We start from the raw sequence: 533188 nt of genomic DNA, 5'->3' as shown, positions 1-533188 counted from the left end.
ACCACCCTCTCCCCCCACAAAAGAAAATGTCAACTGATAGATTTCTCCATACCTCTTTGTTTTGTCTGACTGCTGCCATAACTGTCAAGGAAAAGGGTAGAATGGGTGAATAATTTATACCTCCCTACCCCAGAGGATTTCTTATCCTTCAAGGAAAAGACTTCAAAAACATGAAATGAGCAAACAGTACAAACTACTTTTGTGGGGTTTTATTTAAAAATATAAACATATTGTGCGCTCAGAAATTTCTAGAGCGGTATATGAGCGTATGGGTGGGTTCCTTCCGGGAATGTGAAACTTCAGCTAATGTTCTCTCAAAAAAATTTTTTTTTGCAACAAGCGTGCATTTGTCTGCCACAGTTTGCCTTAGAATGAGAATCCCCCTCCCCGCTCCCCCCCTCCCCCAACACACACAGACTTTTGTTGGCAGAGAAGTTTGATAAACCAGGGGGTTGGGGAGGGGCATCAAGAGAAGAAGAATTTTCATCTCCCCTCCCCAGGGGGGCTGCCTGAATAACAAAGATGAGTGAACTGTTTTCAGAGGTGAGGTTAATTTGACCTGGAAGCATGCTTTAGACTCACCCAGAAAACGCATTGAACTGTAGGTTGCTATGTTTCTGACTCAGTGGGTCTGGGATGGGAACCCGGAATTTACATTCCCCGCTTGTTGCCACGTAGCGCTGGTGCTGGCACTTTGAGGAACCCTGACTTGCAGGTGTCTTTCCTGCCCAGTGAAGTATGCAAGTTGTGGGCAAGAGCTGGACCCACTTGACTCGAAAGAGGAGGTGGGGAAAAGGTCCTGAAAAGAAACGTGGAGTATGGGCTTCCTACGTGGTGCAGTAGTTAGGAAGATGCCTGCCAATGCAGGGGACTCTGGTTCGATCCCTGCTTCAGGAAGATCCCACATGCCCCAGAGCAACTAAGCCCATGTGCCACAACTGTTGAGCCTGTGCTTTAGAGCCTGTAAGCCACAACTATTGAGTCCACGTGCTGCAACTACTGAAGCCCAGGCGCCTAGAGCCTGTGCTCCGCAAAAAGAGAAGCCACAGCAATGAGGAGCCCGCGCACAGCAAAGAGTAGCCCCTGCCTACCGCAACTAGACAAAGCCCGTGTGCAGCAACGAAGACCCAACACAGTGGATAAATAAAAATAAATAAATTTATAAAAACAGAAAACAAAACGTGGAGTCAAGAAAACCCAGACAGGGGCCGCTAAGGGACACACCTAAGGGAGAAGAGCTCTGACTGCTGGGGATCTCTGTTACGTTTGTTTTGTGGGCTTGAAATCCTCCCCATTTCCCCATCAACTTTAATATAATCTGCGTTTCCCTCTGATGGGTAGGGAGGATTTCGTTATGAGGATGGCGAAACACTGACACCTAGTTCAAGGCCAGAGTGAGACAAGGCTGAAGCTGATTCAGCCACGTCTTGGCTATCCATTACTTATTTATTTAATTATACCCTTGGACTCAAAGGCATCCTCTGTCAGAGATACACAATCCACATTTTTTTGTCATCCTCTTGAAAGTATACGTATTTGTAATTTTGCTTGTTGTACTTATTAGCATTTTCCAGATAGCTGACGTGCTAGGCAGTTGCATAAATGTGCAAATCCCAGCCAAAGAGCCTTTGCCCAAGGCCGAAGTTTCTTTGGGTTCCAGGAAGTTGGAATCAGATTTCAGTTCACTTGCCATCAAAGCAACCCATATAGAGAGTGGCTCTGGGATCCCAAGTCCCTCCTCTTGAGATATGTAGACAAAGCCTGGGTCAGTGCCAGGGCTTGTGTTGTGCAGGCTTAAAGAACCCCTGCAGTTTATTCCTAGTACCATCCTCAAACCTGGGCAACTGGGTCCCACACTTTAGAGGGTCCTGTTCTGTTCCTCCTCAGGCCATATTTCCCCTGGGGGAGTGTGGGACCAAGAAGATGCTCCCACCCAGAATCTTACCCCTCCTTCTAGAACAAGGTTAAAGAATATAAATATGTGATCTTGAACAGTATTTCCTTCTAAAACAGGATGTCTCGACCTCAGCACAGTTGACATTTGGGGCCAGATAACCCCTTGTCCTGTGGGGCTGCCTGTGCATTGCAGTATATCTAGTGTCATCCCTGGCCTTTTACTACTAGATGCTCTTATCTACCCCCGTCCCCAAGCTGTGACAACCAAACTTTCTCCAGAATTTGCCAGATATTTCCTGGAAGGCAAAATTGCCCCCAGTTGAGAATAACCATTCAAGAACATGCATTAAGTATCCGGGACCCTGGAATCTCCTGACCAAAGAGTCCTGGGCCTGTTTCCAGGATCTGAACAGGCTAACGATGGGCTCTGCCACCCTGGGTACAGCCCTAAGCTTGACCATGGGCTCATCTCAGTGCAACGTGGAGCCTCCTCTGGGGAAAGGAGGAAAGACAGGGGGTGGGGGGTCGGGCTCTCATTCTACTACCACTTTCCAACAAAGAACTCAGAAAAGCCCAAGAATTCCAAATTTGAGCCTGCCTTTCCGGGTGTTTATGAATTTATATTTGTTAAGGCAGGAGGACAGGTTCCATTTTATTGAGCTGTGTTACCTTGATTTTATAACGTTGAAATATTTAGCATATGGTACGAGGGCCTCCCTTTGTGCCCTTGCCCCTATCCTGTAACTGTTAGGGCAGGCCTATTCATTTCGACCTTGAGATTCCATGATCCAATGGCTTTGGGGTGCTCCTATCTGTAATCTAGCCCCAGAGTTCATGTGTGTGAACAGAGAACTCAGGTAGTTTTAAAAAGTTCAAATCCCATTGAGAGTCATTATCTCCAAGAAGTGGAGCTACTTTCTTTTTTTTTCTTTCTTTCTTTCTTTCTTTTTCTTTCTTTCTCTTTCTTTCTTTCTTTCTTTCTTTCTTTCTTTCTTTCTCTCTCTCTCTTTCTCTCTTTCTCTCTTTCTCTCCCTCTCTCCCTCTCTCCCCCTCTCTCTCTCTCTCTCTCCCTCCCTCCCTCCCTTCCTTCCTTTTCTTTTACTTTTTGGCTGCATTAGATCTTCATTGCTTCATGGGCTTTCTCTGGTTGTGGTAAACAGGCTACTCTTTGTTGTGGTGTACGGGCTTCTCATTGCAGTGGCTTTTCTTGTTGCAGAGCATGGACTCTAGGCGTGGGGGCTCAGTAGTTGTGGCTGGTGGGTTCTATAACACAGGCTTAGTAGTTGTAGGTCATGGGCTTAGTTGCTCTGTGGCGTGTGGGATCTTCCCAGACAGGGATCAAACCCATGTCCCCTGCATTGGCAGGTGGATCCTTAACCACTGCACCACCAGGGAAGTTCCTTGAGTTACTTTCTTGAGCCCAGGAAGGTAGCTGGAATCAGGCAGTCAGAATGGGGCATAGGTAATCCAGAGAGACTCGAATTTTGTAGGTAATAATGAGGGCTGCATGCCTCCGGTCAGATTGCAGCATGTGTGGATGACTAAGCAATTTACTGTGTGTCATTCTGGCATTCCTGAGGATGAAAATCAGTGTTTGGGGACTCTGTGGTTAAGAGGTAAGTGAGAAGGTAGACCAGAAATTTAGTCTTGCATTTCTGTCCTTTTCCTCTTCCTCCCTTTCCTTCCTTTTCTCATCTCCCTCTTTCCCAAAATCAGTTTTTTTCCTTCTGTAATCCCAAGGCAATTCCCCTGTATACCTTCATCATGCTCAGTAAATAAGTAGTTTTCTTTTAATTGCCTTCACATCATACATCACAAAGGGATTATCACGAAGACCTTTGCTGACGAAAATTATGTTTTTATATGAATTGTAGGAAAATGTCAGAACTAAGGGAAGCACAAAAGAAGCAAAGTACAAAGAGAGGCTTTTTTTCATGCCAGGAAATAAGTGTGCTGATAACTAAGAGGCAAATTAGAAACAGTTAAAGGCAGTTTAAGCTAGTCCTACCTGCATATATTTAATGTTAGTAAATTCCCCAAACTGAAAGCTATTACCAGTAAACACTGTGAGAGGATTATAGCCCAGAATCATGAAGTATCTGAGGCATTTTTGAAAGTTGGAGGGAGAAAAGTACGAAAATTAATTTAGATTGTTAGGAAGCAGGAGTGAACAGCTTGCAGATTAGACATTTGCAGACTGTAATTGAGAGCTCACTGTATGTTTAATAATTTTGGCTATAATACATATCCTATGCTCTGTGTTTAGCAGTTGCAGCCTGGGTTCTGGCCCACTGTATCATCTTGGGTCATTCTCTCTATTGCTCAGCTGTAAATCCTCAGATGTTTCTTTCTTTCTTTCTTTCTTTCTTTCTTTCTTTCTTTCTTTCTCTTTCTTTCTTTCTTTCTTTCTTTCTTTCTCTTTCTTTCTTTCTTCTTTCTTTCTTTCTTCTTTCCTTCCTTCCTTCCTTCCTTCCTTCCTTCCTTCCTTCCTTCCTTCCTTCTTTCTTTTCTTTCTTTCTTTCTTTCTTTCCCTCTCTCTCTCTTTCTTTCTTTCTTTCTCTTTCTTTTCTTTCTTTCTTTTTATTTATTGGCTCTGTTGGGTCTTCGTTGCTGTGCTCGGGCTTACTGTAGTTGTGGAGAGCAGGGGCTATTCTTCATTGCAACGTGTGCACTTCTCATTGTGGTGGCTTCTTTTGTTGGGGAGCACAGGCTCTAGGCACACGGGCTTCAGTAGTTGTGGCGCATGGGCTCAGTAGTTGTGGCTCGTGGGCTCAATAGTTATGGCACACAGGTTTTGTTGCTCTGCAGCTTATGGGATCTTCCCAGACCAGGGCTCAAACCTGTGTCCCCTGTATTAGCAGGCAGATTCTTAACCACTGCGCCAACAGGGAAGCCCTCAACTGTAAATCCAAGGCACCTGGGTTAGGTGCAGTGCTTATGCATCCTGGCTGCACCTCAGAACCCTCTGGGAGCTTTTTGAAAATGGTGTGCTTGGCCCGATTATATTCACATCTTCAAACTGTATATATTTAAACAGTAAATGTACATTACGTTGCTGTAAGATACTTAAGAAACGGACAGTGGTTTTCACTGGAAATAACTGCTTACCTTGGCACTTTCCATCCCATGAGGAGAATAATCTTATGTTTGGTTAAAGGAGCATGACCAGGTTTCTGTTACATGCGGTCAAAAGCAATTTCTAACTAACAGAGGTGAGAAGCCACCCAAGGAGTTTTAGCAGGAAGGGACTTGATTATGTTCATGGGTAAGACAGATCCTAGGATATCCAAGTGGGTAGATTGAGAGGGAGTGGGGTGAGACTGAGGGCAGAGAGGCCGTTTGGGAGAAGTGATAAGGTCCCGGCCTGAGGCCATTGCTAGAAAAAAGGGGAGAGATAATGGGAAAGGAACCTCGGCCTCAGGGACTGACTAAGCCTGCAGAGTGAGGGAGGGGAAGACAAAGGGTGGCTCCCAGGTTTGGGGCTTGGGTGACGGAGTGGAGAATGGTTGTGCCATTTACCAAGGAAAGCAAGTTGCAGATACAGAGCCTACTTCAGGACAGGGTGCATCTGGGTGCCTGAGGCGCCTCGAGTGCCAAGCTGAAAGTGTCCTTTTGAACACAGATGTGAACCTCAGGGTCACCCCTAAGTGTGGGCTCTATATCAGACCCAACACACATGCTATTCAGATTTGTAGCGAAAATGTAGTTACTCATTCCCTTTAGGGGATATGATTGTCTTCACAATTCTCTACCGCTCTGGGTAGGAAGCTGGTGAGCCTTAGCCACCAATGACATTTTCTCAAGTTCGTCTGGTTTAAACAGTCTCTTCAGAGCAGTGATTCTCAAATGTTGATATACTTTAGAATCAGCCAGAAGGCTTGTTAAAACTCAGCTTGCTGGTCCCCACCCCCAGAAGTTTCTTCTTTAGGAAAAAAAAGCTTTCTTAATATATAATTTATGTACTATAAAAAATTCACTCGTAAGAATACACTTCAGCGATATTTTTAGTCAATGTATGTAATTGGCAACCATTACCAAGATGCAATTTTAGAACATTTCCATCAGTGCAGCAAGTTTCCTCATCTGGTTTTTGCTTAAGCCCTTCTCCCACTCCAAGCCCTAAGGCAAGCAGTGATCTGCTTTTTTCCTCTGTAAGTTTGCTTTTTCTGGGCATTTCTTATAAATGGAATCATACAGCATGTAGTCTTTTGCATCTGGCTTCTTAGCACAATGTTTTAGAGCTTCATCTGTGTTGTTGCGTATATGGGTAGTTTGTTCCTCTTTATGTCTAGAGAGTATTTCATTGCGTTGATATACCATAAATTGTTTTTCCAGTCACAGGTTGGTGGACATTTGGATTTCTTACAGGTTATTGAATTACATCCCCTCCAAATTCACATGTTGAAGTCCTAACCACCTTGAAACGTGATCTTGTTTGGAAATAGGATTTTGGAAATGAAAGTAGTTAATATGAGATCATACTGGGGTAGGGTAGACCACTTATCCAATATGATTAGTAAGCATCCTTGTAAAAAGAGGAAATTTGGACACATTCAGCCAGGGAGAACACCGTGTGAAGATGAAGGCACAGATCAGGGCGATGCTTCTACAAGCCAAGGAAAGCCAAACATTGCCAGCTGACCCCAAGAATCTGAGGGAGAGGCATGGGACAGATTCTCCCTCACAGCCCAGAAGGACCCAATCCTGCTGACATCCTGATCTCAGACTTCTAGCCTCCAGAACTGAGACAGTCAATTTCTGTTATTGAAGCCACTTTGTTGCAGAAGCCCTAGCAGAGTGATACAAGATTATTTCCAGGTTTTGAATATTATGAATAATGCTGCCAAGAACCTTGGTATACATGTCTGTGTGGACATGCAATTTCATTTCTCTTTGATTTGCTTTTTAACTTGTGTTCAATGTTTTAAAAAATTGCCAAGCAATATTTCAGTGGCTACGTCATTTTATATTCCCATCAGCAACACAAAGCTTCCACTTTCTCCGCATCCTTGCCAACACTTGCTATTATTTTTTTAAGCTCTTTATTAGAATATAATTGTTTTACACTGTTGTGCCAGTTTTTGCTATACACCAAAATGAATCACCTTTATTTATACATATATCCCCATATCCCCTCCCTCCCGAGATTCCCTCCCACCCTTCCTATCCCAGCCCTCTAAGTCATCACCCATCATCTAGTTGATCTCCCTGTGTTATGCAGCAGTTTCCCACTAGCTATCTATTTTACATTTGGTAGTGTATATATGTCAATGCTACTCCCTCACTTCGTCCCAGCTTCCCCTTTGCCCCCACCCCTGTGTTTTTTATTATAGCCATTCCAGTGAGTATATAGTGGTATTTTGTTGTAGTTTTCATTTGCATTTCCCTAACGACTAATGATGTTGAGCATCTTTTCATGTGCTTATTAGCTATTTATATATCTTCTTTGATGAAATGTCTATGCAGGTCTTTTCCCATTTTTGGCCTTATAACACTGGCTGGAACCTCCAGTGCAGTGTTGACCAGAAGTGGTAAGAGTTGAGATCTTTGGATTGTTCTCAGTAGTTGGGAGAAGCATTCTGCCTTTTACCATTAAGTATAATATTAGCTGTAGGTTTTTCATAGATGCCCTTTATCCAGGTTGAGGAAGTTCCCATCTATTCCTAGGTTGTTGGCATGAAGGGTGTTAGCTTTCATCAAATGATGTTTCTGCATTTGTGAAGATGATCATGTGGTTTTTGTCCTTCGTTTTGTTTATCTAGTGTGTTACATTTATAGAGTTTCAGGTGTTTAATCAACCACTCATTCCTGTAATAAATCCCATTTGAATGGAGTATATAATCCTTTGCATATGTTGCTGAATTTGGTTTGTTAATATCTGTAATGTTATTTTCTTGTGATGTCTTTATTTGGTATCAGGATAATACTGGTGTCATTGAATGAGTTGAGAAACCATCTAGACTCAGGCTTTTCTTTGTGCAAAGATTGTTACTTACTAATTCAGTTTCTTATTAGATTTCATTTCAGATTTTCTATTTCTTGATTCAGTTTTGGTAATTTATGTCTTCTAAGGAATTTGTCCACTTCATCTGAATTGTGTAATTTGTTGATATAGAGTTGTTCATACTATTTTCTTATAAATTTTAAATTTCTATAGTGTTGGTAGTAATGTCCCCTCTTTCATTACTGATTTTGGCTATTTCTTTGTTACTCTTATTTTCTTGTGCAATCTAACTAAGCAGTTGTCAATTTTGTTAACTTTTTTCAAAGAACTAACTTTTGTTTGTGTTTTTTGGCCATGCTGCACTGCTTATGGGATGTTAGTTCCCCCACCAGAGATCAAACTCGGGTGGAGTCCTAACCACTGGACCATCGGGGAATTCCCTTCAAAGAACCAACTTTTGATTTCACTGATTTTCTCTATTGTTCTTCTGTTTTCTATTTCACTGATTTCCAGTCTAATCTTTATTATGTCTTTCCTTCTGCCTGCCTTGGGTTTATTTTGCTTTTCTTTGTCTAGTTTCTTAAGGTGGAAGCACTGTTTATTGATTTGAGATCTTTCCTCTTTTCTAGTGTGGATATTTAAAACTATAAATTTCCCTCTAAGCATTGCACTAGCTACACCCATAATATGATATGTCACGTTTTCATTTTAATTTAGTTTGAAATATTCTCTAATTGCTCTCATTATTTTTTTCTCATACCCATACATTACTTTTAAGTGTAGTGCTTAACTTCCAAATATTGTTTCCCCAAATTTCCTTCTGTTTTTTGTTTTTTTGGCCACACCACACAGCATGTAGGATCTTAGTTCCTTGACCAGGGATGGAACCCGCATCTCCTGCAGTGGCAGCCTGGAGTCTTACCCATTGGACCACTAGGGAAGTCCTGATAGTGTTTTTTAAGTCCTCTGTACCTTTGCTGATTTTCTGTCTAGTTTTTCTACAACTAATTGAAAGTAGGATATTGTAATCTCCAACTACTATTGTTGTATTGTCTACATTTCCCTTTTTTAATAATTGAAGTATAGTTGATTTACAATGTTGTGTTAGTTTCTAGTGTACAGCAAAGTGATTCAGATTCTTTTCCATTATAGTTTATTATAAGATATTAAATACAGTTCCCTGTGCTATAGAGTAGGACCTTGTTGTTTATCTCTTTTATATATAGTAGTTTGTATCTGCTAATCCCAAAGTCCTAATTTATCCCTGTCCCCCCCCACCCCCACCCAGGCCCTTTCCCCTTTGGTAACCATGAGTTTGTTTTATATGACTGTGAACCTGTTTCTGTTTTATAAATAAGTTCATTTGTATCTTTTTTAGATTCCACATATAAGGGATAGCATATGATATTTGTCTTTCTCTGTCTTAGTATGATAATCTCTAGGTCTGTCCATGTTGCTGCAAATGGCATTATTTCCATTTTTTGTGGCTGAGTAATATTCCATTGTATATATATACCACATCTTCTTTACCATTCATCTGTCAACGGGCATTTAGGTTTTTTCCACGTCTTGGATATTGTAAATAGTGCTGCTGTGAACATTGGAGTGCATGTATCTTTTTCGAATTAGAGTTTTCTCTGGATATATGCCCAGGAGTGGGATTGCTGGATCATATGGTAACTCTATTTTTAGTTTTTTAAAGAACCTCCATGCTGTTCTCCATAGTGGCTGCACCAGTTTACATTCCTACCAACAGTATAGGAGGGTTCCCTTCTCTCCACACCCTCTCCACATTTATTATTTGTGTCTACATTTCCTTTTAATTTTGTCCATTTTGTTTCATGTTTTTGAGGCTCTGATAGTAGGTGCATATACATTTATAATTGTTATACATTCCTGATATAGTGACTCTTTTATCATATTGGACCATCTCTCTTTGTCTCTAGTGAGTTTCCTGTCTTAACATCTATTTTAGCTGCTATCCATATAGCTACTCCAGCTCTCTTATGGTTACTGTTTTCATGGCATATTTTTTTCCATCTTTGTACTTTCAACCTGTTTATGTCTTTGAATCTAAGGTGTTCTCTTGCGGAGAGCACATAGTTGACTCTTGCCTATTTTGTCTCATCTGAATATACCTGTTCTGTTCTTTTTTAAAGAATATTATTTAGATAAATAAATTTTTTTTTTTTTTTACTTCTGGCTGTGTCAGGTCTTAGTTGCAGCGCGCAGGCTCCACAGTGCATGGGCTCTGTAGTTGTGGCACTTGGGCTCTCTAGTTGTGGCTTGTGTGCTCAGTAGTTGCGGCCTGCAGGCTTAGTTGCCCTGCAGCATGTGAGGTCTTAGTTCCCTAACCAGGGATCGAACCCAGGTCCTCTGTGTTGGGAGTGCAAATTCCCAGCCATTGGACCACCAGGGAAGTCCCCATCCCTGCTCTTTGATTGGATTGTAGACCATTCACGTTTAATGTAATTAATAGTATGTTTGGATTTACACTTGCCATTTTACTGTTTGTTTCCTATGTCTCCTATCTTCTTTGTTCCTCTGTTCCTCTTTTACTGCTTTCTTTTGTATTAAAAAAAAATTTTAGTATATCATTTAAATTCCTTTGTTAATTTCTTTACTATTTTAAGATTTATTTCATTAGTGGTTGCTCTATAGATTGCAACATCTTAACTTACCAAAATCCAATTGCGATTAATACTAATCTAATTAATACTAATCTATTTCTAATCTAAAATATAGAAACTTTACTCCAGATATCTCCATTCTCTCCCTTCACCTTTGTATTGTTATAGTTATATGTATTACATTTATATGTGATATAAACCCACATATAGTGTTATGATTATTGCTTTACACAATTTTATGTCTTTAAAAGAAATCCAAGAGAAAAAATTGAGGAAAATAAATCTATGGAGTCTTTTATATTAACCCACATATTTACCATCTCTAGTGCTTTTCATTTCTTCCTGTGCACTCAAATTGCGATCTGATGTCACTTCCTTTCAGACTGAAGGACTTTCTATAATATTTCTTGGAAGGCAAGGCTGTCATCACTTCCATTAATAATGCCTCTGGACATGGGCATCACCCACTACACTGAACCAGTTGAGCCCCTTTAATCACAGCACCCTAACCGCCAGTCCTGCCCTGGCAGAACCTCCACACCCCCTGGGCTGGAGGAGATGGCAGCAGTGCTAGGCAAGCAGGCCTCAGATATGCACTATTCTTACCCAAAGTGCAGCAGTTTTCAAGCATAAACACTTCTCAGATTGTCATATGCCTTTGGTCCATTTCCAGAGCACTTAAATGTTGTTCTTGTCAGTTTTGTCTAGCTTTACAGTTGCTTTCTGGGGAGAGGATTTGCTAACCATTTCACTTGACCACAGCCAGAAGTCTGCTTCCTTGCCCTGTGTTTCTGATTCATTAGACCTGAAGTGTAGCTGGAGTGTTAAAATTTAATTTAATTTTTATTTATTTATTTATTTGGTTGTACTGGGTCTTAGTTGCTGCTCGGGGGCTCCTTAGTTGTGGCATGTGAACTCAGTTGTGGCATGTGGGATCTAGTTCCCTGATCAGATCTTGAACCCAGGCCCCCGGCATTGGAAGCATGGAGTCTTAACCACTGAGCCATCAGGGAAGTCCCCCGAGGAGTTAAATTTTAATGTGTTCTCAGGTAATACTGATGCTGCTGGCCCAAGGACCACACTTTAAAACCCACTGCTGTAGGTTAAATCGGTCTCTTTTAGATGTGAAAACAACTTTCTCAGATATGAATTCATTATAAGCACACATAAATTTTACTTTAAACTTGCTGGAAGAGAACAAGGCATCCAATAAAACCAGTTCAGATATTTCTTTTTGCTAGAAACTTTTGGTGGAAGTAAAGGTGACTAGATAGTATTGTTAACATTAGCTTCAACAAAGACCTGTCAGGTGAAACATTAGCTATTCAGCACCAGCCTGATGGTCAGCAATTTGGGTGATTCATAACAAGACTGTGCAAGTAAATCCAGCCCATGGGGGCTTTCATCAAAGTCTATAAGAAAATTGCTCAGGGCTTCCCTGGTGGGCCAGTGGTTAAGAATCCGCCTGCCAATGCAGAGGACATGGGTTCGAGCCCTGGTCCGGGAAGATCCCACGTGCCTCGGAGCAACTAGGCCCGTATGCCACAACTACTGAGCCCACTCACCTAGAGCCTGTGCTCTGCAGCAAGAGAAGCCACCACAATGAGAAGCCCTCGCACCACAACGAAGAGTATAGCCGCCACTCGCCGCCGCCCACACAAAGCAACAAAGACCCAACACAGCCAAAATAAATAAAATGAAATAAAAATAAGTAAATAAAATTTTTAAAAAGATAGTTGCACAATTAATTTATCATGAATGTTAGATACTTTCCACAGGAGGTTGTTGATTATCCCAGGCCCCTCCCTTCTTCTCCAGACTGCCTTCCTCAGAGAGTGGAGGCGGACAGTTTTCTCTCTCCTGGAGAAATGCCGAGTTTCCTCCCTTTGCTGCTGCTGTGCCCCAGGATGGACTCTGGGCATCTGGTTGGCAGAGGTCAGGCAGTAATAGAGGAGGGCACTTCCTGTCCGTGTGGTGTCATCAGCATCCTCATTGGTTTCTGCTGCACAGCAGCTGGTCCAGTCTGGTCCTGGACTGCTGACATCTGTGTCATGCCTCATCCTACCACTGTCATCTGTGCTTCTGACCATTGCCACCTTGTCACCAAATCTCCACTTCTTTTACCCTCAGACTTCTGCTGGTCTCCAGTCAACTTGGCCTTTTCAAATCCCAACAAGGGGGCCCACAGGAACGTCAGGGGCTCTAGGTGCTAGGCACGGGCCACAGTTTACTGCTCCAACTTCTCTATCCTGATAGCTCCCTCTGCACCCACTGCCCTGCCCTGGTGCCATGCGGAAATGTCTCCGCCCGGACCCTCTCCTAAAACTTTCTTCCTCCTCCACCCGCTGTTGTATGAATGCCACTAGCATTCCCGAAGTTCTCATGATCTTCCATTTTATCTAGGTGTTTCTACCTCAGCACTCACAGGGAGAGAGGAAGTGAGGACCCAAGTGGCTCACGCCCCTTGCTTCCTCTACAGCTCTCTCCTTTTCCCTCCCTTCCCATAATGTTGAAGGAGGGGTATTTTACTTTCTCCACCTCAGAGGATCTCAAACTTTAGCTGCATCAGAACCCCTTGCAGGGCTTGTGAACACACAGATAACTCAACCGCATCCCCAGAGTTTCTGATTCAGCAGGTCTGAGATGAGGCCTGAGAATGTGCATTTCTAACACGTTCCCAGGAGATGCTGCTGCTGCTGCTGCTGCTGGTCTGCTAACCGCCCTTTAAGAACTACTGGTCTAGGGCTTCCCTGCTAGCACAGTGGTTAAGAATCCACCTGCCAATGCAGGGGACACGGGTTCAATCCCTGGTCCGGGAAGATCCCGCATGCCGCAGATCAGCTAAGCCCGTGCACCACAACTACTGAGCCTGTGCTCTAGAGCCCATGAGCCACAACTAATGAGCCCATGCTCCACAACTACTGAAGCCCAGGTGCCTAGATCCCGTGCTCCACGACAAGAGCAGCCACTGTAATGAGAAGCCTGTGCACCACAGCGAGGAGTAGCCCCCGCTTTCTGCAACTACAGAAAGCCCACATGCAGCAACGGAGACCCAACAAGCCAATAAATAAAAATAAATAAATAAATAAAAATAAATTTATTAAAAAAGAAAAAAAGAGCCACTGGCCTACCTCCTGTCCTGATTTCTTGCCACCCCTGATGTCAAGTAAAATTCTATCATCTTTTCACAAGACTTGATAGTTGATTTGCTAATGGATGCTAAAGGAAATTAGAAAATTCTTTGCTCTCAACGAAAGGTTTTCCAACTGCTGTCTTCTAAAGGGAGGTGACTATAATTTATTGTCCAAACAGGGATACTTTTGATGCTTAAATGGATTAATAATAATGCCAAGGCCACAAGAGTAGTTGAGTAGCAAAGCAGGGCGGCTGTCTACCCCATACTACAGCCTTAAGAAGATCATCTTTGGAACTCAAAACTTCCTTGTTCTAGGAATAAACAGACTCTCCTTTCCTGGGACAAAGAGTTTGGTGGCTCAAACTTGGAGATGGAAGACTGCCAGGGAACGTGATTTAGGAGGGAAACAAAAACACAGTGGTTTACTATTTTCAAAACATCATCCCCATTCTATACATTTGGAGTTATCCACCTTTAGCACCAAAGAGCCTGACTAGCCTGTGGCCACAAAATGAAAGCAGTTTGCATTTTCCTCCTGGAACAAGCCCCTCCAGCTCCATCAGAAATTAGCCCCCCCCCCCACCCCCCACACACCCCCTGCCTGCAGCTCCCTGTGTTATTTCTGGGCATGCCCAAAGTAGCAGCTCACAAGTGCCCACAAACCAGAATGTCAGCTGCAGTCCCCACATGGCCTTGTCCTTCCTCTTCTGTTCAGGCTTCTTGTTCCCATCTGTGCCTAGTCCAACAGAGCCACCTGGAGAAGTTTCACTCCTGCAGCTTCCCATCACGAGGGCCCTCAACTCCATGCCAAGGGTGCTGCCTCAGAGGCTCCCTTGTCTCTGGCACCAGAGCCTGGCTGGGTTTTATGCAGAGCATCCCCCTCCCCCCCCAAATTCCCTGCCACACTTTGTTTCCTGGACCCCAAGTTGGATTTTTTTTCCCCCGGCCGTGCCACACAGCATGTGGGATCTTAGTTCCCCAACCAGGGATCGAACCCGCATCCCCTGCAGTGGAAGTACAGAGTCTTCACCACTGGACCTCCAGGAAGTCCCAAGTTGGATGTATTTTGAAGGCAACACCAATAGGATTTGCTGATGGTTAGAATACTGGGTGCAAGAGGAGAGGAGTCCAGGGTGATTCCAGGGTTTTGACTCAATGCATGAGGTTTGTTGTTAATTAGGATGGTTGGAAGGACTGTAGGTGGATAGAGTTGAACTGAACTATGAAGACTATTTTCCATTTGCAGCAGACACTGTTGAGTTCCTGCCCGATTGCCCAGTTGTTCCCTTTCTTCCACACTGCAGAACCCCAATTTTGTTCCAGTGTCTGACCTCACCTGTGTGACTGGAGAAAATGCTGGTTGTCTAAACCAACCAGGGACACCCCATTCTGCATGTTAGTGTTGAGTAGAAGGGTAAGCCTGACACCCACTCAGTTCTGGTCAGTGAGACATGGAGGGGCAGTCATTTAGAGGCTTCTGGGTAATGTTCTCTTTCTTTAAAAAAGATGTACAGGGACTTTCCTGGTGGTCCAGTTGTGAAGACTCTGTGCTTCCCCTGCAGGGGATACGGGTTCGATCCCTGGTCAGGGAACTAAGATCCCACATGCTGCATGGTGGCCAAAACAAACAGAAAGATTTACAAAAAGAATTGATCTGGCTTCTTCTGGATAGCCTAGAGCAACCATCCTGCAAACATGATGTGAGTGAAAACAGCTGAGGACGGTCAAGCTGGAAGATAGCATTCTCCAGCCCATTAATTAACTCACTGGAAGCCATTTTGAGAAGTGTTTTCTTCACTTGCCTGTTAAAGCATCCTAACTGGTACACAAAGTAAGGAGAGAAAAATCATCCTGAGGAAGAAACCACGGAAAGTTCAGAGCAATAGATTAAGATCCCCAGTTTGTCACTGGCAAGGTCAGGCCAACTGCCAGCAGCAGGACAACTTTAAGTGCAAAGAACTGACTTGGTTATGAACTTGAACTAGAAACTGCTTGTCTTATCATAGGTCTGTATTTTTTCTTTGCCAGAGAGGGCCGACATTTCACACTGTGAGGGTATCTGTGCCAAAGGCCTTATCATCTATCTACTCCTCCCTGCTCCCTCCTACGCAGTTCTCTCCTTGGCACCCAGAGTCAAGTTGATGAATTGCTTTCATACTTCTATTCCACTTGTGCTCACAAGCGCCTGTTATTCCAGTTTGCAAACTGAGAATTAAGACTTGGGGAGGTGATCACAGCCTAGAAATGGCAAAACCCCTACTCGAACCAGGGTGGATTCCAGGCCAGCACTCTTTGAACCACACCATGAAATTTGTTTTAAAGTCTAAAATGACATCTTATCAGTGTTCTTAATTGGTTATTCTAATTTTACATGTTCTGCATGATTAAAGTAACTAAACATTGTAAGATTCCCATGTGTCTTGATTCAAACAAAACACACACTAAGTACCTAAGGTCTCTAGGGTATGTTTGGTTTTCTGCTACTCAAAATAACAGTAATTTTCCTTCATGTGCACTTGATCAGGACTATTTTTCCCCTTACAGTTTTCTTACAAACGTGCTTTGAGTTAACTTTTTAGTGCTTTATTCTGAACAGGGTTCAGAATCACATTAATTTTAGAGGTGATCTTTTGATTACTCTTGACAGTGAACAGGTATTTAAATGTATAGCAATCCTGTTACATATGCAGTTAGTTGTGCGTAAACCAGCGTGGTTATGTTTTTCTTCTTGTAAAGCTCATTTGCATGGGAAAATAAAAACTCTGAGTTGGTTTGAAGTGAGAAATTTAGTCCAACTTTACCAGGAAGACAAGTCAAACCAGTTTCGCTGGGTGGAAAAAGTGGTTTGGTTGTGTTTTGTTAATAATCAGTTATTTTAAGAGGAAAATGAGTTTATGTGGGAATAGCAGAGGAATTACAATTCAGGACAAGCAAACTATGGCGAACCATAGGCTAGTCCTGAAAAAGTGGTTCTAAATAAATTGGTCTGAGAGTGAGTGTGGAATGTCCTTATTGTTTATTTTTGTTTCTAAGATCAGAAATGTTGCAGAAATGTTAATGAGCTGAATTTTTCAAAGAGCAAATCATTGTTTAAGTGTTTCAGGAAAGTTTGATTGTGACAAAATGTTTTCAAGGTGAAAGGATGTTTATCCTCTAATTATTCATGTACACATTTTGTAGTGAAAACACCCTTATTAACCAGGACATCTGGGGTGGAGTGTTGATTCTTTTTTCTGGTGTTTTTGGATCTCAGTTTCTTCCTCTATGAGACAAGTGGTTGACAAGATATATGAGTTTACTGTTGCTGCTCTAACACATTACCATAAACTTAGTGGTTTGAAACAATACAGGTTTATTCTCGTATATTTCTGGAGGTCAGAAATCAGATTGAGGTCTCACCGAGCTAAAACCATGGTGTTAGCAGATCCGTATTCCTTTTTGTAGTCTCTTGGGATGAAGGCATTTCTTTGCCTTTTCCAGTGTCTGGAGGCTGCCTGTATTCCTTGGCTCACAGCAACTTCCTCCATCTTCAAGGCCAGAGCCAGCAATGGCCAGTGGAGTCTTTCTCACATTATGTCACTCTGGCGCTGACTTTTCTGCCTCCCTCTCCCATTTTTAAGGATCCTTGTGATTACATTGATCCAGTTCATCCAGAATTATCTCTTTAAGATCAGCTGATGAGCAACCTAAATGCCATCTGCAACCTTAATTCCTCTTTGTCACATAACCTAATATATTCACAGGTTCTGGGGATTAGGATGTGGACATCTTTGGGAGCCATTATTCTGCCTGCCATACTAGGCAATCTCTTAGATCTTTCCAATTCAAAATTTTATGAAAAAATGTAATATAATTGTCCTCCATTATTGTAACTTTAAAGTACAATAAATAAAACCCAAACAACTAGGTTACAGGGAAAGAAATAGAATATTTTATTTATTGCTTAAATTTTATTTTATTTTTATAAAAAGAACTATATTCACATAGTTCAAAAACCAAAGCATAGTAAGGAATAGATTGAGGGTCTCACACCTATCCCTGGTCGTGTGTGTATCATTATTTACTGAGCCAGCCCCTACTGTGTTACTTTCCTAGGGCTGCCATAACATATTGTAACTAACAGGATGGGTTAAAATAACAGAAATTCATTCTCCCAGAGTTCTGGAGGACAGATGTCCAAAATCAAGGTGTCAACTGAGTTCTGATCCCTCCAGAGACTCTAAGGAAGAAGACTTCCTGGCCTCTTCCAGCTTCTGGTGGCTCTGGGCATTCCTTGGCTTGTGGCTGCATCACTCCAATCTCTACCTCCATGGGCACATGGCCTTCTTCCCTGTGTGTATGTCTGTGTGTCCTCTCCTCTTCTTATAAGGACACCAGTCATTGGATTTAGGGTCCACCCTAATCAGGTATAACCTCATCTTAACTAATTACATCTACAAAGATCCTATTTCCAAATGAGGTCACATTCCCAGGTGCTAATGGTTAGGACTTGAACTTATCTTTGGATGGACATGTGGCTGTTTTCGGTTATTTGCTATTAGAACAGAGGCTGCCTGTTTTCTTAGGGACTTGTATGGATGTTCTTATGGACTTGTGCAATGCCTCTAAAATACAAACTCCTGAAAGCATACCTGCTGAGCCATAGGTTGTTTTTTTTTTTTGCCAAATTGTTCTCCAAAAAGGTTGCAGTTATTTCCATCCCCACCCTTGGTGTTTGTTTCCTAAAGCCTCACCAAACTTCCATAATACTAGTCTCTTTATCTGCCAGTCAGAGAGGTGAAAAATAAAATCTCATTTTAAATTTCCATTTATTTGATTATTCATGCAAATGAGCATGCTTCCATGTGTTTACTGACTTTCTAAGTCTGTGAATTGCTAGTTGTTTCCTATCCCCTCTTTTTTTAAAAATTTATTTATTTATTTATTGGCTCTGTTGGGTCTTCGTTGCTGCATGGAGGCCCTTTCTCTATTTGCAGAGAGCAGGAGCTACTCTTCATTGAGGTGCTCGGGCTTCTCATTGTAGTGGCTTCTCTTGTTGTGGAGCATGGGCTCTAGGCGTGTGGGCTTCAGTAGTTGCAGCACGAGGGCTCAGTTGCTCTGCAGCATGTGAGATCTTCCTAGACCAGGGCTCAAACCTGTGTCCCCTGCATTGGCAGGCAGATTCTTAACCACTGCGCCACCCGGGAAGTCCCCTCCTGTTCCCTCTTGAGCACCTGATCTGTTTTTTATTTAATCCATTTCAGACATTTTAGGTCACCATCTTTTCTTTGTTTTCTTTTGAATGGAACTTGATCTTTTACATAAACCGAAGACAAGAGATTGTGTGAAAGACCACACCTACAGTGAAGGGGTATTAGCTTCTCAGGGCTGACTTTCTATGATGCAGCTGTAATGTGAGCAGGGAAAGTACCTACTAAGACTGTGGTATCTGTGGTAGATGTAATTTCTGGAGAGAGAGAGAACAGTATATCAGAAATGAGGTATGTTTGAAAGTGTGTCAGTGGGTGGGAGTTTATACAAATCTGTGAGAGGGTGAAATCCCTTTTTCTCTTTTTTATTTTTATTATTTTTGGCCACATTGTGCAGCATGTGGGATCTTAGTTCCCCAACCAGGGATCGAACCCTTACCCCATGCGTTGGAAGCGTGGAGTCTTAACTACTGGACCACCAGGGAAGTCCCCCTTTTTCTCTTTTTTTAAATGAGAAGGCTTCAGTTGGGTTATCAAACTGGTGGTAAACGTACTATGGACTGCATGTTCATCCTGACTTTCTCTTCCCAACATGGAGTCATTTAGTTTGTAATCAAGAAAAGTGAGGAGGGTAACTCCACTTCTGGGTACACACCCAAAAGAACCGAAAGCAGGACGTGACCAGGTATCTCTACACCCATGTTCACAGCATTATTCACAATAGGCAAGATGTGGGCGCAACCCAAGTGTTTATGGACAGATCAACAGATAAACAAAATGTGGTCTATCAACACAATGGAATATTAGTCAGCCTTAAAAAGGAAAGAAATTCTGACACAGGCTACCACAGGTGAACCTCGAGAACATTGTGCTGTGCTTTTGAGCCAAACACAAAATGACAAATACTGCTTGATTCACTTATATCTAGAATAGTCAAACTCATAGACACAGAAAGTAGGATGGTGGTTGCCAGGGACTGGAAGGAGGAGGGAGTGGGAAGTTGGTGTTTCGTAGGTACAGGGTTTCAGTTTTGCCAGATGCGAAGAGTTCTGGAGATGGATGGTGGTGATGGTTGCAGAGGAATGTGAATATACTCAGTGTTACTGAACTGTGCACTTAAAACTGGTTAAGAGGGTAAATTTTGTGTTATGTGTATTTTACCACAACTTAAATTTTTTCAAGTTAAATTTAAAAAGGTAAAATTTATGTCATATATATTCTACCACAACTAAAAATAAATAAAGGAGTAGCGAAGCGTGAAGAAGTGTTGTTTTACCTCATTTCATAGCAGATAATTTTCAACACAAGAGGCAGCCCCAGGACAGTGGGCCCTGTAACTGAATTTGACTCTCAGTCCTTTACCTCCAGGCCCCATCTCCAACCCACCGGCTGCAAGAAGTCTTCTAGAAATCAGAAATGGTTCCTTGTCCAGAACTGGCCGTGTACAGCTCTGCTTAAAGATGCAAAATTGGTGGGAGTTCCCTGGCTGGTCCAGTAGGTCGGTGGTTAGGACTCGGTGCTTTCCCTGCTGTGGGCCCAGGTTCAATCCCTGCTGAGGGAACTAAGATCCTGCAAGCCTCGTGGGGAAAAAAAAAGGAAAAGAAAAAAAGCAAAAGAAAAATTGGTAATTCACTGGGATTCCTGTGTTGTGAGGTTGGTTTTTGTTGAAGAAAAGCATAGTATGACAACCTTTAGGAATCCTTTGTCCATGAAGAAGCATCAGTGGTGGCTACAAATCCCTTGCATTGTAGGTGACTAAGGAAGGAAGGACTTAAACCCCACCCCACAACACGAAACTGTGAAGTTTGCCGTAAAGAATGGGGGGGTGGGGGGAGTTGCCCTGGTTCTTACACAAGCCATGCAGCCACCCACCCTTTCCCAGCCTTTCACCTCCAAGAAGATGATGTATCTCAGATGTCTGGATCCGTGTCTGGTATCCGTAAGCATTTGAGAATAAGTGACTTCCATCCCTACCCCCAAACAGCTGGGTGGACGGATATGTGAAGCTGAGGCCTTTCTTGGTGACTGGGGACTTGTCTCACCCCCACCCCCACCCCACTGGGGCCAGCAAGCCAGAACCCTCTGGTCTAAGGATCTAGAATAGGCCCCAGGAGGAAGGAGAGCTGGCTAGGAGCCACCCCCCTGCACCCCCCTGCAGGCCCTAAGCCTAAACTTCCCCTACCAGCTCTGGGGGAGGGAGGGACTGACTTAACTGTATACCCTCCTGGGCCATTTGAATTTACCACGCTTATGTACCGTGTTACCTTTTCCAGAAATATTTTATATTTTTTTTAAATGCTTGACTATTAAAAATACTACTAAGATAAATTTTGTAAGTTGTAAGATTCACCTTTGGTTAAGGCTGTTAAAAGGAACACGACAGGCCCAAAACGGAGTTGCTTACTTTAAGCTTTACGTTACCAGACTAAGACAACTTAATCACAGTTTCGGCTCTCCCAGAAATGGAACCTTTAACCACTCCATCAGGAATCACCTAATTCCTGGAATCGCCAGATTCCTAGCACTGGTTAAGTAATCTGCCTGACAGACCCTAAAGGAAAGTAACCTGCTATAACCAATCTACTTTTTTTTTTTCCGGCTGCACTGAGTCTTTGTTGCTGTGTGTAGGCTTTCCCTAGTTGCAGCAAGCGATGTCTTCTCTTGTTGCAGAACACAGGCTCTGGGGTACACGGGCTTCAGTAGTTGTGGCTCCAGGGCTCAGTTGCTCTGAGGCATGTGGGATCTTCCCAGACCAGGGATCGAATCCATTTCCCCTGCATTGGCAGGGGGATTCTTAACCACTGCACCATCGGGGAAGTCCCTAACCCTTTTTTGCCTAGTGTGATGTCCTTGTTTCTGCTCCCTTCTGCCTATAAAAGTCTTTCATTTTGTACAGCGCCTCGGAGCTGCTTTCCATTTCCTAGATTGGATTCTGCACGCCTCAAATGAATTTTTGCCCAAATAAACTTTTTTTTAAAAGCTGTTTATTGGAATATAATTGCTTTATACTCTTGTGCCAGTTTTTGAGGTACACCAGAGTGAATCAGCTGTATTTATACATATATCCCCATATCCCCTCCCTCCCACGTCTCCCTCCCACCCTCCCCATCCTGGCCCTCTAAGTCATCATGGAGTTTATCTCCCTATGTTATGCAGCAACTTCCCACTAGCTATTTTACATTTGGTAGTGTATATATGTCAATGCTACTCTCTCACTTCATCCCAGCTTCCCCTTCCCCCGCCCGCCCCCATATCCTCAATTCCTCAAATAAACTCTTAAAACATTTAATATACCTCAGTTTATCTTTTGACAAGACCGAAGTAAGGTTTTCAGTTCTCAGAGATTTTTTCCCTCCAGAATTAAAAATAACTGAAAGCCATCTCGTAGCAGTGCCTTTCTTCAGCTTTGACCTCGCCTGTCCCGTGCATCATTAAGCCTCCACTGCCAGCCTAGCGCCAGGCACTGCGTAAACCCTCAATAAATATTTGATGAGAAAATCAATTGGTGTCAAAACAAAATGCAGGCGGCTTATGTTCCCCAATTCTGCACTTTCCTAAAGAAAGGATATGTGTGTCATCCTATGATAATGTAATTAAATATATATTTGGCCCTCATCCACTTCTGACACAGAGCTCCTAAAATCCTTGCAATTTCCTAAGTGACTGGAATGATAACGGTATCTTTTTTTATGTTAATGAGATGACTTTTGGATCCACCTAAGGATGGAAGTTGGTTGCCAGGAGAACTGACCACGTGATTAGAAGCTGAAACTTTTGGTCCCAGCTCCATGGAGGGGAGAGGGGCTGGAGGTTGAGTCAGTCACAAATGGCCAATGATTTAATCAATGATGCCTATGTAATGAAACCTCCAGAAACCACCCCCCCAAGTATATGTATCTGTATAAATGACAGGTGACAAGTCCCTGACATTCCAAAGAAAGGTAAGTACATCCCCTCATAACTTGCTAGGAGGTGGCTGGACCAATCTTTTGAGCTGGAACCATCTCCTTCCTGCAGGCGCTATAAGAGAAAGTGATGAATCTATCACCAGATCAGAGTGAGCATTTCTTTGAAGAGCATGGTTGGGGAGAAGGGGTGATTTTCCACTCCCAACCCCCCAAACTCAAGGCAAGTAACAGGGCTTCAAGAGAAGCCCACCTACAGTGTGGGTGAGCTGCCAGGAGGAGAGAAAGGCTAAATGCCAGGCCAAGCTTGAGGACATTCAGGGAGTGGCTAGTGGAGGGCAGGAGTTGTGGGGTGTTGTGGGATGAAGAAGAGTTCTGGGATGGAAGAGGACTTTGCTTTTCACTTTCATTCTCTGTTCTACTTTTATTTTCTTTATGAATATGTGTTTTTTATTTTTTAATAAGCTATTTGTATTTATATTTAATTTGTTTAAATACCACTTTGGCCCCTAATTTAGGAGAGAAAGACTCAGAATATTAAGTCAATGCTTCTCAAACTTTAATGTGCATAAAATCCCCTGGAGATCTGGTTAACAAGGTAGGTTCTGATGCAGTAAATCTGGAGTATGGCCTGAAACTCTGCATTTCCAGCAAGTCTGGTGATGCCCAGACTGCCAGTGCACGGACCACACTTTGAGTAGTAAGTTTTAAGTGACTTGCCCAAGGCTACCCGACTCCTGCCTCCCGAAACAAGATGGGCTTACTCTTGCCTTTCTCCTTCAGTTTATGTTGACCACTGCCAGAAATCAGAACCTCATAGATAGTGGGGAGCCACCTGCATTGACTGTTGCACTGGCTCTTTCCGTGTTGTTTTATTTTAAAACAATTACAGGTGATTCTGTTAAGTCTCAGACTTCAGTAGAGTTATCCTTCCCTTTAAGCAGTTATATAAGCCATTATGTAACAGCAGCTTGAGAACGTGTTTTTCTCTGGCCAAAGGAGTGTGCTAGAAAAGAGCCCTTCAGATTGTAAAGGCAGTCCTTCCTCCTTTTGTTACTGAGTCCAAACTTACTCTGCTCGCCGCACGACAGGCCAGTGAATCGGAGACGAGGTGTTGAGGCAAGGAATACGACTTTATTTGGAAAGCCAGCAGACCAAGAAGATGGCAGACTAGTGTCTCCTAAAAACCATCCTGTTGGGGTCTGGGTGCCAGTTTCTTTTATAGAATCAGAGAGGCAGAGGCTGTGAGGAAGTAAAGTAAAAGGGCAGAATAGAGAGAGAGGCTGTGAGGAAGTAAAGTTAAAGGACCATCAGTTGTGCAAAAGATCTCCAGGAATGACCAGCCTGGGTGAGGGCATGTGTTAATTTCAGCCATTCACACAGGTGGGCAGGGCAAGTTGTCTGCCTGTGAGCTGAACAGAGGCACTTTAGTTTAACACTCAGGCAGAGGGGCAGTGTTCCCGGAGGCAGGCAGTCATGTATGATTATAATAACAAAAGCAACAAAAGTAAAGGTTAAAGTCAAAGAAACCGATCTAACATGAAGTCCAATTTAGCTCTTCCCGGTTACACTTTCTGAGACCTGGGACCACCAAAAGGAACCCTGCTTATCTCACTGAGCTGTCCCCTCGGCCACCAAGAACCTTTGATGTGTGGCTGTCCACCACCCTCTGGGGTCCTTTGTGTCTGACTCCGTGACAGCATTCTCCATGCGTCATCCCACCCGGCCCTCCCGACCTGAATTGGGAGGGTTCATTAGACCCCTTTTACAGATGAGGAAACCAAGGCTTCAGTGCTTTAAGTATTTGCCTAAAATCATACACCTAGAACTCAAAGCGTTTGTCCCCCTGATGCTGGAGTCCCCACTTGTCACCGGCCCACGGTGCTGAACATGGTGAGGGTCACATAGGGACCAGTCTTGGAGGAAGCCTCTGGAGCATTCGGCCCAAGGCCCGGTTCTTTTCCCAGCCTTCCCCTCCCGTGGTGAGGATTGTCGCTTTGTTACTTTTCCTATAACTGAACTTAATTTCTGTTTCCAACTCTCATTCCATAGGGAGTAGAAGCAACACCTCAGCCAGTTCAGTTCATCTTGATGCCACATTTTTGGGGGCACGCCGGGGCGTACAGAGTCAAGTCAAGGCTTTTTCCCTCTTCTTTCTCCACAGAACCTCATAGCTTTACTGGCGCCTCCTTGTCTTTCAAGCCTTTATTTCAGTGTCACCTTTGTCAACTATACTTGGCACTTGCCATGGGCGCCTGCCATCCGCCTCTACTGCAAGGATTAAATCTCACGTGCTGCTGCAGCACCTTCCACATGCCCTGAAGGGAACTCAGGGTGGAGACCAGGAACAAGGCCCCCTGGGCTTTGGAGGATGAGCAGAACAGGTCTTTAGATAGATGTGTTCAGGAGCTGATTTTATGAGTCCAACCCTTGTATCCCCTCACATCTAGAGAAGCACTAAATCCTTATGTGGTGAGGTCTGCTCCTCGTGACTAGCAGAAACCCCCTACAAAAAAATGTGTTTAATTGCCTGTACTCCTCCGTTACCAAGAATGCATATATACTAATCTCCTCCCCTGCCTCTCTGGAACAGTTTCTCAGAGTTATCTGGGATGCTGTCTTCCAGGCTGTAGTCCTCATTTTGCCCCAAATAAACTCAAATTGCACCTCTCACGTTGCGCATTTTTTTTAGTTGACACCTTCTTAAAGAGACCATTTCTGTGCACATGGAAATCACCCACCCAGTCATTCAAACACTCTTGTACTCTTTGGTTGTTTATTTTTATCTCCCCATCCTCACTCCCACCAATGCTTGGCATGAGTGGATGCTCAGTAAAGATGTCTTAATGAATAATTGAAATATCCCTGGGAGGAACCTTCTGGTTCCTTTATGGGAATGAGGTGGGGGAGGGGAAGTGTCGGGGGGAGGGGAAAGGAACAATATTTCACTCTTGTGGCTAAAATAAGCCCCTACCAGGCTTTGGTAACCCAGCTGTTGGGTTTGGGTGTTTTTTTTACCTTTTGTCCACGTCATGAAGAAATGAAACGGGATTCCCTGGCGGTCCAGTGATCCGGACTCTGCACTTTCACTGCGGGGGCCCAGGGTCGATCCCTGGTCAGGGAACTATGATCTTGAAAGCCACAAGCTTCGGCCAAAAAGAAAAAGGAAAAACGAAAACGTCTGTCTGTGGCCCTGGCATCCTATCCGAGGAAGGCTAGAGGAGAGTGGAAATACTGAGAAGGACACTAGGTGGGCTAGAGGACCCTGGAGAGAAAAGAAACTGTCCTCCTTCCTCGTAGGGATAGCTCAGTGTGGAGAAAGCCTGTGAGGTGGAGCGAAAAGGCCTTTCTCCTCCCTGCCAGCCCTCCTCGCCATCCCACCCCCAATCCCCTGCTCCCTCAGGCCCGAATTTGTCTTTCCTCTCCCCTCTGCCACCCCTAAATAGTAAGGCTCGGTGTGGCCTCCTCTCAATTGAACTTTGTCTGATTTGGAGGCAGAAGATTTTTTCCGAGTGTCAACAACAGTCCCACAGTGAATAAAGACGTGAACTTACCCCTTTTGTACAAATTGCAAGGCGACCTTCATTGTAACGTTACCTCACTGGGAAGTGTAATTTGAGAGAAAAAAAGAGGTTTGTTAATCTTTCAGATTTCTTTTTTTTTTTCTTTTTAAAATTATTTGTTGCCCAAACTGAAGATCGGTCCCACCTGTGGGTCCTGGGTGCAGTCAAATCAGAAACGATACTGAGACCAGCTGGGCCTGATTCAAGAGCCTAATGGGGTCAAACTGACATTTTTCTTCCATGCTTGAGGAGTAGAGAGAAACACTGGATGTGAATTCTCAATAACCAGCGTCTACTGTACTTTTCTTGCAGACTGGCTGTCCGTGTCTGTTTCCCAGTCCTGCTGTGTAGCCAAGTGGGATTCCTCTCCATGCCAGTTACGTGGGTACAGAGGCTGGGCTCTTCCTCCAAGGTCATGAGCAGGTACCCTCACTTGTATGAACGTATCACAAGGAAGGGGCATTGTGTAATAAAGAATTTACCCTTGTCCAAAGAGAGATCTCGTCTTTGCCCTCAGCTCCCCAGAGGTGATCTCTAAGCTCATAGGCTCTCCTGCCTAATACAAGTGCCTTTGTGTTACTGAACCAAATATAGGTCCACTTGCCCACAAGCAGTGAAGCCAATCTGCTGACACCAGGTTGCAATGAAGGAAACTGCAGCATTTATTGTAAGGCACCAGTCAGGGAGTCCAGGGCAGCTAATGTGCAAAACACTTGACCTCAGGGAGGCATTTTTGTTTTGTTTTGTTTAATACATTTATTTATTTATTTATTTTTGGCTACGTTCGGTCTTCGTTGCTGCATGTGGGCTTTCTCTAGTTGCAGAGAGCGGGGGCTACTCTTCGCTGTGGTGTGAGGGCTCTAGGCGCACAGGCTTCAGTAGTTGTGGCACTTGGGCTCAGTAGTTGTGACTCACAGGCTCTATGCAGGCTCAGTAGTTGTGGCGCATGGGCTTAGTTGTTCTGTGGGATGTGGGATCTTCCTGGCCCAGGGCTCGAACCCGCGTCCCCTGCATTGGCAGGTGGATTCTTAACCACTGCACCACCAGGGAAGTCTGGTGTTGGTTTTAGCACCTGTAAAACAACTCGGGAAATGTGCATCAGATACTGGCACCTGGGTGCTTTAGAGAGGAGCTCTAGGAGGACATGGGGGAAAGGGTCTGTCCCCAGAAGGCCTCATAGTGTCCTGCTTAGTTACATTTGTTTACCTGGATGCCGAGTAGGGACCTCTCCTGACTCCACCCTATTTTGTCTCTTCTCTTGACTGATTTTTTTAAATAAATTTATTTATTTATTTATTGGCTGCGTTGGGTCCTCGTTGCTGCATGCGGGCTTTCTCTAGTTGCGACGAGCAGGGGCTACCCTTTGTTGCAATGCACGGGCTTCTCGTGGTGGCTTCTCTTATTGTAGAACACAGGCTCTCGATGCTTGGGCTTAAGTAGTTGTGGTGCATGGGCCTAGTCGCTCCTCATCATGTAGGATCTTCCTGGACCAGGGATCGAACCCGTGTCCCCTGCATTGGCAAGCGGATTCTTAACCACTGCACCACCAGGAAAGTCCCATTTTGGCTGATTTTAATCTGTATCTTTTTGCTGTAATAAACCGTGACTGTGAGTATGATAGCTTCCAGCAAGTTCTGAGAGTCCTTCTAGAGAATTATTGAACTTGACAGTGGTTGTGGGGACCCCTGGGCCAGCCATTGGTGTCAGAAGTGAGAGTAGTCTTGGGGACCGTTCCCTAACTTTGCAGGCATGAATTAGGACGCTGAACATGTGGTCTCTGCACTGGACTCTCCTCTCACTGGCTGGGTGAGCTGCTTCATCTCTCTGAACCCCTTTGCCTCAGCACTCAGTGAGGAGTGTTATCTGTACCCTCTGGAGGAGGTTGCTGTGGGGCTGGGATGGGAGTGAAAGGGCTGTGCAGGTTGCCCAGCGACACATAAGTACCCCCACCTGGTGCCAGGTGACTGAGTGCCCTCTTGCTTTTAGGCACGTTTGACAGTGATGACGACAGCAATGAGGATCCCATTCCTACAATCTGACTGACCTCATCTGTCTAGACAGGGAGGAAGGAGGGGTTGGAGCCAAAGAATAAGCACATGGAGCCTGAGTGGAAGCCCATTCTCTAAAATGAGTTCTTAGGAGCCACTTATTTGGTGGAAGGATGCAGGCTGTATGCACACGATGAGACAAACCTAAGTGACAATGCACCTTAGGGCAGAAACTCAAAATCTTGACAGACCATTCTGTTGTGAGGCTGGGAGGAAGTGGGCATTCACATCACATGACTGGTGGGCACACAAAATGGTCCAGCCTCTGTCAAGGGGAATTGAGCAATATCTAGGAAAATTATAGAGCATTTACCCTGCGACCTAGAAATATCAATTCTGGGTACTACCCTCAATTACCTCTAACAGTACAAAGGATTATTTATTACAACATAATTTGTAATTCAGAATAGTCAAAACAACCTAAATGTCCATATGTAAGAAATTATTTGAATAAATTATAGCATGTCCACACAGTGAAGTAGCACATTGCTATAAAAACCAACAAGGGAGCTTGTTAGGTGGCGTGATGGTTAAGAATCTGCCTGCCAATGCAGGGGACACGGGTTCGATCCCTGCTCCAGGAAGATCCCACATGCCACGGAGCAACTAAGCTGGTGCGCCACATCTGTTGAACCCATGTGCTGCAACTACTGAAGCCCACGGGCCTAGAGCCCGTGCTCCGCAACTAGAGAAGCCACAGCAATGAGGAGCCCGCGCACCACAACGAAGAGCAGCCCCACTCACCGCAACTAAAAGAAATCCCGCGCACAGCAAAAAAGACCCAACACAGCCAATAAAATAAATTAATTAATTAAAAAAAAAAAAAACCAACAAGGAAGAACTCTGTGAACTGACACAGAGTGATATCCAATATATGGTTACATACAAAAAAGAAACAAACAAAAAACAAAGTTCACCAAAATGATTATAGGTGTTATAACACCTTGGGTAAAAAAGAATCTGTGAATCAGAATGATATCAAAGAACAAATAAACAGGAAGTGTAAAGAAAGTTCTTCTTTCATTATAAGGGAAAGTAAAATGCCTCCTAATAAATGTAGAGGGATTAATACAAGTAGAAAATCAAATCACCATTTTTCTGCTCATCATAGCAAATCATTGCTATAATCATTGATTCAGGCTCAAATCATAACTGACGCTATAACTACTGGGTGAAAGTTTGTTGGGGAAAAGGACATTTATAATATGTACACAGTTTTAAAGCTGTTCTGCCAGATTTCTCATCAGTTGCATGCTTAGCAGAGGACACCATCTGAGCTAACAGATTAAAATCAACATCTCCAATAACAGGACAAACTGGTGACATGCCTCTGGGTGGATGCAATGCAAAGATCACAATATCACACAGTGTTCCTGCCAAAAATGTACAACCAGAACAAAATCATGAGGAGCCAGCTATGTAAACCGAAGTTGAGACAGTCTACAAAATAATGGCCTATACTCTCCAAAAATGTCAACGTCGTAAAAGGTAAAGGAAGGCCAGGGAGGGACTTCCCTGGTGGTCCAGGGGTAAGACTCCGGGCTCCCAATGCAGGGGATGTGGGTTTGATCCCTGGTCAGGGAACTAGATCCTACATGCATGCCGAAGCTGAAGATCCCATGTGTCACAATTAAGACCCGGCCCAGCCAAAAATAGTTTTTAAAAAATTATTAAATGAAAAAAAAAAATGCCAGGGAACTGTTACAGATTTTAAAAGACTAAAGACTACATCAAAATTTAAAACTTGTGCACCAAAGGATACTATCAACTGAGTAAAAATGCAACCTATGGAATGGGAGAAAATATTTGCAATTTATGTTTCTTATACAGGATTAATATACAGAATATATAAAGAACTCCTGCAACTCAGGAACAACATCAAAAAACAATGCAGGACTTCCCTGGTGGCACAGTGGTTAAGAATCCGCCTGCCAATGCAGGGGACACGGTTTCCAGCCCTGGGCCAGGAAGATCCTACATGCCTCGGAGCAACTAAGCCCGTGTGCCACAACTACTGAGCCTGTATGCTGCAACTACCAAAGCCCACGCACCCAGAGCCCAAGAGAAGCCACCACAATGAGAAGCCTGCACACTGCAACAAAGAGTAGCCCCCACTCTCCACAACTAGAAAAAGCCTGTGCGCAGCAACGAAGGCCCGATGCAAATTAATTAATTTAAAAAATGAAATTAAAAAATGAGCAAAGGACTAGAAGAGATATTTCTCCAAAGAAGTTATAGAAATGGCCAATGAGCACATGAAAAGATGCCCAACATCACTAATCATTAGGGAAATTTGAATCAAAACCACAACACACAACACAGATGAATCTCAAAACCATTATGCTAAGTGAAAGAAGCCAGACACAAAAGTTCACATCCTGAGATGATTCTTTTCAGAGGGAATTCTAGAAAAGGCAAAGCTGTAGGAACTGAAAGCAGATCAGCAACCTTGCAGTCCAGATGGGGGTGGTGATGAGAGCGAAGAGGCAGGAGGGAACTTCTGGGGGTGATGGAAGAGGTCTAACGTGAATACAGTGGTCACAGGACTGTGTATTTACAAAATTCATGGACCTCTCCACTGAAAATGGGAGGTACATGTATATCAATAAAGCTACAAAATAATAATGAGGAGGAGGAGAAAGTGTTAAAAAAAAAAACACAAAACACATCTCAGACTTAATTCTGCCACATAGACTCGTGAGCAGGCTGACCCAGCAGCCCTTAGACGCCTCTTCTGGAGCTCTGCGTAGTCCGGATTACAGGGCTTCAGCCTCCAAAGCCTTCTCCTCTGAAAGGTTCACTCAGGGAGGATGCAGTGATTACAGTTCTGGCGTCAGGTCTCAGGACTCAGGAACAAACGCCTCCAGTGAACACCTGCACACATAGGTGGTTCAGAATCCTGAACCCCGGGTGCTGTTCAGAGAAGTTCAGGCCACAGGACTGGCTGTATTCTCATCCCCTGCTCAACCTGGGGGCCTGCACAGTAATCCCAGCTAATCCCCACATCTGAGCACCATGATTACACGATGAAAACTAATTTCTAACATGCATTAGCTAAGTAACAGAGACTCTGGTGTTGATCAGAGATAAACATAGCTGAAGCGTTTGTAATAGCTGACTCCAGACTGTGGGCTTTTTCATTGCTTTTAACTTTATATTTTGGAAAAAAGTCAAACCCACAAAATAGTTGCAATAATAGGACAGTGAACTTTTTATACCTTTCATCCAGATTCACCAGTTGTTTAGATTTTTGTCTCATGTGCTCATGAACCCTCTCTTTCTCCCTCCATATATGTATACATTTATGTATATGTGTGTATATATAAATATATGTATATATGTGTATATAGATGTATATGTATATATGTGTACATATGCACCCGATATTTATGCCTATGTATCTATCTGATATATAAAGAGACTTATTTTTGGTGAACCATTAAGTCTAATATGTCCCCTTCGCACCTAAATAATCCAAGGTATATCTCCTAAAAACAGACATTCTCTTACACAATCTCAGGAAAATGGTCAAATTCAAGAAATTAATATGAATACAATATTATTGTGTAATATATTTTCCATGTTTGTATTTTGCCAGTTGTCCCAATAACATCCTTTATACACCTTTGTTTTCAAGCCGGGCTCCAGTCCCAGATTAAGCAAGACATTTAATTGTCAACCTCTTTAATCTCCTGTTCTTTGTCATGACATGGACATTTTTGAAGAGAGGAGATGCATAGTTGTGTATAGGGTCCCTCAGTTTGAGCTTATCTGATGATTTACTTGAGGTTATTCTTTTTTTTTTTTTAATTGTTTATTTATTTATTTATTCCACCCATGAAGTCCCAAGTTTATTCTGGTTATACATTTTGGGTCTAGAGTGATGTGATCTCAGTGTGTCCTACTACTGATGTTTTTGAATGTTGGACGTTTGCAGTGGTCATTTACATTATGACGTCTGGGATAGTTCCCCGCTATAAAGGTACTTTTTCCTCTGTACAGTTGATAACTCAGCAGTAGGGAGGTACTGGGAGCCTAGGTGAATCCCCTGCTCCCAAACTAATTCACCCAAAAGAATCAAGTAATAAACTCGGACCTTTCAAATAAAATGAGTCTCCCCTCAACTCAGCAAGATCCTAAAGGTACATCCATTTCGTGTTGAACCTATTTTCAGGGTAAGTAGGATAGCTTCACACTCTGTTTTGTTTTGTTTTTGGCTATGGGGCATGTGGGATCTTAGTTTCCCGACCAGGGATCGAACCTGCACCCCCTGCAGCACAAGTACTGGAAGAGCGGTGTCTTAACCACTGGACGACCAGGGAAGTCCCTCAGAAGTTCTTAACTGGTGTCCTCAAGGGGTCCTTGGATAGAATTTAGGGGGTCTTAAACTTATGAATGAGATAACAAACCAAAGCAGTACCAATGGCTGTGTTACCCATGGAGACTCCAGACGTTTTATATCACTTTGCATCTGATGCAGAGTATTTTATGCATACTCATCACTCCCTGGAAATCACTCCCTAGAAATCATAGGAGTTATTAGATTCATCACTAGAGCTTATTATTACTTAGTGCATTAATAAAATAGGAAATATATTACGTGTCACAAATTTTAAGTACATTTTGGTAGTAGACTTCCAACAATGTTTCCTTTGTAATCCTCTGTGTTTTATTTTATGCACCTTAGTCTGTTTGAGCTGCTATAACAAAATACCAGTAGTATCTGCTTGAATTCTGAGTAGTCTTTACTGTGCTTTGATTTTTCACCTTCATAGTCCTGATCCGTGCCTGGCTGGCTTTTTTTTTTTTTTTTAAATTTTGGCCACACCGCTCGACTTGCGGGATCTCAATTCCCCGACCAGGGATTGAACCCAGGCCATGGCAGTGAAAGCACCAAATCCTAACCTCTAGACTACCACAGAGCTCCCTGGCTTGACCTTTCCTGTCTGTTTTTTCCTACTGAATGAGAAGCTCCATAGGATCATTCTTCATCCCAGCAGCACCTAACCCAGTGCACACAGTTAAGAAATGTTCATGGAGTTGAATAGATGTTCCTGCTTTAGAGCATCTATTAGGCTCAAGTGAGAAGAAATAACACTTGGCAGAAATAACATGCAAGGCTTCTGGTCCCTGGTCTCATCCACTCTTTTTTTTTTTTTAAGATTTATTTATTATTTTATTTATTTATTTTTGGCTGTGTTGGGTCTTTGTTGCTGTGTACAGGCTTTCTCTAGTTGCGGCAAGCGGGGGCTACTCTTCGTTGCCGTGCTCGGGCTTCTCATTACAGTGGCTTCTCTTGTTGCGGAGCACAGGCTCTAGGTGCTCAGGCTTCAGTAGTTGCGGCGCATGGGCTCAGTAGTTGTGGCGCACTGGCTTCGTTTCTCCGTAGCATGTGGGATTTTCCTGGACCAGGGATTGAGCCTGTGTCCCCTGCATTGGCAGGAGAATTCTTAACCACTGCGCAACCAGGGAAGTCCCCTGAGACACTCTTGAGCACCAAGGGCCTGACCAGTTTGCTTTCATGACCCTGAACTCTCTCAAACAACTGTTAGTTATATTATCTTCCTGGATTGAGTAAACAGGCTTACTGCAAAGATAAGTATATCAGTAACAATTATACCCATCAATTTCTGTTTGGATGTCACTTTCCAAATGTTAAACGATTCCTAAAACCTCTGAATTTCTTCTTCCTCGGAGCCCCACAGACCCCTTTTAACTTTTGTATATGAAGATCTTCAAATGTTCATAAAAATAGAGAGAATGACTTAATGAACCCATCACTTAGTTCAACAATGATCATTTTGTCCCTTTTTGCTTCCTATTTTGTTTTATAGAATTTCCTGAAGCATTTTAAAGTAAATTACACAAATCATAGCATCACAACCCTAAATAAAAAGGACAGCATCTTTCAGAACCCCAATTCCTTTGTCACGCATAAGAAAATTAATTCCCTAATACCATTTTACACACAGTCCATATTCAGATTTTCCCAATTGTCCTTAAAAAACCACTTTATTACAGTTGGTTTGTTTGAGTTCATGTAGAACAGTTCCCTGCTTTTCCTTTGTTAGATGCCATTGTCTTATTGAGAAAGCCAAATCAGTTTTTCTGCAAAATGTCCTGCACTCTAGATTTCATTGGTTGTTTCCTCATGGGGGTCATTTAACCTGTCCCTTTTACTTGCAGTTACCTGGAATTTAGACCTAAAAACCTGCACAGACTTAACAAAAATATTAAGCATTTTTGGTAAGAATACTTCAAAGATGATGTCTTGTGCCTTGTATTTCAACACACCAGGATGCTCAAAATATCTGGCTGCCCCATTACTATGATGCTAAGATTTGGTGAGTTGCCGGTGATGGAAGCCCAATAGCACATGGTAGAATCGTGTTTCCCTCTTTCAACCAGCAAGTAGTCTCTGGCATGACACTTGATGCTTTGTTCCCCATCAGTCTTTCACCCAGAGGTTTTTACGTCTATTGATGAATGTTGCCTGAATCAATTATTTCATCAGAATTCACAAAATGGTGATTTTATTTTATTTTATTTTATTTTATTTATTTGTTTATTGGCTGCATTGGGTCTTTGTTGCTGCGCGCGGGCTTTCTCTAGTTGCAGTGAGTGGGGGCTACTCTTCGTTGCAGTGCGTGGGCTTCTCAGTGCATTGGCTTCTCTTGTTGCAGAGCACGGGCTCTAGGCATGCGGGCTTCAGTAGTTGTGGCTCGAGGGCTCAATAGTTGTGGCTCGCGGGCTCTAGAGCGCAGGCTCAGTAGTTACGGCCCACAGGCTTAGTTGCTCAATGGCATGTGGAATATTCCGGGACCAGGGATCGAACCCGTATCCCCTGCATGGGCAGGCAGATTCTTAACCACTGCGCAACCAGGGAAGTCCAAAATGGTGATTTTATACTACGATTTTTCTACATTTATTAGCTGGCCTTTTCTCATCATTTAGTCCTATTTGGTCACCCTGAAATATAGTTCCTAAAGTGAAGGCAAGATAAGTGTTCAGTTATTTCCCTTCAGTGATCAATTTTCAGAGTAAGGAATTGGAGCAATAGCTATGTCCAAGGTGACAAACGCATTATTCTGTGGGGAAGAACTTCCTCTTTTAGTTGAATATCATAATTAGTTCAGGGCTTTGGAGGGTGAATTTTTTAAGTCTCATTCTAGGGTCTTAAATAAAAATAGGGTTACAGTCGGCCCTCTGTATCCTTGGGTTCTGCATCTGTGGATTCAAATAACCATGGATCAAACATATTCTAAAAAAAGAAAAATTTCAGAAAGTTCCAAAAATCAAAACTTGAATTTGGTGTGCAGCAACAACTAGCATTTACATTGTATTTACAACTATTTACTTAGTGTTTACATTGTATTAAGTATGGCAAATAATCTCAGGATGATTTAAAGTATATGGAAGGGGGCTTCCCTGGTGGCCCAGCAGTTGGGAATCCGCCTGCCAATGCAGCGGACACGGGTTCAAGCCCTGGGCCAGAAGGATCCCACATGCCATGGAGCAACTAAGTCCGTGGGCCACAACTGCTGAGCCTGCGCTCTAGAGCCCGTGAGCCACAACTGTTGAGCCCGTGAGCCACAACTACTGAAGCCTACATGCCTAGAGCACATGCTCTGCAACAAAAGAAGCCACCACAATGAGAAGTCTGGGCACCGCAACAAAGAGTCCCTGCTCTCTGCAACTAGAGAAAGCCTGCACACAGCACCAAAGACCCAACACAGCCAATAAGTAAATAAATAAATTTATTAAAAAAATAATAAAGCATATGGGAGGACGTGTGTAGGTTATATGCAAGTACTACTCCATTTTGTATAAGGCACTTGAGCATCCTCGGATTTTATTGTAGTATCTGCTGAGGATCCTGAAACCAATCTCCTGCAGATACCAAGGGACAGCTGTATTTGTGTTTTGTTTTTTACCTTGTTAACTCATAATTATAATTTTCTACTTTATCCATGTTGCCATATGAAACAGTTTTATTACTTTTAACTGGTTAGCACCACACTTTAAACTTTCCACCTACTACACTTTAATTATAAATCCCCTTGGGTTGGGCACCAAGGTTACTGCCAGCACTTTGTGTGAGGGTTACTTTTATGTGTCAGCCTGACTGGGCCAGAAGGTGCCCAGACATTTAGTCAAACATTATTCTGGGTTTGTCTGGGAGGGTGTTTTGGGTGAGATTAACATTTGATTTGGTCGACTGTACAAATGATGCCCTCTCTAGTGTGGGTGGGCATCATCCAATCAGGTGAAGACCTCAAAGAACAAAAAAGCTGAATAAGAGGGAGCTTCCCCCTGAGTGCTTGAGCTGAGACGTTGGTCATCTCCTGCCCTCAGCTGCAACATACAACATCAGCTCTCCTGGGTCTTAGGCTTTTGTCCCCGCAGTGAGCCACAGCGGCCCTCCGCCTCTGTAGGAGACCCTCCAGTGCCAGCAGGTAGGTCTGGCCCAGGCTCTTATGAGGTCACTGCTTTTTCCCCTGGGTCCTGGTGTGCGTCCTCCAAGAGTGGAGTCTCCATTTCCCCCAGTCCTGTGACGTTCCTGCGATCAAGCCCTGCTGGCTTTCAAAGCCAACTGCTCTGGAAGCTCCTCTTCCTGATACCAGGCCCCCAGCTGGGAAGCCTGACTGGGGCTCAGAGCTCTCACTCCTGTGGGAGAACCTCTGCAATATGATTATTTTCCAGTTTGGGGGTCACCTACCTGGCGGGTATGGGATTTGATTTTATCGTGATTGCGCCCCTCCTACTGTCTCGCTGTGCCTTCTTCTTTGCCTTTGGGTATAGGATATCTTTTTTTGGTAGGTTCCAGCGTTTTGGTTTTTTTGCCTGCAGTTATTCAGCAGTTAGTGGTGATTTTGGTGTTTTCATGAGACGGGGGTAGACTCGCGTCCTTCTGCTCCATATCTTGTCTCCCGGGTCTTAGGCTTTTTTTTTTCTTTAACAACTTTTATTGAGATACAATTGACATACAATAAACTGCATATATTTAAAGTGTACAATTTGATTTTTTTTCTTATTAGTAATGTATATATGGCAGTCCCAATCTCCCAATTCATCCCGCCCCCCCAACTTGGTGTCCATATGTTTGTTCTCTACATCTGTGTCTCTATTTGTGCCTTGCAAATTGGTTGCTTTGCACCATTTTTCTATATTCTGCATATATGTGTTAATATATGATATTTGTTTTTCTCTTTCTGACTCACTTCACTCTGTATGACAGTCTCTAGGTCCATCCATGTCTCTACAAATGTCCCAATTTTGTTCCTTTTTACAGCTGAGTAATATTTCATTGTATATATTTACCACATCTTCTTTATCCATTCCTCTGTTGATGGACATTTAGGTTGTTCCATGTCCTGGCTATTGTAAATAGTGCTGCAATGAACATTGGAGTGCATGTATCTTTTTGAATTATGGTGTTCTCTGGGTATATGTCCAGTAGTGGGATTGCTGGGTCATATGGTAACTCTATTTTCAGTTTTTCAAGGAACCTCCATACCGTTCTCCATAGTGGCTGTATCAATTTACATTCCCACCAACAGTGCAAGAGCGGTCCCTTTTCTCTGGGTCTTAGGCTTTTGGATCAGACTAGACCTTCCTCATCAGCTCTCCTGGGTCATCAGCTTGCTCAGTGCAGACCTTGGGACTTGTCAGCCTTGTAATCAAGTAAGCCGATTCCTTATAGTAAATATACACATACACATATACATATTATTGCTTCTGCCTCGCTGGAGAACTCTAATTCACTTTGTTACCGGGAGGTGCCTTCTCATACGTGTTTCTTTGTGCCGCTATACAGAAATGAACTTGATACACAGAAGGGCACCTGCACACGTAACTTCTCGGTGTTCGGAGGCACTCCCCTCCAGCCTGGATGAACTTGGTTACACACTCGCAGCGGTGCACGGGAGTCTCTGATTCCCTGCATCCTCACTGACACTTTATTTTCAGATTTCAAATTTACAGCGTCTCTTTTCTGCCCTGCAGCCTTAATGGCGGGCTTCCTGCCTCACTCAGCAGTAATTCCACAGGAACCCGCGGGTCCCACCCCCACCTGCCCACCCCGCCCCCTCTCTCACACTCTAACCGCGGGTTCCTGCTTCTGGTCCGCGGGCTTTGTGCTGCTCCTCAGCCAGCCCATCTCACTCCCTGCTCAAGCCCTTGCCCTTTGCTGTGTGCTCTGCCTGGAATGCTCCTCCCACACAGACAGGCCCACTCCACAACTTCTAGAAGATTTCTGCGATATTGTGATTCATGATAAGAAATATATATTTGGTCACCTTTCAACAAGGGCTGAGTTAATGAGGTGACTTTTGGAAAGCCCCTAAGGATGGGAGCTGGTTGCCGAGGGAACCAACCATGTGATTAGAAGGTAGGATCTTTCAGTCCTCCCCCTGACTTCCTGAGAGGGGAGAGAGGTTAGAGGTCGGATTGATCACCAGTGGCCGAGCGGCTTAATCAGTCATGCCTATGTATTGAAGCCTCCATAAGACCCCAAAAGGATGGGGTCTGAAGAGCTCCTGGGTTGGTGAACGTGTGGAGGAGCCAGGAGAGTGATGGGCCCGGAGAGGTCATGGAAGTGCCACACCCCTTCCCATATGCTTTGGCCTATGCATCTCTTCCATCAGGCTGTTTCCAAGTTATACCCTTTCATAATAAACTGGTCCTCTAATAAGACTACAGATGTTTATGATTTCCAAATTCAAATCTTGGACTCAAAAGTATTTTTATAATTGTATTTAGTTTTCAACATCTGGAAATGTATCTAGGCACTAAGACAACTTAAAGAATAAAGGTGCAAGAAGTACATCAATTATAAACCAAGTGCGTCAATTTTAAACCACAGGAATGGATATCAGGCATGATTAGTTTCATCATTTTGCCACCATGTAACTGATTTTTAAAATAAAACCATGATTGATAATGTCTCTGGTTTTTTTGTTGTTTTTTTGTGTGTGAGAGAGAGAACTTTATTTATTTATTTATTTATTTTTTGGCTGTGTTGGGTCTTCGTTGATGCGTGCGGGCTTTCTCTAGTTGTGGTGAGTGGGGGCTACTCTTTGTTGCGATGCGCGGGCTTCTCAATGCAGTGGCTTCTTTTGTTGCGGAGCAGGGGCTCTAGGTGTGTGGGCTTCAGAAGTTGTGATTTCGGACGCAAGCAGCTGTAAGCGGCAGCTTGCAGCAAGCAGCAGCGAGCAGTAGCTAGAAGCAAGATCTTAATTCTTAGTTTGCAGACCGGGAGTCCTATCCACTGGACTACAGGGGCCAGTGGCTAGGGCCTGGGTCCCTAGTTCTTGCCTGCCTTGTCAAGAATGAATTCAGGCAAGGAGGCAAAAGGTAAAGAGAAAAGTAAAAAAGTTTATTGGAAAAGCAAAGTACATGCGGAAAGACACACGGGCGAGCTCAGGGAGAGAGTCCCCAGAGTCTCGCCTTTGGGGAGTTTGAATTCTTTATAAAGGGGTAGACTTCCGGGTCTTTGTATTCTGCTTGGCCAATCTTTTTTTTTTTCTTTAAGAACTTTTATTGAGATACAATTGACATACAATAAACTGCATATATTTAAAGCGTACAATTTGATTTTTTTTTTCTTATTAGTAAGCCAATCATGTTGTCTTGACCCCAGGGTTAATTTGCCTCTGGACCCTCCCCTGGGTGCCCATGCACCCCTCAATTAAGATGGATCCTATCGCAAAGGGCTCTAGGAGGGAGATAGCAAGACTTATTATGGCCTGGCATCCCCTGCCTTTTTGACCCCATGAAGGCTTTTGCGCATGCGTAGCGTCTCGTCCCAAAGATGGGGAGTGTATGACCTCTTGATCTCTTAACACGGTTTAGCCCCTCTCTGTCCCTGCCATAAAAGGTCCAAATGTCCAGTTATTTACCCTATTTCTGTTGCTGTTTCTTATATCGAGGTGCAGATCTCAAAATATAGACAAGAGTCCGTTCATAAATATGTAATCCAAAGCGCAGTTGTGTCTTGCCTCAGGAAATGCAAACAGGGAGCTAGTAATGGATGTCTGGCCTGGAGTTCATCTTCTTCTCCCTCCTGAGGTGTGAACAGGAGGCCAGTTGTAAATGTCTAGCCTGGAGCCCATCTATCTCCTACCTCAGTTGTAGCGTGTGGGCTCAATCCTTGTGGCTCATGGGCTTAGTTGCTTCGTGGCATGTGGGATCTTCCCGGACCAGGGATTGAAACTGTGTCCCCTGCATTGGTAGGCAGATTTTTTTTAATTAATTAATTAATTAATTTGCTGCATTGGGTCTTCGTTGCTACACACTGGCTTTCTCTGGTTGTGGCGAGCAGGGGCTACTCTCATTGTGGTACACGCCATCCTCATTGCCATAGCTTCTCTTGTTGCGGAGCACGGGCTCTAGGCACGTGGGCTTCAGTAGTTGTGGCGCATGGGCTCAATAGTTGTGGCACACGGGCTTAGTTGCTCTGCGGCATGTGGGATCTTCCTGGAGCGGGGATCGAACCCGTGTCCCCTGCATTAGCAGGCAGATTCTTAACCACTGTGCCACCTAGGAAGTCCTGGCAGGCAGATTCTTAATCATTGTGCCACCACAGAAGTCCCAATAATGTCTCTGTATTACTTATGTATTCCTGTTGTCAACTGGAAAAAAAAAAAAAACGCGCAACCTGAAAGTTGAGAATTATGTTTTATTTGGCGGTCTTTCTGAAGACTTCAAGCCCTGGAGGCAGCCTCTCAGATAGCTCTGAGGGACTGCTCTGAAGAGATAAGGAAGGAGTCAGGCTAAATAGGGGTTTTTGCAACAAAGACCAGGTAGTTGGAACATTAAAAGTTTACTGTTAATTAAAGAAAACTGGGGAAATTCCCTGGTGGTCCAAAGGTTAGAACTCCATGCTTTCACTGCTGTGGGCCTGGGTTCAATCCCTGGTCAGGGAACTAAGATTCCACGTGCTACACACAGCAAAAAAAGAAAGAGAGAGAGAGACAGGAGGAAGGGAGGGAGGGAGGGAGGAAGGAAAGAAGGAAAGGAAGGAAGGAAGGAAGGAAGGAAGGAAGGAAGGAAGGAAGGAAGGAAGGAAGAAAAAAAGAAAAGAAAAAAGTGTTCAAAGAAAACCAGACATCTCCAATTAAGGAATTTAGCACTTTTCTATGTATGGGAAGATGCAAGAGTCTGGGCTCATTGAAATCATTCCTTTGATATGCACCTTAGCTATTCAGGGCCAGTGTCCTGTTCTTTCCCATCCTGAGTCCCCTCGGGGTGCACCGTTGGGGGTGCTGCCCGTGGCTGAGGGCTTGGGGGTGCACTGTGGGGGGTGCTGCCCGTGGCTGATGTCTTGGCAGTGGGCAGCCCCGTTTGTCTCCATCCTGAATCCCCTTGGGGCTCACTGTAGGGGTGGCTGCAGCATCCTTTGTTTACTGATCTGACAGGTAACATTTTTCATCCACAGTTCTAACAAATCACCTCATGTGTACATCATGACTTAAAACAGCAATAATCATTTGTTATCTCTCATGATTTCTGTGGCTTGAGATTTCAAGAGGGGCTTGGCTAGGCAGTTCTGGCTTAAGGTCCCTCTTAAGCTGGGGCTTGACCAGAGCTACAGGATGTGTTTCCGTGGTGGCTCCTTCACTCGGCTGCAAGTCGGTGCAGCCTCAGCGCCTCTGCACAGGAGCCTCTACGCAGGGCTGCGTGAGTGTCCTCACAGCATAGCAGCTGGCATCCCTCAGAGCCAGTGATCCGGGAGAGCAAAGCAGAGCAAGAATGTATTTTAAGATACAGCCTTGGAAGCCACACACCACCACGTTCACAGTATTCTGTTCATCACGTAGGTTGGTCCAGGGTACGAGGGGACTACACAAGGGTGTGGACAGCAGGAGGCAAGGATCATAGGGTCCATCTCAGAAGCTGGCTACCGCAGTTTCATATTAATATAAAAATGTGGGGCTTCCCTGGTGGTGCAGTGGTTAAGAATCTGCCTGCCAATGCAGGGGACATAGGTTTGATCCCTGGTCCAGGATGATCCCACATACCTCGGAGCAACTAAGCCCGTGTGCCACAACTACTGAGCCCATGTGCCACAACTACTGAGCCTGAGCTCTAGAGCCCATGAGCCACAACTACTGAGCCCCACATGCCACAACTACTGAAGCCAGTGTTCCTAGAGCCTGTGCTCCACAACATGAGAAGCCATTGCATTGAGAAGCCTGTGCACTGCAACAAAGAGTAGCCCCTGCTCACCACAACTAGAGAAAGCCCGCACGCAGCAACAAAGACCCAACACAGCCAAAAATAAAATAAAATAAAATAAAAATGTTACCAGAGTTAAACTAGACCTCTGATGATAACTCCAGAGCTACTAAAAAGAGAAGAAGGGAGGGAAGGAAGGAAGGAAGGAAGGAAGGAAGGAAGGAAGGAAGGAAGGAAGGAAGGAAGGAAGGAAGGGGAAAGAAAGAAAAAGAAAGAAAGGAAGGAAGGAAGAAAAATTAGCTTCATACAAAGAGGTTTGAGAAGAAAGATAACAGGCCATTTATCAGAATTTTCCCATCTCTTTTGGTATGCACAGAACTACACTAGAAATTTTCTTTAGACTCAGAAATGAGAGCAGCTAAGAAGAATGAAGCTGCCTCTCCCCAGTGAATACATGTACTGTCTGTGTGTTTTATGTCTCATGTGAGATGTACATACCATAAAAACTAGATGGCTATTAGTAATCATGGCCAAACTCTTTTGCTAGTGTTATGAAAAGGAACATTAAGGATATTATTTTTTAGTATGAGCATAATTACTTTTCATCTCTATAAACATTGTTTATATGCTAAAAGTAGACTACATTTGTGATTTTTTCAGTGGTATATGAAGTGATAGGGCTTCTGTTCACTGGGAGGTCAACTGTTTTATTTTCTGTATTCTTTGGAAGCATTTGAATTTAGACTGATGGTTACAGAGTCCAGTCTGCAGTTTTTAAGACAGACTTTCCATGAGTCTACCTATGCTGGCATTTTTTTTATATAACAGTGATCTTTTAAAATTAATTAATTAATTAATTTGGCTGTGCTGGGTGTTAGTTGTGGCACTCAGCATCTTTACTTGTGGCATGCGGGCTCTTAGTTGTGGCATGTGGGATCTAGTTCCCTGACCAGGGATCAGACTAGGGTCCCCTGCATTGGGAGTGTGGAGTCTTAACCACTGGACCACCAGGGAAGACCCTATGCAGGCATTTTTGTGTCACGATCGGAGAGGTCTCTTTCACATTTCTATCCAAACTGAAGTGATCGATGACTCCTTTGGGGACAGTTATAAAGAGGCCTTGTAATGCAAAATCAGGTTACTTTCATAGCGCACCATAGTCTCAGGAAATTTGTTCAGTAAATCTGACAGCAGCTCAGACCATCATTCTTAATGTCCCATAAAGTCACATCCAACATACATTTACATATAACTCACATGAAGTCAATTCTATATGCATGTTGGGGGCAGAGGCAAAGAGAGAAAGAGAGACAGAGACAGAGAGAATGTGAATTTACATCATGCAGGAGATTTTTGCCTGCTATTTCCATCAATAACTTTATGGCCTAGAGTAGGAGGAAGATTGGAGATTTGAATCAAATATTCCTTCACAAGGTCTCAGTTTCTAGGTAATACTCATGGTGTGAGGATCTCACCTTGTAAGTGCGATTCTACTATTTAAGTATATATTTCTTTCTTATAAGGCCCTGAATACCCAAGCAATTAATTCAACTGATGCTCAGTTGAAAACAAACATACAGAAACAGCAACTTGCTCATCTTTGGAGTCAGAGCAAAGGACTATTTTGGAGAATCGTTATCTCTCTCATCAACATACTGGGTAAAGAGGGTCCCTTACTGAGAACTTAAGATTCAGGAGTGTAATTTTGGCAATACTAAATTCCAACCTTTTATTTTTTTAAATATTTAATTAATTAATTAATTTATTTGGCTGCTCTGGGTCTTAGTTGCAGCATGCAGAATCTTCATTGCCACGTGCGGTATCTTTGTTGCGGTATGTGGGCTGTTAGTTGAGGCATGCAGGACCTAGTTCCCTGACCAGGGATCGAACCTGGGCCGCCCGCATTGGGAACTCGGCCTCTTAACAACTGGACCACCAGGGAAGTCCCTTCAGCCTTTTATATAGCCCTTAAAACTAAGTTCCTGAGAAAGCAGAATGCTGTTTTTATCCTGCAAAATGGCTGCATCAGTCAGGGTTCTCCAGAGAAACAGAACCAATAGAATGTATATGCATGTATGTAGGTATTTGTGGTGTGTGTGTGTGTGTCTTATACATAAGACAGATTGATTTTAAGAAATTGGCTCTTGGGCTTCCTAGGTGGCGCAGTGGTTAAGAATCCACCTGTCATTGCAGGGGACACGGGTTCAAGACCTGCTCCGGGAAGATCCCATATGCCGAGGAGCAGCTAAGTCCGTGTGCCACAACTACTGAGCCTGTGCTTTAGGGCCCATGAGCCACAACTGTTGAGCCTGTATGCCACAGCTACTGAGGCCCACATGCCTAGAGTCCATGCTCCACAACGAGAGAAGCCACGGCAGTGAGGAGCCTGCACACCACAATGAGAGTAGCCCCTGCTCATCGCAACTAGAGAAAGCCCATGTGCAGTAACGAAGACCCAACACAGCCAATAAATAAATAAATAAATAAATTTTTTTAAAAAGAAATTGGCTCTTTTTTATTTTAAAATTTTTATTTATTTATTTAACTTTTTCTTTTTATATTATTTTTTTAATTGAAGTATAGTTGACTTACAACATCATGTTAGTTTCAGGTGTACAACATAGTGATTCATTTATATATGTGTGTATATATGTATATATGAATATATATATATATATTCTTTCTCAGATTCTTTTCCCTTATAGGTTATTACAAAATATTGAGTATAGTTCTCTATGCTATGCAGTTACACAGTAGGTCCTTGTTGTTTATCTCTTTTATATATAGTGGTGTATATATGTTAATCCCAACTTCCTAATTTATCCCTCCCTCTACTCCATTTCCCCTTTGGTAACCATAAGTTTGTTTTCTATGTCTGTGAGCCTCTTTCTGTTTTGGAAATAAGTTCGTTTTTTTTAGATTCTACATGTAAGTGATATCATATGATATTTGTCTTTCTGTGTCTGGCTTACTTCATTTAGTACGATAATCTCTAGGTCCATCCATGTTGCTCCAATTGGCATTATTTCATTCTTTTTTGTGGCTGAGTAATATTCCATTGTATATATACACCAGATCTTCTTTATCCATTCCTCTGTTGATGGACATTTAGGTTGCTTCCATGACCAGGCTATTGTAAATTGTGCTGCAATGAACATTGGAGTGCATGTATCTTTCCAAATTATGGTTTTCTCCAGATATATGCCCAGGAGTGAGATTGCTGGATCATGTGGTAGTTCTATTTTTAGTTTTTTAAGGAACCTCCATACTATTCTCCATAGTGGCTGTACCAATTTACATTCCCACCAACAGTGTAGGAGGGTTCCCTTTGCTCCACACCCTCTCCAGGCATTTATTATTTGTAGACTTTTTGATGATGGCCACTTTGACTAGTGTGAGGTGATACCTCATTGTAGTTTTTATTTTCATTTCTCTAATAATTAGCGATGTTGAACATTTTTTCCTGTGTCTTTTGGACAGAAATTGGCTCGTTTGATTATGGGGGCTGGCAAGTCCTAAATATGCAGGGCAGGCTGGCAGGCTGAAGACCAAGGGAAAAGTTAACGTTGCAACCTTGAGTCTGAAATTAGGCTGGAGGCAGAATTCCTTCCTCTTCTGGGGACCTCAGTCTTTTCTCTTAAGATGTTCAACCATTGATTGAAGCTCATCCCTTGTGCAGGGTAATCTACTTTACTCAGTGTCTACTGATTTAAATATTAATCACATCTAAAACAAAAACCTTCACGGCAACGTCTAGACTGATGGTTGACCAACAGCTGGTACCATAGCCAAGTTGACACATGAAATTAACTGTCACCATGCCTCAAACAGAGTCCACTGAATAAACAAAAGCCCAATTAATCCCTTCATTGCCTTTATTCCATTGTCTTTGTCATCAAAAGCAATAGTTCCTTTGTGACATACAAAACTGAAATCCAAAAGGTAGGGGAAAAAATACCAACTCCTTTCCCTTAAAGTCATCAAGACATAGTCCTTGAAACTCTCCATGGACAATAGCTGTACTGTTTTTTTTTTTTTTTTGGTTGCACTTCGTGACATGTGGAATCTTAGCTCTCAGACCAGGGATCAAACCCGTGCCCCCTGCAGTGGAAGCATGGAGTCTTAACCAGTGGACCACTAGGGAAGTCCCAATAACTGTACCTTTAGAAGCAGGAGCAGAAGTGGAGTTGGAAGGCCCCAAGATAATTCTCAACAGAACCAAAGGACATGATGTCTGCCGACACTTCCTTACAGAAGCTGAAGGTAGGAGCTGTGGAGGCAGCTAGCCCTAGGGAAGGAGCTTCTTCCAGATAGCAGAGGCCAGGGAGCACCTCCTGAGGAGGGGGCCCTGAGGCCAACCTGCATGGAGCCATCTGGGCAAAGGGGGTGCAAGAAATGCCATAATCAACTCAAACAGATTTGAACGGAAAATGTAAGGGGGACTCTATGCTCTATTTGTAAATTATTAACCACAGCTCAGCAGAATGCAAAGCAGAATGGGTGTTAAACACATCTGATTTATTTATTTAATAATTTATATAAATTTAACTTAATTGCTGTGATCTCATAGTGGAATCCGCCTGGTCAAACTTTCACAAATCACAGGTATTTCACACCGAGCCAGGAACTCTCAGCAACAAATAAAAGGTTGATTCCACCCTTGCCCTAAGATGGGAGGAATTTACCATCCTCCTCTGAATCCATCTGCTGTTGTGCTGCAGATGGAGAGAAGAATGAATGCATGGAGGAGGTACACACAGGGTCCGGCCTCCGCTCAGATCCACAGGGATCCATTTTCTCTCCTGGAACTTATTGGCATCAACAATATTACAGCATGTTAATGACTAATAAAAGGCAGAGAAGTGATACCACCATTCCGTGACTCTTTCCTGCCCTTGCCCAGGGGCAGAGCTCTCTTACTTGGCTATATTTCTGGATGTCTATGTAGTCAGAGTCCTTGCAGGAAACTGAAGGTACACTTGTTGCCCTAATAACGGCTCCTCTGTACACAGAGGCCTAATAGAAAAACGGAGACAGAGATTTTGGAGGAAGAGGGAGACGGCTTTATTTTTCTTTGCCAGGCAAAGGGAAGACACAGCAGGCTAGCACCTCAAGAACTGTGCCGCCCCCACCCCGTCCTTGGGAGTCAGGGAAGATTTTATATGTGGGGCTCACAGTCTGGGGTATGTGATAGGATCAAGTTGGTGGAGGTCTTGCATTCTTTTTCCATTGCATTATTCCTTTTTTTCCTTCCAATATTTCAAAACAGTCACAGCTGGCATCAGGCCACCTGGTGACTGGGGTCTGGCAGTTTGTTGATTGTCCGTTTGCCTGACAGTTTGTTGATTGTCTGTCTACGGTTTGTCTGCTGGGGACCTCCTTTCTGAAATGCAAAACAAACTATAGGAATGATTTTGTTACAATGGTCATATGGAGTGCAGCTTATAAGTTGTAAATAAGGTTAGCAAGTGAGAGGCAGGATGTAACTCACACAGAGTTAAGTATCAGGAAATTAGCTTTGTGAAGTAAAAATCTAGTAACTACAAATTAGTGACAGCTAAAGTAAAACAAGGAATGATTAACTCTTTCAGGCCAGGTTATCTTCCTCCTCTAGCCTGTTCGACATTCTCTTTGTTTTCCTTGCTCTCAAGAGGAAAAAGAAAAACCACTTCTATTTGCATTGCAACACACTCACATGGAATTCTGGAAAGAACTTTGAAACAGAGCCTTCGTTTCAGAGTAGCTGCAGGGTTAATGGACACAAAGAGGGGTGGAGGAACCCTTAGAGGCCAGGAACAATAGTAGAGCCTAGGGAAAGACGCTGTTACTGAGCCTTGTGAGAGCTGGAGCCAGAGAGGAGGAGCCTGCAGTAAGTGGGGCTGGGGGGGTGGCGGAGCAGGAAGTACAGGGAAGAAATACCTCTCTCTCTTCCCGGTCTCTGATCTCTTCTTAAAACCTCTCATTGGCCAAGCCCACAGGAAGCCAGAGGGGAGGGAAACTCTGATAATGTGTCCACAGGGGTCAGTCCCCAGGGGGGCTGAGAAGGGCAGAGAATGGGGATGGGGATGGTGGGGCCAGTGGAGAATAACCCACACAGCCTTGTAGTGTGTTCCACATGCTTAAAGCCCTTACAACTAGTGTCTTAGTGATGCTGAGCAGGACCCTGTGGGGCTCCTGGGTGCAAAAGCCTTCCTGTGTCCCCCATTTCTTTGATTACAGGAAACAGGCTTCATTCAGCCTCTGTGACCTTCCCCAAGTTCCAACGGGCAGGTTCAAGCAGTTGTTAATTAGGGAAGGGAGGGGATGCCAGACGAGGGAGGAACAGTCTAGAGGAACAATAGTGCAGCCTTGGGGCAGGGTCCTGAGTCCCCATCAAGGGATACACACAATAATATCTTTAAGCTGTTCTGCAGATGCTGAAACCCCCACCAGGTAGGAGAAGTTAATGGTTAATGACTCGCCCCCAAGCATGTAGACCCCAGACCAGCTGGAACTAGAGGTTGATAATGCTGACTCCCACTTATCTCACCACCAACCAGTTAGAAGAATGTCCATGAGCTGATCATTCCCTCTTTGAACCATTACTATAAAACTTCTCACTACCCCCTCCAGGTTGGGACACAGTTTTGAGGGCATTAGCCTGCTGTGGCCCCCTTTTGCCTGCAAAGCAGTAAAGCTATTCTTTCCTACTTCACCCAAAACTCTGTCTCCAAGATTTAATTTGGTATTGGGGTACAGAGGCTGGATTCAGCTTCATTAGGAAACATCGTCCCTTCCCCCAAATCTGGTTAAAGTGGGTTGTCACCTGCACTTGTTAACCTAGAAACACCAGTATGTCCTAAGAAGGTGTTAATATCCCAATGGCGGTGTCCTTGAAGAGATAGGTTTGGGGGTGGGGGGTGGGGTTGTGCCTTGGGGCCCAGTGTCACTAAGAAGAGCTGTGGTCGTGAAACAGGAAGGAAGAGGGCAGGGCATAACCTTTGAAAGAATGACATAGCCTGAGGACATGACATAAACTGATTAGAACCAAATGGGTCCAAGAAGGCGGAAAAGTCAACTTCCACTAGACCTTGAGCCTCAGTACACACTCATTGTAACACATCTGCTAGCTAAGTGACACACCTACAGGCTCCATGACAGTTCCGAGGCCAACCATAAGGATCAAAAAGTGGGTGGTGACCCAATGCCCGGAAATCCCCACTCCCTCCCCAAAATAGCTGGAATACTCCCCCACTCATTAGCCTATGAAATTACCCACCCCTATAAAAACTGACAACCCCATACCGCGGTGCCTTTCTCATCTTCTGAAATGGCCCACACTCTGCCTGTGGAGTGTGTTTCTCTCTAAATAAGTCCACTTCTTACCTATCACTTCGTCTCTCACTGAATTCTTTATGTGATGAGACATCAAGAACCTGAGCTTCATTAAGTCCTGAAACAGGTGTGTGATCTCAGCTGGAAGACCATGAGTTTTGGCCGGGTTCAAGTCCCGGCCATGTGGGTTCAAGTCCTAATCCAAGGTGCACGGTTTCAGTCATCCTTCTTCATTCTGCCTACAAACCAAACTCACTCAGGCAGGCTTTATGAGGGAAGGTTCTCAGGAGAAGGAGAGAGGGAAAAGTAGAATGGGGAAAGAGAGATAGTAACTGAGCAAGGAATTCACTACCCCCTTGAAGTATGGGTGGCCTGGACAGCTCGAAGACCTCCCCGCAGGGAACAGTGAGTGTTGCTGAGGGGGTGGAGAAACTGGAACTCTTATGCATTGCTGTTGGAGGTGTAAAATTGGGCAGCCATTGTGGAAAACAGTTTAACATAGAATTACCATATGAGTGAGGGCTTCCCTGGTGGTGCAGTGCTTAAGAGTTCGCCTGCCAATGCAGGGGACATGGGTTTGATCCCTGGTCTGGGAGGATCCCACATGCTGCAGAGCAACTAAGCCCACGAGCCACAACTATTGAGGCCATGTGCCACAACTACTGAAGCCCAAGCACCTAGAGCCTGTGGTCTGCAACAAGAGAAGCCACAGCAATGAGAAGGCTGTGCACCACAACAAAGAGTAGCCCCCACTCGCTGCAACTAGAGAAAGCCTGTGTGCAGCAATGAAAACCCAACACAGCCAATAAATAAATAAATTAAAAAAAAAAAAAGAATCACCATATGATTCAGCAATCCTGAAAAAGGTGGGAAGGGAGCAGGCCACAACCTTTAAAAGAATGACATAGCATAGGATATGGCAAAAACTGGTTAGAACCAACTAGATCCAAGATGGCAGAAGATCTTGATGGGGGAAAATTTGAAGTTTATAACTTTATGCTAGCTCTGTTTCTGTAAAATCTGCTTGCTGTGCCGTGATAAGAACAAGATAACCTAGTTATCTACTGTAACCTTAAGATGTTCTGATAAGTATGGAATGTCCTGCTCCTGCTCATGCAAGTTTCTGTTTGGAAACCCCCCCACCCACCACTTGTGTGTAACCCATAGCAACTCCTGTGCTCTGTAACTGCCCCGTAACCTATAGTAATTATGTAACCAATCAGTTTGTGCCAAACTCAACTAGAGCCTTGTTTAAACCAGCCAATCAGTCTGTGCCAATTATAGCTATATGCCTTAACCTATTTAAGGAAAAGATTCCCCTGAAACGGGGCCCCAGAATTTTGGAGCGTTAGCTCGTCTGGGTCCGCCGGCTCAATAAACCTGAGTTCTCCAACCCTCTGAGTGTGGTGCTTGGTCTCTCATGGGATCAGTTTTCTGCAACATTCTGACTTCCAGTGGACCTGGAGCCTCATTTTATGCTTATTGTAATACATTAGCTAAATGATGTACTCACCAGCACCATGACAGTTCTAAGGCTAACCATAAAAGGCCAGAAAGTAAGCAGTGGCCCAATTCCTGGAAATCTCCACACTCTCCCCAAATTAGTTGGAATAATTCTCCCACTTATTAGCCTGTGAAATTACCCAGGCCATAAAAGCTAACCACACCAGGACTTCCCTGGTGGTCCACTGGTTAAGACTCCATGCTCCCAATGCAGAGGGCCCAGGTTCAATCTCTGGTCAGGGAACTAGATCCCACATGCTACATCTAAAAGATCCTGCATACTGCAACTAAAGATGCCACACATGACAATGAAGATCCCATGTGCTGCAACTAAGACCCGGTGTAGCCAGATAAATAAATATTTAAAAAAAAAAAAGAAGAAAAAAGAAAAAAAGCTAACCACACCATATTTCGGGGCCTCTCAACTTCTGAGATGGCTCACACTCCATCTGTGGAGTGTGTTTCTCTCTAACTAACCTATCAATTTTTCTCCAAATTCTTTTGCAAAGAGACAAGAACCTTAAATTCACTGGGAACAATTCCACCTCTGGATGTGTACCCAAAGGAATTGAAAGCAGGGACTCAGACAGATACTTGTACCCTAGTGTTCATAGCAACATTATTCACCGTAGCTGAAGATGGGAACAACCCGTTTGTCCATCAACAGATGAATGGATAAACAGCAGATGGTATATCCATATAATCAAATAGAGGAAAACCTTGGATTGCGAGTTACTTGTTCTGCAAGTGTTCTGCAAGACAAGCAAAAATTTCTGATAAACTTTAACTTGATAAACCAGCGATGTCTTGCAATATGAGTAGTACGTGATGCTGAACGTCACGTGATCACAACTGAGCCAGTGGAGCTGACCACCCACGAACTGATGGATCTGCATCGCGAGCAACAGCAAGAGGTTATGGAAGCGATCTCGTCTGCAGAGGAGGAGGAGAAAAAGGCGGAGGAATCCCTCACTTCAAACGAGATTAGGGAGATGTGTAAAATGTGGGAAACAGTGCAAAATTTTGTAGAAAAGCACCACCCGGATAAGGCTGTAGCAGTGCAAGCGATGCAACTGTTTAACGACAATGCAACGTCACATTTTCTGAAAAATCCTCAAAAGGAGGAAAAGCATGTGTCATTGCATAGGTTCCATGTTAAAGTTGCATGAAAAGAAAAATATTCCATTGAGCCAGTAGATAGCAGTGATTCTGTCAGTGATAGTGAAAGCCGTCCTACACAATATCTCCTCTCTGGTCTCCCTTACACCAGCCACAAAGGTTTTAAAAGGTAAGTGCAGGTTAATTTGTTTATTTCTCTTTCTATTTTGTATTTTCTTTATTATTTTGTATTATATTACTGTATTGTAATCATTTTTATATGTATATTTTTGGGTTGTGGAACGAATCATCTGAGTTTCCATTATTTCTTATGGGGAAATTCGCTTTGATATACAAGTGCTTTGGATTACAGTCATGTTTCCGAAATGAATTATGCTCTCAAACCAAGGTTTTACTATATTAGTCAACCTTAAAGAGGAATAAGGGACTTCCCTGGTGGCGCAATGGTTAACAATCCACCTGCCAATGCAGGGGACACAGGTTTGAGCCCTGGTCTGGGAAGATCCCACATGCCGTGAAGCAACTAAGCCCATGCACAACAACTACTGAGCCTGTGCTCTAGAGCCCACGAGCCACAACTACTGAGCCTGCATGCTGCAACTACTGAAGCCCGCTGACCTAGAGCCTGTACACCGCAAACAAGAGTAGCCCGCGCTTTCTGCAACTAGAGAAAACCTGCGTGCAGCAATGAAGACCCAATGCAGCCAATAAATTAATAAATTAGTTTTTTTTTTAAAGGAATAAAATCCTGATACGTGCTGTGTTGTGTCGGTCCCAGTCTACTGATGGTAATGCTCTGGGCAAGGAATGCACGAGGCCCTCGCCCCACAGGTACTTCCCCACCGGGACCAAAGCCAGAAGGTATCACTCACAGATCCTTGAGGGTTCATGGCACACCGAGGCCCGTGCAGCAAGCTCATGGGTTGAGAGAGACAGAGAGAGCATGAGCGCAGTTCTGGGGCACTGCCTTTATTGGGGTCTGAGGGTGCGGTGTCCAGGGTTTTGCAGGTTCACTCATTGTTGGTTAATTTGAAGCATTAGAGCAGGAATCAGGGCCCAGGAGCATGGAGGCAGGTAATGGAAGCGGTCAATTCCCTAGATTGTCCAGGGCTTTCTCAGAAGGGACCAGCGTGCGTTGGGGAGGCCTAGTTCATTATCTGGTTGTTTAGCTAATAGCTGTGTCCCACAGCGGGCAGTGTGCTTATTCAAAATGGTGTCTTTTAAAATGGATGCCTCAACAGACAAGCGCTTAATGTGGGTATTTTCACTCCAGGCTGAGACATGAATGATGCTTGAAGGCATCTGCTAAGTGAAACGAGCCAGTCACAAAAGGAGAAGAACTGTATGAGTTGACTTATATGTGGTACCTAGAGTGGGCAAATTGATAAACACGAAAAGTGAAACAGAGATTACCGGGGGCTGAGGGGGTAGGTGATTAGGGAATTATCACTTAATGAGTATAGAGTTTCAGTTTAGGATGATAAAAGTTCTGGAGATGGGTGGTGGTGATGGTTGTACAACAAGATGAATGTATTTAATGCCATTAAATTGTACATTTAAAAATTGTTAAAATAATTTTTTTTTTTTTTTAAAAAAAAGGGACTTCCCTTGTGGTCCACTGATTGGGAATCTGCCTTCCAAAGCAGGAGACGTGGGTTCGATCCCTGGTTGGGGGATCTAAGATCGCACATGCCTCGGAGTAACTAAGCCTGCACACTCTAGAGCCCATGTGCCACAACTAGAGAGAAGCCTGTGTGCCACAACTAAGACCCGATGCAGCCAATGAAATAAATTTTTAAAAGATTGTTAAAATGGTCAATTTTATAAAATGAATATTTTACCACATACACATAAAAATTTTTAAAAACCTCCCTGGCTTCTCCCAAAGTGGATATGCAGCACATCCTGTCTTTGAAGCAGGAGCTGCCCAAGAGGGAGCCGTGCCTTCCTCCAGCGTCCCTGGCTCCTACGTGGGGCCTCTTCCTGGGACCCCTGGGCCCAATCATTGAATATGGCTTCCATCTGTGGTCCCCAGCCTGGACTGAGTACACCAGGAAGTCATTTGATCACTACTTCCCTGAAGCCCTTCTTTCTCTTGCATTCCTGACCCCAGGCTTTTCCTTCTTCCCAAGCCCTGTCTTCCCAGCCTTCCCTCCTCCCCCTCCTCCACTCAGGTCCCCACTCTGCCAAACCAGCTGCCCAAATGGTTTTCATCCCTCAGACTAGAGCAGGGTTGCAGAAGCCTGAGCTGAGATTTTGGCAAAGCCTCTGCCCCCCCCCCCCGCCCCCCACCAGGTGAGGCTGTGCCTTCCAGCTCACCCTGATACCCTCTGCCCAAAACTCAGCGGCCACCAAGCCTGGGCCACACTGCTCTTCCAGTGCCCCCACCATCATCAAGGTGGGCAGTGCAGCATGGAGGATCAGCGTGCCAACTTTAGAGCCAGGTGGCCTGGGCTCCACTGCTTACCAGCTGTGCAACTTTGGGCAATGGTTTAACCTCTCTGTGCCTCAGTAGTCTCACCTGTGACACAGTGCTAATGAATGTGCTCCTCAGAGGATCACTGTCAGGAAGTTGAAGGTGACTGTGTCCCCTGACCCTCTCTGCCTATCTGGAGACCCTCCTTTCTACCCCCTGCAGTCTCTTTTATGCATGGACCTCCCCCCCCCCCACCCCGGCCCCCATCCATCTCCTGTCAGAGTTCCACCAATGAAGTATAAACTGTGGGAAAGCACTGACCCCATCACCCATCTTGCCTCCTGTCTTCTCTCAATCATCCAGAGCTTTCCCTACCCTTGGAGTGACAGCTCAAGTTCTGTTTTTTTCCCAGAACCTTCTCTGGGCCCTCTAGCTGGCCTGCTGAGCTCTCCCTCTCTGAGGCCCCTCTGCCTTTTTTTTTTTAAATTTATTATTTTAATTAATTTATTTGTACTGGGTCTTAGTTGCAGCAGGTGGGCTCCTTAGTTGTGGCATGCGAACCCTTAGCTGCAGCATGCATGTGGGATCTAGTTCCCTGACCAGGGATCGAACCCTGGCCCCCTGCATTGTGAGTGCGGAATCTTATCCACTATGCCACCAGGGAAGTTCCAGCCTCTCTGCCTTGATGGTCAAGAGCCCTCCATGAGAGAACTTTTTCTCCTTTCATTTTACCTAAGCGAAAATGAACTTCTTACATGGAATAATAAGGACCCTGTCCTTACTTATCTTTGTTTCTGTGCCCTCAATAGAAATGCAGAGGGGAGCTGTAGCAGATGCTATTGATGCCCTGCCTGGGTTCCCTTGACTAGGCCAGTCGTGCTGTAAGTGTTGACCACGGTTCACAGCTGCCCCTTCTCCAGGCACACAAGCACAGGGCACGGAGGCTATGCTCCCTCAGCCCTCCCCCACCCCCGGTGACCCCCTGACACAGGTGGACACAAGGCCAGCCCCCTGGTCTGAGTGGAACTGGCTCTGTGGTGCCACTCATGCCAGAGCTTCCTGTGGGATCAACCTGAAGTTAGTCTCCAGCCACAACCACACCTTTGCTTAGTCCACTGTCTCCCCACCCCATCCTGCTTCCCTCCGCCCTTCTCCTGAGAGCCACCTCTGCTTCCCCAATAAATCCTAGAACGAGACTCCTTCTCAGGTGCTGCTTCTGGGGAGCGTGACCTAGGACGCTAGTGAACCTGTACTTGCTTTGTGCTAGACACTATTCTAAGCACTTTACCGATATTAATGCATTCAAAGCACATGCACTAATAATGAACAAGATCTGTGACTTTCATATCGCTGTAACCCCTGCAACGTGGTGCCCTCCTGCTGACTGACAGATGATGCAGCAGCCTTCTACCATTCTGGCTCCCACGTTGTCCATTCTCTCTTCTGGTACAATTCTGACCTTCCTCCACTCCTTCACTCTCCAGTGCCTGTTGACTGAGTGGGGCTGACCCATTCCCCAGGTTCAGAGGTGGGCACATGACCCAGACCTAGCCAATTAGGGCATTCCATTCCTATGGCCACAGACATTGGCTCAGGAATGGGCACATGATCTGAGCCAGGCCAATAAAATTCCTGTCATGTCACTGGACCTATTGGGAAAAAGACATTTTCTTCCCACCAGGGTTGCTTAATTGGGAGGATGGGAGTCCAGCGCTGCCTGCAGCCATCTTGCCACCATGAGGAAAACCTGCCCCTAAGTGAAACCATCAGGGAGGAGAATAGAGCCAGAGCAACTAGAGAGACATGGATTCCTGTTACCCCAGCCTTTTACTTTTTAGGCCAATAAATTCTCTTTTCTGTTTAATTCAGAGTGAGTCAGATTTTGGTTACTCCCACTGAAATTGTCCTGACTAGTGTGGATTGATTTCTGAACAGGATACCAATGAACATTTATGAGAACACCATTATGTAACAAGGCCACCCTGTTCATGTTACATTCACTTCATTACGTCACACTTTTTCAAAGTCGCTTTGCCAAAACCACTTGATGACAGTGGCAAATGAATGTTTTTGCTCACATGTGTCCTGGAAGAATTTTGAAAAAACAGTGTTCCCCTATATGCTTTTCAAAGTTTTAACATTTAAAAAATTATTTTTCATGCTAAGTTTAAGTTTGTGCAAAGGATGTAATTTCTCCTGTGTTGTAGATATTGGCATTATCAAATAAAACTTGCACATCACTTTTTCAGGTATGAAGTTCCACTTGTGCAAGATGAATACATTCTGGAGATCTGCCTGCCCCATGACATTGCGCTTACAGTTACTGTACATGTAAAAATTTGCTAAGAAGGTAGATCTCACGTTGTGTCCTTACCTCAACCAAACAAAATCTCTCAGATCAGTTTTACATTATTATTATTAATTTTTGGCCACACCACCTGGTACATGGGATCTTAGTTCCCCAACCAGGGACTGAGCCCAGGCCCTCAGCAATGCAAGTGGAGAGTCCTAACCATTGAACTGCCAGGGAATTCCGCAGACGCTTTTAAAAGTGATCTGAGAGGGAATTCCCTGGCAGTTCAGTGGTTAGGACTCTGTGCTTTCACTGCTGAGGGCCCAGGTTCAGTCCCTAGTTGGGGGACTAAGACCCTGCAAGCTGCATGGCCTGGCCAAATAAATAAATAAGTAAATAAATAAAAAAGCATCTGGTGGAAACAATACCCCAGTCAATTAATTCCCATCACAATCCATTTACAAAATAGTGAACACTCTTTTAGCCGTCAGAAATTTTGCTTCCTTTCCTTCTTCAACTTGTATTTCTGTTCCACGTCACCTATAGAATTCTATCCTAATATATGTTTGAAGATCTTTTGTTGATCACCCATCATTTCTCTCCAACGAAATTGTGTAAATTTAAATATTTTCAATTTCCTATGATCATGAGTCTATAAGGTTTAAATTTTCTTTAATTTGTATTAGTTTACAGTTACAATGATCAGTAGTATACAATCAATTAAAACAAGAAAAATATTGACAATTATAAAACATAAAAAGTAATTTTATTAGAAATACATATCTTAATGAGATGGATGATTTTTTTGGTGACAGTTATCTTGTTGGTAATAAAAATTACTTCCTGCTAGAATGAATCAGACTTTGCCATCAATTCTGTCCCTACTTTTCATATAGAAAATGACTGTGGCGAACTACTCAGCAATAAAAAAGAATAGATTCATGCAATAACTTAGATGAATTTCAAGGGCGTTATGATGACTAGAAAAAAGCCAGTCTCAAAAAGTCAGATGCTGTATAATTCCATTCATATAACACTCAAAATGGCAATGTTCAGAAATGGAGAACAAGTTAGTAGTTGCCAGAAGTTAGCGATGGTGGGGAGAGGGATGGTTATGAGGAAGAAGGAGCAGACTACGGAAGATCTTTGTGGTGATGGCATAGTTCTGTGTCTTGACTGTGATGGTGGTCCTGTGAATCTACACACTTGATGAAATGGCATACGTTGCCCATACACACTGCACCAGTGGCAGTTTCCTGGTTTTGATATTGTACTACAGCTACAGAAGGCTAACCATTGGGGGAAGCTGGGTGAAGGGTATGTCGGACCTCTCTCTATTATCTTTGCAACTTCCTGGGAATCTATAATTATTTAAGAATTAAAAAAAAAAAAGATGTAGGGACATCCCTGGTGGTCCAGTGGCTAAGACTCTGTGCTTCCACTGCAGGGGTCTCGGGTTCAATCATGGTTGGAGAGCTAAGATCCTGCATGCTGTGTGGGCCAGATTTACTTAAAAAAAAAAAAAAGATGTATGTGCTGAGAAACCAGCTTCACATACATCAGAAGATGGTCTGGAAGGAGCTTTGTTACAGTCATGTCATTCAATTCTTTAAATTCTTTCAGCATCATATACCAGAAATCATTTAGTGACCTTTCATAAAAATTAATTTTAGTGCTGTATTATGGGCAATTCACTTAGGTCCTCCTTTTGTTGAAAACAGTGCATGGGAAATGACCTGATTTATCAGGACTGGTGACCCAGTCACCAGTCATTTCTCTTCGGCTGCACAGACACTGCCATTTCCCCTTTGTTTGGTGCCCCAGGGGATCCCCTGCTCCCGAGGACAGGGCACTTTAGTGAGACTGAGCGTGGGTGACAGGGATGCTTCCTCTGTAAAGTGGGAGAAGAGTAATCATACAGGGGGAGGGAGACAAAACCAGCTTGAGGCTTTTTCCACACTAGGTGTCAGGCAGATCAACCTTGGAAGGCAGCTATGCTCACCACTATACCACCACCGCATACCAGATCAACCTTGGAAAAGACAGTAAATGCAAGTTGAGGATCTGGAAACCGTTTGGCCCTTTGGAAAATTATCAAGACACGCCATCACCCCAGGGTGAAGCCAGACCTCATTCAAAGACCCGATTAATAGTTCTGTTTTCATATCAGGGGAAAGGAAGCTAAGAGCAGTTAAGTCATTCACCCGATACCACCCAGCAAGCCAGTGAACTAGACTTAAAACTCAGGTGACTGACTCCATTTTCTTTAACCACACTGTCCTATGCAAACAAGGTTTCTGTATTTGCCCTAGTTAAGTGCAAAATCAGGCATCTGTGGGCATCAGATACTGCCTTGGGTGTTACAGTTTCAAACACTCTTAGTACTATCTGCTGAGCGCACAAGTGCTGGAAAAGACCGGTTGTACGAGAATACGAAGAAAACATTAATCATTAATTTTCTTCTTACTCGCACCCCCTCAAGAAATCTAGCTTGTGTCACAGAATTGCTGCATTGTGACCAGCAGGTGGCACCACCACCTCACAGTTGTCTTGGTGACCTAGTTGATTGCTGACTTATTGATTTGGGGAAAATTTGGTTTTGTCCTCAGCTGTAGATGAAGGTGAAATGGAAACAAAGTTTGCAGCTCTTTCCTTCTCTCTCAGTTTGGCCTCTTCATGTTTTTTACCCCTCAAAGATGGACAGCCTCAATATCTAGCTCTAACTGATTATGTTTCCTTAAATTTCATTTCTTTGATGCCAAAGAGGAGTTTAACGTGTAGTTTTGCCTATGAGTGGGCAAAGAACAAATATATTATTGTAAAAAGTCACTGAGCACTTACTGTGTACCGAGCACCGAGCACTTTGCTTGGATCACCTCATTTAATCCTCGCGGTATGATGAGGAGGGAAGTTCTGTTTTGCTAACAGTGATTCAGACCTGGGGCACCTGGATTCTGTTTTATTGTTCTACTTTTTTTTTTTTTAATAAATTTATTTATTTATTTATTGGCTGTGTTGGGTCTTCATTGCTGCAAGCAGGCTTTCTCTAGTTGTGGCGAGTGGGGGCTACTCTTCGTTGTGGTGCACAGGCTTCTCAGTGCGATGGCTTCTCTTGTTGTGGAGCACGGGCTCTAGGTGCATGGGCTTCAGTAATTGTGGCACGTGGGCTCAATAGTTGTGGCTCTAGAGCATAGGCTGAGTAGTTGTGGTACACGGGTTTTGTTGCTCTACAGCACATAAGGTCTTCCCAGACCAGGGATCGAACCCTTGTCCCTTGCCTTGGCAGGCGGATTCTTAACCACCACACCACCAGGGAAGTCCCTATTTTACTCTTCAATAACTAGCCAACATGTTTTGGGAACTGTTCATAAAATGTTACATCATCGGTTTTTCTCATTGGAAGTTTATTATTTACAAACCTTTATTGGATAGTGTGGTCTATTCTGGATGACTACAGTAAAATGGGATGGAAATCAAATGATCCATAGCTATAATATATGATATTTTCATTTATAACCATTATATGAACATATAATCTTTATATTTATTACATAAATATATACGTGTATGTGTGTGTGTGGTATATTCTGTGGGCAAGGCCACTGGGTACCAATCCTTACCGCCTCACCATACCAGCTCCAGGCTTTAAGATGTGTACATGGCTCTTTCCCAGATAAAAAGCTGTCACCAAATATCACTATATGGCAAAAGATTACCAAGCTCAATAATTAGATTAATCTGGTATTACCCAGCTAAACCGCTTACCATGCAGAAGAAGATATCATGGTCCAAAGACATGGTGATTTACTTAAGACACAGAGTACCAGCAGCGGCAAAGCCCTGATTCCCTGTCCCTATAGCAGAGTTTCTTCCAGATGACCTTGTAGTTTTAAAAAAAATTCTCAGTACAGGCTTCTCATTTATCTCTTGATAAATGTCATCTTCCTGATCTGGGCTTTGTGACAGTTTAGATTTCCTTTTTTTTTTTTTTTTTTAAATTTTTATTTATTTATTTATTTATTTTGGGGGGTACACCAGGTTCAATCATAGATTTCCTTTTAAATATTAAATCTGTCATCTAACTAATTGATAATCTATCAAATGTTGTGGTATTTACAAATTTGATAATGTCTTCTTTGTTCTCTTCTAAGTGACCAAGTTGGAGGACAGAGCTTACTGATCATTCACAAATTTCATTTGGGTCATACTGACTCATTAAACCCAGGACTGGCTACATAATTTGTGGGGTCCAGTGCAAAATGAAAATACAGGACCTCTTGTTCAAAAATTCAGAATTTCAAGACAGAAACAAGCGAGCATTAAACAAAGTGTGGGCCCTTCTGAGTGTGAGACCCTGCAAGACTACACAGATCACACACCCATGAAATCAGCCCTGATTAAGCTTCTTTGGTTTTAGTCATCCAGTTTGCTACAGGTTGGCTTATTTATTTATTTATTTAAAATATTTATTTAATTTATTTATTTGGCTGTGCTGGGTCTTAGTTGTGGCATGTAGGATCTTCATTGCCGTGTGTGGGATCTTCTTTGCTGCATATGGAATCTTTTAGTTGCAGCATGTGGGATCTAGTTCCCTGACCAGGGATTGAACCCCTGCCCCCTGCATTGGGAGCACAGATTTTTAACCACTGGACCATCAGGGAAGTCTCCAAATTAGCTTCTTTAAAGTCCGTCCATTGGAATTTCTTCCAGCTGTGAATAACAAAAATGGCTTAAGCAAGTGAGATTTTCCTTTTTCCATGTAGAGAAAGATCGAGAGGCAAATAATGCAGGACTTCTGCCCTTCTATCTTCCTTTCCTGCTCTCTTTACCAGCCAGCTTTCTCCTCCTGACACAGGATAACTGCAGAGCCTCAAACCATCGTATCTGCATTCCAGGTGGGGAGAATGAGGCATGACAAAAAACAAAGAGCAAAAGCCTTCTCCTCTTAGGCATTTGCCTTTTTAATTCAGGAAGTGAAAACCTCTTCAGGGATTTCTGCCTACATCTCATTGACCAAAACTGTGTCATGTGGCCACTTAGCTGCTTGGAATTAGAGTGTTCCACTCTCTACCCTCAAGTAGAGAAAGGGGTGGAAATGCCTGTGGGAAGTATTTCAATGATCTATTGCTGCAGAACAAACTGCCCCAAAACCCAGTGGCTTAAAGCAAGCATTTTTATTAAATTTCATGACTTTGAAAGTCAGGCATTTGGGCAAGGCTCAGTTGGGTGATATTGTTGGGGGTCACTTGATAGCTGAGTCTGTGCAAAGAGTCCAGAAGAGCTTCCCTCACATATCTGGCGTGTTGGTGGGGATGGCTGGGAGGCTGAGTTCAGCTGGGGGAGTCTCCATGTGGCCTTTCCAGCATGGGGCTCTCAGGTGATCAGACTTCTTCTGTGGGAGCTCGGGACTCCCAGAAGGTGCTCTCAGAGAGTGTTCCAGCATCAGAGCAGAAATTGCACAGCCTTTATGGGTGAGTTTTGCAATTCCAGAGGGCCACTTGCACTGGACTCTTTTTTTTCCCTTATTAATTTTTATTAGAGTATAGTTGATTTACAGTCTTGTGTTAGTTTCTTCTGTGCAGCAAACTGTATCAGTTATTCTGTTTTAGATTCTTTTCCCATATAGGTCATTACAGAGTACTGAGTAGAGTTCCCTGTCCTATGCAGTAAGTCCTTATTAGTTATCTATTTTATATATAGTAGTGTGTATATATCAATCACAGTCTCCCAGTTTATTCCTCCATCCCATCCCACCCCCCATCCCCCACTTTACCCCCAGTAACCATAAATTTGTTTTCTACATCTTTGCACTGGCCTTTTTTTTTAAAATAAATTTATTTATTTATTGGCTGTGTTGGGTCTTTGTTGCTGATGTGCCGGCTTTCTTTAGTTATGGAGAGCAGGGGTTACTCTTCATTGCGGTGCGTGGGCTTCTTACTACAGTGGCTTCTCTTGTTGTGAAGCACAGGCTCCAGGCACTCGGGCTTCAGTAGTTGTGGCTCTTGGGCTCTAGAGCGCAGGCTCCCTAGTTGTGGCGCACAGGCTTAGTTGCTCCGCGGCATGTGGGATCTTCCTGGACCAGGGATGGAACCTATGTCCCCTACATTGGCAGGCGGATTCTTAACCACTGCACCACCAGTGAAGTCCCTGCACTGGACTCTTAATTAAACCTGTCTAGATCCAAAAGAGAAGACACAGACGCAGCAGTGTCCTGAAGCCAGCTTAGATTGGCCAGCAACATTTTCAAAAATTTTGCAAGTCGGTTGTCAAACACAGCCTTGAAGTCAGTCATGGTGGGAGTATTTACACCACAGACATTGGCAAACACTATAAGTCAGAACTTTTCCCCTTAGAAAGCCAGTGTTTAAGCATTTAGTGGCATAACACTGCGTAGACCTCACCTCTCCAGAGGAAAAGTATCAAAACATTTGCAGCCATGTTTTATATCATCCACAGCAAGCCAACCTCAGTATCCTCCAAATAAGCTTTCTTTGGTCCTGCCCACATTTCTGTGTGGTCCACAGGGTCATCGTGAAAGATCTTTTTGAACACTTTCTACAGTGCACGACCCACTAGTCTAGTAACTCCATACGAAAACAAAATTCAGATGTTTTGGGCTCAGCTTGTTCTAAAAGAACCCGTGCAAGCTCCTAACGTCACCACTTTCTTTCCACATCCTCAGTACCTTGTTCTAGATTTCTTTTTTCAAAAATTATTTTGGTGTGTAATTTCTGAAAGCCTCCTCTTTAACTTTTCCTTTCTTGAAAATTAAGACAAACTCTTTTTAAAAACTTTTATGTGTGTGGTGTAATACATATATAGAAAAGAGCATAAAATATAAACATATACTAATTGATAAATAACTACAAATCAAACATTCCTGGAACTACCCACAATCAGTAAGGTCACTGTTGGGAGGATCCCAGAAACCCACTGTGCGTCTCTCCCAAGAGGAATCCCCTTCTTCCCCTTGGGGAACCACTTTCCTGGCTTTAATGGAATTTACTCCCCTGTTTTCTTCATAGTTTCAGCAATTTCTTTTTTTTTTTTTTAATTTATTTTTTGGGGGGTACACCAAGTTCAATCATCTGTTTTTATACACATATTCCCGTATTCCCTCCCTCCTTCGACTCCCCCCCCAAGCAATTTCTTGTACATTCCTAAGTCGCATAGTTGAACAATTGAATGTGCTGTGAATGGAACCAGACTGTATGGCTAACTGGGACTAACTTTGCCCAGATCTGACCTTTTAAGTGCTTCTTTCTTTCTTCACAGTTTATCAAAGATGAACGAGATTGATTTCACAGCCATAGCTGTATAATCTTTCAGAAAATTTTAGGCCCAAACTGTCTAAGCCATGGGTGTGCTGTCATGAGATTTCATCAGTATTCATCACAATGTTAACTTCTCAGGAAATAAGAGACTGAAAATTTAAATATGGTTCCTGCTGAATTGGGTCTTGGGTTTCTTAATCATCTATCAAATCTACTTAGAGAAAAGAAAAATAATTGTTACAAATATTGTAGCATATATGAAACATTATCTATAATAATTTATAAAATATTGTGTATATATAGAGATATTGCACAGCACTGTTTATATTTGCATTCTACCCATAGCTAGCCCTCCAGTTTCCACTCTGTGTTTTATGTGCTTCTCAGTGGGGCTATGTTGACAAGATACTCTCCTTGACCAAACCTTAGCTTGGTCAGTGTTCCTCTGAGCCCTCTTGTCAACTAGGCATCTGCCTTGGGGGCGCCCCCAGGCCCTCAGTTTTAGCAAGAATCCTACCAAGTCACTTAATTAATTAATTAATTAATTAATTGAAGTATAGTTGATTTGCGTGTTAATTTTTGCTGTACAGCAAAGTGATTCGGTTTTGTGTGTGTGTGTGTATATATATTCTTTTTTAAATATTCTTTTCCATTATGCTTTATCAGGGGAAAATGAATATAGTTCCCTGTGCTACACAGTAGGACCTTGTTGTTTATCCATTCTTTCTATATATAATCACTTACATCTGCTAACCCCAACCTCGCACTCCATCCCTCCCCCAACTGCCTCCCCCTTGGCAACCACAAGTCTGTTCTCTATGTCTGTGAGTCTGTTTCTGTTTCTTGGATAAGTTCATTTGTGTCATATTTTAGATTCCACATGTAAGTGATATCATGTGGTATTTGTCTTTCTGTTTCTGACTTACTTCACTTCTACTAAGTCACTTTAAAGAGAATCCCTCACCCTTGATATCTGATCAAGTTCCTTATCTGCAAACTTGATGCATAAGTCTTTGGCCTGCCTTTAGCAAGAACCCTGTTAGGTCAATTTAACAAGAATCCCCCTACCCTGATGTTTCCCCTTAGTGATTTTCCACTCACTGGCCTGCTCATCCTGCTCCTTGGCTATAGATCCCTTCTTGTCCTTGTTGTACTTGGAGTTGAACCCCATCTCTCTCCCCTGTGGTGACAGTCTCGAATGAAGTCTTCCTCATCGGAATAGTTTTCCTTTAATACCTTCCTAAATCCAGGTATCATTCCTGGTGTTGGCTAATCTCTGTTCTTTCTTCTTACTCCTAAGCACTGAAATCCCAGATTTTCTTCTTCAGGCTCCTCGAGGTCCACTGCTTAAATTCAGTATCTTTAAAAAACAAAAAAACCCCTAATGTTTCTCAGCCTATTTTAGCCCGTCTCACACCTGTAAACCCACGAGGGCCCTGAAGAAGGGGGAGAGAAATCAGCCTCCCACCCCAGGCTAGCCATCTGTCCACCCACATGCCCGCTCACAGCCTCAACAGACACACAGATGTATGCGTGTGCGCACACACATGCACACACGCACACACACACCCCACCCCCTCGCCCAATCTCCTGATAAACGGCTAGACAGGGGTGAGGAACACGGGCTACCCCAGCTCTCTCAGGAGTCCCTCAGAGGCTGAGCTTCTACTTCATCACAAAGCCATACCTTCCTCACTTTACCAAGTCCCCCAGTTCACACTCTACTGTAATTTTGTTAAACTTCGCAGACCTTGCTGAGGCTCTATTCTGTATCAGGCACCACGTGCAGGTGCCCTGGAGAATGAAAAAGGGTGACATGACGACACAGGAGGGTAATTCATCACGTAGTGAAAGGAGGAACAGCAACTCTCTCTCCCTTCAGACAACGGTGTGAAATGTTCAAAACCCAACAAGCAGTTCACAGTCCGGTGGGGGTGGGGCAATCCTTCTGCCCTAAAATACGAGAGGCCCAGGGAGGCCGAGGTGTCTAAGAGAACACAATGGGATTTGGGGGCCTGGGGCTGAGCCTGGCTGGTGGGGGAGGGGAGAGCACCTTGGTGTGAGGGGACGGCTTGAATCCGGGTGGGGAGACCCGGCTGCTCCTCCCTCCCACCCACCCCCAGTCTGCTCTTCCCCTGTATGCCACGTTGTGTTAGTTTGCTGGGGCTGCACCAGGCTAGATGGCTTCAACTACAGAAATTTATTTTCTCACAATTCTGGAGGCTGGAAGTCCAAGATCAAGGTGTCTGCAGCTTTGGTTTCCTCTGAGGTCTCTCTCCTTGGCTGGCAGATGGCCTCCTTGCTGTGTCCTCACATGGTCTTTCTTTTGTATACGTGCATCACTGGCGTTTCTCAGTGTGTATCTGCATCCTAACTCATCCTCTTATAAGGACATGAGTCGCATTGGATCAGGGCCCACCCATGTGACCTTATTTTACCTTAATGACTTTTTAAAATTAATTAATTAGTTAATTAATTTTTAATTCGCTGTGTTGGATCTTCGTTGCTGCACATGGGCTTCCTCTAGTTGCGGCGAGCAGGGCCTACTCTTCATTGTGGTGTGTGGGCTCCTCATTGTGGTGGCTTCTCTTGTTGTGGAGCATGGGCTCTAGGCACATGGGCTTCAGTAGTTGTGGCACATGGGCTCAATAGTTGTGGCTCACGGCCTCTAGAGCACAGGCTCAATAGTTGCAGTGAATGGGCTTAGTTGCTCCATGGCATGTGGTATCTTCCTAGGGCAGGGCTCGAACCTGTGTCCCCTGCATTGGCAGGCAGATTCTTAACCACTGGGCCACCTAGAAAGTCCCTATTTATTTATTTATTGGCTGCTTTGGGTCTTCGTTTCTGCACACGGGCTTTCTCTAGTTGCGGCAAGCTGGGGCTACTCTTCATTGTAGTACACGGGCACCTCATTGCCGTGGCTTCTCTTGCTGGGGAGCATGGGCTCTAGGCGTGTGGGCTTCAGTAGTTGTGGCACATGGGCTCAGTAGTTGTGGCTCACAGGCTTTGTTGCTCCATGGCATGTGGGATCTTCCTGGACCAGGGATTGAACCCATGTCCCCTGCGTTGGCAGGTAGATTCTTAACCACTGTGCTACCAGGGACGTCCCATCTTAATGACTTATTTAAAGGCCTCTTCTCCATATACAGTCACAGTCTGAGGTACTGGGGGTTGGGACTTCAACCGATGAATGTTGAGGGGACACGGTTCAGCCCATCATACCCGTCTTGGTCAGTGGTGTCACCATTCAGGCCACAAGACGACAGACATGAGAAGAGCTGAAAAAACCTGGATCCTTGAAGACACCAGGGTCCCATCTCCCTCTAGACTCCTTGTGAAAAGAATAATACGTGTACTTGTGGTTTAAGTCACTGATCGTTGGGTGTTTTGCCACTTGAATGAAAGCACTCCTGCCTGGTTCATTTCTCCCGCATCTAGCACAGTACCTAGCCTACAGCAGGCACTCAATAAGTATGTGGAAACAAAGGAAGTCTCCTGCTTCAAAGCCATCATTAGCTCTGCATCCCCTGTTATGAAGCTGAACCTCCTTAGCAGATTGTATGAGACTTGCTACCTGCTCAATGTCTGGTCTCATCCCATGTCTCCAGCTTCCACTCCCTTTCCATCCCTCCCTTGGGCAGAGTCTGTCTTTTTTGCTGCAGATAATTAATCAAGAGGGTTGCAGGGAGGGCTTCCTAGGTGGCACAGTGGTTGAGAATCCACCTGCCAATGCAGGGGACACGGGTTCGATCCCTGCTCCAGGAAGATCCCACATGCCGCGGAGCAACTAAGCCCATGCGCCACAACTATTGAGCCTGTGCTTTAGAACCCGTGTGCTGCAACTACTGAAGCCCATGTGCCTAGAGCCTGTGCTCCGCAACAAGAGAAACCATGGCAATGAGGAGCCCGGGCACCACAATGAAGAGTAGCAACTAAAGAAAGCCCGCGCACAGCAAAAAAGACCCAACACAGCCAATTAAATTAATTAATTAATTAATTTTTAAAAAAGAGGGATGCAGGGAGAACCAGCAAGAAAGCAGAGGGCTGAATGTGAATTTCTGGGGCTTGGGGAGGCAGAGGTATGTGTGAATGACTCGGAGGAGATGCTGCTCTAGGGCAGGAGGGGACTCTTAGCAGACAAGGATCAGGAGGTTTTCAAAGCAGGGCTGGAAGGACGAAAGCTTGGGTGAGAGATTAGGAGGTCCTTGAAAAGACACAGGAAGAAGGAAATGCAAGCTGAAGGAACATAAATTAAGGAAAAATTACTTTCTTTTCACAAAACCAGGAACCACGATGAAGTGGGCTACTGTAACAGAGTACCACACACTGGGTGGATTCAAACAACAAACATTTATTCTCTTGCAGTTCTGGAGGCAAGAAGTCCAAAATCGAGATGTCATTTGATAAGGTTGATTCCTTCTTGGGAGCCCAAGGGAGACTCTGTTTCACATCTCTCTTGTAGCTGATGGTGGTCGCCAGAAATCCTTGGCACTTCTTGGATTTTAGCTCCATAATTCCAATCTCTGCCTCCACGATCACATACTGTCTTCCTTCTGTGTGTTTCCATCTCTGTGTCTTTTCTCATAAGGACATCAGTCATATTGGATTAAGGATCAACCCCACTCTATTAGGACCTCATCTTAATTTACATCTTTTTTTGTTTTTCCGGCTGTGCAGCTTGTGGGATCTTCGTTCCCAGACCAGGGATCGAACCTGGGCCCCTGGCAGTGAAAGCACCGAGTCCTAACCACTGGACCACCAGGGAATTCGCTTAATTTATATCTTGATTACATGGGCAAAGACTGCGTTTCCAAATAAGGTCACATTCACAGGCACCCGTGCCAACATCTGTGTTGATTTGCTAGAGCCCCTGTAGCAAAGCACCATAAATTGTGTGGCTTCAACAGCAGAAGTTTATTGTGTCCCAGTTCTGGCGGATGGAAGTCCAAAATCAAGATGTCAGCAGGGTTGGTTCCTCTGACGGCCGTGAGGGAGCAGCTGCTCTGGGGCTCTGTCCTTGGCTTGTAGGTGCCGTCTTCTCCCTGTGTCTCTTCACACTGTCTGCCCTACACGCCTGTCAGGATCCAACGTAGCCTTTTGTGGGACCCAGTTCGAGCCCCTCAGCAGTCCTTTGGCACGGACTTTCGTTCTAAGGGGACGTCCTGAGTGCGCGTAGCTGACTACCTGAGAACTCTGTGAAGGTGAGGGTGGGGATTTATCATAACATTCTATACAATAATCTTTTTTTAAAATAAATTTGTGTATTTATTTATTTACTTATTGGCTGCATTGGGTCTTCGTTGCTGCATGCAGGCTTTCTCCAGTTGCAGTGAGCAAAGGCTACTCTTCATTGCAGTGTGCAGGCTTTTCATTGTGGCAGCTTCTCTTGTTGCCAAGCATGGGCTCTAGACGTGCAGGCTTCAGTAGTTGTGGCACATGGGCTCAGTAGTTGTGGCACACAGGCTTAGTTGCTCCAAGGCATGTGGGATTTTCCCGGATCAGGGATTGAACCTGTGTCCCCTGCACTGGCAGGCAGATTCTTAACCACTGCACCACCAGGGAAGTCATATACAATAATATTAAAAGAAGAAAAATTTGCTGCTCCTTTCTGTACTACATAATGAACTATCTTCTTGTGTCTTATTTTTTATTCTCCACAGCACCTGACACAGTCCATCATATCGAATAGGGTCTCAGTAAAGGTCCATGGAGTGTAACGGGTTTTACTTTCTGTCTACCCGGACAGCAGGGCCAATGCCTGGCATTTATAGCAGAGGAGGTGGTACAGGCTGGTAATTACGAGACTAGACTTTCATATTGGACAGACTGGGTGCAGATCTCAGCTGTGTCTTGTTTTGGCTCTGTGGACCTGGATATTAACCCCCCCTAGGCCTCTATTTGCTCATCTGTAGAATGGGAACCATAAGAACATTTACCCCATGTGGTTGTTTTCAGGAAAAAGTTATTTAGTGCAGATGTTCAGTGCTGTGCCTGGCTCAAGGCAAGTGCTTACTAAGTGCTGACCACTGGTGGGCACACTTGAAAGTGTATTGGCTTGAACTGTGTAGCAGCGCAATGTCCCCAGTCCAGAAATGTGTTTACCTTTCAGCATTTCAGGGTGGATCATAGAACATGGGGCCGTGCCTGGCTTTTCCTCTGCCGAGTCCAGCTGTAACATACTTGCCTAGCCATCAAGCACACTAGCTAACCTTCCCACAATGGCCGTGAGCGTGCACGTCAGAGGAAGCTCCTGGGCTTTCGTCGTCTGAAGGCAGTGATCATTGATGCAACAGTTTATTTCCATGGTTACGAACTTTTCTTTGATTTGTTTGATCTTGGACTCCAGGTCCTTGTTGCTGCATCTGTTTCACAAGTCAACTGAAAGAGAAAAAACATCAGGGAGGGAGGGAGAGCCGCTGGGCAGGAGACACAGGGAAGGGTGAGTGGGTGGGGCCTTGTCTACCTCATAGCCCCAAAGAGAGGGTGGAGAACCTTTGCCCTACATCCTTGGCGAGTCAGAACACAGAGGAATGATGTGAGTCCGGGGCAGGATTCCATTGGCTGTGGCAAACCGAGGGGAGAGGGAGTTCACAGGTAAGCCATTTACATTCCCAGCAGCGGCTGAGCGGATTCCTCACCTGCGCCGCACTTCCTCATTTGGCAGGACTCTGATGAGCCGGCGTGCACAGAGCGTGTGCAGAATAATTTTAGGGTCAAGTCCAGATCAAAATGGATCTTGGCTTCCAAATGGCAAAAGATGAAAGAGGCAGGCAAAGAGGCTTGCCTTGCAAAAAGGTGCTGGCTCCAGACCCTACGCTGACACCTGGAAAGACCCTAATCACCTCCAGGCAGAAGAAAGTGATTAGAGCTTGTGGAAGAGGATCTTTGCTACACGGGATTGACTCTGAGATTTACTGGAAGTGTGGAGGACAGTGGGGAGAGGGTGAAGGTTTTTTTAATATTTTTAAAAAATATTTATTTATTTGGCTGCATTGGGTGTTTGTTGCTGAACACGGGCTTTCTCCAGTTGCGGCAGGAGGGCAGTACTCTTCATTGCGGTGCCCTGGCTTCTCCGTGCCGTGGCTTCTCTTGTTGCAGAGCACGGGCTCTAGGCGCATGTGCTTCAGTAGTTGCGGCACATGGGCTCAGTAGTTGTGGCTCTCGGGCTCTGGAGCACACGCTCTGTAGTTGTAGCACACGGGGCTTAGTTGCTCCGCGGCATGTGGGATTTTCCCGGACCAGGGCGGTGTGGAAAATCTAGCAGGCGGATTCTTAACCGCCGTACCACCAGGGAAGTCCTGATGGTAAAGACCGATGGGGCAAAATACAGCTAGTTGGTCACAATCCTCTCACTTTTTATTTATTTATTTTTAATTTTTATTTATTTTTTGGCCACGCCACGTGGCTTGCGGGATCCTAGTTCTCTGACCAGGGATCAAACCCGGGCCTCTGACAGTGAGAGTGCCGTCCCAACCACTGGACCATCAGGGAAATCCCACATCCTCTCACTTTTTAAATTATGATAATAAGACTTACCACCTCTGACATTTGCTCTTTGTCAGGCCCCAAATGAGGTGATTTCCGCATGTTATTTCTGGTCCTTACAACTCTCAAGGTGGACCACATGGGTCCATTTATCTATGACTGTGAAATAAATCAACCCAAAGTCAGTGACATAAAACCACAGCCACTTTGTTATGCCTGCAGATTCTCTGGGTCAGGATTTGGAAAGAGCAGCCTGGGGACTGCTTGTCCCTGCTCTGCAAGGTCTGGGGCCTTCACTGCTTGTCTTCCAACACCAATTCTCTGCTACCAACTGGTGTCCTAAAATACAATTCTATTCTGACACTGACTACCTAGGGTGAGCACAGACCCCACAAGTTAAGAGCAAAGTCCTTCACAAGAGTGTCCCCACTCCATCAGACCCCAGCCATAAAGCCACCTGCACTTCTATTCAGCCAGTTACAAATTTAATGCTTCCTACAACTTCCATGGGTTCGATAAGTAATTAGAATGATTCATGGAAGTCAGGAAAGTGCTATATTTACAATTATCATTTTATTATAAAGGATACGAACCAACAACCACATGAAGATGTACATAGGGCGAGGTCTGGAAGGGTCCTGAGCACAGGAACTTCTGTCCCCAAGGAGTCAAGGTGCACCATCCTCCCAGTAGATAGAGATGGTCACCTTGGAGACCTGCTTTGGATATGGGTACGGCCTGGCACGAGATTTACACCCTCTCCCCCGGATTTTCAAGGGCCAGCGAGAGCTCACCGGACCCATCGGAACCGCGACGCTCTCCCCAGCCTCTATGTCCAGAGTTTGTATCCAGGTTTCATTATGTAGACTTGATTGATGAAGTCATTGGCCCTGTGATAGAACTCAATTTCCAGCCCCACTTCACTCCCTGTAGGATGGTGAGTGAGGCTGAAAGTCCCAACCCTCTAATCAGTTAGTCTTTCTGGTGAGCAGACACGCCAAGGATTTATGAAATCTGAACCAGGAACTGGGGACAAAGACCAAATATATTTCTTAGTATACCACAGAGTCATTGAAACTCTGAGTCTATTATCTTCTATTTTTTAACAAATTTATTGTATCGAAGTATAGTTGATTTACAATGTTGTGTTAATTTCTGCTGTACAGCAAAGTGATTTATACATATATATAAACATCATTTTTCTTTTTTTTCCATTATGGTTTATCACAGGATATTGAATATAGTTCCCTGTGCTATACAGTAGGACCTTGTTGTTTATCCATTCTATATATAATAGTTTGCATCTGCTAACCCCAAACTCCCAATCCACCCTTCCTCCACCTCCCCCCCCCCACCCTTGGGAACCACAAGTCTATTCTCTATGTCTGAGTCTGTTTCTGTTTTGCAGATAAGTTCATTTGTGTCATATTCTAGATTCCACATATAAATGATATCATATGTTATTTGTCTTTCTCTTTCTGACTTCACTTAGCATGATAATCTCTAGGTTCATCCATGTTGCTACAAATAGTATTATTTCATTCTTTTTTATGGCTGAGTAATATCCCATTGTGTGGAATATTACTATATATATAATAGTAATATTTATATATATTATATATATATAAATATATATATACACACTACATCGTCTTTATCTCTTCCTCTGTTGGTGAACGTTTAGGTTGTTTTCAAGTCTTGGCTATTGTGAATAGTGCTGCTATAAACATAGGGGAGCATATATCTTTTTGAATTATAGTTTTGATCAGACATATACCCAGGAGTGGGATTGCTCGATCATATGGTATGAGTTACCTTCTATTTGAATGCGTTGTGGCAGAGGAATTTTCCAAAGATAACCTCAATAATGTCTCCCATTCCACATGTTCTTCTTACAATGAGACTTCAACCCTCTTCCCATCAAGAGGTGAACTTGAATCTTGGCAAGAGCAGGAGAAGAGACACTGTGTGCCTTCCATGTCTATAAAGAGCAATACAGTTTCCTCCTGGTTCCCTGTCTTGGGGCATTTGCCCTTGGGACTTGCCATGCTGTAAGGACGGCTAAGCCACACGAAGAGGCCTCATTGAGGGATCCCACTGACAGTCCCAGCTGAGGTCCCCCAGACAGCATCGACACTAGGCATGAGAGTGATGAGTCTCCAGATGACTCTGGCCGCAGCCATTGAGTCTTCCCAGCTGTGGTATAATAATGAATATTATACGTGGTCTTTGTCCCCATTCCTGGCACAGAACTTCAAAAACCCCTGGAATTTCCTGAGTGATCATGAGTTTCTTTGTTATTCCAATGCCTGACCCACTGTGGCCTCTAGATAGCTTTGAGAAGGCAGTCACCAGAAAGACCAATCATGTAAAACTTTTAGCTGCCCAATCTCCAGGGAGAGAAGAGCTCTAGTAAAAACTCTTGGACAGCAAGATTTGTAGAGCTTCCAGATTGCATCCACGTGTCAGGAGGGTAGCGCACTCCAGCTCCACGGATCCTGCACTGGGACCCTTCTGGACTGAGTACCTCTTCACCTGGCTGTTCATCTGCATCCTTCACAATCAACTGGCAAACATAAGTAAAGTGTTTTCCTGAGTTCTGTGAGTCAGCCTAGCAAATTACCAAACCTGGGGGTGGGGGGTGGGGGTTAGAATGGGAACCCAAAGTTTGTAGTTGGCCAGACGAAAGCACGCATAGCCTGGACTCCCCGTTTGCAGCCGGGTCTAAAGTGAGGGCAGTCTTGTAGGCTGAGCCCTTTAACTTGTGGGTAAATGGTATCAGCCCTTTAACTCCAGTGTCAGCATTAAATTGAATTGTTGGTTGCACAGTTGATGCCAGAGAGTTGGTTGTCGATGTGGAAAAAACTCCACGCAGACCCTCCCTGGGCCATAAGCTTCTAAGTGCCGGCTCTGAGATCTACACCCAATCTACCTGGGTTCAAGGTGCTCCATCCGCACTGTGATACCAAAACCTCTAAAGCAAAACCCCTTTGCATATCACCTTCTTCTCTCCTCTAGTCGCCCCCTAACCATCACCTGATCTGCCATGATCCCTGTGATGCTCCTTGATCCTCTTTTATCATCCTTTAAACCATTTATTTTCAAATTTTATTTCTGCCAAGAAACAAAAGACAGATCTGTTCCCATGAGCAGCACGCTCTCTTTGGCGTCACAGTCTGTGGGACAGACACGGGAGCCCCAGGGACATTCTATGGAGCTAACATGAATCCCACACTTTTTTCTTCACACGCTAAAGCACATGAGAGCACAAGCGGGGAGAGGGAATGCGTTATTGGGAAAACATTGCAATCCACCGTAAAACATAAAAAGTGAGTCCTTTGCCACATTGGGTACTTAAATATTTTTCCTAATAATCACCAAGCAGCCAACTTTGCCACTGGTGGAGGCGTTGTGGTTCAAGTCCACAGCTCAGACACTTGGACGTGGTAGACCCACGTCAGTCTTACCTGTCAACAGGTAAATTTTCTTTCTACAAATCCAACTTGCAACCATCCCTATATTGGGTGTTTTCTTGTTCACTCCCTTTACATATTTTCCTCCTTAAAACCTGAAGGTCTTTTATCGTAGTCACTGTGGCTCTAACTTCCTTCTATTCACCAGTTTTCATTTAGTATTTATTTATTTTTTTGGCTGCACTGTGTGGCTTGCAGGGTCTCAGTTCCTCGACCAGGGATTGAACCCGGGGCCACGGCAGTGAAAGCGCTGATTCCTAACCACCGGACCGCCAGGGAACTCCCTATATCCATTCACTGGTTATCAGCCCCGCATACCTGTCCGCTCCCAGCTAGGTCATCGCCTTGTCTTCTTCCACTTGAAATCTCTGCATCCTCTTTTTATTGATTCTTCCTTGTTTGTTCACATCTTCCAAGGCTAAAAGCCTCTTCCATAGGCCACTAACGTGGAAGAAGTTTGCAAGATGTGCTGTCTCGGGTGCAGTGACTCAACTCGGGAGTGCAACTGTCCTACTCTTCGAGGGCTGCCATAACCAAATACCATAGACAAGGTGGTTTAAACAACAGAAACTTACTTTCTCACACTTCTGGAGGCTGGAAGCCTGTTTGCATTCTTGGCGAGGGCCCTCTTCCTGGCTTGCAGACAGCTGCCTTCTTGCTTCGCACTCACATGGGGGAGAGAGATAACAACCTCCCTGTCATCTCTTTTTTTTCCTGGGGCGGGGGGGGGGGTGGCAGAGTTTGTTTGTTTGTTTATTGGCTGTGTTGGGTCTTCTTTGCTGCATGGAGGCTTTCTCTAGTTGTGGTGAGCAGCGGCTACTCTTCATTGTGGTGGGCGGGCTTCTCACTGCAGTGGCTTCTCTTGTTGTGGAGCACAGGCTCTAGGCATGTGGGCTTTGGTAGCTGTGGCTCGTGGGCTCAGTAGTTGTGGCGCACAGGCTTTGTTGCTCCACGGTGTGTGGGATCTTCCCGGACCAGGGCTCGAACCCATGTCCTCTGCATTGGCAGGCGGATTCTTAACCACTGGGCCACCAGGGAAGTCCCAATATCATAATATATTTTATGCAACCCAATATTTAACCCAATATATTGACTAGTGAATGAAATCAATCCAAAAATATTAATGTGATATTTTATATTCTTTATTTTATTCATATTGCCTTTGAAATCCAGGGTGTATTTTATGCTTACGGTACATCCTTCTTTTTTTTTTTTTTTTTCATGATTGTACCATAGTGTATTTGCATATTTTGAGCTGCTTCAGTTATTTTGCCATTATGAGTGGTGAACATATAGACATCCTTGCACATAAATTGGTCTATTTCCGTAGAAATGGAATTCCCAGGTCAAAGAGTAGAACGTTCTTCGAATCTTTTAGACTCGATGTATTTTGCAAGCTGCTTTCCAGAAGATTTTCCTGATTTACATTCCCATCAGCTATGAACAATTACCATCAAAAATCAAAACTTTGACTTGAATCGTAGTAGTTTTTTAAATTTGCCTTAATGTCATTTAATTTTAAAACTTTTAATGGTGGTTTTAATTTGCTTTCTTTTGATTACTAGTGAGAAAGAACACTTTAATGTTTATTAGCCACCTGTATTTCTTCTGAGAATTGCTCATTCTATTATTGGGGTATTAGTATATTATCAATATTATCAATTTTTGGTGTACTTTATATGTAATCTTTATGGAAAATAATTTCCCATTTTTATGTGGCTTTAAATTTCATCTATATCTGTGCTTTTTAAAAAACATTGGTTATTTATTTATTGGCTGTATTGGGTCTTCGTTGCTGCACACGGGCTTTCTATAGTTGCGGGGAGCAGGGGCTACTCTTCATTGTGGTGCACAAGCTCCTCATTGCGGTGGCTTCTCTCGTTGCGGAGCATAGACTCAATAGTTGTGGCTCAAGGACTCTAGAGCACAGTCTCAATAGTGGTGGTGCACGGGCTTAGTTGCTCCGTGACATGTGGCGTCTTCCTGGAGCAGGGATCGAACCTGTGTCCCCTGCATTGGCAGGTGGATTCTTAACCACTGCACCACCTAGGAAGTCCCTCTATGCTTTTTTAAAAGCTAAAGCTTTTTACAAACTTGCAACTAGTAGATAAATAAGTCTTGAAGAGCTAATCTACCACATAGTGATCAGAGCCAACAATACTGTATTATAAGCTTCAGAGTTGTTAAGAGGATATGTCTTAATTATTCCCCCACAAAAACAAAATAATTATGTGACATGATAGAGGTATTAGCTAACACTGTAATGGTAATAATATTGCAATATATAAATGTATCAAATCAGCACTTTGTTTACCTTAAATCTGCACGTTATATGTCAATTTTATCTTTTTTTTTGCCTCCAGCCGTGGCTTGCATGATCCTAGTTCCCCCACCAGGGATCAAACCCAGGCCCCCGGCAGTGAAAGCACGGAGTTCCCAAGTCCTAACCGCTGGACCGTCAGGGAATTCCCAATTATATCTAAATAAAGATACATTAAAAAAAATGTTTGTGAAAGTACCTAGCAGAGTATCTGCCATGAATATACTTTTTTTCCTTTTTTAAATTAATATTTGTCCCAAAAAAAGCTAAAGCTTTTAATTTTTTTTAAAAGCTCTCGTTTTCTTTGAGATTTCATCTGTTGTTCCTAGTCTTAGACACTCGGGAGCCATCTGAAGGTCACCTAGGTCTTCTGTATTCGCTCTTGCTTTTAGTGTTTTCATCTTCCAGGAGTTAATTTTGATATATGCGGTGAGGCATTGACATTTACTCCCCTGCCCACCCATTGTAGCCAGTTTCCTTACAGCACACCTTCATTCAGACAAGCCCCATTTCAAGTGCTTGTGGCCACGTGTGGCCAGCAGGGACCGGATTGGCTAGCACGGGTCTGAAGTTTCAGACATTCACTCTCATGTTCCTGAGTATTTGTCATGATTTGCGAGTGCCTTGTAGAGAGGATATTTTTAGCAGCTGTTGACACAGGCAGCAACTATCCAGCTCATGGCTGCAGCAGTATCCTTCCCTTGTCATGATGTCGCCTGATTTCTTTTAAGGTGTTGGAGCACTTCTTTTAGCTTCCCCCTTGAGGGCTGATATTTAAGGGCCTGTTTTGGTTCCATCCTCAGTTTTGAATTCATGTAACCCATGGCAACCGTGAGGCTCCTGGAGCTGACGGCTGTGGTCAGTTTCCACAAGGCTGAGTTGAGAAGTGGGAAAAAGCAGTGGCCACAGTGTGGAAGATGGCAGCAGGGCCACAGGGAGACAGTGCTTTGGCAAACGTGATGGCTGGTTCACCACACACCCTCTGAGGGGCACGCGACTCCCCCTTAGAGCTTTCATTAGTGGAATGAAGTCCCGAGAGTAGAGTTAAGAGGCCAGGATCTGGGGCTGAACTCCCCATGAGTCTCCTGGCTGCACGTGGATAAACCACGTTTTCACAGTCACGGCCTACATCACCCACCTGGGTCAGTCTCTCAAAACTGTGTTTTTACAATTATGCCTGGGGGACAACTTGAACAGTATATTTGGGCACAGGGCCACTGCCCAACTCCAGGAGGTCCCATTTCCATTGCATTTTTAAAAAAATTTATCTATGTATTTATTTATTGGCTGTGTTGGGTCTTCGATGCTGCACACAGGCTTCCTCTAGTTGCAGCAAGTGGGGGATACTCTTCATTGTGGTGCGCAGGCTCCTCATTGTGGTGGCTTCGCTTGTTGCGGAGCATGGGCTCTAGGCACGTGGGCTTCAGTAGTTGCGGCACACAGGCTCAATAGTCGTGGTGCACAGGCTTAGTTGCTCTGCAGCATGTGAAATCTTCCTGGAGCAGGGATCAAACCTGTGTCCCCTGCATTGGCAGGTGGATTCTTAACCACTGAGCCACCTGGGAAGTCCTCCATTGGATTTTATAGAGATTGGTGCACTGTAGACTGTGTATCTTCTTGGAATACAATAAGGAAAGTGACCCCCTCCCCATTTGTACAGTCTGCGCCCCTGTTTGAGGAGGCAGCTTGGGAAAGGAGTCAAGAGGTCTGGCTCTGACCCCGACTCGATCACTGACTAGTTCTGTGACTTCTCTCCAAGGCCATTTCCTCATCATAGTGATCCCATGGGTTGATTTGGATTTCGAGGGATTCTCTAACACACTCCAATTCTCTGTGTTCGTTTTTGAGAGTAAATGACCACCTTTGGGAGAACAGCTGAAAAGAGAATAATTGGTAGGTGGCATCATCTTCATGTACTTCTTTACAAACAGCAGCCCAGTGCCTACAGGACGAAACCCAGATCTCTTTGAGGGTCCCTAAGATCCTTCACCATCTCCAAACTCATGCCCTCCTTCTCCATCCCTGCATCTGGTGCTATGATCATAACATCTCCTCAAGGTCTCAATACCACCCACTCTGCAACTCTGTTTTTCCTCCAGCTCTTTCCTCTTCCCCTCTTCAAGTGGGAAACCCTCCTACACATCCAACTTTGATGTTGCCTCCTCCAGGGAGGCCTCCCTGACTGTGGCGGAACCAAAGCTCCTAAGACACTTAACTTGAATACAATTCACTCCGTTCCTGAGTGTGCGCTGGGGGGATGTGAGTGTTGACAGAGCCTCAGTCTTCATGTTTCCATGCTTGCCAGCACAATCCCTGCCCGTAGTGATGCTCCTGTGAATTCCAATTTTTCTATATCAACTCTGCATTACCTTTGTATTAGGCAGGAAAAAGGAAGAATGAATAAATAAATGACTATAGGGATTTCCCTGGTAGCACAGTGGTTAAGACTCAGTGCTCCCAATGCAGGGGGCCCGGGTTCTATCCCTGGTCAGGGAACTAGATCCCATGTGCATGCCGCAACTAAGAGTTTGCATGCCACAACTAAGGAGCCCACCTGCTGCAACTAAGGAGCCTGCCTGCCACAACTAAGAGCAGGTGCAACCAAATAGATAAATATTTTTTTTAAAAAATGAATACAGACTCAATACAGATTACACTCAGAGATGGATGTCTGAATACCCAATCTCAAGTTCTCTTTGAGTTTTGAGGATAAAACCCAGAAAATATACTTCAAGCTGCCATTTTACTTTGATCACTGCCCTGTCCTTCACCTTAATCTATCAATTAGGTGTAGCAAGAGAGGAATGCTAAAATTTCTTTTGAATTTACACATTTAAACATGGATAAGCCCCCCTCCCCTTATATAAAAATATGATATTAGATTAGTTAGGGGTCTTAAAAATAGGGTTGCCAGATGGAAGACAACCATTGAAATTTGAATTTCAGATAAACGACAGATAAATTTCTTTTTTTTTTTTTTTTTGGCACACGGGCTTAGTTGCTCCACGGCATGTGGGATCTTCCTGGAGCTGGGATCGAACCCGTGACCTCTGCATTGTCAGGCGGATTCTTAACCACTGCGCCACCTAGGAAGCCCGACAGATAAATTTCTTAGTATAACTATGTCCCGGTGTATAAAGTCCTCACCACAGGACAGACTCACATGAAAAACTACTTTATTGGGACTTCCCTGGTGGCCCAGTGGTTGGGACTCTGCGTTCCCAATACAGAGGGCCCAGGTTCCATCCCTGGTCAGGGAACGAGATCCCACATGCATGCAGCAACTAAGAAGTCTGCATGCTGCAACTAAGGAGCCCGCCTGCCACAACTGGGACCCAGTGCAACCAAATAAATAAATAAATAAATAAATATTCTTTAAAACTACTTTATGGTTTATCTGAAATTCACATGTAACTGGTATCCTTTATTTTTATTTACTAAACCTGGCCTCCCCACTTAGAAGTCATCTCCCCTAACTTCCCGCCAGCACAGGACCCTTGACACGTGAAACTCCGGTCTTTCTTAAATCGTGCTACAAGCCAGTCCATATAATTCTGGACAGTTTTCATCGTTAGAAAGTGCTTTGTCATAGCAAGGCATAGTCCAATTTCCGTATTTTTCATTCAGTGTTCTTCTAGTCTTGAAAAATGTCTCATCACTCTTCTTTGATAATAATTTTTAAAACTACATATTTTGTTTACGATAAAGTTTATACTGAAAACATCAGTTCCCTGTTCTATTCCTTCCCCTTCCTGAGAATTTCTTTCTAAACTTTTAGCTCTTTCTTCTGGTAGATACTTAATACTGCTATTTCTTTTTCCATTATTATTTTATTATTGCACAATTTTATTATGAAAATTTTCAAACATATGAAAGTAGGGAGAACATTATAATAAACCACATGTACGCGTCATCCAGTTTCAATCATGATCAACTCATAAACAATCTTTTTTCACCTAGACCCCCATACCTTATCCCTTCCCTTTCTTTTTTTAAAAATTAATTAATTAATTAATTGGCTGTGTTGGGTCTTCGTTGGTGCACACAGGCTTTCTCTAGTTGTGGCAGGCGGGGTCTCCTCTTTGCTGCAGTGTGTGGGCCTCCCAGTGTGGTGGCTTCTCTTGTTGCAGGGCACAGGCTCTAGACGCATGGGCTTCAATAGTTGCAGTACACGGGCTCAGTAGTTGTGGTTCACGGGCTCTAAAGCGCAGGCTCAATAGTTGTAGCACACGGGCTTAGTTGCTCCTCAGCATGTGGGATCTTCCTAGAGCAGGGATCAAACCCTTGTCTCCTGCATTGGCAGGCGGATTCTTAACCACTGTGCCACCAGGGAAGCCCTTATCCTCTCTTTCAGTAATCTTCCTTTCCCTCCTTTCTGTCCTATCATGTCTCACTCCTACCTTCTCTGTTTTCTGTGCTTGACCTCCTGAAGCATTTTCAGGTTCCAGGGAATACAGTGCTGGTTTCTCCTTGGCACCACTCTCTGCAGGCATCTCCTCAGCTCTCACAGCTTCTTCACACACTTACCATTTTCAAATATTTTGTTACACACCTTGTCTGCTGTTGCGTACTCTCTCATCGCTCATTGTGTTTAACCTTTGGACCGTGTCTAGTATAAAACTTGATTTTCTGACTTTTCTGGCTTAAGAAACAAAAACTCCCCAGGTATTTACACAACTGTCAAAAGTCTAATAAATTAAACTTGTGGGATCTCAGTTCATGCAGTGAAAGCGTGGAGTCCTAAGCACTGGTCTGCCAGGGAATTCCCTGAATCAAACTTGCAGCATTGAATTCTCTGAAAGAGACCAACTGGTTATCAATGTAATTGATCCCCCCTTCTTTCATTTTAATTGGACCTTTGAGAAGAAGAAAGATAAATGCATATGCTCAATCTACCCTGTTCAACCAGAAGCCCTTCTAACATTACAACCCTTCTCACATCTGAAGTCAACTTCCCCGAGTCTCCGTCTCTTCTCCAGGTCCACATGCCCACTTTCTCTGTGGCTGTTACGGGACATGGTTCTTACAGCCTCACCAAGGGTGTCACCTGCAGGATACTCTTCAGATGAACTCCTCAGAATACCTATTTCGTAAACATCCTGACCAGATCTGCACACCATTCTCCAGAGTGACAATGGAAGTATTCAGATATCCTTTTGTTAATGTTTAAAAAATTTTTTTAATTTATTTTGTTAACATACAGTTGATTTACAGTGTTGTGTTAATTTCTGCTATACAGCAAAATGATTCAGTTACACACACATACTCACACGCACACACACACACATATATACATTATTATTCGTATTCTTTTTCCATTATGGTTTCTCACAGGATATGGAATATAGTTCCCTATGCTATACAGTAGGACCTTGTTTATCCGTTCTATATAAGAGTTTGCATCTGCTAATCCCAAGCTCCCAATCCATCCCTGTCCCACCACCTTCCTCCTTGGCAACCACAAGTCTATTCTCTGTGAGTCTATTTTTGTTTTGTAGATAAGTTCATTTGTGTGATATTTTAGATTCCACATTTTGATATAGTGATATCATATGGTATTTGTCTTTCTCTTTCTGACTTACTTCACTTAGTATGATAATCTCTAGGTCTATCCTTGTTGCTGCAAATGGCATTATTTCATTCTTTTTTTATGCCTGAGTAGTATTCCTTTGTGTGTATGTACCACATCTTCTTTATCCATTCATTAGATGTCCTTGAGACAGGCTTCTAGGACACCGAGAAGACAGCATTTGGATTTTCAAAATAATGTTCCATTTATTAAAGTTGTAATTTTTTTAAAAAGGTAGTTTTCCATAAGGCATTCAGATTTTCTCACAAATATTATTTTCATTTATAAATCTAGTAAATTTTAGCAACTGCTTTCAAAGGGGCTCGCATACATTTCTATCAACTCCAATTGAACAAACTTAAGTACCTTAAATAATCAGTCGCATTGATGAATTTAGTTAAATTCTCTTAAGCAGTTTAGACTGAATTTATAAAGTTACTAGATTTGATTTTCCAAACTAAAAAGTAAAACCTCCCCAGGTATTTAAACAACTCTCAGAAATCTAATAAATCAGACTTCTAATATTGAAGTCTCTTAGAACCTAATATTGTTTGCCAACTTAACCCAGTTCTCTAGTAACTTTCCACTCAAAATCACAGATGTAAAATCAATTACCAAATTAAGCATCCTCAATTGGAATTGCAAGCTATTCTGTTATACTCTAATATGCAAATACCCTTAAATAGCACAAACCTTTGAATGCTTAATAGATACAGATCATCTCAATGAATACAAAACCCTTCCTTTTACTGACCATAATAAATATGCATGATTATTAATGATTTGATTTATTTCATCTCTATATTTAATTAGAAATGTTTCTAGGAGTGGAATTGCTGGTTATAGGGTGTGCGTGAACCAGTAATTCCGCCCATTACTATGAACATGAGAGTGAGGCATGCGTTTATCCACCAAAAGCCATGGACCGGAAGTTCAGAGCAGTGTTATTCATAACAGCCCTCAGCTGGCAACTCCACAGATGCCCATCAGCAATGGATGTGTAAGGGACTTCCCAGGTGGCACAGTGGTTAAGAATCTGCCTGCCCATGCAGGGGACCCAGGTTCGAGCCCTGGTCCAGGAAGATCCCACATGCCTTGGAGCAACTGAGTCCGTGCGCCACAACTATTGAGCCTTGTGCCTCAACTACTGAAGCCCACGTGCCTAGAGCCGGTGCGCCACAACGAGAGAAGCCACCTCAATGAGGAGCCTGTGCACCACAATGAGGAGTAGCCCCTGCTCGCCGCAACTAGAGAAAGTCCGTATGCAGCAACAAAGACCCAACGCAGCCAATAAAAAAAATAAAGTTTATTTTTAAAAAAATGGAAGTGTAATGTGTAGTGTATTCCCCTAATGGAATACTACCTAGCAATGAGGTGAATGGTCTACAACCACACACAGTATGGATGATTCTCATGAGAGAATTTACTGCACGATTCCATTTGTATCAGGTGCAAAACAAATCTATGTCATCAGCAGTTAGGACAAAAGTTGCCCTGGGAGAGAAGTAGTGATGAGAATGGAGTGTGACGGGGCTTCTGTTCTGCTTCTGTTCTGTTTCTTGATGAAGGTTCTGTGCTCAGTTTGTGAAAATTCTTCAAGCCCTACATTTAGATATGTGCATGTTTCTTGCATGTAGGATATACTTTAGTAAATAGTGATTTTTTTAAAAAACTTGGGCAGAAAGGAGTAGTTTTATCATCCAAGGAAAATTGGGTTACCTGCTTAAGGGCAATAGTATTGCACATCAGACAGTGGTGTTTGCAGAGACAGGGATCTGGGCTGTATGCATTCTGAGCAAATCTTCTCAAACTTAGGAAGAATTCACTGAACCCTTTTTATTGTCATCAAAACAAGGGGCCCTCAGGCCCTCAATGCAGGTGGCACAGGTTTGATCCCTGGCCCTGGAAGATCCCTCATGCCGCTGAGCAACTAAGCTCATGTACCACAACCAGGGAGCCTGCACTCTAGAGCTTGCGAGCTGCAACTACTGAAGCCCCTGCACCTAGAGCCTGTGCTCTGCAGCAAGAGAAGTCACCACAATGAGAAGCCGGAACACATCATCAAAGAGTAGCCCCCACTCGCCACAACTAGAGAAAGCCCGTGTGCAGCAATGACGACCCAATGCAGCCTAAAAATAAATAAATATTGACTAAAAAGAAAAGAAAAGAAAAAAGAACCCACCTGCCAATGCAGGGGACATGGGTTCTAGCCCTGGTCTGGGAAGATCCCACATGCCATGGAGCAGCTAAGTACCTGCGCCACAACTACTGAGCCTGCACTCTAGAGCCTGCCAGCTGCAACTACAGAGCCCATGTGCTGCAACTACTGAAGCCCCCGTGCCTAGAGCCTGTGCTTCACAACAAGAGAAGCCACTGCACTGAGAAACCCGTGCACCACAATGAAGAGTAGCCCCTGATCACCACAACTAGAGAAAGCCCAGGAACAGCAATGAAGACCCAATGCAGCAACAAACAAACACACAAAAAACCCAAACCAACAAAAAAACAACAAAAAACCCCCAAGGGCCCTCAAGCCCATGCCCTTGGTGTAACTTCCATCCTCTGGGTCTCGGTCACTCCACTCCCCAGTTCTCACCGGCCCACAGCCTCATTCCTACTGTATAGAACTTCTTTTTCTGCTCAGTTGCCTTTCCTTTAGCTCCAGGTATCTTAATGTCCTGCCATCCAGCGTTTCCATGCCATCAACTCTTTTACATTCTCATGTGATTCTTTCTCAACCTCTTTTTTTTTTTAAGATTTATTTATTATTTTTATTTATTTATTTATTTTTGGCTGCATTGGGTCTTCATTGCTGCGCACGGGCTTTCTCTAGTTGTAGTGAGCGGGAGCTACTCTTCGTTGCAGTGTGTGGGCTTCCCAGTGTGGTGGCTTCTCTTGTTGCAGAGCACGGGGCTCTGGGTGCACAGGCTTCAATAGTTGTGGCACATGGGCTCAGTAGTTGCAGCTTGTGGGCTCTAGAGCACAGGCTCAGTAGTTGTGGCACATGGGCTTAGTTGCTCCGTGGCATGTGGGATCTTCCCAGACCAGGGCTAGAACCCATGTCCCCTGCATTGGCAGGCGGATTCTTAACCACTGCGCCACCAGGGAAGTCCCTGATGACCTGTATTTTAAGTAGCACTGCTATAGGGTATATAAAGCTGACATGACTTCTGCTCCTGGGAACTCACAGTCTAGTTGAAGAGGTCCCTCAACCTCTTTTTACTTTATCACCTGCTTTGGGTGGTTGAGATTTTGCATGAAGTTCCTCATCTTTTTAAGCCCTGCTTTCATGGTCTTCCTGCCCTGCAAGGCCACAGCTCATCAGGCTGGAATTGTCTTTCTCTCTCAGGCTTGTCCGTTTTCCTCCCTGTCACTCCTGACAACACAGATATGACCTGATGGGAGGATAGTGCACGTTTTCCTTCTCTTGCTTGGACAGACTTTATTCAGCAAAGTCCATACCATGCTTGCTGTGGTTGGGGAGGTGGTGGTGGTGGTGCCAGGTCACCCTGGTTGAGTCTGTTGGCCAGACTGAGATTGTAGTAAACTGAACATTCTAGGCCTTTTTTTTTTTTCTTCCACAAGATCAGCTATTTCTGTGCATGTAGTATTCTGAACCCGTGGGCCAGACTTTCCATTTATCCTGATTACATTTCAAGCATTAGATTTCATCCATTATTCCAGGCTGTCAAGATATTTTCCAATCTTAATTCAATCGCCCAGGATCGCGTTTATCCCTCCGAGCCCCGATAAGCCCCGGTCTCCGCATTCAGTGATGACAATGCCCGACAGAGGAAGACAAGCGCTGCGGGGGACGCCTCGGGGCCGAGCACGGCTGCTCGGTCCAGATAAAGAGAACAGATGATGGATGGCGGCCCAATCAAGGATTTGGTGTTTAAAGGATAAACTCTTGGATCCTTTTTTCTTACACTTCTGGCTTCCAGTTCAGTACCTCAATTCCTTGGGCCTGCTCTCTGAAGGCTGTGGACCAGAGATGGGGGTTGTAAAGGAAAGTTTCAAATGTAGGTTCCTGAGAGCCCAGATGTAGCAAACATAGAAGAGGTGGCTTTCTGGCCACATTTTTTGGATTCCCTTTTCTACCCCTGGAGTCCACAGCGAGGATGACCAGAATGAGAGGCTTTTCAGCTGCATCAGAGAGTGTCACGAGCCACCTAACTGCCCAAGTGGGGAAACTGATGTGCAGTTAAGTTCCTGGCCTGATCTTGGCCTGGTTTCTGGACGATGGAGCCAGGGCAGGAAACCCAGTTCCTTTGCTCCAACCTGGACCCTGTCAGCCAGGTGACCATGGCCTATGCTGCCCCCACTTCCCAGAGGGCCAATGCATCTCCAGAGTTTGGCGGAAAACATTAGTTTCAGGGTTTTTTTTTTTTTTTTTTTTGGTACTTAAAATTTAAAAATATATATATTTATTCATTTATTTTTACTGTTTAAATTTTAAAAATTTATTGACGTATAGTTGGTTTACAGTGTTGTGTTAGTTTCTGGTGTACAGTAAAGTGAATATATATATTCTTTTTTGGATTCTTTCCCATGACAGGTTATTACAAGATACTGAATATAGTTCCCTGTGCTATACCGTAAGACCTTGTTGTTTATCTATTTTATATATAGTAGTGTGTATCTGTTAATCCCAAACTCCTAATTTATCCCTTCTTCCCCCTCTTTCCCCTTGGGTAGCCAGAAATCTGTTTTCTATGTCTGTGCTCTATTTTTGTTTTGTAAATAAGGTCATTTGTATCATTTTTTTAGATTCCACATATAAGTAATATCATATGTATCATAATTTTTGTTGTTTATTTTTAATGAGGTATAGTTGATGTGTGATAATATTATGTAAGTTTTTGGTGTACAACATAGTAACTCATTATTTTTAAAGGTTATGTTCCATTTATAGTTATTATAAAATATTGGCTCTATGCCCTGTGTTGTACTGTGTATCCTTGTTGCTTATCTATTTTGTACATAGTGGATTGTATCTCTCAGTCCCCTACCCCTATCTTGCCCCTCCCCGCTGGTAATCACTAGTTTGTTCTCCATATATTCACTGGTTTGGAAAACATTAGTTTCTTTTTTAATTAATTAATTGGCTATGTTGGGTCTTCGTTGCTGCATGCAGGCATTCTCTGGTTGTGGCGAGTGGGTGGCACTGTTCGTTGTGGTGCATGGGTTTCTCATTGGGGTGGCTTCTCTTGTTGCAGAGCATGGGCTCTAGGTGCACGGACTTCAGTAGCTGTGGCACGTGGACTCAATAGTTGTGGCTCACAGGCTCTAGAGCGCAGGCTCAGTAGTTGTGGTGCACGGGCTTAGTTGCTCCGCGGCCTGTGGGATCTCCCTGGACCACAGATCAAACCCGTGTCCGCTGCATTGGCAGGTGGATTCTTAACCACTGCGCCACCAGGGAAGCCCAAAACATTAGTTTCTTATTAAAATATACAAGGATAGATGACGGCATAGAATGCAAAAACCACTTGGATTTTAAAAACGAAACAAGAGGATCAAAGAAGTGTTCATTTACTAATTACTTGGGACGTGGAGGCCAGATCCCTCCAGCAGTACAAAAAGTACATTATTTAACCCCACAGAACAATTTTAAAGAAGAGAAATGAGGCTTCAGATAGACTTAATGAATGTAACAGCACTACTTACAGAGATACCTCTATGGGAAGTGTCTATGGGGAGGGGGTTCCGTCATTTTTTCCTCTCTGCTATTATTATTATTATTAGCTATTTGTAGAGTGTGACCAGTACACAGAACATAAGATAAAACGTTTTCCTCCAGCTAAGAAGCTTTTGTCAGGTTACTGGTACGTCATGGAGTCCTCTCTATGACATACAGTTTCATTCATTTAGCTGTATGAGGACATCGGTCAGTCGTTGCAAAATTCCAAGGAAGCAGAAGCACTACCTATTAGACTCGTTTCCCCTGGCTGTGGACTGACTTTGTTATCGACAATTAACAGTGAGTAATTCTGGATGGCATCCTTTTGTAGGCATGAATTTCTAACCCAAGAACATCTTTCAGCTCTGAGCATTGTTGAACTGAGTGTTGCTATGAGACTGCAGCTATTTATTCCCCCAAGATGTTTTCCGGAAGACCTGTGTTGGGGCTCTGGTAACAGAGTGTATTTTTCATAGCTACGCAATCATTTTTATTCTCTCTTCTTTAAAAAAGAAGAAAAGACCCCCAGCATTTGTATAGTATTTCCAGTGAACACATTAGAATGTTAGAGGGGCGATGCATGCCAGAAGTCTTGGCAGGTAGGAGTCCTTTCCACTGTTTAACTTCTGTTTTAGTCTGATGATGTAGTAGAAAGTAGTTTTGCCTTGAAAAGTCAAAGATCATCAACATTTCACGGAATGCTCCAATTGTGTGCATAAAGTGTTAAAAAAAATACTCCCGTCCCCAACTTTAACCTCTTGAATACCTCTTGGAATAATAGATACAGATACATGGGTTTTAGAGTAAATATGTTATCAATATCTTCTTCAATCAGTACCTTGGTGGGAGCATGTCCATTTCACAATAGAGATGTATATAGAGAACATCTACTGGTTTCGCCTGCCTATCATCCATTCCTTCTTTTTCAGCTAAAACACCTCATTTTTTCTCAGGGACCCACTCCTCTTCACAGGTGATGGTCAAAAATATGTAACAACTGGAATGACATGGGTGTTACCATGCTCGACCAAGCAAGACGACTGTTGACTATAGCAGCCACTGAACCTAGCCTTCCTCTTCCTCACTAGGTACACATTCAATGAGTCCTTTTTTTTTTCTTGGCTGCGTTGGGTCTTCGTTGCTGAGCACAGGCTTTCTCTAGTTGTGGTGAGCGCGGACTACTCTTTGTTGTGGTGCACAGGCTCTAGGGCACGCGGGCTTCAGTAGTTGTGGCCCACAGGCTTAGCTGCTCCATGGCATGTGGGATCTTCCCAGACCAGAGATTGAACCCATGTCCCCTGCATTGGCAGGTGGATTCTTAACCACTGCGCCAGCAGGGAAGTCCCTCAATGAGTCTTGAACTTCTCCAAGGGCCAGGCATGAACCAAGGGAGGCCAGATAGATTCTCTATCCTGGGAATTTGCCCATTGATCAGCAACACAGGCAGCGCTGAAAACAGTTAACACAGGTGTATCCCAAAGGTGTTGCCCTGGAAACACTAGCTTCCTGTCCTTTCTAAGACCTCATTGCTCAGCATTTTCTTTGATTCTATAAGCTACCACTATATCCATCCAATACTTTTTTTCCTTTGCTTATATTTCCCAGAATTTGTTCCTCTTGCTTGCAACCAAGGAACTCTAAGACAGTAACTCAGAAAATAAGATAGTAAAGCATTTTCTGTAATGGGAAGTATTCTTGTTTTCCTGTGTAATTTTATTATAAAATTGTAGAAATAATTCTGTGGAAGGAAAAAAAAAGCATTCAAAAAAATAAATAGGGGAAAACAACAACAACAAAAAACAAAACAAAAAGAATAAGTAGGAAATACGATGAAAATGAAATTAAGAAAAGCAGAGTTGTTGGGCAAAGCACTCAGTTTACTGGTTGGTGTGACAAAGGACATGAACTAATTACAGCAGAAGTGCTAAAATTTCTGTGAGTTGCTATCCCTACCTGGGTTTGTTTGTTTGTTTTTAATTTATTTAAATTAGCTTCCTGGGACTTCGCTGGTGATTCAGTGGTTAAGAATCTGTCTTCGAAAGTAGGGGACGTGGGTTCAATCCCTGGTTAGGGAGCTAAGATCCCACATGCCACGGGGAAACTAAGCCCACGTGCGGCAACTACTGAGCATATGAGCCACAACTAGAGAGGCTGCCTGCCACAACTGCAGAGCCCACGTGCTCTGGAGTGTGCAGTGCAACTAGAGAGAAGCCCGTGCATCCCAACAAAGAGCCCGCACAACTAAGACCCAACGCAGCCAAAAATAAATAAATAAATAAATATTTTAAAAAAAAGTAGCTTCCTACTTTTAGAACTCCCCTTTGACCTTTAGTTACTAGAGTAAATCCTCCAGGACACATATAAATTGCTTGGAAGGTCTTTTTTTTTTTAATGTAATATTTTATTTGTTGAGGGGTGGGTACATCCTTCAATTTTTTTTTAATTGAAGTATAGTTCATTTACAATGTTATGTTAGTTTCAGGTGTACAGCAAAGTAATTCAGTTATACATACATACATGCCTATTTTTTTCAGATTCTTTTCCCTTATAGCTTGTTACAAAATATTAAGTATAGGACTTCCCTGGTGGCGCAATGGTTAAGAATCTGCCTGCCAGTGCAGGGGACACGGGTTCAATCCCTGCTCCAGGAGGATCCTACGTGCTGCGGAGCAGCTAAGCCTGTGCGCCACAACTACTGCTCTGGAGCCCATCAGCCACAGCTACTAAGCCCACACACCACAACTACTGAGGCCTGAGCACCTACAGCCCGTGTTCCTCCGTGGGAGAAGCCACCGCAATGAGGAACTGGTGCACTGCAACCAGGGGTAGCCCCTGCTCTCCCCAGCTGGAGAAAGCCCTTGCACAGCGATGGAGACCCAGTGCAGCCAAAAATAAAAATAAATAAATAATAAAATAAATCTTAAAAAAGCAAAAATTAAGTATAGATCCCTGTGCTATGTAGTAGGTCCTTGTTTGTTGTCTATTTTATGTATAGTAGTGTGTATATGTTAGTCCCAAATTCCTAATTTACCTCTCCCCACTTCCCCTTTGGTAACCATAAGTTTGTTTTCTATATGTGTGGTGGAGGATCCCAATAAAACGCAGTCTGATTCTACATTTCCATCAAGCTCCCAGTGGTGCCAGTGCTGCTGGCCAGAGGACCACAATTTCAACAGTGAGGCTACGGGTCAGAAGATTTCGCTCCAGTCCAGGTTTCTCAGACTCCCCATTTAGGGCTTCCAGACTATCTCCATTTGTGGTTGTAGAGCACACGTGTCATACCACTCCAAGCCAGCAGGTGGCACCAGTGCCCTCCCAGAGCCCCTGCTGAACTGATTCCTGACTAAGAACCAGTTGATATATTTCAGAAGGATTCATGTAAAGGGAGCTTTAAGAATCTCCAAAGTAAGCATATTTTTATAGCGTTTTGTTATAGTTTGAACCTCGAAGCAAAATGACCACTGAGGGGGGAATTCTTGCTAAGTATTTTTATAACTCTTTTTTTTCTTTCTGATTTAAAAATCATCTGTCCATGCCTCACTGGAAATTTGGCTTTTCACATTTGTAATTGGAAAGTAGGAAGTGCTTTAACAAAGCCTGCAGCAGTCAGAGGGCTTTCTCACGTGTTATCATACTGCTAGAAGAATCTTTACTACCACTGTCATTCCCATTTTACAGATGAGAAAACGAAGGCACAGAGAGGCCGATTTAGTGATTTGTCCACTGGAACACAGAGAGTGAGGAACAGATGAGATCCCACCTTGAGCTTCTGCTCAAAACGCTCGGTCTTTACGCTACTGTGTATGAAGAAGCAAAACAAAAACAACAAACAACAACAAAAAAAACACACCTAGGTTCTTTTCTGCATGAAACCTTGTTCTTCTCAACAACATTGAAATTTAACTAATCTTTGTCAAGGATAATGGTTTAAATTTGAGGAATCCCTGGGTTCCTGATCAAAGGTACTAGCATACAGAGAGTTCTGGGCGTAACTTCTCCCCAGATACAGTGATACACTTTGGATAAAATGATCTGTGATTGCAAGTCTTCTACAAACGTTGTATTTATTTACCACAGCCAAGGAGTCCCTGTCCTCCGTGTGGTATCAAAGTTTCCTTTGAAAAATTTCCGGGGAGGTTAGACATCAATGAGAAGGGAACATTTTGAGTACACTTAGATTACAGCGAAGGCTTTTTTGTGCCTGCCTGGAAGGGAGTTTAGGGGAGTTGCTGTCTTATCTTGGAGAAACTCCCACGGGTTTTGCAGCCACAGTAAACTCCGGGGGCTACTCCCATCCCCTCCTTCACCCCTCCCCCCACCATCTAATCTGGCACAAGGAAGTTGCTGTCACCTTAAGACCGTGTGGAACAGATTCTCAAGGAGGCTCAAGATCATCTACTGCTTCAAGCATTTCGCAGAATGGCTTCTGTGGGAGGTTAACACGGAGTGTTAGGGGGACTGTTTCCGTGGTCAAGGCAAGGTGAGAAATACTGGTTTAAATGAAGTCACAGACGTTTCTTCTCTGCAGGGCTCCTTGGAGGTGTTCCTGTGTGTGGGGGATCTTTAAGAATGGGGTTTGTGCTCTGCTTCTCAGTCAGGAGATGAAGGAACCTTTTGTTCCTGGAACATCTGAGGCTTACAGAACACCCTGTGAAAATCCTCATCTAGTTCATCTTGCCCTGCAGACAGCGCCAGCTTCACGGAAACCGCGCAGTCACGGGGCCCAAGATCGCTTTCATGCTCTGCTGTCACCATCTTGAAATTCTTAGTAAGTTCTGAACAAGGGGCTCTGTTACCCGAAAACTGGGTTTGCTTCTTGGTGGGTGTTGAGCCAATAGACATAACCAAGTCAAAGATCGAAAGAAGGAAGGATTTGTTACTAGCAGCAAGTAAGGAGAACACCGGGGATCTTTCCCAAAACAGTGTCTCCCCAAGCAGCAAAATTGGGGCAGTTTTAAGCTAAGGGTACATGCACATTCATGAAGGGGCTCGGGCAGGGGAGAGAGAGTTCAGCATAGAATTGGGGTAGAGGTTGACAGAGCCCACGCTTTAGTTGATTGAAGATAGAGCGTCAAAATCATCATTCCCTCTTCCATCTGGGCAGAGGCCTTAGTTTCTGCAGAAGGCAAAGACATGTATCAGATTGTTACATATATATATGTACCCTGAGGAGGAGCTAGGACTCTCTTTTATTGCTGAACTATTGTTTCTTTTCTTAAAATTTTATTGATTGATTGATTGATTGATTGGCTGCATTGGGTCATTGCACGCAGGCTTTCTCTAGTTGTGGTGAACTGGGGCTACTCTTTGTTGCTGTGCGTGGGCTTCTCAATGCAGTGGCTTCTCTTGTTGCGGAGCACGGGGCTCTAAGCCCTTGGGCTTCAGTAGTTGTGGCACACAGGCTTAGTAGTTGTGGCTTGCAGGCTCTAGAGCACAGGCTCAGTAGTTGTGGTGCATGGGCTTAGTTGCTCCGTGGCATGTGGGATCTTTCTGGCCCAGGGATCAACCCATGTCCCCTGCACTGGCAGGCAGATTCTTAACCACTGTGCCACCAGGGAAGTCCCTGAACTATTGTTTCTCGGTGGCTTTTCCTTTGTTCCTGCCGTCCCTCACTTCTCTTAAGATCCTTGATTACTGAGACCTGTTCAAGGGCAAGCCCTGGGGCCAGGCTTAGATCACAAATGGCTTAGGCCAAAACGGCTTCTCTTATGTCACGAAAGCTGTGCCTGGTTCTCTTTCTCCAGGGAGCCCTTACCCTGTCTTCTTATAGCTCCACACTTGGGGTTCGCAATGGGCCCCACAAATGATGTCGCCGTCCTTGCCTACGGGGGTCCCGGAGGAGGAGCTGGGTCTTGGCCTACACATTTCCTATTCTGTCCCGCTCTTTCTCTCCTCACTCTTCTTAGCTTTCTCCTCCCACCTGTGCTGGCTCCCTCCTCCGTGTCTCCTCCTGCTTCCCTGCTTCCTGCATCCTCCATCCTCCTCCTCATCCCTTCCCTTTACCTCACCTTCTACCGATGCACTTCTGATCTTTGCTCCAGCCCAGTTTTAAAGATCCCTGGAGTAAAGCTCTCTAATGTTTCCTTAGCTCTCTTTGCACTTGTTGTGAGGGGATGTGCCACATGCTTTAGCATAAAGTGCACACCCTGGAGCGTGGTCAATTACACTGAATTGTGCTGTTGAAATAATACCGGATGTTACTGCTCTGCTCTGGCACTGCTGCATCCTCTAGTCCGTATCTGGAAATCCAGGGAGAGGAGCAGAGAGCATAGAGGAAAGCAGAAAGAGAACATAGTTCGACAATAATTAAAGCAGCCCTTTCTAAGACTAATAGCCTCTTTTGTCTCAACATATTACATTAATGGTTTGAAGTGAAATGTTGTTAGCATCTCGTTCATTTAAAGGAAAGGATCAGTGCAGGGCCCCTCAGCACATCAAGGGAAGAATCAGAACTGAAGATGGGTTACAGCATCCCTCACTGACAACCAGGAAGGATCTGCTTACCATAACAATGCAGACTTCCCTGCAGGCTTTCGGAGTCCTCAACAACCACCCATCCTGTCCAGCCCTGCTTCCACCTTTCTCCTTACCTTCCGTTTTTGTCAAGATGGGGTTTTTTGCTTGTTTTGTTGTTGTTGTTGTTTGGCAAGTAATATAAATTTAAATCAAACCATTGTAAGGAAAGAAAAGGAGATATATTGGTTCCTTATGACTGAGCAATATACGTAAGTGTTGGGAATGGCTTCAGGTATAGCTGGATTCAGGAGTCCAGATGATGTCATCTAGACTCTTTCTTGTCCCCTCCATCTCTGTGATCCCTGCTTCCCTTTGGGACATATTATCTGTCCAGATCTCTCCACATGGAGGCCAAGATTGCCCCCCACAGCTCTCGGTTTACACTCTTTGTGGCTTATGATCTAGAGGAAATGTCATTCCCCCCAGAAGTTCTGTAGCAAAACTGGAGAGGAGATTCTGATTGGCCCAGCCAGGTTATGAGTCATGGCTGATGAGCTCACCCCTCAGCCAATCACGGTGACCTGGAGAATAGAGTGCATTCAGATTGGCCCGTGAGGGCCAGGTGCCCACCCACCTGCTGGTGGTGGTGCTGGAAGGAAGAATGAACTCTTGCCCAATAAGGTAGGATGTGTTCCTTTTAAGAAAGAGGGTTCCTAGTAGTAAAAGGAGAGAGAATATGTGTCCAAAATGACAACTCAAGTGACGCTCCCTTCCTGGTCTATCCCATGATGCCTCCCCTCCCCCACACTTTGCTTACATCTGCCTCAGGGCCTTTGTGTGGCTCTGATCCCCGCCTTTTCTCCACTTTCCTAAGCCCAGCCAGGCCCATCAAGGCTGAACCCATAATGACCACTCAGAAAGTACTTTGTGGGTTCTTCTAGGACCCAATGGAACACTGAAGAGGTCTTACAAGGGAGGCAGAACTTTTGTTGAATTGAAAACACGTATCCTCGCTACCTATGTTTATCATGCTTCTGTAGACTCTATGCTGGTCAAGGCTTTTTGGTTGAAAGAATCAGGTAGACACACAAGTTAATACAAATGAAAGGATGAGATAGATACACGAGTTAATACAAATGAGAAGGGGGTGGACTCATAGAAGTCAAGGACGGCTCTTAGAACCAAAGAACAGCTGAACCCAAGGGACTCTGGAAGCCATGGGGCGCTAGGATGAGACCAGTCCTGCCCATGCTCTGGGGGGAGATGGTCTTCCGTCCTCGTGTCTGTCCGTCTGCTCCGTGCTCCTACTTCCCTCCACAGCGGCCAGTGTCTGATTGCTCACCGCTGTGTTCAGTGGGGAAGGTGGCGGCCCAGCCTGGCATCTGCACCTTTTAGTTCCCATGCCCGCCATTAAACCATGTTCTCTGGGACTCTTTGCTCCGGTTTTTGAGAAAAAGAGAACACGTGGTCACTGAGCAGCCAATGTACCGGCTGTCCTTGGGCATCCCCCGCTAGTCCGGTAATCTGTCCATTGGGGTCATGTAGCACACACCTGGTTGTGCAGGCCATGGATGGCAGTGGGTCTCAGAGGAGGGCATGTGGGCTGAGAGGTGCCCCAAAACATGCCTTTTATGGTTACGTGGAGCACCTGTTTCACAGGCTAATCTGTTAAAGCTGAGACACGTTAAATGACTCATGCAAAGCTACCCAGCCAGGCAGAGGTGACTCAGGTGTCTGACTGATGCTTTTTGGCCACTTCTAATGAAGAGGGGATCCCCAGAACCCTGAGTGTGGATTACCTCTCCGAAGCTGTGACGCTGTGGGAAGGAGTCCAGAAAAGAGGCTGGGCTTCAGTGGCCCCCACGGTGAGCACTGAACGTAGACCTCGGGGTGGAGAGGAATTAAGGCCCTGGATTTGACTAGAAGGGCCTTGGTGACCTTCAGGGAAGCAGATTCAGGGGGTGCTAGAAACTGATGGCAGAGTTTAGGGGAAGGTGAAGAAAGGATGGTAAGAAAGGGAGAAAAAGGGAGACGTGGATCATGAGAAACAGCAAATGGTGAAGCCTTGGTCTGTGTTCTGGCATCATGAACTGTGCTCTCTGCTCTATTGTGTTATAAGAAATTCCAGAATGATGCCCTGTCCTATCCTTAAATTAAAAATGAATGGAGGACTTCCTAGGTGGCACAGTGGTTGAGAGTCTGCCTGCCAATGCAGGGGACATGGGTTCGATCCCTGCTCCGGGAAGATCCCACATGCCTCGGAGCAACTAAGCCTACGCGCCACAACTATTGAGGCTGTGCTTTAGAGCCCATGAGCCACAACTATTGAGCCCACGTGCCGCAACTACTGAAGGCTATGCGCCTAGAACCCGTGCTTCACAACAAGAGAAGCCACAGCAATGAGGAGCCCATGCACCACAATGAAGAGTAGCTCCCACTCGCCGCAACTAGAGAAAGCCCGTGTGCGGTAACAAAGACCCAACACAGCCAATAAATACATGAATAAATAAATAAATAAATTTATTTAAAAAAAGAAAATGAATGCAAGGAAGTCCTCAGTGTGGTACCTAGGTAAGCATTAAGTCCTAAGACTCTGATATACTTCAGAGAAACCGGGAAGTATGTGCACAATGGGATTTGGGTTGAAAAGGTGCCCATGATTAGGACAAAGTTCATTGTTAACACAGCAAGGCCTTTTTCTGAGTTATAGGGAATTGTTTTTTGTGATATTAAATGCATTTAGCTGTCCAAAATTCTTCATCAACTAGGAATATTCTTAGCTGCTCATAATAGAAAATCTAAATAAATAATTAAAAATATAATAAAAATACAAATTTAATAAACTAGATGATATACTTCTGTCTCAGCAAAAAGGCTAGATGTAGGCCTTTATAGGGACGGCTCAGGCGATCATCCATGGCATCCAGTATCCAGACTCTATTTTTCATTTCACCCTGGGTGGCTTTTCTTTTGTGTAACAGTCACCTCCTGGTATGCAAGATGGCTGCCACAGCTCCAGAAGAAAGGGGAAGAGGTGCACCAGCAAGCCCTCTTCTTGCATTTGTCCCTTTTTATCAGGAAGCAAATTATTTTTTTCAGACGCACCCCAGCAGGTTTCCTAAGGTGTCAGTAAAGAGACAAGGGCAGGGACTTCCCTGGTGGCTCAGTGGTTAATAATACAGGGGACACGGGTTCAAGCCCTGATCTGGGAAGACCCTGCATGCTGCAGAGCAACTAAGCCCATGTGCCACAACTACTGAGCCTGTGAGCCACAACTACTGAAGCCCAGGCACCTAGAGCCTGTGCTTCACAACAAGAGAAGCCACTGCAATGAGAAGCCTGCACACAGCAACGAAGACCCTACACAGCCAATAAATAAATAAATAAATAAATAAATAAAATTTATATATATATAAAAGAGAGACTAGGACACTTGGCTGGTGTAGCTGCAAGAGAAGCTGGAAATGTAAAAGTCCATCAAAATGGAATGTGGTATCCTCCCCATGTTAACTCAATTGTGATCCATCCCCTAGGGATATGTCAAGGTTGGACACATTCCACCTAGGGAAAATCTGTGTTCCATTAACAGAGAGAGTGTGAAGGTCACCAAGAGCATCTTCACAATCCCTCCCCTCTTCTAGTGATACTGTTTTCATGGTAGGTCTCCTTACAGTGGAGACAAGTAATGCTGAAGGCTTTGCACCAATGGTGGCTCATGTGCTGAGTCAAAATGACTCTAAGATTTGGAATAAGTCACATGTCAACACAAATCACCCGGGAACACATCAAAACTCCTACTTGCCACCTACCTTGAGTAGCTTGGCTTTGCAGATAGAGTGCTCTCTAGCAAAAGAGTAATTTTTAAATGTCATTTCTTACTCTTGGTTCCTACTAAGGGTTTTGATCCATAACAAACATGTAATTACTCTATAACGTCAAAACGTCACTGACATTGGTTTCTTTAAGAATCAAAGTGTTACCCGTATCCACTGATACCATTTGTTGGGGGATTGCTCTGGATGGAGTATGCTTCATTGGGCTTGATTTCTTTTCTCTTCACTTTCAAATTCATATTCACTACTTAGCAAAGAATGTGTACTTGAGACATTTGTTCATTTTGGGTTTCATAAAAGTTTAGCTGATTTGTTGACATTAAAAACAAAAGAGAGGACTTCCCTGGTGGTCCAGAGGTTAAGACTCCTCGCTTCTACTCCAGGGAGTGTAGGTTTGATCCTGGTTGGGGGACTAAGATCCCACATGCTGTGTGGTGTGGCCAAAATAGACAAATAAACAAATAAGTAAATGAAAACGAAAGAGAGTTAACTTAGAAGCCATGTTCAAGTAATTGAATATTTTTCAAAATCTAGCAGTTGCCCGAGCACATGTTCCTAGGGACTGGAGGCCTGGTGAGGATCTTGGCACGTTGGTGGGCTTGTGACAAGTCTAATGACTGTGGCCTTGAAAGGATTCAGACTGAGTGTGGTCAGATCTGCTTTTTCAAAAAAAAAAAAAAAAATCCAGAAACCTGGAATTTGGGGGAAGTCTCTCAATTTTTTTAATGTTGGCAACAAAGTTTCCAATTTTTAAAACACTGAGGGCCAGGCTAAACCAGATTTATGGGCCTGATTCAGTGAGAGGGTTATCACATTTCAACCTCAAGAGAAGTCCCTTATTTGAGAGGTAAGATCACAGAAGCTCGGGGCAGAAAGGTGCAGAAGGACAGACAGGCCTGGGAGTCCTTTCTGGGCCAGACGGTTGCTCCCCTTCACTGAGAGGTCAGTGACTTGCCCAAGTGAGCAGAAGCTCAAGTAGACTCTGAGTTCCCCTTCAGGATGGAAGAATTTTCCAGCTCTGAGCTCCCCACTGGGTGGACTGAGGCCTTCATTGAGACTACATGACAGCAAGACCTCTCCCTCCACCCCGTCCAGCCTGTCTCATCGAGCTAGGGGCTCTCCCTGCAGGCTAACCTCTAACTCAGCTCCTGCCTCCCCTGAAACATGACCTGTGACCCTTAGCTCCTCTCTCTCTCCTTTCTATGTCCCAAGTAAGTATATTTCAATGAGCAAGACCAACCTAAGACAGTAGCAATCTTTGATGAAGACATTTTCCTTAGAGATTTTTCTTCAAGAGATCTAATTTGAACAGAGCCCCCCTTCACGCACACCTATTCAAAACACACAGGCTAACAAAGAAGGTGTGTTAAGAGCCACACGGGAACCTCTTTTTTTTCAGGCCAGCATAATCTTTTCTTTTTTTTTTTGAGATATAATTGACAAGTATAACATTATTCTTGTTTAGCGTATACAACATAATGATTTGACATGTGTATATTTTGTGAATGATTGCAACAAATCCAGTTAAATCCATCACCACACAGTTACAAAACATTTTTTTTGTCATGATGAGAACTTTAAAATCCACTTTCAGCAATTTTCAAATATACAGTGCAGTATTATTGACAATAATCATGCTGTACATTACATCCCCGGGACTTATTTTATTTTATTTATTTTTTGGCCACACCCCGAGGCTTGCAGGATCTTAGTTCCCTGACTAGGGATTGAACCTGAGACCACCAGAGTGACAGCTCGGAGTCCTAACCACTGGACCGCCAGGGAACTCCCGACTTATTTTATAACTGCAAGTGTGCACCTTTGACCCCCTTTACCCATTTCACTGACACCCTCTACCCCCCACTCCTGGCAACCATCAACCTGTTCTCTATGAGCTTGGCATTTTTGTTGATTTTTATTTTTTTTAAGAGTCCACATATAGATGAGATTATACAGTATCTGTCTTTCTCTGTCTGACTTATTTCACTTAGCGTAATGCCCTCAGAGTCCATCCATGTTGTCCTGAATGGCAAGATTTCATTCTTTTTTTTAAAGTGCTTTTTATTTATTTATTTTTATTTTTTTGTGGCACACGGGCTTAGTTGCTCCGCGGCATGTGGGATCTTCCTGGAGCTGGGATCGAACCCGTGACCTCTGCATTGGGAGGCGGATTCTTAACCACTGCGCCACCTAGGAAGCCCCATTCTTTTTTTTTTTGGCTGTATAATAGTCCATTGTATATCTATACCATATCTTCTTCATCCATTCATCCATCCATGGACACTTAGGTTGTTTCCATGTCTTGACTATTGTAAATAATGCTGCAGTGAACATGGGGGGCATTTTTTTTTTTTGAGTTAGCGTTTTCAGTTTCTTCAGAGAAATACCCAGAAGAGGAATTGCTGGATCGCATGGTAGTTATATTTTTCATTTTTAAGGAATCTCAATACTGTGTTCCACAGTGGCTGCACTAATTTACATTCCCACCAACAGTGCACAAGGATTCCCTTTTCTCCACATCTTTGTCAACACTTGTTATCTCGTCTTTTCGATAATAGCCATTCTGATGTGAGTTTCATGTCTCATTGTGGGTTTCATCTGCAGAGGAGCCTTGTGTGATGCCTGTTCAACAAACGAACTGCCTCGTTCTTCAAGTGTCAAGCCTCAGTGAGTCTGCAGTCCCGTCACCAGCTTCTGATGAAGCAATATTCCAGCAGCTCATTGTAAGACTGGAGGCTAAGACCTGGGTCACAATGTCTCTACCTGTGTTAGATGTCAGGATTCTCCAGAGGCCAGTCCTCGGAATCAACTCAGGAACTGATGGGGGTGGTTTAAATAAACCAAGTTCAGGAAAAAAAGGCAGTGTTTGGGGATGCTGGGAATTTTGCTTCTTTTGCCTAATGATTATATGATTAAAAGTTACTCAGTTAAACCTTTCTCTTCTAAGTCTAAACAACCCCACCTGGAAGGGTTTATTTTATAACACATCTTTGGAAGGACTATTCATTTTTATGAATAGTAATAATGATACTGGGGTGGATATTAGAGGAGAGAGGGTCCAAGCAGATAAGAATGAAAAAGAAAATGATCATCTTCCTCTACTACATTTGCAGATTCAAGCGGAATAGGTAAATATCAACTGAAATCAGAATGATAGATGTTACATATTTTCCCAGTGCTGCTATTAAATAAATATTAAATATTTTTATTCATTAAATTTATTTTATAACTAATAAATAATAAATTATTTATTTAATTTGTTTATCAATAATGTAATAATTTAATCAAATTAAATCAATTTAATAAATAATACAATTATTAAATGAACTAACTTACTAAATATTTATTTATATATAGTTAAATATTAAATTCATACTCTTTCCTTCTCACCTCCACTCACTACCTCTTTTACAGTGTCTCTACCTAACTGAGAACCCAAACTCAAGGAAAAGAAATTAAAGAGTAATATAAATTCTGAATGTACTTAAAACAATGTTGTAATATATTATCATTTCAGGACCAGAATTTTCTCGTTTTGGCCTGCACGTGTTTTCATGATCAGAACAAGAAGAAAACATTTGCCATTTTCCCACTTAATGGCCTCAAAAGTAAACATCTGCCCTTTTGAGAATCTCCCACTACAAAAGAAGCCCACTCTCTCCCCCAGCCCCCCATCCTCTCCAAGTCATAATGGAAAGTACACGAGTTTTAAAGATAGGGTTTGACTTTTGCAAACAAGAAGTGTGGATGAAAGCAAAGCTAAATCAGGCATAAGAGTAAATCAAATTTAATCTATTCAAAGCGGAGGACAATTAGCTCCCAGTATTTATTAAATTCCTTTTTGAACGGAGGTCCTTATTCTGAGCAAAGAATATGAACTGGTAGACAGGTTTCTTGGAAAGGATGATACTCAAACTTCTCATAGTAACAAACCTTTCAGGAAAAAGGGAGTGCTTTTGGCAAAGGAAGGAAGAAATGGTACATACTATTTTGATTATGGTACATGTGTCTAGATTGTTTGATTCCAGTTAAGACCTAAGATAATTCTGTAACTGGTTTAGAATTCTGGGGTGGAAACACCCTAAAACCATGGTATTTGATAAACTCCGTCTCCTTTTTGAAAGGGTTACAGCCCGGGAAAGAGTTGTTAGTCCAGAATTTTGGCCTGTTACTTGATGAAGCTGAGTTTTAAGAGTAATAGGAAAAAATACCTTTAAAAACCAGTAGGAAGGGACTTCCCTGGTGGCACAGTGGTTAAGAATCTGCCTGCCAATACAGGTGACATGGGTTCAAGCCCTGGTCTGGGAAGATCCCACATGCCTTGGAGCAAATAAGCCCATGTGCCACAACTACTGAGCCTACGTGCTGCAACTACTAAAGCCTGAGCACCTAGAGGCCGTGCTCCACAACAAAAGAAGCCACTGCAATGAGAAGCCTGTGTACTGCAACGAAGAGTAGCTCCTGCTCACCGCAACTAGAGAAAGCCCGTGTGCAGCAATGAAGACCCAATGCAGCCAAAAATAAACTAATAATAAATAAATCTTAAAAAAAAAAGTAAGAAGATGTCAGAATATTCAAAATAAAAATGGGCAATTAAAAAAGTGAAAAAAAAAAAGGGACTTACCTGGAGGAGTTCCCTGGCAGTTTGGTCCAGTGGCTAAGATTCCCGTGCTTCTACTGCAGGGCTCACAGCATGGCCAAAACAAAAACAAAAACAAAAAAACAACAAAAAACATTAAAAAAAGTTAAAAAACAAAAAAACAAAACCAGAGTAATAGGGAAAAATAAAATCTAATAATTCTTTTAAAATAAATGATACATAAAAATAAACATGCACAACTCCTGAAAAGCACCTTATTTTCATTATTTCCCATAAAGTGGGTGTGGCAGGAAGGATAATGACCCCCAAAGATGTCCACTTTCTAACCCCTAGAATTTGCAAATATGTTGTTACGTGGCAAGGAGGAACTAAGATTGCAGATAGAATTAGGCTGCTGATCTGCTGACTTTGAAATGGGGAGATTACCCTGGATTATCCGGGTGGGCACAATATAATCACTAGGGTCCTTAAAAGTGGAAGCAGGAAGCAGCACAGACTCAGTGTCAAGACTGGCGCAGCATGGGAAAGACGCCATTGGCCATTGCTGGCTTTGACGGTGGAAGGGACGCACGAGCCAAAGAATGTGGGCAGCCTCTGCAAACCGGAAAAGGGAAGAAAGTATGTTCTCCCCAAGAGTCTCAAGAAAGGAACACAGCCCTGCCCACACCCCGATTTTAGCCCAGTGAGCCCCATTTTAGACTTCTGACCTCCAGAACTGTAAGATAATACATTTGTGTTGTTTTACTAGGTTTGTGGTAATTTGTTAAGGTAGCAGTAGGAAACTAATGTAGCAGGCCAGTCAAGTAGAAACAAAATTCACTTATGAAACAACTTCTTACCTAGTTGTTGTTTTTTTTTTTAAATTTTTTTTGGGGGTACACCAAGTTCAATCATCTGTTTTTATGCACATATCCCCATATTCCCTCCCTCCCTCAACTCTCCCCCCACCCTCCCTCGAGTCCCCCCCACCCGCCCCATCCCAGTCCTGTAAGGCATCTTCCATCCTCGAGTTGGACTCCCTTTGTTATACAACAACTTCCACTGGCTATCTATTTAACAGTTGGTACTATATATATGTCTGTGCTACTCTCTCGCTTTGTCTCAGCTTCCCCTTCACCCCCCGCCCCCCCCAAACCTCGAGTTCTCCAGTCCATTCTCTGCTCTTATGTAGTTTTATAAAATAATATTGATACCATCAAGGTACTGCTTTATGCTCAGATATTTTGCTCCAGGTGACCCACTTCTGCCAAGCACCTGTTAGTCCTGTTTTGTACTCATTTTCTCTTTGGGATAAAAGCCAGTGTTTATTACATGAAGCAATTTTTTTTTTTTGACCAGGAGGGATTATTTTTCCTTTATTAGCTGGCTATTAGAAATAACTTACAATAATGTCCAAGCTCTTTATTTCCAATCAGGAATTATCTTGGAGTGCTGAATAGGGGAAAAGTAGTTGTGAGCCTTTTATATTTCCATCAGCTGTTCAAAGAAATAATATAGGCGTGATAAATAAATTCATGGGGAAAAAATGCCTAGGTAGCTGCAATTTATAGCATTTTTCAGTTACCAATTTATATGTTAGAACACTGGGGTTTGACCAATCAAAGAAAATCATTTGCAGTAACAGATTCCAAGCGCCTGGAATGTTGTGTCCTACACACCAAAAGTTCTGAGATGATAAAAGCAACACTTGTTTTAGAAGGAAAAAAAGAAAAAAAATAATGTAAATGCTGAGAGGAATGAATAGGGCGGCTATTGAAAGACACCTATAGACAGAGCTGAGTCACAAGCATGGAATAATCTGGAATATTCAGAATGCTGTGAGAAAAGGAGTGCTTTTCCCAAGCTGGAGCGTCTCTACCTCATGCCTGGATGTGGTGCCCGCCTCCCCTCCTCGGGGCTCCTACACTTTTTTAATTCCAAAGCTCCATAATCACTACTGTCCTTCACTCTTAGGCTATTAAAGGAAACACTTAGACATCTCAATAACACATTCTCCCCCTCCTTTTCAAAAGGAAGAGCAGGAAGGCTTCTGAGGAGAGAAGACACCTTTTCAGTGACCCTTGTAACCAACCAAAGAATTCAATTCAATCCAACAAAGAGTTACTCAGCTAAGAAAACTGACCCAAACACGATGGGGAAAGGGTATCAGACACTGATTCCAAATCCTGTGTGTTTATTCTTCACAGTTAGAAGAAGAGGCGGGGAGCTGATGCTTGCTATGGACTGAATGGTACCCCAGCTTCCCCTGTTGAAGTCCTAACACTCAGTACCTCAGGACTGTATTTGGAGATGGGGCCTTTTAAGAGGTGATTACACTAAAATGGGGTCCTTAGTGTGGGCCCTAATCCCACATGACTGGTGTCTTTATAAGAAGAGGAGATTAGGACAGCAGGAAACACCAAGGAAAGACCTTGTGAGGACACGGCGAGAAGGCAGCCACCTGCAAGCCAAAAAGAGAGGTCTCAGGGGAAACCAGACCTGCCTACACCTGATCGCAGAGTTCCAGCCTCCAGAAGAGCAAGAGAATCCATTTCCGTTGTGGAAGCCAGCCAGTCTGCGGTGCCTTGTTAGGGCAGCCCGAGCGGATGTATACAGTGCGGACGTGGTACATACTTACAAAGTCAGACTCTTAAACCCCATCGAAGACATCACTGGTGCGACTTAGCAGCAGTCTTAAACAGAGACTCTCATGTTCCAGCGTGGAAGCCTGATACTGGCTCCTGCCACAGGCTTGGCACCACCCTTCCAGCCTGGCTGGCAGTATTCAACTCTTGTTCGACCCCTTTGCCTCTCTCACTGTTCATGTCGGAAGCCTGGGGAAGCCATGGATTCCCCGCCTTTGCATTTCTCCTCTCCTTCAGCCCTGGATGTAACACAGCACAGAGCAGGCAGTTTTAGATGCTGGTTAAATCAGGGCCTGTCTCTAGTCAGTGCGCCTTTCTTACCTCCCAAAAAAGTATGGTAATGATGACCATCCCTGGCCACACTAAAGGGGCCAGCAGACCCTCTGGAGAGGTGGGACGGTGGGTCAGGATGGGACCTGAGGTCTTCCTGCAGACACCGTATCCCACGTTGGATTCCTCCAAAATGGACTGATCTTCCGCCTCTGGGCAGACACTAGGCTGGGTGGTGGGAACGTGAGGATGCAGGAGCTGTCCTGAGGAACAGAGAGAGCTGCACCCTCCTCCCTAGAATCTGTGGTAAGTGTCATACACATGGGCTGCGTGTGCCAGCTCTGAGGATGGAATTGACAGATTCTGTTTGGGAGGGCAGGGAATCCAGGGCTAGAAAAGCGACTGGAAGGGCTGACTGTGGGGGATGACTTATTGGCTCTCTGACCTTGGTAAATTAACCTATTGCTTAAATGGAGATTATAGAACATATTTTGGAAAGTTGATGTAAATATTAAATTAAAAAATTTCGAAAGTTGATGTAAATATTAAATAAAAAATGAATTAGAAACTGCACAATGTAATACCTCACACGTTGTAGGTGATCAGTAACTGTGAAGAAGGAGAGAGCCCCTCAAAGGAGATGATGGCCTAGCTTGACCTTTTTAAAAAACAAAAACCAAAACTTATTATTTATTTTAATGTAAATATATCCTTCTTAAAATTAATTTTTATTGGAGTATAGTTGATTTACAATGTTGTGTTAGTTTCTTCTGTACAGCAAAGTGAATCAGTTATACATATAGATGTATCCACTCTTTTTAAGATTTTTTTCCCATATAGGTCATAACAGAGCACTGAGAAGAGTTCCCTGTGCTATATGGTAGGTCCTTATTAGTTATCTATTTTATATATAATAGTGTGTATATGTCAATCCCAATCTCCCAATTTATTCCACCCTCCCCCCCAACCCCCTCTCACCCCCCACGCCACCGCCTTGACCTTGAAGGATGAGCAGAAGCACACCAGATGGAGGAGAACTTGAATGGAAAGAGGCATCCCAGGCAGAGGGCCAAGGAGAAAACGGTGTTGTTTGGGGAGTCCTAGGTCACCCCATGGTGATGTTAGAAGTATTGTGGGAAATCAGAGAGGCAGCTTTAGTGCCAGGTGAAAAAGTGCCAAGTTTTTATCCTATATTCAGTGGAGAGACTTTTCTAGAGAGTGAGTGACAGAGGGGTAGAAATTGGAGGTGGAGGAAGAAGGGGTAAGGTCAGTTCAAGCTGCCTCCCATTTTTCCAGCCTGGGCTGTGCCTCTCCAGATGGTAAGGCCAGAAATTGACTTGGGAAACAGGAGAGGTTAGTGGGACTTGTTTGTTGTTTGGGGAAGGTGTGGAGTAGACACGATGAGATTATGCTCTCTCAGGTCACAGTGTCTGCAAGCCAGCAGGAGAGTTCTCACCAGAAACCAACCCTAACGGCACCTTGATCTTGAACTTCTAGTCTCCAGAACTGTAAGAAAATGAATTTCTTTAATTTTTTCTTTTAAATCTTTTTGCTGTGGACCATTTTGAAAGTCTTTATTGAATTTGTTACAATATTGCTTCTGTTTTATGTTTTGGTTTTTTGGCTGTGAGTCATGTGGGACCTTAGCGCCCCAACCAGGGATCAAACCTGTACCCCCTGAATTGGAAGGTGAAGTCTTAACCCCTGGACTGCCAGGGAAGTCCCTCTTTATTTGAAAGAAAATGTTTAAGTTACCCAGTCTATAGTATTCTGTTATGGCAGCCCAAGATGACTAATACAAGGGCAATTAAGCACAGAGACATTAAGTAACTTGCCCAAGGTCACACAGCTGGAAAGGAACAGAGGCAAGATTTGACCTAGGGCAGAATCTTTGCTTTTAACCACTAGCCTCTCTGCCTTTAACTACTGCCTCTCTAGGCAGTGTGTGTGTGTGTGTTTGTAAGGTCAATGTCTCCATGTGGATGGAGAGAAAATGGGGCTGTCACCTTGTTCCGGGAGAAGAGGTTGATTTCTGGGGCCCCATTGCACTGGTGTGCCCTCCCATGAGGCCTAGTGACTGTTGTGCTGAGGCTGCATGGCCACATTCCAAGCTTCTCTGTAGCCCTCTGTGAGACGCGGAGGAGGACACTGCTGTAGAATGGAGAATGAATGTGTGGTCTGAGGTGGGTGGAGCTGCAGACATGTGCTCTGGCGTGTTCTGTTTATTGCATGTTGCCCAGGTGCTGGAGGCGTGGGAAAGGGTGGGAAGGGCTGTTCCTGGCCTTCACCGTCACCGGGCCGGCAGCAACTGTGAACGTTGTGGGTAAGTGAAGACAGAATCCAAATGGCTCTGGTAAATCACCCAGAGACCCACCACCATACAGTAGTTATAGTTTGTTTTATTTTTTTAATTTTTAAAATAAATTTACGGGGCTTCCTAGGTGGCGCAGTGGTTGAGAATCGGCCTGCCAATGCAGGGGACACGGGTTCGATTCCTGCTCCAGGAAGATCCCACATGCCGCGGAGCAACTAAGCCCGTGCACCACAACTGTTGAGCCTGTGCTTTAGAGCCTGTGAGCCACAACTATTGAGCCCATGTGCTGCAACTACTGAAGCCCATGCGCCTAGAGCCTATGCTCTGCAACCAGAGAAGCCACGGCAATGAGGAGCCCACGCACCACAATGAAGAGTAGCCCCCACTCACCGCAACTAAAAAGAAAGCCCGAGCACAGCAAAAAAAATACCCAACACAGCCAATAAAATAAATAAATGAATAAATTAAGAAAAAATTATTTATTTATTGGCTGCATTGGGTCTTCGTTGCTGCACACGGCCTTTCTCTAGTTGCAGAGAGCAGGGGCTCCTCTTCATTGTAGTGCGTGCAGGGCTTCTCACTGCACAGGCTCCTCTTGTTGTGGGGCACAGGCTCTAGGCACATGGGCTTCCATAGTTGCGGCACATGGGCTCAATAGTTGTGGCGCACAGGGCTTAGTTGCTCCGAGGCATGTGGGATCTTCCCAGAGCAGGGATCAAACCCGTGTCCCTTGCACTGGCAGGTGGATTCTTAACCACAGCACCACCTAGGAAGTCCTATAGTTTGTTTTAAGATGAGCTTTTGTTCTTTCTCATGTAGGTGAATTAAACATCCGACTGGGGCAGGTGGGGGTGGAAAAAATAAAATCAAATTGGTTTTCACTTGGAGACCTGTGGATGCATTCCTGGTAATTGTTCTATTTATTTATTTATTTGAAGTATAGTTGATTTACAATGTTGTGGTGATTTCAGCGGTACTGCAAAGTGATTCAGATAGATAGGCACACACACACACGCATTCTTTTCTTTAAAATATTCTTTCCATTATGGTTTATTATAGGATATTGTATATAGTTCTCTGTGCTCTACAGTAAGACCTTATTGCTTACCCATTCTATATATAAAAGCTTACATCTGCTAACCCCAAATTCCCACCCGCTCCCTCTCCCAACACCCCGCTCCCGCTTGGCAACCACCAGTCTGTTCTCTGTGTCCGTGATTCTGTTTCTGTCCTGGTAACTGTTTTCGATTCTCAACTCTTTCCCCTCATTTTGAGGAGGTTTTTTCTTTCTTCTTTTTTTTTTTGTAACCCAGTTGTTTGTTTGTCCCCTTGCCTGGAAGTTTCTGAAATATTCCACAGCCCTCTTGCTGCCAATTCTGCAGAAGTGTTGCTGTTGCTCAGAGCCTGTTCGCAGCCAAGTGGGAGAGTTTCTCCACAAACTGCCATTTCAGTGAAAACACAGAAAATAAAATGCAACCAAGCACATTACAAAGGGGAGGCAGTGCTAGGTTCTTTGGCTGTGATGCGGCCTGATCTGCCTGGCCCTGCCTCTCTGACCTTGAGTTTCTTTGTATTCCTTTGGGCTGGCTAGTTGCATATTGAGACTTCCTTGGTCTTTTCTCTGTAATGGAAGGCTTGTCATGACTGGGAAAATGTCCTGGCTTCCTAAGCCCTCTTCTGAACCCTCTTTCACCCCACTCCCGACATCTGTCCTCAGGGAAGAGAGCCTGGGTGAAACAAATTCTTTTACTAAGAAGTTGTTTTTAATATTGTCATTCCTCCCAGGTGACTTTGCATTTTCCAAGAGGGCTGATGTGTTTCCCAGACACTATGTGCAGATGAATCACCTGAAGCTTTTGTTGTGCTGTAGATTCAGGTTCAGTGCATCTGGGATGGGGCCTCCCTGAGACCCTGCATTTCTGACACCAGGTGCTGATATTGGTGCTGGTCCGCGGGCCACACTTTGAGTAGCCAGGCTGTAGAGGAACACTGGATGTGGGAATGGTTGAAAGGAACACTATAGGAATGCGTATTAGTCAGGGTTCTCCAAAGAAACAGACCAATAGGAGATATCTATATTTATATAGATTGACATAGATAGATACAGATATATGAAGGGATTTATTATAAGAAACTGGCTCATGTGATTTTGGGGGCTGAGATGGCCTAAGATCTGTAATCGGTGAGCTGGAATGGAGGTGGGGGAGAGCTGATGGTGTCAGTTTCAGGCTGAAGGCCGGCAGGCTCTGACCCAAGAAGAACTGATGCTTCAGTTTGAGTCTGAAGGCAGGAAAAGACCCAGGTCTCAGGGAATTCCCTGGTGGTCCAGTGGTTACGACTCTGTGCTTTCATTCCAGAGGGCATAGGTTCGATCCCTGGTTGGGGAACTAAGATCCCACAAACTGCATGATGTGGCCAAAAACAAACAAACAAACAAAACCCCCCATGCCTCAGCTCACATCATTAGGCAAGAGGGATTCTCTCTGACTCACAGGAGGGTCAGCTTCTGGTTCTATTCAGGCCTTCAACTGATTGAGTGAGGCCCACCCATATCCGCAAAGGCAATCATCCAGAAACACTCTCACAGACACACCGAGACCAAACGTCCGGGCACCCCATGGCCTCGTCAAGTTGACGCATAAAATGAACCCTCACAGGAGGGGAGTGTGTACCTTCCTCTGGGGTCTTCGCGGCCCCTGGGCTGTCCTGGCTTGTCTTCTTGGAATTCTCTAGTGGGAAGATCCAAGTGTGTCCCCTGTGAGCTGAGTGTTCACTGCCATAGTGCATCTCCAAGCTCTCAAGTGCATCTCTCTGTATAACACCTGGCCATGCCCCATCCATTCTGACATATGAAGGACAAATGCTACTTTATGTTTATGTTCAACCCCTTAATTTAGTTATACTGAGTGCCTGCTGTGGGAAACATACAAACTAGTGGTCAAGGAGGACCCAGGATGAGACACCCTGGAGTGTCAGGGGTGTGGAAAGGATAGGCTACTTAATTTGTGGGGCCCAAAGCAAAAGGAAAATTGAGGCTTGTTGTTTAAAAATTAGGATTTTTAAAGATAGCTGTAGCAGAGCAATAAAGTAAGCATGGGGCCCTTCTGGGTGCAGGACCCTGTGGGAGTGCATGGGTCATATGCCCATGAAGCTGGTTCTGGGTGTTGGGGAAGGAGGAAAGAATGGTGAAAAGAGAGGAGGGAGAGTCAGCTTAGAGGCCCGATGGAAATGCTGGGGTATTGATTTGTGCCTCTTTTTTTTTTTTTTTTTTGTATTTTGTGTGTGTGAGTGTGTGTTACTGTTTTTTGAAGTCAATGTGTATTTTTTAAATTTTTAATTAAAAAAAAAAATTTTGGCCACGCCATGCGGGGTCTTAGTTCCCCAACCAGGGATCAAACCCATGCCCCCTGCAGTGGGAGCATGAAGTCTTAACCACTGGACCACCAGGGAAGTCCTAATAGGTGCCTCTTTTGTTTTCTTCCTTCTCTCCCTCCCTCCCTCCCTCTTCCCTTCCTCCCTCCTCCCTCCCTCCCTGCTTCCCTTCCTCCCTTCCTTCCTTCCTCCCTTTTTTCTTTCTTTCCTTCCTACAAGGCAGTTTACAGAACCATACCACTTTCAATGAAATAACGTGTTCAGCATCCACTAGAGGTCTCATTCCACAGATAACTTTAAAGTAAACCAGTTTGTGTCACTTTCATGTCACTTTCTTTGTTCTTCCTTTCATTTTTTATTTTTTTATTCAAGTATAGCTGACATACCACATTATATTAGTTTCAGGTGTACCACATGGTGATTTGGCATTTGTACGCCGTCAAAACTGATCTCCATGGTGAGCCTCGTGACCATCTGTCACCACACAAAATCACTACACTTTGATTGACCATATTCCCTATGCTGTACATTACAGCCCCATGCCGTATTTATCGGATAAATACATAAGTGTGTACCTCTTGACCCCTTTCACCTGCTTTGCCCCAACTCCCCTCTGCGGCAAGCACCTGTTCACTCTCTATCTACGGGTCTGTTTCTGTTTTCTTTTGTTTGTTCGCTTGTTTTGTTTCTTAGTTTTCATTTTAAGATTTTGTTTTGTTATGTGTTTTAGACATCTGAGCAAAATCATACAGTAATTGTCTGTCTCTGTCTGACATTTCACTCAGCATATTATCCTCCAGGTTTATCCATGGTGTTGCAAATGGTGAGATTTTGCTCTTTTTTTTTTACAACTGAGTCATATTCCATTGTATATAGATGGATATTTCAGTTGCTTCCATATCTTGGCTACTGTAAATAATGCTGCAGTGAACATGGGGTGCATATATCTTTAAGAATCAGCGTTTTTATTTTCTTATGTCACTTTTAAATGCTGTTGCAACAGTGGCTAGAGTCAGATTCCTATTTACTAAGTCTGTCTGCTCTGCAGCTGGGGGTTGGATGGCAGTCCAAAGTTGGGGGGGTGGGGAGGGCAGGCGGTACTTGTAAACATCCAGGCCAGGTCAGGTTTTAAAGTCATCTTCCAGCTGTTTCTCAGAATCTACAGCAGAGCTCTACAGGAGTGAGCCTGAAAAGAAAACCATCCCAAGAATGGCTTACCAGCAAGCAGAGATTCCACTTTCTCTGAACCTATTGTCAGGGCCTTGGTATTTATTGGTGACCTGGCTGATTGGTTAGAGAAAAGTTCAGAAAGATAAAAAAGAGAGGTCCCTGCCAGTAAGAGATGACTAACTAAAAATTTCTTGTTCTAGATTTTAACTCAAACTGTCTACTAATCTTTGAGGCAATCTATCAGGTGAAGGGTGTTCTTGGCAAGAGATTGAGGATGAGTCAGAGCAAACTCATGAACAGCTGCTTTTGAAAACCACTCACCAGTCTCTCTTGATGGGTTCCCAAGTAAGTGATAACTCAACCAGTAAGTGCTTTTGCAGCAAATATTTCTTCTCTTTTCTTTGTTAAAAAAAAATTCCCCCTCCCACCACACGGCATCTTAATTCCTCGACTAGGGATCAAACCTGTGCCCTTTGCAGTGAAGAGCAGAGTCTTAACTCCTGCACTGCCAGGGAGGTCCCAAGATATGTGTATTTTTAATAAGCTGCCTCACATCCTTTTAAAAAGAGATCATCTACAAATAAATGATAGAAAAGAAAATAAGTGCCAAACTCCTTACGGTAGGGAACACAAGAGGCTAATTCATTCATTCTGTAAATATTTACTGAGCACTTTCTTTGTGCCAGGCACAGTTCTAGACACCATGATTATAGCAGGAAATGAAACAGACCACAGCCCTGCCCTCTGGGAGCATCTGTTGGAGTGGAAGGCGGAGGTAGGAACAGAGGCTACAGCAGGGCTGCCTAGAAAGAAGGTTGTGGGCTCATCTCTGTGGTTTAGATATGGGGAGATAGTGAGGAAGGCCATTTGCTGTGACTTAGCTATGACTGCATTTAGCAAGGCTTTCAGTACATGATGGGGAAGAAAATGGTAACATGTAGTTGCAATTAGGGCCATGAACTAGAAATATAATTTCAGTGAGTTCTTTTATCCTAAACCCTTAATTCTGCCTTTGACCACTCCATTTTTTTTCTTTCTTGCCAATGCTATGTTCTTTTTAGATGTCAACAGTGCCCTCAGGAGATGGGACGCCAGATGGCATTTGTCTGTGTTTTAATCAAAACACCCCATTCTCTTTGCCACGGTGTGAAGCCGCAGCATTCTGTGCTGAGCAGAGACAAGAAACACTACAGATACCCATAGTAGCTTTTCAGGATTTCAAGGGCAAGAAATGTACCCAAAGGCTAGGTCAGCCTAATTCCATTAACTTTAGTGGTGACACCATGATTGTGGGAACGTAACCTCCCACAGTCAGCCCTGAGCTAATTCCTAGAGGCAAAGTCCTAATGTGTTGATGTAGGTGGGGCTGAGGGAGAGAACAATTGACAAAGAGCCCCAAATGGTGGTTTCCTTTGTATCCATCTCCCCTTTATGGGCAGGGCTAAGCATTTCTCTTCTATGTCTCATTCAGGGTTTTCAACCACTTAATGAAATGTTATTATCCCATTTGCAAAATGAGGCAACTGTGGTTCAGAGGGTTGAGTTCACTTAGCTAAACCCAACAGCTAACTTTTATGAGTATGTATTATGTGCTGTGCGTGACTTCTTTTTAATCTCCTCAACATCCTTGTGGATTAGGTGGTATTACTCCTGTTTTACAGAATGAAAAAGTGAGACTTGTGAAAGATTAAATAACTTGCATGAGCTTCCAGAGCTGGAAAGTGGTAGAGCTTGGCTTCAAACCAGCCAGTCTAACTTCAGAGTTCTGCCTCTTCACCGCTTTTCAGATTTCTTAGAAGCAGAAAGAGCTATGCCCAAGGCAATCAGATGGCCCGTCTGAGGACTCATCTGAAGCTCTTCTTGCAGCCATGGTACCTCCTTAACTGGAGGGCCATGATGGCAGTAGACTTCAGTGAGGCAGAGAAGAAATAATTTTGGGGGGAATGGCGGTTGCAAGCAACAGAAACTCACTATATTATTTAAATATAATTTCAGCTGCTGTACCAGAGACCCAAGTATCAGAGGCATAATAAAACAAAAATTTCTTTCTCTGACATGCAATAGTCTTGGTGTTAATGTGTGTGTGTACATATATATATATATTTTTTCCCTCTCATATATATTTCCCTTCCAAGATGGCAGCTTGTAATAGGTTAAGAAATTGCTCTTTCTGGGACTTCCTAGGTAGCGCAGTGGATAAGAATCCACCTGCCAATGTAGGGAACACAAGTTGGATCCCTGCTCCAGGAAGATCCCACATGCCTTGGAGCAACTAAGTCCATGTGCCACAACTATTGAGCCTGTGTGCCGCAATACTGAATCCCACGCCCCCTAGAGCCCATGCACTGCAACAAGAGAAGCCACTGCAGTGAGGAGCCCACTAAGCCCGTGTGCCACAACTGTTGAGCCTGTGCACTGCAACTACTGAATTCCACACCGCTAGAGCCCGTGCTCTGCAACAAGAGAAGCCATTGCAGTGAGGAGCCCACGCACCATAGTGAAGAATAGCCCCCCCACCCAATGCTTGCCACAACTAGAGAAAGCCCTTGTGCAGTAACGAAGACCCAACGCAGCCAATAAATAAATAAATAAATAAATTTATTAAAAAAAAAAAAAAAAGAAATTGCTCTTTCTCCTGGGATAAAAAGCTTCAAAAAGAATGACTCTCCATTGAGAAACTTGGGCAAGGTCTTGACTGAGATGAGGTAGTTCTTTGAAAGGGTATCTTTTGGAAAATCTCTCAAACTTCACTCAACTTTCCTGCAATACCATTATGGGACCTGGTGGACATATTCTGAGATCTACTATCCTAATCATTCTTCTCAAACATGTTTTAGAAACATCTCGGATCTGTAAAGCTCTTGCCTCTTTCTTTGGCTCATCTATAATTCATTGATTAAATATTTTTGAGTGCTCCAAACGTGCCAAGTACGGTGCTAGGTGCTGGGATACAGGAGAGAGCAAGAGAGCTAAGAATCCGGATCCAATGGAGGGTTGTGCTGGTGGAGACCATAATTAACTGGCAATTTCAGCCTCCTATTTAAAAATTTTTTAATTTTTTGGCTGTGCCTCAGGACTTGTGGGCTCTTAATCCCTGACCAGGAATTGAAACTGGGCCCTTGGCAGTGAGAGCAGGGAATCCTAACCATTGGAATGCCAGGGAATTCCCTCAGCCTCCTTTAATACAGGGGTTGGTGGGAGCACTGGGGTAGGAGATATGGGTACATAACCTCATCTGGATACAGCAGGTTTCCAGTGTCTGTGAGACTGCTGCAGCTGGAGTTTGGCAAAAGTCTACTGCACGGATGCACTGGCTGCTAAGCTGGGATCTGGAGAATGGGTGGGAATTAGACAAGAAGGGAAAATATGGGGTGGCAGCGTGGAGTGGGTTCTGGGTTAAAGGAAGAGACCCAGACATGAGAGAGCAAAATGAGATTTTTTCTGTTTAGAAGGATGATTCTGCAAAGTGGAGAGCAGGTTTCAGGAGGCAAGGACTGGGATGGAAAGAGATGAGAGACCTTTCATGTGGTGGTGGGGGCAGGAGAGGATAGGGAGGAGGGCTCGGATTTAGGAGTAGCCTAGAATAGATGGGAGAAGGAGATGGGAAGAGACGTCAAGGATGATTTTCAGTTTTCCAGTTTAGGTTTATGCTTTAGGACACAGACAGTTCTCTTTGCGGATTCCTTTTGTTTTAAACTACCTAACCCCGCGAGCCCAGGCCTCCCCACTCCCTCAGGGCGACTGGGTCCACTGAATCGGGTTGTAATGAATATTCACCCCAGCCTTTATGCTTAACGGTGGTGTCCAAAGCTCTTAAAGTGAGGAGGCAGCACTGGCGGGTGTGCGAAAGAGATTTCGTTAGCGTCTCTACGCGTCCGGGTTTCCTCTTTGCTCACAACCTTGCCAAAGGTAAATGACAAACATCGTTTCTGGATTTTACAGAAGATACCAGGAGGTCTGTGTGAACTCAGCCCGAGTCGCGTACTGCTCAGTAGGTGAATGTGAGCCTGTGACTTCAAACGTACTTGCTGGGCAAGGTCAGTCAACCCGGTGAGTCCTGGACTCCTCAGGATTCGGTTTAGGCCACGGTGCCCTACCTGGAGCTCGGTTAGTGTCTAACACGTCCCAGCATCCACAGGAAGGGATTACGTTAGGGTGTTTTCTTCTCATACAAAAGTTCCTGTCTCCCCCTAGAGTCAGGCACACGCCTCCCAAGCCAGATCACGTGTCGCAGGTACGTTTTTTGGCTCTTCCCCTCCCCCCTTTCGGTTCCTCTTTCCTCTCCGCCTTAGGTGGCAGGAAAATCCTTTACCTCGGACCAATCCCACTAATGCCGAGCCGCGCGCGCGCGCGCCAACTCGAGCTCCTTCTCTCTACGTCATTGGCCACCTCCACCTATGCACAGTGACAGGCAGCTTCGCGGACCTATTGCGGGAGGAGGCGGAGGCCGCTCGGCCCTCCCAGAGCTGCTTTGTTAGGGGCTCCCTCGCCGTTCCCTAGCCGCCGCGCCTCCGCTGCCTTTGCCTGCTCTCCCCAGGCCGCGCCGCCAGAGCTTCGTGGGAAGGCAGTCCTGGCGCGCGCGGCGCGGTCATCTCTCCAGCCACGCGCCGCGGGCGGGGATGCAGCCCGGGTACCCAGCGTGCGCCTGTTGTCACTCTGGAGCCCAACTCCGAACGCCCCGCTCCTGTATCCGCCGTTTTTGATTGGCCGGCCGGAGGCGGAGCGATTGTCAGGCGGCCCAATCGGAGCTCGATTTCCCACGGGCTCCTGCGGCCCGCCCCCGAGGCTGCTGGCGGAGGCACCCTGACAGCTCCCATTGGCAGACTGCGAAGGGGTCGGAGCGCTGCCGGGCAGAGCAGCGCCGCCGCCGTCGGGCGCGCAGCTCTGCAGCTTCGCGAACGCCTCGGTGCCCGCAGACCCCGGAGCCCGGCGGCCCCGCATTGTCCCTGGCCCCGTGGCGGAGATCCCGGACGAGCGTCGCGGGTAAGTACCGCGCACCCGGGGAGCGCCGGCCGGCGGGCTGGAGCCGCCCCGAGGGACGGCGGTGAGGACGCCCGGAGCTCCTCTGCCCGTGACGGGCACGTCCCGATCCCCGTCTCCCGCACATTGGTGCTCCCGGCGGGTCCTAGCTCCTCCCGATTGGGCTTTACTCGTATTGTTTTCGCGTTCCCACACTTGGGAGGTGGAGAGCTGGCGAGGGGAGGCAAGGGGAGACATCCTTAGCTCTAGGGAGCAGTCGGGAGAGAGACGAGCCAGTGGCGCCCAGGTGCCCGGCGCCGAATTGAAGTGACAGTGTCCAGGCGCTGGCATTCGGTGTTCCAGGCAGCAGGAGGTCAGCGCTGACCTGCGGCGGCGGCGGCACTTTGTATTTGTCGGCTGATTTTTATCAACTTCGGGGAGGGCGTGCGTGTGCATGTGTGTGCATGCGTGTGTGTGTGTGTGTGTGTGTGTGTGTGTGTGTGTGTCTCCGTCCCTGACTTGGGCACCTCCAGGCCTGGGTTTTCGGCGACGCTGACTGGGCGCTCACCTTGGCGATCCGTGCCACGCTCGGGACCCGACTCACGGGGCGGAGAGCCTGGGGGTCGGCACGCCGGGCCGGGCACCCGCGGCAGACCTGGGAGGGGACATTTAAAGCGGCCTCCTGCGCGCGCGCAGACAATGACTGGTCCTGGTGCGGGGTCTTGGGGGCTGTGCCTTGGGTCCCCGCGGCGGATCGCGGTCCCGCCTCGCTCTCTTGCGGGCTCGGCCGCTCGGATGCTGCTGCGCCGCGCCGCTCGTCGTCCAGCGGGGGACCCGCGTGGGGCCCGCTTTTGTTTACAGATCTCGCCATTGGGCGAGAGCTGCGCGCTGCGCTCCCCCGGCTCCTGCCGCCGCCGCGCGCCCCCTCGGAGCTGGGAGAAGCTGGTGCGTGCTGTCAGGTGACGCCCCCTCCCCGGGCCTCCTGGCGAGATGCTGCAGGGAATAGACGCCCAGACGGCGCCTCCGTGCCCAGTCTCCGCTGCGCATGGCGCTCCCAAGGCCCCTTACACCCAGAGGCCCTCTCACGTTGGCGGCCGTCGGGGCGCAAAATGAGCCACGCTCACCTCCCTTCCAGTAGCATCCTCTGGCCTCGTCCCCGAGCCAGCCCAGGTTGATTCCGAGTGTGCCTTTTCCTGCTTGTTGGCAAGTCTTGAAGGACGCGCGCGAGCCCTTGGGGACGCTGGCCAATCCGTGCCCGTTTCAGTGGTACCCAGGCGGCCCCGCCGAGAAACTGTGGGGCATTCTTGAGGCAGAGCGGTCCGGATCGGGTTACCCACGCGTGCTGACTTGGCATCCACTTTGTTTGAGCTGGAACAGAGATTGAGAGCCTGGGCTCTGAGGTCAAAAACCCGGCTTCCAGTGCCTGCTCAGCGTCACTCACGAGCTGGGTGATCTATTACAGACCGAGCTACTTAATCTCCCTGGGTCTCAGTTTCTGGGTCTGTAAAGTGGGGATAATGAGTATCCCCATTTGTGGGGGTGAGGGTTGGAATAGGGGTTAAACGACGATATAAACCAACTGGCACAGTGACTGCCACATAAACACTGGAATGTTTCCGTGTTAGAGGGAACCTATTGCAGAGGGTGGCCCCGCGTCTCTTCTCCTTTCTGCAGTTTTCCGTTCTCCCAGCTCCAATTTTATTTTAAAAAGCACGGAGGATTGCTGTTTTCTTTAACCTTAGGTTTCACTATACTTATCTAATCAATTACAGCTCCTTTTTTTTTTTTTTGTATTTAAATTTCCGTTAGGTTTTAGTTGTTTCTTCTTCCTTCCTTCTTCCTTAAGGCTATGCTGAGTCCCAGGCCTGGGTTTGGCGGAGGAAACCCTGTTTCCAGGTGGGAAGCGGTTGCCGCTGAACCAATGGCCGCTGTGCAAAGTGACTAATACCCGGATGGAGGGAGGTTTGAACAAAGAGATACCTGGAGGCTGGGAGGGAACACTTCCTGGTAGAAGTGAAATTTGAGCTGTGTCTTGTAGCAGAAGTTTGGTAAATCGCAGGTTTCTAGAATATGAGCTTTTGTACACCACCGTGCAGAGCTGCGCCAGGGAGGTTGTCTTGGAGTGGTAAACACCGAAGTTGCTAGGTAATTATCTTTGAATAGAAGAGAAATATACCTTAGGAGGAGGCTGTTTAACTCGGGAATGTAGAGGAGGAGAATTGATTTCACTGAATATCTTCAAAATGCTGTCAATGTGTTTTGACTTGTTTTTCCTCTGCTCCACCAGCTCAGCTCCGCTAAATTTCTTTCAGTCAAAGAGAGAAGCCGGTTTCATACAGGAAAAACAAAAACAAGAAAAGCCCCTGCGTAACCCACAGTCAGATGTATAAATAGTTTGACAAAGACAATCTCAAGCTTGGCTGCAGAATAAGATACTGAAAAAAATGCTTCTTGTTTCAACACCCTATTGCCTGTTGGAACAAATTATAGAGTTGGGTCCAATAGCACCTCATTTGAATGTAGACCCCCCGGGCCCTTACTGATCAAAAACAAGCAAGCAAAGAAACAAACAAAAAACTAAGCGAGGGACTTGCAGCCCAGTGGGGGCAGAAGCCCACAGGGAATGTTCCCCATACTCTCTGCTGCCCTGAGCCTGCCTTGGTCACCGCAAGTGGAGGGTGCCTCGTACAAGCTAGGAGCCAGTAGCATCATTGCTAGATGCCAGTGAATAAATGTGATAACCTATTTAAAATTCCACTCGCAGAAATGATTCTGATCCTTCCTGCCCTTGTTCTGGGAATTCTCTGGCCCTTAGGGATGCTTGAAGGCAGCTTTGCCCCCTGCTGCTGTCTGGGGATCAAGTCAGTTGGGGGCTTAGACTTAAAAGGGAGCACGTGGTTAGGAAATCTCATTAGCTGACAATTTAACTCCACTCTAATGCGCATCCAAAGAGCTAGGACAAAGACTTCCTCTGCTTCGCACCGCGCCCCCCGCCCCCCCCCCAGCTCCCCACTCCTCCCCTCTCTCTCCAAAACCAGAAAGGAGATGGGTGGTGCTGGTCCTTCTCCCCCATCCCCCAAATTCCTGCAGTTCTGGCGAGCAGACGGAAGCCCGGGCCGTCTGGAGCGCCTGGACAGGAATTTCTCCTTAACGCTTTGCTGAGGGCCTGCTGGGTGCGCCTGTTAACACCTCGCCTTCCTTGCCTTTCCTTTCCACTATGCTAGCAGCTTACTTACTGCCTGAAGGAGACGCATTTTGTGAGACAGCACCTTAATAGATGGGAAGTTCAAGCCTATGCTTTCCCAAATGAGGAATGCAGGTAAGAGCGTGGGAATCACATCCAAGCCTTGCCTAGAAGCCAGTGATGACATGGAGCTTGTGCCTAAGAGTACAGGAGGCGCGAGGGTGAGAAGGCAGAGAGAGAATTTGGTTTCTGTGGGCAATATAGAGAGTTCTGTGGAATTCCTGAATCCACAGTTTCAGCTTTGTGGTTGAGACAGATCCTGATTTTCACAGTGTAAGGTCATTTGGACTCTTGTATCTAAAACAGTGTTTCACTGGGGGTGTGTGTGTGTGTGTGTGTGTGTGTGTACATACATGCATATATACGTATTCATTTTCCATTTAAAGTAAGCAAATGGGTAGGGTGTATGCTTCTGTGTCCTCCTTATTTTTCCCCTCAATATAGGACCAGAAAAAACAGATTTGTAAGGCGCCCAGAAAAATCCTTCTCTTTTTCACAATTTTAAACTTCAGGTCATTTCGTCTCTAAATATTCAGTTTTATGTAATAATTCCTGTGTTTAGAAAAATTCTCTATAGTAACTATGGGCCAAATCACTTATAAAAATTTTTTTTAAATTAAATAAAGGAGGCACTCACAAAATAAAGCAGTACTCAGCCAGGAACAGAGTTTTTGGTGCTTTTTGTTTGTTTGGCCACACCTCGGCGTGCGGGCTTTTAGTTCCCGGAACAGGGATGGAACCTCCGCCGCCTGCAATGGAAGCATAGAATTTTAACCACTGGACCTCCAGGGAAGTCCCAGGAACAGAGTTTTTTGGAAAATAAAACAATGCTCTGGTGGTAAAAGGCACAAAGTATTAATAGTTAGGTGGATTTCCCCCTTTCATCCCCTTCCCAGCCTCCGTACCTCTCCAGTATAAGACTTTTACTGTTCCTGTGGTCTCCAGGGACCTCATTAAGCCATTCATAAAGGCCTAGACTGTGGATATGGAGAGATTCTTCTCAGACTCGTGTGAGATTCTTCTAGAAGACCTTGGCACTCTTGCTAGGTGGAGAGACATTCTTCCCTTGGGCTGAGGCCGAGCTCAGAGTCTTGCATTGGGCTGCAAGTGGGGTCTTTGTTCATTGGAATAGAAACAAAAACAAAGAACAAAAAAAACCTGGCACAATACAAGAGCCAATCAATTGTGTGCATCTGAAGGATGATCAGTGAGGAGCCCTGTGGGAAGGCAGATGCTTTCAGTTGAGTGCATCCTCAGTTTCCAAATGGGTCAAGGCCCTTTAAGTCTTGGTGCTGTTACAGAGTTTCTGTGGTAAAGAGAGACTTAGGTGTAGCATTTTGGAGCCAAGCAAGAAGGTACCAAGTGTGTTCTGGCTCCGGCCACTTTGAATTCATGAAAGAGAAATGAAAGGGAGGAGGAAAGTGCCTTTGGTTAAAAAACAAAACAAAGCACTCCCCCCCCCCCCCCACATTATTTAATTCCAGCTTCTACAGCAGGGTTTTATTGAAGAGAGTATATAGGTGAGTATACAGGTGTGTGAGGAGATATGTGATTGGGAGACAGTGGACCTGGGACAAGCTTGGCTTGGGATGGGTGGGGACTGGGCGGGGGATTAGGTGAAGGAGATTCATTTGCTTGTCCTTAAAAACCCCAAACACAGTTCTCTGTGGCCGTGGAGGAGACAGGATATCCTGCCTTCGCAGTGGCTGCGCTTCTGCCTGTCTAACCACCCTTCTCCTCCTGCACCTGGAGATGCTAATTTTGTAAACACAGATCTATTCTAGTTCCTGCTCCTCAATCCCTCTGCCCTCTGCCCTCAGTGGGGGGGTGGTGGTGGTGGGGTGATAGGCTGGATGACGAGCCCTGGGAAGTCACCAGGTCAGCCCCTGGGGAGGGGAGAGGTCAGGAGGAGTCCGGGTCTGGGCATCCTCCCTGTGGAATTGTCGGGACCATGGAAATGGAGCGGATCAGGTTTTCCACTCAGTGCTCGCTTTTCAAAAGAGGAGGTGGGCCTGAGGTCTGCAGGTTGAGTTTGAGGAGCCCTCAGGAGGGGGGCCTGCTTTTCCTCCCCTTTCCCCCAGCCATATTGGAGGCTCCCTGGGCCATTGGGGGAAAGATTCCAGCCCAAAGCCTCACCATCCCAGGGTTTCTGAGATCCCAGGGACAAGATCTGATTTGACCCAACCGCGTCTTCTGCACTTGGCCTCATTCCAGGCAAAAGAAGATTTCCAGCAGGAGAGGCAGGAACACATTAGCTGGTTCCCACTTGATTTGGGGGCAGTGTTTGAGAGCTTCAGAACTGTGGGTTTATTCTCGCCATGACATTCAGATGTGCATTTTGGTTTTTTTGGACTTAATAGGAGCCTGGCCCAACTACTGAGCTAATATGTTAGTTTTGCTCATTTTTGCAAAATGCATGGCTTGTGGGATCTTTGTTTCTTGACCAGGGATTGAATCTGGGCCCTCAGCTGTGAAAGTGCAGAGTCCTAACCACTGGACCACCAGGAAAGTCCCCAAAATGTGCATCTTGATCTCCTCACACACACAAGGATACCCTTGGAGAGTGGGAACGTGGGGGGCAAGTTCATTATCATGCTGTAACCCCCGGGTTCTGATAACCACAGAGTCCCTTTCCATGCCTGTAAGGCCCCTAGATTTCTGGGGTACCCTGGTCACTCCTGGTCATGCCTGTTGCCTGGCATCATGACTAATTCCACCACCTAACAGTCTCAAAAGTGCCCTAGTTTGGCTGCCTGGAATCTTGAGTCCCAAGTGCCAGATTGTAACCCTGATGATGTTTAAGTAACTGTGTAGTACTTTCCCGATTGGCAAATCCTGCTCTGTTTTGGTGGCAAGAGGCTCTACATTCACCGTTTGGTTTTTAAAGTGCCTTCAAGTGCGGGGAGAATGCCCCATGTGCCTTCTTTTATCTAAAATGCCTTTGGAACCAAAAGTTGTTAGGACTTTTGAATATTCTTGCCTTGGTGAAGCTTTGACCTTATGATGCCTCTTAACTGCCACAGAGAGGGTAGGGGCTCTGTACGTGTTTCTTGTTCTCTTAAAGAGGATCTCACATACATTTCCAAACTGCCTTGCTAGGGATGCTCTCTTTGGCTGTAAAACTTGAGTCAGTTTTGCTGTGATGTGTTGAGATCATAGTTTCACTCAGTGATGATGATCCACTTGAGTGTTTTCCCTGATGTCAGGTATTTTCTTATTTCACGTGGATTCTTCAACTCAGGTAGTGCCAAGTTTGATTGTTTCTGAAAACGATGTACAAAGTAATAATTCCATGTAGTATTAACAAACTAATGGAATAAATGAGCTTATCGTGAGAAACATTCTGTCCCTGTTTTGTTTTTTTCCCCGCCTACTCCTGTACTCTCCAGAAATAATCACTTTTGTTCATTTTTGTTTTTAGTTCTAGAGGTTGTCTTTATATTGCTAAATAATCTAATGCCACTTTTATTTATTGACTTCCTGTTATGACAAATGACAGTTTAGCTTACTTATTGCTTCTTATTTCCTTTAGTCTCCAGATTTTTGATGATTACATTTATTGTTCAATCTTTTTGTTACTTATGTAGACTAATTTAGTTCCATCAACCAATGACAGTGACTTTTACGTCCTTCCCCTTTGTAGAATGAGAATATCCCGTATCCTGACCTACCTATCTTTCCTCTCCACTTCCAGCTTCTGTCAGATGTCAGGATTGGTGAAATTGTGTTCTGTAAGCATGATAAGCACGATGAAGTCTTCTGTGCCTTGTCTATTTTTTGTTTTGATAGCAGTTTTATTAAGATATGATTTACATACGATACAATTCAGTTCTTTAAAGTGTACAATTCAGTGGTTTTTAGTATATTTACAGAGTTGAGCAGCCATCACTGTAATCAATTTTAGAACACTTTCATCACCTTTCCAAAAGAAACCCACATCCATTATCACTTGCTTCCCTTCTGTACCCATCCTACCAGCCTCCAGTAACCACTAATCTATTTTCTGTCTCTAATGCCTACTCTGGACATTACATATGAATGGAATTAGATAATATGTGGTCTTTTGGGACTTTCAGTTAGCATAATGTTTTCAAGGGTCTTCCATGTTGTGGCATGTCAGTATTTCATTACTTTTTATTTATTTACTTTTAAAAATATTTATTTGGCTGTGTCGGGTCTTAGTTGCAGCACGCAGGATCTTTTGTTGCAGCATGTGGGCTCTTCTTTGTGGCACGTGGGCTTCTCTAGTTGTGGCATATGGGCTCCAGAGTGCTCAGACTCAGTAGTTGCGGCGTGTGTGCGGGCTTAGTTGCCCTGTGGTGTGTGGGATCTTAGTTCCCTGACCAGGGATCAAACTTGCGTCCCCTTGCATTGGAAGGTGGATTCTCAACCACTGGACCACCAGGGAAGTCCCCATTACTTTTTATTGGTGAATAATATTTCGTTGTATGGATAGACCACATTTTATTTATATCCATTCATCAGTTGATGGGCCTTTGTGTTGTTTCCACCTGTTGACTACTGTGAATAGTTACTGCTGTAAACATTAGTGTACAAATACTTGTTAGAATACTTGTTTTAAATTCTTTTTGATATATACCTAGGAGTGGAATTGCCGGATCATATGGTATTTCTATGTTTAAGCTTCTGAGGAGCTGCTAGATTGTTTTCCAAAGGGACTGTACTATCTTACATTCCCACCAGCAGTGAATGAGGATTCCAATTTCTCCACATCCTTGCCAGCATTTATTATTGCCTGTTTTTTTTTTATTGTAGTCATCCTAGTGGGTGATAGGAGGTATCGCCTTTCGGTTTTGAGCTGCATTTCCCTGATACATAATAATGTTGGACATCTTTTCATGTGCTCATTGGCTAATTGTGTATTTTCTTTGGAGAATGTCTCCATTTGTCTATTTTATTTTATTTTATTTTATTTTATTTTATTTTTTATAATAAACCCATTGCATTTTTTTTTTTTTTTTTGCTGCATCAGGTCTTCGTTGCAGTATCTTTGTTGAGGCATGCGGGATCTTTCATTGTGGTGCGCCGGCTTCTCTCTAGTTGTGGCGTGTGGGTTTTCTCTTCTATAGCTGTGGTGCCCAGGCTCCAGGGCATGAGGGCTCTGTAGTTGTGGCTTTCGGGCTTAGTTACTCTGCAGCATGTGGGATCTTAGTTCCTTGACCAGGAATTGAACCCCAGTCCCCTCCATTGGAAGGCAGATTCTTTACCTCTGGACCACCAGGGAAGTCCCCCTTTGTCTATTTTAAAATTTGGTTTCTCTAACACAACATTGTAAAGCAACCATACTCCAGTAAAAATTAATTTAAAAAAATTTGTTTTCTGTCTCTATTAAATTGTAAGGATTCTTTGTGTATTCTAGATATAAGTTCCTAATCAGATATATGATTTGCAAACATTTTCTTCATTCTGTGGGTAATCATTTCAGTTTTCTGATGGCATCCTTTACATACTGTTTGCTTTTGAAAAGCTGAAGATCAATAAAGATGTTTGGTTAGTTATGAATGTTAATAACTAAGTCTACTTTGCACTCCATAGCCAGGTTATACTAGTTTCATATTTTCTATAGTTATACTGGCATGACTTAAGTTATAGATTAAGAAAAGTAGCACTGAGACATTTTATTTTAAATCTCTGACTTCACATTAAAAAAACAAACAATACTTTACTTCAAAAACTGTGTGAGTGACTCAGTTATTTTATTTATTTACCAAAGCTGCAGAAGGGTATATTTACAAAGTCATTTGAAAGGGAGCTGTCTTTGGATATCAGCTTTTGGGTGATAAAATTTTGCTGATTGAAATATTTCTTACTGTGTTATATTAGGACAGAGGTTCTTAATTGGGACCAATTTTGCTCACCAGGCGACACTTGGAAATGTCTGAGATATTTTTGGTTGTTCTACTGCAGAAGTACCTAGCATCTACCTAGAAACAAGGAGATATCTGGCATCTAGCTGGTACAGGCTAGGGATGTTGCTAACATCCTGCAATGCACAGGGCAGTCCCCCAGACAAAGAATTATCTGGTCCATAGTCATTGGTGCTGACGTTGAGACACGCTGCATTTAGAAGACACAAATACTATTAGAGAGCTGCGTATTTAAGTTTCTTTACTTAAGGTGGGAGCTTATGGTTTTCTAGATATTTGGAAGTGAGCTATCTTGAAGCCTCAGAATGGTTATTATTTTAGCTGGAATCAGATTAATAAAGTATCTTTTTTTAGAAAGAGAGCTTTAAAAAATTGGATAATAATTTCAGGAATTTTGGGCTTCTCAGAGCTTGAATAAGTTCACCTGTTTAATGACTTCCGGATGTTGCTAATAACTGCATCCTGAATTCTGCTGTGGTTTGTGTTATGAGAGGAAAAATATTTGCAGGCTGATCATTATAATGTTACTCTTAAGCAGTTTATTGAGCATGAAAAATATTTTTAGAAGAAACGTTCCACGTGCAGTGCAAGATCTACTGTGAGGTTTTAGAAAAGTATTATGAATGTTGGAATAATTATCTCACCTTGACATCTCTGTGATTAGAAATTATTTTAGTTCTACAATTATATCAATTGAACTTTAACATTACATTGTCATTTAAAAAATTAAAGCTTCATAACCGTGGTTTTTCACTTAACTAAACAATTTAACAATCTAATTATTTTAAAATAGATTTAAAAAATTGACCATCTGGGTTTTTTTCCCTTTTCTTTTCCCTTCCCTTCCCTGACAGTTAATTGCTTTTATTTGGGGATTGAATGCCTTGAATGCTGGCAACCTTGGTCCTGTGACCTCTCACCAATTGTATCAAACCATTTAAATTACCTTAAAGAAAAAGGTTTGTGGGAGCCTGCGACATGATTTCAGCTCAGTTCAAGTAAGAGCACACAAATGACCTTCTCTTTCTTGGAAGAAATAGGGTCAAAACCAGATGGACTTTTTTTGGTAGATGTTGCAGGTTAGGACCTCGGCGTTTTTAGAGATCCAAGGAACGGCCCATTCTTTAAACTAGGATTAGTTAACGTAGCTTATTTGAGTGAGAAGGCCTAAAATTATTCCTTACTGATAGCCACTGAATTTTAATTGCAATAATCCATGTCTTCTAGCCTGTGATACAGCAATTCTGAATCCCATCAAAGTTAGGAAAAGTGAATTTAGCAACTAGCAATGTATAGTGTCTGGACTTTATTATAGCACATGGATCTAGCTCCTTGAACATTCTGGGGCCCAGCCACAGCTAAGACAGCCACGGGTTATACGTACAGGTCTGTACGTACAGGTCTTTGGGGAGACGCTTACCAAGGACATAAGATATGGTCTTGGTTGCTGTGTTATGGCTGCTAGAAAACCATAATTTGGGGAAAAAAATGGAACTCTCACAAGGAGATATTAATGTACCTTAAATATTAAGGTTTCCATCTTGGAAAAGCTGTTTGGTAGGATTCTGAAATGGAGAGCTTAATTAGGACATGAGTCAAGTTTGATAGTTTAATACCCCAAGTATTACAACTAACTTAAGGATGCTGTGCGAATCATGATTTTGAATTTCCTCCTTTAGTTGGAATACAGTCTCTCTGACCTCTAGCATTGTTAAAATGGTTATTGGCCTTTGATTACTTGGGCTCACCCTTCTACATTTTCCTCGGACGTTTTGTGGGTTTTTTTACCTCACGTTTTCTTTGTCTTTCTGGATGATTCTTCCCCAATAACTCATCTTCAAAGTTTTTTTTTTCTCTTTAATTATCAAGTATTTCTCTTAAAGTAATATAGTAAACATAGCCAAATAGCAACCGTGAATGTCTTTTAGTGTTGAAGTTAAGGGGGAATCTTATTTTCTTAGGCATAATTTTCTCTAACCAAAATCTAAAGATTTTACAATCAGTAGGGGTTACTTGTATAATTAGAAAAATTGCATTAATTAAATACATATTCGTCTTTGGGTAGGTGGTGACTAGTAGAAAATCTCCCAAATTCTTTTTTCTTCTTCTTTGTAATCCACTTACACATGGGGATTAATAGCAAAGTGTCCTCTCAAAAGTAAGGACCTAGGGAAGAATAAAGACTGTGGATTCTGGCCCTGGAATGAACAAAGATGAGAAAGCCCATGGGGGAAGCCAAGGAGCCCAGTGATTAAATATCAATGGAAGGATTAGTCCCATTGTTGAAGATCCTTTCAGGATAGGGTTGAACCCAGACCCTCAGTCATCAGAAAGTTGTTGACCTTCGAGGGTTGATTGCATCCATTTCTTTGGACTCCTTTCCCCTTAGACAGTGGTCTTACATCCACGGTTCCCATTACTGTTGTGCCTCCTGACCTGAGTTTTTCTCTAGGATCGCCTCCTGGTTCATGAACTAGCCCATCTTCTCTGAAGGTCCTAAAGCATTGATGATTTTTCAAGTCAAGTTTAATTCATATTTATGTTTGTTTTCTAGGGTTGCTAGTATAAAAGTTGCCTCAAACTGGATGACCTAAATCAATAGACATTTATTCTCTCATGGTTCTGGATGTTCAAAACCAAGATAACAGCAGGGCCATGTTTGTTCCAAAGGTTCCAGGGTAGAATCTTTTCTTGCCTCTTTCTGCTGGCCCTTGGAATTCCTGGGCTTGTGGCATCATCACTCCAGTCTTCAGGCACCAAATGGCAAGTGATTACCGTGGTACTGGGGACTAGAGGTCATTACACACTCCCAAAAGCAATTGAAGAGAAGCCCCAAAGACAGAATGGTTACCCAGTTTTCCTGGGGAAATTTGTGGATTCTGGAATCCGCAGAGGGGACGTGGGAGTGGGGTTGACCCTTGACTGCACACTCTTTGAGGGCAGCGTTTTGGCCAAATTAATCTTAGTTTTACCCATAGGGCCCCTGTGGAGGAGCTTGATATAGGTTAGGATACACTTGCCCCCAACTTACAACATCGGCAGTCAGTATATGTGCATGGTGCACTGGTCTTTGCCAGGACCGTGGGCTGTGGAGGGTGGCACCTAAGGGATGAGAAGCCTAGAGGGGTAAAGATCTGTACTCAGGAGAGATGAGGGACAGGCATATTCCCTCAGGACCCACTGGCAAGAAGAAAGTGTCCTAGTTTGTGATGAGCAGTCTTCAGCCAGGATGAAGGTGATGCTATAGCAGGAGCGAAAATTAGGCAGCATGCACTCTGAGGGGAAAGATGGGTAGGTGGGTGTTTAGTTTGAGTTGCTATAATAAAATAGCATAAGCTAGGTGGATTAAACAGCAAACATTTATTTCTCACAGCTTTGGAGGCTGGAAGTCCTGAGATCGGGGTGCCTGAATGGTCAGGTTCTTGGGGAGAGCCCTCTTCCTTGTTGTGGCTTCACATGGCCTTTCCTTGGTGCAGGCACACAGTGCTCTCATGTCCTCTTTTCATAAGGACATTTAATTTCATCATGGGGGCTTCACCATCTTGACTGCATCTAAATCGAATTACCTCCCAAAGCTCCCTCCCGCGCCCCCCCCCCCCCCCATCACAGTGGGGATTAGGGCTTCACCATAGGAGTTTTGGAGGATACAAATATTCAGTCCATGGTGATGAGCAAGCAGCCAGCCACAGAGCTTGGAACCGGCAGATAAGCAGGAACCAGAAAACAAAACGTCCAAGAGCATTGCACCAATATGTCTTTGATCCTGAGGTGAGCTATTCTGCACCTGGACTTTGTTAAGGGTCGTGGGGGCTCAGGGCTAAGCAGCCCAGAACCTAGCCTGCAGGTGGACGGGAGAGGAATTTATACCTGGATACCGAAAGTCTCTGGGCAGATACTAATGGAAGAGCCTAAGGGTGGTAGTGAGGGATGGGGGCTGGTAGAAATAGCAAGAGGTGGAGTTCTGTGCCCTGGGGAGAACGCACTGTGCCTGGGAGGTGAAACTATCCCACAGTACAAGCGGAAGGACCAAATGGTAAAGGGGATCTTCATGGAGGGTGGTCCCTTGATGGATGACTTGTAGCATGTGGTGGGTGCAGTGTTGAGAGCGGAGCATTAATTGCACGTGGCCACAGTGGGGGAGGGATGAAGGCCCCTGGCTCTAGGGAAAGTGAAATCTCAAATTGCTGGTTGAGATCAGATAAGGGTCCAGGCCTCTGTTTTGGAGTTCCCAAACTGTTTGCTAGGCGGGGGCAGCAGGGGCTCCTAAAGGAACTTTGTGCTGCACGGATCTGCTTACTCTTTAAAATATATTTTTATTTACTGTGCGTTTATTGTAAGAACAATCAAGTACATTTAAAAGGAGACATTCTCCTACGTTGCTACTATGGGAACACATGTTGCTTTTGATTTTTCTCTGTCCTTTCTTCTCCATTTTTTCACACCCTTTTTACATATTTGTAACTTGCATAGATACAGCTTTGTATTTTGTTTCTTTTCTTGGAACATTGCAACATCAACTCCAATAAAGTAGCCACATGGACAAATGTGAAAAGAACTGGTTTACACACAGGTACAAGCTCCTAGTGGAGGTAAGCCGCATGATGACATTTGTTGTCTGCAACGAGTGTGGAGATCGATGGACGTTCTGTTGAGTTGGAAGAATTGGCAAAATGTCTGGAGCATTAAGAAAATGGATTTTGTGATTAGTTTTAAAATTAGGCCAAACAACAAGGTCCTACTGCATAGCACAGGGAACTATATTCAGTATCCTGTGATAAACCATAATGGAAAAGAATATGAAAAACAATATATATATATAACCAAATTACTTTGCTGTACAACAGAAATTAAACATAACATTGTAAATCAACTACAATAAAATTTAAAAAAAAACTAATGAGAAAAATCTAGACTTCAGGAAAAACAATAAATACAATTCATTGAATCATATCAGATACGTAAAATTTCATAATACTGTAAAACATAACAAACCTCACTGGTTGCCACTAAAGTTTAGCAGGGCCCCAGTGTATCTGCAAATTGATAAATAAAACGAATCAGCAAAAAACAAAAAACCAAACCCAACAACAAAACTAGGCAAACCAACTAGTTTTTCTGCAAATCAGATTTGTCAAGTAACATATATCCCTTGGGTTAGTCTTTGTTTTTGACATAACATCCCTTCCTTAAATGCCTTCTGTAGTTTCAGATCAGTAGGGAGATCACATAATACTTGTGTGGTATCTGTTTCAAGACATTTTCTTTTCATTTTTATAAGTTAAATTGATATTAAACTTTTATCAATTAAAGAAATAAAGTAGCCAGGTCATCTCCATACTTTTTGTTTATGACGGTCATATGTTCCAAAGAGCTGATCACTTACGTAACTATTCTCCTGTAATTGAATATTTGTTGTGTTTCTTTTTTGAATCGCTATTTTAAGATTCCTTTGAAGTTCTTGATGCATACTTTGCGTTTTTCCTTTTTTTTTTTAAACTTGTTTTTCTCAGGCCAAATTCTCAGGAGGTGGTATCTGTATTAAATGTGACATTTAAGAAATGGCTCCTGATTTGAATTGCAGAACTACTTTAGAAGTCTCGACCAGTTCATGTGTGAGTATGCTGACCTCACCATGCCTCACCTGCGCTGGGTCTTAATTATTTAATTTTATTTTGTTACTGTTAATACAATAATAAAGAATCTCTCTCTCTCTTTGCTTTTCAGGTAGACTGCATTTTTTTTATATATAAATTTATTTATTTATTTATTGGCTGTGTTGGGTCTTTGTTGCTGCACAGGGGCTACCCTTCGCTGTGGTACATGGGCTTCTCGTTGCGGTGGCCTCCCTTGTTGTGGAGCACAGGCTCTAGGTGCACAGGCTTCAGTAGTTGTGGCACATGGGCTCAATAGTTGTGGCTCACGGGCTTAGTCGCTTCGCAGCATGTGGAATCCTCCCGGACCAGGGATCGAACCCATGTCCCCAGGCGGATTCCCAACCACTGCGCCACCAGGGAAGCCCAAGACTGAACTTTTTGTGTTTATTATTTTGAGCATTGTTTCAAGCTTTTAGAAAACACGATTATTGGCTTATCTCTTAAATCCTTTACATTCCCTGAAGCAAAATAAATTACATAAAAGGAGGAAGAACTTTCTTTGGATTCCTCACCTGTGAGATAATGAGGTTGAAGCGGATTGTTCTGAGGTCCTTTCTAGCTTCCCACTTCCCTGCCTTTGGGTTTATGAACCCAAAGTTTAAAAGGTAAATGGGACGTAACATTAAGAGTTCTGATACCCGGGCTGGTGAAATGGTTGTAGATGACCAGTTGCTGCTAGTTTTTGTTTCCATTTTTATTTTCTGTTCACAGATTTTGATATATAGGGCAGTTTTAGTTCACAGCAGAATGGAGCTAAAAGTTCAGGGTGTCCGTATATCCCCTGTTCCTACACATGCACAGCCTCCTCCATGATCAGCAGCCCCCACCAAAGTGGTGCATTGGTTACAGTCAATGAACCTACACTGACACATCATCACCCAGAGCCCACAGTTTACATTAGGGCTCACGGCTGGTTATTGCACATTCTGTGAGTTTGGATAAACGTATAGTGACATGTATCTACCATTGCAGGGTCGTATAGCAGTTTTAATGCCCTAAAAATCCTCTGTACTCTGCCTGTTCATCTCTCTTTCCCCGCAGCCCCTGGCAACCACTGATCTTTTTGCCATCTCCATAGCTTGGCCTTTTCCAGAATGTCATACAGCCGAGTTGTGGCTGGTTTTGAGGAAGCTGACATTACTGTCGAGAATCATCTCTCAGGAGGCTTTCCCCACCATTCCCTGCCCTTCTGCCGTGATTGCCTCTAGATGGGGATTTTAGAGTTGGAGGGATTAATAAGGTCCTCCCAACCCAGGAATCTTCTCTGTGGCACCCTGGCTGAGGGTTGTCACGTGAGCCTTTGCTGCAGTTCTCATTATGGAGCTGAGACCCAGAGCTCTGGGTTCCAGTCCTGGTGCCGACTTGGTTTGGCCGAGTCACTTGCCCTTTCTGAGGCCGGCCCTTCCGTTGTCCCTTGGTGGAGTGAGGCCACGCGGTGCCTGCTCCCACGGGGTGGGGTCGACACGAGATATGTGTGGGCTGGGTTAACGCCAAAGGAAGGTACAAAAGGCGGTCTGAAGACGCAAGGTACAAAAGGCAGTCTGAAGACGCTGTTGCTGGGTAGCCCGAGCAAGTGAATTGTTCGAAAGTTGCTCCTTGCAGGGAATGGAGGTCTGTCTCCCTGAAACTTCCTCTTATTGATGCCAACCCTGTCCTTTTGGGGCACAAACCAACCCCTCTGCCCCATAACTATTTGTGGTTGGCTGTCATCCTTCTCCCCATCTCACTCCAGTAGCTCCTTCCAGGCAACTCCTCCTCCCCTCCCCCACTTCTTCTTTCAAACTCTGTAATATATTTTAGTAGGGAGGTGTCAGTTTAACCAAAAGCATGAAGACTTTTCTTTCTTCAATTCATTTTGCCTTTTATTGAAGTATAGTTAATTTACAGTATTGTGTTAGTTTCAGGTGTATAGCAAACATATATATATTCAGTTATTTATATATGTATATAAAATCTGAAATATATGTATATATTTCAGGTTATTTTCCATTATAGGTTACTACGAGATGTTGAATATAGTTGCCTGTGCTATACAGTAGGTCCTTGTTGCTTGTCTATTTTATGTATAGTAGTTTGTAACTGTTTATCCCCTACTCCTAGTTTATCCCTCCTCCCCTCCCTTTCCCCTTGGTAACCATAAGTTTGTTTTCTTGGACTGAGTCTGTTTCTATTTTGTATATAGATTCATGTGTATTATTTTTTAGATTCCACATTTAAGTGATAGTATATAATATTTGTGTTTCTCTGTCAGACTTCACTAAGTATAATATTCTCTACGTCTGTGCATGTTGCTGCAAATGGCAATATTTCATTCTTTTTTGTGGCTGAGTAATATTCCATCACACACACACACACACACACACACACACACACACACACACACACACACACACACACACACACACGTTTATATACACATACCATATCTTCTTAAGCCAGTCATCTGTTGATGGGAACTTGAGTTGCTTCCATCACATGGATTCTTTAGTTCTGTGAACACCCATTCAGCATTTCAAGTTATGGTATAAAGAAGTGTTATGGGCTTAATTTTGTCCCCCCGAATTCATATATTGAGGCCCTGACCCCCTAGTACTTCGGAATGTGACTGCATTTGGAAATAGAGCCTGTAAAGAGGTGAGTTAAAATGAGGTTATTAGGGTGGGCCCTAATCCAATCTGATTGGTGTCCTTTTAAGAAGAGGAAATTTGGACATACACAGAGACACCAGGGATGCCTGAACACAGAGGAAGGACCAGGTGAGCACACAGCGAGCAGGCAGCTGTCTACAAGCAGAGGAGAGAGGCCTCAGGAGAAACCAACCTGCCAGCACCTTGACCTCAGACTTCCCAGCCTCCAGAGCTGTGAGAAAACAAATTTCTGTTGTGTGAGCCGCACAGTCTGTGGTGCTTTGTTACGGCAGCCCTAGCAAACTAGGACAGGAAGAGAATTCAGTTTTATCTCCATCTTCCTACCTCCTTTCATTTTCAGTGTCTTATTGCAGCCCCTCCTATACTTTTTTTTTTGGCCACCACATGCGGCATGAAGTTCCCCAACCAGTGGATGAACCCCTGCCCCCTGCAATGGAAGCATGGAGTCTTAACCACTGGACTGCCAGGGAGATCCCCTAGTAATTTTTTTTTTTTTTACACCTTTCTTATTGAACTTTTTTTTGGGATTAATGAGACTTTCAGATCAAATACTGTCCTTTATCTTATACTTTCTTCTGGGCAAAGTACGAGGAGTCACTGTTTTACAGCTGAACAAGTACTCGTTTTATAAGTGGTGTTTAGGATGATGACTGTTAGACGGGCTACCTTTGACAGATCTTTTCCTTTGTGCTGGGCCTTTTTGCTACTTTACATGTCACCGTTAAGAAATCCTTACCAACAAGGATCTACTGTATAGCACAGGAAACTGTACTCAATATTCTGTTTTGTTTTTGTTTTTCCACACTGCATGGTGTGTGGTATCCTACTTCCCCGACCAGGGGGAGAACCCATGCCCCCTGCAGTGGAAGTGCAGAATCCCAACCACTGGACAGCCAGGGAAAGTCCCTCTACTCAATATTCTGTAGTAACCTAAATGGGAAAAGAATTTGAAGAAGAATAGATTTAGGTATATGTATAATTGAATCCCTTTGCTGTAGGCCTGAATCGAATGCAACATTGTAAATCAGCTATACTCCAATATAAAAAAAAAAAGTAAAAAAAAAAGAGACAAGAAATCCTTGCAAGGTGGGTATTGTCATCCCATTTGACAGGTGGGAAAGTGGGGAAGGACAGAGAGGTGACACGAGCAAGGCCATGCCATGTGGATTTCGTGGCTCTGCAAAACCTGTGTTCATCAGCTGATGAGAGCACCTGGGCAGTTATGGGGGCTTGGATAGGCTGATTGGGTCCCCCACCCCAATATCCTTCCTCCGTCAAGCCCACCACATTCCCCAGCCCCCTTCTCATTTCATACCCCTCCCCGGAGCAGTCTACGGTGTCCATGTGACCTGCTCCACCAAGCAGACTGTTTATTGTAGAATCACCAATGCACTCTCGTTTTTCCTCTCATTTAATGCAATCCAATAGCTCAGAGCACTCCGTCAGAGGTAGTTTATTTGGGCAAGACCATTTAAGAATGGCAGACATTTCCCGTGCAGAGATTTTATGTAGGTGGTGTGTGCGCGCTCGTGAAGGCAGATGGATGTTTAAGTGTGTGTGAGGCGAAGAATCGCAGACTCCGAGAGCCTGGGGACCACTCAGGGCTGTAACCCTCACTCCCGCACCAGCTGTCCGGCTCCTCCAGGCCTTCTGCATTTCCCATTTACGGGGCCCTTTTACTGTTATGACACCTGTTTAAATCTGGTGTTTCCATTACGCGGGGGCCTGGTAGGTGGCTGGAGCTGGAGGCCGGGCAGGGACCATGTGTGCAGCTCCCAAGTTTAGGCAGCTGCCCCTTCTCCTGCCACTTCTCATGGAAAATCCTTTTTTGGTGTTTTATTTCAGTGAGAAAAGAATAAACATATTTTCGGGGGCCCACATGTCCCCCAGCCTTCTTGCTTGCAGCTAAAATTTCAGGCTTTGACGTTGGGGGCCAAATCACTTTTGAAACAAAGAAAGCACTAAGGAAAACATTGTCTTCACGTTTGTTTTGGGGAGAAAAAGATGATTTTTAAAGCATGTTACGTGGACTTTGTTCCATGAAATTCCATGACATTAGATTTGCATGGCCACAGCCTTCTGTGTCATCTCCCCTAGAATGATAGACATCATTAAGCCAGGAGAGCTTTGCTGTAGACAGGACGATGTCAGCTCCCTTTAGCAGGCAGGAAGCTGTTTACCAACATTTGTGCATGTAAATGGTTATTTTAAAAAGTATCAAAATTGAGGTGTAACAGGCATGCAGAAAAACATACATTGTTTTAAGGGTCTAGCTTGATGAATTCTTACAGGCAACACACCCATGTAACCAGCATTCAGATCCAGAATCGGAACATGTTGAGACGAGACCGCAGAACCTTATCAGAACATGTTGAGACGAGACCGCAGACCCTTCCTTGTGCCCCTACTGGCAGCACCCCTTTAAGAGCAATCCTGGCAGCTTCTAACACCATAGATTATAGTAAAGTATACGTGAAGATGTCTTGCTCGCATCCTGTCCCTGTGTACCCCCTTCTTTCTACACCCTCAGCTAACTACTTTTCTTGTTTTTTTTTCTTTTTGTGAATCCTTGCATATGTATGTATTTATGTAAATAACGGTGTGTATTCTAAATTTTGCACTTTTCCAAAAGATAGCACCCCATCCTCACTCTGCTGCCTCTTGCTGCATATCTTCCCCCATCTCCCCACTCAGTCCTGCTACCCCTGCCGTTGTTCGGGCCCCTATGTATTAGGTTGAGTAGTTTCCCCCCACTCCCAACTCATGTCCCCTGGGACCTCAGAATGTGTCCTTATTTAGAAACAAGGTCTTTGCCGATGTAATTAGTTAAGAGGAGGTCATGGCGGGAGGTAGGGTGGGCTCTAACTCCCTTGGTTTCAGATTCGGAGACACAGACACAATGGGAGAAGGGTGTGATGGTGGAGGCAGGAATTGGAGTGATGTACCAACAAGCTGTGTGTTGCTGGGAGCCGCTAGAAGCTGGAAGAGACAGAGAAGGATCTTTCCTTAGGGCCTCTGGAGGGAGCGCAGCCCTGCCGACACCTTCATTTTGGACTTTAAAAAAAAAAAAAAACTCATTTATTTATTTATTTTTGGCTGCACTGGGGCTTTGTTGCAGTCTTTCTCTAGGTGCAGTTAGCTAGGGCTACTCGTCATTGTGGTGTGTGGGCTTCTCATTGCAGGGGCTTCTCTTATTGCGGAGCACGGGCTCTAGGTGTGCGGGCTTCAGTAGTTTCAGCACACAGGCTCATTAGTTGTGGCTCTCAGGCTCTAGAGTGCAGGCTCACTCGTTGTGGCACACGGGCTTAGTTGCTCCATGGCATGGGGGATCTTCCCAGACCAGGGATCAAAACCGTGTCCCCTGCGTTGGCAGGTGGATTTTTAACCACTGTGCCACGAGGGAAGTCCCCATTTTGGACTTGTAACCTCAGAACTGAGTCAGTAAATTTCCATCATTTTAAGCCACCTAGTTTGTGATACGTTGTTATGGAAGCCATAGGACACTAATACACTCTCCTCGTCCTTTCTTGAACCATGCCTTCGCCTCCCCACCATCTCATCATTATAGCCCACTGCATCTTCCCGTGGAGTCAGCCATCCCTCTAAAACGTGTGTGATCATGTCCCTGTTGGCTTAGAACCCATCAGATTCCTCATTGTTTATGGAATGAAATCCAAGCTTCTTGGCCGTGTCTGTCCCCCATGCTGTCCCTTCTACCCCACATCTCGCTCACCCCAGCCTTGCCCCTTCAACCCTGAGATGGACACACATTGGTGGCTGCCAGCAGGGTGGCTGTGTCTGAATTGAAGAGCATTGGCATGACATTGAATTTGATGCATGTAGGTGGCTCTTTGGGGCTCCAGTGGTCCACCACTATCCTCATGGCTCCCTTCATGGAAAGGTTCTTGCACTTAAATTACTTTCCTGGCCTCCAGGGTGGTCCAGGTTGCAGCCTTTGCTGAGAAATCCACAAACACAGCTTGTTCCCGTGCGTGCAGGCACCGGAGCGTAGAGGGAAGGGTAGTAACCCAGAGCCGGATGGCGGGGTTTGCCCTGTCTGCTTGGCCACGCACTAACAGAATGACCTTGAACAATTTGTTACCTTGCTCCATGCCTCAGTTTTCTCATCTGTCAAATGGGGATAATAATAGTACCTTCCTTGAAGGGCTGTTGTGAGGAGTAGATGAGTTAATTCCTGTAGATGTTTCCAGAGGGCCTGGCCCATAGTAAGAGCTCAAGAAGCCCTTTGCTGAGCTGGAGTTCTCAGTTTCTGGTCTCTTCTTGCTTACTTTTTAAGGCTCAAAGCAGGCACAGTCATCTCTAGAAAGCCTTCTGGGACCTTCTCTGCTGGCATAATAATGTGTTGTCTTCCGTTAATCTGTTTGTGTGTGTCTTTCTCTGTTGAAGCCCTGAAGTTCTTAGTTTCTTTCTTTCTCTTTTTTGCCCGTGCCATGTGGCATGCGGGATCTTAGTTCCCCGACCAGGGATCGAACCCGTGCCCCCTGCAGTGGAAGTGCAGAATCGTAAGCACTGGACCACCAGGGAAAGCTTGCTTCCTACATGTTGTTTGTGCATTTGTTGAGGCCCTGAAGTTCTTGAGGGCAGACCCATTCTAGACCTTGGTCATCCCTGTTCCTAGCATGGTGGCTGGCACCTCGTAGGCCTTCAGTTTGGTGCCTTCTCGGGAAAAAACTGAGTAATGAATTGACTGTCTCCCCAAGTGTCACACAATGGATTGTGCCAGGGCTGGACCTCAGATTCTCATGTCGCTGAAAACCCTTGTCTGGGGGCTTTTCTGTGGCCACAGGGACGTGTGGAGAGCATCTAAGCTCTATGTGAGATCAGGGTGATGGGAAGGAGGAAAGATCTGGGTGGAGAACCAGCTTGTAGGCTGACTTAACAGTTAAAGGGACTTGCCTCCACCCCAAAGCTCCTGTGGAATCTGAGAGACCTGGGTATTTGTTTTTTACTTTTATTTTTTAATTTATTTTTGGCCACACCACGCGGCTTGTGGGATCTCAGTTCCCTGACCAGGGATTGAACCTGGGCCCCTGGCAGTGGAAAGCACCGAGTCCTAACCACTGGACAACCCGATTTTTATTTATTTAAAAATTTTTTAAGAACATTTTTTTTTATCTTGGCTTGAGCTTTTAAAATGACTGCCTTATATACATGAGTCATCTGGACCCCTGATGTCCAAACTAGACTATAGTGATCAAGTGATAACTAAGGGTTGGGTGGCTTGGTTTATAAGAAATTGGTGGAGAAGAGGAACATTTCTTTCTAAATTCTTTAGATTCTGACCTGTGCTCTGCCTGGTTTGGCGAGTGAGGAAGCTGGGGTGTCCTGGGGTGGAAACACTGCAGCCAGGCTGGGCTTAGACACTGTCAGAACTCATCCCCGTGAACAGCTCTTTACAACTGTGCATCTTACTGGGAGCCGAGCCCCGTGAAGACTGGGACACGGAGAAAATAGGCAAAAAGGGAATGGAATGTAAAATAGAATGTTCAGAAAGGGGAGTTCTTGCTATGGAAATGCTCAAAAAAAAAAAAAAAGTCTTGTTTTGCTATGTGTTGTTTTGTTTTTGGCCATGCTGCGAGGCTTGTGACATCTTAGTTCCCTGACCGGGGATCAAACCTGCAGTGGAAGCACAGAGTCCTAATCACTGGGCCACCAGGGAAGTCCTGCACCCTACACGTACATGTTGTTTGTGCAGCATTCCATTGGCAACAGGCCATGCGGATGCTTGGGGGTTTGGCCACCCTGTGACGCTGGCCTGGGTGATGCGTTGCACCACAGCCTTCTTGGCGGCGGCTGGGGCAAGTGGGGACCCAGGTTTTTTTGATGGGTGGGCCAAGCTCATTCCCAGCCTCCCAGGGCCTCAAATGGGCCCATCTTCCCACGAAGCTCTGTAAAGCTTGGTGTCCATAGCTTTCATGAATTTTAAGGAATTACGGCTCATTTAAACATGCTTCAGTTTTAAGGTGATATATTAAAAAAAAAATTGGGTCAAGAGCTTCCTGGATCAACCCAGAACAAGAAGGACCCTGAGAAAAAGTGTCAAGCAGTGCAAATACCCTGACAGAGATTGTTCTTTTTAGGATTCTTTGGACGGTGAAGACTCAGAGATGGGCAGGCAGAAGTTAAGATTCTTAAGTGCTGATCTTGGATGCTTTGGTTTGTCCTGGAACTTAGAATAGGGCAGGCTCTTAACTCAGGGGGCTCTGTTTCCTGTAGTTAAAGACGCTTGCTCTCTCAGTGCAGGCACAGAGATTTAACGACTTTTTAATAAGGCCTGGTGATCCACAAAAGAAAAAACCGCCTGGCCGACCTGTTGGGCTTAGAAGTTAATAGTGAGTTTGGACATATTTTGTTTCAGCCCCTACTGTGGTTTCTTGTACCCAGGAGGTGCTCAGTAAATATCTTGTGTTTTCTATTCTTTTGACTGGTGTTAGATTTTTGGATCTGAAACTCAGGACCCTGGCGAGGTTCTCCTGCTTCTAGGTGGCTATTTCTGACAGAATAAAGGGTGCGTTTGCCTTTTGGGGGTGGTGGGGGGCAGGGCGAGGAGGGGAGCTCTGTGAAACAAAAGTTCAGCATATTCTGGGATTAGGCATTTACGATCAGGAATCCTTCATACTTCAGAAATTCTTTATGTAACCTCATTGCCTCCTGGCCACACGTAGCGCATCTGTAGCTGTACTGCTCACTGAGATGCCACTGGCCACATGGGGCTACTACCCTTAAAATATGGGTGGTCTGATTTCTCCAAAGAAGACATACAGGTGGCCAATAGGCACATGAAAAGATATTCAACATTGATAATTATTGGAGAAATGCAAATCAAAACTGCAATGAAGTACCACCTCATACCAGTCATAAGGGCCATCATTAAAAAGTCTGTAAATAACACCATGCTGGAGAGGGTGTGGAGCAAAGGGAACCCTCCTACACTGTTGGTGGGAATGTAAATTGGTGCAGCCACTAGGGAAAGTAGTATGGAGGGTCCTCAAAATCTAAAAGTAGAGTTGCCATTTGATCTGGCAATCCCACTTCTGGGCATATACCTGGATAAAACTATAATTTGAAAGGTTACATGCACCCCTATGTTCACAGCAGCACTATTTACAACAGCCAAGACATGGAAAAACCCTAAATGTCCATTGACAAATGAGTGGATAAAGAAGATGTGGTACATGTATGTAAAAAAGACTGAAATAATGCAACAACATAGATGGACCTAGAGATTATCATACTAAGCGAAGTAAGTCAGAAGGAGAAAGGCAAATACCATATGATATCACTTATATGTGGAATCTAAAATACGATACAAGTCAACATATCCACGAAACAAAAACAGATTCACAGATATAGAGAATAGACTTGTGGTTGCCAAGGGACGGGGAAGTAGGGGCAGGAAGAGATGGAAGTTTGGGATTAGCAGATGCAAACTATTATATATAGGATGGATGAACAACAAGGTCCTACTGTAGAGCACAGGGAACTATATTCAATATTCTGTGACAAACCATAATGGAAAAGAATATGAAAAAGTGTCACTTTGCTGTATGGAAGAAATGAACACAACATTGTAAATCAACTATACTTCAATAAAAAAAAAATGGGTGGTCTGAATTAGTTTGTGCTGTAAGCATAAACTACAGCCCACATTTCAAAAACTTAGTAAAAAAGAGAAGAATGTAAGCTATTTCATGAGATTTTTATATTGATTTATTTTATAATAGTTTATGTTAAAATAATATTGGTGTTATAGAGTTGAATAAAATAGGTTATTAATTTAAATTTTTTGCTTTTTAAAAATGTAGCTACTAGAAAGTTTAAGATTTTTTTTTTTATCTTTTTGGCTGCATTGGGTCTTTGTTGCTGTGTGTGGGCTTTCTCTGGTTGCAGAGAGCGGGACTTCTCTTGTTGTGGAGCATGGGTTCTAGGCGTGTAGGCTTCAGTAGTTGCAGCACATGGGCTCAGTAGTTGTGGCTCATGAGCTTAATTGCTCCGTGGCATGTGGGATGTTCCCAGACTAGGGTTCCCAGGAGTCGAACCCGTATCCCTTGCTTTGGCAGGCGGATTCTTAACCATTGTGCCATGAGGGAAGTCCCAAGATTATGTTTTTTGATGGATAGCCCTGATCGTCAGGGCTGCTCACTTTATCTTCCCAGGATCATCTACTGGAGTGGGTGGAGTCTCTTTTATTTCAGGAATCGCTTAGTTCTGATGGGCTCTCCAAAGCGTGTTTGAAGCCAGGCTGTGGGGAGAATGACAAATGGGAGGGAGAGCGACTTACAAACAGTGAATTTTCATAACCAGCTCCCTGGCAGGACAGAGGAATTTTCTCTGCAGCAAAATTAATTTAGGCAAATTTAGATAATCGGGTAGACACGGTACCAGCACCTATTATGAATAATAATAGCGCTGCATATTTAATTGCTTGACTTCCTTTTAAAAGCTTCAGAATAATGAAGTGCGAGTAGTCACAAAACCCTAAAATAGTTTAAGAAAAATTAATCAAGAGTGTAAAAGCTGTAGCATAGCGAAGGAGGGGAGGTGCAGCATATCAAGATAAGATCTAACGAGTTGCTTTGTCATACCCGTAATGGTCCATCCGTGTTGGGCTGCTCAGGTGTGGGCGTCCAGGATTGTGCCTGGTTGTAGTTGGTCCAGAGTGATGTTTCTCTGTCACGTCCACTTTGGCTCCATAGCGAGAATAGTTCGTTAGTCCTTGCATCGTTAAATTGCATCTAGAAGAATGAACTTTATGCCTATTTGCCCAGCTTGCTGTTGGTTTCATGTTTATTTCCCTTGCTGTTGGTTGCTGACTTGATTCCCTGATGGATGCCAAAATCCTTGCAAGGAGAGATCTTGTTTTATATTTTTAACTCCTATACTGTTGAACATAAAATACATGTTCAGTTTGTGTTTGTTAATGACTGTAGTTAGTGGTTCATTAAAAAAAAAGCAGATCATTCATTTTGCTTCTCATCTGCCGTCTTTCCCCTTCTGGGCCCACTGTCTCCATTTTTTTCACCATCTCTTTCCCTGCTTTTTTTTTCTTCTAAGGTATAGATCACGTGGAGAAGTCCTAAAAAAATATGTGTTCAGCTGGCTTGTCTGCACCTTTTATTTATTTATTTATTTTACACCAATAAAGCCTTGCCTTAACTGTGTCGCTTTATTTTATTTTATTTGACCACCTCTGCCCTCCCTTCTGCACAGCCTCCTCTCACTAAGGCAGCCCCAGGGCTGGAAGGCCCTCACGTGGTACCCAGTGGCTGGCTGACAGCACAGACTTGCTTTGGACCAGGGCCAGACCCCGGGTTGGAGCTGGGCAGACACTGTTGCACCAGGGAGCTGACTGGAAGGAGGCCCAGGGTGGAGTACCCATGGGCTCAATGGAGGCCTGGTTTTACTTAAGATATTCCAAACAGTGAAGGGGGAGTAAACAGTCTGCTAATTAAATCTAGAGGTGGCAGTAAATTTGGAGGTGTTGCAAAGCCCTCTACACACAGGACGTTGGGAAAACACAAAGAGCTGTAGAAAAGGTGAGGCAAGGCTTGGGGGAGATGAGATTCTGCCTGGAAAAGTACAAGCCGCCATCTGGAGAGAAATTAGCCATGGTAGAGCGTGCTCTGTGGGGCGTAAGTCAGTGGCGCTGTGATTGACTTGGAGCCAGAACTGTTAAGTGCTGTTTCTTGTTCTTGATAGTCAGTAGTGATCGTTTATTTTTTTTTAACCCCTAAATTTATTACTCAGGAGTAGAGCAGTCCTCCTAGGTTTATAAGGTTCAGCCTTGAAGATAAACTGATAAGAAGTGTGTTCCCCTAAAATCATTTGCCCGTCTGCTTAATTTTCTTTGGCTCTGCACCCCGAGGGTGGCCAGGGGTCCAGGATCTTGGAGGTTGGTTCTGGGAATGGGAAGTGTGGTTGACCAGCTGGTGGGGGCAGCTGCCTGCTCAGTGTGGATCTTCAGAAGGTGCCCTGCTTCTGGATGTGTGTCCACCAGGAGGGATCCTGCATCGGTCCCTGGGGTGCCCACCGTTTACAGGTTTATAGATCTCCAGCCTTCATGGCCCTACCACTTAAACTACACTCTTTTTTTTTTTTTTTCTTTTTCTCTATTTTCCTTTTTTTTTTTTTTTGCTCCACTGCATGGTATGCGGGATCTTAGTTTCTCGACCAGGGATCGAACCTGTGCACCCTGCAGTGGAAGTGTGGATTCTTAACCACTGGACCACCAGGGAAGTCCCCCAAACTACGCTCTTATGATGGGAAACAAGATTGCCTTGAGGGTAAAAAGCAGCGATTTGGGAAGTTAGATGTCTGTTCAAGTCTCTGGGTGATCTTGTCCAAGTCCCTTCACTTCTCAGCCTCTCAACTTCCTTATCTGTAAGATGGCCCCAGAAGGTTAAAGAGATGTAGATAGAGACCTTTGCTTCGGACTGAACTTCAGCTGCATAAACGTTAACTATCCCTGAACTCAGTGTAGATTGTATTTAGAACATGTTCAATGAGGTCAGAGGAGACCCTATCAGATAAGGTTGCCCTGGGAGATGGCAATGACACCAGACAAGAACTGGCAGAAAAATGGTGACAACAGGCCCAGTGGAGCTGATGCAGGACAGAGGTTCACATTTGAATGTTTCTATGTGGCTGTTTCAACGCCAAATTATCTTCTTGCCTTCCGACATGTTAGAGTGATATATGTTTTCAGGGGGTTTACAAAAGCAATGATAGGTCCTTACTTCAGCAAAGGTGGTGACCAGTAAATGATGTGATGTCCTCGATTGAGGTGAGTGAAACTGACAGGGGCCACAGAGGATCGGATCTTCCCTCTGAGAGCATCTTGCGTTGGCTCTTGTGGACGTTCCCCTGGGAAGGAAGGGGCCTGAGAGAAGCTTTCTGTGGAATTGAAAGAGGAAAGATGACTAGGTTGGAGGTTACAGGCTTTCCGTTTATATGCATATCTGTATACAGCAGCTTTGCAATGCCTGTCATTCTCTGCATTTGAGGAGGAACTATTTTGGGGAGAGGAGAATTGTTGGATGGGTGACCTAATTTGTTTCCTTTGTTTCCTTCTGGCCTGAACTGGGCAGGTAGCCCTGACCCACAAGGTCTTAAACTGCCTGAAAGGAAATCCATTTGCTGATAGAGAAGATACGCTTGGAGATAAAGAAGAGAATGTTTTGCTGACTGCTTCCTCCTCTGCCTGACTGTGGCTTTAGTCACAGAGCTAAAGAGCTGGCGAGGGGACCACACTTTTCCAGTGTCTGAAATCTTACCCTTGGAACTCAGACGAAACCGTAATTACAGTGGTTATTGTTTTCTAATTGTTTTATCTGCATTTGTTTTCTCTCCCTAATCCAATGGGTCTGAGGACTCTTTGAGGACAGAGCTCATGACTCCACTTTCCACCGTGACTGGACTCGATAAATACCTGGCTGAAGGGTTAAAGAGGGATTTAATTTCCATAATTTATATTCTTCCTTATTCCTAAAAGGACGTAATGAGTATAACTGAGTTTTTATCTGGAGAAATATTTTATTTATTTATTTATTTATTTAAAAAAGACATGTATGTTAGGTAGATTTTATTTACTTTTTTGACCACACTACGAGGCCCTTGGGATCTTAGTTCCCTGACCAGGGATCAAAGCCGCGCTCACTGCAGTGGAAGCTCGGGGTCTTAACCACTGGACCGCCAGGGAAGTCCCTGGAGAAATATTTTCAATAGGAGTCAGTACGCTTAGTGCATTAGGGATTCCTGCCTATTCTGGAAGAAATTTATTAATCTTCACTCCCTCCATCCACCCTTCAGTCTCTACTCTCCCTAGTAACCTGTTTCTCTCTGTGAATGAATGACTGTTGGTGTTTAACTATTGAGGTCTCATCCACCCCCTGTGTTCTGGGAAACTTAGAATCATCCCTGTTTGGGGCTTCCCATCTCAGATATGTTAACCCTGTCATGTGTGTATCAGCAACAGCCCACCAGACTCTTGGGAGGAACAGATACGGAGCTTCCACTCTGTTTCTGTTTGTGTAGGTGAAGGAGACATTTCCTTGGGGGAGAATTTCTTTCTGAAGGATTGTGATGGGCTTGGCCAGAGACTTGAGCGTTGGGAGACTGTTGACCACTGGTAGCTTAAGAGGGTGGAGGCTGGGAAATGGGAGACATGGAGGAGATTCCAGTTTGGGGTTGGACTTGGTGACCTCTGAGATCCTTTCTGTATCTTCAGGTTTTGTGATAAGTGGCAGGGTGGGGCATGGTGGGGGTAGGTGGCTGACCTGGGTGATTTTAAGCCTTTCCCTTCCCTCTGGGAGGGTCAACACTTGCCCAGGAGTACATGGCTACAGTTGGGAGAGTCAGCTCTGAGATCCATCAACATAAAGAGGGAACTGGCAGAAATGCCTGCTTTTTGCTTACTAGATCTGCATGCTCTTTGTTTTAATTTTTTTATTTTATTTTTTTAACTTTTATTTTATGTTGGAGCATAGTTGATTAACAGTGTTGTGTTAGTTTCAGGTGTACAGCAAAATGATTCAGTTATACACATATCTATTTTTCAAATTCTTTTCCTATTTAGGTTATTGCAGAGTGTTGAGCAGAGTTCCCTGGGGTATACGGTAGGTCCTTGTTGATTATCTGTTTTAAATATAGCAGTGTGTACACGGCATGCTCTTTGAATGACTTATTCATCTTTGTCTTGATCTTAGTGGGTACTCAATAACTGTTTTTTATTTAAATAATAAATTGTAGCTTTAAATTGCTTCTGCCAAGAGTCATTAAGACCTTTCATTTTTAGAACTTTCCACTAGGCATGATAAGTGTGGCACCGGTTTCCCGCAAAGTTGAGAGGCAGGTAATCTTCCTGCAAAGTCTAATAACTTGGGTTTCCCCCAACCTCCCTCTTCCAAATCTTCCTTTCTAGAAAATGCCTGTGTCAGCATGAGTATGTTCCAGTGGGTGTGGGGAGGAGTCTTAGTTCATGGCGAGGCCAGGAAGCCCAGGCTGCTGCATTAACAGTGGGAGGAGGTGTGAGGAGTTTTGGGGGTGTCTGTGTTGCTGTGGGGAGCTTTCAGCTGCAGCTGCTGCTGGGAGTGACGTATGCAAGTAAGAGTGTGTCAAATAGATTCTCTTTGCCAGAGCCTGCTTCTCAGGTGTCTCATCCTGAGTGGGTGGCCTGGACATCTTTGGAAGTGCTTGAAAGCATGATAGAAGATCAAGATCCAGAAACACGGAGACCACAAGCTTTTGAGATTCCCACAGAGATGCTAAGGAGGTCAAGTACATGATGAGCTATGTGACTCCAAACCCACGGGAAGCATTAGCATTCTCTCGTACGGGCCTTGAGGGCTGTGTGAGAGTTGAGAAGCATTGTCATATTGTCTTAGAAGGAAGGGGAGTGATAGGACCTTCTCGGGAGGGGGCTTCCTCTCCAGGAGATCTACTGAGCAATTCTTTCTCTATTCAGATGGACTTAAAAGGTTTAGAAGGTCATTAATTTGCTAAATGCACTCAGCTCATAGAGGCCCTGACCACAGACAAAATAGTTAAATGTAAGCTGGTCTAGAAGTTTCCAGAAGTTTCTGCAACGCAAGATGCATTCAGCAGAGTCAGTCCACACAGGTGACTGGGCATTTGACCTCATTTGGTTGTGCTGCCTGCTCCCGCTCCCCACTGCCTCCACTTGCTTCCCATCCTTCCCCCTCTCAGTCTGCTGCTGAGAGAACGCAGATCTGATCCTGTTTGGTACCTCACCTGCCTGGGCCCAGTGGTGCTGTGTGGGCCTCACCTCTGCCAGCCGGGCCTAAAAACTCGGTGGTAAGTGCCCAGGTGATGAGGCCAAGCAAACCAGGTTCACAGTTACCAGGTGATGAGGCCAGGCAGACCAGGTTCACAGTTACCAGGTGATGAGACCAGGCAGACCAGGTTCACAGTTGCCAGGTGATGAGGCCAGGCAGACCAGGTTCACAGTTGCCAGGTGATGAGGCCAGGCAGACCAGGTTCACAGTTGCCAGGTGATGAGGCCAGGCAGACCAGGTTCACAGTTGCCAGGTGATGAGGCCAGGCAGACCAGGTTCACAGTTGCCAGGTGATGAGGCCAGGCAGACCAGGTTCACAGTTGCCAGGTGATGAGGCCAGGCAGACCAGGTTCACAGTTGCCAGGTGATGAGGCCAGGCAGACCAGGTTCACAGGTACCAGGTGATGAGGCCAGGCAGACCAGGTTCACAATTACCAGGCGATGAAGCCAGGTAGACCAGATTCCCTTGGATGAGCAATTTTACATCCCACCCCCTCAGATTCTGTCTTCACATGGAAGATGGGTGAGAATAAGAGTTCCCGGTGTAGGGGTTAATAGCACGGCTCTGGGACCAAGCTGCCTGGGTTTGAATCTGCCTCATCACTTCCAGCTCTGTGTTTGGGGCGGGTTGCTTGACTCTGCCTCAGTTGGCATAACTGTGAAATAGGGTTGTTCGGAGGAGTCAGTGTCTCCTCCCAGATATGCTAAAAGCCTAGGATTGTGCCAGGCAGATGTTAAGTGCTGTGTAAGTTTTTGCTCTCATGAATTACCTCAAGAGGCATTACATGAACAAGTTGAATATAAAACACTTGGGCAAAGTATGGGCTCAATACGCTTTATTTGAGCTCATTTCCTTATTAATCTTGGTGGAGACTAAACTCTAATTCTATTTCCTCATTTCCCACTGGATCTTCCATTTTCCTGTTTCAAAGCTCTCAGGATCAAAAACATCACCAGCAAATGAAGGGAAATCTTGGTGCTCGTTGCCATGTAGCAAGGGGAGAGCATTGGGCTTTGAAGTTTGACAGAATTGACATTTGAGTCCTGGTTCTGGGATTGACTAACATGGAATTTGACCCTGAGTCTTAGTTTTTTTCATCTGAAGAGTGGGAATTGGGATGCTAGGAGGGGAAGCTGGGTATGTACGTATTATTATTTTTTTAAGATTTATTTTATTATTTATTTAGTTTTGGCTGCATTTGGTCTTTGTTGCTGCACACGAGCTTTCTGTAGTTGCAGAGAGCAGGGGCTACTCTTCGTTGTGGTGCGTGAGCTTCTCATTGCAGTGGCTTCTCTTGTTGCAGAGCTTGGACTCTAGGCATGCGGGCTTCAGTAGTTGAAGCACGTGGGCTCTGTAGTTGTGGCACACGGGGTTAGTTGCGCTGCAGCATGTGGGATCTTCTTGGACCAGGGCTTGAACCCGGGTCCCCTGCATTGGCAGGTGGATTCTTAACCACAGTGCCACCAGAGAAGCCCCTGGGTGTGTATTATTATCTCTACTTTATTGATGAGCAGACAGGTTCAGAGATTTGCCCACAGTCACGCAGCTAGCCTAGAAGCTCTGCAGACTGTGTCCAGGATTGTCCTGGAGTCCTTCGTGCCCTTGCTCTGAAATAATGGTCCTTTTCCCCATCTTCCTTAAAGGAGTCTTACCTGAGTGGGTCATATCACTTGTCCTTAGTTGAGAGGAAATTTCTGCTGCTTATAGAAATGCGTTATGTTCCAGCAGAACTGTCTTAATTGTGCTATTTGGGACTTTTTCTGCAAAAGCCTTTAACTATTCAGTTCATTAAGCTATATTTAGTGAAAGTTGCACCTAATAAAGTTTCAGGGCACCCTTTTTATGTCTTGGTGCTGTAGCTCTGTTGTTTGATGACATTTGTAGGCAGAAAGTAAATATAACTTAGATGTTTGATTTACTTCTGTTTGTTAGTACCTTTGGTAAGGTGTGAGAAGTTGAAAAGAGATACCTTACTTTGCAGAGGAGTTACTGCTGTTTAAAAACATGGTGTTGGGTACCAGGACAAAGCTGTTTAAAGCCCTGAATGGTGATGGTCCACTGAGAATGATTGAGGATGTGCTAAAAGTTAAAAATTTGTTTTACAGAAGGATGGAGAATTATAGCGATTGCTCCTAAATGTAAATAATAGATTTTGTGGTTGTAGGTTAAAAGCATGTCACGTTGAGCTCCTGGTAGAATTAATTACTAGACTGGGGAAACAAAATTTTACTTTGTCATTTTTTTTTTAGCTTGTGGGATCTTAGTTCCCCAACCAGGGATTGAATCTGCACCCTTGGCAGTGAAAGCCCAAAGTCCTAACTACTGAACTGCCAGGGAATTCCCTTAATTTGTTATTTAAATTGGTTGAAGTGAAATAAACTTCCTAGTTATCACTATTTTCAGCTATTGATATGTTATTGCCAGTGATCCCATTTGAATAAAACTGTGTGCAAAGAACTGTGTCAGTTGAAAAAATGAGTCTTTCAAATATTGCAGACCATTTGTGCTAGAACATCCTTTTAGAGGACTGGTGGTCCATTTCGCTCACTACTGATAGAGAACCCGAGACAGTGGCTTCGCTAGAGCATAAACAAGCGTGTTTAACAATTTCATGGTAGGGACATGATTTATTTCTTAACACCTGGAGTTCTTGCTTGCCTTTACTTCTTAGAGGCTCGGTTGCATATGTGTGTTTCACATCATCCTTTGTGATGTGAAAACCGAGGCTCAGAGAGGTTAAGTAATTTGCCCAAGGTCACACAAAAGTGAGTTCTGGAGCCGTCTGTTTTCTGGAATTCTAGAATATGAACTTTAAGAAAAACTCTGGAAACTTTTTTTTGGGGGGAGGGGGCTGCGTAATTTAAACTAAGAGTTCCAGCTTGGTATTTTGCCAACTTTCTGTTATTTCTGGTTATCTGACCGTTAAATAGAAAGCCAACCTCATTAAGAATTGTAGGATGAGGTTTTGTTTTTTTTCTTTTTTTTCCTTCGGAGAAGGTGGCAGAGTTGAGGTAATTAAGAGTAAATCTAGCAATCTGTTCCTTCTTAAAGAGCTCAGGAATAAGCAAGCATAAAGCCACTTGATGTGTCAGTTCATGTACTTAGGGAAGGAGAGGAAGCAAGCGTATGTCCTTTATTAAGCACCTGCTCTGTGGAGGGCTGTGTTCTTTTACTCATGCTGTGTATAAACCCCTGACATTAGGAAGGCATGGGTCCTTTCCAGGATTTATTGTCTCGTTATGAAGCAGGTGTTCCTTCACCCATAGAAAAGGTGGCAGAAGCCCAGGGGGTTTTCAGTTGGTCCAGTGCGGGGAGTTGGTGGGCAAAGCAGGTCTTGAATTCAGCTTCTGATTCCAAGACCAGAGTTCTTTCTCCTGCCCCACAGCTTATGTTACATAATGTTTCTTTATGTTTATATGCAATATAAATCTCCAGTTGGACGGCTGGGAAGTGCTTTTGGCTGGCTTTGTTGCTTCAGCTGTCTGAAAGGAATGGCTTTCATAAACACAGAGAGGGAACTGGATTTTCACTTTGTGCTAATTCATGTTATAGAAGTGGGAAAGGTCCTTACCACGGGAATTCCATGAATCCCTGAAGCAGTGGGTCTAAATGAGTTGGTCTGTCCTAGGATGGTCATGTTTTTCTCTTTTGATATTTGATACCACTGATACCTTTTTTAAAAAATTTATTTATTTATTTATTTTATTGGCTGTGTTGGGTCTTTTTTGCTGTGTGCAGGCTTTCTTTTAGTTGTGGTGAGTGGGGGCTACTCTTTGTTGTGGTGCGCGGGCTCCTCATCGCTGTGGCTTCTCTTGTTGCAGAGCATAGGCTCTAGGCACGTGGGCTTCAGTAGTTGCGGCACATGGGCTCGATAGTTGTGGCTCACGGGCTCTAAAGCGCAGGCTCAATAGTTGTGGCGCACAGGCTTAGTTGCTCCACAGCATGTGGGATCTTCCTGGAGCAGGGCTCGAACCCGTGTCCCCTGCATTGGCAGGTAGATTCTTAACCACTGTGCCACTTAGGAAGCCCCATACCTTTTTTTAAAGAAAAATTTCATGAAAGAAAATTTAGAACTCAAAGGAAAAGAAAAATAAAACCTCACCCATAAACTCATCATTCTTTTTTTTTAATTTTTAGATTCTTTATTTATTTTTATAAATTTATTTATTTGTCTCTGTTGGGTCTTCGTTGCTGCATGCAGGTTTTCTCTAGTTGCGGAGAGCCGGCGCTACTCTTCGTTGTGGGGCGTGGGCTTCTCATTGGTGGCTTCTCTTGTTGTGGAGCATGCGCTATAGGCTTGCGGGCTTCAGTAGTTGCAGCACAGGGGCTCAGTAGTTGTGGCTCGTGTGCTTAGTTGCTCCCTGACATGTGGGATCTCCCCAGACCAGGGGTTGAACCCAGGTCCCCTCCATTGGCAGGTGGATTCTTAACCACTGTGCCACCAGGCAAGTCCCACTTTTTGTTTTTGTTTTTTAAATTGAAGTGTATTTGATTTACAGTGTTTCAGGTGTACAGCAAAGTGATTCAGTTATACATTAAATTCATCATTCTTTTTTTTTTTTTCCCTCTTTTTTTTGGCCATGCCTTGAGGCATGTAGGATCTTAGTTCCCCTGATCAGGGATTGAACCTGTGCCCGCTGCAGTGGAATCACGGGGAGTCTTAACCACTGGACCACTGGAGAAGTCCTCAGTTCATCATTCTTAAACAGCCATTGCTAGTGTTTCTTTTTTTATTATTGTTGTATTATATGTAACATAAAATTTACCATTTTAACCATTTTTAAGTGTTCAGTTCTGTGACATTAAGTGCATTCACATTGTGTGCTGCCACCACCGCGATCCAGCTCCAGAACTTTTTCATTTTCCCAAACTGAAACCCCATGCCCATCAAACAATACGTCCCCATTGCTGGCTCCCCCTTGTCACTGGCAACTACCAGTTTACTTTCTGTGTCTGTGAGCTTGACTATTCTAGATACTTCATATAAGTGCAATCATATAGTATTTGTCCTTTTGTGACTGGCTGATGTCATTTAGCATAATGTCCTCAAGTTTTCATCTGTGCTGTAGCATGTGTCATAATTTCCTTCCTGCAAGGCTAAATAATATCCCACTGTATGTGCGTGTCACATTTTGTTTATGTGTTTATCTGATGAGAGACACTGGGGCTGTTTCTATATCTTGACTGTTGTGCATACTGCTGGCATAAGCACAGGTGTACAAATATCTTTCCGAGTCCCTGCTTTCAGTTCTTTTGAGTAAATACCCGGCAGCGAATTGCTAGATCATTCATGATAATTCCGTGTTTAAGTTTTTGAGGAACTGCTGCACTGTCTTCCACAGTGGCTGCACTAATCTACATTCCCACCAGCAATGCACAAGGCTTCCGATTTCTCCGCATCCTCCCCATTACTTGTTATTTTCTGTGGTTTGATAATGGCCATCCTAATGGGTATGAAATGATACCTCACTGCAGTTTTGGTGGGCGTTTCCCTAATGGTTAGTGCTGCTGAGCATCTTTTCTTGTCCTTATTGTATTTTACAATATTATTGTTATTGTTTAACAGATTATTGTTAGTGTTTATCCTTCCAGGTGTCTACTGTGGCACTTATTTTCTTTTCTTTTTTCTTTCCAGAATGTAATCATGGTCTACACAAAACTATGTTTGAAATATTCCATATTTTTCACCAACTATCTTCCTCAGTAGGTTTAGAGTTGCAGCAAAGTGCAGACCCACCGACTGGTAATGTATTTAGTGATAATTTTCACCATCCCAAACTCTTCTCCTTAGGAAACCCAATATCATTGGGATGTGAGCTGCTATCTGTCAGTAAGGCCCCAGGGCCATGTGCATCGTGAATACTCTTCTGGATTCCAAGTGGGCTTCATTAATTGTGGCACACAGGCTCAGTATTTGTGGCTCTTGGGCTCTAGAGCTCAGGCTCAGTAGTTGTGGCACGCGGATCCTATTGCTCCGCGGCACGTGGGATCTTCCGTGACCAGGGATGGAACCTATGTCCCTTGCATTGGCGGGCAGACTCCCAACCACTGTGTCACCAGGGAAGTCCCCATGCTGTGAGTATTTAAGTCTGGCAGAGTGCCTGGCAAAAGATAGGAGCCCAGTAGCTACTAATTTATTATATTTCTGAGAATTTTCTGCTACACTGTCCTGACGCTCATGCACTTTTGTTTTAATATCTTTTTTTTTAAAAAAATAATGTATTTATTTTACTGTGTTGGGTCTTAGTTGTGGCATAGGGGATCTTTTGTTGCAGTGCATGGGCTTCTCTAGTTGCGGCCACGGGCTTCTCTGTAGTTGTGGTGCGCCGGCTCAGTAGCTGTGGCATGCAGGCTTAGTTGCCCCATGGCATGTAGGATCTTAGTTCCCTGACCATGGATCAGATCTGCGTCCCTTGCATTGGAAGGTGGATTCTTAACCACTGGATCACCAGGGAAGTCCCTCTAACATCCTTTTGTCTGTCTTCTTCTTTTTTTAAATCCTGGATGGACTTAGTTGTGTGGGCACCAGTAGAATGTTGAGTTTTGCAGGGCAGGGACTTGGGATCAATAGCTCTGATGAGGCAGGAGGACGTCATGTCAAATATTGTGGGTTAATCACACCCAGTGGAGGCAGTGAATACCCTTTGTAAGACACAAACAAACATCTTTCCCAACATTCCTCCGTATGCTTTCACTTGCTCAAGGACTCTTACCTTGGACCATGGCCATGACTGGAAGCTCTGCATTCATTTTTCTTAAATCACCTGGTGCCCAGAAATGCTGATGACCAATTCCATTTTCATTCTGTAGGAATGGGTGTTGCTATTATATGTGCCTGAATGTATGTGGTGGGTGGAGGTTTGGTAGCCTGTAAAGTTGTTGATTTCACCCTGCCCTTTCTGGTTCAAGAAGAGGTTCTTTAGGTTAATTCAACAAGCATGTGTTTATTGGGTGCCAGGCTCTGAGGGGCTTACGAGATGGAGCTCCTAATCTAAGTGGGTGGAGGCGTAGTAAAGTATCGATTACGGCTATAACAGTGGGTGCCAAGCTTGCGTGGGCATCAGAACTCAATTTAACAAGAGGCCTTGTTAAAAGCACAGATTGCTGGCCCAGAGTTTCTGATTTAGCGGGTCTGGGGTGGAGGGCAAGAATTTTGACAGTGATGATGCTGGTCCCGGGACCACACTTTGAGAACCTCGGTGCACTGGGGTCATGGAGGACAGAGGATCTAACCCAACCTGGAGGTCAGAAAGGCTTCACGGTGGTGGGGGTGGTTCCAGCTTGTTGTCAAAGCATGCTGTCAAAGGATGTTGGGTCTTCCTAGGTGGACAAAAGAAGGTGGAGGCGCTCCAGGGAAAAGAGGCGTGTGTGGCCGAGTAGCGAATGGAATGGCGGGTCATGATGTTGAGGGGCAGCCTGTGGGTGGAGAGCAAAGAAAAAGGCAAAGGCAGAGAGCAAGCTCTGCTGTGCCCGCAGAGCCCACATGGGCCCCTCGGAGGGTCTTTACGCTGAGGGCAGAGGAATCTTGGGTTTCTGTAAAAGTGCAGTCGCGTCTGCGGAAAGCTAAGCGTGCCCGCTGGCAAAGAGTCGCCAAACCAGGGGGGGCCCTTCCACGCACTTCTGCGTCAGAATCTCGGGATGGATTTGGAAGCTGCGTGTACACGTATCATAGGAGTAATGAGGGTTGGATGCAAGAAATAATGTGCCTGTATCTCGCTTTCCATCCCTCCAGACGTGGATCACAGGCTTTCCACTTGAACAAAGTCGGCTTTGTCCTGTGGTCCCCCCAAGCTTCGGGCTCCAGGAGGCCTGTTTCTTGCAGAGAGAGGGCAGCTCAGCCACACGGGCGGGGACCACACCCAGACCTACAGGCATGCGCTCTACAGTTCAAACCCTGGAGGATGTGAGGACTGTGGTTGTATCAAGATTGAATTTTTGTAACTTTCTTTCTACCTGGTAACAACCTTTTGGGCCGCTGCATTCCTGACCCTGTGCATTGGTCACCTTTAGAACCCTAGAAGCAAGAACCTGGAATCTGCAGATTCTCTTGTTCAACCAGTTTGATTGGGTAATTGCCTTTTCAGCTGAGAACAGTTTTTACTTTCTTTAGTCCTGGGTTTGCATTATGTTTAGGGGCAAACATCTTTGATTCGATGGTCGACAGTCGGCAAGTCTGTTCTTAATTTCAACTCTTAGATCATGAGGTGGAAGGAATTGGGGATGCGGTGGGAGAAGGGGCCGCCAGAGCAGCTTTTGAGATACAAGGGGATCTCCCCCCACCCCCCCATCCCACCCCAGTAATGTCCCTCTGTTGCAGTCCTTTGGGGGAATGTACTGGAACATTGTTTTTACAGGCAGATCTGGTTTGATATAAAGGTAGCAACTGACAGGCATGATTCCTGTTTAAGAGACTCTTTATACAGGAGAATGTCACTTTTTCAATAAAGGTGTGTTCTGGTTTCTAAGGAGCTTATTTTGACAGTCTGATTCCACTGCTAAAGAACACAGAAGCCATGATTAGTACTGAGAATTTGTGGGTCACCTACCCTCTTGGCGGCTGTGTGGTAGTGATTCAGAGTTTGCACTGTGGTGATGGATGGATGTGAACTAGACTCATTGTGGGGGTCGTCTGCTATATATATATTGAATTAATATGTTGTACACTTGAAACTAATATAATAATATTATATTCAATTGTATCTCAATTCGAAAATGATAAAAACAAGTTTGCATTTTGCAAGATGGTAGCATTAAAACTCAAGGAAATCTGCTTCCTGATGAACGTGGGCATCTGAAATAGTGAGAAAATTGGCCGAGCGATCAATCTAAGCTGCAAGGTCTAGTGGAGAAGAGCACGGAACTCAGTTGCCTGGGCTCGAATACCAGCTCCAAGACCCTGAGAAGCTACTTGCCCAAAGGTCAGTGACTAATCTGGGTCCTAGTTTCCTTATCTGTAAAAGGGGCACATATTATACAGTTCATCTATCTCACAGGGTCATTGAGAAGATTAAATGAGCTAATATGTGTGAAGAGTTTAAAATAGTGCCTGGTGTGTACAGAACATATGTATGGCACGTGTGTATAAATATTTATAAAAATAAATCACTTTCCAGGAAGATAAGAGTAATGTTGAAAAAGAGTAAATGTTAACTTTACTGACTTTTTAGCACAGAGCTGTTCGCCCTCTCGAAACCCTGCGTAGTCTTTAATGTCCAATTTTATGTAGTTTGTTCTAGAGCATTCATGTTTTCTCTGTGATTGTCGTAGACTTTGAAAAGAAAAGAGGCACTGGGAGTATTCCTCAGAATTTAGTCCCTGACGTTGCATATTTTGGGGAAAAAAGAGCACGAAGAGTCTTCCAGAAGGTTGTTTCTGTGGTTTCCCAGCTGTAGGTTATAAGGCATTTGTGGGTTTATTTAAGGCTGTTGTGATAATATTAAAAAAATTGCAGTAGAATAAAAAATGTCGATGCATCCCGCCTGATAAAGGTGGGTGTTGTGTAAGTAAGACGTGTTTTGCGTTATGTGCCTGTGGGCTGGGTTTACCGTTGGAGCCTAATTCACTGCCTTTCTTTGTCTCCACCTGCCAGGGTAGTGTCTCTAGTCTATTTCTGCCAGTCAGCTCAAGCTGCCCGTCAATTTCACATGGATTCTCAAATTAGATTTTCTTAAAAATATTTTCTCCTTGACCTGGCAACCAGGTATAAGTTTGGGGTTTTAATACTTTTGGAATATTTTTTTTAGCATTAAATGTTTCCTTTTTGCTTTTCTCTTCCTGGAACTTTGGTGAATTTCAACATTGCATGTGATCAAGCCAGGGTCAGCGAGGCCTGCTGATCCGGGAGTTTTAGGGACGTCACAACCAAGAGAAACATGCTTTGGTGACATAACTCTTTGTTAAGATTGATCGAACCTTTTAATATCAATAGCTTCAACTCTGTACCAGGCGTATAGTGCTTTATAAATAGTACTTCATTTGATTTGCATAATAGTATGAACTAGATGAGTTATTATTATTAATATTAACCTTATCATCATCGCGATCAGCCCCTTTTTACAGATCGGGAAAACTGAGGCCCCAAGGGCAAGACTTGGCCAAGGGTGGCTGGTAAGTGACAGAGCAGGGATCTAAGTTCAGGCATTCTGGCTATAGAGACAGTGCTGATGGTCACTCTGCTGCATTGTAGTGATAAATCAATTTTCAAATTTTATTTAAAGCTAGTAATTTTTAATTGAAGTATAATTGATTTATAAAGCTAATAATTTTGATTGAGGCTTTTTCTATTTATTGCTAAGTGGCTTCAGAGGTCCAAACCTTCAGTGCCAGCAATCTGCTCAAGTTGAGGTTTCTAAGCTTAGTTCCCAGGGTTGCCCTAACAGAGTACCACGAACTGGGTGACTTAAAAGAACCTGGATTTATTCTTTCACAGTTCTGGAGGCCACAAGTCCAAAGTCAAGGTGTCGGCAGGGCTTTGCTCCTTCTGAAGGCTAGAGGATAATCTGTTCCATTCTTCTCTCCTGGATTCAAGGTTGCTGACTATCATTGGTGTCCCTTGGCTTGTTGGCCCATCACTTTAATCTTTGCCCCTGTCAGAAGGACCCCGGTCATACTGGATTAGGGGCCCACTCCACTCCAGTGGATCCTCATCTTAACTGTTACAGCTGCAGTCACCCAACTGGAAAATGTAAATGATTTCCAAATAAGGTCACTGTTATGGGCTGAACTGTGTGTGTGTGTGTCCCCCATCTTCACGTGTTGAAGCCTTAACGTGCAGTAATACAGAATGTGACTGTATTTAGAGACAGGGCCTTTAAAGAGGTAATGAAGTTAAAATGAGGCTCTTAGGGTGGGGCTTAATCCCATCTAACTGGTGTCCTTATGAGAAAAGGAAATTTGGACACACGCACATCAGCGATGCATGAACACAGAGGGGTACCTCCTGAGGACACAGTGAGAAGGTGGCCACCTACAAGCCAAGGAGAGAGAACTCAGGAGAAACCAGCCCTGCTGATGCCTTGATCTCAGACTTCCAGCTTCCAGAACTGTGACAAAATAAATTCCTGTTATTTAAGCCACCCAGTCTCTGGTACTTTGTTGTGACAGCCCTAGCTGACAAATACAGTCACATTAGTCATATTCACAGGGACTAGGCTTAGGACTTCAGCATATCTTCCACAGCACCAGGGTTTGATTTCACCTTTGATGACCATCTTCATAGGATACTGGTTCTGGTCTGGGGTTATATGAAACGGGCGGCTTTTTACTTCTTTCCAGCCTGAAGTAAATAAATATACCTGCAGCACTAATATACCTGCCTGAAGGAAATAAACATGCCTCCTGTGGCCTGGGGAGGGCCCTGCAGGCAGAGCTCGGCGGCTGACTCATCCTCCAAGTTTGCAGGCTTTAGAGGCACCTGGGAACTTGCTGGTAGCAAGAGCCATCAGCCTGGGTGGTGCAGCCGCCTAAGGGAGGGACACACAGTGCCGCCTTCACTGCAAGGGAAGAGCCTCTGACGTTTTATCCCTTTTAAAGATGATCTTCCTCTGACAGCACAGACAAAGCATCGGGGGTGGGTCTGGCGCTCACTACTCCCCCCCCACCCCGCCGCCTGTGCCCCTCCGCTCTGCCCTCCTCCCCTTCTCTTGTCCCCCCCGCCCCCCCCCAGCTCTCTGGGCTCTCAGGTCCTCCAGGGGGATGGGAGAGGCACAGCTCCCCTGGGGAAGGGGATGAGGCATCGCTATGAGACGCCTGGTTATTTTTGCTTCCTTCCTGGGTGTGGGTGTTTGTGTTGACAGCGACGGAGGAGGCGCGGTGACGGGTGCTGGAACACTTGGGTGCTGGTGGAGCGGGTGGGAGGTGGCGCCTGGGCCGGGCAGGTGACTTGGCGCTCACGTGGCCCTGGGGGCTTTGCAGGACTCTGGCAGAACCGGATTTGCTCCTCTGGGCTGGGGATCCCATTCTGTCCTCCACGTCGCATGCAGGGGGGGCTGCCTTGTGTGCAATGGTGGCTCCCTAAGTGGGAGAGTCTCCCTGCGGGGACCCGTGTCTCAGCAGGCAAGCTTCAGTGGCGGCCCCGAGGAATCGTTGTGTGGAGTGCTGGCCATCTCTCCCCAGTCTCCATCAGATATCCCCCTCGTGTATTCAAACATAAATCTTGGGAAGATCAGTGTGCTAGCTCCAACACCCCTTGGGGTTGGGTCTCAACTTCGCCTCTGACTCACTGGAGGTATGTGTGTTCATTATGTTGGAGGGGTCAGGTGAATTATTAGCGTTTAGCCCAGTTTGCTAACCATTCTGCACCAGTAGGGTCCCTGTTGCCCTCCTGTAGGAACAGTCTGGAACTACCCCCGTGAGGCAGTTGTAAAGGCCCCTCTGGGGAGATTGAAACCCAGGCACCTACTTATCCATCAGATTCAGATCAGACCTGAGATTCAGGTCAGCTGGCCTGGATCAGAAGTGGTTATTTGGTTAGGAACTTTGAGATGAAAGTCTAGTTCTTTATTTTTCTTTTTCTCCCCTCTACACCCCAAGAAAAGATACACAAGAATCGCAGTCTGGGGCTTTTTCCACATTCCACCCTGTATTAGCTTCCTGGGGCTGCAGTAACAAGGTACTCCAAACTGGGTGGCTTAAAACAGTGTGCAGATTTATTCTCGCAGTTCAGGAGGCTAGGAGTCTGAGATCAAGGTGCTGGCGGAGTCACGCTCCCTCTGGAGCCCCTGGGAAAGAGTCCACCCTTGTTTTTTCCTCACTCCTGGTGGTTCCCAGCAATTCTTAGAGTTCCTCTGCTTGGAACTGCTTCTTTCCAGACTCTGCCTCCATCCTTACCCGTACTTCCCCTGGGTCTGTCTCTTTCCGAAAATTTCTTTCTTATCAAGATACCAGCCTTGGAATAGGACCCACCCCAAGCCAGTGTGACCTCATCTTAATGTAATCATCTGCTAAGACCCTTTGTCCAAATGAGGCCACATTCACAGGTTCCAGGGTGAGGACTTCAGCATATATCTGGGGAACATATTTGGGGGACACAGTTGAACCCAAGACACACCCCCACCACTGCCATCGCATTGCCACTCTAAAATGTCTCCCCATAACATTACTGATGTTAGAGGCACTGCTGCCTGCATCAGTTTGTTTTATTTATTTATTTTATTATTATTATTTTTTAATTTGACCATACCACGCAGCAGGCGGGATCTTAGTTCCCCAACCAGGGATTGAACCCGTGCCCCCTGCAGTGGAATCATGGAGTCTTAACCACTGGACCACCAGGGAAGTCCCTCAGAGTCATTCATTTTTAAAAATAGTTAATTAAATTTTATTTTTGAAAAAAAGAAAAAGAAATTTTATTTTTGGCTGCGTCCGTCTTTGTTGCTGCTCGCAGGCCTTCTCTAGTTGCAGCCAGTGAGGGCTACTCTTTGTTGTGGTGCGTGGGCTTCTCATTGCAGTGGCTTCTCTTCTGGAGCATGTGCTCTAGGCTCTCGGACTTCAGTAGTTGCAGCACGTGGGCTCTGTAGTTGTGGTGCACGAGCTTAGTTGCTCCGTGGCATGTGGGATCTTCCCGGACCAGGGCTTGAACCCATGCCCCCTGCACTTGCAGGTGGATTCTTAACCAGGGAAGCCCAGAGTCATTCTTTCGATTGTCTCTCCTCTCACTTCCCCACCCCGCCCTTCCCTGCTAAGTCTTTTTAGCCTTTATTCTCTGCTTTGTCAAGCCTTTGATGACAACACACCTCTATCTGGACATTCCTGTTTTGTGCCTTTCTGGGGGAGATACACACTCTCGTAAGATCCTGCATGGCACACACCATGGAGATAAACAGATGTTTATCCATGATCTGATTCCAGTCTGTCTGTGCTACTAGACTGTAAACCCCAGCAAGGTAGGGCACCATGACTTCAGCTCATGATTGATTGTACCCTTTGTATCTAGCCCAAGACCTAGCATAGCGCTGGTGTTTTTAAATATTAGTTGAATAAAAAGGAAAACCTGCTTTCCTATTAATTAGGGTTAGGGAGAAGTATGAAATAATTTTGAAAAGACACACATGCCTCCCCCCAAAATTAAAAATCGAATTAGCATATGATGCAGCAGTTCACTTCGGGTATATATCCAAAAGAATTGAACACAGGCGCTTGAGGGGGTATTTGTACACCCAGCATCATTGACAGTGGCCAAAAACGTAGAAGCAACTCGTGTCCACTGATGGATGAGTGGAGAAACAAACTGTGGTGTATACGTGCAATGGCAAATTATTCTGCTTTAGAAAGGGAGGAAATTCTGACACGTGGACACACCTTGAGAACATTGTGCTAAGCAAGATAAGTCAACCACAAAAAGCAGAATACTGTATGATCCCACTTGTATGAGGTGCTGAGTGCTCACATCCATGGAGACAGAAAGTAGTGGCAGTGGCCAGGAGCTGGGAGGAGGGGGATGGGGAGTTATTGTTGAATGGGTACAGAATTTCAGTTTCACAAGGCGAAAAGAGATGTGGAGATTGATGGTGATGATGGTTGCACAACAAGGTAAACATAACACCACCGAGCTGTGCACTTAAAAATGGTTAAGATGATACAATTAGTGTTCTGTGTAGTTTAACACAGACACAGACACAGACAGACAGACAGACACACACACACACACACACACACACACACACACACACACACACACACACACACACAATGATATGGAAGGATGCAAAAAAAAAAAAAGGGACTTCCATGGTGGTCCAGTGGTAAAGAATCCACCTTCCAGTGCAGGGGACGCAGGTTCGATCTCTGGTCGGGGAACTAAGATCCCACATGCTGCAGGGAAACTAAGCCTGTGCGCTGCAACTACTGAGCCTGTGTGCCTCAACTAGAGAGCCCATGTGCCACCAAGTACAGAGCCCATGCGCTCTGGAGCCCATGCCAGTAAAGAGAAGCCCTCGAGCTACAATGAAGAGCCTACGGGCCACAACAAAAGATCCAGCATGCTACAACTAAGACCCAATGCAGCCAAAAATAAAAATAAAGAAATAAATATAAACAACCAAACAAACCATGTTTCTGTGTGTGTGTCGTGTGTATGAAAGAGAGTGAGTGGGTTTGGAGAGCGTTACAGAGGAAAGGAAGGGAGAGAGGAATGGGGAAGCAGCCAGAGGAGCTGGCGAGTGCCCGTTGTGAGGAAAAGTTGGACTGAGGGGAAGAGCATCTGGGTAGTTATCAGTGCCTGTGGTTGTAATCAGAGCTCTGTCTCCAGCTAGCTGTGGGATCTTGAACAAATCAATCATTTCCTGTTGTGGCCATCAGCTCATAGTAACCTCTGAAGATCTTTCCAGCTCAAAAAACTTCAGTGGTTTGGAGCATCTAACAGGGTGATGCTGATTCACTGATTTTTTTTCTTTTTTCTTTACAATTCTCTGCAATGTCTACACTCAGTGGGTGCTCTCTTGATCCTGCTGGCTCTAGAGTGCAAGTCAGAAGGAATCATCTTTCGGTCAAGAATTTCCAGTCTTCTTCTTTTTTTTTTTTTTTTAATAAATTTATTTATTTACTTATTTTATTGGCTGTGTTGGGTCTTTTTTGCTGTGCATGGGCTTTCTTTTTTTTTAGTTTTAGTTGCGGTGAGTGGGGGCTACTCTTTGTTGTGGTGCATGGGCTCCTCATTGCGGTGGCTTCTCTTGTTGCGGAGCACGGGCTCTAGGCACGTGGGCTTCAGTAGTTGCAGCACATGGGCTCAATAGTTGCAGCTCACGGGCTCTAAAGTGCAGGCTCAATAGTTGTGGCACACGGGCTTGGTTGCTCCGCGGCATGTGGGATCTTCCTGGAGCAGGGCTCGAACCCGTGTCCCCTGCATTGGCAGGCGGATTCTCAACCACTGTGCCACCAGGGAAGCCCAAGAATTTCCAGTCTTCTTAACGGCACCAGTTACTTTGGTTTACGAAGACATTTAATTTTTTCTCAGTCTTTCTTCGCTGCTATTCAGTTGCCCCGTCTCCTAGTTTTACAATTTCCTTCACAGATGTAGAAAACAAACTTATGGCTACCATGGGGGAAAGGGGTCGGGGGGAGGGATAAATTGGGAGGTGGGGATTGACACACACACACTATTGTATGTAACATAGGTGACTAATAAGGACCTACTGTATAGCCCAGGGGACTCTACTCAATACCCTGTAATGACCAATATGGGAAAAGAATCTAAAAAAGAGTGGATATGTGGATATGTAAACTGATTCACTTTGCTGTACACCTGAAACTAACAGAGCATTGTAAATCAACTATACTCCAATAGAAATTTAAAAATAAATAAAACAATCGTCACCCTAAAAAAAATTTCCTTGGCCTTTTATCTTTAACATTTATGCTTCTTGGTCTTCTTGGACACTATTCATGCTGCTAATAGTAACTTCTATATACAGCTAAGCTTTTTGCATGAATTTTGTCATTGAATCCTCTGTCAGCCCTGTGAGGTGGATTCCTGATCTCTGTTTTATGGACAAGGAAACTGGATAACTTGCTTGGCCTTGAAGTCACCCAGCTGGGCAGTGGTTGAGTTGTGATTGAACTTGGTTTATTCTGAGCTATGTACACGTACCATGGATACTGCTCTAGGCTAATGCAGTCCTTCTGTGTCCTTGGTCCCTTTGTGGCAGGGACAATATCTTTATTATTTTTGGTCCTTCTGAGGTCTCCAGTACAGGCCCATCAGAGATGAATACAGTTTTTTGAAGGTACTTGCTAGTTTCTTTAAGAGGAATCATTCCTGGGCATTCCCTGGCGGTCCAGTGGTTAGGACTCTCACTGGAAAGACAGTGCTTACACTGCTGGGGCCTGGGTTTGATCCCTGGTCGGGAAACTAGGGTTAGGGTTAGGATTAGGGCAAGGAACTAGGATCCTGCAAGTCGTGCAGTGCAGACAAAAAAAAATAAAGATGAATCATTCCTGTCTCACTGTGTCAGGAAAGGAATATCTCTTGTGCTGTAGTCAAGTTCTGAGCTTCTGGGGAGAAGAGCTAGGTTCCTCTAAAAATTTCTGTTATAGACTAAAGACCAGTTATTAGCAAGTGTAGTATCTTGTGAAAAAGGCAGGCTAATTTAACATCTGAAAGGATGACTCAGGATCTGAGCACAGTAAAGCCAAACTGTGTTCCTGAATTTCCCCTCCACGGCAAAACTCATCGGCAGCCCCTTTTTGCACCCAGAGACCCTCACGTGGAGAACAAGCCTTAGGTCTGCTGCTTTGCGCTAACTAGAAAGTAGGATGTTTCCTAACTTTGGAAGCTTTCATGTTGCCATCTTCTCAAAACTAACAGAGGAAGGAACACTTTAGATCCTTAGCCACCCATATTGCTTTCATTTCTTAAACCAGCATTTTTGAACCTGGAGGGATGGGGCTTGTTCTCAGGGGGGCTTCTGGTAGAGAACTTGCCCCATCAGAGCCACCTTCTCTTTGACAAAGTGGCAACACCTCCTTGGAAAGTATAAGGAGAGTGAGTTACCGCAAAGGAGTGGATTCTTTACTCCCAGCTGACATGCGCATTCTGCTGGATGTGCCCTTGCATCTCCTTGAAGATTAAATCAAGTCGCTCTTTGGCCTGCAAATGCAACTAATCTCAGGCTGATCAGTTTCTCCACGGGGCTGTTTGCTGAAGTTCTGGGTTGCTCCGTAGTGGCTTTGTAGGCAAGCAGGGACCTGTAACTCCCCTAGCAAGTCAAGACAGGCAACAGACCAACCATCAGCTTGCTCATACCTCACCTGTAAAGAAGTCACGCTTCCTTTGGAAGATTCAGGCTCTTGTTTGCTGTTGGATTGGGCACAAGCCGAAAGGAGAGACAGTGAATCTTTTATCCATTTGCAGATGATACCTCATAGGCATTGATGAGAGATGTGCTCTGGGGAAGTGGGTGGGCTGATCCCAACTCCTCCATTGAAATACCTGGAGTATTTATTGTATTGAATCAGCCTGAGAATTTTAGAGTTGGGACGGGCCACAGTTCGGCTCTCCTATTTGATAGTTGAGAAAACATTAGCTGTCTAAGAGATTTGGCCCAGATAAGTTCTTCCATGGAGTGGCCTGGAGTAGACTCTCCCCAAAGTTGTGTGCCGTCTGGGCTAGAATGTCCCAGTCTGTACTGGCAATGTCCTCGGCCCTGAGGCCACCGAGATGGAAAGACAGCCTTCTAGAAACTCGAGTGGGGGTCAAGGAAGAGGAATATACATAAGATTCAGATGATATGGAAAGGACGAAACTACAAGTCCTCACACACGGGGACCTCTGGGCCACCCTTCACATGTGCTTCACGCTCAGTGAATCTTGGTGTCTTGCACAGAGCCTGGCATCAGTCCTTTTAGGGTGATGTGTGGCGTTGCTCATGGGTATGTTCACACTACCCTACTCAGCAGAACAGACTTGGTGCAGGTGATGGGGTGAGGGCAGGCCATTGTGGTGTGAACACTGGGAACTGGGGCTGTCTCTCTAGGGGGAAGGTGGGAATTGGGTCTGTTCCATCTCTCAAAGTTGAGTGTTAGACTTTGCAACGTAATGGATCTCATTGCTTCCCTCCCTGAAGGCACGTCATCAGGACCCGACTCTTGTACTCAAAGCAGACCACAGCTAGCAACATCTTGCGATGTTCATTTTGTCTTTTGACAACTCACCTCGCATGGGTTTGGTCCTGAGTCGTGAGCAGGGCTCCTGCCGGACCTGTGCCTTCATGTCGCAGGTGGAGCAGTGTACGTTGATTTGGGGGCATTCTCAGTGCCAGTTTTCTTATCTGTAAGGCAAGTAGAGAGCCCAGGAGATCTCTAGCAATGAAATATTCTGATTGTAAGGTTCCTGGAATTTCCTCTCTGAGATTTAAAAAAAAATATTCCTTCCTTCCTTCCTGCTGCTCCAGATCTTAGTTGCGCACGCGGGATCGTTTAGCTGCGGCATGCATGCGGAATCTAGCTCCCCCACCAGGGATGAAACCTCGGCCCCTTGCATTGGGAGCACAGAGTCTTACCCGCTGGATCACCAGGGAAGTCCCTCGGAGATCTTTCTTTTCCTCTTCTTTTACAAAATTTTTTTTTGTCCCATTTTGAATCTGTTCCTGCCAAGGCAAATTCATCATGCTAACTCAGCTAAGGGGTTTGCATGTGAGGATTCCTTGCTTGATGGATTGCCTTTTCTTAAACTTCCTTTGCCCTCCCTCAGATGGAGATGCTCCCTAGCAGAGAAATGGCAGGCAGCCAGAGCTGGAGATTTCTGCCACGTGGATTAGCAGTCCTTGAATAATTAAGAGCCGAGAGTAAAGGGAAACTATGCAGTGCATCGGAGGGTGCACTCCAGGGTGAGCCAGAAAACCGAAGACAGATGATCTGGGCAAAAACCATCTTGAGGCAGCTTCCTGAATTGAGCAGAAACTCTCTCACCTGATGCATGATCTCAGCATCACAGTTTCTTCTTTCCTCTAGTGGGAATCCTACCACTAGTTCTGTCTTCTGCCCTAGTTCTTGGTGCTGCCCTGGATTCGGGTGGTGCTGGTGAGGGTGTCCGAGGAAGAAATCAATGCCTTCTTATTGGGGGTCATGGGTTCCAGAGTGTCCTGTCTGGTATTTCTCTCTTCACTGTCCTCTGAGACATGTCACCTGGTGGACTGGTTTGGTGACCTCATTAGAACCAGCTCTGTTGAGTCAATTCTGCAGTTACATTGCTCGACACTGGGAATTTCCCCTGAGCCCTCAAAGTAGCTAGGTGAAAGCTGGAAAATCTGGTGGGATGGGGAAGGGAGGAGAATAAAAACACTGGCCAATAGTCTCACTCCAATTGAATGTTATCAGAGAGCTGGTAACTGTGCATGCAGCCTGTTGAACCCACATATCAAAACAAATGGCTTCTTTGTTACTGGTTCAAACCATTTAGTGGATTTTGTGGATTCCAGCAAGAATACCATTGGTGTTGGTAGGATAGCAGGTTGTCTTAGTCCATTTCGGCTGCTGTAACGAAATACCAGAGACTAGTTGGCTTCAAAAGAGCAGAAATTTATTTCTCAAAGTTCTGGAGGTTGGAAGTCTGAGTTCAGGGTGCCAGCATGATTGGGTTCTGGTAAGGGCCCTCTTCTGGGTTGCAGACTACCAACATCTTGCTGTGTCCTCTCATGGTGGAAGGGCCGAGGGACCTCTGTGGGGTCTTTTTTTTTTTTTTTTTTTTAATTTTATTTATTTATTTATTATTTTTTTGGGGGTTACACCAAGTTCAATCAACTGTTTTTATACACATATCCCCGTATTCCCTCCCTCCCTTGACTCCCCCCCCACCCTCCCTCGATTCCCCCCCACCCTCCCCGCCCCAGTCCTCTAAGGCATCTTCCATCCTCGAGTTGGACTCCCTTTGTTATACAACAACTTCCCACTGACTACCTGTTTTACAGTTGGTAGTATATATATGTCTGTGCTACTCTCTCGCTTCGTCTCAGCTTCCCCTTCACCCCCTGCCCCTCCCAAACCTCGAGTTCTCTGTGGGGTCTTTTTTAAAAGGGCACTAATGCCATTCATGAGGGCTCTACCCTCGTGATCTAAGCACCTTTCAAAGGCCTCACCTCCTAATGCCATCACCTTAGGTGTTAGGATTTTAACATGAACTTTGAGGGGACACAGACATTCAAACCACAGGTAGAGATGGAGGACCAAAAGGAAAGGGTTCGGCTTGCGTAACTTCGGTTGGGAAAGGTCAGGCTCAAGCATCAGTTCTCTTCCTTCTAGCTACATAGACATCTGTGTTTGACTCTTCTTTCCATCCCAGTTGACCTGTGGTTGGCTGCTTGCAGATTGTAATATCAAAAGAAATGCAGGCACCCCTCCTCCTTGCAGCAAGAAGTGGTCATCAGTCTTACTGGGGAGGGGGCATGTTTCAGGGTCTCCGGAAAGGTGGAAAGTGTGTGGGGTGTGAACCCTTCTCTGCAGTGGTGGGGTTATGGTCCTGACCTCTGGACTGTATTAGAAGGTCGTTCTTTAGCTGTGTTTTCATCTTTCTGGGAAGGATGAAGAACCTAAATAATGGATGCTCCCAGTAGGAAGGGGGCAGAGAGAGAGAGGAGGAAAAAGAGAAAAAAGACCAATAAGACACTTACATATTTCTCATATTTCTCCTTCTTCTGCAAAGGCTTGTTACTGAAGATTGGCTTTCCTGGGATGTTATTTATTATTTATACTTGTAAAAGTGTCCAATTTCCTCAGGCAAATCAGGAATTTCATTTTTCCTTTAAAGAGGGAGGTGGGAGGAGGGTGTATTAGTTTCCTAGGGCTGCCACAACAAAGTAACAAAACTAGGTGACTTAAGGCAGCATTCATTCTCTCATGGTCTGGAGGCTAGAATTCCAAAGTTGGGGTGTCAGCAGGGTTGGTTCCCCCGGAGGCTCTTTGGGACAGTCCGTTCCATGCTTCTTCCCAGATGCCAGTGGTTACCAGCAGTCCTTGGTGTTCTCGGCTTGTAGGAGCATCACTCCACCCTTGGCCTCCCGCATACGTTTTTGGCACGTTCACCCCGTAACCGATAAGGCATAAGGCTTTATGTGTTGACTCTGACCTAAGCAGATGAGGGAGGAAAGCTTTGTTGGCCAAGTGTCTGCTACGTGGCAGGTGCTGTGTTTGGCACTTTCCATTTCACCTACTGATTTAATTTCATTATTAGGACAGTTCTGAAGGGAGGTGTTGCTTTTTCCATTGTATAGATGAGGAAACTGAGTCTCAGAAGATAAGTAACTGGCCCGATCACATGCAGCCCGTCAGAGAGAGCTGGGTTGGAATCCCGGTTTCTGACAACCAGGTGCTCTTTCCATGTGCTGTGTGCCCTGCCTTTCTGCTGCTGCCTGTCTTTGTTTTTTGTTTGTTAGTTTGTTAATTTTTATTTTATGTTGGAGTATAGTTGATTAAGAATGTGCCCGTCTTTGTCAGTGGTCATGACCCCCATGCCCCTCTTTCTTAGGGCACTGGAGGAGTGCTCCAGGCCGATGGGAGGCGTGCATCCTTACCTTATTGGTCATTGATGTTCGTCTCCCCCCACTAGACTGGGAGTTCCTCAGTCCGTTATCTTTAAATTCTGGGGGAGAAGATCCTCTTTTCCTCGACTTATGTCCTGTTTTCTTACTCTCCCCCTACTCTTGCTCAGATGCAAATATCAATTAAATTTCTCATTACAGTTTATGTGGTGGTATCAGGCACAAACACACACACACATGTGCCCACCCAAATACTCCCCCAGAGCACTAGAGACTGAGTAACGGAGCCGAGGTTTTGGCTCTGAAAGTAGGCATGCATTTCTTTAAGGAAGAAAGAGGTGCCTTGGGGTCCCCTGCCTGGTGTCTGCCAGCCAAAGTCAGATGAGCTATGAAAGCTACCTTCTCACTCTGGCTTCCCCCAACATGGTATCTTCTTATCTTCCTATTGTTGTCTGAGAACCTGCTCAATCCCCATCAAGTTTAACAGAGGGTGAGTCTAGACAGGTGAGAAGCTCCATGTCCCCATTCTGAATTGCCAGACATTGAAATCCTATATAAGTATCTTGGAAAGTCTTTTTTAAAAAAATTAAGTTTTTATTTACTGGCTGCATTGTGCCTTCATTGCTGCACATGCGCTTTCTGTAGTTTCGAAGAGCGGGGGCTGCTCTTCATTGCGGTATGTGGGCTTCTTACTGCAGTGGCTTCTCTTGTTGCGAAGCACAGGCTCTAGGCATGCGGGGTTCGGTAGTTGCAGCGTGTGGGCTTAGTAGTTATGGCACACAGGCTTCGTTGCTTGAGGCATGTGGGATCTTCCCAGAACAGGGCTCAAACCTGTGTCCCCTGCATTGGCAGGCGGATTCTTAACCACTGCGCCACCTAGGAAGCCCGGAAAGTCTTTAAAATATTGCATAAGTTCAGGAGTGTCTTTTCTTCAGGGACACAACCTATGAATGACTTGTAGCCAGTATCGCCGAGGGCGGGCGGCTGCTGATGAAGGCAGTTGGGTGGTGTTTGTGTTTGATCATGACCTGCCAAGGAATGGGTTTCCACCAGCTCCCAGAGTGGTTCCCCGGGGCTTTGCAGGCTGGGGCTGTCAGATGTAGGACAGATGATCCGAAGTGCCCAATGGTTTAATCTTAGCATGAGCGGTATCAGTGTGGAGAACAGGGCTATGGGGAGTTGTCTGTTGGAAGTAAATTACATAGTTTATTTTAGGGGAAATTTCTATCCAATTTAGGCTGAAACTTGATAGCATATACTTTCCAAGCCCCCAGCTCTGCTGGTCTGGAACGAGTCCTTTCTAAACAGGCAGCTCTCCAAGCACAGCAGCCCATGGGGTCACATCTGGGCAGGACCCTGCCAGGTGGCTTTAATTGCATTTTCTATGTTTCTCTGGTCTGAGCTACCCTAACCATATGCTTGTACTATTATTTTCTTTTAACATCTTTTTTTTTAAGGCAATTGTATTTTGTTTACTTATATATTTGAATAGGTAACATATTCACATAATTCAAAATTAAAATATATAAGAGAGTTTGGAAGGAAAACTACCCTTCCACCTCTGTCCCTCAACTACCCTATTCCCCCGAAAGAGAAACTACTACTGTTTCCAGTTTCTTATGTGTCATTGCAGATATATAGAAATAACTACACATATGTGTGTATCTATATCTATTTATGTCTAATATCTATATATTAATCTCCCCCCACCCCTGCTTTTCCTGCCTTTTACACAAATGGTAGCATTCCATACCTTTTTTATTTTCTCACTTAACAGTGGATTTTAAAGATCTTATCAATATATAGCTTCCTCATTCTTGCAGCTATTTGTTTTGATATTACTTCAAACCTACAGAAAAGTTGCAAGAATAGTGTAAGAAACTTTATAGACCCTTTACCCAAATTCAGCACTTATTTGCATTTTGCTCCATTTGCTTTTGTAATTCTCTTTCCTTGTATATAAATATCTCTTCACACACATTTACACCTCCACACATTTATCCATGTATACATAAGTACACTTAAACACATTTATACACACACACACTTTTTTTCTCCACGATCCGCTGGAGAGTATGTTGGAAGCAGCATGTTCCTTTGCTTCAGAAGTACTTCAGTGTGTCCTCCCTAAGAACACAGACACTCTTTCATGTACTCAGAGAACCTTTAATCACACTGTAACTGCACTTTTCTCCAAGTCTGATTTTGTATTGATTATGTGGATATATGTTTTTGTTAATTTTTAGGATCAATCTACTGTGACTTATCATTTGTAGGAGTGTAGAAGGATAAAGCATGTTATTTCATATTGAGTCCATGAGGTGTTCTTTCTTGGACCTGTTGCTCTTCCCCACCCTGGCTTTTCCTGTAGTTTTTGCTGATCTTCTGTGCAGTCAGCCCTCTGTCTGCGCAGGTTCTGAATCTGCTGATTTAACCAATCTGATCCGAAGTTGGTTGAATCCACGGATGTGGAACAGCAGATAAGGCGGGTAGACTGTACTTCCGCCATTTTACACAAGGTACTTGAGCATCGTGGATTTTGGTATCTGTAGCAGGTCCTAGAACCAGTCCCCCATGGATGCTGAGGAACAACTGTACTTTCCTCATATTTGCTCCAGGACAAAGAGTATTCTTTATTGGGAACCGGAAGACAGAGTGTTCCTCTTGACTCTTGGGGCTTCGTCTGTCTGCTTCTTGGACTGGATCACGTGTAGCAGAAGACGGAGGGAGGCGGAGCATCCTAGGGACACTGCATCATTGTAGGTTAGGAGCCTGTCGAAAGTACAGACAAAATTAGACCCACCCAGTCCCTTCAGACAGAGGTCTGATTCAGTTTAACAAGTATTTGTGGAGCTGTCCGCTCTGTGCCAGCCACGCTGCCAGCCCTGGGACTGTATACTGTGCTCTGCCCTGAGTCAGTGCAGAGGTCTCCGCTCGTCCCTTCTCCACCTCCAGACCGTATCTCCCATGGCTGCTGGATTCGTTTTTCTTTTCTTTTTTTTTTAAATGTTATTTATTTGTTTACTTATTTAATTTTATTGGCTGTTTTGGGTCTTCGTTGCTGCACACGGGCTTTCTCTAGTTGCAGCAAGTGGGGGCTACTCTTCATTGTGGTGCACTGGCTTCTCATTGTGGTGGCCTCTCTTATTGCAGAGCACAGGCTCTAGGCACGTGGGCTTCAGTAGTTGCGGCACATGGGCTCAATAGTTGTGGCTCACGGGCTCTAGAGCGCAGACTCAGTAGTTGTGGCACATGGGCTTAGTTGCTCCGCGGCATGGGGGATCTTCCTGGAGCAGGGATCGAACTCGTGTCCCTTGCATTGGCAGGCGGATTCTTAACCACTGCGCCACCTAGGAAGTCCCTGGACTCGTTTTTCTGAAGTGCAGCGCCCATGTGTCACTGCCCAGTCTCACTTCACCTGACCTTCCCTTGCCTGTCAGACCAAGGCAGGTGGGTCAGCCGGGCATCACATTCAGCCGGGTCTCGCCGTCTGTTTTTTGTCTGTTGGTTGACTCATGATTTGGCTGTCCCTACCCTGATTCCAGTCCCACTTGATACTAAGCACTGTTCCCAGGATCCTTGGAGTTTTCTCTTTCTTTGCTTTTGCTTAAGCTCTTCCAACTCTCTAAAAATGCCTGTCCACCTAATTCTTCATCCTTACAGAGCTATGTCCAACGACATCTCTCTCATGAAGCCTTTCTTGAAATTCTCAACTCAATAAGATCTTTTCCTCTTTTAAAGCCTTCTGTTATTTCATATCTCTTTTTAATCATTGGTTGTTTGCGGTGCCTTATGTTTGTGTATTTACCTCTCTCATACCCCTGTCTATTTCTGATCAGATGACACATTGTTAAAAAGTTAGATTCATCCTCCTTCCCACTTTTCAGAAAGAATTCAAGGCCACCTGGGCTGTATCTGAAACCTAGCTGAATTCTCCGCAGACCTGCGCCGCACCTAGCATGTAGTTGGCTCTCAGATATTTGCAGGATTGAACTTAATGAAAGGAAGAAGGTCACCGAGTGGTTTTGGTAAATTTGCAGTTGTGGAGGGGAGTTCCCTGGTGCCCCAGTGGTTAGGATTCCAGGCTTTCACTGCCGTGGCCTGGCTTCCATCCCTGGTTGGGAACTGAGATTCCACAAGCTGTGCAGCCAGGCCAATAGGTAAATAAATACGTTGAAAACAAATTACAGTTGTGGATGTCTGGGGATGTCATTAACAATGACATGTTATGTTCATTAACAATGTAAATAACTTCATTAAAAACTGTACACATATTAACTATCTACTTAACTTCATTAAAAAGGCAACTTCATTAAAGCACACCTTAAGGATCTTTATCTTCCCAAATTCACTTCTTGTCTTCTCACGGAGCACATGTGCACTTTTTCTGGAATCAGTATGTATGTGATGTGATACATGAATTTTTTCTACTCAACATTTCGTATGTATATATGTAAAACTAATTATTTTTAATGCCTTCAGGAAACTAGTTCTTCAAGAATAAATCTGCAGGCAGATAGAAGAGAGATCTTCTCTGTAGTCAGATGGTGTTATCATTTGTTATATGTCTGATTTCTGAGGATAGAAAACCTTATATGAAATTTGTATCTTTAACAAGATGATTTAAATACTATTACCTACTGCTCGTGCCTCTCACCAGCCTCCAGTCCTAAAAAAATTGCCTTGTATGTTTTCCTTTCCCCAAGTCTTATAGATTCATGCGTCAGTTTATTTAAAGTCTAAATTTGGAGAAGCCTTTTAGCAGCTGGTATGAATTGCTAAAGTTGAAGAGATAAATGTATAAGATCTTTCAAATCCTTACTTTCATTGCTCTTCTCATGTGGCCCTAGAGCACCCATCTTCTCCTCTTGAATATATTGTCAAGGATATCAGCTGCTTAACCTTCTGTTGGAGTGAGCTACAGTCAGGGTGCGGAGGAGGCAGAGCCGGGGAACAGATTGGTCATTGACAGGGTGTCATTGTAAAGGTTCTAGTCACCTGTCCTCTCTCTGCCTTGCTGGGGGTCTGGTCCCTACCGTCTGACACATTCTCTTTCAGCATTAAGTGTATAACTCTTAATAGTGAGCCTTGGTGTAGCGTTCTATCAATGAGGATGTTTTGATTGCTAGAAACAAAAGACCCAACTAAAAGGATCTTAACACAATATGGGGGTTAGTATCTCACGTGATGATTCCAAGGTTAATTCAGCAAAACAGTGATGGAGCCAGAATGGAGTTCTTTGCTTCCATTTTCCTGTCCCACTATCCTGAGGGTATTTGCTTGATCCTGGGCTTATCTCTGTACAGTGGCAAGGATGGCATCTGGAGTTGCAGCACCGCAAGCACCTGTAACAGTACTTGGTAAAAAATGATAGGCGTTTCTTCCAGCTTGCTCTTTTTTTTCTCCATGGGGGATGCAGACTCTTCCCAAAGCTGACATCTCCTCTTGTTCTGTTGGCTAGAGCTGGGTCGCATGTTGGGCTCTAATCCAATCACAGGCAGGGAGGAGTAGGATGCTCTTGATGGGTTCATGTCAGGCCTAATTCAGGCAGGCGGAGGCTGTTCTGCAGTCCACTGTGGTCTGAGAGTGGTGACCTTGAACAGTCAGTGTTCTGTTGGCCAGGAGGGAGGCACCCAGCCGTGACTCGTGGGATAGCAACTACAGATGGATTATTATTAATTTTTAAAGATAGGTCTAGGCCTGATCATGGCCTTAAAAAGTTATTTTGTTTCTTGCCTTACCCAATGGTGACATCTGGATGTGTTGAATCTCTGCATTTTGGGGTGTGATATCTTCCTGAAACTTCAGCTTATCTGCAAAAATTTTTTATGAGTATCAAACCACATAATCATTTTACACAAGGTGGAGTTAGACAGAGCCTCACAGTGACCCCACGTCATAATGAGAGGGGGGAGAACGACTAGCCTTTTTTTTTTTTTAGTTAACGGGAAGGATAACAAAAAAGATGCAGTAGGTAGTGAGCATTTGTGCATCCTGTAGGTTTTTGGTTTTTTTTTTTTTTTTTATGTTGGAAAGAGACTTTAAAATAACGCAGGGGGCTTCCCTGGTGGCACAGTGGTTAAGAATCTGCCTGCCAATGCAGGGGACATGGGTTCTATCCCTGGTCCGGGGGGATCCCACATGCCACAGAGCAACTAAACCTGTGCGCCACAACTACTGAAGCCTGCACGACCAGAGCCTGCGCTCCGCAACAAGAGAAGCCACCACAATGAGAAGCCTGCGCACTGCAACTGGAGAAACCCCACGCAAAGCAATGAAGACCCAAGGCAGCCAAAAAAAAAAAAAAAAATTCAGATACAAATTCTATGGGAAAAAATAGGAAAAGCAAACTTTCCAGTATCCTTTAGAATTCTTTCCCATTTTTTTTCCTAAAACAAATTCTCACATTAGGCTCTGGCTAAAAAAAGTCATCTTTCTTTCTCACTCCTACCAGTTGATCAAACTTTTGAAAGGAAATCTTAATGATCTGGAAACCTGATGTTTCTAGAAGCCGTGTTTGAGCATTTCGAGCATGGAGACCGTCAAGCGTGGTGGGGGTGTGACCTGGCAGCCCACACCCTCCCTCTCCGGGCGCTTTCCGCTGTGAGATGGATGAGGAGCTGACAAGCTGTCTTGGGCTCAGGGCAGCATCTTTCCTTAGGAGCAGATCCCTTGCAGGTGTGCTGTGGGCACGGCCCCTGGAGGATGACTTCTCAGTGCCGACTGTCATCAAGGCTGCGATGGGCCCGAGTGACCCAGGGTGTCCCCTCACGTCTGCCAAGCGGGGTCTGCACCTCTTCCCTCAGCACTGTTATTATTACCTTATAGATGGATATGTACCTGGTGCTGATGACTGTCTTGAAATTCTTTGCAGGAATTTTTGTTTTATTTCTTGTTTCTTTTCTGCCCATAAAAGGCGTTTTTGTTGGAGAGAGTGTACAGGAAGGTACAGAGAAGAAAACAAAAGTTGCCCAAATCCCATCACTTAGAAATAGCTGCTGTTAATGCTTCGGTCTTTTTTCTCATACATCTCTATGTTCTCCTTCCTTCCTCCCTTTCTTTCTTTCCTTCCATTTTGCCTTTTTTTTTTTTTTTTTTCTGTCAGCACATAAAGAAGATCACACAGAATACAGATATGATTTTATACTTTTCCCCCAGTTAATACGCTGTCTGGGGTCGGACCGATTGGATCCGAGTCCTCCTCTAAGCAGTGTGTGACCTCTTATGTGCCACAGTTTCCTACTCTGTGAAAGGGAATGAGGGTTGTTTGAGGACTTGTTGTAAATATCTTCTTGAAGTGCTGACGCCGGTTAATGTCTCTTGGTCGGTGTTCTCTTATGTCTTGGTGAGCAAATGCCATCACACCTTTCCACGACCCCCGACTCCTGAAATTGTAAAGTAGGGCTGAAAACCCTAGCTTCTGGCAAAGGAAAACAGGATGTCCCAGGTAGTTCAGAGTGGGGTTTTTCAACCTTGGCACTATTGACCTTCAGGCTCCATGCATCTTTGTTGTGAGGGCCTGTCCCATGCCTTGCAAGGCTCTACCCACTGGAGGCCATAGCATCCCTCCCTCAACCCCAGACATTGTCAAAATCACCTTGGGTTGAGAACCACTGGGCTGACGAGTCAGCATCTATCGTCTGGGGCTGCGCATGGCTACCCAGAACAAAAGCAATGGGCAGGGACTTCCCTGGTGGTGCAGTGGTTAGGAATCCGCCTGCCAATTCAGGGGACACGGGTTCGATCCCTGGGCCGGGAAGATCCCACATGCTGCGGAGCAACTAAGCTCGAGCGCCACAACTGCTGAGCCCCCACGTGCTGCAACTACTGAAGCCCTCTTGCCTAGAGCCCGTGCTCTGCAACAAGAGAAGCCACCACACTGTGAAGCCAGAGTGCCTCAACTAGGAGTAGTGCCTGCTCGCCGCAACTAGAGAAAGTCTGCGTGTTGCAACAAAGACCCAAAGCAGCCAAAAAAACCAAACAAAAAACCAAAAAACCAAACCAAAACAAAACAAAAAAAACAAATTGATGAGCAGCCAGAATGCGCACCACATCACAGGGCTACTGGCGGTCCTTTCTGGCCTGCAGATTGAGGTGCTGACAGCCCCAGTGAATCATCAGGCGAAGGGGCCACACAGCAGAAAGGTCTCCAAGCAGCGATGTGACTCTCGTTCCGTTCCAGGCTGTGGGCAAGGCAGCTTCACACAAAGTGCTGCTTCTCCAAGACTCCTCCAAATCAGGAACCTCTGGGCTCCAGCAGAGACTGGCACAACATTGTAAATCAGCGATACTTCAATTAAAAACAAACAAACAGGGGCTTCCTAGGTGACGCAGTGGTTGAGAATCCGCCTGCCAATGCAGGGGACACGGGTTCGAGCCCTGCTCCAGGAAGATCCCACATGCCGCGGAGCAACTAAGCCCGTGTGCCACAACTATTGAGCCTGCGCTTTAGAGCCTGTGAGCCACAACTATTGAGCCCGTGTGCTGCAACTACTGAAGCCCACGCGCCTAGAGCCTGTGCTCCACAACAAGAGAAGCCACGGCAATGAGGAGCCCGCGCACCACAAAAAAGAGTAGCTCCCACTCACCGCAACTAAAAAAAAAAAAAAAAGCCTGTGCACAGCAAAAAAGAGCCAACACAGCCAATAAAATAAATAAATAAATAAATTTATTAAAAAAAAAACATAAACAGAAACAAAGACCACTGGGCTCTAATGGTCCTGGGGCTCCCTGTGAGGAGGGGTGGCCCAGCGCATCGCCGTCTCCGCCGAGATCCTGGCCAGGCCACTGCGCTCAGTCACGCAGGGCAGTCAAATGTATCGCTGCACAAACATACCACCAAGCCCAGGGCAGCAGTCAGCACACAGAGGATTTGTCAGACGTAAAGGAAGCGCTCAGTAAATCTCGCTGTGGATGCTCCCTTGGCCCCTGTTGTCCCTGAAGGATGTCATTTCACCCGCCTGTGGTTCTCCGATTTAGTGGCAGGTCGGTGGTGGCACAGATGGCCTCCAGGGGGCAGTGGGGAGTTGTTTTTTTTCTTTCATATTCTTTTCCATTATGGTTTATTACAAGATATTTAATTCATTAATTGATTGATTGATTGATTGATTTTATTGGCTGTGTTGGGTCTTTTTTGCTGTGCGCGGGCTTTCTTTTACTTGCGGTGAGTCAGGGCTACTCTTCGTTGTGGTGTGCGGGCTCCTCATTGCCGTGGCTTCTCTTGTTGTGGAGCATGGGCTCTAGGCACATGGGCTTCAGTAGTTGCAGCACATGGGCTCAATAGTTGTGACTCATGGGCTCTAAAGTGCAGGCTCAATAGTTGTGGCGCACGGGCTTAGTTGCTCCGCGGCATGTGGGATCTTCCTGGAGCAGGGATTGAAACTGTGTCCTGTGCATTGGCAGGCGGATTCCTAACCACCAGGGAAGCCCCAGTGGGGAGTTTTTATACAATCTTTAAAGGTTACTTTCCATTTATAGTTGTTATAAAATACTGGCTATATTCCCCGTGTTGTACAATACATCCTTAAGCCTATCGTACACCCAGTAGTTCGTACCTCCTCCTCCCGCACCCCTGTATTGCTGGCATTGCACTCCCCCACCCCGCACTGGTAACCACTAGTCTGTTCTCTATATCTGTGAGTCTGTTTCTTTTTTGTTTTATTCACTAGTTTGTTGTATCTTTTACATTCCACACATAAGTGATATCATGCAGTATCTGTCTTTCTCTGTCTGACTTATTTCACTTAGCATAATGCCCTCCAGGTCCATCTATATTGCTACAAATGGCAAAATTTTGTTCTTTTTTATGGCCAAGTAGTATTCCATTGTATGTACACCACATCTTCTTTATCCATTCATCTGTTGATGGACACGTAGGTTGCTTCCATACCTTGGCTGTTATAAATTATGCCACTGTGAACATTGGGGTGCATATATCTTTTTGAATTAGTGTTTTTGGTGTTTTTGGGTATATACCCAGGAGAGAAACTGCTGAGTCATATGGTGGTTCTATTTTTAGTCTTTTGAGAAACCTCCATATTGTTCTCCACAGGGGCTGCACCAATTTACATTCCCACCAACAGTGCAAGAGTTCCCTTTTCTTCACATCTCAGGGGTCTAAATTTTGACTTGTAATTCCAGAGTTAGCCTTTTGGCTTCTCTCTGCCTCCCATTTCCACACTCAGGTGACATTAAATACTTCCACTTCTTTGTCTCGAGTTTGCCATCTGAATTTCATAGGCTCCTAGAAAGTACCTCAGTGACTTATAAGATGTTTACCCAACAGTGCAGCCTCTTGGTATCTGAACCCCTGCATGGTCTCTACCGTAAGTGATGTGAGATTAAGGATGGTCCAGTCTGAGAAACACCTGGGGCTGCTTTCCTGGGAGCAGTTGGAATATGCGTGGGCTGCAGAGGGAGGAGTGGGAAGGCAGCTTAGTGCCCTAGACTTGCTCTTAACTCTCTGTTCCTCTGTGACTTTATTATCCCAAGGGAGGCCTTCATGGCACATGACCTGCCTGACCCCTGTGGTCTCTATCATGTGGAAACGGTATTACCTGCAGGCTCTGTTCTGGGCCGCTGTACATGGTAAAAGAATGGAGTATCATTTTCTAGCTCATGACCTGGCTGTACCTGGGAAGGCCTCGGATCATAAGGATGACATGGCTGGGGTCAGGGTCCTCCACGGCCTGTAGAGTCCGCATCCCTGGTGAGTGGGAGCCTGAAATTTCAGGACACACAGTGCTGTGAGCTTCAGGACCTGACTGATAGCTGGGCCTTGAGTGGGTTTACCCATGAAGAAAGTGATGGATGAAGGATTTGAAAGTCACAGAATTCCTCTTCTTCAGATCTCCACAAATTCTTTCTCTCTGTTCCTCTCCCTGATTTTCACATTGGTTAAGAAGCGCTGCTATTTGAGGAAGGTCCTTGTTCAGACGCAGCTGCGTTTGGAGGCCACCCACAATGCCTGCTCCACAGTGTTAATTCAGTAAGTGGGACTTGAAGTCGTGATGTATCAGGCTCATACCTGTTGGGTAGGTGCCCTTAGGTGGAGCAGGAACTGAAGCATTTCCTGCTTTAGTCCCCACCCCAGCAGCATTCTGCTGGAGTCCGTGGGGCCATGGAGAGTGACAGGAGGGTGGTATGCAGTGTGCCTAATGGGTTTTCTGACTTCTTCTTCAGTAATAATCAGGGGTCTCTAACACCCTGGTTCGCTCCCGTTTTCCAAGGCTGCCCCTTTTCTGCTTGGGACATTCTGGCCTGGAATCCACTTTCCAACCTGCTGGGGACAAAGGACATCTTCTCTGGTTTTCTGTGCAGATTTGTCAGGCTGCTCCTCCACAGATGTGTAGATTGCCATCCACAGTATAGATTAGATTTACAATCTCCTCTCCCCATTCTTTTTTTTGGGGGGCGGGGGTGGTGGTGGTGGTGGTGTGCATGTATCTTTCATTTATTTATATATTTAATTTTTATTGGAGTATAGTTGATTTACAGTGTTGTGTTAGTTTCAGGTGTACAGCAAAGTGACATATATCCACTCTGTTTTTTTTTTAAGGATTCTTTTCCCATATTGGCCACTACACGGTATTAAGCAGAGTTCCCTGTGCTATACAGAGGTTATTATTAGTTATGTATTTTATAGATGGTAGTGTGTAGGATTTTGCTGTCCTCTTGAGTGCTGGCAGGGCCTTCCATGCCGCTGCCCTGGGTGTCACCATGAATCTTTGCCCCTGGGGATCCTCTGGTTGTCCCCGAATGAATGGAAGAGGCTGTCAGAGAGCAGCTGCTTCTACTCTGAGACATCCACAAAGCAAGAAATGAGTCTCACCATGTTGAAACTGTGACATGTGTTTGAAAATAAAGTTTTAATTAGAAGGAGCATTTCTCAGCCTCAACCTGGTGCTGGCTGTCTTAACACTGAGACTAAAATAAACCAGCTCCTGCTTCTTGGCACAAGACCCACTCTGCCATTTACACACTGATTCTGTTGGGTGGAAGCATGTGGTGTAGTTGTGTGTGTGTCTTTTCAAGACCTCAGACTTCATTAAGCAGGGGAGAGGGGTGGTGTTTGCCCCCAGGGTGGTGAGGTCTGCGGCACCATTTGCTTTGGACTTACTGGTTGTGGTCTACTTATCTTCTTTTTATTTTTTTGGCTTCACTGCGTGGCTTGCGGGATTTTAGTTCCCTGACCAGGGATTGAACCCGGGCCATGGCAGTGAAAGCGTTGCGTCCTAACCGCTGGACCTCCAGGGAATTCACCCTACTTATCTTCATTTATGTTTTTTTGTTTTGTTTTGTTTTTTTAATTTTTATTTTATTTATTTATTGGCTGCATTGGGTCTTTGTTGCTGCGCGTGGGCTTTCTCTAGTTGTGGCGAGTGGGGTGTGTAGGCTTCTCCTTGTGATGGCTTCTTTTGCTGTGGAGCACAAGCTCTAGGTGCTCGGGCTTCAGTAGTTGTGGCTTGAGGGCTCTAGAGCGCAGGCTCAGCAGTTGTGGCGCACGGGCTTAGTTGCTCTGCAGCATGTGGGGTCTTCTTGGACCAGGAATCAAACCCGTGTCCCCTGCATTGGCAGACGGATTCTTAACCACTGTGTCACCTGGAAAGTCCTTCATTTATGTTTATAAAATGCCCTTCTGTCTAAATGTAAGTCTAAGGACTTAGTGGAAGGAGCCAGCATGAAAGGCAGCATGGCATGGTGTGAGGCCAGGACCATGGCTTCAGAGCCAGATACATCTGGGTTCATATCTTTCTTTATTACCTAATGGCATGGCTTCGGGGAGGCCACTTAGCCTCTGAGCTTCTGTACCCTCATTTTAATATTGGTATGACACCTGCTTTACCGGTTGACAGTGATGATTGTGGATTATATATGCCCAGAGCCTGGCATAGTAGTAGCTCGATAAATGGTGTCCGTTATTATTATAATTTAATGGTTGGTACAGTCTTTACCTTGCTCTGGGTCACTGCCAAGGTCTCCCATGATGTTTTCAGCATTAGGGTGGCCTTGCCTGGGGCTGCTTGTGGTTTGCTAAAGGAGTGGAAGCCTGAAATGAACTTGGCCAGATGCACGCGGGCTGGCAGGTGGGTGTGTCCCCGAATGTCAGCTAGCACATTGCCTTACCCTTTTGCTGGGCTTATGTGCTGCTGCCCTGCACTCTTCCCTCCCACCTCCCAGCAAAGCCATCACCGGACAGAAACAAAGCAGACTGGTACAGCCCAGGGGACCAAGAAAGAATCCCTTTCTTGATTTCCTCATGTCGGGTACCTCCCAGGTGACTAGAAGGTTGGATCTTTAGGTTTGCGTGCAAAGTCAAGGTGCGTGATTCGCAAGAAGTCCCCTCAACAAGGGGCGTAGGGCTCAGGTTAGAGGTATCAACATCACCTTGGGGTCTGGGCTGGATTTTATTTTTTTAAATTTATTTATTTATTTAATTTATTTTTGACTGCATTGGGTCTTTGTTGCTGCGTGTGGGCTTTCTCTGGTTGCAAAGAGCAGGGGCTACTCTTTCTTGCGGTGCACAGGCTTCTCATTGAGGTGGCTTCTCTTGTTGTAGAGCACGGGCTCTAGGTGTGCAGGCTTCAGTCGTTGTGGCACACAGGCCTAATTGCTCCGTGGCATGTGGGATCTTCCCAGACAAAGGATCGAACCCGTGTCCCCTGTATTGGTAGGCAGATTCTTAATTACTGCACCACCAGGGAAGTCCCTGGATTGGATTTTATTATTGAGCTGAAAAGGACATCGGTGGGCACCCAAACTCACTTTTGTTTTAATGCAGGGACCCCTTTTATAACGTCTGTGACCTATGGGCCTCTGTCTGTTCCCCTGAATACTACTGGAGATCAAAATTCTATCACAGTCAGCCTTTTTCCATTTTGGGGGAGCATCTCTAATTGTAATTTATCTTCTTTTTGGCCACGCCAGGCAGGTTGTGGGATCTTAGTTCCCTGACCAGAGATTGAACCTGGGCCCTTAGCAGTGAAATCTCCGTGTCCTAACCACTGGACTGCCAGGGAATTCCCTTTAATTTAATTTATATTGAGCTGAAATCCCCTCTTCCAGTGCCTCTACCACTTGGCCTGAGAGCCCTCAACTATCTGAGGATTGTGGCTGTGTCTTCCCTCTTTCCAGGTTAAACTTTGCCATTTCCTGTAACTCTCATTCCTTGGGCTTTGTTTTATACCACACAGGATTCTTGCTGCTGCCTTTTCTGGGTCGTTCTCCAGACTGTCAAGGCTCCTTGAAATGAGTTGGGTTTCCTATAGCTGATCCCATGATTCCAGCTTTGCTTTGATCATGAACCTTCATTTTTCTAGATCCCTTCCTAGCTTTTATAGCATGTGGTTTTTCCTTTTTTCTTTTGCAGCCCCACAACCCAGTCGTCTCCTTGAGTTCCCACTATTTTAATCAAACAATCAATTAATTTCAGGAGTGTAGTTGATTTACTATGTTGTGTTAGTTTCTGCTGTGCAGCAAAGTGATTCAGTTATACATATACATGTAGCTATTCTTTTTCAGATTCTTTTCCCATTAGGTTATTACAGAATATTGAATAGAGCTCTCTATGCTATGCAGTAGGTCCTTGTTGATTATCTGTTTTATATATAATAGTGTGTATATGTTAATCCTAAACTCCTAATTTATCCCTCCCCCCCACCTTTCCTTTTTGGTAACCAACAGTTTTCGAAGTCTGTGAGTCTGTTTCTGTTTTATAAATAAGGTCATTTGTATCAATATCATTTTTTTAAGATTCCACATATAAGGAATATCGTATGATATTTGTCTTTGTCTGACTTACTTCAGTTAGTATGATAATATCTAGGTCCATCATGTTGCTACAAATGGCATTATTTCATTCTTTTTTATGGCTGAGTAATATTCCATTGTATTATATATATATGTACCACCTCTTCTTTATCCACTCCTCTGTCAGTGGACATTTAGGTTGCTTCCATGCCTTGGCTATTGTAAATAGTGCTGCAGTGGACATTGGGGTGCATTTATCTTTTTGCATTATGGTTGTTTCTGGGTATATGCCCCGGAGTGGGATTGCTGGATCAGATAGTAGTTCTATTTTTAGTTTTTTAAGGAATCTCCAAACTGTTCTCCATGGTGGTTGTACCAATTTACATTCCCACCAACAGTATAGGAGGGTTCCCTTTTCCCCACACTCTCTCCAGCATTTTTTTTTTTAAAGAGAAAAAAATTTTTTTAACAAAAAAGTTTCTTTATTTTTGGCTGCATTCGGTCTTTGTTGCTGCACACGGGCTTTTCTCTAGTTGTGGTGAGTGGGGCTACTCTTCACTGTGGTGTGCAGGCTTCTTATTGTGGTGGCTTCTCTTGTTGGGGAGCATGGGCTCTAGGGTGCATAGGCTTCATTAGCTGTGGCACACGGGCTCAGTAGTTGTGGTTCGCAGGCTCCAGAGCGCAAGCTCAGTTGTGGCACACGGGCTAAGTTGCTCCGCGGCATGTGGGATCTTCCTGAACCAGGGCTTGAACCCGTGTCCCCTGCATTGGCAGGAGGATCCTTAACCACTGCAGCACGAGGGAAGTCCTCCAGCATTTATTGTTTGTAGAGTTTTTGATGATGACCATTCTGACTGGTGTGAGGTGATACCTAATTGTAGTTTTGATTTGCATTTCTCTAATGATTAGCGATGTTGAGCATCTTTTCATGTCCTTTTTGGATATCTGTATATCTTCTTTGGAGAAATGCTTATTTAGGTCTTCTGCCCATTTTTTGGATTGGATTTTTTTGTCTTTTTGGTATTGAGCTGTGTGAGCTGTTTGTATATCTTGGAAATTAACCACTTGTAGGTCACTTTGTTTGCAAATATTTTCTCCCACTTTGTGGGTTGTCATTTAGTTTTGTTTATGGTTTCCTTTGCTGTGCAAAAGCTTTTAAATTTAATTAGGTCCCATTTGTTTATTTTTACTTTTATTTTCAATACTCAGGAGGTGATACAAAAAGATATTTATGCAATTTATGTCAAAGAGTGTTCTGCCTATGTTTTCCTCTAAGAGTTTTATTGTATCCAGTCTTTCATTTAGGTCTTTAAGCCATTTTGAGTTTATTTTTGTGTATGGTGTTAGAGAATATTCTAATTTCATTATTTTACATGTAGCTGTCCAGTTTTCCCAGCACTACTTATTGAAGAGACTGTCTTTTCTCCATTATATATTCTTGCCTCCTTTGCCATAGATTAATTAACCATAGGTACATGGGTTTATTTCTGGGCTTTCTATCCTGTTCCATTTATCTGTAAGTCTGTTTTTGTGCCAGTACCTTACTGTTTTGATTACCATAGCTTTAGAGTATAGCCTGAAGTCAGGGAGCCTAATTCTTCCAGCTCCATTTTTCTTTCTCAAGATTGCTTTGGCTATTTGGGGTCCTTTGTGTTTCCATACAAATTTTAAAATGTTTTGTTCTAGTTCTTTGAAAAATGCCATTAGTAATTTAATAGGGATTGCATTGAATTTGTAGATTGCCTTGGGTAATATAGTCATTTTGACAATACTGATTCTTCCAATCCAAGAACGTGGCATATCTTTCCATCTGTGTCATCTTCACTTTCTTTCATCAGCATCTTATAGTCTTCAGAGTATAGGTCTTTTGTCTCCTTAGGTAGGTTTATTCCTAGGTATTTTATTCTTTTTGATGCATTGGTAAATGGGATTGTTGTCTTAATTTCTCTTTCTAATCTTTTGTTGTTAGTTATAAAATTGCAAGAGATTTCTGTGTACTAATTTTGTTTCCTGCAATTTTACTGAATTCATTGATGAGCTCTAGTAGTTTCCTGGTAGCATCTTTAGGATCTTCTACGTATAGTATCATGTCATCTGCAAGCAGTGGCAGTTTTACTTCTTTCCCAATTTGGATTACTTTTATTTCTTTTTCTTCTCCGATTGCTGTGGCTAGGACTTCTAAAACTATGTTTAGTAGAAATGGTAAGAGTGGATATCCTTGTCTTGTTCCTGATCTTAGAGAAAATGCTTTCAGTTTTTCACCATTGAGTATGATGTTAGCTGTGGGTTTGTCACATATGGCCTTCATTGTGTTGAGGTCTGTTCTATCTGTGCCTACTTGCTGCAGAGGTTTGTTTTTGTTTTTTTAAATCATAAATCGGTGTTGGATTTTGTCAAAAGCTTTTTTTCTACATCTATTGAGATGATCATATGGTTTCTGTTCTTCAGTTTGTTAATGTGGTATGTCACATTGATTAATTTGCAGATATTGAGAAATCCTTGTACCCCGGGATAAATCCCACTTGATCATGGTATATGATCCTTTTAATAGACTGTTGGATTTCATTTGCTAGTATTTTGTTGAGGGTTTTTGTGTCTGTATTCATCTGTGATATTGGTCTGTAATTTTCTCTTTTTGTGGTATCTTTTTGGTTTTGTTATCAGGGTGATGGTGGCCTCATAGAATAAGTGGGAGTATTCCTTTCTTGGCAATTTTTTGGAATAGTTTCAGAAGGATAGGTGTTAACTCTTCTCTAAATGTGTTATTTATTTATTTATTTATTTATTTATTTATTTAATAATGACAACTCATTGGAATCTACAGGCCAACAGACATTGTCTGTGTCCAAATAATTCTGGCTTGACACTTAAGTAGAACTGTACTTGAACACATCTTACTTATTTAAGCCTAAAATTGTCAGAGTTTTCCCCTGGCATGGAAAAGCTGTTCCTGTGGGTAGTTTAGGAGGTGACTAACTACTGTTTGGCTTGGAAGAACCCAGGCTGTCATTGGTAACTAACTGGATTTTCTCTTTTACTCTTCTTAAGATCTTTAAGAAAGACTTTTACCTTTTTTTTTTCTTTTTGTTGAATACTTGACTTGCTATAATAAGTCAGATCAGTGATTCTCACTGAAAGAATGTAGGATTTGGTGTCAGAAGATGTGGGTTGGACTCCTGGCTTCCCACCCAGTAGTCCTGGGACTATGGCCAAGAGAGAAAACCTTCACGAGTCTCAGCTGCTTCCCTTGTACGGGAGAGTGTGGGGGTGTTGTGAGAATTCAGTGATGCAGCTATGTGACGAGCACTGTTGAGGTTTAAGCGGTGATAATTAATCACTCCCCTTCTCACCCCAGAGTCTGGAGCCAGTTGATGAACATAATAGAGAATTCAGACAGACAAGAGCTTAAAAGATCAGCATGACTCCATAAAAAGCTGATTGGAAAACAGGCTTAGAGGTGAGGGTCAAACAGGCTGGCTCATCTCCCTTCCCTACTTGCAGGGCTGGTCAACCCTGGGGACAGGGCAGAGAAGGAAAAGGTAAGTCATGAAGGTGATCAGCTCCAGAACAGAGAATCCAGAAAGCACCAGGCTTCATTTGTTCAGTATCGTCTCCCAATCTGCCAACCAAGGAAGTCCTCTTCTTCCCTGGATGGAATGAGTTACAGGATGTTGAAAGAGAGATTGTATTAGTTTCCTAGGGCTGCCATAACAAAGTATCTCAAACTGGGCTGCTTAAACAACAGGAACTCATTGTCTCATAGTTCTGGAAGCCAAAAGTCCACGGTCAGCTTTCCTCCAGCTGTGGAGAAGAATCTGTGCCACGCTTCCACCCCCCCCCCCCCCCCCCAGCTTTTGGCAGTTTGCTAGCAACCACTTGTGTTCCTTGGCTTGTGGAATTGTCACACTGATCTCTGCCTTTATCTGCATGTGGTGTTCTCTCAGCAAGCCTGTCTGTGTCCAAATTTCCCCTTTTTATGAAGACACTAGTCATGTTGGATTGGAGGCCACCCTACTCCAGTGTGACCTTATCTTAACTAATAATATCTGCAGTGACCTTGTTTTCAAATAAGATCACATTATGATGAGAGAAGAAAGATGGTGGTGAAGTAGAAGGACATGGAATGCATCCTTCTCCACAGATGCATCAGGAATACACCAAAAGATGCAATAATTCCCACAGAGAACCAGCTGAACACCAGCAGACAACCTCGCACACCAGAAAGGACTGCAAAGATCCCAACATAACTGGGTAGGACAGAGGGGAAAAAAAAAGGAGAAAGAGGAGGAGAAGAAAGGAAAGGGACGGGTCCCACACCCTAGGGCGGGGGGATCTAAAACAGAGGGGAGATTGCCGAATTTGGGGAAATGTCTCTTATCTGATGGGGAAACCCCTTCTCCAATGGGGAATTTCCCTGGGTCAGAAGGAAGGCATTTGGGACTGTTCAAAGAGGGTGAAGCAGCTGAGCTGTGGCAGACGGAAAAGACTGAGAAACACACGGAGGGTCCTCACCACAGCTCAGCATGTCCAGATTGAGATGTCGATTCACAGCTGAACAGGGGGATTGGGAGTTGGAACGTGGGAACCAGAGAACTGGTTCAGAGTGAGAACATTGTTGGCAGTGGGGAGACGGACTGAGAGGACAGGAGAGAAGAAATCTGCAGCGGAGAGTGCCTACCATGGAACACTGCGCAGCCATAGTGGCAGCTCGATACTGCTGACTCACAAGCAGGGGGAGGAGCTGCAGGTGTAGCTTCTCTCTTGGTGCCTGCGATGGACAAAGGAAGGACTCCTCAGGGCCTGGCTAACGCACTCAGGGATAACAAAGGCCCTCGGGTGGGGCTGGCCTAGAGTGCCTGCAGCCGAGAACCAAAAGTCTGCAGAGTGGCCCAGCTCTGGAGACATTCTGTTTACACCTGGACCACTGGTGTCCCTCTGCAACAGGCACCGCCATGGCCGACTGAGCTGCTGTGACCCAGGCAGGGTGCCCCGGCGGAGTCGTAGCAGTGGGGAGGAGCCGGGGGTGGAGTCGCTCTCTTGGACTGAGCCACCTGAGTCGCCCTGACCCAGACAGGGCACCACTGCTCACTCACCCCCAGGGGAAAGAGCCACTATTATACCCTCTCTCTCCCCACACACCAGCGCTTACAGACAAACAATAAAGGAAGCTCTGCTGGTCACACAATAATACAAAAAGCCCAAGGCAGGTAGAAGGACACTTACAGCTGAGACCCCAAGGAAACAGAAATATTATTATTAATTCTATTGATCTGCTCCATTCTGCATTCTTTTCTAGTTTTTTTTTTAATTACAATCTTAGTCCTAAGGATCTACATGGTTCATTTTAACATATTTTTTAATTCAATTTTTTTATTCTGTTTTTATTTTTAGCCTTTTTATATATTTCTATTTCTAGCTAAGTTTTTGTAGTGCTGATGGTATCTCTCCTACCTTCTTTTCATCGCTATCTTTTATACATTTCTATTTCTCTCTTTTTGTTTTCATATTTCCAGTCACACTATGCTCTTCTGTTGCCCTGTCTTCTATCCTTTTTTAGTTTATTTTATCTTAATATACTTATAAGCAATATTATCGGTCTGCTCTGTGTCCTTGCTTTATTCTCCAGATGACACACTGCTTTGGTTTTTATTATTAGATTTTGTCTTTATCTTAGTTCTAAGTATAATAGTCTGGTTTCATTCTGAGAATCTTCAGTCTGTCTGGTGGTACTCTTGCTCTTTATTATATTTGATCCTAGCTTTCAAAATCTCCCTGGATTTGTGTTTGTGTGTGGGGGGGGTTTGTTTGTTTGTTTGTTTGTTTGTTTTGATTTTGAATTTCTGTTGGTTTTCTCTTTGATTATCTGATAGCATACTGGGGTTCTTCTGCCAGGTCTTTCTAGTGCCTTATGTTCTATTGGATTCAGTATGTGTGTGTCTTATACATGTATGTGTTTCCTTGACTTAGTATTTTTGTGACTTAACACTCTGCCATTAGTCTGGGGCTTGGAGAGTCTTCTTTAAACCCTTTTATTACTGGGACAAGCAACCTCTGAAGTTTGGACTACTCCATCAAAGGTCAAGTAAGAGGCTCTGGGGAGGGAGCACTGAATCCAGGATGCTAGACTACTAGGGAGTCCTCAGACACAGGGAAGATTAACTGCAGACAACTCTCACAGAGCCTTGTATCAGAGTCTAAGACTCGGGCTTCGTCCAACTGTCTGCAACTGCCAGTGCTGGACACCTCACACCAAACTACAAACAAGACAGGAACACAAACCCTCCCATCAGCACACAGACTACCTAAAGCCATATTAACCTCACAGATACCCTAAAACACACCTTCTGACACAGCCCTGCTCATCAGAGAGAAAAGACAGAGAGCCACACACCGGAAAGCAAACACCAGATCCCCCCCACCAGGATGCCTACTCAAGACACTGGACAAACCCCACCACAGGGAACAGAGGGCAGAAACAAGAGGAATTACTACTAGGCAGCATAGGGAAAGGAGACAGCAAATGCTGTAAATTAGACAAAATGAGAAAAAGAAACACCATGCAGGCAAAGGAGCAGGAAAAAAAACCCACAAGACCAAATAAATGAAGAGGAAATTGGAAAATTGCCTGAAAAATAATTCAGAATATGATAGCAAAGATGATCCAAAATCTCGACAACAAAATAGAGGAAATGCAAGAAACAGTTAATAAGGACTCAGAAGAACTAAAGAGCAAACAAACAGTAATGGACAACAAAATAACCGAAATTAAAAATACTCTAGTTGCTATAAACAGTAGAATAACTGAGGCAGAAGAACAAATAAGTGAGTTGGAAGATAGAATGGGGGAAATAACTGCCACAGAGCAGGAAAGAGAAAAAAAGAATAAAAAGAATGGAAGACAGCCTCAGAGACCTTGGTGACAACATTAAGCACCCCAACATTTGAATCACAGGCATCCAGGAGAAGAAGAAAAAAAGAAAGGGTCCGAGAAAATATTTGAAGAGGTTATAGTGGAAAACTTCCCCAACATGGGAAAGAAAATAATTAATCAAGTCCAAGAAGCACAGAGAGTCCCATACAGAATAAACCCAAGGAGAAATACATCAAGGCACATATTAATCAAACTAACAGCAATTAAACACAAAGAAAAAATATTAAAAGCAGCAAGAGAAAAGCAACAAGTAACATACAAGGGAAAACCCGTAAGGATAACAGCTGATCTTTCTGCAAAAACTCTGCAGGCCAGAAGGAAGTGGCAGAATATACAGAAAGTCCTGAGAGAGAAAAGCCTACAGCCAAGAATACTCTACCCAGCAAAAATCTCATTCAGATTTGATGGAGAAATCAAAAGCTTTCCAGACAAGCAAAAGTTAAGAGAATTCAGCACCACCAAACCAGCTTTACAACAATTGCTAAAGGAACTTTTCTAAGCGGGAAACACAAGAGAAGGAAAAGACCTAGAAAACCAAACCCAAAACAATTAAGAAAATGGTAATCGGAACATACATGTCAATAATCACCTTAAATGTAAATGGATTAAATGCTCCAACCAAAAGACACAGACTGGCTGAATGGATACAAAAACAAAACCCATCTATGTGCTGCCTACAAGAAACCCACTTCAGACCAAGGGACACATATAGACTGAAAGTAAGGGGATGGAAAAAGATATTCCATGCAAATGGAAGTCAAAAGAAAGCTGGAGTAGCAATACTCATATCACACAAATTAGACTTCAAAGTAAACTATTACAAGAGACAAGGAAGGACACTCCATAATGATCAAGGGATCCATCCAAGAAGAAGATATAGCAATTGTAAATATCTGTGCACCCAACATAGGAGCACCTCAATACATAAGGCAAATACTAACAGCCTATAAAAGGGGACATCGACAGTAACACAATAATAGTAGGAGACTTTAACACGCCACTTACAGCAATGGACAGATCATCCAAACAGAAAATAAATAAGGACATACAAGCTTTAAATGACATATTAGACCATCTCTACTTAATTGATATTTATAGGACATTCCATCCAAAAATGACAGAATACACTTTCTCTTCAAGTGCACACAGAACATTCTCCAGGATAGATCACATCTTGGATCACAAATCAAGCCTTGGTAAATTCAAAAAAATTGAAATTGTATCAAGCATTTTCTCTGACCACAGTGCCATGAGACTAGATATACATTACAGGAAAAAAATTGTAAAAAATACAACCACATGGAGACTAAACAGTATGCTATTAAACAACCAAGAAATGACTAAAGAAATCAAAGAGGAAATACCTAGAAACAAATGACAATGAAAACACAATGACCCAAAACCTATGGGACACAGCAAAAGCAATTCTAAGAGGGAAGCTGATAGCAACACAGTCCTACCTCAAGAAACAAGAAAAATATTGAATAAACAACCTAACCTTACACCTAAAACAATTAGAGAAAGAAAAACAAAAAAACCCCAAAGTGAGCAGAAGGAAAGAAATCGTAAAGATCAGATCAGAAATAAATGTAAAAGAAATAAAGGCAACAATAGCAAAGATCAGTGAAACTAAAAGCTGGTTCTTTAAGAAGATAAAATTGATAAACCATTAGCCAGACTCATCAGGAAAAAAGGGAGAAGACGCAAATCAACAGAATTAGAAATGAAAAAGGAGAAGTGACAATTGACACTGCAGAAATATAAAAGACCATGAGAGACTACTACAAGCAACTTTATGCCAATAAATTGGATAACCTGGAAGAAATGGATAAATTCTTAGAAAAGTGCAGTCTTCAAAGACTGAGCCAGGAAGAAACAGAAAATATGAACAGACCAGTCACAAGTACAGAAATTGAGACTGTCATTAAAAATCTCCCAACAAACAAAAGCCCAGGGCCAGATGACTTCCCAGGTGAATTCTATCAAACATTTAGAGAAGAGCTAACACCTATCCTTCTCAAACGCTTCCAAAATACGGCAGAAGGAGGAACACTCCTAAACTTATTCTATGAGGCCACCATCATCCTGATACCAAAACCAGGCAAGAATGTCACAAAAAGAGAACATTACAGGCCAGTATCACTGATGAATATAGATGCAAAAATCCTCAACAAAATTTTAGCTAACAGGATCCAACAGCACATTAAGAAGATCATACACCACGATCAAGTGGGGTTTATCCCTGGGATGCAAGGATTCTTCAGTACTCGCAAATCAGTCAATGTGATACATCATATCAACAAATTGAAGGATAAAAACCATATGATCATCTCAATAGATGCGGAAAAAGCTTTTGACAAAATTCAACATCCATTTATGATAAAAGCTCTCCAGAAAATGGGCAAAGAAGGAAATTACCTCAACATAATAAAAGCCATATATGAGAAACCAAAAGCCAACATCGTTCTAAATGGTGAAAAACTGAAAGCATTCCCTCTAAGAACAGGAACAAGACAAGGGTGCCCACTCTCACCATTATTATTCAACATAGTTTTGGAAGTTTTAGCCACAGCAATCAGAGAAGAAAAAGAAATAAAAGGAATCCAAATTGGAAAAGAAGAAGTATAATTGTCACTCTTTGCAGATGACATGATATTATACATAGACAACCCTAAAGACTCTACCAAAAAACTGCTGGCACTAATCAATGAATTTAGTAAAGCAGCAGGATAGAAAATTAATGTGCAGAAATCTCTTGCATTCCCATACACTAACAACGAAAAAGCAGAAAGAGAAATTAAGGAAACTCTCCCATTTACCATTGCAACAAAAAGAATAAAATACCTAGGAATAAACCTGCCTATGGAGGCAAAAGACCTATATGCAGAAGACTATAAGACACTGATGAAAGAAATCAAAGATAAAACAAACAGATGGAGAGAAATACTATATTCTTGGATTGGAAGAATCAATATTGTGAAAATGACTGTACTACCCAAAACAGTTTACAGATTCAACACAATCCCTATCAAATTACCAACGGCATTTTTCACAGAATTAGAACAAGAAATCTTATGATTTGTATGGAAATGCAGAAGACCCTGAATAGCCAAAGCAATCTTGAGAAGGAAAGATGGCGTTGGTGGAATTAGGCTTCCTGACTTCAAACTATACCACAAGGCCACAGTGATCAAGACAGTATGGTGCTGGCACAAAAATAGAAAGGAAGATCAATGGAACAGAATAGAGAACTCAGAGGTAAACCCAAGCACATATGGGCACCTTATCTTTGACAAAGGAGGCACGAATATACAGTAATGGATAAAAGGCAGCCTCTTCAATAAGTGGTGCTGGGAAAATTGGACAGCAACATGTAAAAGAATGAAATTAGAAAACTTCCTAACACCATACACAAAAATAAACTCAAAATGGATTAAAGACCTAAAATGTAAGGCCAGACACTATAAAACTCCTAGAGGAAAACATAGGCAGAACACTCTACAACATACATGAAGTAAGATCCTTGTTGACCCACCTCCTAGAATAGTGGAAATAAAATCAAGAATAAACAAATGGGACCTAATGAAACTTAAAAGCTTTTGCACAGTGAAAGAAACCACAAACAAGACAAGAAGACAACCCTCAGAATGGGAGAAAATACTTGCCAGCAAAGTAACGGACAAAGGATTTTCTCCAAAATATACAAGCAGCTCATGCAGCTTAAAACCAAGAAAGCAAATCACCCAATCCACAAATGGGCAGAAGACCTAAATAGACATTTCTCCAAAGAAGACATACAGATGGCCGACAAACATATGAAAAGCTGCTCAACATCACTAATCATTAGGGAAATGCAAGGCAAAGCCACAATGAGGTATCACCTCATACCGGTCAGAATGGCCATCATCAAAATATCTAGAAACAATACATGTTGGAGAGGGTGTGGAGAAAAGGGCACTCTCCTGCACTGTTGGTGGGAATGTAAGTTGGTACAGCCACTATGGAAAACAGTTTGGAGGTTCCTTAAAAAACTACAAATAGAACTACCATATGCTCCAGTAATCCCGCTACTGGGCATATACCTAGGGAAAACCATAATCCAAAAAGAAACAGGTACCCTAATGTTCACTGTAGCACTATTTACAATAGCCAGGACATGGAAGCAATCTAAAGACCCATCAGCAGATGAATGGTTAAAGAAGCTATGGCACATATATACAATGGAATATTACTCAGCCATAAAGAGAAATGAAATGGAGCTCTATGTAATGAGGTGGATAGACCTAGAGTCTGTCATACAGAGTGAAGTAAGCCAGAAAGAGAAAAACAAATATTGTATGCTAACTTATATATATGGAATCTAAAAATAGAAAAAAAAATGATACTGATGAACCCAGTGACAGTGCAAAAATAAGAATGCAGATGCAGAGAAAGTACTGGAGGACAAGGGGTTAGGTGGGCAGGGGGCAAAGGGGAAGCTTGGACGAAGTGAAAGAGTTGCATAGACATGTATACACTACCAACTGTAAAATACATAGCTAGTGGGAAGTTGCTGTATAACAAAGGGAGATAAACTTGATGATGGGTGATGCCTTAGAGGGCCAGGACAGGGAGGGTGGGAGGGAGTCTCAGGAGGGAGGGCATATGCGGATATATGTAGAAATACAGCTGATTCACTTTGGTGTACCTTATAAGCTGGTACAAGAGTATAAAGCAATTATATTCCAATAAAGAGCTTAAAAAAAAAAGATCTCATTGTGAGGTTTTGGGGGTTAGGACTTTGACATATGAATTTGGATTGGAGACATATTTCAACCCAGAATAGAGGCTGAGTGGAGAAAGATACTTTCCTTCTTGAAAGATAGTATGCATCAGTACCCAGCAGGTGCTCAGTAATTTGCTGTTATGGACTGAATTGTGGTCCCCCGCCCCACTCCAAGTTCATTTGTTGAAACTCCATGCACTCCTCCCAGCTTTTCTGTGACTGCATTTGGATAGAGGGCCTTTAAGAAGATAATCGAGGTTAAATGAGATCAGTAGCGTGGAGCCCTAATCCAATAGGGATAACGTCCTTATAAGAAGGGGAAGAGACACCAGAGCTCCTTCTCTCTCTGTGTGTGCACAGAGGAAAGGCCAAAGGCCAGGTGAGGACACAGTGAGAATATATAAGCCGAGGGGGAAAGATCTCCCCAGAAGTCAACCCTACCGGCATCTTGATCTTGGACTTTCTGCCTCCAGTACTGTTAGGTAATACACTTCTGTTGTTTAGGTCACCCAGCCCGTGGTGTTTTGTTATGGCAGCCCACACAGATGACATTTTTCTTTCTTCCAACGGTGACAGCTGTGTGTAGTTCCACTCATGGTAATATGGGCCATTGTTGAGGTCAGGATTGGTTAGCCTGCCTTTACTCTGGCACCGGGCAGTGTGGTAGCTTCTGGTCGGTGTTATTTTTAGTCTTCTGTCTTCATTTAATGGATTGGATAGCTAAGGATGGGAAAGCTTAAGTAGTTTGCTCGAAGCCACTTTAATAGATTAAGCAATGGAACTTGAGGGTGAATCCCAATGCTCTCAGAGCTCACTTGGGTAAATCCAGGGCAAATGTATTTAATTCTTTATTTAAAAATGCAATTCATAGTGACATGTGGATGTCATTGAGTAGCAAAGAAATGAAACAGAGTGGGTCAGTGACACACTGCACTGTTTTGTGATAAATGTAGGTTAACTGATTTAATGGAAAACTACAATCTAGGGGAAAGTGGACTTGAAAAGCTTAAACCCTTGAAAAATCTCCAATTACCCAGTTATGACTGGGATAGAATATGTGCAGCTCTTTGAGGCTAAAACATTTATCAGAAAACACTTTTTCTGTCTCTTGGAGTTAAAACTGTTGCTTTAATTCAAAATGTACTTGTTGGATGGTGACTGTGTGCCTGGGTTTGTGCTGGGTGTTGAGCACCAGAAGCTAGAATTTATAGGTGCCCTACTGAATTAGCTGCCAGCTTAGTGGGGCTGGCTAAATGGACAGTGGGCAGAGGGAGGTCATTACAGCATGCTGTGGGAGCAGGCCAGGTGCAGGGGCTATCTCACAGACTAAGGGCAGACCTCAGGGATGGCTTTCCTAAAAGAGGTGATGCTTGAGCAGATTTTTGGGCAAGTTCCGGTTATTCAGACAAAGCTGAGTATTGGTGTTTCAGGCAGAGAATAAAGTAAGTGTATCAACATGGAGATAGTGGGGGGATAGCCCACTTGGAGGACTGTGTACACACAAGTACTGCCCCTTTGTCTCCTTTCTCCTTTTTTCCGTCTTTTCTTCTATTCCATCAGTGGTATTTTGGTAAAGTGACTTCAGGGATGAGTCAAAAAGCCTCATTTCCGTGGTGTAAATATTACCACCATGGCTGATTCCAAGCTACCAACATGATGTCGATTGGCCCACAGTATTTTAAAACTTTTTAACAATTGGTCATAAGTGTATGCAATCCCACTCAGTAGACCACTGCTTCGCATCCATCCATCATCTATCCATTCATCTTTCATAATTCATCCATCTCTTTCATCCATCCATTCATTAATCCATCTCTCATCCACCTATCCATCCATCTATTCATTCATCCATCGATCTTCCATTATCCATCCATCTATCCGTTCGTCATCCATCTATTACCCATCTATCCACCTGTCCACCCATCCATCTATCCATCATCTGCCCATCCATCCATGCATCTGTCTATCCATCTGTTCATTTATTCATCCATCCATTTTCCATTATTCACCAATCTATCCATTCATCCCTCATTTATTATCCATCCACCTATCCATCTATCATCCATCCATCCACTGATCCATCCATTCACCCACCTATCTATATACCTATCTATCCATCCATCTATCATCCATCCATCCATTGTTCTGTCCATCCACCCACCTATCCATCCATCTATTCATCCATCTGTTCCTCCATTATTTGTCCGTCCATCCATCCATCCATCCATCCATCCACAAACATAGTTTCACCAAAAAGAATCATAGGAATGTCATGTTAAAGGTTTTAGCATTCCCTTGGTCGTCTTCTCATTTTACAGACAAGGAGACTGATGTCTAGAAAGAGGAAGTGGCTTTCTTAAAGTCTATTTGTGGAACTGAGATTATGACTTTTGGCTTCAGAATTTAAGTCTGCAGCTGCCTCCCTTAAGTAAAGAAAACACAATCTCAAATACAGCTTGGTAATTCCTGAGTTGGGGCCATGTGAAATTCATGTTGCACACACCACACTGCTGTCAGTCTCTGCTTTTGTGTGACAGTCCTAACACTCATGAAAGTGTTTTTGTGGTTCCTTATCTCAGTAGTTGCTGGTTCCCTGCAGGCTCCAAATTTCCTTCGCAGGGGGTTCAAAATGTCCCTGTTGAAATAACATTCTTCTCCTGCTTCATAGCAGTGGGTTTCAGAATTTAATTTAGCAGTTGGCTCTTGATACTTATCCAGTCTTTGATGATTTCTGGATTTCATTTCTCTCTCTTTCTCTCTTTTTTTGTGATATGCTCGTCTTTCCTTTGAGACTGCAACTCAAGGCACCCATTTGTGGTCTGAACCAGTTGCTTCTTGGGAGCCCCGTTTGTGTTGGGCTGAATTTCCTGGGAAATATCTACAGATTTGAAAAAAAATTTATTTCCTCATTCCTGGGGTTCTAGAAGTGTGTCTTGGAGCTTTTGGGAGATGAATAATTGATATTGCTTTTGACGGTCTTTATTTTTCTTTCTTTCTTTTTTTTAACTGAGGTGTAGCTGATGTACAATATTATTTAAGTTTCAGGTATACAACATAATGATTCGCAATATTTAAAGGTTATGTTTCATTTATAGCTGTTATAAAATATTGGTTATATTCCTTAAATTGTCAACTCTGAGAGAGGAAGGGTGACTCTTACTATCTGAGAAGCCTTATTTTGAAACTGTGGACAGATGGTCTGGTGACTTGAATGTTCCAGAGGGCTCTATTTTAAATTAGCTTCTATGTTGTAATATTGAGTAAAAAAAGCAAGACGCTAGGACATGCCTAGGATGCCACTTTTGATTAGAGTAAATAAACAAGTTGGTGGTTTCCTCTGGGGAGTGAAAATGAGGGTAGTAATGACTTGAAGAGAAAACTTTCCCCCTTTTAAGTTTACGTGTTTCTGTATTGTTTATTTTTATTTTCTTTTTTCTTTTTAATTACAAGTGTGTAATAAAGCAAATCCAGACTAAACAGAAAGCCTGGCTATATTTTAATAGGAGTCATCTGGGTGTGGCCAATAAACTTTCTGTTGTCTTTTTAAGATAGTTTGCCATTTACCCAATGTAAAGTTTACATGTGTTTAGCTTGTAAGTTGTAACTTTAGATACAGTTAATGTTGGTTGCTAGAAAATCATAAGGGCTGATGTATTCACACTTGCTGAGTAAGAGCAGAAATTTAAACGTAAAACTTCACTGCGGATTCTCCCTTCACCATACTCTTTTTACCAATTGTTTCATAATGAGGTTAATCATCTACTCGCGTGCATGGCCCAAGCTGGTCATTTTTCAGGACTTCTGACAGAGATTGTAAAACCTCCTGGCGATATTCTGCGAGCTGACTTGGGGCTATTATGTTTTTCCAGTGCTCCTTGACTGGCGCTCTCAGCTGCCTGGGACGGGGAGAGTCAGTCGATTTCACTGGCTTTCCCAGAGCAGCATCGCGTTCTCTGATTCCAGCCATCCTGCCTTCCCACCTCTTTCCCCGTAAATGAACTTCTTTCCTGTACTTGGCAGTTCTGTCCTCATCCTTAGGATGTCCTCTGGCATTCCTGATCTTCAATTAGGAAAAATAAATTAAGTCCCATTCCCTGTGGCTCTGAGCATTTGAAAAGGCAGAGAGTGTGTAGATTATTGTACAAGAAATAGCAGATCAGTGTGTAATAGCCTAAAATGGAAAAAGAAATGTGACTGCTTATTCAGGCATTTGCAAAACAACGCAGGCTGCCTCCCAGTGGTCTCTTATAAAAGCAATTTCCAGAAATGCGTGGACTAGGTAAGTGATATGTTACTGATAGAAAGCAAAATTGGCGATAATACTAGCAGACGATTATGGTTCCTCTGTTTTATAGTCTGTGCGAATTTCTTTCCAGTTATTAGGTTGAACTATATGAATTGCCAAATTGAGCTACCAAAAGGGCAATTTCATCCAATTCAACCTAAGAGAGCTTGTTTGCTGAGTCATAAGACATGGGAAATGTGTGTCTACAAAAGGAAAGGACATGAGATGGACGTGCTTTAAGGAAAGCGGGCATCCTTTTTTTATTTGAACCTGTCTCTAATGGTTAGTATTCACTTAACTGACACTTGATTATTGCCTCACTAGCTTTCAGAAAGTATCTAGAGCAAAATTGGTTGCCTAGCAACGCGTTCCAGCCCAGGAGGGTTGGAGAATGGGTCAGTGATTAACAATTATGTACAATCGAGTTTAAAAATGCATAGCGCCCTGCGACACCCATGCTCTGACCACCAGGAAGCATCAGCGTTCTGCTGGCCTGGGTGTTTGCCTATTGTATGTGAATTTATTACAATTCTGGTCTGGATTTCATGGTTGCAATTCAGAAAAATTTTGCCCTGGACCAAAATAGGCTTCTGGTGCTCCTGTGTACATTGGTCCATTTTGCAGAAGCATCTGACACCCATCATTTGGTTGGTCGCTTATCTGGATACTCATTCCTTTGAAAAGTGAAAAGAGAAAATGAAGAATTTGCATATTTGTGATTGTTTTCATCGCAATATATTGGCCTCTATTAGTGAATCTATAATTTGCCAAAGAACAAGTACACACAAAATGAGTGACAACGGCTCTGTCACTTAACCCAAGTCATTTTTTCAAGAATTATTACCGCTGGGCAGATGTTCTTCCTGAAATGGCCCAAGGCCTGAATCGTTTCTCTTCCTTCCATTCCAGCAAAAGAGAAGACACATTTTGAATCATCCAGTTCTTACTTAATCTTTCTGTCAGCACAAATATCAATGGTGTAAATCCTGAAAGCGGCAGGAAAGCTGGGAAAGCATTTTTATAACTCTGGCAAAGCTAATAAAACACATTTCATTGTTAAGAATCATTGAGTTTAATTGGCAAATCAATTTTTAGGCCCTTTCCATTTGTATTTTGTTTAATCAACAAAAATAAATCGCCCTGCCAACCTTGAACGCTCCAAGTCGGAGAACAGTGGCACATATTTCGTTCGTCCTGCCAAAAGTGCTTTCCCACAGAAATGTCTTAATTGAAGATGATTTATATTCGGAAGCGTGGATGTTTTATCATTTGTCTGAAGAAGGAAAAAGCTGTGTAAGCAAGTAGTATGCAGCCGTTTTCGGCATTGTTTTTGCATTTATCTATACGTTATCCCTCAGATATTTATAGAAAAGCGACCTTCCCTAGCCCTTCTTGCTGATAATTCAGGCTCCGTGTCCTGACGTAGCTGTCGAATAACCCCAGTAACCTTTGGTGAGAGGTTTTTGCTGAGGAGGACTTCCCAAACCTAGGTCTTTCCCCCTTTTCTGCAGGGTTTTACTGACCCTGAATCCTATTTTGGTGGAAAATGGCTGACATCTTAGTGCTGGAAGATGTGTGTCCTGAGCAGCCCTGGGGAAGTGGGCTGCTGTCTTGCTTTGTTGGTGGGAGAACCTCACTAGCCAGGCTGTGGGGTCTCAGTTTTGGCTTTTGCTGCCTTCTTTGCACTTCAGGGACGGGGGAGAGATGACGAGAAGTACCACTGTTGTGATGCCTACACAGTGTGTTCTCAGTTCTCACGACACCCCCCTGAGTTAAGGAAGCTAAACCCCATGTATCTGGTGGGGAAGCTGAAGTTCAGAGAACATCAGTAACAGTTTGTATGTGGAGTGGCTTCCGTTGGAATCCTGTTCTGTTTGTCTGCAGTTGTCTTTCCATTTCACTGGTGCTGGGAACTAGCAAAGACCGCCACTCTCTAATACCCCAGTTTCACTGAACTGGGTTTCCCCTCTCAGGGCTCCTGGGGGGTAGGTACCGTAGAGTGATGGTGGCAGACGCTCTGTGGGTGCTTATTGTGTGCCTGGCATGTTTCCAGGAGCTTCTTGTGTACGCTTAACTTGTGTAAGCCTCATTCTCCTCGTAGCTTCTGCCGTCCTCCTCTTGCAGATGAGGAAACTGAGGCACGAAGTGGTTAGGGGACTGGTCCAAGGTCACATGGCTGATGGCTGGGGACGTCAGGATTTGATTCCTGGTAATCTGCCGCAGCGTCCACGATCTTAGGGGCTTGCCTTCCATTGAATGCACCCTTGTTTGTTCATCCTTCTCCATGCTTCCAAAGCAGCGGGGAAGATGCTGAGGCCAGAGGAAGGAAAAATGGTACCGTTTTATGGACAGCGGGGGCCATTGATTTACTAGTTGCCTCAATTTGGGGCCCATTCGTTGATTTTCAGCTGCACCGGGATGTCCTTCCTGCTGCCTTTTCTCCATTTCCCATTGGTTGTCTGGGCTCTGTGAAAGCTCCATCTTCCACAGGGCCCTCTCAGATTAATGAGAGGCCAGTTGTTTTCCAGGGGTCACCAGGAAACCCCCACTGTGACCTGCACATTACTTAACAGGCAAAAGCAAGGAACCTCAATGAACCCAGAACCAAACTCAGCAACTGTAAGTAACCACTTCTAGGAAGCCAAAGAGATTGTAAAAATCTAGCAACTACCTGAAATTCCACACATTCTTTGGGTTTACTAGGGCCCCACTCTCAGCACCGTCAGGTACCAGGGATCAAGTGATCCTCAGATCAGGTGGGGAATGAGGGAGAATTTTCACATTCCCTTGGGGTGGGATGGCGTACAGCAAGTCAGATCATTAATATAGTGCTGAGGGTAATATGTGCACAGAGCAATTTCTGATGCCAAGCCCTGTGCAAGGCATTGTGCATATATTAATCATTAGCTGGTTGCTGTTAATATCCCCTTCGCTTACAAATGAGAAAGTACACTGTTTGTTTAGTTATTTATTTATTCATTTATTTATTTATTGGCTGCTTTGGCTCTCCATTACTGCATGCAGGCTTTCTCTAGTTGCAGTGAGTGGCGAGTGGGGGCTACTCTTTGTTGCAGTGCGTGGGCTTCTTATTGTGGTGGCTTCTCTTATTGCGGAGCACGGGCTAGGCACACGGGCTTCAGTAGTTGTGGCACATGGGCTCAATAGTTATGGCTCTTGGGCTCTAGAGCGCAGACTCAGTAGTTGTGGCACGCAAGTTGCTCCTCGGCATGTGAGATCTTCTCAGACAAGGAATCAAACCCGTGTCCCCTGCATTGTCAGGCAGATTCTGAACCACTGTGCCGCCAGGGAACCCCTCCACTATGTTTTATGTGAAGTATATTATAATTTTAGGAATGCTAAAATATGAAACATATTTTAGAATCAAGGGTGTATGTGGTATGTGGCTTGTGGGCTGGTGGTGCCAGTATCTGGAGGCCCTTCAGAGCACGAGATGGACCTTGGTAACTAGCTGAAACATGCAGGGCGGTACTTTAGCCGTCATTTATTGAGTTATTACTATGTGCCAGACACTATTCTAAGAAGTTGACATGAATTTTTAAAATCCTCACAAAAAGATAGGCACTGTGATTATGATTATGCCTGATTTATAAATGAGGAAACTGAGTCAGTGGGGGTAATGTAACTTGCCCAAGGCCACCCAGGCAGTATGTAGCAGGGCCAAGTGTCAGCTGAGGCTGTCTGGCTCTGGGCTCTGCCTCTGAGCTAAGGCCCCTGGTACAGCCGGGAAAGGGACAGTGGCACAGGGGACAGACACATACAGGCTCCCTGTGGGATGGAGGCTCTGGTCCCTCTCAGGTGCCCTTGCCCAGGTGGCTCGTTACCCCCTTTTCGCATCCATCTTGGTGTGGAATTGGAGCTGATTTCACCAGTCTTTTGTAGGTTTCTGTTTGTTTGTACCTGAGATCATCCCATTAGCGAAGCAAATGGAGAAGAGCTCCGATGTGAATCCTACCTAAAACATACCTGGGAAGGCATTTAGTGGGTCTTAGAGGCATTTTCTTATTGACCTCCACAGCAGTCTCATGAGGTTCATACTGAATGGTAAAGGGGGAAACTGTATGTAGCCCAGAGAGGGTGAGTCACATATCCTTGGTCACACAGCAGGTCAGGGGCAGAGCTGGGCTCAGGCCACGTATGTGTCTATAAAGTAAGGGCTGACTCCACGGTGGGGGTCACCCCTGCCCCCAGATGGGGCCCCCGCAAACAGCTCCAGGGCATTTCTGTGGGGTCAGCTCTGCTCTTCTACTTCACTTCCCCCTCCTGCTTTGCTGCCTTCCACACTCTGCCTTGCCTCCATGCTCTGAGCTTTTCAGAACAACAGGACAAGATTTTCCACAGCCTGGAACTGTTTTTGCTGTTGCTTGTGCATCCGAGCACCTGCTGAGCTGATGAGCTTTTGAAATGACACTTGACTGTCGGGAGGGAGCCGTGAGTGAGTTGCAGGAACACACCATCCCAGCTGCCTCCTTGGGGTGGGTGGTGGTGGGCGGAGGGGAGGCGGTGGGTCCTCCTCAAGCCCAGCCCCTTGGGGAGGGCAGGAGGCTGTGTTCCTTCTCCTGCAGCTGGCACGGGGAACCCGCCTTCAGCCTGGTCATTTTTCTTTTCCTGGGCAGATGGTGGCTGTTTCTGTGCTATGTTTCCCTTACAGCCCTGGCTCTCCATTTTGGGGTCAGCTTTTGAGAATACAATTACATTTTTGACCTTTTTCTTTCTGGATTTCTCTTTTCAGAAAAATGCACATGTATACAAAGTTCTGTCTCTAAATTCTGGATTTTCGTGGGAACCCTTACAGTGAGCGCCTCCTTGAACATATCTTGTTCTGCATGCACATACCATGAAATCTAGCTTAAAAATTGGGCCCCCCCCCACCAGCTGCCACCAGTTGAGGGTAAATATGGAAAATTAAATTTTTGATTCTTTGTCCCTCTTCTCTTTCCATCGTTGTCAATCAGAAGCCAGGCAGGAAAGTATATGGCACAATCAAAGAGGTGACAGAACAGAGTTTAATGAAGGTATGTCATGGGGTTGAGAAGCAGAAAGGGGGATTGAGGTACACTGAGGTGACAGGAGGAAACCCCTCTGACTTAGTCCATTCAGACTACTATAACGAAATAAATGCCATAAAGTTCTCATAGTTCTGGAGGCTGGGAAGTTCAGGGTCAAGGCACTGGTGGATTTGGTGTCTGATGAGGGTTTGCTTCTTGGTCTGTAAATGGATGTCCAGTGGCAGAAGGGGTAAGGAAACTCTCTGGGGTCTCTTTCATAAGGACACTAATCCCATTTGTGAGGTCTCCACCCTTGTGACCTAATCACCTCGCAAAGGCCTTACCTCCTAATACCATCTCACTGGGGATTAGGTTTCAACGTATAACTTTGGGGGGGACATAGTCTACGGCCCCCTCCAACTCCTAGAAGTAGGGATAGAGAGAGAAGATCACCTGAGAGAAGCTGTGACCTGTGATGGAGAGACCCCCAGGTGACCCTGATGGAGAGACCCCCAGGTGACCCTCCAGGGAGGAAGCAGGGGGTGCATGCTCCTTCCTCCCTCCCTCCACCCTTCCTCCCTCCCTCCCTCTCTTGCTTCTTCCCTTTTTTCCTTCTTTCCTTCCTTTCTTCCCCTCCTCCTACTCTCCTGGCTTCTACTGGTACCTCCCAAGGGGCCAGAGGGCAAGGGAGCCTGATTGATGCAGGTCATAGAGGTCAGCCTCCTAGGATACAGGTCCCAGTGGAAGAAGATGGGAAGTAATCTGAAGGTCAACCAGAGAATATTTAGTACATTGCCCTTCAGATTCTTAAATAACTTTTATCCCGGAGATGGTACCTTTAAGAGTGCAGGGAGTGGCTCTGTCATCCGTAAATGCTCTCCCTGGGGATTAGGCTTCATGGGGAATTGCTTAGCTTGTGCTTTGGAGGTTTTGTAATCCTGTTAGTGATTGCAGGCTTCCTCTTCTTTTCAGATGCTTTTAAATCCAGTCTTTTACTTTTTTTTTTTCTATTTTATTTGTATGCCTATTATAACAAGGTCACTTGAAAAGGCTTCATTAGACCTCATGATGATGAACCAGTCTGCTTCAGTATTACAGGGGATTGTATATAAGTCACTCATGTGGCATTATGTTTAAAAGTAGTTTCCCCCATCCTATGATAGCTTGATGTATAGAAATGAGCATTTTTGGATTTTGCAAACAGATATATGGGGAAACAATTGAGAAATTAAAAAGTGTTATGCAGTGTAAGGTGTTATGAGACAGTGGGTGTAACTGATGTCACCAAGCTTGGATCTGGGAGTCTGGGATCTGTCTGTTCCTGGCACCTGCTCACACTTCTCTGTGACCTTGGACACCTCCTCTAGGCATCAGCATTTCTATTTGTAACTTGGAGTTACCATTACTGACAAAGACTCTCTCCTTAAGTGAACTTAGGCTCCTCTGATTCCTATTTTTGTCTAGATCTGCACCTCGGTCCCTGTCCTGTCTTTGCCCTGCCCAGCCCAGTTTTAGCAAGAATCCTGCTAAAGTCAGTTTAGAGAGAATTCCCCACCCTTGATATGTGATCACCCTCGATATCTGATCCTCCTGGGCTGCCTACAGCAAAAATTCTATTGCCTGTTTGTTCAATAAGAATTCCCCTACCCTGATGTCTCCTCTTAGTAATTTTCTGTCCACTGACCACCTCAACCTACTTGATTGCTGTAAATCCTTGGGTGTCTTTGCTATATTCAGAGTTGAGTCCAATCTCTCTCCTATTTTGCAGTAGCCCTGAAAAAAGTGTTCCTTACCATTTTAACAAGCATCAGAATAATTTTTTATTTAAGTTTACCCACCAGAAAGCCTTAGAGTTGTTTGGGATCCCCAAGGACCTCTGGTCCAACCTCACCCAATGTCAAGAGCCATGTGGAGCTCACTGTGAGGAGTCCAGCACCTCAGGGCAGCAAATGAGGACCCCATTCGCTCCCTTGGGGGCTGGTTCTTATTGCTGAGAAGCTCTGCCTCCATTTCAAGCTCAAAATCTGCCTTCCCTTTTATACATGATGTGCTTCTTTTTCTTTCATGAAGTGAAGTGCATGGGATTTGTGAAAGCTGTTTATCACTCAGAAAGCTTTTTTTCAAATTTTCAGATTGATGGCTGTTTTCCAGATGTTAACATTATCCGAAGCCTGACCTCCACATGGTATGTATGCTCTGAAGGACCTTCTAGGTCCATCAAGGGTATATAAATACATCAGCTGTGTAACTTATTTGTTTATCATTTACCCCTGAATCTGTCCCTGGTGTTTGTTGATTTTCACCCATTATTCTTTCCGTATCACCTCATTCATGGGTATATTTGAAAAATAGTGACTTCTACAGGATCGAAACAACTAAAGTTATTTTCTTGAAGAAAGAATTTTAGGATAAGGATTAAAAAAGAAAACCAGATTTATTTATAAATATTTCAATATGACTCTCTGAAAAGGCAGAGATTCTTTTTGTTAAAACTAACACAGTGCTATTATCACACATAAAAAAATGAACAATAATTCATTTTTTAATATCACTGAATATTCATGTTCAGATTTCTCTGATTGTCTAAGAAATATTTTTTCATAATTAGTTAAAAATACCTCAGAGAAATCAAGGATTTAAACAAAGTCCACATGGTGCATTTGGTTGATATATCTCCTGAGGTTTCCTGTCCTTCTCTTGTTCAGTCTTGTTTTTTTTTTTAACTTAAAAAAAGTTAAAAAAAATTTTTAAAAATTGCATATTTATTTATATTTATTTATTTATTTATTTAAAAATTAAAAAAATTTGTTTTTGGCCACACCATTGGGCATGTGGAAGCTTCCATGACCAGAGATCAAACCCATGCTCCCTGCATTGGTAGCTTGGCGTCTTAACCACTGGACCGCCAGGGAAGTCCCTGGAAATAAATTTTTGTTGGAAACACAGCCACACATGCTTTTTTTTACATATCGTTGGTGGTTGTTTTATTGCTACAACAGCAGAGTTGAGTAATGGCCTGAACAAAGCCTGAAATATTTACTGTTTGGCCCTTTACAGAAAGAAAGTTTGCTGACCTGTGGGCTGGAAGGTAAGCAGAGGATGAGTCAGGCTTTAGCATATGGAGCAAACAAAAATAATCCCTCGTCCCTGAAATGCGGCTCAGCGCCAATACCTGTGAATGTGAAATTCTGTAGCTCACAAGTTGTGGCTTAAATCATTAAAATAGTTTTGTTTTTCTTTGTTCATTTTTCTACCCATAAGATGACATCATCCTTCTACTTGCCTGGAAATATAATTTAGCATGGGTGGGTTCACATGAAATAATGGTGTCATTTTACTGGGTAGATAATTGACTATTAGTAATCTGCAAATTCAGCATTTGAGTCCTGATTTGCTATACCTTCCTTCTTAGATAGTGTAAAGCTTTCTCTTCCACCAGTTTACTCCTATGGATTTGTTTTGCCTTTTTAGGGTGAAAAATTCTCCATCTTTTCAATGAATGTCTCATGCTAAGGATTTTCAAAATAAGTAGACGTGCAGTTTTTTCCCCTAAATAGAACTCAGCTAGTTTTATCTAAACTATTCCTTTTGTCTTTTGGTTATATTGTATGCTACATTATTATGGATGGCTTTGGAATTCTTTGTGTAAAAAAAAAAATTGAAATAGATTTAAAATATGAAGGACTTTTTTTTCTTAATTGCATCTTAATGTAATAAAAACCGGAGTGTAATTATTAAAAATGATAGGAGGAAAGAATTAAAACAATAAAATTGCTTAGCAAAGCTCCTGTTTCATATGCATTTGGAAATAATTGGTATGATAATGTGTAATTAAAAATCTTTCTTTGAAGTATGAAGCTTAAGCTTGGCTGGGCAGGGGACCTCTGAGGACGTGGTGATGTCTAAATTAGTTCCTATAGTAACAGTTCTGAATCTGTGCACAGATTCTAGCATCTTGCTACCTGCTTTATTAAGTGTGAAGAGAGAGATACTTCCTATAAGAAGGGCCAGGACAGAGGGTCCTCTAATGCTTTATCAGACACCTACTACTGCCCTGTTGATTAGGTAAAAGAGGAGAAGAGAAACTCAATATGGGCTGTGGCTTTAGCTCAAACCATAGGGTAATTTCCTGGAGCCTTGATGTAGACCAGGTAGAGGACCTTTTTTGCCCAAGTGTCAGGTTAGCCTGGGGTTTATGCCTTCAACAGGCTGAGCAGCCTTCTTGGCTTATTTTCTAGACCCACCCCCTAATCTGGCCCCGAGGATCTTATTGCTGAGATGACCAGAGATGATGAGTCCAAGAAGAAGCCCCACTAGGAGAAAGAGGGGAAGGGATTGGGCTCTCAGGCTCGGAGCCTGAGTCTCAGTTTCCCTGTGACCTTGGTCATTGGCTCCCCAAGGACTGGGAGACAAGAACACACAAGGACTCAAATAAGGGAACTGGGAGAGAACATTCCAGGCAGACCTGAGCTTTTATTTGCTACTCTTTTGGTTCAGGTGTTCCTTGCCTGGGACCCACCATGTCCGGGCTCCTTCTCAGAGCGGTGGGGGTGGGGTTGGGGGTGGGGGGCGGGGAGGAGGATCCTATTCACTGCCCCCCAGTGCTGAATACCCGAGTCCCAGCCTGTTGGGGGAAGTTAGCCCTGTAAAGAGGGTGAGGTCAAGACAGTCCCACCAGAGCTTATCTTTTGAAAGAGTTACACGGGGGTGGGGTGTCTGGGGAGGCAGCACTGCCCAGTACACTTATTTGAAGGAGACTACTGCTGTTCAGAAATTTGGGGCCTCTAGTTTTGGAAATAGCTTTTAGAGTCTGAGGTTTATTCTTTGGAATCCCTTCATCAATGGCCAATCTTTCTCTTTTTGGATGGCTTTGATTTTCAGTAAAATTCTTAAAAAAAATTTTTTTTTCCTCATTTTAATTTTTTTTTCTGGCAAAATTCACATGTTGCCTTCCTGGACAGGCCTCCCTAAGAATTGAACATGAAGTAGCAGCCCCTCCACACACACTCTCCCCACCCTCTCACAACCCCTGTTACACTGCTCTAGTCTCATCATAGAACTGGGGCCCTTGGAACTTCCTTATTCACTGGTGTGTTCATCGCCCGTCCTTCCCAAGGTCACCAATGGCCCATGACCTCAATCAGAGGCTGCCATACCTCTCATTCAGGGACAAATCTGCTGTGCAGGGTGAGTTCTTCAGTTGGTGAGTGTCTTATAAATAGTTTTCCAAGGTGACAACATTAAGGGAATGACTTGAGATTCCAGAAATATGTGTTCTGATCTATCTTGGTGACCAAACCAAACCAAGACAGTTTCCTTATCAAATCTTATGTGTTGGCATGATCTGCAGTGTGGAGGCTTAGACTGGGTTCAGGGTGTCTATCTAATTGTGGTTTTAGATCCTAGTAGCCTCTGCTCTCTCCACCTCCCAGCACAGTTTCACTTGGGTAACAAGGAGATTCACCCCGATCAGAGTGTCTCTGCCTCAGAGCTGCTGACACTTTGGACTGGATCCTTCCTTGTGGTGCAGGCTGTCCTGAGCTTCGTGGGATGTTTAGCAGCATCTTGGGCCTCTGCCCACTAGATGCCAATACCCCGCCCCACCAGTGGCAACCAAAGTGTCTCCAGACATTGCCAGATGTCATTGGGGAAGCGGAGTAAAATTGCGCTGGTTGAGAACCACTGGTCTAGTGATACACTCTCATACCCACGCTTCTACCGTGAACCTTTTACACCATCTTTTATCATTTATCCGTTACTGCGGGTCAGATTTGTTAATGTGTAAGAAAGCGCTTTGAAACAATAGCATGTTGTTCAAATTTGGATTCTGTCGATGAGGGAAGTTTTGTTTTGTAATCTACATCTGTGCTCTTGCTTTTTTGTCACCATTGTCCCTAGTGTTTCCCTTTGTCATTTGTGAAATACTCTCCTCCACCCCCGATCCCTCCTCCGTCCCCCAGCCAAGGGGATGGTTGCCCTTTGCTAAAGCATTGTGTGAGTTTGATCCCAAAGATCACAGTCTTGGCTGGAAGGAACTTTGAAGGATCTCTGGGCAATAAATGTCCAGTTAAGGTCGACATCCGTATTATCGTCTTGTTCATTCCCATCATTCTAAAGATGAAGAAACTAAGGCCCAAGGACGTACAGTGACTCACCCACACTGTGGTTATGGGCAGAGTCAGGATGGTAGGGGTGTTTCTGGGGAATTTTTTTACACATTTGTTTTCACGTTTGTGGTTGATGCTGTGATTGGCAGAGTTCTCTCGGGGCTCTTACCTCTCCTGTGAGGTCCCTGCTGGAGCCTGAACAGAAAGCATGCCTGTCCTAAGTTTGTCAGAGGACTTGCTAACAAAAAGTTTTTAAAAAAGATGATCAGGGAGGAAATTAGGGGAGTCAGAGAAAGAGAGGGACAGAGGAGTGGTTTAAACTACATAGACATTTAATGAAAATGGGGAAACTGTGTGAGAAAAGCAATGCAAAGGAAATGAAAAGAGGAGACAGAGGGAACCCCTGATAAAGGAACCAAAGAATTCAATCAGCCAAATAAAGTGTGTGGATGTTGATTTGAACAGCACGTGTGTGTGTGTTGAAACAAGATTGAATAGTTGAATTGGATTATGGGTCCATGGGCATTGTATCCTCATAATGCAACTTTCCATAGTCAACAATTCCAAAGAAATGGAAACCTGATCAATTTCAGTAAATTATAAACTTCTTTGCAATGACAAAACAATATTTATATAAATAGTGTGAGACATTTGTTAATTTGAAAATCTTATCTTAAAGAGGCTCTTCCGAGCCTAGCAGATACTCTGTGGTTTCCCTGGCAAAGTCTCTTTGCCCTGAGTGACAGGCAGATGTGCAAACAGGAGCTGGAGGAAGCTTGTCCTCACTAGGTGGTCAGGGAGGCTGTCTCTCTGTCTGTCTTTGGCTGCTGGTTTCCACCCCCACCCATCCCCATCCCCAAGCCAGCAGACACTCTGCAGTGTCCCCGACCATCCCTCCATCCCTTCTGCCCCCTTGAGAAAATGGTCTGTGGACCAGCTTATTTTTTTCCACATATATTTTATTATTTAAATATTATGTAAGGAACATATGCTTTTTGTAAAAACCATGCAGAGTAACAATGAAAGTTCCTGTCCTTCTCTCTTCCCCCCCCCCCCCCATTGATTTCATGGCCTTTTCCAGAAATACATAAATATTTATAATAAAGTGATGAGTATCTTTTTAGGGCTTTTTTGGCTATTACCACCATGTCAGAGTTTTATTTTATTTCTTCAATTTTTAGTAATGCCAAAAAAAATTTTAAACAGTCAAAGAGGGTTGGGAGTATAGCGCAAAAGAACTTTCTTTCCTCTACTCCAACCTTCAGTCAAATTCAGTTTATTGTTCTCATAATGTCCTTTATAAGCACAAGGATCTAGTTCTGAATGAGGTGTTGCATTTAATTGTCATGTCTCTGAGCACCTGTTATGAGCTATGCCTTGTTCTAAACCCTGGGAATGTATCAGCAAAAAATACAGACGAAAATCCGTCTTTGTGGAGCTTGCATTCTAGCAGGGGAGACAGAAAAACAATAAACGTAACAAATACTAAATGTTGTAGAATGGTACAAGGCGATAAATGTCATAGGTAAAAGCATAGCAGGGCACAAGGTCATTTGGTGCCACTTTAAATACATCCGTCTCGTGGACTTACCTGGTGGTGCAGGGGTTAAGAATCCACTTGCTGATGAAGGGAACATGGGTTCATTCCTTGGTCTCAGAAGATCCCACGTGTCACGGAGCAACTGAGCCCGTGTGCCACAACTACTGAGCCTGCGCTCTAGAGCCTGTGAACCACAACTGCTGAGCCCATGCACCACGGCTGCTGAAGTCTGCTCACCCAGAGCCCGTGCTGTACAACAAGAGAAGCCACTGCAATGAGAAGCCCGTGTACCACAAGGAAGAGTAGCCCCTGCTCACCGCAACTAGAGAAAGCCTGTGTGCAGCAGCGAAGACCCAATGCAGCCAATAAACAAACAAACAAACAACAACCAAATAAATACATTGGTTTGGACTAGCCTGATGAGAAGAGGCTTTTGGGCACACCTGAAAGGAAGTGTGGATATCAAGGAAGAACATTCGGAAAGAGGTAATAAGAGCCAGTGCCAAGGCTGTGAGGTCGGGCCTCGCAGTGTGTTTGAGCAAGGAGGCCAGTGGGCCAGGTCACTCAGTCTGTGTAGGCCAGTTCATTTTTTCTCCTCTTTTTGAGCTGATTCCTTGTTAATTCATGGAAATGTCTTCTTTCTGCTACTGCTTTTTCATCTGATGACGTTTCCTGGTCCCACCTTTTCTTATGTTTCTTGACATTTCCCATCAAAGTTCTGCCTCGTCCTGATGAGTGAGATTTGGGACTATGATTTTGTTTATCCTCTTGGCCACTTCCTGTCTGACTCTGTTTAGCTTGTCCCTGGTGCATCTTCTTTCCCTGCTTGCTTGTTGCTTTGCCCTTTTCTTCGCCTTTCTTAGCACCTTCTGCCTTTGAGAACTTAACCCACCTTCCCTCCGCCAGTGGTGCTTGCTCGAGCAGGTATCGTTCTAAGCGCTTGAGTTGTTAATTTAATCATCAGTAGTAACCTTGGGTGATAGGTAATATGTATATTTTTTAATTGTATGAATGAGGAAATTCAAGTACAGAAAGAAAAGGTAATTCAGCCATAGTCACGTGGCTGGGAAGTGCTGGGGCTCAGCCCCAGGCCATTTGCTTCAGTCACGTGGGCTCTCATCTGCTGTGTGATGGATACACGTCCACACCTGACCGTTTCCCGATGAGCAAGTAGCTCACTATCTGGTTTTTGTCCTGTTGGTACGGAGCTTGTTTGTCCCTCCAGGAATGTCCTCAGCACCCTTCTTCCATTCTTTTCTGGCAGATCCCACCTCACCCCCTGCCCCCCAGCCCCGAGCCCCCTTGATCACTCCTTTCTCTGAGCCCCACTTAACGCCTGGTGTTTTCCATCCTGGCTTTGTGTTGGAACCATTAAGGTCACTTGAATTGGATTACGCAACTGTGTATAGACTTGGCAAAGTTCCCTGTTCACAGAACATATATATTTTTTATTAGTGTTGGGTGAATTATCTGAATTTAAAAATGCATGAGAAAAATATGATCTATTAAATCAAGCATGCGGTCTGTTTGGCAGTCTGAGTCACCCAGTCTGCCTGTCCCTTCGCTGGCTCTGCCTGGGGTTGGGTACCCCCGATATCAGCCGGCGTGATGGATGGGCAGCGCCAGGATGCCTGTGGCCCAGTTGACTGGCCGCGCCTGCTGCTCGAGGCCTGATGTATGTTCACCTCGGAGCCACAGATCACCCTGTGGTATAACACAGATGACAAGGCCTGTCTTAGCTTGTGGGGCCTCAGCCCTTAGCCATCTTGTGTGAATTTTTTTCCTCTTAAATTCTCAGTTTGGCTTCTTAGCTTAATTGACTTCTGGATGGATTAGGTGCGGTTTAATGATGTCTGAGGCCCACAGAGACTGTTTTGATGGCCTCTCCAAGAGGGAAGGGTGATCGTCTCCCTCTTGGCCTCTCCGTGGGTCACCACTGTTCTTTGTTGGGGTCTTTTGGATGCACGCTGTGTGCTCTGCACGTTCGTAAATCCCAGCAAGCAAGATGCAGAGAGAAAGCATTGGTTCTGCCTGGAAGAAGCTTAGATCTGGGTGAAAAGCAGGGCACCTGTGAGAAGAAGCAGCCCTTCCTAACAGCAGAGCTAGAGGAAGAGCTGCCATGGTTACACAGGACCAAGGAGACATGCCGGGGGAGTGTCTTGGACTTCCTTCTCTGCAATAGGAGAGACTCTGTTGCTTGTGGTAGGGAAGGTGGGAGGGACCCCTTTGAAAGGAGGAAGTTTGGGAGGATTCCCTTTCTTTTGGTGGAACATGGAGTTGGCTTTATATTCTGGGAGGGAGGGAGTTGAGTCCTCCTCTGTCTAATAACAGCTGGCGGGCAGAAGGGCAGCCGTGCTCCCTAGGGGTCAGGGCGTCCCGCCTTCTGCAGCTGCATCCTCCTTGGGTAGCTCCTTCCATCCTCCCGTAGCTTCTTTGGGGAGGGCAGAGGCTGGGTGTGTGGTTGCCGCCCGATACCAGAGTGGTTGCCCAACGAGAGTCCCCAGGCCCCATGCACTTTCCTCCTTTTTCACAGCCTGCCAGCTCTTTGCTTTCCTGCCTAATCCAATTATGCCTAGGTGTGGGCATTTTTTGCTTAGTCTTGGTCCGTTGGCAGGGGTCTCTCCTGGTACTTTATATAGTAGATGGCTCTGATGCCAAACCCAGCCCTACGCAAGAAAGAAAAGGGACTTGTGTTGTGATAACTGCCTAGCAGGTTTCTCCATGGAAGTAGCTGGTGTTTTTCTGTGGGAACTGAGGAGGGAACTAGCAGTTATTAAAAAACGAAACAACAGCTACTGTTTTTTCAAGCACCTACTATATCCAGCGTTGGACTAAGTCCTTAACGTCCATCGCTTCATTGACTGCCCAGAATAGTCCGAATAGGCGGATGCAGTTGGCACATTTGCTGTTGCAAATGGGGAGACTGAGGCTGGGATAGGTCAGGTACCTTGGTCACAGGGATCTTCAGGAGTGAAAGTCAGGGGACTTAACTCTGACCCAGAAAGCTCATGCACAAAATTTAGGTATCTGCCAGGCTGTCTGGAAGAGGTCCTGTGTGTCTGCTGAGAGCTGTCACAGTTCTGAATGTGGATTTCAGAGCCAGAGGGAAGTGGTAGCCTGAGGTCAGAGGTGGAGTTGAGAGTGAATGTTTGCACAACACCTCCACAGTCAGCCCCTGGGTTTGGGCGTCTCCAGTTTGCACTTCTCACTTGGCTCCTGTCCTCAAATCTTGGCCAGTGTGGATGTTTTAGAAGTGACCAGTGTTTGTCACGTGTTTATGTTGGGACCTGTTACGCCTGAGTACTGTGATGCTTACTCTTATGTGTCAAGCGGACTGGACTCCCCACTGCTCAGATATTTGGTCCAAATATTTTTCTGAGTGTTCCTCTGAGGATGTGTTGGGTTAGTTTTTGGTTTTTTGTTTTGTTTGTTTGTTTTGTTGGCCACACAGCATGGCTTGTGACATTTTAGTTCCCCAACCAGGGATTGAACCCGGGCCCGCAGCGGTGAGAGCGCAGAGTCCTAACCCCTGGACCGCCAGTGAGAGTGCAGAGTGCTGACCCACTGGACCACTAGGAAATTCCCTCTGAGGATGTTTATGACTCAGCTGTGTAAAGCCGATTGCTCTACCTAATGTGGGTGGGCCTTGTCCAATCAGTTAAAGGCCTAAATAGACCCAAAAGCTGACCTTCTCCCTAACAAGGGAGAATTCCTCCTGCCTGACTTTACCATAAAGCTGGGACATTAGTCTTTTTTCTTGCTTTTGGCCTTGGACTGGAACTATACTGTCAGCTCTCTTGGGTCTTCAGCTTGACAACTGCAGGTCTTGCATTCGTCAGCTTTTGTAATTGTGTGATCTAATTCCTCGTAAAGAATCCCTCTTTCTCTCTCTGTCTCTGTCTCTGCCTTTTCATCTGTCTGTCTCTCTCTAAATATATATGTATATGTACTTTTATATTTTTTTCCTTCCCGTGTCTCTAGACAACCCCGACTAACACAGGTGCTCATCCTGGGTCAGTGCCCATCTCTGTATTTCTCAGGTCAGCAGTCATCCAGCTACTGCTCCTATAGATGCTGCAGGAAAGCATCTGACCATAGTCTTTTTACTTCCATTTGGTTTCCTTTATCCTTTATCTCTGAACCCACAGCTCAGTTTTTAACACAGACAGCTCTTTCTTACATTCTTCCTCCTTTTCCAGTTATTTTTCAGTGACTTTAGGAAAACTTCTTCCCCCCTTCTCTACTTTCTCCATTTTCTCTGCTTTTTTTTTTTCAGTGTCCTTCCCCCGCCCCCCTGCTGTTATCCTGTTTAGGATCCAGAATGGCCTGAATAATTGTGGTTCATAAGGTTCAGGGTAGTATTGGTATCTTTAGTTTTAATAATAATATTCATAATTGCTTGCTTCTTAATAATAAGCAAGGCCATTGGTCTCTCAAGCCTATTTCAGAATTTCCAAGAATGTCTCCAGCCACCCTCTTTTCTTCCGATTAAGTCTACTTTTCTTTAAGCATCAGCTTTTATGCTGAATAAATTGCTTCTTTTTGAACTTTACTGTTTTGTATTAATTTTACAGCAAGATTTGCTAGTTTTCTGTTTTTAGCATTTGTTCTCATTGAAGATGTGCAGCGCACGGATTACATTTTGGATTGAAAAGCCTTTGTGTACTGGCTGAGGACGGCCGGGCTGCCGCTGTGGGGGCCGTCACTGTAAGAGGAGGCCTTCTGTGTCTCATGGCCTGATTGTGGTGAACAGATACCTCCCATTGGTATGTTGGGGATGCTCTGTGTTTTTTTCTCTTTCCTTTGCCTTCTCTGCATCTTTCTCCTTCATGCCTCATCATTCCCTGGTCTTCATTCAGTGATACCCAGAAACTTGCCCTTGATCCTGCAGTTCTTGTGCACTGTGTGTAAGCTTCCATTGGAGGCCAGGTGAGCTCTCTGAAATGTCAGTGAATCTTAGCACAGGACAGACGGAATGGTGCATGTCACCTCTGCCCTTGGAATGGGAGTCTGGGTCATGAGGCATGGTATAGCCAGAACTCACACACAGGTCTTCAGTAGATAACAGCACAAGAGGTTGCTTATAATAATTTTCAGCCACAGGGACTTCCTTGGTGGTGCAGTGGTTAAGAATCCGCCTGCCAGTGCAAGGGACACAGGTTCGATCTCTGGTCCGGGAAGATCCCACATGCTGGTCCGGGAAGATCTCCCCCACGCGCCACAACTACTGAGCTTGCGCTCTAGAGCCCACAAGTCACAACTACTGAAGCCCATGTGCCTAGAGCCTGTGCTCCGAAACAAGAAAAGCCACCGTACTGAGAAGCCCACGCACCAAAATGAAGAGTAGCCTCCACTTGCCGCAACTAGAGAAAGCCTGCACACAGCAATGAAGACCCAACACAGCCAAAAATAAGTAAATTTATAAAAAAATTTTTTTTAGCTGCAGAAATTTTGCCTAAAGGCAGAGTCAGTTTAAACACCATCCCCTGCCCCCAAATCATCCTCCCCAAACCCAAACCAAAAATGCAACTAACAAAACCTTTATCTCCCCTCTGTTTCCCTCTTCCCTGTGACTGTATTCACTTTCTGTATCAGGGAGGGCTAACTAATAAATTCAGTGGGTATATTCCGACTCAGGAAGGAATGGATGGTAGTCTTTTTATTTTTTTAGTTTATTTGGTTGTGTTGGGTTTTCACTGTGGAATGCAGCATCTTTAGTTGTGGCACATGGGCTCTAGAGCTTGGGGGCTCAGTAGTTGTGGTGTGAGGGCTTAGTGGCTCCGCTGCCTGTCGGATCCTAGTTACCCTATCAGGGATCGAACCCATGTCCCCTGCATTGGAAGGCAGATTATTAACCACTGGACCACCAGGGAAGCCCCCCCGGAATGGATAGTAGTCTTAAATTAATTCTTGGATTTTACAAGGATTTGGGATATCCTAGGTCGCCCATGAAGAAAACAGGCTTTTGGATGTTGCCAGGAGTTTGAGTGTCTGAGATCTTTGCCAGGCAGGTTGTGGTAGGGAAGTGTTTGGGACAATAGCCAGAACTCTATGCAGTGGCTAAGGGTCTGAGTTTCTTTTACTTGCAAATATAGACAACTTCCAGAATGGCAAGGGGAAGCTTAACATCTCTTTGATGTGTCAGATTATTCTCCACAAAATTGATTTTACACGAAGGAGTCTTTTGGAGTGAGCACTGCCCCCTCTTCAACAAAACCAAAATGTCATATAGAATAACTGTGGTTGAAGAACATTCGAGAAGACACTTGTGCTGACCAGAGTAAAGCTTGTCATGGCATTACAGAATGTTAAAGTCAGCAGGGGCACGTAGTATAAGATGAATTTAAATCTTTCATGTTACAGATTATGTACATGAAACAGGCCCTGGATTAAGTATTTTGCTCAAAGTTAAGATTCACTTATGACCATAGACTCTTTCTCACATTAGCCTGTGACATTTGGTATTGCATCCCGTATGCCAGGTGACATTTCCCATGCAAACGTTACCTACTTACTGACCATAAAATTGTCTATAGCAGAAACAGTAGTCGGTTTTATTTTTTTAATTTTTAAAAAATTTTAAATTTTGTATATTTTTTGGGCTGCATTCGGTCTTTGTTGTTGCATGCGGGCTTTCTCTAGTTGTGGCGGGCAGGAGCTGCTCTTCATTGCAGTGTGTGGGCTTCTCAGTGCAGTGGTTTCTCTTATTGCAGAGCATGGGCTCTAGGCGAGTGGGCTTCAGTAGTTGCAGCACGTGGGCTCAGTAGTTGTGGCTTGTGGGCTCAGTAGTTGTGGCGCATGGACTTATATCGAACCTGTGTCCCCTGAATTGGCAGATGGATTCTCAACCACTGCGCCACCAGGGAGGTCCGCAGAAGCAGTAGTTGTGTTTGCATCCTCTTATTCTATTAGAAAGGGTTGCTGACTTTTTTTTTTATTGTTACATATTTAATGGCAGACTTGGATATTAGATCATTATTTATCCAAGATCCTGATAAATAGTCCAGCCTCTTTTTCCTCAAGCTGACAAATTTCACTTCAGTGCTTTTGGGGAGTGTAAATATGAAATTAATATTGCAGCAATTAGTCATCTTTTCTGAATTTTTTCCTTTCAGATTCCCAGAGCATAAGCATGAAATTCGTTAGTCCAAATCTCTTATGCTTTAAAACCATCGTGGCATTGTTGATATTTCTACTCCTCCTTTGAAATTTAATGCAATAAGGAATTTAGTAGACACCTGCCTTTATTTATTTATCGTTTGTAAGTCAGGAAGCTGTATTCCTCAGTTGCTGTTTCTCTGAGCTGGCTGACTCAGCGCCACGCTTTTAGGTGACAGGAAAGCCAGTGCAAATTCTAAATTGTAGCCTCTGTTTCAGAGAGGGTTTGAGAGTTGTTTGATAACTGCTGTTGTCATTTCCCTGGGAGAGCTTATCTTCAACGCTGTCCTTATAAGCACAGGTCCCACTACTGGGAGTTAAAGAGGTTAGAATTGATTTTCATGAAAATTTTCCAACTTAATGAAATCTCATCAATTTCTATCCTCCCAGCTATTTTGATTTGAGTCTGAGGAGGGTCCAGGGATGAATAGTTTACAGACTGTGGCTACTCTTTGGCTGCAGGGAGGCTGCACTCCATGAAATCCCGCTCTTAGGAAATACGCTCTAAATGACTTGCATGGAGCCTGCGCTGTCTGATGTTCTATGTTACTTAACCAGTCAGATTTATGTTGCCTACAATGAATTCCCAATCCCAGTTTTGAGTGATTTTCAAGAGGGGTAGGGATACTGTTAGCCTACTTGAGATTGAAGACTTGGAAAACCATAATAATTCAAGGGTCTAGAAACCATGTCTATCAAATATGATTTTCAGTCCCAAATAAGTATATTAGAAATGATGCTTCAAAAGCTGAAAGAAATTCACAACTTGGACCACAAGTGCCTCAGAGCTGGGGATTTTATTCCAATGGTGGCTGTGGGGCAAGTGAGATTTCTTATAAGAGGGCATTTAAATAGGGCTTGAGGATCAAGTAGGGCTTCAACAAGCAGATTTACAAGGCCAGGCAAGAGAGGATAGAAGCAGGAGAGTGTACTGAAGGAATATTAGCTCTTAACTCTGCGTGATTATTTTTTTAAAACCATTTTCCAAATAATCAGGTCCTTTGTTTAAGGATCAATAGACTCTGAACCCAATTCTAAAGTGTGTTTTGGGCCATGGGGGCAATTGTCTTGTGGGAAAAGTTTGCCTCCCTTTCTCCCCATAGTTTTATAATGTCTGGGGAGCTGGCCCTGAAATGTGTGTTCATTATTTCTTGCCCATTACTAACTAGAGGCTCTAATTATTCCCGATGACTGCAGGCAGGTGAGGAATCTGACAAGCCTGGCCATGCCCCACATTGAGCTTTTTGGTAACCCATTCCCTCCCATCCTTCCTTTCCTTTGTTTTTCAGAGTTAGAGCTGTGAAATGAAAGATGAGACTCCATGTTTTCTGTTTTTTAGGCAGGGATGCTTTCTGCTTAAATTGCTCCATGGTCATTAAAAGTTGCTTTCAGTCTTGGATAATGTATCTGTATAGAGATGCATTTGAACTTGGTATTTAATTTAAACACTGGATCAAACCTGACCGACCCCTGGAGACTTTTAGTCTTGACTCTTTTCAATATTTGCCTGTATGGTCTGGTGTAGGGTACCTCTCCTCTAGCTTATTTTCCTTCCTAAATCTTAATTAGGTTGTTAAAGTGCAGAATTCCAAGGCCCTACCTTGACAAAGTCTCTCTTCTTTACCAAAGTTTAGTCAGGCTCCTCTGGGCCCTCTTTTCAACTAGGCCTCATCCTTGGCGTCTGGTTCTCTCTTTGGCCTGTCCATCCCAGTCTTAGCAAAGAATCCTGCTCAGTTATCCCCCACCCTTGATATCTGACCACTCTTTTTTTTTCCTTTTAATTGGCTGCATTGGGTCTTCATTGCTGCATGTGGGCTTTCTGTAGTTGCGGAGAGCGGGGGCTACTCTTTGTTGCGGTGCACAGGCTTCTTATTGCAGTAGCTTCTCTGGTTGTGGAGCACAGGCTCTAGGTGTGCATGGGCTTCAGTAGTTGTGGCATGTGGGCTCAATAGTTGTGGCTCACAGGCTCTAGAGTGCAGGCTCAATAGTTGTGGCGCACGGGCTTAGTTGCACGGGCTTAGTTGCTCTGCCGCGTGTGGGATCTTCCTGGCCCAGGGATCGAACCTGTGTCCCCTGCATTGGCAGGAGGATTCTTAACCGTTGTGCCACCAGGGAAGCCGAATATCTGACCACTCTTGATATATGATCAAGTTCCTCATCCCCTACTTTTGCTGTCTAAATCCTTGGCCTGTCTTTAGCAAGAATCCTGTTAGGCAAGTTTAGCAAGAATCCCCCTACTCTTGATGTTTCCTTTTAGTAATTTTACATCCACTGTGACCCTGTCATGCTGCTTCTTGGCTATAAATTCCCACTTGAGCTTGTTGTACCAAAATTGAGCTGATCTCTCTCCTCTATTACAGTACTCTTATTATAATAGTCTTGAATAAAGTCATCCTTACTGTTGTAACGTGTCAGAATAATTTTTTTTCTTAAACAAGATTCTAGACTCTTACTTGTTATATCTAAGGTGGGACCCTGTGCATTAGCTAGGACCCGGGCTCCTTCCGTATTGTGGCTCTGCCATCTCCAGCATGTGCCTTCCATGGTCTCCATATTCCTGAGTCAAGTCATGGGAGGGGAAAGAGCCTGAAGGTTTGTACGAGGGAGGGCACATCTCTTCCTCTCACATCCCATTGGCTAGAATCAAGTCACATGGGCACATTTCTCTTCAAGGGAGGCTGGGCAGTGTAGGCCAGAGGAAAAGGAATGAATTTATAGAACAGCAACCTGTGAATCTGCATTTTAAACAAGTGTCACGTGATTTTGAGATGGGGGGATACTTGGACCATACTTTTAGAAATGCTGTACATAATTATTGGCAAGTATTTTCCCATCCTGCTAGTCTGTGATTCTCTGGTGCTGAGACTTTTTACATGGAAAAAAAAAGCAAGTCCTTCCAAAGTGAAAAGGGAAGTTGAACAATTGTAATATATTTTTCTGCCCATATTCTAGGCCTGCAAATACACGATGACCTGTTCAGACCAGCTGATTAAAAGGTCAGGGTTACCATCTCTTCTTCTCAGTGGCCCCACGATCATCTTGCTGCAGCTCTTCTGCTTCAGAAACACATCAGGATATTACCTTCTGGTGCTGCATTACATACAGGGGTGCTGGGGACCCAAATGAGGAGCACAGGAGATATGCTTGTTTCCCTTAGCAACTGACTACAGTGGATGGTTTGTCTCTTTTACTTGTCTCTTTAAACCCGTGGAAGACATACGGGTTTTCCTAATCTCTTCTGATTAGAATCACTGATCTGGGACCATGAGAACTCTGACAGTGTCTGCTACTGACTTAGTATTTATGTTGTGATTTTTAAAAAGGCCAAGGATTTGAGTTTATTTTATGTCAGAAATTATGCTAAAAGCAGACATGGCTAGGGAAGGAGAGCAGAGTGATCAATTTTCCTTAACTCCACCAAATTACTGGAGTGAGAAGAAACATTCGGATCTGCATCAGATATGGCTTGAGCAAATTGCAGTTATGAAGCCAAACTGGATTGTGAGTATAGAGGCTTTGAAGGAAACTTTTTTGGGATTTCTGATTCTCAACATTGTCAGTTGCTAAGCTATGGGCCAATATGACAGAGACTAGTGGATACTTTCTAGATTGAATGTAGTACTGACACCAAACAATATCAACTAAGATAGAATACTTACTGTATATGGCCTTCATTATCATCTTGTTTCCTCATCCTAACAACACGAGGAGGTTGTTTCACCAGATGTGGTTTTACCAGATATGGGAAACTGAGGCCAAGGCTCACTGGGGTTCAGTAATCGTGTGAGGTTACGTTGTGGGTAAATCCAGACCTTGTTGATAATCAGAAGCAGAAGTAATCCATGGTTTTGTTCCTTCTCAGTCTGGTTTGTTCTGCATTAGCCATTATATTCTTGGACAACTGGTGGTTTTTGGCGAGAGCCCTCTCTCTCTTTCTTTTTACACATAGATTACATGGTATCAAAGCCAGTGATTCCATTCCCCTTTATGAAAATTATGGTTTCTGGGTTAGCATTCAATACTGCCAGCTTTTTGAGGCTGTGGATTAAGTCAGCTCTATTTCTTACCAGGCTTTGATGGGGTACAGTGTGCTCAGATAGTATAGGAAGCTCACAAATATGAATGACTGGCCAACTGTAAGTTCTTTCAGGGATCATGTCATAGAATGTTACCAGTCAAATGCATTTGAAAGAGCAGAATGCTTTTAGGGTTTCTGTTATTATTCTTATGGAGTCAAGGGAAGATGATATTGGGTCTCTTTGCAGCCAAGTCCATTTTTTAAAAAAATTTATTTATGTATTGGCTGCATTGGGTCTTCGTTGCTGCACACAGGCTTTCTCTAGTTGCGACGAGCAGGGGCTACGCCACATTGTGGTGCATGGGCTTCTCATTGCAGTAGCTTCTCTTGTTGCAGAGCATGGGCTCTAGGCACGTGGGCTTCAGTAGTTGTGGCACACGGACTCAATAGTTGTGGCTCACGGGCTTAGTTGCTCCGCGGCATGTGGGATCTTCCCGGAGCAGCGATCGAACCTGTGTCCTCTGCAATGGCAGGTGGATTCTTAACCACTGCGCCACCTAGGAAGTCCCCAAGTCCAGTTTTAAATATTGTGCCAACTCCTTCCTCCTGTCCAACTGCTTCTGGTGAGTAATGGAAATGGCAGGCTCCCCTTTCCCAGTCCATGGCAGACATCACTAATCAGCTGTAACACTGTTTTGTGGGTATGACATCCGGTGAATACTTCCAGTTGATCATAGCTAGCATATTAGTTGAGACTTAATTCTCAATTCTGGTTGACCATAAAACTGCCTGTATTATCAAATAACTAAATAATTAATTTAGATCAGTAGTTCTCAATGGGGGATGGAGTTGTCTTCCAGAAGACATTTGGCATTGTTTGGTGGTATTGTTGGCTATCACAGCTGTGGGCTTTGCTACTGGCATCTAGCGGCTGGAGGCAAGGTTTGCTGCTAAACATCCTACAATGCACTAAACCCCTCTACCCTTCATGACAAAGAATTACCCAGCTCCAATGTCAGTAGTGCCAAGGTTAGGAAACCCTGATATGATCTTTGGAGGGTTTCTGAACAGCTGATCAAGAGTAACAAGTAGGATATAGACAAGGACTTGAGAGAGAGAATAGGATATTTGGAAGAAAAGGAGAGAAAGCATTTACAGCTTAACATGTAAGCTCAAGGTAGGTCTCGCACAGATCTGTTAGTTCTCTTCAGTGCCCTGTTTGAGCAACACAACATAGAGTGTCAACTCATGGAGAAGAACACAAATATGCATGTGTGGTTTGGAAACATGGTCACTCCTTGGACCCTTTTGTTGTTTGGTGTTTAAGGGTGTTAGGAAAGAGTGGCTGATGAGGGTAGCTGATCTGTTCAGAAGCATCTGCATCTTCACTTTCAAAAGGTTGAGCTTTTATTAACAAAGCAACCTGAGATTTGGACAAAGATCTATCCACATAATGTCCATTCCAAGCTATTGGAAGCAATCTGAGTGCACAAAACCAAAGGCATGGTTAAATGATGGCATATCCACGTAACATAATTTGAGTATTTATTTATTGGCTGCGTTGGGTCTCTGCCACTGTGAGGACTTTCTGTAGTTGCGGCGAGCAAGGGCTACTCTTTGTTGCGGTGTGCTGGCTTCTCATTGCGGTGGCTTCTCTTGTTGTGGAACACAAGGTCTAGGCGCTCAGGCTTTGGTAGTTGTGGCACGTGGTCTCAATAGTTGTGGCTCATGGGCTCTAGAGTGTAGGCTCAGTAGTTGTGGCGCATGCGCTTAGTTGCTCCGTGGCACATGGTATCTTCCCGGACCAGGGCTTGAACCTGTGTCCCCTGCACAGGCAGGTGGATTCTTAACCACTGTGCCACCAGGAAAGCCCCAATTTGAGTATTTTTTAAATGACATGAGGACATTTTTTTAGGACATGTTATGTAAAATAAATTACATAAATAGCTGTACATATGATATCATCTTAACGGCTATATTTACACTGAGAATTGACTAGAATCCTTACAGTTTCAGCAGTGAAGGAATCTTTTCTTTATACTTCAATATATTTTCCAAACTTTCTTTAATGAAGACAGGTTTCTATTGAGATGAGAAAAATGTAAATATTTGAGAGTTAGCTACAAGTGATGAAGTTTCTATGTCTAAAAGAAATTAATTCCTCATTTGAGACAAAGGTCATTTGTCAGATGACTGCTATCTGCCAGAGATGGTGCTGGACACATCAGAGGTCAGTAAATGAATGGATACCTTCTACCGTAGTGGAGTGTAGGTGCTGATGTAGGGATGGGAATAGAATTCTGTGGGACGACAGAGGGTAGAATAGACATGAAGGAAGGCTTCACTGAGGAGGTGGCGTGTGAGAAGGATCTTGATGGCAGGGTAGGAGTTCATGAGGCAAAGAAGGGCTGAGAAACACTAGTTTTAAAATTGCTTCCTTTTTAAAAAAATTTTTTTTATTGGCGTATAGTTGATTTAGAATGTTATGGTAGTTTCTGCTCTACAACAAAGTGAATCAGTTATACATATATCCACTCTTTTTTAGATTCTTCTTCCATATAGGCCATTACAGAGTGTTGAGTAGAGTTCCCTGTGCTTTACAGCATGTCCTTATTAGTTATCTGTTTTATGTATAGTAGTGTGTCTATGTCAATCCCAATCTCCCAATATCCCTCCTCCCCTCCCCGCCCCCCCAGTAACCGTAAGTTTATTTTCTACATCTGTGACTCTGTTTCTGTTTTGTAAATTAGTTCATTTGTACCATAAAATTGCTTCCTGAACTGTGAATGGGAGTTGGTGGTCATTTCTGTCCCGTAATCTGTAAATTGCTGGTCAGTTCTGTCCCATAATCTGTAAATTGCTATGTGAATAAAAATTATTATTATGCTTTTTATTAAAGTCATTATAATGCTGCTGGTGGCAGAAGTGTGTGACTCAGGGCTTTTTCCCCACTAGTTCTTCTTATACAATAGTTAGTTGGATCATTCTTCCGTGAATTTATTACAGTTTTGTTTACATTGTTCAACAAGGCATTTTGTGGCTTTAGAGGCACACATCTTTGGAGTAATTTTACATTCCTAGGTCCATAAAAGAAGCCTTTTTAAACCTTGTTGTGTTACCTTGTTGCTTTAAAGTCTAGGACTAAGAGCCTTTCAAAGGCTAACTTGAATGAAGTTGGATGTTGGTTTTAGATGTTGAGATCGTTTGAAATCTGAAATTGCCACTGTGGAATGTGGATTCCATTGATCCTCTACAGTAGGTTCAATGCAGGCAGTGGGGCTCAAAAGTCTTGGTGTGAACCTTGGGGATTGCTCTTGGTGAGGAAGCGAAGAATTAATCTGCTTGGTACCAAACGATGTCTAACTGGTCTGTTTAGGTTGATCTAAATGTGAATAGGTTAGGAATTTGGAAAAGAAGGTAGATACATGCTGCCTGAGACTTTTAACTATAATACGTTGCTTATTCACCAGCTAATGAATTAATGAATACAGTAGTTATTCACCGTGCGCCTATTGTGTGCCAGGCTAGAGGTCACTTGTCTAGCAAACTCTACTCCCCAGAAGAATGCAGATAATCCAAGAGGTCAAGCTGTTTTCCTATATGCCACAGCAGTCCTCCCCCAGTGCTCTTGGCTTCATTCTGGAGGGTCACCGTGGGTCTGGGACAGGCCTGTCCCTTCCTCTTCCGGGATGCTGTGGAGTTTGGGAATCAGCAGGATGGAAGGCACAGTGAACTATAACCGTGATGAAAGTGCATCATCTGAGGACTGATGTTAAGATTGTAGGAAGAGAGGAAACCCATTATAAGAGCATGTCTGAATTTAAAGACTTCAGCAGTGTTGAGAAGAAATCTTTCCAGCTCCTAACTGTGGTCTTCACAATCTTCACAACATAATTCCAGATGGCCATCTGTCATTAGGAAAACAAATGGTTCTGTGTTCAGTAAACTCTGCCATGGTCATTTCAAAGGCAGGATGGCATGTAATCTGTTTCAGCTCCTCTCCTCTACCCTGGGAGACCTCAGGGCTCCTCCTGGGTTCCCTCTCCTGAAAGTTGTAGCATTTACCTCCTTTGTTTCCAGTCTGTTAGGGGGTCACTGTTCTGTCCTCCTGCTGTCCAGGGTCTGAGATTCATTGTTTCATATATTTTGTCCATTAAAAAAAATTGGTAAAATAGAGTTATCATCTGATCCTGCAGTCCCCCTTCTGGGTGTTTATCCTGAGAAAACTATAATTCAAAAAGATACATGCACCCCAGCATTCATAGCAGCACATTTACAATAGCCAAGACATGGAAGCAACCTGTGTTCATTGACAGATGAATGGATAAAGAAGATGTGGTTTATACATACAATGGAATATTAGCCATAAAAAAGAAGAAGTAATGCCATTTGCAGTGACATGGATGGACTTAGAGATTATCATACTAAGTGAAGTAAGCCAGACAGAGAAAGACAGATATCAAATGATATTGCTTATATATGGAATCTAAAAATAAGATACAAATGAGCTTATTTGCGAAATAGAAATATACCAGCAGACATAGAAAACAAATTTATGATTACCGAAGGGAAAAGGCAGTGGGGGGAGGGACTAATTAGGAGATTGGGCTAACCATATACACACCACTACATATAAAATAGGTAACCAACAAGGACCTACTGTATAGAACAGGGAACTATACTCAGTATTTTGTAATAACCTATAAGGAAAAGAATCTGAAAAAAAATATATATATATATGTATAACTGAGTCACTGTGCTGTACACCTGAAACTTACACGACATTGTAAATCAACTGTACGTCAAGTAAAAAAAAATTGTTTCAGTTGGGTGTATAGATCTGGCCCCTGTTATTTCATCTTGGCTGGATGTAGAAATTGTGTAATATATTTAACAATACTTTCTTTCCCTTTCAAAACAGATTTTAAGAAATTAAAAAAAAATTGACCATTTAAAAGCATTAAGCTTCAGTTACGCGGCTAATTCACATATATGGAATAACATGTTCCCTGACAATCTTTGATAATTAAGTTGTTTCCGTGTATGGGCTTGGAGTTACAATAGATCATTATATAAGCCAATTATCACCCTCAACTTAAAGCATAATTAAAACTGCTCTTTTCAGCCATCAGGGGATCAATTCCTGTTTTTTAATTTGCTGCCTCTTCTTCATGTGTTTTGAGAAATTGTTCTTAAGGAGAGGCTTGAGTTTCCAGAGTTTGGTAGGCATTGTTGTCTTTTTGGACTGCAAGTATGGACTGTAAAACATAATTGCAGTTGCAATAGATATCCAATTACTTGATCTATTTTCAGAGCTTGTCGTCATCAATGGCATGACCGATGTGTTTGTTTTTATTCTCTTTCTACCTGGTTTGCTCAGTCTAATCACCCGAATGTTGTTAATTTGGGATTAAACTGCATTTCAGAAGATTTTGGCTTTTAAAGAGCACAGTGTATTGAGCTCTTCTGCAGAGGCCCTCGTGGTACCAATAACTATAAATGGCACTGCTTGTCCTGGTGAAGGCTTTCTTATCTTTTAAAGGTCAGGATCAAATCTCCGAACACTTACCTGGCTCCCTTTCTCTGAAGAGGTCTGGCTTTCAATTTCTCTGGTGCTTATTGCTTCAATTACTTATTTACCTGCCTTACGTCGTTTTTGAAATGAGACGAGCGATAGAATGGAAAGAGAATGTAACAGGCCTTTACTGTTGGATCAAGACATACCTGTATATAAATTGCCGTTTGTTTCATGTTTCCTTTACAGGTTCACTTGGCATTGCTCTTGAGTATCAGTAACGCAGAGCACGTCTCCCCCAGTGCCTCCTTATCAATCATTCATCCACCAGAGTTGTTTCCCAACATGTGCATCTGATCATTATCACTGGCCTTTGACAGGAGTTCCTGAGTACACGTTACGGACCGATCTTTGTGATGTGGTGTTCAAGACCCCAGATTCTCTTCCAGGTCTATCTCCATCACACATTATGTTTTAGTTGTAGGGGTCTTGCCATTGCTGGGACGTGCCGTGTATGTTAACACCTCTGTGGGTTTGCTTCCATTGTTTCCCTGGAGAATCTTTCTCCCTGTGCCCTCCCCTCCCAAATCGTGCATGTTGGGACATCTTCCCAGCCTTGACACGCGGCTTTGCTTCTTCTCTAGTCTGGATTCCTGTAACTTTCTCACAAACTGGCTTGACGCTGTGTCTGGGAGGGTGATGGTCACGGTTACGGAAGGTAATGGATAAGCCTTGCAGGTCAGGTGACCCAAGTGCTGCTCCTGGGTTTAGCACTGTCAGTCCACTCTATCATTGTGTGAGTAGAAGAGGAGGAGCAGAATTAAGAACACTGAGGGGAAAATGATCTAGGCTTTCACCACTGAGAAGTTGGGAGCGAAAGAGCAGCTAAGTGTTCTCTGTCCATCTCCTCCTGTTTGTGGCTTTATTTCCTGTTGCCTGGAGAAATTACAATGGTTATGTAAAACATGGAGAGCTTCTCACAAAGAGTGTGTGCGGGGTGAGGGTGCGGAATCATAGATTTCTGACATTTTCACTCCATATTTGTTAAGGTTTCCAGATTTCACAAAGGTATAAACAAGAAAACTGTCGTCAGGTTCCATGTCACTCTGCACATCCTGTTACATTGCATGTTAGTGAGGTTAGCCATGTGTGAGGGAAAGGATTTTATTTACTTATTTTTATTGAAGTATAGTTGATCTACATTGTTATTTATATAAGTTACGGGTGTACAATATAGTGTTTCACAAGTTTTAAAGGTTACATATACTCCACTTATAGTTGTTATAAAATATTGGCTATATTACCCGTGTTGTACAGTATATCCTGGCAGCTTATTTAATACTTAATAGTTTGTTTCTCTTACTCCCCTACCCTTATATTGCCCTCCCTCACTTCCCTCTCCCCACTGGTAACCACTAGTTTGTTCTCTGTTTCAGGATTTTTTTTATTTAAAAAAGTAAAATAAATAAAGAGATTCCTAACCAATTCTGAACACCTGCTAAGTGCCAGGCACCGTTCTTGGGCCTTTGAGATGCAAGGATGAATAAAGCGTAGTCCCCACCTTCAAGGGTCTCATCGTCCTAGCTCAGCCGTTTTCACATGTGGTCCCAGACCAGCAGCAGCATCTGGGAAATGATTAGAAATGCGCATTCCTGGGTCCCACCCCAGACCTACTGAATCGGACACTCTGGGGGTGTGGCCTAGCAGTGTGAATTTTCACAAGCCCTCCAGCTGGAGAGGGACTCAACACAGTCTGGTCGTAGCTGCTGAACACGTGTTGAGTTTATCGGGGAGTAATTGGGGAGACGTAGTTGATGTCTTTGGAGAGTCAGATAAGTCTTCAGATAAATGAAGTTCAAGTTAAATCTTAATTGGTGAGTGGTCGTTTTTCAGACGAATAAAGGTGAGAAGGAGAGCATTTCAAGTCAAGGGAACCACGTGCAAAAGTACAGAGCAGTCGAAGGACTTGGTCAGCTCTGGGGATCACAGTTATTATTGTCATTATGTCGTTCTTATTACTATTATTCTTATATCAGGGTCATAAGAAGAGCTGAGCTGGCGAGGTCGTGGCCAGATCCTGCCGAGAAGTTTGTCTTTTCTCCTGGAAAATAGCCGAATGGTTTTTAGCAGTGAAGTGAAATAATATCTGATTTGCAATTCTGTTGGGTATACACACAAAAAAGAGCCTTTTTTAATTAGAAAAAAATTTTTTGTGATGTATTCAAAACCCAAGCTGAGAGTAATGGAGAAAAAACATAAAGAATTCAGAATTTAATTTTTACTATTTATAATAATCATTAAAAATATTTTTTTTTAGCAGTTTTAGGTTTACAGTAATATTGAACAGAGGGTACAGGGATTTCCCATGTACCCCCTGCCTCCACCCTTCATCAGCATTCACAACCACAGTGGTACATATGTTACAGTTGGTGAACCTACACTGATGTATCATTATCATCTAAAGCCTGTAGTTTACATTGGGGTTCAGCCTTGGTCTTGTACCTTTTATGGGTTTGGACGAATTTATAATGACATGTCTTTACCATTGTAATTATCGTACAGAATAGTTTCACTGCCCTAAAAATCCTCTAATTATCCTGCCTCCCTCCCCCAAGCTCCTGGCAACCAGTGATTCTTTTACTCTCTCCATAGTTTTGCCTTTTCCAGAACATTGTATAGTTGGAACCATATGGTACATAGCCTTCTCAGATTGGCTTCTATGATTTAGTGATAGGCATTTAAAGTTCCTCTGTGTCTTTTTGTGGCTGGATAGCTCATTTCTTTTCTTTTTTTAAGATTTTTTTTTTTGATGTGGACCATTTTTAAAGTCTTTATTGAATTTGTTACAATATTACTTCTGTTTTATGTTTTGGTTTTTTGGCAGCGAGGCACCTGGGATCTTAGCTCCCTGACCAGGGATCGAACCCACACCCCCTGCATTGGAAGGTGAAGTCTTAACCACTGGATGGCCAGGGAAGTCCCTGGGTAGCTCATTTCTTTATACAACTAATAATATTCCATCGTCTGGATATACGACAGTTTATTTGTCCATTCACTCACTGAAGGATATCTTGGTTGTTTTTAACTTTTGACAGTTATGAGTGAACCTGCTATTGATACCTGCGTGCAGGATTTTGTGTGGATGCAAGTTTTCAACTCCTTTGGGTAAATACCAAGGAATGTGGTTAATGGATTGTATGGTAAGAATATGCTTAATTTTGTAAGAAACCACCAACTTGTCTTCCAAGGTAGCTGTACCATTTTGCATTTCCACCAGCAATGAATGTCGCTTCACATCCTTGTCAGCATTTGGTGCTGTCAGTGTTCTGGATTTTGGCCATTCAAGTAGCTGTGTAGTGGTATCTTGCTGTTGTTTTGGTTTGCATTTCTCTGATGACATCTGATGTGGCGCATCTCTTCATACACTTATTTACCATCTGTGTATCTTCTTTGGTGAGGTTTCTTTGGCCTTTTTTTTTGTTTTGTTTTAATACATTTATTTATTTATTTATTTATTTATTTATTTTATTGACTGTGTTGGGTCTTCGTTGCTGCACACGGACTTTCTCTAGTTGCGGTGAGTGGGGGCTGCTCTTCGTTGTGGTGCACGGGCTTCTCATTGCGGTGGCCTCTCTTGTTGCAGAGCATGGGCTCTAGGCACGTGGGCTTCCGTAGTTGTGGCACATGGGCTCAAGAGTTGTGGCTCACGGGCTCTAGAGCGCAGGCTCAGTAGTTGTGGCACACGAGCTTAGTTGCTCTGCGGCACGTGGTATCTTCCTGGGGCAGGGATCGAACCCGTGTCCCCTGCATTGGCAGGCAAATTCTTACCCACTGCGCCACCTAGGAAGTCCTTGGCCTATTTTTAAATTGGGTTGTTTGTGTTCTTTTTGTTGAGTTTTAAGAGTTCTTTGTGTATATATTTTAGATAACAGACGTTTATTAGATATCTTTTGCAAACGCTTTCTTCCAGTTTGTGACTTGTCTTCTCATTCTCTTCAGATTGTCTTTTGCAGAGGAGAAGTTTTTAATTTTAATGAAGTCCAGCTTATCAATTATTTGTTTCATGGATCATGCTTCTGGTGTTGTATCTAAAAGTCATTGCCAGAGCCAAGGTCACCTAGGTTTTCTTCTATGTTATCTTTTATAGTTTCGTTTTTTAGTTTTATACTTTTTTTTAAAGATTTATTTTATTATTTATTTATTTATTTTGGCTGCATTGGGTCCTTGTTGCTGCACACGGGCTGTCTCTAGTTGTGGCGAGTGGGGGCTACTCTTCGTTGTGGTGCACGGGCTTCTCATTATGTGGCTTCTCTTGTTGTGGCAGGTGGATTCCTAACCACTGTGCCACCAGGGAAGCCCTAGTTTTTATAGTTTTACATTTAGGTCTGTGATCCATTTTGAGTTAATTTTTGTAAAAGGCATAATGTCTATGCCTAGATTATTCTTTTTACATGTGGACTTGGTCCAGCACCATTTGTTGAAAAGATTGTATTTTCTCTGTTGTATTTCCTTTTCTCATTTATCAAAGATCAGTTCACTCTATTTATTCAGATCTGTTTCTAGGCTCTCTATTTTGTTCCATTGATCTATTAGTGTATTCTTTTGCCAATACCACACTGATTTGATTACCATAACTTTGTAGAAAGTCTTGAAGTTGGGTGCTGTCTATCCTCCAACTTTATTCTTCTCCTTCATTGTTACTTTGGCTATTTTGGGTCTTTTACTTCTCCACATAGTCTTAAGTAATTTTAATTCTAAAAAAAAAAAAAAGGAAAACATAAAATTAAAAAATTAGAAAATACCAGAAGAAAGAAACAAAAGCTAATTTCTAGTTCAACCTAGATTGAACTGTTTACCTTTCAGTTGTACTTTGATGTAGTCTTTTATTCTCTTTGTTGTGTGTTTATTATTTATAGTATGTATAATGGATAAATTTAATTTCTAGCTTGATATTTCTCCTCATTTAATGGGAAAAACGGTTGCATTGCAAATATCCTTAAGTACTTTGTAAATATCTGTTTTAACAAGTGTTTTAACATTCCATGGAGTGCTGTACTAAGGTTTACTTAAATCTCATTTGCATGCATTGATTGCATACCAGTTAGGGTTTGGTGAGTGTATGAGTTGGTGTTCCCCAGAGAAACAGAACAAGCCAATAGAATCTATTTATCTATTTATCTACCTATCCGTCTGGAGGAAGAGAGGGTGGGGGCCGTGTTGAGAGTTGTTGTAGAAATTGGTTCATGTGATTACTGTTGCAGAGAAGTCCCGTGATCTGCCTGCTGTCTGCAGGCTGCAGACACAGGAAAGCCAGTTGTGTGGTTCAGTCTGAATCTGAAGTCCTGAGAACCAGGGATGCAGTGTCCCAGGGCAGGAGAAGATGGATGTTCCAGCCTAGAGAGAGCGAATTCACCCTTCCTCCACCATTTTGTTCTACTCAGGCCCCCCGTGAATTGTGTGATGCGCCCCCCCCCGCCCGCATTGGTGAGGGTGATCAATTTTTACTCAGTCTACCGATTGAAGTGCTTTACCTGTTGAAATATTTCATCCAGAAACACCCTCTCGGACGCACCCAGAAATAATGTTTTACCACCTGTCTAGGCATCCCTTAGCCTAGTCATGCAGACACATAAAGTTAACCATCACAGGGAAAGGTGCAGACGAGGGATTTCTCATGGGAGGTTGACCCCGTGCACTTGTGGGAGCTGGAAGAAGTATGCGGAAGGCTGCTGTCTCTGTGCCTGGCTGGACATGTCAGGAAAACAGCGGCGGGTGCGGCGGGAAGAGCCAGGACACACTGAAGCCCACGTCTCTCTCGACCTCCCACCTTGGTGATGACTTGGGGTGACTTGCAGAAGACACCCTGCCCCCTGCCCTTGGAGCTGCACATGTGTCTGCCTCAGGAGCTAGAGGGGCTGTCTCCTCCGCTGTGCCGCGTGGAGCTCATCACCCTGAACCCACCTGCTTTTCCACTTGTGCTTTCCAATCCTGGGCAAACTGTCCTCATGGCAGATCCCAAACCACTTCTGCCCAGGAGAGGGGATTCTGGGAAATGTAGTTCCTGCTTAGCTCCAATGACAGAGGACAAACCCCCGTGTCTAATTTTTATTCTGTTGTGACTAAACACTGCAGAGGATGTTTTTATTTCCATCTGGTGCTTTTTCTAAATTTTGGATCATTTCTTGAGGATAGAGCCTCAGAAGAGGAATTATTAGGTCAAAGAGAATGAACGTTGTAAAGAGTCTTTATATGTCGCCAATTTACACAAAAAAATTGTACCAGTGATGCCATCAGGACAGAGTATGAAAAATCTTCTCTTACCGTACCATGGCTAGAACTGAGCACTGTAGTCTTTCTGCTGTAGCATCTTGAGCTTTTCATTTGAATTGTTTATTCATGTCCTTTAAGATGAAGTTTTTGTTTTTGTTTTTTTGTTTTTGTTTGTTTTTTTTAAATTAAATCGATTTGGCAACAGGTGAAGACTGATAGGCTTTGAACGTTGAGGGAATCACTTAATAGATCTTGTGAGTAGCAGGTAAACCACCGTCTCCTATTTGGGGGACTTGCTAATATAGCAGTAGAATGAGGGCTTCCCTGGTGGCGCAGTGGTTAAGAACCCGCCTGCCAATGCAGGGGACACAGGTTCGATCCCTGGCCTGGGAAGATCCCACATACCGTGGAGCAACTAAGCCCGTGCGCCACAACTACTGAGCCTGAGTGCCGCAACTGCTGAAGCCCATGCTTCTAGAGCTGGTACTCCGCAACAAGAGAACCCCCGCCCCCTCTCACCACAACTAGAGGAAGCCTGTGCACGGCAACGAAGATCCAACGCAGCCAATAAATAAAGATAAATAAATAAATTTAAAAAAATGTGAAAATAGCAATAAAATGAGAGGGCTAATTAGTTGACACAGACACAGCAATGGGTATTAGCAACTGTAGTGAAAGTTAGAAGCTCATCTGGTGTCAAGTTTCAGAGTTCTCTGTAGTCCCATCTCAGTTTCTGTAGAGTATCTGGGGATAGTTTTTGATTGCAAGGAGCCAGTCCTTTGCTGTCTCTTTTTAAAAAGATTTTTTCCCCCCTCCATATTGGAATCTTTTTCATTTTAATTGGTGACCTCTAATCCTAAAAACGTAATCTGTCATTTTCGTTTCTCTTGGCCCTCGTCTTTTCTTCTGTGACATCTGTCCTGTTGGTTGCAGGCTCCAGCCGTTACAAACCTCTTATCACTATGCAGATGGCTTTCCTTCCTTATTAATTTCCACGAGGAACTGGCACAATAAACCAAACTTCATGAAAACCAAGGTTAAAAAACCGTATTGTCTATGACTCTGTGTAGAGCAGACTGTTTGGGCTCTCTCTGTACCGTGGCTTTTGCCAGTATGGTTTACCAAGGGACTTGAACAAGTTTATGAATCAAATATTAGACCTAATTCCACAGACTTCTGAGTTTTAAGTTATATCTAATATTCCCTTTAAAGAATGGACCGCAATTGGTACCCCCCTCGCCTATGCCCCCCAGAATCAAGCCGTCAACCCACTGACCCAGTTTTAATATAATTCAAACGTACATTTTCGTAAACCATAAAATTTGAATGTGTATGTTTTCTAACTCAAGCTAAAATGAGCTGAAACATTTTGGCTTGTGATGGTGTGCTTAGTTCCACTAAAGGTGGAGGGATTCTTGGAGGCTCCAGCTCACGAGAATAGGGTCTCATCGGGGGAGGGGAATGTGGTGTGGAGTTTCATCTCTACCCTGGCTACTCAAAGTGGCAAAGAGTGGTGCCTGGGACCAGCATCGCACCTGCATCATCTGGGAGCCTGTTAGAAATGCAGATTCTCAGGCCTCACCCAGGTGAACCAGAACCTGCATTTTCACCAGATCCCTGGTTGATTCTATGCTCAGTTTGGTCTGACAAGCTCTGTCCTGGAGAAAGCTGGCTGAGCTTCTCTGACCCCCATCGCCGGCTACCTTTTGCAGCTGCCCACTTACCTCCTGGAAGGGCTTTCTTCTGGGAACACTCAGACCTGTGAAGTGGCGTCTGTTTTATTGGTCTGTGTACTGATCAGTGCTGCGGAGATTTGTTAAAATTCTTGAAATTCCTCGGAAGCAGTCCTTTGGAGAGAGTGACTCTCATTCCTCCATCGTGAAGTCTGATGGAGTAGAATGTGCTTCTCCATCTTATTCGGGCGTTCCGCTGGGTCTGGGAGGGCCATGCTGCAGAGTGTGGCTAGGATAAGAGTTAGGATACCTAGGTTGGATCTCTCTCTTTTCTAAAAAAATTGTAGTAAATTGTGATAAAATACATATCAGACGAAATTCATCATTTTAACCATTTCTAAGTGTACAGGTCAGTAGTGAGTATGTTCACATTCTTGTGTAATCAATCTGTAGAACTCTTTTTATCTTGCAAAACTGAAACTGTACCCATTAAACAACAGTTCCCTATTCTTTCCTCCCCCAGCGCCTGGCAACCACTATTCTACTTTCTCTTTCTGTGGATTTAATTATCCTAGGTCCCTCATGTAAGTGGAATCAAACAGTATTTGTTCTTTTGTGTCTGGCTTCTTTCACTTAGCTTCATGTCTCAAGGTTCGTTCACGTTGTAGCACGTGGCCAGGATTCCTTCCTTTTTAAGGCTGAATAGTATCCTCTTGTATGTATATATCGCATTTTGTTCAACCAGCCATCTGTCCGTGGATACTCGGGTCACTTCCATCTTTTAACTGTTGTAAATGGCACTGCTGTGATTGCGTTTGGACCTTAAGCTGCTACAAACTGAATGTGAGATCTCAGACAAATCGCTGAACTTCTGCATCTCAATTTCCAGTACCTTAAAAATAAGAAATTCAAATGCTTTTAAGCATTCTCTTATGTTCTAGTTATAGGAAACTAAATACAATAAAATCCGCATCTATTAAGAAAATTACGTCTTCTAAAGATTTCCATGGTTTCTCCTGAAGATGCCATTTAGTTTTCTTGAGCTGACTTAATCTGTGAATATCCATAACGGCAGAACTTGTACAACTTCCTTTTTGAACAGCTTTATTGTGATATAATTCATATACCGTGTGACTCACCATGTAAAGGGTATGAGCCAGTGGGTTTTAGCATATCCTCAGGGTTGTGGATTGATCACCACAGTCAATTTCAGAAGAAACCCGGTACTCATCAGCAGTCACTACCCATTTCCCTCCAGACCTCCCCCTCACTCCACCCTAGGCAATCACTGATTCACTTTCTGTCTCTGTGGATATGCCTATTCTGCCTATTTTGATCCCATTTCATATAAATGTGACCTTTTGTGACTGGCTTCTTGCACTCAGCAAAATGTTTGCAAGGTTCATGTCTAACGTTCCAAGATGTCAACTAATCTCACATGTGAGGGGTTCGTTTATCACCATCTGATTGCTCCTAATGCCAAGAGCCTGATGTAGGGCTGGGGCCAAGAGATACAGCAGTAAATACCAGACACATCCCCTGGCTTTAAAGAGTCTTGTGGGGAAGACGGGCATTAAGTGAATTTCTACCTGAATATGCATCACGAAATGGTAATCTCTGTAATGGAGAGACTTTGGTGCTTTGAAAGTGTATAATGGGCAGAAAGTGAGGGGAGGCTGCTGTGACTTAATTTAAGCCCATGTCTTCAGGATGCTGGCTGTCCACAGATCTCACACTGGGCCATCCCTCTAATCAGTGTCTATTAAGTGACTGTTGGTGATAGTGATGCGGTAAAAAGTGAGACCCTGTTCGTGTCCTTGAGGAGCTCACCCTGTCACAGGCAGACAGCCAGCCATGCTGATGGGTGGTGCACAGTCTGGACCATGGATGCTGAAGCATGGGTGGATCTCCCTGAAGCATTCAAAGGAATCTTTAGGGGAGCAATGATGATGCTCGAATGGGATTTTGACAGACGCGTAAAACATCTTAGGAAGCCACCCTGTGCATGGAGGGAAAGGAACTTCCGAGCAGTCACGAGCAAAAGTGTACAGATAACTCTGTGTGTTCATTGGGGTTGGTGCATCAAGGAGCCTCAAGTGGCCAAGGGGTGGGGGCCAGCTACAGGATGGAGGCAGGGAGGGTTGTGAAGTATCTTAAAGCAAAGGTTAGAAGCTTTATCCTACACATCTCAGATTTGCATCCTTTAATTCTGGGTACCCTCACCCCCATTTGGGGCAGTGAGTGCATTCCCCTCCTAACTGTGATTCACCATGAGTGGGAGTGGAGGTGATGTATCCTGTAGAGGCTTTTCTAGAGGGCACCACAGTCTTCTGGAGGGAGCTGTTTCCTCTGAAGTGTCAGTGCTGAAGCCATCAGAACTTTTTAAAGCAGTGAATGTTCTGGCAGCTCTTTTAGATTCACTGGGACACAGAAACAGAAGAAGCTGGGAGACAGGCAGGAAGGAGTTGAATGGTGCCAGCAGCTGTAGGGTATAAAGTTTTTCTGGGCCTAAACTTATAGGTGGAAATGGATGCTGTGAGCTGCCATTTATGGCTAGTACCTGTCATGCCTGGTAAATAGATGTGAGATCGTGGACCAGTCCATTGAAGCTTTAGGGCCTATTTCATCAGACATCACTTACCTTGATATTGAGGGTTCTGTAAGATGATCAAAAATGTTGTGGCATGTAAGGTCCAGCCATTACCATTTCCAGGCAACCTGACCATCATGGTGTGTGTGTTTTAATTGAAATAAAGTTGACTGACAATATTATATTAGTTTCAGGTATATATCATGTTATGTTTTATTGCATCATTACCCAGGACCATTTGTAGATTCGTTCCTTTATTCATCCAACACTACATTTATTGTATGCCGCTAGCTCTAGTTTGTGTGTACTCAAAGATAGATGCTTCCCCACCCTGAAGTACCCTACGTGGTAATCAGGGAAGTAGTGGGAATCTGTGGGTTTCCAAAGGATGGCATCAAAGGGACCTGAGGCTGATCATGGTTGGTGTCAGCCACCAGGAGTATCGGCTTTGTCCTTCTCTTGCTGTGCTTCTGTCCATCAGCACTCTCCTCCCCCCACCCCGCTCTAAGAGCTGCTTGAAGGACTATGTTGCTCAAATCTTTATGATGAGAACAGCTAAGTCCTTGCCAAGGGACACGTTACGTGCAGAGATGCTGGAGACTGGCTCTCTGACATCTGAGATTTTGCCACCTGGGAACTAAAGTGTCGGATCCCTGAGACTGGCCAAACCTCATGACACAGCTCCTTCAAGGTCTACCCTAGGGACTTTCTTGGCAGTCCAGTGATTAAGACTTTGCCTTCCGATGCAGTGGGTGTAGCTTTAATCCCTGGTCAGGGAGCTAAGATCCCACCTCCCTTGTGGCCAAAAAACCAAAGCATAAAAAAACAGAAGCAATATTGTAACATTCAATAAAGACTTTAAAAATGGTCCACATCAAAAAAAAAAAAAATCCTAAAAAGAAAAAAATAGTCTACCCTAAATAATCCTTCCCTACCCCATGATGTCCACCCCATGATAGAGTATCAGGTTCCTCTGTCATGGTACCCTGCTTGTTGTTGTATGTATGAGAATCTGAAATTATCTTGTTTCTTGAGTAGTAATGATCTTTGCACTCTTAAAAGTATCGACTCACTGAATGCTGGCAACAGCCCCGTGAGGGGTTGAGCTTGTCCTGGGATTCAAGGTCAGGCTGTCTGGCTCCAGAGTCCAGTTCCTAGCCACTATCTGTGTGTTTATTATGTCTTTACCTACGAGAATGTCAATTCTGTGGAGCTCATCTTTCTTGGTACCAAGAACGCTGGTTCTTTGTAGGTTCTCGAGAGATGTTGAATGAATGAACGAGTGGTCAGTTCATGGTCAGGGAGATTTCCTGGAGGCAGTCAGGCCTGTGCTGATGAGTGCAGGAGTAGCCAGGTAAAGGCGGGTGCAGGTGGAGGTGCAGGACATTCCTGGCAGCAGTCACAGATGGTGTGAGGTCAGGCATGAAGGGGTCATGTGCTCTGGGGTTGCTGGAGAGGACCTGGGAGACCAGGCTGGAGAGGTGGGTATATGGGCATCTCTGAAGAGGTTGTTTCTGTTATATGTGCATGTTGAATCCCCAGCAGAGTCTTTTTGAGTGTTATCAGGAATCTAGCTTTGTCAGAACATGAGAGTACGTGTTAAAAGAACCTAGCAGCAGGGAAGAATAAAAATGCAGATGTAGAGAACGGACTTGAGGACACAGTGGGGGAAGGGACGTGAGAGAGTAGCATTGACACTAGATGTAAAATAGATGGCTAGTGGGACGCTGCCACAGAGCACAAGAATATCAGCTCTATGCTTCGTGATGACCTAGAGGGGTGGGATAGGGTGGGTGGGAGGGAGATTTAAGAGGGAGGGGATATGGGGATATATGTGTACATATAGCTGATTCACTTTGTTGTACAGCAGAAACTAACGCAACATTGTAAAGCAATGATACTCCAATAAAGGTCTGAAGGAAAAAAAAAACACACCATCGACTGCATCCGAGTCTGGGATGGGAGGGCCCAGGAGTCTGTTCTAATGCTTTTGCTGGGTGATGCTTATGCATGCAGGTTCCTAGGAACCGCTGCTCTGAGAAACAAGGTGACTGCTAAAAAAGTGTTCACATTATCTTCATCTTTTCTTCATCACTATCTCCCACCCCCTACACCCGGTCTGAGATGGAGCTGTAAAGTATTGTGTGTCCTTAGCACCCTTGCCCTCTGGTAATCCTGCCTGACTCAGCTCGAGCAGCTATAACAAAAGCATCATAGACTGGGTGGCTTACACAACACACATTTATTTCTTACAGTTCTGAAGGCTGGGAAGTCCAAGGTCAAGGCACAGGTGAGAGTCATCTTCCTGGCTTATAGAGGGACACCTTCTGTTGTATCCTCTGATGGCAGAGATGGAGATTCTCTTATGTCTCTTCTTATAAGGGCACTAATCCCATTCATGAGGACGCCAGCTTTACGACCTAATCACCTCCCCAAAGGCCCAATTCCAAATAACATCACATTTGGAATTAAGACTTCAGTGTATGAATTTTGTGGGGATGCAAACATTCGGTCCATGTCAATCCTTCTTTGTGTGTTTATCCTCTCTTGTCTTTGGGACTTCTGCTTGTACACTGTAGTACCGTACTAGGGCTGTCGTAACAAATCACCACCAACTTGGTGGCTTACAACAGAATTTCGTTCTCTCACATTTCTGGAGGCTGGAAGTCCAAAATCTAGGTATTGGAGGAATCTTGCTACTTCTGGAGGCTCTAGGGGAACATCCTTCCTTGCCTCTTCTCAGCTTCTGGTGGCTTCCAGCAATCTCTAACATTCCTTGGCTTGTAGCTGCACCAACCAATTTCTGCCTCTGTCTTCACATGACCTTATTCTCTGTGTGTCTCCTCTTCTTTTAATGCCACCAGTCATGGCTTTAGGGCTCATTCTAATCCAGTGTGACCTCATGTTAACTTCATTACATCTGCCAAGCCACTATCCTATTTCCAAATAAGATCATTTTTTGGAGTTACGTGGACATAACCAGGTGGATGTGAATTTTCAGGGATGCCATTTAACTAACTACATAGACGTTTAAGTTCCGAAGGAAAGTCTACGTTATTGAGAAAAGACTTGAGAAGTATAAACTCAGTCAAAAGCACCTCCACCAATAACAATAACAACAAAACAAGTCAGGGGTCACTTCAATTCTAAAGTGGTGCAACATTTTAGACAATCTTGCATGCTTTACTTAGAACCTATGTTGAATTCATTTATCTTCAGAGTCTTTAAGCTGACTTGCATGCAGGATACTGGAAAATTCTTTCACAGATATCCTTTAAGTAAGCCTCCCTGAAATAGCGGTTTTTCACACTCAATTCCTGGAGATGTTTGGAACCTGAGTTCACTGGCGTTCAGAGGAAGTGTTAGGAAAGTGGGATGCTCTGGCCCCTGGGTCTCTCCACAGGTACCGTGGCTGATGTTGCTGGCCTGGACCATGCTTTTGGCTTCAAGGAGTTTTTTTTTTTCCTTTCAAAGCCTGTTTTCTGTACCATAACATATTATTATGTGACAAAGTCAAGAGTGTTCTTCTAATCCAGTCTAATCCATTTACCACATTCTCAGGGAGCTCAAGCTCTCCTGATAGATATTTTTCCTAAAGTCGCCCTTTTAAAACTTTCATAGTAGTTTCTTATAAGGATGTCACATAGTTTAATTTGTTTTCTTCTGGTTCAACATTTAGTTTTCCGGTTTTTGATTTTCTTAGTGGTGGGACTTATGAACTTCCTTATGTATAAATCTATGCATCTTTTATTATATCTCTAGATTAAAAATTCTAGATACAGAGTTCCTGGGTCCAAGGGTGTGAACTTTTACATGCGTCTAATACATTTGATTATGAATTCATGTCCAGAAGGAGTGTTTTGTTTTTTTTCTGTAAAGTGTGTGTATTCATAAAATATGTTTAAATATCAGTTAGGCAAAAAGGTCAGGTTAGGACATCAGGGCCCCCAGAAGAGTGGTGTATTCCGTCTTGACCTGCATGTCCTACTCTGCCGTTGACGAAGAGCACATGTTCCATAAACGATGGGGTGCGTGGAAGCTCTGATCTCCGATATAAGCTTCCTATGAGTGACGTCCAAATTTGTTATCTTCAGGGTAGATTCCCTGCTGGTTCCTGAAACTTAATGTCTTCCAGATTCATTGGCATTTTGCCGTGATCTCTTTGCTTTTCTGTATACCTGTACCTCCTGTAGATTTACTTGTCTTCACTAGTGGTTCATCATTCTCTTAGCCAAAGAGTCCAAAAAACTTAGGGTTGTCGTTGATGTCTTCCTGCTCCTGGCCTTCATGTTGATCAGCAAATGTATATGCTACTTCTGAGATGTGTCATCTTCACCGAGCTTTTCGGATATTCATTTGTTCATTCATTCACTCTTTTGTTTATTCCGACACATTTATGGGGCACCTCATATGTGCGAGGCATCGTGCAAGGTACTAGGCATATAGTTGTAAATAAGACAGATCAGTTCCTGCCCTTAGAGAACTTATACTCCAAGCGTTCATCATTTCCCCTGCACCTTCTCTGAGTTACTGTGATAGCCATTCTTATTTTTTCTGATTATAATACAGTCTTTTTTTTCAAGAGCTTTTATTGAGATACAATTGACATAACAATAAATGCATATATTTAAAGTGTACAATTTGATATTTTTTTCTTATTAGTAACGTATATATATGGCAATCCCAATCTCCGAATTCATCCCACTCCACTCCCCACCCCCCCCACGTGCTTTCCCCCCTTGGTGTCCATATGTTTGTTCTCTACATCTGTGTCTCTATTTCTGCCTTGCAAACTGGTTGATCTGTACCATTTTTCTAGATCAGAAGGAGTGTTTACAGTGCTGTCATAGCAGTGTCTAAATGTGCTCATGTTAACAGTTTCCTTGCAAGTATTGATGAGGTTTATCTGTTCGTGAAGGGCCAAGACCTTGGGGAAGGTGGCATCTAGTTTGAGGTGGGTCTTCTTTTCTGTGAATGCATGTTTAAAATGGTCCCTCACTATTCAAGATGTGTCACTCTGTTGTTTAATGAGGATGCATCTCTTGCTTATTGGTACCACTGAATCTTTTCATTATTTTACATTGCTTCCAAGGAGCAAATTTCTCATGCATTCATGGACAGGTTAAGAGAATTAGCAATAATGCCCCCAAGACTAATTCTTTCTTATTGAGTGTCATCCAGGTAAGGGACACATTCATTAGTGATCTCACTCACTCCTCGTGGTAGAGAGGAGGAAGGGAGGCCAGAGGTGTTTAGTGACTTGCCTAAGGCCTCAGACGTGGTCGGGGCTGAGCTGGTCGCAGGGTGGGGTGCTCTGGGCTACCAGCCATGTCTGGGGGTGATGGAGGGAGGGGCACAGAGAGCACTTTGCTTCCCCCTCCAGCTGGGATTCAGTGGCGGGATGAGAGACCTGGGACACAGCTGGGCTTCAAAGCCACCTGAGTGTGTAACCTTGACCCCGTTTCTTTTGTTCGGCTGCAGGAAAAGAAGGGCCAGTTCTAAGAGACCTCACCACACAGCTTGCTCCGAAAGGCTGCTCTTTGAGACCAAGTTCTGTGCGGAGTCCTGAGCCGTCGGGATTGGCCGGCTGCCTTTTTTCTCCGGCGGTGTGTGTGTTCTCCATGTTTCCAGGGGAGATCCCACGAGAAGGTCGGTCTTGGTTTCCTTTTCATTTGGGGTGACCTCTATCACTGCCCTTGTTCAAAGCTGGACTGAGTTCGTTGCTCGCCTTTCTGCTGAGAGCTGCCGTGGAGATGGCCTGAGGGCTGAGAGGTCTCTCTTTCATCCAGAGTCACGGGCTTTCCCTCGCCAGGGCCGCTGTGGTGCTTCTGTCCAGAGCCGCTGGTGTGGGTGAGGGGGACACTGCTGCATCCTTTTAAATCCATGTTGGTAGCAGGTGCATCAGCCCTAACTCAGGACGGCGGCTGTGTGGTCCATGCGTGGATGCCTTGGAGCCTTTTCCAGAATGGGCCCCTCTGCTCTTGTCTTGCCCTCCCACCCTCTGTCCCCAGACAGGGGGCAGCTTTTAGGTCAGACACACTGCTCAAAACCTTCCTGTACTTTTTAATCCCCCACCCCAAGCATCTAAATCAAAGTGTTTGCAGTGGTTTCAGGGTCTGACAGGAGCTACCCTCTCCCCTCTCCCCTTCTCCCCTTGCTTCCCCACTCTGGCTGTGGCTCAGAGGTACCAGGCAACCCCCTGCCTCAAAGCCCTTGTCCTGGCTGTTGCCTCTACCTGGTGCCTTTTACCCCTGGTAACCACGTGGGGTGCCCTCCACCCCTTCGGACATGGGTTCTATCATGTCTCCTTTTCAGTAAGACTGTCATCCCAGGTCAGCCTGTTGAAAACCACCATGGATGTGTCCTCTGCAACCCTGACTCTGTAGTTAGAACATGGCTGAGAGTATTGGCAGTGTCTGCAGCGTCCAAGGGGACTGTAGGTGTGACCGACCTGCAGAGGTTGTGGAATGGATGCTCTTGTTCTCTGCTTTCTTGATGTCCAGAGTTCATCTTGCATATCACGGCTGAATCCCTATTAAAGACCATGCATTTCGTTCCTGTGACTTGGGGCGATTCAGCTCCAGATCAGGGTCTTTGCTTAGGTCATATTTAATGTTACTTGGATTCACTTCAGAGGCCACTACCAGGTGTCCCAAATATAGCCCCCCAAATTCCAATAGTGTCAGAAGATCCCTGCAGTTCCAGCCGTGAGACCCTCTCAGGCTGTTAAGTCTGCTTGTGGAATTTAATTGCCTAATTAGTGATGGGTGGTGTGGCGATACATATTAAATAAATCTCCAAGTTTACCTTGGCTTTATGGAAGATGTCTAGGCCTCACAAACCAACAGAAGGTTAGTACTCCTTGGTTCAGATAGAATGAGAACCTCTCTTTACGAATCCCAGGGGCAGGCTGATGGCTATGAAAATCCTTACTGCTCCAAGCAGCTGTTTACAGTGGGTCTGATCAGGTTCCAAGGTGGAGTGGAGGGTGTGTATAGACTCCCTGCTCTTCCCCATCGTTTTAATTGCATTTGCTCATTTCCGATTTTGGCCTGTTTCCATCGATTGTTTACTGTGTGTGAAGCAGCAGAGTTGGTGCTGGGCCTCCTGGGGGTGTTCACTGCACCACGGAGTTTATAATTTGCCGGAGAAGATAGACGTGATGATCAATGATTATAACGCAAGCCTTAATCTGTGTCACAATGTAAGCGAAATGGAGCAAAAGCCCTGAGCAGGGACTAAAGATCACGTTGCGGGATGCACAGCCCTTGAGGTGGATCCTGCAGGGCGCGTAGAAGGTGAGCCGAGGTTGGGGGGGTGAGAGGACAGGGAAGGTGGGCAGGGCTGGGGGAGCAGCACCAGGGCAGTGGTGGAGCCTGAGGCTGCAGGACTCGACGGAGGAGGACGAGGAGGAGGAGGACTTGTCCAGCGGGGCTGGTAGGTAGGGTTTGTGAGGGCCTGTGCAGAAGGGAAAAGGGAAAGTTCAGTGGGGGTCGTGTTGTGGAGGCCTTTTTAAAGGTAGCGCTAAGGAGGTTGAATTGTACTAGCAGAAAATAAAAACCGCTGAGGGTCACTCAGGAGGAGAGAATGACATCTACCATCCGTCTTTTTAGAGAAATCCCTCTGGTAGTATCGGGAAGGCCGGTTGGCTGGTGGAGGTCTGGGTGACACGGAGGCCTGTTAGGAGCTAGGTGAGAGATGAGCCTGACCTGAGAGCCAGACGCGGAAGAGATGGGTAGAAGAGACGACGTGAAGAAAGCATTCTGTTGGGTTATGGCCAAAAACAGAGGCCAGTATTCTCTCCAGATCACTCAGGAGCTTAAAAGACCAAATGCCCTTCCTTAGGCAGTAACATGTAGTCACAGGGCCCTTGAAAGGAAAGCACTATGAAGAAAATGGAGGAGATGCTGAGAATGTTAAACCCAGAAGCAATGGCAGTCCCATCATCACACCCAGTGATGGAGGAGAGAAAAGTCTGGGTACCAAGAAAAGCAACCTGGGAGTAGGCAAGGGGGTGCATTTTAGTTGCGTTGGTTTCTGGCATCAGTAATTGATCACCCACGCCCCTGATTCCTGGATTAGAAACAGGAGGGAGAGAAGGGGGCACACAGTTCAGTTTTTACACATGGGTGTGTGGACTTTGAGAGACTATCTTCAATGCTTATGGTTACAGAAAGGGATTTATTCACTAACTCAACAGGTTTGCTTAATGGTGACTCAGTTTTCATCTCTGGGAGGAACACATGCTTCAGTGACTGCCACGAGTATTATTAATAAGGTAATCGGTACTGTACTATTACTATAAATCCTAGCTAACTTTGCTAAAAATTCCCAGCCTCGTGTTAAGCACATTATAACGGTGTCTTGGATGGAACGGAATTCTCTTTCCTTGGGGGCTGAAGGGTAAGAAGACCTTGTAAAACTGAGGCTCTTCCGTGTGTTTTGTATCAAGTACTAATTTCACATGAGTTTTAGTTTCACAGGTGGAGGGAGTTGCTCATTGTTGGAAGAGTCGCACAGAACATTCCCCATCTCTCAGGGGCCATACCTTTTCTCGTGGCTTTCTGCCTTCACGGACCCGTCTAACCAGCTGACCGTGTAGGGCTTTCTCAGGGCCACTTGCGGGAAGGGTCCTCAGAGAAGTTGACTCTTTCAAGTCAGGGCTTGCTTTCTCCTCCTCTCGTGGGCGGTGCATGTCCGCCTGCACATTCCGGGACTCTCTTAGTTTGGTTGATAGATTTGTTTGGACGTGACCTTTCCCAGTTCCTCTTCCCTGGGTTTTTGCCTGCTGAGGAAATGAGCCTCAGATCCCATCCATCTGCACTGGTGGCAACAGAAGAGAGAATTTCTCTTTTCTGTGGTCCAGGTCCAACTGCGCAGACACCTGTCCTTCAGAGGCTCATATTGTTCTGGTTGGTATCCCTTCCTGCTGTAGAGACTTTTTATATCCTAGTTCTGGAAGTCATCAAGTTGGACAAGAGACAACGAGGAGGTGGGGGAGGGTCCTTGGCTGACCTGGGATGCTTTTATTAATTGCGCTCCGGACACGTAGGAAGAGCTGTTTCCCCCACCTCCGTCCATCCATAATTGGTCCTGTTAGGAGGTGTTTCCCGTTTGTGGTTGATTCATTCTGAGAGCTTTGCATGGCCTTTGGGATTCTTCACTGTTAGATTTGAGAAGAAAGAGGACAGCTTCTCTTTTAAGTCTGATGAAAACCATCTGAGCCAGACGTGTACATATGTGGTAGATTTATGCTTTTCTTATGGACGTTCAGCTGCTCCCCTGGCTGTTAAGGAAATCCATATGAGGAAGGGAGCCTGGACATTGGGATGCTCAGATCGTGCGTCCTAATGCTACAAAGCAAATGCATCCTGACCATTTTTGAGGCTCGTCGGAGTTTTTTCTCTGCGGCTCTGGAATTTTCTCTCTTGCGCTTTCAGAGTGGCCAGATCCATGGGCTCCTGGGAGCGTTGCTCTGGAGAGATCACTGATGTGGGATGAAGTGCAGGGGGTGAGGCGCCAAATCATAACTCTTCTTTTAGGCCTTTGCCATCTGCCCAACGTCTTGTTTGCAGTCCCCATGAACTTGGAAGAATGCTCCCTGAGCACCCTTCCCATCCGTCCCCCAGGGTTGTTCTGTGGATTTCCAGATGTTGAACCGGGGCAGGTAACGTAACCCAAGCTGCTGTTGCAGGGGGAGCCGGCCGAGTCACGCTTGTGACTTTGGGATTCAGCGTCCATCTCATTTAGAGGCAGGAACCCTGTGGAGGAAGATGATGCCAGGTTTGTCTGTTCGCGTGTTCTTTGCCTGCGCCTTCCCTGAAACTGAGGTCTGGACCTGGTGTCAAAAGATGAGCGCACGTGGCGAGGGGACTAGCCAGCTCGAGACAGTACGTTTCATCTGCATATTTTGAATAAGCAGGCTGAGGATCTGTTTTATAATATCCCTCTCTCAGAGGCACAAAGACGGGGGCTCAATGCAAGGGAGAATGATGTGGTCTACAAGGAGGTGTGCAAATGAGTGACACTGATTTGTGTGTGAGGGGAGATCTTCCTATCTCGACACAGGAGTATCTGAGGAAGGAATTATTATGGCATTGATTATCATCTTGTTTCTTGAAAAGAGCAGATGAAACACGCTTTCTAATGCTGCCCAATTCTGCATTCCATACTTTGTGCATTTGATATCCAGGAGCGGGCAAACCATAGGCTGCAGGCCAAATCTGGCCCGTCACCCCTTTTTGTAACTGAAATTTATTGGAACATGGCCACGCCCATTCATTTGTTTCAGCGGCTGCTTTTGCGCTTTACATGGCAGAGTTGACGGAATGAATGGGCCCCAAAGCTTGAACGATTTCCTCCCTGGTTTGGTATAGGAAGTTTGCTGATGTTTGTTCTTTATCCACCCTTATCTAGACAGAGAAACGTAGGATGTCCCCCTTTATTTAAAATCTCTAGTTTTTAATATTTGCTGCTTTTTATTATTTTAAATTCAACCCACATCTCCTGCTTGTTCTTCCCCTGTTAGCTCTTGGATTATTTCAGGAGTTTCATTTCCGGTGGGATGCTGTTTCCCTCTTGAGGATATTTGGAATTATGGGGGGGTGGAGGGGAGCTTTTAAAATCAGGAGCCACCACTGGTATCGCAGGGGCAGGGAGAGGTTCGAAATAGACCTCAGACTGCAGGACAGCCCCACCTGAGTGTCCAGAGCACAGTCATTTTGCGAACTACTTACCTGGTTTTTGTTTTTGTCCGTGGTTTAAAGTTTTTCAGGGGATCTTTGTAACACCTCTCAGTGATGAGATGATGAAAACAGCTACACTCTTGCTGCTTTCACACTTTTGTGTAAGTTCCCATCAGACACAGGAGACCATCGGGTAACGTATCTGCCTGCCAGTGACAGAGGGAACTCTGCTGTCACTCTCTCTGTTTCTGTTTTTCTCTCTGTCTCTTTCACACACACACGTTCACGGCTACAACCTCAGTGCTGCCTTCTGTCCACCCGAAAGATTCTGCTTCAGTCAATTCCCAGGACAGGTGTTCTTCTCATTTCTCTGACTTGTGTTGTGCTGGAGAAAGCTTGGATCTCTTATTTCTCTTATAGGAATCATCAGCCTTTGTAAATTCTGCTTTAAAAAAAATCTTCTTAGCTCTTCACCCCTCCACTAGCTGGCCCTCTGCTTCCAGGACCAGGCTTATAGCTTTCAGCCAAAGCAAGCTAGCTGGGCTCCCCCACTGAAGACGGAGGCCTGATGGCACATAGATGTTTCCTATGGCCCAGAGACAGCAGCAAGGCTCCCAGAGAGATGGAGAGAGGGGCAGGGGTGTGCTTGCAGGATGGAGAGGGTTAGCAGTGTCCCAAGGGCATTGTGGCTAAGGGTGGGGTGTGATGGTGGCCCATGGGTGGAGGACCAGTGTGCTTAGTATCTGAGTAGCAAGAAGTCAGTGCAGAGTGACAGTGAACCGTGGAACCTCTGTCATTCTAGAGAGGTGTGGAGCAGGAGCTGGGGCAGAGGTGGGCGGCCTGTGAAAGGCAACCCGATTTTGAGACTTCCAGAGAGACATAGAAAGGAGAACGTCTGAGTTTCTGCCATTTGCAAGGAGGGTGATGGACATGGGGAGGGGGGAGCGATGTGTTTGAGACATCCTTAGGGCCACCACCCTGGTGAAGGCTAGAGGTTTCCATGGCCTAAAGCAGTGGTACTTGAACTTGAGCATGCATGAGAATCACCTGGAAGCCTTGTTAAACCCAAGATCGCCCCACCCCTAAGGTTTCTGATTCAGTAGGTTTCCAGTGGCAGCTCAAGAATTTGCATTTTTAACAAGTTTCCAGGTGATGCTGCTGCTGCCGTTCTGGGGATCCCCCCCCTTGGAGAACCATTGGCCTAAAATGGGGAAGAAATAGACAGTGAAATCCGTTAGTGACTGCAAAATGGAACTAAAATGAGATATGATTATAAGATGGAAAATAAAGCTGATTGTATCTTAAGAACAGTAACTTGGTCCCCATTGGGTTGATCACTGTGTCAGAATTTCTAAGTTCTAGGAAAGGTGAAGCTAGTTTAGCCAAAATGCGATTGAGCAAGAACATGCTACTAGAGACTTTCATTAAAATCTAATTCCCTTGCATTTGGGGAATTTATTCACTATAAACAGGAAGAGTGTTTCAAAACTGAGTTTTGGCTCTTTGTAATTTTGAATGCTTTTAGCTGACTCAATAGAGAGAGTCCCTCATTTGAACTTTTATTTGTAAAAGAAGATAATTCAAAGGTCTGAGTGGCTCCTTTCTTTCACTGTCCGGGTTTGTCTTCTCAGTATCAGGATGACCACTTGATATCAATGGGCCTAAATTTTCAATTGATAAAGTCTCATTTCTTCTTTTTTTATTTTCGATTGTAACAGATACTTGATATAAGATTTGTACACAAATGTAGAAATAATTAAAATATAAACAAAAAAGTGAAACAGTCATACACATAATAAACAGTACAGCTGTATGCTTCAGAAATATCCTGAATGTGCTGGATTGATTTGGAATAAACTGTAGCCTTTTTTTTTTTTTTCTCCTGAGCTAAAGATTATTTATTGGGAATTCAGTAAAATTGCATCCTTCACATGACTCACAGTTACATTTCCTTTGTAGTTCATTTAGCTTCACCGTGCTGCAAGTTTTCTGTATAATCTTGGAAATATACCTAATACACATTTTGGCCAAGTACCAAATGTTAAAATCAGTTTTCATTAGAAGCAACTACTGCAGCTGAATATCACCATTAAAATATGAAATCTAAGCCTCAAGATCACATGAAAAAACTGTCAAAAACTTTTTTATTACAGTTATAAAATTATAATTATTTTGTTAAAGTATGGCATGCCATAGGATAGTAATTATGTAGTACTCTCATCTGCTCAGCACTACTAAAATGATCCCCACTTTCAGTGGCAACTCTAGGTCTTTAAAAGAACTAATGTCTGTGTCTTAAGTCAGCAGTTACTTTCTCTAAGGGGGAGATACATCAAAACTGCCAAGAGCCTTTTATTTTTTATTTTTAATTAATTAATTAATTGGCTGTGTTGGATCTTCGTTGCCGCATGTGGGCTTTCTCTAGTTGCGACGAGCAAAGGCTACTCTTTTGTGGTGTGTGGGCTCCTCATTGCCATGGCTTCTTTTGTTGCGGAGCACAGGCTCTAGGCTCATGGGCTTCAGTAGTTGTGGCTCATGGGCTCTAAAGCACAGGCTCAATAGTTGTGGCGCACAGGCTTAGTTGCTCCGCGGCATGTGGGGTCTTCCCGAAACAGGGATCGAACACCGTGTCCCCTGCATTGGCAGGTGGATTCTTAACCACTGCGCCACCTAGGAAGCCCATGCCAGGAGCCTTTTAAAAAGCAAATGTGGGGCTTCTTTGGTGGCGCAGTGGTTGAGAATCTACCTGCCAATGCAGGGGACACAGGTTCCATCCCTGGTCCAGGAAGATCCTACATGCTGAGGAGCAGCTAAGCCTGTGCGTTACAACTACTGAGCCTATGCTCTAGAGCCTGCGAGCCACAATTACTGAAGCCTGCGCGCCTAGAGCCCATGCTCCGCAACAAGAGAAGCTACCACAATGAGAAACCCGCGCACCGCAATGAAGACCCAATACAACCAAAAATAAATAAGTAAATAAATAAATAAAATCTTAAAAAAAAAAGCAAATGTGCAACTTTCAGAAGATTGCTTCATTCCTTCTCTGTTCACATTGGGTGGACCTGTCACTCATTGAGTCCTTATAAACCCTTATGAGAATTAATTTGAGCGCAAGTGACTCACTTGAAAAGGAGGGTATTAAAAACCGAGACCTTGGACTTGGAGCCTGCTTCCTGGTGGCTCGAGCCATTGACTTTCGGTGTTACCCCAGGGTATCCACTTGGTCCTGCCTCAATACCAGTGGTAGCAATAGGGCTTGGGGCTAAATAACACTCTGGGTCCTTCCAAGCTATATTTATTTACACATAGTTGGGATTTTGGCCAAGGCCCTTGGTCTTCTCCATGTGTGGGTCTCACCATCTGTGAACCCCATTGATGGGGTGTAAATTAATAAAGGGCTCTGTGAGCCCACTTTTGGGGTGCCAAGAAGAATCATAATAAATAATATGAAACAGCTCCAGGGATTTTAGCATATTTACAATTTTGGCTTCACCTTTTTAGGGATTTGGAATCATTTTTTATAAAACCGGCTTGAAAAATCATACGTCAGGCTTCCTTTGTGTGATTGGCAACATTTCAAAACCCACGAGGATCCTTGCTTCTCAGAATTGCTTCGTGTGAACCCAGTCTGTATGGGTCAGGACTCTGCCCCATGTAAGGCCTTCCTTTACTGGGAATCCCTCTCTCAACCCCAGGGATGTCGGTGGTGGGTGACCATGAACATGTCCTCTGTGGAAGAGGGCCAAATAGGAAAAAGAATGGTGCGGCCAGTGGTTTCAGTGTTATTGGGATGGCTGGTATGTTTTAAGAGAATCATCTGCAGAACTTGAAAAACTTGTCTGGCATCCCAGGCTTTGTGAGAGACTGTGCACTATTTGGGGGAATTTGTTGATTTTAAGGTGAAAGGTGAACAAGGGAGGGGCAGGGCGATACATACCGCTGTGACTTTCACACGTCTGCCCTGTTGAAATTTGTCCAGACTTTCAGATTTTTCCATTATAGGCCTTCACCATCTGTGACTCACAAGTGCTGTGTGCAAGACGCAGGCTAAACGCTAAGAAAGGTGTTTCTTTGGGCTGAAATACCTGCATGGTCTCATCATTCTATGTCCTCATATCTGACAATATACGATTCTTCCAGAGTAATAGCAGCACCTTCTTTTATCTTAGATTCATAAAGTTGGGGACCTACGTGCTCAATAAAAACTTACTACAACAAGAACAGCAGTAATCATAGTAGACAACCTGGTAAGGGTGCTTGCTATATAATAGGCACTGTTCTGAACCCTTGACACGTATTAACTTATTTAAATCCTCATGAGAATCTTGCGTGGCAGAATCCTAATCCTATTATTATCTCCATTTTCCAGATGGAAACGGGCACAGAAAATATTAGTAACCTTTCTGAGGTTATTTGGGTAGTAAGTGGTGGGATATGCATCCAGGGAGATGTACAGGGATCTGATTCCTCCAGCATCCAATTCTTTGTTCTTAATCATTGTGCTGCAGACCCAGTGCTAAAGTTCTCACAAACCTAATAGATTATAGAGATGCTTGGATTTTGTCTTGGAAACTGCTCAAGAATGTCAATATCAGAGGCTGTAAAATTTTCTTGAAAGATTGTACATCTTAAGCCAGGGAGCTCAATTTGTGTTACCTGACACTTTGAGGTGGACTGGGGGTGGAAAATGAGCTATATAAATAACTGCTAAGGTGGTGATCTCCAAGGGGGCTTTCGTGTCTGGGTACCTTCGAGAAGAGTTTAGGATGACAGTCTCTTTGAGTGCTTCTTGTGTTTTGAATTCCACTGGAACCAGTTCTTTAGACTTTTGGAGCCAAACTGGTTGAGGCTCATTCAGGTTAAGTTTTGGGAGGATGGAGGTAGGTTTTGTGGGTGAGAGAGTCTGCTGGTTTTGCTTTTCTTAATCATCTTGAATTTTCCCTCCATTTTGCTTGTGTGTGTGTTGGGGAGAGTGGGCTAGGGAGGGGGTGTTATTAGTGGCAGAGCAAAGCCAGGAGTTCAGGAGGGAACTGGTCCATGGTGGGATTAGGCTGAGGAAATTAACTTTCTTGGGCTTCCTGAAGAGAGTGTAAACTCGGTGGGAATGCTGCCTTGCTGGCTGCAGGACTGAGGTGATGTGTTCTCAGAATTGTATCTGCAAGTTTTGAGGCTTAATATCAGAGTATTAGAATCTAGGAGAAAAAGGGAACTGCTTATATGGACAAAGCCCTGCAAAACTAGCTATTTTTTAAAAAACTTTTAATTTTTATTTTTTGGCTGTGTTGGGTCTTTGCTGCTGCGTGTGGGCTTTCTCTAGTTGCGGCGAGCGGGGGCTACTCTTCTTTGCGGTGCGCAGGCTTCTCATTGTGGTGGCTTCTCTTGTTGCGGAGCACAGGCTCTAGGCATGTGGGCTTCAGTAGCTGTGACACACGGGCTTAGTAGTTGTGGTTTGCATGCTCAATAGTTGTGGTTCACAGGCTCTAGAATGCAGGCTCAGTAGTTGTGGTGCATGGGCTTAGTTGCTCCGTGGCATGTGGGTCTTCCCGGACCGGGGCTCAAACCCATGTACCCTGCATTGGCAGGCGGATTCTTTTTTTTTTTTTAAAGTTAATTAACTACTTAATTAATTTATTGGCTGCATTGGGTCTTCATTGCTGCACATGGGCTTTCTCTAGTTGCGGCAAGCGGGGGCTACTCTTCATTGCGGTGCACGGGCTCCTCATTGCGGAGGCTTCTCTTGTTGTGGAGCATAGGCTCTAGGCATGTGGGCTTCAGTAGTTGCAGCACATGGGCTCAGTAGTTGTGGCTCACAGGCTTTAGAGCACAGGCTCAATAGTTGTGGTGCACGGGCTTAGCTGCTCCATGGCATGTGGGATCTTCCCGGAGCAGGGATCGAACCTGTGTCCCCTGCACTGGCAGGCAGATTCTCAACCACTGTGCCACCAGGGAAGCCCCAACAGCTTTTCTTTTTAACCTGTATGGTTATAGACTCACAAGAAGTTGAAAAATAATACTGAGTGGTCCTGTATACCCATCACCCAGTGGTGACATCTTGCTTAATTATTGCTCCCAAGACTTAACCTGAATGAGCCTCAACCAGTTTTTCTGTTATCAAAACCAGGAAACTGATGTTGACACAGTACGATTAGCAAAACTACAGACCATACTGTAGTTTGGGATTTCACCAGTTTTTACATGTGCTTGTTTTTGTTTGTTTGTTTTTTCTTGTTGTTGTTATTGGGACAATTTGTGTATATAATTTGACCATGTCTCTTGATGGGCAGGAGAAGCTCTGATTAACGCTATAATAAATATTTTACAGACACATGAGTTTTAGGTAAACCCTGTTCACCTAAGTGTTTTTAACTCAGCAAACGATTGAATGGAATGTGAGTTCCAGCAGCCGAGTTATGGAATAAAAATCAAGCCATTTGATTATTTTCATTTACGATCTTGAACTCTTTGGGGGATATTATGTTCATTTTTGTTGCCTTTACGGAAGGAGGATATTTTCAAGAGATAAAGGATAATTCAAGGTCATTGTGTCATATTAAGAGCTCTTGGAGGGAATGATAAACAGATGTTGTTATCCCTGAAAAAGGAGGGGGTAGATTTTGATGAATCAGATAAAAGGTATGGACTGATGGGATGCAAAGATCATGGATGCAATTTCATGATAACTGTTAGAGTGGATTTACTTTTCCAATGACAGCCCTGGATGAGGTTGGGGCTAAATGTTGGCTGCCTGGCTGACTGTGATTAATTGCTTCTGCCTCCAAGATCCCATCACGCTTTGTTGAGACTTCCAGTTAGCCTCTGTCACTATCTGCCCTGGATCTGAGCTGTTTGCGGGGGTGCCTGTCTTCTCAGCTAGACTAGGAATTCTTTGAGGGCAGGGACTGTCTAATACATTTTTTGACTTTTCTCTTTCTCCCGGGATCAAGCAAAATGCTTAGAGCACAAGGGATCTCTATTCCTCTGCCTCTAGCAATTTCCAGACTGTTCCTCATTCTACCTTCACTCCTTTACGTATTTAACCAGGCATCTGTTTGCACGTTATGTGTATTTGAAACCCATAAAGCTTAATCCTTGATAGATGATTGTGTAACTTGGGACCATCATGAGCCAGGCTGGCCTTGGTTCTATTGGAACAGTATTAAAATGGCCTGAGAGCTTGGTTGATTTTCTTCTTCAAAAAAGCAGTGGAAAGTTCTTGTTTGTTTTTTTCCCTATAGTATAAAGATTTTTGAAAAAGTATATTCATCTTTTATACTTAACTGTTAACACCTGGGAAAATTATTTAAAATTCTTCTGATTCATGCTGCCTTTTGGGGTTGGGCTTTTCAAAGAGTTGGTAGTGGTCTGTGATTGTCACTTCTCCAAGTCTGTGGGGCCTTGTCTTCTTTGAGACCTAAAGAAAAATAAGGTTTTCAATCACCTTCTCTAATAGGGCAGTAACAGGGAGGCAAAATACTGTGTCTCAATCCCATTTGGTTATAATGAAATAGAAAGAAGTTCTCAATAAACTCATATAAATATGGTGTCACTGAAGAGATATGAGAAAATGCCATGGGTAGCCAAGGAAGGTAGTAGAAAAATCAAGAAGGGATGCCAGTCTCAGATTTTTCAGAGGCCCATATAGTCTGTAATTTTTGCTTTTCTTGATGAGGCTCTGCTCTTCTCCTGCCTGTAGTAACAAACTGGCTACCTTGCTTGATCTGGTTTCTTGGATTCTCTGGTTTACAGCTTGCTAAATGGCTTTGACTTGGTATAACATTGCTCTAGTCCAGTACTACACAGGCTTCCCTTTAGATAACGTCTTGGTCTTCCAGTGTCTCAATCCCACATTTTTAAGTGAGAGTCTGTTTGGCTCATGTGGAATAACGTCTCCATCTCTGGTCTCCCCAGCTGTTGCTGGGATGCAGGGGTCATATGTACTTTGGGTGGTCCCAGACGGGTCCAGGCAGGCTTTCAAGAAGATGGAGTTGACGGGAGGCGATGATCAGCACAGTCGCCATACCCCAGTCAAGGAACAATTCACCATTGTTTCTGTTTGGCTCTCGGTTGCATTAGGACGTAGAGCCCATTCCTTTTTTGGCCTTGTCTTAGTCTCCAACTTTTCCCAGTTGGAATTTCAGGTCTAGGCAGTAGACTGAGGAAGAGGTACAGAAGTGCTACTTTGTCTGTAGGTGAGGAAGAGTTGGTTACTCTCATTAAAACCAGGGGTAGTTGGATAGTTGACATCACCAATCAATATTTAAGAAATATTTTAATTCATGCCTTTGAATGAAATGAATGCATTTGAATTTGTCTTTAAAAAAATTTTTTTTTTTAAGTTTTAATATTTTATTTTTGGCTGCATCGGTCTTAGTTGCTGCCACATGGGATCTTTTTTGTGGTGCGTGGGCTTCTCTCTAGTTGTGACATGCGGGTTCCGGAGTATGTGGGCCCTGTAGTTTGCAGCTTGCACGCTCTCTAGTTGACGTGCAAGGGCTTGGTTGCAGCACATGGGCTTAGTTGCCCCGCAGCATGTGGGATCTTGGTTCCCCGATCAGGGTTCGCATCCCTGTCCCCTTCATTGGAAGGTGGATTCTTAACCACTGGACCACCAGGGAAGTCTCTGAATTTGTCTTTCTATACGCAGTTGTTTACTTTTTGACTTCTTAGACTTAAAAAAAAATTTATACTGATTGTTCAGAGATTCCAATTTTATTGCCAAGAACTTCTCTTGTGTATTTAAGTCTTTGGATGACAGGGGTACAGTGACAGAATGGCGAGAAGGAGAAGAGGGGTGGATAAAGACCCGAAGGCCTCATTTCCCCGCTAACTAGCTATGTCACCTTGGTAATTGGTAACTTATTTCTCTGAAGCTCAATTTCTTTATCAGGAAAACAGAGTAAGAAAAGCATCCATCTTATAATGTTGTTGAGAGGATTTAATGAGACAATATATTGAATAATATATTATTTAATATATCATCTCATTGAATTTTATATCATCAATTTTTTTATATCGAATTTACACTGAATTACATTGAATTGTGTATCATCAAATGTTATTATATTATTATATTATTTGAAAGATACCTTTTAGGCACTCAGGATATATGAGTGAAATTCACTAAGATCTTGTCCTCCTGGAGCTTGTATCTTAGCATATGCTGTCATTCCTTTAATTTATAAATCAAAAAAAGAGTGGTTTCCTTACCTTTTTTCCAATACTATAAAAATGTAGAATTTTCCAGTTCTTATAAGAATAAGACCATGCAGCAGGCAGGTGGACTTATTTGTCTTTTGAAAATTAGGTTTATGTGAATGTATATGTATGCAAGAACATGATCAAAAGCCATTAAAAATCAATGAAATGTCTACCTGCTTTGAAAAAGGTCTGTGTTTCAACGGAAAAGTTAAATGAGCTTTATCTGAGTTAAGGGAATAAATAAAATTTGTGAGAGACATTTATGAGCAGCTATCTTGTCTTTGATGACAGAGGGAAAGACATTCCTACTTGTGCAGGGAGTAACTCACTTTGCTTTTATGAAATCAAAGTTAAACACCTTAATGGGTTTTAATAACCCTAAATGTCATATTGAATTTAAGTTTGGACAATTTCACATAACACCTCTTTTTAATTGCTATGGTTTACTCCTCTCTGGGGCTATAGCATATTCTCAAGATATAAAATCCTCCATTTTTAAAACATTCACATTTTGCAACCTTTGTTATGAGAAATAGAAACTTTTGGAGGCAGGCTGATTTAGATGGAAGGAAATATTTTCTTCTCCCCAGTGGATCCGAACAACTCATTCTACCTGCCAAAGGAAGCAATTTCCTTTCTTTGCCTTGGGATTTGAAGCAGTAATACATTGGATACAATGATTTAATCTAGTTGACCTAAACTTTAATTTATTCTTTGTTTAGCATTTGTAGACGCTTATATAGCCTAAATCCACTGCAGTTTGAAATGGTACAAAGAATTTAAAGATATGCTGGCTGAAATTTTAAAGGCAGAATTTATGTCAGCCAGTATAAAAAATAATTTCATTGCTTTATAGACAATAAGTATCTGTGAGGGTATCAATATCCTGTCTAAAATGTTAAAGATCTATAATAATAGAAAGTTAGTACTTTTTATCACACGTAGTTTGTATTAATGAGGAGAGCAGCTAGTTCCTTGTAGCTTGTGGAATTAACTTTGGCTTTGGTAGTTCTTTGCAGTTTCTGGCAGAGGGTCTTTGTTTGAGAAGCGACAGAACTTGGTGACGAGGGACACCAGTGTTTACATTCCTTTTTCTTCATCAGTGACATAGGCAAGTGATCAGCTCCATGTTTTCATGTCACACCAGAAGATGATTCCCTCAAATGGTCAGTGCCCTGGTTATTATAATTGGTATAATTTTTCTCCTTCACTGGGGGAACACCAAGTAATCTTTGGACCCAGGAACAATGAATGTTGCTTTGAGGATGCCTCAGCAGGAATTTAGCAAAGATGACACTTCCACCACTCACCCATGTGCCTGGCCACATGCTTAAGTGTTTGGATTTGAGGGAGATTAGAAAAGATGTAGGCTCCTTCCCAGGGCTACATCCGCTTCCGTTTTTTAGTTGATTAAAATTACGTGGTGGTTTATTTAAAAAATCTACACACTGCCATCAGTAACGTAAACCATTACCCTTGTGTGGGAAAGCGTCCAGGTCTCCCTCAGGCCCATCTCCTCCGTAGTTACTCGGAGGGAGGACATAGAACATAAGATTGTTTCAAAAATTTCCAGGCCATGGTGAAAACAGGTGCTTCCTTTGTGAGTTCAACTTAGTGAATGTATGCTGTCATTTCAACCTAATTTCAACCCTGGTTCTAGAGAACAAAGGCATTTTCTTTGCCCTGAAGATTGACATTGGGTTGCAAAGACTGGGCACTGCCTATGACCCTGGTCCTCCGTTCTGCTGCACTGAGGGGCGGGGGAAGTGGCGGGGGGCGGGTGGGGGGGGTTGGTGGAAGGGAAGGCGGGACTTGTTGTGCCTGGTTTTCCATTGCAGTGGGAGGGGCTCAGAATCTGTGCTTATCTGCACAGAGGCAGGCTGTAGCTTGCTTAGATATTTATCAGGTACTCTCCGGTGCATTTACTCTATAAGTTAACAGTGAAAAAGGCTGCTGTCCCTTTGTTCCCAGTCAGTGTAGTGTTGAAACCTGTTGCCTCTGCCCTTTCTGATCTGCCTCTCCCGTTTTTCTTTCTACGATTCTTTCACTTTCCCTGCCAGAAAGCAGCCCCGGCATCTTCACATTCTGACTTCTGGAGCGGAATGAAAGAGTTTCTTTCTGTAGAGAGAGGTTTGTTCTAACACAGAGCTGCCTTTGACGGGTAAGACTCCCCTCAGCAGATTAAGAACGTGAAGTGTTGGCAACCAGCCACGGAGGATGGTCATAAATTGTAATTTGAGCGAGGTTTCATCAAGTCTTGGTCCTGTCATTTCATTGCTGGCAGGGGATATTGGACATTCTGTGAAACCAAGAGCTGCTTTGGTCAATGTGATTGTAATACTTTAAATTAGAGATACCACGTTGAGATCTACAGTATGAGGTTAAGGTATTTAGGCAGTTCAAACGATGTTCTGAAGTGTAGGAATAATGATTTCAAATTGCTGCTAAGGAACGCTTTTAATTCATACATAACTATAGTTTTATGTGGCAAGACGTCTTGCCAGCCTTTTCTTTGTCTAAATGCTGACAGAAGGAATAGGTGATGTGATTTCTGGTTCATTTTAGAGAAAACAGGAATGAACTTTCTGGGCAATTTATAAATTTCTGGATAAAAAAAGGGATCTGAAGCAAATCTGACAAAATGTAATATGTTCATTTTGGGTGGCAGGCATAAAGATGTTTGTGTATTGATTTCTCTTTTTCTTATTTTTTTTCCAAAAGAAAGGGAAAAAGTGGGAGGAAAAGGGAAGGGAGAAAAGAAGCAAAAAAAGAAAGTTAAAGCATGGACCCTTAACAATGCTTTAAAAATTATTTTTATTTTTTTATTGAAGTGTAGTTGATGTTCAATATTATGTAAGTTACAGATATAGAATATAGTGATTCACAATCTTTAAAGTTTATACTCCATTTACAGTTATTGTAAAATATTGGCTCTTTTCCCTGTGTTGTACAATATATCCTTGTAGCTTATTTTATACATAATAGTTTGTACCTCCTAATCCCCTACCCTTATACTACTCCTCCCTGCCTTCCCTCTCCCCTCTAGTAACCACTAGTTTGTTCTCTATGTCTGTGACTCTGTTTCTTTTTTGTTATATTTGCTAGTTTGTATTTTTTTAGATTCCACATATAAGTGATATCATGTAGTATTTGTCTTTCTCTGTCTGATTTATTTCACTCACTATGATACCCTCCAAGTCTATCCATGTTGTTGCAAATGGCAAGATTTCACTCTTTTTTAGGGCTGAGTATTATTCCATTGTATATACATACCACATCTTCTTAGTCCATTCATCTGTTTTTGTTTTGTTTTGTTTTTTACTTTACACACTTTGTTTTTTTATTATTTTAAGAACTTATTGGGATATAATTGACATACAATAAACTGCATATATTTAAAGTGTACAATTTGATTTGTTTTTCTTATTAGTAATGTATATATGGCAATCCCAATCTCCCACTCAATCCCACCCCAACCCTACCAGCTTTCCCCACTTGGTGTCCATATGTTTGTCCTCAACATCTGTGTCTCTATTTCTGTCTTGCAAACTGGTTGATCTGTACCATTTTGCTAGATTCCACATATGTGCCTTAATGTATATTTGTTTTTCTCTGACTTACTTCACTCTGTATGACAGTCTCTATGTTTTTTTAGGTTTTTTTTTAAGAGAATAAGCAGCTGGTTTCTTTTTTAAATAAATTTATTTATTTGTTTATTGATTGATTGATCGGCTGCATTGGGTCTTTGTTGCTGTGTGCAGGCTTTCTCTAGTTGCAGAGAGCGGAGGCTACTCTTCCTTGTGGTGCGCAGGCTTCTCCTTGCGGTGGCTTCTCTTGTTGAGGAGAGTAGTTGTGGCTCTCGGGCTCTAGAGTGTAGGCTCAGTAGTTGTGGTACAGGGGCTTTGTTGCTCTGAGGCATGTGGGATCTTCCTGGCCCAGGGATCAAACCCTTGTTCCCTGAATTGGCAGGAGGATTCTTAACCACTGTGCCACCAGGGAAGCCCCCATTCATCTGTTGATGGACTTAGGTTGCTTCCATATCTTGGCTATTGTAAACAATATTGCTATGAACATTGGGATGCATGTGTTTTTTTGAATTAGTGTTTTTGTTTTTTTCAGATATATAGCCAGGAATGGAATTGCCGGGTCATGTAGTAGTTTTATTTTTAGTTTTTTGAGAAACCTCCATACTGTTTTCCACAGTGGCTGCCCCAGTTTACATTCTCACCCACAGTGTATGAGGATTTCCCTTTTCTCCACATCCTCTTAACAGTGCTTTTTGGTGCAAAAAGACCTGTGTAAGAACTTGGTCCTGTCTGTGTGGCTTTGGCCATGCCAACTTCCCTGCCTCTGTTTTTTGTCATATTAAATGAGATTTATAAAAGATCTTGATAGTCCTTTTAAAGAGATAATACCTCTTAAGAGCCAAACGCACTGCTTATTGTGTAAAAGATACCTCAACAATCTTAGTTTCTATTCATTACCTCTTTGATGTAGCATCGCAGATCTTTAGCTGAATTGAACGTAGACTCTTCATCTGCCTGGTCTTCATGTCAGTCTTGCTAAATGTTGTTCACTTAGGTGAAGTGGACAGAAAAGGTTATTTTTTCCCCTTAGTTTAATCAGATTTATTGAGGACCAATTCAGAACCAGATACAGTGGGAATAAGATGAGCCAATTCACTGCTTCCATGAAGCTGACATTCCAGGGGATGAGAGTAAAAAACAAGTGTCAGGTGGCAAAAGTGGGCTGTAGACTAAAATGGGGTAAGAGGGTAGGCATTGAGGGATGGGGGTGTTTATTAATAGTAGACCATGGAGGGTAGGGGGACTGGGAGTACTTCTCAGAGGAGGTGTCGTCTTGAGATCTGCATGGACGGAGGATATCTGGGAAAAGAACATTCCAGGCAGAGGGAACTAGCAGTGGGTTGAAGAACTACAAGAGCTTGTGTGGGAAAGGCAGGAAAGAGTAGGGAGTGAGGCCACGCAGCTCAAATCACCTTCAGGAGCTTCTTGCTTAGATCTTATTTGCGTGCAATAGGAAGCAACATACTTGAACCGCAAAGCTGGCCGCTCTCCCCCTCTATAGAGACTTCGTTAGACGTGTTTTGCAGAGAAGATGGAAAATAATAGTGTATCTGTTACTTTGATTACAATTCCCATCATATAATAATTAACTGCTAGCTGTCATTATAGGACTTCCTCTAATTTCATTTAGCACCTTGGGGACCTCTATTAGCCTGTATCCCAATCAATTTCACATCGTTAAGGGGGAAAAGGCATATTGCAGTTGAGTTTTAAATCTAACGTGGAAAATGATGCATCTATTGTACTCGGCTAGACTGTCTTATTTTCTTTCAGTTCATAAGGCTCCCCCCATCCCCCCACCCCCGCCCAGGCCCTCTTTTCTGGCTTGCTGATACAGGCATGTGGCATGTTGTTTTCCTAATTAGGACATCCTTTCACAGATAGCTGTTAATGAATTCCATACATCCTGCATCCTTTCGGTAACCTCTTTTGGTAACCTCTCAAATTCGGGTAACAAAAATTTTCAGCTGACAGCCAAGGGAACATGTGTCCCCTCCCCAAGATAGATGTCTTAGTCAATATTTATTCTCACGTCTGCCACCTTTTACTACCCTCTTGTCCTCTAGGTAAGTTCATTTATGTAGAGAAATGTAATCACATCTGTTTTCTCAGTTGGGTTGAACAACGAGTTCTCCCGTCCTAGAAAATACAGGGAAGGTTCTCCTCTTTGCCTCTGTGGCATATTGGGCGACTTGCTGTGTTTAGATAACCCCGGCCTCTCTCTGCTGGCCTTGTGAAAGCCCTTCTTACTGTCATATCACTGCAGAGGCGTGAGTCCCTGTCCCCAGCAGATGACTTTGCTCTGGAGGTGAGCAGTGATCTGTGTCGGACTATTTGTCACTTCACTAGAAGTAGCCCCTTGAGAAGCAGGGCCATCTCCAGACTGCTCAGTCTTATTAGTTTTGAAATAAGGTCTGTAGCTTGTGGGTACGAACTAGGATCACTCCACACTGTAAAAGAAGAAACCGAGACTTACAAGCGAGGATGTAGAGGGAATGGTTGCCCAGTGCTGGTGGCCAGGTCATCATCAATGTGAGCCCTGAATCGACTCATGTGTTCTGACTAACGTGTATGTGTGTGTGTGTGTGTGTGTGTGTGTGTGTGTGTGTATAAAAATGAATAGAATTTTTTTTTAGAGTGGTTTTGGGTTCACAGCAGAACTGAGCAGAAAGCACAGAGAGTTTCCGCACACCTCTTGTCCCCTTCCCTGCCCCAACCCCCAGCCCCTCGTCATCAACACCCCTCCTCACCCCCCGAGTGGTACATTTGTTAGAATCTGTGAACCTATATTGACACATCACTGTCACCCAGAGTCCATAGTTACATTAGGTTCACTCTTTGTGTTGTACACTCTGTGAGTTTTGACAATCTAATGATCTGTATACAGCATTATAGCATCATACCGAATAGTTTCACTGCCCTAAAAATCCTCTGTGCTCTACCCAATTATTCCTCCCTCCTCCCTAATCCCTGGCGACCACTGATCTTTTTATTGTCTCTAGTTTTGCCTTTTCCAGAATGTCATATAATTGGAATCATGCAGTATGTAGCCTTTTCAGATCTTCTTTCACTTAGTAATATGCCTTTAAGGCTCTTCCATGTCTTTTTGTGGTTTGATAGCTCATTTCTTTTTAGCACTGAATAATATTCTATTGTATGATGTACCCTAGTTTATTTATCCAGTCACATACTGAAGAATGTCTTTCTTGCTTCTGGGTTTTGGCAGTTATTAATAAAGATGCTATAAACATTTGCGTGTAGATTTTTGTGTGGATATAATGTATATGTATACTTATATGTATGTTTAAGGAAGTTGTATTTTTTCTGATTATGAAAAAATATGTACTCAATTGTATAACATTTGACAAATATAAAAAAAGAAAAACTTAAAAATTCAGTACAAGTCTATTAATTTAATGTAATAAAACACATGAAATTGAAGCTGTCTTGGAAAATGTAGGACATATGGTTATTATATACTATAATAGTTAGTGGTAAAGACACGAAAGATTTAGGGCCTTCTAAATGTTGGTTCTATTTCCATGAAAATTGCTTCTTAAATGACTTTTTATGATAATCAGTGTTCAAATAAACACTATCAGCTTTGCAAAATAGCTAACTTAGAAGTCCCTTGAACAACTGACCTCCAAGGAGGTACTGAAGTTCTTCCATTAAAAAATCCAAATATATGTTAGCCATGACCCTTAGTGCAGGTGGAGGGGAATTATTCATGTGGAATCCAGTGGATCAGATGCATGCATATTTTATCATGCCTGATGTGACTGCTTGGGATGTAGGAGTGTTTGTATCTCCTGGGCATCTGTTGGTGCAGAGGTAGAGGATGCTGCTGGGGAGGTGGAGGCTCATGGAGTAGTAATGCCTAAAGAGCAACCTCAGAAGTGGATATAAGTTGATCCAGGCATCCGGTTGCTTTTCATTTTTCTTTCTTTCTTTCTTTCTTTTTTTTTTTTAAAGAATATTCATAGGCTTCTCGTGAATTTTTTAAAAAATTTGTTTTATTGAAGTATAGTTGATTTACAGTGTTGTGTTACTTTCTGGTGTACAGCAAAGTGATTCAGTTATATATATATGTATACATATATATAATAATAGTTTGCAACTGCTAATCCTAAACTCCCAATTCATCCCTCCCTCACCCTTGGCAACCACAAATCTGTTCTCTATGTCTGTGGGTCTGTTTTTGTTTTGTAGATTTGTGTCGTATTTTAGATTCCACATATAAGTGATATCATATGGTACTTGTCTTTCTCTATCTGACTTACTTCACTTAGTATACAATCTCTAGGTCCATCCATGTTGCTGCAAATGGCGTTATTTCGTTCTTTTTAATGGCTGAGTAATATTCCATTGTGTGTGTGCATGCGCGCGCGCGCGCACACACACACACACACACACACACACACACACGTGTGTGGCTTGTGGGATGAGGGATCTTAGTTCTCTGACCAGGGATTGAACCCACGCCCTTGGCAGTGAAAGTGTGGAGTCCTAACCACTGGACTGCCAGGGAATTCCCTCAGTATTCATTTTTAACAAACCATAACTCAACTTAAAAAGATCTTTCCATGATTTCTGTGAATGGGAGTATATGCCTAGCAACTTTTTTAAAAAATTAGTTTTAAATATCCATTGTCTCTTTTTGTGGAAAAGCTGGTCTGGGGCAAGCGTGCAAATGAAGGCTTGTATAACCTATGTCTAAATACATATATTTATAAAAAGTTGTAAATCAAGCTAATAAATTTTAATTTTTTTCCCATTTTTTATTGGCTGCGTTGGATCTTTGTGGCTGCGCAGGCTTTCTCTAGTTGCCGCAAACGGGATCACTCTTCATTGCAGAGTGCGCGCTTCTCATTGTGGTGGCTTCTCTTGTTGCGGAGCACAGGCTCTAGGCACGCAGGCTTCAGTAGTTGTGGCACGCAGGCCCAATAGTTGTGGCTCGAGGGTTCTACAGCACAGGCTCAGTAGTTGTGGCACACAGGCTTAGTTGCTCATCAGCATGTGGGATCTTCCCGGACCAGGACTTGAACCCATGTCCCCTGCATTGGCAGGTGGATTCCCAACCACTGAGCCACCAGGGAAGTCCCCAAGCTGATAAATTATGAAATAAAAGATGTTTTATTCTCCTCCCTTGACAAATAAACTTTCATGATGACCTGGGAAACTGGATTCCGATTTAGAATAGTTAGACTCCTTGAAATACCACAAGGGATCCTGGAGGTGAGGGGTAGCCAGCCCCCAGCCCGTGGTCCATCCTTACCCTCCCACCCCGGCTCCATCTTGGACTGTGGACACTACAACCTACATAAATAAGCTCCCTCCACAAACCCCACAGATGTCTGCCCTGGGGCATAAGAGTGCACAGTCTCTACCTTCACCCTTGGTAGGACAGACCTAAGAGAATCTTTGGAAGGGCTTTGCACTAGGGCCAGGGTACCTGAGTGTGTTCTGAAGAGGGGTAGGGCTGGCCTCTGTGCGTGTGCATCTGCTTGTCTTCTGGGAAAGGCATGGCTGGTGGAGGCGCAGAGCAGGCCCTCTGATGTGAGTGCCCAGGTCTGGTCCTTCTTCCCTGGTATTAGAGATGGTTCTGCAAAAAGGGATCCAGAGTCTTTTGCTACGAGGAATCATTGAGCTTTGGTTTTGATCTTAGAAAAGTGAGCCATCACTTTTAACATAATGAAAATTAGGGTGAGAAGTGTCCACTATTAAATACGTTGGAATTCAGCAGCGTACAGTTCAAAAGTTGTTGTTTTTATCAGGTAGCTATCATATTCTGGCATAGGTTCATTTAGAAAGCTCTAGGCTTGCTCAGATAATATAATATACATTTATATAACATTTTTGGTTTGGGGGTTTTTTTTGAGTGTTTTCACTTTTCAAGAACCATAATGAAGTTTTGCTGAACAGCTGACTGTTGGTGTTGGATCCCAGGGATCACAGTTGCCTTTCGAGCTAATGTAATGATTCACCTCCTGGAATCTCCCTAATAGTATTCTTAATGCTCACAACATCTGTGATTGTGTAGATGCTCCCATGTTCTTAATCCTGGCTTTGAAGAGGACTCTCATGAGATGAGCTCATTTCAGTACATAAGAATAGTCAAAATCAAGGTCAAGTTTAAATTAGAAGGGGTGTTTCTAAAGGGTAGGATAGTGAAGTTCTCATACATACTGATGGATCATTTGTCATTTTTGGTAATAATAATAATATAAAGGTTTTACAAACTGTTTATTAGTGAAGATCTCAAAATACTTAGAGATGTGTGGAGCAATGAACACCGTTAAGCGTCCTGAGGTCCCGTTCTGGTGATTCGAGTGTATTCGAGTGATGCTTTGTTTTTACATCACTAGTTATTTAATCAAGATGAAAATGTGGTGTCCATTAATACTGTATGTAGAGAGGTGGGTACTGAGGATGGGTAGTGTGAATTCCCCTCAAGACCAGAGTGCTCACTTCTGTGTTCTCTCACTCTTGCTTTGCAAAGCCTTTGTGCTCTCTAAAAAGAAATTCTGATAAGATTAAAACAATGTCTGTTTAAGATGAGGAAGCTTGTACAGAAAAGAGATATGTTCCAGGGTTTTTTTTCTCCCCCCGTTGCTGGAAATATTTCTGACTACTGCATGTAATGAAATAAATTTGTCACGTTGGACGTAGTGCGTGGTGGGGCTCAGAATGAAGAGCCCAAAACTCAGAGTGGAGGCCTGACGTTTATGGTTATAAATGTGTACTTTAGGAATTGATTTATAAAGAGGAACACCAGTGCTAAAATAGATAAATTGAAGCTTATTCTCATTAAGTAGGTTAGACAGTTCATCAAATATTGGTTCAAATCTCTCTCTCTCTGAAGGTTGGAAAGAAGAGATTAAATGTCAGTGTCCAAGGCAGGGGATTTTGATTGTCCAGCGAACTGGCCAGTTCAGGTGCATATACAATGTAGTTGGGCAAAGTGTTTACGCCTGATGCTTAGCACAGGAGTAGGCAACCCAGGACCCAAAGACCAGATCTGGTCTGTAGTCTCTTTCGTTTGTCTCTTAATCTAAGAGTGGGTTTTACTTTTTTTCTTTTCTTTGGCCATATCGCGAGGCATGTGGGATCTTAGTACCCTGACCAGGGATCGAACCCTCGTTCCCCATCGTGGGAGTGCAGAGTGTTAACCACTGGACCGCCAGGGAAGTCCTGGGTTTTGCATTTTTAAGTGGTTGAGAAAAATTCATAAGAAGAATAATACTTGGTGATATGAGAAAACTGTATGAAATTCAGTTTCCGTGTCCATGAGCAAAGTTTTATTGGAATGCGGCCATGCCCATTCATTCGTGTATTGCCTGTGGCCGCTTTCACACTGCAGTGGCAGAGTTGAGTCGGTGTGACAGAGGCCATATGGTTCAGAAAGCCTAAAATGTTTACTGTCTTTCCCTTTGCAGAACCTATTTGCTGAACCCTGGCTTAGTGGAAATAGAGCTAGATGCTGCTGGCAGCCTGTGCCCTTCTTTCCATCCTCTTATCTTTTCCCTAATACGTGAATGAATAGGTGTTTAATTATATTGATAGGTAACACATATACTGCTTACTGGATTTCCAATTTATTTAACCTATAATGACTCTGTGATGTAGATACAATTAGTATCCCCATTTTACAGATAAAGAAATTGAGGCATAGGAAACACAGGAAACTACACAAGTGAGCAGTTGAGATGCACTTTTGTTGACTCTGATTTTTATATTTAAAGCAAACAAACAGTCCTGAAGTATAAAATAAAATCTAGAATAACTCACGGAAGTTAGAAAATAAAAAAAAAAAAAATTAGGCACCTTCCCTCTTTGACACTTTTTTCATTTGACGATGTATTTCTTTGATTAGTTTTATTTCCAAAGCCCCTTTAGATGTTATGTATTTCCCTGAGCATCCTAATTGTTTGATTCATTCATTCAGCTCAGAACTCCTGTGTGTCCAGTGCTGTGCTAGATACTGGGGGCACATCTGTGAACACAACAGGATACACGGCCCAGAGGGAGCTACAAGACTATGGTCATCTGCCAGCCCATGTCTTCACATGCTCCACTTAGATTCTAGCAATTTGTATCGCTCCTTAGGTGTTCAGCTGCGGATGATAATTTTGAAACGGCAGGTCCCAGCAGATAGAGGAGCAGCTGTCAGATCAGGAAACCTGTCTGTCCACTGGCCCAGATCTTTCTGATGATGTGCGGCAGAACCTTGGAAATGTCTTTTCATTTTCCGTTCCAGATTTTCATCCTGGAAAGTGCAAAATACCAGCCAATTCAGCTGGTCTTAACGAAATCAGAGGCCCCAAATGAGGTAATGATTTCTGCTTTTTATAGCTCACATGCCTTCCTTGTTTACATGGACACAGCTTGTTGGTGTGTAACTTTAGGATGCAGATACATACGTACTGCAAGATACACGTGACCAAATGTGGATATGAGAACTGCTATGTCCCTCGGCATACCTGGAGCTGCCAGTGGGAAGGACAACCTGGACGAGGAAGCGGTGCAGTGCAGACAAGGCCAGGGTCAGTTGCGGGGGTCTGTGAAGGCACATGTGGAGCTTGTTTGCAAGGCAGAGCGAGAGAACTGGGTGTGTGAAGAGGTGTGGGGACAGGATGAGCGTACCAAGTTTTTGAGTTCCTGGTGAGTTACATATAGCCCAGGGTCAGGCACAAAATAGGTGTTCACTGAACATCATTCTACAAAGGCTTCCTACTGCTCAGTGGCCCATGGCCCTTAGAGAATCACTATATGTTTAGATTGAGAGGCTAGGAATAAATAAAACATTTTATTCTGAGTGTTCTAAGTTTATGAAAAAGGTGATTGTGTTTTATAGTTTTTAAAGATGTTTATGATAGGGAGGAATATGGTTTAGACATTACGGTACACTGTCATAGTTCACAAAGGGGAAAATGATTAATTTTCCATATTGAAGGCACAGAAGTGTAATTCTTAAACCAAAAATGTTACAAGGGTTGCCAGTTTACATTATTTTGAATCATATATCTTTATTTTTAAGTTTGTTTGCTGTGCTTTTCATAGCAAAGACCTTGGTATTTTATTTTCCCCCAGATTTATTGAGGTATAGTTGACCTATAAGAATTATATATATTTAAGGTGTAAACATGGTGTTTTGATATATGTATACATTGTTAAATGATGACCACACATCACCTAACATAGTTACCTTTTTTTTGTTTTTTTGTGGTAAGAATACTTAAGATCTGTTCTCTTAGCAAATTTCAGGTATACAATACAGTGTTGTTAACTATAGTCACCATGTTGTATATTAGATATCCAGATGGTATTCATACTGTATAGCTGAAACTTTGTAATCTTTGACCAGAATCTCCTCATTTTCCCCATCCCCTGCCCCCAGGAACCATCATTCTACTCTTCTTTTATGAGTTTGACTTGTGTAGATTCCATAGAAGTGAGATCATGTAGTATTTGTCTTTCTGTGTCTGGCTTATTTAACTGAGCATATAATGTCCTCCAGGTTCATCCATGTTGTTGCAAATAGCAGGATTACTTTCTTTTCAAGGCCAAATTGCCTTCTTTTTCAAGGCTGAGTAGTATTCACATATATATAAAACATCATTTCTTTTATCCATTCATCTGTTGATGGACCCTTAGGTTGTTCCATATTTCCATATCTTGGCTATTTTGAATAATGCTGCAGTGAACATGGGAGTATACATATGTATTCAAGATTCAGATTTCATTTCCTTTGGGTGTATACCCAGAAGAGGGATTGCTGGATCATATGGTAGTTTAATTTTTACTTTGTTGAGGAATCTCCACAATGTTTTCCGTAATGGCTGTACAGATTCCCACTTGATGTACAAGGGTTCCCTTTTCTCTGCATCCTTGCTGACACTTGTCGTCTTTTATCTTTTTGATAATAGCCATTCTAGCAGGTGTGAGGTGATAGCTCATGGTGGTTTTGATTTCCATTTCTCTGATGATGAGTAATGTTGAGTCCCTTTTCATATGCATGTTGGCCCTATGTATGTCTTCTTCTGAGAAATATCTATGCAGGGCCTTTGCTCATGTTGAAATTCAGTTATCTTCTCTTTTTGGTATTGAGTTGTTTGAGTTTTTAAAATATATTTTGGATATTAGCCACTGGAATGATTTGCAAATATTTTCTCAAACTTCGTAGGTCATCTTTTTACTCTGGTGATGTTTCCTTTGCTATGCAGAAGTTTTTAGTTTGATGTAGTCCCACTTATTTATTTTTTTCTTATCTTAGCTGTGTCAGATCCAAAAAATCATTGCCCAGACCAAGGTATAGAAGTTTTTTCCCTATGTTTTGTTCTATGAGTTTTACAGTTTCGGGTCTTATGTGTAAGTTGTTAATCAATTTTGAGTTGCTTTTTATATATAGTGTGAGATAAGGGTTCAGTTTCTTTCTTCTGAATGTGGATATCCAGTTTTCCCCAAATCATTTATTGAAGAGACTATTCTCTCCTCATTATATATTCTTGGCTTCTTTGCCATAAATTAATTGACTGCATATGCATGGGTTTCTTTCTGGGCCCTCTATTTTGTTCCAGTGGCCTATATGTCTGCTTTTAATGTAAATATCATACTGTTTTGATTACTGTAGCTTTGTAAAATATTTAAAATTTTTTTCCTTCATATCTTTATTGGAGTATAATTGCTTTACAATATTGTGCCAGTTTCCACTGTACAGTAAAGTGAATCAGCTGTATTTATACATTAATCCCCATATATTTTAAAATCAGGCTGTCTCTAGTTTCATTCTGTCTTGCTCAAGATTGTTTTGGTTATTTGGGATTTTTTGTGGTTCCATATGAATTTTAGGGCTTTTTTTTCCTGTTTCTGTGAAAAATGCCTGGAATTCTGAAACTTTGAAAGGGATTGCCCTGAATCTGTAGATCACTTTGACTAGTTATGGGACATTTAAACAATATTAATTCTACCAATCCATGAACATGGGATATCTTTCCATTTATTTGTTTCTTCAGTTTCTTTCATCAGTGCTTTATAGTCTTCAGCGTATAGATCTTTCATCTCCTTGGTTAAAAGTATTCCTAAGTATTTTATTCTTTTTGATGCTATTTTAAATGGGATTATTTTCTTAATTTCTTTTTTGCATAGTTTATTGTTAGTGTACAGAAATGGAACTGATTTGTGTGTGTGTAGTTCTAAAAATTTTTGGATGGAGTCTGTAGGGTTTTCTGTATATAAGATCATTTCATCTGCAGAGACAATTTAACTTCTTCCCTTCTGATTTGGATACTTTTTATTTCTTTTCGTTACCTAATTGCTTTGGGTGTGATTTCCAGTAATATGTTGAATAGAAGCGTTGGGAGTGGGCATCTTTGTTTTGTTCCTGATCTTAGAGGAAAAGCTTTCAGTTTTTCACTGTTGAGAATGATGTTAGCTGTGGGCTTGTCAGATATCTTTCTGTACCTAAATTGTTGAAAGTTTTTATCGTGAAAGGGTGTTGAATTTTGTCAAATGCTTTTCCTGCATCTATTGAGATAATTGTATGTTTTTTCCCCTTCATTCTGTTAATGTGGTGTATCACATATATGCTTATGTTGAACTGTCCTTACATCCAGGGATAAATCCTACTTGATTATGTTTTATGACTCTTTTAATGCACTGTTGAATTTGTTTTGCCACTATTTTGTTGATGACTTTTACATCTATTTCATCAGGGTTATTGGCCTGTAATTTTCTTTTCTTGTAGTGTCCTTGTCTGGCTTTGGTAGCACGCTAGTGTTGGCCTCATGAGTTTGGAAGTGTTTCCTCCTCTTCAAGTTTTTGAAAGAGTTTGGGATGGCTCAGCATTAATTCTTTAAATGTTTGGTAGAATTCATCAGTGAAGTGACAAGGAAAGACCCTGACTTTTATTATCTCTTTAAATATCATCAGTTGACTGACATGTTTTAAAAAGATTTTGTTGTATACAGTATAAAAAGAAAGAGCACAGATACTTCAAGTCTGTCATTCTGTATACTACATTCCCCTCATTGGCTACCTTTTTGGAGATCAGTGTCACTGGAGTTATTCTGTGTTTGGGAAAAAAAAGAGACCAAAGAGCTGTCAGGAGGTTGTTAGGCTTTGTGATAATTTATTTATTTATTTTTTACGTCTTTAATAAGATACAGAGCAGTCTGATAGCTAGTGGTCAGAAATGTTGAGATTAGAGATTTTACGTATCTAATTTGCTGTTGTGACTTTGTCAAAATATATAATTAATCTCTCTGCTGTTCATTTCCTTCTGCCCTTAGGTTGGTACTAAATGGGTGTGAGCCTTCATAGTCATGCTTTGTGTCACCCATGTTTTTAGGCAGTGGTTTTCATGTTTCTTTGTGGCTCTGCATACAAGTACATAACTCACTAATGAATGCTGAGAATTCTAGCCACGTGGGTCTCTGGTGTTTACATATGAATTTGCAAAAGCATTGCATGTGAGAGATGGTTACCATTTTGTTCCATTCCTTCCTCCTTTCTAATCTCTGATTCAGGAATTTCCACTTGACCCAGGTTAAATGTATCCTGCACACATCTTTTCTGTGTTTTATTGGTCTGCTTGGTATTATACTTGAAGAAGGGGACTGTGTTATCTGTGTCCTCTCAAAAGGCTTGGTACATTGCACACAAGAGCTTGTTGATTTTGTTGTTAGTTTTATGAATATATGTATTTGTGGATTTATAAAGCTAGTTTTGGAGTGCTGCTCTCTGCCAGGCCCTTGCTTAGCAGTTTATATGAGATATATCATTTATTTTTCACAATAATCCAGTGGGAGGGGTACTGTTTCTTTCCTTACTTTACATATAGGCAAACTGTGCCTTGGAGAAGTTAAGTGGAGCATCAAAGATCACTCAGCTTTTGAGTGGTGGGGTTGGGATTCAAACTAGTGCTGATTCCAAAGCCCCTGTTCCTACCCAATCTGGTATAATGCAAGTTTCATTAAATTAAACATATAGCCTGCTTTATGAAAGGTGTGTATGTTAACTTTAGAATTTTGACCGACATTTTAATGTACTAGAAAAACTGTGGTACCAAGTACATTCCTTTTCTTTATATCATGACTGGTAATGGGATTGATTACCTTCTAATGGACTTTTTCTTTTAAACAACTTTAGTGAGCTATAATTTACATACCATACAATTCATCCATTTAAAGTGTACACTTCAATAGTGTTTAGTATATTCACAGAGTTTTACAGCCGTCCCCACGATCATTTTTAGAATAAAAGAAACTCTGTACCATAACCAGTCACTCCTCATTTCCCCCCAGCTCTCCCCACCCATCTCCAGCCCTAGCCCCAGCCCCAGGCAACCATTAACCTAATTTGTCTCCAGATTTGCCTGTTCTGGACATTTCATGTAAATGGCATCGTACAATATATGGTCTTTTGTGTCTGGCTTCTTTCACTTAGCATAATGTTTTCAAGTTTCATCCATGTTGTGGCACGTATCAGCACTTCATTTCTTTTTATTGCCAAATAATATCACGTTGTATGGATTTATGTATTTTATTTATCCATTCATCAGTTGGTGGACACGGGTTATTTCCACTCTTTGGCTATTGCAAGTAATGCTGATATGACACATTCACATATAAGCTTTTATGTGGACATATGTTATCATTTACCGAGAAATGAGATTGCTTGGTCATATGGTAACTCTAGGTTTACTGTTTTTAGGAACCACCAGACTATTTTTCAAAGCAGCTGCACCATTTTCCATTTCCATCAGTGACATGTGAGGCTTCTTTATGTCCTTGCTAACATTTGTTATTATCTTTTTGATGATAAGCATTCTCGTGGATGTGAAGTGGTATCTTAATGTGGTTTTGATTTTTGCTCCCTTAACGGCTAGTGCTGAGTGTGCATCTTTTCATGTGGAATTGAATTTTTAAAAAATAAATAAGTAAATTTATTTATTTATTTTTCACTGTGTTGGGTCTTCATTGCTGCACACGGGCTTTCTCTAGTTGTGGCGAGTGGGGGCTACTATTTGTTGCAGTGCATGGGCTTTTCATTGCGGTGGCTTCTCTTGTTGTGGAGCACAGGCTCTAGGCGCTCGGACTTCAGTAGTTGTGGCATGTGGGCTCAGTAGATGAGGCACATGGGCTTAGTAGTGCTCCACGGCATGTGGGATCTTTCCAGACCAGGGATCGAACCCATGTCCCCTTCATTGGCAGGTGGATTCTTAACCACTGCACCACCAGGAAGTCCTGAAACTGACTTTTAAATATAGATTTTGTGTGTGTGTTCCTCTGAAGTAAGTAACACCTGTACTGGTGTTGACATTTTCTTGTCTCCTTTACTATTATCAACTTAAAATCGCATCTAGAGTTGCATCTAACTTGTCTAAGGTCCAGCCTTGGGTGGTTCTTTGGCCAAGGGCATGGCACGATGTTTTGGAAGCAGAAATTATTCATTACTTCCTTAATGTCAATCTATTGGCCAGATTCTATGGCTGAAAACATGCATGGGAGAAGGATAAGCTTCATGGACTAGTGGAAGCCAACTAAAGATGAGAGTAAAACAGTTAAAAAGTTATGAGGGTTAAAAGTTCAGGTGTCCTGGCTAGAAAAAGAATCCTAAAATTTGAAGACCCAAAAGACCTCGAATAGCCAAAGCAATCTTGAGGGAAAAAAATGGAGCTGGAGGAATCAGATTCCCTGACTTCAGACTATACTTCAAAGCTACACTAATCAAGACAATATAGTACTGGCACAAAAACAGAAATATAGATCAGTGGAACAGGATAGAAAGCCCAGAGATAAACTGTGGTCAACTAATCTGTGACAAAGGAGGCAAGGATATACAGTGGAGAAGAGACAGCCTCTTCAATAAGTGGTGCTGGGAAAACTGGACAGCTACATGTTAAAGAATGAAATTAGAACACTCCCTAACACCATACAGAAAAATAAACTCAAAATGGATTAAAGACCTAAATGTAAGACTAGACACTATAAAACTCTTAGAGGAAAACGTAGGAAGAACACTCTTTGACATAAATCACAGCAAAATCTTTTTTGACCCACCTCCTAGAGTAATGGAAATAAAAACAAAAATAAATAAGTGGGGCCTAATGAAACTTAAAAGCTTTTGCAGAGCAAAGGAAACTGTAAGCAAGATGAAAAGACAACCCTGAGAATGGGAGAAAATATTTGTAAATGAATCAACAGACAAAGGATTAATCTCCAAAATATATAAACAGTTCATGCAGCTCAATATCAAAAAAACAGACAACCCAATCCAAAAATGAGCAGAAGACCTAAATAGGCTTTTCTCCAAAGAAGACATACAGATGGCCAAGAGGCACATGAAGAGTTGCTCAACATCACTAATTGTTAGAGAAATGCAAATCTAAACTACAATGAGGTATCACCTCACACTGGTTAGAATGGGCATCATCAGAAAATGTACAAACAATAAATGCTAGAGAGGGTGTGGAGAAAAGGGAACCCTCTTGCACTGTGGGTGGGAATGTAAATTGATACAGCCACTATGGAGAACAGTATGGAGGTTCCTTGAAAAACTGAAAATAGAGTTACCACATGACCTAGCAATCTCACTACTGGGCATATACCCAGAGAACACCATAGTTCAGAAAGACACATGCACCCCAGTGTTCATTGCAGCACTATTTACAATAGCCAGGACATGGAAGCAACCTAAATATCCATCAACAGATGAATGGATAAAGAAGATGTGGTACATATATGCAATGGAATATTACTCAGCCAAGAAAAGGAATGAAATTGCAACATTTGTAAAGACATGGATGGACCTAGAGACTGTCATACAGAATGAAGTGTGTCAGAAAGAGAAAAACAAATATCGTATAGTAACACAGATATGTGGAATATAGAAAAACGGTGCAGATCAACTGGTTTGCAAGGCAAAAATAGAGACACAGATGTAGAGAACAAACATATGGACACCAAGTGGGGAAAGCTGGCGGGGGTGGTTGGGGGGGGTTGGGGTGGGATGAATTAGGAGATTGGGATGGCCATATACATTACTAATAAAAACAATCAAATTGTACACTTTAAATACATGCAGTTTATTGTATGTGACATATCTCAATAAAAGTCCGTAAAAAACGAAAAGAAAAGAAAATTGATGAATCAAGGGAAAAAAAAAGGTTCCGGTGCCCTGGGGAGAGCATGAGATACTTGTGGGCTGGATTTGGAGCTGGTTGGAACACAGTTAAAAGATGTTCATTAATGAATCAACTCCAAACTGGGAGGATATCTGTGGTTTATACCACAAATTGCTCAATACCTGAAAAATACCTGGCCTGGTCACTTACAGGGAACACTCACTTGTTACACAAGAATACAGTTTCTTTGTTAGCTAGGACTCCTGTTTGTAAGTAACAGAAATCAACTCAAGGTCAGGTAAGTTTGTTTTGTGTTGGTTTCTTAAGGAGATTGCTGTTACTTTTTTTATAAAAATACAGAACACCTTCTAGGCTAGCGGTCACCAATCTTTTTGGCACCAGGGACCAGTTTCGTGGAAGACATTTTTTCCATGGTCAGGGGGAGCGGGGAGTGGTTCAGGCAGTAATGCGAGAGATGGTTCAGACGGTAATTCAAGCAAGTGATGGGGAGCAGCAGATGAAGCTTCGCTCGCTCGCAGCTCACCTGCTGTGTGGACCAGTACTGGTCCATGGCCTGGGGGTTGGGGACCCCTGTCGTAGACCATTGGTAGCTATGTGTCTGTCTAGGGATTATACCCGTGGGGAAGGTCATCGGGATTCTGGACTCCCTGGCCCACGTGGTTCCGCGTGTCTTTGCTAATCTGTGTCATTTCTTCTCTCCTGTAGCGTTTCATTATTTTTCTCTTGTTCCTGAATTGACATGGCTACAAATGTGGCTGCCAGTAGTTTCTGAACTTAAATATTACGTGTGGGTAGAAGACCTGTAGGGTGTTCAGTACAAACTCTGAATAAATTCAGCAGCCCAGGATGGCAGGCAGAGCCTGTGACATATCGTTTAAAAAGCAGCATGTAATGTCCTGCACAGAGTTTGGGGAAAAGAAGGACGTAGAAGTGACCGTTGTACATGTATGGGACAGGGAAGGTAGGACTCGTAGCAGTGCGTGTCAGAAAGCGTAATGTGGTTACTAGAAATGAATGAACCCATCGTGGGCTAAGGGAAATGTGTCCTGGTCCCACGGATCATTCATCAGGTCAGCCCAGTGCTTGAGGACTGTATCTAGCTCCTTGACTGGCATTAGAAGGAGAACTTTGAGAAAGTGGAGTAGTCAGAGGAGCAGAACCAAAATGGTAATAGGAAACCTTGGCAGCAGAAACAATATAAAGGAGACAAGACCACTTCCTTCTGCTATTTGAAAGGTTAGCATTTAGAAAAGTTATTTAGTCTGGTTTCTCCAGCAGAGGGGAGTTACAGAGAGGCATCTTTAAAATCCATCTAAGAAAAATTTCTAACTCTTAGAGTAAGGAGTGGCCTATAATTTTGTGCTTTCTAGATGGGGCTATATTACCACACATCCAGGATATTATAGCTATAGCTATAGGTGGTGTTCTAGATTTCCTCTGTACTTTTTTTTTTTTTTTTTTTGGCACACGGGCTTAGTTGCTCCGCGGCATGTGGAATCTTCCTAGAGCTAGGATCGAACCCGTGACCTCTGCATTGGCAGGCGGACTCTTAACCACTGCGCCACCTAGGAAGCCCCCTCTGTACTTTTAATAGCATTTGGTCATGGCATTAGTCAGCATTTAAGCAGTATAATTGGGCCACACGGAAATGTAATATGTAGATGGTAGCTGTGTGAGACACGTACTTGGACCTATATTGTTTTTTATGTGAACAACTCTCAGGCAGGATTGCGAATGTGGGGAATGTTCTTTTCTGCATTATTCAAGGCCGATTTTACATTTCAGCCAGCCTCTCCATCACCCAGAAATGCATCCAGTCATCGTGTCCTCCTTATGCCACATGTGTGTTTGGGGGAACACTCACTAATTTTGATGGTAGCCTAAGCAAAATGCAATTAGGGAAATCTTGTGCCAAACACGCGTCTGCTCCAGTGTTTGCCTTCATCATTGTGCGTAATCAGGAGTTTGCTTTCAACACTGTAAGGCCTTTCCCGTGGAAACGAGAAATAGAGAGGCTGCTGCAGGAGGCTTGGTTCCCCCACACAGCACGGGCTATAGGAAAGGAAGCCCAACACTCCGAGGCTGCGTCGGTGGTTTAAGGGGAATCATCTTCTTGGTGATTGCTGTTACGGTCAGAGACTTAGATGCATATATGAGGACTGGTGTGTGAACGTGCGTGCATGTGTCTGCAGGCACGTGTGAGTGTGCACGTCCCTGCGTGCGGCGTGTTTTAGCTCTACGGGAGAGGCACAATTAAGGAAATAGTAGAGAACAAGACAGCTTGAAAAACAAAGGGAAGGATGTGGCATTCCAATTTATGAGACAGGTAATTAACATTCAGCTCTAAAACTGAAAGACACTTGAAGGATATAGATAGCAGTATTGATATAAAAGGGCTATCATTTGTTTTTACTCAGTAAACATATTTACTTTAGAGATGAACCTGAGTTTTTCTCTTTTTTCTATTGTATGGGTTAATTTAGAGCTAGAGGGTGTGTGAAACATGAAATATTTAGTATCTGGCTTTTTTGACATAAGGAGATACATGTATGTTATAAAAACATAAATCTTTGTGTATGTGATAAAAATAAAGTTGTCTTTCCTTTCATATATATGAGTGATTATGGTGGAAAGTTTGAAAAAGCAGAAAACTATGAGGAAAGGGAAATAATTTCCCATTTATGCACCAGTCAGAATCATGTTCTACTGTGATCGTTCCCATTCTTTCTTTTTCTTTATGATTTGAACATACACGTGTACAATATATTGAGATATGTACATGTATACACAAATGTTATACATTTTTTCACACAGTCACCTCAATTACCTGGATATAGATGATGATGCTATTTTAGTGACTTTTAGTATGTTGGTGGTAATTTGAAATCACTTTTACTATTAAACATAGAGCTTTTGATGTTTTATTTATCTGAAATGCTGGTTAAATTCAACCCCGAACTGGGTGTTTCTGAGGATGTTATTTAGTAGTAAAGAGTAAAAAAAAAAAATAAAGAGTCCAAATTAAGAGTTCAAAAGTGGGCACATTTCTTTGCCTGTGTAGAAAACAGAATTCTGGTTCAAGGTTGAAAACTAAAACATCTATTTTGCTGGTTATAAAGTATAAACCGTGATTTTCTAAAGACCAGAAATTTTTCTCTTTCTCTGGCGTTTCTTGTTAAATTTCTTCCTGCTCCCTTGCTACTGAAACCTAAGCCAAATTGCATTTTTAATGGTCAGAAACAGAGTTTGTCTTTTTTTGGGAGAGGGAGAGCATAAATATATTTAAAACAATATAATGTTCAGAGGAATAATGAATATTTGCTTTTATTTTACAAATATATACCAAAATTATCAGCTGTAGGTTTGGTCTTAGAAGTTGAATACATACATTTTAGGAATCAAATATTGTTCCCTGATACTTTGGGAAAATTTTCTCCTGGCTGAGAACTTGGTTTTTTCCTTTCTGCCCAGCAGTGCTTTGACAGGATGGGCTTCTTAACAGAGGCAGAGTGATGGGTGGGACACACAGAACCTGTAACAGGATGTCCTAGAGAGTCTCAGAATACATAGTATCCTTCTCCCACCCTGTCCTTGTCCATCTCTTCCTTCCTCTCTGAATTCGGGTCAACTGAGAGGCCGTATCAGATTCTTTGCTTCTGGGGTGTGGAATGGAATGTATGTGAGGGGTTATAAAAGTTCCCCAGGTGCTATTGGTATGGCAGGGGGAGAGGGCTCCCGAGGGCCTCTGGATGTATGCGTAGAGAATGTTCTGCATACCTAGGTGTACAGAGAAAAGAAGCTAAGAGCAGATTGAGAAGAAATTGTCACAGCTTTGGAAGGAAAACTTATATTCTGTAGTGGACATTTTTGATCGTCTACTCAGCATTCATTTCCCATCTTCTCCTTATCAGCACCCGGTATATGATTTGTGGGAGGCAGCCGTGCCCATTAACTACTATCTGTGTGATTTGGGAAGAATTGATTCTACACCCAGTGTTGGCATTCTTCAAAGTGCCGAGTGTTGATCAGATTGGGCCTAAAGCTCACACAGAATTTTCTGTAATTGGTGTGGAATTAAAATGAAGAGGCTTTCCTGAGAGAAGGGCATGGCTGTTGGTGTCAGGTGCTGTACAGCTATTAAGGAGGGTGAAGACCTTTCGCACTGACTATTGGGGGGTGTCTGGTGACTTTGGCTGGGATTAAGCATGAATAAGAAGAGAAAAAGCGTCCAGAGGGAGCTTTTGCTTTTGTGGCTGTGACTTTCAGGGGGCAGGGGGTAGGCAATAACTGGAGGGAATTGTAACACCAAAGGAGGGGTTTTTATTTTAGAGGGTAGGGGAGTAGTAAGCATATTTATATGGTTGATGTCTAAAGCTGATCATTTCCATGAATTAGCCCAAGTTATTTCTGCCTGTTAGACTTTGCCTCAAACGTAACATCTCTCCAAATGAGCCGACATTCTCATTTCTACTTCTCCCTTTCCAAAAAAAAAAAAAAAAAAAAAAAAATCCTGACACCATCCTGCTTCTCTTTCTATATTCCCTCCTTATTCTATTCTGTTCCCTATTGAATCCTCAGTGTTTTACACAGTACGTGTCATATAGTAGGTGCTCAAGAAATATTTGTTACATTAATAAAATAAAGGTTGGTTCTATCTTTATGTCATCTTGGTTTGTGGTGTCTCTGGCTACCTAGTTTCTCAAGCCTTTCTCCTCCCCTTCTCTTCCCTTCTTCCCTTCATCTCTTCTCTTTGTCTCTGTGGCTACTGTCCCAGTTTAGACTTTTGCCTTCTCTTGCCAGACTGATTTCCATGGTTCTCCTGCCACAGCTCTCAGTGGTTCTGAAGTTCTGGCCAAGCCGGGGGTTGGCCATAGATGCTCCCTTAAATCCCCAAAGCCTCCATGTTTCATGTAGGGATTCAGTTCAAACCTTTTTCACTCTTACAGTGGTGGTGAGCAAAGGATGAGTTATAACCTGTGCATTTATCAGACTAATGTAATCGAACCATTGACAGTTGGTCCTGAGGATTTCCTCAAGTCCAGATGCTGAGCTGCTAAGAAACCCCACCAGTGATTGCTGTGGTCCTTTAGACCTTGGATGGCAAAACCAGTTGATATTTTCCTACATTTTCGATGGGAAACACGAGTTGCTACCTTCAGGTTCGTTGGAGGTTATGAGAAAGTGGACAGAGTATGCCAGCACACGGGGTATCACTAGAGGATGGTGAGAGCTCCCCATTGGACAGATGGGAGTATTATGATCGCAGTCATAGCTCGTATACGTACTGCCCCGGGTTGTTTTGATTTTTTTTTTTCTTTTGATGTCTGCAATTGAATTAATCAAATTTCAAAAATAGTGTATTGTTAGCTGGGACGCTCACTTTGGGAAGAACCCAAGGTTACAGAGGGCTGGATCTGAAACAATGACAGTCACTGTATGACCCTGGGAACTGCCTTTGACTCAGCTTGGTGAAGCTGGGCCTAAGGAGTGAATGAATCTGAGAGCCTGTTACCAAGAACCTGGGATCTGAGTCCTCAGAGGAGCTGAGGAGTTGGACGGACTTACCTTATTTGTTTTGTTGCCTGATGAGAAGGCAGCTAACTACACAAGTGAGGAATTTCAATCAGGCGCTAGGAGATCTTGTTAACAATCGTTCCATGTAGGTTGGTTAAACAGGCATGCCAGAACCCAAGTTCAACCTTCGGTTCTATTTAAGGTTCAAAGCTTATTTTTTTCTAGGGAGAAACGTTGCACTTGTTCCATCATCACACTGGAAAAATATCTTATTTTATTTTTTTTATTTTTATTGAAGTATAGTTGATTTCCAATGTTGTGTTAATTTGTGCTGTACAGCAAAGTGATCCTGTTATACATAGATATACATACATTCTTTTTCATATTCTTTTCCATTATGGTTTATCATAGGATGTTGAGTATAGTTCCTTGTGCGACACAGTAGGACCTTGTTTATCCATTCTATATATCACAATGGGAAAATATTTCGAAGGGACTAAAAACATGCAGGAACAAATTGTTGTCCAGTAACTCTGGAGTGTGTCTCACATTGCATTTTCATCTCCTATCCTTTCCCTCTGACAACCCTTTGGAAAATGGTTGGGTGAATGACTCAACCTCCGTTGGCTGGACCCTCAGCTGTAAAATGAGGGGGAAGGTAAGGAACTAAATGAGCTTTCATCTCCTTCCTGCTGTTGCATTCTGGGGGCCTGGGGAGCAAGGCAGCAGCCTGTCCTGAGTCCTGAATGATAAGTCAAGTCGACACAGCTGGCCAGGGCTCCCCAGCAAAATCGACTAAAGAACTCCAGAGTTTTCTCTTGCAGGTCTTGACTGTCCATATGTTTCTAATCACTGCTTCCTGTGATATAAACGAACACTCTCCGAGCGCTTGTCTTGAAGTTATTGTCAGGGACTTTTGGTTACTGGTCAGAAAACAAAGCTCTAGTGGTTTGGGCGGTGAGACTGGCCCTCGTCCTGGCCCTGTGTTACTGCTCTCAAGAGCCCTGTACCTGGGGGCCAGACTCAAATGATCACAGGCCAGGGAGACTGTGTCAGTCAGTGAGTGCCAGGGAGACAGGGGAGTGGCAGGCAGGCCATACTCTAGGCTTCCGTTGCTGTGGTCCAGCGTTGCCAGATCTTTCTGTTTTTTAAGAGAAGTTGGATATCCTGAAGTCTTCTCATTTTTAAATATTGGATCAAAAAGGAAAAAACATTTTTTTAAATACAGTCCCACAATCCAAACAAAATATGTCTGTAGGCCACACACACCCTCAGGCCACCCAGAGGCATTTTCTGGGCGTTCGGACCACAGTACATGCTATTTTTTATTGACAGTTTCAAATATTCACTATACGTGAACCCCGTACAAACTCATGTGTTGCCCAGCTTCAAGGATTAGCAATTTATGGCCAATCTGCTTTCATCTAAACACCCCCGCGCCCACCCCCCCATACACACACACACACACACACACCCATCCTGGATTAATTTGATGCAAATTCCAGACACCGTATCATCTCATCTGTAAATATATCAGTATATGTTGCAAAAAGATAACATAAAAAATCATACTGACTGTAACTCATTAATAATATCCAATATCTAGTCAGTTTTCAAATTTATCCTCCTGTCTCATAATTTTTTTTATGAATTTATTTATTTATTTAATTTATTGGCTGCGTTGGGCCTTCATTGCTGCACACGGGCTTTCTCTAGTTGCTGCGAGCGGGGGCCACTCTTCATTGTGGTGTGCAGGCTGCTCATTGCCGTGGCTTCTCTTGTTGTGGAACACCAGCCCTAGGTGTGTGGGCTTCAATAGTTGCAGCACGTGGGCTCAATAGTTGTGGCTCACAGGCTCTAGAGCATAGGCTCAATAGTTGTGGCGGACAGGCTTAGTTGCTCCATGGCATGTGGAATCTTCCCAGAGCAGGGCTCAAACCCATGTCCCCTGCATTGGCAGGCGGATTCTTAACCACTGTGTCACCTAGGAAGTCCTCATAATTTTTTAATAACTTTTTTTTTTGAATCACCAAATTACACCCATATGTTGCCACTGATGGATATGTGCCTTAAGTGTCATATAACCGATAAGCTCCCTGCTACTCTCTCTCTTTTTTTTTTTTTCCCTTTCACTTGATTTATTAAAGTGACAAGTCTTTGACCTGCTGTTTCCCATTTTCTGGATTTTGCTGATTGAATCCCTATGGATTTGTTCAAAATTTCCATGCGAATTCAGTACCTTTAGTTTTATAGTACAGAGAAGTCTAGATACTTGTATTTTAGCCATTTTGCCATATTTTTCTCCTGCTACTGCAGAGTTTAGACTACAAGTTCCTGCTTTACAGAGTTTTTCTGCTGGTAATATGATACTATTCAATGTCTGCCTAATGTCCTTTTTTCTTTACAAGTAAGGGTGTACTGGGGATGATCAGCTCTAAGGTCTCATCAGCCTATAGCTGGCTTTTGGGATCTGTTCATGGATCTATGTGAAGCCTGTATGCTTTCCTGAAAGGCTGTGTGCTGCCTCCTGGTGTGAAAACTTGGTTGCTATTTTTAGCTTTTCAAACTCCTGGCAGCAAATAGGAAGCCTACAGAATCACTTTGGATTAGGATATTTTTGATTTGAAATCAAGGCACATGGTGGCACTCTAATTAAAAATGGTATGTGTACGGCTCAGCTCAAGTGAATAATTTGTTGAGCTACAAACAGGAATAAATTGCAGAAATGATTCACTTGGATTTTTAGGAAAGATTATTTAGAAAGCTTAAAACCAATTATTTTGAAATATTAAGGGTTTTTTACGAATGCAGCCTGACATACAAAGTAGGGGGTTATTAATATCAGTCTTAAATGTTTTCCCTTAAAATCTTTCAGGCAGTTAAAATAACTGGTGGATTTCTTTTGTCAGCTTACCATCAGGTTGGTTCAGGTTCCTTGAAAGTTATGCGTATAACTAAGTTTAAATTCAGAGAAGGTGTTTCAAAATTAATTCTTTTGATATGAGTCTTTGCATGACGTGTGTAGTATTTCTGACATAAGCTTCCTGTGGAAATTTATAGGTGGCCTATTTTGGGGTTTTAGTACATTGATTCCTTGGAACTTAGCATCCAATTTTGTTATTTAGGCCTTCGTTTGTGGTCCATGAAGCAGTTGAGAGAAGACAAATGACCAATAAAGTTACATTGATAATATGATTCCAAGTAAGATGTCATTTAAAGTAAAATATAATAGAGTGACCCATGAGGATGCAGAAAATACCAACACAGAAGGACAGATGTGTAAATAACGTGAACAGTGTGCTGACCTACGGCAGCAACGTGATAAATGATTTTGTTACTAAACCCTTGAGGAAACGGAATGTTGCCACCTTGGTAGAGAAACAAGAACGTGGCTCTTGGTTGTCTAGTCCTAGCTCCAGGAAGGATGCACAAGGCCCGTCAGGTTTTCTGCCTCCCCTTAATTGCATTGTGCCTTCAGTAAGAAGATACCATTCTTGCCAAATTCCCTGAGCGTGTAAGCTTGGGTTGAACACCAAGGTATTCAGATTTCGTTGCTATGGAGATTTCTTCACAAAGAAAAAGAATACAAAGCCATTTAAAATGGGTAGCTAGTGAATTAAAAAAAATGTATTATGTTATTTTGATCTGTCTGCCTGGTACATCTAGTACCATTCTGTTGACTAGGAAACTAAGTCTTAGCGCAACTTGATTTTATATCTAGCAGTTACTGACAGACCTAGAAGTAGAAAAGTGATGTCACACTCTTTAAACTCTGTGCCCTCTTTGCTGTTCGTGGTACTTATAATCGTCAGTACTGTGGAGTCTCTTTATAAGGGGTGGGGTAGGATGGGTGGGGGTGAATGCTGAACCAGCTTGAGTTGTACAGTTGGGTTCTTCTTTCCCTCCACCCATCTCTCCTTTTCTCCCTCCTTCTCTTCTTGCCTTCTTTCTTGCTTACTTGTCTACCTGCCTTCCTGCCTTGGGTTACAGTTCTGGCTCTGGAGCTGGACTTTAGGATCTAATTAAATCTGGATAGTCACGAGTCATTACCGTACAGATTCTCCTGTGGGTCTTTGTATTCCTTTTGTATGCAGACTTGATCCCTAGCACACTTCTATTCAAGATTTCCAATGAAGTATTTAATTTTTAAAAATTTTATTGAAGTATAGTTGATTTACAGTGTTGTGCCAATCTCTGCTGTTCAGCAGAGTGACTCAGCTATACACATATATACCTTCTTTTTTTATATTCTTTTCTATTATGGTTTATCACAGGATACTGAATATAGTTTCCTGTGCTCTACATTAGGACCTCGTTGTTTATCCATTCTAAATGTAATTGTTCGCATATACCAACACCAATCCAATGACGTATTTAAAATAGCCCCTAAGCATCATCTTTTTAATAGCTCCTCTCTCCTGGGGAAGTATACAGATACTGTAGAGGAAGTAGAGGAAGCCTGTATGTAGGGTCTAGCTTCAAAGTGCTCATCATGAAGATGACATTGAACTTTCTCCTGATGGATGAGAGAGGAAGGGAGGGTGCTGCAGTGGGTCCATTTGCACATTGATCCCCAAATTCAGGAGTCAAGGGCAACATGTTTTTCATCCTTTGCTAATGGAGGGGCATATTTCCTTTCATTCATGACCTGCATCCGTTAAGTAATGTCTGTGGGGCCATGGCAAGAATCAGGTAGCTGGTTTCCTGTCTTATTTAGTGTGACAGATCAGAGTTGTTTTTGACAAAGGGCAAAATCCAGCTTCAGGATATGGTGTGCAATTTACTTTCTCTGTCCTTTATCAAGGGACATAATATTCATGGCTGTGGTATCAGACAGTGAGAGGCCTGGTGGCCTGGGGCTATTCCCAGATTGCCCCTCACAAGCACTGGGCAGCAGGATCCTGTGGTGCTGGGAGTATGATTCAATATCAAGCACCTATTATATTCCAGGTATTATGATACATGCTTGAGATAAAGGATTATGTGACATAGACATTGCCCATAAAGGTACTTAGAGCTCAGTGTGTGAAACAGACACGTAATCAAATCCATGGAGAATCATGTGTGATAAAGGCAGAAGGAGAAGTATATACAGAGCACAGAGTAGAGAAATGCCCTTTGTGTTGGGATCTACTGGCGAGATGTTCTCTCTTGGTAACTGTCCTCAGTGTTTGGAGATTGGATCTCAAATCCTCAAACTGCAGTCTAAAGACAAAATTCTGCTTGTTTCCTGTTTTTATAAGCCCCTTACATTTTACATTTTTAAATGGTTAAGGGAAAAAAAATCAAAAGAAGCATAATAAATTGTAGTGTGAAAATTATATGAAATTCAGATTTCAGTGTCCAAGATGAAAGCTGTGTTGGAACAAAGCTGTACTGTTTCTGCATTGTCTGTGGTCGCGTTTGCATTACAATGACCAAATTAAGTAGTCACCATAGAGACTCTGTTGCCCACTTGGCTACTATAACAAAGTACTACCGAAGGGGTGGCTTAAACAATGTACATTTATTTTGTTACAATTATAGAGGTTAGAAGCCTGAGGTCGAGATGTTAGCAGGGTTGATTCCTTCTGAGGCCTCTCTGCTTGGCTTGTAGGTGGCTGTTTTCTCCCTGTGTCCTCACGTGGTTTTCTGTTTGTAACTGTTTGTGTCCTAAATCTCCTCTTCTTATAAGAACACCAGTCCTTTTGAATTAGGGCACGCCCATATGAGCTAATTTTAATGCAATTACTTCTTTAAAGATCTTATCTCCAAATACAGTCATATTCTGTCATATTCTGAGGTACTAGGGATTAGAACATCTGAATTTTGTGAGACCCGATTAAGCCCATAATACCCATTAAACCTAAAACATTTACTATCTACTTTTTTTGGGCGGCGGGGCGGGGGGGGGGGGGCCTGTCACGTGCCAAGCAGCTCGCAGGATCTTAGGTCCCCGACCTAGGATTGAATCCACGCCCTCAGAGTGAAAGCTTGGAGTCCTAACCACTGGACCGCCAGGGAATTCCCTACTATCTGCTCTTCATAGAAAAAATCTGCCCACTCTGGCCCACGCCATTGCACGGTTTTGGTGTGGTCTGCTTGTCCTCCTATTCCCCCTCCATCAACACATGCCCACCTAGTTGTAACTATCACCATTCTCTTTTTAGTTTGTCCATGCATCCATGCATCTATCCATCCATCCATCCATCCATCCATCCATCCATCCACCCATCCATCCATCCATCCATGATTTTTGGCCTGCTCCAAGATTTGTTTACAGAGAGTACAGAACTCTTACCAACCATTGCTGTAGGTTGAGCTTTGCTTTACTCTCCATCGTGATTGATGTTCCAGTATTTTCCCAGTTCCACTATTCCACTCTCAAACACAGCTTCCTTTGCTCCCCAGTACTCAAATCCAGTTGCTGGTTGCAATGCCCACAGAGTAGGTGTTCAGCAGAAACCTCTGAAGGGCTTCTCACTTGATCATAATTTTAAGTTGAGAAATGGAGTCCCATTCATTAAGCTCTGAGAGAGCTGCCTACAAGCAATTTCATTTTTACATGGCTCTTTGCTTAGCAAATTTACTCCACCTGGGATACTTTTAATTTTTTTGTGGCCCATCGAAATGTAAAACTGTGCAGTGCTGGAGCCTCTAATCCATCGCTAAGAACTGGGGGTCCTGTGAAGCTCCCCATGGAATTACTTAAGGAAGTAATTGGCTGATGCAACAAGGAATGCGTTTTTACCTTCTTATAAAGTGCTGAAAGTATGTCCTTTATTGTCAGGCTAGTGGAGAGAAGTCAGTGCAACTACCTCCCACAGCCCTGAATGCTCTCCCCTGTTGTCAAGGAGCTGTTCTGCTCTACGCTTTTCTTCAGTGTTTTTTTCTTGAAATTGAAGCCCACTGATCTCTTTCTGAGCAAAATGCTTCAGAAAATATACAGGAAGAGGCTTTTTTTCGTTCTTTCTGTGGTTCCATTGCATGTTGTGTGGTTGCACAGGCACTTCCTTTGGTTGCCCCAAGCATGGTGTTTCCTCAAAACTAGAGAGGTTTCTTTTGGAAGAGCTCTACGGTCGTAATCTGGATACTGCAAAAGGATCTCTAGCCGCTGCTCCATTTTCAGTTCCTCATTTGGGGGTCATCACCGTTCTCACGGAAGAGAGAAAAATCTAAGATGTTCACCATGTGGTCATTCAACATTTGGAAAAGAAAAAACAAAGATTATATAAAGAAATAAATAAAAAATCTGGGGGAAGGTGCACTCCCAGGGTACAGTTTTGAAAGAAATAAAAAGAGAAAGCTTAGATTCTGCATATAAGCAGACATTTACAGAACAGAAACAGACTCCCAGACTTAGAGAATGAGTTTACGGTTACCAGCGGGGAGAGGAGGAGGCAGGGATAGTTAGGGAGTTTGGGACTGATATGTACACAGTGCTCTATTTAAAATGGATTACCAACAGGGACCTACTGTATAGCACAGGGAACTCTGCTCAATATTATATAACAACCTAAATGGGAAAAAAATTTGAAAAAGAATAGATATATGTATATGTATAACTGAATCACTTTGCTGTACACCTGAAACTGCCACAACATTGTTAATCAACTATACTCCAATATAAAATAAAAAGTTGAAAAAAAAAAAGCTTAGGAACTCATAAATTTTTTTTTTTCATGAACTTGTGGTATGGAGGTGTGCTGTGGATCACTGGGGCAGATCTTTATTTCTTACTCCAGTAAAACAGCAACATCAACAATAAAACCACTAAAAAAAAGAAAAAATCCCAGTGCTATTTGTTAGATCTTTGTGCTGCAAGGTTTAGAAACCCAAGTTGACTGAAGGTCTAAATGGAAATGTATTGGACCCCGTAAGCAGCAGGATAAAGCTGGACGTGGAGAACAGTTGGACCTGGGGAAGTCAGCACATCAGGCCTCTCTTTCTGTCTTTCATCTCTGTTTTCCATCAGTCAGATTAGATTTTTCTCAGTCTGGCCTGAACACAGCAGAGACATGGCTGCCAGCAGTTCTAGGCTGACTTCTTTAGTTTAAAAAATTATTACCAAGAAGTTCTCTGATTGGCTAATATAGATTGTTAGCCCACTTCTGGACCAATCACTGTGTCCAGAGGCTTGAGGTTTAATGATTATCCCAGCCTGTTTCATGTCCTCATCTTTGTGTCTGGGGATGGTGGAAGAAAAAAGTGTGGAGGTGTGAAGTGTGCAGAGAAAAATAGTAACAGATAAAGGAGGAAAGGAATGCTCCCCCCCCACCAACCACTCCTGAGTGAAAAAGACATCAGAGAACTTGATGTTCCTGTTTATAGGCTGGATACTAATCAGAAAATAAGAAAATTAACTGCCTCACGGTGCAGGTAAGAAAGATAGAGTGCTTATGGCCCCCAAAAGTGATAGATGGGTGTTTCTTTAAAAATCAAAATGTAGCCTATTCATGGTAATGCATCCATGACCCAGAATGAGGACAAAGGCAGACGCTGTTGGGGGGATGGCTTGAATCTTTCGGCTCAATGTGGGGATGACCCCTGCACCTTCCCGGCTTCCTTTCTGGTGCCCCTGGGTTGTAAGCATCAGGTCCATAGCTCATCCTGTCCAGTGGATCCAGAGAAGAAGTGGGGAAGAGGATGGGTGTGCTGAGCCCACTCTTACATGATTCTTTCATCTTAAAGTCCTGGCAAGAGGTATATTCTTATGCTGGCCATATACTTACATGTATGTATATATATGTGTGTGTGTGTGGGGGGGGGTGTAGATAAATATATACACCATCCCTATCTATCTATCTATCTATCTATCTATCTATCTATCATCTGTCTATCATCTGTCTGTCTATCTATCTATCTATCTATCTATCTAATCTATTATCTATCTATCTATCTATCATCTGTCTATCTATCTATCTATCATCTATCAATCTATCATCTATCTATCTATCTATCATCTATCTATCTATCATCTGTCTATCTATCATCTATCTATCTATCTATCTATCATCTAATGAATCATGTGGATGACAGTATTCCTTAAAGAACAGTCACTGGAGTCTGTAGTCACATGACCTACTCTTAGTTTAATGGTTGGAGGAGAATGCCTTCAGGCATGAAGTATCCCCTTTAGAACAAGTATGTTATCTTCTGTGTCATTAACTGTCTTACTCATTGACCTTTTCAGAGATTTTTATGAAGCACTGCTGTTTATACAGGATTTTATATCTAGAGCCTCAAAGTAAGAGACTTTCTTATTTGGGGAGGGGGTTACTATTTGGTGAGAAATATTTTTCTCCAGATTAGTTTTCATGTGGATTTTCCTAACTCTTTTTAAGTTGTGAAATGTATCACATTGGGAATAGTACATGTGGATGTACAGCCTAATGAGGGTATAGTCATCACCAGCTCAAGAAAGTGATGCTGTCAGTCCCCCAGAAGACCTGCCCCTGCATCTTTAGTCACAATGCCCTCCCACCTCCTAAAGATAACAACTGGGCCGGACTTTTATGGAATCATGGTTTTGCTTTTCTTCACAGTTTTATTATTCAAGTCTGTCTCTCTGAGCACTGTAGTCTAGTTTTGAATCTTATATGAGTGGAGTCATTCTTTATTTACTATTTTAGGTCTGGTTTCATTTCCTTGCCTTTAAAAAATGAGATTCATTTCTCTCGTGTGTGGGTCTGATTTGTCCATTGTCACTATTATATGTACAATTTCATTGTATGAGTAGACTGTAACTGATATAGCCATTCTAGCACTGGTGAATTCTGGGTTAGTTCTAGCATGTGGCTACCATGAATAATCCTGGAAAGAACTTTTGGGGACATTTTTCCTAGTGTACATGTGCATGCATTTCTTTGGGTTTATCTCCAGGAGTGGAATTGCTGATTTTTCATCTTTAATAGAGAAGGTAGTTGACCTACTTTCACTCTCCCCGAGAGTGTAAAGGAGTTCCTGTTGTTTCATGTCCTCAGGGACAGCTGGCATTGTCACCCATGTTAATTCTTGTTCTGGTAATAAGTGGATTTCCTGGGTTTAATTTATATTTTCCTGATACCAGTAAGGCTGAGCTCCTGCTCGTAGGCTTTGTTGGCCTTTTGGAATATCCTCTTTTGTGGACTGCCTGTTCAAATCACTTGCCATTTTTCCATTTGGTAGTTGGTCTTTTTCTTATTGAAGTATTGTGTGTGTGAGTGTGTGTGTGTGTGTGTACACGTTCTGGATAACATCCTTTTGTCGGTTGTATGAGTTGCAAATATTGTCTCCCAGTGTGGCTTGTCTTTCATTCTCTTATTTATTTTTTAAGTAAATAGATAAGTTTTTATCCTGAATGTAATCAGAATTATCAGTTATTTGCCTTTTATGTCTGTATTATTTAAATAAAATCTCTTTTTGACCTAGGATGACCCGTAGCTACCTGAGATTACAAAATCTTATATAAATTGTTTTTTTTATCCTTCCCAGATAATACTAGGATATTTTAACTCTTTTTGCCCCCAGCTGGTTTATAGGATATTGTTATTGTATATCATTTTTCTTTTATATTATTTCCAACCTCTTAAGACATTATTATTTTATTTTATTTAAATGGCTTTTATTTCCACTCAGTATGGAATTCTAGGTTGGCAGTTCTTTCCCTTGAACACTTAGAAGACCTCGTTCATCATCTTCTGGCTTCTGTTCTGTGAAGAAGTCAGCTGACTGCCCAGTGGATGCTTTGCAGGCGCCAGTCTTCTTCTTACTACTTGTAGGATTTTTCTCTTTCTCTTGGGCTTTTCCAGTTCTGTGGCATGTCAAGGTGTAAATATCTTTTTATTTCTTCTGTTTCAGGTTTGTAGGACTTCTTGAATCTGTGGATCTGTGGATCTATGGGTCTTGAATTTGTGCATTTGGGGAAATTTCCAGCCTGTATCTCTTTTGCCCTTTCTCTTTTTTCCTGTGTATTGCACCTTTTTGCTGTATTCTCTCTGTCTCTTACCTTCTCTTTCTCTATTTCTCATATTTTTGTCCCTCCCTTCTACCAGCTAGTGTTGTGAAAAAGAAATACTGTTTATTCACTCAACAAATGGGCTTTTTGATCCTGCCATGTGCCAGGCACTGTCCTGGTTAGTTGAAATACTTCAGTGAACAAAAGAGACAAAGACCTCTGTCTTTGGGCGTCACCATTAAGTATTAAACGGTTGTTTATTAATTGTGGTAGTTATCGTTAGTATTTCTTCCTTTTAATTAATTACATTTAATGTCTTAATGTGTTAAGGAAAAGTAGAGCTGCTTTGGGAAGAGGGGCAGTTTAGGGGGGAAATGTGGGCCCAGTTAGGGTTCAATAATAAGAAGGTACCACTGGAATGATGACTTAAAGAATGGAAAGGAACTAGCTAATTGCACATCTGGAATGTTCCAGAAATATGAAGCGTGTCTGGAAGGTTCAGGGAACATCAAGGAGGCTAAAGTGGCATGAGCAAGGGGAAAAGGAGCAGGAGATGAGGTCAGAGAGGTAATGATGAGGCCCAAGCGACAGGTGACAGGCTTTGTAGGCCCCTCCCAGGAGTTTGGCTTTTACCCCTGGGTTGAGCAGAGGAGTAACGTGGTCTCATTTTCACATTACAGTGAGCCCCCTACATACGAACGAGTTCCGTTCCGAGGTCGCGTTCATAAGTCCAATTTGTTCATAAGTCCAACAAAGTTAGCCTGGGTACCCAACTAACACAATTGGCTGTATACTGCTGCTTACACGCTTGCTTCTGGACATCCTGGGCTTGAAATAAAGATACTCTACTAATGTACTCTACACAGTACTGTATAGTAAAGTACACAAAAACACAACCACTTGTAGGGGATGCACGCACGTGGTAATGTACGCCAGACACGTGACCTAATGTGATTGGACACTTGAACGCACATTTGCATCTTTGGATGTTCGCAGCTTGAAGGTTCATATGAAGGGGACTTACTGTAAAAGGATCCCTCTGGCTCCTGGGATGAGAATGGACTGTTGATGGGCAAGTGTCGAAATGAGGGACTTGTAGGAGGCTTGTGCTGTGGTCTAGCAGGGAGAGGCTGCAGCTCAGACTATAGTGGCAGCAGTGGAAGTGTTGAGAACTGCTTTAGATTTAGAGGGGGAGAAAAAAGCATATTTTCATACCTATGAAAATGCTCCAGTAGAGCAAGGGAATTTGATGATGTGGAGGAGAGAAAGGGAAATCGCTGGAACGTTGTCCTTGAGTGGAGGGAGGGGGATGCAGAGGGTCTAGTCACAGGTGGAGGGATTGGTTTCAGGTAGGATGTGGATGGTTATCTAAGGTCCCAGGCAGGACGGTAAAGTGGGTGCAGAGAGATGCTTGCTTTTTTTTTTTTTTAAATAAATAAATAAATAAATTTATTTTATTGGCTGTGTTGGGTCTTCGTTGCTGCACACGGGCTTTCTCTAGTTGCAGTGAGCAGGGGCTACTCTTCGTTGTGGTGCGTGGGCTTCTCATTGCAGTGGTCTCTCTTGTTGCAGAGCATGGGCCCTAGGCACGTGGGCTTCAATAGTTGAGGTACATGGGCTCAATAGTTGTGGCTCACGGGCTCTTGAGCGCAGGCTCAATAGTTGTGGCGTGTGGGCTTTGTTGCTCTGCGGCATGTGGTATCTTCCTGGGGCAGGGATCAAACCCGTGTCCCCTGCATTGGCAGGCAGATTCTTACCCACTGCGCCACCTAGGAAGTCCCTAGATGCTTGTTGGTGAATATAGATAGTCTTGGAAATGGTGGTGGTCCTGTGTGATTGCTTCAGTTTTCTCAGAGAAGTAGGATGAAAAGGCATCAGCTGAGAAGAAAAATGGGGAGAAGTTATTGGGCATCTGGGAAGAGAAGGATAGTTGGGAACTTCACGAGTGGGTGTGAATGGACTGAGAACTTTTTAAACAATTTTTATTGGCGTATAGTTGATTTACAATGTTGTGTTAGTTTCAGGTGCACACCAAAGTGCATCAGTTACACATATACATATATCCACTCTTTTTTAGATTCTTTTCCCATATAGGCTATTAGAGAGTATTGAATAGAGTTCCTTGTGCTAAACTTATGGTAACCATAAGTTTGTTTTCTATGTCTGTGAGTCTGTTTCTGTTTTGTATATAAATTCATTTGTACCTTTTTTTTTTATTTTACATGTAAGTGATATCATACGATTTTTCTTTCTGCCTGACTTACTTTACTCAGTATGACAATCTCTAGGTCCATCCATGTTGCTGCAAATGGCATTATTTTGTTCTTTTTTATGGCTGAGTAATATTTCATTGTAAATATGTACCACATCTTTATCCATTCATCTGGTGATGGACATTTAGGTTGCTTCCATGTCCTGGCTATTATAAATACTGCTGCAGTGAACATTGGGGTGCATTCATGAGTAGGTGTGAATGGACTGGGAACTTTGGTGGGAGATCGCTGATTTCATTTAAAGGCACTTGATATTAGTGGTCATGGATTTAAAGTAAAGCCAGTGGGGTGGTGGGTGGTGTTGTTTTCTCAGCCAGAGCCAACTGTCTGGGTGCAGGTGCAAACTAGGCACTTCGTTGGATTTAACCATGTTGGCATGTTTGCCAAACAGATGTGACTAAGCAATAGAGGGGCAAGGAAGTAAGGGAGGGAATTTAATGATGGGCCAAGGAGGACTGTGAGGCATCAAGGCTGTGAGGGGCCAGCAAAAGGGGGATGGGTATTTGGGTCAGGGTCTGAGAGGGAATGGTCCGGGAGGATGGGAGCCAGTGAAGTGAGGGGGGATGCGTGATACGGACTGTACAGACGGGGTATTGGTATCTTTCCCCCTTTTTGTTGACAACCCTATATATTTTGGAGGTTTAGCATGAAGTGTCTTGAAATTTCTTAGTGAATGTTATGTTGAAAAGCCTGAGTATTTGTGTATTGGTGGAATAAATGTATATTTGCCTATTGTTGTTTCCTGTTTCCCTTCTTGCTATTTGGGATTCTAAAGGAACGTGACAGAGGACTTTGCTGTGTGGTTTAAGGAGAGATCTAAGGCCTGGGTGGGTTTGTTTGTTTGTTTGTTTGTTTATTGGCTGTGTTGGGTCTTCGTTGCTGCACACGGGCTTTCTCTAGTTGTGGCGAGCGGGGGCTACTCTTCATTGTGGTGTGCGGGCTCCTCAGTGCCGTGGCTTCTCTTGTTGCGGAGCACGGGTTCTAGGTGCATGGGCTTCAGTAGTTACAGCACATGGGCTCAATAGTTGTGGCTCACAGGCTCTAAAGCGCAGGCTCAATAGTTGTGGCGCATGGGCTTAGTTGTTCCGCGGCATGTGGGGTCTTCCTGGAGCAGCGATCGAACCTGTGTCCCCTGCATTGGCAGGCGGATTCCTCACCACTGCGCCACCTAAGAAGCCCGGCGTGGGTGGTTTTGATCATGCTTCTGATCTTGGCTGTCATCACAAGGGTGTATTCAATTTCAGTCCACAGATATTTGTGGACAGCCCACCATGTGCCAAGCACTCTTCTAGGTACTCAAGATAGAGTTGGGAGCAAAATAGATAAAAGTCCCTGACCTTGTGGAGCCTATATTCTAGGGGGTGGGGAGAGAAACAAATAACAAGAAAATAGTAAAATAAGAAAGTAATGTGTATGAAGGAGGAAGAAATACGGCAGGGAAGTGGGGAAGGGGATGTGCCGGGGGAGAGAGGTGGGGGTGGGGTTGGGGTTGAGGGCTGGGAGGACTTCACGGAGAAGATGCTTTGAACAAAGCTCAACTCTGCGGTCCATGTACATTCAGACCAATGCAGGTCCCCACAGGAGCAAATAACATGAGTTGGCACCATGGCTTTATGAAAACAAAATCCCATGCTAATGCCAAAGGCCAAGAGTATTGTTTTTGGTTATTGAAGTCAGCGGAGTCAGTAGGCTCCCTGTATGTGCTAGCAGTGTCTGTGAGACTGGAAATGAGTCGTATATTAATAGCTACATTTGATTTATTTTGGGGAGGAAGGGGGTGTTCCTTCAGAAGGCTGTTGACCTCAGACCCAGCCATCCTGACTAATTTTTGCCAATGGAAAGTTATGTGTAGAAGGGATTGCAGCTGTTCTTTAATGTGCTGAGTTCATCTGTGGCCAGAAAAAAGAACAAAGGCCCTCAGGGTACAGGGCTTTGGGAGGAGGGAGGAGTCTGAGTCATACGCCGGAGCCTGAGCAAGGTGTGTGAATACGTGGAAGCCAAGATGGCTTATCTTGGTCATAGGCAGCCCTCTGCAAGGATTCTCAAGCTTGGCGGGTTGGCATCCTTGTGATCGGATGCTGAGAACTTCCTTTTCTCAGAAGCCATGCAGCTGGGAGTGGAAGACTGAGCTTTGGTGTTTCCAGTGATGTGGTGAAGCGCTGGTCAACCTCCTTGTCTGAATCTCCTCCACATAGACCAGTAGGCATGCGTAACTCGTGGTACCTATGTTAAGAGCAGTGTGTCATTCCGTGAATCATCTGCTGTGCTTGACTGAGAAGTCTGGGAGAGTGTGAGCTGGTTGAGCTCGGGCAAGATTCTGTTCATTGTGTTTTTCTTTCGACTGTGAACCAACATTGCAAATAGGTTAATATAGAATACCCACCCAGTGATTAACGATCTCAACCTGGACCTTGAACTTGCCTTTTGCAGGAGACCGTGGTTCTGTGAAAGGCCCCTTTGAATGCATTTACCAATTTTCTACACGTGTGTTATGCATGTTCTTTGACTGTTGCCCAATGTAACTTGCTCATCTTCGATACCTTGTTCAGTCGTCTTTCTCAGACAGAGTGATGATTACCTTCCAGGAGTTTCATGACAAACCCTGAAGTATGTTCTTTTCCTGCTACATTTGGCCTTGGGAGGGAGATAACGCACCCCGTGAGTAAGTGCAGGCTTCGGGAATAGGCTCAGCTCTGTGACTTCCTGAGTCCAGAATCTGAATATTAAAGGTGATGAGAATAACAAAAACAAGTGCAGTGCACGTAAGGCTGCCCAGGTCAATGATGATGACAAGGTTACAGGTCAAGTGTAACAATGAAATCGGGGAGAGTGAGGCCCCAGCCTTAGCGAAACCAGGTTAGAAGTTCAGACCTGCCTCCTACTTGTTGAGCAGCTTTGGGCCGTTCAGTTAACCTCTCTGTGCCTCAGTCTCTTTATCTGTAAAATGGGTTCAGTCATAGTACTTTATTGAGTTGTTATGAAGACCAGGTACAAAAATAGATGAGCTTACTACAGCCGTGTGGTTCTCACAGAGTAAGTACTCAGGAAATGTCAGTGCCTCAGCCTCCCATTGCCTCACAAGCAAAATACTATTATAACCTGTTTTACAAATGAGGGACTGAGGCTTTACAAAATTTAGGTGATAGGCTTGTGACTAGAAAAGGAATTCCTGGGCTTCCCTGGTAGTGTAGTGGTTAAGAATCTGCCTGCCAATGCAGGGGACACGGGTTTGATCTCTGCTCCGGGGAGATCCCACATGCCACACGGAACAACTAAGCCCATGTGCCGCAACTCCTAAGCCTGCGCTCTAGAGCCTGAGAGCCACAACGGCTGAGCCCGCGTGCTGCAGCTACTAAAGCCTGCTTGCCTAGAGCCCGTGCTCCGCAGCAAGAGAAGCCACCGCAATGAGGAAGCCCGGGCATCGCAACGAAGAGTAGCCCCCGCTTGCCTCAACTCGAGAAAGCCCATGCGCAGCAACGAAGACCCAACGCAGCCAAAAAAATAAATATAAAAAAATAAATAAATAATAAATTTATTTTAAAAGAGAAAGAAAAGGAATTCCTGGCCAGTCTAGGTCTGTTAAGTGGGATAAACATGTAACGTGGTCAGTTAAAATGTGTGCCATTTACTGTTTCCAGTTGGTAATTGAATTTGATTTATTTCCCCCTTTCATGGTTCTGGACTCAGATCCCACCCTTTCTGCCTTCACGTTCTGCCTTGAAGTCTGGGATCGGGACAGGTTGGTGGGAGTGGATCTGGGGCGAGAGACATTCCGTACAGGTGTGACACCTGGCACCTGGAAAGCTCTTGATGTGCAAAGGTGTGTCTCTTTTTATCTTCATAATTACAAGGGATTTAATTTTATAAGTTAAGCAATCCCATTTTATCACTTACAATCAGAGAAAAATGCTCTTTTAGGTGTAGGATTAAGATCATGGTGATGTGACAATAGGCACATTTTCAGGCTTGGTTAATGTGCTTAGATTAAAGTTTTGATTCCTTTTGTTTTCAACAGCAATATTTTTGAAAAGCTACGTGTACCTGAGCCCGTAGGTTGAAAATGACATCTTTTTTGAATCATTAAAAAAATTGGGGTAAAAAAATATATAGCATAAAATTTGCCATTTTAACCATTTTTATGTGTGTAATTTAGTGACAGTCATTACATTCACAGCGCTGTACGGTGACCACCGCTCTCTATGTCCCAAACTTTTTCATCACCCTCAAGAAACACTGTAACCATAAAGCAATAACTCCGCATTTCCCCTGTTCCTCAGTGTCTAATCTCCTCTTTATCTTCATGCATTTGCTTATTCATATACTATAAAGTGGGATCATGCATTAGTTGTCCTTTTGTGTCTGACCCTGTCACTTAGCATAATATTTTCTCAAGGTTTGTCTATATTGTTGCATGAATCAAAACTCCATTTCTTTTAATGGCTGAGTGATATTCCACTATGTGGATCAGACCACATTCTGTTCATCCACTCACCTGTTGATGGACTCCTGAGTTGTGGTCATTTTTGCCTGTTGTGAGTAATGCTACAATGAACTTTCACGTACAAGTGAGAAGTGATACTCTTTGGCAGCATCTGTAGAGAGAGATTTTAATTTCTTGGGACTCTAGGAGTAGGACTTTCCTAACTGGGGGAGTCCTTGTCTTTGACCATGGTGCCCCCATGACCCCTCAGACGTATATGAATATGTCCCGTGTCTCTACCAGGCTTCCCCCACGGTCTTGCCAAGTTTACCACTGTAATTTGGGAGGATGTTAGCTGTTTGGTGAATCAGCCTGCCTTCAGCCATGCTACCTTGACGGCATCCTTCCATCCCAGGTCTTTGTGGCTCTTATTTGCTTGTTTGGGGTTAAGCCAAGGAATTTCTCTGCATCCAGTTACGATGGTTTGCTGTTATTTTAGATGGAATCAATGTATATTATTTTTTATTTATATATGCCTTTTGTGTTGTGTTGAGGTACAGAATTAGATATGCAATTTTTATTTATCTTATGGAATTTTTAATGTTTATTTTATGGAATTGTTTTAAAAGGAGGTAATAATTGAGTTGGTGGAACGTACAGCAGGTTTGTTTCAGTAGATCTGGCTTCTGGGCTGAATCTGCCATCATTTTATTCTGTGAGCCTGTGCAGGTCACTTTACCCTTCAGACCTCAGATGAATGAGTGATTTCTAAGATTCTTGCCTTCCCCAGCCCCCCCTTTCTGCTCTTACGTATCTGGTTCAATGCCTCTTCATGTGTCTATTGCCTTACCTCGGGCCATTGAATATTGTGAGATATAAGCTTGTTGTATTTCCTGATTGAAAATAATCTTTGCATATTGGATCTTGGTTTAGGGAAAATGGTACCATGTGCTCCTAGAGATCTAGAATCTAATGCCTGTGTGCTTGGAAGGGAAAGCAAGACAAGCGGATTCCCATCAGCATGTTCCCCTGACATTAGACATGCCCTAATTTTAATTGATTATGTCCCTGTCAATAGTAGAAAACTGTCAGGTGTCAGGTATTAGAGATACATCTACAGGTGTGGTCCTTTTCACTTTGCCATTGTACCCAAATGCTAGGTGTGTCCTTCCTACCCAGCTTCACCTGCATATGTTCTGGTCCGGAAAATGTGAAATGACAATTACTGATGTATTGTAATATAAAATAAAAACTATTCTTACCCCTGAAAAACAAACCCAAATATTATTTTATTGGTTATTCCTGGTGAGTGCCAAGGGCCGATGTAGCTCACAGTGGTCACCCTTATGAGGGGACTTGCTGCTTCTCCACCATAGGGACTCGATAGGGAGGCTCACGAGGTCTCTCTGTGGCCCTGGGGTCTTGGAAGGGCCCCCACGCTCTCATTTGTCATATAACTAGTGTCTCAACGATACTATATCCATTACCAAAATAGCAATATCAACATAAAAACATCAAAAACGTTCTAAACATTAACATAGCTTGAACTACAGACTTGGCTTATTTCCTGATTGAAAGCTGTCTTTGCCTGTGTAGTGCCCCGGTACCATTTAGGGAAAATATTAGGCATGTGCCCGTACAAAGCCTGTTAACCCATGCAGCCCATCGTCAAAGGCATCTATTTCAACTTCCCATTGTACGGAAGGGGAAGCCGGAGGGCTTGCCTTAATTTACTCAGTTGGCTGTTGGTGGAGCCTGGACTTGAACAAGGTCTTCTTCCTGCCTGTCCTTGCTTTTCCCAGACCAAATGAGGCCTCCCCAGTGGGAATGTTCCCTGACCTGGCTTTTTCAGGAGGCTACAGTACTGAATGGTAAGGTTATCATGTTCTTTGGAAAGAAGGCAGGCCTGAAAATTAGAACTTAACTTCTTATCGTTGTACATTTGTGATTCAATGCTATCTGACTCTTAGTGCCAGTAATAATTATTATTGTCTGTTGCTGCTGAGCAGAGAGGTGCCTGAAAGATCCCACACCAGTGAGAACCCAGATGCTCTCACCCCTACGAACCACATGTACCTCTTGTGCAAGGCTCACAGGGCCCTTGGAACCAACAGCCTCACTGTGTGTGTGTGGGTGGGAGAGCATCTGGCCCGATATGGGTGTTGCTAGTAGGGGCTAAGAGTTCATGGACTTTTCCTTTGTCTTTTTTGTTACCTTTATCCTCTGGTTGCACTTCCTCCCCTCTCCCCTTTATCCGTCCAGTTACAAGCCTGGGTTCAGTTATAAGTATGTGGGCCACCACTGAGTCCTGAAACTCTTGACCTTGGCATGTGAGATAAAAGTTGTTCTGTAAAGAAATGTAATTTGGGGCAATGAAAGCCAATGGGAATTTTAAAATCATGGAAACATATAATTGGAAGAGAGAGCTAGGAAGCCAGAGAAAATTAATTTGAACACCGTCATTTAAATGGTTGAGGAAATTGAAGCTTCCAGATTTTAAGGAACTTGCCACACACTCAGTCACTGCCGTGTATTCTGGAGGTGGCCTTTAAAGGCTATTAGAGTTTGCTTGGCCACTTTTTGACAGACTGTATTTCTCAGGAATATTTCTGCTTATTGGTTAGGCATTCAGTTTTCAGATAGAAAAAACTATGTCTAGAGTCTCTAAGTTTTGGTTGGTGCAGAGTTTAAAGTCGTAAAACATTCTGGTATCAAATCAGACTTAATGAGGGCTTTGCACATCAGGACATCGCCTGAAAGGATGCACCTTGGTTTTGTCTCAGAGAGAAGGAAGACCTCGTCTGGGGCTGAATCAAAGGTTTTCAAACAAGTCAGCTTCCTGAGCGGATCCTCAGATCACCTAGCCAGGGAGTGTGTGGGATGGACCCAATATTTAGACTTTCAGTCAGTTTCAAATATAAGAAATTGATTTTGGCAATCAGTCGGCAGCCAACTGCAAAATGTATTCATGAATAAGCTTCTGAATTTCCATAGTGACATCATAGGATTAACGGAATCTGTGTTGGGATCTGTAATTATGCCGGGGAATCATCTTTTTATTTGGATTCGGCTCATTTGACTGTGTTAATTAACACCCCTTCTGGGCTTCACCTAACTTGAGGAGGAGAGCGCGCTTTCTCCCCAGCTTTGTTCCTGACACAAGGTGATGTAGGTGATGGCAGGCTGGTGTGAGCACTGCTTACCTTGTTCCTGGGAACCTTCCCTACTAGCTTCATATGCAGGGTGGGGAAGGTGGCAGCAGGTGCCACTGCAGGCGCTGGCATTGACTTTGCAGACCTTGTCAGCTCAGCTGATTGCAGCGCTTTTGGGTTAAGCTGCCTCGATTCCTGAACAAGTTGGTTTTGAACAGATAATCCAGAAGACTCTTGTTTAAGGAAGGCATTTGTGTCATTGAGAACACAATTTAAAAGGAATTTTAAAAGCCAACCATTATAGATCTAATATATAAAACAGCAAGATAAAGACTAAAATCTTTGGGGAGAATAAACTCACCATAATTGTTTTTTTGTTTCTGAGTGTAAATTCAACTGACAAAGGGAGGGAGAGAAGTTTAACCCTTTGTGGCTTTCTTCCCCACGTACCAAATGTTTCCTAACGTGTATTAATTGAGTAATTAACTAATTAATTGTCTTTAGCTAGCTTGTGTAAATATCTATTTATAGTATAAATACCATATAAGGGCATCATGACTTGTAGTTTTGTTTTGTTTTTTAATAAATTTATTTATTTATTTATGGCCACGTTGGGTCTTTGTTGCTGTGTGCTGGCTTTATCTAGATGTGGCGAGTGGGGGCTGCTCTTCATTGCGGTGCTAGGGCTTCTTAGTGCGGTGGCTTCTCTTTGTTGCAGAGCATGGGCTCTAGGCACGCAGGCTTCAGCAGTTGTGGCGCACAGGCTTAGCTGCTCCACGGCATGTGGGATCTTCCCCGACCAGGGCTCGAACCCGTGCTCCCTGCATTGGCAGGCAGATTCTTAACTACTGTGCCACCAGGGAAGCCCCTGTAGGTTCCCCCCCCCCCCAAAATTTATTTTTAAACAATTTACATTTTACAAAAGGAAGGAGATACAAAAATTTTAAGTCTGCTAATAATGCTGTCTTTCAATAGTGAAATAAGTTGATTGAATCAGATTGTGGAAATATGAGAGCCTACAGAAATAGAAATAGTAATGCTGGATGACTTTTAGTATGACAAATGAAAAGTAAACATTTTGGAAAAATATTCCAAACTTTTGGATTGGTGATATGGTGGTGTTGGTCTAGCACCACCACTTAGTAAAGGCCTTAGTAAAGGCTTTTTAGTGTATGAAAAACTTCTCACCCAACATGAAACCAAAAATAATAAAAATAAGAGAGCATTCTAAGTTATGGAGCAAGCTTAATTTTGCTCATTCCTCGGAAAAAAAGAAAAACATTTTAGTTTGAAATCAAACTTGCTGTGTTCAGTGCCCATCTATTTATCTTATCTACTGAAATGTTAAGTTATGCTATTATGGTTCCATTTAAATTGGGAAAAAAGTATATATTTTCAAGACCTGAAATCAAACCTAGAAAATGAGGAGGCTAGCTTTTAATTTTTTTTTTTTTTGGTAACTTGTTTCATTTAACATCGTTCCCAGGTTTATCCTGATGGTGGGTAATTGTTAAAAACAAAAGTCAGAAAAAAAAAAAAAAAAAAAAAAAACGAAAGTCAGTTGTGCGCCCTCTACTGGTTGTATTTCTCTGGAGCAGAAATACTGTACGTTCAACGCCTGAGTTCATTGCGTTTGGTTGGGCTCATAGCTGTGTTTACTTTTTGTTTTCCTAAATTCGTATGACGTTTTAAAAGCAAAATGAGTGGCATTAGAAACCTCAAGTATCTTCCTTAACACCAGTTTGTCAAGCAGTGTGTGGAGGGGACCCCAGCTTGGCACTCTTCCTTCTGTTACAGGAGTAAACGCTTTTGTGCAAAGAGACATCCCCCTGTGAGGCTGGTGGCTGCTGCTTGGGGACCTCTTGGGTTCTGATCTTGATGGGCTTTCACCTGTGTCAGGTCTTTGACGATCTGTCAGCCACTGAATGAAACCTACAGGTTTTATATGTGCTCATAGGTCATTCAGACTCTGGAACTCAGGATGCCCTGTGGATTCCCCCAGAAGCAACTATAGGGGACTCTTTATTTTCTGGCCTGAGAGGTGGGCAATACAGTGGGGACTCCAATTTAATCCCACGTGCATTTATTGAGAACTACCATCTGTTAAATTTCAAGGGGGATTCAAGATGAGCACTCTGCCACCACATGCCACCCCCCCCCCCCAATAAAACGCTTTCTTATTCAAGAAAGAAAAAAAAAACCCATATGGCGTTCCAGTTAAAAGAAATAATTCTTAGGTAATGATGAGACCAGAAAAACCTGTGGAAAGATGTCTTCGCTTTGTAAGTCCTTCACCCTGACTGGTAGACTTTGTGATGCTTGCAGTCTTTTCCTGTAAGTGATTTGTAACTTGCTTTTTGATAAACTGCAATGAGATGAAACGTCCATCCTGTTCTTAGTGGAGTGTTTCCAGCTAATGACTGTTAATAGAGAAATGAGTGATGTGGGCGGGATAAGCCTGACCCTGTGTATCTTTCACATCTCTTTCACTTTGCACACCATGCCTCCTTCCCCAACCAGGCAATGATTCTAAAGCTGATACCGTGTCTTTCGGTCATCTTCCTCCCAGCCCTTTCTTGATTATTTTCATCCAAATTCAACACAAGTTGTTGGCCTAGTGAGTTGCATGGACCTGAGACTGTGCCCCAAGGCAGTAAACTGCCTTACTGATTCTGACCCCAGTGCCCAGTTTCTTCTGAGCCCGCATAGCTAGTCCTTAGCTATCAAAGCTGCACAGTGGACATGAAGGAGAAATCCTGTCCGATATTTTCGTAACTCCCAGGAGAGTCTCTTTATAATATTGATGATCAAAGATGGAATAAAGTCAATTAAGTGGCAGTTGACAGTGAAACCTCTGTGTCACAGTTAGATGCTAATAGCACCCCCAAGTTGTGACAACCAAGAATGTCTCCAGATATTGCTACATATTCCCTGGGGGCAAAGTCATCTCCTGTTAAGGACCACTGCTCTATCCAGACACTCCCCTCTTCTTTCTTTCTCCTTCTCCAGAAGTCTTCATGAGCATTCTTTTTGTGTTTGTTTGCTTCATTCATTTATCCAATAGTTATTAAACGTCTGCTTATGCTAGCCTCTCTGCAAGGTACTTGGAATATAAAGATGAACTAGGCATCTACCTCTTATTCATTCAGTTTTGAACGGATCGTGGTTTTTACCATTTTGATTTTTATCATGGCTATCTTGCAGGTTTCCTTTCCTGAGTATTGCGCCCAACCTATAACTCTGGCAGGCACTTGAGCAATTAGGACTTCTTTAATGATGAATGTTGTGTTTCTGTTTCGGTAGGCTATTTGTTTGAAAAAAGCCCCTTGCAATGTGGGTCAGTATCCTTGGCTTTTGACACAGCTATTAACCTTGTAAAATGATAATGCTCTATTAATCTGTCAATTTCATCCATGAATGCTTCAACTCTTACAGATATGGCCTCCTGCTTGTTCCAGATATCCTATTTTCTTATGCTGTGATTTCTTTCATTCTCTTTAACCAGCCACCTGAGGCTTCATTTAATGTGTGGTCCTTTTAAGTTTTACTTAATTTGACTTCTGTTTGGGAGCCAAGAGCAAGCCTAGCTGAAAGATACTCATTGGATTGCTTTCAGTGAACTTTGTTTGCATTTGTCCTTTAGAATTTTTAGAAACTGTGATATAAAAATGACTCATGGGAAATCAAATTTCCAGCAGTTGTATTTTAAAGAGGAGGGAAAGGGGGATGCACTTCAGGGAGGTGTTTACATGTGGCTTCAACAAGATTGGTAATTTTAATTTTTTGTGTTGCATGGTTCATTATATTATTTTCAAATATATTTTTGTATATCTGAAATATTTTGTAATAAGCTTTAAAGGAAAGATAGCCAGCTGAAAGGTGTTTTTTGTTGTTGTTGGTTTTTTGGGGTTTTTTTCCCCTGTCCTCCAGGAATTAGGTCTCCACTTGCTGAAGGACCCACATTCCTGCCGTGGGGGTGGGGGGGAAGGGGGGAGGGTGCTGTGCAGTTATTTAAGATTTATAGCCTCTTAAATCTCGGAAGGGGCACTGCTTTCTTGCTATGTGCTATCGAAAAATAATTTGACAGGAACTTAGGCTTATCTACGTAGGGCGACCAGGTTCATCTGCAAAATGGTTAAAACCTGTTAGGAATTAATTTCCCCTAAGGATGCGAGGAGCTGAGCGCAGGGGAGTTTGCGGCGTTGCGAACGCCAAAGAGGAGAATTAAACTGAAGGAGGCGGATAGGAGGGAGGTGACGGTGGGCGGGGAGGAGCCACAAACCCTCTCCAACACACCCAAATGACCAGATTCATCATAGCACGAAACTTCACAAGTTACGCCCACTCCCACTGCCAGAAGCCCGGGGAAGGCTGCTGCTTCCTCACTTCTGTGACTGGAAGTTTGAGAGATGGGATGCAAGACGGGAGAAGCATGTGCGCCTCGCTGAGCGGTGGTGAGCTTGAATTTAAAAAACCTTTCTTTCCACCGGCAGATTTCTTTGTGTTGGGTGGTGTGGGCTAGCTTCGGAGCGTGGCTCTGGGTTAGTAGAGGCGGGATGAGAGCCCCGGGTTCTGCAGCTGCCGCGCGGGTACCGGTGCGCCCGGAGCCCCCCGCCCGGAGCCCCCCGCCCGGAGCCGGCGAGCCGCGTCTCCATGCTGCGCTGCGGCTGCCCGGGGACGCCACCCATGTGGGTTCTGGCTTCAGGGAAGAGGGGTTCAGGCTTTGAAAGCGCTTCACGGCCCCCCCACCCCGCCTTCTGTAACCGAGGACCGCACAGAATCTGGGATCGGGAAGGAGATTGTGGGATCATGTTACCCACCAAGGATGCGCCCAGGTCCCCACAGGTCCTGCTGCGCGTTCAGTAATTACAGGTCAATGTCTTTGAAAATGAACCCCATGAAAGTCCTGGGATTTAAGTGACAAAGACTTCCAAAGGAATATTTTGAAGCTGTGGTGCCCAGCAGGCTCCTGGATGGGAATTCTGGAGTGAGGCATTGGAAGTCTCGGGGTTTCTCATTAATTTTATGTCTGATTTAAGTGAGTTCAGCTCAAGGCTTCCTGGCTAGTGAGGTGTTATCTGTTTATGTGGATTTTTTTTTTTTTTTTAACTGTTAGTTTTTCTATGGCAGCTGGTTTATCTTTAGATTGATTGCCTAAGTCAATTTCGGTTGGGGTGGGGAGAGGAAGTTTGGGTGGAGGCTGGCACTGGGGTTGGGATGATTGCAAGAGACACTTAATATGTCTCAGCAAGCGATAAACTTGGCCAGATGCAAGCATTCTTTAGGTTTTGTTTCGAGCCCCTCAAGGAACTTTCATCTGACATGTGTGGTGTTTACTCATTGCAGGGGGGTTAGATGGAGGCTTTGGGGTTAACTGTTATCTGTGTCATCTATTTCATATCTGATCAACAGGTTAGTACTGAGGTTAGTGGGAGGTGTGTGTGTGTGTGCATGTATGTTTTGTAAGCTAATCCTTTGTAAGAATTTTTAGAGAATTGTCTTACTTTTAGGGCCAGAAATGAAGGTGAATAAATGTGTGGATTGTACTATATTTGTAGAAAACCAAATTTTATGTTACAAGTGTTTCTCCCAGTTCTGGGGTGGGTGCCATTAGGGGGATGTTCGTAGCTGATTCTGTCATCCTCCTAAAACCAGAATGGAACAGCCTGGCTTTCCCAGCCCACCTTGCACTTGAACTTCAGGGGTCAGGGGACAGGTTGCTGTGGCCACTGTTTTACTTACTTTGCTTTCACCCTCCAGCTTCCTTGAAGTTTATGATACAGAAGTAAAATGAAAGTACTTTTCAACCAATCTAGACACGTCCCAGGGAAGAACAACAGATTGCACGGTCCAGGCTGTCACAGCTGCTGGAGCCCTGCTTTCTAGCTTGTTGTGGGTTCAAGAAAGAACATGCAGGTAGATGTGAACTTGATGCTGATTCCTTCCACCTCCCAAGGAAGCTTTAGCAACTCACTCAACAGGAAAGACTACCAGACTGGATCTTATGATAGTGCTGGTGAAACTGACTAATAGACCCTTGTTCACGGAGTTTTATGGAACACTAATCCTCAGCTAGAGAAAGGGGAATATATTATTCATAAAGATTTCTAGACACTGTCACATGGGACTGCTAGAGGACATCAGCATATAGACATTTGATATTGGGTTAATTCTACTGTATGACCTTGCAGGTGTTATAAGTTATGTATCATTTTTTTTCTTTTTTTAAAATAAATTTATTTATTTATTTACTGGCTGCATTGGATCTTCGTTGCTGCGTGAGGGTTTTCTATAGTTGTGGCAAGGGGGGCTGCTCTTCGTTGTGGTGCTTGGGCTTCTCATTGCGGTGACTTTTGTTGCAGAGCCCAGGCTCTAGGCGCTTGGACTTCAGTAGTTGCAGCACTCGGGCTCAGTAGTTGTGGCTCGAGGGCTCCAGAGCTCAGGCTCAGTAGTTGTGGCACACGGGCTTAGTTGCTCCGTGGCATGTGGGATCTTTCCTGACCAAGACTCTAACCCGTGTCCCCTGCCTTGGCAGACAGATTCTTAACCACTGCACCACCAGGGAAGTCCCTGTATCATTTTTTTCTTATGGTTCCTTTACCACTCCCATAAATAACCTGGTTTGGTTCTGGCTATTTGATTTTTTTTTATTTTATTGCAGGTTCAGTTTGTTCAATAGAAATAAGACCATTAAGATGGTCTTGTTTTAGTAATTAGTTTTTTTTTTAAAACAGGAATTTTCCCATTTCATTTTTAAATTTATTGGTATAAAAAGTTACACATAATACCCTTTCATCGTATTTTTAAAGACTGGAGCAGCTGTAGAAATGTTTCCTTTTTCATTTCTGGCATTGGTTATTTGTGCCTTTTCTCTTTTCTTCTTGATCAGCTTTGCTAAAGTATTATCAGTTTTATTGGTCTTTTGAAAGACCCAACTTTGGTTTTGTTTGTATTTTAAATGAAGCATATACAAACACTGTTTCTTCTTTTCAGTTTACATGCATTTAAAAAATTCTGCCCTGTGGAACTCTGTCAAAAAAGATTTTAAGAGCCTTTAAAACTAAGTAACTGAGTCTCCTAGTTGTATGGAGGAAGACATTATGTATTTATCTTTATATGTCTTTGACATAATGTTTTAGTTTTATTAAAACATACCTTGTATTCTTGAGTGTTATACATGTTGGATCAAATTGTTATAAGGAGGGTTTTGTATTATTCACTGGGACACATCCTGCAAAATTGTTTTGGAAACATCTAACTAGAATTTACACAAGACTTACTGGTAATTTAATGTGACTTGGAGGTGCTTTCAACCCACTTAACAGTACAGGTATACTTTGTACTGAGGCAGAGCAAATTTGCTGTAATGACTGAGGAAGGATGTTTCATTTTGGTTCATATTTAATGCATGAGCCTTGGCATTTTGAAATTTTTTTCAGGAAACCTTTCTGAGTGTGTGGCAATATAAGAACAAGAACTTCGGAGTCAGAAAGAGCTTGAATTCTTGCTCTGTCACTTTTGGCTGTGTGGCCCTGGGAAAATTGCCTAACCTCTCTGAGCCTTCCTTTCCTCTACTGTGAGATGGAAATAATGAAAACTACTTTGCGGGGCTGCTGTGAGATTTTTATATGAGTTTTCATGTAAGGTACCTGTCTCATAGTTTGACCCAAAGTAGATATTATTAAATTGCAGCACATTGAGTATTTTCTTCTCCTACCCTTTTCCAACACTGGAGTTCTCTCAGTGCCTTCTTTCCAGAAGTGTGAAAGATTGCAACAGAATAAAACAAAACCACTTCTATCATTTGTTTTTTCTTTATGATGGGGAGATGGAATTACCAGGGTCACTTTCTATATTTTCAGTATTTTCATCTTATCCTAGTTAATTGATGGTAAACTGGCTGTATATTTTTTCCCCTCCACTTTTAATCTTATCTTCTTGGAATTATTGTTATTTTTTTCCTTCAGTTCATCACACCTCCATGAGCGTCTCACTTCTCTGTTATTTCCTTTTTTTTTTTTTTTGCTGTCTTGAGGGTGCAAATGAAATGGCTACAAAGCTCAAAACTTGGCAGAAACTGGGATGTGAGTTAGTTACTGGGATTGCTTCTTTAAAGATAAAGATTGTTAAATTTAGTTACTCCAGAATTTCACTGGGAGGTAGATGGGGCTGATGATCACTGTATCGTTTTTGTATTGTCTTGTCGCTGCATTTTCTGAACTTGGAGTTCCTCCATGCTTTGGGGGAAGCGTGGATTGCTGGATGCTACCACTGATCTCAAAACCAAGAAGGGAAAGGAAGAGCATAGGGCGGAGGAGGTTGGCTGGTTAATATTCCTGCACAAAGGATTACAGTGTTACCCAAGTCACCAAACTTAAGCTGTTTCTTCTCCCTGGGGTTTCTCCCCTGAAAAGATGCTGGCGCATATATGGCATAATCAGTTAAGGTTTATTTAGGCATCCAGTGTTGCAAAGGGCTGAACCGGGCATGGGAAGGGATTGTGAGCTGGGAAAAGGCTTTATGGTACGGTGCCAACATCATTTGCTGTGCTGCCCAAGAAGTGAGTCTTGGTTTACATTTTGTGGAGTAAATTGGCCTCTGCCATGGAGTTATTTTCCAAGATGACAGATTGATCAACTAATTGCCCTTGGTCTGGCCTGTCCGCTGTGACCCCGAGCGCTGAGTAACAGCGCCAGAGCTACTGTTTGTTTTAGCTGGTGTTTTTATGAGAATGGAGAGCAAGAGGGCCCATAGTCTTCCTTAGTGTTTTGTAGCCCCGCTTCCCCAGTTTATTTTGATTCTCTTGCTTGAACACAAAGTATGAGCATGGTGTTCATTGGTAAAACTTTTGCGGGAGAGGTCATCACTTTTGGAAAGCTGTATTTTTAATGGTTTGGGATGAATTTGTGAGATCTTGGACTAGATCATAGAGCCTTAGGCGGTACCTTGGAATCGTACGCTCTAGTGTTTGAGAATTCTGACTTTCATAAAGTAGGAGTTTTGGGTGGGCAAGAATAACCATGGCCAACGTGCTTTTTCCAAAGCCATTGCGGAATAAGGGCCTGGTAAATAAATGCTTCTTGGACTATTAAAATAGAAATTGCTTATTAAAATACAAATACTAGATGCTGCTTTATTGTCTACAACCTATGAGGTCCTTTCCCTATGTTATCTCATTAAGGTGTCAGAGGATGATCTGGTAACTTCTAGAGGAATATAAAACATGAGCACAAAACCCATTCTTTTCCTGTGTCTGCTTTTGTAGGTAAAACCACAGTGGACTGAGGCCCACCTTTCTAGACCCGAAGGCCAGGAGGAGGAAGAGGGTTGGTACCATAGGGTGTGATGCTCTGAGTCCTAGCCTCTCACCTAGGCTATGAGCTGCCCCTGCGGATGGCACGTTTGGAGATCTTGAGAAGCCTCTTCTGTTTGGGATGGGGTAAGTGCGGCATTTGCAGAAGGCTGGGACATGAGGAGTCAAGCTTTTAAAGACCTTCTTGTCTTAAGATCCTGCCCGAATCCTCCTGTTTCAGGGCAATGGGAGGTTCATCATCTGTGACTGTTGTTTTGGTGGGAAGAAGGGTTCTGATTCTACCCACTCAGAATCTGAGGCTTTGAAATTGATTTCCCGGGAACCTTCTGATGCTCGGGTGTCCCTTTCTTCTTGGGTCATTTGCATGGACAGGCCAGTCTTTTGGGCTTGATGAGGAGAGGGGTGGGGGTGCACCCCACCCAAGTTAGGGCCACTGTGAGCTGGGTAGGTCTGCCCCTTGTGAACCTCCCCCCACGTGCACTGATTCTTTACGCCTTGAGTCACGGGGAAGAAGATTCCCTTTGATTCTCAGGTTATATTGTTTTAGAGACTTTCCAGGGTAAGCGTCCCACCTTTTTTCCTGGCTTTTCCTTTGCCTGCCCTCACGACACCAGAAAAGGGGAAGAAGGAAAATCCATTTGGACAGCAGCAGGGGAAGCTTGGTATCAGAACGGGCTTTTTCTGGGGCTGTTGGACATGAGATCATGTGACTTTTAACAGAGAGGGTGAGCCTCCATCTAAACTGGGAAGTGGGTTTGGTTACGGTGGGATGTTTCACATGGACGTCACTGCTGTGCCCAGATGGGATATCATCACTGCCTGAGAGGCAAGGGGCTTCCCGCTGGAAAGATCCGGTGGTAAAGGTACGTGATTTGCAGGCACTTGGAGAAAAGAAATCTGCTGCAGAGACACTTTCCTACCTCCTGTGTGTGGCATGAGGCTCTTCTAGGGAAGTCCAGCAAAAGGGGACGTGAGCTGTTCAGTTCTTTTGCCACGTGGGGACAGCGACGTGTGCCCTGAGCAACCCCCTCTGCTTCATTGGGGGAGGATGATTTAGACCCAAAGGGGCTTGATAACTACACAGAGTTGTACTTATTCTTCCCAAGTTTGCCTTTCTCCCATGGACAAAGCCACTCAAGCTTTGTAATAATGCTGTATGACTTAACACTTATGAGATTTTAGTCCTATGCTAGTTGAACCAGGATTTGAACAAAATGTGTGGCTACTGACTTGATGGAGAGGGTGAATCACAGATGCTTCCTAAGGCATTTCCCTGAAATTAAAAAAAAAAAAAAACACACACAACATGCAATCCACCGTCTGATCAGGTTTTTAGCTGTACAACATAGTATTAGCAACAGGTAGAGTATCTTACAGTGAGTCTCTAGAACTTGCTCACTCGGTAGGCATAGCTGAAACTTAATACCTGTTGATTAGCCCCTGGCAACCACCATTCTGTCCTTTGCTTTCATGAGTTTGACTATTTTAGATGCCTCATTTAAGTGGAGTCATGCAACATATGTCTTTCTTGGACAGGCTGATTTCACACAGCGTGGTGTTCTCAGGATTCCCCCACGCTGTTGCGTATGGCAGGATCGCCTTCTTTTTTAAGGCTGAATCATACTCTAGAGTGTGTGTGTGTGTGTGTGCACTTGTGCACGTGTGTACCACCTCTTTTTTTCCCCCGTCCCTCCATTGATGGACATGTAGGTGGTTTCCCCATTTTGGCTACTGTGAATAAAGCTGCAATGAACAGTGCTGATACCTCTTTGAGATCCTGCTTTTATTTCTTTTGAGTAATTACCCCGATGTGGGATGGCTGGATCATGTGGTAGTTCTGTTGTTAACTTTCTTCTGTAATGGCTTCACGCTTTTGCCTTCTGATCCCTGTAGTTTGTAGTTTCCCATAAGTATTGCCGACCCGCCTTGCGGGTCTTGCTGTGACCTGTTCTTCCTGTCGTACCTGCTCTCCTGGCCACCTGAATCCAGACTGGCAGCCTTAGCCACGCCTCTCTCCGCCTGCCCTTGGCAGCCTGGAGACCTCGCGCTGCATTTTGCATCCCATTGTATTGTCATAGTTGGGTTATTGGCCTTTTTTTTAAGGGGTAAAAATAATATAAATGATAGTAATACAACAATAATAAAAACGATTAACTCTTTGCAGCACATGCCGTCTGTGCTCTCTCTTCATCCTTTTGTATATCCGTGTTCTCTTTTGTGCATATAAGCTTCCCCCACGTGCTTTCACCCCACCAGCCAGAAACCCCTTCTGTTGGTTGGCCATCTGTCCTCAGGGCGTGATCTCCCTTTGACCGAGGAATCCTTGTACCCCTGGGGCAGTCCTTAGCCAGGGCTGACCATCAGGCGGGCACCGGTATTTCAGGACGACTCTGCAGTTTTCCCTGTCCTGTCTGCAGAGAGTCCTTATGGCTTTCTTCTCCTACTCCCCAACTGGTTTTCTTCGGAAATGCTTCTGATGAGTAACTTAGACGTGAATTCTCATCTGTGGCTTAGGTAACTTTTTGCAAGTAACAGCATTAGAAAGTGGGGGAGCTAGGCTTTGAACCCGGGTCGCCTGATATCCGGGGGCTGTGCTCTTAACCAGAACACTCCTGTGTGTCTCTCCAAGGCAGGGCTGTTCATCTTTTTCTGTATATTTGCCTCATTGTGGATTGTAGTGACTGCCACGGGGTGTTTTATAATGCTCGCTTGATGAGTAGCTAGACGACTCAGCTGGCCTCTGCACTGTCCGCAAACAGCCTTCCTAAGTCCACTCTCTGGGCACGTGTCCACTGGGTCTCCTTCTAGAGTGACCTTCCCCCAGCTGTCTTTCAGAGGCAGCTCAGGCCCACCTCCTCCTGCTGCCTTTCCAGTCTGTTCCAGCCCTGAGTCATTTTTTCCCCTCAGAACCAGTATTATTTGTCAGATGTTGCCTTTTTTTATCTTCTCGCCTCCCAACCCGACTGTAAATCCTTGAGTGCTGCAGGGGTGCCCAGAACCACACAGTAAGCATTTGGTGATTTGATTCTTTGGGGATTAATCAAAACTTGGTCTGAGCTGTCCAAAGGAATGCCACGGTTCTTTCCGGGTTCTGTGAATGAAGGGAAATCATGAGGTCAAGGGACAAAATTGAAAAAATGAAATAAACAAGGGGGCAGATCTAAAAATTGTTAGACCGTTTTTGGGTGAGCCTGTGTGCGTGTGTCTTCACGCTGCAGCTGTTCAAGTTGAATCACAGGGTGGCTGGATCATCTCTTGGCTTTGCACGGTGGCTAGCCATCTTCCCCCCGAGGGAGTTTAAGCAGATTTATGTGATGAATAATGTGGATTCTCTTCCAATTCTTGGGATGTGGTTTGACAGACTTCATGAAAATGGTGGGTGAAACATGTCAAATGTCTTTTTTCCCCCCGTTTGAAAAATAACCATGATGTCCCTCAGCAGAGTTTGTGTGTTGAATTTGAGCTCATGGTCAGCCTCACTGTCCACAGGGACTTCTCCTCTTTGGCCAACTGGGTGTGCCCCCCACTGTCCTGGAAAGAGGGCTGGGCTGGAACTGAAGATCCAGAGGAGAGAGACCATGGACATTGAGCACCTACTGTGTGCCTACCGTTCTACTCAGTGCTCTCAGCAGAGCTCGTGTCTGAACCTCATCCCCACCTTGGACAGGCTGTCCTTCCCAGGTCCGGCTGATAGAAGCCACGTGACTTCACCAAACTCACACCAAGGCAGTGACCCTGGATTTGAACTGTGCTTTATCTGACTTTTACATCCATGACCACTCTCATGTGTCCTGACCTCCCATTCTAGATATAGACAGAGGTGTTTAGGTGAGGGTTCTAGAATTCTGAGACTCCTGGGTTCGTTTCTGATCTCTACCTTTTCCATCTTAGCCAATTCCTCTTAGCACATCACCGTTCATGAATCTGTTAAAGTCAGTATTGCCTGAAATACCGTGGTTAGGAGGGACTCTTTTGGGGTGAGGCATGTAATATTTGAAAAATATTACAAAATTACTGCAGAATTAGGGGGCTGATTTTATTTTTAGATGCCCACTGACAGGTGAAACTTATCAAGCCCATTCCTTGCACACCCTCGGGAAAGTTAAATAGTTTCAGTCTTCTTTTTAAGAGGAAGGAGCCTCTCCAGCCAGACTGAGGACTTTCTTGTCACTCTCTTATTCTGTAGCACGTGCAGCCTGGGGTGTCGTTGCCTTGGGTATGATGCAGCAGGACGCCCTGGATTTTTTGGTCATCCTGTCCCTCTCCTGCCCACATTGCATAAACATTGGGATGGCAGGGACAGATGGCGACTCCAGGGGCTCCTTTGATGTCACATTTGGTTGCCCCGGTTGGGGGTAGGGGTGGTTTTCGCCATTCCCCACGGGAGGAGAGACCAACTGGGAAATAACGCACTTGACAGTAAGTAAACAAAAGCTTAACTCCGGAAGAGCTGGGTGCCCTGATACATGTGCGGGCTGGGCTGCAGTGGAGTCAGGTTTACATAAGTGTGTTTAGCTTGGGAAGAAGCCAGTCGGCGCAAAGCACAGGCTTTCCCCTCTGCGCCTAATTGATGCTCCACAGAGTTCAGTTTTGTTATGAAACTGTGAATGGACTGGGGTGGGGGTGAGGTGGTGAAGAGAGAGATGGGATTGCCCATAATTACTTTCAGAGCTCGAAAAAAAAATTCATTCCAGGGGCCTGGGTTATCTTTGCTTGGAGGCACAGGTGAACGTTTCTGAAATCCCAGGAGAGTCGAGACAGAGGCATGGGGACCCTGTTATCAGCAGGACTCTTTGCAGGTCAGTCAGCATCAGTCTGTGTAATGGGAACTGAAGGCTTTGATGGAAACGGGAAGCGTGGTAACGAAGAACCCCCAGACAGGGAGGGCACGAGGCCGCAGGATCACGCCTGGAAGAAAAATCAAGGGCTGACCGCCTGCAACAATCAAATACTTCTTGGTGGTTTTAGCTTTGGAAGGAACACTGGAGATAATTGCAGTTGCCTGCATGCAAACCAAGCATGGAGTTCAATCCAAGTGGAAAAGGCAAAAGCCACAAGGGCTGATTGAAAGCTTTTCCCATTCTGGCCTCTGGGTAATAACTGTTGCTGTTTATTTCTCTAATGCATTTACGGAAGTCCTAACAAACCAAATTGAGATAATGTATTCAAGTGAACAGAATGACATCTAGTTTCTGGGCTTCATACTGATTGGGAGGGGGGAGGAGGGTGTTTATTTATTCATTATTCCACAAGTCACTTATTGGGTACCTATGGGTATCGTCCTTGGAGGTGTCCTCGGGAGATTCAGTGAGGTGTGAGCACAGCTCACGTGCCCTCAAGGAACCTACAGTGTAGAACTGGAGAAAAGATAATTCCATGGGAAAGTTCATAGGGAGCCAAATGAGAGAGAGATTTAGAATTTTCGTATATTTCAAGCATCAGGACATTTGCCATTCAATGGTGAAATGATTGGGAAAATCACTAATAATAACATTATTACTAATTTCTATTGCTTAATAAGTATTTACTCTCTGCCTGGCACAGTTTTAAATGCTTAACATGGACTTACACGTTTAATCTTCCCAATGACCCAATGATCTATGATCATCCCAGCTTTACGGGTGAGGAAAGTGAGACCAACACAAAAGTGACACAGCTGTACACAGCAAGTCCAGGTAGACACGTGGGCAGTCTGCACACCCAACTTCTTCCCAGTTCTGATTTTCCCGTGTTGCTGGGACAGTCAGTGCATCTTCAGTGTTTGTTTCTAAGAGTCAGGGGGCAAACAACCAATATGGTGCTTAGTTTCTGCTCCACTCTTTTAAATATTTAGAGGAATCTAATTTTTATGGATGCCTGAAGGGCCATTTAGTCATGAAAAGATCTAACCTACTGGCTTTTTAGGTCCTTGGAAGGTGATTTTAATTATCGTATAAATAGCATGAATATGAATGTGGGAATTTTATTACTCAGTTCCTTGGTGGTGGTGCGAAGGTTTTCTCTAGGTGGTTCCAGTGTCAGTGTTGATACTGCTAGAAATTATCTCCTGCTGGGGCACGGCGAGTTTTCTCTTTTGGCAAATGGTCATTTCTAATGTTTTGAAAAATTGGGTGGCGGAGGTAAATAAACTCAGTCATTTGTGTTTAAACAAAGTGATTATCATTATTCGCTAGTGTTTATTCAATAAAATATGTAAAGAACACTAGGCTAGAAGCGAAGAGACCCAAGTTTTCTTGACTTGAGTTCTTCCTAACTTCTGGACATGAGGGGAGCCAGTTGCTTGGAGCAGTAAATTATATCCCTGGGGTCCTTGTGATGTGTGCAGAAGTTTCTCTCTATATGGTAAGCCTGTAATAGGGATATTATATGTCAAGACTCAACTTTTAGCTTGATATCACTGTATTATTTAAACATGTTGTTTACGTATTTAAACATGTTGTTTTAGACCCAGATGCTGCAGCTGGATTGTAAGTTTTTGGTGTTGTATTTAAAATTTTGTGTTATCTTCTGGTTGTACTTTCTTTTCTTTCTTTCTTTTTCACTCCAGGCGTAGGGGGTTTCGTATAGGATGGAAATGGAACAAGAGAAGAGATTGAATCTGGAAGTAATTTTCAGCAGTGGAGAAATTAACCAAAATGGGGGAACACACCATTTGGTTGTTAGATATGGGGAACCTAGGAGTGCATACTTGCTTTTTCCGGGTAATTGGATACATTATACATGGATTACTTTTTCATTGGACTTTATGGTTTAAAAGAAAACAAAAAGCAGATCTGAATGTTAAATATTTCCCTCTTTTCAAGAACACATCAGGTTGGCATTTAAACTCGGAATGCCTGCCTCTTATTTCTGTAATTTAAAATCAGATTGAAACCCTGCAAGTGGGGACCTTAGTTCAGGTGACCCCTGTCTGTTTATCCACCTGGCCTCCTCTCTGGTCCTCTTTTTAACTCACACATGGGAGTGGGTATGAAGGCTCAGGAACACTTTGGCCGTGGTAAATACAGGATGTGGGGAATTCGTCTGCAGAATGTCAGCCTCGAGTAGACATTTCGTGAATGTCTGCATTTACGAATGTAAGATGGAAGGCCTTCTGAAATGCCTTGTGATTCGATCTGAGTTTTTAAAGCTGGTGTGGTGCAGTCGAGGATTCCAGTCCTGAGTAGTATGGTTGCGTGGGGTCTTCCATACTAGGAATACATTTTGATTTTAGAAATTGTTCAGAATGAATTTTGACTTTAGAAATCGTTGAGAAATGGTTTCTTCTGGTGTTTCCTGTTTCAACACATGTTGAGGCTCTTGAACATCCTCTTTGCTTACGTGTCCCCTGAGAGGTGCTGTGGCTGGTGGTCCTTTGAGCCACGAGGGCCTGAGGGCCTGCAGTCTGTGTTTGGAGGTGGTGAGCTCCCCTTTCCTGAAGAGATGGATCTCTCTGACTTGAGACACCTGCCTTTCTCTGGTTTTTATTGAGTAGTTAGTATGTGGATTTTGACATAGCTGATTAAAGGCGTGCTTACTTTTCTCACTCGTCTCTATACCTGTGTCCAGGGATGTTTATGAATCTTTTTCTTGAAATCTGTCATAATCTTGGTTGCGTGCTTGGTTGCATGTTCAAAATGCGTTTTCCAGTCAGCAAGGCTTTTTAGCACCTACTCTGTGCCTTCCTTAGTGAGAGGCTCATGGAATTCAGGCACGGGTGGCTGTGGCAGGTATGGTGGACGCCCCAACAGAACTCAGGGGCTGGTGGTACCACTTGGGGGAAAGGGCTAAGTGTAATGGAATTGACAACGAAATCCCACAGAGAGGCGTTATTAATAGGGGCGAAAGAAAATATTCAAAACCTGTATGACGTTTCAGAGTCTATAGTCCATTTGAAGTGGTTGAAAAAACTATTGTGTTGGAAATGAATTCATGTGTGTATAAAACTAAAACCAGACTTCTTTGACAAATTTAACTTCTCAAAAATATTCTTAGAAAGAGGGACTTTCTTGGAGAGTGTGAAGCCTATTTTGTCTTCAGCTCACTAAGGTTGTGTTTTACATTTCTCTCTCTCTCCTTAAGATGCTGTTAAAAACATAGAAGCATCCACACAAAAACCCTGCACATGAATGTCTATAGCAGCTTTATTCATAATTGCCCAAACTTGGAAGCAACCAAGATGTCCTTCAGTAGGTGAATGGATAAATAAACTGTGAAACATCCAGACAATGGAATATTATTCAGGGCTAAAAACTATCTTTCAAGCCATGGAGGAAACTTAAATGCGTGTTACTAAGTGAAAGAAGCTAATCTAAAGAGGTTACATACTGTATGATTCCAACCAGATGACATGCTGGAATAGGCAAAACTGTGGAGACAGTACAAGGACTATTGGTTGCTAGGAGCTTGGGGGAGGGAGGCAGGGATGAATAAGCAGAGCACAGGATTTTAAGGGCAGTGAAACTATTCTATGATCATTATAATGGTAGTTACATGTCATTTTACATTTGTTAAAACCTATAGATTGTACAACACCATGTGGGCCCCCTCATGTAAGCTATGGATTCAGGGTGACAATGTGTCAGTGTGGGTTAATCAGTTGTAACAAATGTACCTCTATATGGGGGCTGTTGGGGGGGGGGGGTGACTGTACATGGAGCGGGGGCAGGAGGCATATGAGAACTCTGCATTTTCTGCTCAGTTTTGCTGTGAACCTTTAACTACTCTCTTAAATAAAATCTTTTAAAAAAACAACAACAACATAACAAGCCTACGATAAAGAAGCAGCTGTGAATTCTCTTCACAGAATCCAGTAAAATATCTCTCGACCTACATTACTTCCCAAAGGTCCTTTGCTGCCCTTCTGCTTGGGGAGCACTTGGTGGACAGCACGGAGAACCCCTGATCAAGCACGAGGCTCCCATATTCAGAGAACTGGGATAAGATGAGAACTGGGATAAGATAAGAATGGGGATTTTCCCTGGCGGCTGCCTAGCTAAGATAGCATTGATTTCAAGTTCCTCTTTTCTTCCTTCTGATCACATATCGTGCCATTGTTGTTGATATGAAGGATACAGTTTTTGATGAACTGATTCCTTGGGTAGATTCCATGCGAGCCAGCCTTCCCTGTGTGGGACATGGTGAGGGAGGAGCTGGACTTTGACAGTATTTGAAAATACTGTAGCCTGGGGACTGGAAATCACCCAGTCCTGCCTTAATCCTGTTACCTTTCTGCTGGTGGTGTTGGGGGGTGGAGGGGTGGGGGCGCGGGGCACCTGTGTGCACAGGGCACGTTACCATGGGACTGAGCGAGGACAAAGACTTTTTTGGAAGTTTACACCAGCATTTCTCCTTACAGGTTGCCTTTTACTTTTTTGAGGTCATCATTCATGTCTTCAACAAATGTTTATTGAGCATCTCACTTTGGGCCACGCCCGCTCCCAGGTTCTGGTGGTACAGGAGTGAGCAAGACCCGGAAGTATCTCTGCATGCCTGTGTAGACATTCTAGGGGCGGAAGATAGGCAATGATAAAGTAATTAAAACATGGAGTGTGTTGGCAGGTGATCATTGCAGTGGAGAACCAGGAAGCAAGGAGGGGAACTAGGAAGTGTTGGGAGCTTGAACCTTTGAATAGGGGGTTAGGTGACTGCGTGGGTGACTTTGGAACAAAGATGGCAAGTGGTTGAGGGAGTGAGATCTTTTGTTAACAGGTGGGGAGTGATCCAGTTAGAGGGCAGAGGTTGGGCCTGGTGTGTTGGGGGCCCCTGGGGCTTGGCTGGAGAGAGCAAGGAGGAGACTCAGGAGGTGAGTCAGGTCAGGGGAGGAGCTGGTAGGAGGGAGGCCTTTGGAGGATGGTGGGTGGGAGACATGATGTGATTGAGAGTTTGTTTAGTTTTAATTAATTAATTAATTAATTATTTTTCCAGCTGCATTGGGTCTTTGTTGCTGCATGCAGGCTTCCTCTAGTTGCCGCTAGCGTGGGGCTACTCTTCGTTGCGGTGCTCAGGTTTCTCATTGTGGTGGCTTCTCTTGTTGTGGAGCACCAGCTCTAGGTGTGCAGGCTTCGGTGGTTGCGGTGTGTGGGCTCAGTAGTTGTGGCATGCGGGCTTAGTTGCTCTGCGACATGTGGGATCTTCCCGGACCAGGGCTCGAACCTATGTCCCCTGCGTTGGCAGGTGGATTCTTAACCACTGTGCCCCCAGGGAAGTCCCCGATTGAGGTTTTAATAGGATCCTTCTGTGCGCAGTGTGGAGGGTAAGCCAGATAGCCTTCTGCTTCTCACCCTTGTGGCCAGTAATCCTCATGTCTGAGCAGTGATTCAACTTTGTTACGGCTCATGCAGCCCTGATCCCACTGGTGCTATTGGGTCTCTATTAATAAGGTTTTTTTTCCAACTTCTCTAGGTGCAAATTTCTTTATAGCTGATGAGAGAAAGGATTTTCATCATGCCAAGATAGTTAGCTGATGAGTTTCATCATGAATTCAAGAGTGCTCGAGAAATGCTCCAAGATCATTTAGGGTTCTCTGCAGTCCGAGGTTCATTTACCTTCAAAACGGAAAAATCCTCCTCCCTACATTTAGGTCTTGTTTTGCCCTGAGAGTCCCTTTCTTGCCCGTAATCAGGTTCGACCCTCTTTTGCACTTCACCTGCCCTGTTTTGGTTCCGTTTGATCACGTTTTGGTTCTTAGAAAAGTGAACTATTTGTCACGTGTGTTACCTTCTCATGATGGCCTGAAACACAGCTGGAACATCTCTGAGCCTTTCAAAAATCCCAGTCTAAATGTTTTGGTATTTGACCCTTGTTAGCCCATTTTAAGTGGCTTGTGGAGAACTTGTCCACAGATGTTAGTTTACCAGTGTACTTTTAACAGAATAATAATAACTTTCACATCTGGTCCCCTTTTCATCTAAGGATCTAAAAACCCCAAGTGTACATTAATTATACCTCACATCACTGGAAGGTAGGGAAGGGATGGAGGGGCATGGCTTTAATCACCACGGCAAAGGGCTTAGAGGGACAGCCTCTGAGCCCAATGCAGTGACAGGCATTTTGCATTTCTCTAATGCCTTTCATCTAGCATCTTAAATCCTTGGCAAGTATTACCTGGTGGGTAGTGTTTTATCACGCACATCTACAGGTAGAGGGCTATAGGGACTTGCCCTAGCTTTTCAATACTATCTTTCAGAGGACTTCTCTTTTCCTGGTTCGTAGGTTCTTATGGCTTATTATGAATTGTCTGGAATCTGGTAGTGTAGACTGAAGCATGGTAGAGTTGGCTGATAAGGTCATTTGTTTTCTTTCCATCTTTTTGGTTTGATGTTCTGATAGGTGGGGAGTTCCTTTTTCAGGGTCAGCTGCCTTCCAGGTTGGTAATGGATAATTCTCTTTTAGGGGCCTGGGCAATCTCCATCACCTTAATCCTCTTTCTCCGGAGAGTTTCCCAAGTGAATTGGGTCAACAGAAAGGCAGGAGAGAGCCATGTCTTTCTCCAGAAGAAGACGCTTGAGTTCATTCCTGATAAACGAGGGCATCGGTTTAAAAAAATGGAACAGAACAAAAAACCAAATGGGAAGATGTTATGGTCATGTCATTGATGGGTGGAGAACTCAGCTGTTAACCTGTGGGAGGGAAGTGCAGGATCTGGCTCTCAGCAAGATCAGAGTGTTTATATGCACAGCCAAGGTCCTTCTGCAGCCAGAACCAGGGGTCATCCCACAAGGGGACATTGCCTAGCAGTTGTGAAAGGCCAGCCTCAGCACCACACAAGAATGGTGTGAGATACACAGTCAGTTTGCAGACAGATGAGCTTCTTTATTTATTTTATTTTATTTTATTTTATTTTTTAAAATTGAAGTGTAGTTGATTTACAATGTTGTATTAATTTCTGCTGTACAGCAAAGTCATTCAGCTATATATATATGTGTGTGTGTATACATTCCTTTTTAAGAAGTATTCTTTTCCATTATGGTTTATCACAGGGTATTGAATATAGTTCCCTGTGCTCTATAGTAGGACCTTGTTGTTTATCCATCCTGTATATACAATATACATCTGCTAACTCCAGCCTCCCACTCCATTTCTCCCAATTTCCTCCCCCTTGGCAGCCACAAGTCTGTTCTCTGTGTCCGTGATTCTGTTTCTGTTTCTGGATGGGTTCATCTGTGTCATACTTTAGGGTGCACATATAAGGGTTATCATATGGTATTTGTCTTTCTTCTTCTGACTTACTTCACTTAGTGTGATAATCTCTGGTTGCATCCATGTTGCTGCAAATGGCATTATTTCATTCTTTTTGTGACGGAGTAGTATTCCATTGTATATATGTGTACCACATCTTCTTTATCCATTCCTCTGTTGATGGACATTTAACTTGTTTCCACGTGTTGACTATTGTGAATAGTGCTGCTGAGAACATAGGGGTATATGTATCTTTTTTGGATTAGAGTTTTGTCTGGATATATTGGGTTCTTTATTTTAAATAGAGTCTTTAGCTCTATTTTTTAAGATTCCCAAATACCAATATAAAGTATGTTATTGATTTTATATTGTAATATTGCCTTATTTAGAGTTGCATGTAGAAATAATATAATGGAAAAATGTCGAGAAGTGTAGATTCTTTGACTGTCCAACCCACTGATTCCTAGTTTCTTTCCATTTTTATGACTTAAAGGGTAGAAAGATATCCATACTGTTTCCATAGATAAGAGTTAAATGTTTGCTTTATTTTTAGAGGAAGGCCCTTCTGAGTAAATTCCAAAAGCACACCCTCTGAGAATGTGTGTCTCCATGATCATCTATGAATACTCTTGAACTCTCAGAAATACTTGTGTTCTTTCCTTTAATCGTTGTAGTGTTGGTGCGTTCTTTGTTTACCTTGGTGGGACAATAATGGAAAGATCATCTGTTTTATTTGTTTATTTATTTATTTACTTATTTATTTATTTATGCGTGCCGTGCCAGGTCTTAGTTGCAGCACACGGAATCTTTAGTTGTGAAAGGCAGGATCTTCTTTAGTTGGGGCATGTGGACTTCTTAGTTGTGGCATGTGTGGGGGATGTAGTTCCCCAACCAGGGATTGAACCCAGGTTCACAGCATTGGGAGCGTGGAGTCTTACCCGCTGGACCACCAGGGAAGTCCCAAGATCATCTGTTCTAAATACGCCGTTGTGGGATTTCCTTGCGCTGTGATAGTGCTAGTTGGCAAGCATGTTACTAGAATGTTTCTTAACTACATAAATAATCGCTGCAAAGAGATGACTTAGAAATCCACTTGGTTGTTTGGAAGCCCAAAAAAAGCAAAAATCTTTGCCTTCAGCATAAACATCACACTTTCAAGTTGGGTACTTAATCCCTTTGCTCATGGCCATGTCAAGAGCCCTGAAGATGGAATCCTAGAATCCTGAGGTAGTTATCTGAAAGGTAGAGACAGGAAAAAAAAGGCTAAGAGCAGCAGACTGAGAATAAAAATTGTAATTCTGCCATTTACTAGCTATGTGACCTTGGATAAGTCACGTAAAGTCTCTGTGCTTTGGCTTTTTCATTTATAAATTGTGGATGAGTGTTTTCCTTCTAGAACCGTTAGGAAGATTACTATATTTCTCCAGTGTCTGAGTTATGGTTCTGTTCCCCGCCGGCCCCCCCTCCGATTGTCAGTTTATTTCTGTCATCATTTCTCTGCTCTTAGGCTGGAGCCAAATGAGTGATACTGGGGTCTTTTAAAGATTTCTGTTGTTTTTCTCCTACTAAACTTTTGTTGGATTTAACCATTTCTAAGGCAGTTCCCTCAGTTTCCTGCCTGCAGACCTCCATTAACTGGCAGGAGATGGACATCGTGAGGTTTGAAATGACTGTTGGGGCCCTGTTTTCTGTTTCCTCTCCCCATATGTCTGTAGCACTCTTTTCATGGCTTCTCTAGGACTAGTCTGGTGTTTCTTCACTTTGGCTGCAAAGGTCAGAAGTGCACCTGGTAATTTCCCGTGAACTTCACCAGTGAATCCCTGTTTCCGAAAGAGAAATTTGGCTGCTTCCTGGCTGAGGGTCTTGTGCCTGAGCTGTGTGAGGACCAATGAGCCACACTTTGCTCTAATTATCAATGACTGCTCACCACCCTTATGAAAATAGAAATAGAGGCGTACATGTTATATGAAAGTAATTTTAAAAATTCACTTGGTTTGGGACATAGCATCGAACAGCGACCGGTTCAGTAGCTGAACTAGAGAATCGAGTGTGGGATGGACATTGCAGGTGGAGATTCATCAGATGCGGCTCCTGTCTCACCGTGGCAGAGGTGACAGGAAAGTCATTGCATAGTGACACAGAGAAAGGCAGTGACAGCGATAGAGGTACATCTAGCAGAGGGCAGAGTGTTGAGGCTAAGAGTGTGGGTTCAGGAGCTTACTGCCTGGGTGTGGGACCAGCCCCATCACAGATCACTGGAGTGACTGTGGGCAAATGACTGTCATCTTGGGGCTTCAGTTCCTTCCCCTGTGAGATGGTGGATAATGGTACCCACCGCATCAAGTTACTGCAAATAGTCAATGGATTAATATGTGTCAGGACTTTGAGGAGTGCCCAGCACTGGCACACCTCCAGTAAATGTGAGCTAGGAACCATCCCCTACATCGTGATGAGGCAGATGGAATACATGAGCGTGAGTGATGGGCTCTGGTTAGGGAGGGGAAGGGGGAGCAAGGAAGACTTGAGAGAAGGTGAACTCCGAGGTAACTTTCCTTTCTCTTTTGTATATACTGTTTTAAAATGATCATGCACATTCATTATAGAAAAATCAGAATATATAGACAAGCAAAAAGAGAGTAATCAAAACTACCCCTTGGCCTGCTTCCAGAGGTACCTGCTACTAACATGTAGCACATTGCCTTCTAGACTTCTTTTTACCTCCTCTGCTGAGTTGGTTTTTGAAGGATGTCAGGGAGGGTTAATGTTTTCCTACACTTAATTCCATCAATTTGGTTACATCAGTGTGTTATACAAGGAGCAATTTTTGCTTGCTTTTAAAATTCTGTCGTGAAATATTTAAGAAACACAGAAGAGCGTGAAGAATAATATGGATAGAGCAGTGCCTAGATGAGGCTCAAATCATGTGGAGAAGACTGCAGTCTGGAGGGGGGTGCTGAAGCCCTGCTGAACTTACTGAGTGTCCCCTTAGGTCTGTCCCTGCATTGGGCTTTTCAGTCAGGTAACTTTAGTAACCATCTGATGTTAATCCCCCTCCCCCTCCCTTTTGATCCTGTGACTGAGGAGGCTCTGAGAGGATTCCCTCACTGCAGCACGTGAATCAGTGTAGAGCTGGAAGTGTTGTCAGCTTGATACCACCTAACCTGAATGCTGTCTTCTCGTCACAACTGCCTCAGAGCCCCTGACTTAACCATCCTTGCCCAAAGCCACCCTTCTTTTATGTCTTGAATATTTTTTTCCCACAAATTGTATTTGGAAATATAAAGTGAACAAAATTGAGCTGATTTTTTTTGTGTGGTAAAATATATATAACAAATGATTTACCATTTTAGACATTTAAAAATGAACACTTCAGCCAAATTAAATATATTCATGATGTTATGCAACCTTTACTACAGTCTTTTTCCAGAGCTTTTTCCTCACCCCAAACAGAAACTCTGTACCCATTAAGCAATAACACCCCCAACCCCAACTTCTATTTTACATTGTCTCTATAAATTTGCTTATTCCAGGTAGGCAATTCTTCATATAAATGGAATACTTGACCTTTTGTGATTGGTTTATTTTACTTAGCATAATGTTATCAAGGTTTATTCCTCTTGTAGCATGTATCAGAAATTCATTTCTTTTTGTTGACTGAATAGTATTTCATTATATATACATACTGTATTTTGTTTATCCATTCATCTGCCAATGAACATTTATGTTTCCACCTTTTGGCTATTGTGAATAGTGTTGCTATGAACATTGGTCATACAACTCAATGACAACAACAAAATACAACACAATTTTCATAAAAAAGGACACATAGACATTTGTCCACAGAAGATATACATATGACCAATAAGCACATGAAAAGATGCTGAACATCATTAGTCATTAGGGAGATGCATGTCAAAACCACAATGAGATCACTGCCCACCCACTAGAGTAGCTATAATAAAAAAAGGAAAGTAACAAGTGTTGGTGAGCATGTGGAGAAATTGGAACCCTCATACTTTGCTGTTGAGAATGCAAAATGGTGCAGCTACTGTGGAAAAGAGTTTGATGTTTCCTCAAATTGTTAAGCGTAAAATTACCACATGACTTAGCAATGCCACTCGTAGGTATGTACCCCAAAGAATTGAAACCAGGGACTCAAACAGATACTTGTATACCGACTGAGCTGCTTTCGAATGTGCATTATTATTCTTGTTTATTAATGCATCTATTAATTCATCTTGTTTATTAATTTCCTAAGGATGATTAACTTATGCTGCCATCTGGGCTTTTAGCATGTGGAGCACCAGAAATTAGAGCTCCAGAAAAAAACCTCACCCACATAATACAAACCCACGTTAGTTGAAACTGAAGCCCTAAAGACACAAAGTTTAGTTCAACCCTGGAGGCCAACTTGTAATGTCAAGACACAAAGGAAACATTTTGAAGGAGAATCCAGGCTGAATTAGATTTCTTCTGTCTAATAACATTGTCAAGATGATGATAAAAAAATGTCAAGAAGATTTATCTGCAGATCTTTTTTCTTCCAGTCTCAGAGCCCCAAAGATTTATTTCCCAAATATTAAATTTTCTTGGATGTACCATGATGAAATTGGCAGGTCTTGCTAATCAGAGCTGGGAATAGAAAATCTACTTAGAACATTTGTTTTGAGTTCTTGGGTAGTTATTCCGTATCTACAGAGTTGATTCTCTTGACCACCTGCTAACCATTGAAAATTCATTCTGAACTTTAAAGCCTTAGGGGGTGTGTCAAAATACACTTGAATACTTGTTAGTCTGGAAATTCACTTTGAATTATAGAATGAAATACTCTCTCTCTGCAAAGACCTGGGAGCTGTAACTGCCCAAATTCTTAACTCCACCCTGCAGCTCTGCCATTAGTTCTGTGACTGGGCATTAACCTAAAGAAAGATACCTTCTTCTTGAAATCCTCTCTTGAGCTGAGTCAGCGCTTACTTGTTTTGGTTTCTCTGCTGGGTGGCAGCTGCTTAATAATGGGAATATGTAGTATAGTTGTCTGATGAAGTTGGCACAGGTAATCTGTCCTAAAATTACAAAGTAAGAGCTGAGTCGAGCAGAGTCTGTTTTTTTTTAATTCAATGATTTTTAATATATTTGTAGAATTGTGCAATAAACAACACAGTCAATTTTTAGAGTATTTAAATTGCCCCTCCCACCAAAACCCATGTACCCATTAATAGTCATTCCTATTCTCCTTCACCCTTACCCCCTCCCTCCAGCTCTAAGAAATAATTTGCTGTTTTTTTCCCCTATAGATTTGTCTGTCCTGGATATTTCATACACATGGAATCATATAATATGTGGTCTTTTGTGACTGGCTTCTCTCATTTAGCATGTTTGCCTATCTTGTAGTATGTATCCTAATTTCATTCCTTTTTATTGATGAGTAATATTTCCATATATGGATATACCACATTTTGTTTATCCATCCGTCATTTGAGGGACATTTGGGTTGTCCCTTATTAGGTACATGATTTGCAGCTATTTTCTCCCATTCTGTGGATTGTTCAAGCCGTCTTTCAAGTGCTGTCAACCCACTTGAAATCTGGAATGTGGAGAGGACTGAGCCGGTTGGGATTTAAGAAACTCTTCTTCCTGCCCAAGTTCTGATCCGACTGAAAGAGACAGAGGAGTCAGCAGGTGAAGACCAAAAGGCCAGCTTCATTACTGATAAATATGGGGTTGGAGGTTGTGGCTTAGAACTAGGACAACAGTTAAGATTCTTGAAATACTTGACTGGAAGAGTTAGATGGACTTGCCCACCTACGCAGACCTAGCACAGTAGGCATCCTCCCTACTAAAATTACCGTATGAAATTACTTGCTACATGATCCAGAGCAGGTCAGACCTTGGGTTCTCCATGAGCCTGGAAGACCCCAAAGAGAGGGGGAAGAGAAAGGATTGAGCTAGGCATGCCAGGGTCATTCTCCCAAACCAAGTGAGTGACTCTGCCCTCACCAGAGCAGTCCAAGCAGTCAGAGAGGCCACAGAGTTTTCTGTGGTTTACTGTTCACAGATCTTCCCCAGGGAAGGGGACGTGGCACAAATGTTCCATCAGGCCAAATGCTGTCGTAGTTCCAAAACACAATTATTTTGTCACCTGCGATCTGATAAAAGCGAACCACTCAGAGTCTTGATTGGTTTTGCCTGAGAGGGCTGATTTTGCCTGTGGTTGATAAGGTAAGGAGAAGGAGGCCCCATCTGTGTCTTGACAGACTTTCAGTTGTTAACTCCCCATAAATGTTCCCGAGGGTGGCTACACTTTATGATTGTCTAAATCAGTGCAAACCCTTTCTTGAACTGTTTTGGCTTGTTTAATTAGGAATAAGCAGTGATGAGATGATGATTTTAAAAGTAATTAGCTTCACATTCTGTCAGTTCTCTTTTGGACAGGAAGTAGAGGTAGGTGACTGTCTTCAGTTTTGCAGATTTCAGAATCCTGGGACACCACGAAGGGCATCAGGGACCCTCTAGTTCAACCCCCTCTTCCAAATTAACACTCACAGTCTTAGTATGGTTAATCTTCCTTGGTAGGCACTCAGGTTGTAGAATAAATGAATGAATGAGATATATGTTATGCTCTAGTGCTGCTCTTTGTTTTGTGACATAGTTTCATGGCCGTGTTGATTGGGATGATCTGTTCTCTGGGCGTGTTAATTTTATTAACATATAGGAGAAGCTTTATGTGGTTTTGTTGCCAGGTTTGGTGACCCTCAAGAAAAAAATACATTCACATACAAAACTTCTATGGGTCCCGCTCATTTGAAAAGCTGATAAAAGCCATGGAACTGCTCTTTATACAAATGCAGATACGCCCATGCACATAATTTTGTCTCCAATTCCAGAAGGTTCAAAGGCCTTTGAAAGTTCTCCGGGGATCCTATGCTGCGAACCTTTGTATTAGGTCAACTCCCAAGACCTATGCAGAATTGCTAAAGTGAGCAAGGCTATGTGACCCCTACCCTTTAAAAGCATGAATGTTTAAAAGAAATATAAATAGCTTCATGTGGAAACTTGTAATTTCCATCTGGGCAGTGATTTTTATCTGAGGGTTGAGACCCTTTTGGGGTTTATTAAATAATGTTAGTGGTTTGGGGCCAACATTACCAAAACAATGTAATGGAATAGAACAGAAAAGAAACCAGGCTATATGTCTATATATACTGAGTTGAGGTGAAAAATATGGGTCCCAGTTTGAGAAACTTGATGTCTGCTCTGCTTGTTTTACTATATACTTAGGGCAGAGGGAGCAATTTAAAGAAATTCATGCTTTCTTTTCATGATCTGTTTTGACTGTTGGCCCTTTTTCTTCCTTATAAAAAAAAAATCCAAGAGTCCACTGGTTCCACTAACATTTTAATGTCTTGACAGCCTATCCCAAGTCATCACTTATTCACAGTTGTGAAAATAAGCTTAAATCCTACTCTTGAAGGCTCTCCTGATTTTTCTTTAAATTTAGTCTCTTTTTTTCCTCCTCTCCAGCTAAGTAAGGATCAGTGTGATCCCCACCAGGCCACCACGTAACCACTTTTAGATAAGAGACTTAATGTTCCCTAGACTCAGTTTCCTCATCTGTAAAATGATCCTGATAACTTCCTTCTCCCAGGATTATTGAGAAAATGATGAGTGTACATATGTAGAATGCATAGCATAAACCCTCAATAAGCTTTAATCAGTATTCTTAGTAGTGCTTGAATTGTTTGTATACCATAAAGGAATTACCTTTTATACTTCCTTTCAAATTTCTCAGAATCAGTCCATTTGGGCTGCATTTACCAAGCAGATGAGCACTCTGGCTGTGGTAATGTTCTTGTTTTAAAAGCATCTGCCTGATCATTTTTTAAAAAGTGTAGTCTATTTAACTCCTAATTTTTTTGGTATAAATCATTTTGTCCCCACACGTCGTAAATGGCATTAAAAGAACAATCTCTCTTTCCTTTCTTTATATTGTGAACCAACATTCTGTTCACTTACAAATGTTGCAAATGTTGATTTGCAGATGGGAGTTTCCACAGACTATCAGAATATCATTAAAACTCAATTGCCAGGATCTGTTATTAAAGTAAATGTGGTTAAAAAAAATTCACAGAGAGCTAAGTGATTTTCCTGGTGTTTTTCCCCCTCAGAAGCACTTTTTGTAGGTACTGTGTTAATCTTTAAGGAAAGAAGTTTATTGAATTTCCAGAATTATCAACAATACTCAAAGCAAATATTTTCCCCAAATCAATGTATTCAAATTCTTAGAAAAGATAATTTACGCATGAAAATCTTGCTTTTCTACCAGTCTTAGAGTATTGCCAGAAGATTTAGGTTAAAGCTTGTTGTATCTTATGGAATAATATATAGGACGTACTTTGTGCATATAAATATTCTTTTTTTTGCACCAGTAGCTGCTGTAATTTAAAGATTGTGTGTGATGTGGGGTTGAGAAGATTGCTGAGCTATCTCTTGTAGGGCAGCCCTACCCTCATTAAAAGCCTTCCTGACACTCCTTTCTGTTCCATGCCCTGCCCTGTTCATTGCCTCCATTTACATAATGATTTCATATTCTCCTTTCTTCCTTTCACTCTCTCTAGCTATAAAAACTTTCCCCTCGAAGGAATGCAGTTACTGGTATCTGGCAGAATTCTATAGGGAAGGGCCATCCATCTAGCATCCAATGGACCTACGTTGGAATTCCCACTCAGCTACTTCCAAAAATTTAGACTTCGTGGACAGCTCTGAGCTTCAGTTTGTTGTTTGTAAAAGGGACCTCTTACTATCTGTAGATTCAGTGAACACTTCATACTGATAAGGCTCAAGTTTACGTCTCTGAAAGGTACATGTTTCTCTAGAAATAATTAAAAATCAACATCTAACAGTGGATTTTTTGGTTATCATTCAGCTGGGAATGTATTATGTGAACAAGGAGGGTCTTCTTAGAACCCCTGACATCTCTTTATTTCTCAGTTTTCCTACTGTTTGCAAGGGCTCTGGCATTACATGCTGAGTGATTGATGCTAGTGGTAATAACTTTTATTGATTATCTTTTATGCTCCAAGCCTAGTATGTGTGTTTGCATTTTATTGCATTTAATCATCATTGTTCACTTGGGGTTGGGATGGTGGTGGTGAGCTCTTACTAGGAAGAATCATTAGAACTGATTTCTCATCCTTTACAGATGAGAATTGGAAGTTCAGTGATATTGAGAGACGCACCCCATGGTCTCCCTGCCCCTTAAGCCTACTTTCTCAATCACTGTTCAGTCCTCTCTTTCCCATGAAGAGGTAGACAGAGATAATTAGACAGCTACGTCAAGAGTAGGGTGTCCCGTCCCCCGGCCCTTGCCTCCCCAGTCAAGAACTGCCCTTTGTGCACGGATACACTCCAACGCGGAGGAAGTGGACCTGTTCTGAAATTGGTCCATAGACCCAGGTGTGGGGGGATGAGTCTTTCAAGAAATTACTAAGTTAGCTCAAAGGTAGTGATAAACCACCTCCCGTGGCTGTTTGGGCCAAAATCTATATATAGCCCAAGTTCCTGGGAATCTTGGTGGACATTTTTGGAGTGATTTCACATCAATGTTTAAAGCTTCCGTCTTTCACTGGGTGGTGTCATTAAAGAGAAAACACTTTCTTAGTCATATGAATTGCTCCCTACGTGGGGTCCTTCCCCTTTCTCGAAAGCTGGCAGCTCATTTCAGGGCCTCCTCTCTCGCTTTGGAGGATATTAATTCCCCCGAGTGAGCAATTTTTGACCATATTCCTGTTACTACATCAACTAAGAAGTGTCGGAAAACATTTCCTGACAGTGAAGGCATTGGGCAGGGGAATCCAGGTTTTCCTCCTTGATTCTAGCACCAGCCGGTGGTGGTTCCTTATTTACATGTTGTGAGAGTCCTGCCAAGCTGAGGCAGGAGTTGCTGACTTCGTGAAGACATGCTGACTCTCCTTTCTCTGAAGAAAGGGTGGAATGCGGTCCTTTGTCAGAGGGATCCCATTGTGCCTGTCACCTAGCTACATGTCAGTGTATAAAAATGCAGATTACACTTTGCTGCGGAAGTAAACATTTTGACATACTGACTTTAACAGGTTTTTTTTTTTTTTTTTTTTTTTTTTTTTTTTTTTTATAATGACCATCTTCAGTGCCGTTCCCTTTCCTTCTCAGATCCTGAGTTGTTGGGTAGCCCTTCCTTTAGGGTTGCTGGCTGTGATCATGAGATCATCGTAGTCATCGTCGTTGGCTTTCAGTGTCACTAACTTGTTAGGAGAGAACGCAGTTGCTAGGAGTTTCCATGTGGGCGTGGTTACCTTCTAATTCTGAACGGCAGCTGGTGAGGCTGGGTTTTCAGGAGTCCAGTACATCTCGGTTGTGAGTCTGTGAAATTAAGTTAACCTCTGTGATGGTAAATTTTCTAAGACTGTTTTTGGAGCTGGTAGCTCTGTGACCATCCAGAAGATCCTCACCAGAGTTCTTTAACCCAAGACAGTTTTTCATCTAGATGGGCTGACTCGTTTAATATATATCCCCGAATTCCAGTGGCTGCGTATACTCAGAGGTTTACGGTTGCCCTTGTCAGTCTGTTGCAGGTTCTCCTTCTCCACGAGGTCATTCAGGGACCCAAGGCTGCTCCACCTGCTTGGCTTCTGGCTTCTCTGCATTTGGTGTGTAGGGAAGAGAGGAGGGAGAACCTGGAGGGTCTCAAGGGAAGTGTCGGGTGGATTCTGGAAGTGGCCAACGTTATATGAGTTTGTATTCCACTGGCCGTGACACAGGCACGTGGCCCCCACATAGCTGTGACTGGGCTGGGAAGCAACATTTCCTCACTTCCCAGGTGAGAAAGGAGTCCATTTTAATGTCTCTGACACAACTGCATATTATAAACTTAATCTTAAGGGTCCTGAAGGTGAAGTGTGTCTATTAGGAAGACCTGGACAGGGGGCTGACCTGGTAGCTAGGCATTTGATCCAAATCCTGGGTTTATTTTTACCTTAGGTGTTCATGAGCTTCCCACAAGTGGAGAAGAAGGGATTTTTTTTTTTTTTAAGTGCTACACTGGGAACTTTTCTTTTTCCTGATGCTGTATTTATAACCTGCTTAAAGATCCAGAATTAATGTCTGGTCATGCATTTTAGTAAAATCGGATCTGGGTTTTTCAGATGGTTCTTCCGTGGATCTGTGCTAACTTCAGAGATTCCCGGATGTCCGTCTGTCTTTGTATCTCACTATACCTGAGTTTTCAGGGTTGGAAGCCCACCTTGTCATGTTTCCTTATTTGAGAAGCAGCTCTCTTGGATTTTGGAAGGACCCCAGCCAGACTTTCCTGTCTAGGAGTGTGGAATTCCAATGATGTGAGTTTTTTCCTCGTAGGAGATGTTTTCCCCTATAAATTCCAAAGCTTTTCATCTTTAATAATAATTTTGGAAGCATTTAAAACATTTCATACTTTCTCCGTCATCTTCAACAGAGTCTATTGAGCATCATTTAATCTTTAGTCAGTTTGTTTTCCTCCTCGCTGAGATTTGGTCAAGTAGACGTTATTGAGGTCGGAAGGCTCAGAAAGGTGAGGCTGTGGAACGAACTGCGCTGCTTTTCTCACGGGTGCTTCCTGTTTCCTCCTGTCACATTGGTTTTCTGTCCCTTCTTCCTCCTCCCCATCAGGCACTAGTCCCTCGAACTCTCTGCCTTTAGTTTACTGTTGGCTGTCAAACCAGATAACTCAGCGTGTTAAATGGAGAATCCATAGGTTCTAAATGAGGACTGCAACAGAGTGACTCCCACTGTTGACAGAGTCAAATTCAGACTCCTCATCTTGTCGTCTACAGCCTTTGACAGCCAGCTGATCTGGTCCTAGCTGGTTGCACAAACTGCAACACCCCCACCCTTGTCACACACACGCTGCACCCTCTTTCTGAGCCACACCAAGTTATAGTCTTCATAAACCATGTAATCATAATAAAGATCAATGAGCATTAATCGAGTACTTACTATGTGACAGGTTCTTTTGTAAAATATATTAAACCCTCCAAGGGACCAAGGCGTTTAGAATATATTAAATATAGATCAAATTATCAAATATTTAAAATAGCTATTATGTTAGTAATATATTATTACCTATCACATATTAATAATTTAACAATTAACTATATATTAAATATTAACTATGTAAGCATATGGAATACATGAAAGCATTTAACCATCTCAGGGGCAGGCTGAGTAATGTTATCCTCTCCCTTTTACTAATGGGGAACGGAAACACAGAATTTACATAACTAGCCCAAGGTCGCACAGCTAGGGGGCGCCAGAGCCACCCATTGTGTAGTGCTGACAGTCCGAAGTAGCTAGACTCTCATGGGTGAATTCCCCTCCTTAGCCCTTTATTCTACTTGGCGGAAGCCCCTCATTTCTATGCTTGAAATTCAGTGGAGACTCAACATCTTCCTATAACTTCCCCCTCTTCTCATGCTGTGTCTTTCCTGAACAGAATCAGATCTGTGCTCAGAAATGAGATGGTTACAGAATCCACCTCTTTGCAAGCCCCACACTCTCTGCTAGACTGTAATTCCTCCAGCACAGGGCCAGGGCTGGGAGGCCTTTGTGAAATGTTGATGGAATCGATCAGCACTAGAGATTATTGTGCCAGCCTTCCATTTTCCAGATGACAAAACCGAGGCCCAGTGTGGTTGCATCACAGAGCTGCCTGGGGAGGCTCTGGGGCTAATACTGTTGTTTTCCGAGTCTGTGGCAACGTGGACTTTGAAAGCAGAACATTCGGCAGTTATTTTGGTCTGGTTTCTTTGTTCCTGGCAGTGTTCTGGCTGGCGGGAGGTGTTCCTGAGCGCACCGTGTACTTAACGTGTACTCGGAGTAATGACAGCAGTCGTAGGAGTGGCTTGGCGTGAACAGACAAAGCTGGGCCCTGCGTTTACACCAACCTGCGGACTGAGCGTTCAGATATTCCGGTGAGGACAGAGGGGCACATGAACACGTGTGGCTAAAGGGATGTTGTTTGTTTTTTTCCTAAGATGAAACTAGCAAATTTTATACATTCTTTCATTAATTCTCATGTTTAATGTAGCAAATCACTTGCTACCTTATGTCTCCTTGTACAAAGTATCCGTAACCGTTCTGCACCTGTGTATGTGGCTTAGAATAAATAAATGATGAGGCCGCACATTTTGTTTTTAATTTGAAATTGTCATAATCTTCGGGAAAAGTTGGCCCTATTGTATAAAGAATGTTGTTTCTTCTAAGTCATTTGAGAGTACATTGTTATTACCCCTAGGCATGAGTGCTTTTTCCCTATAAACAAGGACACTCTTCTATACAACCACCCAACAGGGCTCAAAATCATGAAATGAGCTGGTACATTACCACCAGGTCCTCCTGACACCCTTTTCCACTCTTGTCATTTGTCCTGAGCGCCATTTCGAATTACAAATGTTTCCAGTTAGCAGCATGTGTTGCCTTGAGTTGTCACGTGTCTTCAGATGCCTTCAGTCAGAAACAGCTCCCCCGTCTTGGTGCTTATGGCCTTGACTCTGTTGAAGAACCCAGGCCAGTTATTTTGTTGAATGTGCCTTAGTTTGGCTTTACTTGATGCTTTCTCTAGATCAGATCTGTGTTCTGCATCATTGGCAGACACTCTAAATGGTGATGGTGTGTCCTTCCCACTGTGTCTTCCCTGGGACCTCCCAGTGTGGACCTGTCCCATTTCAGCTGACGATCACTCACCTTGGTCTCTTGGTTAAGATGCCATCTGTCAGCCTTAATGATGTAGATCCCCTATTTCTCATCAAACATTGAGTTTGTTTACATCTATATGGACTCACGGTTTCCTATTTTAGTCAATGGTTATAATCTGTTAGTGGTAGTATTTATTTTGATGCTCAGGTCTTCCCTAATTGAATCTGTGGGGCTCCCTTCAAGAGGGTTCCTCTGTGCTCTTCTGTCCCCTATTCCTCACTCCGGCTGGACTCTGATACACCCTGGATGCTCCTCTTTGTGGGTGCCCCCCACCCTGCCCTGCTTGGGCTCTGACACGCCCATGCCAGGCCACTCCATGAGTGGATACTCTCCCCACTCTAGTTTTTAAAAAACTCATTTTTTTTTAAAGTATATTTCTGAAGAGGGTGTGGAGAAAAGGGAACCCTCCTACACTGTTGGTGGGAATGTAAATTGGTACAGCTACTATGGAAAACAGTATGGAGGTTCCTCAAAAAATAAAAATAGAGTTGCCATATGATCTAGCAATCCCACTCCTGGGCATATACCCAGACAAAACTATAATTCAGAAAGATAGATGCACCCCTATGTTCACAGCAGTACTATTTACAATAGCCAAGACATGGAAATGATCTAAATGTCCATGGACAGATGAATGGATAAAGAAGATGTGGTTTTATATATATATATCATATATTTATATGTATATACACACACACACACAATGGAATATTAGTTATTAAAAAGAATGAAATAATGCCATTTGCAGCAACATGGATGGACCTAGAGATTATCATACTAAGTGAAGTGAGTCAGACAGAGAAAGACAAATATCATATGATATTGCTTATATGTGGAATGTAAAATATGACACAAATGAACTTATCTATAAAACAGAAGCAGACTCACAGACATAGAGAACAGACTTGTGGTTGCCAAGGGACGGGTGGAGGAGGGAAGGATTGGGAGTTTGGGATTAGCAGATGCAAACTATTATATATAGGATGGATAAATGACAGGGTCCTACTGTACAGCATATCCTGTGATAAACCATAATGGAAAAGAATATGAAAAAGAATGTATATACATGTATAACTGAGTCACTTTGCTGTATGGCAGAAATTAACACAACCTTGTAAATCAACTATACTTCAATAAATTGTTTTAAGAAAAGTATATTTCAGGTTAACTTGGGGTTAATATACTATAGACATTTTAATGAAGGTTTTAGGGAGAATTGGTTTTATTCCTTAAACTGGAAAAAAAAAAAGAAAAAACCCAACTTAATGAGGCCTGTTTTGAATTTGTAGCTGGCATGGAATGGAAGCTTCTGTGCCTCCAGTCGGATTCTTAGACTCATTATTAAAAGACTTAGGAGAAGTTCAGTCATGTTAAAAACCCAAGTTTGAAACTGTTGTCATCACCTTCTTTTTTCTCCTTCACTGGGTGTTGATAAGATTTCCAGGGTGATGGAAGGGCAGCTTCTCAAGGGGAGCTGGGGGTGGTGGTGAGGGGGGGAGGTTCACAGAGGAACCTGTGAGGATTAGTTTTATTTTTTAATTTTTTTAAAACTTTTTTAAATTTTTTACAATAAACTGCATATATTTAGAGTGTGCAATTTGGTATCCCAATCTCCCAATTCATTCCCCCCGCAACCCTCCCCGCTTTCCCCACTTGGTGTCCAAATGTTTGTTCTCTACATCTGTGTCTCTATTTCTGCCTTGCAAACCAGTTGATTTGTACCATTTTTCTATAGTCCACATATATGTGTCAATATACAGTATTTGTTTTTCTCTTTCTGACTCACTTCGCTCTGTATGACAGTCTCTAGGTCCATCCATGTCTCTACAAATGTCCCAGTTTCATTGCTTTTTACAGCTGAGTAGTATTCCATTTGTGTATATGTGCCACATCTTTTTTATCCATTCATCTGTTGATGGACACTTAGGTTGCTTCTATGTCCTGGCTATTGTAAATAGTGCTGCAGTGAACATTGGATTGCATGTGTCTTTTTGAATTGTGGTGTTCTCTGGGTATATGCCCAGCAGTGAGATTGCTGGGTCATATGGTAGTTCTATTTTTAAGGAACCTCCATACTGTTTTCCATAGTGGCTGTATCAATTTACATTCCCACCAGCAATGCAAGAGCATTCCCTTTTCTTCACACCCTCTCCAGCAGTTACTGTTTGTAGATTTTCTGATGATGCCCATTCTAACCGGTGTGAAGTGATACCTCATTGTCGTTTTGATTTGCATTTCTCTAATAATGAGTGATGTGGAGCAGCTTTTCAGGTGCCTCTTGGCCATCCATGTCTTCTTTGGAGAAATGCCTATTTAGGTCTTCTGCCCATTTTTGGATTGGGTTGTTTGTATTTTTGATATTGAGCTGTATGAACTGTTTGTATATTTTGGAGATTAATCCTTTGTCTGTTGATTGGTTTGCAAATATTTTTTCCCATTCTGAGGGTTGTCTTTTCGTCTTGCTTATAGTTTCCTTTGCTGTGCTGAAGCTTTGAAGTTTCATTAGGTCCCACTTATTTATTTTTGTTTTTATTTCCATTATTCTAGGGGGTGGATCAAAAAAGATCTTGCTGTTATTTACGTCGAAGAGTGTTCTTCCTATGTTTTCCTCCAGGAGTTTTATAGTGTCTGGTCTTACATTTAGGTCTTTTATCCATTTTGAGTTCATTTTTGTGTATGGTGTTAGAAGTGTTCTAATTTCATTCTTTTACATGTAGCTGTCCAGTTTTCCCAGCACCACTTATTGAAGAGGCTGCCTTTTCTCCATTGTATATCCTTGCCTCCTTTGTCATAGATTAGTTGATCATAGTTTATCTCTGGGCTTTCTATCCTGTTCCATTGATCTATATTTCTGTTTTTGTGCCAGTACCATACTGTCTTGATCACTGTAGCCTTGTAGTATAACCTGAAGACGGGAAGCCTGATTCCACCAACTCCGTCTTTCCTTCTCAAGATTGCTTTGGCTATTTTGGGTCTTTTGCGTTTCCATACAAATCGTAAAATTTCTTGTTCTAGTTCTGTGAAAAATGCCATTGGTAATTTGATCGGGATTGCGTTGAATCTGTATATTGCTTTGGGTAGTACAGTCATTTTCACAATGTTAATTCTTCCAATTCAAGAACATGATATGTCCCTCCATCTGTTTGTGTCTTCTTTGATTTCTTTCATTAGTGTCTTATAGTTTTCTGAGTACAGGTCTTTTACCTCCTTGGTTAGATTTATTCCTAGGTATTTTATTCTTTTCTTTGCAACGGTGAATGGGATTGTTGCCTTAATTTCTCTTTCTGATCTTTCATTGTTAGTGTATAGAAATGCAAGAGATTTCTGTGTGTTAATTTTGTATCCTGCAACTTTACCAAATTCATTGTTTAGCTCAAGTAGTTTTCTGGTGGTATCTTTAGGATTTTCTATGTATAGTATCATATCATCTGTGAATAGTGACAGTTTTACTTCTTCTTTTCCAATTTGGATTCCTTGAGGATTAGTTTTTAACTGTTACTCTTGGTTCTGGAAGGAAGGGGAAAAGCTGAGAACCACTTTTTTTTTTTTTTTTTTTAAAGAAGGCACTTCTTTATTGACTTTGTTACAGTATTGCTTCTGTTTTATGTGTTGGTTTTTTGGCTGTGAGGCATGTGAAATCTTAGCTCCCTGACCGGGGATGGAACCTGCACCCCTTGCGTGGGAAGGAAGGCGAAGTCTTAACCACTGGACCTCCAGGGAAGTGTCCACTTTTTTTTTTTTTTTTTTAAATTGTCTGTTCTCCTCTCTCCTTCCTCCCCTTTCCTCCCCTTTCCCATCCTCATCCACGCTGCCCCCCATTGCTTTTCAGCCCTGTGCTCCGCTGTGGACCCAAGCGCTCATTCATGACCACTTACTTCTCTATGTGACTGACTCGAATTTGCCACTCTCAAAATCACCAACTAGAAATCTTGGCCCCAAATTTAATTTTTAAAATTGTTTGTAGGTAGACTTTTTTAAAAAAGCAAGATTTTAGTGAAACGATGATCATAATGGACACATTCAGTTGCACATCTTGTTAAGTAAAATATTTAAAATTTATACTATTTATTTTATAAAAGTCTTCTCTGCCCGCTACCCTCCCTCCCTCCCTCCCTCCCTCTGTCTCTCTCTTTCTCACACACACACCAGTGTGATGAAAGGTACTTATCTGAGACAGGAGGACAGGAGTTGGGTAAATTTCGAAATTCAAAATTTGTCAAGGAGATAATATTCCAATCTGTTATTAACATTTACAAAAAGTCTTTTTGTCCTCTTGAATTTTCAGTAACCACACCCACATTAAAAAGCACCACCAAATGTAAAATAGGTAGTGAGAAGCAACTGCATAACACTGGGAGATCAACTTGATAACTGCTGATGACCTAGGTGGATGGGATAGGGAGGGTGAGAGGCAGGCTCAAGAGGGAGGGGATATGGGGATATATGTGTAAATAAAGCTGATTCACTTTTTTGTACAGTGGAAACTGACACAGCAGTGTAAAGCAATTATACACCAATAAAGATCAAAAAAATTTAAAAAAAAGAAAGTCTTTACCATATTCTCATTTTAGCACGTCACTCTTACCTTTAACACGTGGTAACTGTTTGGCTGAATTGAACTGGACCCCCAGTTTTGAGGCTGTTAGGCTAGATTTCTTAAAAATAGATTCTCTGGATGGCTTCCCACAAACAAAGAGCATTTGAAACCTAAGATTTGGATTTAATCGGTGTACACCTGATTCCTTTTGGACCCTAAGCTTCCAAGATTTCCTTTCCTTCTTCTTTCCCATCCTCTCTATGTTCCTTCACTCCACAGGCTGCTGTTCTTTCAGTGGTTGCTGTTTACCATGTTTCATACCTCTGGTACTAACTTAAGAAACCTTTAGGTTGGCTTGGAGTTTCTGAGAAAATTGAGAAAAGGACCTTTTCTTTGTTTTAGGAGTAAATAGAGTATATGAAGATATCTGTAGTTTTCACAGCCAGTTAGAGGCCAAAACTCTCAGGAACCGCACCAAGCAAATGTCTTAGATTTCATTGCTTTTGGTGAGCTGTACCTTGGGATAGAGTTTCATATGTATTTATATTCACTGTATCATTTGCTTTTGGCTTTATCTTAGTCATTCTTCCCCAGAGAGTGTTTTTTAAAAGGACTTCTTTGTTTTAACAGTTATAAATCATTTTGATGCTAATAACTGGGAAGGCAGTGCCATGCTACTCTATAACCCCGAAGTTACTTAAAATTGACTGTGGATAGCATTGAGGGAGAGTTTTACAAGATATTTGACATCTCAACTATATGTTGAATAACAGTGTTTTTATTCTCTAATATCCCACCTGGATAGCAGGGACAGATCAACTACATATGTCTGGCATACTTTGATGCATTTACCTCGAGGATAATTCCTACCTGAGTTTCCTTTTTGTGCTTCTCAGTTCTAACAGTGTTCTGATTTAATGCCCTTGTCTGTATTCCGTAGTGATCACGGTTGTATAATAAGAGTCTAGAGAAGAATAAGAACTAGAACCCAGGGTTTTTATTGTATAGTTTTAAATTCCACTGACTTCAACCTAGCTCTTGAGGCCACTCGTTTCCAGGCCTGGGCTCATGGGGTCAGAGTTGATGGGACACGCCAACCTCTTCTGAACCTTAAGTACTAAACATATGATGTCTCAGCCATAAGAGCTATTGTTTATGCTTGTTAACAAGAGGGGATCACGTCCTATAATGTCACTCTCTAGATTCACTCTACTCTAAAATTCACAATTCAGATGCAGCCTTACTGTCACTTCCATCCATAACTGGGGGTTTCTACTCAAATATATGAGTCATATTTTTGGTGCTGGCTTTTCTGAGTCAGTTTAGCAGCCAGCACATTTTATTACTGGCACCTCCTACCATGAGATAGCAGGTATTTGGTTTTTATCCCTTAAAACTGTGACCTTTTAAATCTAAATAGTATATCTATACTTTAGTGCATTTACATTTAGTAAGTCTGATTTGCTTTGTGCATTCCTGACAAGTTCTAGGGTAATAAATAATGTTTTGCCATTGGCAGTATTCCTGCCAAGATATTGAAATTTTTGTCTCTGGTTATCTTTAATCAACATGGTTACTTATATTTAGAAGATGCGTTTGCTGTGACTTTAATTTGGGTAACAATAATCTTTTCAGAAAGCTAGCAAAGGCACACAAGAGCTAGAGAATGGGTGTATTGTTTTACCAGGTAATGGTCTTTTGAGTTGTCACTTCTCATCTTTATACTTTATCATTGAAGAGGGATACCGGATGAGGGATACCAGATGTTCCTAGTGACTCTTGTTATGTGCCATGCCTTCCTACTCCATGTGAAGACTTCATGTGTTTTCACTGAAATCAGTAAGGAAAAAGATTTCATAAATTCAGGCACTGATTTCACTAATTTTACTTTTCTTACTTTGCTTTTTTGGGAAAGCTTCTAATTGTGGTGCAAGAACCTGGAGATTAAGATTACTAATCAATATTTAGATGTAATGAAAGATTGCATATTTTTTTCCACAGGGTATCATTTATGGTGTCTTGTCTTTTTTTTAATTTTTAATCAATTAATTAATTAATTTAATTAATTTTTTTTGGGGGGGGCATACACCAAGTTCAGTCATCTGTTTTTATACACATATCCCCGTATTCCCTCCCTCCCTCGACTCCCCCACCACCCTCCCTCGAGTCCCCCCCATCCTCCCCCTCCCAGTCCTCTAAGGCATCTTCCATCCTCGAGTTGAACACCCTTTGTTACATAACAACTTCCCACTGGCTATCTGTATTACAGTTGGTAGTATATATATGTCTGTGCTACTCTCTCGCTTCGTCTTAAGTTTAAGTCTTTAAGCTGTTAAGTTTATTTTTGTGTATGGTGTGAGGGAGTGTTCTAATTTCACTGATTTACATGTGGCTGTCCAGCTTTCCCAACTGGTGTTGAAGAGACTGTCTTTTTCCCATTGTATATTCTTGCCTCCATTGTCGAAGATTAATTGACTGTAGGTGTGTGTGTTTATTTCTGGGCTCTCTGGTCTGTTCCATTGATCCATATGTTTGTTTTTGTACCAATACCACACCATTTTGATTTCTGTAGCTTTGTAGTAGGGTCTGAAGTTTGTCTCCCAGGATACCATTTATTGATCATTTCTGTGGCTCAGACAGTGGCATGTGTGGTTTCCAGTGGATTGTACTGTTTACTAATATTATTCCCATTTTACCAGTGAGGAAACTGAGTTTTCATGATGTGAAGTAATTTTCCCAGTGATTTGGGTATTAAGTAGCAGAAGCAGAATTCCCACCCAGTTCTGTCTGGCTCCGCCATCCATTCTCTGAGCACTAATCTTTTATTCCCAGCCACTTGATGGCTAGTGAAATAATGAAATGCAGTTGCGTCTGAGATGACTCTGGTCTGGGAACAGCCCTTATTGTGGGTGATGCTGTTGGGTGTCTTTCACAGTTGCTCAAGACCTGTTCATTATCTGTTTCAGATTTCATTTTGAGATTAATTAATTAACCCTTAAGGGCTTTTTCCATTATGTCAAGTTCAAACAAAAGAAGCTGACAAACTCCCATTATAAATTGAACATACGTAACAAACAAACAGCACAAGCCTCAACAAGAACTAACAGTCGGCAGGTTTAGTGTTTGCTCCACTGAAGCCTGGGCCAGTGTCAGCATTTAATTGTGTTCTCAGAAATATCATGGAAGCAGGGGAGGGTGGTTGTGTGGTCACATGGCCAGGTTTACTCCTTGAAAACCAGGGCTGTATTTTCCTTCATTCTGAAGGCATGGAGGAGATTTAGTTTTGGTTGCATCCCAGAGGGAGATATTGAGGTCTTTCTGAGAATTAAATATTCATAACATATTACAAATTAATTTCAAATAATTCATTGCTACGTCTTAAAGGTTTGGGGATGGACTTCCTAGGTGGCGCAATAGTTAAGAATCCGCCTGCAGATGCAGGGGACACTGGTTCGAGCCCTGCTCTGGGAAGATTCCACGTGCCATGGAGCAACTAAGTCCGTGTGCCACAACTAATGAGCCTGTGCTCTAGAGCCCACGAGCCACACCTATTGAGCCCATGTGCCGCAACTATTGACGCCCATGTGCCTAGGGCCCGTGCTCCACAGCAAGAGAAGCCACTACAGTGAGGAGCCTGTGCACCACAATGAAGAGTAGCTCCCCTTCGCAGCAACTAGAGAAAGCCCGTGTGCAGCAATGAAGACCCAACGCAGCCAATAAATAAATTAAATAAATAAATAAATAAATTTATAAAAAAAAGGTTTGGGGATGCACTGTGTTAAGAACACAATCTAAAAACAACAAACCTATGATTAGAAATTTAGGTTTGTGGCTGTTGATGTTTTTGTTTTAATGAGTGGGAAGAAACCATTAATGTGATACATTAAACTCCAAATCAAAGTATTGTTGCTGTGTAAAATCACCTGTAAAAAACCTGTATTCCTTTTCACCATGTACTTCCTTCCTCTGATATATTTATTTAATACAAAGTAAAATATTTGTTTCTTTCTCTGACTGGTTTATACCAGAATTTATAAAAGAGGATTTTGGGGATGTATATACCCTTATGCTTTTTACTTTTTTAAAGCTTGTATTCCAGTAATCAAGTATACACATAGATGTGTGTGCATATACACACCACCCCTCACACACACATACATGAACCCTCAAATGGAGTTGATATGATCCATGTCCAGTGTAAGAAGTCTAAGCGCCAAAGATGATGCCAGGTTAGTCATTATTATCTTTCTCATGGTCTGGGTTGTACTTTTATGCTTAATGGAGAGATCTGGATGAGGGAAGATCTAGAAAATTGGAGAGGGAAGATTACCAGATGAGGATAGTGCTGGTCATGATATTGATGCTTGCAGTTGCCAATTATTTAAACAGCTTGATGGCTTGGCTGTTTCTCCTGTAAGGAGGCTGCATCTATATAAATGAGTACATTTCGTTGGATGAGTTCATACAGTAGTAACCCATCAGATACTCACTTTCTCACAGGTTGTTCACAGACATTCTGCAAAATAAAGTTGCACGATTAAGAAAGTTTAGGAAACAGTGGGTGTTAGATAAAGTGAAATCCCTTTATTGACTGCAAGAGTTGGAGTTCCCAACTTTGACCATAGACTGCGTATTTCTTAAAGTATCTGTAAACATTCCCTGTATATCTCTAGAATGTATATAAATGTTGTAAGACAGTGTGGGGTTGAGAATTGAGTACATGTATGAAGGACGTAGAACTGGGTTCTGATCAAGCCGCTTTTCCATCCACTAGACAATAGACATGTCACTTAGAAAGAAACCTGTGTAAGAGTTTATACACATACCTTTCCTCCAAGTTGCTGTGATCATTAAATGATCTAATATATATATATAAATGCTTTTCAAATTTTGAAGCACTCTGAAAATATTAGTTATTAATAAGCCCTCTGCTTTTTAAATTGTGATATATACATAACGTAAAATTTAACATTTTAACCATTTTTGGGTGTATAGTTCAGTGGCATTAAGTACATTGACATTGTTTTGCAACCACTGCCACCATCCATCTCCAGAACTTTTGTCTTGTTTCTTCCCAAACTGAACCTCTATATCCATTAAATACTGACTCCGCCTTTCCCTCAGCCCCTGGCAACCACCATGCTACCTTCTTTCTCAATGACTATTCTCGGTACCTCATATTAGTGGAATCATACAATATTTGTCTTACTTTACTTGGCATAGTATCTTTTTTTTTTTTTTTTTTTTTTGCTGTGTGCGGGCTTTCTTTTTAGTTGTGGTGAGTGGGGACTACTCTTCGTTGTGGTGCACGGGCTCCTCATTGCCGTGGCTTCTCTTGTGGAACACAGGCTCTAGGCACGTGGGCTTCAGTAGTTGCAGCACAAGGGCTTGATAGGTGTGGCTCACGGGCTCTAAAGCACAGGCTCAGTAGTTGTGGCGCATGGGCTTAGATGCTCCACGGCATGTGGGATCTTCCTGGAGCAGGGATCAAACCTGTGTCCCCTACATTGGCAGGCGGGTTCTCAACCACTGTGCCACCTAGGAAGCCCTCACTTGGCATAATATCTTCAAGTCTATCCTCTGATCTTTTTATGATGTGAGCTTTTAATTTGTTTTCTTAATTCACTCACCCCGGTGCCACTCTTTTCACACATGGCAGAGTGACAGAGAGCACACGTATTCCTAGTATTCCTCCAAATAGCACTGAATAAGCAGTGCCCACAATTTTAGGAGAGGAGCTCTCAAGGAAGTGCCTTTAAGAAAAGGGGTCAATAATCTAGTCCATCCTCAAGGGAATCAAAAGGTACAAATTTCCAGTTATAAGTACTAAGGATATAATGTACAACTTGGTAAATATAATTGACTCTGTTGCACAGTGTATAAGAAAGTTAAGAGAGTAAATCCTCAGTGTTCTCATCACAAGGAAACATTTTTTTCTACTTCTTTAATTTTGCATGTTTTTGAGGTGATGGTTGTTCACTAAACTTACTGTGATCATTTTATGATGTATGTGATTCAGATCATTATGCTGTACACCTCAAACGTATACAGTGCTGTATGTCAGTTATATCTTAATAAAACTGGAAGAAAAATGCATTTTAAAAAATTAAAAAAAAAAAAAAAAGAATCTAGTCCATCCTCAAATTAGAACTGAAGTGACCCAGGCCTCTCCCTGACAGGCAATCATATTTCGTTTCTTCTTAAATCAGTGTTTGAAGTAGAAGAGACATGAGTTTCAATATCTAAGTATTATCTTTATTATTGAGATGCTTTATGCACAAGATTTTTCAAATGTCATATTTCATCATTTTTACCTGTCTTGAAATGGTGGCTCTTGATATGGGGCTCTGAAGGGGAGATCCTCTGTAACTTTTAAGATGAAAAAAATCATCCATTTCAAAATTAAATAGCCTAAAATTTGAAATGACCTGTTCTTATTTACATAAATAAAGTCTTTGGAGTGTGTGTGTGTGTGTGTGTGTGTGTTTTAGAATGAATTTTCTCTTCTATACAATGATTTTGTAGAAAAATTATTTTCAAATATCCATTATTAATTCCCATTATTAGAAACATTTCCTTTTCAAAGGATTTTCAGTATTCTGATTACAGATTAAATGGTGCTGAAATGATCATATTTTTTTCCCTAAGTAATCATATAACACATTGCTTTAAAAAAATCACAGGCAAGTTAAACTGCCATCATGTCCTATTGTGCATATTCTTGAAATCTAAGTGTGTTTTTTTACCTTTGCCCTGTTATTGGCATCTTTTTTCATTGTAAAGAGTATTAGCTGCATCAGCATTCTTTAGCATTAAAATTTTCCTTAAATTTCACCCTTGATTTTTCACAGCACTCTGAGCTCATTGTAGACGCCTGATTGCTCTTGGGTCTTCTGCATTTTCTGGGTCCTCGTCTCATCTCACCTCCCCACCCCCAAGATACTTAAGACTCTTTAAGGTGCCTTGAGCCTTCCCTATCTTAGCATCCCCGTGGAATCTTGGACTGAGCCAGCCACAGAGAAAGTTCTCAGCACACATTGAAATCGAATTGTGTTGAGTGGAATTGAGATGGAGATCTGGAAGCAAAAATTGAAGGGGTGTTTTTTTTTTTTAGATGAAAAACGTCAGAATCTTATTTACCTTTATGGAGAACCACGCCGAGCTGGTACAGCACAGATGGCAGCCTGTTCCTGTGAGTGTGGGGACGGAGTGAGAGAAACAGAACAAAGCAGGTGGCTCTAGAGCTGCTGGCACCCCGGTGCCAACATTAGTTCGGGCCGCACTTTCCCGTGCTTGTGTGAGTGAGGCATCGGCAGAACCAGGAGGCTGATGTTATTTTGATCACTGAGCTCTATTTAGTGAATACACTTGATTAGTCCCCCTCCTTCTCATGGATGCTGTTTTGAATGGAAAATCACTACTGGAAAAACAAAATCCCAATGCTGATGAGGTACAGAGTACCTTTTTTTCTCCCTATTGCATACCTCACCCAACATTGGGCTCCTTTTTCTGCATTTTAAAAGTGCTTCCTAGGTGCCGAGTTTTACTGAGGAAGACTCTGAGGCCATAGAGAAATGAAGCGATGAACAAGTTTTCGTGGTGCTTAAAGAGGAGTACCTGGGGCCTCCCCACTGGGTGTGTTCTTTGGTTTGGTCCCTGAAAATTCTGCGTCCCTGCCCTGGAGAGAAGCAGAATTAGAACGCCTAAGCCAAATCTCTCTGCTTGTTTTCTGGCAAGGTGAATATTTTCCGAAAGGGGCCCACGTAGGGCTTGGGAGGGCTGTGCTGATTCCCGAGCTTCCGGGGGGTGGTTTGGTTTAAATGTGGGCTTGTTGGTTCCAACTAGCTGGGAGGAATTGCTTTCCCAACGTGATGCGTTAGTCATGAGCAGGGTGTAGGAGTGTGTTGAACAATCACTGTGACCCTACCCTGCTCATTGCTGGGCTTTCAAGCTCAGTTTGAAGCCCAGCTGCATCGGAATTGAGGACTTGCTGGGGACACCCTCCACCCCCACCCTGCCGAGTGCTTGAAATCTTGGCTCAGAGGTGGGAGAGGGTGGTAATTTCAGATCCAAGACTAGAGCAGAAATGTCGCCACCAGGATGCTTATGTACCTAGTATGCGTGATTTGTGTATGTGTGTGAGGATAGGGGAGGATTAAGCGGGGTGTGTGTGTGTGGGGGGGGCTGGTGTACATATATTTTCCAATCTGCAAATATATTTTGATACTGTCTTCCATGTTGAAGTAAAAAAGAGCCATAACTCTTGATGACGTTGGCTACTAGGAGACCTAAGCTTGGAGGGATGCTTTTGTCTAAAAATATATGGCAAAGATGACATCATGTAAGTCAGACCGCTCTCTGACTAAAGCCTTCATCCCCTAAAGCCTGGGGTTACCAGGGACACCCCAAGTAGACCTTTTTTCAGAGCGCAAATCAGGTGGACTTGTGGGCTGGTAGTCAGCCTAGAACACCTGCTGGATATTCAGTTGTAAACATTCTGTGTGGGAGTACATTTTGTTCTCTTTGTTCCTTTGGCCGATACTGATGCCATTACTGGGTACAGGAGAAAAAGTCTACTGGGACATGGGATGGTTAATATTGTATGTTAACTTGACTAGGCTTTGGTCAAGTAATTTGGCTGAATATCATTCTGTAGGTGGCTGTGACGTTTTTGGGTTTTGTTTGTTTCTTTTTGTTTTGTTTTGTTTTTGTATGTCAGGCACTGTTCATGTGTGTTTTTTTAAAAAATAATTTTTACTGGAGTATAGTTGATTTACAGTGTTGTGTTACTTTCTGCTGTACGGCAAAGTGAATCAGTTATACATATACATATATCCACTCTTTTTTAGATTCTTTTCCCGTATAGGGCATTACAGAGTATTAAGTAGAGTTCCCTGTGCTATACAGTAGGTCCTTATTAGTCACCTATTTTATATATAGTAGTGTGTGTACGTCAATCCCAATCTCCCAGTTTATCCCTCCCCCCTTCCGCACCCTGGTAACCATAGTTTTGTTTTCTACATCTGTGACTCTATTTCTGTTTTGTAAATAAGTTCATTTGTGCCATTTTTTTAAGATTCCACACATAAGTGATTTCATATGATATTTGTCTTTCTCTGTGACTTTCTTCACTCAGTTTGACAACCTCTAGTTGCATCCATGTTGCTGCAAATGGCATTATTTTGTTCTTTTTTGTGGCTGAGTAATATTCTGTTGTATATATGTACCACATCTTCTTTATCCACTCCTCTGTCGATGGACACTGAGGTTGCTTCCTTGTCTTGGCTATTGTAAATAGTGCTGCAGTGAACATTGGAGTGCACGTATCTTTTCGAATTACAGTTTTCTCCAGATATATGCCAAGGAGTGGGATTCCTGGATCATATGGTATCCTTTTCTCCCTCCCTCCCTCCCTTTGTCCCTTCCTTCTGGTGTTTTTCAGATGTGATTTAGCATTTAAATTAGACACTGAGTAAAGCAGGTTATCCTCCATAATGTGGATGGGCCTCATCCAGTCACTTGAAGGCCTGAAAAGTAGACTAAGGTCCTCTGGAAGGAAGCGATTCTGCTCCAGATGCCTTTGAAGTCAAGACAGCAACATCAACTCTTCCCTGGGTCTCCAGTCTGCTGGTTTGCCCTGCAGATTGTCGATTTGCCAGACTCTATAATCTCATGAGCTCATTCCTTAAAATACTTATCCATCCATCCATCCATCCATCCATCCATCCATATCCTGTTGGTTTAGTTTCTCTGGAGAACCTTGACTAATACAGGGGCCATGTACCATGGAACCATATGATAAAAAGTAATGAGCTGTGGTCCCTTCCCTCATGGAACTTGTGGTCCTACCAGAGGAGGTGGATTAAGACAAGTATTCAAATAACTGATCACTACGGGGATTCAGAAGAGAGAAGAGACGAAGACTATATTGGAGGAATGGAGCTTTGTCAAATTTTTCAATAAAACACTCCATAAAAAGAGCATTAACCTCTAGCCACTCCATGTGCCATTTCATTTTGGGGGGAAGATGGGTATTTCATCTTAGAGAATCATACACATTTAAAATTTTATTCCCCTGTCAGTCTACCCCAACACCCCTGCTCTCCCTAATCTTCTGAGTAAATCTTTGAGTAAAACTGACTCTTCTGAAAGTTGTTCCTTTAGTCCTGCAGCTCTTGCCTCTGCTGGGTGTGCCAGGGGTATGTGTATCTCCTTTAGTAGTGCAGGGGTTGACGTGGTAGCATTCTTAACGGACACTGAATGCGTCTTGAATGTGCATTAGTTTGGTTTTGCAGTGATGTATGCATTGAGTGGTTTGGGCAGAAAAAATGGATGTTAGTGATGGGGATGAAAGGCAGAAAGACTTGGATTAAAAGGATAAGAATGGGGGACAGGGTAGATATAGAAGATGCTTCAGGAACCTTGGAGAAAGAAAAGGGGAAGACGGAGAAGATGGAAAGAAAGAAATGAACACTGATGAAGCCCTGACTAAATACCAGTGAAATGTGTCTTCACACATGTTGCCTCACTTCATCCCCAGCACAAACCTCCAAGGCAGATTTCCTATTTTGCAGACGGAGAAAGCGGTCTATAGGGATGGTAAGTGACTTCCTCAAGGTTATGGGGACATCGAATGGCAGATGAAGACTAGCTCTGACTGCACCCAGACTCCCTTTTGCATTTATAAATCTGGCTGCCTTCTGGGAGGAATCATAAGTGTGGAAAGTTTTGAGCCTAAATAGTGTGTCAGGTTTGAGCTATCAATGGGGTAGCATTATGGAGGTGTCCAGAGGAGCTTAGAAGGAGGGATTTGTGCTGAGATTTAGGTAGATGATAGTGTGGAAGGAAGTAAAAAAGTTTGTTAAAGAGAAAAGTCTTCCATCTGGGGAGTTGGGTAGAAGACTGTGGGCAGAAACTACAGTTGGGGTGAGAGGTACAGCTGAGAAGACGTACAAGGGCGTGGAACCCTAGGGGAGGGAGTAGGGTAGATCAACAGGGTCAGATGCTGATAGGAAGCCATGGTCATATGAGCCTCCTAAGTGAGAGCTCCTTTTGTCACCTGGATTGGAAGCTGGCTAGAGAAAGAGAGCAGGGTGGGGGATTTCTTCTAGGAGATTTCTTCCCACCTGTGAGGATCAGAATTCTGTTCAAAAATCTTTTTTTTTTTTAAGGTTTTTTTTTTTTTATGTGGACCATTTTTGAAGTCTTTATTGAATTTGTTACAATATTGCTTCCGTTTTATGTTTTGGTTTTTTGGCGGCAAGTCATGTGGGATCTTAGCTCCCCGACCAGGGATCGAACCCACACCCCTCCCCTGCATTGGAAGGTGACGTCTTAACCACTTGACCACCAGGGAAGTCCCTGTTCAAAAATCTTCCGTTAAGTGATTTTTCTCTATATGTTATTGCTAGCTTTTATTCTTCCAGACCACATAACTGAAATTTCTTGACTACCTATCCCAGCTGTGTCTGAGATGACCCACACTGAACAACACAGGGATGGCTGGAAACGTGTTTTTGTTTACTGCTTCTTGGCCAGTCATTGTATTGTCTTCCAGTGGTTGGGGATGAGGAAGTTGCAAAGGGTCCTTCCTTTTTATATCATTTTCTTTTTCTGCATATGGCATTGTTTTATTAACCACTGGTGAAGGGATATTGGTTACTATTTTGATTGCAAAAACACAACTTAACGGCCTCTCTAGAGCTCGTGCTGACAGCAGATAGTTGCAGAGCAGCCTAAAGTTTTCAACACCTGCCTACAGACTTGGTCTTCTGAATGGTGATATTCTCTTCTGAAGATTCTGGGAGGTTTTGACATTGCTGTGATGTTGCTTCAGAGTAAGCCTTAGATGTATGTGAAGTTAAGGAGGCATTCCTGTGAGTTTTCCATTAACAGTCTTTCCTTATTTTTTCTTAGCTTCCAGATTGGTTTTCTCTGTCCTAGCACAGTGGTCTTCAACATTGGATATATGTACAAGATGATTTCATTAGGGTGTGGGAAGGAAATTTCTCTCTCTGTTATAAATTTAAATTTCTGTGTGTTTCTGTTCCGTTCAAATAAATTATGCATATTATAAACATACACAAAAATTGAAAATGTGCATAATTTATTTGAACAATAGCCCATGTATGTAATTTATACATTGATTAAATAAGTGGCAACACCACACTCATTCTGTTTTGGGTGGGCATTCTTGGAACAGTTTTACTGAATGGGGATTCCCATAAAACCATTTGCACACTAGTGCCCTGGACAGGGATGTCCTCATTAATTCTTAGAAGTCAGGGCCTGGTGTCTGTTTTGCTCGCCTTGTGTGTGGTCTCATAGATATTACTTGGCAATGAATGTCAAGCTTTTAAAGCTAGCTGCTGTCATACAAGGAACAGATTTGCTTTGTGATTACGTGTGTTGGTTTCTCTGCACGGGGACTTTGATGTATCGCTGTTTCAGAAATGTTCCCATGACTTCCCAGGAACCGTCTTTATGTCAAAAGAGGTTGATTATCCTCTTATGACTTCAGGGAGGGGCATATGTGCTTTGTCTGATTTTTTTTTTTTTTCCTCTCTTCTGTTTTTAAAAATCCAGTGTGCAATCACTTTGGGTTCTTTTTATTTCTCTCCCAGTTTGTTATTTGGCTAAGATGAATGTTAGTCGTTATTTAGCCAAAAAGATCTTGTGCCGGTCTTTAAAGTAAGAATCGGTTTTCCATCTTGCATTTCCGGGGTTAATCTCAATCGCACTTTTTGCCTTAATCGAGCCACCTGTTTACTGTAAAAAGAATGCCCAGCAGAGAGAATCTCATGGTGGTTTCCATTATAATACTTAACGGGTTTTGACTTAAGCAAATCGAAGAAACGTGGAGTTCTTTTCAAGTATAGGGACCATAGAAACTTCTGGACCATCCTCTTAATTTTAAAGGGAACAGATGGTCAGGAAGGTTGGATTGAGTTCTTTGTGGCCCCATAGTTAGTGCATGTCTTTCCTGCCATCTCTCTGTCCCCGTTGCCATGTGCCCCGCTCCCACCATCCCTGTCATGGCCACGAGCAGAGCATAACTAACTCAGGGCATCGCCTGAAATCTGCCTGGTGTTGCACAGCTGTCAACTTCTCCTTTCACCCACTCACAGAAGGTGAAGAGATAATCCTTAAATGCTACCTTTCTTTGAAGTGGTGCTCTTCTTTATATTTATTTATACATTCCAGGTGCGCTCCACTGTGGTTTGTACAGCTTTGGAACATCAGCCCTGCAGTCAGTGATCTTATTTAAATTATCACCCCAATCCCAAGGTGTGAGTGAGGGGCATAGTGGGTGTTCCTGTGGCCCTGGGGGGTTTGGGGGGCTGAACTCAAACCTGATTTACATTTTAACTTTGTGGCACCAAACCTGAGGCATCAAACTTTGATTTTTGTGTTAAATTGTCGATACTATTTAATCTACTTACTATTACCGGTCTTGGTTTAGTCAGTAAAATGTAGTTGAGATAGTGTTTTTAACTTGTGGCCTCTCACAGGTTATCGGATGTGTGTCGTGGTTGTTAAGTTCTTAGTTTATACAATTGGCCAATATTTGTGTCTCCGTTTTGGTGTCCTTCCTGATCTAAGCATTTTGGGAGGGTATTTTGCTTCCTTCCTTCCTCCTTTCCTTCCTTCCTCCCTCCCTTCCCTAAGCTAGTGTGTTCCTTTGTGCTGAGGCCTTGAGTGGAATGGACACCAAATTTCCGGTAGGATTGGTGCCAGTGAATTTCAGCCTCTCTGGCATGAACCTTTTGAATTGGACGCTCCATTTGACCTCACAGTAGAAGGTGTTATTGTCACCTTCTGTTTTGTCAGTTACCAAACTAGAAATGCCAGAGGTGTCTCTCCCTTCTTTTTCTCCTTTCCTCCTTATTTCTCACAGGTATACGTGTGGCCACCACGTCCTGGTGACTCCACCTGCTCACATTGAACAGAGTGACGGAACAATGGGAATGGGACATAGGACAGCCTTATTGCCCCAAGGCTCTCAGTGTCTAAGCGAAGGTCATCTCATTGCCTCCAGGCACTGCCTGTTGGATTGGTTGCAACAAGCCTCTGCCTTCTCTTTCATGTTACCCCAGGGGGTGGGGAGGGATGGGGGGAGAACATGTTTGATCATGTAACTCTCGTCATCAAATCCCGTCACAGACTCCATTGCACGTAATAATGTCTAATTTCTCTGTGTAGCATCCATTACCTCAAGCCATCTTTTGAAAAGCCTCATCACCTCCAGCTCTTTTCCATGCCTTTCTCTACAACGTTGGACTAATGCTTTCATTCCTCAGAGCCTTTGCTCTTTCCCTGGAATGTTCTGCCCTTCTTTTTTTACAAATCCCCTCCTATTCCTGTTCCTTTCCTCCCATCCTCACAAGCCAAGTCAAATCCCATGAACCCTTCAGGACTGGATTGGACTGATAGCTTCCCCAGCCAGAATTAGTCTATTTCTTCCCATCACTCACTATTTTTTTTAATTAATTACTTTTTAATTGAAATATAGTTGATTTACAATGTTTCAAGTGTACAGCAAAATGATTTAGTTACACACACACACGCATATTCTTTTTCAGATTGTTTTCCATCATAGGTTATTATAAAATATTGAATATAGTTCCCTGTGCTAGGTCCTTGTTGTTGTTTATTTTATATGTAGTAGTGTATATCTGTTAATCCCAAATTCCTAATTTATACCTCCCCGCACTCCCATCATTCACTAATAATAAGGCCAGATTAGCCTTTACAGCTCCATCTCAGTGAATGCGTCCATCATTTTCTTAGGTTGCAGGCAGCATAAGGAAACAGTCTATTTTTCTCATCCCAAACGTAAAGTAAGTGCTCAATAAATATTGGTTGAGTTGAACTGAATTGGTAACAGTAAAGTTCTTATGTAGACACTTTACCCAAATAATTCACAAGCAGTTTTTAGGTAGTCGTAACTATTTAAAAATCTATTTAGATAGTCGTAACTATTTTAAAAATCTTTCATAACATGCTAACCATTGTAAGACACACCACTCTTTTATGTACCATCAAGCAAGAGAGAAGATGATACCTATTTTAACCACACTGTTGTGATTGTAAAATAGTATATTCAACTTCAGAGACGTTCAACGTGAAAAATCTGTTCAACATGAAATAAGGAATTGTCTTTCACCTGTTAGAACTCGTAGTCTTAAATATATAACTGCAAAACAGTTTGAATTGATTTACAAGTAGAAAATTGAAGTCATTTAAAAAGGTTTTTCCATTTTAAAATGAGGAGAGAGCACCAGGCGCATTTTGGGCTAAGTACCCAGAGATTGACTTGGGAAACAGTGGTTTGTCACTCTGTCTTATGACTGAGCCTTCATCTCTTTTTCTTTGAAAAGAGGAAGACTTAGAGGTAAAGGGTCACTCCTATTTTGAAAATCCTTGGGAGAAATTCCTTTAAAGTTTTTGTAAAAATTATTTTGTTTGACTTTAAAGTGGAAGATTCTTTGTTGCACTGAAATTTGATTAAAATCCGGTCTTCCCACATAAATACATATCAGGATTGAGGTTCCTGATGACCCCCTAGCAATGTTGTTACATGGGACCCCATTGCAGCTTCACTTTTTATGTTGGGCAGCTGTGTTTTCCAGCTGTCATTCTTATTGACTTTTGGTTATTAAATCAACTTGCTAATCAGATATTCACGTGTAGGTACAAACTTAACGTTTGTAGTTTTTCTTTTTTTTTTAAATAATTCAGTAATCTATTTTTAAAAATAGTGGTCTTTTATTTTTCACTATTGAATACATTCTAATATAGCATACTATTTCGGTTTAAGATTTTTCCCGTTTTATTGAGAAATAATTAACATACATCACTGTATTACTGTAAGGCGTACAGCATGATGGTTTGATTTGCATATATTGTGACATGACCAATTTAAGATTTAATTTAAATTGACACAATGAGGATATTTAAGAAGTTTTCAAATGTATGGTCAACTTTCCTTATTTTTGGCACATTCAGTACAACCTGTGTTTCTTAACATTTCTAGCTTTTCTTCCTTCTTCTCCATCCTTGGTATCTGGGTTACACGGTTCACTCTTTAACCATTTTCTCCTAGAGAAGTTTGCCATCTCGCACACACCTTCCGCCAACACAGGTACTACAGCGGCGGGAACAGAACCAAGGAGGATGTAGCAGGGGCAGTGATTCCTTCTGATAGGCCCTTTAGCCTCAGCGTGTGAGGGACCGACAGCAAGGATTTGGTGCACCCCAGCCTGGTGGCCCCTCCAGAGGGACTTGTGATATCTCGTGTCCTCTATGACAGAGGCAGTCCCAGCCCTCCTTGCTGGCAGGCAGAGTTGCCACACCGGCCACCAGCATGTGTGGCCTCACTCCAGGGAGCTCTTGTCTGATTCACAGAGGGATCCTCCCTTTCTGAGCGGGAAAGGCAGCGCCAGGCCAGGGAGCTGTGCCTTGTGCGGTGGCGAGGGAGTGAAATTATCAGGATAATCAAGTCCCTCTCTGCTTCCTAATGAAGGAAAAGGACTCCTTGACATCCTGACTGCATTTTGGGCCGAAAGACTTCCTTCTTGGCGGCACGATAAGAGAACAGGTGAAGGGAGAGACCAGGTTGTAGGGCTGGAGACCATCATGGAAATTGCAAGCTGCAATTTCATACTTGGGTCACTTGGGTGAGCCCAGAGAAGGTCTTAGAGGCAGGCAGCAGCTGCCGGGTCTGAGCATCCCTTCTTTGATGGTGCCTTTCCTCTCCAGGGCTCACACAAGGTCAAAGCCGTGTCCTTTAGAATGGAGATGCCCCTGTCTCCATTCAGGATTCAGCCTCCGCCTTGGAAAGTCAGAGGGAATGAAAACCAAATTCCCTTCCTTGCGCTTCAGTCTTTGACAGTGAAAGAGGAGCTGCCCTCACCTACTCTGTGTGGTGTCTCAGGAAATGAGGCTCTTCCTGTGCCCGGTGAGCTTGCTACAGCTGATGTGGGGATGGGAGGCAGATCTGTTGAAGGGAAGAGACCTGGGTGGCTTGATTTTGGAAAAGATGTTATTGGGTAACAGGATTGTATTTTGATATCTCTTCTAAACTAAGGCGTTGATATATTTTCAAGAAGATTATTCTGAAGTGCAGTTTAAAGATTATACACCCTCTTATATGTCATGGGAGTTACGGAAGCAGTTTCAGCAGAGTACCATCCGCTCCCACTGTCCTCTGTGGGCACCTGGATAAACTAGTTCTCTCACTAGGAACTCTTTAAGTTAAGCTACAACATGGTGAAATCATAAAGGACAGGTTTCAGCATCAGAACATCAGAAGTTAATTACAGTCAGCTTCATTTCCATTTTCTTTTGAGATCAATTGTTCCGTTCTCTCTTACAATGACATGGGCGTGCTCTTTCTTTGTGACTCAGGCTTGAAATTGAGCCAGGAGCCCAGAGCTGCGCTCTCACAGTGTATGGTCACTACTCTTGGAATGTTGGGTGGAATTCTCAAGTGTTCAGTAGCGTCATGGCTTCTGAGTAGAAATGATACTGCTTAGAATTTTGAAAAATTACGTGATACTCATGACCTGTGCTGAAAAAACCTGTTAAATCCATTTCAGTAAGCAGGGGCCTCCTTTGAGCCCTTTTTAGAGCCAGGCTGTGGGGGTGTTTGGGAGATTCGATGGCCAGCTGTGCAACACCGTCCTTTGGGACTGCTGGTTTCCAAATGCTTCGTAGTGAGTGATGTAATGTTGGAGTTGAGTTGTATGCATTGGCATTTGTCAGTGTCCAAGTATAGTTTGCAAGACGATAAACACCAAGAACCTAGGGAAACTAAAGAGTAGTATTTTGGTCCAAAGACACTTACACGACGCCAGGCAGATAGTAAGCATTCCTTAAATGGTAGATCTCCTGGAGTTGGGGGAAGAATATATTACTTCACTTTGAAATGCACTGACTTGACTCCTATGAAACACAGTCATGTCTGTTGCAGCTGAACCTGTTGGTTAAGTATTGCCAAAGATTCACTGTTCTAAAATTAAAGTTATCATTTTAGTAGAAATTTCTCGACTTACTTAGCTGGCTTAAGAATATCAATTCTGTGAACATATTTCCTCACTTAGTTATCTCAGGATGCATTTGGATGTGCTAAGAAGCCGTGTTGCTCAAAATCAGGGCGGTCTTTGGATAGGGGGACTTTCAGGAATTTTGTTTGGCTGATTTGGGTGTCTATTTTTACTTGCCTTGAAAAACATGGTTGGGCTAAAATCATTTCATCCCTGCTTTAGGGAGTAGGAATGTGGAAGCCCCGTCGTAGCTCATTCATCTGTGTTGAGAGATCAGTTTTTCATGGAGAATCCTGGTTCTGCCCCAGGGCCCTCCGTAGTCACATGTTTATCTGATAAGAGGTACCCACCTCTTCTCTGTGCAGGAGTCCTTGTCACAGTCTCAGTTTTTACACAAGCCAGATAAGCTTACCCCTGATGGAACTGTCCCATTGTGCCAGATGGAGTGTGGCTGTCTGGTAGCAAAACCCAGCTGCACTTGGGCATTGAACCAGAGAGCTCCATCTCACTCAAGCTTACCATCCCTTAGCCCGACACTCTGAGAGCAGGCAGGTGTTCAAAGAGTTTTTTCTGGAGGGTAAGCAGCCTCTGTACAACTCAGCAGGGTCATACCTCTCCAGACCTTCTGTCCCTGAATAGTGATTTTTTTTCTTTAATCAGATAGACAAGAATCATCTGTATGAAATTTGTCGCTGAGCCCATGTGAAAGGATGTTGTTCAATAAACGTGGCTCATTGTATCACAGTGGCCTCAAAGGGCCACTGGTAGAAATTCCTGTCTGATCTTAGTACCTAGAACGTTTGTCCTTCTTCTGAGCAATTGATTAGGACGTGAATTTTACAACTGCCCTGTTTTCCCTGTGAGTTTGCTGTCACAAAAGCGTACTGTCCAACTGAGCCAGCCGGGTAGATTGATAGGGTCTGCACTGTCACCCTTATTCTGCCCCCTTTCACTTTGTCTTAACCTTTGGATTCCCCAGTAATAATTTCTCCTATTTTAGATAATGTATCTTTGGAAGTCACTCCTGAGTCCTTTATTGAATATAATAATGATTAAAATCACAAGTTAAGAACATGACTGATGAATTTTCTTTAACCTTAATTTCTGAGCCATTAAAAAATTTGCAGTGTCCTAGATTCTTCCATCTGTCTGTTCATCCAAGGCTGATTTTTGGACTAAGCGTGAATACTAAAATCTAAATTCTTTTGGTGCTTCTTGCATGTAAGAAATATTAAGGATTTCCGACTTGTCCAGGATTTTGATCCAACGCTACTACTGCCTTCCCACTTTGAGGTTCAGGGTAAAGGGAAACTTTCTGATTCTCATTAATTCACTAATTATGAAAGACTTTGGGGCACTAAATCATGATGAACAGAATAAGAATTACCATTCTTCTGTAGTCTTGTAACTTATAGTGTTTCACGTTGAATTCCTAATTTCTGGCTTATAGTAACCTTTTCAGGTAGATATGAAGTGTAGTAGATAATATCACACATCCTTATTTTTCCTGCTAAATTTCAGAATGCATAGTTTACTTACCCAAGGTCATGTAAGTTAATAAGTAATAGAATCTGGTATATGAACTTGGGTATTTGAGGGCAAGTACAATGTTATTTTCTCTATGTGCTTTGATTCCTGGAACTTGCCAGGATTTAAAAGTGACAGGATGCCTCTTATGAGTGTTTCCGGAAGGTGAAAAAGAAAGTTCTGGTGTGGCAGACGTTTTAGGAAAAGCCAGGGATTACCTACCCTGGACACAGTATTTCTGACAATTGTCATATTTTCATCTCACATGAGCCTGTTGGGTTGGAGTGATGGGACTTCTGAGCCCTGTCTATTTTTGAGGTATTTGAAGTCTGGAATTAGCTTTGGTAATTCCTTCCCCTCCTCCAGCACACACAGTTCCCTGTGAAAACTGGTTGTTTGACACCTGACCCAGAAATTGACTATATGAGTTGAGATGAATCAGAGTGAGACTGTAAAACTTGGCACATTTATCGTTCACTTCACTAGGGGTCATCTTAATGTAATGCAAGCCGTCCAACTGGTCCTTCCAGATTTCGTCAGCGTGGTTTGTGTGTATGTGTGCGTGAGCTGTGGCAAATTGAGTCAATCACGTCTTCCAGCTGGATTAACGAATTCCCCGATTGTCTCACAACACATTTAGGGTGACCGGCTTCATCTAACTTAGAACACAGACCCAGCTTCACTGAGTTAGGTACCATGTGTAAAGGAAGCCCCTGTAATAGTGGCCCTTCTGTAGCATCTTCCTTACGGTTTACGAATGTTGAATAATAGTGGAAATAATTGCTGGTATTTACTGAGAACTGACCAAGGGGTAGGCACTAAGCTAGTTAGGTGACATAGATGATCTCATTTAATGCTTATATCAACAGAATGGCTTAAGAACTCTTATGTGCATTTGTAGAGGGGTAAATTGATATTTAGAGTTTGCTTCAGATCATCTTGCAGTTAAGTGGCAAAGCTGAGTTTTGACCTGATGCCTGCAGTGGGACTCCAGGCTCGAACTCCCAACACTGCGTTTGGTGCTTAGCTGCCCCCCGTCGAAGTTGAATTCTTTGTAGCTCTTAAAGAAAACCTGGAGTCCTGGTGGTTCTCCTGTTGCCATGGCGTACATTCACAAGGCCATGGTGGAGTTAATCCACTATGAGTACTTGATGTACATTGAGTGCTTGATGACACGTTCAACCTTAGCATATTTGCTGACTGCAAGAAAACAATTATGTGCCTTTTCATCCTTCTGTTATCATGGGTCAGTTCCACAGCCAGGGTCTCAGGTAAAAATTTTTTTCCCATCAAAATCAGAAAAAAAATTATACCAGGTAAACTGAGTTTTGTTTTCCTGCATGTTTTATAAATAATGCCTGATAACATTCCCTTTCTTCCCCATGTAGTTTTTCTGCTCAGGGGTTAGAAGAATATAATGGAGAAACATTTTGGTCCTGGTAGTAGAATATGTATTTTTTCTTTTCTTTTTTTTAAGTATGAAAGATGCGTTATCAGCCTTCATCGTGCAGGTGGAGGACAGCCGCCAGCCGGCTTGGTTTGCCAGCAAGAATCCAGCCTTGCAAATTATTGGCAGCTGGTACCGTAATGAGTCCATTTCAATATAAATGGGCTGTTGCTTATTAATTTCTGCCAGTTCCTAAGCAATTCAGGAGCCGCTTTGAAAATTTGAAACTTTGCAGAGAGCAGCTTAAGGAGGATGCCTTAGAAAGGAGAAGGAACAGGCAGCAGTGGGGGAATTATGGAAAGGACACGTATTGTAGGGTAATAGTGGGGTATTGCTGAGAATTCATGCTCCTCTCCTGGCAAGTGTGACTCACCAAGTTCATGGTGAAATAGCACGTTTTCTAAGATAGGGAGAACTGTAACTTCACTTATCGTGCTGTTCTCTATGGATGTATATATTTATTTATTTATTGTCTCCTTGGGGCTGCCTTCCGCAGCAGGAGGCAATTTTCTCTGTGGTCCTGTGCAAACTTTATCATCTCGGGTTCTCACCTTGATGAAGCAGCCAGCAACAGGTACCAACCGTGCGCAGCCCCACAAAGGAATGGTCAGTAGGGGAGAAATGAGGGCAGCCACCCCAAGGAAGCCCTCAGGGCTTCTCCTGTCTTAGTGTCTGCAATCTCACCTCAGAAGGCAGGCTTTAGAATAAAAGACCATTAATACTGCTTGTTCGTGGCGCTATCCTTGGCATTTTATTTACTGTGTTAAATAACAGTTTGGATATTTTACCTAGATTCTTTCCTGTGCACATTCTTCATGAGTTTCCTCTTATTTTGAAAACGTGTATAGGATGAGAAGGTCTGTGTATTGAATTTGGTCTTTTAACTGTCTTTTAGCATTTTCCTCAGCTTCTGTGATAGATATAGCTCTACTCTGAGAATAACTGAGACTCCCTTGTTTCACTCATCTCTGTTTGTTGAGACTTTTTAAAGATTAAGAGGGAACCACGGACATCATTCCACAGTAACCTGTTTCTGTTATCCAATACCTTCATCTCTAGAGATAGATTAAAATGATAAAATAACTGAGCTGGTTAGGTGATTTATTACCATGAATGTAAATATGCTTGTATTTATTAATTCATCTGATTATGTCTGTTATTTTATACCTGTTGCTAAGTGTTTCATTGTTAAATTTGGGGTATGGTATTTCACACAAAATGGATGTTGGAGACTTTATGTAAATAGGCTTGATGGAAAATTCCTATTTCCTGTGTTCTGGCTGACCATTTGCTTTCTCTTTTTCTGTCCTCTCCAGGTTTTTGGTACATTCTCATAGACTCAGATGAGACTGTGATGGCCACTCCGAGGGGCCGGTGCTGATACATTGCCCAGCCCCGGTCAGTGTTCATCCTGGCAATTTCCCAATCTCAATATCTAAATGCCACAGTGCTCTTGGGGCAAGTTGGGCTGGGAACCACTGTTGCCTTGTAAGGTAAGTTTGCATAGGTATATATGAGCCTGTGTATATCCCCATGAATTAATGGTAATGGCTCAGAGGTGGTGAGACAGATACATTTTAGTATAATCGGCATTGCTGTGTTGTATGTAGCTTGTGGGAAAAAGAATTTGGACTCACTTTTTTGGATTAAGGCTACACCCATCTAACAGTTCAAAAGTGTTAGCATTAAAACTGAAAAAAAAAGAGAAAGAAAAAAAAGAAAAAGCGGGTACCTGTCTTTTTCCCCTGTGAATTGCCCTCAGAATCTTTTAAATTTATTCTCAAACTCTGCCATCTTTAGATGGGATTATGTTTGAAAAAGGCAAACCCAGCTTCAAAATCTTACTTCAAAACAATGATATATTTTGTTTCTGGTTTGGATAATCTTTTAAAAAGCAAAATAAATGCAGTCAAAATAATAATCTTTCTAAATCAGAGATCATCTTTTATTTGTTGCAAAACCTTCCTGTTGAGTCTCCTGTGTTAGGGGTATTTGTGTGTGACTTGGCAAAGTGCTTTTCATGGGTTTGTAAAGATTTAGCAAAAACTTTCAGAACTTTGTCTCAGTTTAATCTTAGCTCTTTCCCCCCCAACCCCCCACCCTGTCTTCAGGCTCAGCCTCCAGTAGGGAAAAAACAGGCTTGAAACCAAGCCCTCCCACTAAAATCTAATTTTAAATTTGCAATCTGTTGTCTTGTGATTTTTGCTTCAAATTTAACTTTGAAATAAATACATTTCATCCTTTCTCTTGCAGTTTTGGAGGTCTGTTTTCAAGTCATGGAAGGGTAATCATTACGTTTATTTTAATAAGTTTTTAAATACTTTGAGAGGGGATGAAAATTTTTGTTATTAATAACTATAATTTATATACCATCATTTGATGACTTATGCTTGGATTTCACAACGCCCTTACCAACAGGAGAAACCTTGCTTTAATAGTTAACTTTTAACTTGAATATGACGTACGTAGGGTCACCTTTCTCTCAGTAATGGGCTCTAATATTTTATATTTTTGAAATACCGTCATTATAGGCAGTCTGAGCGATGAGCATTCCCATTGAGAAGAGCTGTACTGAAACTATTTAAATAGCCAATGTAATAACAAGTAAGGCATGGTCCCTGCCATGGGGAGATTACAATAAAATGGGAAAGGGTACGTACAAAGCAAGACGAGTGTGTCACTGTACAGATAAGCATGCCACAGACACGATGTGAGGAAGGCGAGCAAAGTGCCATTGGAACGTAGAGAAGGAGTGATTAAGTCCCAGCTCGGTAGTATTTTCTTTATCTTAGATAATTTTCCCGAGCCATCTGTTGTAAGTTTGGGTTTGGTGCTGTTATGTTGTATCTGTCAGTGTGGTGCTCCTGTCCTTACTCTCTTCACTTATCCAAGAAACCTGGGAACTTAAAGCATTTATTTATTTTTTCTTTCCTTAAAATGAATTGCAGGTTTAGTGTAGTAACTTGGGAACATACAAAAAACAAAGTATAATTTTGAAAATTAAAATTACCCACAATCACTCTGTCTAGGATGGTAACTTTAAAAGTTTTTACACAGGTCTGTATATTCCTTCTCTCTTTCTCTCTCCCTCTACTTCTCCCTACCTCTTTGTGTGTGTGTGCGCGCGTGTGTGGGGTGTGTGTATGTGTGTGTGTATGAGAGAGAGAGAGAGAGAAAGTAAAATATTGTTAACTTTCTTAAAATGTTAATCTCTTCAAAGCCAATATCTTGGATATGAGTCTCAAGTGTAAGTTTTTACTTTCTGAGAATAAGAGTTTTGCTCCAAAGATGTTTGACTCTAATAATAGAATTATCTTTTTGATTATCTACTCCTGAACAGGGCAAGCCCTGGCAGGCTGACCCACAAGGCTGGGCTTTGATCCTGTGGAACTTTCCTGTTCTTCAGCTAAAGGGTGGGGCATTCTGCTGTCTGTTTGCAGTACTGCTTGAACTTTTGGTCTCATCTAGGGAATTAGACATCCTAAGCCGTAAAAATATTATTATAACCTCCTTAGTCCACAGGGTGATGAGGTTATTTCTTGTTTCCCTTGTATCTTCTTTCTCTCTCTCTTTGCCCTCTGAACAATCCATAGTTACAGGAGTATTTTTCTTTGTTCTCTCTTCCCAGAGACATTGACCATGGGTGGCTTTCTATTCACTGGAATGTTTTTCTCATGTAGTACTGAGAAAAGCTCACATTGGCATGATTGAAAAATGCAGCTTACATGTTATATCTTGGATGATGCGGGTTTTACCTTTCTTTTTAATTTGTGTTCTACTTCACTCATGTATAATAATTGATGTTCATTCACAGTGATCTTGCATAGATATTGCAAGCAATTAAATTTTTCATTTATTTCAAGAGTGTTTACCTTTATTCAGAGAACACAGTTATACAAGTTGCTTTAAAAGTTTGATAATTCCAACATCTCAGTCACCTTGGGGTTGCTGTCTTTTCCCCCCAGAACTGGTTAGATTTTCCCGCATCTTTGGAACTCATTGTGGACATTTTGAGTGTGATGTTGGGAGAATATAGGTCCTGTTAAAATCATCTGGAGAATGTTGAATTTTCGTTTTTGCTGTTTTAGCAGACAATCAACCTGGCTAGGTTCAGATGGCAGGTTCTGTCTGACCTCCTGTAGGTGGTGGCTCTAATGTCAGTTTGGTTTTCAAAGCCTTTGCTCTAAGGCTGTGAGTTTAGTCCACACATGTGCCACTTGGGAGCTAGACTGGGAGGTATGCTGTGGTTTGTATCATAATTCAGTTCTCCAAGCCTTTGCTGTCTTGCTTTGGGTCAGTCTCAGGCATGTGCACCTGAGGAGTGAGCTGGGGACTTGTGTAGATATACGTAGCATTGGATGATTTGTTTCTTCCAGCTCTTTTTTTCGCTCTGAGGTCTGTCTCACTCTTTGACTTGCAGGGATCACTGTTGGTTTCTTTGGCCAGAATGACAGTGTGTTTCGGAAGTTTTCACTGCCTTTGCCACAGCTGGACTTGTGTGCTCACCCTCCATGCAAGCAAGGCTGGAAGAGAAATTAGAATAATAAAAACTAAAATGAGAAACTCACTCTTTGTAAAGAATATTTATTTACTTATTTGTTTGGTTGTACCAGGTCTTAGTTGAGGCAGGTGGACTCCTTTAGCTGCTGCTCGCGGGCTCCTTAGTTGTGGCTTGCCAACTCCTCAGTTGCAGCTCGTGGGCTCCTTAGTTATGGCATGCGAACTCTTAGTTGCAGCATGCATGTGGGATCTAGTTCTCTGGCCAGGGATCGAACCCGGGCCCCCTGCATTGGGAGTGCAGAGTCTTAACCACATGTCACCAAGGAAGTCCCACTTCTTCAGGTTTTGCCTCCCATCCCCAATCCACCTGCTTTTGCTTATTCTTTGGAATCCTCAGGTAGTTGGTTTTCCCTTTGACCCAGAGTTTTTAATATTTATCTTTGGAAGAGAGATCAGCCACGGTGTCTTACTTTATCTTGGCTGGCACCAGACATTAGCATTTCCGTTTCGTTCACTATTAAAGACAGAAGCCCTATCCCTAGTTAATCAGCGCTACTTCTCTGTTTAATCTCACTTCAGACCACTGTTTTGTGTTTGCTTTGTATTTCTTGATAATATTATACTAATAATGCCCAGTGCGTGCTTATTTTTTATTGCCTAATGTGTTGAAAAAAGAGGTTTCAAAAACGTTTCATGTTGAAGAATCCTCATTTTTAAACAAAAATTTCATTTAACCAGAATATTCCAGTTAGTTAAAGCTTTAACTTTTTATTTTGAAATAATTTTAGAAATCGAACACAATAAGTATACCCTTCACCTAGTTTCCCCTAATGGTTGCATCTTACAGAGTTACAATAAACTGCGAAAGCCAGGAATTTGACATTTTTTTCAATGTGTGTGAATAGTTCTATATCATTTCATCACATAAGGCTTAGTTAGCTAATAAATTTATAAAAGCAGTCCCTGAGAAAGGACCACCTGCCTGATGTATGTTTGAACCATCCTAATGGCTGTAGTTATTTTTTTTTCTTTTTTTAATTGAAGCATACTTGATTTACAATATTGTGTTAGTTTCAGGTGTACAACAGAGTGATTCAGTTATATATATATATATATATATATATATATATATATATATATATGTATATATGAATATATATATTCTTTTTCACATTCTTTTCCCTTATAGGTTGTTACAAAATATTGAATATAGTTCTTGTTCCATACTGTAGGTCCTTGTTGATTATCTCTTTCATATATAGTATTGTATATATGTTAACCCCAAACTCCTAATTTATCCCTCCCCCCTTTCCCTTTTGGTAACCATAAGTTTGTTTTCTGTGTCTGTGGGTCTATTTCTATTTTGTAAATAAGTTCATTTGTATCCCCCCCCCCCCCCCCCCAGTTCCACATGTAAGCAATATCATATGATATTTGTCTTGGTCTGTCTGGCTTGCTTCACTTGGTATGATCATCTCTAGGTCCATTCATGTTGCTGCAGATGGCAATATTTCATTCTTTTCTATGGCTGCGTAATATTCCATTGTATATATATGTACCACATCTTCTTTGTCCATTCATCAGTGAACAGACACTCAGGTTGCTTCTGTGTCTTGGCTGTTGTACATGGTGCTGCCTGTACTTGTTGATAAAATTCCTTAGGATACCTTTTAACTCTTTCACTGTGTATTTACTTTACTAATGGGATTTAAAGGAAGTTCCTGTGATTACTTGAAAAGTGTAACTCCTCACTTAAAGAGAAGGATCATGGTCTTGGGAAGAACGGGAAAGTCACACCCCCTCTAGTGTCCTTGGTCTCTGGCCCTGAGAATCTCTTGATTTTCTGACCCCTTCTAGTTTCAGCTGGCCCCTCCCCATCACGTCACTATGTCTCCTTTGCCCATATTTTCTCTGGATCATCTCAGGCTGAGCAGTTCTGCACTGTCTGCCCTGACAATGAGGAGAGGTACCCTGTCAATTCCGAACCCCTTTCCTATACCTCTGAGGAAATAGCTCCTAAGAGAGGAGGAATGTGGGAATTGAGGGCAAGAATTAAGTGGAATGAGAAAGGAGTGAGGCCTTAATTCTCTCTGCCCAGGTAATTGAAGTTTGGGGAGTACAGTAGAGCAGGGCAAGCTGAACCCCTCAACTCCGTTCATGGATCAGGGTGATACCAAACCCAAGTGGCCTGGAATGAGGCACCTCCACCGGTCTGCAGGTGGAAGGGACTCAGAGAACAGCACACAGACTGGAAACTGATGTGTTTTCTAGGCGTTCTGATGTAGAAGAGCTGGCGTAGTTAAGGCCAATATATGTTTTCTCTCCTTCACATTGTGCTAACATTCTCATCTATTTTCTGTTGTAGTTGTATGAGTTTGAGTGTTCACATTCTAGATTAAAGTTTATTTTGTCGTTCATTCATTCATTCATTCATTCAGTATTTTTCCACTGAGCATCTAATGCCTTTCAGGCAATGTTCTAGGCACTAAGGATACACCAATAAACAAGACAAGCAAACTTTTCAGCCTCCCCCGAAGCTTAGGTTCTAGTGGGGAAGGATACAGAATAAAAAGTATAAGTAAATGAAATATATTTTTGTTACAGTTAGGATAAATGCTAAGGGCGTGGGGAGGGGAAGAAAACAAAGAGGGATAAGAAATGTTGAGTTCTGAGGGTTGTCATTTTGGATAGAGAATCCAGGAAAGGCCACTCTCAGAAGGTGACATATGAGTCAAGATCGGAACAAACTGGAAAGAATGAGCCAGGTGTAGATGCCTGAAAGCTGGAGGGTTTCAGGGAGAGGGAGAGCATGAGCAAAGGGCCTGGGGCAGGCCGGGAAGCCAGATCTTAGATCATTGGAAAGAGAGTGTAAGACTTGAGGCTTAAATTCAGAGAATTGTTCCTGTGTTACAGTCTGGTCCACTACCTCCTGCTTACCGTCCCTCCCACTAAGTGCAGGCTATCTGGGGCCACTAACATTCTACATAAGGAAGTCAACCGTGAGTTTAATGAGTTAAAAAATGATAACATGTTCCAGTTTGCGATTGAGTACCTTTATTCTGACAGTCTGCTTTTCAGTTTCTAGCCCAGTTTTTACATTTTAGCCTGTCCTCCTCCCACTTAATCTTTCCCCTCTTACCTAGTGACTGTGTGATGATTATGTTGGTGAAGTCCTGATCACTACCTTTTGCTTTTGATACTAAAATGCATGAACCTTTAATGACTCCTTATCATACAAAGAACACTTGCAGTCTCTGTAGAGCTACCAAAAAAAAAAAAAAAAAGCGAAAGCCACTTTCTGCCCAAAGTTGCTTCCAGACTCATAAGAACAAACAAAGCCTGTGCAAATGTAAAATATAAGCCAGGGTTTTTGTTTGTAATAAAAATAAATGATAAGGGTTAAGGAGGAGAGAGCAGGGAGAAATGCAGATGATGAAAGTAGCTGGCATTTTACATCTGTCTGTGAACAGGGTAGGGTTTTCAATTCACCAGTGTTCTGGTGGTTGAACAGGGTGGTTGCCTGCGGGACGGGGGTTGTCCCTGAAAGGGGGGATTGTGTCTGTTATGTGCAATGAGCCATTTAAATTTTTCACGCTTATGTTATTTCAGGGTCCCCCACTGACCCCACATGGGCCTTCGTGGTTCTCACTGACCTTTTGGGAAAAGCTTTCAAATGAAGGGGTGTTTCAGCAGTCCCTAGAAACATTTTTCTCCTTACTTGAATTGCTTCAGACTTCCTGCTGACTCTGCTTAGATCATCCCCTGAGAATTTCTTCTTGGTAGGATTTAAGAGATTTGGCATTCATCTCTAAACTCTAGTTCTGAAGATAAAAATGGCTTCTTTCCTACCTTGGCTGGCTGAGAAGAATCTTGCTACTAAAAATGCTATTAATATAACAGACCCGTCAGAGTGATGCAGGGAGCGCTGTAATTCTTGAAGGTTGGGGCCATTTCCTTTAAGAAACCTCTCCTGAGGCTTTTAACTTGATTAGTTTTCTGTTGGCAGAAACAAGCCTAACCAGAAATTTGTTGTTGAGAATATGTCTGTCAATTTATATTTGTAAATTGTTGATGTATACAGTAGAGGAGGGTACATCCTAGCACATGAGATGACAGTTGTGCCTTTCTATACCTCAATTTCTGTCACCATCATTCTTTCCTTCTTTTAAATTTAAATCTATGTGATTCTTAAAATGGGATTGTGGCTAACACTTGGTTTAAGCTTTTAATTACTGACTGGCCAAACGTATAGATACGTAGACACATCCAGGTATCTTAATGTACACTTAAAATCAAGAACCCTGAGAAATTGGTCATGGCCTTTAGCATTATTTTTTTAAATTAATTAATTAATTTATCTTTGGCTGCGTTGGGTCTTTGTTGCTGCGCACGGGCTTTCTCTAGTTGTGGCGAGCCGGGGCTTCTCTTCACTGCAGTGCGCAGGCTTCTCATTATGGTGGCTTCTCTTGTTGTGGAGCACAGGCTCTAGGCGCGTGGGCTTCAGTGGTTGCAGTGCGTGGGCTCAGTAGTTATGGCTCTTGGTCTCCAGAGTGCAGGCTCAGTAGTTGTGGTGCACGGGCTTAGTTGCTACGCGGCATGTGGGATCTTCCTGGAGCAGGGCTTGAACCCATGTCCCCTGCATTGGCAGGCGGATTCTTAACCACTGTGCCACCAGGGAAGTCCTAACATTACTTTAGATGTTTATTTATTTTACTTGCAAAAATGTAGCACATAATATTCTTAGGAATATAGATAACACAAATGTTCATGCCTGGACAGTGGATCTTTTCATTTTCCCTACACCGAGTTGAGTTTCTGTGTTTTTTCTTGCTTCTTAAAGACGCCAGCCAGAGAGGCGTGAACTTACTGCTTTGAAGTATACTAGCTACTAGTAAAAGGAAGATTCTCTTTCTTGGAAACTTCACTCTCAGAATCATATGATGTGTGACCTGGTAGGGAATATTCCAATATGGGAATAGCTTCACATCTGGTGTCTGTATGAGTTGCCTCTGAACTCATCGGAACATTCAATGGAGGTTTTTCCCTTCCTGTTGCCACAAATTTCATTTCAGTAAAGGTGCGCTTGTAGGAGCTTAAGCAACGTTTGAGACTGAACAGCGGGATTATAGAGTGGTTCTAGATCAATGTGAATATATATTATATTGCAGGGTGTTTCAAACTATAATGGTTACAATAAATTTGTTCCCGTTTCCCTCTGGTACCTTTCACTTTTTTGTTTATTGTATTCCTTCCCTGGCTAGAATATCAGTTTCAGGAGAGTGGAGAATGGGTGTCTTTTGTTCTCTGCTGCATCTCTAGCTTCTAGAACATGGGAGGTGCTCAGTACATATTTTGTGAATGAATGACTATGTAAATGATTGAAAGAATCAGCTCAGAGATGTGCCCAGTTACTCTATTTTTCTTCTTTCCTTTCTGGTCATCTTCATGTGTGTATCTGAAGTGTATACAGTTTAAATGGTCTAGAGAAACCTCATGGCAGAGCAAGGAGAATAAGGCTAAATAGAGTCACACTTGTCGAACTTTGAGGATTTTTCAGTTTCCCACTCTGGGTAACAGTCCTTAGACCAAAGAGAGAGACTGGGAAATTGTTAAGGAAGGACTTGAATTAACCTGGGTAGCCCCAAAAGGCTGAATCACATTTAGTGATTTCATCATGTGAATTTCTGTTTGCAGGGCACTCTGTACCAGATTAATGTTCTCAGGTTGGATTTGCTCCCAGAAATAAACCCATTAGTTTGCTGCTAAGCAGAGAGTAGGGTTTCTGTTTCATTTTGCCCAACTCCCTCTCCCCCTCCCACTTCACCCCCCCCCCCCCCCAACCTCCCAGTCAGGGTTTTCAGAATGCTGTGGAATTAAAGGTAAAAGCCCCCTTTCTTCTTGGCTTTGATTTTTTAAGAAGAGTTGATTGGACTTACATCTTGAGCTTTCCCATTTTCGATTGATTTTGAAGTATAGATGGAGTCAGAATGAAACAGAAAACCATTGGGAGAGAGGGAGGTTATCCAGCACACCTCTGAGTTTTGCTTGGGTTTTTGAAATATGTAATTTCGAACAGTAAGTTACTCATTTGGCAGACACCTTGGTTAGTACTCTTTAGAGTTTTTAGTTTGTGGATAGGTGTAGCGCTTTAAATACACAACTATAGAGTTTAGGAAGAGGAAGACAAGGGTTGCCAGCTCTATGAAAGCAACCCTGTGCCACGCCTGGCGAGCAGCTACCCTCTGGGCAGAGACAAGTGTCATCCTCTAATGATCTTATTTATGTTCTTCTTTTACATCTCCGCGGGAGTAATCTCAGTCAATGATGTTAGTTCTCACCTGCTACCGTGTAAGAGTCCAAGTACCTGCCAAGTGCATATAGGTGTGCTGTTACCTGCCAAGCTGTCTGCCCTCCCTACATGCTGAGCTCTTCCTGTTAACTGCCTGTACCCGTTGGTGACTCAATGATCCCCTCCTTTTTTTTTTTTTTTTTTTTCTTCGCTACAGACCATAAAACCATGGGAAACGCAGAAAGCCAAAATGTAGTGCATGAGTTTTATGGAGAAAAGCATGCAAGCCTGGGGCGCAAGCACACGTCGCGCTCCCTGCGCCTGTCGCACAAGGCGCGGCGGACCAGGCATGCCTCCTCGGGAAAGGTGATCCACAGGAACTCGGAAGTGAGCACCCGATCCAGCAGCACCCCCAGCATCCCCCAGTCCTTGGCCGAAAATGGCCTGGAGCCCTTCTCCCAAGAAGGCACCCTGGAGGACTTCGGGAGCCCCATCTGGGTGGACCGAGTAGATATGGGCTTGAGACCCGTGTCTTACACCGATTCTTCCGTCACTCCCAGCGTAGACAGCAGCATCGTCCTCACAGCAGCTTCTGTGCAGAGCGTGCCAGACTCGGAGGAGAGCAGGCTTTACGGGGATGACGCTACATATTTGGCGGAGGGAGGCAGGAGGCAGCCTCCCTATACATCCAACGGGCCCACTTTCATGGAGACGGCGAGCTTTAAGAAGAAACGCTCCAAATCTGCAGACATCTGGCGGGAGGACAGCCTGGAATTCTCACTCTCTGATCTGAGCCAAGAACATTTAACAAGCAACGAAGAGATCTTGGGTTCCGCCGAAGAGAAAGACTGTGAGGAGGCTCGGGGGATGGAACCCCGGGCGAGTCCGCGGCAGCTCAGTACCTGTCAACGTGCCAATTCGCTGGGGGACTTGTATGCTCAGAAAAACTCTGGGGTGACGGCAAACGGGGGGCCGAGGAGCAAATTTGCAGGCTATTGTCGGAATTTGGTGTCTGATATTCCTGATCTTGCGAACCATAAGATGCCACCAGCTGCTGCTGAAGAGGCTCTTCCGTACAGTAATTATAACACACTTCCCTGTAGGAAATCTCACTGTCTTTCTGAAGGTGCCACCAACCCACAAATTAGCCATAGCAACAGCATGCAAGGCAGAAGAGCAAAAACAACTCAGGTAAAGTGACTGCAGTCTGTTTCAATATTTTGGAAATGATGCATGTCTTTAAGTGCGTGATTTTGTTCTTATAAGAGGCCCATCTTTTAGCGGGGTTTTACCCTGTTTGCCTGGTGGGTGCTGCAGCCAATGCTGCTTCTCGGGAGGTTCACCTCTCTTCTGCGTCGCCCCTCTCACAGTTGTGTGGTGAAGGGGTGGGGAGTAAGGAAAAAGCGTATATCTGTGTGGGTGATGTGATAGGAGTGGGAATAAAGCTGATAAGTTCGTATTGGGAAACTGCCTCTCCAACTCAGCTCTTCAGCAGCATCTCACTTATTCTGAGCTTCCCGTCCTAACGTGATTCTGTCCGTGGACAGATGGGGATGGTGGGGTGTGGACTCTTGGAGCTTATTTCTTCCGCGGTGCAGGTGGGAAGAGGTTAGTCGGCAGCTGGTTGGAGGAGGTGTTCTTTGATTCAGGGCGGGCTCTGGTCATTTGTCAGCTTCCCTCAGAGGTTGGCAGGCTAACTGCCTTACCAGGAGCCATTTCAATTTCCTGTCCCTTGCAATGCTGGCCAGCCCTCTCTCTGGAGGGAGGTGTTGCGGAAGGAGGAACATGGGTGGCTTCCAGTTCTCCTTTGCAGCCAACTAGTTTTTGACCTTGGGCAAACCTTGACTTCTAGTTGCTCTTCTGAACAGCAGGGTAAAGATGTTCGACTCACCTGCTTTGGGGTCCAGGGCATGAAAGAGTGAGTGTGAAAACATTTTTCAAAGACTTAGAAATGTATCTTACTAATGAAAGGAAGACCCGTTCCCTTAATCAGTCATGATAATTAACGTGAGGATAATAACATGTCAAGTAGGGTGTGTGCCTCGGTCCTTTTCTGGTCCTGCGGTTCCCTGTAGTGGAATCCTAGGAGAACTGACGCGTGTTGAGGATGGGTTGGTAGTTTGCAGGGTGATGCTTCAGATCTGGAATCCAGATTGGGCCCATTTGCCTTGAAAGGTGTATCGGCCACCAGGGTGATCAGCGAAGTACCACTGAGATCTGCTGGAAACGGCAGGTGTGCTCTGACCTGGCCAGCAGGGGGTGGTGCTGCATCTTCTGGTCTTACTTCAGCACAAGTCAAAAGCGGTTATTTCGAGGTTCAATTCTCTTGGGAAGGGTGTCTGAATATAATGGGCAGATGATGGGAGGGGGGAAAAGAAAAGTGACACTAGACTATCTATGTTCCTGCCTGAGAGCACCTTTGTGTCTGTGTGTGTGTGTGTGTGTTCAAAATCCCATGTTTCTAATTTTACTTTGGCATTTTCACTCCCCATATACAAGTCATCTGGGGATATAGATTTTTCTTTTAACCAATCTAGATTTCTGTATTGGAATAATCAAAATTTACTACATATTCCCCTGGGTTGATAAAAGTTAGAGTCTGTGTTTGACTTTTTCCTCTTCTTTTTCAAAGAATATTTTTAATTGTGGTAAAACTACATATAACATTTACCATCCTGACATTTCTAAGTGTATAGTTGAGAGGTGTTAAGTACATTTGAATTGTTGTAGTGATCACCACCCTTCCTCTTCAGAACTCTTTTCATCTTGCAGAACTGAAACTCCGTCCCCATGAAAACAATAGTTCTCCATTTCCTCCTTTCCCCAGCCCCTGGCAATCACCGTTCTACTTTCTGTCTCAGTGAATTTGACTCTAGATACCTCGTGTAAGTTGAATCCTGTAGTATTTGTCTTTTTGTGATGGGCTTATTTCATTTAGGTTGATATTCTCAAGGTTCACATGTTAAAAGATGTGTCAGAATGTCCTTCCTTTTTAAGGCTAACTGATATTCCATTGTATGTATATAACACTTTCCCCCCCATTCATCCGTTGAAGGACAGGTGTTGCTGATGGTGTCCAGTCCAGGTATCCTGGCTCCACCTCTTCTTACTTGAGTAACCTTGGGAACAATTTGTAAGTCTCGTGAAGCCTTAATTTCTTCATCTGTCAAATGGGCATAACAATAAGGTTTTTGAGAAGATGGAATGTGAAGGCCAGTGCTTGGTACTTTAGAAGCCACCCATAAGGGACAATCTGTTAGTTGTTGTAATTTTCATTATCATTAGAGGTGTTGTATCAGTTGAGGACCCACGGTAGTTTGATGTTTATATCAAATTTTGTGTCTTAGAAACAAAATCGTTAAAAAGGCTGATTCTGAGGTTTGAGAAGGTGAGAGTGAATATTGCATCTAGATGCATTCCTTGAATTTTGACTCATCGCTTTTCTGAAGCGAGAGTCTAGTGATGGAAATGACTGAGTAACCCCCCTGTGGTCCCTCTGCCTATGATGGGTGGGCTCTTCCTACACTGGCAACCTGAGAAGTCAGGACACAGGTGAGTTAGGTGCCCTATTAAAGGGTCACCTGAAAGGCACTGCAGGCTTTGTCCTGAAGATATTGCCAGGACATTACAGGCCTGATTCAAAAGATGGTATATTGGCCCTTGGCAGTTAGAACCAGGTACATTGATATAGACTATTGAAAAAGGAACCTCACCTGTGACTGTCACTGTTACCTGAAACGATGCTAAGTTAGCACACATTCTGTGTAAGACTTGAGAGGGGTGCCAGCTGCATTCTGGCTCCCTAACTCCAGGGCTCTAACACTGGAGACAGTTGGACCTCTGCTTCCCCCCACTCCCCACTGATGGGACTGTGAGCCTTTGAGTCATGGCTACTCCCAGAAGAGGGGCAAAGCCAGTATCACTGAAAATTCTCGTGTGTAATATTATCGTATGACATTTCCATTCTTTGGCTTGTCGCCTTCTAAAATTGTTAATATCCGGAAGTGAGATCATCTCAAAGTAGCATCTCATAAAGCACTGTTGTAGCTTCATGTAATGCCAAGTGCAACAGACTAGGAATCCTAAGAAGTACATTTGCATCCCAGCTCACTCCTTTCTGACTGGTGACCTTGGGCAAGGCACTCGGTCACTGGCTCCTTCTCTGTCCAGGGTGAGTGACAGCCAGCCTCCCACAGGGTCGTTAGGAGAAGCAAGTGGGATTCCGTGCGTGGAAGCCTTTTGCTGCAGGGTCTATAAAGTGAACGGAAGTCTTATTTTTGTATCGACTTTACGTGTTGAGTGAGGATCTTTAATGACTTGAAACAAACCCCAGAATTATCCACAACACTGTCCATCCACCCACGCTTCCTAGTCTAAGTTTGGCGTGTTCATCCAACGCGATTTCTTGAGAACCCACTGTGTTCCAAACAGTGTATTTTAAGAGGCAGTGGATGTGGAGGCTTCCTTGAAAAGAATTCTTTTTTTTCTTTTTTTCTTTTTGTTGGTAAAAGTTTCCGACCCAGGGGCCCTCTCCAGCGAGTTTGGATCGTAGATATTAAAGTCTCCTCATCTGCCCTGGTGATGTAGTTGAATCTGTAAGAGTCCTGTCAGCAGTTTTACTCCCCAGAAAAGAGTTCCTGGCAGGCATTTGGCCCAGGGTCATGGCCTCTGAGCCTGGGGGACAATATGTTTTATCTGAACTAACACGAACAACATCTTTTTATGTGAAAGTGATCAAAAAAGAGTTTTGAACCGTTCTCCCTATTTTTTATTTGTTTAGTATTTGGACATGTTACTGAACTGTGAAGGCAGTGGAGTTCATATTTTGGTTTTAAAAAGTGACACATTTTATGTGTTTGCCACACAGTAAGTGCTGAGAAATTATATTTGTTGAATTCATTATATTTGAGTATGTGTGTGTACACCATGCATGAAAGTTTATCTTGCGAGTCAGTCTGCTACTCATTTGTTGGGAGGATTTACCCAGACTGCTTAAAGCAGAGTTTGTTTGTACTGACTTCTGTAAAATCCCAAGTAGATTGTCTCTTGATTTAATGAATGCCTCATTGGTGTTTTGGCCTGAACTTCACTCTCTTGGTGCTCCCATAGTTAACAGACAGAGGAGTGGGCAGCCTGGTGTCATGCAAAGAAGAGGTTCTGGAGTCCAGCAGGTCTGAGCTTGCAAGTTTGAACCCTGTTACCTGTTGGCTGTGTAACCTAGAAGGATCTCAGTGCCTCTTGAGTGAGGCTAATGTGAGGGTTCCACACGGGAATAAATGTCAAACTTCTGGTACAATGTCTTGCATGTATTAGATGCTCCGTAAATAATGGTTATTAGTGGAGATGGTAAAGTTTGGTTTCATAGTCTAGAGATCAGCTCTCCTGTGTTTCTAAGACAATAGTGGTGAAGTGGAGGTGAGGTGGAGAGAGAAAACTGCCATTCGATGGAGTGTCTCTGAGCCAGGTTCTGTGTTTGAAAGGGAAGCTTTGGCTTGGAGCTCTCCTGCCTAACTTGTGATGAGGGCTTCATCCTTCCACTTGGGAGATGAAAGCATGTGAGCAGCTGGGCTGAGGACATATCAGGGGGCTGCGGCCTTGGGAGGGAGCAGGGGGTCCCCCTCAGAGCTCCTGGCAGGGATGTGGTGCTGGTGATCAGGTGTGTGTGCTGGCCCAGTTTCTGACACCCTCTTCACACCATGGCATATGGAGTCGGATCAACAGAAGATAGAGCTCTCAACCAGAGCTCCTGGCCCCTGAGCGCCACTGCGGGGCTTCGTTTCAGCCTGATTTCGAGTAGCCAGCTCACCCATCATCTCTCTCTCCAGCCCCATCACTTTTCAGGGGAGGAAGTCAATCTGAGGAGATTAGGTGACAAGGTCTCACAACTGGATTAAAATCCAGGTCTTCTGAGCCACAGGCCAGGGTCCTTTCTTCAGAAGCAAACGCACACCACACTGCCTCCCCATGTTCAAACGGGTTTCAGCTCGCATGCCCTCAGATTTTAACATCACAACTCCCAATTCTGGTACAGAAGCCAAAAAGGGTGGTGGGCTGAAAAGAAAAGAGTAACTGTCCACTACCGTGGCCCGAAACAGTGGTCCCTGAGAGAGATGACCAAAGACGACTTTATTTTTTATTTGTATTTTTTAATTGAAGTTTAGTTGATTTACAATGTTGTGTTAATTTCTGCTGCTGTACAGCAAAGTGATTCAGTTATACATATATATGCATATATAGATAGATATACATATATATATATATATATATACACACATTCTTTCTCGTATTCTTTTCCACTAGGGTTTATCACAGGATATTGAATATAGTTCTCTGTGCAATACAGTAGGACCTTGTTGTTCATTCATTCTATATATAATAGTTTTCTTTTGCTAACCCCAAACTCCCGCTCCATCCCTCTCCCCGCTTCCCCCTTCCCCCTTGGCAACCACAAGTCTGTTCTCTATGTCTGTGAGTCTGTTTCTGTTTCGTAGATAAGTTCATTTGTGTCATATTTTAGATTCCACGTATAAGTGATATATGGTATTGTCTTTCTCTGTCTGGCTTACTTCACTTAGTGTGATAATCACTAGTTCCACCTGTGTTGCTGCAAATGGCATTATCTTGTTCTTTTTTATGCCTGAGTAGTATTCCATTGTATTAACGTACCACATTTTCTTTATCCATTCATCTGTCGATGGACATTTAGGTTGTTTTCATGTCTTGGCTGTTGTGACTAGTGCTGCTATGAACATAGGGGTGCATGTATCTTTTTGAATTACAGTTCTGTCTGGATATATGCCCATGAGTGGGATTGCTGGATCATATGGTAGCTCTATTTTTAGTTTTTTGAGGAACCTTCATACTGTTTTCCACAGTGGCTGCACCAACTTACATTTCCACCAACGGTGTAGGAAGGTTCCCTTTTCTCCACAGTTACTTGTAGACATTTTAATGATGGCCATTCTGATTGGTGTGAGGTGGTAGGTACCTCATTGTAGTTTTGATTTGCATTTCTCTCATAATTAGTGGTGTTGAGCATCTTTTCACGTGCCTTTTGGCCATCTGTATGTCTCTTTTGGAGAAATGCCAAAGATGACTTCAGAAGGCTCTATCCCTGATGACTTTCTTGCTTGGATAAACGAGTAATAGGATTGGTGATTTCAACAAGATAAAGGGTGCAGCATGATCAGAAGATCTTGAGTTCCAATGAAAGTTGTGTTGATTTTTAAAATTTTATTTTGTTTGACACTGAGCTTAAATGGTTCAAGGATAAGTATGCTCCCTGAGTTGAGAACTGACATCAGCATCCAAGAGATTCCTAACCTTTGGTCACAGATTCCTTTGAGAATCAGATGAAAATTTTGGATTTTGGGACTCAACATAGGGACCACCCTTCTGTCTATCATTTCAGGGGATCCATGGGTCCTCCAAGGTCCATCAAGAAGCTTCTGGTTAAGAACCTCAGGTTAATTCTTCATGAAATAAATTATTTTCATATAAAATCCATTGGAAAAAACTTCTCTTCCTTTGCTTCTCCTGTCTGATGCTTCTTTTTTGCCTTCCTTTTGATCTTTTTCTGGCACGTAAGTTAAGCAGTGAGATATTTATTTTGAAAAACAGCCCATTCATTTCAACATGAATATCCATCTTCTTTGCCAAGGTCTTCTTTTGAGGAGTGGGAGGGTGAGTAGATAGCTGGGACATGGCTTATATCAGCAGTTCTCAGACTCCTTTATAGTCTTAAAGAGTGTTACAGTCTCCAAAGGGCTTCTGTTTGTGTGGGTTATATCTATAAATATTTATCACATTAGAAATTAAAAGACATGTAAAAAACTACTTGTTAATTCATCTTTAAATAGAACAATAAACCATTACATGTTCTCATAAATAACTTAATTTTTAAAATTTTATTTTCTAAAATAAAAAAAACAGCAAGAAGAAGGGCACTGTTTTTTATTTTTGCAAATATCTACAATTTCTGGCGGATCAGAAGAGACTGGAGTCCCATATCTGCTTCTGCATTCACTCTCTTGTGATATGCTCTTTTGGTTGGACTATATGAGGAAAACCTAGCTCCAAGCAGGTAGTTGGAAAAGGGAGGGCCTTAGGGGCCCCCTGAAATTATTTAAGGACTCCTGATCCCCACTTGGAGAGCTGCTCATTTATGCTAATATACGTTGGGGAAGTCCAAGCCTTTGAAAATTACCTTCTTAGTTTAGTCCATGAGGAGAGGAGCCTCTGTGTCCTCAACGTTAATCGTGTCCCGCAGTGATGTGTAACTGCTGGTTTCCCAGCGTAACTGAGGAGGAGAAAGGGCTGGATCGGGAGCTTGGAACCCCGCAGCGAGCCTGCTGTGCAGCCCGGGAAGCGTTTCCATGGAGCCCAGGGCAGAACTTAGGAAACACCCACAAGGTTTTCACTCTGCCGTTGGGGCCCAATTTGCTTCGAACCTCCCGTTGACAGAATATCTAGTTTGGGCCATAAAACAGCCCAATATGTCTTTCTCACTTTCTCTCCTTTTAAAAAGATGAAAGAAAAATCCTGTAAATGAGCTTCGGTTGTCTCCCTAAAAGACGTAAGAAACCAGGATGGCTGGAAGATGGCTAAGTCAAGCTTCCCGGTTAGGACTCGTGTGTGACTTCAGCTGGAGTTGAGTGTGAGCTGAGCCTGGAAATGACTAGACTTTTAAATCAAACTGAAGTGTATTCTATGACACATGATTTTCTTGTTTTGAGAGGAGGGTGGAAAATGAACCGCAGTTAAGTTGTTCAGCCATGTTTGTTTCTTTTGTTTGGCAGTGCCTACGCCACACCAGGCACTATTCTTAGCGCTTGGGATGCGTCAAGAAAAGATCCCCGAGCTCACGGAGCTAGTTGGGGTGAAGTGGGGGGTGTGTCTGCAGCAAACAGCATAACAAGTACGTGACATGCTATAGGAAAAAGAGAGCAAGGTGAAGAAGATGGGGCAGTGGTAGATGTGATGGCAATTCCAGGTCAGGTGTTTGGGTTGGGCCCCGTGCCCTGGGAAGGGCTGACTTGAGTAGGCATTTGGAAGGGGGATGGGAGTTGGCCATTGATTTGTAAGGTGGGAGTGTGCCCTGCACATTTGAGGAAGAGCAAAGAGGCCAATGTGGCTGGAGCAGAGTTGGGGTGGGGATAGGGGGGTGGGGTGGGGAGGGGGAGGGCATGCTGCAGTGATGTTGCATGGGGATTGGAGGAGGGAAGGAGAAGGCTTCCAGCTGTGGGAAGATGGACTTGAGCTGAGCCTCAAAAGGATCAGAATTCCTGGAAGCAAGAACGATCGGGAGCATACACCAGCATGAGTTCTTCAGTTTCACTGGTGGCTGGGCACATCCACAGATCAGTGCTAAGGCTGGATATTGGTGGGGGGTCTTGATGGACAGCCTCAGGAGCCCTCATCTCGCTCCTGGGAGACTTACCCAGCAATGGCATGCAGGATGGATTGATGGAAGAAAGATAGTTAGAACAGAGAGTTAGTGGCTGAATCAGGAAAAGAAAAGGAACTGGGGATGTGTTATATCCTGAAGTGGTGAGGAGGGGAAGGGTGATGACAGGGTTTGAGTCACATATATAGAAAAACAGATGAAAGGAGAGAAGATGATTCATTGACTTAGACACAGAGCTCTCTCCAATCGAGTTACCTGAAGCCACATTTCAAGCATTTGCCAACTTATTTCTGAGACCCTTTTGAGCAGCAGTAAGAACTTTAGTTCCAGCAGTTATAATTGAGAGAAATTTTGAGTCACACCCGTTGGGAATCATTAGAGAGGATGGGACTGAATGCTGGAAACTTAAAAGAGTGTGGAGATTTTGTCTTGGGAAAGGAAGAAGAGGGAAATAGAGCTGGTTTTTAGAAATGTCTCAAAGGGAGCTGGGACACATGTAAAGGGGCTCAGAGTGGGAGGCCAAGGTCAAATTTACAAACTTCAGAATCAGAAATTCAAAACGGCACTGGATATTTGTGTAGAGAGAGGAAAAAGAAAAACCTTACAGTGATGGAAAACAGATACTGCAGTATTTCTGTAAATCAAGAATGACAGTTATTAGTAACAGAGCCTAGCCGTTACTTACAGTGTAGGAAACATCATTTTCTTAGTTTATCGTGCAGTTTTGCGAATGTGAAAATAACTCAAGGGGATTGCATTGGCTCGCACCAGCTCTGGTCTGCATATATATTTTTTCCCATAAGACCTTGTTTTCCCCAAGTTCCTCAGCAGCGCCCTTTCTTCTGTGTTAGTGCAGGAAGCTAGTAAGTGAGGTGAGGCAGTGGCTTCTTTGCTTGGGCTGAGATGTATGTAAGGCTGAGAATGGACGCAACCATAATTACAGTTAACCCTCTTGTGCGGGTGCTGTGTGCTGGGCATAGTTCTAGAAAGTTGTGTTAATCTCACATCTTACAAAGTGTCTTACAAAGTAGATATTGCTGCAAGCCCCATTATACAGATGTGGGAACTGAGGCACGGATTGGTTCAAAATAACTTGCCTAGAAAAGATATTTGCTGTTCTGAGGTTACCAAGGGGGAGGGGTATATTAAGAGTATATTGAGCATAACGAGAGAATGTTGGAAAAGAAACCAAAGACAGTGTGCATGTCGGGGGGGAGGTACTTAGATTTTGGGGATAAGAAGAAGATGATAAACCAGAGGGGGAACATTTAATGAGGCAGAAATTGTTCAAATTCAAGGCTTCTGCAGCTCAAAATCTCCTCCCTCCACTGAAATTCCGTGAACTCTCCTCTGCTGTATTTACCTTCTCTGTACAGGTATACCGAAGCAAAACTGGATTTATCAGGGAAATTAAACAAAGTGACCAACATAACAGCTTCTAATTGTATTCAACTTATAACTACAAGTTGCCAATTGCTCCTTCTGGTCCCTCTCTTGTCCCAGGGCCCTTGAACGTTGTGGCTAATTACCTCTTCCAAATTGTGTTCACACATCATTAGCACAGCAAACCTGTCCCTCAGAGTGTTTCTGAGTCCCCGGTGGAAACAACTTGAGCCTCGACACAATGTATCATTAGCTTACATTCATGCTGGGTGACCCTCCAGTTTTCAAGGCAGTGAAAGCAGGCTTTGAATTTGCCTCTTGCCGCCTCCACTTTAGTACCAGAGCTTACTTAAGCGTTTGCTGCCTGGCTAAAATGACTAAGAACACTCTTGCCTGGCAGCTGTTGAATGTTTTGGGCGACAGCTGGCCCCTTGTGCCTCCAGTGGGAAGGTGCGTGCGTTCATGCTGGGAAACTGCCAGTGGAATGGAAACTGGTGAGTGCTCGAAAAGTCTGGCTTCGGAGGATTTGTCCAGGGAGGGCAGGGTTTGAGAGCCTCTCTATTCCACCATGAATGTTGCCTATAATCGGAAGCCTCTTCAGTGGAGTGGTTCTAAAATAGGGAATTTATTTTGAGCTATTTTCAGGAAATCTTTGGCGGGATCGTGCACCGTGATGGGAGCTATTTCTCTGTCTAGCTAGGGTCTTACCATTTCCCTTGATCTCCTCTGACTTTTGCTTTAAATTTCAATATGTGATTCAGTATTCTAGGACTGATCATATGCTAAGACATCTAACTAGATAAGAAGGAACATACCTTGCATTTGCAATTAAGACAGCTGGGCTCCCGTGGGGACTTTTCCCTGGGATTGATCATCTGGATTTCTTGCTGTTGGAAGAGTGGGGTGGTTCACAGGGGCTTTTGAGTGTGGGGAGGATCAGGTTTCTCAGGTGTGACGTGTCCTTGAGGTGGAGGTAGGTAGGAGGAGGTGCCCTTCAGAAAGATGCACCAGGAATGTTTGCATCACAGTGATGCTGTCTTTTCTCTGAGCTATTGGAAACACATCACAGTGGTATGCATCCTGCCATTTGAGAAGGATGGGCATTTGGGATGTAGCCTCAGCGCGGTCTTTCAGTGCGTAAACCTAGAGCCTCTGCATCGGTGTATCTGGCTTTGGTTTGTTCTGGAGATTCTGAGACCTGTAAACTTGTGATTCTCGTGTGGCACTTAGGCATCTGGATTCAACAGCCCTGCTGTAGGTGACTCTTTCCTACACTGAAGGTGTAGGGGATGTGCAGTCCCCTACACATCATTCAGGTGTTGAGTAATGCCTCTGCTTGGGTGGACATCATTTCCCACGATGCTGGAGCAAGGGTTTCTGGGAATTTTGGACATGCCAAGCTTCGTGACCAAATAAGGGTTCGTGACCAAATAGCCTGGGCAGCTAGTATCTGTTTCTGGACAGGCTGGGTCACATGTCACTGGGGGGATGTGTACCCCTGAACCTGCTTAATCACTTGTGGAGACAAGGTGGAGCCAGCCTGAATCACAGATCGGGAGCCTTCCCCAGTGGTTACACTCCCAGAGTATGCCAGCTCAGCTGGGGCCAGCAGTCCTCTTACCAGGAGGAATCACTTCTTTGCTCAGTTTAGTGGTCGTCCCAGAGTTGAACACACACAGCCTGGACTATTGCAGGGTTGCAGCATCAGTTGGCGTGAGCACATGTTCAGTTGTGACAAAGAGGTAAGTGTCTATTGAGGCTTGAACTCTTGGTTTCAATTAGAGACATCAGGGCATTCTGTAGGGGTTCACGGTTTGTGGGGATGTAGTAGACCGTTGAGACATGCCTGTCCGGTCTCTGCCTCTGTTTCCCTCATCTTCTTTTTCATCTCCTGTTTCTCCTTCCCTCCACTTTTGGGTTTGAGCTCTTTGCTGAGAAAGTCAAGGCACATAGATGCACAGTCACTCAGTTTTGCTGGGAAAGCCTAGAAGGGGCATTGTAGCCAAAGGGGAAGGCATGGAGTTGACTCTTGAGACAGGATCCGATCAGGTGCTCCCTGCAGCTGAGCCATGGGGCCATCTTGTCAGAGTGGAAAAGGTCATTGGATTCCAACCTCCCATCTGCCACCTGCCAGGCTTGTGACTTTCTGGGCCTCAGCATCTCCATGCATTCACCAAGGGGATGGTTTTACAAGATTCCTTCCTGTTCCAGAGCGCTGGGAATTACAAGATGCCTGGAACCAATTTCTCCTTTTTTGTTCTGAAGTCTTTCTCTTATGACCTAAGGAGGATACCCATGTAGCTGATCTTGCCCTGTCTTAGAGAGAAGCATCTCATTTTTTTTTTTCATTTTTGAGGCGAGTTTGTAGCTGGTTCTGCCACTTCATCAGAGAAGGACTGAGACGTGTGAAATGAATCCAGATATTGGGGAGATTCATACAAACCCCTCACCTCCCACCACCCATGGTTATCTAGAATAATCGGTGATGGCCAGATTTACTTATTATATCAAAAGGGACGCATATGGTAAATGTCCTTGCCAGGGAGAAAAGTAGGTTGATAACAGCGCTTTCCTGTTTGTATAGAGGACTTTTACCTACTGGATCTGGGTCCTTGATGACCATTGCTGGCGGGTAATAGGGAGGACAGCAGATAGCAAAATGACTGGACCAATAGTCACTGGGTCTGCATCTGCGCTGCATCCATGCTTTCTTTGACCCTCTTCAGTCCCTCTACATCCCAGGGACCTAAACTCCATCGCAAATATCATTGGTCCTTAGAAACTCCCACTTCCGGCTACTAACTCCCTTCTTACCTCCCCCCCCTTTTTTTTTTCTTTTAATGAACTTTTTATTTTAGAACAGCTTTAGGATTACATAAACGTTGCAAAGATAGTAGGGTTCCCATATACCCCACACCCAGTTAACCTTGAGCACCTGGCTGAGGTGGTATTTACCAGGTTTCTCCACTGCCGAGTTTCTATCCTTTGCACACTGTACTGCTTGTGTGTTTTTTGTATTTTTCAAAGATGTACAAATGTGATGATTTAATATATATATAGTGAAATGATTACCACAATCAAGTTAATTAACACAGCCATCACTCACGTAATTACTTTCTTTTTCTTCCATACTTCTCCCTCCTTTTCTCTTCTCTTCTCTTCTCTTTCTCTCCCTTTCTTTTTTTCTTTCTTTCTTTCTTTCTTTCTTTCTTTCTTTCTTTCTTTCTTTCTTTCTTTCTTTCTTTCTTCCTTCCTTCCTTCCTTCCTTCCTTCCTTCCTTCCTTCCTTCCTTCCTTCCTTCCTTTCTTTCTTTCTTTCTTTCTTTCTTTCTTTTTCCTTCCTTCCTTCCTTCCTTTCTTCCTTCCTTTCTTTCGTGAGAACATTTACGATCTACTTTCCTAGCACATTTCAACTATACAATGCACTATGGTTAACTAGAGTCATCAGGCTGTATATCAGATTCCCAGAACTTATTCATCCTATAACTGAAGGTTTGTAATCTTATAACCAATGTCTCCCCATGTCCCCCAGCCCCCAGCCTCTGGCAGCCACCATTCTACCCTCTGGTTCTATGAGTTTGACAATTTTACATTCCATATAGAAGTGAATCATACAGTGTTTGTCTTTCTGTGTCTCCTTTGCTTGTTTTCATGTCTGGCTATGCCTTTCTTTAAGTTGCTCACTTAGGATCTGTTCATGATGAAGGTGAACTCTGAGGGCCCTGACTTAGAATTGACCCGGTGAGATGTGCAGAGATGTGGGCACTTCTTGTTCAGGCCTCGTGCAGGACAATATTAGTTTGTGGCTTGGTTCGTTCTGCCCCATTGCCTCTCAGCAAAAATTTGAACACAAAGCATTCATTTATATGGCAATTGGAATATCCTGTTAGTTTTTACATTTTCAAACCATAATGAACTATTTATGAGACTAAAGGCTTAAGAAGTAGTTCAGCCCCCAAACCACATTACTTTGCCATCTCTTCCGATGTCAGACTCACATTCCCATTGTCTCCCTTTGAGCAAAACCAGTCTAATTTCTTATCCATGAGACTGTCGAGCTGTCCTGTCCAATATTGCTGTCATTATCCTTCCTTGATGACTACCATTATTTAATTATTGTTTATGGAAATGCCTTTAGCACCTCAGAGCAATTAAGATTCTGATTTAAGAGCAAACCTGTCTGTCCCGGAAATGTTCAACTTGAGAGCAGGGGCCGTGCTTTGAAAGTTCCAAATGTTTTTAAACTTGGAATTGATAACCCGCCTGTCTTGGCAGTTGCCCCAAGCTGTCACTTGGCCCAGGGGCAGTGAGTAGCTTGCTTCAGGCTCCTAGCATCCCGGCTTTGAAAGGGCAGGGTAATCGGAGAACCCGCATTGGAGTGGCGGGCCCCAGACTTTTTTAGCTCAATACGGAGTGAGAGGCTGCTTGTTTTCAAGAAGCAAAGCTGATTGGAGTGTGAGGACTCTTCCCTGCTCCTGGGCTTTGGGTTCTTGCTGGGTGAGTGGGTGAGATGGTGTACTAGTTATCTTTCTAGTCACCACATTATAGAATAGACTCCTAACTGGGCCCTTTATTTAAAAGAAAAAAAAAAAGGTATCAGCTGTAAAGACCTCATTATGCCTTGGAACCCGCTACCTCCGGAATAACTAACTAATCAGCTGGCAGAATTTCCCGGAGCTGCAGGCAGGCTGATGAGGGTGAGGGTGCTGAGCTCACTCAGCAGGGCAGTGGGAGCATCTCTATAGCTGATTTGCCAATTACTTAATTATCTAAGTCAGATAATTGATACGTTTTTTTGAAATCTTGCTTGATTTTTAAAAAAATGTTTCTTGAACGTTCCAAATTGTTGGCATTCATACTGAGGCAGCTTCATGGTTTTCCTGAGCTGCTCTGTAGGCAGGTTGGGTTTGTGTGGGTCTGGGGGTTGAGGAGTAATTGGTCCAGGAGAGGTTGGGAGCAACAATGCCCTGTGGGTCGCCTGCAGCTACACAGCCCCTGGCTGGACCGACAGGAGCGCCTGGGTTACTTCTCTGCGTGATGCGCATCTTCTTTTTTCTCCCTCTTGGCTCCCAAGGATGTTAATGCAGGCGAGGGTAGCGAGTTTGCTGACAGTGGGATTGAAGGGACCACCACCGACACGGACCTCCTGTCCAGGCGATCCAATGCCACCAACTCCAGCTACTCGCCCCCCACCGGCCGCGCCTTTGTGGGCAGTGACAGCGGCAGCAGCTCCACGGGGGATGCAGCCCGCCAGGGGGTGTACGAGAATTTCCGCCGGGAGCTGGAGATGAGCACTACCAACAGCGAGAGCCTGGAGGAGGCCGGCTCAGCACACAGCGACGAGCAGAGCAGTGGTACCCTGAGCTCCCCGGGCCAGTCTGACATCCTGCTCACGGCTGCGCAGGGCACGGTGCGCAAGGCTGGCGCCCTGGCTGTGAAGAACTTCCTGGTGCACAAGAAGAACAAGAAGGTGGAGTCGGCCACCCGGAGGAAGTGGAAGCACTACTGGGTGTCCTTGAAAGGTGAGAGAGGGAGCATCCTTCCTGCAGAGCTGGGTATACCCTGTGCTCCGTGGTGCTCCTGTGCAAATGCTGATTTTTAATTACATGGAATTTCTATTTCATGCTAATTTCAAAAATGTTATTTTATGGTGGTAAGACTACTTCACGAGAGATCTACCTTCTTAGCACCTTTTTAGGTGTACATTATAGTATTGTTGACTAAAAGACACACAGTTGTAGTCACATCTCTAGAACGTAATCATCTCATTTAGCTGAAACTTTACGTCCCTTGATTAGTCACTCCCCATTTTCCTTTCCCACCAATGTTTTATTTTCTTTACTGTTTCACAGTTAAGCTATTGGAGCCTCTCATGTCTAGTTTTCTCATCTATACAGCTGGTCCTGATGACAGTTACAAAGGCTTGAGTTCCAAAAAATATTTTTTTGGCATCATTCCAAAAAATGTGCCTCCCAAAAGTGACTGTTTTGGAGGGGAAAATCGCTAGTTTGAATCTTACGAAATTGTCACTTTGGGGGTAAAAAATGATGGAATATTGCTAATTTCATAGGGTTCAACCCAGTGCTTAATGGAATGTCTGAGCCATCTGTGTTTGTGACAGTAACTATTTTACATTCACACTTGGAATATTTGAGGGTGTGTATGTATAGATATATGCACTCATGTATATACCAGTGTCTTTTCATTAGTTAGCATGAAACTTTTATGTCTTGCTATTTATTATCGTTTTACGTACATTTTACATATGTGATTTTGTGTGTCTGCATATGTCTTGGTAGTGTAGAAATTGTAACACATTCGTGAGCTCTGTGTCTTAAAAAGAAAAACACTTCTCAAGCCCACTTAGAATCTTTGCCACAAGCTGGATTTGGAGCAGTGTTAGTTTATAGCAGGGTAGGTGGAAAGATGGGTCCAGGAGGAAGAAGCCTGTGCTTGCCTGGTGTGGTGCACCCATGATTCCATCTGATACTGGATTTCACCAACAGTGGCTGGTATGAAACAACTAACCCTAGAGGCATGGAACAGCCTAGAACTCTGTGCAGTGGTGTAAACCCCCTGGGGACAAGCAGGGTTGGGGTGGGCCCCATTACTAGTGGTGCTGGCTGTTGCTTCAGTACCTGGTGAAACAGGAAACAGGAAAGAGGCACATTAATTAGACTATAGGTCTTGCTACATGTCACTGAGACCTACAATGACAGTACCTCAAGCTAGACGAAACTTCATTTCCCCCCCACCTAGCAGAGGGGGACCATCTAAGGGTGATGGGGTCACTCTTTGCTGTGAAGTCATCCGGAAGCCAGCCCTCCTTTTTTTCTTGTTGCTTAACTGTCCCTAGACCATTGTGTTAGTCTGAATGATCAGGATAGCTCACCAGCTAGTCCACGTTCCAGTGGAAAAATGGAGAATTGGAGGGCATATCCTTCTGCACTGAGGGTACAGCCTAGAAGTTGCTGGCATCTTTTCTGCTTCCATCCCGTTGGCCAGAAATGAGTCAGACCTAGCTGCAAGGGAGGCAGGGATGGGTCCAGCTGAGCACTGGGGTTTCTATTGCTCCAGAAGGAAGGGGGTTGTGTGTTTTGGGGAACAAACAACTGTCCCATAGAGGAGTCTTTTCTCTTGTCAGCCAGTGCAGGGCAGCTTCCCCTACTGCCAAGGGCCTGTGTGTCTCATGTTGCTGCATGTTTAGGGTGGGATGCGGTCTTTCTCTTCATGTCTAGTTTTTAAGACTTGCTGGGTTATTACACCTTATTGCTCCACTTCCAAGGATGTCTTAGGAAGAGTCAGATTCTTTCTCAAGTCCTTGTCTCATTCTGAAGGTCTGCCTTAGTGGCTTCAGAGTTTGAACAGATGCGGAATTCTGGCACCCATAGTATCTTCTGTGGAAAACTGCAGGAAATACTGATAGTAAACTTTAAATTTTATTTTCTATGCTAAATCAAATACCATAGTACAGTCTATATAAAGTGTATACGAAATTTTGAATACAAATGTGAAATAGGAACATTAAATTTGAGCAAATTCTCTTGGTTTACACATACACACAGCACACTTTGCTTTTCGTTTTCCATTGTGAATTGGGAAAAGTCCATTTCATGTCGTGGTTCTGCTTGTGAAACACAGATGTGCATCCTGTGAGAACATTTTGGAGACCTGTTACTGTTCCTTCTCACACGGGACCTGCCTTGGCTTAATTTGGGGGCACTACGGGGTCATGTCTAAGGGGCCCTGCCCGCTGCTCTGCTGTAGGACATGGGATGAGGTGACATGAAGGAGAAAGGCCCTTTCTTCCACCTCTTGCTCCTCCCCCAAGTCTCCACACCACTGGACATTGCAGCCTCTGTTCCCTTTAGCAGCTCATCTTATCGTTCATTTTATTAATTAATGCTGAGTTTTTAACAACATGATTAGAAGACTACCTGCGTCACAGTCACCTGAGATGCTTGCTGAGTTGTGTCCGTACCTGCTTGAATCTCAAAGTTTGGAGGTGGGGCCTTGTATTAGTCCCTGTATTAGAGCTGCTATAACAAAGAACCACAGACTGAGTGGCTTAAACAAAAGAACTTTATTTTCTACAGTCCTGGAGCCTGGAAGTCTGAGATCAAGGTGTCAGCAGGTTGGGTGTTCTCTGAGACCTTGATCCTGGGCTTGTAGATGGCCATCTTCTTACAGTGTCTTCTTTTTTGTTTGGTTGGTTTTTTGGCCATGTGGCATGTGGGATCTTAGTTCCCTGGTCAGGGATCAAACCTGAGCCACCTGCACTGGAAGTGTGGAGTCTTAACCACTGAACCACCAGGAAAGACCCCTTTGTTTTGTCGTTTCTGCTTTGTTTTGTTTTGTTTTTTTCTTCCAATATCTTCACGTCCTCCTTTTGTACATGTCTATGTCCAGATGCCCCCTTCTTATAAGGACAGCGGTCATGTTGGATTAGGGCTCACTGGTCTGACCTCATTTAATTTTAATTACCTCTGTAGAGACCTTATCTGCAAATACAGCCATATCTGGAGGTCCCAGGTTAGGACTTCAGCATAGAAACTTGGGGGGATATAATTCAGCTCATGACAGGCCCCGAAACTGTGGTTTAAACAAGCCTCCCAGGAGACTCTTACACTACATTTGAGAATAACAGTGTTAGTGGCATAGAATAGAAATAATGAGGTGGTTTTTTTACTTGGAACGTGGAAGTGGGGGCTGTTTTGTTTCTGCTGTTCCTTTAGAGAATAAATGATCAAGGAAGGCAGGGTGTGGGCACCCAGGAGCACAGCCCACACACCCATTAGAGGAGGGAGACTTCACTTTCTTGGTGACCCAGATCTGAGTGACACAATCTGTCAGGATCCAGGCCCGGAACACAGAACCGCCGAATCCTTTGCTTCTTACTCCTGACAGGTCCCATTATATATTGACAAACTCGGGGCTTGTCCTTGCCACTCAGAGGCAAGGGCTTGCTGCTGACTTGGGCTTGGATGTGGAGAAATAAAAACCAGAGTACCTGGGAACCGTGGGCTAGAGAATTCTCCAAAGATGCTTTCACTTTCGACAGAATAATTAATTTAAAGAAAAGATTTTACTAAGAATTAGTCTCTGGAGTGTCTCCATCCACAACTGAAAAGCATACAGGTTGTGTTCAAGTGCAGATGAAGGTAAACAGACTGTTACCAGGGAGCATCTCATTCCCAGATTTGTTGCTTCACGTTAGTCTAAAAATTGCAACAGGTAGACAATTGAGTAGAAGCTGATTTTTTTAACCACCCACTGTCATGGGCGATTGTAAACCAAAGCTGAAAAATGATAAAAACAGCAATTTGGAAAGACGTAAAATGTTCAGTGTGTAGGTGCCCTGAATCCATTATCCACAGGCTTCAGTCTCTGTTCTCAAACTGTGGTACAGCTGCGTTGCTCCCTTTCTGTTAGGATCTGTTCATCATTAGTGTAATATTCGTCCTAAGGATTATTTAGAGCAGGATTTCTCATCAAAAGGCCTGTTGATATTTTCTGGGTAATTCTTTGTCGTGAGGCCTGTCCTGGGCATTGTAGGATGTATAGTAGCCTTCCTGTCCACTACCCACCTCCTCCTCTCCCCCACCCCAAAGTTGCGACAAAAATGTCTCTAGACTTCACCAAATGTCCTTCATTCAGCAAGATTGCCCCACCTGGGGAACCTCGGATTTAGAGGAAAATCTCTCTAAATCTTTCCATTTCTTTTCTTTTCCTACCTCTGAATGTGTATTCTTTTTTTTTAATTTATTATTTTTTTGGGGGTACACCGAGTTCAGTCATCTGTTTTTATACACATATCCGCGTATTCCCTCCCTCAACTCCCCCCCCACCCTCCCTGGAGTCCCTCCCACCCTCCCTGTCCCAGTCCTCTAAGGCATCTTCCATCCTTGAATGTGTATTTCTTAAGACATGGAAATAGGAGGTATAGATGATTTCGAATGTGACCTATGTGTTCCTGTAAAAACTTGAGATCTTCAAGATAACAGGGATTATAAGAAAAATAGGGTTGGGGCAGTAGGTATATGATTAAATTATATGTATGCAACTTATTACCCCGAAAGTTAAAAACAAAACAAAAGAAAACCCTACTGAAATTACTCACATAGCATTCTTCATTTCCAACAATAAATATCACAGAAAAAACATAGGACTTTAAGGAAGAAAGGTGAATGTAACTTGAATGGGTCAGAGGAAGAATTGAAACCCCTCAACTATGGAGACAAGGACAACAGTTAAAAAATCATGACGTTCAGGAGCACTGCGCAGTAGACTTTTAGGCAAAGCTTGTGGTCAGGCTGTACCCAGGTAAATACCGTGAAATGCGTGGGCCTCGCATGCCAGCATGCTGATTGGGCCTGTGCTGGGGCGGGGGCATTGCCTCCAGCAGCTGTTACATGCTCCTGTGAAATATTACAGTCGATCCCTATTGTTCTACATTGCTAGTCACAGATTTGCTTTACAGAAGTTCATATTGCAACTGAAGAGATTGTACTTGGAAGGGCTTTGTGGTTCACGTAAAGGGTGGCCCTTGCTTGTGGGAAGGAAGGTGTTGACAAGTGACCGAGTGGCTTATGTTGAAGTTAACGAGTCAGAAAGCTGGGCCCCGTCTTCCCCGAAATTGGATTTGATGGCTTGAGAGCAAGTGCTCAGGGAGTAATTGCTAATAAAGGGCGCCTCGCGTGTAGGCCATGATGGAGGGTATCCGTTGAACCCACCTTGCCACAAATCTAGGGCAGGTTTCTATTGCTGCTGTCTCATTAGTTTCACAGTATAATTAAGTGTGGACCAGGCCTCCTGCTTCCCCCAGGCCTTCATATGTGCATTTCCTCTTCCAGGAGGAACAAGGACAGGGTTGATTTCTAGAAAAACATTTTATAGAAAATATCTAAGACTAAAAATCTGTCATTTCTTTCCTGTCCTGAAAGCACCTAAGCCAGTGTTATATTTTGTTTTCTCTAAGGACATAGTCAAAATACCCAATAAATTTTGTTTCCAGGTTGCATATTCTGTGAGAAATATTGGGAAGAGTCTCTGGTGGGACAGTACTGACGGCCAGTCCTCACTCAGCGCTGCTGCTCTTCAGGCTTGTGAAACTGAATTTACAGCTACCACTGGCCAAAGGAGCTATACGACCCTCATATGCCTGTGAGAATACCTGTAACGAAACATCCTAAACCAGAAAGTAAGGGTCTTAGAGAACTTGAGGGCGTGCATGATGAAACTGTGGTTTAAGAGCCACTGCCTTTGTCCAAGCTCATCCGAGACTTAGTACGAGCATGGCCCCATTCTCTTTACTTCCTAGGTTTCACACTCATTTCCAGCCCTTTCCTGGTAACAGCGCACAAGCAACAGTTTCCACTACAGACTTCTTGTTGCACGAGCATCAGATGCTCACACGGACCCCCATTCTGTTTCCCCAGGGTGCACGCTCTTTTTCTACGAGAGTGACGGCAGGTCTGGAATAGACCACAACAGCATCCCCAAGCACGCCGTCTGGGTGGAGAACAGCATCGTACAGGCCGTGCCTGAGCACCCCAAGAAGGACTTCGTCTTCTGCCTCAGCAATTCCCTGGGCGATGCCTTCCTCTTCCAGGTTTGTTGGGCTCCTCCTTTGCAGAGAATACCTCTCCTGCCTGTGTACCTCACCCTGTTTTCCTTTGAGTGGTGGGTTCTATCTTTTGCACATGATAGGAACAAAAACAATGAATGACAAACATCTATACTGAGTTCCAGGAATGATTGAACTCACCCAGAGGCCGCCACAGTGAAGCCCCAGGAGGGGTGTGGGTTGAAGGATTCTTCACTGTAGTCTCGATGTCGTTTGTGTAGCACTTTAGAGAAAGGATCATGAATTCCTTAATTTAGACATGATTTGCACTGTCAAAATTTTTTATCATAATATGTTCTTTTCTAATATTACTCATAAAGGGAAATCATGACATCCCGGAAATGACTAGCTATACCCAACCAGTTTCTCTTCCTCATCTTTTCACAACTTTGTACTCAAAGTTCTTGAAGTTGGACGGTTAATGATATTAAAAAATACTAACCTGCTTATCACTTCAGGGTTAACATTTGCTTTTATAGGGAATCCTTTGGGTTTGATCAGTTATGATACAATATTTTGTGATATTCATTAGTTAGTCTTTCTTCATTTATTCCCATAATACAAGAATTCCTCAAGCCTTTATTCCATGCTTCCTATGTGCTATGACAGTGATATTGAGAATACCAAGAAGATATTTTGATATAGTTTCTACGCTTAAAAGTGTTCACATGTAATGTAGAAGATAGACGCTGGAATGAACCGATCTTTATGATGTGGTAAACCTTGACAGTGAATGTTAAAGGAAGAGTAGGGATGAATTGAGTGAAGTTGACAGGATATTCCATGCCAAAAAGAGAGTTGTAATAAAGGCATGGAAGAGAGTAATAGGTGATTTCACCATGTTTCTGGGTTTGTCCCCTACAGTTATTTCTATTTGGGCAATTAAAGTACGCACTATAAAGTGGTAATTTTGTTTGTGAGCAGTCAAAAAGCATGTATTTTCTCTTTCTTTAAATTTATGATGTAAAACACACGTAAGGAAGAGTGCAAAAACATAAATTTATTGCTCAATGAAGTGTCGCAAAGTAACTACCACCCAGGACAAGAAACAGAAGGTTCTAGCTCCCTGCAACCTTACATGCACACATGAGCTTACTAGTTGAATAGGGTGAACATGTATTATATTATCTAAGCCAGGACACTTTGGTTCATCTGGGAATGTCTTCATTTCTCTTTCATTTTTTGAAGGATAGTTTTGCTGAATATAGATTCTTGATTGACCGTCTTATTTCAGCGCTTTGAAAATATCACTGTATTGCCGTCTGTGCCACGCCCTCCCCCCCCCATTCTAATGAGAAATCACCTGTTCATATTAAGAGGATCCCTTTTATAGATGAGTTTCTTTGTTGTTGCTGCTTTGGGGATTTTGTTTTTGTCTGTAAACAGTTTGATTTTGATATGTTTAAATATTGATTTCTTTCAGTTTATTATACCTGGAATTTATTGAGTTTCCTGGATGTACTGATGTATATGTGTTTGAATCACATTTGGAAAGTTTTCAGCTCTTATTTTTTCAAATAGTCTTCCTGCTCATTTCTCTCTCTCTCCTCCTTCTGGGACACCTATTATGTTTAAGTTAGTATGCTGGATTGTGTCCCACAGATGTCTGAGACTCTGTTCATCCTTCTGCATTCTTTTTTTGTTTTGTTCCTTAGACTGGATCGTCTCAATTGACCTACTTCAAGTTCACTGGTTCTTTTTTTTTTGCCAGTGCAAAATCTGCTCTTGAGCCCCTCTGGTGAATTTTTCACTTCAGTTATTCTACATTTTAACTTTAGAGTTTGTACTTGGTTCTTCTTTTTTTTTTTTTTTTTTATTTATTTATTTTATTGGCTGTGTTGGGTCTTCTTTGCTGTGCGTGGGCTTTCTTTTTAGTTGTGGGGAGTGGGGGCTACTCTTTGTTGTGGTGCACGGGCTCCTCATTGCCGTGGCTTCTCTTGTTGCAGAGCACGGGCTCTAGGTGCGTGGGCTTCAATAGTTGCAGCACATGGGCTCAATAGTTGTGGTGCACGGGCTTAGTTGCTCTGCGGCATGTGGGATCTTCCTGGAGCAGGGCTCGAGCCTGTGTCCCCTGCATTAGCAGGCGGATTCTCAACCACTGCGCCACCTAGGAAGCCTGTACTTGGTTCTTTTTAAAAGAGAATAATTTTTATTTCACTATTGATATTCTCCAGTGATTGGAGAGATTACCTTAAGTGCCCAGAAATAATAAGTCTCTTACTCTTTCCCAAGGACCTCTGTATGTACCTCTTCAGCACTCAGGCAGTGAGTTTACAACTCTGCCATAGTCTTCACCTCTGCTTGTATAGAGCCTCGAGATCAGCCAGAGGGGTGAGCACAAGCCCTTCTTGGGGTTTTCTGAGCATGTGTACAGTTCTGTTCGTGTATGTGGCCTTCTACATTCTGAGGACTGTGGGTATCTTATGAATATCTTCTTCCCCAGCTTTTCCTGAAATTTCTCAGTCAGCTCTTTTTTGCCCCAAGTGTTACCACAACCTCAGGCAGCTGTGATATTAAACAGTTGTCACTAATTGTTTTTTTACAAACAGGTCTGAAGTAAAGGTTGTATGCATGGAAGAGTTCTGAGTCAGGTCAGATAGCTACAAGCCCTGTAAATAGGGATTTCTTATGCAGTATCGACCAGGTTAAATAATGACAGTTTTCTGGGAATGGTGTTTTGGAGGAGCTCCAAACCCATTCTGCCCCCTTCAGTGGCTGTTTGACTGCTGGTTTTCACATGATGGTGGAGATAGAAAGACGATGTGGGATGTATGCACACATTCAAGTTTGCTAGGTACTGTCAGTTTCCAAAATGATTGAAATAATTTACGCTCCTATCAGCAGCCTAGGAGAATTCCAGTTCTTCCTCATCCTTGTCCACACGTGTTGCTGTCAGGTCTTTTTTTTTTTTTTTAAGCTATTAGTGTGAAGTTCAGCACATTTTTGTGGGTTTAATGACCATTTCAATATCACGTGAAGTTTTTATTTCAGTCTCTTGCCTACTTTTCCACTGAGTCGTCTTTCTTCTCTCGGTGATTCATAGTAGTTCGTTACATGTTGTTTGTTGATTATGTGCATTGCAGATATCTTTTTCCACCCTGTGGCTTGCTTAATCTCTGAAAGGTATTCCTTGTTACACTGAAACTTTTTAATTTTAATGTAGTCTTATTTCTCCAGTCTTCCCTAATGGGCAGTGCTTTATGTATCCTATTAAAAAATCTACATGTTCTGTCTCATGGAAATATTCTTCTGTATAACTGATAAACCATTGTTTTCCCAAATTTGGCATAGCTTTTTATTATTTAATTGGGTATCTTGCAAATGAGGAAATTCCTAACTAATAATAACAATAATAACATTGTGATATCAGCAGTTATCTTTTACTGAACCCTTATTATATACCACTACCTTGCAAGTGTTGTACAATGTAAGTCCACTTAATTGTTATAGGAATCAGTGAGTTGGGGTGTGTATCCATATTTTTAACCAATGATGTGGATTTTGTACCCCTTTGGTGAAGCTAAGGCTTACAATGGCTAATAACTGGATGTCAAGTCACAGTTACTGAGTGTTGGGGCTGGAGTCAAACCAAGCTTTTCTTTCTCCAAAGCCCTTCATTGTCTACTTAAATGATTTATCCCATTACTATTACTATTTACCCTGAGAAGAACATGGGCAAGAATCAGTGATTACAGTAAAAAGTAACTTTTTCTCATTCTTAGAATTAAGCCACTCATTGGGACTATTTCAAAATTGTAATTTGATTTTGGCCATTCTTGCCTCACTATGCAGTTTAGATGATAATCTCGATTTCAGGACGCTCTCTTTTTTACCTACACACCCATGATGTGAATTCCTTTTCAGAGGACTTTCCTGGCCGTAAAATTGCTAATAGAATCTGAATACCCAATAGGTCACATTGAACAAAATTCTTTTGTGGCAACATAGGACCTTATTCATGAAAACCTCTATGTCCTCTTGTTTTGGTGAAATTTTTATGCTACTTATGTGGGATAGAGCACAAAATGAACCTTTTCAGAGGAAATTACTGCTCTTTGGGATCCATGTGGGCATTTTCTACCTTCTACTTATTGTAATCCACATGACTCTGGAGGGGCTGAATTTGAAAGGAACCTGTGTGTGTAGGGGGCGAGGCTAAAGTGAGGGAGATCAAGCGCGATTATGGAAATAATTTGTAGGTTATTCCAGCCCCAGGGCTCAATTCAGTGCACACAGTTTCTAGAGCCCTGTATTCTGCAGGTCTGATGCTGTTATTCAGATTCGCCCATGGAAAGGAGATTCATGTTACCAGCAGCAGGAGAAAAGGGGTTTTGTGTGCAGGATGGGGGTGGGAACGGGCATGAATGTTAGAGCAGCTTATATAGAAGAAGTGCTACTCTAGCTGCAAATGGAGGCTATAGCTCCTGCATCTAAACTGTTTTAATTAGCTTTCTTCCCTCCAACCGGAAGCCAGAAACAGCACCCATCACCTGCAAAGTACAGCTTCCTCTCGGCCCTTTCTTCATCCATTACAGGAGGATGTTGCATACAATTCCAAAAAGCTCAGTGACTTTTATGGTGACATATCCTAATACTGGCTTTACATTCCTATATTAAATGCCTTGGCAGGCAGAGTAAGAATGATGCCTGATTGGATAGAAAATCATATGCAATTATATATCTAAAGAAGTGTAGAAAATATTATGTCTAAGGGGTCATTGCCTTTCCATAGAACGTTTCTAATCATTTCGAATGTCACTTGTATGAGGCTACAGCATACATAAATATATAACAAATATATATTTTTTTGCTGATCCCAAACTCCTAATTTTTCTAGCATGCATATTTTAAAAAGACGTTTTAAAAAATGGATAGTATTTATATCCTTATATTGAGTTGGGGATTGGCTGTGATAATGCAAGTCAAGTGTCTGATAGATAGCAAATGCTCAATAAATGTTATAGTCAGCATTTTAGTTGTAAGAAAAAGAGACTAGTTCCCTGTGCTCTTCTAAAATAAGTATCTTTACAAAAGTTGAGTGTGGCTTCTCTGTGAAAAGTCTAAGGCTTGGAGTCTTATCAGGCTCTGGCAAGTTATCTTCAAGTACCACATCTGGTTCTGTGTGTCAGACTTGATGAAGGTCATTGGCATATGCCCTGGACAAGGGCAGCCAGGTTAGGAAAAAATCTGGAAATCATATTTCACAAGGAACATCAAGTGGACTTGGTAGAAAAGATTTTGGAAGGGGTTTAGCATCTTGGACTTGAGTAGATTGACATCCAGCCTCCTTCTCAAGGTAGGCACTGTCTCTGCCAGGCCCCTGAAGCTGAACAGCTGGACAGCTTCCATCCCTGGGAAGCTCCCAGCTCTTCAACCATCTACTTTGTTAGTTGGCTCCAAGTTGTAGAAAGTTCTTCGTCTTGTTGAGATAATACGTTCTTTCCACTGACTTTCGTCATTTCCCTTTGCTTCTATATTCTCCCCCAGAGTTTAAAGTAAGCCTTTCCCACTTATTCTTTCTCATAACCTTCTAAATACTTGCAGACAGCTCTCATTTTCCTCTGCCATGTCTCCTGTTTAGGTCTCCCTGCTTGAGGTTTCCAAGCCATTCTCCCTGTGATCCAGTTCCTTTCTCTGACGTCCTCCCTTGTCACCGTGTTTCAGAACCTGACACCCTGTCCTCATGAGGTCCACCCTGTGCCTCCTGCATTTTGGTTCCTGTTCCTCTCATTTCCTCCATGATGCTAGTGTCAGTTCCTTAATTTATTAGAAACCACAACAAACTGTTGACTCACACCCAGCTTGTGGTCTGTCAGACCCTCAGCATCAGGGTCGTTTCCATCTTATTTTAATAGATTTTTCGGAAACTCCAAATGCAGAACTTAAATTTACCTCTTCGAAATTTTATCTTTGTGGTTTTCGTCCTTCTAATGAAATCATCTGGGATCCTAATTTGATCTTCCCTGATGTTTAAATCCCTCTAAACTTTGCATTATCTACAGATATGACAAACTCAGCGTTTGGTCTGTATTCTCTTTGTTAAGTGTTGACTTGGTCTCTGGCTAAGTCCTGTTTTCCCATCACTGTAGATCATTTCTCTGCCTTTCACCAGCCACTTTAGAAATATTTACCTTTGGTTTTGGTGTAGGTTTGTTGCGAAGAAGGGTCACCTCTGGCATGTGTGGAACCCCAGGCCAAATTTTTTAAATCTCTGTAAAGAATTGGAGTCAACCCAGATCAGCTTGTCAGCACTATTCTGGTGGCTCAGTCTTATGCAGTCTGGTGAGAGAAATAGCACATATGACCCATGAGCCATAGACTCAGGTCCAAGAGCTCCTTAGGGCATCTTATTAATGCCGCATTTGGGATAGAGGATCAGAGAGCTCCCTGAAGGGGAGAAAGTGAATGGGGTCCCTTCTGGATCCTGCCCATTCCAGGCACCAGAGGGGGCCTTTTCAAGGGACGAGGACCTCTTGGCCCAGCTCTAAGGAGAGTACTGTTGGAGGGTGTGGATGTTGAAGTGCAAAATGAATGCACAGGGCTTGTAATCATTTACAGTGCTTGCTCTACTATTAGTGTGTTCAGAGGTTTCTCCACATACATTAAAAGTACAGTGCAGAGATATAATTGTGGCTGAGTTAGATTTTAACATATAATTTGTATACTATTATGTATCATCCAGATAATATGTTACTAACAGTACTCCTCTTCCTTTTTACATTATTTTAAATTTGTATTTAAGTCCATGCGAACAGTTTTACTTATTTAATTGAAGTATAGTTGATTTACAAAGTTGTATTTGTTTCTGTTGTACACTACAGTGATTCAGTTATATATATTCTTTTTCAGATTCGTTTCCATTATAGTTTATTACAAGTTATTGAATATAGTTCCCTGGGCTATACACTAGGACCTTGTTGCTTATTCTATATAGAACAGTTTGTATCTGCTAATCCAAAAGTCCTAATTTATCCGCCCCCCCCCCCCCCGCTGCCTTGCCCCTTTGATAACCATGAGTTTGTTTTCTATGTCTGTGGGTCTGTTTCTCTTTTGAATGCATAGTTTTAAAGAATTCAATTAACCTGAAAAGACTTAAAGTGAAATTCTCTTCCCATACTTCCTTACGTTCTCCTCTGAGCCTCACTCCCTGAAAGCAACTGTACTCAACTATTTTAAACTGGGTTTTTTGTTTGCTTGCTTGCTTGCTTTTTCGTGCATTTACCCTCATTTCTCATCAGTATGCTTATACTGTTACTGACCAGGGTTCTTGGACTCCTTAATCAATAGAAGTTGGTAAGAGGCCAGATGAGAAGTTCTGGCAAGGCTATAGCATAAGGGAGAGAAACAAGTAACAGGTTCCCTTGCTCACTCTCTGAAGGGGAGCAGGCTGGTCCCTTAAATGGGGTGAGGGTGGGGCCGATCGGTGGGTTGGGCTGGAAGGGAGGCTTAGGTGGTCTGCCCACCCCCTTGGTGGTACTATGTGCAGGGAACATGGGCAGTACCCTGCTTTTGCTCCTGACACCTCAGAAGTGGCAGTTGGGTTTTTGGTCTTTTTGTATCTTTTTATTGTTCACTGTTTGCTCCAACTGCACATGTATGCAGTTATTTTTAGTCCCTTACAGCTACTTTGTATTCTCTTGCTGGTGGAGATGTTTGTCCAGGTGCAAGTACTGCAGCAAAGAGTCCCAGGTCTCAGGTCCCAGCCTGTCCCAGTACTATTTCTCAACTGACCTTAGACATTAACTACTGATTTTCTCTTGTGATAGATGAATGTTTACCTGTATTATATACACATTCTCCTCTCCTCATCTTCTGTACGGTTACATGAAAATTTAGGGTTAAAATCAGTAGTCCCGGTTATGCTGTTTTGGTGTCACCATGCTGTAAGACCATATAAATAGTATTAACTGCTGAGCCAAATAGTGTACTATCATTTTATTTCCTTTCTTCAACTTTTTGTTTTTTTGCCGGTAGTTAATGACTATCTTTTTTTTTTCCGTGCTTAATTTGCTTATTTCTGGTTACTTCACAATATTTTCTAAATCTCCAATTTATTAGGTCATTCATTAGTGCTGCTGTTTACCCTTGGAGCCTGGCCTCCCCTGGCCCTTTATCCTCCCATTCCAATCTTCTCTCTGTCTAGGCCTCATGCATAACAGTCACCGTGTTAACTCATCCGTGTGCTTTGGTGTCTGCCTTTTATGCTGGAGGCTTTCATCACGTCTGGTGATCCTTAGTTGTCTGATCACATTTAAATATGAGACACCAAAGGAGTACCTGGATCTCCTTGGTGCACATGGTCATCTACTGGGGGTTATTACAGCATGAACAAAAGGGAGGCCTTTTGTGGAAGGGGTCCAGTTGATAGTACTTGTCGGTCTTTTCTGGGGGCCTCTCAACTTTGCCATGGCCATTAACTGGATCAGGTTTCCACATATTCCTTTGTTTGCAGTAAACAGTTCCTTCTTCTTTTCTGTACGGCTTCCTGGAATCGGGAGCCTCTCTTCTTCTTTAAAGAATTCACTTTGGGTGAGTGAGGGGTGGGGAGGTGGGGGCAGGAGGGGTGCCCAGTGACATGACTTTCTCCAGCGGATGAGAGGAGCCCCAGGTTACAGTTGTGGGGTAACATCTGTAATTGCCTTTATAGGTATTAGCAACGATAGTTTAACTGTCTTGTATAAGTAAAACTCTAAAATGTGTTAAACAGAGAACCAAGGGGAAAAAAGACTTTTCAGGAACTCAGGAAGTTTATTCCCAACTAGCTTCTTAAAAAATACATCCCTTTATTCCTCCTTCTTTTTTTTTAAGTGGAAAAAAGAAGTTCAGTCTCCTTTACGATTATTCTTGCGCTTCTATAAACTCAGATTATCCAAAATTTTAGTTTCCTAGGTCGGGCGTGTATTTTTCAGTACTTCTCTTGTTTGAAATGAATTTCCCTTTTCCTGACGCTCACGTAAACCATTGATTATCTGAAATCATGGAGTGTCCTCCATTCAGTTGAATGATTGGAGCTGGATCTATTTAAATACATAATGAAGCCCTGTGCTTCCTCTTAACTCTGTGCTCAAAGGGGCTTTTATGCAAAGTGCATTTTTGTTGATTATATTCCTCTGTGGCAAGAACTTTGCTTATTCCCTTCACTGAACTTTATACAGAATTTATTTTATTTTTTTATTTTTATTTATTTTTTATTTTTTTTAATACAGTATTTATAGCATCCCCAGCAGGCAAAGGAAGAAGCACACAATTCACCCTCTCTACCTGTCTGCTGTTGTTTGTTTAATGGAAGGTGATGAGTTTGGAAGCAGTTGAGAGGGTAGCACTGGGTGGTCTCTCCTTCTTGCCTTTTTGACCACTGAATTCTGATGGAGGGCCCTTGAGAGGACCTGGTATCCCTAATTAAACTTGCCTGGTTTGAGAAGGTGATGCAAGGTTAGTGGCTTTGAAAAGATTTTTCCAGCATGTCAGAGTTTAAATCCTGGTGTGGCCACACTGGAAAACATTGTATCAAGTTAGTGGTCTGCTGTGATCAGCTCAGAAGTGTTAAACCTGTAAACGGTGGAGAACTGTTTCAAGAGCTGTCTCTACTTAACTTGCTGTTGACAGCAGTCAGGACAGTCTCTGCCCGCCCTCTCAGCCACACGTAGCTGCGTGTATGCCACTGCCAAAGGACAGACTCGGCTGAAAAGCTCATTTAGTGAATTGTCCCTCTTAGAAATTGATTTGTCCTAATGATAGAGAATGGCAGAGACCGCTGCTTTATTTAGACAGGACAGCAGGAGCAAAAATTCTCTCTCATGGAGCTGCCTTCAGCCTCTGACAGCTTTTAAAAGAAGTTGGAGGCTTGAGCGTACTTAATGGTTAAAAGGGCTGTTGGCTAAATTTTTCGTATAGCTGTGATCACACTTTTCTAAACATCTCTTTCTAGATTATGAGACTTGGTATGTTTTTTCCCCCTTCTGTTTATTTTATCTTATTTAAAAGTTTTTTAAGTCGTGATGAAATATACATATCATCTTAACTGGTTCCAAAGTGCACAGTTCTGTGGCATTAAGTACATTCACGTTGTTGTGCAACCATCACCACCATCCACCTACGGGACACTATTCATCTTGCAGAACTGAAACTCTGTACCCACTGAACTCCTCATTCTTCCCTTCCCCTAACCCCTGGCAACCGCCTTCTTCTTTTAAATAAATTGCAGGATAGCTGCTTTGCCTACATTAAATATATACCTTTCAAAGGATGTTTAGCTTTGTCAACTGGTTATCAGTTTCCTTCATTTCTACCTCAACCAGGACACAGACATAAACTCTCTGGCATCAGAATGGAAGTGTGTTGCCCTTGGCTGAGTTTGGTGGAGAATCTCACGCGTGGAAGGAAGAAGAGACTCTCTTCTCATTTTTTTAAAAAATTTTATCATCTTTATTGGAGTATAATTGCTTTACAGTATTGTGTGAGTTTCTGCTGTACAACAAAGTGAATCAACTATATGTATACATATATCCCCACATCCCCTCCCTCTTGAGCCTCCCTCCCACCCCTTTAGGTCTTCACAAAGCATCAGGCTGACCTCCCTGTGCTCTGCGGCAGCTTTCCACTAGCCATCTATTTTACATTTGGTAGTGTATATATGTCAATGCTTCCTCTCACTATGTCCCAGCTTCTACACACCACCCCCCCAGGACTCTCTTTTCATTCAGTGAAGAGAGCAAAGAGCTGTTGTTCTGCGGAACCTATCAGCTTGTGGCTCCCCTTGGAGGTTAACAGTGTATTATACAGACTGTTATTTAAGACGCATCACATGTTTTGAAATGGTGTTCTTACTTTGCTAGTATATCAGTCAGGATGGGTTAGACTATGGTGCAGTAGGGAGCAACCCTCACATCGCCATGGCTTAGCATACCTTTTCATTCCTGCCATACGTCTGCTGAACATAGACCGGGAAGTTGTTCTCATCCTAGACACTCAGGGACCCAGGCTGAGAGAAGCTCCATCTTGCTCCACGCTTCCACGACCGTACGCAAAGGGACAAGAATAGGCTGAATCAGGCTTTTGTTTACTAGCAACACATTGCTTCTACTCAGGTTCATTGGCCCCGGCCAAGTGACATGGCCACACCTAACTTCAAAGGAAGCAGGAAAATCCATCCCCCTGTGTTCCTAGGGAGAGCTCAAAATGAGTAGGCAACATTAAAGACCCCACAGCTAGGCTTTTAGAGCAATTAGTGAAAACTGGGGTGGGGGGTGGTGTCTGGACTGGTGTATGTAGTATATTGAAAAGAATTTTTCTTAAGCATAGGGTTGATAGAGATTGGGGTTTATAGTCAATCATTGTGTCACCCCTAATTTTACTGGGCTTTAGTTTCTTCATCTGTAAAATGGTCACCTGGACCCCTTCTAGATGAACACATTTATTTAAAATGTTAAGTTTGTAACTTGTATTTAGCAGAGTTTGTGTCAGGAATTTAAGCTCTTTCTAACCATTCCTTAGATATTATATCAGGGTTGCAGGTATTTACTTTTCTTCCCTGGGGGTGGGGGTGGGGGAGGGGAGGGGAGGCAGAGATGAATGAGGATCGTCTTGGGGGAATAGATGCTGACCTTTCACTGAGCATTGATGCACCAGCTGTTTCTACTGGAAACACATCCTCTCCTCCTTAGTGACACATGCTACCTCTGCATGGATTCCATCCGAAACACCCCCACAATATCCTTTTCATATGGATGAAAACACCAGTTCCCTTCACATCTAAAAGCTCCTTGTTTCCACTGAGCTGTGCATACAAAGGGGAAAAGCATATTTTGGCTCAGGGGACTAGCTGTTTATCAGATGCTGCCAGGCACTTTGGAGGACAAAGAAGTGATGCTAGAAAAGGTCATGCTGTTGGGAACTTCCATTACAACCTTCCAGTGACAATTTTTCCTGAAAAATAGACTCTGAAGTGTAATATTTTTAGGATAGTTATAGAAAAATTATACTTAAATATTAAGGTAATATATCTCGGGAGGATCTTTTTAAAACTTTCTATTAAAAGATAACTTATACACAGAAAAGTATACATCTTGATGATGTTTCACAAGCTGGGATACAAGTGACATACACTCACATAACCAGCACCCAGATCAAGAAACAGAATGTGGCCAGCACCCCAGAGACCCCCGTGCTTCCTTCCAGATGCTACCCCTCCCCCCATTCCTGTCAAACAACTCTTCTGACTTTTAACAGTGTACATTAGTTTTGCCTTTGTTTGTACTTTATATAAATAGAGTTTTACAACCTATACCCTTCTGTATCTGGCTTCTTTTGTTTGATGTTACGTGTGTGAGATTTAGCCATACTGTATAGTTACTGGTCTTTATTCTTATTGCTGTGTAGATGTCACTGTGTGACTATATCCAGTATTCATTCATTCTCCTGTTGACAGGTGTGGGGATAGTTTCTAGTTTTGTTCATTGCAAATTGTACCGCTGTGAACATTTTGGGACATGTATTTCGGTGAGCAAAGGGATGCATTTCTGTTGAGAACGTACCCACGAGTGCATTTTGGGGGTCACAAGGTGTGTGTACGTTCCACTTTAGGAGGTGGTGCCAAATAGTTTTCCAAACCAGTTATACCAGTTTACTCTCCAGCAGCTCATACGAATTCTGGTTGCTCCGTTTCTTCGCCAACACTTGGTATTTTCTTCTGGGAAGTTTTTCTTTTAGGAAAGAATTCTTCCTGATTGTTTTCCCATCTGGACTGATTCCTTCTCTGAGAAGTTTTTAAAACCGTGGGGGGAATAACCCAACCTGGAAAAATACCCACTGATGTTGAGGCCCTGAGAGACAAAGTATTTTAGTTGCACTAGGCAGGAGGAAGCATTGTGGTTTTATATGTGGGAGGGTCTTAAACTCTGTGTTTTTCTTGAATAACTTTTAGGTGATACATAAAGATAAAATGTAAGGTAATTACTTTACAAGAGGAGATTAAATATTGAAAATTGAAGCGGAGTCTTTAACTCTTCAAGAATTAAAGGAGGGGATGGAAATGGATAAAGATAGTCAGTTATAAGCTTCCAGTCATAAGATTATTAAGTCCTAGGTATGTAATGTTAAAAAAAAAGATGAATCTCATATACAGACATTGCGTTTTCCCCTAACTTTCACTACCTACAAGTGCTTACGTTTGACTTCCAATGTCTTTATCTCTTCTTTTCCCACTCAGTCCTCACATAATGGGTTCAGTTTGCTTTATCAGGTGGTACTACTGCTGTTACTTCAGGAGAATGTCTAGCTTATTGAAGTCTTCTTTAGATATAGGCAAGCGTTTTGTTGTAAACATAACAGCTGCTGGATTATCTAAGTTGGTCCAATGTGTGGTGTCTCTGCTGGCAGACACCATTTGTAATATTTGATGCAGTTTCTTTTGTAGAATACAAAAACTGATGAGATTCAGAAATAATATAGACACCTGCGGTGGTGCCTTCACTAAAATTTCAGTTATGTGGGTGCAGTCCTGTTAATAGAATTTTGGTTGCAAACCATGGCTCGAATGAGTCAGGAAACTAAGAAGATGCATCAGAGGGGGGAAAAAATAACAGTGTTTTCTGTGTGAAAAATGATGTTGTCAGCTACTTTAATATTGAAGTAGCCAAACAGACCCTTTGTTCAGATGAGCTAACTTCTGAGCATTTACTAAACTTCTCTAGGTTTAAGGGGGTACTCATTGGTTGAGTTCCTAAATTAATCATGGCACATTGTTATACATGAGCTGTTCCCCAACGTTTGCCTTTCAGAGCACCCTGAGTCACAGCAAGCCCACTTCGAGGTTACCTGCCTATTGGTGGGTGTCATCCAACATTGTCTTTAAACCCCCTTTGACCTGGTCATTCTTAGTGGCTAGGATCCTGCTGGATGTTCGCTATTCCTAGACATTTCCCTAAGACGGTATTGCTTCAGGCTGCCTTGAACTACTTTACCAGCCCTACTTGTGTTGTGGCTGCTTGACAGGGAACCTGTGGCAGGGCTCTGGCGGGGGACCTGTGGACTGGAGTCACGGTGGTTCACTGGGGGCAGGGTTGTTGCCTCTTCCTTGGCCAGTAACATCTCTTGGCCTCACTCTCACCTTGGAACTGACCAGTCCTCTCTGGAAATTGACCTTTGCTTCATAGCAACCCTCTTAACTGGAAACTAAGCTGTCTGTATAGGATTATCACATAAACAAGTATTTTGGTTCAAACTGCTATAGACTGGGTGGCTTATAAACATCCTGTAGGCTGGAAGTCTGAGATCAGGGTGGGAGCGTAGTTGGGTTCTGGTCAGGCCCATTCTCTGATTCATAGATGGCTGTCTTCTTATTGTGTCCTCACATGGTGGAAGGGAGCTAGCTAGCTCTTTGGTCTCTTTTTATAAGGGCACTAATCCCCTGTATGAAGGCTCCACCCTCATGATCTAATTACCTCCCAAAGTCCCCACCTCCTAATACCATCGCACTGGGGGTTGATATCAATGTTTGAATTTGGAGGCGGGGGGCACACAAATGCTCGGTCCATTGCAACAAGTGAGTTCAATAAGTACGTTGGTTGAGCAGACATGGCGGCCTCGTTCCCAGCAGTCCTTGGGGGCTGGGGATGGGCGGGGTGGTGTCTGACCTAAGACTAACTTATTTTATCTGTTCTCTGAAGGAGGTCAGAAAGGTTAGTCCTCCCCATGGGGTGTCTAGACCTGCCTCCTTGACTCCCAGCCATGGCTTGTCTGGAAATACACTGGTTCATCTCCGATAACCTAAGAGGTGGCTATTTCTTCTCGGCCCCCACCACCTTCCTTGCAGACCACCAGCCAGACGGAGCTGGAGAACTGGATCACCGCCATCCATTCTGCTTGTGCAGCCGCTGTCGCGAGACACCATCACAAAGAAGACACGCTCCGACTGCTCAAGTCAGAAATCAAAAAACTGGAACAGAAGATTGATATGGATGAAAAGATGAAGAAAATGGGCGAAATGCAGCTGTCTTCAGTCACTGACTCAAAGAAGAAGAAAACTATATTAGATCAGGTAATTGTTCTTCTGTGTTTAGACGTGGGCAGAATCCTTTGGTCTTGAACGTTTTTCTGCTGCCTTGGAATCGAGAAACATTGTCGGTTATCTCGTTGTCAGCCTGTCATCCCGGCTGCTGAATTCTTTGTTGTGACTGTCAGTTTTCCTCACCCATTGTTCACAGTTGATTGTTATGAGCTAAAGGGAACAATATTACACTGAGTGAGAGAGAGAAATCTAATAGAGGAGCCCTCCTGCTCCCACCAATGTCATGCTGCTCTTGGGGATCTGCAGTTTCGTTCCCCACGTAATCGGGTTGACTCGGTGCTTAACTATGGCGGGGATTCATTCCTGACTGCTCGATAAATTTAAACTTCTAAATTTAGGAAAGAAAGTGTGTTTTCAAAATATATGTTAAAATATTTTAAAATATTTAAATATATTTTATACTTATATATATTTATATATTTATTTTAGATATATTTATAAATATATTTATATACTTTATATATTTGTTTTTATATATAAAATACATTTATATATTATATATTTATATTTTATATACAGTATATTTATTTTATATTTTATATTTATATTTAAATAAATATTTAAAATATAATTGATGTATATGTGTGTAAGTATATTTCATGCTGAAAAGGACAGATTTAGTGAGATAACAGAGGGCATTTTTGCCTTCTATTTAGTTGTTTTAAAGTCAGTGATGGCCACCTAGTAATGCTTTGAAACTTTGCCTAGTATGTTGGAAATAATTATGTGAGTAAATGCTGTTTAAATACTTGACCAGTATGTGATCTTCCGTATTTCTCTGTCTTTTCTTTCCCTCTATTACCCGGTACTGTATTTTTTTTAAACAGAGGTAAAATTCATATAACACAAAATTAACCACTTTAAAGTGTACATTTCAGTGGCATTTAGTACGTTCACAGTGTTGAATAACCACAACCTCTGTCTAGTTCCAAAACATTGTCATCTACCTCAAGAGGAAACCCCATTCCTCTTAAGCTGTTGTTCCCCTCTGTCCCGACGTTCTGTCTCTATGGATTTACCGATTTCGGATGTTTCATACAAGTGCAGTTGCATAATATGTGACCTTTTGGGTCTGACATCTTTCAGTTAGCGTAGTGTTTTGGAGATTGATCCACATTGCAGCATGTTCACTTCATTCCTTTTATGGCTGAATATTATTCCATTGTATGTGTACACCACAATTTGTTTATCCATTCGTCTGTTGATAGACATTTCAGCTGTTTCCATTATTTGACTGTTGTGAATAGTGCTATGAATATGTGTTTATGCTAACACTGCATTTTAAGTTGAAGTAATTAATCAGTATCCACATCATAGCTAGCATCTCTGAGCCTTCACTGTATGCCAGACCCTGGTGCGACTCTTATTCTCACATTATCTTATTCAACCATCACATCAGCCTCAGGAGGAAGGTGTTATTTTGCTTTTTTGAAAAATGTGGAAATATGTTGGATATATCCTATGGTTGGAACTGTGTATTCCAGAGTCTGGGTCTCCATCATCTAGTATTTTCCACTGTCCCACCCTGTACTTTCTGCTACCCACCGCTGCCCCAAATCTCTTGGGCGATTTGCCTCTGATTTTAAAATCACCTCACTTTTCTTCTTCTCTATCTTCCTATGAAAAGCCACCTCTTGGTAAGTCATATAGTTCTCCAGTGCTGGAAATCCTTCTTTTTTTCTTTTTTCTTTTTCTTTAAATTTCTTCTACCTTGGGCTTGTGGCCCAGAGCCTGGAGCTGATGGACCTATCAGGCCCGCACATGTGAAATTTACGATGGGAGGGTGCAGAGCAACTAAGGGTATCCTTTCTATTTATCATACTGAATTTATGGCTGTAGATCTTTGCAGAAAAACAGGTAAGCTATGGAAACAATAATACGTGACCTGCTATTAACTAAGAAATTTAGGGTACCTACTGTTTACCCCTTAGAACTAAACGTAATACCTTTACAACACAGAGATTTGTAACGTTCGTATAGGATAAAATTAACATTCATTTTCCCTTTTTCTCCCCTCTCTTTTCCCATATTTTTACCACTGTAGATCTTTGTTTGGGAGCAGAATCTTGAACAGTTCCAAATGGACCTGTTTCGCTACCGCTGTTATTTAGCCAGCCTCCAAGGTGGGGAGCTGCCCAACCCTAAAAGGCTACTTGCCTTTGCAAGCCGACCAACGAAAGTGGCAATGGGCCGCCTTGGAATCTTTTCTGTATCATCTTTTCATGCCCTGGTGAGTAGAAGCTAACATATTTATGTATGTACGTATGTATGTATTGGCTGCGTCGAGTCTTGGTTGCTGTGCGCAGGGTTTCTCTAGTTGCGGCGAGCAGGGGCTACTCTTTGTTGCAGTATGTGGGCTTCACATTACGATGGTTTCTCTTGTTGTGGAGCACAGGCTCTAGGCATGCAGGCTTCAGTAGCTGCGGCTCGTGGGCTCAGTAGTTGTTGCTCATAGGCTGTGGAGCGCAGACTCAGTAGTTATGGTGCACGGGCTTAGTTGCTTCGCGACGTGTGGGATCTTCCCAGCCCAGGGCTCGAACCTGTGTCCCCTGCCTTTGCAGGCGCATTCTTAACCACTGTGCCACCAGGGAAGCCCGAAGCTAATGTATTTTTGAAAACTATTCATCTTGACTATTAATTCTGAGCATGACCTGACAAGAGTCTCTGAAGTGTTTTTCTAGTTTACTGCTCTGCGTGGATTTCAGAAATGTCCTCTCTCAACCATGGATGCAAATCTTCATTTGAATCTGTTCTGACATTTATTACTTAAGCCTCTCTTGATGGGCCCTCAGTTATTGTGCAGAGAAAATATGAAAGGTATTACCTAAAGAGATCTCTGCATGTGGGACTTGTGGATAACTCGTGTCATTTTTAGGCAGTGTCATGTTTTTAACCCCAATACATATTTTTTATATTAACCTAATGGAAATGGTAAGTGGAGAGCTCATTCTCTCATACATATTGGGTTAGATGTTACAGAAAAACCCAAACAAACATTTTGGCTAACCCAATAATTGTGTTTCCTCCCTCTCTCACTTGTCCACATGAAAACAAGTACACCATATATTGAACATAGATCTCTTTGGAAATCTTCCTTTTATTTATTTTTTATCATAGTTTTGGTGACCATGAATACCTGATGCATTTGAACAAGGCCAAGACCTCCCTTGTTTATCAGCCCAACATATGTAGTTGCTTGGGGAAGAGAATTTTCATCTGACCTCCAGGTTGGCAGATTGTGTAGTTGTATGTTTGCAATCTGTAATTTCATGTACTTGCCAAATTGCGAACAGCTTTATGTACTGTGGGCTTCTTTCTTCTCAAAAATTGCTATGCGAGTAACACGGCTTTAGCCTATCCAAATCAACACCCACTTAAAATGTACTGCACCTTAGCACATTTGCTGTGAAATTAAATGTTAAGCCCTAGGTTCCAGAAACTGCCTTGGAGAACCTTAGCTGTGCGGCTCTTGGCTTGCCTTGTCAGCTGTATCCTTCAATTGAACTCAGAGCTGTAATTCAGTCAGAGGCGTTTGTATTCTTTATAAATAGATTAGTGTCATCATTCGGATAATTAGGATAGATTTACATTTTTAAAGAAGCCTTATACCAATTTCTGGAGTTATTAAAACTGGCGTCCTGATTTGTTCTACTAATTACAGCTCAGCTCTTGGTCTCCCTGGCTACCACCTCTCCATATAGCTATTAAGTCCTATTTTTTAGTAGGGATGGGTCAAAGTGCTGTGATGAATACATCTTGCAAACAGTTTTCACTTTGTGGCTCTCGGTCTGTTTCTGTGAGACGTGGACACCACTTTGTAACTTAGCCAAATCTTAGTTTGCCTGTTCTACAAAAAAATTGGCATAAAAATTCTTGTTTACCACACTGTGAGAATGTTGTAAATTGAGGGAGCATTTTTATTAAGGAAGTTTATGATACCCATGGTGTGGCATTAGTATCAGTACTAAATCCCAAACTATCCACATGGCTCTTTCCTTCTCCCGGGCTTGATAGACTTTGGAGAAAAGAATTTTGCTGTCTACCTAAAACTTCTATGCTTTTATTCTTTTCTTCAAAACCATTGGAGCTAACCTCTCAGACACAGGGAAGTAAAAGCCACTGAATTACTGTTCCATAATTTATCTCCAGACCTTCTAATTTCTTCTGTCTCAGTATCTATGATTTGCGTGTGCTTTTCTTTTGATGGGCAGGCTATTAAAATCCGACCAGCTGACGTTGGGGGTGAGAGGGTAAGTCACTCTTTTAGGTTTGTTTGGTCAGTGATTTTAAAGGAGAATATTTAATTCCACATATGCCACTCTGTTCTTTTGTTCTTTTTTTTCCCCTCTAGCTGCATCAGTGATGCAGTCCTGGGTTCCATGTCCTTGCAAAACTTCTCTTTTCCAAGGGGCTTCAATCAGACAGGACAAGTTAAGCAAGCCTGTTGGGTATCTGTTCCTGTTTGTTGCTCTATCTCCTATAGGAGATCCTGGGCAGGGAATTTTTACTGTCTGATTGATTGGGTACTTATTTTTTCCTGCTCTCCTTGTCATTTGACCCCAGAGAATTTTTTTCCCCTTGGGGTTGAAACATTCTTCAATTTAGCCTTTGTCCAGACTTTTTTTTCTTCTTTTAAGTGGGGAGCATGGGAGGAGGAGGTATGAGGGCAACAGGGGTAGAGGAGGAGGTTTGAGCTACACTTTAAGTACCATTCACCAGGAGGGCTTCCCATCATGCTCTGTGATTTGCCGTAATTAACTGAAGGGTCCCCGCTGGACTCTTTGAAAGAAGGTTATCATTGTTCTTGTTTGCACAGATGAGCAGAATGATAGAGTAATCAGGTTCCGGCCACAAAGAGAGGCATTGTCTGGGCAAAGATCATTGAGAAACTCTTGAGCTCTTGTCCAGCAGTTCCTTTGCCAGCTTTTTTTTTTTTTTCTTCTTCTAAATCCCTTTGCTCATTTTGAGTCATTACTGTCTTGGGAATAGCAGTAACTTTTGCAGTTTACAAGGCCCTCAACAGTTTAGAGTAGTTACAATAAGAATTTTAAATAAATAGTCCATTTGTTAAACAGGCTAAGCTCACTGGTCAGCTGGTAACTGAGAATATGTATGGTTGTTTGAGTTTCTCTTCTGGACTCTTGTTTTTCTAAAATTATAAACGAAAGAGGTACTGTTTAATCGTTGTAACTGTGTTGTGCAGGATCTCTGCTTCTGCTTTTCCATGTTTGTTTATTTATGCATTCAGTCAGCAGATCAGTGTGAGTGCCTGGCATATGTCAGTTACTGTTCTCTGATTAGGGTTATAGCAGCAAAGGACTCCAGAGTTCCTGTCCTATAGGAGCCTATATTCTTGTGGGAGGGATGGAGAGTAAATAAGTAGATAATCAGGTAAACACGGAAAGTTCACATATTGAACACACACGCGTGCACACACACAGAGTCGTCCCTTCGTTTCTGCGGGTTCTGCCTCTGGGGATTCAGCCAACCATGGATTGAAAATATTCAAAAAAGTAAATTCCAGAAAGTTCCAAAAAGCAAAACTTGAATTTGCCCAACTATTTACATAGCATTTACATTGTACTTAAAACTATTTATATAGAATTTACATTGTATTAGTTGTTATAAGTAGTCTAGAGATGATTTAAAGTACACAGGAGGGGCTTCCTAGGTGGCGCAGTGGTTGGGAATCCGTCTGCCAATGCAGGGGACACGGGTTCGATCCCTGCTCCAGGAAGATCCCACATGCCGCGGAGCAGCTAAGCCCGTGCACCACAACTATTGAGCCTGCGCTTTGGAGACTGTGAGCCACAACTTTTGAGCCCATGTGCTGCAACCACTGAAGCGCACGCGCCTAGAGCCCATGCTCTGCAACAAGAGAAGCCACGGCAATGAGGAGCCTGTGCACCACAATGCCGAGTAGCCCCCACTCACCGCAACCAACGAAAGCCCACGCACAGCAACAAAGACCCAACACAGCCAATAAATTTAATTAAAACAGACAGACAACAAAAAAAGTTATTAAAAAAATAAGGTACACAGGAGATTGTACGTAGGTTATGTATAAATGCTGTGACATTTTACGTAAGGGACTTGAGCATAGGTGGATTTTGTTATCCTTGGGGGTCCGGGAACCAATTCCTCATGGATATGGAGGGACAAATGTGTGTGTGTGTTTGGGTGTATGTGTGTATCTGCCTATATGTATGTGTATATATGTCTGTTTATGACACCACGTGTACATTTTTTTCTCTAGAGTTTTCACCTTTAATACCATTTATTTGGTGGTTCTTAGCCTCGTTTTGTGACAATAATAAGCTTGACTGGTATTGACGGTTATGTGAGCATTGATGTATGTCAGCACGTCGTCATTCATTCCTTTTACAACCTTTGTTTACCTTTAGCTTAGAAAGTGATGGAAATGGGGAAGAAAAAATGTTTACATATTTAACATAAAAATGTGCCCTTTGTTGTGTGATTTTGTTCCCCAGGACACCTTGAGTATAATTGTGGGTTAGAGTCCATTCTGGGAGGGCTTTCCCACCACTGTCGTGGGTACCACATTTTCACATGCCCTCATCTGGGTTTTCTTATGTGCTAAGCTGAGAAAATACAAGACCTCCCAGCTCCCTTCTCTTGTTTTCGTTTGGGACCAAAACCTTCCCCCTAATACCCTCACAGAGAAGCTGGTTTGATTCCTGTTTTTGTTGGACGTGGGGGTCTTTTCCAGTCTGCTCGTGAGGCTCCCAGGGTGTTTACCCTGTCAATACTGAAAACCCCGGGAAGGTGTGCCTTGTAACCCATGTGCTGATTGCTGGGGGGCCCTGTGTGTTACCCAACAGTATTCATCCCTGAGAATGCTGCCAGTTGGCTGCCATCACATTGGGAGTTGCCCGTGTGGGAATCTATGACAAGTAGATTCCGAGATATTTACCTCCAGCAACAAAGGGCGGGCGGGGAAGTTTAATTTCATGTCCAACTCACTGTATCTCCCGGCACTCCCTCTTTTGAAAGGAGAGCCCGTGGGTGGCCTATTGAGACCTCCTGGCAGAAGTTCCCTCAAGTTCCTGGGACTTTTGCTTACAACCTGTAGGATAAAGTTCAAGGCTGAAGGATTGCCTGGGAAGGACTTTATGGAGTCCTCACAGAGATCCTGCATCTGCCTGAGTGGCGATCACAGTGGCCGACTTAGATCTGGTGTGTTCTCTTCTGCAGTATTGAAATATTTGTCTGGGTGGCTGGTACCTTGCAAATATCTCAACAGAGTTTAGCTTCCTTTTTTAAAAAGTACAACTCCCCCCACCCCAAATTTAAAATGTGTTTTAATAAAAAGATGCGTACCATGTTTTCAGTAAAAGGGACAGAATTGCCAAGTACCTTTAGTACCTTCCATTTTTGTAAAAAGATTATATAGATATTTGCTTGGAAATAAAGGCTGGAAGGATGTAAGCAAAAAATTAATAGTGGTAGTTTTCATGTTTTGGGGAAATTTGGTTTACTTTGCTCTCTAAAATAAACATATGCTCTAAAAACAAAGAGGAAAATACCTTCTAGCCCTTTCCATGCATATTTAAAATTAAATATTTTACAAAATCACAACTGAAAAAAATACAACTTTTATTCCTCTTTCCCCTAAACATAGGACGTGCAAGGCTAGTTAAGGTGGTTTCATACCATCTTCGGGGACCCAGGTCCCTCCCATCTTGTTCTGCCATCTTTGAGAAGGCTTCTATCCAGATGTCCTAGACTGGCTAACATATGGACCTTCCTGTCATCAGGAAGGAGGAAAGTGAAGGATAGTGCAAAACCCCCTCCTTTCAAGGACCGTTTCTGGATATTACAAGTACAATAAGTCCCCTGCAGCTGCATGTTCGCATCTTTGAAAGTTTGCAACTTGAAGGTTCATATCTAGGAGACTCAGGTAACCCTTCCACTTCCTCTTAACCAGAACTTCATCACAAGCCCATGCAAGGAAAATAAGTCCACTTTGGGCAGCCGAATGTTCAGCTATGTTTGGGGTTTCTCTGACTGAAGCAGAAGGGAGACCGATATTGGGAGACAGCTATCACTTGCCTAATAAGGAAAGTGATTTTATGTAATTCTGAGAAAGCAAAATAGAAGAGATTGGTAAATTTAGATTCAATATGGAATCACAGGCATCAGAATGTGCTGTTTTCACTATTTTTGCTGACACTCAGGCAGCATTTTTTATTAGAGTGAAGAAATAGCTCTGTAGCATTTGGAGAGAATCTCAAGAAAGTATGGTTAGTTTAACTTGATGCTAGAGTTCAGGAATGTGACCAGACGGACATCTAATTCTTGGAAACCTAGTGTACACTCTATTACTATTTTATGTATTTTTACTGATGATTTCAGACAGTGATTGAGTTTGCCAACCTTTTGTTTGTGTTTTGAATCTAGGAAGGGCCCTCAGAGTCCCCATGTGTGTGAGTCATGGATGAAACGCTTTGGGCGGTGGCTGGTGTGAGGGAGAAGGGGCTTTGGGAGGGTGGGACTTAGAGGGGACCTTGGGAACAGGTGAGTGGTCTTGACACATCTCTTGTTCATGTTTCCCTCTTGCCGTTCCTCAGGTGGCCGCTCGCACTGGTGAAACTGGAGTCAGAAGACGTACTCAGGCCATGTCCAGATCTGCAAGCAAGAGAAGGAGCAGGTTTTCTTCTCTTTGGGGTCTGGATACTACCTCCAAAAAGAAGCAGGGACGCCCAAGCATCAATCAGGTAGGTTCCAGGGTGGGTAAGGAAGCAAGCATAGATTGCCTCCATGGACACCTCACTTTGGGATGTGCATGCATGTGTGTGCGTGTGTGCTTGCATGTGCACACGTGTTGTTCCTTGATTGATAAAGAGTGTTCTATCATACCAGCTAGCTGACGCAAAAAAGTTAGCTGTGCTAGATGCTTTAAATAGATAATGGATACCCATAACATTGAGCTCTGCTATTAGTCTATCACCAAGCTTCAGTCTCCCACCTGCATCCTTTCCAAACCCTGGTTAATTACAGACGTACTGAAAGTGCACTTCTTCCTGAGTCTTCAGGAGAAAAGCAGGGCTTGATGATGAAGCCAAGTGGGCACCTGAGCAGTCTTTGAAGCTGCCTCTGGCGCTGGATCAAAGGCAGCCTCCAGGGACATCTGATTGTTTCTTTGCCCTTGACTTTTTGGGGTTGACATTAAATGGGCAGTTCTTCTGCCTACTTATATGAGGAGCCAGGAATCCGAGAGCACTCACTTACCACCGTGACTCCCTTCTACCCAGGTACCAGCGCTTGAAGGGGACCTACCTCAGAACATCATGAGTGGCACCACCTGGGGTGCTGCATCATTGGGCTTCTGATAACCAAATGCTCTTTGACATTTATTCTAAGGCTGCTTTCCTGCTAGAGTTACTTCTGGGAAACTCTCTTTCCATTGTTATCGGCATCTGCCTTCTTTGGCTTTGAAAAACAAGTGGCTCTAGAGCTGCTTCAGGTTTTAAGGGCTGGATGAACATGGGTGTTTGTCTTTCGGGGGAAGGAGAATGTCCAGTCCATGAGCTGCAGAGGCATTGAGCATTTTGAGGTCATGACTAGGATTGCCAATTTGACCTGTTCACTCTGAGCCCTTATGTAAAGTGAGAAGAAGTCCCTTGACGGACTCAATAAAAAATATCTCATCATTTGTTTGACCAGTTCAGCCATTAGTTTACTTAAGAACTGATATTTAAAAGAGAAATTAATCCTGAAAGCTGATGTACTAAGTCCTGAGCTGACCACCCGGAGTGTCTGGATCCTTGGTGGAACTTGCAGGAGGCCACCTGAGCAAATGGGAAGAGGCTGAGCACTTGTGCAGTTTGTTCTCTGGTCTTTGGGGAGTGTAGAGCATCATCAAGTTTGCTACCTGGGGTTTTGCTTCGGTGTAAATCCGAAGAAGAAACTGTTTGGAGGAAAGTCAATATTTCATCAGAAAAATCACACAAGAGACTTGATGGCTCTTGATTAAACTTGCGAAAAGGTCACATTAACAACGGTATCTCCCCCCCTTGTTTCAGGAGGTGGTGGTGTCGTTTTGTGTGCGTCCTTTGGCATTGCTGCTGACTCAGACCATATAAATATATGTCGGGATTCGCAGTTGTCAATTCGGGTTGAATTTCTCTTCTATTAAAAGCCTTATTAGTTCATTCGTGTGCTTCTACTTGATGGGTGCCTGCTCATGTACAGTTCATTGCTGCTGAAATATATGCCTAAATTTATATGAATCCAAGAGAATGTTTTAACTTTTTCTTTTAATCACAGGACCATGTAATGTCGTATAAACAATTCTTGTTATCCTCTCTTACAGTAAGAGTTAAAAAAAAAAACCTTACTTAGCCATAAGCATACCAATAGTAATTTACTTGTTAATTCAGTACTTTGAAATGGATAAAAATTGTATGTTTCTATATATCTCATTTGCATTGGAGCAAAGACTTTTTCTTATTCATGTGTATTATACCAACTGTACACAGTTGGTTGAGAGCAAGTATATAAAATTTCCCCACGTGTTTTGACTACCTGGTGGCATTGGTAACCTGATGTTATCTTAGTCATATCTTTCAGTTAGCAGGATTCATTAAATTTCAAAGGATAGACAAGTTTCTATTTTTTAAATAAGAAACTTTTCCATGGTGTTGTGGTACTATAATTATAAATGTATGTTCTCAGGTTCTGAGGATTAAAAAGTAAGCTAATTATTATTGATCAGTATCTGATTAGGTATGTGGTGCTGTAGCTGAAATTCATTGTGAATGAATCTGGTTCACTGCATTTGCAAGTTTATTTTCTTTAAACTTAGATGAATTATTGAGATCTAAAAGCCAATTTTAAAAAATTGTCCAAGATGTGGAATGTGATCCAGATAGAGGAATGTTTTTCATGGTCTGTTAGCTTGTAAATTATTTTACCTCCTTTAGGATTTGGTGTAAGAGTATCTGAAACGTCTGTAATGTTTTCTAATAGCCATGCTTGTTTTCCATCCCCTTTCTCCATGTTCATTTTCCATCCCCTTTCTCATGCTTCATTTGCCCTTTGCCCAGATTTCTTTTTAAGATGATACTTTTGTACATGCAGGTATTCGGTGAGGGAACTGAGGCTGTAAAGAAATCTTTAGAGGGAATATTTGATGACACTGTTCCAGATGGCAAGGTAAAAATAAACACATGTTCCTTTTCTAAAAGTACCACAAATACATCAGTATTAAACAATGCAGTGGTTTCTTGGGGTCCTCAAATTAAGTAGACTCAGTATGAAAAATTGAAATGATCAGGCCTTTAAAATTATGTAACAGGTTGAGAAGAGATGGAAACCTTGATAACTGTAAGAACATTCTCCTGCTGACATAACATTTTCAGTAATTATCATTTGAATGTTGAAGTTTCCATCTAGAATATAAGAGGAAATTGGGGTTCTGAGTAGCAGAATATTTTATGCCATTGTCAATTCCTCTCATATACTTCCTTCTCAATAGGTGAGTTCCTACTGCCCTCCCTCTCTACCCACACAAGCTGTTTTACTTCGATTAACTTCAAAGAACTGTTCTGATAGTATGTTCTTTAAAAAAAAAATGTATTTACTTCTCAAGACAAGCATTCGCTTAAAGATCCCCAGATCTGATTCAACCTTGTACTTGGATTTAAAAGGGTCTTTCAAACCACTCTGATTGAAAGCCCATAAAGAATATTGATGTTTTTTTTCTAGGCCACTTTTTTCAGCCTCTAAATAAATGGACATGCTTCATTTTCAAGACCCTAATGGTGATACAGGCGGCCTTTTTGTTGGGGGGTGGGGGTGGGGAGAGGTGGGTTCTGATGTTGATAATGTGACCTTGGTATGATTCTCTGGTTCTCAGACTCAGAATCAATATGACAGAGTTTAGCTCTTGGTTGCCATGCAACCAAGCAATGGCTCGTCCCACATTCTAGATGGAGCTGAGCCTCCAAAATCAGTGTGTAGTAGGGGAGTTCTGGCTATTGAGGGGAAGAGGGAGAAGAGTAGCCGTGGACAGGCCTTTTCTCCCTTTGATACTTAAACTATTCCTGGATTAGGTCATCCTGGATACAAAGGCAGCTGTCCTTGGAAGTACCCATCCATAGCACACTCTTTGAGCATTTGTCTGTTTCTGATGAAATTTGATGAAATTACACAGCTATTCCTATGTGCAATCCAAGCATGTAGTCATTTCTGAAGTTAGCTAATTCATCTTGCATACCATTGTAAGTGCACTTTTAATGTAGGGATATCTTCCCCAGGTACACAGATCCTGGAAACTGCAAAAATTGTTCGATTGGATTTCTGTGTCACTTTTTTGTTTTTCTATTTTTCCAAGATACCCCTTTATCCTCCTCCTTGGCTGGAATGCCTTGTTCTCAAAGAGCAGGGTAGATGCAAAACTTGGGCTGATCTAGTGCTAAGGGCACTTATTTAAGGTGACACGTGGGGACAGTGGGAAGATTCCAATTATAGTTAATGGGATTTGGACAACTTGATCGCATTTTGACAATTCCTTCCCTGGGGTTCAGTTTATCTGTGAAAGCCACACCATTCAAAGGCAGAGCTGAAATTGTCTTCTCAATTGAATTTAGTTTAGTAGCCTTTGCAAAAATATTTCCCCCATCCTGGGATCTGTTCTTTTTATTGTACTTATGAAATTTATGTTAACACCTCTCAGCCTTCATTTGGAAACTTGTTTCTTCTTATAATTTGCTGATAGCAGCAAATTTTCAGTAATCTATAGATATGTATTTACCAATTGGTGGCCTAGATATAAACCAATAATCAAGGCTTCTTACTTAACCATATATTGATCATCAGTATTATTTTTATATTGCTAAAATCTAATGGAATGATTTGTTTGCTTACTTCAGAGAGATGAGGCTCCTAGTATTTCATCAACCATGGAGTGTTTTTGGCTTTAGCTGTTTAGCTGGCTTAGATGTAACCCAGCTGCTGAGTGCATACGTAGGACATGGCTCCTCCCACTCTTAGAAACTTGGTGCTGTTCCCTGATGTAGAGGACAGAGTGATGGCAATGGCCTAAGAGCGCCAGAAAGCTCATCTTGAAAGTTCTCTGAACCTTACCTGAGAAATAAGGCTGTCCCTCTCCCAAAGTTGTGCCAGAGGTCAAATGTGAGCACAAAAATGATGCTGCTTGTAAATAAGTGATGCTAGAATGTCATCTTTTCTTTAAAAATTTCCTTGGAGTTTCATGGCTGCCTTTGAAACTTACAGCTCACATGGTAGATAGGCTCTAAATTTAAATGGGTTTGTGGAAGAAATCATAGCAAGAAAGCTGAGTTGCATGGATGGCCCATTTCTTTCTTTCTTCCAAATTTTGATTCCCATTCAATCATGCAGTGTCCCCCCGTGGATGCCATGATTCAGGTGTGAGGTCTGCCTCTTATCTGAGACATCTCGCCCCCCTCCAGAAGGCTCCTTTCTCTATAATTTCTTCCTTTCTTGGAGGAGTCCCCCCGTCCTTCACCTCTGCCACCACTTCTACCCTGAGCCCTTTTCATAGGAATAGATAATCCTTGTGTGCCTCCTGGGGGTCTAAGATCTTGAGAGACTGACTTGCTGCTTTGCTTTCTTTATTTCTTATCATAGAGGGAGAAAGAAATGGCCTTACCCAGCGTCCACCAGCACAACCCTGACTGCGACATTTGGGTCCACGAGTATTTCACGCCATCCTGGTTCTGTCTGCCAAATAATAAGCCAGTGCTGACGGTCGTCCGGCCCGGGGACACGGCCCGGGACACCCTGGAGCTGATCTGCAAGGTATGAGCCTACTCGGGGTTGTTTTCGTGAGAAGAACAGAATGCAATGGAGGAATCCACGAACACTCAGAAGCACGTGGCAGAGGAGGGTGCTCTCAAGCACACCTCCATTTCATTTCAGAGCAGCTTTGGATTCCTTTGTGGGAATATGCATAATAAATGGAAGGGACTTCTTCCACGCTGGGAGGAGAGGGAGTCTTTTTTTTTTTTTTTTAATTTGTTTTATTTTTGAGAGGGATTCCTTTATAAGTAGCTTCTTTCAACATGTGTACCTGGTAGATTTGTAATAAGCGTATCACATGCTCATTGCACATGTTTTAGAGAATTTAGGTAAAGAACAAAGCAGAAAATTAAGGCACCCTTACTCACAAAATTCAGAAATCACCTGGGTGAACATTTTGGTGTGTGTCCCTGCGTTCTGTTTTCTACATGCACACATACTTGGATTTAATAGCATCATCATGTGCACTGTTTGCAGTCTGTTCTTTGACAGTAACTCACACATGGGCATCTTTAGGGTAGGGAAAAACTGAAATAATAAATATAAATTTTGACCAACATGATGAGGCATTCCCCTTCCCGTGAACACACAATTAGCCTCTTTTTTGTTTTAGTGACAAATAATTGAGCTCACTTCCTCTATTTTTACCTTAAGCTGTAGAAACATCTTGACCTTATTCAAGGTAAGCCAAGTTTCATTTTTTTTTCTCCCTGTAGGACAGCTAGATATATTGGATTGCCTTGAGTGAGGGAAGGGAAAGAGGAAAGAAAGGAGCTCTCCTTACATGCCTGTTTTTCTTTTATATAATTAATAGCATTAATAGTCTTATTTAGTAGTCATATCAAGTCTGAGCAAGAATGATACATCCCCATTGTGCAGATGGAGAAGGCGAGGCTCAGAGAGCCTTAGTTCCTTGCCTGAGTTCATATCACAGTCATAGTCACTTGCAAAGGAGGTTTTGAATCCATATCTGGCTGCTCCAAATGTAGATGTATCCTTTTGTGCCAAGTGGAAGGTCACAAGAACTGCCAGTCATCAGGAAGGATGGTCCATAAGGGGTGGAAGAATCTAGGCTATATTCTTAGGGGAGTGATATGGTCTTCTCTGAGGCCACTAATGGGAAAGTGGAAACCTTTTCCATCATAATTTCATCCTTGAAGAAGCTGGATGAATACAGTGATGTTTTTGGACCTCCTTATTCAACACAGTGGTTTATAAATGTGGAATAACTTTCAGTACCTCAGCTGGTACTTCAGTTCTATAATTCTGCAATCAGCAACTTTTGTACTTAAAAAAATAATAAACCACTAGGGCTTTGATAAGGGAAAAATATGGCTTCTTATGAAGGAGAAATGGAACACTCTGGCTCAAATAAGCTGTCGGATCGTCTTCTGTGGAGAAAAAGTCGAAGGACTGTTTGTTTCAGGACAAAGCTAAAGCCAGCCCCCACAGGGGTGTTAAAAATAAATGACACACTATTGCATGCTTCGACCCCTCCATGTACACGGATTCTAGCTTTTTAAAGATAATGGTATTTCTGTTCACATTTTTCATTTTAATTACTTAACAAAATTGGTCTATTGAGGATTTCTGCATTCTTTTATTTATAGATTAGCACGATTCTTTAGAGACCCATTAATATTCTGCAGAGCTGTGGGAGTTATTCTCAGAACTGCAGCTGAAGGTGTCAGAAGTGGGACTCTGGGCTTTTTGTCTAAGCCAAACTCTGGAGGATCTTTCCAAAGAGTTGCACTGCTTTGGAGCCTCCCGTGGCTTTAGACTCCATCAGGAATCAGAGGGTAGGTCCGAGTTTGGTGGTAAACACTGATTGGTGGAAAATTGAACAGTAAGTGGGGAAAATAGTGATTTTAGGTACCTTACGGGCTTTTGCTTTGATAGAAACTGAAGGAATGAGGGAGGAATAATACTGTCACAGCAACTTAGAGACCATCTTTATAAAGGTAATGAGTTAGACCAGTTCCCCTATAAAGTGTTTATTTCTGTCACTTGACAGGTTTTTTTTTTCCATCTTTATTGGAGTATAATTGCTTTACAATGTTGTGTTAATTTCAGCTGTACAACAAAGTGAATCAGCTATGTATATACACATATATTCACATATCCCCTCCTTTTTGAGCCTCCCTCCCACCCTCCCTATCCTACCCCTCTAGGTCATCACAGAGCACCAAGATGATCTCCCTGTGCTATACAGCAGCTTCCCACTAGTATCTCTGTTACATTTGGTAGTGTATATATGTCAGTGCTAGTCTCTCACTTCGTCCCAGCCCCCCCCCACCCCCCGTTGTGTCTTCAAGTCCTTTCACTATGACTTGATGGGGTTTTAATGGCATCATTACGACACACATCTCTTTCTCTAACAATAAAAGGTCATCCTGCCCCGTTTTTTCTGGATCCTCAGATTTTTTTCCCCAAAAAACATAGAAATAAAGACAAAAACAATATGGTGTGGAACAAGCTTACATCTCTTGAGTTTAAAAACAGAAAACTTTTGTGTGTACTTTAAGAAATTGATGGTCTCCAGAAAAGCACCCGTGTAGGGCAAATTATATAGTGTGCTCGGAGCCAGGTGCCTTCTAAAGCTTGCTCCTTCTTTGGAAAACACTTTATTGTAATTAGTGGAGCCAATTTTATTCTTTAGAGGGAAAGAAGATAATGGGGCAAACAGTGCCACATGTTATTAGCGATCTAATTAATGTTGAGTGATTTTATGTTTTTCCTTGGAGGAGGGACTGAAAACAACAGTGATCGTCAGAGTGTCTGTCCTTTATTTCTTTATTGTCATTCTCAGCGTTGGTGATGGGTGCTTTCTCTGATGTTTAATAATCAATCTTTTTCTTCTGTCTCTTGCATTCAGCTCATTCTCTTTCCTATTCTGTCTGATCCACATCATTTCACATCAGTTTGTCACCTGCCATCTGAGCACCAGTCAAGTTCTGGTATAGTAACTGTTTCAAGATCTACATTTCATGTGCAGTTCATGTTATGAATGTTATGAAAGTGATTGTTGCTAAATATAGCAGGTAACCGTGTTAGCCTATGGGTTGTGGATATATGGTGATCATTGCAATTACTAAAATAATTGCAAAGAAATTCATTCATTCATACTCACTGTTATTATTCACATGTGACCATGGGCATTTATTTCATGGCTTCACTATGTAGACCTGTGGCTTTGGATATTCTAATAACCATGGGCATTAAAAAAAAAAAAGGTCACCTTGAAGGGGAGGATAAATATCTTTGGAAATTCTGCAGTAGCACTTTCTGTGTGTGTGTGTGTGTGTGTGTGTGTGTGTGCGCGCGCGCGCGCACGTGTACGTGTGCATGGATACCTGTCTGTCCTAACTGCATGCATGTATGTTTCCTGAAGAAGTTTGATTGAAATGGAAGACTATGAGGAGAAATGGAAGAGCAAAACATTGATAGATTTGAAGATCGTGTTTTTATCTGCTTTAGTGGACTCTATTTATTGAAAAGACCTACACTATGTTTTGCTATTTCATCCTTTGAAGGAGTCGTAGGAAGATGAAAAATTTTAAAAACATAGCAACTGAACAAATAATATTTGTCTTATGGTATAATTTGGGACTGCATTGTCTCAAAATGAGTCAGATGCTTTCTACATAAGTAAATGAACGTTGGAAAACAAATTTGGACCATTTGTTTTCCCAGCTGAATTTCTCTTGAGTTAGGAATTTTTTTTCTTGAACATTTTACAAGTGTAAAGCAGGCCAAATCTTGGGAATTACTATCTTAAAATATTCACTAATATTTGGGATTTTTCTTACACATAGATGTATTGTGAACATGGTAAGTTGTTCAACCTGCCTTGATACCAACTTGCAGATATTGGAGGAGCATGAAATTCTTGAGAGTTTTGATGATCTGATTTAGTTAATTCATTAGGATTTTGCCTTTGTGTTAGACCAGCCATGACTGACGAGGGCTCATAATTGAGAAACATTTACCAAAATGATAAGAGACACTGGTATATTGATCCAAAGTCCTGTTTTTAGGGTAACTATTTACTGACCAAACCATGGACAAGTAAGACCATTATAGTTTTTATGTTTGTTACACGTGCTCATTTTTATCTTTCAAAGTTGTCGAGACATTATTGCAACTTAAGGAAGTTTGAAAAGTATGGTGGTGGAGGGGAGGGTGGCAAGAGCCACCCTTATTCCCATTGTTTTTGTTCTCTTTGCTTTGTTAAACACTTCAAGATGTCGACTGTTGTTTATTGTTCTCTGAGCATCTCTAAATGTTTTCAGCATGGTAACATTTAAGGGATGATGTCTCCCTCAGGACCACCTTAAGTTTGGACCAGTGGCACCAGACATCTCTCTCTCACACCGAGGTTTCAGGAGCCAGAAGCTTCTTAGATGAGGTTGCTGTTTGGGTCTGGTTTCCAGAAGACTCTCTAAGTGGCAGCCCCACTGCGAGTGTCCACAAAGGGTTTATTAACGATGATGATAAGGTTTCCAAGTGGATTTGTTCCTGTTGACCAAGACCCCGTGAAGTTTCGTTTCTCTTTCCCTCTGACCTCAGTCAGAAACAGATGATGAACCAAAATATTTTGCTTCTAATTCAGGATTTCAGTGGGGACCTAAGTCATTGGGAAGCATCTGCAGCTTCTGTCTCGGTGAGGGAAACTGTCCTTGCTTATTACAGCACCCTAAGTATTTTTATTTTGTTGTCTGTCTCAGCGGCTCTCTGACAAGCAGTAGGTAGCATACTTTGAAACTTCCCTGCTTTTGCTTCCCTGGCTTACCTGTCCACCCTGGGTATTTGACATGGATGATCTGATGAGCATTTGGTTTTCAGTACCAGCAGTGAAAACCCAAAAGCCTGGTGCAAGGAAGGTGCTGCCTCAATGGTGCCTGCGTTCAGACCGTGGGCTTCAAACTATCACATTACTCGGAAGAGGGTACACATTGGAGGTTCCAGAGAATCACTATAGAAAACTTCTTTATCATTCCGCCAGGCATTTAGAACAAACTCACTTCTACTTTCCATAACTGTGCTTTTCTCTAATGCAGGATCCCTGTCTTGCATGTATGTTTATTTACGAAGCAAAGTCACTACTGTCCCCCGCTCTCATGTCTGCACGCCCCTCCTCACACTCCTGAAGACTGCATTTATGTTTTATTAATTTCCCTATTTGCAGTGCTTCACACACTGTCTGGCACACTTCAGAGTTTGTTAGCTGTAATTGAATGACTATTATTGGAATAATTATTGGAATGTTCTTAGTTTGACCTTAAAATTTGGGGGGGAGGGAAGGCAGAAGGTAAATAAAAAGAGTATTCAACCAGTGAAAAATTAATTCCACTTATTTTGAAATAATTCTCATCAGTTAAGCTTTTGGTGTGAAGAGGTTTTATATTTATGAAAAATTTCAAATTTGCAAAAGAGTAGAGAATAATGTATGTAATAAACTCCTGTGTCAGCATCACCAAGGTTCTATAATATCAAATTATGTTTCATCCATCTACTAACTCACTCCCACCCCCTGCTCTGGATAATTTTGGAAGCAAATTCCAGACATCATATCTTTATCTACTAGTACTTCAGGATAAATCTCTAAAAGATACGGATGCCTTAAAAAAAAGACTTGATGGAAACATTTTCTCTCTAGCAATACATTTTCATGTTGCCGTGTAACTTTTGAAGAGCATTTGTTTCTTTCTTCCCCTGCATCTTCTTGAATGTGAATTGAGGATGTTAATTATAAAACCATGTTGCCACTATTGCCTTTTCCACAGAGTTAATTCACGAATGACTTTCTAGATAGCAAAAAAAAAAAATCATTTGACCCATCCTGACCAGTGGAGAAGGCCTGGAAATTTCAATCCTTAACTGCTTTAGAATTGTTTTCTTTGGGCAAGTCTTTCAGTATGTTTCCAACGTTGGACACATGCCTGTCTGCACTGCCCCCAGAGGGAGTCTCACTTGGGGTGTATATAAATAAGACTGAAGTCCAAATGCCTTGTCTATACACTGACTTGCTTGCAAATGAACTGTTAACAACTGCCCCAGTGTCCCCATGTGGTTAAAAAAACAACTTTGCCTGGGTACAGCTTTTTTCTGTCACTATAAATCCTTCCTTGCCTTTCTTGTCACTTTCCTTCTCTAATCACCTATGTAAGTTGGAAATTATGTTTAAGGGCCTTTTGGATCTGATAACTGTTCTTGCAAACCCAGTGTTGAAGAGTATGATGGATCAGATAAGCAGAAGTGAAGATGTGACTTTTTTGTTTCCATTGATCCTAAGATACCCACGGGATATTATTAATATATTCAACGAAAATTATTTTAAAGTTTGGGTTCTGGGTGTACACCTTTTAAGAAGTATAGGTATTTTACACCTCCCTCCAAGTAACAAATCGCCATTATTCTCAGGAATAGATCACAGTATATCATTGGAGAACTAATTATGTCTATTTATTATTGAACAGACATTGTCTCTTTTCCTCTTTGTTTTTTCTTTTTTTTTTTTTTTCTTCTTTTGGTCCTAGGCACATAGACTGGATCATTCTGCTCATTACCTGCGCCTGAAATTTCTAATAGAAAACAAAACGCAGCACTACATGCCAAAGCCCGAGGAGGACATTTATGAGCTGGTAATGTTTATGACTATTGTCCAAGTACGTTCTGTAGGAGATTATTCTTAAATTGTATGTGTGCTGATGCTAATCGTGGTTGGTGGAGTGGAACAAATTCTAACATAAATGAGCCTCATTCAGTTTGTGGAGATGTCCTTACCTATCACAATATTTTTGCAGAGTGAAAATGCCACCTTCGTTAATGCAGGTAACGATGCTGTGCTATCATGCAAAATTGAAATCCAGAACTGACTCTCAGATAGAACTTTAGTTATTATTCCTAGCTTTCCTTGCAGCTTTGACAGTCTTATGTTTTAAATGGGTGACTCAAAGATGAGCTGCCTGGTGTCAGGTAAAAAGTACTAAACTCCAATTTTGTGTGACTTTTCCCTCCCTGTGTGTTGAAATGGATGGGTCAAATCCTGTTGGGTGAAACAGCTGCCATCTAATTATATGTCCTGGCCTTTTGGAATTGTATTTATATAGGTTCTTGGGCACACTTATTTGTGGGTTTGAGTTTCGTTATGGGACTTGGGTTCTGAACTGGATCTGCATTTTTATGTGAGCTCTGTTGCTTACTAATTATGTGGTCTTGGCAAAAAATAAAAAAAAATGAGGTGATAATACTTTCTAGGATTTTGCAAAGATTAGAGATAATGGTTCAGATAGTAGATGCTCAATAAATGGTTGTCATGGTAACACGATAAAATAATGACAAGTTCCTTTTCCATTAGCCAAGGGGTGCTTTTCCAGTTCCAGGAAAGAAACATTTTGGGATCAAGGCCCCCACTCTTGGAGTTTGTTCTCCTTTCTCTGCAGTTAGTCATTCCTCTGGGGGCCATGGAGCTGCTTGCCACGAATCTGTGAATGATAACAGTATGACTTCAGACAGCCTTTCACCGCAGAAAGCAGAACTGAAAATTGAAACCCGAATAGTCTCTTTTTGAAAAAGGGAAGCGTGATTTAATATTTGGTAAATTTAGTAAGGAATTTTGTTTCTAATCAACTTTTTTTGAGGTTTACTTTCTCCACAACAAAACATCAATTTTGAGCACACAGTTCGATGAGTTTTGGCAAATGTATTCAGATAGTTGTGTTCCTAACGCTGCAGTCATAATTTAGAACATTTCTATCACGTTAAAAACTTCCCTCGTGTCCCTCTAAGTGTTTTTAATGAAATAAAAGAAAGGGTGTGCTTTTATCATGTCACGAAGTAGAAGAAGAACAAAATGACTGTTTTCAACCATCACTTAAATCACTAAGTTTAACACAGAGGAGGGTACTTGTTAACAGGGGCTGAGTTATGTTTTTTCTTTGGTGTGGGGAAAGCCCTGACTTTGTGCTCTCTGCGTAGAGGAGAGAAAACCCTTTTTCTTACTTAAGAAAGGAAAGTACTTTGCTGGTAACACTGGAATAGCTATTAGATCATGTATTTTGCATCTCGGAGTTAATGAATCTTTTATATCCTAAATGACAGGGATGGCACCTAAGCAACTTCCATGTCCTTCATATCTTACACATAGTAGATACTTAAGACATATCTTCTGAAATTATATTGACACCCTTATTATTTTTAAGTCTTGGCCATTGTGTGGTCTTATTCAGTACAGGAGACTGTGTGCCACACTTATTCTGTTTATATCTGCAACTGCTATATAGGTATTATAATTAGTTTTTTTTTTTTTTTAAAAAGAATCTGAAATACAGGGAGATCATGGTATTCTTTCTTACCCTATTACAGAAGGTCTCCAGCTCTGAGATTCCTGAGGAAGTAAATGCCATAGTCTTACTCACTTTATTGTACAGATTGTGAGTACTGCTCACAGCCACCTAGATTTTAAACTTTTTTGTTCTTAGGATATCTTTGGCAGCCTGGTAAAGCCTCTAGATCCCATCTCAGAATAATGTTTTCAATTGCATGAAAGAGAATACATAGGATTACCTGTTGCCTAATTGTGTTGAGATAGTTAACAAAAATATTTTTTTAATTATAGGTAATATACATGCTTACTTATTAGCCCATTAAATAACAAGACCCAGCGGTAGGTCTGACACCTGCCACTGTTCTGAAGTAATGATGAGCGGAAATAATGTTTTGAGATATTAGCAGCAGCTAGAATGTAGTACAAAAATAACTCTGATTTGTGTTTGCGACAAGGTCGCAGCCACTGCTCATGTTGCTGTGTTTGTTGCCTCTGTTCATTTGTAATTGAAGGAAATGCTAAGTTTCAGTTACAGGTTAGTGGATATAAAAATTTCAGGCTCTTTTCACCATCCCAGTTCACAGACCCCTTGAATTCTATCCATACGTCCATGGTTTCCAATCCCTGCTTTCGGCCGTTAAGCTGAGATGAAATGTCATTCCAGGCCAGGGGGTTTCTGAACACACAGTGTTTCTGGATGCTTTTTGAGATTTTACAGACACTTGGCTGGTTGTCCCTTACTGAGCGAGTATCAGACCATTCATGGCTAATTGGTTTCTACAACCTGCCTCTATTTTATTTTCGATGGACTAGTGAAGCTCACAGATGTTGAAAGTCCTGTCCTGAAAAATGACTGAAAAATCATAGATGATGGTCCCCAAACATTATATTCTCTGCTACTCTTTTGTCAAATATTCTTGAGTAGTAAGGTCAATAGTTATTAGCAAAAGTGTGTACTGTATTTTAAAGATCTTTGAAGGGGGATCTAATGCATTTATTTGGAGGGGTTGGGGATTGTTTTGCTTATGAAGGACCATGAATAGTCAGTCTTCTACTTATCTATTTATTTATCTGCTTTGCTAATTATGTTTTAATATAAGTGATACCTGTTTGGCTACTTTTTTCATGATTAGTTGGTTATTGGGTCCAATCCACAGGGTGATAATGATATGGAGGCACTGGGGTTTTTAAAAACCCATATTAAATGTGTTTTTCTTAAAGTGACAGGTGGGAATAAAGAGTTTGCAGAAACATAGATGGATTGCTTGATTGATTCATCTGGCAGATATTTATTTAGCATTTATTGTGTGCCTGGCACCATGCTAGCTGTTCTAGGCACTGAGATACACAGAAAAATCTCTACTCTTTATAGAAAATACATTCAAGTTTGTGGAGACAGATATAAAAACATAAATATTTTTAACGAAAACAAGTAAATGTGTAATATTCCCCGGGATATTAAGAGCTGGGAAAGAAAAGTTAGGACAAACAGATAGAGAAAGATAGGCATCTAAAAGCGACCGTGCTGCTCCTTTAGATGTGATGTTTGAACAGGGCGGTGAGTGCGGTGAGAGTGAGTCATAGAGGTATTTTGGAGGAAAGTGTTCTAGGCTCAGGAAACAAAGCTGGGGGAGGGGGGGAGGGGTGGTGGGTGGAGGTGGTTTACTCCTGTTTGAGGAGGATCAGTGGGGAGGGTAAGTGAGGGGGTGGCGAGGGGCGGGGGAGTGGATGCAGGAGGTGCGGGAAGAGGGGAGCAGCAGGGCTTGTAGGGCCCAAGTGAGAAGGAAATCCCAAGAGAGGGAGGACATTATTTGACGCCTGTCTTAATAGGCTCACTGTGGCTAATGTGTGGCTCCTGAATCTTAGGGCCTTAGGGAAGGAGCTGGGAGAGCAGGCGGGAGGCTAGTGAGCTGTCCTTCAGGCCATGGGTGATGGTAGCTTAGGCCAGGTACCCCAAGGAGACCTGATAAGAAATGAATGTGATTTCATGGTAACTCAAGGGCCGGGGTAATCAGATTGTTTCTTAATGTCTGATGGTGTTTAATCTGGTTTTTGAAAAGAGGGAAAACATGAAGCATCATTGATTGAATAAAATAAAGGAAATGTGTGTGATGCTTCTTTGCTAAAGATACGTTTAAAACTACAAAATTTCAAAATTTCTGGTTTCAGGTATCATGATTGCATCAAGTGCAGATCCTTCTTGAAATTTGACATGTTTTAGAGCTTTTTACTAAATCCAATTTTAGTCCAACCAGCCTAATGGCCACGGCCAAGGGTCATGTCTATAGTATACTAAGTTATTGTCTGAGACTGGTGAAAAACGCAAAGACTTTCAACAAATTACAAAGAAGAGAGGAGGTAATATTATGAAAGAATAGGAAAGCTTATTTACAAAGCTAAATTCCCACTGGATCTATGGAAAACTTCTTCCGGAGATGATTAGAACAAACGGTGATTTACTGCCACCTAGGGGGAGAGTTTGGCTCTCAAGGAAATTTAAAAAATTAAGTTTCAAAGTAAGTTGAAGTGAATACGTCATAACATTTTACTGAGCATTCCATGACATTACAGAATATATCATAAAATTGATTATATTTGGTATTATAATTTTGGTGGCTGTATTTTCTGAACTAAAGATCAGTATTAGAACTGATTTCTTCTAATTTCAGAATGCATTGGTATGAAACTTTTTCTGAAGTATAGGAAGAAAACCATTTGTTAAGTTACACCCTCAACACATTGCATTTGGTGGAAGTTGTATTAAATTAGGGTATTCTAGAGGATCTGGGCTGTAGGGCCAAAGTTTCTAGCCCATTCCCTGCCACCCCCCCCCCCCCACCACCGCCACAGCTTTTAACATTACAGCAGCCTGTTTTCCAGACTCCTGAAACCCAAGAATTCTGCTCACCTCTCCCACCTGTCAAATGCCCTAAAAAGTGAAGAGAAAGAAACCTGCATTTTCTTTTTTATACTTGTCTGAATAAAATTATTTCTGGACAAATGACTGAGATGGGGGCAAGTTTAAATAATAACTGAGACTTCTGTTTAGTGCTAAAGGACAGTTCTATGTTATTGACTTTGGCTCAAAATAGAGTTTCATTTTGAAATTAGATGACAATTTTTAAATTCTCTGTGAGCCTTTGACATATTTATTTGTTTTGGAATTTCTATCATAAATTTTGGAAATGACCTTTGGCTTTACTTATCGATGAAGTAAGGTCTGTACCCTTTACTGTGGTACCTCTGAGTTCCACCAGGGGGCAGTCTGGGAGACATTTTAGAGTAGTGGGGAGAACTTAAGTGCTGAAACCAGTGAGACCTGGGTTCAAATCCCAGCTCTGGCTTTTTGACCTTAGGACAGTACTTACTCTGTAGCCTTTTTCTCTTCATTTGTAAATTGGGGATCACATTTGTCTCATAAAGAGCACGTGAGGGGCGAGAACAAGTGATAAAACCTTCAAAAGTTACGGTCCATGATGATGCTAGGTCCAGACATCTAAACGTGAAACATCAATTAAATTAAATTAATTGAAATAAAGTTTCTCTGTGAACTACCAGTTTCTCTTACCTCTTTTTCCATGTTTTCTTGGATTTCCGAGAGAGGTGATTGATTTATGTATTTCAGTTTTTTCAGTAATTTGGTATAATCCAATGGCTAAAAGAGAATATTGTTATTTATATAATTTGTTGTCTGTTTTAATGCTATAAACTTTTCTCTGTGTATTTGTACTATTATGGACTTTTTGAGCAAAAATGGTATATGAATAGAAGAGAATGGAAGCTCAGAGATTTCTCCTATTTCTGTGGATCCCATATCGATCTTTATAATCTCTTCTTAATGTTAATAATTTTTTTCCCCAGTACTGAAGATTTTCAATTACGTTAGCATTATTTTTTCAGGTGTGTCGTAGATATAGGGTGGGAAAAGAGATACAGAGTGATGTCAAGGAGTTATTTAGAAATTGGAACTGTAGCTAAATTTGGAAATATGAGTTATAAGTTTCCACTTTGAGTATTAATGGGGTCAGTTCAAGAAAAATACTGGGATGTGCTGAGAATTTGATTGCAAATTGTGAAAAAATAGATTTACAAATTGATGACTCTTTCTAATAAGTTATTTATAATGAAGACTTAATTAGGCTTCTCTTTGTCATTTTCAGCTGTACAAAGAAATTGAAATTTGTCCAAAAGTCACTCGGAACATCCAGATTGAGAAGTCAGATACAGCCGGTGATAATTATGGTATGTTTATTTTCCTTTGATCTTTTAGTGTTCTTCATGTTAAAACAATTCCTGTGTAAACATGCACTTATTTACAATTCAGTAAAATGCCTTTGGGGCCTATTTAAAACGGCGCATCTGGCTTCTGTGCTCTGCAGAGCAGCCAAACTAGGGGGAAAAGGAGATACTTACCCTGGATTTGATGAAGAGCTTTCAATTTCATAACTTTAATTATCACGGTTCTACTGTTATAAAAAAGAAATGGATCTATTGGGAGTAGGTTATTTTATATTATGATGTACCCTAGTAATAAAGAAATTATCCTTTCACACCTCAATCCCCCAAATATATCTTCTGTTCTCCTTTCTCTCACAAATAATGTTGAAGGAACTTATTTTGATGGGAGTTGGGATCCCCAAGACTACCCCTAGGTTTGCTGGTTCACTGAGGACCCACTGGACTCAGCTTATTCATGACCGTGATTTATTACAGCAGAATTACACGATTTATTATACAAAATAGCATCCGTAAAAGGGAGAGGCACATGGGGTGAAGTGCGAGACCAGGTACAGGCTTCCAGAGTCTTCCCCCGTCACACAGAAGTCCATAATTCCGCCACGCAGCAAGCTGTGACATTGCACATGGACTGTTGTAAGAAGTTTGTCACTGATTCAGTGCCCAGGGTTTTTATTGAGAGGCTGGTCACGTAGGCACCCTCTGCCCAGCATACACCGAAACTCCAGCCTCCCAGGAGGAAAGCAGGTGTTCGGCATAAGCCACATTGTTTGTATAGATTTTAGACACAATGAGCTACATCAGGGTGTTGGGAACCCTCCCAAAATCTAAGTTCCCAGATGCCAGCCAGGAGCCAAACTGGTAGGGAGACCTTACAAAGAATAGCAGTCAGGCCTGTATGTTAAGGCTTTCCTACACAGTTTCTACATTCTGGTGTAGTTAAATATGTAATCCTTTCCATAGACTTAAGACTAGTCTTTTTAGCATTACAGTTTATGACTTGAATGGTAGTAGAGTTGGTGCTTGACTAAAATACATAGGGAAACTCACACTATATCAGGGCTAGATCACTCAGGAGGGGCGAGGTTAGCTGAGGCAGTGACAGTCACCAAAGCTCACTGGCTCCAGACAGTGAAATTCTTTCTCTTATTCATCATGCATCCTCTGTGGGTTGGCTGGGACCTTTTCTGTATGTTGTCATTACTCTAGGACCCAGGCCTGCAGCAGCTGCCACCTGGGACACTGTCTGCCTCTTGGCAGAGGGGATAGTGGGGAGGTGGTGAGTCGGGTGCTGGCTCACTCCCGGTTCACTCATCAAAGCAAGTGACTGGAGGCGGGGATGAGCGGGTGGGCAGAGAAGTGTGGTCCTACTATGTGCTGGAAAAAAGGCAACATAGAAAACCTGGTGGAAAGATATAAAGGCCACTGCATGCGCTCGCTTCCCATTTCTCTCTGAATTGACTTATTCGGCTTTTCAGCACTTGAAAATCTTCAAACCCTTTACTGGGCAGTAGCATCTTCAAAAGTCCTCCTGCAGGCAGCCAGTCTGCCTCTCAGAAAGCTCACTGGAGTGCTTTGGCCTGATGGGGAGAACCTAATTTCTAACCCCTGGCCACTTGCCTTACACTTTCATGCTGTTTACTTCTTGACCTTAAAACTAAAGATATCATAAAGCCAGAGGATGTTTTTGATGGTAAGGGATCAATGTGTCTGAAAGGCTTACTATGCAGCAGAAGCATGACCTCAGTAATTAAAGCAGTAATTGGTAGCAGTGCTACAAATAAGCCTGGGTCCTCCAAACTGAAATGTACCATGTCAGTTACTCTTTTCTCTTTAGTTTATTTAATTTCTCTTGACTAAGGGGAAAATGTAGCAAGAAGCAACAGAGGGCTGAATTTCAGAGTTCCTGGAATCAAATCCCAAGGTGAACTGGTTTTGGGGACTTCCCTGGTGGTCCAGTGGTTAAAACTCTGTGCTTCTACTGCAGGGGGGTGTGGGGTTCAATCCCTGGTTGGAGAACTAAGGTCCCACATGCTGCGCAGCATGGCTGGAAAAAAAAAGATGGACTGGTTTGAGGACTCAGAAATAGACACTGGGCATAAAACCCCTATGTTGTTTCATGCTTTTACATTAAAATGACTGAAGTACTCATAGAACCTGTTTACATTTCTACACTGAAGCTATTACAGGGCATCAGGCATCAACCCAGGAGGTACTGTCAGCCGTGCTTCTCACACGACCTGACATAAAGAAGTAGGTTTGGGTGTTTTGTTTTCATTTATGATCTGTCTGGGAGCACCCCTGCTTTTGTAAACTACAAAACCCCGTGCTTGGAGGTTGTGGCAACGTCAAACAATGAGGTTCTCAGTGCTTAGTCTTGCTCTCTATCCTGACGTTGCTGTCAGTTGTACCCTATGTGTAGTGGCATCTGGACTTCACCTTGGGAAGCCACCACGCATGCCAATAACCTCAGCTAAACCATATTCTCAGTGCCCAGTTCGTGTTGGTAGAAGATGTTCCCACAGAAGTTAGAGTCCCCTAGTCCTAAGAAGGCCTGGTCGTCTCTGATCTTAGACGCTACCAAGGATTCTAAATTCAGCCCATCTCTCTCTGACATTAGCACCTAAGTGCAGCTTCCTGCTATACATCGATTTCAGTATATGTAAGTTACTAGCACATATCAGCACATGCACAAGATGTAACTATAAACCAGATGCTGCTTTCTATTGTAGAATACTTTAGGGAGGAAAATATGACTTAATAATTCCACTGACTAAACTGGAAAGATTTAACACTTGCCTAATTTCTCTCTCTTGCCCCTCCCTCCACCTCAGCCCTCAGGACTCTCTCAGACCTTGTTGTTGAAGTTAGTTCAAATTGTTTTGTAATAGACTAAGCGTGATTCCTTAGGCTGCCTTGAAGTGGAAGAATGCATCATTTCAGCAACTGAGTATTTCTTTTTCTCTGAGGACTCATTAGACTATTAGATTTTTGGTCTTGTGTCCCCTCTGTGTCAGAAGCGTCTATACTTTTCTCACTTTCTCAGTTTCATTGTATCCTGGACTCTGGTTTTGAGTACCCCTATTTGGTTTACTATGTTGTCATGATTTTTTTTTTTGGTCATGAAATTCAGTATGAGGAAACTTCTGGTTATTCAACGTGTGAGTCTGTCTTCTTGGTTTCTTCACCTGGTTTTAATCACTTCCTTCGTTTGCAAGATCATATGCCTCTCATGGTGCCTCCTGGTCTTTGTAACTCTAAGCCTTCTGATGGGGTGGATATATTGGGTTTATGTTGAATAACTCCCTCTGTCTCCTATTGGCAGTCATTTTGGACTGTATTACATTTGTTTGTTGGGAATTAGATTGTTGCTATCCTATTTTAAAAAAAAATTCTGACAAGTGGCTGTCATCAAACAGTCTACAAATAACAAATTTTGGCAAGGATGTGGAGAAAAGGGAACCTTTCTACACTGTTGGTGGGAATGTAAATTAGTGCAACCTCTATGGAAAACAGTATGGAGGTTCCTTAAAAAACTAAAAATGAAACTACCATATGATCCAGCAATCCCACTCCTGGATATATATATATACACGGAAAAAACGAACACTCTAATTCAAAAAGATACATGCACCACGATGTTCATAGCAGCACTATTTACAATAGCCAGGACATGGATACAATGGAATATTATTCAGCCATAAAAAAGAATGAACTATTGCCATTTGCAGCAACATGGATGGACCTAGAGAATGTTATGCTTAGTGAAGGCAGACAGAGAAAGACAAATACTATATGATATCACTTATGTGTGGAATCTAAAAAAAAACAAAAACAAATGGATACATATTTGTTACTGTAGGAGATAGTTATAATCCCTCTTTCCCCCAATGTGCAAATTATTGGCATCTTGAAACCGAGACTGCTCCTTGGGACCCTTGACATCCTTAGTGGTAAGGAAGGAAGGCAGCAAATGAATACCTCAGCCATCTCCACTGACTTTGGTTTAAGGTGACTTGCAGTAGGCTCTCAACACATCACCTCGCCCCACAGAGTATTCATTTTATTTTTAACAGAATAAAATTTGAATTAAAAATATAATTTAAAAATTTGCTTTGAGAATTTTACAAAATGGTAACATTTTAGAAAGGAAATGCCTGTGTTTTAATGAATTCTATTCATCCTTTCCCTGTTGTAGTCCTTGATTCTGTATCTATTCTAACAGATAAAAGAAAAAGAAAAGTCTCTGCTGAAATGCAGATAAATACACCTGTGTTAAGGCTAATGTCATGTAAGTGGCTCGTGTCTAAAATTATTTTTATTTGAGTGGAACTTCCTGAAGAGTAATCTGAAAGAAGTTGCTATAAGAATGGAATTTAAAAGAAGACTTAGAATAAAATAAAACTTTGGAAAGTCCTCGGTGGGTGGGCTTGTGTTGTTCCCTATCCGAGTGAGTTTCAGTGCCCTAGTGGGTGTTGACATTTGGCAGTTTTGCCTACGTGTGTGTATCTATTTCCTGGTCCTGTGAATGATACAAAAAAAAGTGCTCATTATGACACGGCCTGCCAAGTCTCAGTGAATCCCTGGGCCCCAGTCTTTGAATTAGTTATTCTTTTTTGTTGTTAGTTGCCTGTTTGTTTTTTCAGAACCACTGTTTTTTTCCTTTACCTAGGCCTTATTTTTCTCCCAGAGCTGAAATCATGTCATATCTTTACAATTGTTTTAATTTCTATTGCCCTTGTGGGATTATCTGCCAAAGTATTTTATCCTGAGGGAAAGTAGGTGTTGGTTATGGACATTCCATTGATTGATCAGAAAGAGTTTTACATGAGCCTGTCGAGAAACAGTGGTGACCAAGGCCTGTAGCCATAGGATTGGGAGCACTTAGAACCTCAGGACCCTGTTCCTCCTTATTTTCCGAAGGATGTAACAAAGCCCAAGATTAATTAACTAATGGGCTTTAAGCTCTGGAAGTCTAGACAAGTATAAGATAATCTTATGATCAGACCCTAGGAGAAGGTGCAATCCATCAGTTTCAGTATGAAAAAGGATTTGTAAAGTGTGTGACTACTGTTGGCAGAATTTTACTAAATTAAAGCAGTGTCCACACAGCAATATATATGGCTGAACACACACTATACAGTTGTTCTATTGTGACATGTCCTAGGATATAAATTTGCTGAAAAAAAGTCAAGGGGACCCAGATGAGATAAGCTGATTATTTCTGTTTTGTGCTATGGAGGGAACTGTGAAAAAAAGCAAAATTATGGTATTATTAAAAAGGAACGAAACAGTTATTTGTAGTGAGGTGGATGGACTTAGAGTCTGTCATACAGAGTGAAGTAAATCAGAGAGAGAAAAACTAATATCATATGTTAACACATGTATATGAAATCTAGGAGAATGGTACTGATGAACCTAGAGGGAGGGCAGGAATAAAGACGCAGATATAGAGAACAGACTTGACAGGCGGCGGGGAGGCTGGGATGTAATTAGAGAGTAGCATTGGCATATACATACTACCAAATGTAAAATAGACAGCTAGTAGGAAGCTACTGCATAGCACAGGGAGATCAACTTGGTGCTTTGTGATGACCTAGAGGGGTGGGATAGGGAGGGTGAGAGGGAGGGGAGGGACTTCCCTGGTGGCACAGGGGTTAAGAATCCACCTGCCAATGCAGGCAACACGGGTTTGATCCCTGGTCTGGGAAGATCCCGCAAGCCGCGGAGCAGTTGAGCCCATGCGCCGTAACTACTGAGCCTGTGCTCTAGAGCCTGTGAGCTGTAGCTGTTGAGCCCTCGAGTCACAACTACTGAAGCCCACGCGCCTAGAGCCCACGCTCTGCAACAAGAGAAGCCACCACAATGAGAAGCCTGCGCACCGCAATGAAGAGTAGCCCCCAAAAGTCCTCCGTACAGAAACGAAGAACCAAGGCAGTCAATAAATAAATAAATAAATAAATAAATAAATAAATAAATAAACTTACTTTAGAAAAAGAAAGAGGGAGAGGAAATGGGGATATATGTATACATATAGCTAATTCACTTTGTTGTACAGCAGAAATTATTGTAAAGCATTTATACTCCAAGAGAGATGTGTATTAAAAAAAACTATATTTGTTAGCAGCCAAGGTAAAACAAAATCATTTTCGTTCATTTGAGTTGATAGGTAGGTTGTGTGAAGATAGATGTACCTGGTAATATTAATTTTTGCAGTGACTTCTTTTAGAGTGGTCTAAAAATACATTTTTCTGCTTTGTAAAACAGAACAAACACGGGAAAATTATAACCCAAAGCAATGAACATACCTAGTTCACAGCAGATTCTTCCTATTGTTTACTCAGGACTCAGGGGTGTGAGCCTTACCTGCTGTCTCTGTGTTTCCTAGGCTTTTCACTTTCTTCTGTGGAAGAAGATGGTGTTCGAAGGCTGTACGTGAATAGTGTGAAAGAAACTGGCTTAGCTTCCAAGAAAGGTAAGTTACTAAGTGTGTTATCTTGACTTGTCTGTCTTCAGTTCCCTTTTGGGTTTTTCTGGTTGGTGGGTGAGAAAGACATGCCCAAAGGGTTTATCTCTGAAGAGTATTTAAATATTGTCTCATTGAAAACTCTTCTAGGGGATATGGGTATTATTTCCATGAACTCTATTGGGCAAGGAATGTTGCCTTCTTGGATCTTAAATCTGATTCTGAACCCATTTCCATGGGGTTGGTGGGAAATTCCATTTTAATCACAAGTGGTTGTTCTTCCCTACCATCTGGGATGGAATGGAGGACTCAGGGATCTGCTTAGAGCAGATTATTCGGGAAGACCCCTCTGTGCTTTAGTCTACACTGGTTAAAGCTGACATTGGCCCTTGCCTGAGCTTGCAAAGCTCCTTCATGTTCTGTTACTGCCGTTCATGAAGGAATCCTTGTAGAAGTTGAGAACCTAGGGGTTTAGGATCCAGATTTCCCGCCCTCCTTAGAGAGCTGTTCTCTGCTACACACTGCCTGCAGCCCTATGAGGGCTCACAGTGCTGTCTGTCTAGGCTACCTGTGGAACCCCAGCTCTCCATCTTTTTTCTACTCTGAGAAACTCTTTTCAACCTAGATTTTATTTTGCTTCCTATGTTAGTTTCCTAGGGCTGCAGTAATAAATTACCACTAACTGGGTGATTCAAAGCAACAGGAATGTATTCTCACACAGATTAGGAGGCCAGAAGTTTGAAATCAAGGTATACTGTAGGGTCGTTTCCTTCTGGAGCCTCAGCAGGGAGAAGCTGTTCCATGGTTCTTTCCAGATTGTGCTGGCTGCTAGTCGCCTATGACATCCTCGGCTTGTAGCTGCATCACTCTGATTTCTGCCTCTGTCCTCACATGGCCCTCTTCCCTGTGTGTCTCTCTGGCTTTACACGGCCTTCTTATAAGAACACGGGTCACTGGATTCAGGACCCACCCTACTCTGGTATGACTTCATCCTGACTTAATTACATCTGCAAAAACCCTATTTCCAAATAAGGTCATGGTCTGCATGGACATGACTTTTAGGGGGACATTCTTCAAGTCACCATAACTCACTGGAAATGAATTGGGTAGGTAGGTAGGGCTTAAAATCCACTTTCATTTCATTCTTCTTGCTATGGAATTTTTAGCTTCATCCAGGCAGTGGCAAAATAATACCCACTGAATGTACAAGTGCAACATGTCTTGGTCAGTTACCCTTGGAGGTGATGCCTGTATCTGTTCTGCTAGAGGACAGTGGAGCAGCTGGGAACGGATGGAATGCCTGCCTACCTTTCCTACCTCCTGCCATGTTCTGGGGCAGCTTAGTTCTCGTGTTCATGGCTTGCAAGCTCCCTGTACAGCTTACTTTGCTGTCAGCATTGGAGAAGTGCTACCCACAGACTTGACTCTCCACAGAGATGGCAAAGGTGTGCCAATGGGAAATAAAGTCAAATAATTTATCCGTCGCTAACCGCCCTGGACGAGGATTTTCCTTCATTTTCCTTCCATATTTTCAAGACCAAAGGCAGCCCAGAAGCCAGAGTTTGATGCATTCACTAAGCGTATCTCACCTAAGAACAGAGGTGATGGGGGTGTATTCCCCTTTAAACCCAAAGTGATTTTTATCTCTTTCAGCACAGTGAGCATGCTGCTTGGCGTGGTGCGGGGGTGGGGGAATATGCTGCCCTGGTTTTAGTCACATCCTGTTTTAGTCCTTTGAATCCAAGAACCCTGGTGTTAGATAAAAACAAACGGTTGTCTGCCGCAACCCCCTTGCCTCACATAGCACTCTTCTCCACAGATGCAAGAGCGCGGCCCATTTGTCCACCTGGGTGACACACTGTCCCAGTACCCGGCCTGCAGAGGGCTGTGTCGGGAGAGAGATTTGAGGTCTGTAGCCTCACTGTGAAGACCTCCCGATAATGGAGAGCTTCCCTGTGCACCATGCGGCCTCTTGATGGATATCTCTGATTATAAAGCATCCTTCTCCTTCAGCTTCCATGCACCGTTTTGCCTCCTTCTTTATAGCCAGCCATTGGTATCCATGATGTTCATCATGTTATGACTGCTTTGTCTTTTCCACATTTGACACTTCCGGATCCTTCAACAATTCATTGCCCTCTGGATGCTGTCCAGATGCTGGTGTTTCTTAAAATGGAGGACACCAAGGGGCATCTGGTGGCACGCAGCCTAACTAGATCTGAATATTCTGTTTGTGCTCATTGAGGCTGCACTTTATTTCTGTTAGTCACCTTGGGCTTCTGGCCTGTGATGGGCTGATGGTTAATTCTCACATTCCTGCCACCTCCTGCCCACCCTGGCTCTGTTGGATCTCATCTCGGCTATAATTGTAGAATTGACTTTTGGGACCACAGTGTACACTTATTGTACACTTATCTCTGTTCATCATGGGCCTCTTTGGCCCATCGTTGTGCTCTTGGAATCATCTGAGGTGGGACTGGGCATCTTCTTTGCAGTCATCTACGTATCTCCCTAATGGCTCCACAGGACAGAGCCTGGTTGAGAAAGCATGTGCTTTGTTCTTCTAGAGAGTTTGGATCTTTCACAGCTTTTACCATGGGCAGGTGGGGATTGTTTTTGAGTAGGCTCAAAATTTTTATAAAAAGGGGCTTCCCAGGTGGTGCAGTGGTTAAGAATCCTCCTGTCAATGCAGGGGACACGGGTTCGAGCCCTGGCCCAGGAAGATCCCACATGCCGTAGAGCAAACTAAGCCCGTGAGCCACAACTACTGAGCCTGCGCTCTAGAGCCCACATGCCACAACTATTGAGCCCGTGTGTCACAGGTACTGAAGCCTGCGTGCCTAGAGCCCGTGCTCTGCAATAAGAGAAGCCACTGCAATGAGAAGGCCGCACATCCAAAGGAAGAGTAGCCCCTGCTATCCACAACTATAGAAAGTCCATGCAGCAACGAAGACCCAATGCAGCCAAAAAAAAGAAAAAAGAAATAAATGAAATTAATTTTTTTAAAAAAATTAAAAAAAATTTTCCTCTTTCTTGTACCAGATATTAATAATGAGAGTTAATATCGATTGAATGTCTTCAACGTGCCAAATGCTGTGCAAAGAGTTTTATGTGGATGATTTTGTTGAATCTCACTTAATCCATTCTCCTCTTTACACATGAGGGAACGGAGGCAGGGAGAGATTCAGTAACATGCCCACGGGCACAGAGCCGTCCTGTGGTGGGGTTGTGACAGGAGGACCCCGACGAGGTGCTTCATCGCCCACCACTGCTGAGCCCCCTCCTCTCACGTACTGACACTGAGACCCACTCACTCAGGTAGCCCCCGTGTGTGTTTCCTGGGTCTGCCACACCAAGGGAGCGCACATTGGGTGGCTTAAGAAACAGAACTGTATTCTCCCGCAGTTCTGGAGGACAGCACTCCAATCTCAGTCTCTGTCTTCACGTGACTTTCTCCTCTTCTTTCTGGGTCTCTCTTTTGTGTGTCTCTTACAAGGACACTTGTTGGTGAGTTTAGGACCCATCAGATAATTCAGCATGATCTTATCTCAACATCTTTTACTGAATTACAACTGCAAAGGTCCTGTTCCCAAAAAAGGTCCCATTCCCAGGTTCTGGGACATGGACATGTTTTTAGGGGCTGCTGTTCAGCCCCATCAACTACACACTCTTGTTCAACCAGTCATGGCAAACTTAGAAATTCTTTTTTTAATTTTTATTTTTTATTTTTTTAGCTCTTTATTGGAATATAATTGCTTTACACTCTTGTACCAGCTTTTGAGGTACACCAAAGTGAATCAGCTGTATTTATACACATATCTCCATATTCCCTCCCTCCCGCGACTCCCCTCACCCTCCCCATCCCGGCCCTCTAAGGCATCACCCATCATCAAGTTGATCTCCCTTTGTTAAACTTAGAAATTCTTAAAAAAAAAAAAAAAAAAAAAAAAAAAGGCCTGAACAAGATGTTTTTAGTTTTTAAGTCTTCTTTTTCTCCTTATATTACCTCCTCTAATATCCAACCAAAAGAGTTGTCTTCAAGAGATGACTTAAAAAACAATAACTGTCTTTCGCATGTGGAAATTTTGTATTTTCAATTCAAACGCTGTGATGCCAGGATCTTTCACCTAAAGATGGAATGGTTAGTCTCCCAGAATGCTGCCTCTGACATGGAGAAAAACCTTCTCGTTTTTCTCCCATTGGCTCCTCACCCATGAGGAGTATTTGGAGTAAACTCCATGAGGAGTTTCTTGGAGTATTTGACGATAGAAAATTGATTTCAAGTATTTTGGAAACCTGAGTAAAGCCGGCCAAGGGGTGTGACCCAGTGAAGTTGGAAAGTGAGGACTTCCCTGCAGAATCAGAGTGCGATGTGCAGGTGCCTGTGGCGTGGCCTGGCTTCATGCTTGCAGTTCATCCTGTATCACTGCCCTTCAGTCACTCCCTTCTACAAGGTTGTGTTTCCACATTAGTCTAGAAAATAAGAATCAGACTTCTTCTTCTTAGCTGAAAGGAAATCTGATTTCCTCTCCTGTTCTTCCCTCACCTCTCCCTTTCTCAAACTCTTAGAGTGTTCTTTTAATGTCAAGTGGATCTGCCCCGGGTCAGTCAGAAGTTCTTGTTCTCCTAGGTTGGGCTGGTTCACGGCAGCTCCCCTGGGTCCCAAGCTTTGGCAACTCCCCAGCATGCTTTTTTGCAAAAGTAGCAGAACCTTTGGGGACCTTCCAAAGGCCATTCACCCCAAAGTCCTGATGTAGTTTAAAATAAAAGTTTGGGGGGGGGGGCAAATATGATTGCATTTGGTTCTGTAAACTATCGTCTCTAAATGTGTTTGGAATGAGATGATCTTCAGTGGTTGTAGCCGAGGAGACGCCTACATTTTGTTTCCATAGAAATGGTTTCTAGACTTTAGCTGACTGTGCACACGTGTTCACTGTAGCACAAGCATGTACAAGACGTAGGAATTGCTGCAGTCAGGGAGAATTTCCATCTTTTCCCCTCAAAATGATAGGACAATAGCCAGAATCAGCATTTGCGAGGAGAGATTGGCAGATGCTTAGAGATGCAGATTCAAGAAGGAGTGAATTTGTTTAGTTGGTGTATTCAGGACAGGATGGACATGCTGTGACATCCCAGCCTAGAACCTTCCAAAACCGAAGCCCACGTGACCACCTGATGATCCCCTTTGAGCACGGCAGCCGGTTTGCAGCAGTACCTATGACAAGAGAGCTCGGCGTGCCCTTTAGAAGCAGGGCTTCTAAGATGCTGTGATCTGATTTGATGCTGCCACTGCTTTTATGTGTGTGTGAAATTAAACATTTTCCATCTTGCGTTGGCAGGCCTGAAAGCGGGAGACGAGATTCTCGAGATCAATAATCGTGCTGCCGGCACCCTGAACTCATCTGTGCTCAAAGATTTCCTCACTCAGCCGTCCCTGGGCCTCCTGGTGAGGACCTACCCCGAGCTGGAGGGAGGAGCAGAGCTGCTGGGGAGTCCGCCCCACCGACTGGACGGCCCCACCGACCTCAGCGAGAGCCCCCTTGCCTTTCTCACCAGCAACACAGGTATGGCTGTGCACCGGGCTCTGCCTCGGAGGCTGCCCATGTGGCTTGAGTATTTCTATGGATTTTCTATGTCTGGTAGGTCATATTTCTGTGGATTTTCTATGTCTGGTAGGTCGTATAAGATGTGTGAGTAAGATGAGTGGATTACTGAGCTTCTTGTTGAAATTTCAAAGGGGCTGGGGACTTCTGTGCTGGTGGAATTGCTGTTTGGCTGCAATGGAAAGCTTCATGCTCTGCTGTTTGTCATTTGGGAGAAAGAGAAATGGGCAGAGGCCACTGTCTCTTGGCTATGGACAGAGAATTGGAGACAGAGAAGTACCAGGAGTCACTTAAGATGCTGGGGCTCGTGGTCCCACCCCTGTCTTCCACAGCACCATCCCCCAAACTGCCCAGCGCTGCTTTTCCTTCTGTGGAAGAGGAGGATGTGGGGTGAGATGCCCAGAGTGGAAATATGCCCAGAGCTGGTGTTTGGTCTGCTTTTCTCTTGGGCTTTTCCAACCTAGAGTCTGGACGTGAGCCCGTCGGCAGAACCCCCTGCCCTGCCCCATTTGCTGCTTTTCCTGTTTATACCTTTCCTCCCACTCCCTCTGGCAACCTTATGCTCATTCGAAAAGGAGCAGCTTGAATGCTACCTGCGCAGGGAAGCTTTCCTGGAACCCCACTGAGCTCCGTGCTGTAGGTCCCCAGGACCCTGCAAAGAGATCTTTCACATGGGCCCCGCTCCTGTTATACTCTTCTTACTTGCTTGTGTCTCTCTCCTGAGTTTGCTACGTAGGCACCCATTCTTGGTCAGCGGGAGAATCAGGGAACGAGCCCAACGGTGAATCGATGACTGCCGTCACTTATCTCACCACGACCTGGTTCTGGAGTTGGGGTTGATTTAATAAGCTGGGGGTTGGGGATGTATTTTCTTTTTAAAACTTGGCTTAAAAAAAATCTTCAGTTTCCACTTGAGTGTAGGTACTTTGAGTATTCTTGTTTTTCAAAGTCCCTTCTGAAGCTTGGCTTAATAAGAATAGGTCTCAAGCAGATGCCTTGTGACAGTGCATCCTTCTGTTTGGTGGTTCCCTGGGAAAAGTTGACAAGTTGAGGCTTGGGAGAATCAGTCACACTTAGTTAGTATTGACTTTTGACTCATTTTGTTATTGCAGTATCCACATGCCAATCACATCTTTAGAAAAGGACACCAGGGAGCTATGTACCATTTTTTTTTCCCATTTATTTTTTATTGAAGTATAGTTGAATTACAATGTTGTTTTAATTACTGCTGTATAGCAAAGTGACAGTTACACACATATATATGTATATATACATATCTATATTCTTTTTTATATTCTTTTCCATTATGGTTTATCACAGGATATTGAATATAGTTCCCTGTGCTTTACAGTAGGACCTTGTCGTTTACCCATTCTACATATATCAGTTTGCATCTGCTAACCTCAAACTCCCACTCCTACCCTCTCCACCCCCCACCCCCCTTGGCAACCAGCAGTCTGTTCTCTGTGTCCCTGATTTTGTTCCTGTCTCATAGATAGGTTCGTTTATGTCATATTTTAGATTCCACGGATAAATGATATGATATGGTGTTTGTCTTTCTCTTTCTGACCAGGGAGCTGTGTACCCTTAATGATAGGGAAGGAATACCGTGAAGGCTGTTCTTTTATGTGACCACAAGATGGCAGGCTCGATCCCATAAAACTCCTTTCACAGTGGTTTCTGTAAAATGACTTTGAGTGAGGCGTGTTGTGTTGGATTAATTAGGTTATTGAAAGGATTTTATAAGGTCTGGATGCACATAACAGACAACAATTTGTGCTCAACCTTTTTTGGATTTTTTTTTTCCCTGTCTGAGCCCTTCCTGTGGGTTACGCATGTAAAGTAGGGGTTGGCAAACTGAGACCCACCAGCCAAATCCAGCCCATGGCCTGTTTTTGTAAATAAAGTTTTATTGGAACACAGTCATGCTCATTCATTGATGTCTTGCCTCTAGGTGCTTTCCCATTGCGATGGCAGAGTTGAGTAGTTATACAGACGCCTGATATAAAGTGTGATTGAAATTGCTCATGATTTGTTCCCTGGAAGTCAATTACTGTTTTGTTTTGTTTTTTAAATAAGTTTTTGTTTATTTATTTATGGCTGCGTTGGCTGCTATGGGCGGGCTTTCTCTAGTTGTGGCGAGCAGGGGCTTCTCTTTGTTGTGGTTCGAGGGCTTCTCATTACGGTGGAGCACAGGCTCTAGGTGTGTGGGCATCAGTAGTTGTAGCATGGGGGCTCAGTAGTTGTGGCTTGCGGGCTCTAGAGCACAGGCTCGGTAGTTGTGGGGCACGGGCTTAGTAGTTGTGGGGCACGGGCTTAGTTGCTCCGCGGCATGTGGGATCTTCCCGGACCAGGGCTCGAACCCGTGTTCCCTGCATTAGCAGGCGAATTCTTAACCTCTGCACCACCAGGGAAGCCTCCAAGTCAATTACTGTTTTGGTATATTTCTTTCTTTTGAAAAAAGATTTGTGTGTGTGTGTGCACGCACACAGTTTGCAAAGTTTTAAGAATTTTTTTTAAATTTGTTTTTAATTTAAAAATGTGTTTGTATGTAAGTGTCTGTTTTGGGAATACTTGAGTATATTCTGTACTATACTATAGAGCTGGATTATTTCCTGAACCCTTTTTTATGCAGAGGTTTATTTCCTCGGTATAGAAGCATCACTACCTAGTGGCTGAGGATATTTGAGTATATGCAGCCCTATCCTCTCAGCTGCTGACCTTACATCCTCCTTCAGACCAGACACCTTTGAAATCTGCGTGCTAAATCCACTGAACCTACAGTCATTTAAAACACATTACAACTTTTATTTTGGATTCATCCCTAGATTTACTTGTTTGTCTGTCTCCAGGTCATAACTTGGAACTGACATTTCTTAAGTATTTACTGTGTGCCAAGCATTGAGCTGGATGCTGAAAGTTACAGTGATGACTATGTGATTCTGTCGTTATACTTGATATTTTAGTGTAGTCCTTTGTGTTTTAATTGCTTCACCTTTTGATATTCTGCAGTGATCAGAAATCCTTCAGAACCAAGTGTGCTTGGTCAAGTTAGATCATCAGCCTGGTTCAAGAACACAGCATGAGAGTAAAGTCACAGTGTGGGTTTTCTGGAAGTTTTCTAAGTTGGTTTCAATATGAATAAGTTCCAGAAGAATTCTCATGTGCTCTCGGTAGCGGCAGCCCCATCAGATTGGCTGGAGGGAAGCAGTCACTCAGGCTCCCCACCTGGACCTCAGCCTGTCTGTCTTCTGATTGCTGCCACTTCCTAGTCCCATTTAACAGTGAAAGATAAAAGAGGGGGCAAGTAAACAGGATAAAGTAACCTGAAAGATGCTTCCATAGTGAGGCAGAGATAAAGCAGTGTCCACAGACAGCTGCAGTGACAATGGAAAACAACTGAGAAAATGTGTACAGTGAGCAGGCTGGACTATAGCCTTCATCTAACTATAAAAGTAGCTAAAAATAAGAAGCATCCTGAGGCACTGGATTTGAAGTTGGATGCAGGGACCCTCTTTGGGTGCAGTCATAATGGATGTGAAGCAACCGTGATGGAGGGCCAGGCCATGTCCACAAGCACCCTGGCTAGTGCCCGCCTGCAGGAGGCTGGCTCTGTGACTCGCCCCACCTTACAAGTCCAAGTATGCAAGCTTGGCCCTGATGGTGCCCTGAGAATTCTGACTGAAGTATGTGATGAGCTTTCAGGGCTGGGTTATTTCTGAAGCCTTTTTTATGGAGAAGTTGGTTTCCTCGATGTAGAAGCACCACTGCCTAGTGGCTAAGGGTAGGCTGTGCAACCAGATTCCTTGGGGATGAGTCCCGTCTTTATGTTTATTAGCTTCATAACTTGGAACAGATGACGCTTAATCTCTCTGTGCCCCGTGTGCTCGTGTATAAAATGGGGATCATATCACATCACTATCAAACGAGTCATGTAAGGAATGACTGAGTGATAAAAGTGAAGTGTTTAGAATACGTTCTAAGAGGTACTCAGCTGTTATGCATTCCAAGCACAGCCTCTTGTGGGGCCAGAAAGATTCTCTAGCTTGTAACTGGAGGCTGCTCAGTTTTGATCTCCTCACTGCCCTCTCTTCCACTTCCGTCTGCACCAGGTGAATGGTGTGATAACTAGGTTTATGAAGTACACTTAAAGCAGTTTCCTTCCCCAGGTGGAAAGAAGTGGATTCTGCATTCTAGAAGGCTGAGACCCCTGCACCCCTTTTCAGAGATTCCCTTGGTCTGGGGTGTGCACGTGTTGGGGTGGGTGGTTGCTTAGAAATCCTTAGGTGATGCTAACGTGCAACTAAGACTGGAGGCGACGCCCTTAGGTTGCCGACTGTTCTTGGTTATAAATCGTCTTTTTTCATCTGGGTGGAATAGTAAGATGATTGGAATGTTATGGTCCCATGCAAACCATCTTCAGGGGTGTCTGTGGATAACATTCTGTGGTCTGCTTCATTAAGATTTTTGCGTTGACAGCCGGTTACGTGATCTTTATCCTCCTGTTCCTCAGTATAGGAAGGACACGTGGTGACTGGGTTGCCGTGTTTGCTTGGAAAGCCAGGGACTGGAGAGCAGATTCCATCTTAAGTGCTCCCTCTAAGACTCAGTCTCCATTCTTGGCCAATGGCCATCGATGTGTGTCCTATTTGAAATCTTCCTGGGCTATTCTTCATCTTTTTTTTTTTTCCCCAAAAGTTTAGATACATACCAATAAGAAAATGGGGGAAGGAGATCCAGATAAAAAGCTAGTTCTTTCAGTGCTGTTATTTTGAAAGAGCCTTGAAGTGAAGAGGAAGCTGGCACAAGAAGTTGCAAAACTCTGCTTCTGTGAGCTTTCCAAAAAGCCTCTCTAATGTTCCTGTGTGATTTATTTTGAATACTGATCTCATCTGGTGCTGCTGCCATTTGGGGCCATTTGGATAATTCTTTTTTGTGGGGGGCTGTCCTGTGCCTGCATGGTAGCAGTATTGCTATAAACCACTCTCAGCTAGTCGCAGTAACCCCCCCCCCCCCAAATTGTGTCAATCAAAAATAATCTTCAGACATTGCTAAATGTCCCCCCAGGGGCAACATCTCTCCAGTTGAGACCACTGGCCTGGCTGATTAGAATGTATATACCTCCACTCCCCAGTTAGGAAATATTACAGTGAACATCAACACAGGAAAGCAAATCTAGATCTAAAATAATTTTAAAAATGAGTTTTAGAAAACAAAAGCCCTGGGGTTCCCTGGTGGCGCAATGGTTAAGAATCTGCCTGCCAGTTCAGGGGACACGGGTTCAATCCCTGCTCCAGGAAGATCCCACTTGCCACAGAGCAACTAAGCCCATGTGCCACAACTACTGAGCCTCTGCTCTAGAGCCTTTGAGCCACAACTACTGAGCCCACATGCCTATAGCCCGTGATCCACAACAAGAGAAGCCACCACCTTCCAAGGTGGCTCAGTGGTTAAGAATCCGCCTGCCAATGCAGGCAACAGGGGTTCGATCCCTGCTCCAGGAAGATCCCACGTGCCGCGGAGCAAATAAGCCTGTGCGCCACAACTGTTGAGCCCATGTGCTGCAACTACTGAAGCCTACATGCCTAGAGCCCGTGCTCTGCAACAAAGAGTAGCCCCCACTCACCGCAACTAAGGAAAGCCTGTGAACAGCAAAAAAGACCCAACACAGCCAATAAAATAAATAAATAAATTAATTAATTAATTAATTAAAAAAAGAGAGAAGCCACCGCAATGAGAAGCCCATGCACCACAACGAAGAATAGCCCCCACTTGCCACAACTAGGGAAAGCCTGTGCGTAGCAACAAAGACTCAACACAGCCACATAAATAAATGAATGAATGAATAAAGGAAGGAAGGAAGGAAGAAAATAAAGAAAAGGAAAGAAAATAGAACTTTAAAAAGAAAAAAGAAAACCAAAGCCCCCAATTTTATGCAAGTTATAAGAATCATAACTCAAGGGGCATCCATGGTGTCTTTCAAGGCTTCAAAACATCTGTTCGTCTCTCTCACTTTAAGTTCTGTCTTTAAGGCTCGCGTTCATTTGACTTCTGTTGTGGAGACAGCTTGGCTTTATCTTCCCTGAAATTCACTTGAGTTGGGGCAAAGCAGGTGCCCTTGGTTATCTCGGTAAATAGTTTACAGTATTCACAGTGAAAGCCAGTGAACTGAAGTTGCTTCTAATTTGAAAAACGGTCATTCCAGAAGTTGAGCTGGGAGGGCTAAGTGGCTGTGGCTAGCACTGGCCCCCACCTGTTCAAGATAACTAGGGCCAGCCTTGTGTTTGAAACGTCAGCCCCCTTGATCTTCCTTGAGCACATCTGTCTGATGCTGAGTGGAAGATTGCAATCTGTACTGAGCACAGATAGCCCTCCTGCAGGAAGTAGATTAAGCAGCCTTTGCTGTATCAGGAAAGGCTTCTGTGACAGCCAGGAGAGTCAAGGCAGCTTGGTCAGAGCAAGGAGTCCTTAAGCACTCAACAGCCTTTGATTTGCCCGGTGGGGCAGGCTTCCCTGCAGTGCTGATGAAACGCAGGGTTCTATTTCAGGCTCATGTTCTAAGCAGATTGTTTGGAACTCCATTCTGCAAACAGAAGACACCCAGACAGCAGGGAGGGGCAGCAAAGAAACAGGAACTGCACAGATTTATCTTCCTACAGACAGATAGGGGCCCATTCTCCAGATTCGCTGGAGTCTCACTGATACCAGCAGCACATGGCCTGCTCCTTGTTTGTGGATAAAATTTGAGCCATGTTGTGCGTTTTGTAAATCATGTGTCATGTTGGTTGTCCCACAGCACGTGGCCTGCTTCCCTGGGCTCTGCTGGGGAAGCCCCAACGCCTAGTCCTGATTTCCGGCTGGTTTTGATTAATGACACCGATCAAGTCCTGTGTGGGGGGAAAAAATGTTGTTTCGGAGATTAAGAGCCTCCATTTGTATAATTGTAAAGAACAGTAGTGGATTATACATTATTTGACTTTCTCAACAAGCTGATAGGATCAAGAAGGTCTATATCCACAGTTTTTAATGAATTAAAAATTTTTTTCCTGTAGAGAAACAGACACTGGGGTTTTGTGAAATTCGGTTGGAAAGAAGTCATTGTTTGTCCCCCAAGTTAAAATTGTAGTGTTTTTCCTTTTTTTTTCCCCAGAGTGTATTTAGCTCTCCCCAGTTTTTTTCCTTTATCATTGTTTTGTTTTTGCGTTTTAGCTTGGGGGAGGGGAGTTTATGCTGATCTTATACATTATGAGTTTTCCTATGGAATTCTTATATGACAGTAAAATGACTGAAAAGCAAAATAAAATCATAGCCTAATGATTGGATTCCGCCTAAATGTCTTTATTGGTCGTGTCTAACCCTTTCTTGCTCCCTTCCCCTCAGTCGTTTCTTTCACTCAGAAGTTTAAACTCAGGTGTTAATAAGGACCTTTAAAAAATAATCAATTAATAATCAGTTCCTCTTTGGATATGTTTGGAGAATCTGCTAGTTTAACAAACATTGTTAATATATCTCATAAGCAAAGTTTTTTTTTCCTTCCTCCATTAAATTGAAGTCCCTAATGGGCTTGAATGGAGCCTGAATGAATGCATCTCATCCAAGTAAATCAAAGATAAATCAAAACGTAAGCTTACAGGGCTTCCCTGGTGGCGCCGTGGTTAAGAATCCACCTGCCAATGCAGGGGACATGGGTTCGAGTGCTGCTCTGGGAAGATTCCACATGCCACGGAGCAACTAAGCCCATGCGCCACAACTATTGAGCCTGTGCTCTAGAGCCTGTGAGCCACAACTGTTGAGCCTGTGTGCTGCAACTATTGAAGTCCACGTGCCTAGAGCCTGTGCTCCACAACAAGAGAAGCCACTACAATGAGGAGCCCACGCACCACAATGAAGATTAGCCCCCGCTTGCAGCAACTAGAGAAAGCCCGTGTGCAGCATCGAAGACCCAACACAGCCAATAAATAAATAAAATAAATAAAAATAAATTTAATAAAAAAAAAAGAATCCATCTGCCAATGCAGGGGACACGGGTTCAAGCCCTGCTCCAGGAGGATCCCACATGCCATGGAGCAACTAAGCCTGTGCACCACAAGTATTGAGCCCATGTGTCGCAACTACTGAAGCCTACACGCCTAAAGCCCGTGCTCTGCAACAAGAGAAGTCACAGCAATGAGGAGCCTGCGCACCACAACAAAGAGTAGCCCCTGCTCGCTGCAACTAGAGAAAGCCCACGTGCAGCAAGGAAGATCCAACATAGCTAATAAATAAATTAATTAGGTAATTAAAAAAAAAGTAAGGTTACATTCATGTGCTTATACTGCTCCTAACCTCATTGTTGTCCGTCCAACTAATGGCAAGTGGGATGTGCTAGCAGCAGAGGTTTCACAAAAACAGTCACATTATGATGTGAAAATAATTTTAAGCAGCAGAAAAATGATCACACCTGTTCACAGCAATGAATGTTATTTATGGTAGCTTTTGTGATAGCCTATAGGTCCAGTCCTGCTGGGCCTTAGCCCTGCCCTGTGCTTCCTCATTCTCTGAAACTGCCTGTTCATCTTCTTCTTCTTTTTTTTTTTTTAAATTGGAGTAGAATTGATGTATAACAGTATACTAGTTTCACGTGTACAACATAATGATTTGGTATCTGTATACACTGCAAAATGATCACCACAATGTCTAGTTAACATACATCACTGTACATAGTTACAATTTTTTTTTCTTATGAGAACTTTTGAGATTTCCTTTCTTAGTAACTTTCAGATATGCAATACAGTATTATTAATTATAGTCACAATGCTATACATGATATCCCCATGACTTATTTATTTTACAACTCTAAGTTTATACCTTTTGACCCCCTTCACCCATTTCACCCACCTGCCCCCCACCCCCCCACCTCTGGCAACCACCAGTCTGTTCTCTGTATCTGTGAGTTTTTGTTTTTTATATTCCACATATAAGTGAGATCATACAGTGTTTGCTTTTCTCTGTCTGACTTATTTCACTTAGCATAATGCCCTCAAGGTCCATCCATGTTGTTGCAAATAGTAGCTTTCCTTAGTTTTTATGGCTGAATAATTCTTCACTGTATACCCCAACTCATCCTTTGTCTCTTTAGTTTCGGCCCTGCTCTCTCTCTGTGCTGCCAGCTGTTACTGGCACATCCTTTATGCCAGGTGATGATGTGCTAGGTGCTGGGCAAAGAGTGGAGGTGGGACAGGCAGGTCCCTGCTCTGATTACTTCCTGAGCCTGCTCTCAGCCTTGTCTTCAGCTTTCTGGAGCTGTCTGCACGTGTACTGGTAATTAAATGAGGACAGCTACCTCTATAATAAAGAAGATAATTCCTTCAGTGTCTGTTGTTAGAGGAAAGTCTCTTGTGGTGAAGGAAGCTAGAGTAGGAAGTTGCAAAATTGTGTTTGTATGGGGTTGCATAGAAACTCAACAGTGGTGCTATATAAGCCTCTTCAGCTGGGAGGTGTTCAGAGAAGGCCCTGAAGCGTGGGAGCAAGAACATGGCTTCTTCTGGTTTGGATTCCCTGTTCCTGCCATGCTGGTGTCTCTCTTCAGTTCTCTTGAAGGGGCCACCGTCAATTCCTTCCTCTCTGACTTTCTTTGATGACTAAGCTCCCCATAACCGTGTATTGGTTATCTACTGCTGCGTAACAAACCACCCAAAACAACCATTTAATGTGCTCACCGTCTGTGCTCAGCAGTTTGGGCCAGGCTCAGCTGGACGGTTGTTCTTCTGTCCTTGCCTCAGTCACTCTTGTGGCTGTGTCATCTGGGCTTGACTGGGGCTGGTTTAAGATGGCCTTACTCACATATTTGGTGATTGGTTGGCTGAATCCCTCTTTCCTTGAGGTCTCTCATCCTCAAGAAGCTAGCTTGGGGGTTTCATTGTATGGTGGGTCCAGGGTTCCTGGGGGACCAGACCAGAACCTGCAAAGCCACTTGAAGCCTAGCTCAGAATTCACATGTCACCACTATGCCATGTTCTGTTGGCCTAAGCAAGTCATAAGGCCAGCCCAAATTCATGGGCTGGGGAAACAGATACAGAGATCTGTGCTAAAGGGGATGGGAAGAATCATCACTGTCATCTTTGCCAACTGTCTACCACAACTGCATTGGCTTCTCTCCTTCTCTCCTATTTTATTAATTTTTATCTTCAGTTAAGGGCAGAAGAATAGCTATCAGGGTGAAAAAAGAATAAATATTTTAGAATCAGATAGACATTCAGTTATTGATTCATAGGCCTTCTTTTATATTCTAGATATGAATATTTTTTTGCCAGTTCAGTGTGTTGAAGATAACTTTTCTCAGTCTATAATATATCCTGTTGCCTTCATGGTGCCTTTTGACAAAGAAAAGTTTTTAATTTTAGTAAAATCTGATTTTCTTTTCATATGATTTGTGCTTTTTATATCTTGTTTAAGAAATCCTCTCTCCCCTGGGCAACAAACATTTTCTTCTTTATTTCCTTCTGAAAGATTTATAGTTTGGACTATTCAGTTTCTGGTTTATACTTCCTGGTACTGATTCTTGTGAATGATGTGAGTTAGGGTCCAGTTTTTTATTTTCCCATGTGGGTAATCTGCTGTCCTAGCTACATTATCAAATGTTCCATTCTTTTCCGCCAGACCTGCAGTGACACAGCTGCTGTTCATCACACTTCCGTACATAGGTGGGGCTGTTTCTGGGACTCTCTGTTCTGTTAGCCTGTCTGCTTGCTAATTCTGCACTGCTTTATATTACTGTAACTTTAAATACATTTTGGTATCTGGTAGGGAAAGTATCCCAGTCTTGTTTTTCTTCTCCAAAATTGTCTTTGGTATTACTGGCCTTTTGCTCTTTCATAACAAATTTAATACCAAAAACAATGCTGCCAGTGTGGTCAGTCTGAATTCAGATTCTTTGGTATTTGTTGTGATTTATATTATGGTCTCATACATGGCCTGTGTGCATAAATTGCTAATCCTTGGGGAAAACATACACCCACAAATTCTTGTGAATAGGGTTTAAAATACATTCATGGATCAAGCTTAATAATTCTTGATGTTTACATCTTCTGTAGTCTGACTAAATCTATTTTGTCTGACATTTGGAGAGTGTTCTTTACATTTGCCTAATATATTTTCCATCCCTGTGTCTTTTTGTCTAGATCTATTTCTTGCATATAGCATGTAGGTGGGGCTTTGTGTGACAGTATTTTGGTTTTTATCTAAATATGAAATTTAAATATTGAGTTTAGTCTACATCACATTTATTTAGAAGATCCATGTCTTTTGTCTCGTTTCTATCATCGTCTTTTGCTGTTTTGATCTTGTTTGTTCTTCCTGCCCCTTCCTGCCCTCTTTCAGGTTGAATTTCTAAATTCCACTTTCCTCTGTCAACTTATACAATCTAATTCTGTTCTTTCAGTGGGTGCCCTTGAAATTTTAAGGTGGTTTCTAACAAAATGAAGACCAAATTCTGTTTTACTTCCATCTTGAAGCATAAAAGGACCATGATTTAAATACAATCACCCACTGTTGCTTTAGTTTCCTCTTATATTTTTGGAACCTCCAAATGCCTTTTTTGGATGTGTGTGGAGTGTTGTTTTATACACTATGACTTGCCCGTGTATATATCAGATCTTTATTTATCATTTCACCTTGTATACCAGATTATACGTGTGTGTGTGTGTGTGTGTGTGTGTATAGTTTCCCACCCAAAGTACATCCTTTAGAGAATTTTTTTTTTTTAGTGAGGTTCTGTATTAGTAAACGTTCTCACTCTTTGTCACATTTACTACTTTTTACCTGGTCTTTTTTGAAAGTCTCTCTTTTTTTGTTCCTTTTTTTTTTTTTTTTTTAAAGCATGCTCTTTGGACAATCTCTATCTGATAATTGAGTTATTAATTCCTTGGGAAGCTGATTCTGCTGCTTGTGTGGCTGCTGCTTCTCCCTCATGGTGACTTGGTTCTCCTTGTGTTTCATAATCATGAATTATAGGTTCTTGTTTGACCAAGCTTGTGTCTGACCATTAGTATGATACCACCATTAAGGATGAGTCCCTCCAGAGCAGACTTGTTTTGGCTTCTGCCAGATGCCCTTAGAATACAAATTTAGAACAACTTTAAGGCAATTTTTCAGCTTGAGTATGACCGACTGAATGTTTGTGTTCTGCTAAAATTCCTATATTGAAGTCCTAACCCACGATGTGAGGGTTATTAAGAGTTGGCGGCCGTTGGGAGGTAATAAGGTTTAGATGAAGTTACGAGCTGGATTAGTATCCTTGTAAGAAGAAGAAGAGAGACCAGGGTTCACCCCCTCTCTCCTTGCACACACGCAGAGAGATCACGTGGGTACCCAATGATATGGCAGCCGTCTGCAAACCAGGGAAAGGGCCTCACCAAGGAAGGAATCTGCCTGCACCTTGATCTTTAACTTCCAGCCTCCAGAACTGAGCGAAATAAATGTCTATTGTCTAAGCGACCCAGTCTGCAGTCTTAGTTACAGCAGCCTGAGCAGACTAAGACATTGGAGTCTCCCGGATGTGTATGTAAATTTGAATCTCAAACACCCATGTGGCCAGCAGGTGGTTCTCATCTTCAAGAAGAAACCCTTCTTGCTCCCTCCTCACTCCTATCCCAGAATATAGGCAGAATTAAATCAGCTTCCTTTTCCTTCTTTTTTTTTCTTTTCTTTCTCTTTTGCCAGGGAGTACTTTTGAAAAAAAAAATCTTTTTTAGTCTTTTTGGGGTCAAAGTGTAGCCCTTCAGAAGAACCACATGAATGTGGGAGATTTGATTCTAACTCTCCAACTTGTACCAGCCTAACACTTGTTTTCTGTCTCATGGCTTCACAGTTAAAACCAAAGGTTCTAGGGCTGTGGTTCCCAAGCGGGGCTGGTTCTGCTCTTGGGCTCTGTGTGGGTGTCTTTTTGATTGTCACCGTGGCTGGGGGAGTGCTCAAGGTACTCAGTGCCCAGGAGCCCAGGGAGGCTAGCACCCTGTGTGCCTGCCATGTGTACAGTTTTCTTCCTAAACATTGTCCCCTCCTGACACCAGCAGGCTCCCGCTCCCTTTGGGAAACACTGCCCTAAGGTTTGGAGTTTGGAGACAGATGGATGACTCAGCACTGCCATGGCACGGGGACTGGCCTACCCCTCCTCCTTCCTTTTGTCTTCTTCATTTTGGGCTCTAGGGATTTCTTGGAGCTCAGCTTTATGGTTAAAAAGGATCTGGGGGGACTTCCCTGGAGGTTCAGTGGTTCAGACGCCACACTTCCACTGCAGGGGGTGCGGGTTCGATCCCTGGTCAGGGAACTACCCATGTGCCATGCAGAGCAGCCAAAAAAATAATAATAATTAAAATAAATAAAATGGATTTTGTTCTGTTTACTTAGCATTTCAAAGTGTTTTGTAGAATTAGGGTTTTTGTGCTTCCTTTTCAGGATACCTGGCCCATGGTATTGTTAACAATGAAAATCCTTTCATTCATTTTTCCACTATTTTGTTTGCATCCTCTAGACCCCAGGCATGATGATATGCAGTGGAGATATGCCAGGTCACAGCATTTGGCTGTATAGTTGCGGGGGGGGGGGGGGTCACCATTTTTGCAGACTACAGCATGAAGGTGACCTTGTGTGTCGTACAGCCTGGCTGCTCTGCTTAGTGCTGAGGGAGCGTGGTTCCTGCCATCTCAGAGCTTAATGCTGTTCAAATCTTGCCCTTCTTTCTAGCCTCAGCATCTAGGTCATTGCCCCCATTTAAAGTATTCAGTCACTTTTTTCCCCCTCTGGAGGTGATGGAGTGATATTGTTGATGACATAGCTGAGCTTCTTTCTTTGACAACTTCCACGGTATCAATGAGTGAGCAAGTAATTGAAAGAAGTGCAAGAAAATTGTAGAGTCAGAGTGAGTGGGGTGGGGGCAGATGGAAACTTACAAACCATACAAGGTAGGCATTTGCTTCATTGTTGCTTCATTCCAGAAGACCGGAAGGGGACCACAGGACACAACCCTGGAGCAAGGTTTGCTCAGGGATTGGCTTCTTCCCTTAGTTTCTCAGCCAACCTAGAATTTGATTAGAAAGTAATGCTAAACAACTTGTGACTGTAACGGTGTCATTGGAGTAAGGCAGCCTCTTTGCAGACTGATGCTTTCATCCAAGGAGTCAGAAAGTCGCTCCTTCTACTCCTGTTTCTTCTCTTTCTTCCCTTCTCTCTCATCTGGTTACAGTGATGGTGCTATAGTCCCTGACCTAGTGCCTGTCATGTTCTAAGATAATGGTCAGCAAATCACTGTCTTATCAGACTAGCTAGAGGTTTGCAAACATCATAGAGACTTGTTACTCTAAATGTGGTCCATGGACCTGCAGTGTTGATGCGTACCATCTTGGAGCTTGAAGGAAATGAAGACTCATAGGTCCAACCCCATACCTATTGAATCTGAATCTGCATAACATGAACCCCCAGGCAGTTCAGATGCTCTTTAAATTTGAGAAGCCCCAGCAGAGGAAAGTGATCTTGATGTTCCTTTCCCCAGTGTAGGAGGCCACTGTAGCCAACCACTGTAGTAGGGACTTGGTAATAAAATAAGAAAGAAAGTTGCCTGCACTTTTACATAGAGTATGGTGGGAAGAGTGGATATTATAAGATGTTTGAAGCTTGCCAGGTAATCTATATGAATTTAATGTTCTTCTTGGAATGGTTTATTCAGTTATTTTAGCAATGCTGTAATTGAGCTAGCAGGTAATTTGGTGATTATAACTCAATCAAATCAACTAATTTTATTTAAATTTTATTTTCTATACTATAAATTATTGTCTTATTCAGCTGAGGCTGCTGTGACAGAATACCAGTGACTGAGTGGCTTAAACAGCAGATATTTATTTCTCACAGTTTTGGAGGCTGGGAAGTTCAAGATCAGGGTTCCTGCTGAGGGTTCTCTTCGTGGCTTGCAGACAGCTGCATTTTCTGTGTCCTTACATGGCGGGGAGGGGAGCTCTGGTTTCTCTTCCTCCTCTTATAACATGACACTAATTCCATCGTGAAAGCCCACCCTCAAGACCTCATCTAAACCTCCTTATCTCCCAAAGGCCTCATCTCCAAATGCAGTCCCATTAGGGATTAGAGCTTCAACTTCTGAATTTGGCAGGTGGAGAGGGATCTAAACATTCAGTCCATAGCGATTATCATGTTATAAAATATATGTTATAAATGATAAAGATATACTATATTATAAAGTAATAATAATAGCGGTAACAATAAAAACACCAAAACTAACATTTATTGAACCAAGATCATGGAGCAAAATACTTGGAGGGTCTAACAGTGTATGTGCGTGTCATGAGCTTGACCCCATATTCCCTTGCCCTGGCATGGTTTATAGCAATGACTATATGTGCTGACCCATGTGTTCTTCTGACTTCATCTTGCAGGGCACAGCCTCTGCAGTGAGCAGGGCAGTAGCGCTGAGACTGCTCCGGAGGAGACCGAAGGGCCAGACTTGGAATCCTCAGATGAGACTGACCACAGCAGCAAGGTGAGAGATTTCCATTTTCACATCCCATGTTGAACCACCAAAGAATCACAGCTGACACGTCACCTCTGCAGCTGTATGTGGTTAGAAGGCCTCTCCATGGGACCAAAGTGTTATTACTTCTGAGCTGTCACTAAATAGGATATGAAATCCAAATTAGAGCTTTGAGAACAAACCCATATGTGAGAATATAGGGCAGAGTTCACGCTTAATGAATTCATGTCTAATACCATCCCGTTTCCTTCTTATGCCTCCATTTGTGTATGATGAAACAGCATCCAAAATGTGTACAATTGTGTCATTTATACTTTTTCGCTACTCGTGGTTTCTGTAAAGAATTCCTTTTGCATTATCTCTGTTTAGCTCTTGTGAAAGGTGAGCATCTTTTACATTTAAGGGAAAGAAGCAATCTTTTTGTTAATCCAAATGCAGTGTTCCTCAGCTGGTTGAACACTGTGACAAAGTTCTTATCCTGACTCTTTGGTGCAACTGAATTTGTTTTCCATAATTCATCATGCTTTTATTACACTTCCTAAAGAGTTCCATGTGTCAATAACCTCTTCTCATCATAGTCTCCAAAATATAACAATTTAAAAAGTTTGTTACCTATATCTGAAAGACCGCATCTCCAATGGTATGTGATTATGTCTGTATTTATTCATCTTTTTTTTTTTTTTTTTTTTCAGAATGTTGTCTACATCTTTATGTTGGTCCCTCTGCCTATCTCCTATTCTTTTTGGTTGACATTTACCAGTCACTTAACCTGAGCAAATCATATAACTTTAAATTATACCTTTGTTTTCTCATCTACAGTATCAGGGTGATTCTTGCCTTTGTCCAGTGATTGGATGCTTGGATGGGTCAGAACATATAAGTGATATTGATAATGGAAAGATACTTTTCAAATGTGAATGATTTATTTCAGAAACCTGCATTTCTTTGTATATACTTTCCTGTCTCTTTTTGTGTCTGTCTGTCTGTCTGTCTGTCTGTCTATCTTTGTAGGGCTTTCTTGAGTGCGCGTGTTTCACTGTATTCAGCATCTCTTCTTGCCATATGTTTCTCTTTTGTCATCACAGGATCACCATTCTGTGTCTTGTTGAGCACAGTATAAAATTTATTATTTAAAAGTAATTTGAATGCTTATAAATTTAATATTTATAGGCTGGAAGTCTTTACATTGTTGGTTATTAATTAAAAAGGCGGTGAATGAAAAAATGTTTCATTTAAAGCCAAAAAAACAAATAAAAGCTTGTTTAAAGTTACTTTTTATTTTTGTGACCTTTTACCTACTTTTTCGGGGAGGTGTGGGGGAGGGTGAGTAGCCCACAAAAGAAACAGATATTTCCATGTGAGGTAAGATATTTTGAAGGCTATTTATTAAATTGTTCTGTTTATTAAACTAAAGATGTTAATTCCCAGTTTCTAATTTGATTTGGGAATAGTTATTTTTCTTGTATCTAAGACATTTATTTCTGAATACTTCATAACTTGGATCATTTTTACCTCACTATAATAGCCCAGAGTTCCCCTCCCTTTGTGGATTTTGAGACATTGTTTCCATTTTAAATATAGTGAGTCATGAAGTCCCAAACAGGGTCCTCTGTAATACTAGGTTCTGACAACAGAGAGGAAGGAAGAGGCCCCAAGTGTTTTGTGGACTGATCCCAGGTGCCTCTCTGATTTCATGACTCTTTCTCCTGAGAACAAGACCCTGAAACGTGCCTGGAACAGCCAAGGTCAAATAGAGGAGCCAGCAATGCCACACCTGGATTTCACTGTAGAAATGCACGGTGGGCTCTCATAAAAGAGAATTCAAAATTGTTGACAGGAAGTTTGGGTGATGATCTGAGTATTTTTGGAGATCATACAGTAGACTCATTGACACCGTAGGTTCACAGTCCTTTTTTTCTAGGTTGGTTGTAAGGAGCACTGTGTGAGTCTGTACCTGAAAATATTCTTGGTGTTGGTTTGATTGAGATTTTATCTTCTTTATTTTGTTATTAGTAATGAATGAGAGCTAATACTTGGGTAGTGTCTTGTATACATTGGGTGCTGTTCATTATTAACCCATCTTATTCTCACAGTACCCCTGAGAGATAGATACTGTTATTCCTCCTATTTCATAGATGACGATACTGGAACAGAGAGGTTAGGCAACTTGCTGAAGGTCACCCATCACTTTGATGGGAAAACAAGGCTCTGTGTTGTTAACTGCTTTCCTAAAATGACCTTCTAGCCAGATTGTTAAGGTCTGGTATTAAATACCAGATTTCAAAAAAGGAATGAAGTAATTAATTAGTGATGGTATAAGCCAATTTAGAGACATTGTTTCTAAATTGTTTAGATATACAGTTGAACTTTGCACAACACGGAGTTACATTGTGAGGGTCTGCCTATAGGTGGATTTTTTTTTCAGTAGTAAATAGTACACGGATCTGTGGTGGGTCGAATTTACGGATGCAGAACCGTGGATTCAGAGGAACTACGTGGATACTGAAGAACTACTACGCATATGGGGGTAGAGGGTATGTTACACGTGGATTTTTGACTGTGAGGATATTCGGCACCTCTAACCCCCAAGTTGCTCAAGAGTCAACTGTATACTCATGAGCCACTTATATATTTTTCTAATGCTTAAGTTTTGTGAGTGTCTTTTTTCATGATTAAAGTAAGAGCAAGTGTATGTCTTAAGTTTCTTGATTAAGGATAAATGTTTTTGATGCGGCTCCTGTATCAGTGTGTCATTTTTCTTGAGAATAAACCAAACATTTATATTTAAGTTGCAAACTGCCTGAAAGTGGAAAGTTGATTTAGCTTTAAATTGAATGCACCAGGCTGGGTGAAGAATGTAAAAATAAATAAATAAACAAATGAATAAATGAAATGAAACAATCATTTTTTTTATTCTGGCTGAATACATGAGAGCTATTGACCTTGTTTGTTTAATATTTTTGCTGCTCTTCCTAAATGAACTGTTTTATGCAACAGTGGGCAGGATAAGGAGAATGCATGTTGGAGTTTTATGCTTTAACAGATTTTTTTAGATCGCAGTTTTTGCTACACGTGGTCTTTTGGGGTTGAGTAAGTAGACAATTGCAAGTTTTGTTGTTGAGTGGTGGTAACCGGGAAATGTCACATCCGCGGGGTAGGGGGTGGGACTTTCACACCACAGGGGCAGTCTGGCGTCCTTTCTCATTGTAAGCTACCTCCTTCCTCTTGGGACTGTGGGTGACAACCTCAAAGGACCTCCTCACCACCCCGCCCCCCACTTGTTTCCCTGCTTCTAATCAAAAACTCTTGTCTCTGGAAATGAATGCTAATTAGCTTGGGCAGTCCTTGTCATGCATTCCAGACCCCTGGCAGCTGTGATTTTGTTTTCCACTTAGCCGATATATGAGAATCATTTTCAGAGCATTTCCAATTGGAAAGCTTCTTTTGTCTTTTTAATCCAAATTGTTATTGTCTTGCAAATGTTTGCTTTTGTAACAAAGCATTTGGGGCTGGGGGGCGAGGGGGGAATGTGAAAATATAAACTGTTAAAAAGATCTGTTTTTTAGTGCCTGGTCCCGACTCTGTGAGGGGTGTCTGTCTTCAAAGTTGTTTGAGCCAGGCAGGTTTAATATTCCTGTGCAGTGCAGGATGCTGGCCAATCAGCTGATCTCAGTCCGCAGAGTAGAGACGCTCACATCCCGCGGAGGCTTTTTTTTTTTTTTTGCATTGTTTTCTTGCCTCTTGGCTCTCCCTTTCTGGAACTTCTGCTGTTTAGCCAGATGAAATCAAAGCATAAATTCTTGTACACCGGTTAGCCTTTGACACCCTCCAAGAGGGCACCGGTGGGCAGTGGGAGCTGCTGTTGGGGTCGCACTGTCGCGGTCCTCTCTGTCTAGAGATGCAGCCGTAGTTCTTCATGGCAGAGCTGGCATGGGCTGTCTAAATGGGAGGATGCTCTCTCAGGAGCCAGAAGGCATTCGGTGCTCTCCGAGTATTTTAAGAAACTTCTGTTTCTGTGTGGAACGTGTCAGAAGGTAGAATTATCATGAGAATACATTCCTGATGATGTCTGCATTGTGGAAAATAAAGCGCAAGCCCAGGATTGAAAACAATGGCAAGTCTGGTGATTCTGTGTATCGGACGCTTCATCTGGTGAGCCTTTGTTTTTGTTACGACTTTCTAGCTGATTTGTTTCTCCTTTCAGATGATGGCGATATGCTTGTCCCATGTCCCCATATTGCATCCCTCTGCCCTTTAGATCCCCTTGTTGATAAGAGACTATATTTTTTAGCATGGGGGTGGGGCATCAGTAGTTGGTGTGAAGTCGAGTTTGCCAAGAATCTTTACATGTATCTGGTTTTTCATTTCTAAATGACAGAAAGGTGGATTGTTATTGTTATTTTCAAAATTAAGTGTCATTTGAATTTTTCCCTCTTTCTTTTGGGTGTTGAGATTTTGAACATTTGCGTTCTATGTGTGGTAAGTCTCCTCCTCCGCCCTCCCATCAGGTAACCTAAGTGTTCAGGCACTTCTGGAAGAAGGATGTTCAACTTGCCTCTAAAGTTCTAAGTGCTTTTGACTTTATTTCTGCATACTTGAGAAGGAGATGGATTTCCAAGTGTTGGCTCAGGGGATGTGTTCACGATTTAATGTCAACTGACCTATATTATATATGCCAGTTCCTATGGTAATTGTTGCCTCTTTAATAAGAAAAAAATTTTAGTGGGTTAATGGGGAGGAATAACTTAAAAGCAAATTAAGCCTTTTAATAGTTTAACATTAATATCAGAGTCTGTGGACTATTAGATTGTGTGTCTTTTAATGAAATTGAACTTGAACAGTGAGTACACCGATTTACTCAAATAAGCCTTTATCCTTCTTGAATGTTTCTTCTTCAGTGTTTGTTCAAAAGAAGATGGAAAACATGACAGAGAACTATAGGGATTATCATTGTATATGATGATCTCTGAAATTACAGGATATATTACTTTGGTGTTTGTTTCCCAAAAAAGCTTAAATAAAGGCTATAAGATTTTAGGCCACTCTGGCCCCTTTTAAATCTGTGGGAAGTGTTAAATCGGTCAGATTCAAAGGACAGTTTTAGAACTCTGAACTCATCCAGAGCTAGAAATTGCCTTTCGAGGTTGCATAACAGGAAGAGCTTTAACAGCTGGGTAGCTTGAGTTGATAGTGTGTACTTAAAAGCCTACCCCCCTCTTTTTGTACTTTCTTTTCATCTTCCACAGGAAGAAAGCGGTATTATAAACACTGCACTTCATGCAGACCTCAGTAAAGTAGCCCATTTCCTCCTGCAATTGTCCCGTTCATCTCTGTACGTTGGGTGGGTAATTCTTCATCCTGACAGTGGAACAGCTCTGCCACCCTTTAACAGTTTTAAACTGGCAGCTCTGAAAGGCCCAGAAGTTCTTTTCGTTTCCAGGGTGACTGATGGCACTCCTCAAGCGGGGAGAGGTTTGGACTCAGAGACACTGTGTCTGTCTTCGCCTTTCCAGCAATCCTTCGCTACTTGTACCAATTCCAAGAAACGTGGCTTTTAGGAGTATGTTGAGGACCTCTTATGGCAGCTCTATTTCTGGGCTATAGTGCTTGATGTGTAAATGACCAGGATGCACATATCACTGAGTGATGGAGCGGGAAAAGCACTGCAGTCAACTCCTTCTACATCCTGTGTCCTGGCTAAGCTACGTGGAGATGGTCCTAATAGGTTTTTTTTTAAATTAATTTTTATTGGAGCATAGTTGCTTTACAGGGTTGTGTTAGTTTCTACTGTACAGCAAAGTGAATCAGCTTTGCGTATACACATATCCCCTCTTTTTTTGGATTTCCTTCCCATTTAGGTCACCACAGAGCACTGAGTAGAGTTCCTTGAGCTATACAGTGGGTTTTCATTAGTTCAATAGTGTATATATGTCAATCCCAATCTCCCAATTCATCCCACCCCCTGGTCCAAATAGATTTTGGTGCAAAGAAGTTTGGCCACAGGATGGGGACAGGAGGACATAAAAACTGGGCTACAGCATGTAAAATCTCTAGGTTAGAGGTATTTTAAAGATGACCTCCTGTACTTCATACTTCCGCCTAAGGATTTTTGGGAGAGTAATATTTTAGTAAAACAAAATTCTCGAACTTGATGACTTTTTTGAAGTTGTTTCCAAGCAAAAATTTCATTAAGAGCCTTACAAATAACACCTCTTGACAATATATACAATATAACTTGTTATTCTGTCTTTTTATTTAAGTTTATTTTATTAAATTTATTATTTATTTGGATAACATGGAATTGACAGTAAAAAGATTATGTCCATATTGACTCAGTTCCTTGTGGTAAACCTGAGAGTTTATACCTTGAATCAGAGAACAGGGTTGCCAGTGGAGAAACTGCTTTGCCCCCTCACCAACTTTGGAGACACCTCCCTCACCCCCCCCCCCCCCATAAATCTCTCTTAGCTTAAGGAAGAATGTGTCTTATAAGGAAGGGATGCTTAAGGCTCTGAACTCTCAGAAGAGGACTCAAGGAAATTTTTAGGTATCCCCTGGGATGCTAAAGGTATTTCCTAATATAATCCAGGAGTTGGCTCAGGAGGGATGTGCCAGGGGGAAGGTGGGGAACCCAGCTGTTTGAGAAGAGGTTGGGTAGGAGATGGCTAGGTGTAGGGCACTAAAGCCCTGGCCCACATCCCACTAACCTGAGCTTTCCCCATGGGCTTGCTTAAAACTCAGAATACCAAACCTTAGAGGTGGTGGACTTGACACAGGCAAAGTTAGGAACCCTACTCCACTCTTAAAAATGGAAACTTCAGAGTATTTATGGTGAAATGGAGGAAACAAAAACCCAGAAACGCCATGTCATGCTTTTCATTGTTGGAGCCAGATATTGCTGAGAATGGCAACAGGTCAGCCTGGTGTGAATTGGGAGCACAAAGGGAAGTGTCCTGCTTTTGATATGTATCAGAGTCCCAGTGTTATGACTTGCCTTTTCTTAAAGTGTGGGACATCCTTGATATAATCTGTGAAGACATGGGATTTCACATGGCAGCTTGTCTAAATGGTAAAACTGCAGGAAGGTCTAGCATATCTCTGATGGGAACAGGTGATGGGTTTATGTCTCAAGAGTAATAGCTATGCTGTTAATTTGCATGTAATTGACAGGCAGCTGTAGCTATTGTTGGGACATTTAGAAAAGCATTGTGTAAGCAAAGGTGCCAGTTATACGTGTGTTGTGTTGGCAAGTGAGAAATCAAAGTGACAAAGAAGAGTTTGGGATTAGCTGGAGGGCAGGGTACTTAAGCTGTCAGCTGTTATCACTGTCTTTCCATGGGATTTTCCTTTTGGTGAGGCACAACCCCCTCTTCCGTAATGTGTATATTATAAGGCAGTTACCTATTACAGTTAGCAGAGGATCATCAAAAAGGTGTGTGGACATTTTTGTTAAAATGGACCCACTTATTCCTTTTTAATTAAGACAACACCATATTTAACTGTTTATATTTAATGATGACTTTGAGTTTGTAAAACCCTAACATAACTAAATAAAACTGTTTATTTCTACTGAAACAAGCTTTGATTAAAAACAAGTGGTGTTTCTTTTTAACAGCCTTGTTGGGATATAATTCACATACCATACAGTTCAGCCCATTTTGATGAGTTTTTCATCAGTCACCAAAGGGAGAATTCTTTGTGGCGATATTCAGTGTCTGAAACACTGATTCCATAGGGAACATTTAACAGTGCCACTGGCAGGTAACTAATACATCCTGGCATATGAGACCACGATTTGTGTTAGCAATAAATAAGCTGTGTAACCATAAGAAAATTGAATCAATATTTATGTGGATTTGGGTCCTGGCTCTGCTCTTCCCTGTCATGACATTGCTGCTAATGCATCTTTGTTAGGTTCTGATTTCCCATGTCCTTGTCCTGTCTTTATTCTGGGCTCCCTTCCCTTTGGGCTATGCTAATGAGGGAAAGGCAATATGCTAATGAGGAGAAGGCAAGTTAGCTGCCTTCCTCTGTGTCTAAGAATTGCCCCCATGGGATGCACTTGGTTTGGCTTCTTGCTCTCCACAAAATACCAGCCTTGACATTTAACTCTATGCACCTACAATTGTTTTTGGAAGGGTGTTCTTCTCAGGATGATCACTTTCAGGATTGAGTAGGTGGGTGATAGAAGAATTAGCAATAATTCTTTATTTGCACAGGTCTGTATTGGAAATACTTTGTGCCTAGGGGTGAATTGGACAGTAGAAGCAGGGAAGAGAAATCCAAGTAGCAGCCACTACTTTCAAGGAGATACGCATCAAACATTTGTACAGTGGTGCATTTGAACAAATATTAATAAAGTAGATTTTGCGCTTGGAGTAATACCATAGGGAGCTTTAAAAAAAAATACTAACACTTGCACATCCCATCCTAGAGATTCTGATTAAATTGATCTCCATGGTGCACTGGACATTGGGAGGTTTAAAAACTCCCCAGGTGATTCCTACATGCAGGCAAGGTGGGGAACTACTGATTCCACAGGGTTTGCAGTGGTCCATCTTCAGCCCTTGCTTTGAAGAACTATTTTTCAAAGCTTGAAAAGTTGGAGTTTTAGAATTCTAGAATCCCAGACTTCTACCTGAATCATCCTGGACAGAGACTGGGTGGGGATAGAGCTCTCCTATTGAGGTCTTGTTTAGGGCCCAATGCCCCTTTGTTTTAGCTGGAAGAGCGGGGAGGTGGTGGGTGGTAGTGGTGGTAGTGGTGGAATCTTTATGCCTTGGAGAAGCTGGAGAGATAGAAACTTATATATAAACTTTTATAGAAAGTTTCTGTAGAAAGTTGCCTCCATGTCAATTTTTAATAGAGACAGGAAGACTCAGAAAATCATCTTCCAGCTTTGCAAAGTAAATATGTATAGTGCACTGAACTGAGAGTCTGATAATGAATTAGTCTTGTATTTTGGGTGAAATGCACTGGTCTATATCTTCCTCTCCTCGTTGGTGAGCTTCCTTGCAAAGTGGTTAAGAGCACAGGCTTTGAGCCATGCTGCCTGGTTCAAATCGTGCTGTGCAATCTTTAATGAGTTTCTTTACCTCTCTGGGCCTCCACAGTCTCAACTGTTAAACAGGAATGATGATAGCCCTTACTTACCATATGGGAGGATTAAATGCATCAATCCAGTGTCTGCCATGTAGTGATCACTCGGTATACATCAGCAGTTGTTATTATGGTTGTTTTGGGCATTCAGTGAGCTCAGATGTGTGGAGCCATTTGGGGAAACTAGAGATGTGATTCATGTGTGGCAGTTCATTAACCAGGAGGCACATCTTTAGGAAGGACAGATGTCAGACAAGTCTCTCTAGTGAGGGATAACTTCATCTGTCTTACCTTTCCAACTGTGCTCTGAAGAGCACGGAACAGGTGGCCGCGTTTTGCCGCAGTCTGCATGAGATGAACCCCTCTGACCCGAGTCCGTCCCCCCAGGACTCCACCGGGCCTCAGCTGGCCACCATGAGACAGCTCACGGACGCCGATAAGCTGCGCAAGGTCATCTGTGAGCTGCTGGAGACAGAGCGAACCTATGTGAAAGTACGTCTTTTCCGCCCTCCCTCCTGCATCCTTCCTCCCATCCTTCTGAAGGACGCATGCTGTGAAGGACACATGCTGTGAAGGATGCATGCTGTATTTATACTGATGTTGCCTAACAGCAAAGCTAGATCATGGTCGTGAAGAGTATTTTGGCCTCTCCTATGGAACTTGGCCTTGATTCTGAATGTTACAATCTCCTTTTGTGTTTTAGGGAAGCACATCTATTCTTATAGCAATTTGTTGATATAAATAACTGATCAGTTGCCTAAGAAAGGAGATGATGGTGAATATTAAGTGAACCTTCTGACTTTTCTAAATATGTTGTTGAGCTCATACTAAAATTCAGTTTGTTTTTGACAAATTTAAGTAGTAGTATCTTCACAATCTACTTTTGAGTCTAGGCAGAAGGATATCAGGTCTGTTTTGTGTTATCATTTGTTCTGACATTTAGTTATATTCCTGGAACTAAATCAGGTGTTCCTATATAATTTATAACACGTTATAAAAATGATTAAAGAAGACAATTTAAAAGTAACACAAACTTTATTTAAAACTTTATTCATGAAGTAGACAGTCTCCTTTTGTAGAACTGCAAAAGGAAGCAGAAGGCAAGAAGCTTTTATGGGGTGAAGAATAAAGAACAAGGAAGGGACAAATAGAAAATACCTGATTGGCTGGGGCCATGTAGTCAACCTTGGTTGGAGTGAGAAGGCCCAGAGTTGGCTTGACGCTCGGAAACTGGCTGACTGGATATACTACACTTCTTGTCAAGTGGCATATTGACAGGGACACAAAAAATGATCTAAATTTAGGTTTGCTGACACAGCATCCCAGACAGGAGTGGCTCCATCTTGGGCCTAGAAAGTTATTTCCCCACTATACAATTTATAATATATAATATATTCCTGTAACTATATAATCATCTAACTATATAATGTATATTCCTATAACTGTATTCCCATAACTGTATAATTCATCTAGCTGTGATCATTGTATAATCATATACTCCTCTGTCTAATTTAGTTATGTTCAGTTCCGTGTTACAATAGTGTGATCTGTTTTTAATGATCTATTTTAGTCTTTAAATCAGAGGTCAGCAAGTTATGGCCCTTGGGCCAGATCTGGCCCTCTACCTGTTTTTACAAATAAAGTTTTATTGGAACACAGCCATGCACATTCATTTATATATTATTTATGTCCCTTTCCTGCTACAGCAGCAGAATTAAATAGTTGTGACAGAGACCGTATAGCCTGCAAAGTCTGAATTATTTTGAGAAAAGGTTGGCTCCCTTATGCTTCAATGGGCCTCAGTGACCTAAAGACTGAAATGTTAGCACTTGGGACATAATTTTTTTTCTGTTTAGATTCTTTATAGACTTTTAGATGTCCTAATAAGATATTCTTTCAACCCGTAGGACTTAAACTGTCTCATGGAGAGATACCTAAAACCTCTTCAAAAAGAAACTTTTCTCACCCAAGATGAGGTATGGTGGCAATTGTCTGAATTTTGTGTGTCACACCACAGCTTGACTTGGTGAAGGGGAAGGACTGGGGAGCACACACAATACTGAGGGCATTTTGAATTCATTTAATTTTAATAAATAGGTCAGATTATTGCCTGGGGAGCTCTTGGTGTGCGTTCAGAGAGGAAGGAGCTGCCCCACCTTCTGGTGATGGGAACATGGCCATAGTTATAAGTATGGGTAGAAAAAACTCTGAAATCAGAAGCAAATGAAGGTTCTGCACACTAATGAAATACGGGGTTGATGAAATTCTTGTGCATTTTCCAGCTTGATGTGCTCTTTGGAAATTTAACCGAAATGGTAGAGTTTCAAGTAGAATTCCTTAAAACTCTAGAAGATGGAGTGAGATTGGTACCTGATCTGGAAAAGCTTGAGAAAGTTGATCAATTTAAGGTAAGTCTCATCCTCAAATAGTAGAAAGCTGCCTCCTAATGCCGAGGGTGGGCTATCCTATAGGTCAAATCGAATCTCCTGTTAACACATCACAGGAGGCATCGTTGCCATGGTGTTGAGTCTTCATTGCCTGCTTGTGGGGTCAGTTCCTAAAGGGAGTCTGAGAGGGGAACGGACCGTGTCTTGCTTATCTGGCTAAGGTAGAATCAGTGCCATTGACTTGCATTTAACTGGTGTATCTGCTGGCTTCTACTTTGGAAGATGCACCTCCTTTTTTGTTCTGTTTATGTAGCAGCCTCTAATACTTGCTGTTAGCAAATGAGACTAGCAGTCTTGGTTTTCCAATAAACAAATTAATTTATCTTGTTCTGGGAAACTGGTTAATGGAAATGATTATCGTTATCCAGGAGGAAGTCAATCTTCCAGCACACAGTGTCCCTGTAGCCTTAATGAGGATTTATGACTAGTACCTCAGTGAGAATGCTTGCAGCTTGTTTCCTTCTCCTTGGTTGGCTTTCCCTTATTGCAGAAATTTCCTGTGCTGTGTTTCTGATCAACAAAGGCTCATTGATTCATACACAACGGTGTTGGCTTACATGTCACCCTCATGAACTTTTAAAAATCGATTGATTGAGGTAGAATTGACATATAATACACTGCGTATAATTAAAGTGTATAGTTTGAAATTTGACATATGTGTACACCTGTGAAACCATCACCTCAATCAATAATGAATGTAGTTATCACCCCTGATTGTTTTTCCTGATCTTTTGTGATTCCTCTCTTCTTCCTCTTACGGCCTCTCAGCCACAGGCAACCATGTCTGCTTTCTGCTACCATAGATTATTTTGCATTCTGGAATTATATATAAATGGATCATTAAGCATATACATTTTTTTATGTGGCATCTTTTACTGTGTAATTATATTGTGTTCCATCCATGTTGTTGCATATACCCATAATTCACACCTTTTTATGGCTGAGTAATATTCCATTGTGTGGATATACTACACTTTGCGATTCTCTCCCTTTTCTTGGGCATTTGGGTTGTTTCCAGTTTGGCATAATTACCAGTAAAGCTACTGTGAGTATTTGTGTATGAGTTTTAGTATGAATCTATGCTTTCAATTCTCTTGGGTCAGTACTTAGGAATGAAATGATTGGATCATATGGTAAGTGTATATTTAACTTTCTAAGAAACTGCTGAACTATTTTCCGAACTGGTTCCAGAGTACAGTCCCACCAGCTGTTCCTCCTCATTCTTACAAGCAAGGTCAGGTCACTCTTTTTTACTTTTAGTCATTTTAGTGGATATGTAGTGGCATCTCGTTGTGGCTTTAATTTTAATTTCTCTAATGACATGAGGATGAGTATCTTTCTGTGTGCTAATTTGCTTTCAATATATCCTCTTTGGTGAAGTGTCCAGATCATTTGTCCATTTACTAAATTAGATTGTCTTCTTCTTATTGAGTTTGAGAGTTCTTTGGACATTTTGTACAGCAGCCTTTTACCAGGTACATGATTTGTAAATATTTTCTTCTTGTCATACAGTATCTCTCAAAGAGCAGGTTTGGTTTTTTCTGAGTTGATTTCCTTTTTTTTAAATTGAGTATAGTTGATTTACAGTGTTGTGTTAGTTTCAGGTGTACAGCAGAGTGATTCAGTTACACACATACATACATATATATCTATTCTTTTTGAGTCTTTTCCCTTATAGATTGTTACAAAATGTTGAGTATAGTTTCCTGCTCCATACAGTAGGTCCTTGTTGGTTATCTGTTTTATATATAGTAGTGTGTATGTGTTAATCCCAAATTCCTAATTTATCCCTCCCCCAAGAAGGCTTTATTTTTTAATGAAATCCAATTTTCCAAATTTTTTATCTTTTGACCGTACTTTTGCTGTCCTATTTATGAAACCTTTGCCTACACCAGGGTCATAAAGATTTTCTCCTGTGTTTTCTCCTAGAAGTTTTATGATTTGGGGATTTATATTTAGGTCTCTGATCTGGTGTGAATTAAAGTCAATGTTTTTGCATATGAATATTTCATTTTTCTAGCACTATTTTTTGAAATGACTATCGTTCGATCCTTTTCCACGGAATTACTTTTGCACTTGTGTTGAACTTGGGTTCAGTTGTCTGTATAGGTGTGGGCCCCCACACACTGTGACTCTGTTCTAACACTTGCAGAAACCTGGCTCTGTGATGTTAGTATGCATACAGGCTTGGAGGGTGAGATGAAGGCTACCCCCCTCGATATATTTTTGTGTGTCATCTCTTTACAGCCCCTCACGGCAACAGGAGTCATTTAGAATGCACACACACGTCCCTACACATAAGCAAAAGGCCGTATATTTCTATATAGTTCTTTGCTTTTATTTGGATATAATTTTGAGTTACAGAAAGGTTGTAAGAATAGTACAAAGAATTCCCAGGTAGCCTGATAGCCTTCGCCCAGATTTTCCGGATGTTAACATTTTACCACCTTTGCTTTATCCTTTCTCTCCCTACCTATTTCCTGTATGGACGTGTGTGTGTGTGTGTGTCTGTGTGTCTGTGTGTCTGTGTGTATAGAGTATAATTGTTTTCCCTGAACCATTTAAGAGTAAGTTGCAGACATAATAGACTTTAACCCTAACTACTGCATATAGTTCATTTTTTGTTTGTTCAAAAATTGCTTGGGTTAGTTCATTTTTCCTCTCTTCAGGGTAGTTGGTCATGCTATCCATTTGAACTACAGTTTGGTTCGTTGGTAAAGTAATTAATAGGGTATTAGAACACCATGATAAAGGCCAGTAGTGTCTCACGTAATCAAAAAGTTGCTTTATGTGGAACATAATAAAAATGCAGATAGACCTGAAAACTCTTGATTTTAATCTAAAATATCTAACATTGCGTTTAGATTCAGCTGATCACTTCAGGAGAGTTTAGTTATCAGAACTGTGACATGAACACAACTGTGTTATGAGCAGAGTTATTCTAGGGAGGGGTTGGTACGTGATCCTTTAGCGAGTTCACTCTAGTCACTGTGGTAAATTCCATTTAAGTGGAACCCTCTTCCCCGACATTCGTTTCACTTGTTTAGTGCATAACCTGACACTCTCCGTTCCATCTGTAAGACATGAGAGCTGACGCACGTTGAATATTCTCGGGCCTGGGGCTGCTCTCTGGCACCTCTGAGTTGGCTTCTGGACAGTCCGTGTTCACTCTTAAAACCTGTTGCTGTTGGTTTCCGTCATTGCTGCTGCATTTAAATCCTGATTATATATTTGCCAAAAATATAAAAACTTGTTAAAATGTTCAACTTATGTTGCCTAGAATTCAAATTGTGTTGCTAGTCCTAAGACAGTATTAGAAAAAAAATTATTGGTTCTGAGGTCAAATATAAGGTTTGATAAAATTTCCTCTTGGAAGTTTGCAATGTCCGTCAGCCAATGAGAGGCTCTGTGAAGTCCTGCAGAAGAGAAACACAGGGGAAATGGAGTCTTTGTGTATAAACCCCTCATGTTAGTGCACACTTTGTGCTCTGAGGTCATTTTTTCAAGGCCAGAAGAATAAATGAAATACCTTAATGTTCTGTCTGTTTTTGCTGTATGGAAAGTGCCTAGTAATGATTAAGTTAAACAAATGACTTGATCTGGCTAAAGTCAGAGGTTACAATTAGAGCTTTTTCTTCTATAGCTTTTCTCATTTGATTGTTAAATATGAGTCAAAGGATAACTATACCTGCAGAGTCAGACTGTCCCTCCTGAAACCCTCTCCATCAAGGGGGTGAGGTTTGGGAAGGGATAAGGCTTGAAAAGTAAAAGAGGGAAAGTAGAACATGTAGGAAACGAATTTAGGCCTCTTAATTACCAATTATGTGTGGTTCATAATGAACCTTTGGGTTTTTTTTTAATAGACAGTCTATCAGATTTCTCTGCATTGTTCATTCAATAAACTGCACTTTGTGGAACCCAATTTATCACTCAAATCCAAAATCTTATTTTTTGCTTGGAACCTAAGTTTTAAATTCTAATCTTAAATAAGCAATACCTCTTTCTGAACTAGACTAGATCAATGTGAAACCTTATAGAAGATATTTTTATGAGGCCTGTTACATATATTTATATTAAAATATGTAGAATAAAAAGTATCCCTCCTCAGGCATGTTAAATTCCTAATAGGGAAAGCCTCTACCTAGTTTCAGTCCTGTTGGGGCAGAGGGTATGGAGTGGGAGACGGTACCAAATTCCCATAGTTGAGTCTATTTCTAATGTTCTTATCAACTCCTACTGGAAAACAGTGTGGCACTGGAGAGGGTAGAGTTGGTGATCAGGGAAATGTGTTTTCTATTTTGGGAGACTTATGCATTTCCTGCCTTGATTTGGTTTGTCACTTCTACCTCCCAACAGGAACTAATGAGAGAATTCAGGAGATTTCTGTCTTTTCCAAAATGCCATATCTACTTTCTCATTAACATTCAAACATCCCAGATAGGTCATTGAAAGTCACAAGCTTGGAAAACCAGTGACATCTTGACTGTAATTAGCGAGCAAGCCAAATCCAGCATCTATTACACAAATATGTAAGCCCACGTAACTTTCCCATAGGCCATCAGTGAGCAAAGACAGGCTGTGACAGGTGTGAATGATACTGATTTGTGGGGAGATTCAGGCAGATGTGAGCTCCCTGCTACATCCTGCTGATATTTCCAGGTGAGGGAGACTGTAAACTAACTGCATTGTTTCTCATTAAATCCAGAAAGTGCTGTTCTCTCTGGGGGGATCCTTTCTGTATTATGCTGACCGCTTCAAGCTCTACAGTGCCTTCTGCGCCAGCCACACGAAGGTCCCCAAGGTCCTGGTGAAAGGTAAGGCCTGGGACGACTGGGTAACAGGTGGGCATGTTATTGTCGTTCACATTTGTGTGGCCAACTGTGGTTGGGGGCTTTTGGACAGAAACCTAAGAGTCATGGTTGTGCCGGATAGATGTTCCAACAAGCCACAAATAAGGATACAGTTGTTCCTTGTTATCTGTGAGGGATTGGTTCCAGGACCCCACCCCCCACCCATGGATACCAAAATTCAAGGATGCTCGAGTCACTCACATAAAATGCCTAGGGTTTGCATATAAGCTATGCACATCCTCCCGTATACTTTCAATCATCTCTAGATTACTGATAATACCTAATACAATATAAGCGACATGTAAATAGCTGTTGGTGTGCAGTGAATTCAAGTTTTGCTTTTTGGAACTTTCTGGAATTTTTTCCCCCAAATATTTCCTGTCCATGGTGAGTTGAATCACAATGCAGAACCTGTGGCTATAGACCCCGTAGACACGGGGCGGGGGGCCAAGTATACTGAGAAATGAAATGCATTATATCTTGAATTAACAGTTTTGTCAATTTTCTTATCATGAAAGTTTTAACTAAGTTATTTGGGGCCAGAAGTGATGAGTCACTTTGCCATTATGCAGAAACGTAGGGAGCTTAGAAATTCCCTGCTCTGTTCCTATTTTTCATTAATTTCATTGTAACCTACCACACTTCATACACCGTTTTGTGGTATTTCATCTTTCCCTCACCTAGGTGTGTGATAACAGTCACCACCGTAGCTACTAGAATTGTTTCAATTATTTACAAAAATCACCCCAGCTGTAATTGTATTTTGCACGGAAAAGAGTAGAATTCTTATATCGACAAGCTGCAGTTCCTAAGTGATGTAGGAAGATGATGGGGTGTTCTGAGAGTCTTCAGAAAGTTGCTCGCTTCCATAGTTGTGCATGTGACTGTTGATAGGTTAAAGGATAGAGAAACATGTCCTTGGTAAACAGTAGAACCAATAGAAAAGTTCGATTTCAAAGAATCTCTGGAAATCAGCCTGCGCTTCTTTAACACTTTACCGTGGCTGCCATGTAAAAGCTGCTGAATTTGTAAGTAATTTACTTATATTTATGTTTCTTGCCAAAGCATACTAGCTTGATTTAATTCAGAACTTATTATAATAAACATTAACACAACACAGGTCTCTGGATAACAGAAGATCCTGCCCCAGATAATGACATGCTTCATGACAGATAGTCATAGCCTAGGCAGAAGAGTTCTACTTCAGCACAAGAATTGAAAGGGAGCCTGGGAATTTCCTTGTCCTGCTCTATGACAAGGAAATCGTCCTGCCGTAGGGCCTAGTCTGTGGTTTGGTACTTGCATTGGTCATATAGTTGTGTGTGTGTGTGTGTTTCTTTTTAAACTTTACCTGAATGCTATATTATGAGAGTGTTAACCTAACAGTTTTAGAGCACTTTGCTCTGTGGTAAAATTATATACTCATCATAGTCCTTAAAGCAATTTGTGTTATTTTTAATCACTTGGTTAGATTAAATTCTGCCCCTGTAGATTTTAAAAATTCAAAACCATTAATTTTTGCACCTGAAAAATATTAGAAAATCTTTCAAAACCATCCCTTAAAACATGAGGTATGACTCACATTCTTCTAATGGCCAAATGTGCCAAGAGGATAAAAAGAACTCTTTGAGAACAAAAAGCCTGTGATTTTTAACAGACTCCCATCTAGGCTGCATGGGAGTGATGCTCTTTACCGCACAAAGAGCTGAGAACCATGCCCTCTTTTGCCCTGGTGTGAAATATATTTGATGGGCTCAGCACCCATGGCTGTGGTTTTGGACTTGAGGATTTTAGGGGGAGTTCCTAGGCCCCTTGTGGGCGTGGACCAAGACTTGGGATGTCCACGGAAGCCGTAGCTTCCTCATGCATCAGCTCTGCACCTGGGCTCACTTCCCAGGCACATGGGCTCCTCCTCAGCCACCTCATTCCCAGTCCCCTTTCTCTCCGTGGATTTGGTGGCTGGACCGTGGAGTCTGATTCCTCTTAATGAGGCTTAACACGGATGAAAAGACTGTAGTCTTTTCAAGGCCTTCCCCACATGATTGTTGTTTCTCTTAACTGAATAAAGATAGTGAAAAGGACCATTTTACCATTCATGGTGTCCTTTTACAACATCTTCTGTTCTTAGCTCACATTCCTAATCCCTGGAGATGGAAATACCTTTTTATCAGAAACTTAAAAAAATCTGCCTACAGTTAGTCACTTTGATATATTGTCCTTCCTCCTTCCCATTCTTTGCCCTCACTTCAGCCTCTCTCTCCACCATTTCTTTGCACCCAGAAGGCATGAGTTGTGTCTTCCTAATTACCCACTAGCAGGTACCTTTCTAATTGTCTGGGGACCCACAACTTCCCAGGGCTGCTTTTCAGCCCAGCTGGGACACAGATAAAAGCCCAGCTGGTGAGGAAAGTGCTGCCTGAGATACCTTTGGTCAAATATATGTTTCCCTCTGAGATAAATCCTAATAGCTGGTAGCACTGAATTAACATAGAACAGATCTTAAAAGGCATTCACTGCAGGAGATCAGCCTTGCTCCACTTACCAGAGCTGCAAGGTGCTGCTGCTGCTTTTTTTTTTTTCTCCTTGCCTTTTCAGCAATAAAATGCTTGAAAGATTAGAAGAAACAGGGTAAAAGGAGTATTTTAAAACGTAGGCTTTCCTATTATTCAGATATGGTGAGGCCAGCAGATCAGGAGAAAGTTACCAATCAGAAAGATAGTTTGTTACTCATGATTCCCCAGAGGAAGGGGGTGGGTCATATGATGCAGGGCCAGGAGGGGAAGCACCAGGTCCACCAGGAGGCAGGGTGAGTAAAGGGAAGACATGGGCAAGAGCCTTTACTGTGGTTTCTGTGGGAAGGAACCAGTGGGGCAGGGTAAACAGGCTTAGGATTGGCTGATGTGAATCATCACAGCAGGCTCTGGGGTGGAGGGGCTGTCCTAAGTTGTCTGGTACCTGGCCCAGGGGTGATTCGTGCAGGGGAGAGTATTGGCCTGGAGTGTAGGAACCTAATAGGAGGGAGATGGAAGCAGCTGGCCCTGGGTTGGTTGCCTTGCATGTGAAAGGCATGCTTCCAGGTGAGTCCTTTACTATCTCTAGGTACTGGCCAGCTCTGGGATGGGCAGTCTCCCCACACTCTGTAAGGCCTCATATGTGAAAATATCAGAATAAGAAGACATTCTTAACACAAGGATGATAAACAGTAGCACCTGAACATCTGTGTGTGTGAGATTTACAAACTCTGTTGTCCCTTAACTCAATGGGCCTCCCCTCAAATAAAATCTAATGCACAGGCCCTTCCAGCCGTCCCTCTGAACCCTCCTTCCTTCCTCTGACAACTCACTGTACTCTCAGTCCTATAAAAAGGCACCGTGGAATTAGCAAGTGAAATTGTGAGGGGGGAGTCATTCGGACGTTCCACCCAGAAAACCTGTATTTAAACTCTTCCAGCCAAGACGGACGCGGCTTTCAAGGCGTTCCTAGATGCCCAGAACCCAAGGCAGCAGCACTCGTCCACTCTGGAGTCTTACCTCATCAAGCCCATCCAGAGGATCCTCAAGTATCCGCTTCTGCTGAAGGAGCTTTTTGCTCTGACGGACGCGGAGAGCGAGGAACACTACCACCTGGATGGTGAGCCGTGGGCCCCTGTGATCTGCACCTTGCTCACGTCTCCATGAGAGTCTTTACATAGGCTTTTCATTTATTTCATGACCTGTTTTCCTCTAGTGGCCATCAAGACGATGAATAAGGTTGCAAGTCACATCAATGAAATGCAGAAAATCCATGAAGAATTTGGGGCTGTGTTTGACCAGTTGATTGCTGAACAGACTGGTGAGAAAAAAGAGGTAAGGACCCCCCTTCTTCCCAGCACACCTGTCCATGGAGCTGGGTTGGTTTGTTTCCTTTTACCCTGTGAGTAAAATAGTTACAATGACAGTATTTTTGTTGCTGGCATTTTTTTTTTAATTGAAGTATAGTTGGTTTACAATGTTGTGTTAGTTTCTGGTGTATAGCAAAGTGATTCAGTTTTTTATATATATATATAGTTCTTATATATGTGTATATGTATAGTTTTTTATATATAGTTTTATATATATATTTAAATATGTGTATTCTTTTTCAGATTGTTTTCCATTATAGTCTATTACAAGATATTGAATGTAGTTCCGTGCTATATAGTAAGACCTTGTTGGTTATCTGTTTTGTATATAGTAGTTTATATCTGCTAATCCCAAATTCCTAATTTATCTCTCCCCCCACTTCCCCTTTGGTAATGGTAAATTTGTTTTCTGTGTCTCTGAGTCAGTTTCTGTTTTGTAAATGAGTTCATTTGTATCATTTTTTAGATTTCACATGTAAGTGATACTATATGATACTTGTCTTTCTCTGTCTGACTTACTTCACTTAGTATGATAATCTCTAGGTCCATCCATGTTGCTGCAGATGCCAATATGTCATTCTTCTTTATGGCTAATATTCCATTGTGTATATATTCCACAGCTACTTTATCCATTCATCTGTCCATGGATATTTAGGTTGTTTCCATGTCTTGACTATTGTAAATAGTGCTGCAGTGAACATTGGGGTGCAAGTATCTTTTCAGATTACACTGTTTTTCCAGATATATGCCCAGAACTGGAATTGCTGGATCATATGGTAACTCTATTTTTAGTTTTTTAAGGAACCTCCATACTGCTGTCCATAGCTGCTGCATCAATTTACATTCCCACGTTGGTAGAACTTTTATCCATTACCCAAGGCTACATTGTGAATTTTCTTTCTCAGCTGAATTATTTCTTAATGTAGGAAACACGTCCTGCTTCTACCCCTTCACCCTCGGGACTTCTGGTTTTGTTCTGTGTTAAGTGTGAGAGTGAATTTCCATGACCGTAACTTGGGCTGTTACTCTAAACACCAGTAAAGGTGGAAGCTATATCCCTGGAGGTTAGAATAATAACTGGCATGTAGTAGGTGCTCAGTAAATACTTACTGAGTGAATGAAAGTATCAAATGACTCTGAATCTTTTCTTTTTTAAGTCTGCCTGAAAATCTGCTTAGAAGAAATAGTCACAGCAACAGATATATTGTACTTGAGAAAAACATAGCGTGAACTCTAAGTTGTGCTTGAGTCATTCAGAAGAGATTATATGCATAAAAATGCGGATAATACTGAGATGAATCAGATGGATATGATATGTAATGATATTCATCAATGCCTCTATATCTCCTGATTTGATTGGAATATTGTCCTCGTTTTGCTTTCTGCCCCAAAATCGGAGACAAGCTGGGAGGGAACGATGAAGGAAAACTCTCTTGCTGGGATTAGTAGGAGGGGAAAGGCAGTGGGGTGGTGGGGAGAGAGTGGGGGTAAGGCTTGGTTGTTTAGACAAGAAGACCGCCTTATCTTCAGAGGTATAAAGCGTTATTAACTAGGTTCACATTTATGTCCTCAGTGAAACAAAACAAGTTTTGGGACTATTAAAAAATAATTTTCAGAAGAAGGTAAAATCATGACATCTCATAGAGATGTAAAAATGAAAACGTATGAAGCTATTTTTCTCATGTGATGTGAGGGAACCAGACAGTCAAAATAGCACAGGTGTGTGTATGAAGTGAAGAAATGTCGAGATGATTTGTAAATGGTGATAAATTGGTTTCTGCACAGCTGGAGGAAGTCAGTTAAAGTCACTACAAGACTGGAGAGAATTAACACATTTATCTATATCAGAGTGTAGAAGAGATGGATACTGCTACTCTGGATTTAGTTCTCATTTTCTTGTAAAACTTTTATAGTAAGAAAAACAGACTATGTTTATTAAAAGAAGGCAAACTACAGAAAAAGGCAAGAAGAAAAATTATCTATAATCTCAAAACGCAAAACCTCTTGATGTTTGTGTTTATTTTAATTTTTAAAAAATTATGTATATTTTATTCTTGAATTGAATATTATAGTTCCTTATATATTCTTGAATATTTTGGAAGATATTTTGTACCTCGAATTTTTTTATATTGAGCAAAGAATTATTTAATTTTCATGGCATTTTAAATGATTCAAAAGAATCCTTGAAATTATTGTGTAATTTTTATTGTGTGATTGAACAGTGACTGACTTAATTCCTGTTGTCAGGCAGTTCTCTTGGCTTCATTTATTGATGACTATGAATAATACTGCAAATGTTTTAGATCATAAGGCTCCTTCCATCCTGTATTTTAATTTATTTCATTTTGACAGAAGTGAATTTTATTGGGTCATGGAAATGAACAATTTCAGTGTATTTCATTATATTTTTCATTACATTCCAAATTGATTTCCTTCTGAATTTTAATGATCTTGAGAGCAAAGGATCATTATACTGAAGACTAGAAGGTGATGGGGATAGCAGATTGTAGAGACTTCAGGAAAAAAGATGACTGTGATGAAAAAGTCAGAGACTATAAAAGGGGACATGGGTTTGGTGAAACTGCCCGTCCTCTAAAATAAAATTCTGTTAAGCAAGTAAGAAATCTTCCCAGCAAGGAACAAAGAGATACAGTGCTATACAGAGCAGTCTCTTGTGAAAAGAGATTTTGTTAGGAAAAAAAAATGTGCAAAAGATGGAAGGAGGGACACTTGACCGCATCAGTATTACAGGGTAGGGAAATCCTATATCAGTATTACGATGCCTGAAGACCAGAAAAACAAAGACTTGGAGAAGATGCCAAAGAGAGCAACACAAGATTATGTCTTAGCACTATATGAAGAAAAAGAAAGAAGCCCCTAAAAGGGGCCAGAGGTATCGTAGCCAAAGACAATTGATTACTCAAAGAAAATGACTCAAATCCACTTGATCTCTTTTTTTCTCCATTGGGGAGAATGGTCTTCAAACTGGAAAGGATGGAGGGGTCTTGATTCCACAAAAATAAAACCCTGGGGAGAATGGGCCTGGGGAAATAGTGTGCTCTCTGCCAAGATCAGTTATAATTTTACGGCAGTACTTACAGCAAGCAGTATATTGGAACAGCCATGGAAACTTAGAGAAGCAGACATTTGAATGTCCACCAGTTGTGTCCTGATTTTCACAAAGGTGATTCCTGTTCATTGAGTAACATTTTAATGGCAATATCCAGAAGAAAATCTAGACTGGATCTGTGTACAGTTTATAAACAGGAATGGGAGTATTTATCATTGTCTATTGGGAATGGTAGGTCTATACTGAAATGGTGACATTCCAGGAACACAGCGTACCTGGTGCTGTCACCAGCCCAGCTGTCCTCAGGAGGTCCCTGAAGGCAGATATCCACAGAGAACAAAGAAACATTTTTATGGTGAAGCTGGACCTTCAGTCCCTACCCCATGTTAAACTCTGGGGAGTTGGGCTGGACCACACAGAGCATCTCTTTTGCTTAGGTCTGAGGCAGAAAAGGCCAAAGAGGGCATTTCCCCTCAGAAGAAGGGCTCAGAAAACCTGACTCAGCAAAGCATCTCAGTCCTTGTTGGGGTAGAGGCCTCTTAGCGGAACTCAGTCTCAGGGTTTGAACGGAATATTCAGAAAGGGACCAATGGAAGGTCGAGGGAGAGACTGTTGGCCAGAGGGAGCAGCCTTGACCCTCTTATTACATTTGCAATGTGGAAACTTGTCAAGAGAGAGGGACCATGTGCATTGGGACCGTATCGCCTGTTTCTGCCAGGTAGCAGAGAACTCAAAATCTTGGTGTTCACTCCAGCAGATACTTATTTCACTCATGGGGTGTGGGTCAGCTGGGCTTTGGCTTGTCTTGGTCAGCTTCAGAGCTTAGCGCTCAGAGCAGTCCATGTCTTTTCTTCTAAGATCCAGGCTGAAGCAGCAGTGGCTGTCTTGGTCATGTCCTTTCTGTGACTGGAAGGTGGAAGCTCACGAGGGCTGGAAACTTACTATGCCAAGTCCATGGCCCAACCCATGTGGCCAAGTCCAGAGTCTTGGGGGCCTAGCGTAGTCTAGTGGGAAGTACTAGAAAATCACGTGGCAGAAGTTGCAGATACATAATTCATTGGGGGAAGTAGAGTTTGGGCAATGATCTACCCCAGTGATCTTTAACCACTTTTTTTTTTAAATTGAAGTATAGTTGATTTACTGTGTTGCGTTAACTTCTGCTATAGAGCAAGTGACTCAGTTATACATATACATTATTTTTAAATATTCTTTTCCGTTGTGGTTTATCACAGGATATTGAATATAGTTCCCTGTGCCATACAGTAGGACCTTGTTATTTATTCATTCTGTATATAACAGTTTGCATCTTCTAATCCCAAACTCACACTCTACCCATCCCTCACCCCTCTCCCACTTGGCAACCACACGTCTGTTCTCTATGTCTGTGAATCTGTTTCGTGGATAAGTTTATTTGTGTCATATATTAGATTCCACATATAAGTGATATGGTATTTGTCTTTCTCTTTGACTTATTTCACTCAGTATGATAATCTCTGGTTCCATCCATGTTACTGCAGATGGCATTATTTTGTTCTTTTTTGTGGCTGAGTAGTATATGTGTACCACATCTTCCTTATCCATTCCTTGCTCGATGGACATTTACGTTGTTTCCATGTCTTGGCTATCGTGAATAGTGCTGCTATGAAGGTAGGGCTGCATGTATCTTTTCAAACTATAGTTTTGCCTGGATACATGCCCAGGGGTGGGATTGCTCGGTCATATGGCATTTAGTCCCTTTTAAAGACATTCCCCCTAAGGGTGTGGACCAGAATGGTACCCCAGAATTTGACTTACATGTATGGGGCATGGGTAGTGGAGACTATATAGTTTCCTTAGTGGATACTGTTCTGGGGGTTTGGTTGACTACACTTAATATGTACAATATACCACTGACTGTGCTACTAATATAACTCAATAATAATTAGAATAATAATTATTATAATGATCCCAATCATTATAGTGGCAATAATACCCGTGTATCCTGTACTGCCGGAGCCCCATCTTGCAGCACCATAGCCTGGCTCGGTGGCTTGAGAAGGGCAGTGTCACATGGCACCGTGCTTGCTGGAGGGCTGCTCCGTGGCTGCTGTATCTAGAAACCCAATCAGATCAAAAGCCGCAAAAGAAACCAGAGCCGTCTGTCCTTGAGAAACAACATCAAGTTTTCAAATATTCAGATTGTTGCTTTGAGGAAGAGGGACTTGGGCTTGGCTTCTGTGGATGCAGAGGCTGGTGCGCGAGTGCTTCAGGGAGGCATCTTGAAGGAAGACCCCCCTAATAACGATTCATGGTGTTTCCCCTTGGGGTGGACCGTGGACTCTGATTGTCGCAAAGCCTAGTGCTCTGACATGTTTGCATAGGATGCACGTTGAGGGACCAGATGATCTTCTCACCTGTGATTAGGCTGCCGAGTGGGTGGGAGGGTGGGATTTTGATAGACTTGGAAGTGGGCCAGTGACTCCAGTGAAAAAGGGACAGGTGACTATTGTGAGGCGTGGGCACCGGTGGAATCTCAGGACCATCTTGTCTCTACAAGGAGAAGAGGAACTTGTCTGTCTGAGATGGTTTAGCATTTGATCTTCGAGGACACAAGACTAGACCTCATGGTTTCTAAGGATCCCAGAGCTCACATTTGCACAAGCTTAAAGAACAATCTCCCAGCTCCTTAACTGGCTTCTTTTTCTCCTCTAAAGTGAAATGAAATCTTCTTTAAATGAGTCGGAAGAAGAAGAAATAATTCCACTGCTTCCCAGAAGGCCTTGGCTCCAAAAGGGATTTAAACTCACAGGTGGCAATGCCTGCAGTTTCCTGGGGTGAATTTTTGTTGTTGACAGCCATTTGTTCTCCTGGGGTAACTCTCTATTTGAACACGAAACCTCTCTAATTTTGTTCAGCAGTTTTGACAGGTTTACTGCATGTGAATCTCAGAGGCCTGATTTGTACCTTTTGGCCACCTTATTCTTGGAATTCTGGCAGGCAAACACAAGATAAAGGAAAAAAAAAAAAAAAGAGATGACCAGATGTTTTTAGAGACATTTTCATGAAGTCGAATTGACGTCAGCCTCAGATTTTAGAATGTCATGAATATCTGAGTGTTTATTACATCGCCCAGTAAGTAAGTTTTGCCCTGGATTTCAGGTGGCAGATCTGAGCATGGGGGACCTGCTTTTGCACACCACCGTGATCTGGCCAAACCCGCCGGCCTCGCTGGGAAAGTGGAAAAAGGAGCCCGAATTGGCAGCTTTTGGTATGTGTCACAAGAATGTTTGGAGGGGAAGAGGGAGGGTGGCTTATTTTTTGAAATAAGTAAATATTTCTTTTCCAAGACACAATTTATTAATTACAGTTATCTGCTTCATCTTTCTGCTGTGGCCACCAACATGTCACAGACTCTAAATTAAACCTTCTAGCTAAGTATGACCAGTGTGGCCACCCAGCTACTGAGAGGGAGGGAACAGCTGTTCGTCTCCCCCAGGTATAGACATATGATCAGGAAAAGTTTTTTTTTAAGCTGCTGTTCTGAATATTGTTTCAAAATATTAGTTAATAATAAACCAAGGAAAAATTAGGTAAAATATCAAGACAAAACTGTCTCTGTTTCTAAGCCCCCCAATCTGGATCTCTTATTCGCTCCCCAACTCTGTGCTGCTGTGTGTGATGCCGGGATTCAGGGCATGGTTCTCAGCTCACCTGCTGTGGCATCACTGGGTACCTCAATCAGTTATGAGGTGCTTCTCAATCACGTGGTGGCTAATAGTAGCAAAAGTAGAGATGGTTGTGAGTGATTAATTTTTCAGTAAGCCAGTTTAGATGGATGCAGTTGCTGCAATTAGAAAACCCGTGGTTGTGTTGTAAAATGCTTTTTTGAGTGAGAAAAGCTCTGGGTTAGCCCACTGGGTACTGTGCATCATTCAGGAAATATGGCTCATTGTGGTGTGTACATGTTTGTAGCATATGCAGTGTTATTCCTGAGTATAAGGCGATCAACCACAATCAGTGATCAACGTTCACACTTTTGTTTTAGGTTGTGTCTTTTCCTCGCCTCCCCCTAGAAAATTCATGGGCAGGGACATAGTATAAAGGAAATCTAGTATTTCCATTCTCCTTCCTTCCCTTATCTTTCTGGGGGCAGAAGAGGGAGGGTGTTGCTGCTTACTGCTTGTTTAACTGCACTCTTTTTTTTTTCTTTTATGATGTGAACAGCGCATTCCCAAATGGAACATCATAATAATATTGAAATCAGTGTTTAATACAGAGATTTATTGGATTTCCCAATTAGATCAGTCAGCCTTCCTTGAAAACCTTAGTGATATTCCTAAAAATTCCAGGAGCCTCTGTAGCTGTTGATGCCATTTCATTAAAAATAATAAAGGAACATATCAGTATGAAGGAAAAATGTGTGACTAAATACAGTATACACAGGAGTAGTGGGGTGTTTTGGCATGTTGGTAGTTTTTGATAGGAGTGGGTATTTTTGGCAAGGGGAAGGATACTATTTGTTTTGTTTTTTTCCTATCATTACCAGTTGTGTTTCTTACATTGCAGTTTCTTCTTGGAGAGGAGTGGGAGCTGTCTGATGCTTCTTAGTAGGTCATTTATGGGATGTAGGATTCCGAAGAACCTAAATCATCTCTCCTTGTTTCTGATGCCAGGCTATAGATGAACCATTCCAGAGTTTCAACATTGGGATTTTTTCATGCCCATCTCCTGAATCTTACAGAGTTCCTGCAGTGAGAAATAAACAGAATCAGAATAAGAAAATCATTTGAGTGGGAGAAAGTAGGAGGTTGGCAAGCTTATTCTGTAAAAGGTCACATAGTAAGTACTTTAGGCTTCACAGACTGAGGCCATATGTAGCCAGACACAGCCATAGACAAATAATGTAATGAATGGGCACCAGTATTGGTGGGTTGAGTGGAAACAAGTGGGCCCTACTTTGCCAACTTGTGATAGAAAGTGTTCAGGAAAATGCCAGTTTTGAGGTTTGGGGCTTTTACTACACAAGCCCAGTTGCGGGGGCAACGTGTGTGTTTGGCTCAAGGTAGACTGTCGTCGTTGTAATGAGCTTATTTACGGATTCCCAGTCCTTAAAAGGTGACATGTTGGTAGTTTTGGTGTAATTTTTAAGTAGCAAGGCAGAACTAACAGAGCTTTAGAAATGCGTTTTGAAACAAGGAAGAGTAGCTGTGAGGGAGGTAAGCTAATTACTATTGAACAGGCAGCTTTGGGGTTAAAACGTGGTTGTCTTGTTTCCGTTGAAACCTCTGATCTCAGGAAATAGTGCTGCTTTCTTCTGAAACCGAAGCTGACCAGCTGCCAACCCAGTACCTTGATGTTTTACTCCAAGGACGGCTACTCTGTACTCAGGGTTGACGATCATCTCCTTTAAAAGAAGAAAAGTAGTTTGTTTAGGCTTCGGCCTTGAAGGGTGTTAGATGCTCACCTTTGGGGGCATGGAGAGGCATATCCAGGAGTTTTGGAGTTCAAGGCCATGTCTGAAGGGATGGTCAGGACGTGGAGTCAGTTGAGTGAGCGTTGGCCTGCAGATCAGGGAGGGATCGAGGCAGCGATGCTCATAGCCCAGGCTGAGGTCCACTCTGGCCCTGCCACCGTGATCCTAAATGGTCCGGGTAAACTGAGGCAGGCCGGTAGCCTTCTTAGAGTCACGGCGACAACCTCACTGAGCTCTGGTCCCAATGAGGGGGTGGATCTTCTGACACGAAGGTCCCCGGGACCCTGACCCTCTCCTTGAGTGGAGCTCCCTCGCTTTTAAAGGGACCTGCTGTCCTGGCCGCTGTGATTTCTGAAGACTTCATGGTTAGGACAGAGGGCGGCCTCGGGAGCTACTGCACAGCCCCCATGCGGAGCTGGTGTGGCCTCTGGGGATCCGTGGGCACCTCGCAGTCTGTCCTCTGGGATTTTTACAAAGTCAGGTGCCGGGACAGCCCAGACCGGTGGTGGGGTGCGTTTCTTTGTACCCTAAGCCTTTTCCCTCCGTGAAGATGAGAGCAGCCTTGCACAAAGGGGGCCTGACCCATCCTCACGAAGCAGGAGAAAAAAATGAACCAGACATGTTGGATTGGTCTGCAGAGGGCCTGGCAGGCCTGTCCCTGAGAATCCTCTGTAATTCTGTGTCTGGTACCCTAGGTGTGTCCCCTCCAGCTACCGTGTGACTGACGGGGTCCCTGCTATGCCTTGGGGTCAGAGTGTGAAGGAAGATGGAGACCCTGGTATATGTGGAGCCAAGGATGGGCTGGGGTCACCGTTCTTGTGGGTCTGGACACCAGTTCTTCTTTTCCCTCTAGGAGGAGTCAGAATCACTGAGTGTAAAACGTGCTTGGCGTTGTTTAAGGAATTCTATGGAAGATTATACATAACTCCATTCTATCTTCCCCCACCCCCAAAGAATTTAGGAATAAAACTACATGCTCCCTGCTTCTAAATAGCTTCTTCTGATTCATCCTGTTTGGAAAAAGTAGAATTGCATTCTACTTCATAAACTAATTTTTATTTATTCAGGTCAAAAAGATGAATTACATTTCCTGAATTATGAACCCTCTGTGTGTGTGTGTAATATTAGTTTAATTTGCATAAATATGTTCTTATACATCATTATTATTATTATTGATGTTTCTATTATTCCTTCTACTGCTGAACTAGTACATTTTTGTTTCTTGTTTGTTTGTTTTAATATTCATTTTATTTATTTATTTGGTTGCTCTAGGCCTAAGTTGCAACGCATGTGCTCCTCTTTGTTGTGGCCGGTGCGCTCCTTAGTTGTGGCATGTGAATTCTTAGTTGCGGCATGCATATGGGATCTAGTTCTCTGACCAGGGCTCGAACCCAGGCCCCCCCTGCATTGAGAGCACAGAGTCTTAACCCCTGCACCACCAGGGAAGTCCCTACATTTTTGTTAAATGTGTGTAAGCTGAAGTGTTAAGCTTGAAGTGATACCATAGTTAAAATACATCTTACCCAAAAGTTTCCACTGAGGCAGGAGGGTTTATTTCCATCTCGTTAGGGTTTCTGTGTTTATCTGGGACCTGGAAAATTTTGTGTAAACAGGCTTTTGTGTCTCAGATGTGTTGAGTGAGTGGAGGGTGGAACGGGAGCTGGTTCGTGGGGACTGTCTGTCCTCTTCATAACAGTAGTGTTGTCGTTACCGTAACAAGTTATTGAAGTGAAGGGGAAAACCCAACGCGTTACGTGCCCTAACTGCCTTCACTGTGTGTTTTTCCAGTCTTCAAAACTGCTGTGGTCCTGGTGTATAAAGATGGTTCCAAACAGAAGAAGAAACTTGTAAGACTTCTTATTTCACCCCATCATTTCAAAGTATCTCCCTTCCTATCTGCATCTCAGTTGTGTCTGCGTAATTATAATTCTGCACTTTTGCCAGGCATGAGTGTTATTTTTTTTTTTTTTAAGTGTTGCTGAGGACTTAAGGAAATTGCCCAACCTGCCTTCCTGCAGGCAGGCCCATGTTTAGAGCATGAAAGTAAATCGCTGTTGGGCCTACCATGGCCAGAACCTTTCTAACACTATTTTTATCCATTCTCTGTTCTTCCTGCCCGTCTGTTCTTGTTTTGGGATCCCGTTTCTCCTTTTTCCTTTGTCTTCCTTTTGCCTGAATTTGGTTAGCACGCTTATTTGCACACCCTCCACAGAGTTGTCACGTGGCCTCCGGCTTGCTGCTGGGTGAACAAAAGTATACGTGGGGAGCAGCCCAGGGCTCCAGCATCACTGGTTTTTTGTTGTTGCTGTTGTTGTTTGGAATTTTTTTGTGAAAATCAAAACAATTTATTTTTTAAATTTCTAAAAAAATGTTTGTATTAATAGACTTTTAAATTTGTATTTTTTTGAAGTATAGTTGATTTACAGTATCGTGCCAGTCTCTGCTGTACAGCAAAGTGACTCGGTTATACACATATAGACATTCCTTTTTTTATTCCATTCTGGTTTATCACAGGCTATTGAATACAGTTTCCCTGGGCTGTACTGTAGGACCTTGTTGTTTTTCCATCCTATTTATATATATTAGTTTACATCTGCTAATCCCAAACTCCCAGTCTTACCCTCCCCCACCCCCCGCCCCCTTGACAACCACAAGTCTGTTCTCTGTGTCTGCAATATCACTGGGTTTAGAAAGTGTGGGGGTCTGGTCCAGGCTGAGCACATAGTTCTCATGCACCTGCTTCCTTCCCTTCCTGCAGGTAGGATCTCACAGGCTTTCAATTTACGAGGACTGGGACCCCTTCCGATTTCGACACATGATTCCTACTGAAGCTTTGCAGGTTCGAGCTTTGGCAAGTGCAGGTAAACTCTGAAATGGGTTGGGTACATATTTCTGTGTATGTATGAATTGTTTTTCTGAATCCACACTCATGGTTCTAACCACCCTACAGTCTTTTTCCTCCTATGCTTAAGTCTCCTTTCCCTCAGTCTCGCCATTGCCTCTTATTTACCCAGCTGTTTATTAAATGAATAAACTAAATGAATGGAGGTAATGTCTTTAATATTGTTCCAAGGAATTCTAGTCATTCTGTTATATATATTAATAATATTACAGTGGCTTACCTCTAAGTAGCAATGAGTCTTGTACTTCTGGAAAGAGTCTTTGAGATCATAAGCAGACAAAGCCCATGTAAGTAACTCACTTGCCTTTTAACTGGGAGACCCAAAAAGACCACCCAAAGCACAAAAAAAGCTATTGAATGCATTCTTTCTTCTTGAAGCATTACAAATCTTTATCTTTGCATCAGCATGAAATGTCAGTTCTTTTTCTGTGACCCAGATAGCCGTGAAGCAAGTCGTTGGGTAGTGATGAAAGTACTTGATAATATGATTAGATGATGCTTTGGTGCATGAGAAGGGAAGTGAATGTCACACAATATTGGCTAAGGATGGCAATATTCCTATACCTCAGAGGCCCCATTCAGGGCTTAATTTGAGGCTGTTTTGGGGAGGAGCAATCAGCAGATTGTCCCAGGCACACCCTAGAAGGAGCAGCTTTGGGGTCAAGTGGAAACTCTCGGGACAAACCTATTCCCTGTCCCATTTGGACAGCAGGTGCAGCTTTTTGGTTGTAAAAGGGGCCGTGGAAGTGGACCTCTGCAGGTACACAAACGATCTGTGTTTCTCTTTTGTGTTTCTGGCATCTAGTGTGAGCATTAAGTTCTCCGTGTCTGATTGGTGTCACTCCTTTTCTCCCCATTTTCATTTGTCACCTCCATGAGCCATAAAATTGGCTCTGATCCTGATAGAACCAAGTCTACCCTAGTCCAGTGTCAAAACCTTCCGCAGTATTTGGTAAACCTCCCATTACCCGCCCAAGTTAAACTAGATGCCACTTCCTTCTCGGTTGTTATGTGTTGCAGGAGGAAAACTCAAATGCAAAAAGCACGTCTGGCACATGTATTGGGGATGACTGTTTGCCTTAAAAAGATTTCTGTCTAAGCTTCTGGCCCAGAGATTTACCCTGGTGCCTTCTTACTTTGATTTGTAAAATTGATTTATATGTGAATTCTCAGGAACCTGTAAATCATAGGTCTGTAAACAGCTATGGTAGTATTTTGAGGTTTGGGCACTTAAATACTAGCATTGTCTTACTCTGCAGTCTTAGGTTGTGAGTTATCTAGTTCATATGCTTCCTTGTACCTGGTTTATATAAATGGGAAAGCGTATGCTTATAGCAAACCACAGAGGCTCTTCAGCCAGGAATTTTGCCTTCATTGAGGACTAAATACATGAAGAATTTAAGTCTGGAAAACAAAACCATCTTTGTGAAGATGACATGCCATTCTCACCCTCGGTTTTTCATTCAAATCAAGTTTAAAATTAAGACAAAAGCATATTTTAGTGGAGTTACAAAGACGAGCCAACACATCTTTCGCTATGAGATAAATTCCAGTGGATATGAGAATCAGAAGATGGAAATTTCTAGATTTTTGTCTTAGTTTGGGAAAACTTGTAAAACTTTCTGCATATGGGTCCTGGTTGGTTAAATAATGTGGGCACCATGAGGGTTTGTGACCAGGGTTTTGAGCCACTAGGTAAGGATGAGACTTCTCGATGTGTAGTGTTGAGGTCTGCAGTGAATTGTTTCTTTCATAAACACTAATCATGAATAACATGGCAAAATAATGTGATATTCAGGCCCTGAAAGACTTAGAAATTACTCCAAATATAACTGTTTCTCACTGTCTCAGTGTACCATTTTGGCTTTACTCAGGTTGGGCGCTGTCGGTGGGCTGAGAAAGAGGAGCCCTGTTCATTCCCAGGACATGCTTGTCCAGGGCGCTAGTCCCGGTCCTGCAGATGGCAAGGGCCTGCCTCTTTATATCACCGGCCTGATGAAATCGGCATTGGAATCTTGGGCTCTGTCTAGTCCAGCTGTTGCCAGAACAACTAATCACTTAATTAAAATAGTTCAGCCAAACGGGCTGTGCAGCTAAAAGGGTCAGTTCTTCCATCAATATGATTGACTGATTGTCCTTTTAGACCATCCAGAAGGAGATTTTAGCAACTGGAAGTTTTCCAAGTGTTCTTTTTCTTCGCACCCATTAAGCTCTCAATCGCTTTGCCTCTTGTAGGAATGAAGTTCCTTTGGTCTTATGCGGCTCTGCACTATTTAATCCTACGCCAAAGCATGGAAAGTGCTTTTGTAAAAATGCAAATACATCTCTTTGAAACATACTCTTATTCATCCTTGTTTTAATTTCTCTAGATGCAGAAGCAAATGCTGTGTGTGAAATTGTCCATGTAAAATCGGAGTCTGAAGGGAGGCCAGAGAGGGTCTTCCACCTGTGCTGCAGGTGAGCCTGGAGCCCTGAAGTGCGGGAGGTGGCACCTAGAGGGAAGGGATGTGACTGTGCTTGGTATCCCCAACCCCTCTGGGTTCTGCAGACCAGCCTGTGCATCCCTAGAAGCTACGTCCATTTTTTTGTACATTTGAGAAAGTATTTAACACTTATCAAGTAAGAGTAATTAGATAAATTAAACAAATTTTATCAGAATATAGACAGTAACCTGGTTAATTTGATGTCCTTCTAAAAGGAAATCAGAATTTTCATCTATATATTCAATGTTCGAATGGGGACTTTCTTGCTACATGTACATTTGGTGGATTAGAAGGACATGGTTGTCTTATAATGTTTTGTTTTGGTGTTTGGGTGCATCGTTTATACTGTAACGTCTCTGAGATGCAGCAGATGGAGAGTCAGCTGGGAGGAGGTGAGGGTGTGTACAGTGTCTGTGTAGAGAAACTTTGACCCAGGGAGGCTGGCTCAAGTGGCTCAGGTTCACCTACTGGTCCTAGTGGAAGCTGAACTTAGGATGTGGGCTTCTATGTATTTCATCTTATTCTTTCCCTCTCCCCATTTCCCTCTCCTCCTCCTCCTCTTCCTCCTTTTTGGGCTCTGTCTTTGAGAATTTGAGAATTGTACTTTTTTCACATGCAGCCAATTCTCTTTCTTCTGATTTTTGCCTAAGAACACCAAGCTGGATGGTGCCAATAGCCAGCATTCTGATACATTTGACTTTAAATATGATCTATACTCTCAGTGATGTTTTCATTTAATCCTAGGTGCTTAGTAATTTATTCAGTGCTTACCCAATACCCCACACTGTGGGTATTACACTGTGGGTTGCATACACACACAATAAAAACTCAACAGAATCAGTATTTTCTGTTTGTTAGTAATATTTTATAATGTGACTTGATATAGTAAGAAGGCACACTTACCAAGTATGACCTGTGCTGAGCACCTCACATGCATTGTTTCACTTAGTCAGACTGACGTACCGTTATTCCATTTTACAAATGGGGCACCAAGGCTTACAGAGGGTACTTTGCTAAAACCATGTAGCAAATGAACACGGAGTTCAAACTCAGTGGGTTTGACTTCAAAGCCCGTGTTTTGTGTTTCTGCATTGCCTCTTTGTTGGGTGACAGAGATCAGTAAATCCAGACCCCAGGAAGCTGTTGGAACTAGAATTGAAATTTTTTTCAAATAATCTACATGTGGTTTAGCACTGTCTTTACTGTCTATTTGGGCTAATCCGCTTGCGATTTTGTTGATAAATCCACAGGGTCCAATGAGCCTGCCTCTAGAAATGCCATATTCATTGTTAATAAGGGATACCACGTAAAACTTACCTGGGTAAAACTATTGAGAACGTAACAAGAAGAATAATTGACCTAAGAAGCACTTTTTTTTTTTTTTTATCGTGGGAATTGGAACTTGGGAAGATTTTCCAGTTCTTTACGCTGTAGCTTTAATATTTACATGTTGACGTGTGTCATGGAAGGTGTTGATATTTAACAGGCGTGGATATCCAATGCAGAGGAAACTAAGGATGTTGGGACATCAGTTTTCAGGTGTGCTGCAGAACGGCAAGAATCTTGTGGTACCTTTTTGTCTGTAAAAGCATTTGAGAATGAAAGGTTCTGGCTTAAGTACCAAGAGCAGAACCTGGCAACTTTGTGTGTAAAATCCATCTCTCCATCAATCTGTTCCTTAATGGGCTGCTCTGTCCCAAACTGGCTGCAGGAGATGAATCACAAAGCATAAAGGGAAAGGAATACGTGTTCTTTATCTCCGGCGATGAAAACCCTGCTCGGCAGTGAAATTGGAGTCGTGGCCTCAGTCTTTAGCCTTTGGTCCTCAGGGATATTTGTTTGGCTGCACCTGATAACATCAGAAGTTCAGCCGTGTGTTAAGTACTGTTTCCCTAACAGGTGTAAATCTTCTTTTCATAGCTCCCCGGAGAGCCGGAAGGATTTCTTGAAGGCCGTGCATTCCATCCTGCGCGATAAGCACAGAAGACAGCTCCTGAAGACCGAGAGCCTTCCCTCCTCCCAGCAATATGTACCTTTTGGAGGAAAACGATTGTGTGCGCTGAAAGGGGCCCGGCCGGCCATGAGCAGGGCAGGTACTGTGGGGATTCAGACGTTCAAGATCCCCGTCACCCCCACTCCACTGTAGAGCTGACATCCTTGTTGAGCAAGACTTAGACGTGGCCTTGTGGGGGCTAACGTTGGAGGACGTCCTTCCCTGGTGTGAGGTTCCCTGCCCTTGCCTCCCTCCCTTGGTTCATGCCTCTTGCCCTCTCTCAGGCTTTCCCTTTGCTGCCCTCCTCGTCCTGGCTGGGGAGCTCCCCTCTCATTTGCCAAGCCAGGAAGTGAGCACATTCTCTTTCTGGAGGGGCTGTCTTAGCCCGCTTGCTGAATGAGAGTTGCCGCTTTGCATGACAGCCAGCTTTGTCCAGCAAAAAGCAGTGTGTGATGTCTCAGCAAGGTCACAGCCCGCCATTCTGAGAACATAGTGGCTTTGTTCTCTGGAAACACAGCCATGGTGTTCTCAGTAAGGAGTCCATATTTGGTAGACCAGATGACCCATCAGATTTTACCCTCATGTGCCCTGCAACTTTATCTTCAGCTTCCATATTAATTTGGGGAAGCCTTGAACTGCTATCAGAAAAAAGGAATCTGGAGTTCAAATGGTCCCAGTGTAAATATTGTTTTAGGACTTCTTCTGTCACCTTGAAGCCGCAAAGATCAATACTCTGACCTGTAAATGGCATTAAAATCTATCTAGGAAGAAAGATATTTTTATAACATTTAGGTATTAATGACATCAGGATATTAATATTTTTATCAATCCTTTCTTAAGAAGCAGTCCAGAATTTTGCAGGGAAGATTCCAATAAAAAGAGGCTTCCTTTGCTTTTGCCAAAAAGGCTTCTGATCTCTGGTCCAATGAATTTGCCACCTGTTCTCAATTGTGTTGAAGAGGCAGGTATGGCGCTGTGAATGGTTGAAGGTTTTCATAGACATAACCTACCTAGCTCAACAGGGTATATTACACTCTTTAAGTACCTTAAATTTAACTAATGTTAAGGGGCTAGTTACCGTACATCTATTCTCCAATCAATTGATAAGTGTTTACTGAAAACCTGGTATGGTGAACATCCAGCAGCACTCCTCTGCTCGCCAGTATCCTAAGTGTCTTGCATACTTCTCTATCCACAATTTCCCCTGGAGTCCTCATGTAAAAAGCTTTGCTGATCCCTTTAGAGTTCACAGAAGACATTTCACCTTGGAATGGTCTCATTTGTTCCTTTCATTTGCCAGGGGATATTTAATTAGGATTGGGAACATGTGTCCCACCCTCAGGAAATCCCACGTGTCTGTCATTGGTCAGGTTTCAGTTATTACTCGATGAACCTAAAGTCAGAGCTGCATTCACTGTAAAACTAAGCATTTTTAGTCTGTAGGACACTCAGAAGTTTTCCTGCTGAGATCCCATTGGAAAGAAAACAAACGAAGTTGCTATGACCTACCCCATCATCTTGAATATCAAGAGAGAAAGCCTTGATGTCAGAGCCTGTTGGCTTTGGCTGACTGGAAGATTTTTTTTGCCCAATGAGTCATTTTTGGCTGAAGAAAGTCTTTATCACTCTGCTTTTGAAGCGTCTCACTATCCTCAGGGTCTTCATGTTAGATGATTGAGTGGGTCAGCACAGCACTAGCTAATCAGTCTTACCAGTGAACAACGGAAACACTTAAATCAGAGATTGTCTCCTGGAACCCTATAAGGCTGGCTGGGTTACTAAGTATCCTTTTCATAAAGGATAGATTCTTATGCTTCATTATGCACCATCATGAATACCCAGCTAGTTTATTTCTCCTTTTGCTCTGTGTGAATAGGACAGTAAAGGCAAATAGCCAGTCTCCCTTGGTCTAAAAGCACTGTATGTCTGCCAGTAACTCAACTACACATGTTTTTGTTGTTCCCACATTTTCTTATGAAACTTTTCAGACATATAGAACAAAGGAAAGAATTGTACACATTTATACCTACAGTCTATAATGAACATTTTAGAATTTTCCTCATCATATATCTATTCATCTGTCATCCATCAACTCATCTTACTTTTGACACATTTCTAGAATACAGACTTTAGCATAATTTACCCCTAAATACTGAAGCCTGCGCATCATTGACAAATCTTTCCAATATCCCAGTTTGGAATTGAGGTAGTTCTAATAGTGACTGGAGAGACCCAGCTCCTTTATGGTGTTGTTGAGATAAAACTGAACAGTAATTTTTGCTTCTTCCCAATGGAGTACTAGTAGTAGTAGTAGTAGTTTTTCTTACTCTTTCTTTCTTTCTCTTTCTTTTTCTTTCTTTCTTTCTTTCTTTCTTTCTTTCTTTCTTTCTTTCTTTTCTTTCTTTCTTTCTTTCTTTCTTTCTTTCTTTCTTTCTTTCTTTCTTTTCTTTTCTTTCTTTCTCTTTCTTTCTTTCTCTCTCTCTTTCTCTTTCTTTCTTTCATTCTTTCTTTTTTCCATTTTCCCTGGAAATGATTTTCATTCCCCTCTTAGAGTGAGAGTGGTGTCTGTTTACCCCATGCTTTAAGATGATAGAACACTCAGGAATGATGATGGAAGCACAGGGATCTGAGACAGAGGACGGTCAGAGTGGGAGCCAATTTAGACCATTGTCCAGCTCACTGACCTTGTACCTGCTGTATTTGAAGTCAAGGCTATATTGGCAGTAATCATGAATCGTCACCTTACTTCTAGCAGCACTGCAGCAGTTTAATGGTTTTTCGGGCTTAGGTTTCAGGAAAGCAGCTCCTAACTGGTGTCTCAGCTCCTCCCTCCCACTGGAAAGCCCGTGGTACATTTCACTATCGAGCGAGAAGTGGCAGCATTTCCGTATTGTGTGTGCGTGTGTGTGTGTGTGTGTGTGTGTGTGTGTGTGTGGTGGGATTGTTTGCTTGATTGGGTGGCGTCTTTTGTTTGCTTTTAATGATACTGGCTTCCTAGAGGGCAGTAGGGTGAAAGAATAAATTCAGAAATTTGTTGTTCTTAACTCTTAGTCACTTTATCTAGCTCTTTGTTAATCAGCTGCTTGAGTGTCGTATTATTTATTTCTCATTCCATTCAGGCACCAGTATTTTAATTGCTTTGTAGACAAGGAAGTGGGGATACACAGAACAGAATCAGGAGGGACTAAGGCTCACATTTGCTTTAGCCTCATGGTTCACGTGGGACTCTGTCAGAAAGAGGATTTCATATCTCTGAGACCCACTCTTTTCTGTAGCCTCTCTGAAAACACCACCACGCCCTTAATGTACCTGCAGATGGATCCTCGAGAAATGTTACATTCAGTTTTCCAGAAAGCAGTATGACTTGGATCAGTGTGTTTCCCTCCTTGATGTATCATGGTGATTTCTCCAAAGACGGTGAAACTAGAAGCATCCCCCATCCTCACTAAGACCTATTCCAGCTAAATGACTCTAGGACAGCCCCGGGACATCCCCAGAGCACTGTGCCACGGGCAGTGGTCGGAACTGAGGGCACTAATTAACCCCAACATCAGTGGTGGACTTGACAGCAGCAGAATTCTGCATTACCTGTCTCCTAGGTGCACAGGGTAGAGACATTGATTATTTCAGAGGGAGCTGAATCCTCCTTTCCCCATAACCTACAACCCACCCATGTCCCCACCCCCACCCCAGCCCACCTCCCACGTCCTTGCCCTTCCCTCGGTGGCTGTAACATTCGCCAAGGCCAGACACCTGTGCAAGGTAAAGACCCTGAGACAGACTGGTGTCATCCGGACTTTAAGCCCCAAATGACATCCAGGTCCTAAATGCGTATCGTGTAGTCTTGATTTTCCTTTTCTTGTATTTGCTTTCTGGAGTTTCATCGCACGTAAAGCATGTGGGGGTTTTATTTTTATATTTTTGTGTGTGTGTGCAGTGTCCGCCCCAAGCAAGTCTCTTGGGAGGAGGAGGCGGCGACTGGCCCGAAACAGGTTTACCATTGATTCTGATGCCATCTCCGCCAGCAGCCCGGAGAAAGAGCCCCAGCAGCCCCCCAGCGGCGGGGACACTGACCGCTGGGTAGAGGAACAGTTTGATCTTGCTCAGTATGAGGAGCAGGATGACATCAAGGAGACAGACATCCTCAGTGACGATGATGAGTTCTGTGAGTCCGCGAAGGGCGCCGCCGCGGACAGAGACCTGCAGGAGCGGCTTCAGGCCGCCTCCATCAGTCAGCGGGAGAGAGGCCGCAAGCCCCTGGATAGTCACGCGTCCCGCATGACGCAGCTCAAGAAGCAAGCCGCCCTGTCGGGCATCAACGGAGGCCCCGAGAGCACGAGCGAGGAGGTCATTTGGGTTAGGCGTGAAGACTTTGCCCCCTCCAGGAAGCTGAACACTGAGATCTGACTGTGTCACGTTCCCCCTCCCGCATAGAGAGAGAGTCTGTGTAGATACGTCTCCCACTCCGCCCCTCTCCCGGACCCGCGAGGGCGGGGGAATGTTCCCTTTAAGTCGCAGTCTTGCACACACGGTTTTGGCAGCTGACTTTGTTCTGAAGCCATGTAGCCACCCAACTTTATCATTTCTGACAACATCGGAAAGAATTGTTCGAGAATCCCAAATCAGCTTGAGTCCTATCTTCTGTATATTACCAAGGGCTTTTATTTATTCTCAATTAATCAGGGCCTAAAGAATTAAAAAGAAAAAAAATTCCATAGCACTGGAAAGCAAATTACCCCAGGAGTTGAAGTATGTATGACAGATTAGTTTAAAGGATAGCACACGAAAAAATAATAAAGACTATCTGAAATCTATAATCCAGGAGCCACCATCTAGTTGGGGAAACAAAACAAAGCAACTGTACAGCTCGCAGTGTTCTTACTCCTTTCCCTCTTAAATGTCTGAGAATATCTGTGTATTTTAAGAATGTGTGAGGAGAGGGTGGAGATTTATGTTCGATGAGCCTTTTTTTTTTTCTTCTTTTTTTCTTCCTCTTCTGTTTCGGTCCATGGCTGGTCTTACTCGATGTCGGTGTTTGAAAGTTCTAGTTTTGCATAGAATTATAAAGATGCCAAACTCCTTGGAAAGAGATCCAAATTTATCACTTGAAAAAAAAAACACTATTTTTTGTATTTTACCTGAGATGCAGGGGGCACAAACAGATGAGACTTTTACACAGTGTTAGTGTAATTCTGAGTTTAAAAAATGAGGATTTTACCTTTTACAGAGAGTGAGGCGTGGTGATTTTATATTTATATATGAAAGGCCAACAAGATGCCTAGGAGAAACTTTTTTCCCAAGAAGCAGTTTTTTGTTTGTTTGTTTGTTTGTTTGTTTGCTTTTTAAAAAATGTTTGAATCTCTATTTGAGATGGGAGCTTGGTTGGATTAAACACGACACCGGAATGGGCAGTGTGTGTGTCTGTTGCACATGGCAGGGGAGGGGAGATGCCTTCTCGTGGGGTTGCTATGGTGATCATTGGTTTTCCCATCATAGTTGCATCTTCATCCATAGATTACCTACCCATTCCCTGACAGTCCCTAACCAAACCTCTTAACAAAACAATCTCTTCAAAAACATGTCTTGTGTTTAACCTTTTCTTCTTGCCAACAAAACAGGGTAAACATGCTAAAAAAACTAATGTTCTAAACAGATTTCCAAATAGGAAGAACAAAACCAAGTTAAAGCACTTTCAATTTCTTTTTTTAAAGGTTTATAGCTTTTTTTTTTCCCATTTCACAATGTCCACTTCCTAAGAAAGGTTTAAATAATATGAAAACTTTCTTTTTGGGGAAAATATCTATTTGGTGTTTGACACATCAGTAGGTACTTTAAAGACCTGAATTTTATAGTAGCTTTAGGAGTTATATTTTATAAAAATCAGTTATGACTTTATATTTCCAGACAATAGAGAGTTCAGAACATCATGCTCTTGTGCCCCTGCTTGCTTTACCTGCTTTCCTACCCTGTATCCCTCCCCTTTCGGGTTTCCAGGGCTTTGAGCTTGATCTTTTGAGAGTTTTATTCTATTAAATTTTTGCTGTATCTTCTGATTTTCTTAAAGAGCTTTAGAATGGTTTCTATACCCTTTGTATCACTGCATTGTTCCATATCATCTCCAGTTTGATTGTGTCTGGGTGGAAAACTGAAGCAGAGGCTTCTAATAGTCCCATTTACCAGTCCCAGTGCAACGGGTTTGTCTGAAAATGCTGGAAAGTCTGGTGCTTGGAGAGGGTGCCATTGTCTCCTGTACATAAGGTCATGACGTGTCTATGTCAAAAGTTCTTATATATTTCTTTTATAAGCTGAAAGAAGGTCTATTTTTATGTTTTTAGGTCTATGAATGGAACGTTGTAAATGCCTGTCAAACAATAAAAAATATTGAAAAGTGTCTGAACAGTCCTGTGCCTTTTTGGATGGGAGGATGGATGTGAACTGTAGAGTATGTGGGAGAAAACACCTAAGGATGGCTTTTTTTTTCCCCAAGTAAATATTGTGACCATCAAGGGAAAGCTGATTTGGTGGAGCTTGAAGTTTTTAAATTTTTTAAATTGAGGTATAATTGATATATAACGTGGGTTGTTTCAGATACTAAACATAACGTATATATTACAAAATGATCACCACAACAAGTCTAGTTAACATCCATCATCATCCACAGTTATAAAAAATATTTCTCTTGTGATGAGAACCTTCAAGATCAGCTCTCCTGGGGCTTCCTAGGTGGCACAGTGGTTAAGAATCTGCCTGCCAGTGCAGGGGACATGGGTTCGATCCCCGCTCCAGGAAGATCCCACATGCCGTGGAGCAACTAAGCCCGTGCGCCACAACTATTGAGCCTGCGCTTTGGAGCCCGTGAGCCACAAGTATTGAGCCCACGTGCTACAACTACTGAAGCCCACGTGCCTAGAGCCCGTGCTCCGCAACAAGAGAAGCCACGGTAATGAGGAGCCTGTGCACCACAACGAAGAGTAGCCCCCACTCTCCACAACTAGAGAAAGCCCACGCGCAGCAAAAAAGACCCAACACAGCCAATAAGATAGATGATAGATAGATAAATAAATTTATTAAAAAAAAAATCAAACCTCCTAAGCTACTTTCAAATATGCAATACAGTGTTATGAGCTATAGTCACCGTGCTGTACCGTGCATTGGCATCACATTTTGTAACTGGAAGTTTGTACTATACAAATACATATATTCATTCTTTTTAAGATTCTTTTCTCATATAGGTAATTACAGAATATTGAGTAGAGTTCTCTGTGCTATACAGTAGGTCCTTGTTGGTTATCTGTTTTATACATAGTAGTATGTGTATGTTAATCCCAAGCTTCTAATTTATCCCATCCCTCACGTTTCCCCTGTGGTAACCATAAGTTTGTTTTCGAAATCTGAAGTCTGTTTCTGTTTTGTAAATGAGTTCATTTATGTCATTGTTTAAAAATTAGATTCCACATATGAGTGATATATTTGTCTGTAGAGCTCAAAGCTTTAACAACAACCACAAAAAGGCATTATGGTTCCTCCGCATCTTGGTCTGCTGATTTGGAGAATATGAACTAGCACAAAGCGGGGATCTGTACCCATGCTGAGCACTCTTTTCTAGTCTCCTGCCCCCTCCTGGTGGGAGCTGGGAGAGAGGTGCCAGGGGAAGAATTGGGGTGAGGTGCAGAGCTTAGACTGACCTGGGGAGTGGGGTGGGAGCTGTTGAACACAAGATCCATCTCCACATTTTGTCCCTAAGGGTCTTGCTGCCTGGGTCTTCCACAGGCTCACAGAAGAGGTAAATGCAGGCTTGGGCTGCCTTACCCTTCCGTTTCAGAGCCCCAGATCTTTACTCTTCCCCAATCCCTTAGGAATCTTCCCCATCAAAGTTGACCCCACCCACACCTGCCCTCTGGGTGAACAGGTTTTCTCTTCCTGCCTTCCCTAAAGTTCCTCCCACAGCCACAAGTGAGCGCCGCTGTTGAGCTCTGTTCCTCAGTGTGGTTCCTGGACCAACAGCATCAGCATCAGATCCTAGGAGCTTGTTAGGAATGCACCCAGACCGGCTAAACCGGAACCTGCATCTTAACAAGATTCGCCAGGTGGTACATACGTAGTATGTTCAGGTTTGAGAAGTGTTGGTTTGGCGGTCTCCAAACGTTTTGATGTTGAATGATGATGTGGAGTACATACCTTTTTAAGTATATTCAGGTTCTTTTGTACCAATATATGCATTTTAAAATACAAAAAGATTTCTTTGTCTACCCATTGTATTTCTTTGGGGAGAACACTGAAGCCAATTTGACACCTGGTGAAATTATTCTAACAGTTTGCACTTGGTAGAAGTGAGATGTAGGCAGTTTGGACTGCCTTCCTGGCCAATCTCTGAATCTGTCAGTGTGGAGAAATTGAGGGCTTGAAGTCAAGTATACAGAAATAACCATTCCTTTTTCACCTGAGCTTAATTTCTTTTTTGGGCTCGCATCCCACCAGGCTGGCAGAAACTGCCCTCGGTTCACTTTTCTCTCCCTGGTTGTCAAGATTTGGGAATAATAAGGGTGGAGTCCTTCCTCCAGTCTCAGAGTCCATTCATCCACTGAGGTTTGCTCTACCCATGACCATTGTCCTGGCTAATGTCCACAGTCTCTTTCAAGGTTGCTGGTGGGCTCTCCAGTGTTTCCTTTTGCCCAACTCAGGTTTCCCACCTCTGCAACCAAGTCCCTAGCATTTTGTGTCCCCCCCCCCCCCCCCCGCAGATGTTGCCGGGATGCCCTGCTCAATCTTACTCTTTCCATCCCTCAGACCTCTCTCTTCTGCCTGTATCCTCAGGCAGTAGGTATGCCTTTCTGTGTGGGGTGGGTGGGGTCAGGGTGTGGGGAGCAGTGTAGACTAGCCCTTATTTTGTCCCCAGACTTTTTTGTTGATACCCAATTTTTACCTGAATCTCACAGGCAATTTCTGCTTTTCATCTTGCTACAAGCCTACCCTGGAGTAGGGAATTCCTGTAACAGTCCCTTCTTAGAAGAGAGGTAAGTATTGGGCAGGTAGGGAAGAGGGAAAAATGAAAATACAGGGAGAAAAATAAAAAACCAAATACTCAAAAGATTCAGCTACTTATTTATAAAGTGTGTGATATCAGAACTGCAGTGTCACATTCTCCACAGGCTTCTCTAAAAGATGCCAGTGTTTGAAGAAAAAAACAAGGAGTATTCAAAATGCAGACCATGAATGTGGAGAGTTCTGTAAACCCCACATAAGTATGGATGCTGTTGGTAAGTTACAAGCTTCGGTTGATTGAAGTAGAGGTAGAAACACTCCCAAAGCAAAACCCTGGATCACTGTGTTTACATTGTCCTTCTTGTTATAACCCTCTCCCCCTAACACCAATAGAACGTCTAATATAGTAAATATCACTCATCTATAATGATTTATTCTGGTCTATCCCACCATTTCTACAGTATGAAGCAAACTTTAGCCTATAAATTATCCTGTTGAAGTAAGGCAATCACCCATGGCCGCTACCTCCACCAGGTGCTCAGTGTTAAGTGATGGATGGACAAGTCTTCGTGTGCCTGCCTTTAACAGCAGACTCTTACTGTGGGCTGGTGGCTTCTAACTGGTGGGCACCAGGTCCTCTGTGTTGTCCAGTGACTTGGGATTATAATCCACATATTCATAGCATCATTTGTAGAGTCAATGATTCTCAGGTAGGGGAGGCATGACACATTTTTTTAAAAACCTAAATCCAGGATCCTTAATATTTGAAAAGTCAGGAACCGCATAGAACATAACGCCTATTTTCCATGTTGTTTCAATATGCTGCACACCCAGACCGAACCGAAGTTGGGTTTTTTAGCCAACGGGACCCTAACAGAGTTGCTGTCATCTTTCGGAGCCCTGACTCCACCCTCTTTTCAGGACTTAGTCTCTTTTTCTGAGAGCCATTGGGGTTTCCTGGGCTGTTCCCAAGAACTCCTTCATTTCTGATTTCGGAGTCTTCATCTTAAACAGAACGTCCTGTATTCTGTTGTGCTCTGCTTTGTGCTGGTGTTTTCTGCCCAGTGTCATTACCTTGAGCTTTAGACATTAATGGTTGGTTAATTATTCCACCTTCACTTTTGATCAAGATGTTAACATATTGGCTTGTGTCCTCCTGACTGGATTCTCAAATACATGCATGTGTGCAAACACACACACACACACACACACACATGGGTTCATACTATTTTATTAATTCATACTATGTTATTAACCTGATTTTTAGCTCTTACAATGCAAATTGTGGCATTTTCTGATGACATTATAAATAGGTCTATATCATTCTAAGTCAACTCCATGGTAACCCATCTTAATGGATAGACTGTGATTCACTATAATTTATATATCCAAATTGCTTGCTGATGGACAGTATGAATTCTAGTTTTTATCATTAAAAAATACCAGGAATATCCACGTGGCATATTCTTTGTGTAGGGGCCCAGTTATGTCTTTAGAGTACAGTCATAGAAATAGCTTTGGGTGCATTTATATGCATTTAAAGGATTTTGATGCACATTTCTAACTTGTAGGCTACCATACTCCTGTTGGGCTTCTGGTGAGTGGTCAAGATCCTATTTCCGGTCTAGTGTCTTTACTTTGTCACAGAAATGCCTGTGGCTTTGCCGGGGGAAACTAGCTTTTTCACCTGAGCTTTGTGTTTAGATTCTTGGGTGGCTATGCTTGGTGAGCTGGGCCTTCTCTGTTCCATCCTCCTTCCTCCAGTCCACACTCAGTTTTACTGAAATGTTTGGACATTAGTCTATAGGATTTGGGGTATTTATGGTGACGCAAGTTGAACATTAAAGCATTCTCCGTTTCAAAACTCCAGGATTTTAAATATCCTTCACCCCATACATGCTGCTTCTTGTTTTGCCTCCAGATTTAAATGAAAGTTGAACTTTTGTAGTAGTGATAAAATCAGTTTTATATCACAGGCATGCTTGGGCAATCCATTCTTCTTCCCAGCATATACTAATGAAGGAAATGATACTTCGAAAGAAATAAGGATTTGTAGTTGTTTTGTTTTTTGTTTTTGTTTTTGTTTTTGTTTTTTAGGTTCAAATAAGGCTTAATAGTTGAAACAGAGACGCCAAGGATCAGGCTTTGGCTCCAGTGGACCATAATCTAACAACTCATTAATAAAATCTCACAGATGGGAAAGCGGTTACAACTCCAACAATAGGATTACTTAGTTTGGAGAATGAGTAGAAAATCAAGGTAGGCATGGTGGTTGGATGAAATTTTTTTCATTTGCAACAAATCATGATGTCTTATTAAAAGCCATTATGAGAAGAGAAAGCTTTCTGTAGAACAGGGAAAGGGACAGTGACTGGTGGATTTTGGATAAACCATTCAAGTCTCAGGGAGTTTCTCAACACGAGAGAGAGAAAGATGAATAGATGCAACAGGGCAGTGATTTCCTTGAACCAAAATGTGACTTTCCAGGGAGTTCAAGGGAGCAAATAGTTTAGGGAGAATCCACACCCAAATATTCTCTCCTAAAATTCATCCACCCAGGAATGTGCTTGCGAAGGACATGTAATTTCTCTCCCTCCCCTGTCACAGTTGTATTTCTGTCACTTTGTAAAAGAAAGTGACTTCTCGTCTTTCCCACATCACGTGTGGTGGGGGGAACCTTTGGGACAGCAAATAGACACAGAAAAATAGCATGTCAAGAAAGTAAATGACTACTGACCAGGATGCTAATCCTTTTGTAAGTCGTGTGGTTTCAAAGTTGCTTTCAATTGGTTTGAAGGAGGACTTAAGTTGTCAGGCGATAAATTATTAAAAAGAATTGCCGGTGATATCTCTGATTGTTGGCATGTAATTCAAGAGGTCAGGGAATTGAGTGGCCCCACCATAACATAACTTCTTTCACTCCCCAACAAGGTTTTTCTGTGCTTGCATCTATAAAAATGAGAAGTAGAAGGGCTTCCCTAGTAGCACAGTGGTAGACACAAGTTCTATCCCTGGTCTGGGAAGATCCCATGTGCCTCAGGGCAATGAAGCCCATGTGCCACAACTACTGAGCCTGCGCTCTAGAGCCCGAGAGCCACAACTAATGAGCCCACATGCCACAACTACTGAAGCCTGAGGGCCTAGAGCCTGTGCTCTGCAACAAGAAAAGCCACCGCAATGAGAAGCCTGAGCACGGCAACAGAGTAGCCCTCACTCTCCGCAACTACAGAAAGCCCGCTTGCAGCAACAAAGACCCAACGCAGCCGATAAATAAAAATAAATAAATAAAATAAAAGAGAAGTAGAAACAGAATCGATGCCAAACAATCTGTATCTAGCTAAAAGTAAGATCCATTCATGGATACATGAACTAACTGAGGAAGAAAACTCAAACCTGTCTGTGCCATGAAGAGATCACTTTCAGTGAAATTTTACCTTTTACATTTAATAATTTTTAATCTAGATTTTTATATTGATCAATTATGTACCAATAATAATTATAATTGTAACTCAATCCAAAAGTGACTTTTTAATGCTTGGAGCTTTATGGTCATGGAAAATGCCAAAACTTTTAACAAATAAACTTATAGCGATATTTTTATTGTAGTGTGTTAGGGTGATAGGGGATTCAAAAATCGAGTTCAAAGGAAAAAGAAATGATGTGAAATTTTTGAGTTTTAAACATATGTTTTAAATGGATATGGGCATAAATTGTTATGGTATTTAGATTATGTTAGACAGCAGCAACAGAGACCCAATGCAGCCAATAAATAAAAATAAATTTATTAAAAAACAATTATTTGGGGGAGCTTTTGAGAAAAAAACGAAAACTGTTGCCTGAGAAAGTGGGATTGTTTTAGAGGGCAATCCACGCTTTCTCACTCTCCCCTCTCCATTGAGCATCAGGAAGCTAAATGGGTGGAAAGTGATGGGTTTTGGCACGGGATGCCTGTGAACGCTGACATTTTCATCTACCAGCTGTGTGATCCTGGGCAAGGCACCAAACCCTTCTGAGTCTGTTTCCTCTCCTCTAATGTGGGTTAACAATACCTACTTTATCGTGTGACTCAATTAATGGTCACTTTCTACTTCCTCCCACTCTCTACCCAGGACCTCAGTTAACCTCATGGACATCTCAATTTATCAATGAGGCAACACGGTACCAGGTTTGCTTTGGAACCTTCAAGTGAAAAATGGTCTTTGTTGAGAAGCACCTGGAAAATACTTTCTTCTTATTAGGGATTTGTATTCACTTGTAAAGTTATTCATCGCTCCATTAAATGTGCAAAAGTAAATCTAGACTGAACAGTGATATAGATGATTAGAATAAGAAAGTTTTTACATAGAACTTAAAAGAGATGGAAAAGTTGCTTTGAAAGTGCATTTAATTTATGTACTTGGTTTTTAAAACAAACACAGAAACTGATCAAAATAGCCATTAGCAGACGTGTCCTGTCACTTACCATATTACTCAGTTCATATTTGGGTGGCTGAGTCTGATGGCACCCCGATTTTAACATCAAAAAAGAATGAAAACCTATTGCACAATCTGTCTTAGCTAGGATAGGGAAAGTTTACTAAAATCTTTTTTCTGCTTGATTTTTTATATTACTCAGATAACTCTGCACATATAAAGAAATCTAAAACACAAATAGGCATAGAATTCCATGAACTGTTTTTCATTTTTTTTCCTTCTTTTTCTTAGTAAATCCTATCCAGCACATGCAGTTTGTCTCATTTAAAATCACATCATTGACTCAATTTTTTTTTTTTTTAATTTGGAAGTTTTTATTTCTAATCTGGGAATTTTTTTTACAACGCTTATGTTTCTGGATAAATAGAGCAGAAAAGTCTAGCATACAGCATTCACTGGGCAATTAATCTGTCCCACCCCCTTTTCTTTGTGCCTGCCATAGAATAGTCATAGAGAATCTTGGGTCTTGATCTCCTTGGCTATGGTATCTTGGAGTTAATTTTGTTTGTTTGTTTTTAGATTTTTTTTTAATTTTTATTTATTTTTTGGGGGGGTACACCAAGTTCAATCATCTGTTTTTATACACATATCCCCGTATTCCCTCCCTTCCTCGACTCCCCCCCACCCTCCCCGTCCCAGTCCTCTAAGGCATCATCCATCCTCGAGTTGAACTCCCTTTGTTATACAGCAACTTCCCACTGGCTACTTTACAGTTGGTAGTATATATATGTCTGTGCTACTCTCTCACTTCGTCTCAGCTTCCCCTTCACCCCCCGCCCCCCAAACCTCGAGTTCTCCAGTCCATTCTCTGCCTCTGCATCCTTGTTCTTGTCTTGTCACTGAGTTCATCAGTACCATTTTTAGATTCCGTATATGTGAGTTAGCATACAATATTTATTTTTCTCTTTCTGACTTACTTCACTCTGTATGACAGACTCTAGGTCTATCCACCTCATTACATGTAGCTCCATCTCATCCTTTTTTATAGCTGAGTAATATTCCATTGTATATTGACTCAATTTTTATAAGGAAAACACTTGGGAATTCTACCATAGTTTTATTGGTACTTCCCTTCCCCATCATTTTTTTTTCCCCCAAATCTTCAGTCAGTTGATGGTTCTTAAAATCATTATTTTTTAATTGATATTTGAGTTTTAAAAATCACAGTTGACTTTTTTTTTTTTTAACAGACAATAAACAGCATATATTTAGAGTGTACAATTTGGTATCCCAATCTCCCAATTCATTCCCCCTCAACCCTCCCCACTTTCCCCACTTGGTGTCCATGTGTTTGTTCTCTACATCTGTGTCTCTCTTTCTGCCTTGCATTTCCTCTTTAATAGTTGTTAGCATTTGCCTTATGTATTGAGGTGCTCCTATATTGGGTGCATATATATATATAATTGTTATCTCCTCTTCTTGGATTGATCCCTTGATCTTTATGTAATATCCTTTCTTGTCTCTTGTGACATTTTTTATTTTAAAGTCTATTTTATCTGATATGAGTATTGCTACTCCAGCTTTCTTTTGATTTTCATTTGCATGGAATATCTTTTTCCATCTTCTCACTTTCCGTCTGTATGTGTGCCTAGGTCTGAAGTGGGTCTCTTCGAGACAGCATATATATGGGTCTTGTTTTTGTATCCATTCAGCCAGTCTGTGTCTTTTGGTTGGTGCATTTAGTCCATTTACATTCAAGGTAATTATCGAGATGTATGTTCCTATTACCATTTTCTTAATTGTTTTGGTTTTGTTTTTGTAGGTCCTTCTCTTCTCTTATGTTTCCCACTTAGAGAAGTTCCTTTAGCATTTTTTGTAGGGCTGGTTTGGTGGTGCTGAATTCTCTTAGCTGTTGCTTGTCTATAAAGCTTTTGATTTCTCCATTGAATCTGAATGAGATCCTTGCTGGGTAGAGTATTCTTGGTTGTAGGTTCTTCCCTTTCATCACTTGAAATATATCATGCCACTTCCCTCTGGCTTGCAGAGTTTCTGCTGAGAAATCAGCTGTTAACCTTATGGGAGTTCCCTTGTATGTTATTTGTCTTTTTTCCCCTTGTTGCTTTTAATAACTTTTCTCTGTCTTTAATTTTTGTCAGCTTGGCTACTATATGTCTTGGCGTGTTTCTCCTTGGATTTATCCTGCCTGAGACTCTCTGCACTTCCTGGACTTGGGTAGCTATTTCCTTTCCCACGTGAGGGAAGTTTTCAACTATAATCTCTTCCAATATTTTCTCAGGTCCTTTCTCTCTCTCGTCTCCTTCTGAGACCCCTATAATGCAAATGTTGGCGCATTTAACATTGTCCCAGAGGTATCTTAGGCTGTCTTCAGTTCTTTTCATTCTTTTTTCTTTATTCTTTTCCACATCAGTGATGATCACCATTCTGTCTTCCAGGTCACTTATTCGCCCTTCTGCCTCCGTTAATCTGCTATTGGTTCCTTCTAGTGTATTTTTCATTTCAGTTAGTGTGTTGCATATCTCTGTTTGTTTGCTCTTTAATTCTTCTAGGTCTTTGGTAAACTTTTTGATCTTTGCATCCAGTCTTTTTTCAAAGTCCTGGATCATCTTCATTATCATTATTCTGAATTATTTTTCTGTAAGGGTGCCTATCTCCTCTTCATTTAGTTGTTTTTCTGGGGCTTTATCCTGTCCCTTCATCTGGTACAAAGTCCTCTGCTTTTTCATTTTCTCTATCTTTCTGTGGCTGTGTTTTTCAGTTCTGCAAGACGAAATACTGCTGATACTGCTTGAGACTGCTGTCTGCCCTCTTGTGGAGGAAGCTATCTAGGAGCCTCCTGTGTGCTTCCTGATGGGAGGGACTGATGGTGGGTAGGGCTGGGTGGGCGGAGCTCAGTAAAGCTTTAATCGGATTTGGTGGGTGGAGCTCAGTAAAACTTTAATCTGTTTGTCTGCTAATGGGTGGGGCTGTGTTCACACCTTGTTGGTTTGGCCTGAGGCCACCTAGCCCTGGAGCCCACAGGCTCTTTGGTGGAGCTAATGGCGGACTCTGGGAGGGCTCACACCAATAAGCACTTCCCCAAACTCCTGCTGCCAGTGCCCCTGCCTCCTTGGTGAGCCACAGCTGCCCCCCACCTCTGCAGGCAACCCTTCAACACCAGCAGGTGGGTCTGGTTCAGTCTCCTATTGGGTCACTGCTCCTTCCCCCTGGGTCCTGGTGAGCACATTTTTTTGTGTGCCCTCCAAGAGTGGAGTCTCTGTTTCCACCAGTCCTGTGGAGGTCCTGCAATCAAATCCCGCTGGCTTTCAAAGTCTGATTCTCTGGGGATTCCTCCTCCCATTGCTGGACTCCCAGGTTGGGAAGCCTGATGTGGGGCTCAGAACCCTCACTTTAGTGGGTGGACTTCTGCAGTATAACTGTTCTCCAGTTTGTGAGTCACCCACCCAGCATTTATGGGATTTGATTTTAACACAATTGCGCCCCTCCTACCATCTCATTGTGGCTTCTCCTTTGTCTCAGGATGGGGGGTGTCTTTTTTGGTGAGTTCCAGTGTCTTTCTGTCGATGATTGTTCAGTAGTTAGTTGTAATTCCGGTGCTCTTGCAAGAGGGAGTGAGCGCACGTCCTCCTACTCCGCCATCTTAATCCTGTCTCTCACAGTTGACTTTTTTTCTTCTGATGATTTTTCTTAATAACCTGAAAAAGTTGGTTTGGTTTTTATTTATGGAAAGCTGTTTTCTGAAGACCTACACCTTCCAGCAACATCTCTAATCCAGGGAGTGGGATCACGTGGCTGTCACCACTGTGTGGTGGGGCCTGGAGTGGGGGTGCCCTCTGCCCTGGATCTTGTTTTCATAAGTAAATAAACGGTGATGACTTTCTTCAAGGAAATGTCCCTACTGTACCTTAGTGGACATATGTGTAAGAGATCTTGACATTACAAAAATAAAATTCCCTTAGATAGAAAGAAAGCTGGTGTGTCAGGCTGGAAAACACCAAGTCCCTTGTTAGGCTTCGGAATGACAAACAGTTCTGCTTTATTAATTAACTGAAAACTAGATAAGAGAAACAGACTTAGAGGGCGTTTCTGAGAGGCAGAGGCGTGTTTTTATTTTTTAATTCTTTTCCAAGATTTATTTTATTATTTATTTATTTATTTATTTGCTTTGTTGGGTCTTCATTGCTGCACGTGTGCTTTCTGTAGTTGTGGCGAGTGGGACCTACTCTTCATTGTGGTGCACAGGCTTCTTATTGCAGTGGCTTCTCTTGTTGCAGACCACGCGCTCAAGGCATGCAGGCTTCAATAGTTGTGACACATGGGCTCAGTAGTTGTAGCTCGCAGGCTCTAGGATAAAGGCTCAGTAGTTGTGGTGCATGGGCTTAGTTGCTCTGCAACATGTGGGATCTTCCCAGACCAGGAATCAAACCTGTGTCCCTTGCACTGGCAGGTGGATTCTTAACCACTGTGCTACCAGGGAAGCCCCGAGAGGGATGTTTTTAAAAGTGAATTTTAAAATTGAGGTATAACAGATGAACAGTCAAGTGCACTACGTAAGTGAATACCTTGGCCATTGATTTTTGTATGTTTACCCTATGTTACCAGTACTCAGAGCAAGATATAGAGCATTTCCTGCACCCCATATTGTTCCCTGTATCTCTTCCAGTCAAAACCCACCCCCTTCCTCGGGTCACCACTGTTACGACTTCCATTATTGCTGGGGACTGGATGTTTGTGTCCCCCCGCCCCCCGGCCCCAATCATATGTTGAAGCCCCAGTCCCCAGTGGGATGGTATTAGGAGGTGGGGCCTCTGGAAGTGATTCGGTCATGAGGGCAGAGCCCCCATGAATAGGATTAGTGCCCTTATAAACAACATGGAAAGATCGTTTTTGCCCCATGAAAACATAGCAAGAAGACAGCCATCTGCAAACAGGGAAGGGGCCCTCACCAGACGCTGAACCTGCTGGCACCTTGGTCTTGGGCCCAGTCTCTAGAACTATGAGAAATAAGTTTCTGTTGTTTAAGCCACTCAGTCTCTGGTCTTTTGTTATAGAAGCACTAACCACGAAGATCATCATCCTTGATTCATTCCGCTTGCTTTTGAACTTCAGGTAAATGGGAACAGACAGCGTGCACTCTTTTATGGCTGGCTTCCTTTACTCAGCTGAAATTGGTAAGATTCGTCTCTGTGTCCTAGTAGTTAGTACATCCTGTACATTTGTCACTAGATTTTATCGTATGACTAACGCCAAGTTTCTCTATCCATTGGCTGATGGGTCTTAGGCTGTCCAAGTGAAGGGATGACACCCACCATCAAGGCTACAAAATGACTCATGGGAACAGACTCCACTGCCTGCCTCAGACAAGTCGTTCATTTATTCAACAAATATGCACTGAGGTTTTTTTTTTTTTAGTAAATTCATTCATTCATTTGTTATTTATTTATTTATTTATTTATTTAGGCTGCGTTGGGTCTTTATTGCGGTGGTCAGGCTTCTCATTGCCCTGGTTTCTCCTGTTGCAGAGCACGGGCTCTAGGTGAGCAGGCTTCAGTAGTTGCAGCTCGCAGGCTCTAGAGCGCAGGCTCAGTAGTTGTGGCACACGGGCTTAGTTGCTCTGCGGCATGTGGGATCTTCCCAGACCAGAGATCGAACCCGTGTCCCCTGCACTGGCAGGTGGATTCCTAACCACTGTGCCACCAGGGAAATCCTGTCTTGAGTTTTTAAAAATTGAAGTATAATTGAGTTAAAATATTGTGTTAGTTTCAGATGTACAGCAAAATGATTTGATTATATATATATATGTATATATATTTCAGATTGTTTCCATTATAGGTTATTACAAGATATTGAATCTAGTTCCCTGTGCTATACAGTCAATCCTTGTTGTTTACCTATTGATATTTTATATACAGTAGTTTGTATCTGTTAATCCCATTTTCCTAATTTATCCTTCCCTCTTCCCTTTCCCCTTTGGCAACCATAGTTTATTTTCTAAGTCTGTGAGTCTGTTTCTGTTTTGTAAAGATACCTTTGTATTATTTTTTAGATTTCACATATAAGTGGTATCATATTTGTTTTATCTTTCTCCACCTGACTTCCGTCATTTAGTGTGATAATCTCTAGATCCATCCATGTTGCTGCAAATGACAATATTTCATTCTTTTTTATGGCTGAGTAATACTCCATTGTATATGTATATATATATAATATATATAATCTCACATAATATATGTAATATATATAATCTCACATCGTCTTTATACATTCATCTGTTGAGGAACATTTAGGTTGCTTCCATGTCTTGGCTATTATGAATATTGCTACAGTGAACACTGGGGTGCATGTTAAGAGTTTTTGAGTTAAGAGTTTTTGCCTTTTCCAGATATGTGCCCAGGAGTGGGATTGCTGGATCACATGTGAGCAGCTGCTCCGTGTGTGAAGCCCCAGGCACTGTTCTATGTGCCAGAGGAGCCAGGGAAGCACACAACCAAAGCTTATCCTCACGGGGCTGATGCTGTAGTGGGAAGGGATGGGTACGGATGCTGAGCCACAGGTGTGTCCATCCGATCCTAGCAACCAAACGGAGAACTTTGAGGGGGTTTCATGGGAAGGTTGGTGCTCTCAGGGATCAATGCCACGGGGACTTTGGAGAAAGGTGAGTGTGACCTCCCCAAGGTCGAGAGAGGTCGTCCTGAAGCCACACAGGGAACAGATTTTGAAGAACCTTCTTCACCATCCTTTCTTAGATGCAGACTATGAATTAGGAACCCAGTTCTAAAGGAGTTGGAGTTTCTACCAATCCTGGCAGCTGCAGAAAGTATGGAGAGTTTGACCTGTTTAAAATGTAGTCAACACCTGAAACTAACACAACATTGTAAATCAACTATACTCCAATAAAAATTTTTAAAAATTGATATAAGGAACCATGGTGCACAATTTGAAAAAAAAAAAAGTGCAGTCCAGTTTAGCTCCCCAGGACAAGAGCTGGAAGAAATGCCCCAGAATTGTTTCAGATGGAGTCACAAACAGGTTAGGATCTACGAACATGTCAAAACAGAACATTGACAGGGGTTTAAAATGGAAGTGTCACAATTTTTTTCCATTTCTCAGTTTTTAAAATTGAAGTATAGTTAATTTACAACATTGTGTTAGTTTCAGGTGTACAGCAAATTGATTCAGTTATATATATATATGTATATGAATATATATATATTCTTTTTCAGATTCTTTTCCATTATAGGTTATTTCAAGATATTGAGTATGGTTCCCTGAGCTCTACTGTAGGTCCTTGTTGTTTACCTATTTTATATATAGTAGTGTGTGTATGTTAATCCCACACTCCTAATTTATCTCCCCTCTCCATTGCCTTTTTTAACCACAAGTGTCTTTGAGTCTATTTCTGTTTTGTAAATAAGTTCATTTGTATCATTTTTTTTAAAGATTCCACCTATAAGTGATACATGATTTTTAACTTGCCATATTTGTTATTTTTATTTCCTGTTTCCTCAATGGAATTTCAACTGAAACAAAAAAATGCTGATTTGTTTTTTGGGACAGGAATAAAGTGGGGAATTGCTCCATAGCTACTGACTCAGCATCCCCACTGCTAATATCTGGTAACTAAACTTGGGATGTGGCAGCTCCGAAGAGGAGGGACACGTGGAGAATCCCCGGGGTCTTTCCAAAGGAGTGGCAGTGACACTGATGAACAGACAGTCAGACGGTGAAGGGACCAGGCAAGTGGACAGCCCTACTGCCACCCTCTCTGCCACCTCCCATCTCTGTTCCCTGTCGTGCGCTGTAGGACATTTTCTCTGGGGGTTTCCTGCAGTTCTGGAAGAGGCCAGCCCTTCCTCCAGAAGAAGCACATGATAGCTTAATGTGCGCGCAGACATCTTCTAGTGGTTGCAACAAGAAGAAATGTAATCAGGAAGTCTTACCCATCCGCGGTACCCAACCCCAGGCTGCTTTGAAAATATACTGATGCCTGGACTCACCTCAGACCTAGAGAATCATAATCTCTGGGTTGGAATCAGTGCATCAGTGTATTTTTTTTAAATGCTAGGCTATGTAAAAATCCCAGCTTCTATTCACTTTATATGAGTAGTAGGGAGTCCTAGAGCTTTGTTTTCAGTCTTTAGAAAAGCCTAATGAAATGATACATCAACCTTCAGAAAGGATCTGAGATGAACTCAAATATTACATTTCCTCACTTTGAACTGGACTCATAGTAACTCAGTGCAATCACACTTGTACACTCATGCAGGTCAGAATGATGGATATATTTCCCTATCTGTGATAAATACAAAATTAAATGCATTGAATAATAAATGCTATCTGGTAGCCAAAAGGAAGCCCTTGAAATTCTGAGGTGTCCATAGTTAGGAAAAACACACCAGGAGGGAGGACATTGGTGATAGAAAAGTTTGGAGCCATGCGGTTTGGTCATTTAAACTCCATAGCAAGGTGGGATAGATTAGTAAATGAAGAAGCACAGAATCTGGCTGTTGGTGTTTTGCTTCCACGTTTACTATAAAGAAAAAGGATGACTCACCTGCAACCCCAGGGAGAACTTCCTAAAAGCCAAAGAGCAGAGGAGACATGCAGAACTGGAAGACCCTCAAAGCCAGATAAAAAAATGTTGAACCCAGGTGGGTTACCTTTAGGCAAAGAGACTTGAAAAGTATCACTCACTGGACCCCTGCTACCTCAAGATTAAATTTCACATCCAGTTGCAAAAATAAAAGAGTGAGCCCAACATAAACTATTATAAACCTATTATGGATTAATTCTATAGGTAATAATATCTAACCTCTTTCTTTCTCTCCTTTTCTTCCTTCCTTCCCCCTTCCTTTCTTTCTTCCTTCCTTCTCTCTCTCTCTTTCTTTCTCCCCCCACTGGCCTTCCCTCTCTCCCTCCCTCCCTTCCTTCCTCCCCTCCTTCCTCTCTCTTTCTCTCTCTTTCTTTTGCAACAGCTTGTCTCATAAACAATTAATAAATGCTTGTAACAACAACAAAAACATTTTTTCCATTTGTGTTGATAGCAACTCAATTCCTTTGGTCCCAAGATACAGTATTTTTGGACCTCTAAAAAAAATTAGACATAATTGACATGCTACGTTATATTAGTTTCAGATGTAAAACATAATGATTCCAAATGTGTATATATTGTAAAATGATAACCACAAGTCCAGTTAGCATCCACCACACATAGTTACAATTTTTTGGTGTGTGCGTGATGAAAACTTTTAACCTTTAATCTCTTAGCAACCATCAAATGTATAATACAGTATTATTAACTATAGTCTCCATGCTGTACATGACATCCGCATGACTTATTTACTTTATAGATGGGAGCTGGTACTTTTTAACCCCCTTCACCCATTTCGTTCAATCCCTAACTCTTCTCTGGTAACCAAAAATCTGTTTTCTGGATCTATGAGTTTGTTTCTTTGTTTGCTTTTTAGATTCCACACATAAGTGATACCATACAGCATTTGTCTTTCTCTGTCTGACTTATTTCACTTAGCATAATTCCCTCCAGGTCCATCCATGCTGTTACAAATGGCAAAATTCATTCTTATTTTATAGTTAAGTACTATTTCATTGTTTATGTACATACCACCTCTTCTTTATCCACTCATCTACACTTAGCAGGCGTCTATATCTTAACTGTTGTAAATGATGCTGCAACGAACACAGGGGTGCATATGTGTTTTTGAGTTACTGTTCGCTTCCTTCAGATAAATACCCAGAAGGGGGATTGCTGCATCATATGGTAGTTCTATTTTTAATTTCTTGAGGAACCTCTATATTGCTTTTGTTTTCTATAGTGGTTGTACTAATTTACATTACACAGTGCACAAGTTTTCCCTTTTCTCCTCATCTTCACCAGCACTTGTTTTTCCTTGTCTTTCTGATAATAGCCATTCTAGCAGGTGTGAGGTGATGTCTCACTGTGGTTTTGACGTAAATTTCCCTGATAATTAGTGACGTTGAGCACCATTTCACGTGCCTGTTGGTCATTGGTATATCTTCCTTGGAAAAATGTCTATTCAGATCCTCTGCCCATTTTTTAATCAGATTTTTTTTTATTTTTGCTGTTGAGTTGTATGAGTTCTTTAATATTGTGGTATTTAATAATATGTGATATTTAATATCACATATGGTGGATATTAACTCATCAGATATATTTTGCAAATATTTTCTGCCATTCCATAGGCTTTTTCATTTTATTGACGGTTACCCCTTGCTGTGCAGAAGTTTTTTACTTTGATGTAGTCCCACTTGTTTTTGCTTTTATAGCCTTTGCTGCAAAATCAAAATCCAAAAAAAATCATTGCTAAAGCTGATGACAAGGAGTTGTCTCCTATGTTTTCTTCTAGGATTTTTATGGTTTCAGGCCTTACTTTCAAATAATTAATTCACCTTGAGTTAATTTTCGTGTATGGTATAAGACAGTGGTCCAGTTCTATTCTTTTGCATGTGGCTACCCAGTTTTCCTAACACCATTAATTGAAGAGACTGTCCTTTCCCCATTGTATATTCTTGGCTGCTTTGTCATAAGTTAATTGACCCTAACCTATTTCTAATTTGTTTCCTTACATAAACATTTACTTTAGAAAATAAATGTGTAACGTGATCACCTAAGCAAAGAACCATGTACAAATATTATAGGATTTATAGTAGCAACAAATAAACAGATGACAGAGAGAGAGAGAGAGAGAGAGAAGTTAAATGAATGAGTCATGCTAAAGAATTTTACCAGCAGTTAAAAAGAATAGAATAGGGCTACATGCACTGGCTTTGGTGTATTTAGAAGCATCCAGATGATTCTGATGAATCAGTAGAGCCATGAACTACAGGTCTGTATCCACCACAGATGAGAAACCTAATCCTTTCCTCATTATCTTGTAATTGGATTGAGAACTATTGGAGTTAATTTAATTTTATTATTGGATTTAATTATTGGGGACATAATATGGATAAGCATAATTCCTACCCCAAGGAGCTCAAAACCTGGCAAAACGAATGCATGAAATGCCCCTGATACACACCTGTCTATGTGACACTTCGTTCATGGAGGCCCACTTCCTCTCCCTTCCCCAGCACTTCCTGCGAAGGAGATTGATGCTTGAGGTAGGAAGGGGGAAGCAAAATGCAGCATGCGGATTTTCAAGGGTGTGAAATCTAAAATTCCTTACATTTGCTGAAGTACATTCACTACAATCATTCTTTGTTGTGTTTATGTTTAAAATTACTAAATGAATGTAAGCTCAAATGTATGCCATTTATTTATATTACTATAAATTAATAATACATTTAAATGGAGGGAAACTCAGTTGTTCTATTAGCCTATTTCTTATTCTTTAGTCTGAAAAGTGACACAAGAAGACACATGCAGTGGGTCTAGTTGCCCAGACATAACCATGGCTATAACTGTGGGTATCATCTTCAGTTCCCCTCCCCCATTTTATATGTATATGTATATCTAACTAATATACAGATATAGATATACGCATATTTAAATGTAGTCATAGTCTACCTTATTATACTGTCTGCTTTTTTCCCACTTATCACATATCATTAACAGTGTCATTAAGCTTCCTTCTAATATAGTTTAAAAAAAAGTGTTTATTTTTGGCTGTGTTGGGTCTTCATTGCTGTGTGCGGGCTTTCTCTAGTTGCGGTGAGCAGGGACTACTCTTTGTTGTGGTGCCTGGGCTTCTAATTGTGGTGGGCTCTCTTGTTGCAGAGCACTGGCTCTAGGCACGCAGGCTACAGTAGTTGTAGTGCGTGGGCTCAGTAGTTGTGGTGCTCGGGCTCTAGAGTGCACGGGCTTCGGCAGTTGTGGCACACAGGCTTCGTTGCTTCACAGCATGTGGGATCTTCCTGGACCAGGGATCAAACCCGTGTCCCCTGCATTGGCAGGCGGATTCTTAGCCACTACACCACCAGGGAGGTTCCTCTAATATACTTTTTAAGGGAATTATCCTACACTATTGGTGGGAATGTAAGTTGGTGCAGCTACTGTGGAAAACAGTATGGAATTTCCTCAGAAAACTAAAAATAGAATTACCATATGGTCCAGCAATCCCACTCCTTGGCATATATCCAGACAAAAGTATAATTCAAAAAGATATATGCACCCCGTGTTCATAGCAGCAGTATTTACAGTAGCCAAGACGTGGAAACAACCTGATGTCCATCTACAGATGAATGGATAAAAAAGAAGTGGTACATGTATACAACAGAATACTACTCAGCCACAAAAAAGAATGAAATAATGCCATTTACAGCAACATGGATGCAACTACAGATTATCATACTA

At 42.9% G+C, this 533188-nt stretch overlaps 1 protein-coding gene across 10 annotated transcripts; it reads left to right on the top strand.

Annotated features, from left to right (window-relative positions):
- Positions 1-118409: 118409 nt before the first annotated feature.
- On the top strand, positions 118410-513829 carry TIAM1 (TIAM Rac1 associated GEF 1). Of its 10 annotated transcripts, XM_057696181.1 has the most exons (31): positions 118410-118557; positions 209618-209670; positions 247838-248005; positions 317513-317686; positions 355135-355212; positions 370358-370534; positions 380048-381021; positions 395693-396140; positions 402057-402229; positions 417057-417281; positions 419356-419541; positions 425903-426049; positions 428415-428489; positions 430947-431117; positions 437657-437761; positions 443607-443688; positions 450071-450157; positions 455488-455712; positions 471174-471277; positions 480680-480859; positions 482275-482343; positions 482650-482775; positions 487520-487628; positions 491115-491294; positions 491391-491509; positions 497753-497861; positions 501855-501913; positions 502825-502927; positions 505338-505425; positions 507372-507544; positions 511382-513829. In XM_057696181.1, the coding sequence occupies exons 7-31, from the start codon at positions 380059-380061 to the stop codon at positions 511849-511851; spliced, it is 4776 nt and encodes a 1591-aa protein (XP_057552164.1). In that variant the 5' UTR covers positions 118410-118557; positions 209618-209670; positions 247838-248005; positions 317513-317686; positions 355135-355212; positions 370358-370534; positions 380048-380058; the 3' UTR covers positions 511852-513829. The 10 variants fall into 10 exon arrangements, with proteins under 10 accessions (XP_057552164.1, XP_057552169.1, XP_057552170.1 ...); XM_057696186.1 differs by lacking the exon at positions 209618-209670; XM_057696187.1 differs by lacking the exons at positions 209618-209670; positions 247838-248005.
- Positions 513830-533188: the final 19359 nt, after the last annotated feature.

Source organism: Hippopotamus amphibius, chromosome 10, assembly GCF_030028045.1.
Source record: "Hippopotamus amphibius kiboko isolate mHipAmp2 chromosome 10, mHipAmp2.hap2, whole genome shotgun sequence".
NCBI classification, from domain to species: Eukaryota; Metazoa; Chordata; class Mammalia; order Artiodactyla; family Hippopotamidae; genus Hippopotamus; species Hippopotamus amphibius.
The sequence above is the reverse complement of the archived record's forward strand: the minus strand, read 5'-3'. Positions and strand labels throughout refer to the sequence as shown.

Excerpts from the sequence above, each read along its gene's own strand:
- TIAM1 (XM_057696187.1), top strand. The coding sequence starts at position 380,059 with ATGGGAAACGCAGAAAGCCAAAATGTAGTGCATGAGTTTTATGGAGAA. Across the intron at positions 482,776-487,519 it reads AGAAAGTTGATCAATTTAAG|AAAGTGCTGTTCTCTCTGGG; the intron begins GTAAGTCTCATC and ends CATTAAATCCAG. Across the intron at positions 487,629-491,114 it reads CCCCAAGGTCCTGGTGAAAG|CCAAGACGGACGCGGCTTTC; the intron begins GTAAGGCCTGGG and ends AAACTCTTCCAG.